At 40.3% G+C, this 576,716-nt stretch overlaps 14 protein-coding genes and 8 non-coding genes across 37 annotated transcripts; 6 read left to right on the forward strand and 16 right to left on the reverse strand.

The window, feature by feature from the left end:
• Positions 1–14,167: 14,167 nt before the first annotated feature.
• dpp8 (dipeptidyl-peptidase 8) lies at positions 14,168–35,343 on the reverse strand. 3 transcript variants are annotated; one of them, XM_012958425.3, is made up of 21 exons: positions 35,203–35,343; positions 33,125–33,394; positions 29,353–29,465; positions 28,903–29,076; positions 27,067–27,235; positions 26,101–26,211; positions 25,866–25,994; positions 25,690–25,751; positions 24,856–24,956; positions 24,189–24,366; positions 23,422–23,581; positions 22,534–22,613; positions 21,261–21,413; positions 20,673–20,808; positions 19,691–19,836; positions 18,441–18,587; positions 17,863–18,015; positions 17,342–17,484; positions 16,919–17,030; positions 16,208–16,326; positions 14,168–15,066 (listed from the first exon to the last, which is right to left on the reverse strand). In XM_012958425.3, exons 1-21 carry the CDS (start codon positions 35,207–35,209, stop codon positions 15,048–15,050), a joined length of 2,682 nt encoding a protein of 893 aa, XP_012813879.2. In that variant the 5' UTR covers positions 35,210–35,343; the 3' UTR covers positions 14,168–15,047.
• A 1,709-nt stretch (positions 35,344–37,052) lies between these two features.
• On the forward strand, positions 37,053–47,838 carry hacd3 (3-hydroxyacyl-CoA dehydratase 3). The gene is made up of 11 exons (XM_002938348.5): positions 37,053–37,256; positions 39,638–39,680; positions 40,735–40,808; positions 40,898–41,062; positions 42,223–42,274; positions 42,921–43,031; positions 43,527–43,654; positions 44,049–44,161; positions 44,795–44,901; positions 46,287–46,412; positions 46,855–47,838. Exons 1-11 carry the CDS (start codon positions 37,164–37,166, stop codon positions 46,929–46,931), a joined length of 1,089 nt encoding a protein of 362 aa, XP_002938394.2. The 5' UTR covers positions 37,053–37,163; the 3' UTR covers positions 46,932–47,838.
• A 1,310-nt stretch (positions 47,839–49,148) lies between these two features.
• On the reverse strand, positions 49,149–64,218 carry ints14 (integrator complex subunit 14). Of its 2 annotated transcripts, none has more exons than XM_012958881.3 (12): positions 64,116–64,218; positions 61,835–62,078; positions 60,801–60,908; positions 59,529–59,684; positions 56,393–56,511; positions 55,423–55,565; positions 54,820–54,912; positions 54,586–54,730; positions 54,346–54,479; positions 53,334–53,452; positions 51,365–51,430; positions 49,149–49,730 (listed from the first exon to the last, which is right to left on the reverse strand). In XM_012958881.3, the coding sequence occupies exons 2-12, from the start codon at positions 62,054–62,056 to the stop codon at positions 49,479–49,481; spliced, it is 1,557 nt and encodes a 518-aa protein (XP_012814335.1). In that variant the 5' UTR covers positions 62,057–62,078; positions 64,116–64,218; the 3' UTR covers positions 49,149–49,478.
• A 2,870-nt stretch (positions 64,219–67,088) lies between these two features.
• On the forward strand, positions 67,089–97,165 carry slc24a1 (solute carrier family 24 member 1). Of its 2 annotated transcripts, XM_018092502.2 has the most exons (11): positions 67,089–67,329; positions 73,414–74,587; positions 78,689–78,751; positions 79,517–79,625; positions 81,446–81,490; positions 88,620–88,706; positions 92,598–92,713; positions 92,854–93,123; positions 93,282–93,371; positions 94,402–94,568; positions 96,149–97,165. In XM_018092502.2, exons 2-11 carry the CDS (start codon positions 73,595–73,597, stop codon positions 96,396–96,398), a joined length of 2,190 nt encoding a protein of 729 aa, XP_017947991.2. In that variant the 5' UTR covers positions 67,089–67,329; positions 73,414–73,594; the 3' UTR covers positions 96,399–97,165. The 2 variants fall into 2 exon arrangements, with proteins under 2 accessions (XP_017947991.2, XP_017947992.2); XM_018092503.2 differs by lacking the exon at positions 81,446–81,490 and having other exon boundaries at positions 67,091–67,329.
• A 5,642-nt stretch (positions 97,166–102,807) lies between these two features.
• dennd4a (DENN domain containing 4A) lies at positions 102,808–160,250 on the reverse strand. 7 transcript variants are annotated; one of them, XM_031899253.1, is made up of 35 exons: positions 156,174–156,289; positions 153,565–153,682; positions 138,584–138,916; positions 137,079–137,328; positions 136,059–136,128; positions 134,926–135,095; positions 134,538–134,779; positions 134,049–134,115; positions 132,486–132,544; positions 130,585–130,729; positions 127,413–127,588; positions 126,068–126,168; positions 124,784–125,002; positions 124,328–124,473; positions 123,687–123,725; positions 121,476–121,609; positions 120,809–120,938; positions 120,487–120,693; positions 119,681–119,809; positions 114,514–114,658; positions 113,266–113,394; positions 112,677–112,790; positions 112,436–112,567; positions 109,573–110,675; positions 108,730–108,934; positions 108,541–108,635; positions 107,826–108,001; positions 107,313–107,447; positions 106,765–106,969; positions 106,210–106,461; positions 105,520–105,637; positions 105,404–105,430; positions 104,585–104,747; positions 104,113–104,177; positions 102,808–103,139 (listed from the first exon to the last, which is right to left on the reverse strand). In XM_031899253.1, exons 3-35 carry the CDS (start codon positions 138,892–138,894, stop codon positions 103,003–103,005), a joined length of 5,796 nt encoding a protein of 1,931 aa, XP_031755113.1. In that variant the 5' UTR covers positions 138,895–138,916; positions 153,565–153,682; positions 156,174–156,289; the 3' UTR covers positions 102,808–103,002. The 7 variants fall into 7 exon arrangements, with proteins under 7 accessions (XP_031755113.1, XP_031755110.1, XP_031755114.1 ...); XM_031899250.1 differs by lacking the exons at positions 153,565–153,682; positions 156,174–156,289 and adding an exon at positions 160,172–160,250; XM_031899254.1 differs by lacking the exon at positions 153,565–153,682.
• Positions 160,251–169,896: 9,646 nt separating this feature from the next.
• On the reverse strand, positions 169,897–169,968 carry trnaq-cug. The gene has a single exon. It is a non-coding gene; the product is annotated as a tRNA-Gln (tRNA).
• Positions 169,969–170,474: 506 nt separating this feature from the next.
• Positions 170,475–181,903, forward strand: rab11a (RAB11A, member RAS oncogene family). The gene is made up of 5 exons (NM_001016481.2): positions 170,475–170,564; positions 177,572–177,767; positions 178,335–178,528; positions 180,128–180,208; positions 181,371–181,903. The coding sequence occupies exons 1-5, from the start codon at positions 170,525–170,527 to the stop codon at positions 181,508–181,510; spliced, it is 651 nt and encodes a 216-aa protein (NP_001016481.1). The 5' UTR covers positions 170,475–170,524; the 3' UTR covers positions 181,511–181,903.
• A 1,950-nt stretch (positions 181,904–183,853) lies between these two features.
• megf11 (multiple EGF-like-domains 11) lies at positions 183,854–391,445 on the reverse strand. 3 transcript variants are annotated; one of them, XR_004222063.1, is made up of 24 exons: positions 391,119–391,445; positions 346,260–346,383; positions 341,532–341,633; positions 339,844–339,944; positions 316,697–316,789; positions 263,169–263,415; positions 262,225–262,345; positions 261,325–261,461; positions 253,224–253,436; positions 251,925–252,099; positions 231,849–231,969; positions 228,759–228,922; positions 223,719–223,821; positions 216,167–216,313; positions 214,223–214,357; positions 211,213–211,341; positions 208,859–208,987; positions 205,463–205,591; positions 204,698–204,826; positions 201,043–201,276; positions 199,349–199,405; positions 192,386–192,592; positions 187,023–189,495; positions 183,854–186,946 (listed from the first exon to the last, which is right to left on the reverse strand). XR_004222063.1 is itself a non-coding variant. In XM_002938361.5 (23 exons), exons 2-23 carry the CDS (start codon positions 346,373–346,375, stop codon positions 189,323–189,325), a joined length of 3,162 nt encoding a protein of 1,053 aa, XP_002938407.3. In that variant the 5' UTR covers positions 346,376–346,383; positions 391,119–391,445; the 3' UTR covers positions 183,854–189,322. The 3 variants fall into 3 exon arrangements, 2 of the variants coding, with proteins under 2 accessions (XP_002938407.3, XP_017947985.2); XM_002938361.5 differs by having other exon boundaries at positions 183,854–189,495; XM_018092496.2 differs by lacking the exon at positions 192,386–192,592 and having other exon boundaries at positions 183,854–189,495.
• Positions 391,446–455,661: 64,216 nt separating this feature from the next.
• Positions 455,662–476,464, forward strand: dis3l (DIS3 like exosome 3'-5' exoribonuclease). The gene is given in 17 exon segments (NM_001079367.1): positions 455,662–455,930; positions 457,398–457,551; positions 460,379–460,507; positions 461,020–461,155; positions 461,698–461,874; positions 461,962–462,040; positions 465,609–465,785; positions 465,883–466,052; positions 466,569–466,730; positions 467,318–467,562; positions 468,888–468,980; positions 469,119–469,646; positions 469,822–469,976; positions 470,736–470,902; positions 472,008–472,153; positions 475,407–475,581; positions 475,695–476,464. Coding segments are annotated over 16 exon segments (2,886 nt in total). The 5' UTR covers positions 455,662–455,930; positions 457,398–457,507; the 3' UTR covers positions 475,998–476,464.
• A 4,653-nt stretch (positions 476,465–481,117) lies between these two features.
• tipin (timeless interacting protein) lies at positions 481,118–487,388 on the reverse strand. Of its 3 annotated transcripts, none has more exons than XM_002938350.5 (8): positions 487,282–487,388; positions 486,234–486,382; positions 486,006–486,105; positions 485,342–485,417; positions 484,548–484,670; positions 484,253–484,316; positions 481,704–481,901; positions 481,118–481,587 (listed from the first exon to the last, which is right to left on the reverse strand). In XM_002938350.5, the coding sequence occupies exons 2-8, from the start codon at positions 486,367–486,369 to the stop codon at positions 481,178–481,180; spliced, it is 1,107 nt and encodes a 368-aa protein (XP_002938396.1). In that variant the 5' UTR covers positions 486,370–486,382; positions 487,282–487,388; the 3' UTR covers positions 481,118–481,177. The 3 variants fall into 3 exon arrangements, with proteins under 3 accessions (XP_002938396.1, XP_004912730.1, XP_031755116.1); XM_004912673.4 differs by having other exon boundaries at positions 487,218–487,319; XM_031899256.1 differs by lacking the exon at positions 487,282–487,388 and adding an exon at positions 486,538–486,542.
• Positions 483,528–483,660, reverse strand: LOC116409918. Its single transcript, XR_004222166.1, has one exon.
• Positions 487,389–487,911: 523 nt separating the features above from the next.
• Positions 487,912–509,580, forward strand: map2k1 (mitogen-activated protein kinase kinase 1). Its single transcript, NM_001008057.1, is given in 11 exon segments — positions 487,912–488,077; positions 501,826–502,036; positions 502,151–502,297; positions 502,579–502,656; positions 502,852–502,903; positions 503,466–503,590; positions 505,783–505,990; positions 506,472–506,536; positions 506,703–506,764; positions 507,778–507,823; positions 508,151–509,580. Coding segments are annotated over 11 exon segments (1,188 nt in total). The 5' UTR covers positions 487,912–487,997; the 3' UTR covers positions 508,265–509,580.
• Positions 509,581–512,730: 3,150 nt separating this feature from the next.
• snapc5 (small nuclear RNA activating complex polypeptide 5) lies at positions 512,731–517,045 on the reverse strand. Its single transcript, NM_001171810.1, is given in 3 exon segments — positions 512,731–514,342; positions 515,506–515,586; positions 516,921–517,045. Coding segments are annotated over 3 exon segments (288 nt in total). The 5' UTR covers positions 517,011–517,045; the 3' UTR covers positions 512,731–514,225.
• A 7,417-nt stretch (positions 517,046–524,462) lies between these two features.
• Positions 524,463–529,542, reverse strand: rpl4 (ribosomal protein L4). The gene is given in 10 exon segments (NM_001171532.1): positions 524,463–524,664; positions 524,852–524,972; positions 525,437–525,520; positions 525,858–526,014; positions 526,616–526,745; positions 526,907–527,031; positions 527,243–527,381; positions 527,636–527,742; positions 527,934–528,105; positions 529,502–529,542. Coding segments are annotated over 10 exon segments (1,191 nt in total). The 5' UTR covers positions 529,517–529,542; the 3' UTR covers positions 524,463–524,523.
• Positions 525,051–525,122, reverse strand: LOC116409895. Its single transcript, XR_004222144.1, has one exon. It is a non-coding gene; the product is annotated as a small nucleolar RNA SNORD18 (small nucleolar RNA).
• On the reverse strand, positions 525,733–525,801 carry LOC116409893. Its single transcript, XR_004222142.1, has one exon. It is a non-coding gene; the product is annotated as a small nucleolar RNA SNORD18 (small nucleolar RNA).
• On the reverse strand, positions 527,127–527,196 carry LOC116409896. Its single transcript, XR_004222145.1, has one exon. It is a non-coding gene; the product is annotated as a small nucleolar RNA SNORD18 (small nucleolar RNA).
• On the reverse strand, positions 527,501–527,600 carry LOC116409903. Its single transcript, XR_004222151.1, has one exon. It is a non-coding gene; the product is annotated as a small nucleolar RNA SNORD16 (small nucleolar RNA).
• LOC116409894 lies at positions 527,808–527,877 on the reverse strand. The gene has a single exon (XR_004222143.1). It is a non-coding gene; the product is annotated as a small nucleolar RNA SNORD18 (small nucleolar RNA).
• LOC116409904 lies at positions 528,223–528,322 on the reverse strand. The gene has a single exon (XR_004222152.1). It is a non-coding gene; the product is annotated as a small nucleolar RNA SNORD16 (small nucleolar RNA).
• A 460-nt stretch (positions 529,543–530,002) lies between the features above and the next one.
• Positions 530,003–560,726, forward strand: zwilch (zwilch kinetochore protein). The gene is given in 19 exon segments (NM_001016216.2): positions 530,003–530,071; positions 531,448–531,499; positions 531,901–531,996; positions 532,088–532,203; positions 534,052–534,254; positions 534,368–534,447; positions 535,335–535,490; positions 537,506–537,577; positions 538,615–538,708; positions 539,797–539,852; positions 542,336–542,441; positions 543,522–543,601; positions 544,354–544,510; positions 545,374–545,402; positions 546,027–546,163; positions 547,244–547,339; positions 548,263–548,381; positions 557,622–557,729; positions 560,112–560,726. Coding segments are annotated over 18 exon segments (1,794 nt in total). The 5' UTR covers positions 530,003–530,018; the 3' UTR covers positions 557,714–557,729; positions 560,112–560,726.
• On the reverse strand, positions 559,897–573,870 carry lctl (lactase like). Of its 2 annotated transcripts, none has more exons than XM_031899257.1 (15): positions 573,699–573,870; positions 572,563–572,627; positions 571,363–571,516; positions 570,732–570,892; positions 569,394–569,481; positions 569,096–569,205; positions 567,657–567,785; positions 566,914–567,009; positions 566,376–566,430; positions 565,838–565,999; positions 565,031–565,305; positions 564,823–564,949; positions 564,074–564,273; positions 562,686–562,749; positions 559,897–560,327 (listed from the first exon to the last, which is right to left on the reverse strand). In XM_031899257.1, the coding sequence occupies exons 3-15, from the start codon at positions 571,481–571,483 to the stop codon at positions 560,212–560,214; spliced, it is 1,704 nt and encodes a 567-aa protein (XP_031755117.1). In that variant the 5' UTR covers positions 571,484–571,516; positions 572,563–572,627; positions 573,699–573,870; the 3' UTR covers positions 559,897–560,211. The 2 variants fall into 2 exon arrangements, with proteins under 2 accessions (XP_031755117.1, XP_004912729.1); XM_004912672.4 differs by having other exon boundaries at positions 572,536–572,627; positions 573,699–573,869.
• Between the last annotated feature and the right edge of the window lie 2,846 nt (positions 573,871–576,716).

Here is a 576,716-nt window from a genome sequence, read left to right on the forward strand (position 1 = left end):
TAAATCAAGAAATCACTTAAATAGGAGCTACCTGACACAGAGAAGTAGACCAGAAGCACCTCAAAAGCTAGACATCATGCCAAGATCCAAAGAAATTCAGGAACAAATGAGAACAAAAGTAATTGAGATCTATCAGTCTGGTAAAGGTTATAAAGCCATTTCTAAAGCTTTGGGACTCCAGCGAACCACAGTGAGAGCCATTATCCACAAATGGCAAAAACATGGAACAGTGGTGAACCTTCCCAGGAGTGGCCGGCCGACCAAAATTACCCCAAGAGCGCAGAGACAACTCATCCGAGAGGCCACAAAAGACCCCAGAACAACATCTAAAGAACTGCAGGCCTCACTTGCCTCAATTAAGGTCAGTGTTCACGGCTCCACCATAAGAAAGAGACTGGGCAAAAACGGCCTGCATGGCAGATTTCCAAGGCGCAAACCACTTTTAAGCAAAAAGAACATTATGGCTCGTCTCAATTTTGCTAAAAAACATCTCAATGATTGCCAAGACTTTTGGGAAAATACCTTGTGGACCGACGAGACAAAAGTTGAACTTTTTGGAAGGTGCGTGTCCCGTTACATCTGGCGTAAAAGTAACACAGCATTTCAGAAAAAGAACATCATACCAACAGTAAAATATGGTGGTGGTAGTGTGATGGTCTGGGGTTGTTTTGCTGCTTCAGGACCTGGAAGGCTTGCTGTGATAGATGGAACCATGAATTCTACTGTCTACCAAAAAATCCTGAAGGAGAATGTCCGGCCATCTGTTCGTCAACTCAAGCTGAAGCGATCTTGGGTGCTGCAGCAGGACAATGACCCAAAACACACCAGCAAATCCACCTCTGAATGGCTGAAGAAAAACAAAATGAAGACTTTGGAGTGGCCTAGTCAAAGTCCTGACCTGAATCCTATTGAGATGTTGTGGCATGAACTTAAAAAGGCGGTTCAAGCTAGAAAACCCTCAAATAAAGCTGAATTACAACAATTCTGCAAAGATGAGTGGGCCAAAATTCCTCCAGAGCGCTGTAAAAGACTCGTTGCAAGTTATCGCAAACGCTTGATTGCAGTTATTGCTGCTAAGGGTGGCCCAACCAGTTATTAGGTTCAGGGGGCAATTACTTTTTCACACAGGGCCATGTAGGTTTGGATTTTTTTCTCCCTAAATAATAAAAACCCTCATTTAAAAACTGCATTTTGTGTTTACTTGTGTTATCTTTGACTAATAGTTAAATGTGTTTGATGATCAGAAACATTTTGTGTGACAAACATGCAAAAGAATAAGAAATCAGGAAGGGGGCAAATAGTTTTTCACACCACTGTATATATGTTAAAATAAAGTGATCTGCACTCCATTCTTATCCCAAAGTGTAATCACGCATCCATACACCCCTCCCTAACTAGTCGCCTTGCATGGCCCCTGTATTTACTGCAACTGACCACCCTGGGAGGGGGTAACTCCACAGTAAAGCCCAGGGAAGATATACTAGAAAAGGGAAAGATTTTATTGCACAGAGCAAATCAACATGAGACCTTCGACTGTAGGCATCATATTAAAGGAACAGTACAGTTTAAAAATAAAACTGGGTAAATAGATAAGCTGTGCAAAAATTTTTAAAAAAAATGTTTTCAGGGTAGTTAGATATAATCTATAAAGGCTGGAGGTAAATTTGCATTCTGGCTATTATGTTACATATCTGGTCATTTCAGCCATTATATATTACATTTGGCTAACTAACTATATTCAAATATTTTTGTTCTGCACAGCCTATTTACCCAGTTGTATTTTTGTACTAAACTGTTCCTTTAAGTTTGGAATAAAGTACAGTCAGTAGTGTACATGGGGGGCTGATTTATGATTGCTCAAGCCTTTCAGCTAAAGAGCCTAAAAGCTGCTGAACTTTTTACTATTTTAGAAAGCCTGCATGGGGTAAAAAACCTCAGCTAATGAATATTTATTCCCCAAAACACCATGCAAGTTCCTTAACTCACAGGGGAATTCCTTCACGATTGCTCAAGCCAAAAAAGCCAAAAAAGCCAAAAGACCGGAGCAGTTTCAGTTTCCCTGTTTCACTCAAAACCATTGATTTTTTGTAATTGAAACAGGCAAAAAGTAAGTTCAGCACAAACGCTGTTTATTGAACCTATGTTGAAAATATTCCTAGCAACTTTGCAGTTGGTCTTTATTATTTACTTTCTATAGTTTTTTAAATATTTGCCTTTCTCGTCTGTATCTTTCCAGCTTTCAAATGGGGGGTCACTCACCCCAGCAGCCAAAAAACTATAGTTCTGTAAGGTTACGATTTTATTTTTATTGTTAACTATTATTCCTTATCTTTCTAATAAGTCCCTTACCTATTCATATTCCAGTCTCTCATTCAAACTACTGCTTGATTGCTATGGTCCACAACAAGGCCCTAGCAACTAGACAGGTGCTGAAATTCCATATGGGCGAGCTGCGGAACAAAAAAAGCTAAATAACCGAAAAAAAACCACAGAGAATAAAAAATGAAAACAAGTTGCAATTTGTCTCAGAATATCAATATATATTTTAAAGGATCAAAACACCTTTAGTGCTGTATGCAAGAGGCTCCTGAACAGTGCAAAATTTTGGAGTTGGAAAAGTACTTGTCAATACAAAACCAATAGAAGGACTGAGTTAACTACCAGTAGATTTGGCTCTGTGGACTTCCATTAACATGTATGGCCACAAGCTTGGCACAGGCAGACTCAAAGCTTCCAACTTGCCAGTGGTTTGGCTAGCCCTGTGTTTATCAGCCGCATGATTTTTCTACTGCCAATGAGAAAATTTCCTCTCTTTGTATTTAGCTTCTTTATGGCATATCTATCATATAAATGTATGTGTAAAGTTGTAATTATTCTAAAAATGTCATTGTGGGGATATAGACTTGGGTAAGTACAGTTTAGTAACTTGATGCATGCTTTTAAAGGAGAAAGAAAGGTAAAAACTAAGTAAGCTTTATCAGAAAGGTCTATGTAAGTACAGCCATAAGCACTCACAGAAACACTGCACTGAGTTCCCTGTCAAAAGATCTGTTGTGTCTGTTTTCCTCTGCCAAAGACACACAGCTCTCTGCTCTCTCCCCTTTCCTGCTCCCCCCCCTTAGGAATGTGGATCTGAGCCAATCAGCAGGAAGCTGACTCATAGTCTAACTAACTGAGCATGTACACTTGGTCTGGGTGTCTGTGCAGGAGTGAGGCATTATGGGAACTTTCTTTACACAGCTCAGCGTTTTTTCTTCCTGTTTGGCTTCTGATCATCTGAACAGGTGAAATATGGGGAGACTTAAGGGCACTATTGAGACAACTGAAGGTATGCCTGCAGCTTGAGATTAACTCTTTATTAGCCTTTCCTTCTCCTTTAACTCTTGCATCCATTTTTTTCCTCCTTTTTTTGTTGGAAGCAATGCAATCCTTGAGTTGATCTGGATATCCTTGAGTGCATTTTGCCAAGTTTTCAATAAACAAAATATCTCCAGTTATTGCTCCAGATATTCAGTTTAATAGCTCTCAATTTAGTGTCTCTTATGTTTATTTCACTGGAACAAAATGACACCCTTACAAACTGAGTGCCTCTAAGGAGTAGGGGAGTGGAAAGCTAACTGTGTTGCATTTATTTCTTGCTATAAGATATTTTGGTTAGTTGGTCCATCATGAATAAGTGGAAGTGGGTTACATCTCTACATTACAGGAGGATCAGATGCCCCCCCCCCCCCCCCCATTGGAATATTAAAGAAAGGGAAGAGTGTTTTACTAAGCCTGCAAGCGAAAAACATTGTGTGTTTTTCAAATACCTGTGGTAGCGAGTTCCCAGAAGACTGAAAACCAAGGAAGGGATGCCATTGCCATTGGGAGGCTAGCAGGCCAAAGCTGTAATGGAGAGGGTACTTGGGGTCGGTACACCAACAGTTATCACTAATAATCACCAATTAATGATATGTTTGTTTTCTTTGTTCTACCTGCAGCTGGCAGGAAAGCACTGAGTGGTTGCTATGCGTTACTGCCCAGGTAGAAATGGGCCCAAGGTTCATAAATGAGCCCCAATGAGTCCAGTGCAAAGCATTATTTACCTTGAAGTTGCTAATAAAAGGAATATTTGAATGCAAGCATAATAGCATGAGGAAAAGCTGTCTTATTTTTAGATGAGTTAAACTAAATTCACTGTACAAGAAAAACCCTGGAGGATTTATTTGAAAGAACACACTGAGATCATGCATCATTTCTTTTGTTTTCTTGGCTAGAGCTCTTTTATAGCAGTTTTGCCAACCAGCAGTAAATTTGCTGATGGTTTGTGGACGAGGTAACATATTTTATGCATTAGTTAAATAAAATGCAGAATTCATGAAGCTGTTACATGGGTTCTGGGGTGGTGTTGAGTTAAAAGGTTAGGCAGAGCTTACTGATAATCCCTCATTCCTATCTTCTTGATGTGACTTCTATAATTTAGAACTTTTGTCTTGTACTGTAATGTCTGTGTCACATATGGTTTGTCTGTTTAATGAGCTTTTTAGTCAAATATATTTCTGAGCCCAGTTAGTATTTTCTCTGCCTCGCATTTAGCCTTCCTCCTGCCGCTACAAATAACATTGCTTCATTGTTTAATGGTGTATAGTGGGTAAATATATCATTTTACAGGCAGGTAATTGGGCTGATCTACCTACACCTGCATGTCCTGCATGATGGGATGACCCAGTTAGACCCTATGTTGGTATATTGCACCTCCTTCTGGCTTTCCACTTATCCTTTTCCATTTTATTCTCTTCACTTTTTCTCCTATAGCCTTAGCCTACTTCTTTCTCTTATTGTGACCCCACGCATGCCTTTCTTCTTTTCCGCCCCATTTTATTTTAGATTATTTTAAAGAAGACATATTGTGTAAAAAAAAGAATGTGTGAGCACATCGGTCATATGTTCCATTTCCTGCTGCCTCCATTCCCATGCTGTGCAGGGGGGCCATTGGCACTCCTCACACTGCACTGTAGCATAGGAACCAATCAGCAGCTAGGTTGACCTGATTGGGAACTGAAGCCTGTCTTTGCTTGTGACTGCAGGGTTGTGATTGGCTATCCCCCTGCCTCTGTGCTTCTGGCTGAGACTGTACCCACCCCTCATTTGAAACACAGGACCTTTGAGGAGCTCCAATAAAGGGGCCATTTTTAAAGATAATGATAATTTTTAGCCCAGGGTAAAAACCAGCACCATATATTATTAATTATTGCCTTTAACCTTTATTGTGACTGTAAAACTAGGTACCCATTAAGAAACAAAAAACTGGAGTGAACAACAGAAAAAAGGAAACTAGCTGGTGCGGCTGAAAGTTTTATTTTTGACTGTATGACCCTCAACCAGCACCGAAAGGCTGTAGAGGTCCCCTTTAAATGCTTTGATATAACAGAAAAAGCTGGAGGCCCCCTATTTGATTTTCTAAATCTCACCCTCTGGGTACAAAGTAGGGATGAGAACATTCTAATTACATATTATGTACAGCAGCGAGAGAATCTAGATTTTAAAGTCCATCCTACGTGCCACTTTTTCTAGCAGCATGGATTACTGTAGTTTAGTAACCTTCAAAAACATTTTCTGATTTCTATAGCTGCTACATTAGCAGAGTCTAATAGTCTAGACCATCATAAAACTGGTGGCGGTTTAAAACAAATGTCACTGAAGGGAACAGGGCCCCCAAACCGCTAGAAGAGTGAAAGAACAGCTGAATAAATCTAGCTTTTCTGAATCAAGCCATGCATTTCTCATGCTTATTGTGTAGAATAAGATACCACGTCTCTTTTAAAACTGGTGGTGGAAGATTTCAAATAATCAAGTGCCAGCTGCTTTTCTCACTCACTTTTTGGGGCCTCCCTAGAACGTGTCTGCCATCTCATGTTGGACTCTACGTTGCCAAGGTTACCATTTCTGGAAAGCCCATACTTCTAATCTGGACAGCTGCTGGGCCCGTCCTTGCAGGAACAAAACACATGGGAGGCTTTAGGGACTGCTGAAACAAAATGCTAAAACCAACTGTGAGAACAATACTCTTTCAGGTTGCGCCACTCATTCTCAGAGCTGCATATGCAGGATTACATTTACAGATCTGATATTTTAGAACTGTAATAATTTAAAAAAATATATTTTTTTTCCCTAGAAGAAAGAAATACCCTAAGTGAGAAATACCCCTTAGGGAGAGAAGCCTTGCTGTCATCTAGGTTCATCTTAAGTTACTTGTCAGACAAAGGGTATGGGACTTGTTATATAGAATGCTTGGGACCTGGGGTTTTCTGGAGAGAGAATCATTCTGTAATTTGGATCTCCATACCTAAAACCATCATTTATACATTCATTAAATCCAATAGAATTGTAATTATTTCTTAATTGGGAACAAGTACAAGGTACTGTTTTATTATTACAGAGAAAACAAGAATTATTTCCTTAAAATGGTGTCTATGGGAGATGGCCTTCTGAGCTTTTTGGATCCTGTACCTGTATAACAATAATCCTCATAAAGAGGATCCAGCACAGCAAAGGTACAATAGACTTTCTCTAGTCTCATCAAATGTCAACTGTACTGCTTAGGCATGTTACACAGGTATGGGATCCGTTATATGGAAGCCCATTATACAGAAAGCTCCGAATTATGATTCCCATAGAGACTGTAGTCTGTAGTCATAAAACAAAACCTTGTACGTTATCCTAAAATATAATTAATCTTTATTGGAGGGAAACAATCCTATTGGGTTTATTAAATGTTTAAGCAGACTTAAAGCACGGAGATCCAAATTACATAAATACCACTTATGTGGAAAAACACAGAAATTTTTTTTTGGGGGTGGGGAACGCCTCTTTGCTCTAATACAAACACCTCAAAGCCCAGATAGAAGGTAAATTAGGGTGAGATTTGGGGTAAAATTCTATTTGCTGTCCAAAAAATGTTTTGGATCTAAGCTAAGGATACCCTGACAGCTGGAAGGCTGGATCTCCAAGGGGGGGGGGGGGGGGATCTTCAACTGAAATAGTCAGGTAACCACTGGGTTAGAATTACAGTATCAAGGTACAGTAGTCAATATAGATAATTAAACAACAAGCAAAGCCACTCAAATATTTGCACCCAAGCTACTAAAAGTGGCATTCAGTCAGTATGGTAGCTGCAACCTAACAACTGCTGGAAGCCAAAAGGCTACATGCCCCTGATGTATATGGTTAAATTACATAAGCACTAACCCTTATAACATATATATAAATGGTGCTTAGTGTTCTCACTTCTGTCACGACTCACTTGTCTATAATAAAAACTATTGTTCCCTTGGTAATTTGCCCATGCTATGTTAACTGGGCGCTAATCCCTTGTCTGCCTGTGAACAAGGTATGTTGATTGGTACTACTCAGTAAGAGTGATCTAAGCTCTGGTAATCACCATGGGTCCCTCCCCAATGGCAGGTATTAGAGAAACCATTAAAAAGGAAATATAGGTTTTTGGGCAAATGGCTACAACGTGTGTCAATCATCCTCCACCTTTATGGCCACTACTCAGTACAAACCATGTGCTATAGTTCTGATTCACAATGGGAAGCACCACACACTGAGCTGTGCTTGGAGCTACAGAAGTGAATAAAACAGATGCTTTAGGTAATTCCCCAGATAAGCTGCTGCTATACATCAATGCTATTATCTCAGCACTACTTTCCATAATTCCAAGAAATACTTGTGGGTTTTAGATTACACGTTATTGCAGTATTCATGTCATTATCATAGTACAGACCTGGGAATGGTCCTTGGGTAGCACTGGATATCCAACAGGAACAAACAAAAGAAAAAAGAGACACCGATGGGAACAGTGGAAGTGTGTGTATAGCCTGCCACTGACACCCACATGTATTCTACTTTTGCTAATACAGGGATGGGACCCATTATCCAGAATGCTCAGGATTTTCCTCATAAGGGGGTCTATCTGCACTTAGGACCTCTATACATTAAGTTAGTATTATCCAACTTCTATGGTACCAAGGGTTGGAATTTTTCTGACCTACGTGGTGGAGGGCCAATAATAGAAGCTGATAGTGGAAGCCAATTTTTACCACTCCCCTTTTAAACCACACCCACTTTAAAGCACACCCATATTAACACAAACATTTTTCAGACCCTATTCGTATGTGGTAATGGCGGTAGCACACCAAAAAGACAAATAGTTGGTATTCACTACAGGGATATTACCCATCACTCATATGTGAAAAAAGTTAATTAGGTCATATTAAGCCACACCCATAAATCCATATTGAAATCAATGATTACTCAGCAAGTCCAGTTGCTCTAGATTTATTTATACTAGATATACCATAAACTGGATGAATGAAAACCTTCATAGGGGGGCTTACAGGTGTGAACAATACAGCCTGAATATGAGGTAATGAAGGGGGCCAGTAAATCTTAGTGCTGATACCATTTAAACTTATACAAATGTAAGCAGTCACTGCAGCCAGACAGGAGGGGCAGCACAGAGGTGCCAGTTGGGCAGCCCTGCCTTAAGTCTACTAAAAAAAACATTTAAACATTAATTAAACCCAAAAGTATTTTTCCAATAAAAATTAAATATATCTTAGTTGGGACTAAGTACAAGGTACTGAGTTTTTTGGATAAGGGATATCCGGATAAAGGATCTTATACCTGTACATCAATACCATGTCACGTCACTAGAGTCCCACTAACAGAAGGCCACTTGCTGATCTCGGGAAATGTTGTTACCAGGCTAACTAATTACCCCTATTGCAACCTGAAAGCCATGCCAGGTTTAATCTGGCCTTATTGGCAATATATCACTGCCTGTTTATACAGTAGGTGCCTGGTCTCTGGATGCGCTTACTTGATATGACTTAATAGCAGCCATGGTGATGTCGAGGGAATGGAGATGGCTGCTAAGGCAAGAGACAACTTGTTGTTACACAAGAGGTCACTCACTCTAGCACAGGCAAAAGGGGCCATTCTAAACCCCAGGGGCACAAGTACACTTCAGTTAGTGCTCATTCTGCTCTGCACTGAGCGCCGGATAAAAAAATCCTACCACTCCATACCTTGTGCAGCTAACTAACGCAGTCAGCACTGTATCACTAATGGGAGGCCCAGGACTATGAGCTCCACCTGCGGGTATTTGCATTTACCCAAACGCAGCTTGCAAAGTTAAAAAAAAAACAAAGAAAAAGGGCCGATTACTGCCTTTTTTTTGCTCTTTGTATGCTGCAAAATGTTACAGGGTAACCCTTTTGAAATAAAAAAATAACAAAAGTGGTATAAAGGTGATACCTTTTTGGCTAAGTTAACCATAGCAAGCTTTCAGAACATTTGTCCCTTTTTCAAGCTGATTACCTTGAAAAGGGAACTAAAATGTTCTGAAAGCTTGCTATGATTATCTTAGTTAGCCAATAAAGGTATCACCTTTATACCACTTTTGTTATTTTTTTTATTTAAAAAGGGTTACCCTGTAAACATTTTGACTGGTTAGCACGGTACATCACCTTTTCCTATGCTGCAAAACAAATGAGGCCTAATATCAGCCTATGTTTGCACTTTGCAAGCTGTGTTTGGGACTGCACAATGAGCTGCAGGCCTCTGTGCTCTGTACATTTACCAGTGTACCCTGCATTAGGCGGGGAAAGTGAGGAGCAAAGGGTCCCTGTAGATATAAGGGGAAAAAAGAACATGCAGCAGCAGTCTAGAACGGGATGTAGTTATACATTTTTGGCAATAGTCACGTTAATAGGTACCATCCTATAATTTGGTCTCCAACAAAGTTATAACTAGCATGAATTCTGTTACTGAAAGCAGTGTTTGTACCACGGCCGGAAATAGGGGTAAGCAGAAGAGGCACCTGCCTAGGGAGCAACGGTGGGGGGCACCAGGCAAGTAGCTCTTTTTTTTTTTACCTACCTCTAGTTCCGGACCCTTTCCCCCCACTGCAGTGGCCCCGGCAACCCCGCCGCTCTGTGTGCGCGTACCTCGTGTTTGATCTTCAATCAAGAACAGGTAAAAACTTTTCTCCCTTCACCCTGAAAAATAAAACATTTTCACATGACAGTATACCTTTAATGATTTTTTCAAAGTAGAATTAAAAGAGAGAGTGATATAACAGTCGGCGAAGTTTCCTCTCAAAGCGACTTTGGCAAATCGTGGCGCCGCGTATGCCATCCCACCGGTGATTTACATTCTATCTTGTGGGATGGCATTGCGGGGAGATTAGTCGCCCTGACAAGGTTTGATACGGCGCGACTAATCTCCCTGTGTGTCACGGCCCTAAGGGAAAGGGACACTAAACCAAGCATCAGGTAACTGGAACGTTAACAAAGTCAATGCACTGGTAAAATTATGGTTTTTGAGTTTTGTTTTTATAGAACATTCCATCATCTCAGTACTGACTGTTGTATCACTCTCTTTTTTAATACTTTAAAAAAAATCATTAAAGGAATACTGTCGTAAAATGTTTTATTTTTCAAAACACATCACAGAATCCTGCTTTGAAATCAGATTTCCAAAAGCACAAAGTTTTTTTTTTTACATTTCATTTTGAAATTTCCAATGGGGCTAGCCATATTCTTCATTTCCCAGGGTGCCACTGCCATGTGACCTAAGCTCTGATAAACTTCAGTCACACTTTACTGCTGAGCTGCAAGTTGGAGCAGCCAACCAGCAGAACAATATTATACCAATATTACAACTAAAAAAAAGCAAACATTTGTTGGTTCAAGAATAATATTTTAAATGTCAGAGTGAATTATTTGCTATGTAAACTGTGCAATTTAGAAACAAAAAGTACACCATAAAAATCATGACAGCATCCCTTTAACTTGCCATAACCCTCTCATCTAAATCTGAAAGAGTGCAAATTGTATTCTACTGTTTTGCCAAGTTTCTACTCTATAGCTTGCACTAACCCTTTAACCTATCACAAGCATTGAAATGTTTTCTTAGCTGGTGATTGGGTGTTGTGGGTGTTTTCAGCATATTTTCTTTCTTTGAAAGTTACACAACCTGTAAGAGGATTGTTTCCCCAGTGTTAGAATTGTGTTTCAGCAGGAAGACTTCTATCTGTTTTGTTAGTAAAAGTGACCAGCCCTGCAGCTGCCCAGATTGTAAGTATAGGCAGGCTGGACTCCATGCCAAAAAAACAGTTACCTTGCCAACAGACTCCAAGGAAAAAATAGCAAACAAGTTCCAGGAAAGCCCCAGAAAGTGAGTGAAAAAAGCAGCTGCCACTTGATTATCTGAAATCTCCCGTGAAGTATTCTGAAAGAAGAGTTTGCTTATTTATATTGAACATTTATCAAAATGTTCATTCACACGAGGTTTCCCACATTGTTCTTGCCCTTTTCTTCTTGTCTAGGAGCTTGTTTACTTCCTTAACGCTTTGGGTCGTAAACCATAGTTTATTTATAATCATAACACAATGACTTCATCAGAAATACCCCGGGCTAGTGCAGTTTTTAGGACTGGCCTGGGGGTAAGCAATCACTGGGGATGCCTATCATGTTGCCCCCATACCCAGTGGTTAAATCTTTAAGTGTGATGACACACAAGGAGATCATTTGCCCCGCCATTAATTTCCTCTAGTGGTGTCAATAATCTCCTCGAAAGCTTTACTACCAGTGCGAATGGAAATCTCTGGTAGAAATACACGTGTCACTCCTGTAGTGGTGGCAGCTAATCGCTCTAATCTCTGAATGCTTTCCTACTGGCAACTTCAGGTGACTTGGGAAAGCTGAGGCAATGTATATGTTTTCCTACCTGCGATTTACATTGTTGCCGGTAGGAAAGCATTCAGAAAAGATAAACTGCCACCACTATAGGATATTAATTGTGGGGCAACTAATCTCCTCATTTGTCATCACCCTCATTCTTCTTTAAGAAGAGATGAACACTGAAGGGAACAGTCTCTGTCCAACCAAAACACAACTGGCTAAGTTACATGTCCCAACAAGACAAACAAGTGCAACTCTGTGCAAGCCAACAAATCTACTGTGGTAACACAAAAGGACCATGGTGTCTGCTTTGTAGATTCTAAATTCCCAGTTGCCATTTGATCTTAAATATGGTGCAGAGAGCAAAAGGAACCACCACAAAGGGTTTATGTGTGATGTGGTATATACAATACCCAAAGACCTCAGCGCTCTCTATTGGAATAGTTGAAGATCAGGTAATGAATCTTCTACAGTGACGATATATATATATACCGTTCTACAGCTCCTTCTTAAAAGAACCCCTTTGACTGGGTCTCGGAAACTCGTACAGATGTATTTAGTAGGAGCGCATGTAGACCATGTGAAAGGTTAGTGTTTATTTTATTTTCACATGGTTTACATGCGCTCCTACTAAATACATCTACACCACAAAGGGTTGATGTCCATTACACAATGTTGCTGGGAAATTCAAAAAACGTTTTCTGCAGAGGACACCTTTAACAATAATTACTTACTACAGAGGCAGTGTAGCAATTCAGCTTTCATTTAGCCAATGCTCCAATCCCCTCAAATCCTTCTCAAGTCTGTTAATGAGAAAACATGCAAGGCATTGTGAGAGCCTTGGCTGGAGGAGAGCCAACTACTGATGTTTCAATGGTACCAGGGCAAGTGGCGGAAGTTATAATAAGAGGCATACAAATGCTACTTTAAATAACAACCACATTTACAATGAATCATGTATATTGGGAAATTGTTTAGAATGAAGTTTCTAAATACTTTTTTCCTTTATTATTTGGATGGGCATTCCCTTCTGTCTCAATTAGCCCCATGAAAAAGCATTAAATTTAAAGCATTAGAGATAAGTATACCCTTATGTCTAAATCTATGCTATGACACCATGGCATACAGGTAAAACAGGTATATTAGAACACAACAGTAATGCTGATGTTACAAGCAAACTGGCTTGGGACAAATGCCTGTGGTGACTGCCCATAAACCTACTCCAAACATGGCAATGCCTGCTTAACATAGCTGTGGATTTCCAGCACAAGATATACTTTAAAGGACATGTAAAGCCTACATTTGCCAACAATGTATATCAGTTAGGCATGTCTCCCCCACCCAAATGGCATTATTTGTACTGCATGTATCCCCTCCACTTGCCAGCACCATCACATTTTCCTAAAGCAAATAGCAGCTTTCGCCTGGTGGCCATTTTTCCTTTGATAAATAATCACATACATTTAAATCTGCAAACGACATACACACACAAAAACTCTTATTCAGAATACATTTCATCTAGGCAGAACTGTTTCTGATAAAAGTTCTGCTTTGTTTAAGCTGAGCTCAGGAGAGGAGGTTAGGAGAAAAAAATGAAGCAGACAGCTAGAGCTGAGTTTCTATGGAACCAGCAATGCCATCTCTTGACTCGCTGCTTGTTTGAGGGGGGGGTGGGTTTAGTTATCTGAGCTTAGAACTACTGAGCATGCCCACAAGCCAGGAATACAGGAGGCGAAGGAAATCTAAGTGATTAAGGGGATGTTGAAGCATTACTATTAACCTCTGGACAACCAGTGTGGCAGGTATTGAAAGATTTCAAAGAGGCTGTTCACTGATTAACTTTTTGTGTGTGGGGTTTACATGTCCTTTAAAAGTCAGACACTCTGTCCCGGCTGTCCCTCAGAACCATAAAAAGATTAGGGCTCTGAATAATCCAAAAGTCTGTCATTAGCCAATTTTTGAAGGCTGAGAAATTATATCAGGCAATTGCAGTGCTCTCCTGATGAGTTTGCATAGGCTTCCCATACAGACTTATTGGCCAAGGGACAAAAGAACTGAAACTAAAATTACAAGATTTATCATAAAGAAAAAAGGAGCATTGAAGATATAAAATAAAGAGAAAACCAGAGACTATATCCACAATCCTTCCAGGACATTAGTTTGAAAAGGTATCCATTAGATTCATTATCTGTCCTGTATGCAATGCGGACAATCCCAGCTTTACAATCTGAGTGGCGACCAAGCCACCTGTTGTGCATGGAGCTGTACGTGGAAGTACAACCTGTCCTAAATTCCATCAATGATATCCTCTGTTACAGTGCCAGCATCTTTAGGAACTGTATAGTACTGCTGTGCTACCCATTTGTTATACCTGAGAATTCATATTAAACAATTAAAACGGTTAAAGAACGACAAATAAAGATCACAGAGGCATCAGAGACAGGATAAAATTGTTTTTTCTATTTTTTTTTAAAGACTAAAGCATCTCTATTTTCAAACAGCGCAGAATATGGCACCTTTAAATTGTCAGTGTGAAAAACAGTGGCAAGATGTATAGATTAACATTGGATGACTAAAATAAAAATCTGGAAAATGAGGACAGGTTCTTTTTAAAACAATTGATGGCTTTGACATATATCCCCAATCAACAAATGGTGAAATTGTAAAGAACATAAGTCCCAAACGGTGGGCAAAATGATCCATGAATATTGCCCTGCGTGTCAAACCACTGACTAAAGCAGGAATGGCATAAGGCAGAAACAAATTCACAAATATTCTTTTAACTACAGGTGTTTGCCGACAACGTATGAACAATGTCCGAAATAATTTAAGTGTACACCAGTCAGCAGCTCAATTCAGAAATTGCTTGTTTGAATTCATTGCGTGCTACCAAGGACTTGATTCTGTCATTAGAGGTCACGTGGAAAGACAGAGCCATCACTTTTGAGGTCCACAATATGGGGTGAGATGTTCTGCATTTCTCACCAAGACAGACAGATGCTTGAATACAGCAGCAGTAATAAGACCCTATGGAGGATGACTTCAGAGTTCAGGGTGGAAAGTACAGGATGATTTCACTGGATGCGAGTTGCTGCAATATCTGTATTTCATTTCTTCTGCACCAGGAAAGGCAGCAGCTTAGTTCCAGAATCATGATATGCATGTTTACAGATACCTGGAAGAGAGGCTGCAGAGCAGATTCAGTGGTCTAGATGTCCCTCCATTGCCAAAGAGGGTATTGCTGGTGGTGTTCCAATAGAAGATACCAGAAGGCCTACAATGAATCCTAACACTGCAGCCCCTCTGACAGATCTTAATTTAGAGTGAAAATTCATTCCTGCAAAGAAATTGATTTATATTAGATACAATGTTATATTACAGTGAAAATATAGTATGTGGTCTAACAAGTGCCTGAACACCTTTGTTCACCAAAAGTGTAAAAACAAAAACAAAAATACAGCACCCTGCAAAGTCCTTTTGCTTGTGACAACCTAGAAAGTTACTTGTACTTCCCCAGGCTATATTATGGATTGCCCCAAACCCAATAGACCTGTAGTGAGGTTTTATATTCACTGATAAATTAAACTGCAACCAAACTGATAAAATGTTCAAGTAATGAATGCAGCACCTTTTGCTTTTTAAAGTGCTTTGAGATACAGAGGGGCTTGCGCAGCCACCTCTAAGGTGGAACCCTGGTACTGTTCTCTGCACAGAGACAGAGAGTTTAGATTTTGCAGGGAGGTGTAGGGGACAGCAGACACTGTGATTGGTGCTTAAGGTTCAGTTTACTAGAAACCATGGCTAACCATGTGTCTCTCATTCCCCATGGTATCACATGATAGCCTCTGGTAAAGCTTGAGGATGACCAGTGGTAGAAAGGAGAACTATGCATCCACACAAGCAGAGGTTCATGCAGGGATTTCCTATATTTCAAAATATCTATAGCAAGAGCAGAGGAGGGGGCATCTGAAAGGCAGATATGCACATTTAAATGCTGCAGCTGGATTACCCACATAACATGTTCAGCTTAATAATCACTAGAGGGAGGAACAATAAGGTTGTGTGTGGGGCACTTTACTTGACGAGTGTTCAGTTTATGGTATTCTGAACCATGCCATAAATAGCTTGGGCACACTGTAATTTCTTTACAGACCTCTGGACAGCTCTATGAACAGAACTACACTCAGCCTTAAACATTTAGTTTTAAACCAAACAACATTTCCGAGTAGCACTAAAGAAGTTACACTTTTCAAACAAGTGAAATCATATCTTGGGTAGAAATGTCCCCAAAAATACCATTCAAAGTTAGAGAAAATGTGGAAAAGTCATTGTAAAAACCAGTAAGTGCACCCCATGGATCCATCTCCTCTTAAGACCTGCACCTTACAAAGCCTGTAATGGCCCTGTTCTGTCAGCAGCTATAATGCTGCCCTACCTTCCCCTCCCACTTCCCTTAACACCATTAACCCTTTGCTCACAAAGATTTGGTGACTGCTATATGAGAGCCCAGATTTTCCTGCAGATAATACAGGAGGTGGAGTTCATAATGCTCTCCTGATTCAGGTACACGGATACTGTGACGCTCTTGTGGGTATATCTACAAGAAAACATAATACTGAGTTACATTTATGAGAAAAAAAAATCTTTACATTTAAATCCATTTATTTCTAGTCCAGTGTTCCCACACACACTATTGTTTTTCTTCTGCTTCTAATTTGGTAAAGTATATAATTCCATACATAAACATTTACTCACTGGGGCCCATTTACTAACACTGTGCAAATTTGCAGTAATCCACAACAACCAATTAGGGGCCATATATCTATTTCAGAATAAATAATGAAAGAAATCTACAATTAGCTGCTTCAGAAAGTGCAGCCTAGGTAAGCTGCAAGTAGCCTTGGAAAGGTTACAGATACATCCAGCAACTGATGGTGCCCAGGATCCATATGATATATGAATGCCATAAAAAGAGCACTATTCACATGATTATTATTTTAAATGCTTATGCAGGGGAGATACAATTAGCAGAATTGAAAACATAATGTGTATAAATAGCACAGGTCTAATATACGGCTGTATGTGCTCTCCAAACTTTTATCTATATCAACAGATTACATTTCTTTATAAAGCATTATACATTTGAGCCAAATTCGTATATGTTACAGAAGGTTTCACAAAGAACTTACCTGAAGATCATATGGTTTTCCACTACGTACTAAGAAGCTGAGAAGGATACTTGTGTGTGCAAAGTGAACATTCTCATCTAGAAAGCCATGTAAAAGCAGCAGACGGTTGGGCCTGTAAAACAGATGAAAGGTGAAAATGTTTTGGTATTTACAGTACAGCTTCCTAGATCAACAACCCTTACACTATAAAGTAAAGTAAAGGACTGAATGGATTGCAAAGTGACTGGAATTGACAAAGTTATCCTTTATTAAGCTGGCTTAAATAATTAAGACCATTAAAATGTTGTAATTAAATTTGTAAGCTGCTTAGATTTTTACACAACCTGGTACTACTAGGATACTTTGTTGTTGCTTGTTTTTAACAGAACCATACAAACAGCCACACAGATAGGCAAGAGGGTGGCTCTGAGTTCTAACACTTACTCTGATGGAAACTTCTCAGCCTGCATCGCCACTGAGCCCAGATAGTAGCCATGCTCATTCTGGTCTGGATGACCCATGTACCTCTCTGTGTATCCTGTGTCATAGAAAATCCAGAGGGTAACAGGAGCTCCTGCAATAGCCACCTGTATTTAGGAACAGAGTGAAAACAATAAGAAGCCAGTCAAGGTGGAAAAAGAGAAAAACAGTTTTGGTCAGTAAAGAAAGGGTTCAGTAGCAATAGCACAAGTAAGGCTTCTGGCACACAAGGAACATTTCATTTCTTATGCCCAAAAAATTCAGTAGGCATAAAATAAATACATAGCATTGAAATGCGGAGTTCAATAAGAAACACATGAAAGGTCTAGAAATTTAACTATCAGCAGATTTTTGCCTGACGTTGTGCACAAGAACTACTGGCAAGAATTAGATAACTGTAATACTAGTAAATCAGGAGAGACTAACAATATGTCAGATAACGTATGGCAGGGGGGTGCACTGGAAAATTCACTTCATGTACTTACCCTAAATATATCAGGTCTTTGTATTAGGGCCATGAGAGATAAATACCCTCCATATGACCATCCATGCACACCAACTCGATCCAAATCTATAAAGCTGTGTTTGGCAGCAAGATACTGCAAACCCTCCACTTGATCATCGATCTCCACCTGACCCTAAAAGAAAAGAAGGAAAGTTAGTCAAGTAAAGTGACAAAGGAATACAAGACAGAGAAGGACATATAAATAGCCCAGATCACCTCAGCTTTCATAACAGGGTAAAGCTCAGTTGTGGTGGTGAGCCTTAATCAACAGACAGTTTTTTTTTATCCCTAATAAGATATTAAAGGACAACTACAGCTTAACAAAGAAGTAGGGTAGACATGCAACAGATTTTGTTTTAGGCTTCTGTACCAGCCCAAGGCAACCACAGCCCTTTAGCAGTGAAGATTTGTGCCTCTAAATATGCTTCCCACGCTAGATCCCCATGTTTTTTTCTGCCGATTCACTGTACATTAACTAAAATAACTAAACAAATGAAGCCACAGAACACAGAAACAGACTAAGGAACTTCCCTCTATCCTTTATTTTCTCATTCTCACCATCTTGTATTTGAAGGCTCCTTCGAACTTTAGCCCACGATGACAAGAACCCCGGTTATCGATGACCACCACCACATAACCCAATGATGCCAAAGTGTTAAGTCGGAAATATTTCACTCCCTTAAATCGATTGTTAACCAGTTGCACCTATAAGATGATAAAATATGACAATTTATGCACTGGCTTATAAAAGCCAAAAAAATGTTTAAACCAATTCTTAGGGTTGTGGCAGACGGGGAGACTAGTCGCGGGCGACTAGTCTCCCCGAAATACCATCCCACCAGCGAGTATGTAAATCGCCGGTGGGATGGCATACGCGGCGCCGTGATTTCCCCGAAACCGCAGAAGTTGTCTTGAGAGGAAACTTCTGCAATTTCGGGGAAACCGCTGCGCTGCGTATGCCATCCCACTGGCGATTTACAATTTCACTGGTGGGATGGCATTTCGGGGAGATTAGTCGCCCACAACAAGGGAGATTTGTCATGGGCGACTAATCTCCCCGTGTGCCACAGCCCTTAGGGAGAAATTAATTTCACAAACAGAGGTGCAGTTATGCAACTATTATCATATTTAGGATATAACAATGGTAACTGTGTGGAAAATCAGTTATTTAATTAGTTGGATTAACCATTGGTAATCAACCAAAGCTAAACACTCTGCATTCCCCTCTGTTAACTGCTCAGTGGAGAAATCACCCATGTTGCACATTAAAGCTAAAAAAAAAAAAAGTGTATAATTATAATGTTATTGGAGTAGACTGATAAGTGCTAGCAGCAGGTAGGGTAAGGGTAAGTCTTGTTTTCTCTTTGGGCTAAATGCTCTTTCATGAATTAACAGGTATTAAAAGTTGTTTAGAGGAAAATCTTTAACTAGGGAAAGATTCTTTGGCAGTAAGCCTTAGGTTCACCTTTAAATTTTTCCCCTCAGAATAAGCAGAAATATCGGCCTTCGTTTGAGTGATTTAAAACAGAGCTTATGGGCAAATCAAATAGTAGAAGATTGTGTTATGTACTAAGGTAGGATCACAGCTGGTGTTTTTAAAAGCCTTCTGACAACTGCAGATATTGAAAAAGACAATTTAAAAGTTTAACGGTTTCATTTTTCCATTGTGTTCTAACAGTTCCCTTCTAAGAATTTTTACAAGGTAAAGTATGGCAAAGATTATATTTTTTTTCTTAGAGTATCTTTATCCTGTCACTGTAAGGAACTTACTCATTCAAACTTATCTGCTTATTTTAAGCATGTCTCACCTGTGGGCCCCCATAAATGAATAGTACAGTTGGGTACTTCTTCCCTGGTTGTAGTTGATGAGGTCGGTACATCATCCCATACAAGGTAAACCCTGTCCGACTAGGAAAGGAGAATATTTCTGGGGCAATGTATCCAGGTAGTGTTCCTATGAAATAAAGCATTTGTAGTTAAATATGTAAATACATCCATTTTAAACAAAAGATGCTTAATGCTTTTGTTTTAACCTTTGATCTTGCCACAGCATTTTTCTGTCAGATAAAAGGTGGTCCAGTACAGACCAAAGATAAAACAGAAAAAAAATAATAATCAAAAGCACTAACAGACAGTACCATAATAGACAGGTAAAAGTTTACAACTGTCAAATAAATGTGTTCTATTACATTTTTAAGTGGTTATAAAGCCAACTGCAAAGCTGTCCCACTGTGCCCCTTAGTTATCTGTAGAAGTTGCCAAAATAAAGTTCACCAATGGGCATTCTACTGCCCAAAATCTTCATTATAAATGCAAAAGAATTCACCATTGACAATGCCGATTCCCAGCACTATGTCAGCCATCTTGCTATTATATCATCTTACATAGAGACAAATATGTCTTTTTTTTTTTATTAAACTGTAATCAATCATGAAAAAAGGACTTGTTAAGTGCTGGGAAACTGTGCTTATTGCTTTCAACTTCAATTGCAGTAACAAAGAACACCGAGCCATATTTACAAAGTTCAGCTGGGATTCTCACTGGAAGATTTTTCAATAAGTTTTCAATAAGTTTTATTGTGCAATATTGCTTTAAGCAAACGATCCTGATGTTGCTGGACTACAGCTCCAGCATGCCTAAAACTTCATTATATGTGTCATTATTCTGAGATTTGTAGTCCAGCAACAACTAAATAAAGTTTGGTTGAGCAGAGCAGTGCAGGGTTTACAACCACTTTAACATAATAATGGGTCCCTGCTTGAATGATCCGTTCCAGCTGTACTTACTAACCTGGTGATTCGAGAAGGGTTGCCCAGAATTCCTTGTCCTTCTGTGTGGGATCTGAACCAGACCCTGTCAAATGGAATAGATGCACAGAGTGTGGGAGAGTCTGGCTGCTGTATCTGCTGATGAACATGTCGCAGTGCTGTAAAAATAAATAACTGACTAAGTGGTTTAATTACAAGCCCTGTGTTTGGTGCGAGTGCTTAAGGAGCAGAGCTATTATTCTGTACAGTGAACAGTATCCTAGCCACAGGCCAATGATCCTCTATTTGACACGTATGGGCAAAATTATTATAATATTATGTCATGCAGAGGGGTCCAGAAAAATCCCAAGTATACCAATGGCCATAAAAATGTTACAGAGCACCATGTATGGCCCACAGGCCATATGGACAGCCCTGGACTTAAGAAAACCAACATTTCCATAGAAGAGACTTGTTTAACTTAAGGGCTGAAGGAATAATGCATTTTGCAATGTGTGTGACCATCCACCTGGTCTTCTGATTTGAAGGTGCCATACAAAACCATTTACTCTACCCATACTCAAAATAAATGGTAACAGCGCTGGAGGTCAGTTTTATAACGGAGGTTTACCTGACTAACACAGCAAGCATGAGAGAACCCTAGATCTGTCAGTCTTGTCACTTCTCCAGGTGTCTCATAATTTGCAACATATAAATGGTGCTCTAGTGGAGTGTCCTTTGTGCCTTCAAAATACACCAGCTTGTTGACCTCATCCACTCGTATCTGTAGTGAACAAAGGAAAGGCCTGTAAATAAGTGATATTATTCTTCTATTGAGTGCAGTAAACTGCAACCCTATTTAAGTTCACAGATGACACAATGAAAACTATAAACTACTGATTGAATTTTTTTTTACCAAGCTCTTTTTACTTGTATATAAAAATGTACTTATATATGGCTTTTCACTTATATTTTGCCCTTCCAAATGAAAATGATATATATATATATATATATATATATATATATATTTTGATAAAGGTTTTAGATGCAGATGGAAACGTTGGCCTGATCTGTAATGTATTAAATATTTAAATATTTAATAAAAGTTATATTTTAAATGATTCCCAGATGGGCGAACCTATACACTATACACGAGCCGCTAAGCCACACGCCTCTATACGCCAGGTATATCTAGGTCAGTCTTTGTCTTTTTCTGGTTCTTTTATTTTTGCGTATATCCTCCTGGTCTTTGCCTGACTTTACACCTTCCCTTCACTATGGATTTGTTCGGGTGATCTGGGTCTTGTTACAATGCCCCCCACGTCTACAACTTGACACTAGTGACAGCGCTAGTATCCCTTTGTTTCTTCTTTGCTATTTATTTGTTATCTTTCATTTTTTATTTTTACGCTTTTTTACATTTTTCATTTTGTTACATTTGTTTGTCTTTTGTTACATACTTTAGTTTGGTACTATGTGTTTCTAGTTTATTTCGTTACATAAAAATAACTAGTAGAGAGAATAAGCTATCCTGCATTTACGTGGGATTTGTATATATGGGGGGTGGTTACGTCACTTATCCTGCTTTCCCACCAAACACTGTATATATGGGCTTTCACATTCTGGTTTTGTAACTTTGAGAAAGGCTGGTGATACAGCATAAATGTCAGTCCCTCTTTTTAATAAATATTTTTTTATTTAAGTCCTGCGTGAGCAGTTCCCTTGTTTAAGGTTGTAATTCTCATTAATAATTGGGAATTATCAATGTGATGCAGTGTTTGTCTGCTCAAAACTTTTTAAACACATTCTGCCAGATACATATCTACTTTCATAAATGTGTTAATTCTTTTACACTTTAGTAATTGAAAAAACTAATGGAATATTTTGTAAAACTGCCAACTTACAGTTGATCCATGCCGTCCAAGAACCTCCCATTCTCCGCTTGTAACAGCTACCTCTTCCTTTATGTGGCACCGGAAATCAGCTAATAGTGAAATCACATTTATTAACATATCTGTAATTGGTACCTGCCCAAAAACACCAAAAAGGTGTTTACTCATAATAAAGGTGCCCAGCAAACACCAGAAAATTGACGCTGTAATAGAATGTGCAGGTTTTAGGCACACTCACAACAAACAAAGGACCCATTATCCAGAAACCCATTATCCAGAAAGTTACGAATTAAGGGAAGGCCATCTCCCATAGACTCCATTTTAAACAAATGATTCTTATATTTAGAAATTATTTCCTTTTTCTCTGTAATAATAAAAAAGTAGCTTACATTTGATACTAAGATATAATTAATACTTATTGGATGAAAAACAATCTTATTGGGTATATTTAATTTTTAAATGATTTTTGGTAGACTTAAGGCATGGAGATCCAAATTACGGAACAATCCCTTATCAGGAAGACCCCGGGTCCTGAGAATTCTGGATAACATATCCCATATCTGGCTCCAACAACTTTATGACAAGTGGATTCAAAGCAATACCAGTAATTTTTTTATTGCTTGCTAACTGTGGCACTGGTGCTCCACATAGTACTATACTACTAGCCAGACTACAGGAGAAACATACTGACCAGTACCAGTAAGAATTGGTCTAGCTGATCTATTTAGTACTAAAGCTGCATGATTAAAACATGATTAATCCAGGTTACTGGCACAATGGGTTTAGTTCATTTTGACAGATGAAATATTTTAGTATTACATCACTTTATCAAGACATGTTACAAACTCCTACTACACAGTGAATGTCATATATTCCATTGGACCAACTGAGAGGACTTACTGAGCCCAAGCAGATCAGCGCTCCCCTTACTGTTGCCACCTGTTCTCAACATGCTGGTTATTCGGTAAAGGTGGCGGAATCCTGTCTTGCACTCTGAGGCGAAGAGGAACTGGATTTCATCATCTCGGGTTTGGGGAAAAAAGTGTAGGATGTCATGTATCTGTTAAATAAGAAGGCAAAGAAAATAGTCAATGAATGGACAATGAGAGACATCTAAACTGCTTTATAAAATACATTTATTTAGTGCCTGCCTCCAAGACTAGGAGGCAAGCAACACCTTCCCTCAGAAGTGGAAAGAAAATGGTGACTGATGTTTGCAAGGAAAGCAAAGCTCTGATTTCTATGTTATAACATAGTGTTATCATACGTTTACACAGAGAATAAATCATGTGAATTGGAAAAGGCTCTTCCCATAAAACTTGGACCCCTTTAGAAAATTTCGAAAAAAGACTCAAATACTTAATTCTCTTTTAAACTAATGTTACATCCCTTAAGCAGAGATTTGATGTGACACAAACATAAGGGAAAGAGCACACAGTGTTTGGTCCGCGTCTCTCAGTTTGCGAGAAGCAAATCCACCTCCCTTACACAGCCCCATGTACCTGCACTGAAAAGTAGAGCTTCCACCTGAGAACAGGTACACAGAGCAAAGCAGAGGTCTGCCTGAAATATGTGAAAGCAGGCATTTTTGGGCTGATTTCCTAAAAAAAAATGCAGACAGCGAAGTGGACCAGATGTTTAGATCCTAAGCAGGGCTTTTGCCTTACATTTATCCAGATGTCTGTTGTCTCTTCGTATATCACAAGAGGTGTCACAGAGTCAGACGGTGAATTTGAAATCCAGTGGCACTCTGGAGGGTCTTTGTGGGGACAGACAAACAATGCAGGAGGGATAAGGACAATCTGTAGTCGGGTCTGCAGTCGATCAAGCAGAATAGCCCAGGCACTGCAAAAGGAAAACAAATTTTTGAATCTCTGAAACGTATGTTTTGTGGGTGTTTTTGAATTATGAGACTTCTGGCTTTTTACAGACTGCTTGTTATTGGCGGGTAACTTACCTAAGCAACCACAAAACATGTGGTGAGGTATCAGTTATATTGTTGCTTTTATTTTGTATTGCTTTTTTTACTTTTTAGGGCAACTACTAGTTACTTTCACTCAAGTTCACCCCGATTTATAGGTTAAATTAACCTGTAGTAAGCAAATAATTTAAATTTGAAGAGCTACAGAAAACAATTCAAAAATCAAAAGTATAAACATGAAGAAACTTGCAAATCATCTTGGGATTCTGTAGTCTACACTATACTAAAAGTTAATCAAAGGGCAAACTACCCCTTGTAAATGTAAATAAAGATTAGAGATTCCAAAAGCTAACTCATATTTTCTTTTCCGTCCAATATAGTATACAAGGTACATCAAAAATGAAATCACTCACTATTTCCCATCAGGGGTCCATCCAGCTCTGGCTATGTACTCAGTCCCTCCAAACATTATCTCAAATGGTTGTCGAAGTTCCTTATCTAGCACATCTAGGATCTATGTAGGAAGAAAAGTAACTTCTAGGTGAGTAACATACAGTTTCCTTAAATACTTCTCCAGAGCCTAAAGGAACAGTAACACCAAAAATGAAAGTGTTTTAAATGCATTTAAATGTTATCCTGCTGTTACCCTGCACTGGTAAAAAAAAAAATGTTGTTCACGTCCAGAACATTAATACTGTTTATATAAATAGGCGGCTGTATAGCCATGGGCTGCAGCCATTTAAGAAGAATAGGGCAAAAAGGCTCATATTTACACTGCAGATAAACTGAATACAGTGGGCTTAGTTGTACACAGAAAGATATGCAGGGGTCAAATGCCAGTCATGGCAATCTACAGGACCACAGACTGAAAACCTTTTGATACTAAGTTGGACATTTGTTGCCAAGATAAAGTTTTAGTTTATTTGTAGGTGCTTGATGAACAGATACAAACTTACGATTTACATTTTCGCCAGTGGGATGGCATTTCGGGGAGATTAGTCGCCCGCGAACAGGGAGATTTGTCGCGGGCGACTAATCTCCCAGTGTGCCAGAGCCCTTAAGAGTAATAAACAGCAACCAGATATCCAGTACCCAACAAAAAAATTAGAGCATTAGAGGGAGAAAAATAATACAAAAATAATTGCAATACATTGGGCCCTGAGGATAGGCTTTAAGCAACAATAATTGAAGTGGTCTATGTTGTCATTCCACACTCTGTTACCAGAAAGGCATGTTTTAACACTCACCCTGCCCTCAGCATCTACAATGATCTCAGACAGCTTGAATGTCACTTTTGGGTTTGCAGTGCCTAAAGGAAGGAATAGTTAACCATTCCATTAGTGCAATGTTAAGTTCCCTCAAACAGTAAAAAAACAGTGAAAAAGGCCACTCAAAAACTCCATGGATTTAAAAATGTACTCACCTGCCTTTGGATAACGGAAGGAGTCTGTTCTGCGAGTCTCCAGCATAGGTGATGTGACATGGATGATTTCTACTTCTGATTCATCATTCTCCTCATAGAGGATGCGCAAGATCTGACCGCCTGATGCAGCTGCAAAATAAGTATGCATGAGGATAGCAGATGGCTTTTCTAATAAAGCATTGTGCTAAACCCACACCAATGAACAATCAAGGCTTTTTTCCAGCATAATTCTTACTTTTTTCATTATGTGGACACCACCAGTAACCAGTGTAGCGATCAAATTCCTCCTGAAGCACAAAAGTTGCAACACCAGCAGAATGGGCATCCTCCTCAACACCAGCCAAATCTGCAAACATATATTTATTTCTGTTATCTTAAAGGAGAGAGAAAGGTAAAAACTAAGAAAGCTTTATCAAAAAGGTCTATGTAAATACAGCCATAAGCACTCACAGAAACGCTGCTCTATGAAAAGAAACAAAGGATTTCTGGTCTCCTTTTTTGAAAACATGTTCTTAGGGTATCTGATTTCCTCTCAGAAAAAAATCCTTCATTCCCGGGGCCAGAGTCTGTGCAGTTCTGTCCGCTCTTACTTCCCCTCCCATAACAATTCATAAATCTCACTCCCCCAACCTGGGGGGGTGATCTAAGCTTGAGCTGACACAGGAAGTTACTTAAAATGGCAGCTACTACCTTAAACAAACAAAGAAAGCTTCTAAGGTTCTTTACTCAGGTATGGTAATGCTTTCTGCAGAATAAATATAATGTTCTAGGTGGCACTAATGCGGCAAATCTATTGGCAATAAAATGCCAAAATGACTTTCCTTCTCCTTTAAACAATTAACTTGCATTAACAGAGAAAACACTGTATAGGTACAAAGATAGAACACTTAATTCATAATGTGCAAAACATATAAGCACAAGCCCAATTTACCTGCATACCTGTAATGAATCCAGATTTTTAGCAAGCAAAATATATGACCAACTCAAACTAAGTGTCCATCAGTATATCTAAATAATAGTCAACATAAGCCACTGGGATCATCAGATACAATGTCAAATTTATATAAAGGCACCTAGTACAATTAAAGTAGATTCTAATAACTCGAAAATATGTATGGCCCACACAAAGCAAGGGTCAACATAATCATCCAAAAACACAAACAGGCCATCTATCTTGTTACTTGTGACCAGTATACCTCACCTTTGTGGACAAATGTCAACCTGCGCTCTTCACCAGTCTCCACGTTGCCAATCCAAAGGTCATTGCTGTGAACAAAGGCCATCCAACTGGGGTCTCCAGGACAAATGGTGGGATCCATGCGGATGTTTGGGCAACTGGTTTCCAATAACTGAGGCTGCAGTGGCTGTTTCTAAATAAGGTGAGTGTGACAGCATGAAATTTGGCTCAGTTTTTCAGTGAAAAAATATGCAGCAGAGAAAAATAAAAACAAAAAGATTCATCAGATCACCACAGATCTGACAGTTTGCTGTTCTGTAGTGCGTCGAGGCACAAGACAAGTTGGCCTTACACTGAAAGATCCACTTGTTTGGCAAGGTCGCCAAACAGGAGGATCTTTTCCCAATATGCCAGCCTTGAGGTGTGCAATATCAAATTGCTCCAATAGTTTGGAATGAGGCCAAACAATCAGATCACACTGACGGGATACAGGTTGTCAAATCACTCCTTTCTGACTGCCCAATTGACCACACAAGGTGGTGGCCTAAATGCTCCTTTGCTTTCTTTCTTTTTACTTTTGGGAACATAAAATATAAATTCAGTTGATGCAGAATGTTGGTATATACTATATCTTCGGTATAGACAATTTTGCTGCATCTAAACTTTTTCTACAATGATTTTAAAACATACAATTTTATAATACTGCTCATAAAGATACAACTAACCTAAGATTACTAGTAATATTATCAGTGACCAGATAATCCCCCTGTGATTGGCGCCCCCCCCCCCCCCAAAACTGGGGGGGGGGGAAGTTGTTGCGTCTTATACGACGAACTGCGTCTTCCTCTATGTGCGGCGGCTCTCTGCTACATCCTCGCTTTTATAAGGTTGCGCCCGTGCGTTCTGACGTCACACGCACAGGGCGCAACCTTATAAAAGCACAGAAACTGGGAGCCGCGGCACAGAGAGGAAGACATCACGGGAGCCGGAGGCCGCTGGGGGGAGGTTAGGGGGGAAAAATGGAAGGTGCTCGGGGGCCCTGGGGGAAGCTGAAGAATGCTGGGGGTTCCGTGGGGGAGCTGGAGGATGCTTGGAGGTCCTGGGGGAAGCTGAAGAATGCTGGGGGTTCTGTGGGGGAGCTGGAGGATGCTTGGAGGTCCTGGGGGAAGCTGAAGGATACTTGGGGGGGGGGCTCTGGGGGAAGCTGAAGGATACTTTGGGGGGCCCTGGGGGAAGCTGAAGGATACTTGGGGGGGGGCCTGGGGGAAGCCTCATTATGTGCGAGCCCAGAGACAATTAACTTTATACAGGTGATATAAAATATTTTACTACAGTATTTGGTTCAGAATCTTTTTTTTCTAGATTTTCCTCCTTTAAAATTGGGTGCGTCTTATATTCCGGAGCGTCTTATAGGGCGAAAAATACGGTAACTCCAATAAAAGAAACATTTTTAAAGATAATAATCATTCGTAGCCCAAAGTAAAAACAACACTGCATAGTATTCTTTACTGCCGACACGACTGGAGCAGTTTTCAGTTATGTTATATTTCCCCTTTAAGCAGATCAGTTAATAAAAAATGCATATAAACAGGGCCTTCAAAAGAGTAGCTGCACTAATTCAATTTGTCTCATTTACAATCTCAAGGCCAATACTGTGCATTATCTTGGGTGTACCTTTTTGAGCTATTAACAAAACATACTTGTGTAAGGCATGGTGTGCCTACACATGCAACCGATTGCATTTCACAATTCACTCACTATGTGCATCATGGCATTCATGTACAAAACAAAACTAATATTTCCATGCACATCATTTGCAAACCAACCTTTATATGTTATACCAATTTAACGATTACTTACAGTAAAACCACGGGAACCACCATCTCGAACAGTATAAATGGCACTTCCAGCCTGAAACAAGAAGGTTCCACTCTCTGCATGGTAGTCAAAGGCAGATATTCCCACAGTACCAATGCGCTTTCTCTCTCGTAGCAGCTCTTCCTCACGGGAATACATGCCATAATCTGGGGTGGCCTGGAATGGAAGTCCACTTTAAATTTATATTTATGTATAGAACCAAATGATAGATTCAGACAAATACAGAATCCCCCAGTAGCAAAACAGACAGGCTTCATTCCAAATATATAAACACCCATATTTTATGTATCCATTCCTCTCCTATAGAACTATTATTATGGTTGCTCTTAATATCTTTTTGATCATTTTTAATCCCCTCGGATAAACAACTGGTATGAAATTCAACACTGAGTAAACACTGCAACTTATATATGAATTCCCTGAGTAACCCACCTGGAAAGTGTCAAGAAGAGGTTTCCAAGACAGCATAAGAACAGCTCCCCTGTTGATGTTCTTTGGAATTTCTGAGTAGAAAAGGGTATTCTCCCGGTTTTCTCCAGACATTGCTGTAAGAAAAAACAATGTGGTGGATACTGTAAAACCACAAAAAACTTCTATACAGACAGAAAGTAACTGATCAGTGATGGAATTGTTTACTATTAAAATTATTCACACTATTTCAATCCGTTATTGCCGGTCATGTTGGTCAAATACATCTTTATTACAAAAAAAAAAAAAAACTATAACAGGATATTCTTTGTTGACCATTTTCTGACCTATTTCCTGCTGAAGTGTTTATTATGCTATGCATAAATTGGTCAGAATGGTAGTATACCCTTTGTATGAGAACAACACATTAGGGTGCATATACATTTATTCCATTGCTCTATATATAAAATTAATAATACATTTAAAGAGTTTAAAAAAAGCTTGTAACTGAGCCACGGGTCTAAATCAATTATTCGGTGCTTGGAGATTCATGTGCAGTATGTTCCCTTTAAAAGATACAAAAGAGAACCTTAATGGAATACTGTCATGGGAAAACGCATCAGTTAATAGAGCTTCTCCAGCAGAATCCTGCATTGACATCCATTTTTTAAAGACACAGATTTTTTTTTATGTATTTAATTTTGAAATTTCACATGGGGCTAGCTATATTCTTCATTTTCCAGGGTGCCACAGCCATGTGACCTGTGCTATTGCCATGTAGCAAACAAGGAATAACCCAATTGCCAGTAATACTAACTTTGTTGTTAGTTTGAGAAGCAAAAAAAATATTCTTTGACAGTAGTTACCCTTACAAGTCTTAAAAAAAATAAAGAAAAATATAGAGAAAACGAAATCAGAAAAATAAAGTGCATATTGGGTCACTGGACCCTATGAATACAGATTACACCCACATGGAAGAAAAAAAATAGCAGCCTCTGCTACTATAATAGGATTCCCAAGATTACGGAACTGAGGCAGACACCTGAGTAGGAGTAAAGTAGGCAGCTGGACCCAGGCTAGTTCTGGTTGTTAGGCAAACTTCAACAGCACAAAGTGAAAATGCAAAGCAATTCCAACACAGAGTTTTCCAAGTGTTTAGTGAAAGGTTCCAAATAAATAATAAATGGAGCTATAGCAAGGAGACAGAGGACCACAGCAGAAAATGAGGTCCAAATTCCATTGAAGACTGTAAGGAAGTGGGCAAATAAGACAAACCTTGACTTAGGAATTGTGATCTTTTAGAAACATTGGAGTTATGATAGAATTCTCAAATGTTAAAGGAGAAGGAAAGGTAAAAACTAAGTAAGCTTTATCAGAAAGGTCTATGTAAATACAGCTATAAGCACTCACAGAAAAGCTGCACTCTTCTATCAAAAGAAACACAGGATTTCTTGTCTTCCTTTGTATAAACAAGTTCTATGGTATCAGACTTCCTCTCTCAGAAAAATCCTTTTTTCAAGGTGCCCGAGTCTGTGCAGCTCTCTCCTTGCTCCCCCTCCCATAAGAATTCATAAAACTTACTCCCCCCTCCCATCAGAATGTGTGATCTGAGCTACCAATGGATAGAGCTGCAGCAGGAAGTTACAAAGCCCAAGCTCAAATGGAAGTTGCTATCTTAAACAAAAAGAGGGAACTTCTAGGGCTCTTTATTCAGGTATGGTTTCTTCAGCTTTCTGCAGGATAAATATAGCGTTCTAGCATAAACTGATGTGGTTAATCTATTGGCATTAAAATGCTAAAATGCTTTTCCCTCTCCTTTAAGCAAAGACCTGAGCCTAAGGGAAAGATGGCAGCAATCTGGTACGAATTTAAGATATGCTGCCAAAGGATAATGTTTACCTCTGACAAGGAAAAACGGAGAAGTCTGCCTTATGCATAAGGGGGTTATATGAAAACACTAAGGAAATGAAAAGAAAGACCTTTAATAAAGCAATTAATAAGATACACAAGGTGTTAATATAAAATATTGTGTTTGTTTTTCTAGCTATGAGCCTGCAGTCTTTCACAATGAACCACTCATACTAGAAGTACACTAAAGCTTTTAATGTGGCAGACATTTAAATTTGTTACTCTTTAGGTAGACTGTAACCTTTATACTTTCCAAATAGTGACCATATTATTAGTTGTTTCTCTATTTATAATGATCAATAACAACAACATTTTAAAAAATAATTGTAAGAAAGCGTGCAAAGCCAAGAGATTTAATATTTTTGGACTTTTTAGCAATAATAATAATAATAATAATAATAATAATAATAATAATAATAATAAGCCTTCAAGTACATGCTGTACCAAAGGGAAGCCAAAGAGCAGTAGGACATTGCCAAATCAGCCTCATGAGGAGACCACATGCTGTACAGTAAAAAAAAAAAGTCAATGAGACAAATGCTTTTATTGTCCTTAGTACATATTTGAACTTTTTCACTGAGTCCTCCCTAGGATAAAGCAAAGTAACATAGGACTAAATGTACCAACCAAAATGTTTTTCAACAAAACAAGAAAACGTGGATCAAGAGGAATATGAGTAAGTGGGAGGGAAGAAAATTCAAATGAAGGATTGAAAGCACTAGTGGCAGACTTACCTTGTAATAGACATGTAACCTACAAACTATCAAAAGCCAAAAAAAACCTTGAACATATGTCATATTGCCCCTAAAATGAAATTTCAAACCCTGTATTTGCTGGAATGTTTTAGCCTTTAACATTGCTTATCTAAATACCACTTTTCCGGTATTCTTGCACACACAGTGTGAAAACAGTTTAGTGTTCATGCTGTTACACAAAAAGGCCTAAGAAACAACCAGCTGAGCTTATATGAGTTTAGTATAGAGGTGCTTTATTCTGCAGAACAGCAGCAGGCAACTTAAGAATGCAAGTCAATCAGTAATAGGATTCCTTTCATTTTAATAACAGCTTTATATGCTCTATATACCTATATCAGCCACCCCTGAAATACTAACCTTTGATACGCTGCAGGCGCAATTAAACCAGGAAACAAGGATGGCATTTTAATTATTAGCACTTTAATCATCTAGTAACTGCGGGTAGCAACCTGATAGCATTTACAGGAATAATATATTTTATACTTCATTTTCCAGGGTGCCACAACCATGTGACCTGTGCTCTGATAAACTTCAGTCACACTTTACTGCTGCAATCTGCCATTTTTTTGGGGGGGACTGATAGGCTGCAAGTGACAAGACGATCACTGCCCTCAATTTTTATATATTTGTTTCAATTTTTATATATTATTTCTTGAATTATTTGAGAATTTTCAATATTTGTTTCACAACAAAAATATAAGTTTATAAACTCGTACTGTGGTGTCGCTGAATACTATTTTAAATACTATTTCATTTTAAGACAGTTTTCAAAAGTCAGAACTGATCTATACACAGTTCATTTGAAATCACTGCAGCACGCGATAGGGCAGCTGGAAAGAATTGTTTAGAATAATTTTAACTGAACTGAATAGTTACAAACGTCTCTATATTATATAGGGGAGCATATTTTTAGAATGATAGTTGTATTTTGAAAATCAATGAAACATTCTTGCACAAACTCTTACCTGGCATAGTATGTAATCTGGCAAAACTACAACACAAAATATAAAACACTGACACATATCCAGCACTGTAGGAGTCCAATTAACCGTAATTCATAACAAAAGGATAATCTGAATTAAGGTAGAACATTGTGATGTTAGCTGTACATCCTGCAAGAGACTCCTACATACCCAGGTAGTACATGCGATCAGAATGAGGACTCTCAGGATCATTCCTCTTAACAAATGTGAAGCTATGAGGTGCCTTTGCCATCATGTACCCATGGTACTTCCTAGTGTCTGCCAGCAGTTTGCGCATCTGGCTCCAGGAATGGCGCTCCACAAAGAAAGGCTCTGGTTTTGGGTCCCCCCCAGAGGACTCTGAGCTTCCATGGCTTCTTGCAGACTCAAATATTTCTACCCCAACTTGTTCAGTCTCCATTGCTGCCGCCATGTTGCATCCTGAAAATAGCAATTGAGGTTGGTCAGTTATTGTAAACAACTACAATATATATAAAATAAAATATAATACATATAAAATACATAATAAAAGTTAGATTGTGTGCAGCCAAAATGAAATAACACAGATGAAACGCCAGTTCAAAGAAGCAGACCAACTTGAGCAACTCCAGATCTATAACAGAAAGACTACAGAGAACTGCAGGAAATATAAATGCATTCCAGCTCGCCAGCTAAATGAATACAATTCTATTTGAGGTTCTAAACTAAATCTTACTTTATTTTTTTTTGTCTTTAAAAAAAAAGGCATCTGCATATGGACACCTAAGTAATTTAAATGTGCCATGAATTAGCCTTCAGTCTAAATCAGCAATTCTGGGTATTGACAGCTAGTTATTTTTTGCATTAATGACTTTAAAGGGGATATAAACTAAAAATTGATTTTAAAATTATTTAACCAGGTCCTTTCAGTCAAGCACTGTGCCATCATGTTTTGAAGCCAACAAGCTCTGTGCTGTGTCCCCATTTAAAGGAGACATATTGGATAAATGGGAAAAAAAGGTAATTTTGTAGGCAATTATGAATAATATCCGGTGCTGGTTTCACTTTGTGATAAAAATTAATCCTATCTGTAACAATGGCCCCTTTATTGGAGCTCCCTATAGATCCTATCACTTCTCTGTCCGAGTTTGAAATGAAGAGTGGGCGTGTCCTAATGGTCCCTGCCAGAAGCACAGTAGGAGGGGGAGAGCCAATCACAGCCCTGCACTCACACAAGCAAAGACAGGCTTTAGTTCCCTATCAGGTCAGCCTAGCTGCTGATTGGTTCCTATCCCACAGTGCAGGGTATGGAGGGCCACCGGCTCCCCAGCTCATCCAGAGAATTCAGCCAGCAGGAAGTGGAACAGATGGGCGGGGCTAGTGGGGTTTTTGTGGAATTTCTCAATAAATCAGTCAGAAACACAACTTTTTTAAGCACAATCCTTCAATATCTAGGAGTATAATTCCCTGGTACATTCATAATTTTTATAGGATATGTCTCCTTTAAGTTGGCATAAGGATCCCTTGGCTGCCCCTTAATACACTGTTCCTTTCTCCCCACTGAAGGCATCATATTGTTGTGCACTTTGTAGCTACATGATGTGGTGACCTTGCTTGAATAACCCAATACAACTTGGCTAAAAACATTTGTTGCAAGAATGCTGCATTTAGAAACAAACTGCTACAGGAGGCAACTCTCTGCCCTTTTCTCTGCACTGCCCATTCTGACTGTCACAAAGCAGAAGCCAGCTGATCAGCAGACCTGTGTAGAAGCTACAATGTGCAGTCACAAACAATACTGATTTCAGTTGCAATTCCACTTACAAATAACTTTAAAATCAATGTAAAATGTTGAATTTGTGCATATTGGGAAGTTTGCTTAGAATCAGTTTTACTTTCATTGCGAAAAATATTACTTTTAGGTGTACATCCCCTTTAAACGAATCTATTGCATAACAGCGCCCAGTTAGAGCAGAGCATTCTGAGGAAATACTGCTACTTGGAAGGAACTACCCTAAATGGGGACAGAAAAGGCTGCAGCAATAAGAGAGCAAAACAACAGTAATTCCCCTGCCAACTGGGCTACTTGCACCAATGCACACTTCGGCTTCTAATAGCCAGATCCGTGGAAGCCTGTCACCACCCAAGAAGCAACACTATCTGAGGGTCCCCAATCCTGCCAAGTAAAGTAGGCCAGCCTTCTGAGGTACCCTCAGTCTAGTCATGGCTTCCGCTCTGCGGCCGTCTCTACCCTGGCATCACGTACTCACCTATCATGAGAAAGCGAGGAAATAAAGGCGGCTCAGCCCGGCTTCTGCTCTCTATCCCCGGTTATGACTTGGCTGCTCTCAGCCTCTGCGCTACTCCCGCTCACACATCCGCTTCCTGGTAGAACATGGCTATATGAGGCGCATAAAACAGGCGACCTCTACTGGAGGGAGGATAGAGCTGCAGCTCTACTTTTATCCGCTGGGGGTTTAGCTCTGCATGTAGTGTAATTACTTTAATGTATTGTAGACATTTAAAATTCTCACTTAAAATCTGAAGAATCGGACCTTCTTCTAACAAAAGCGATTATTCTATTGTATTAATTGCAAATGAATTGCAAAAATGTAATTGTAAGAACCTAAATGTATTTAAATTTTAAATACATTTAGGTTCTTACAATTACATTTTAGTATTCGTGGTTGTTTAGATGATCTACTAGAATTAAACTTGACCTGAGCGTGAAGATCTCCATTGCTTGCCATAATGCAGCTCTATAATGCAGGACTCATATGGTGGTGGTATGATCACATGACCAGAATGGGCAAACCTGGGCATAAAAAGCTTGGCAGGGGCCTGTCTGGGGTAATGTTACGTGTTGGCCCTCCATTGTAGCTAATATGGATAACAAGACATATCTCAGTATCTACTTGTCTATGTCTTTCGGGGCCTGAATAGGGCTAGGCACTTGCACTGGAGGAAACAGAGGAAGATGCTAAGCATGTATCTCATCTACCTGGCTAACCATAGTTTTGCTTTCTATTTTGATTTATTTCAGATCAGTGTCAGACTGGCCTATACCAGGAAAACTCCCTGTGGGCCCAGGTGTCAGTGGGCCCTCCTGCTTCTAAACATTTGGCCTAATTCATGGTCATTCCCTGTTTCTCTATGGGAACAAATTGACTAAATATAAAGAAGAATAGATTATAGTACCTAAAGAAAAAAAAACTAGGAAAACATAGAGGCTGAGTGAAAAGTGGATGAAAAATAGTTTGAAGAGGGGGCCCACGGTCTAAGGTTTTCTGGTGGGCCCTGGCATCCCAGTCCGACACTGTTTCAGATCCCTGGCCAGCTGAGGGAACAATGTTGCAATGCTCGATGTGGAGGAGCTGGGGTCCTTTGTCATTACATATTGCTGCTCCCACTTATCACCCCCCCCCCCCCCTCGTTAATGCGCTCCCTGCAGCTCTTCACCTTACTGTAACAGGGGACTTGCCTAGGGTGCAGGCACACCTTACAGTTGGAGCAGCACTGCTATCTATTTAGGGGCCTTGTTTTCTGGGCATGTATGTTTCTGGGTTTTCAACAGACCACCCTACAAGCCTATTGTCATGTTAGAAAATGCCATTTTCTGATAAAACACATCTGAGTGCCCTTTACACTAGCAGATAAGTTGCACCAACTCTTCCCCTCCAGCACATTTATGTGTGCTCATACAGGATTCTTGCTTTTGGAACTCATGCCAATCACTTGGATACCTATGGTGCCTGTCTCATTGCCCTGAGGGAAGTATGTGAGAGAGGGGCAGAGCACATGATGGAACTTGTAGGGAATTTTGTGTGCATTTTTTAACCTAATATTTTGCCATAAACTTTTGCTTTTGGAAGTGTATTTGAGGGTCTATGTATAATCACACTGACACTGTTTGCATCTTGTCTTCCCTGGAATATTTGCTACTGACTCCTCTCAAAATACAGGAAATCTCCGAGCACAATAATAATGCACTGGTGTAACCGCCCTTTGGACCGTGTCTTACACCGCCCCTGCAATGACTCCTCCCTTCACTCAGTAACGCTGTCCTTTTATAGAACACTTTACTTTCTTATCTGTAATGGGATCCTGCCCACAGTAAAAATGGCTGCCGCTGTTTTCCAAGCTCCTCCTCTAGGTGGTGTTACGAGAGGCCGGCTGCACCTTCAGATTGTTCTAGCAGCGGCAGCACCTGGAGAGAGAGAGAGAGGAACCCATGGGCACCAGCGAAATGAGCCTGACACCGCATGTGTTCTGGGCACAAAGGCACCATGAGCTGTACCTGCGGGTGGAGCTGAGCGATGTGCAGGTAGTACTGGGAATGGGGGGAGTCGCTTCTCTTCCACTGAACTACATTTCCCAGCATACCGACACAGCCTGGGGAAGCTGGGAGCTGTAGCTTGGCAGTAGGCTGAAGAAGATCTGTGACTTATCTGTGTCATAATGTAACCATAGCCCTGTTAGTGACACTGGATTTAAAAAACACTCCCCCTTAACCTGCTTATATATGTGTAGCTGTTGTCACCCCTATATGTGGCACTAATACCCAGCCAAATAGCCATGGCTGCCCTCTAGCATTAGTGTAACATGTTCTGCTGTATAACTGGAAAGCTATTAAAGAGATTGCTCACCTTTGAATTAACTTTCAGTATGCTGTAGAGAATAATTTCAAGACAATTTGCCATTGTCATTTTTTTTTATTATTCGTGTTTTTTTAATTATTTAATTTTTTGTTCAGCAGCTCTCTAGTTAGGAATTTGAGCGGTTTTCTGGTTGCTAGGGTTTGAATTGCCTTAGCAACCAGGGATTGGTTTGAATGCGAGACTGATATATTTATAGGTGAGCACCTGAACAGAAAAATAGTATTAAAAAAGTAACAATAAAAATTGTAGCCTCATAGAGTAAAAGTTTATCGGTTGCTGGGGTCTGTGACCCCCATGTGAAAGCTGGAAAGGTTAGAAAAAGAAGTTAAATTTAAGGTCCTTGTAATTGTAATGCAACTTACCTAACAATTGCCCCTGTATCCAGCACCACTGTAAAGTCAGTACTCCCAACACCCCTTATACTTGTGTTCATCTATTGTAACTGTAACCTAGTCTCCTTTATAGCTGTTACTGTATCCGGCACTATTTTACCTGCCACTACCCTAGGTGTCCTTTTGTGCTGGCACAAATGTACTATTGTCTTCCTTACAAGCCCCACTGTAAAGTAAGTATTCCCAGCACCCCTTATACTTGTGTACATTTGTTGTAACAGTAACATAGTCTTAAGGTGGCCATACACGTGGCGATCTGACGATGTTTCGTACGACCATCGGTCGCACGAAACATCGTAAGATCCGCCACACACCATTCAGGGCTGAATCGGCAGGTAAGGAGGTAGAAACAATAGGATTTCTACCTCCTTCTGCCGATTCAGCTCTGAAGGGAGAATTTTGGTCAGGCGCCTTCTATGGCGTCCGATCGGCGAGTCGTCCGATATCAGCAGCTTCCTGCGATATCGGTCAACGCGCCGACATGCCATACACGCACCGATTATCGTACGAAACGAGGTTTCGTATGATAATATCGGTGCGTGTATGGCCACCTTTAGTTGCAACCTGCCAGACATCCTTTATCCCATCATAACTGCTGCTACTGTATCCAGCTCCACTATACTTGCCTATATTCAAGCCCTCTTACACCTTAGTTATACATAGTGCTGTACATATGCTTATTGCACTGTACCTTAGAGCGTACAATCTAAACAGACATTTATGTCTCTTTCTTATTCGGTTAAAACTTTACACACATCTTTATCCTCATTTAGGCTGCCAGTTTGTCACATTAATTGCTTACTGTCTGTGTTTCCAAACATGTAGTTACCCATATTTATGTTTAGCTCCAGTATAAAGTCTTGTGCAGAACAAATTGCCTATCTGGCATTTCTGTACAAATACAGGAAGTTTAAAGTTGTTCCATCAGTTAGAAAAGGGGAAGTTACCAATGATCGTACATTGTGCAAAACAGTCACAAAGCTCCTGTGCTGGTACATCTACAGACACACAAGCACACACTGTTTGCACATAAACACACAATCAGATTCTGACAGATGGTGATCAGTTTTGCATGTTTTACTTTTGCTATAGTCTTAGTAACATGAGGACAATTGTCTCAAAAGCACAAAAGGACAGATGGAGGAGACTTCATAGATACAGTCTCCAGAGCAACCTCTTTTGCTTGACCTTTGGCCAAATTTGTGCATTTCTCATTCTCCAGCTGTTGTAAAACTACACTGTTCTTCAATGGCAAGTAATATACTCAATGCTGCCTATTCCTGATGTATGTACACTAAGGGACATATTTATTATAGTGTGTAAACCAGCATCACCGGTTGTGATCTTATTGGTTGCTATGGGCAACATCACCAGTGTTGATGGCTTACACACTATAATAAATAAGCCAGAGACAGAGCCCATATGCCTAATCACTTGTCAGTTGTGCCAAGAACCACATTTTGTCAGTTAATGAATTATCAGTTAATGTCTATTTCTACATGCCCAGTAGCTAAGGATATCATAAACTTATAGCTATAAAGCATGCCCAAAATGGATAGGTTATTTCTGTATGCAGTGGCTTTTTGCGGGTAATCTGCTTAATGAAACATGTTGATACCTTGTGTGTAAAGCCTGTGCATTTTTATTTCTTTTAGAACCCAGACATTACTATCTCTGACAATGTACTAAATTTTAAAGGTAGGTTCTATAATGTCCTTATATCTCCTGATGTTCTTCTATTCTGCAGTAATTCTGTAGATTCTTAGATGTTGATAGCAAGGAAGGAAAAAGCATTTATAAGTCAGAGGGGACAGACACATCATTTAAAACATATAAATATTATATGTTTTTTTAAAACAGCAGAAAGAGAAAATGAGTACTAAAGGCTTAGCCTAAACAAAACTCAGAAAAGTCCAGTTGTTTTAGACTTAATTCTACTAGATACTGTAAAATGAGCAATTGCTTCACTTGCAAAAAAATCCCAATTTTGTTTCATCAGAAGTAACAAAGCTACTAGTTGATAGTGTGGGTCCATTACAAAGTGGAAAGCAAATCTGAATAATTAGTTCTTTTCCTCAGTATATACAGTAGAGGAAACAAAGTTTAGGAACATGTTATCCAGAATGTTTGGGACACAGGGTTTTCTGGATAAGGGGTTTTTCTGTAACTTAGATATCCATATCTTAAATCTACTAAAAGATAATTTAAATATTATACAAACCCAATAAAATTGCCAATAAGGATTGTTATATCTTATTTGGGATTACGTTCAAGGTACTGTTTTATTATTGCAGAGATAAGCGAAATCGTTTCAATTTAAAAATCTGAATTACATGATTAAAATTATATATGGGAGATGGCCTTCTTGCAATTTGGAGCTTTCTGGATAACCATTTTCCAGATTATGTATCTCATACCTGTAGTACTAAAGGCTTAGCCTAAACAAAATGTCAATGACCAACTCAGGAATTGGTACTAAAACATTTAGCATTCAGTTTATGTAAACATGACTCCAGGGCCTGATGAAATACACCCATGAATATGTAGAAAGCTTAGTTCTTTTAAAGCTAGGCTGATATTTCTGATTTTCTCAGACTCTCTCTATCTTTCTGGTATGTTGTGATTTATGGGTTAGGTTTGAAATCTATAGAGGGGAAAATATTTGAAGATTAGTTAAGGGAACACATCCAGGTGAATATTATAATTAAGTCTTGTACAACTCTGATAATAACAACTCATTTTTTTCCCCAAGCCCAAGGACATGGAGCCAAAGGGGTTAATTTATACGAGTTTTCCTTGGAATTCTTCGCACCTGTAAAGCCAAAGGTAAGTACCTATCTCAGGCCAATAGAACTACAGGTATCAGAAGGAACATAGCTGGGAAACTGGTAATTTGTATGTTTTTCACTTGGCAGTTTATACAGAGATCAACACAGCGCCAGGTTGCAATCACTGTAAAAAAGAGTGAGAAGCTTTGGTGGCCACGGCTGATCAAACAGGAGCGCAAGCCTCGGTTCCTAGCTCCAGACTGTGACCGCTGGCTAGATGAATCAGATGCGGAAATGGAGCTTCGAGAAAAGGTATAATAACATTGCACAGAGCTTAAAACAATACTGCCATTACATGCAATAGGTAGGATAAGAGGCTGTTGGATAAGATCGGTAGTACTCATACCGAATGGCAATGAATGGTTAAAACCAGGCAAATTAGACTTATATGTGAGTGTAACATTAACCTCAACAATCAGTTTATCTCCTCACAGATGATTTCTGTGTGAGCCAGTGCTATCCTTCGTTATGTTGCCACAGAACAGGTCACTGGCAACTGGCTACTATGGCCTCATGTGACCCTGTTGTAGGAACAGGAGGGCATTTTGTAGTAGTTGGTCTTTCTCCATATAATTTTAAGAAATAATGAAAACAGCAGCATTACCATTATTATATATTGTATATATTATATAACCGGAGTGCTGCTAATTATTTCATATTACTTTACCCAGGCCGAGAGTACAGTGTGCACCTGAGGCTACAAGAAGCCGGGTTTTCCATTGTGTAGCACACCCAAACTGATTCTCCAAGTAACTTTACTATTAGGCAAAATTAGGTAGGGGCAGAGCTCAAGTTCACCCTTCTCTGTACCCCTCTGTACTCCCAGGTACCACCCCAGTTGTGACTTGATTGTGACTGTCTTTCACACACTCTTGAGCACTGCAGGCAACTGTTATGCCCTGTACATTCTGCCTGCCCACTTTTCCCTGGTGCCTGCTCTCTGTACAGGAGAAATGGAAATGCTAAATTCTCTTATATGCTCATTTTGGCACTCTATTTGTCTGTTGTACAAAATTATCATTTGGCTCTGCTTTGCACAATTATTGCAATTTTGTACAATTATTCAATTGCATTAGAATGTGTAGATACATAGCTCCTATGACATTCCATAGTGACCAAAGTCACTTATTGTAGCATATTTACTTTGTTTGCCATTCTGAAGCACCAAAGGGTGCTTTGCTTGCTATAGTGTGTGCCACTGACCCAGTCAAGTTGTCTATAGCAAGTGAACAAATGTTTGCATGATCTTTTCCACCCTAGATAGGTACATGGTAACTGGATAATGGTTCCTGTGGGTTACTTGACCAGGGCAAATTTTGCCCATAGTACTGCAAGCCTACCATAACCTGCTGCTCTTTTAGTGCAATAAATAACATTGTAACTGAATTCTGTTTTTTCTTCATCACTTTCAGGAAGAAGAAAGAATAACGAAAATAAGAACAGAATCTAGAAAACGAGAAGACCGTAAGACTTGGCCTATTTATGTTTATCTGTGTTTTAGTACAAAAATCCAGTTGAAGAGAAATACAGTCTACACCTGGTTTGAGTGTTGACAGCATTAGATTCTCAAGTGGCTATACAGTATTTGTGAAAAAGGGGGACTGTTGAGCCATTGGGCTGGGTTGAACCTAAAAAGCTGAAAACTGGTGTAAAGAAGGCCACAGGCAGATGAATGAGTTGGCAAACTATTGGTTAGTATATAGGTCCACAGTGATAGCCACTCAATCTCTGTTGATCGGGGCTTGATTCAGATATGGATTAGTAAGGCTAGAAGATGGCACTTTATGAAGGTAGTGACTAGTACATGAAGAGGTGTGCTGGTTACAGTAAATATGATACTTTACCCACACAAAGTGAGCTACCATAAGCAAGTGAGTGAAGGTCTGCTGACTCCTAAATTAAATATTTTTTTAAAAAAAGAAAAGCTGTGTCCAGTAGGAAGGGGACCACTTGTCTGACTCCTTGTATGTTTTCTGGTATGTAAAAGTGTCTGTTAGAGTGTCTGTAAGTTATGAAGTAAGTCTTTTACGAGAGAAGATGAATTATTGTCCATTTTCCAATTTACAAATGTGTTTTTGTGAAGTTGAATAATTTCTGTTTCCACCCCCAGCTTTCCTGTACCTGAAGCGTGGCTATTTATTTATGTATAACCTTGTGCAGTTCTTGGGATTTTCCTGGATTTTTGTTAATATGACGGTTCGGCTTTTCATTCTTGGGCAAGGTAAGAAGAATCAATCTTTTGTACTCAAGAGCCACATTCAGATGTAAGCCAAATAAGGACTGTGACTGGCTAGTTGGTAGCCCCATGTGAACTGCTGACCTGCAGAAGTCAGCAGCTTGGAGTAAAACTGTATCTTGGCGCTTCCAAAACTTGCTTCCAAAACTTGCTTCCACGCCAGAAATTAAAAAATGGCACTTGCTTTGAGGCCACTGGGAGCAACTTCAAAGGGGGAATGGAGCAACATGTTCAGAAGCCACTGAATGGGGATCACTGCACTATTGAATTTTGAGAGACATCTTTTTAAATAAATATAAGTTCTACTATGATGATAACAGTAGTACCTGTATACAATAACTCTTTAGTCCATGCTAAATGAAGGCATTGGCTCTCCCTGGCTATTTAGTTGATGGGGAACTAAACATCATTTAAAGGGCCACAGGTGCCCCCATCTTTATTGTGATTTCTCACAGTTTTCTCTCATTTGTCTTCTTTTAGACTCTTTTTATGATACATTTAATAGCATGGGTGATATGATGTATTTCTGTCAGACTCTGGCTCTTTTGGAGATTATAAATCCCTTAATTGGATTGGTGAAAACAGGAGTTGCACCGGCATTGATCCAGGTATTATGAGATTGTGCACTAACTTCAGCTGCTTCAGCTGCACTCTTTTCTGTAGACACTTAAATCTTTTTTTAGTATGTATTTGGTCTCTGAACACCATCTTGAAAAAATATTGATGAGTAAAAGATTGTGTCCTTTATTTTTACCCTTTACACCCTTGATGCCTGTTATGTTGCCAGACAACACGGGGTATGGTATAGAGCTAAGAAGAAACAAGCTACTTTGTGCTTTATTATATCTTTTAAACCTTGCAATTGGTCCAATTTACACAGACCTTTCTTTTACAATCCCTTATTATATATTTGTACAGTACAATAAATAGTGAAGTTGGATGACTGTAATGCATAGTACTGAACTTAATATCCCTGCAACCACATTCTGCTTCATTGTGCAGGTTCTGGGTAGGAATTTCATTCTCTTTTTCATCCTCGGGCAACTGGATGAAATGCAGACAAAAGCTATAGTCTTCTTCATATTCTACCTGTGGAGTTCCATAGAGATTTTCAGGTAGGTCATTTTTTACCCTGGATGGGTTTGTGTGTTGATAACACTACATGGGATTAGAGCCCCATGTCTTACTGGAACTTTAAAATATACAGATAACTGATATGTTTATCACTAGGGATTAGGGCAAATCCTTACTACTCAGCTAAACTCTTAAAGGGGGTTAGCTTTTAGTATGTTATAGGCTGGCCAATTCTAAGCAACTTTTCATTTTGTCTTCATTATTTATTATTTATAGTTTTTGAATTATTTGCTGCCTTCTTTTAACTCTTTTGCTTTCAAACAGGGGTCACTGACTCCAGCAGCTAAATATGATTGCTCTGTGATCCTAGCAACCAGATAGCTGCTGAAACTCTAAACTGCAGAGCTGCTGAACAGAACTGAAATAATTAAAAATTACAAATAATAAAAAAATGAAGACCAATTGCAAATTGTTTTAGAATATAACTGAGTATAAAACAGACAGTGTTGTCTATGAGACACTGACAGACCTAGTGCAATCAGGCTCAGCCCTATGGTTGTATTGAGCGGCATCCCATTCATCTCTCTTTTGCTCATTCCATGACATATTTGGCGATTCCTGCTCCTCTTAATGTGATTTTCCTGATGGCAAACTAAGAGCTTTTTTCCCTTCAGGTACCCATTCTACATGCTGGCCTGCCTAGACACTGAGTGGAAGCTGCTAACATGGATCAGATACACAATTTGGATCCCACTTTACCCCCTTGGAGCACTGGCAGAGGGTACCTGGTTTAACACCCTTACGTTATATTAGTGGCAGATATAAGGACTGAATTCTTTGATAATACCAAGAAGTTCAAATACACCATTTAATACCCTCTCCAATTGAATTCATTAAAGGCTAAGTAAAACTTAAACAAAACTGAATGTAAAATTGCTCAGGGCGCATTTCTAAGTGAATTGTGTAACAACAGTGCCGCCATTTAAGTTTCTGATGTTGCTCTGCTCAGGGAGGAGATGAGAAAGGGCATCTGAGGCTTTTGATTCTTTCCTAAGCAGAGCAACATAAACTCTGAAACTGAAACAAAAAAAAATAATTTAAACTGCAAAAATGCTTAGAAAAGCACCCTAAGCAATTTGACATTGTTTCTTAAGGTTTACTTATCCTTTAAATGCATGTGACAAATGTCTTGGTACTCAGGGTCAGACTGGGGGGTGAAGGGCCCACCCCAGGGGCCCTGCAGGTGCCCGTGCCGCCCCCCCTTCCCCTCCGCAGGGGCCCCCCTAACCCCCCTCAGAGGGCCCCCCACCCGACATCTTCCCCCAAGCGAGTAAATTTAACGCGTCAGGGGAGGAACAGTTGGGCAGGGGGAGCGCCAGCAAGGGTCGGGTCTGGGCCGCCGGGGACTACCAGGATCTTTCCCGGTGTCCCGGCGGCCCTGTCCGACCCTGTTAGTACTACATAGCAACTTTAGAAATTTTTAATCAAGCTCCTAGATATTTGTAGATATTCGAGGTGCATGTGCTTGCCTGCTCACCATACACTTGGGGGTTCATTTACTAACCATCTATTTTTAATTTTAAACCCGATTAAATTTTTATAGAAAAAGTTGCAGAGAGAATAACGCTGCAACTTTTCCTAGATTTACTATTTGTCTAAACGGCTAAAAACAAATTAAACTTGCCGAGTTTATGTAGAAGGTCCCTTCCCTTTTTTTGAAGTTTTTTTCTTTTGTTGCAAGTTTTAAAATCAGGATTTTCGCAGCAACAATTCGAAAAAGTTGAGTTTTTTTTATGACTTTTCTCACAGCGACTTTTCCGTGCAACTTTTTTTTTTTTTTAGTAAATATTAGTCGAATTTGAAAATTAAAAAGAATGAGAATTTATGGCGTTTTAGTAAACCTGCCCCTTATTGTGTGTACAGATTAGACAGCTCGTATTACAGACAGACAGACTGTATTATGATCACTGTCACTCAAAAGAATAGTTTGCTATCTACCAAATCGGTGTTACTAAATAGAGAACGATCTGTAAGATCTAATGAAGCTTTAAGCACACAAGGGAAAAGTGACTGACTTCTTAAGGAAAATTTATATTGAATGTTAGTATTGCAGAAAAATGTGTGAATATTATCTCCAGAGCCAATAACCGTGGTTTCTTTCTGCAGCTGCATCCATTATCCAGGCAATCCCCATCTTTAATGAGACAGGAAGATTTAGCCTTCGGCTGCCTCTTGAATTTACTGTCAGCTTCTCTGTGTTTCTTGTTGTCTACCTGGTTCTGTTATTCCTTGGTGAGTCTGATAAATGTTTATTGAATGTTATTAAATATCTTTGTCATTTGAATCTATCATTCAGCTTATCCAATACAGGTCTCTGCCAGATACAATGACATTATTGATTATTATATTTTATACCAAGGATGCACGTTCCCTGGAAAAATAGAATGATTTGGTTTGGACTTACAAATGTGTGGGTCCACTAGGCCAAATGGGTTTCTTGCTTCATATATTTCTTACACACTGACCGCAGGCACATGGGGTGTTTTGTCACAGAAATTCCATTCCAAGTGTCTGCACTTGGGCCGACGCAATAGCTCTGGGTGTAGGCACAGGGAAAGGCTGATGCCAGCTTAGGGGCTGATTCTCAGTCTGCAGGCCAAGAAACACTGTTGCAAAATATATAATATTCGGTAATGATTTTTTTTACAATTTTATATATTTTTCTTTCTGAAAGGACTTGGCATCAATTTACGGCATTTACTTAAACAGCGACGTCGGCGTTTGGGCAGCAGGAAAAGGAAAATGCAATAAACGGCCTACAGTATGTTCCCTGCACTGGATAATGCAAATATCACGAGGACATAACCAGTGGTGTCTCTAAGAACTTGCAGTTTAATTCTTCATTCCATCCTACTCTCACATTCCTCTCCTTTCCCCCTCACCTGCACTATATTCCTCCTTTCAATCCCACCTTTCATGTCTTCACAACACTTAAACCGGTGTCAGGATCTTCAGCAAAACCCTTGCTCCTTCAGGGCTGTCATTTAGGTGTTTTGCAGCCATAGCATTAGCTTACAGTAGAGGCCACTCTAACAGACACATAGCTGCAGTCAGTATTCTCATTGGCTGAGGCCATAGCTCAGGGCAGGGGTGGTCACAGAGGTCATTTTCTTTTAATCATTCTGACAGATGAAACTTGGTAGATATACGGTTCATTTTTTTATGGGTGCAGAAGAGCTGAAGCTTATATCACAAGTGGACATTTGTAGAGCCAGTAGCTTACTATGGTAGCAATATAGGGTCTCTTGTTTTGATGCTACACAGTTAACTGTACTTTTAGAGTCTTACTCACATCTTGTTAGCTTATACTTTGGATGAGCTGCATCCAATTGTCCAATCATGCATTTTTTTTGTCAACGACACAACTGACTTGCCACCAAACTGTTACATTTCCCTACTGAATATTAGGTAACTTCCTGCTGCTTTGCCATTACTAGCCCCAAGGAAAGGAAGGAGCAGAAATTCTACTGTTTCCATTGGACAAATCAGAAATACTGTCCACCTTACAGGGGGATAAAAGCCTCACGATGAGTCCTGGAATGTTTTTATTAGCAAAAAAAAAAAAAACCCAAAACATTTCTCATTCTTTTTAAAATAATGCATATGACTTTGTCTGCGTTTTAATTAATTTTTTCCACCAAGAATAATAAAAAGGTTTTATTCTGGAAATGGCACAGTCCTTACTTTGTCAGTCACCGATTCTCATGCCACACAATAAAACATGAATGAGGGACATGGTTATCTAAGGAGCACAGTTTAGAATTAGACACAAGATTTTGGGTATTTAGCTTGTCATACTATGGCAGGGGTCTTCAAACTTTTTAAACATGGGGCCAGTTCATGGTCCCTTAGACTGTTGGGGGGCCAGACTGTAGTCCTCAAACTATGTGTACCTTCCCCCCCACAAACTATAGCCCTCCAGCTCTCCGTTGTGTCCTCTGGCTCGTAGTTTACGAATCCCTGTATTATGGGGTGTTCACTGACCCCAGCAGCCAAAAACTGAGGCTATAATTTTATTATTGTTGTTACTTTTTATTACTTATATTTCCATCCAGGCCCTTCTGAATTCCTATACATCTCTCTTTCAAACCACTGCCTGTTTGTTAGGTTAAATTGGACCCTAGCAACCAGACTTTTTTTTCCTTTGTGCATGAGCAAGGGCACCTGGTGATTGGATTCAATGGGGGTGGCTAACATTTTGGCACCAGTGAATCCACCTTTCCAACATGTCCTTTAAGATTAAATGAGATATGATTCCATTTCAGTGGTTTTAAAGTTTTTTGTAAATGCAGTTGCTCTTAAAAGCAATATTTGCTTTTCAGACTGGGGGGGTGCAGCCCCCCCCCAAGGGGCCCCTGCTGTCCTCCCAACTCCCTTCCCTGAGTGCGCCTGCTTTAGTCTTACCTTAGGCGCGACGAGGGAGGGAAATCGGGTCTGGGCTGGCAGGGCCCACCGGGTTTTCTCCTGGTGCCCCGCCAGGCCAGAATAGACTCCCAAAACATAATGTGCAGCATTTTTGGGCAGGCAGAGTATGGCACACACAGGCAGGGTAGGGCAGGGAGAGTATGACACACACAGGTAGGGTAGGGCAGGGAGAGTATGACACACAAAAGCAGTACTCAGCCTGCCCAATGCTGCCTGTGTGTGCCATACTTTCCCTGCCCGGGTAGGTGCTTATGCGTGCCATACTTTCCCTGCCCTACCCTGCTCATGTGTGCCGTACTCTGCCTGCCCTATGCTGCCTGTGTCCTGCACCTGTCTGTCTGCTGTAACTGCTTACCTTTGTGTAAGGTTTAAATGGTATCAGATTAACTGACCCCCTGCATTGTTTACACCTAAGATTCAGGCTGTAAACCCCTGCATATGCACACAAAGGGGGGCTGCAGGCTGTCAGTCGGACAGCACTACAGTGGCATATATGTGTTTTGGACTTGCAACCATGCTCATATAACTATAGTCAGACTTCTATTTATATGTTTCATTTTTATGTTGTCTTTAGTAACCCAAAAGTTGGGGATCCACAGCAATAAATCACTCCAGCAAAAGAGGAGTTAAGAAAAAAACAGTTCTTGATTCTGCAAGGCAACTTGGAAAGACAGGGGCTATACAGGGGGTTTGCCAAAAAGAATGAAGATATCATTGTATCCTTAAAAAGTCCACAGTAATACCAGGTTGTATGTGGTTTTGTTCTTGATGGGTCAGGACTTTGACAATTACAAAAAAATGTCCCACAGCTTAGTCAAAGTGCTGTGCTGCTACTGTACCAACAGGGAGCAATTGTTCTATTATCCACAAGGTTCATATCCTGTCAGAGTTTCTGCCAGAGAAGTCTGTCTGTAAAGGAACAATATTATGATCATAAGCCCCATGTTCCGATCCGCCTGTGCTGGCGAGCTTAAGCTGTGCTGCAGCATGGGAAAGCTGGAATGCAGCATCAGGATGTGCAGTATCTGGCAGCAGTGTGCATTCCCTCTCCAGCATATCGGACACCCCCTTTAGGAGATCCAGGAAACCAAAAGCCAGCGCTGCCTTTCGCAGTCGGTTCAGCTCCTAAGAAAAGAATCAGAAAAAAAATACATGATCTCTGCTTGCTCAGATGATAAGGAACAAAAGAAAAAATTCCACATGAAGTGATGGATTCTGACAGCGACTTCCAAATCCCAAGCCCAAGTGCTTTTATACAGGTCTTGGCAGGGCCGCCATCAGGGGGGCACAGGGGGTACGATTGTCCCGGGCCCGGGCGTTTTTAGCTTTAAAGGGGGCCCGGCCGCGCTAGAGTTTCCGGGCCCCCTTTCATCAAGCCCGGCCCGGGCCCAATCTTTGCTCCCGTCTTCCTCTATGTGCCGCGGCTCTCTGCCGCATCCTCGCTTTTATAAGGTTGTGCCCGTGCGTACTGACGTCACACGCACGGAGCGCAACCTTATAAAAGCAGGGAAGCCGCTGAGAGCCGCGGCACAGAGAGGAGGACATCACAGGAGCTGGAGGCCGCTGGGAGGAAATGGAAGGTGCTTGGGGGCCCTGGGGGAAGCTGAAGGATGCCCTGGGGGAAGCTGAAGGATACTTGGGGGGGCCCTGGGGGAAGCTGAAGGATGCTTGGAGGGGGCCCTGGGGGAAGCTGAAGGATGCTGGCGGTGCCCTGGGGGAAGCTGGAGGATGCTTGGAGGCCCTGGGGGAAGCTGAAGGATGCTGGCGGTGCCCTGGGGGAAGCAGGAGGATGCTGTGGGGGAGCTGGAGGATGCTTGGAGGCCCTGGGGGAAGCTGAAGGATACTTGGGGGGCCCTGGGGGAAGCTGAAGGATACTTGGGGGGCCCTGGGGGAAGCTGAAGGATACTTGGGGGGGGCCTGGGGGAAGCTGAAGGATACTTGGGGGGGGCCTGGGGGAAGCTGAAGGATACTTGGGGGGGGCCTGGGGGAAGCTGAAGGATGCTTGGGGAGGCCCTGGGGGAAGCAGGAGGATGCTGGGGGTGCCCTGGGGTTTGAGTATGAGTAATTTGGGGGAGGACCACTGATGTTTTAGGGGGCCCTGGGCTGGCTAGCAATGATTTAGGGGGTACCTGCCCTGGCACCAATGCAAAACGTAACCCCTGGCTACCAATGTCTGTATGTCTTTTGTATTGATGGGGGGGTCACTGGGGGAGGGGCCATTGGGGGTGTGGGAGGAGGGGGGGGCCCATAAAATTTTTTTGTGAGGGGCCCCGTGATTTCTGATGGCGGCCCTGGGTCTTGGAACTCTGACTTTTAATATTCCCATATTTTACAACAGGGGGTGCATTACTGATTAAAATACACAAGTTTCAGTGAGTCTTCACTAAGCACTGTTTATAAGGATATAATTTACAATAGAGATTCACATAAACATTAAATAAACTCAATAAGTTAATAATAATAATAATTGCTTTGCCTCTTATAAGGATTAATTATATCTTAGTTAGGATCAAGTACGCGGTACTGTATTTGTAAAAAATTTGAATTATTTCTTTAAAATGGAGTCTGTGGGAGAACGGCCTTCCCATAATTCAAAACTTTCTGGACAAGAGGTTTCCAAATAACAGATCCCATTATAGGTTACATACACACACTTCTCCATATATTTTCTGCCAATATTTAACTATAAGAGTCAGTAGTTCCACCATTAAAACTCCATTTTATATCAGACAATAAGTTAGATATTATTTATTGCTTACTTTATAGAAGGTCTGTGTTTTCTCTGGGAGCTTTCGGGCATTCCTTAAAATCTTTTGCACATCCGTCTACAGAAAAGAAAAGGCCTGATCTCAATGTATTTGAATACTTCGTTTTCTGCTCAATAAAACCAATTGCCTAAAAACCATCCCAGAAAATGATTGTAATGTTCCATGTGGGCAAAGTGATAATATTTTAGTTATACTGTTACTGAGGATAAAAACCACAGGATTTTGTTTAAGAACAATTGCACATTTTGCTAAAAATGCCTTTGTCTTTATCAACGCTGTCCTGCTTTTCATTGTAGGCTCACAAAAAAAATAATAAGTGCAAGGGCCAAATTATACTAAAATAATAAAGCCACATACAGAAGTCTATGGAGCCCCTGAGCAAGCTGAGAACCTGAAATATCCGCTGGCCACTCAGACACTATTTAAACACAGTTCTGTGTGCCACTTAGACACAATTTAGCCAGTTCTGTGTGCCACTCAGACACCATTTTAACACAGTTCTGTGTGCCACTTAGACACAATTTAGCCAGTTCTGTGTGCCACTCAGACACCATTTAAACACAGTTCTGTGTGCCACTCAGATACCATTTAAAACCACTTAAACACAGTTCTGTGTGCCACTCAGACACCATTTAAACACAGTTCTGTTACCATAAACTAACTCATCAATTTTAATCTTGTACCTTGAAGGCACCACTGATACACTATTACCGTATATACTCGAGTATAAGCCGAGGTACCTAATTTTACCTAAGAAAACTGGAAAAACGTATTGACTCGAGTATAAGCCTAGGGTGGGAAATGCAGCCGCTACTGCTAAGTTTCAATAATCAAATTATTGAATAAAAGGACAGTCACAAGTTCTTACATGACTACCATATTAATAAACACAAGGTATGGGCTGGAAAATGAGGCACATCCAACATAAGATAACCATATGCAAGGTTGTACAGGTTAATATCTCATTTAATTTTACATACATATTATACCATAGTTCTGTATACTTTTTGGGGTGAGTGATGTAGAATCACAAGTTATATCTTTCCTTTATCATGAGTGGGAATCACAACACTTATGGCTTAGTGGCGGCAACCAAGTTTTAAGAGCAGAAGGCATTTATGTCTGGTAAGCACCCAGTAAATGAGGGATCATGTATAACTACAGTGTATAACTGGGTAAAAATAATCTATCGCACATATCAGGTGCTCTTTAAATGTGTCCTGTGGAACATACAGTACACTCCCATATTTTCTCAAATCACTTGTAACCATGAAATATTGCCGCTCTAGCACTGCCGCTCCTGCTTCCCAATGCTAGAGAAGTTTACATATCAGCCACACTCCCAGGTACAGAAACACATAGAAGGTGGTGCAGTTATTATACTATGCCCAGAATGCCCTTTTGAAAATTATCTCCCATGTCCCTGCATTGCAATTTTTGCTTGCCAATGTACTACCTTAAATAAATAAACCCCCTTATAATTCAATTGCATTCATCAGTTTCTTTGTTCCTGCCTTCAGCAGGCTTAGGCTGGGGGGGGGAAGCCTGGGAACTGGCTGCATAGAGAGATGGCGTCTCTCTGAAGAGCTGGTGCAAAGCTTAAATAGATGGTACAGCGCTTACCTTGTTTCGGGTGCATTTTTGTCCTACCGGCAATCCCTTTGGGACTTGGGACTTGGGACTTGGGACACTCCCCCCGCACGACGATGAAGGGACGGGCGCGAGTTACAGAGCTACGGGTATATACCCGAAAAGATGCGCGCGCGCAGTTACACACGGACACGTGTCCGTCCACGGGGGGTGCGAGCAAGAAGCAGCGACTTGGGACAAATGCACACTTATATATACTTGAGTATAAGTCGAGGGTTACTTTTGGGGCACATTTTTAGTGTTGAAAAACTCGGCTTATACTCGAGTATATACGGTAGGTAACTGCCCAGCATCACCCACAGCATGTTACCTGAAGGCCACTGGGTTTTATCCATACAGTCACATTCTGTGCATAACTCCGTTTATTCTTGGGCTGCAGAGGGAAGGGACTTTTGTTGTCTTCTTCTCCATAAGGATTTTCTTTTGCATCTTTTTCAAGTAAAATATGCCATAATAATTATTAAATCAAACAATAAATAATACTTTAAACAAAGGGCATTGTACTTACTTCCCACAGAATTTAGAAATAGCTAACTGCGGTTTCTATTTAATATTTTTATTTTCTGTAAATTAACAACTAATAGACAAGTACACTTCCAAAAATTGATGATTATTTTGCTGGAACTATAGCAGCTCAACACATGACCATTTTAGTGTAACTGTAACATTGCTGTAATGTACAGAAGAAGAGTTTGTCTCAAGGCAACTGTTCAGTTAAAATAGGCTTGGGGGACCCAAGTTTTAGGAAAGTTCCAGTCTGATGGACAGTTAGGCTAAGACTTAAAGGGGAACTCTGGCTTCCAAACCGAAATTTGTAAAAGAGCCCCACAGAACATAGAAACCCCTAATATACCTATCATTGTAATATGTGCATTCAAAAAGTATAAATAAATACCTTTTTTATATGCAAAAATCCAGCTGCAATACATTGCATCATTTGAAATGGCAGGGGAGGAGGGACTGAAAGATTAATGTTACAAATTGTAACAACTTCTTTACAGCTTTCAGAAAGTATGCAGGAACTACATAACCCACAATGCATTGCACTCCGATATTCCATTCTATTCCCTTACATGTGCAGGGATTTGTGGGATTTGGAGGATGCAGGCTGAGGACAGTCAACTACTGTATTAACATATTTGTAATATGACTTATGAAACTGTTGTAATGTACTTATAACATTGCTATGTTTAAAATGGCCCCGACTCCAAATTTTGTGATACAAAAGAAGGGGAGGGAGATTTGAACCCAAAAATCTGAAAGCCACAACTAAAATGTATTTTAATGGTCTCCCTGTGATTATCCTAAATTAGAATTTGTACCTGTTATGGGTCCCAGCTGCATCGTTTTTCCAAGCCAAGGTAAAGGCTCAAGTCCAGGTTCAAAAAGAGACATCATTAGGTTAGACTTCTTCTTGCTGTCCGCTTGGGAATAGAGCATTCCGTGCCAATCTGGGCTAGGGAGAAGGAGAAGCAGAGGTTTAAACACACAACAAAAGTTAGGGTTTTCTCTTCTCTAGGTTGATCTCATTTGGAATGGAGGTCATAATTTACTGTACTTACCCCAACTGCACTAAAGCTACCATCCCTTCCACCTTAAGACTGCCATGGAGGAGGACACAGAAATTTGGAATTTTCCCAGCAATTTGATTGGCTGAATTTTCATCCTCCATATCATCAGCGAGACCCGTTCCAACTTCATCTCCCTCTGTTCATCAAAAGGCCAAGACTGAATTTTATTGTTTTTTTTCATATTTACATGAAATACTGACACATCACAGGTTCCATTTTGCTCACCTTTGTTTAGGGCAATGGGTAGGACTAAGTGACGGGACAGGACAGGAGGACTGGAAATATCAGCAATATCAATGAATCCCACAACTTCTAGGTCTAAAAAAAGAGAGATGAACAAATTAAACCAAAACACAATCTGTAGTATAACTTAAGTATAGATTTATAAAAATTTCAAACACATCCTTTCCATCAAACTTTGGTGCCTGTGCCAATGTGACATTCTAATCACCCTCCGTTCATACATTTCATAAGAAAATAACCCCTAACAGGAAGTCTGCACAGAGTCAGTTAAACAGCAATGATATCTGACACAGTACAAACCTGAAATGCACCTAATGTGTGCCTTAAATAAATACTATTAGCAATGACCTAAGTATGCTGATTATGAATTCTGAAGTAACCTTTGGCATATTAGGGACAATTTATGGCAATAAAATAGTTTACTTTCTCTTTAAATAAGCCACGGTGAACAGGACACACAACATAATATAAGCAGCTCAATATGTTTAACTTGGAAGCAACATTGTCTGGGGAATTCTTACCTAGAGAACACATCCCTGAGATTAAATAGCCCCTTTGCCGATACATCCAGATGCAGCTGTTTACCTGTGTTAATGGTTTTGGGGAGAGGATCAATTTCTTCATCCGTAATCACGGGTTCTGGCCTGGGAAACACCTGCACATCCGACGAAAGGTTCCCGCATTTAAGGACAGCATGAAATGGAGTGTATGCCACATCTATCAACTTCCTGTAAGGCCAAAGAGCTGTGTGTCAATTGTAAACACTAACAATGCTGCTTTAGCATTATCTTTTATGGCAACTTAAAGCAGCATCGCAAGGGTGAAATACTTATGTATTAGAATGTGAGATTAGACAGAAAAGTTCAGCTACTTTCTATTCATTCTGATGGGATTTTAAGAAGCGTATATGTTAACCGGTGAAAATTAGAGCTCACTATTTGATAAATATGTTTCCAAAAATCCCATAGGAATGAATAGAAAGTGGGTGAATTTTTCTGTTATGAATTCTAATCTCACATTTTGATAAATGTTCCCCTAATATTATAATAAAGCAGGGTAATGTACTTTGTTAGCAATTATTCCCATATAAATCCATATGATATTAAAGGAACAGTAACACCAAAAAATGAAAGTGTATAAAAGTAATAACAATATAATGTACTGTTGCCCTGCATTGCTACAACTGGTGTGTTTGCCTCAGAAAGACTACTATAGTTTATATAAGTAAGCTGCTGTGTAACCATGGGGGCCATTCAAAGGAGAAAAGGCACAGGTTACTTAGCAGATAAACCCCCATTATATGGGGCTTATCTACTAGTTATCTGCTATGTAACCTGTGCCTTTTCTCCTTTTTTCCAGCTTGAATGGCTGCCCCATGGCTACACAGCAGCTTATTTATCTAGTAGCTTTTCTGTAGCAAAAACACAATTACTTTAAAACACTTAAATTTTTTGATGTTACTGTTCCTTTAAAGGAAATACACTTTACACTTTAAACTTTAATAAGCCTCCAACCATATGAAAGTTCAATAAAAGGCAGCCAAGCATATACTCACCCAAACATGGACTGGACATTCTTGAGGCAGAGAGGCCCATCTATAGTGAAGATCTGACCCTCTCCATTATTCAGGTCAATTAGCCGCTCAAGGTACTCTAAAGAATCTGAGCCCTGTAGCTGAGGAGGTAGGGCAAAGGAGAGGTTAATTTTACCATAAACTTTCGTTTATATTCTGAGACAATCTGCAGTCAGTCTTATATTTAAAGCTAAAGGTTGACTTAAAGGTGGACTATCAACAGCTGCCATTTTATTGTAAACTTTTGTACCTGAAGAAATATAATTTCTTCTAACTGAAATGTCTGTGTTTTGATCCTCTATAAAAATCTATTGGAGAATAAGCATCAGAGTTGAATGGACACCATAAAGGGTTCCAATAGTATAAAAAAGACCAGCAACTCCGGGATTTCTTGTGAAAAATCAAAACATATATTCAAAGTAGCATAAACAGGCTATTATATATATATATATATATATATATATATATATATAAACAGGAGGTGACGGCACTCTACAGGAATTTTCACTCAGGAGTCAAAGTTTTTTAGAAAAATAAACGGAAAGTTTATTATAAACTTTCCGTTTATTTTTCTAAAAAACTTTGACTCCTGAGTGAAAATTCCTGTAGAGTGCCGTCACCTCCTGTTTATATATATATATATATGTTTATATATATATATATATATACATATATATATATACAGTGGAGGAAATAATTATTTGACCCCTCACTGATTTTGTAAGTTTGTCCAATGACAAAGAAATGAAAAGTCTCAGAACAGTATCATTTCAATGGTAGGTTTATTTTAACAGTGGCAGATAGCACATCAAAAGGAAAATCGAAAAAATAACTTTAAATAAAAGATAGCAACTGATTTGCATTTCATTGAGTGAAATAAGTTTTTGAACCCTCTAACAAAAAAAGACTTAATACCCTTGTTTGCAAGCACAGAGGTCAAACGTTTCTTGTAATTGATGAGCAAGTTTGCGCACATTTTAGGAGGAATGTTGGTCCCACTCCTCTTTGCAGATCATCTCTAAATCCCTAAGGTTTCGAGGCTGTCTCTGTGCAACTCTGAGCTTGAGCTCCCTCCATAGGTTTTCTATTGGATTAAGGTCCGGAGACTGACTAGGCCACTCCATGACCTTAATGTGCTTCTTCTTGAGCCACTCCTTTGTTGCCTTTGCTGTATGTTTTGGGTCATTGTCGTGCTGGAACACCCATCCACGACCCATTTTCAGTTTCCTGGCAGAGGGAAGGAGGTTGTCGTTCAGGATTTCACGATACATGGCTCCGTCCATTTTCCCGTTAATGCGAATAAGTTGTCCTGTGCCCTTAGCAGAAAAACACTCCCAAAGCAAAATGTTTCCACCCCCATGCTTGACGGTGGGGACGGTGTTTTGGGGGTCATAGGCAGCATTTTTCTTCCTCCAAACACAGCGAGTTGAGTTAATGCCAAAGAGCTCTATTTTGGTCTCATCAGACAACAGCACCTTCTCCCAGTCACTCACAGAATCATTCAGGTGTTCATTGGCAAACTTCAGACGGGCCTGCACATGTGCCTTCTTGAGCAGGGGGACCTTGCGAGCCCTGCAGGATTTTAATCCATTGCGGTGTAATGTGTTTCCAATGGTTTTCTTGGTGACTGTGGTCCCTGCTAATTTGAGGTCATTAACTAACTCCTCCTGTGTAGTTCTAGGATGCTTTTTCACCTTTCTCAGAATCATTGACACCCCACGAGGTGAGATCTTGCGTGGAGCCCCAGAGCGAGGTCGATTGATGGTCATTTTGTGCTCCTTCCATTTTCGAACAATCGCACCAACAGTTGTCACCTTCTCTCCCAGCTTCTTGCTAATGGTTTTGTAGCCCATTCCAGCCTTGTGCAGGTCTACAATTTTGTCTCTGACATCCTTGGACAGCTCTTTGGTCTTTCCCATGTTGGAGAGTTTGGAGTCTGCTTGACTGATTGATTCTGTGGACAGGTGTCTTTTATACAGGTGACTAGTTAAGACAGGTGTCCTTAATGAGGTTGAATAATTGAGTAGAAGTGTCTAACCACTCTGTGGGAGCCAGAACTCTTAATGGTTGGTAGGGGTTCAAAAACTTATTTCACTCAATGAAATGCAAATCAGTTGCTATCTTTTATTTAAAGTTATTTTTTTGATTTTCCTTTTGATGTGCTATCTGCCACTGTTAAAATAAACCTACCATTGAAATGATACTGTTCTGAGACTTTTCATTTCTTTGTCATTGGACAAACTTACAAAATCAGTGAGGGGTCAAATAATTATTTCCTCCACTGTATATATATATATATATAAACAGGAGGTGACGGCACTCTACAGGAATTTTTACTCAGGATTATTATATTATTATATTATTATTATTATAAACTTTCCGTTTATTTTTCTAAAAAACTTTGACTCCTGAGTGAAAATTCCTGTAGAGTGCCGTCACCTCCTGTTTATATAATCTCAGATTTTTTTGCACAGGCACCCAGGTATTGTCTAAGATTTGTGGTGTGCAGCTTCCCAAACTATCTACATTTATATATTATATATATATATATATATATATATATATATATATATATATATATATATATATATATATATTTTATATATATTTTATATATATATATATATATTTTATATATATATATATATATATTTTATATATATATATATATTTTATATATATATATATATATATATATATCTGTATTTATATATGTGTGTATATACTGTGTAAATACAGCGCTACATTTTACTTTAACTTATATCCTCCATATTGTTAGTTTGGTTGCCTTTCTCTGGATTTCATTTCGGTGATGACCTTTTTGTGTGCTGCAAACTCCATTTGGGGGCTTAGCAATGCTTAATAAAGGGTAAGAATAAAACTATATCCACTTTAAACAGTGAACAATATCTTGTTTAATTTGGTTGTTTAAAACTGGAACTGCCTGCATACTACATTATGTGTAACCAAATTAACTAAATACATTAATACATATCTAGCTTCACAAACAATGCACTGCCTGGTTTCTAACATCACAGAACAATAGGTTGGAGAGAGGATGACACTAGTCCACATACAGCAGCAGGTACATTGCCAGCCTCTAGACTTGAAGACTTACCTCTTCCAGATTTGCCATGCACATTATATAGAGCTTGGAGGGAAAAGAGAAGGGTAATGGGAATCTGTTGCTATCATTCCTCTGGTTAAGAGTTGCTAGAGAGTGCTGCAGTGAGCCTTTCCCAATGCCGAGGCAGCCGTCAGTAACCAGCACAATCTGAGCAAGGAAACATTAAGGATCTCAGCTCAAGTGAAACACAATGGTAACATTCCTAACAGCAGATCAGTTTGGCAATAAGACTGTTAAAAAGATTAAAGCTGTGCTTAAAGATTTTCAGATCTAACCAATAAATACAGACATGGGACAGACATGCCAGGGTCGAAAGCATGATGAATGGCTACCCTATATAGTAGTGAACATTATCATGCAATGGCTTCTAATAAGCTGCACTCAGACTGATACGAAGGATTAGACAGTTTTATTCTGTTTATTAGTCTGGTGCCTTGACACAATCTTTAAACATCTTAGTGCCTTTAGTCAAAGTTCCCCCCTGGAGACTAACCATACATTAATTAGGAAAAATGCAGTAGGTAATGTAAAAATAACTTTTAATTCTGGTAGCTGATACTATAAGAAGGCTGTTTACCCTTTAATTTAGGTAATGGTTTTCTGCCTTCTTGAGTTCAGGAGCCCAGTAAAGCCTAGCAATATTTTGCCTCTTAATTCACAGGAATAAAGATACAGAACAACTTAGTTTCACCCTGCTATAGGAAGAATATTAAAAGCGGTATTTATTAGAAATATTATTCTAATTGCAATTTAGGTTGTGTGGTTTGAGCACCTGGAAGTGCCAGTCCCACGGTCTGAGAATTGCTGTTCTATGGATTCAAGTGACCACTGCCCTTTCCTTTTATTCTGTACACATGATCTTATGTGTCAGACTTCCTGCTCTCAGCATATTCCTTCAGGGCACGGCAGGAGTCTGCACAGCTTCCTCCTCTCCTCTCCCCTCCTTCCCCCTCCCATTCTTTCTGTAATCTGAGTTGAGAACTGTTTCAGGGAGAAGCATGCTGACAGGGAAGAAAAGTCAGACCAAGCTACAATGGCAACTGCTGTCTTAAACAAACAGAGGGAGCTTCTAAGGTTGTTTACTCAGGTATGGTAAAGCTTTCTGCAGAATAAATCTAGCATTCCATCTTGTGCTATCGTGGCTAATCTATTGGCAATAAAAAGCCTCAGTAGTTTTCCTTCTCCTTTAAGCATCACTAAACCCAGAAATTTTCTGCAACCCCTTCTTTTTGCTCCAGTAGCAATCACCGATAGAAAAATTACCTGTGAGGGAATAGATGCACCCCATTCCTGCTGCACAACACTGGAAACTCCTTGCAAGGCTGACTCCAGACAAGTTTTGTCATAGTCATCTATGTTACTTAACGCTTCCTGAGCAACAGAAAAAAAGTGATAAGATAGATAGAAAAAACAGGAACTACTTTTAATATGAATTATTATTTATTAAAATAAATTGATGGGGACACTTACTGATGACACCTAAGTCCAAGTCTAGACTGGGATTCAAAATAGACCTTGGTATTACAAATATACAGTGTCACAAATGGCCTACACCAGTCCAGTAAATAGTGACTGTCAATGGCATCTTACATTAGCCCCTCTGGCTTCTGACAGAACCATCAGATTGCCAGTCTGGACCAGCCTAAGACTCCCACAGGTGTCTCCTGAGAGACAACCCAAGGCAGGTGAGATTTCTCCTTGTAGATTGTAAGCTCTTTTGGGCAGGGCTCTCTTCACCTCTTGTATCGGTTACTGATTGCTTTATATGTTACTCTGTATGTCCAATGTATGAAACCCACTTATTGTACAGCGCTGCGGAATATGTTGGCGCTTTATAAATAAATGTTAATGTAATGTAACGTAAATTCTGGGATTTTTTTTTAACACACGGGCATATTAAATAATATAGAAATGTCACATAGAAGAATACAGAACTATCACACTGACTATTCTGCGTAAAGATACAAGGCATACAAAATAAGAGATTACCAAGCTTAATTACACTTTTATCTACCCTGCAGTTTAACAGTTAGAATGCCATGGTGTAAATGCTGTCCATGCAGGACATCTTTAAGTGGGCTAGCTTTGAGCAGTATGATTCTTTGGTGGGTTACTTTTAACCTATAGAATTCTTACTAGTAACCTTGTGCATCTCAAGCCATTTGCAAATGGTATCTAAATTGTAAAGAAGCAGACTAAAAAAAGCTGTGCCTTGCAAAGCCATAGAGATAAACATAACATGACAAAGAAATTACATCCCACTGTTACTCTGATGCTTAAATCCCATCATTCTGTACCTGAAGTGTGTTATAATCCCTAGTAAAAGGAACCATTAGTTCCCACAAGGAAGAAAAGACAACCATTGCTGTAAACTCCAGTTTGTAGTTGGTGGCCATGTGTTCAAAGAGCATTGTAAGGCCATGAACTGCCAGGTGTTTGCGCTGGAATTCTTCTGTCCCCTCCACTGGAACTGGCCTTGTCATTGAAAGGGACACATCCATTACCACTACAGTGGGCATGGTGGCTGATGCAATTGCAAAACTGCAAGAAACAATGATTTCTGTTTATACAAATTCACAACAACAATATACATAGGAATTTGCATTTATTAAACCCCAACGCTATAAAGCTTTAGCATCTTACAGCTGCCTCTCTGCCATTTACCAGTCCAGCACTGCTTTGAACCTTTGTGCAGCTCATTGGCCGCACCTTCTCCAAAGTCATGTTGAGTTTAGATCAGAAAAATGGCTTCCCACTATAAGTCAATGTAGGTTAGGGCTGGGCTGTAACTTTTTTTTCCAATGAGCTCCTCAATATCCTTAAAGGGGTCGTTCACCTTCAGGGTAGCTTTTAATATCTTATAGAATGGCCTATTCTTAGCAACTTTTTAATTGATCCTCTATTTTTTTTAATAGATTTTGAATTATTTACTGTCCTCTGACATTTTTCAGCTTTGAAATGGGGGGAGGCTACAGTTCTATTGTCGTTACCTCATCTATTCATAATCATGTCTTGCTTTCAAACCACCAATGGTTGCTAAGCTAAATTTGACCATAGCAACCAGAAAGCTGCTGAAATTCTAAACTGGAGAGCTATAAAAAAGCCAAATAATTCAAACCGCAAAAATTAAAAAATGAAGACCAATTGCAAACTGTTTTGAAATAGCATTCTCTGCATCATGCGAAAAGTTAATTTAAAGGTGAACAACATCCTTACATACACAAATCACAGCTCTACTTTTAGAAACAGACTTAGAAATTAGCCAGGGAATACAAAAGATCTGTTTAGGCCTAATTCATGGCCCAGTACCCGATGCATAATACTCTCCTTGTACTGTGAGCTCCCAGCAAGTACTACATAACCCACTGGAGCACAACAGAAAGGTAGACTTTGTTCTGTATTGCTATGGCATTTGCAATGCAATTGGTCCTAATTCTATATTAATTGTCTTTTGAATTATTTCACTTTTTGTTTAGTAACTTTTCAGTTTGGAATTTCAGGGCCTAGTTGCTAGGGTCCAAATGACCTTAGCAACCAGGGATTGGTTTAGATGAGAGACTGGAATATGAACAGGTGAGGGCTTGAATAGAAAGATAAGTAAAAAGTAACAATAACAATACAATTTCATCCTTTCCCAAGCATGAATTTCTGGCTGCCGGGGTCAGTGACTCACATTTGAAAGCTGGAAAGAGTCAGAAAAAGAAGATAAATAGTTCAAAAACTATAAACAATAAATTATAAAGACCAATTGAAAAGTTGCCTAGGATAAACCACTCTATAATATTCTAAAAGTTAACTTAAAGGCGAACAACCCCTTAAATGTTGCCAGTAATTCTAATAATATACCTGATACTCTACTGTGCATGAGAAGAACAACGAAGGAGCAGAAGAGCGCACTGAGGTGCTCCTACAGAAGTGCATAATAATCACTGGGGGAATGCCCAACATTTGGCCAGATTCAGGCAGGCCCATTGGCTAGCACCATAGACAGGCCAATAAGCTGCCGACTTAGCCCTTAACGAAGTCCATGCACCTCCACAAACTGCATGCCAATGTACCATAGAGAATAGCGGCTGTGCTAAATACCAAGGGTGCTCACAGCTCCTTTTTTTTTGTTTACTAAAATGTGTAGGAAGTATTCCTGCATTCCAGTAGTGAATATAGAAGAGACTGTAGCCGCTGCAGGTGGCTTAGCTTGAAACTTGTACATTTCCATCCCTCTCACCAGGTGTGAGCTTGGCTTATAGATATAACGTATATATACACTGACACTATGTACAATGTACACCAGATGTACAAATCATTGGCCTATTATATAAACCAACTGCAAAGTACCCCACAGTGACCGCACAAGTACCAAACCATGCATCTTCATTACTAATATACTAATATTAATATACAAGCAATCATGAGGGCTGCTCAGTACATGTGGCTGAAGGTTTTTGTTTCTATACGTTACTGCATACCGACCCAAAAGTTCCGATTTTCTTTACACAGCCCGCAGTCCCAGATCACTGTTTAAACATCCCGTAACACCGCTAAAGTAAAGCTCCTGCCGGACAGCTGATCCAGACGTACCACTGCGTCCGGTTCCCGCCGGACAGCTAATCCAGACGGACCAAGTCAAATCTCGCGATACTGTGACGCCACGCCCACAAGCCCGTATTGATTTGGCTAAGGGCCAAGCAAGTACATGCTTGTCGCCTGTTACACGAGCAGAAGCTGCTTGTAATGTGTGTGGGATTGTGCTGGGAACGGCAGGCCCAGGGCGCCTGTTATCAGTTTTATCTGCTCACAGCTGCTACTTTTATCAGGAAAAATAAAATAAAGTTTAGTGGTGGTTTGTGGACATGCCAGTGGCCAGCAGAGCCATGGCTGCTAATATCTGACCATGTTTGTAATACGTTGCTCGCCTGAACTCCTATTTGTGCCAGGGGGCTGCCCGGTGTCGTCCTGCCACTGGAACCTCTACTTCATTCTATTTTATCAGATTAGAAGTCGCAGGGAAGAAAGAGAAGAAACATTTTAATTATTTGTTGGTTATTACCTTGCCGCCACTGTTCCCAAAACAGTGCTCGAAGCACTGACTTCCACTGACTGCCAGGAACCAAAATTTTTAAATTTTTTCCTTATTGCCAACAACACCATCCACCATGAGAGGCTCTTCTCCCCGACTAGGGCCAGGTCATCTTTAGACTTTTGGAACCACAATGGTCAACTTGGTCTTTTCATAATATAGGGCCACAACATGGGTAAACTTGGGAGACTGGGTCAAATTGACCAAAAGTAATCTTTTTCTCATCCTTAACTTTGGTCCTCAGGGTCAGACTGGGTGGTGCAGGGCTCACCGGGGCTCCTGCCCCAGGGGCCCCCCACCGCACCCCCAAGATGCCCCCACCCCCTGCAGGGGCCCCCGCCCAACGTCCTCCCCTGAGCGCAAGACTTGTATATGTATGTATATTTTTATTTATAAAGCGCTACTTATGTACACAGCGCTGTACAGTAGAATACATTAATACAAACGGGGTTAATAAGATAATAGATAAATACAAAGTATAACAATAAATACAAATAAATACAAGATACAGTTGCAATAAGTTAAGAGTCAAAGGCACAAGAGGATGGAGGTCCCTGCCCTGTAGAGCTTACAATCTTATTTTCAACACGTCAGGGGAAGGACACCAGCGGCCGGGGGAGCAGCAAAAGGATAGGGTCTGGGCCGCTGGGGCCCACCGGGTTTTTTCCCAGTACCACGGCAGCCCAGTCTGAGCCTGCTGGTCCTAATTTTGAAGATCCCTGTCAGTTATGCAATAAAAAGTTCAAGACCCCGTATAACAGAGGTGTTGGATCATACCACCTGAAGTTACCCAAACACTGACTGTTTTCATTTCAGTTTAGTGCTTCATGTGATGACTAAATCAATATTTTTCAAAATTTAGAAAAAAAATGATTGGTTACTTTAGTGGGCTATAATTATTGCAATATATCAGCAGTAATCTTGAGTTTTTAGGTTATTCTTTTTTTATTTTGGAATTAGAGCGTCAAAGTGTTTCTTGTACAAACTAGGGACAATATTTTTCACAATTTAGGGACAAAGACAAGGTACATTTAAAAGAACACTGGGTGATGAGGACTTTACTGAGCATCAATGAACTGGTGAATTATGGAAATTTCTAGGGATGCATCGAATCCTGGATTCAGCCTTTTTTTAGCAGGATTTGCATTTTGCTGAATCTGAGGTCCTAGCCAAACTGAATCTGAATCCTTAAAACCACATGACTTTTTGTCACATAAACACAGAAGTTCAAAATTTTTAGCTGCATGCTACATATGCAGTTTCTTGTCCTAATTTCCATGTGCAAATTAGGATTCGGTTCAGTATTAGGACAAATCTTTCACAAAGAATTCAGGGTTCACCTGAATCCCAAAATAGTGCATTCGGTGCATCCCTAGAAACTTTATACCCATTAGGTACCTAAGAAATAACTTTCAGTATGTTATAGACAAGCCTGTTTTTCCAACCAAGATAGTAAAATACTTAATAGAAACCATAGCAGCTAAAAGCCCAACCTGAGGCAGATGAGGGACAATTTAATTTTTCCCATTAAATTGAATTTGAACCTGTTGTTAAACAGCAGTCCAAGCCCACGGTGGTAGAACACAGTGGCCAAGAACATAGCACCCATTGATCTGATTTGTTTCCTAATGGAAGAAATACATACACCATGCTACCCTGAATAATAAGCTCCAGCAGCAAGCTTCTTCAATGAAGGGATATACAACTTGAAAAACAGACCTAACTTTGCCATTCCCATTGCCATAGGTAATTGTGGGTTGATGTTAACCCTTTATTATTCCTACCTATTAATTGTTTTTTTGAAGATCTCTCTAACTCTTTCTAAGAAGTTCTTTGTGCAATGGTCCAAACGCAGACCTGCTGAAGGAAGGGTGCTCCAAGCTATAGATCACCTAGAACTGGCACCTGAGGTCTCAGGTAGTTGCTGCTATAATTAAGGGGGTTGTTAAAGATGTTATAAACTGTACTAAAATAAATTGGTGCTATTTTGCTTTGCGTACAGGTACCAAGTCATTTGTTCCTGCACCATACACTGTTCCAGTATTCATTTTAGCATGTGTCTCATGTAGCTATCATCCTTATTTCATCTGAAGGCAAACCCCTAGGCCAGGGTTCCTCTTTGCCAAGATGTAGCAAGCTCTGCTATTTAGTAGGGGGTACCACAAACAAACTAATGGATCCAACTCCCAGCCAGGTAGAATGCCTAGGGAATACTAGGGGATAATGCAATCTGCAGATTTAGGATGATGATTATTTTCAATCTGCCACCTTTCATTACAGAGTAAATAATGTAAAGCCTGTGCGTGTGTGGTACAAGGTGACTCTCAGCTGAAGATTAGAGATCACCATAAACCTAGAGATGGCAAGTTCTTTACAAATCTCTATAAGCTGTCTCCAGTCTAAATGTAGAAAATGTTTCAATAAAGAACAATTCCTCTCAATTCCTCCCACATGCAGCAGCTTCTCTCCTGGGAGCGAGGAAAGTACACTGTTCTATATAATCTTCTTAATGCTGCAGGTATTAGTGTGGATTGGACACTCCTCTTGCTGTGTGTCCTTCATACCTGACCCTCAGCAGATTTGAGCTGGTGGAGATTTGCTGGTGATGGGGGCATTCCCTACTCCCATGTCCTTAGTCTCCATGTCCGAGGCAGTTCACTGAAGACTACGGGGGCAAATGATTTCACCAAGTTACCTGCAGGTTGCTATGTTAAGGTATGTTAGAGAGTTTTGGCAATGGATCATGGGTTTTTATTTATGTATTGCACAAAAAAATTGTCTGGAAATATTGTAGAAATACTCATTTATTTTATAGATAGACAGACATATCAGATAGATAGACAGACGGATAGATAGATAGATTTTTGGCGGACGTTAGGATTCATGTGAGCAAAGTTCATTTGATGCATTTAGTTCCCAACCCTTTTACAATGCAAGACAATGAAAAACAGTTAAGAAAAAAAACAGTTTGTTACAGGGATACCCCAAGAGCCCCCTCTAGCTGGTACTGGCAGTTGTATATCGGCATGAGATGCAGAGACATACTGTAGCTCATTGTCCTTCATATAATGAAAATCTGGCAAGTATGCAAAATAACAGTAACAAAAAGATATTTTGAGAAACAGAGTGTGGGGCTAATTGATACAAGTGCTAAACTGCACCAGTCCAGGTTCTTATAGCAACCAATCAGAGCCTTGCTTTCATTTTTTAAACTTGGAGTAGCTAGATCAAAGCAAATTGCAATTTAGCACTATTTTAATAAATCAGCCCCTCTTTTCTTGTGTCTTTTTAAAATAATATTGCTGTTCAAAGTCCTGCTCCCTGGAGCATGCTGTAACCATGGCATGCTTAAAAACATACAGCAAAAAGGCAAACCCAGCCAGAAAAGAAAGTGTGCTAGTGTCATTAATCTTTTTATTCTGAGTGGTTCATTTTAGGGCCAGGCTAATGACAACAACAAGTTTCAAGGCCCGCTTAGTATTTTACTGACAGTGATCTGTTTAGAGAGTTATTGCGTCTTAGGATCAAGATGCACTAATGCCAGTGGTATGTCTAAGGGATCAGCGCCTCTTAATATGATAGCCTAACAGTTACAGTGATGTGTTGGCTATAGAGTTACTGTGCTCAAAACATAGTGAAGGTGCTTGTTATGTAAGACAATGAAATGTTGCAAAATAATATTGCTGAACAGAGGATTGTGGCGATGTGCATTATAGATAAATTGATTATTTAGCATTAGCAGGGTAGATAGTATTGCAAGTTTCCTTAATTAGGATCCTAAACTTCCTTGAAATCGTATGCAACAAACCATATATAATAACCAGTAATGTGCTACTTATTGAATGCTCCAGTTTTCTTCTACAACAATGGAATTTCATATATTTTTATGGGCACATAACACTACTTGTGGTTTGAGGTCACCATTTTCACTTTGGTAATTGACAGTGATTAGCCAGAGGGCCCTGGCCACCCCAATCTGGATGGTAAGGAAAGCCAAGTGGTTTCCGTGTCCAACAATATTATTCAGAAAAAAACAACAGCGTATTGGAGGCAGGCAAGGTTGGACAGGGCTACTAGAGAACATGACAACCAGGGCCCACTATTCCAACAATTAGATGTAGAAATAGATATTGGGTTTCATATAGGCCTATGGTGGAAATAAGAAAGGGCTAAAGGGAATTTTCCCTACTCTTTTCAGTGTTCCAAAGGAACATTTGTAAAATTGTACTTAACAGCCCAGGCGGTAGCAAGCAGAATCATAATTAAGATTACAGCAATGTAGAAAAGGGCCCATTTACTAGATGTGCCAGTAGCTGAGTGTTACCGTGTTTTCCCGAAAATAAGACACTGTCTTATATTTTTTTAAGCTCCAAAATATGCACTAGGTCTTATTTTCAGGGGATGTCTTATTTTTCCATGAAGAAGAATACAGTACACATTTATTCCATCGTTTGGGTGAGATTTATCGCCCAGCCGTAGGTGGGTGTCTTATTTTCGGGGGGTGCCTTATTTTCCGAGGGGGGTGAAAAATCGGGGGGTGCCTTACTTTCAGAGGATGTCTTATTTTCGGGAAAACAGGGTAGGTAACTCCTCATCTAGGAAAAATCTAAACATCAGTGACATTTGCTCTTAGTAAATCAATGTTTAACCAACTAGGCAAAATGCACTTAAACTTCCTTTTGTTGCGGTTAGTCTTTTAGCCACAGATTTTCCACTTTTACATCATCCTGTAGAGTAAACCGAAGGCTATTGGATGCAGATACATACCTACTTACCCATTTTACAGAGAGCAACAGGGATCTGAAACATGGAAGCATTCCATTTTGCTCTTAGTTCTGAGCAACCTGTCACCCTAAGTCAGTGATCCCCAACCAGTAGTTTGGGAGCAACATGTTGCTCACCAACCCATTTAATGTTGCTTCAAGTGGCCTCAAAGCAGGTGCTTATTTTTAAATTCCTGGCTTGAAGGCAAGTTTTGGTTGCATGAAAAAAAAAAAACATGTGTCCCTCCAAACAGAGCCTCCCGTAGGGTGGCAGTCCATATTGGGCTACCATATAATCAATCACAGGCTTTGGGTTGCTCCCCAAATTTTTTTTTAAATGTTGGGGAACCCTGCCCGACGGAACAGTTCCAAATCATATTTAAAGCCAAGCAAAATGAATGTTTTAAAAACATTTTGTGGAAACTGTTATCAACAAAAGTGTAGCATCATCCCAAAATCATGATGCACAACAATGAAGTCCAGAAATTAAAGTGAAACTTATTGCCTCAGGCATAGAGGCGGAGAAGGCAAAATATGATTGACAGCTGAGGGTTTTAAATGAGTTTATATCAGGTATGGATGTTTTATTGAAACAAAGAATTTGGATTTTATGTTTAAAAGAAAACTATACTCGCAGAATGAATACTTAACCAATAGAAGGTTTATATAATTTTAAGTGGTCTATTAAAGAATCTCGCCAAACTGGAATTTATATATCAGTAAATATTCCCTTTTACATCCTTTCCCTTGATCCACCATTTAGTGATGGGCTGTGTGCTCCCTCAGAGATCACATGACCAGAAATAATGCAGCTCTAACTGTAACAGGAAGTAGTGTGGGAGCAAAAGGCAGAACTCTGTCCATTCATTGGCTGATGGGGCCTAGCATGTATGTGTGCCTTGGCTTGTTTGTGTGCACTGTGAATCCTATGATCCCAGGAGGAGGCCCTTAATTCTTAAAATGACAGTATTCTATTTAGGATTACCCAATAGCACATACTACTAAAAAATTATATATTTATGAAAATGGTTTATTTAGATGAAGAAGGGCTTTACATATGAACTTGTTTATGCAATATATTTTTATAAAGACCTACATTGTTTGGGGGTATGGTTTCCTTTAATTTAAAATGGACTTTTTTTATCATAAAGCTTTTTATGTCTGGTTGACAGGTCTCCTTTAAGCGCTCAACATGATGGTTATTTGTAAAAATAATATGGGGAAATGAGTGAAAAGAAGATTAATTTATATTAAATTGCAATTGGTCTCAAAAACATAGAGTGTCAATTCTCTATATATTCTCTACTACATACATGGAGGCTTATGGCACTTGTAACATTAAAAAAAAATTGCCATTTTTTTCAATCTATGGATTTTAATCTTTAGAAAATCCCACAAGTTTTGCCATTCAAGGTAAAGGGATGTGATCTTAGGTGACACATGAGGATTTTTACACCCTGTTTTGGCCAGAAAATATGCAGTGGTCAAAACATCACTTGGCTATAAGTATGACTATACATATTGACTACTCACAGACAGATCCCGTATGGCTCAAAAACTGCAGGTATATTAAACAAACAGCATATCTTCCAGCTCAACCTGCAGTCCTTTTCTTGCTGAAAAGTCCCTCATTTCCCTTTGATCTCCTGCACTGAAGCTAAAAAATTATACAAATTTAATTAAAAAGTAGCTTTTGGCAGAGAGTCCAAAAATCTTAACAAGCATCATCTATACTTAGAAACATTGTTTCTCACATTTAATTAAATATGTAGCTTTTGGCAGAGAGCCCAGAAAGTTAACAAGCTTCACCTGTACTGAGATACAATTGTAACTAATAAGCTAAACAGGTCTTTTGGGGGAACTGAGACACACAGCTTAAAGGGCAATTTCAGATTTTTCAGCAAAACTGTAATAACACATAAAACAGGACCCGAAAACCCCCAGAAATGTGTTCAAAGTTTAAAGGAACAGTAACACCAAAAAATGAAAGTGTTTTAAAGTAATTGAAATATAACGTACTGTTGCCCTGCACTGGTAAAACTCATTTGACACTCGTGTGTTTGCTTCAGGAACACTACTATAATTTATATAAATAGGCTGCTGTGTAGCCATGGGGGCAGCCATTCAAGCTGGAAAAAAGGAGAAAAGGCACAGGTTACAAAGCAGATAACAGATAAGACACCATTGTATTCTACAGGGTTTATCTGTTAGCTGCTATATAACCTGTGCCTTTTCTTCTTTTTAATGGCTGCCCCATGGCTACACACCAGGGTTTATATCAACTCTAGTAATGTTACTGAAGCAAACACACAACTTTTATGAGTGCAGGGCAGCAGCACATTATAGTTTAATTTCTTTAAAATATATACATTTTTTGGTGTTACTGTTCCTTTAAATAACCTGCCGAATTTAGTCAAATGGGAGCGGTATTTAGGGGGTGTGGCCGCAAAAACGGCCGTGGTAAAAAAAAAAATTGTCGGTTGCGTGCGCCATTTATTTTTGTTCCACTTTCTATTTTCAAAATGTTGGGAGGTATGAAACAGTATATATATATATATATTATATAGTCTACTATCAAGTGCAAGTTGTTTAGAATCATAGAAGGGGCTTTTCCTTTTATAAAGCACCATGTTCTGTAGCTACAATGTCACATGAGAAATTGTAGGCACTTATAAAATAATTTCCTTCATGGCTTGGGTGTGTATAGATTAAATTGAATATGAATAAATGATATCCAACAGTATAGAAGAACATGGATTTATGCAGTACCCCCCCCCCCCAGAGAATTTTGTGTCCTAGTTCTGCATTTTATTGTGGGCAGGGGTTGGGGCAGATTTGGCTGAAACTTGTTTGTGAAAGGAAAATAGGCTTTATTTCTTTAAAGGAGAAGGAAAGGTAAAAAAGAAGTAATCTTTATCAGAAAGGTCTATGTAAGTTCAGCCATAAGCACTCACAGTAATGCTGTCCTCTATCAAAAAAAACACGGGATTTTTTTTGTCTATTTTTTTGTAAACATGATGTTCCAGTGTCTGACTTCCTCTCTCAGAAACAGCCTTAATTCCCGGGGCCAGAGTATGTGCAGTTCTCTCCCCTCTCCGGCTCCCCCCCCCCTCCTGCTCCCCCTCCCACCAGAATGCTCCCTCCCCTCTCCCTCAGCTATAATGGCTAGACTGCAGGAAGGAAGTTACCTAAAATAGCAGCTGCTATCTTGAGCATATGGAGAAAGCTTCTAAAGCTGTTTATTCAGGTATGGCAATGCTTTCTGCAGAATAAATATATTTTTCTAGGTGGCACTATTGTGGCGAATCTATTGGCAGTAAAATGCCAAAATGACTTTTTTTCTCCTTTAAAGGAAAAGTAACACTAAAAATTTTTAAGTAAAAAATCTATTCTACCCTGCCCCAATAATTGCCCTATCCTGCAAACCATTTATTAGTTTGAATGCTGTAGTACAAAATACCTGTTAAAACTTGGCTTTCGGTCATTTGAAGAAAGGCGATGCAGGTGAAGCATCAGGGGAAGCATCCATTATGCGACGATCGATTGATCAATCCTAGCCTTCCTACTGTATAGGAAGGAGTCAGGCTAGGCTCGATCAATCGATCGCCGCATAGTGGACGCTTCCCCTGATACTTCCCCTGCATCGCCGTATCGCCTTTCTTCAAATGACCGGAAGCCAACATTTAACAGGTATTTTGTACTACAGCATTTAAAATAATAAATGGTTTGTAGGATAGGGCAATTATTGGGACAGGGTAGAATAGATTTTTTACTTGAAAATTTTTTGTGTTACTTTTCCTTTAAAGAAGGAAAAAAACTGTAACACATCTTAATAAAGCACAGTTCCAGCACAGGTCCCATACTAATAATTATTAGGCCTTTGGTCAACTGGGCCCCATGGGAGGAGGAACCTGCCAACAAGTAAAAGGACAGTGCATGCTTGTGCTTGGGGCTAATTCTGCCACAGGCCCTGTAGTCTGTAAGATTAGATCTTTCTGACATTCTAAAGTACTAAATGTTATGTTTTGTTCTACAGGATTTACAATAATGCCCGGCTGATATCTACAAATCTATTAGGGTCCAAGCATGAAATGCAGCAAGACAAGGACAAGACAATATGAAAAATCATTTATAACAAAATAAGTCCCTGTACTGATAAATTTGGAGAATACTGCATTTTTCCTGACAAAAGCTGGTATTTGCCACAAACTATTAAAATGCATTTCCGCAGGAGAAAAAGGCTGCAGTGGAACAGAATATTGTTCCTAGTGTCTGCCATGTTTCTCTGCTCATTGTACCAGCTGTCTGTCAACCATAATGTGGGTGCAGGACCTTGGACTGAGACTGAACTGGAGGATCATATCTCTGTGAGGGAGATACAAGAAAAGGAGCTTATCAGTATGTCTGTTAGAGACCTAGGAAACCAGTCAATCACAACAACCACTTCTACTTCTACCTCTACCCCCACTACAGAAAAAATAAGAGAAAGGACCAAAATTAGACACTGTGTTGATGTGGAACCAGATCCAATAACACCACCCATCAAACCAAGACCTACTACCACTGTAACAACAACCACCACAGAAAAGACTAAAAGTCCCACAAAGCCACCTTTGCCTCATGCCAAAGGAGAGTACCCAGAGGACTTGTTCAGCATAGAGGAACGCAGGAGAGGTTGGGTGTCACTTCACATCTTTGGCATGATGTATGTATTTGTGGCCCTAGCTATTGTTTGTGATGAATTCTTTGTCCCAGCTTTGGGGGTGATCACTGAGAAGTTACAGATTTCTGAAGACGTCGCTGGTGCAACTTTTATGGCTGCTGGAGGTTCAGCACCTGAACTCTTTACATCCCTTATCGGTGTATTTATTTCTCACAGCAATGTTGGCATTGGCACCATTGTGGGCTCTGCTGTTTTTAACATATTGTTTGTTATCGGCACATGTGCCCTCTTCTCAAGGGAGATCCTTAACTTGACTTGGTGGCCTCTCTTTAGAGATGTCTCCTTCTATATCCTTGATTTGATCATGCTCATCATTTTCTTCCTGGATAACGTGATCCAGTGGTGGGAGAGCATGCTGCTGCTACTGGCCTATGGGCTATATGTGGGCTTCATGAAGCTTAATGTACAGGTGGAGAGACTGGTGAAAGGGCAGCTCTCCAAACAGAGGCGTCTTGTCAAAGTCATGGCCTTGGAGGACACATCAAAGGTTTGTCAGTTCTACTAAGTTTTATTATGTAAACTATTAAACATTAACCTATTATATTAATTACACTTAATGTGTTTTAATGTTGTTTAATGTTTTTTGCTGAATAGGGTAGGCTTAACCCCAGAATATGAACCTTTAAATGCTTCTTGTCTTGAAAGGAAATTCTTTCATTTATATGACTGTACAGTTAATTAAAATGCTTCCTATGACAATGGTTACACTTTGCTATGGCTGCTAAACATAATTTTAAGTAACTTTGCAATATACATCAATTAAAAAATATGCAGCCTTTTCATAATTTTTAATTTAACAGTATGGTTTGGAGCAGTTCCCTAAGCCCAGCCCCCTGTTCCCTTGCTGATCTGACTGACTACTTTGGGACTCAAATAAAATGTAACAGTAGTTGACTGCCCTCTGCTTGCCTTCAGCCTGCATCCTCCAAATCCCACAATTCCCTGCACACGTGATGTCAATAAGGAAAGGAACCTTGCCGTGCAATGCATTGTGGGTTATATAATATCAATGTTTTAGTCCCTCCTCCCCTGCCAGGATTTCAAATGATGCAGTAAGAGAACTGTTTTGCAGCTAGATTTCAGCCTATAAAATTGGTATTATCCATACTTTTTATAGAACAGAATACAGTCACAGGTATATTAGAAGTTTCTGTGTTGTGTGGGGATCTTTAACAAATTTTAGTTTGGAAGGCAGAGTTTCCCTTTAATTAGTACAGTATAAGGATATACTTTTTGTATGCACAAGTTATTACTCCTCTGTATATCTGCCATTATATGTAAACAAGTGTGGGTTACAGCTACCATGTTACTTGGTTCTGATGAAGCATCTTGCAGAGTGTTTAATATCATCTATAATGACAGGAAGGCTGTTTGTTTTAAGCTTAGCTTCTCTTTGCCTTACGTTCTGGTTTAATGCAGAATATTTATATCAGGCACCTATGACTCAAAATACACACACAGGGTAGATCATCATACAGATCAACAAACCCTCTCACACCTCATGCAAATCCATCTTTGGAGGACACATGGGCATCCCTTAAGATTAGAAGAAGTCCCATTTTAAGGCTAAAGGCACATGTGGTTTTTTCTCCTCTGGCATCAAAATGTTGGCAAAGAAAACTCTGTTGTGCTCCTAAGCCAGGAATGGCAGCCGTCTGTAGCCTGAATGTGCACTTCTGAGCATTTCTGGCCATTGCAACTGGTCCAATTGCCCTTCTTGAGTTACATAGGATCCCCCCCCAGGCAAATTGGAGACAGTATTAAATAGTTTTTTGCCTTTCACTGGATCACCTGTAAAAGAGACAGGTTTCACTTGGTCAGAAACATAAACCTGATGGACATGTTTTTATCTATTATGTAGCATATTTAATGGTAAAAACCACGGACAACTGGAAAAGTAAATATGTAAATAAACCCTTGTCCTACCTACTGTGCCAGCAGGAGAGGGTATTTTGGCAACCTAGGAAAAAAGCCACCACCCCTGCCACATATATACTCTCTATATCAGTCATCCCCTACCAGTGGCTCGGGAGCAACATGTTGCTCTCCAACCCCTTGGATGTTGCTCCCAGTGGCCTCAAAGCAGGTGCTTATTTTTGAATTCCTGGAGTGGGGCAAGTTTTGGTTGCATAAAAACCCAGTCTAATGCCAAACAGAGCCTTCTGTAGACTGCCAGTCCACATAGGGGCTACCAAATAGCCAATCATAACCTTTATCTGGCACCCCCTGAATGTTTTTCATGCTTGTGTTGCTCCCCAACACTTTTTCCATTTGAATGTGGCTCACGTGTATAAAAGGTTTGGGATCCCTGCTCTATATACTCTATATGATCCACAACACACCGTTCTGCCTGTATATTTGTTTCTTACTATTACCTGCTTTTACATTCTGGCAAACACTAACTTTATATGGAATAGTTTACCTTTCATAAGATCTAAGAGGCATATTTATTCAATTGTGAGTTCACCGCAGTTTGCTAGAGAAGAATCCCACAGCTCACAATGTGATAGTATAAGATTTTTTTTATTGTCAAATTCAATATCGAATGCAAATATAGAATTTGCCACAATTTACCAGAGAGGAGATCTGTAATTCTGCTGAATGTTTGTGTTACTGCCTTGTGTTATGTGAAAGTTGCCACAAGCTGTAAATCTTCCTGAATGTGATTCACATTCACTAATGTGAGCTGCTCGTTAGGCTTCAGTTTGTATGTACTGATTAGTCTAACTGTCACGAGTGTGAATATAACCAAAGAGGATTAGCATTCCCTTCCATGCAGGATATTTATAAAAATGCAAGGCGTTGAGTTGAGCTGAGAGTTAAACAGCAGCCAGAAGGTGGCAGGCAAAATGTCCCTGTCTAGTGTAACACATAACACAAGGCAGTAACACAAACATTTCAGCGGAATTACAGTTCTCCTCTCTACTAAATTGTGGCAAACTCTATATGTGCATTCAATATTGAATCTGACACAAAAAGCTGAGAAATGCTCAAGGCATGAATCTGAACATTTAGCTTTAAAAGATAACTAAAGCTAAACTAAAGAAGTAGGCTAGAAATATAGTACAGTATGTGTTGTGCTTTTTTACCAGCCCAAAGCAACCACAGTCCTTTAGCAGGGAAGATCTGTGCCCCCAAAGATGCCCCCAGTAGCTCTCTATCTTCTTTTCTGCTGATTCCCTGCACATGCTCTGTGCTGCTGTCACTTACCTGAGCTTAGGGCCCCACTCACAATATACTGTATATAGAATATAAATGTCACATTATAAGGCTGGTTAGTAAATAACACAGATTATTAGTACATGGCAGCTTCGAAACCAGTGTGATTTGCAACATAATTTAATAATCAGCCCTGTAGCATCAGCTTATATGACAGGCCAGGCTCATTTTCTGCTCAATAAACTGCAACAACCCCCAAGCTCAGCTTCCCAACAGCTGCCCAAGCGCACTGAGCATGTGAGTGTCCCAGATGGAGCTCCTGTGACAAGTTTGAAGTCCTGGATCATTGCTGCTATTGAGATGCTAAAAGATCAGTACAGGTATGGGACCCATTATCCAGAATGCTCAGGACTTGGGGTTATCTGGATATGGGATCTTTCCATAATTTGGATCTCCATAACTTAAGTCTGCTAAAAATAATTTAAATATTGATTAAACCCAATTGGATTGTTTTGCCTCCAATAAGCATTAATTATATCTTAGTTTGGATCAAGTAGAGGGTACTGTTTTATCATTACAGAGAAAAAAGAAATTATTTTTAAAAATTAGATTTATTCCCTTATAATGGAGTCTATGGGAGACGGCCTTTCTGTAATTCTGAACTTTCTGGATAACGGGTTTCCAGATAAGGAATCCCATATCTGTGTATAATATATGGCATTATTAGTCATATGCTCGGGCAAAGAAGCACATCATTTCGGGTGCGGATAACTTATTTGAAAACAAATATTGAAACTGTTTTTTTTGCTGGGCTGCTCAGTTCAAAATTGCTTTTCTGGGTTTCAGACTTATGAAATCAGAGCAAAACTCTGCCACTTTGACCCACAACCCGGCCAATCCCTGCCCTTTATATTATTCAACCACCATAAGGGGTGTCAATTCTCCCTGACATTATCACCCTGCCCCTTCAACATCATGACTCTACTCCCTTGATGTCACTGTCTGGTTTTATAAACCAGTGAGTGGAAGCAAACCTAGGTAAACATTTATAGCAGCACCATACAATGCACTGGCAACAAACAGCAACAAACTAATTACAAAAATTGGAATAAGCTTGAGCAAACCAAGACATGGCTAGATAATGTTTGCTGTAAGCTTAATGTTCTAGCCATACACAATTTCAGCAGTAAAAGCAACACAGACTTAAATCTAATCTTAGTGTGCCTACACAGTATGGTAGGTAGGGTTGAAAGTAATGTTTTGCAAATGGTGAATGTGACGCAAGTTTGCATTTGTACAATCTCTGTATATATCAGGCTTGCAAGGTATACAGAAGTCTATTCCTGGTGTTGGTATCTGAATAAATACTCAGGGCCATATTACTCCCTAATTGGAAGTGATCCACTGTTGCTCTTCATATCTTACACAGAAAGGCAATGGAGCAGTTGCACAGGATGAACCAAAGCCGGTTGAGGACAACAACAGGTTAAGAGTAAGTAGAGCAAGTAGAGCAATAGCCATTTTTCAATAGTGAAACACTCTTTGGCTATATAAAGTCAAATACAACTATAATACATACAACATACAATACAGTATATATACTATACTATACAACAGGGATCCCCAACCAGTGACTCGGGGGCAACATGTTGCTCCCCAACCCCTTGAATGTTGCTCTCAGTGCCCCCAAACCAGGTAGTTATTTTTGAATTCCTGATTTTGGTTGAATAAAAACAAGATTTCCTACCAAATAAAGCCTCCTGTAAGCTGATAGTGTGCATAGAGGCTGCCTAATAGCCAATCACAGCCCTTATTTTGCTCCTCCATGAACTTTTATGGTGCTTGTGTTGCTCCCCAAGTCTTTTTACATTTGACTGTGGCTCACGAGTAAGAAAGGTTGGGGATCCCTGCTATACAACAATAATTAGTCAGTTGAGCTGATATTTTTCTGATAATGTACAATATGGTCATATATCAACCATCACTTCAATACAAGATGCCTATGGAAAGAAATGCATATAGAGGGGATCAACAAGTTTCTCTCAAGCCTGATTATGCTGGGATTGCTTATCACCTACCTGGGCCTCCTGATAAGTCCCACTCCTGCCTTTTTATTTCTACTTAACACTTTACCCCCAGTTAGTACAGTAAATAATGGCTACAATTAATATAAAAAGCAATATTCCCAGTATATAGGTACACCAAATTACATAGGAAAAAACATTTCAGAAAATGTGCCTGTTTCATATTTTCCTAGCTGAAACCATTCCTAACTAGAGGGGGGAGCTCCGCCTCACTGCACAACAGCACCATGCGCAGCACCATCTTCCAGCTTATGATCCATACCTTGGACCCTCTTGGAGAAGGTGAGTGGGCTAAACCTTTCCCTAATTACCTTCATAAATCTAGCAAATCTTTCTTCTTCTTTATTCAAGCTATACCATAACGTTTTCCTTTTAGATCTGATTTAAATGAGAAAAGGTCTGGCATTTGGTTATCTTCCCTTCTCAGTTGCACTGAGACTAAGGGGCTGATTTACTAATCCACGAATCCGAATCCCGAATGGTAAAAAAACGGATTGGAAACAAACATTTTGCGACTTTTCGTATTTTTTGCGATTTTTTTTGTCGCCGTCACGACTTTTTCGTAAATTGTCGCAACTTTTTCATAGCCATTACGACTTGCTCGTAAATTGTTGCAACTTTTTCGTAGCCATTACGACTTGCATGTAAATTGTCGCAACTTTTTCGTAGCTATTACGACTTGCTCGTAAATTGTTGCGACTTTTTCGTATTGAGCGCTCGTAAATGGCAGGCAAACCTTTGCGACTTTGCATGATTTTGGAAGCCTCCCATAGGACTCAATGGCACTCTGCAGCTCCAACCCGGCCCAAGGAAAGTCTCCCATAGGGCTCAATGGCACTCTGCAGCTCCAACCCGGCCCAAGGAAAGTCTCCCGTAGGGCTCAATGGCACTCTGCAGCTCCAACCTGGCCCAAGGAAAGCCTCCCATAGGGCTCAATGGCTCTCTGCAGCTCCAACCTGGCCCAAGGAAAGCCTCCCATAGGGCTCAATGGCACTCTGCAGCTCCAACCTGGCCCAAGGAAAGTCTCCCATAGGGCTCAATGGCACTCTGCAGCTCCAACCTGGCCCAAGGAAAGTCTCCCATAGGGCTCAATGGCACTCTGCAGCTCCAACCCGGCCCAAGGAAAGTCTCCCATAGGGCTCAATGGCACTCTGCAGCTCCAACCTGGCCCAAGGAAAGTCATGATATTGAAGCTTGAATGAATCCGAAACTTTCGTACTCGGCGCGACGGCTACGAAAAAGTCGCGACAATTTACGAGCAAGTCGTAAAGGCCTACGAAAAAGTCGCGACAATTTACGAAAAAATCGCAAAATACCGATCATTACGAAAAAAACGCATTTGGACACTTTTCGGATGTTCGTGGATTAGTAAATGTGCCCCTAAGTTTCAGAAATATAAACAAGACCAATTTAAATCAACACTCACACAGTATATATATATAGCAGTACCCATCTTCATAGCTCCCCAATGCAATAAAAGTGAGATACTGATAATGATGGTTTACTACCCTAATTATTATTAAGGTATGTAACCTATTTATGAGTTTGATTCAGGCTAAAGACCTGCGCAGGCTCAAATGTGTCGGCCCACTCCTGATCTGGACCTGCAACCTACACTTGGAAACCCATGTTTTTACCCACTCTGACCCATTTCCCACTTTCCAACCCGCCATGGCTTTACCTGCATTAGGTACTCTCTGCAAGGAAACACTGATATGATGTCATCATAAACATGGAAGTGTTGTTATCGAAGGGTGGGTGGAAGACAGGAAGGGAAAGGAGAGCAGATGATTTTAGAAATGTAGAGCTAAATAATCTACCAGACCCAAACCTCAGCTTACTGGCCTGTGATCCATATTCTACCAGAACATGTGTGCTGCAGGTACCTGACCCACGGCAGATGACCGGCATAAACGGCTCACAGTTTAATGAAGGACTTTGTTTATTGGAGCATTTTTAGTTGGTATCACACACCTAATTTATATTTATATATAGTCTGAGCCATTTTCAACTAACTGGTTCATAATACAAATGCAGTTTTTGCGTGATTTTTGCAGTTATATATATCCGTCTGATATTTTTTCTTTTTGTTTATTTATTAGCTTCCAATTTAAACCAGTGCAGACCGTGTTACCCAGAAAATGGAGGTGAATGAAATGCAAATTAACTGTCCCCTTAAACAATTTGCATCAGGGAGCAAGGATGGGTAAAAGTGATCAGCACTGCTCAATATAGCAGAATGGCTTTTGACTGCTCAGGGTTATGCTGAACTGGCACAGGTTTCAGCTTTCATTAATGTGTCAATTTGACAAAAGCTGTCCTGCCTGGAAAATATTCCAGAAAACTGTTGAATCATAAAAAAGATTGAACTGCTGGGGAAGTTTGAGTTGTATTTATCAGCCCTGCAGACTTTGGGATGTGGGTAGAGAAGAAACTACATGATCTCTATATTACATTCCCTATACCCCCATGGTAGGCAATCACCTAGCATGCCTGTGCCTTAGTTGTATCTGTGTCCTGCAATGGCCTACTTGCTGTAAATGGATAATCTTCTTGGCTTTCAAGTGTAGTTTAAAAGAGATTGATGCTAAGTAGATAAATTCTTGTTATGTGAATATGCTGGCTTATGTCAGATGCCACCCTCAGAGGGACTGGCATGTCTTTGTAATGTACAGTGGCATAAAGGGATGGACATTTGCCACAAACATTAAGTAGCATGAAGTAAAGTCAGAAAGGATCACCGTAAAGCTTTTAAAGAAAAACTATACCCATGAACAGTGTAGTTCTCCATAAAATATATTCCATAAACCAGTTCATATGTAAAACTCTGCTTCATCAAAATAAAGCATTTTCATAAAAATATACTTTTTTATTAGGATGTGCCATTTGGTAATCCAAAATAGAAAATTGCCATTTTAAGTTCTAAGGGCCGCCCCTGGGATGAGACAGTTTATGGTGCACACAAACCAAACAAGGAATAAACATGTTAGGGCACATCAGCCAATTAATGGACAAAGTTCTGTCTTTTACTCCCACACTACTTCCTGTTACAGTTAGAGCTGCATTATTTCTGGTCATGTGATCTTTGAGGGAGCACACAGCCCATCACTAAATGGTGGGTCAAGGCAAAAGATGTAAAACGGCAATATTTACTGATAAATATACCAGTTTGGTAAGATCTTTAATAGGCCATGTAACATTTAATATGATATAAACTATCTCTTGGTAAAGTATTTATTCTGGAGGTATAGTTTTTCTTTTTCTTTAAAGGGGCAAATTTAATTCTATACCAGGAGGGCTGGTGTCTCTTCTGTCTGGAGCAGCAACCAATGAGAAGGCAGTGTGCATGCCTGCTTACAACAGAAAAGTCATTGAACGCATGCTTTATAGACATGTCTGCTCACTTCCTAATGGCTGCTGCTCCACACAGGAAAAGGAAGAACAGCCAACGGGTGAAAACTTTTATTCTGTTTCCCCTTTAGACTGTTATCTGGTTGGTAGTGTCACTGATCCTATCAACTGCAAAGTTGCTTAGATAACTTCCACTTGCAGCATACTAGAACTTCATCTAAAGGTGACTATTTGCTATGAAATGGATTGAATATAAAACAGCAGCAGATACCGGCAGGTGTGAAGAGCCCAGAACCCACTTGATCCTCACCAGAGTTAGTAGCGTTAGAGATACTGCCCCACAATTTGAGAAACATTGATATAAACTTAATAATGTTCCAAGTAAAAGTAAGTAAAACTTGATGGATCTACACAGAAAATTCCAAGAGCTGAGATCCATCACCAATTTCCTCCCTTATTTAAGTACTTGAACTCTTCTCTGTTCATATTTCTGGTACTATGCTATCCGCCCCCCTACATCCTAGGTAGCAGCTAAGTGTATGGGCATATGCACTGGTAGGGGAGGCTCTGAGGACATAGACTTGCCCCTCTTATATTTGCTTTATGAAGAAGCCTTTAGGCCAAAATTGTGACCCAAGTGTAGGTGGGAGTTCCAGGAGTCTGCATGAACCCACAGGGTACAGAATAACTGACACTGGCACAGAATGAGTGAAGATCCCTCTGCCTCCCTGACCTTAACATCCTACTTGCCGACCTTTCCTCTCAGTGCATGTTGTGGAGAATATTAGTGTGTAGATTAACAAGAATCTCATCAAACCTAGACAGCAGCCAGTAAAGTAGAGCCCGATCTGCTTAATGCTTGGGCATTGAGAGAACCACGTGCCACCTGTCTCTGTCTTGTTTTCACAGTGAGAAACTGCCATCTAAGTTACTATAGACAATGGTGGGACACAGCAGGAGAGGCAGAGCTGTAGTAATGTTAGAATAGAGCGAGCCTGCTCACTAAAGAATGGCGGAGCCCCCAACTTAAGTCACATAAATGGAGGAAATCAGAGATGTCTGGCCTGGGACCCTCCAGCTGTTAAACTAAAAGTCCTAGCATAAACTAAACAGCCTTTAAGGGGATATTTGGAGGCCCAAAGTTTGGACATCACAAGCAGTAGTAAAATATGAATTGATTATTACACAATATAATATGTCATTAGTTACATTTTCTGGTCACAGGGCAGGTCTAAATCAAAGGCCCTTTCTGCTCTACCCTAAAAGGGAACCCTGTACTGCCTCTTCTTCCTTCCCACCAGTTTCCTCCATTATTCTGCTCTATATCAGCCCCACAATTGAAAGTTTTTTTATTTAAATGCTTTTATTTGAATGCTTTGTCTGTTACCTTGTTGTACATCACTGCTTAGGAAGGCTTGGTTGCCACTGGAGGGTAACTTTTGGCCTCAGAGTTTCCCACTGAATAGATATTAGCCCTTGTTTGTGAGTATATGGAACAATGCTATTTTATTGTATTGGCATTAGAATATTGTTTCATTTTGCGTTCTAGATTATTGAATAGTTTAGTTTATGTTTTATTTTGATTACTGTCTCTGATTTGCATATATAGATTGAATGGTTATACATTATACACCATAGTGGGGTTGCATTGCTTATATTTTGACTATCTGCACAAAGGAATACTGACACTTTAGGGCTTATTTACATCCCACAGACACAGTGGGCAATTTGCACTTTTGCTTGCAGTGAGTTGCATCTAAAACCACACAGTGCAAAAGAGTCAATCACAGCGCAATTATGTCCGATTCAAAGCCTGCTTAGCACAGTCAATGACGCATGAATTCTGCAAAAATAAAACTGGTGCATTGTGGGAAAAAACATGGAGATTGCACCCAAAAGTGCACTTTGCTCACTGTCAGGGTATGTGAATGTGCCCTTTTATCTTCAAATCCTATGTTATATCCAGGGGATGACAATTGCATTTCTTAATTTTATTCCACCCCCTATTTACAGTGTTATCAATGTCTTAGTCACTCCTAGTGTCCCCAATTGAAGCATTTAGCAATCAGACACCCTAATGCCCTCTTTAATAAGTCATTCCCAGTGTCAGACTGTGGTTCCAAGGTCCCACCACAAAGCCATAGACCTTACACCTACTCTACAAACTATTTCTTCTCCTCTCACACCTCCTTGTCTCGGGTTTTCTTCTATCTCTTTCCTTTGCTCCCTTACAGAAATAGGGAATGATCATGGAATAGGCCAAATGATTAAGAGCAGGAGGGCCAACTGACAGCTGGGCCCACTGGGATTTTTCTTGCTATCCTGGTGGGCCAGTCCAACACTAGTCAGGCCAGCAAAGAAAGGCTGTTGTAGCAGCAGGAAATATATCCCTTAGCATGGCATTCCAGTTCAAAGAATGTCTGAATTCCCTCTCTGTAACATATAGTAAAGATACAGCAAGCATTACTATGACCTAACATACATATAAACTATTATAAGTAGTCAAGGAGGGCTTCACCATTAGCTTTACTATTCTTTCTCCATTAGGTCAGGATGCACAGGGGGCCTTTGGCAATTGCTTGTAGTGCTTCTGTGCTGTTCCCTTGCATTGCTTATTGCTTGCTATTTGCCATAGTTCCTAATTCTGTTTTTCAAGCTGTGCCAGATTTTTCTGTTGTGGATTTGCCTAGTCCATCTTGGAATTATCCCAGCAGCTAAGGATTAACTCTTACTTGCATAAAGGGATATAAGGGGCTTTAGTTGTAGGCGATGAGTAAATAATGTAAACCTTAGTAAGCAGGAGCATAACAATAGGCATGCAGAAGCAGGGGTGTAAAGGACGGTGTATATATATATATATAGGCATAGGAGTGACGGCACACACAGGATTTTCACACACAGTTGAGAAGTATTGCAAAATAATAATCGGAGGTTTATTCAGACCAATGTTTCAGCTCCACACAGGAACTTTCCTGACGAAAGTTCCTGTGTGGAGCTGAAACGTTGGTCTGAATAAACCTCTGATTATTATTTTGCAATACTTCTCAACTGTGTGAAAATCCTGCGTGTGGCGTCACTCCTATGCCTGTTTAATTATCTTTTGCACAGGCACCCAGGTAGTATCACCTTGTATGGTGTGCAGCTTCTAAGCATTTTTATATATATATATATATATATATATATATATACACACTCATTAACTTTGTGTTTATTAACTTTTAGTTCTAGTTTGCCACTGCTGCTCTTCAGCCAAATGGTATACATGCAGTGTGTGCTTTCTGACTGTTCCTGAAACACTACTACACTAGGAATTATGTAAGTTGCAGTCAACAACAGATAAAGAGGCAGTGGCTGCAGATCCCTGCACTCAGTTATTCTAGAAGGACACAAATACCATGAGAAAAGTCTGATTTCTAGTTCTTCCACAGGCTAGATATGTAGTTGGTTTAGTTTCCCTTTTGTTCACTTATTGGGGCATTGCTGGCTATGTCATCACATAACAGCAGATCGTTGGTTCATTTGGTTTTTGATGTTCACAGCTGTTCTAATGTTTTTGAGATTAACACGTGTTTTTTTCAAGTTCCAGTGGATTGGGCAATTATTATAAGAGAACTTTGTGCACAGACAGCATTATGTTGTATTTTGTCCTGCTTCTTTTGGCCACAAGAGTGCCTCACCCCCTCCTAATGCTAAACATCCAAAAGCTTAGGAAGAGAGGTACGCCAAAATGTCATCTCTCCCCAGGAATCGTGGCTTTTACCTATGATCATGTGCTAAGAACAGCACCAACCAAATGCTTAAAGTGGACCTGTCACCCAGACATTAAAAGCTGTATAATAAAAGTCCTTTTCAAATTAAACATTAAACCAAAATTCATTTTTATATTAACACATTCAAACCCATTATAAATGCATTTAAAAATCCCAGCTGTCAATCATATACTGCCTGCCCCGCCTCTATGCCTTAAGCAGACAAACGTTCCATTCAGCACTCACATTCCCCCTTCCTTCTCACCATCTAATTGTGTAGCCAGTGCATGGGCATCAGGCCCCTCATTCTGGCAAATACACAAGATTTTGGGGTGATACAAAGCTTGCCTTAATAACAGTACCCCAAAATGGCCTGCTAGCTGTGATTGTATGTTCCCAAGATTGAAGGAAACAAGATTTATATCATTTCTATAGTATGTGTTTTAGTTTATTTTGCTTAACAAACACAATAGAAAAGAAATTGGAATTATTTCTTAGGGTGACAGGTCCCTTTTAAACTGTATTGATTATACTGACTTGATTCCTTGGGAATGCTGGCCTTTCTATGATTTTGGATGATTCCCTTCCCCCCCCCCTCCCCTTCAAGCTTAAGGCTCAGGGTGTTTACCCATGTGTATTAGAATGCTATGGCACAGAATTAATGTACCAAAATATTATAAACCAGGCCCCTCCAAATATGCCTTTAAAAATGGGCATTGGTCTGGGTGGCCTCTCTCTTTTAAAAGCTGCAAGGGGGAAGGATTAAGCTGTTGAACCAATTCTTTGCTCATGGCAATCTCTCTCCTATAAAAGCTAATGATGGAGGAGGAGTAAGCCCAATGCTCAGGTCAGAAGACACTTATCCCAAGAAATGCTACCATGCAAGGAGGTGCCTGCCTTAAAAAAAATATGACCAGACATAAATAGTTAGGACCAGCATATGGGGCTTACTATGATGTAGTAGGGTGGCTTGTCAATTTTATTAACATCATTTTGAACCTAACCCTGCTTTTGAGACACATACTAAATTACAAGTGAAACAGGGGACCAGGAAATGTGCAATGATCAATCACCCCCAAATTTGTGGCATAGGGTGTAATACGCCCATCTGGACAGCACTGATTTAGAGCATAGTAGACTATGACAGAATAAAGGATTGTTAGACTAATTGCCATTCGATTTCAGCCCCCATTGAATTATACATTCCTGCTTATTTATTATGCCCGAGATAAGCATTACCCAAGGGCAGGGGGAAGCTCATTAATCTCTCCTTGTACTGACATTAACCGTCCAATCCCCTCCCCACAGTGACACTGCAGATTCTACTGGGAACAAAAGCATCACACAACTATTTTTAAATTGGCTTATAATTGTGGTCTTTTAATCTTCATATATATATATACACACAGGGCATAACTGTGTGTGTCTGATGACAGGTGTTTAGATATTGACCTGCGGTTGTATGTAGGGTGAAATCTCATGACTGGAGTACAACTGGGCTCAGTTACTGCCCCATATTGTTATCTTTATAACCCTTATCTTTATCAGATCTCAAACATCTCAGCTTCTGGCTTTTGTATAAGCAATGCTGCCTGGAGCACTTCACAGTACCTGACATCAAGGGGCCCCCACCCACAACCTTATAGGTGGCAAATAAGAAACAACTGATGGGAATAGTCCAAGGGGGCCACAATGCCATTTGTCTAACAAGAGTTTCTGGTGCAGGACTATCCAAATGCATTATGAGCTAAAGAAACAGCATGTTTAGGATATGTGTATGTAAGTGATTTGCATGTGTACTGGTTCCTTACAATTTGTTTGCTTACTGTGTGCTTTGTGTAGCTGCTTTGTGTGTCTATTATCAGATGTACTGCACATGTCCCTGAGCATACAGCATGAATGCATTGTGCACGGTATGTTGTGCCTATGGTATGTTCTGTATATATATATATATATGTATGTGAGTATACTATCTGAGGTACTGTGCCTATCCCAGAGAGTACAGTCTGTGCAAACACAAACATACAGTATAACAAAATGCCAGTAGCACAACGTGAGAGCGCAATGAGGAAGGTGGCGTCTGCGTGGATATTGTGCCAATGGGCAAACACAGTATGTGAGTAGGTTTGTGTGTTCTGTACATGAGTGCCCAGTAAGTTCCTTTTCTTGTTTGCAGCAAAATTTAAAGACAAGGCTGAAATCATGAACAACCTGGCCAAGGCCAAGGTAGAAACAGAGGCCAAAAAAGGACTGAAAGCCAAAGGTGAGAGACAAAAGGGAATCTGACTTTTTCTGATCTCCCTTCCACAATAACGACACTTCCCAGGCCAGGGCGGCCTACAGAATTTATCTTTGCTGGGTCCTTAAAAAAAGTCTTTGCTGCAAAAGACTTCATTTTACATAAATAAACAAAATGCAGTTAAATATGATGAAATGTATATTGTCCAGTGTAATATTAATTCACCTACGCTTAGGGGCTGATTTACTAATCCACGAATACGAACCTGAATCCCGAATGGGAAAAAATCGGATTGGAAACGAACATTTTGCGACTTTTTCATATTTTTTGCAATTTTTTTCGTCGCTCTCGCGACTTTTTCGTAAATTGTTGCAACTTTTTCATAGCCATTACGACTTGCGCGAATTGTCGCAACTTTTTTGTAGCCGGTACGACTTGCGTGAATTTCGCAACTTTTTCGTATTGAGTGCTAGTAAACAGCGGGCAAACCTTTACGATTTTTTCTAAAAAGGCTATGAAAAAGTCGCGACAATTTATGAAAAAGTCATTCGGACGCTTTCGATCCGTTCGTGGATTAGTGTAAGGTCCCTTATCCCCCCATACCCCTAATACACAGCATAAGTCAAGCACACAGAGCCTGAGATTTCCCTTGAATTAAACAGAATAAAATGCTTAAATAGTTCAGCACGAGTAAATGTGTTCTGCCTCTGTTAAAAATATCCAGATTTGATAATAATAATAATAATAATAGTTGATTATTAATAAATAAATAAATAACAAATATCAAATGTTTGTATTGTTTTTTACCTCCATAGTCAGGAGTCTTTGCTTAATTAGAAATAATGAGCTTTGTATTAAGAGGATCTCCCTTTTGCCCAGGTGTTGCCTATATGTTTGCCTTACAGATAGGAAGGAGTTTGTTGTACGGGAGGTTTAAAGGCACAGTAACACCAAAAAAAGAAAATGAACCAAACTTATCAGAAAATGAAGTACTGTTGCCCTGTGTGTTTGTTAAAAAAAACCACTAGTATAGTTTGCAGAAACAAGGCTGCTGTGTAGCCATGGGGGTAGCTATGAAATAGGGATAAATGGGCCCAGGCTACATAGTAGGTAACAAATAAGCTCTGTAAAAGAGCATTGTAATCTACAGAGCCTATCTGTTATTTGCTATGTAACCTGTGGCTTTCTACTTTTTTCCAGCTTGAATGGCTGCCCCCATGGCTACATTGCAGCTCATTTATATAAAGTAGTGTAGTGTTTCTGAAGCAAACACACAACTTTTACCAGTGCAGGGCAACAGTACAGAATATTTGAATTACTTTCATTTTTTTTAGTGTTACTGTTCCTTTAACTGAATAGAATAATTTGAATAACTCCTCCCACACTAACTCTGAAGAACCAGGGAAGCTGGAAATTGAAAGTCATTTTAACAGAATTGTTCTTCCCTTGTAATTTAAACATGAGGAATGTGTGTATGACACAAACCCTATATTCGGCACATGTTGGGCACAAGCAAATATTAACCCTTTAAATAGTGCCATTCCTGCCCTAAGGGCTCTGGCTCTGTCGCGGGCGACTAATCTCCCCGTGTGCCCTAAGGAACCTAAAGACATTTTCCATAGGGCCTTCCATGGGACATCAGGGATTGGCTATCCCCCACTAAACATTCCAGCAGGACTATTAGAAAGAAGCCTGAGTACTGAGTTTAGATTTAGACAACGGGTGTTTATGTCATTTCACATTGAAGGTTATATACAAGGTAGCTCGGGTGCACTAATTAACGGTTAATTTCCCACCATTCAGTTTGATAAATGTCAGCAGGCTGTAGGAGCTTAACGTGTGTTTAGCATTTTAGTTGGCATCACTCCTGCCCGACATTCTGTGGGCACCCTAGCCCTGTACATTGCTGTCGGTGCACATCATGCTTTCCCAGATCATTGCAGAGTACTAGATTTGTAATCAGCAGCCACAAGCAGCAGTGATACAAGCACCAATGTAATCACATTTTCTTCATTATCATAGGGTACAGGGATTTAAAAACCTACAAAATCCTTACAGCTAAATGTATTGCTGCATCTAATGCTAACATGACTCTGCTTCCTCGCCTGCTCCTCTTCCTCCTGCTTGCTCTGCGCAGGCTGTAGCCTGGCTCTACACATAGCTGGCACCACTCTATTGTCTCTTGTGGAAGGAAAGATGCCCAGCAGACACTGGCATTGGGTGACACTGGGCTATAGAAACAAATAAACAAATTCATTCAACCAGTGCAAATGAATGGTTATGAGTCCATTGCCTTTTTGTGCATTGATGGATGAGTTAATTCCTTACTAGCAAACAGCAGATGGAGCCTGCTAATGTCACTTTAATCCAGCAGCCGGGGGGGGGGGGGGTTCCTCTCCCTGCCAGGCGCTGTTCCTTGTGGGGAGCCAAGCAGCCAGTGCTTTGTGTCTGAAGGGCCCCACTGAGCACTTTGATGCTTTGGTTCAGAATATTCCTGCTCTTTCCTGTATTTTCCTTGCTGATTTTTGTGTACTGATCTCTACATTGGCTTTCCACATAAAAGCACATGTCTACCTCCACTCATTTATAGGAAATAATACAGAATAGTATTAGAAATCCAGTAGCTTGATGGTGTCCTCATAAGAAAGATCTCATGTGACCACTATGATTTTATATCTCTTTATCCCTGCGTGGAAGCCATTGCCTATATTATACATCATTTATCTGTGATAATCCACCAGCCCAATAAATAGTGATTCCCTATGGCCTATGTCCAAGCCCAGCCTGGCAATCTGTGAGTTCTGGCAAATACCAGAGGGGCTGCTGTAAGATGCCATAGACAGTCACTATTTATTGGGCTTGTGGGGGCTGTTAGAGCCCCTGTGTGTTTGAAATACCAGGGCCTATTTTGAATCTCAGTCCAGGCCTTTTCAGGATGGCAGATCAGGATGCCTCATTTCTCTCTGCAGTTATGGCACCATAAACCTTCATGTTGAGATGAGGGCTGAACAATTAGCAAGTTGACTTTCAGCAAAGAGCCAGAGCATGCTGTGTGCCAGAGAATGTTACTATAGAAGAAGCAGACCCTGTGACAGCCCGGGAGGTATAGGCACTGACTGTTAGGCAAAATCTTATTGCCAATGTTTACAGGACCTAAAACAATTGTGACTTGGAGCCCAGTAACTTCTAGTTGCACCACTGTTTGTGGCCATGAGTGCAATACTGGAACTAAAGCAGCCTATAGGTGCAGATAGAACCTGTAGCTGGTGGATCAGAGCCTGTTGCTGGCGAATCAGAGCCCATAACTGGCGGATCAGAGCCTGTGGCTGACAAATCAGAGCCTGTAGCTGGCGGATCAGAGTGACTCTAGCATGAACTCACTGTTGATTAGGGAAGACAATCAATCTCAAGAAAAAGGTTTACTAATATTGTTACCATTAGGCTAGGTTTGTTTGCAGTGAATAACAAGTACTTGACCCAGTACGATTTCACCCACTGCCTAAAGCCTGCTGGCACTACTTTACTTCCCTGGGCAGAGCAAGGATTTAAAGCAAAAGGAAACCTTAAATCACTTGGTAAATTAACTAGGGAACGTTATAGTACCAATTTCATTTCACAGTTAGTCCTTGCAGGGTTTGGGATGGGCCATTGAGAAGTACAGTAGAAGTCACAGAATTGCGATTATATTGTGAAGGTGCCCAGCCAAACCCTGCTCAGGACTACCCGGGAGATCAAGAAATTGCATTATGTGCACTAGATCAATAAGGCTTCCCCATCTGCATTTCCTTGCAATGGGCAGTCAACATTCAGTATCAAAACCAATTGGACGAATATAAAATAATGAGTCATAAGTCACACAACCCAGGCTAAAGGCCACCAATGGAGAGCTCAGACCTTTTGTCCATCCCTTTGCAGATGATAAAGATGAAACTGATGTCCCCAATACCGTAAATGTAGAAGTGACACCACCCACGGGCTCTGAGCCCTCTGGAGATGCTGAGGACGAAGTAATGGACAAGGATGACATTAAGGTAAAATATTGTAAATGGAACCCATTAAAAGGTTGTTATCATGTGCATGTGGGATGCAGTTAGGGCTGTGGAATCAGACACCACACACCACATAGAATTCTGTATTTACTCTAGTCATGTATTTTGTTCTTCTCCTATAGAGGGGCAGAGGAGAAGGAGGTGGTGGAGGAGACAGCTCTGGCAGCAGTGGTGATGAAAGTGATGACGATAGTGATGATGAGGACAGTGATGATGATGATGATGATGATGATGATGATGATGATGATGATGGAGAAGGGGAAGAAGAGGAAGAAGCGGATGAACCTTTGTCTCTGGAGTGGCCAGAAACTAAGAGAAAGCAGATCACTTACCTGTTCCTTCTGCCCATAGTATTCCCTCTTTGGCTGACACTGCCCGATGTTAGGACTCCGGTGAGTAAAGCCATTAGTCTCCATACTTCAGAGTGGGCTAAGAAGAAACCTCCTTCAGACCTGAAGGGTCTCAGCACCCCAGGCTCTGAAATAATTCCTGCTTGACTATTTGTGTTCAGTCATTCTGTGATCTCTCCTTATTTTGTCATTTTGTGTAGAAATCTCGCAACTATTTTGTGCTGACGTTCCTGGGATCTATTATGTGGATTGCTGTATTCTCTTACCTGATGGTATGGTGGGCACACCAGGTAAGTGGTAAGATTCCTTTCTGGGCCTGTAAATAGAATGGGAGCATGGCACATGTGTCTTGTAACAATTGCAATTTATCAATATGCTCTGTGATTGGCAGCTAGCAATAGCTCAATATTATACTCTAGATTACTATATCAATATATCAATACTGTGTAACAATAGGTTATTAACCCTTGTGACTCCTGTGGCTGCAGCAATGGATCACTATATATTGTTATTAAAGCTTGTGGATCTTATGGGTGCCAGATAGTAACTGATACCTGTGCCCTGTGAATCTTATGGGTGCCAGATAGTAACTGATACCTGTGCCCTGTGAATCTTATGGATGCCAGATAGTAACTGATCTTCCAAGCCTTCTTGCCAGCTAGCAATAAACACAATTATGTTTCCTGAGGGCTACTGCTTTTGATGTCAAATAACAACTGATCACTATTGCTTATTATGCCTGTGGTTGCCAGATATCAATAGATTACTGTATTGTTAGAATGAAAACACACAGAGGTACTTAGTAGCAGCTATTTTTCACAGCTACTAATTGCCAGAAAATACCCTGCCATAGACAATACTGAGAATTGCCTCTGCTAAAACACACATAGAGACAGTTATCAGTAAATGATCAGCTTTGTCTATATCTGTAGCCGTGACAAGTAGCTGCTACTAGTATCTCTGTGTGTCTTCACTCTTAGGGCTCTGGCACACGGGGAGATTAGTTGCCCGCGACAAATCTCCCTGTTTGCAGGCGACTAACTCCCCGAACTGCCATCCCACCGGCGAAAATGTAAATCGCCGGTGGGATGGCATACGCGGTGGCTCGATTTCAGTGAAATCGTGGAAGTTTCCTCTCAAGGCAAGGATTTACATTCTCGCTGGTGGGATGGCATTTCAGGGAGATTAGTCGCCCGCGAACAGGGAGATTTGTCCCTTACTCTACAACCACATGACAATAGATTGCTATATCCAGAGCCAGATAGAAAAGGATCCCTTGGCCAGGGGGTTGTTACATATAGACTTTGCTTTATCCATAAGGTGGGAGAAACAATAGGGATATCGGAGGAGATCATGGGACTGACCATCCTGGCAGCCGGCACATCTATTCCAGACCTCATCACTAGTGTCATTGTAGCCAGGAAGGGCCTGGGGGATATGGCTGTCTCCAGCTCTGTGGGGAGCAATATCTTTGACATAACCGTTGGGTGAGTATCTGGTGTAAATGAGGAATCCAGTAGCAGCCTCTAACTTGTTTCCTTATATTCATTATTTCATTATTTGCATGGACCAATATTCAGTGATACCACCCAAAAACTGTTTTTTGCCCAATTCATTAAACATTATCGGGATTTCAATCCCGATTTGTATATGTAACTAGTATTGAAAGCAGCATCTGTCTGGCTGTTTATATTCTTTGCACTGCTGGTCCTGACTGTTAAACTAATGCAGCAGAAGCCATCCTGGAGGAGAATTAACTACTGCTACTGTGTAATGAATGGATGAATATTGGAAAGTTGCTTAGGATGAGGGTGGGCTTCAACTATATTTCTCCACTGACAGATGTGTCAATTTGCCCAGAAAGTGTTTGAGAAGGGAAACACATTCATTTTCTGTGTGGTGTTAGTACTCAGCTCTTCTGTACCGATTACTAACACCTGCCTGAATCTTTAATTGACAGTGTAAAATTACATTCAAGGATTAAAGATTTGGTTAATAACTGAACATGTAAATAGTCCTCTCTCTATGTGTGGTACAATGAGTGATCAATTGGCCCCTTTAAATTAAAAACTTAGCTTTTATAGGATATTTTTTTTCACACATTTGAACTAAAATATCAGCTCAGGATTTATTATTGCATTAATCATTTATCTAAGATCCAAAAAGAGTCCAGGTATCCTGACCATCCAGCCAAAAGGCATGAAGTAGCAGAATCTTTGGGCGGTTCTTTTGTCCAAGGACTAGGGAGGACCAATTTATCCCTGGCCCCTCCCGGATAAAGGCCCACTAGGGTCTTCAGATCCCCTTTGTCTCAAGGCCTGGGGGATTCCTTTTCCTCACCCTCTAGATGAAGCTTAGAGGGTTTAGGCTTCCATCAACCCCCAAAAGGGCCTCCAGTCTTGTGCACCCACGGCGGGGACAGGTTTTCAAGGGGGAAGAAGCCAAATGGCCACACATGGACCATTTTGCAGACTTCTAGTGTCTATTGTAATAGATCCTTAGAATTTAAATTAAAAAAGTAAAAAAAGTGACAAAACAAGAGTGTTGATAAATAAATAGTAAAAATAATTTTAAAATTATGGTGTAATCTGCCCAGCCTTCTAGCCGGTTTAAAAAATTTCTATCACCTCTATCATCTCCCAATGCTGAAGGGTCTGGGGTGAAAGAGCATGAGAATATTCTTGTGTACAAGGCCTGGGGCACAAAGCTTCATTGGGCTTCATTAGTGTCCGGCCCCTTGGCCAGAGGACTACATTTGAACTTAGCCAAAAGGCCAAGAAGCTATGGCCTCCTTTCTGTTCCAACAATTTGGGCAAAAATCCAATTGATCAGAAAGTGAAAGGAGCTCGGCTCACGCGCCAATGCACCGGGCACCAACCAACACACTGCACTGGAAGATGATATTTTCAAAGATCCCTGACTGAACCCACAGATACGTAGATGATGTCTTTTCTCTTAGGGATTAAAGAAATATTTTTATAGATATTTGCATAATGCAATTGCTGCAGGCCTCACACTAATGTTTTAATTAGCTGAATAACTACAATTCTATCTTCTTTCTCCTCAGTTTGCCAGTTCCGTGGTTCCTGTTTTCGGTGTTCAATGGCTTCAGCCCTGTGCCAGTCAGCAGCAACGGCCTCTTCTGCGCCATCGTCCTCCTCTTCCTCATGCTCCTCTTTGTCATATTCTCAATTGCTGCCTGCAAGTGGAAAATGAACAAGTTTCTGGGATTCACCATGTTCATCCTGTACTTTGTGTTTGTCATTGTCAGTGTCATGCTAGAGGACAGGATCATTGTGTGCCCCATTTCCATATGAACCAACCCCGCTGGCATGCTCGGCAATCACACGTAGCCACTCCGTTCAGCTCTTTTCATTAGGAAGCCCGCCAGTTCATTATATTATATACATTCCTCAGTATTTTGTGCAAATTCTTCACGTTATAGGACTGACCTTACAATGAATATATTTTGTTATTCCTTTTTTTTATACATATATACATATATAAATACATGTAATATGGTTCATTTCTATAGAAACCAGAGTATTCCAAGAAAACACTGTATTACAGTCCTTCCTGGAGGCCTTAGAGTTATATATTCCTCATTAAGTAACTGTAGATAAACTTGGGGGTCCACAGGCTGCAGGTCTGCAGCTCTTGGTCTGCAAGAATTGGCTCTGTCTGCTCCATAGACAAAAAGGCACCACATCATCCACTTATATTTCTATATAGACTTGTAAAGTCCTTTACTAGAAACAACTGCTTGGACACTTGGCCCCAAATAAAGACACCAAAAGAGCAGGTCAAACACAGTCCTTCAGCTCGAGCGAGATGTGCACAGCAAAAAAACTGGCCAGCCAATGGTTCCAAGGCCAGATATCCTAGGCTAGAGTATGGTATGTACAACGACGATTGGGGTTTGCATAGCCAAGGGTGTAGTTGACTCCCTGCTGAGGAATGTAATGTATATGGCTATAGAGATGTGTCAGGGTATCTGTGCAGGCAGTGATTTGGGATTCCTAGTGGTACTTTGCCTGCAGTGTATATTTCCATAACAATTACCAATAAACTACAATTAAAACCAGTTTAAAGTCATTTTTTTGTCTTGACAATTGGCACACGTCCGATTGTGAGTTAGTTTTATCTGCTTTTATCAATATAGCGCTGGCACATTTACACACTGTGTTAGGGATTTTTAACCTGCCTGTATGTTTTTGAGGGTGTGGGTAGAAACCAGGGTGCCCAGCGGAAACCTTCAGACACAGCATGCAAACGCCTTGCAGATAGTGACCTGGCTGGAATCAAACTCAGGGCTGCCAGCAATGTAACATTATTCCCTGGCACCTTCGGAAGGTATTGAGAGAAGTATATGCATACAAGCCCTCAATTAGTAGGTTCCAGCTCCGAGCCAGCGGCCATCCGGACTCAAACTTATAAGCAGTATCAAACAAAGTGTTAATAGAAATCCGTAAGCAAAAATAAAAAGCCAAGGCATTGTGCATATGTGGTTTTATAGTGATTAATAAACCCCCTGCTGGTAAGCATAAGGATATTCCGAAACAGAACAAAGCTGTGTGTTTTACTAGAAGTCATGGCAATCCAAGATCTCTACAGTATGGGATCTGTTATCCAGAAAGCACTGAATTACAGAAAGCCCATCTCCCATAGACTCCATTTTAAGCAAATTATTCACATTTATAAAAAATGATTTCCCTTTTCTCTGTGATAATAAAATAGTTACAGTGCCCTCCATTATGTTTGGGGCAAAGACACTTTTTTTTTTTATTTACCCCTCTGCTCCTCCGTGTAAATGAGGGGACTGTGTATAAAAAGTGTTGTCATTTCTACATGGTGAAACTGAAATGTAAGTAAATAACTTTAAACTGAAGTGGGGAATGTGCACTTTAATCTCAACTCAAACATTATGTTGTACTTGTACTTGATCCCAACTAAGATATAATGAATCCTTATTTAGTAGCCTTCAAAGTATAATGATCTAAATTATATAAAGATCCCTTATCCAGAAAAACCCAGGTCCTGAACATTCTGGATAGCAGGTCCTATACCTAATCTAATGTTATCCTCATATTTTACAAAATGTAACTTTATTATAATGTATAAGTTTTAGTGAGTTGTGACATCACTTGCAACACTGACATCACTAAGAATCAATTATAACTGATGACATCACCATGAACTGTTTATAGGGATGTAATTTACAGGATATTCATAGCTCTTCTGTATTACATGCAATTACAAAGTGCTGAGCTCTTGCACCCATAGACTTTGGTTTGAGTCACAGCGTTCTATGCATCCAGTTGGACAGAGTGCAATTAGATATAAAAAGATCCCAGCTGAAATCCCATAGGAACCATGCAGTGCAGACCAAGGATGACCAGGTAGGCTGCATACAAACATTCCTTCATACCTGCTGAGATAGCTGTAGTGTAAAACTTGATCGGCCCAATCATTTCATTAGCAAGAAGAGCCATTCCCGGCCCTGATGGGAAGAAGCAATGAATGCAACGTGACACAGGAATTCTAATTCCAAAACAATTTTAATTATTGAACAAAAAACAATGGAACAAAGTTGGTCAAACTGTTTTGTCAGTGCTAGGGAAGCGCCGTTGGCTCCCTGTAGATCTTTGATGTCCTATTTATAAGCAAAGCCAGTGCTTTCTGGTTGTGATTAACTCTGCAAAAGTGACTGAATGGAGTCTGGCTAATGGGCAGGGAGCCGACACGTACTTAAATATAAACTGGGACCAAGCTGCCAGTATGGCACTTCCTGTAGTGTGGCAAGGTGGCTGGTAGCAGACTATGGGAGCAGACTATGGGAGCCCAAGTAACATCAGCAATGCTCCAGGAAAGCTCCCACACTAACACTTTTCTCTGAGCTCTCAACAAATCATCTTCTAGATCAGGGATCCCCAAACTTTCTTACTCGTAAGCCACAGTGAAATGTAAAAAGACTTGGAGAGCAACACAAGCACCATAAAAGTTCATGGAGGAGCCAAATAAGGGCTAAGACTGGCTATTAGGGAGCCTCTATGCACACTATCGGCTTACAGGGGGCTTTATTTGGTAGTAAATCTTGTTTTTATTCAACCAAAACTTGCCCCCAAGTCAGGAATTCAAAAATAACTACCTGGTTTGGGGACACTGAGAGCAACACCCAAGGGATTGGTGAGCAACATGTTGCCACTGTTTGGGGATCCCTGTTCTAGATGAAGCACTTTGCTAGTCTTCCTCTGCAGCAACTCTTATCCTATGCACGTAGACCTCCACCCCCTTTTTGTTTCTCTTTGTTCCCTAATAGGTTTCCTCTAGAATAGATAGTAAGCTTTTTGGGGCAGGGACCTTGTCCCAACTGTGTACTAGGCACTCAAGCATAGAGCATAGGCAAGTGTCTTGGCTCGAGTGCCAGTTTAGCCTCATATAATTTTGAGAATGTGACAGAGGGTTTTTTCCAAATAAAACTCAGGTCTGGCTTTGGAGCCCCAGCCAGACGCACACACACGCTTCCTGGAGAGTTAATGCACAAAGACACGTGGCACAGTGGAGACGTGACCATGCACCATGAGAGTCTCCGGAAATGCATATGCACAGAGCACTGTTTAGGTGAAGCACTCACATCATTAAAAGAAATGTCTGACCACATGGCACTTGCCACTGAAATTAAAAAATAAAAGAATTCTATCATAAACTCATCTTTTCTTTGTAGATTTCCTCTGAAAATGTTACAAAATCTACACAATATACAGAACTCCAAGGTACCATGAAAGTTGCAGACTGGTCTATAGTCAAAGAGGACGGACCTAGCTTTGCCAGTCTTACACTCCTCTAGCTGGGGCAACTGCCCAATCTTGCCTCTGCTGGGAGTTGCTGTTTGCATCAGCTGAAGGGGTGCAAGCTTGGCATGACTGGCCCGTCCTTTTGTAGAAGCCATATTCCAGTGCTGGGTAATGTACAAGTGCTTCTATCTTACAGTATCTGCAGTGACCGACATGAGCTGTACAAAGGCTGCGTATCTGTCCCTGATACAGTACAACAGGATTCAGAGCACACACGCACAATGCTTTATACTTACAGTTATTTTACATAGATTCCAGCACGAGGCAAAGCTCACTCCCTCTGCTGCCCTGTTTTAGGAATGTAACAGATTTTCTTTCATAAGTGCAAATAATAGTACAGGCTGATGGTGTGTGAAAAGGATGATAAATAAGACACTACTACACTCAGAGAAACATAAACTTGTAGCACGATGACTGGAATTTGCCTCGACAGGGGCTGCATGTATTAATTATTCCCATAACAGAGGATTTTTATGTTCCCATTTTATTTCTAACATGAGTGCAAGTGCATGGCTTGTGTAGAGATGAGGGAGAGGTACAAGTGCCACTGTACTAAGGCCCAGACTGGAATTCAAAATAAGCCCTGGCATGTCAAGTACACAGAGGCCCAAAGAGCCCCCCACCAGCCCACTAAATAGTGACTGTCTATGGCTTCTTACAGCAGCCCCTCTGGCATTTGCCTGAATCCACAGATTGCCTGTCCAAGCCTGACTGTACTTGATGATTTGGGGTTACTCTGTTGGCTGAATGCACAAACCTTTGAATTGGTAATACAGAATACAATATAGTAGCCACACAATTGCACATAGGGCCCTATCAGTGCCTGATCCATCTGATCACACAGGCTCAGCACTTACAGCATGTTTGGACTGGGATTCAAAATAGGCCCTGGCATATCAGGTTCAGAGAGGCCAAACAACCCCCACAAGCCCAATAAATAGTGACTGTCTGTGGCATCTTACAGCAGCCCCTCTGGCATTTGGCAGAATCCACAGATTGCCAGGCCTGACTTACAGGCCCAAATTACAGCCAACTTAACACATAAAACAAATATGCCTGTCTATAGGCAGATGCTAAGAACTAAAGTGGCATTTGTTAACTGAAGGCTGCCAGTGAATATGGTTAGCAAATTCAACGGCTTCTCTGATCAATATCTAATCCAGTTGATTCAAATTATAACCAAAACAGGCAAGGAGTTAGATTGGCAGAAGATTTAATGGGCTCATGTTTGTCATCTGTGCACTGGGCCTTCTGTGAATCTGTAAGCTCAGGCTTATATGCCAATATGTGGCAATTTGTTAGGTTATGGGGATAATGTTTATACCTCCCTGGGTAAGTTCTGTTTTGGGCCCCTGGTCAGCTCCCGAAAATGTTTCCAATCATAGCTGACTAAAGGGGGACTGATACTGTTAAAAAGGTTAGGGAGAATAATGGCCGTGTGTTGCTTCTGTACAGTACAAAGCATGAAGTTATAGGAATGTTAGTGTGGCTGTGACCTATTAATGGGCAACTATCATGATATAATTTTAAGTTTAAAATAGTAATTGTTTTACTATTAAAATATAGCAGCAGATATTGATCCACAATGACTGCTATTTTTTTTATAGTAAAGCTTTTACTATTTGTCATTGATTGACTGCTTCTTTCAATAGCTACCTGTCTGTTTGCCCTGTGCGCTTTGCATATTTGTATTTATTTTTGGTCATAGTGCAAACATAGACAGTTAGTTACATGACTACCCACAAAGGGATACTGTCATTATTTAAATGACACTGTTTACATTGCAAATAATTCGCTCGCCCATTTAAAATATTATTCTTGAACCAACTAATGTTATTTTTTTTAGCTGTAATATTGGTGTGTAGGCGCCTGAGTCTGAGCTTTCAGCAGGGGCGGGCCAAGCCGTCTGGGCGCCCTAGGCAACCCGGTCGGCCACCTCGCCCACCCCGCCCCCTCCGTTGGCGCGCATGCGCAGTTCGGGGGGGGGGTGCGATGCCGTGGGTCATTGCCCCCGCCGCTTGTCATTAGCGGCAGGGGCAATGGCAAAGTAGGGGAACTAGTGGTAGGCAGCAGAGGCTTCTGCCTGGTGCCCCCTTAATCATTGCGCCCTAGGCAGCTGCCTCTTCTGCCTACCCCTAGTTCCGGCCCTGGCTTTCAGAAGGAGCCAGCGCTACACATTAGAACTGCTTTCAGTATAACTGGAGGAGTCATGACTTGGCTTAGCTGGACTTTTTTTGGCAATGCAGGTGTCAGGGAGCTGTTCTCCTGTTACTTTCCCACTGTACTGCTGATCGCCTGATGGGGGTGATATCACTCCAAACTGCAGCAAAGCAGTAAAGTGTGACTGAAGTTTAGGGCACAAGTCACATGGCTGAGGCTTTTAAATATAAAAAATCTGTTTTCTCTTTTTAGAAATGGATTTTAGTGTTTTCCCTGACAGAATCCCCTTAACTTCCTTCAGCCAAATCAAACATTTATATATTTGATGATAGTGCCCTCCAATATTTCTGAGAATAATGCAAATTCCAGTATAAACAAAAAACAAATTGTTTCACAAATGCCAAAACCGCCTGCCCTGCTCCCAACAAACAGCGTGAGCTGAATAAATAATAAATTAAGAAATGATTGCTAAGAACGCTGTGCCTGCCCGAGGAAGCACAGTAACCCATGGCCAATAAAGTGGTTCATTGCTCGCTAATTATGTCAGTAACTAAAATAACACCAATGAATGATTGAATTGCTAGGACTCTGTCATGTAAACCTCTATTGTAACATTAAATAGAAATAGTCTGTGTAAACTACAACCCTCGGAATGATGTAGAAACCGTCTCCTTAGCTTTCTTTTTCTAATTAAGAGAGGGAGACGAGGATGTAGAGAAAGGCTGCTTCTTTACAGCAGCCCACTGTTTCCCATTTATTCCATTCTCAATGAAGCAAACATGGATGTTGCTCTTGGATCTCCTCCGAACCCATAGACTGGACGTTCCATCCATGCTCACACTCATAAAGGCTTCCTTGCCCTTACTTTCAGCAGAAATGGTGACGGACCACTGGACAACAATAACAGCTAGAGGAATGGCTGTCCGAAAGTCTTCCTGCACTCCATCACTCCAATGCTGGGAGGCCGATCACAAATCTGTGTGCAGTTCAGCTGCTCAGGGGTGAGGCGCTCGTATGCAGTTTTATATTCCCGATCAAATACATCTGAAAGGGAACAGAGCAGGAAGGTGTCAGAGAGATTTGGAGGTTGGGGTTTAATTTCCTTTCTTGTTACTTACTTTATATATATATATGTATATACATACATATATACATAACAATAAAGAGTATGCCGCACTCACAGGTCTTAAGAGTAAAAAAGAAAAATATTTATTGAAAAATTGACTGACGTTTCGGCTGTCCAAGCAGCCTTTCTCAAAGGGCACTTTGAGAAAGGCTGCTTGGACAGCCAAAACGTCAGTCAATTTTTCAATAAATATTTTCTTTTTTGCTCTTAAGACCTGTGAGTGCGGCATACTCTTTATTGTTACACATATCCTTTATACTGCACCTAGGTGTTCTATATTACCTTAAACGTGCGTGCCTGCTTTTCTATGTTCCTACATACAGTATATACATATATATATATATATCAGAGAACTGATAGGATCTACAGGGAGCTCCAATAAAGGGGCCATTTTCATAGATAGGATTAATGTTTAGCCCAAAGTGAAACCAGCACAAATGATATAATTGTCAACAAAATTAGGGTTTTTTTCATTTATCCAATATGTCTCCTTTAAATCAGTGCTGGAATAAGGCTATGAACATTAGGGTGATAAATGTGTACCTGGTGATGCTGTGATATTGGCTGATACTTGTGTGGCTGCTCCCACAGGGGCAGTTTTATCAAACAGTAAAAACAAAGTTCTTCGCAGTTCACCAGAGGGGAACCCTCCAGCTCTCCATTCACTTATTATTTATTGAAGAGATAGAGTTCTCACTTTTTGATTAACATGCCTTTAAAGATCCTGTACAGTAAGCGAACCATTAGTGGACAACTATCTGAATTTTAAAAGCAGCCATAGTGTTGCCTTATGGCTCAGTTGTAAATACTGAATGTTTCAGGCTATTCTGTATAGCAGCTGGCCCACATATAATACAAATACTGTTTATCCAAATATGACCAAATCCTTACCAATATCGATATTCTCTCTTCCCAAGGCAACAAGAGAAAGAAAAAGAATTTCCCTGTACAGACTCCTGAAAGAGAAAGACATGCATTTGTATTGGTCACCATTTCTGATGTCACATTAACTCTCTTGCTAACCACTTTTCCTTATTTTTATTAGGATAGTAATTAATGATACAGTACTTATTTATGGGAAAACTTTCCCCAATTATTAATATAAAGTGTGTAGGGACATTAGATTGTAAACTCTACTGGAAAAGGCAGTAAATTTGTCCAGGCACAGTAAATCCTAGCAACCAATAAGGTGTTTGCCTAGGTGGCTAGTACCTGTCAACTGGTTGCTATAAGCGACTAGACCACCTTTTATTACATGCTGGGAGTTGTAGTTTAAAAACAGTGGTTTCAAATATTTTAAGGTTACAAGTATTCCCTACTTTCTTTGGATTGCTAGTAATGCTTCTATTACACTGATATTTACCTCTGCCTCGTTCTTCCAGGGACCTGTTTAATACAGTCCAATATCTGGCTCACAGGACCATAAACATTGTTGTTCTTTATGCTTCTTACTATCCCTCTGAGAAACTGCTGATCAAACAATTCCTCCTCTTTGATCTGTGGCACAGCAAGCGCATGTTCCTGTGCTATAGTATAAAAAAAAGAGACAATGATCATACTTTTATACTATTACCTGCAATGTGAGTGCATAGTCTACTGTGATATTGGAACAGGTGTTGTACATAGGGGTTATCTGCCCTTTAATACAGGGGGTCATACAGCATTTATCGGTGTAGTTATAGATCTGTACTGTTCTGCCAGCTGGGCTGAGCTTAATATCGCAGCTTGCACACGAACGATGTGGTTTTGAACTATCTCACCACAATATCAGGGGTTATTTAGTGTCAGGAGATAATCACTGCTTGGCTTTTACCAAACATTACCACTGCAATACAGCACTGCTGCAGTTAGAGAATTGTGTGTGCATCTGTTGCTGACATAGTTCCTTGCTCACTGAAGGTGTCAGGAACGCAGACACAAAGGACATTTGCTCATATAGATAATATATATATATATATATATATATATGAGCACAGTGCCTAGGAGAGCTTTGTGCTATTTGTTTGCTAGAAGGTAGCAAGTGTATGTCCTTGGCTAACATTAAAATGCTCTTTGTCGGTTAGCAACAGCGTACACTGCACAACTCAACCACTGAGTACATTTATACACAGTTATAGATCGCCATGCAAAACCACAGACATCACACACAAAAACGTCCATTGGTATAAGAGGAGGAACTCACTATCAAACAATACAGTGCGGTTTTGACCTGTAAAGCACAAGATTATATCCCATCAACTTCAATTTTCAAACAGCAGCAGAGCTCTTATGAAAGATACATGTGAGAATCTGACTTACTAATAGTGTTCCAGAGGATGTAGAGAGGCTGCCGGGGATCCTGGTGCAATTTCAGATTGTCCCACAGCACTTGAATAAGGACATGTTTGCTGTCTGCAGACATACAGCTCCTGGAGACCTGTACAGCATAATGGCAGGGATGAAATACATTTATAGATAGAAAACATTTACAAAAACTTAACCCAATATGAATATTTTGCAGTAGATCATTGCACCCCCACACAGTGGGTCAGTTTCTCACGCTGGACACATTATAAAGCAAAAGGGACATATAAGAAGCTGTTACACAATGATATTTCCACAAAATCTACTTTCTTTGTAAATCATATAAAGAATTATATCATTCAGGGGGTTCTCCGCATATAGCCTCTGATTTACATGGAGCATTTCCCCAACCCACTTAAGCAGTCACCTTGTTCCATGTTGAAGTGATTCTGTGCCTTCCAGGGTGGGTAGTGCACAGACTCTCTGGAAAGCAGAGGGACTTCAAGACTCAAGACAACAGAATCCATTCCTTCACAACAGAACAAGGTGGGGGAGGTGAGGGATATGGTCTGTGCGAGTCAGGAGCAAACTATGATATTTTCCTCTCAATCTGAGGAATCTTAATTGTCTGTGCAACAATACATAAATATAAATGAAGGACAGGGGGCATTTTTTCTTAAATGAACACAGGGCCATGTTACTTACCTTTGAATTTTTATTGCATTGTTCCGAAGACAGAATTAATCCCGGGAGGTTACTTGGGAGATCCAGCCTCCTGAAATACCACACCAAATTCCAGAATACTATCGGATGATGGTCCACAAATCCAGAAACTGTAATCGATTGGTCACCCTCATTTTCTAGCAGGCTCTCCAGCTCCTTCCAGACAACCAGCGGGCTAAGGTAAGGGACTGTGATTGGCTCTGGATTTGACATCTTCCATTCCAATCCTGACTCCTGATTTTAGGAATATTAACAGCAGTTAATTGAACAACTGAAACTTTCCATATGAGCATAGTCTAACTATTATTTTACCTCCTCTACCCATTTTATGTTTGTGCACATGTACAATTTTATGTTTGTGTCATACACAATTAGGGTCACAGGAAAGTAACTGTAAGCTGCATCATAGCATGAAAAATGTAATCCACTAATGTAGGATAATTGACAATAACAAAAGAAAAACATTTTATAGTACTGTACGACTTTGTAAAAATATATAAAAATACTGCAACATGTGGTTTTCTTTTGTGTACGTACAGGAGGTGCCTGGAAGCAAGTTGGGAGGCTGCCAGTGGCAATAACATGGCTCTGGTCATGAGATGGCTGTTCATCTAAGGGACCAAATGTGCTGATACTTCGTGCAATGGGCTGATTCGGGCATAAGGACCCATTGAGATCTCTGGTTCTCTTCCCCACTGGGATCTCAACAGTTACAGACCGAGTTCTCTCTTGTTTGGTTTTACTGCAAAAAAAAAAAAAAGACTCTCTAAACAAGTTACCACAATAAGAAACAACATGGTACACGGAGCTAGTAAAGGTATAGTTTAGTATGCGGTGGTGTAGAGAAAAACTATACATATTTAAATTCATTGTTTAAGAATGGAATGCACTCACTAACACGTAGAATTAAAACACCTGAAAGGCAAAAGAGGCAAGTAAAATGACTTGTGCCACTGTCCTTAAAAAGATAGGGGTTGCTGTTCAATTACCAGTCATGCAGATTATGACAGGTGCCACGGGTGCTAAAATAAGAGGTACATATTTAGGGCCCTTTAACTACACAAACTAAAATCCTTGACTTTTACCTGCACAAACTAAAATCCTTGACTTTGGTGGAAGCACAGGGAGAAGCCGGAGTCAGAATATCTGAGTTAGGTCTTTGTGAGGATACTGAAGAATGCGGCATACTTTCTGCAGATGGGCTGGCCTTCAGAAAGTACCTGAATAGACAAATTCAGCCAATTGTCAGCCAACTGTCCAAATTAAAAGTATTAAAACATCTGCCTATCTTTTGCTAAATGTGGAGGTGGACTAAACCGTCAACTTCTAAACCCTGTGGCCCCCAACTGATAGGTGTTGTTTTATAAAACTGCCCCAGCCTGGGGTACTATTAACTGGACACCCCAGAGTGATCATCTTTTTTTTGCTTGTTCTTTCTTCAATACCCCTGGCCCAACACAAGTGTAGGTTTACATCTCATAACTCTTCAAGGCCTCAATCCTTTTGCACTCCATTTTTTTGCATTATATATAATGCATTTGTATTTTTTGACAATTCTAATAATCAGAAACCAACTTAGCACTGGGCTTATTTTTTACCTTCCAGGGCGTCGCAGGTCCCTAATTTCAACGTTTAAAGATGGAAGAAATGAGTTCCCGCAAAAAGGACATGTGGTGTTAAGGTTTGAGTCATCTGCCGTCCAGCCTGCCATAATCTCCTCATCATGAACAAGACCGTCACAGGTCAAGCAACGTGAACAGCTAGATATCAGAACCTACAGAGAAAAATACACTTGTTAATATAATGGTTGCTTACAATATAAAGAACTGGCTGGTAACATTTTGGAGGGAATAGAATCAAGCAACTTGTCACACATATAAGAATACACAGGACAACATTCTAAGGGCTCTGGCACATGGGGAGATTAGTCGCCCGCGACAAAACTCCCTGTTTGCGGGCGACTAATCTCCCTGAGTTGCCTTCCCCTGCCATCCCACCGGCGAGAATGTAAGTCTCCGGTGGGATGGCACACGCGGCGGCGCAATTTTGCGCAAATCCCCGAAAAAGCCTCGCGAGGCAACTCGGGGAGATTAGTCGCCCGCGAACAGGGAGTTTTGTCGCGACTTATCTCCCCGTGTGCCAGAGCCCTAAAGCTGGTAGTCTCCTGCACTTGAAACAAAAGTAGATAGGCGCTAAGTTACTCTAGACTATTATAGCCTGAAAGCCAAGTGACTACAAAGCTGGCTGCAAGGAATATTTATAGAGTTCTCTTATGTTTCATGTTATTTCCCATTTTCTGTGGGGGAAACACACCTCCATAGCATAGTTCTGGAAGACACTAGTGCTACTGGAATTGCAGGATGAAAGAATCTCACTCTTGTAGTTTGGAGATGCTGTTGATGGCAGACCTGTGTATAAAAAAAAGATACTGACTGTGTGATTCAAGGCCAAGGATTATCTGTAATATATTATCTCCCTCTTGGTTTGACAACTGATTCTCACCATTATTGTAAAGTTGTTTAGAGTTACTGTCTTGAGATGTGCTACTCTCCAAGCTGCATCTGCTTACACCAATGGTATTGGTTCCAGGAAAGACATCAGTCTCATGCAGAGAAGCACTGCCATCAAAATCATCATCATTTAAAGAGTAGGATTCAGTATCCCCTGCTCCTCCTGAAGACAGACTGGCTCGGTCAGAATTCTGATCCTGTAGCAAACAAAGCTTTGGTTTCAGCATAAAACTTTTATTGTTTTATATGGGTGCATTTCTAGTATTCAGCACACACCGCCAACATACATTTCATAGATGAAATGGACAACATAAGTTTAATGTATTACAGGTATGGGACCTATTATCCAGAATGCTTGAGACCTGGGGTTTTCCGGATAAAGGGTATTTCCATAATTTGGATCTTCATACTTTAAAAAAAAATCACTTAAACATAAAATAAACCCAATAGGATTGATTTTCCTCCAATAAGGATTAACTATATCTTAGTTGGGATCAAGTACAAGGCACTGTTTTATTATTACAGAGAAAATACAAATATGTTTTAAAGCCTTGAATTATTTGATCAAAATGTAGTCTATCGGACATGACCTTTCCGTAGTTCGGAACTTTAAGGATAATGGGTAATGGATCCTATACCCGTACTTTACTTGCCAACAATACAGTCCCACCCCTCCAAATGGACGCAGTATATGTGTGTGTGTATACTGTGTGCATGCGCATTTGAAATCGTATTGTAGAAGCTGAAGTTTACAAAAAAAATTAGCCACTATACCCACAACGGGATAACTAAATGCAGCTATTAGTATTTAATGAGAATAAACTAGCCAACGTACCTTTGCAGGCCCCGCATAATTTGCGATCTTTGAATACCATTTGCTGGCCTTCTTGGCTACTCCTTTGCCAGCTGAGAACATGTTGCTCCTAAGAACATCAAAGGTTGGCGTGAGAAGTGTATCTATGTTAAATGATGTTGGGGACATTAAAGCAAGGGCAGATTCTGGGCTTTGCTCATTCTGAGGATTGTTCTCGGAAACAGCAGGAGAAGACCAGAGCCTGCTTCTTTGTCTTTTGTCGCGTTTACTGTGGGCAGTAATTGATCTGGTTAGTCTTGGTTCTTGTGGGGATCTAGCAGGAACACTCAAGCGCCTGTTGAGTGCTACAGCTTTACATGTTTTATTTAGTTCAGAACTGGATCTGTCAAGGTCCATGCTAGGGGTTCGACTTGCAAGGGGGCTGCTTATATTGTTCATGTACATTTCTATTTCCTCTGCAAGGTCCCTTTTAGCAGATGGTGTTAGTAAGCTTTTGTCATCTTCCTCCTCCTGTTCTACTTCTGCCTGTTCTGTTTCAGCTGCCAGCAATGACAAAGGGTCTAATCCAGCCTTCACGTCTGTTTTTTCAGCTGGCTTAGCCAGAAACATGGAAGATGAAAAGGGCATGCTGATACTTCTTTGAGCAAGTTTGGCCTTCCGGACACATGGTTTTGCTGATTTAAGTTCATCAGAATCATTATCTAGATCTTCAAGGTCAAAAATAACAGGGGAGTCCACTTTGTCATCTGCTCCTCCTATGGGAGACTCATCATCACTAGATTCTTTTTCAACAACCTCCTTTGACTTTCTGGGATTCATTTTATTTAAGTCCAGGGTCTTGGGCCGTGCCATGTGTTGCTTATATACAGTGCTAAGTATTTTTGCATCTGCTCCAAGTTTGTCCACCATGTTTTCAGTGTTATTCTGTCCATCAGACTTACTGATAAATAATTCCTCAACATTGCCACTGCTTAGATGCCTGTTCCTCTTTTCCCATTCCATCTGTTTTTTCAGATCTGACTCCACAGGACTCTTGTGTCTTTTATGTAGACTCCAGCACTGATACACTTCACTTTCACAATTCTCACTAAAGGATGGTGTGAACAGTAGACCTGCTGAGTTGTCTAAAATGAGAAAAAAAAACATAGGAATAAAAGAAAACTGACTAATGTTAAATAAGAACAAATTAACTGTTGGCCCTTTTGTATTCCACTGACTTCAGACCTCACTACACTAAGGGGCTGATTTACTAACCCACGAATCCGAATCGGAAAAATTCCGATTGGAATACGAACATTTTGCGATTTTTTCGCCGCCGTTACGACTTTTCGTAAATTGTCGCGACTTTTTCGTAACCATTACGACTTGCGCGAAAAGTCGCGACTTTTCCGTAACCGTTACGATTTGCTCGTATCTTGTCGCGACTTTTTCGTATCGAGCGCTCGTAAGCGGCGGGCGAAACTTTCAGACTTAGCATGATTTTGGAAGCCTCCCATAGGACTCAATGGCACTCTGCAGCTCCAACCTGGCCCAAGAAAAGTCACCATACTGAAGCTTGAATGAATCCGAAACTTTCGTACTCGGCGCGAAAGCTGCGAAAAAGTCGCGACTTTTCGCGCAAGTCGTAGCGCTACGAAAAAGTTGCGACATTTTGGGAAACATTCGTAACGGCTACGAAAAAGTCGCTACAATTTCTGAAAAAATCGCAAAATAAAAAACGCCTTCGGACCATTCGTGGGTTAGTAAATCAGCCCCTAAAACTGACCATAGAATAGACATTTTAGCCATATATTATTTTTTGAGGAGCACAACTCTCTCCATCACTTAAAACATCTACCAGCTCATGTTTATCTAGCCTGGATTTAATCTTTTCTTTATTAGTTACTCAAAATCCTCTGAAAATCTAAGCATTTGTAAAACACAAGTTATTTAGACCATAGCTTTGATGTCCTGTTCAAAATCACTAATTCTGCAGAAGGAGGAGATTTTCTGGTATCTCAGAAAAACTAATAGGATTGGGTTTCTTGGGAGACTTAAAACACAGCTTTGTAAAGATTTTTGAAGAAGATAGCAAGTGATTCATAGAGGTGACAGAGTTAAGTCAGCTGTGAAAGCATTTAAACGCTGAATAAAGCAAGGAACAGAACCCATTCCAAAGAAATATTTTGTAGAACTTGGGTTGGTTTGAGGTAAATTAATATGTCAGGTGTCACAAATTAAGAAAGGAGCATACAAATGAAGCTGTACAGGTATGGGATTCATTATCCAGAAACCCCTTATCTAGAAAGTTCCAAATTACAGGAAGGTCTCTCATAGACTCTATGAACAAAAATTTCTACATGCGATTTCCTTTATTTCTATAATAATAAAACAGGACTTTGTACTTGATCCCAACTAAGGTATAATTAATCCTTATTGGAGACAGAACAATTGTTTTTGGTTTAATTACGGTTTAAATTATTTTTTAGTAGAACTTAAGGTAGAGAGATCCAAAATACGGAAAGGCCCCTTAATCTGGTAAACAGCAGGACTCGGGCATTCTGGGTAACCAGTTCCATATCTGTATATTGCAACTTATGTAGTACTGTAGAGCGAGTGTAGCAATGGACGGAATAACAGTGGAATAAACCTACTACATATGTTAAGCATTAGGGCAGAGTAAGGTGATGGTTTGACATGTTAATACTGTACTTTTCTGTAGAAGTAGAAATTATCTGTGGCAATCATGTGGAAAAACTACAGCAAAATATGGGATACCAAGTTTGTGTGTGTGTGTGTGTGTGTGTGTTTAATTATATATACATATATATATATATATATATATATATATATATATATATATATATTTATAGCATAGAAAGCTGAGAATCACTGTGCATCTTACCACTGCTTGCACTGTCTGATTTTGCTTCTTTCCGGACTATACTAGATGTGCTTGCCAATGTTTGTTGACCCTGACTGCCAGTTCCTTGTGGCACACAGTCTCTGCTGCTCTTGGAACTTTCTGAATCAGATGCTAAGAAAGTAAAAAGATTAGAGGCTGTTAAATAGTACTCAATGTAGAGGTGTGACTTTTAAAATTTAAAGATATATTCCTGTCTTAGCACTCAGAGCTTTATACATACACGAACTGGAGTCACTATCTCTGGAGTCTTCCTTCTCCTCCTGTATGTCATGCACGGCTCCTCTTCTTACTTCTTCTTTTGATAATGAACTGTAGCCAAGGTCTGACTGGCCTCCTGATACAAGAAGACACTATTAGGACATATTTTCACCAGGAACCAGCTTTGGTTCCTATGTAAAATAATAAAATTACATATATATAGTTAATGTGTGTTGGAAAATGATAACCCCACCAAATATTTAGTGAATAATGAAGTAACAGAGGAGTTCCATGATCTGTATAAAAGTATTTGGCCTTCCGTCTTGTGCTTTTATATGGTCATTGAACTCCTCAGGGACTTCTAATATCCTTATATTTTACAAAAGGGGGTACATTATTTATTGTGATACACAAGTCTCAGTAAGTCATGTGACAGAAATTACTTCACTAAGCGATGATATCACTAAGCACCGTTTATAAGTATATAATTTACGGAATGATATATATACGTATAGGTATTTTCACATTTAATAGCATTCCAAAACCCCAAAAGACTCTTTTTCTGTAAACAATCATCTATTGTAATCAACCATCCCTCTCAAATAACAGACCTGTACTAGATCGGTCGTCAGCTGGATCAGCACATGTTACATCTGTACTGAATGAAGGCTGTTCTGTAGGGTTCATGTCAACAGAACTATCCAAACTGCCATGGCTGACTGCGTCCAAATCACTGCAATCTGTGCGAGCAAGGAAGGAAAGGGGTTACTGTTTCATATCTACTAACAGACCTCACCATTATTCACATATAAAGTAGATTTCGTAGGTTTCATTGGCAGATTAATCCTACTGCAGATTCTGTGTTTTCACTTAAAAACCATAAAAGAAGAATAAAAAAATGCAAGATGAACTATACATTGGCTAAGGAATGAAATCACATAATATCATAAATGCTCTTTCGATTTAATCAACTGATTTATGCTTAAATTTAACACATGCCTTTAAACTATAAAAATGGGTTTTCTGCTAAAGAATGTATGGAATTATGGCTTTCCAGTGATCATCCAAAGAATACTGATTACTATATTTCTAAAACTCAAGACATGATAGCAGAGGTAATTTAACAAATCCAAAACAGAAATCCTAGAGAACTAAGGGGCACAAAATTACATCCCTATCAAGTCATTTGGAGTGTAGTTGTAGCGGGGGGATATCAGTGCAACCTGCTCCTTGCCCACTGCACTGAACCAGGGGCGGGCCAAGCTGACCGGGCGCCCTAGGCAACCCGGTCGGTCACCCCCCCCAACGCGCCAAAGCACAAGCAAGGGGGGGCACGATCCGAACGGTCATTGCCTCCACCGCTAATGACAAGCGGCGGGGGCAATGACAGAGGAAGATGACTAGGGGTAGGCAGGAGAGGCTCCTGCCTGGCACCCCCCAATCGTTGCGCCCTAGGCAGCTGCCTCTTCTGCCTACCCCTAGTTCCCGGTCCTGCACTGAACCTAGCTCAAAGTGCAAGGCACAGCATAGTGGGTATTACACAGCCCTAGGCAAGAGGTAAGTAAGGGTTCTGTAGCATATGTGCTTGCTAGATACTCCCTAATTTTGCTCATCACACATGCTGCCTGCCCCTCATGAACTATTCTGTCAAACTCTCCATTCTCATGTAGAAAGAGGGGGCCATTGGGTGCTCAGCGCAGGACAGGATGCAAACCGAAGGCATGCAAACTTCAAAACTGGTTCATGATTGTGAACATGTTGAAATTACAATGTAGAACAAGTATCCAGCATTCAGCCCATTTTGGTATAGCTACAAAAAAATAGCATGAAAGAAAGTTGGAAAATGTGCATGTAATTACCTGAAGCAGGAGTTTGATGAGCTGAAGCATGTTGCTTTATCAAAGCCTGTTTGAACTGGGCTACTGCTAGCACCACATTCCTCACCTTTATCCACAGAAAGTAACCCCCTCTATTCCCAGAGGGCCATACGCTTTCCAGGACAGCCTGTGCAGAAAATGGTTTGCATCATTTTTATTTTTATGGACACGAGATGTAAAAGCATCTCTATTGGATTTACAGTGTTCAGGTCAGTTCAATAGCATTTATGTTAAGATTTATTCAATGCAAACAAAAAGTAATTTGTAAACTCTCCAATAGCAAGTCTAAAATGCTTTCCCCCCCACATGTTTGGAAGTATTTCATAACTTCTCCATAGCAAAAAACAAAAGGTAACAACCTAGCTCATTTATCAAAGCATTTCCCCAACCAATAAAGTTTTCTCCATCTTTGACCAGTTAAAAACCAATGTATCTCATGGGCCAAAAAGTTGAAAGGTTGTGAAAAAAATGTTCACAATGTGATAAATTATGAAGGAAAATGATAATTACATAAAAAATTTCCTGACAATTTAAATATTTTCACTGATAGAAACTCTCAGTAAGGCAGCACTCCATTTATTAAAGGTGGGGGGGGGGGCACATAGGTGTCAAGAATGATCATTAATAGGTATAAAACTTTCCAATGATGATATTAGTTTTGTGGAAAGAGGTATAGGAGGTATACAGGTATGGGATCTATTAACTGCTTGCTTGGGACCTAGAGTACAGCATGCCTAAAAGATCCTTTGTCTCCAGTTGCTTGGGGGACACAGGGACAGTGGGATATAACTCCTACCACTAGGAGGCAGGACACAACAATGCAAAAAAAGAAAAACAAAGAAAACGTGAGAGTAAACACAACTTGAAACACTCTATAACTGAATAAAGATCAACACACGTGGGGAAAAATCAGTGATTACCAGATCATGTCTGAAGGACAGCCAGGGAGGGAAGCCCTGTGTCCCCCAAGCGACTGGAGAGAAAGAGATTTAAGGGTAAGTACACAAATCTCCTTTTCCCCACCATTTTGCTGGCGGACACAGGGATAGTGAGGACGTACCAAAGCTGTCACTGTGAGAGTGGGTCGGGAAGGAGAGGTCTATGTGGGAACTCTGCAGCTTGGAAGCTTGAAGTACCTCCCTGCTGAAGTGGGTGTCAGAGCCCTAATGGGGTCCAGGGCGTATAGAACCACCTCTTAGCAACAGGCAGATGGTCAGGATGGTTATCTACTGGTTCAGGTGAAAGGCAGACACCACCTTGGGAAGGAATGGCGGTGCAAGGAACCACCTTGTCGTGATGGAACATGAGGAATGAGGGCCTGCAAGATAAGGAGCTGAGTTCATAGACTTACCATGCAGGCTATTGCCAGAATAAAGACAGTCTTCCAAGTGAGCCACTGAAGGGAGACTGACACCATAGGTTCAAATGGCAGGCATTGGAGAATACGTAGGACTAAGATGAGGTTCCACATGGGAGTCAGGGCTCGGAATCAGGGACCCAAATGAGCTACCCCCTGAAGGAAATTTTTCATATCTGGAAAGAATGCCAAACACTTCTGGAAGAGGATCAATAGAGTCGAGACTCGTGATTTGAGTGAGCCTAGAGACAACCCAGTGTCCGTCCTAAAGGAATTCCAGGATATTGGGAACGAAGGGTTTCGAAGTCCACGTTGTTTTGACAGCACCAATGCTGGCAGGTGTCCCAAACCCTATGGTACAGCTTAGCAGAGACTAGCTTGCGAGCCGCCCACATAGTGTGCACCATGGCACCGAGAAGCCCTTACACTTTAGGATCTGGGTCTCAAAAGCCATGCTATTAACTTGATGCTGGCTGAGTTTGGGAGTCAAATTGGACCTTGAGATAGCAGATCCAGCATGGAAGGGAGCACTCAAAGTTCTGTCACTGTCAGGTTGAGATGGTCCAACAACCAAGTGCAGGGGGCCACATGAGTGCTATGAGAATAAGTGTTGTCTATTCCACTAGGAGCTACTTTATTGTTGTGGGGATTAGGGGTAGAGGAGGGAAGTAGTAGGCGTGTTGATAGTTCCAGGCGGATGTGCGGTCTTGCATAAAAAAGGGCATTAACTCAAGGGATGAAAACATAATTTTGCCCCTTTATAGGTCCCTGGTAAGGCCTCACCTTGAGTATGCAGTGCAGTTTTGGGCTCCAGTCCTTAACAAGGATATTAATGAGCTGGAGAGAGTGCAGAGACGAGCAACTAAACTGGTAAAGGGGATGGAAGATTTAAACTCTTTGAGATTAGACTGTCAAGTTTGGGTTTGTTTCTCTGGAAAAAAGGTGCTTGTCAGGGGGCATGATTACTCTGTACAAGTACATTAGAGGCCCCCCTTTTAGATTAGAGGAATGGACTGTCATTTGAAGCAGTGTAAGTGGTTTTTCATAGTGAGGGCAGTGAGGTTGGGGAATGCCCTTCCTAGTGATGTTGGGATGGCAGAATATGTTAATGCCTTTAAGAGAAGTTTGGATGATTTCTTGAAGAAGCATAGTATCCAAGGATCTGGAATACAATTACAATCTACAATTAATAGCGATGTTGGTATATATTGTTTATACACAGTATGTGAGCGAACAGGTAGGTCAGTATAGGTTTGTGTGTGTGCTGGGTTCACTAGGAGTGGTTGAACTTGATGGACTTTGATTTTTTTTCCACCCACCGTAACTATGTAACTAGGTTAGCGGGTGAGTGGCTAACACCAGGGGTCCGCAGTACTGGGTGAAGAAGTTTGGCATTTTGCAGTTCTGCCTTGTCTCCATAAGGTCCACCTTTGAAACTCCCCATTTCAATGTTATGTCACTGAAGATCTCCTCCTATAGTGACCACTCGCTTGGTTCTTGTGATTGTCTGCTTAGGAAGTCTGCCTCCCAGTTTAGAAGGCCTGGATCTCTATTAAGTTGATAGGCAATACTTGGTACAGGTATAGGACCCGTTATCCAGAATGAACAGGACCAAGGGTATTCCGGATAAGGGGTCTTTCCATAATTTGGATCTCCATTCCTTAAGTCTACTAAAAAATCAATAAAACACTAAATAAACCCAATAGGAATGTTTTGCCTTCAATAAGGATTATTTATATCTTAGTTGGGATCAAGTACAAGGTACTGTTTTATTATTACAGAGAAAAAGGTAATCCATTTTAAAATTCTGAATTATTTTATTAAAATGGAGTCTATGGGAGACGGGCTTTCCGTAATTCGGAGCTTTCTGGATAACGGGTTTCCGGATAAGGGATCCCATACCTGTACGGGATTTACAGATCTGTCACAAAAACCTGGGTTTGCCTCCAAAAGAGCCTCTACCACGGAGGACAACTGGCATGGGGAAGATGGTCTTGCATGTGAGTAACAAAAAAAAGAAGAACGTGATTTAGGATGCAGAAGTACGGTACTCTTGTCCCCTGTGGCTTGACTAATAATTTTGTCAATATCAAGGCCAAAGAGAAGCTTCCCTTTGAAGAGGAGGGAAGTCAAGGATTTTTTGGTGAAGAAGTCCGCTGACTATACCTTCAGCCAGAGAGATTGGCGAGCCACCACTTTGGCACACACTATACATTTTACAGGAACTGAAGGTGCGTTTCTGGAAAAAAGGCTGTCGCTGGATCCCTCAGACATGATGAGGAAATGGTGGCAGTGAGTGCAGGTAGAAGTAAAAAAAATCCTAAGAAGGTTTTTTTTTTTTTTGCGCTTGGTAACTGACCTGCAGATGGAGAAGCAGAAGAAAGAGAGGAGAGCCCGTGTGGAAGCAGAAAGTGCCTCTGCATTGTAGTAGCAGCAGCTAGCCCCTCTGATGTGGAATACTAGAGTGCAGAATGGAGTCCACCTGGTGCTGTGGAGCATGCAGAGTCAATACAGCTCGTGTAGAATGGGCGCAAAAATAAAAAAAAATTTTGACAGCAATGAACTGTACTTCCGGATGTGTGCAGATTGGAAAGGAGTGCAACGTATTCAGCATATGAAAGAGGCGTGCAAAAAGGAGAAGGATTGGCGCCAAATAGCGCCAATTTAACAAATGCGCTCAAGGTTGAGCAGTGTGCTCCAGTGAAGAGAGGAAGAGCTGCGCTATTAAGATGTTTGGTTCTGAAGGAGCCCTGTGTTGGTTCTGGTTAATACGAGGCAGGGGGAGGCAGAGGTGAACCCAGGCAGCCCCAAGGAAAGGAAGGGAGGAGAGGTGTCCAGGTGCCCCATGAAGAGCCTGAAAAGGGGTGAGAGAGGGGTCCAGTGGCTGCCTATACTCACCTGATGTAGGTCTCAGCTTTATTCTGTTTTTCAGCCAGCCTTCTGTGAGGGAAAGAAGAGATGAGATATAGCTGGATAATCTGTGCAAAGGCACATGAGAGACCCCGGAGATGACACCACGCTGGGAAATGTCAGTAAAGGACATCCTACTCAGTGTAGGAGTCTTGAGCATCTCCTGGTGTCAGGATAACTGACAGAAAACAGTAGAAGTGCAGCAGAAAGCGAATTCCATCCTTACTTCCTGAGCACACAACAAAAACTGAACTGGGCTCTGCCTGCTGGGGGTATAGCCAGCTGAGGAGCAGCTAGTTCCTTTTTTTTGTATTGTTGTGTCCTGCCTCTTAGTGGTACCAGCTATACCCCCCACAGTCCCTGTTTTCTCAAGCAGATGGTAAAGAAAATAAGGTTGTTTTGCCCTTGATTTGTACTCCTTGAAATGTAGTTAACATAATGCACAAGGTACTGTTTTATAGAAAAGGAAATAGAATTGCTGTATTTATGAGCTTTCTGGATAGTGAATTTCTGTATAATACATCCCATACCTGTAATAGCGTGAATAGGGTTTTAAAGCTCAAGCAGGGAAATTGATGAGATCCCATCTACAGTCTGGTTTTGCCCTCATTGGGGGCTCATTAGAGAACTGCATGGTTTTCTGATCAGCATATGTAGACCCAGGGAAATGGATATACAAGGAAAGCAATTTGAGTGAGGAGACTCATTTGTATACAAAGCAAAAAGCAAAAAGAATGCTTTATCATTCCTAAAGTTTTAAGGCACAGCTAGGGGAGTTAAAAAAGATGTTGGGCTTAGACAAGAATAGCGCCCTGTTTAATATACCACAGTAAAATCAATAGAGAAGAGCAAATTCTGAAAGCAAGTCTATTTACTGCTTACCTTATTATAATAGCCATATGTTATAGCATTTGGCTGCACGCCGACCTTTCTCATTTCAAAGAGAACTTTAACAGCAAGGACAGGCTGCCCATATTGGCCACACAACTGCATTAGAACCCTATAGCAAACCTAAAAGATAATACATTCAATCCATATTAAAGCATTAATCAGTTACATTCTCTGTCCTCAACTAGACCATGTGATAATTGAACCTGCAGTAAAACATACTTACTGTAGATCTAATCACAAGGAAATATATAAATGCCTCAAAATAAAGAGCCAAACTTAATCTACCTGTGAATTAGTGAGTATATGCTCTTGCTTGAACTGCCTTCATCTATATAAAGTGCAAAGTCATGTAGATATTTTGATTGCCACTAAAATTCTGCTGCTCATGACAGATAAATGACCATTAATATTAATAGGAAAACCCTGGGGTTTTCCTGCTCTAATTATTCCTGGAAATTACCCCTGTGTGAGTTTTCAGGAAATAATCTTTCATACAGGGCAATTGATTTCCTTTCATGCCAAGTAGAGCAGACCAGCAGCTAGAATTTTAACTTCCATTACAAGTAGCAGCAATCTAAATACCCACATGCATAGTGCCTGCATGATACACTACCCCATAGTTTATGGAACTGAAGCAGGAAGATAAGCAAGGGTACTCCGGTAGAGGGTTACTTATCCTAAGCCACTGGCTGTGAGAACTATCCCATGAGCCAAATGGCAAATGATTTTAGGCAAAAAAGCCAAGCTGGCTAGGGGTTTTCGCTATCCTTAAACAGAAACAATGATATAGACAGTACCTCATCAGGAGAGTCAATCTTTTTCATGTGCATTTTTCGCAACACATCGTAGGCTGTGCGCAGTGCTCTCACTTTGGAATGGCAGAATTTCACATATGCGGGCAGACAGATAAACCAAAGTCCATAGCAATGTCTCAGTAGACACCTGGACCACATCTGGGGGATGGAGGAGTACTGCTTTGCTATTTTATGTGCTGACCGGATTTCCTATAAAAGGAAGGAGAATTCAAATAAAAATGTTCTTATTGCTTAATTAAAGAACTACATAAGTATCCATAAACAAGAGTTGCATCTTTAGTACACAAGTCTGTTTTGGAAGCACCTGTTTTGTTCTTCTAAACATTGGAGAAGGACTGCAGGGTGTGGTGACTTTTGTACTAAGTTTGTGACTTTTCATGAGTCCATCTGGCGTGTCAAAGAGATCCAAGATAAGGACAGGGAACCCATTGTAGCTGAGGCACAAGCAAACAAAAATATTATATTAATGTAAGAAGATCACATTTCACTGCATCTCAGTTAATATCAACATTACCAGGGATAGACAAATATAATAACATAACATGAACTACCGGTATGTACAGTACTTTCAGAAAGCAATGAATGACTACAGTAAAATAAGCTTTATAATAAAATCAAGCTAGGTTTTTACCAATTGTCAGCAATTATATATCTGTTCCTACTAAATTTTCCACGTTTATTTAGGAACACATGAAAATATAGTCCATTAAGCTCTGTTAGGTGGGGGGACTGTCAACTCTACACAACAATGTCTTGTGCCTGCTAAACCTGAACACTGCCCATGGAGCAATGGAGTGGGGTAAGTTCTGGCCCCAAATATGGAAAAAACAAAGGAATATAAAAAGGACTTTAGGAAGGACTTCAGTGCAGCCATTATTTTGGGAATATAAATTAAATTAGCTGAGGAAAAACTGAGCCCATATCTATCAAAGAGACCTAAAATCCACAAATGACCCAATACATTTGTTTACCTATAGTTCTTAGGGGGCTCCTCGCCATTTGGTAAGTGGGGAATCTCTGGTGGTGTGATGAACACTGTATGCTCACTTCTGTGAGACTCATCCAGTTCAATAAGACGTGTCTCTCCTGGTCGATCCACATCCGCCTAATAATAAAAATTTTAATACTAAGATACATTTCAAAACAAGAAGACGCTGCGTGTTCAGCAAAAGTAAGAATCTGTTACATTTTTGCTATTACTTTATTGGTTACACAGCCTTTGTTGTAGGATCTCAGTAAAGGAAATCTGACAGACTGCCACACATGGCAACATAAATATTATATATATTATATATATATATATATATATATATATATATAGTACAGTCCAGAGTGGGAGGCACACCATAAAAATGAGAGTAAACCTAGGTGCCAGAGCTATAAAATCTGTAGATAAATAAAGGATGTCGGCACTCTTAGGATTTCCACAATAAGGCAAAAAGAGTAAAGTTTTTTTCAAATGCAAGTGGTGAGATTTATTGTTTCCAACGTTTCAGTCCTTTACTAGGACTTTACTAGGACTTTCGTCAGGGACGAAAGTCCTAGTAAAGGACTGAAACGTTGGAAACAATAAATCTCACCACTTGCATTTGAAAAAAACTTTACTCTTTTTGCCTTATTGTGGAAATCCTAAGAGTGCCGACATCCTTTATTTATATATATATATATATATATATCAAACTTAACAGTAGAAAGCACTCACAGCTACAGCATCCATCAGGTCAGTGATTTATTTCAGCATACCATCTACGCGTTTCGATCATCACAGGATCGTCATCATCCTGATGACGATCCTGTGGTGATCGAAACGCGTAGATGGTATGCTGAAATAAATCACTGACCTGATGGATGCTGTAGCTGTGAGTGCTTTCTACTGTTAAGTTTGATGCATTATTTTTGTCAGCACCCAGCCTTTGCCCCGATATTGGTGAGTGCCGATTCTTTACAAGACTATATATATATAAAGGACAGAGAGCCGCACACACAAGGACTTAATAATTAGTGACAAAAGTTTTAATGAAAAAAATCCATATATATATATATATATATATACACACACACCATACAATAATCAAAGTGATTTTTTTAATGACAACAGTGTTTTGTGAGACAAAAAGGCAGAAAATGCCCCTTGTGAAATTAGGCTTAAAAAGAATGTATGTTATGTATACAAGTATAAATAGAAATATACACTCATATGTGTCATGCGTGTTTAGCAGTTTGGCACAGATCGAGTAAAAAAAAAAAATGTAAAGAGGACCCCCCCACCAAAAAAACAGTTTTTTTTTGTGTAAAGATAATGCCATTCTAAGCAACTTTCCAGTAGGTTTTGATGTTATTTGTGAGTTTAAGCACAACAACGGCAACTCTGGCTATTTATATTCTCGACACTGCTGAACACCTGTAACAATGTAGCAGAAGTCAGTTGACTAATAGACCTGAAAGAGAACTGACTTCTACTCTTCTACTACACTGTTTCAAGATCTAGTTTCCTTTACAAGTGAAGGTTTATACAGTCATAAGCCCACATTAAATACTACAAAATAGAATTATGTATAATAGTACTGATCTCCAGCATGATCAAAGGGAAGGGCTTTCTTTGTCTGCTTAAGCTTAGATCAAGACACTTTCAAAGCACGAGATTTACTGGTCATCATTTACAATTGTTCCACAAGTGCAGAACTAAGGGGTGCAAAGCATACCCCTTGGTGCTGACTTACAACCTACTTGCAGAAGAGACAGTGCTGCACTCTGCATTTCATGCAGTGTTAGCAGGCACAGACAGGGGTGATTCTACCTCCATGCCATACTGAGGCAGCCTTTCCAATGCTACCCCTCTTACCCCTCGCGTTACCAAGCATCACATCGAGGCATCACTCTGCCTCATGGCAGAAGTGCCGCCTCCCACAGGGAATACAGTCCTGCCGAATGCAGGAAGAGCTGTATTTATGTGGGCGTCCAATAGAGAGCACAAAGTTCTGCAGCAATTCATTTAGGCAGGGAGGCAAGTGGCAAATTGTGCCAAAGGCATGTGTTCTGATGTATCAGAAACAATTGCACCAAGTGGGGGGAAAGCACTGCATTGTGGATAAAAAAAGACAATTGTCTCCATTTTACTTTGCAAGTAAACATGTCCTCTACTGTCTTTATTATTCCTAGAGAGACAGACCTTAAAAACTTACCTTGCCACCTTTATCTGCATTATTCCTCTCTGAGAAAAGCTTGTTAATGAGAGAGTAGAGCAACAAAGTATAAGAAAGAGGTTCTGTGTTTGCCAAGAAGGCAAAATATAAAAGACGCTGACCATCCACAGAAAACAGACATAATTTAAAGCTAAACATTAATAAAAATATTTAAGGAAGACCTGACTAAGTTGAAGGGGCACTATGAACCTTTTCTTAGCTAATTCTCCTTGTTCTTTGCTTGAATTACAGAGTATATTCCTTATTTACAGGTCACCAACCAGATGTATTTAAAGATACCCTGGGCATTCCTTCACTTCTTAATACAAAAGCTGTGCTCAAAAACAGGCAACTTTTTACTCTAAGCACTCAAGGAATAGTGGCCCTAAAGTGTAGGGCCACTATTTTGGCTATTTAACTGAAAAAAATAAATCTGGAGGTGTAATTTTATTTTATAAGTACTGGGAAATCAGCGCAGATAAGAGAAATGCCGGAACTGAACTTTTAGAGAGGATAAACGTGAAACAAACATAAAAACAAGAGCGAAAACAAGGCAAAATCTGACCAGCTTTGGAGCTGTCTATGCACATCTTGGCATGGACAGCATGGTATTAATATAGTATTAAAGTAGTATTACTAACCTTCTCAACACAGTCATCAAAGAAAGCCAGGCTAGCATCCTTATCGCTGACGAAGGAACACTCCTCAATAAAGCGGATGAACATCTGAGTCTTGGTCATCATGTTGTAAAACTTGTGGTGTGAGCGATCACGACTTTTTAAGAAACCTAAAAAAGATGTAAGGCAAACAGGTTAGCTCTCTTTATGTCTCCAAATAATCTCTACCTGATAAAATATTTGTAACCATTTCTCCCTATCATATTAACCAGCAGATTTTAATGTTAGTTATGTTCTGTTCACATTCTGCCTGGATTTATTGCACTGTAATATGTCATTTATGAGAAGATATTTTTGGAATGATATCATTTTAGGAGTAGAGAGAAGACAAGAATTCTACTATTTTTTTTTAACAAATACAAGGGCACTGGGACAGTCACACTGTCTATGCATTGTCATTAAGAGAAAATACACAGATACCTTGCAGTTCGAAGAGAGAGCTGGCATCTGTTGCAGTCTCTGATGGTGCTTGGGTAATTGGCCGAAGATACGATCTGTATCCTTTTAAAATAGAGGCCATAAAGCACAGGAATGCTTCCTGAATCTCCATGTCCAGCTGATGCATTCTTTTTCCATAGTTAAAGTCATAGTCATTCATTGCAAGTTCCATAAAAGCTTCTTCCCGTGGTCTGTGTTGCACTAATGGGGAAATTTCAAGAATATTGATGTTGCTTTTAATAACTCAAAAACAAAGTAAACATATAATTCTTGCCCCTGACCTGGGATTCACAGCTAAAGGTTGTGATTCTAATATACTTTATACATCTGTAAAAATAAACTGATGTTGTGTTTTTGAGACTACCAACAGGTTAAACAATATGGCGTATTGGTTTGGGAAGATTTATACGTGTTATACAAGAACAAGCAAATAAGCTTAAATTCTAAGTAGTTTACTTTAGTATGGCAAGATAATTAGGGGGGCCAAAGGCATAATTGCAATCAGACAGGTATCTCATCTACAACAGAGGCCCTGCCATTTGGTCCAACCCCTTCTAGTAAACTGATCTCCTCATACCCCAGCTAGGCCAAGAAGCATAAGATGCTATTACACAGGACCATGACAGATAAGAAGCAGTAACCCTCAAGCACTGGAACATACATCCCCAAGTGTTCCACTAAAAAAAATGAATAGTGAGTTTACTTTAAGTAAGTGGAGCACCCGTCAGTAACAAGGGGCAAAGATATCTATTTTAGACATGTGAACTAACACTAAGAGCTCCAGTTGCTGGAAGCTTGCAGCCTCACCCACTAAAAATAAAGGCATTGATCACCAACCAGTGGTTCAGAAGCAACATGTTGCTCACCATCCCCTTGGATGTTACTCCTTGTGGCCTCAAAGCAGGTGCCAATTTTTGAATTTCTGACTTGAAGGCAAGTTTTGGAGGCATAAAGACCTGGTATACTGCAAACAGAGCCTCCTGTAGACTGCCATTTTCCATTGGACTACCAAATAACCTATCACAGCCTTTATTAGTCACCTCCTAGGAATTTTTTTTCCATGCTTGTGTTGCTCCCCAATTTTTTTAAATGTTGCTCACGGGTATAAAAAAAAAAAAGAAAAAAGGTTGGGTACCCCTGCTCTAAGGGCTATCGCACACACAGATGTTGGATTACCACAAGCTTCCTCAGTAAAAAGCAGCTGGGTGAATATTCAGGGTTGCCTTATTAGTGAGTCATTAATTAACTATCCAGTTTCTCACTTACACTCTGCCAGTTGCTGGTACAAGTTACAAAGAGTGTTGAGCAGGTTCTTACAAGCTTTCTTCGGTAGGATTTTCCATGTTACATTTCTTTTGCCTTCAATTCTGTAACACAGGGAAGAGTCTATTGGTCCAGAAGCAAAGGTTAGCAAAAGGTAGACACTTTTTAGAATATTATTCGGGTTTCACTGATAATAAACACTATAAGTGCTACCAAGAAGCTCCTAGGTTGGGACTTCTAGTTGCACAACTGAGGGGTGGTTTAGGTATAGAGACTTACTGACATTATACATTTCTGAATACAATGCTCTAAAATAAATGCAAAATTGCTCACACAAGGTATTTGTTCCCATACACGCTCTTTGCACTTGTGAGTACTTGCTAATGGGCCAGCCCAGCCGCTTCTGAAGAATAGGGTGCAAGAAACCCTGGATGTCAACAGCTGCTATTGACTTCAAAAGGAACTTCTTTTAAGCATTAAAAATGTAAGCCTGCTGATCAGTATAGTATAAAAAACTGAATGTGTCTGCAGCAAAATTAATAAACATACAAGATTGTAGCTATAAAAAGGGTTTGAATGACACTGTAAAAACAAGAAGGAAACGGATCACTCACTTGCAGGTACCCCGGGCCGGTGACGGTTTCTGCTAACAGGAGCACCAACCCGGGATATCAGGTAAGTGATTACAATTACTGGGGGTGCCAAACATTTTGGCACCCCCAGTGATTATACACTTTCTTCTCCTTTAGGGCCCAAAAGAAACTTATTGGAATAACACTAGAGTTTATTTTCAGATTCAATGGCAGCTCTCTGGTGTCTCTTCTCCAATACATGGGTAATATCAGGCCTATATTTAGAAGGCTAATAACCCTACCTCATAGCATCATACCTACACACTACCAGAGCAAAGGAGACTGGGCAATGGGCGCAACACAGGATGCACTCCTAGCAAGCTGCTCAATTCTGGGGTCTGTTTTGATTACTAAACTAAACAGAGAGAATTCCCTCACTACAAGTAAAATCATGCTGCTCCTGATTGGGCACTGGAACTGGTGGCTGGCAGTACAGTCAGTGGATGCTGACCTAGATCTAGGCATTCTGCAGTTCTCTGCAAGTGTTATGCCCCTGCATATGGCTATTTGTACCCTATTTGTTGGCCCAAAGTTCCCTGATGTTTAGTACAGGTTGACAGTTTCTCAATAAATTTGCACAGCTATTCATAACTATTACTACCTTCTGTAATAGTGTAGTGCAATATGATCCTTAGGCAACAGCACTTATGTATTCAATCAAACATTACATTACTTTTATTTGAGAATAACGCAGAAACGATTGAAAGAATACTTACTGAGAGATGGTGTTGGTATCTAGGTCAACACAGCTTACATCCGGAGGGGGGTCGTACAGATCAAAGTAGCGAGAATCAATTCCCACGATGAAGGGGCATGGGGCGCTTAGTACGTCTGCCAGGGCCAAAGGGCAAAGTGGAATGTAAGGACACGGCCAATGGAAAGGGAAGATCATCTTAGGAAAATTGAAAAAATCAGTGAGATAGTGTACTTTATGGCTGTACAGTCATATTGTCAACAAGCTACAAACCCACAACAACAACAAAAACAAATAAACACCTGAAGCTTTCTCAAATCAATTCTCAAAGATTGCATAATCTTTGAGAATTGAATCTTATAGTAAATAAATAAACCCTTATTGCAAAATATAAGCATATGCTAAGTCTAAAACTAAGGTCTATTGGTCTTAGTGAAGTGGTTTGAACATAGATAGAAAAGTGGCTACAGGATCGGGTACAGAAAGTGGTTGTTAATGGCACATTCTCTACTTGGAGTAAGATTCTCAGTGGGGTCCCTCAGGGTTCTGTACTGGGTCCACTTTTGTTTAACTTGTTCATAAATGACTTAGGGGAGGGTATTATACGCAATGTATCAGTGTTTGCAGATGACACAAAACTCTGCAGACCAGTCAATTCTATCCAGGATGTGGCATCCTTGCAGCAGGATCTTGACCAACTGGCAATCTGGGCGGCTAAGTGGCAGATGAGATTTAATGTGGATAAATGTAAGGTCATGCACCTGGGATGTAAAAATTTGCAGCCACTTATACCCTTAATGGGACTGCACTAGGCAAATCCATAATGGAGAAGGACCTTGGAGCCCTTGTGGATAATAAACTTGGCTGCAGCATATTATATTAATGAAGCATTATTTTTAGCAAAGAAGCTCATTACAAGGAAATGGAAGCAGTCTGTACCCCCTAATCCTTCCCAATGGGTTTTAGAAATCAAATGTATAGCTACACTTGAAAACCTTATCTATCAAAAAAGGGGAAGTCCAAAAATATCACAAAATATGGGATAATTGGGGGATTGGGCTACTTAAGTTATAATGTATTAAGCACAACAAGTCAAGTCGGCTAACGGTCTAATTAAGGCTAAACTATGTTACCTGGTCTTGTATCTATAAGGTATGTTAAAAGTTTATGACAATGCTGTTAAGCACCTAATACTGCATTACTATTATATAATGTACTGAATGTATTGATGTTTTGAAATTCAAAACTACAATAAACGCCTGAAGTTTAAAAAAAAAAAAAAAAAAAAAAAAAAGGCAAACAAGGTTTTGAGCTGTATTAAAAGGGGTATAGATTCACGGGACGAGGGTGTTATACTAGAATCTATACTAGCCCCATCTAGAATATGCTGTTCAGTTTTGGTCTCCAGTGCTCAAATGAGACATTAATGAATAAGAAAGGGTCCAGAGAAAGGAAACTAAGCTGGTAAAGGGTATGGAAAGTCTCAGTTATGAAGAAAGACTGGCCAAGTTGGGTCTGTTTACACTGGAGAAGAGGCGCTTAAGGGGTGACATGATAACTATGTATAAATATATAAGGGGATCATATAATAACCTCTATAAAGCTTTATTTACCAGTAGGTCCTTCCAACTGACATGAGGGCACCAACTCTGTTTGGAGGTTCCATTTAAATATTCGCCACTGGGGAATAGTTTCGCGAAACTTCCATGAAAACTTGCCACAGAAAAAATTTGTTGTGCGGAAATGGTTTTGTTGTGCGTAAAATTAGGCGCGGTCGCATAAAAAAAGATGTGGCGACAAAAAAATGCAAATGCATTTCACAAATTTTTCGCTGTTTCGCAAATTTTCTTGCCATTTCACAAAAATTTTATGCCAAAGCGAAATGGGACAGATTCGCTCATCACTAGTTGTATATATAGTTTATGTATGTGATAGTATAGATTGGTAAGTATAGGTTGCGTGTGCTGGGTTTACTAGGAAGGGTTTAACTTGATGGACTCTGGTCTTTTATCAACCCTATGTAACTATGTATGTAATGGGGGGGGTGTCCACTTTCAGCAAAGTCTTAGCAATGTGGTAAGAATGTGCAAAATAAACATTTTTCCAAATCCAAGGTATTAATACAGATTCCTACTTTACTTGATATGTAAAATTGTGCACTTAGTCAATCCCAGGGTTGAGCAGAGATGCAGCAATAAGCAGCTTAAAGCAAGGACCAATCTGGCTTTAAGTACTACAGTGCATAGTGTGGATGTCCGCATTAATATGCATAGCATTAGTCTTACTGCTGTTAATACAATTAATGCTATGTAAGCCAGTGAGAAGAGACAAGATATGCACAGAAGTGCTGGAAGCTGCTCTGCCCTGTCCGATATTCACTTCCCTCTGCCAATCTTTGCACCAGAGGGCATAGGCCAAACCTGGGGATCAGAGATGGGCGAAATGATATTAAGAAAAGGAACTGTGTTAAAAATAATATTCTGCAAAGTTCTACCACTTTGATTAAAATGGACATCCACTTTAAAACCTCAGCCTTTAAGCTACAGAATTTAATGCAAACAACAAACTGGATGTTTATGCTACGCTGCATGAGTACTGTAGCAGAAAGGCAGAATTGCTGGCAGATTATAAGACTTTCCCCCATAAGGGATGTGCGTTTGTTCTTCAAAACTGGCTCCAAACCCTGCATTGGACTCAGTCCAGTAACGAGTCTGAGGGCAGCTTATTAATGGCATGCAAATGAGGCAATGAAGCATTGAATTTTGCTTTCAGACAGCAGGAATAGGGAATAAGGTAGTTCAGTCATTAACTGTGGTTAATTTGATGTGCCAGGGCAGAGCGGTGAAGCACTGATGTTGCAAGACAAACACTCTATTTTTAAAGGAAAACAAAGCAGACATTACATACACACAAAAAGGGGCATGTTTACATTTCTACTGATGCCAGACAACACAGCAAATAGCAATGGCACACAGGTAGTTGTTTGTTAGGCTTATGGCACACAGACACTTTTCATCACTGGATTCCTCTTAGGAAGAACCATCACTGTCCCCACTGAGACCTGCTTCTACTTAATGAACAAAATGATGACAGCCAATTATTTTTTTAGAAGAATGGTAACAGGTAGCACTTTCAAATGAAATGACAGCATTAATAGATCAGCCACTGTTATATTTTACTTAGAAGATACTTACAGACACTAAAGCTTCTGTGACGCTTGTGAGAACCGAGGGGCGCAACGAATGGATCAGAATCTTATGCTCCGTGACAGCAAATACAAGCAGAGTCACAGCATTTTCAGGTCCCAAATTCTGCAGCAACGTTGAAAACTTTCCACCACTGTAAGCAACATATTAAAATAACAAAAGTAAGATATTTCTACAGAATGAATGATGTCTGAAAATACGTTAACAGGGCACTTATGCTTGATGGAGCCACAACAGACATCAAAGATGTGTCTCCTTTAACCCTGACAAAAACAGAACACCATATTATTGAAATGCATCACAGAACAAGATGGATGTAACAAAAGAGGCAGTTTACCTTTGAAATACTATACCACAAATAATTTTAAAAAATTGCTTCTGTATTCCTTTTTTATTCCCATAACATATTCAAAATCAATGACTTTCTAAACTGTTAAAATGTGATACATTAGTTAACACATTTCTCGACAGCAGTAGAAAAAAATGCCAGCAATGTAATCCACTTTAATCAGTTTCTCTGTATTGGACTTTAGTAACACTAAAGGTCCCCATACACGGTAAGATCCGCTCGCTTGGCGAGATCGCCAAGCGAGCGGATCTTCCCCCAATATCCCCACCTACGGGTGGGCGATATCGGGGAGCTTGAAGTTAAAAAAAAAAATAATCCGATCGTTTGGCCCTGGGGCCAAACGACCGGATTATGTAGGCGGCAATGGGGCAGTCGGTTCCGGGACTGCATCCACGAGCCGATGCGGTCCCCGATCCAACTGGATTTTCTAACCTGGCCGATCGATATCTGGCCAATTTCAGGCCAGATATCGGTCGGCCAGCCCGCTCGTTTCTGCCCCTACACAGGCAGATAAGCTGCCGAGTCGGTCCAAGGGCCCGTGTATGGGGGCCTTTACTCCTCAAACTTCTTAATCAAGGGCCAGTTAATGGCCCCTCAGACTGTTTGGGGCCAGACCATCCCCCCCACCAATATGGTTTCATGCAGCCTAGTTACCATCAAGTACAAGGTACTGTTTTGTTATTACAGAAAAAAGGGAATTTTTTTTTTTTAAAAAAGAGAATTATTTGATTAAAATGAACTCTATGAAAGATGGCCTTCCTGTAATATGGAGCTTTCTGGATAACGGGTTTCCAGATAAGGGATCTATATCTGTATATTAAAAAAACCTGATTAAGATGAGTAAACTCCAAGATTTACATTTAGACAATTATAAGCTTTTGCAGGAAAACCCACAAAAGGTTAAGACAAGTAGAAATGTTACACTATTGTACGCTATACAGGATTATATAAGCAAGTATTACTGCAGAAAAATGTGGCCATTAGTTTAAGCAGCAAAGGTCAAAGCAGCTTACTGAATAATTAAACAGAAGCCGTGCAACTGGGCAGATTGAATCTGAAGGTCACGGGACCTTCTCTGGAAACAAACTACCAGAAAAATATAATTATTTAATTCAATTAATTTGCCCATTATCAACATTAAAAACATTTAAGTTATTATCCAGCATCAGGAGATAATGGCTCACAAGCCCCAGTTTAACTTGTGTGATTTTTATCTTTTTTTTTTTTAAACTATTCATTGTTAATTATCAGTTCCATGGGACACAAGCTCAACATTTGTGCGCACCAAAAGAAATTACCAGAGCTCCGTGGGGAAAGTGGTTGCTAAAGTAACCAAACTCACACTGTGCCTGGAGGCTTAGACATCACGAAGATCACGTGCCAGAACCTATCAAGTTATATTAGGTTTAACATTGCACTGTTATGCATCGCTAATCCAAGGCAGTACCTGTGCATCCCTGCTGGGTTGTTAGTAAGGCAACCACCAGAGGAAAGAAATAGGTTAGAGGTGAAAATGTAATGCAGAAATATTTGTACTTGCCTCAGTGGAAGTGGTGAGGACACAGGCTGGCTTAGGATCAGAGTATCATGCGGGGAAAGCTAATCAGAAAGACAGCAAATTGTGTTTACTCAGCAGAGCAAATAAAAAAGATCAAAGAAGAACAAAAATACAGTAGCAAATATCTGAGACTGCCTCATGCCTAGCTTCTGGGGGGAGATTTATTTTGTTTATGGCAAATACATAGCTGGAATAGTAGAGGGCAAATCTAATTATTTATAAACAACCACTGTTTTTAATGGTTATAAGGCTGATGCTACACGAGCACAGGCCAAGAATCCACCCTTACGCTTCAGAAATCTAACCTATTGGCCAGGGTGCAGGCACATGAAGTGGAATTCAGCACGAAACTGCATGCATAAGCAGTGCCTGCACCGGAATAACGCAGCCCAAGAATCCGCCCAATGTGGCAAGGACCTAAGGGCAACAACATCTGAGGAGATTTGTCACAGTAAAAATGCGCTACTGTGGTCAACAAATCTCCCCAAAATGCTATCCCTTTTGCTAACATTAGATTTGCCACAAGTAAATTAATAATGGGAAAATGTAAAAGAAGTCATTTTTTTGTGATTAAGCTGAATTGCCGTGAGCAATTATTCCAATGTTCACAAACAAATCTTCTGGTGTGTTACTGCCCTAACTGGAAATGCAAAGTTTTTTAAATGGAAAAATAAAAAAAATTGGTGTGATAACCAATTGGTTAGATCTAAAAATCAAATACTGCTGCCTTTGCCAGAACACAGAGCTTTCCCTTTGGTGTAAATTTCATACTGAAATGCTTACGGTAAGCTATTTATAAAGAAATTACTTAAAGAATTAACTGCGGGGGTACCTAATATCCTGGCACACCCCAGTGAATTAGAATTTCATTGGGGCTCATTTATCAACACTAGGCAAATTTGCCTGTGGGCAGTAACCCATAGCAACCAATCAGTGATTGGATTTATTTAGCAAGCTGCAAGCAGAATAATAAATGCAACTATGTGATTGGTTATCATGGGTTACTGACCATTGATAAATAATCCCCTATGACCCCCTATTGTCTTTTAATGTATTAACATATTTATCAAAGCAGATTAAAGTATCAATTCATTAGAATGTGTCTGACTGCTTAGAGCAATTAAACATCATTTTGTTCTATGGGGCTAAAGGCCACCAAATCAATAATTGCAAAAAATGAAAGAGTTGCATTAAAATAACCCAATGCAATTTAATAGGATGTTACAAATTTATAAAAAGCTCTTTATTTTACCAAAACAACATGTTCCAGTATCGCAAAGAGCATTGTAAATAAAACTCTACGTAATTCTAGACATTACAGATTTATTTAAGGGCTTCTTAACCGATTTAGGTCTCTTGTTAGATGCAGAATCCCAGTGGAACAAGCAGCTTGAAAAAAAGGCTTTGTAAACCTTAGTGGATTGTACCATGGCAACAAAACTTGATGGAAAGCTCAGGTTCAATACTGCCAAGCATACGGAGCTTATAATGCACAGCATTAGGGTGGCCAATACACTGGATACAAGGAAGCGGGGGAAATGTTACCTGAACTAGAATGCGTGGTCTCTGTGGAGATGGGAATGGGACTTTGTGCATGAAGTGGGAGATATGTCTAGGAGGGAAAAAAAAAAAAAAAAAAGAACCAACATGAATAATTTACATAACATTGCCTGAGCAGATCACAACAGCTAAATTATTAAACATCTTATTTAAATGACTACCTTTCCTTACACCAGATTAAAAAAAGGTTCCTATTTGGAAAGTAAATAGGAAATGCTTGTGGAAAATGTTGTTATTGCCATGCAGCTCACTCCAGCAGAATATTTTGGTTTCAGAATTCGGAAACAACCAGTTATTTTGATAGGTGCCTTTAAGTCAATTCACTATAAATCCAGAGGTGCAATCAGGCTAATGTAAAAGAGCTGCACGGGAATAGCTGTAACATGGGATGTGGAAATGCCGAACATTATGTACTCATCTAAACTGACAAGAACAAGACAAAAAACAGTGAATTATCTTGCAAAAATAACTTACTTTTCTATTGGCAGCACATGAGGACCCGATATTGAATAGCGGTAAAGGAAAGTGAGAAATTTCTTGAAAGCATCAAAAAAAGGCCAGTGGGACAGCAGGCAGATGCACTTGTTGACATGGATACTTTTAGAAGAGTCCATCTGACCCTCTGCACTGCTCAAGAGGCCTAAATGTACTTGTTGCTTTTCAGTCAGCTGATCTTGAGCATATGGCTCATAAAACTGAATAGCAGCTCCATACACCTGAAGGGGAAACAACAAAATAATTATTATTCATTATTAAAATATCAACAAGAAACATATTTTAACATTTATCCTCCAGGCAATCCCAGAAAAAAATACTCTAAAATAGACTTTTACAAGCATTGAGATATGCTGGAAAAAGATACCTTTTCAGCTGATGCTCCAGTTAAAACAAAAGTGGAAAAAACAGGGAGTGGATAATTACTGTCAGATGGCCAACATTCAATTGTTGCCCCCATGGGTAGACAAAATAGTGGGACTGATTCCGGCAGAGGAAATGATTCATAATCCTCCTCTGGATACCTGCATATCAACCCTAAAGAACATATACAATAAACACGTTTAACTACAACATGCATAAAATACAGCAAAGACCATATTTTGTAAATCCTATTATTAAAAAAGAAAATATTGCGTTTTAGTGGTATTTGTGTATTATATATTAAACCCCAAAGTACTGATGGGCCAAGACCCAATTGTGACTGAGTCAGTGAAAATTCCTATTATTATTATTATATATTAAACCTCAGAGTACTGGTGGGCCAAGAGCCAATTGTGACTGAATCAAGAAACATTTCTATTAATATTATTATTACATATTAAACCCCAGAGTACTGGTGGGCCAAGACACAAGTGTGACTGAGTCAGGGAAAATCCCTATTAATATTATTACTATTATGTATTAAACCCCAGAGTACTGGTAGGCCAAGACTCTAGTGTGACCCAGTCAGGTTTATTCCCATTAACTCTTTCTATTTCTATCATAAAGGCAATATCTCCATCTATTTGTCAGGAGAGTGGGCTGTTAAAAAGTCAGAACTATCTTTAAACATAGGAAAAATAATACTTATTTTTAACAAAGTACTTAAGATCCAATGCTGTATGATGCTATAAAAGTCATGCACGTTCAAATTCTGTATTATTTCCAATAAATGTCAATGTAAGCACTTGGGACACATCCCTTAGTTTATTTTCAGACTCCCCAGATGACAGAAAGGACATAGTGACGTTTTACTTGTGAAGCTGCTTATTATTTGACACAATAACTTGCAAGTTAAAGGCTGTAAATTGCAAGGGAGCTTGAATTGCCTTTGCTTATGACATTATTTTAACACTACTTTTGTCAAAGATAGCTTATTTGCCATGCAACCTGCTCTAGCTTGGAACCCTACGCTACAGCTTTTATGATGTTGAAGAAGTCTGTTGCAGCAAGTTCAGAAAAAAACACTACAGCTAAAGGTCAAAGTAAAAATAAAATATTAATAATCCATGTACTTACCAGCTTTATAGGATACTGCATTTGTTTTGGCAACTGATTTCTTGTAGCACAGGTACACAGCAGAGCCCCACTAAAAAGCAAATGGAATCCAGAAAACAAAATATTAATAGCGCAGATCTATGTTACAGTTAATGAAGGACAGCCACTGTGGCTCTATATGCAAAAATAAATTAGACAGGTATTGTGATTTTCTAAATTGCACCAAAGCTAGAATTCATTTAAGAAATGATTCACCTGAAGATGCTAAAAAATACTAACTATTTCAGACACCCCTGCAAACACACAAATACAAATCGATTTTTCTTCACCTTAGAGCATGTGATCCAACCCAGGTGGTATCACTGATAACCTGCATTTGTTCTCCAACCCCAGCTGTTAATAAAGGCCCATGGCAAGATGATTCCTGTCAGAAGCTGTGTAGATCAGGGTTGGGAAACTATGCTGACTGACGGTATCAAATATTGCACTAAACTATATTTACATTCAGAAAAGGAGCCATACGTCATTATTATTTTATAGTCTTTGAATTATTTGCTTTTCTCTTCTGCCACTTTTCAATTTTCAAATGGGGGTCACTGACCCTGGCAGCCCAAAACTATTGCTCTGTGAGGCTACAGTCTTACTTATCTTTCTATGCAGGTCTACTACTATTTATATTCCCATTTCTCGTTTAATCCACTGCCTGGTGGCTAGGGTAAATAAGACCCTAGCAAACAGATAGCTGCTAAAATACCAAATTGCGAGCTGCTGAACAAATAATAATAAATAAGCTAAATAACTGAAAAACCATACCAAATAAAAAATGAAGACCATTTGTAGACTGTCTCAGAATATTAATGTCTACACCATATTAAAAGTTAACCCCTTTAAATTTAGAGGCTCCGCAACTAGCATTTATGTCACCTAGATACTTAAGACCACAGGTCAGTGTGGAGCCAGCAGTGGCCAATATTGCACCCATTACTATATTAAAAGTTTCAATGAAATAGGTAAGAAGTGAAGAACGATTCTTGGTCTTACCACGCTGCTGTTCAGATTCTTTTCCACTTTGCAAAATGTGTGTGGTGGAGTCTCTCCTTTGCTTGGTATAATGATGCAGATATCAGTTACAGCCAAGGAATTCTGGGTCATGCTCTCAGCAGCTCTGCGGTATGTGATAAATACTCTCTGTGAGGATGCACTACCGCTTATATTAGCTGGACGGCCATATGGAGTAGCCTGAATAATCTTGCAGCCCTGTTTTAATCTTTCCTTCCATTCGTACAATACCCTAAATATAAACAGCAAAAAAGGATAGATAGATACAGAGTGTTATGTGTTTGATTAATGTATCAAATTAATTAGAACATTATCTACTGTACTAATGCACTGATAAAATTGCTGTGTCTGCTTCTGAAACTCTGCCATAGTTTATTATTATATATACCCTGCTGTGTAGTCACAGGGGCAGCCATTCAAGCTGGAAAAAAAAGGAGAAAAGGCACAGGTTACATAGCAAATAACAGATAAAATACCATTGTATTCTACAGAGCTTATCTATTATCTGCAATGTAACCTGTGCCTTTTCTCCTTTTTTCCAGCTTGAATGGCTGCCCCCATGGCTACACTCATGCAAACCACATCATGCAATACACATTGTGTATTGTTGCAGCTAGAAAAAAAAGTTTGGCTGAGGAATCACGAATTGTTACATTTATAAAATAAAAACTAGTTGTAAAATAGATGTATTAAATATCCTCTACACCCACAACATTTGTGATACCAGCGACAATGGAATGAAAGTCCCTAAATATCTGACTTTAGTTTCTTCAGCTTAAAAATCCCCTTTAAGAAACAGAAATGCCACCCAGTTTTGGGGAGGATAAAGTAAGACAAAGGCATCAGCACCGTTAGGTCATCCATAAAGGGGCCATCAGAATCCGCTGACTTGACAGCTTACTGACCCAAGAGGCCATTTTTAAAAATACAGCTGGATGAGGAGCACATTAGCATGTTGATGTGGCCTTCTCCTAACATGCTTGTAGGCCCACAGTATGATCTGATCATGGCTTCCTTATAAATTACTTTCTGTACTTAAGTTTTAGGTTTTAGTTGTTTTACAACAAATATTTGGATGCCGGTTGTATGTTTTAATGCAACAATCTTAAAACTAACTTTCAGATTTAAATTTTGGTCCTAAAAATAACAAATCTGACAATGTTTTGGCCATTAATAAATGCCAGACAACAATTGTACGAAAGTTATGCCCCAGAAATACATTATAGGTCACCCATGGATATTGTCAGATAGGCAATACATGCATAGATATTATTGTTATCCCACAGAAATTTTCTAACCTGTCTGACTGACTAAACGACCAATTGCCATGGTATGAAAACTGTTGGGACAAGAATTCGGAGGCCACACCTGGTCCAAAAATTGTATGAAACTTTGTTTTGTTTAATTCACTCATTGTGTGTATGGCCAGCTTATCATTGGCCAAAACCAGAGGAAAACAAAAGTTCATCTTCATTTAATTGACTCACCCAAGATCTGTTAGAGGTGGTTTGTCTCTTCCTCTCCTGTAACAAAGATATATCTGTGGCCCTCGAATACTTCCATTATTGAGATCGGCTGATAGTCCAGTTGGGGTAAGGTCTATGCATACATATCCCTGTGGCACTTCCTCCCCTAAGGATTTGATTATCACAGTCACATCTGTAATGGGTTCCTTTGGTTTAGCTGTTTTATGACAGGCATCATTAAAGTGGATCTCCTCCTCAAGTGGTTTTGATGAATCTGTCAGTCCTGTAACTACAAAGTAGTCAGCCACACGGGGCCCTTTGTCTTCCATCATCTTCCGTTTTGGAGTAGGACAACTGAAAACCCAAAGAAAATGCTTTCTGTAAGAGGATATTTTACAAGCTTTGCAAAAACATAAAACTTCATAAGATATGAAACTTTGGCCCACAGAGCAGAGGAATATATAGTTGGGAGGGAGCCAGAATGCCTTGTACTCATGTACATGCTAATTTGGCAGGGGGTGGTCTTTTCTTCCCCTTTAAAGAGCAATTTTAATAAGATTTACAGCAGGGCAGGAAATTGATTCAAATAGTATTCTGGGACAAAACAGTTTTGTTTTTTTGGTGGGTATAAAGGGAACATATAAATTAGATTTAAAAAAAAAAAAAAATCAATAAAATGTAGGAAATGTTGCTAAACAAACACTTGCAAGACTGAAGCTTCAAAGAACAAAGGGAAGGCTGAGCGCTATTAGAAATCACTGTACAAACAGGTCACTGATCAGCTCTCTACAAAGCAGGGAATGTGGTTCTTTTGATCTGTGCCTCAGTTTTCATATTTACTTCCAATTAATAGAGATGGATTGTGGGTTATATAAAAAAGAAAAAACAGAGCTAAAAAGTGAAGGTTCTGATGTTTGCTTCTGTCAGCACTCATTTCAAAAAGACCTTATTAAACTCTATATTTTTGATTTACTTTTCAGTCAGTCAGTTCCGAATTACGGAAAGGCCATCTCCCATAGACCCCATTTTAATCAAAGAATTTACATTTTTATAAATTATTTTTATTTTCTCTGTAATAATAAACCAGTACCTTGTACTTGATCCCAACTAAGATATAATTAATCCTTATTGGAGGCAAAACAAACCTATTGGGTTTAATTACTGTTTAAATATTTTTTTTCGTAGACTTAAGGTAGGAGATCTGAATTACGGAAAGCATTCTGAGCATTCTGGATAATGGGTCCCATACCTGAATTAGTTTGTGGAGGGAGTTGATAAAAAGATTTGTTGACTAAAGTTTTATATTTTTTAGCCAAACATTTATTTTTTTTTGGGTGGAGAATAAGGGTCTGAAAGTAACCCATGATCTCCCATAGCTGGCACAAGTAGATTTTAGGAGAACCCTATTAGCAAAGGCATTTTATATATATATATATATGTAGGTAGGATTATACTCACATTCCTTGAGTCTAATCCCTTTTTTATACACTATTGCACTTAATTTACCTTTGCAGCCAATGTCTGGCCCTGAATTCTGAAGCCAAACTTACCATCTACTTTCCTGTCTAAATTATTTTCATTGATTCATTTGACTAAACTAACCATTTATACAATTATATGGCGCAACAATTTTACAAATATGTCCCCATCTGCCATTCCATTGCCCCCTCACTGGGCAGTCAGAACAATGGTGCTAACTGCCCAGTGAGCCAATATCCAGAGGGACCAAGGTGGCAACTTTTATCTAAATTTTATATGAGACTTCCAGAGTTGTACAGAGATTTACTTTTGTTCAACAGCTGGATATACATGCTAGTCATTTAGGTGCCCACTTCCATCAGAATATTTTTTTCCTGCATCATAGACACAGCAATGCTCAATTTGAAATGTAAGTAAAGCTGGCCATACACATTAAGATTTTTAAAAGATCTTTTTGTTATCATAGGACCAAGCTTATCCTGAAACGATTGTTTAAAAGTACAATTTGTCAATCAACAAAAACTACCGTTTCAAGCAATATCGATTAAAGTTAGGAAACTACCTGCTTGGTCCTGCAAACAATTGGACAATGGGCAAGTTTCATTGCTAATCAGGAAAATTTTCGAACCTGCTTGATCCATTTTCTGACCAATGATGGATGAAAAATCGCTAGATGCGTGATCGTTCGGTGCCCACTAAGCTTATAATAATTTGAAGGATTTGTTGGATCGCACTGAAATTGGTCATTAGGGAGAGAAAAATCTGAAAGTGTATGGCAACCTTAACTATAGGGAACACAAAGAGCGCATTTTGATATTTAGTGGTTTTACATGCAACTAACTACAGGGACCGCAACTACACTGGCAGACATACATTTTCCCTTACTTATATATAATTATTACCTGCTTTCAGTCCATCCAACTTTCCCTGCAGAACACAGGTGGAACAAGCAGTGCCACAAAAAGATCAAACTATGAATGGCTAAAAAACTATACCCCCAAACAATGTAGGTAAAAATATATTGCATAAACAAGCTCATATGTAAAACACTGCTTCATCTAAATAAACCATTTCCACAAAAAATATACTTTTTTAGTAGTGTGTGTCCTAAATAGAAAATTGCCTTTTTAAGAATGAAAAGCTGCCTCTTGGAATCATAGGATTCCCAGTGCACACAAACAAACCAAGGCACACATACATGCTAGGCTACATCAACCAATTAATCGTCAAAAATCTGCCTTTTGCTTTGGATGGCCGTTACCAGAGATATACTGTCTTGCTATTAGGCAAATGGTACATACAGTTCTTTTCAGACAGTGAACTACAACCATTTCTTTAAATATTTGTTGATGGAACTTGCATCTATTCCTTAAGAGGCAACTTGTTTTTTGTACTTCTCCTTCAAAAAAGGTGGAAGATACTCATGTGACTTCCTCAACCAGCACCTCAAAAGTCTAAATACATACAATGATATCTCCACCATAAGTTTGAAATGGTGCATGTACACCATCACCATGATGAATAATATATGGCTTTAAAATTGGACTAAAAAAAGACTGTTACCTGCATTTTTTAAAGCTTCCTGCCTAAAACCCAGTGAAAACAAGAGAACAAATGTTTAATGCAGCAGCTTTATTAACGTATGGTGGCATTACACTATACATTTTGGCTTATATAACCTTAAAGGTTCATCCAAGGCTAGTGGCATACCAGGCAGATTTATCCGCAGGCCAAGAATCTGCCCCTATGCTCTTAACAGATATTTAATGTGCCTGCACCCAGAGCCACTGCTTTGGCAAAGGTGCAGAGACACTTTCGGATTTTGGCATAGAAATTAGCAAAAATGCATTTTGGTGGGGAAATCTGCTCTTTGTGCCTGCACCCGGGCCAATGCAGTGGCTCCAGGTGCAGGCATATCAGAAAGATATTAGGAAAGTAGAGCCAGACTCTCGGCCTGCGTTTATCTGAGAATCTGCTTGGTGTGGCACTAGCCTAAAAGCACACAAAGCAAACCATGGCAAAATTGTTTCTGATGATCTTTAAAGACGAAGCAAAAAAGAAAATAAATAAATGTTATGGCTTCAACTTAAATGTTTCCAAAATCAAAATTATTCCCTACAGGAATCTTGGTTACTTTAAGCTGGTTTTGACAACAAAAATGTCAGCTTTTCATCATTGCTGGCATTAATATTCTGATCATTGCTATTCCTGGCCCAGATTAATCAAGCTTTCTCTAAACCCCAGTAGCCAACTGATTTTTTCTGTATGTTTCTGCCTGAGAGTTTCTTAAATACATCAGTCAGGTAAAAGCTCACAGTAAATGGACACTTAGGGGAATCAAATCGGTAAAATGTTTGTTACAAATCAGTAAAATGTTTGCTCAGTTTCCCAGAACTGTACGTTTTGGCAATGATGTATTACTATTAGGAGACAGGGATGACATTTGTACAAGGCAGACAGACAGCCAGGCAAAGACAGAGCTCGGGGAGGGAGAATAAAGCTTTGTTTGACAGATTAGGTTTTTAGGCAAGATGTCTGGGTCGTGCTTTGTAGGCAATACTTATAAGGAGTCGATCTCTTATAAACTGAAGTAAATGAGTTAAAGGTAACCATGGTCAAAAGCTAAAAATAAGATAGATAACACAACGTTACATAATTACCGAAAATGGCAACACTCATGGGGTGAAACAAACACACTGAACTAATACAAAAATAAAACAAACCCATGGATACAAGGTTAATAATAAAGCAAACACTTTCATAAATTACAAAAAAAGGTACAAAACCTGTTAGGTAAGGTAAAAACTGTTATTAGGGCTTAAAAGCAACACAGGGGAGAAAACAAACCAGTATTCCGAATCTCGATTCACTATACTCAGTATTCCCAATCTATATGCTTTATACTCAGTATTCCCAATCTATATGCTTTATACTCAGTATTCCAAACGAACTCAGTATTGTGAATTTATATGTGTTATACTCAGTATTCTGTATTTATATGTGTTATACTCAGTATTCTTAATTGATATGTATTATGCTGATCTGATTACAGTGAATGTCTGTGAAACAGCTGCTTGTTACATGCAAGTTATATTTGATGTCTTTGCCTCTGACTTGGCATTTTCAGTAGAGTTTTTTTTTATCCAGTTCCTTATATTCTTAATTCTCCTTTATCTAACACCAGAAACAAAAAAAGAAAGAGGAAGACAGTCTGTCATTGTAGTGATAGGGAAAAACACAAAACCACATAATAAAAAGGAACAGAATGTTTTTAAGTTTCCAGAAAAAGAGATAATTAAATGGCTTTAAAACATGTGCAATGCCATGCACCCAAACCATGCAATTAGTGGTCATGCTACTAACAATATAAAGAGTTTTAGCTGGAGTCTTTATTGTACTTCAGACAACACAAAAACATAGGAAGGAAGGAACAGCTCGATGTACCAGGGATGTTGTTGCTTAATAAACTTGCATGTAACCAGACTTATGTAAATCATAAACAAACTCTGGAGTGCTGGGAAACATGTCAGTGCTCTATAAATAAATGGTCATCAAAATCATTTTACTTCAAATATACTTTACCCTACCTGGGAAGAAATATAGAACACACATTCAACAACGACCAAGGTAAATGCGCAAGCAAACAAATATTTTGTACACTGAAAAAAGTCCAAAGAGGGTGAAGTTCAGTAAGGTTGAGTTATACCAGCTCTGCAAACACATGAAAACAACCTTATATAAAGCTTTAGGGTTTCTGGCACTGCTGATGCGTAAACTTCAGGTATTATTGTAGTCAATAATACCCATACACTAGGAGCCAGCCTAGATTAACAAGTAGCAAATTGCTTTCTTAATCTATGTTGTCCTTAGTTTTCTAGAAAAATGTTTGCCCAAAAATGGAGAGATATAAAATGAACCACACTAATTGGTAGTGTATTTGGGGTATCCTTAATTGAGAAGAATCTGGGGATTTTTGTGGATAAACAGCTGTGTAACTCTAGGCAGTGTCATGCAGTAGCTATTAAAACAAAAAGTGCTCTCTTGCATACAAAAGGGTGTTAACTTGAGGGATTAAAACATAATTTTGCCTCTTTATAGGTCCCTGGTAAGGCCTCACCTTGAGTATGCAGTGCAGTTTTGGGCTCCAGTCCTTAAGAAGGATATTAATGAGCTGAAGAGAGTGCATTAGCGTGCAACTAAACTGGTAAAGGGGATGGAAGATTTAAACTATGAGGTTAGACTGTCAAGGTTGGGGTTGTTTTCTCTGGAAAAGAGGCGCTTGCGAAGGGACATAATTACTCTGTACAAGTACATTAAAGGACATTATAGACAGATAGGGGTATGATATTTCCCACAGAAAAGATCAACACACCAGAGGCCACCCATTTGGATTAGAGCAGGGGTGTCAAACTCAATCACATAATGGGGCCGAAATCTAAAACACAGGCTAAGTCATGGGCCAGATTTTTAATTAATATACTTAGTAAGATACTAAGGGGTATATTTCTTCACAATGTTTAAAAAGTGGAGAAGGACATTACCGGTGATGTTGCTCATAGCAGCCAATAGATGCTTTGCTGCTATTGAAATCTGATTACTGATTGGATGCCTTGGGCAACATTACTGGTAATGCTTCACTCCACTTTTTACACAGCATGATAAATATACCCCTTAGTCTTAGTTACTATGTGAGGAAAATGGAAATTGATCAGGCTGGATGGTCAGACACACTCACCAAGGGCCACATAAAACAGCCAGGTGGGCCGGATTTGGCCTCCAGGCCTTGTGTTTGACATATATGGATTAGAGGAACAGAACTTTAAAGGGCATGTCAACCTCATAATTTTTTGCCTAATAAAAGCAACTTTCCAATATGAATTTATTTATAAATGCAATTGCTTTTAAAGGGAAACTAAACCCCCAAACAATGTAGGTCTCTATAAAAATATAGTGCATAAAGCATCTGATATGTAAAACCCTACTTCATCTAAATAAACCATTTTCATAAAAATATATTTTTTTAGTAGTGTGTGCTACTGGGTAATCCTAAATAGAAAATTGTCATTTTAAGAATTAAGGGAATAATTCTAATATAGTTAGTTAAGCATAAAAGTAATCTATAAAGGCTGGAGTGAGCAGATGTCTAACATAATAGCCAGAACTCTACTTCCTGCTTTCAGCTCTCATAGTCAGTGACTTTACGGGGACCACATGGGACACTGCTTAGTTTGTTTGTGAGCATGCAGGTCAGATTCAAAAGCAAACTAACTGAACAGTTATGTCCCATATGGCCCCCCTCAAGTCAATGATTGGTTACTGACTGCTAACGGTTTAGAAAAGTTGCAAAGGAGGAAGTAGTGTTCTGGCCATTATGTTAGGCATCCGTTCAGTCCAGCCTTTATAGATGACATTTTTGGCTAACTAACTATATTGAAAACATTTTTTATTTTGTGCAGTCTATCTATTTTACCCAGTTTCATTTTTACACTGAACTGTTCCTTTAATACTAATAGTAGTGAAATAGCCCATTGTGAGTTGTTATAAAAAATAGGGGAAAGAAGATGTTTTAGTCCAGTTTGCTCTTTATTTAAACTGTTAATACACAGGTCAGTATTAGCTTTTGACTAGGCCCCTACAGACTGGGTTGGCTGTGTACTGGTTCTTACATCCCCACTGGGTAAGGGCTGCATTAGACAATGGATGCATTCCGCACCCAAATGGCTTCCACAGGCAACTATTATAATTTAGTTGTTGGCCTGGTGGTCAAATGGCCAGATCAACCCAATTTGGCCCACATAAGAGACTATTGTCATACTCACACAGCTCTGGAGTATGAACAATGAAATAGTGCAGACTGGTCTTTCTAAACTTGTAGCTGTGTCTTTCTAAACTTGTGTCTATGTCTAACAGTGCACAGCGAGCAAACATGCTGCCAAAAATATATTGGTCAATAATAACCTCACACAATAACTGAAATAATTGCTAACTCAGTAGAAAACATTCCTAAGTAATTAGTGCACAAAGGGAAGGAAATGTCTGTTCTACTTTTATAATTGCAAGAAAATATATATAGATTATATATTATTTTTTATTACAGAAAACATATGGTTATTAGAAGAAAATATCAATGATATGATATAGCCTGTGTAAAAAGTGAATATTGGGTAGCCAGTGCATGGGCATCAGTGCCACCATTCTGGCAGAATGCAAAGCTTTCCTTACCAACAAAATGGCGCTTGTCTTCTTTCTGTAGTTGTGTAATTCCAAGGTTGAAGGAAACAAGATTTATATAACTTATATAGTGTAATAAGTTTATTATCCTTGACTTTTAACCCGACAGAAAACAATTTAAAATTTTGTTTTAGGGTGACAGGTCCCCTTTAACCATTCTGTAACCTAATTTGCTTATACAAATTGGGGCTTGGATTCGGTTCAGTATTTGGCAAAATCTTCGGGTTTGCCCGAATCCCAAAAAAGTGTATTTAGTGCTTCCCTAATTTGAAACATATGACTCCTAATGATGTATGAACATTTTTAACTAAATTATACAATACAGTAATAGTAAAAACAGGGGAACAAACACTGCAATAGATACAATTAAGTATACACTGTAACAAAGATTACGTGGCGCAGGTTAAAAGAAACAGGATGAAGGAGGTCTCTATCCCATAAAGCTTACAATCTAAGTAGATCTTTACCCAAAGTAAGAATAGGCACTTCTGAAGTGTCACAGTCTCTAAAGGACAGTACAAGCTAACTTTAAGACAGGACTGTATCTCTATCCAATATTAAATCTAATGAATAATGCCAGTTAGCAAATATACAGAATATTGACACATTCTGACTGTGCTACATACACATACAGAATAGTGCTATATAATTAAATGTGTATATACATTGTGTAACGTGCTCTAGAGCATGATTTATCTAACTGAGGCTGCTGACCATACACCATGGGGCTGATTTATAAACATAAATGCTTAAATTCACAAGGGTAGTTGTCAATAGCAACCAATAAGCAATTAATTTAGAATAGCCTACTGCAAGTAAAGATGGACATGGTACATTTGGAATGCCCTCCCTGATTTCCTCCGGAGAGAATCCGCCCTCAGTCTTTTTAAAACTAAACTAAAAGACTACCACACTCGCCCAGCACCTGATCTGGGAACTAGCACTTATATTGTAGTGTCACCCACTGTGACCTACAGCACTTATACTGCATTTGCCTATTTGTGTCTGTAAGTTCCCCTCCCATATAGATTGTAAGCTCTACGGGGCAGGGACCTCCATCCTCTTGTGTCTTTGACTCTTAACTTGTTGCAACTGTACTTATCTTGTATTTATCTGTATTTATTGTTATACTTTGTATTTATCTATTATCTTAATAACCCCCTGTTTGTATTAATGTATTCTACTGTACAGCGCTGTGTACATAAGTAGCACTTTATAAATAAAGATTTACATACATACATTCATTTTGCAAGACCTTCATCTGATCTGGCCACCAACACAGCAGGCCAAACTGGAGTGATCTGATTGCTTGGCTCCCAGCTCAACAACAGCAATGGGAGCCTATGCACACCTATCAAGAGAGCACCACACAACATGGATTCTGAAAACTGCCCGGCTGGCTGATTTTTAGGACACATATTGATCAGGCTCCCGAGGGGCCCATAAACTACAGACTGCAGTTTTTTTTTTAATTAATATAATCTGTAGTTGCTGTAGTTTTTTCATTATGCAACACATGGGTTTTGGGAGGATCCCCCAATTAGAAAGTATATACTTACTATTGAGCTGATTGCACTGTATTTCATCTATTCTAATACCAGCCTATAAACTGCAGGCTTTTACGACTGCACCTTAGCTTCTATTTGCACCAACTTCTGTTTGGATAGTATCCGCATTTTCCATCTGTTGTACTGTACTATGGGAAATGCTAACTGGCTAAGGAAAAAAAAAAAAGATGTTGTTTACATCCTCCAATGGTTTTGGATAAAGGAAGTCTGTCTCATACAGAATGTAGAGTATACATTTCCATATGACAACTGCGGACAGACAACAAAGCAATCACAACTAACTTGTATGGCCTTAGCTGGAAAGTATATGATTTACTATGTTACTTTTAACCCTCATCCTGCTATAAAGTTACACAAAGTAAAATTTAATTCTTTTAAAAATACTTTTGTGAATAATATTAGTCCAGAGGCTCTCAACCATATTGTTGCTTCACAGCCTGTCCAGCAGTCTGTCCTGACTTTTTTCAGTCTCTAATGGCACCCAGGATCTCGAAGTCTAAGGAATACTGAACAGGCAGATTTATCAAGTTTACTTTAAACACTGAATTGCTCATTTACTATTATTTTTGGTATTTTTAAAATTCACTACTAATCAAATAATTAAATAAAAACACGAAGTTGTGTTAACTCTTTATGCTCTATAGATAAAATCAGCAACACTGGGCTGTAACACCCCTCTGAATTGTTAAGCTCATCTGCAAAGTTTTTATGCACACAAAATATTCCAGAGTGGAAAATATCATAACATGATAAATATGTCCCATAGAAAAAATTACAGAGAATCCCAGGCACTAACTTCTACGATGTACTTAATGTGTATATAATAACTATAGAAAAGAAGGACACAGTGTTACAAATGGGCACATAATTGCTGTTGTTGTGCAAAAGGAGTAAACAGGTATGGGATCGGAAACCAGTTATCCAGAAGGCTCCAAATTACGAGAAAGCTATCTCCCATTGTCTCAATTTTATCAAATAATTACATTTTTTAAAACTGATTTCCTTTTTCTCTGTAATAATAAAACAGTATCTATGTACTTGATCCCAAATAGGATATAATTTATCTTTATTAGAGGCAAAACAACCCCACTGGGTTTATTTAATGTGCAAATTATTTTTTTTAAGATATAGTAAGGGGATCCAAATTACACTAAGATCCCTTATCCGGAAAACCACAGGTTTCAATATAACAGGTCCCATACCTGTATATGATTTCAGTCCATAATGAATTCTTCTTTTTTAAGAGTAGGTTCTAATTAAATACAAAGAACACAATCATGTTCACTCTTTGTTCAGTGACCGCAGTTCCTATCAACTTCAGAAATCAATTTAAATGAAATTGTTAGGACCCTTTTCTGCACAACAGGGAAAAGTAACAAAGTGATACAGGAGGGACCCAAAAATATATTTGAATATTGTATTCAATGCCATATAAGAAACTCACACATTTAATTAGGTGGCAAACATTCTTACGCTACATTGCCCAGCTTCACTTATAGGTCATTCATTGCACCGGCAGGGAGTAAGTTGCCATTTAAACTATAGCCTCTTTGGCTTAAACCATTCACAGCACTCAGGTTAATGGTGTAATAAGCCATTACATTTAATATTCCTTTTTGAGTCCCAGGTTAGGCTCATCCAGAATGCACCTAATACCAAAAGCAAATACCTTGGCACATTGTGCAGTTATTCCTGCTGCTAGGAGCATTTAAAATGGTTTGGAATTCAACACAGAAGTCTGAGCTTTCCCTCCCACCAAGTATTTTACCTTGATGTGAGTTATACACTTCCCCGAATGCTTAGGTGGTTGGCACTGGATTAAAAGTTACTGACCGACATGCTGATGCACGCTTTGTAACACACTTCAAGCCAATAAAAAGTTATGTTAAAGTTTCTAACAAGTGCCCACATGAGACAGTGTGTCTTTCTCTTCCCTCTATAGACATGCCCCTTAGTGATGTTTCTTTATTAAAGTAGACCCTATAACCCCTGGTGTAAGAGTAGTACTTTTCATTTATTCTGCAGACAAATCTGAATTGAAAGCTACAAAAGCACCAGTAAGGAGCAGAGAATCATGATTTGCCTTTATTTAGTAATCCAGTTTCTTTCTAATTATATACTTAAAGGTGAGGTTCAACTTCAAAATGGTTTTCTTTTTATATCTCTTGTATATGACAATGGGGGTTGCACCAAATCCACAATTTCAACAAAAGATTCAGCATGTGCAAATAAGAATGGTCAGCAAACTGTCTTCCAACTTTTTGCTGTTGATGAGATTCTGGGTGTCTGAGTACAGCTGCAGGTTGGGCACACCTGATATATATATGAAATATTGGTTTGAGATGTTCTATACTATAATGTCAGTTGTACCATTTACCTATGGCTAATGCCACACCATGGGTATGGCGTATATTTTTGGCAAGCCGAAAAATGCTTGCAGAAAATACGCGCCATAAGCTCCTACCCATGCCTGCACCCGAATGAATGGAATACGCTTGGGTGCAGGCGCATGTAGCCAATATCCACCAAAAGACGCAAGACTTCATATTGGCTACATGTGCCTGCACCCAAGCGTATTTTATTCATTTGGGTTCAGGCACAGGTAGAGGCATTTTTTAGCGTGCGGCACATATTCCCAGCAAGCGTTTTTTGGCTTGCCGAAAATACGCTACGTGTGGCATTAGCCTATGTTTTATCTGATGCTGGGGTCCCAGAGTAGTCATCCTTTCCCTACCATAAAACTAGCCCTGTGTCTGCACTCAGCAGCTTCAGAAAGATCTAGTGTGGCTAAACATAGTAGTCAGTTCAAGTTCTGAACAACAAAGACTTTAATTTTCAACACTTTGTCTCTTTGCTACTTTAGCTTTCATCCTGGCTACATTATATCAACGGAAAATGTCTTAAACACTGTTTCTCACATATTCAGACTATTCCCACTGACAAGTGTCTGACACCATTGATGGTGCCCTTGTGACAATTTACTATTCATACTGACAGCTATCTCTAAGAATATGCCCCTGCCACCTTCTATTGACTATAATTAAGAAATATCTATGTTTGTTATTTCTTGCACAGGTCAGTACAGAGAAGTGAAGTTGAAAATACTTTCATAGAAATTCCTGTCCTTCAGAACTATTGTGGAAGCAGTAGAAGGCAATATGTCACAGTCACAGTTAAACCACCCCCTTAAGATAAGCTTCTTATCTAAAAGCCTTAGAAGTAGGCAATAACTGGGGGAAAAGCGGGGCTCATTTATACCACTATTTCAACAGGGAAAGAGAAGGTAATAAAGGCTAAAAACAAACCATGACTAGTAGCATTTTATCATGAAAAAATCATGCGTAAATAAAAAAAAATGGGCAGAATACACTAGTCCTATTTGTTTGGCTCATCTTGAGGGACCCTTCAAGCTGATAAGTATCTTGTTATCTGTAACCTCTCTCAAGCTGTGTCTGTGCCATGCACTATATGTTTCTCCTAAGGGCTGTGAGAGGAAACTTCGGAGACTTCGGCAAATCGCGGCGTCGCATATGCCATCTCACTGGCAATTTACATTCTAGCAGGTGGGATGGCATTTCGGGGAGATTAGTTGCCCGCAACAAGGGAGATTTTTTGCACAGCGACTAATCTCCCAGTGTGTCACAGCCGTAACAGTTCTCTTATGCCATCTTAGCATTCTCTTTATCATCATCATCCTCTTTTATTTATAAAGCACCAGCAAGGGGTCTTACAAAAATGTAATATAACATAGTTACATAGTAAAGCTACAGAGTAAGGATCAGAAGGTTCTACTCAAAACAGCTTACAATGTAAAGGGTTGGGGTACATTTGCAACTTGAAAAATATGGAAACAATCAGTGATTTATAAGCTGACATCTGATCAATCAAGATACATTGAATAAGCTTCCCTAAAATCTGTGTGCCAGGCAGTGCTCTCACAAAGCACCGTCTCTGTGTCACGGTCTCAGGCATTTCTTTTATACAGTGCCATTCTGTACCAGGCAGCTCTCTCATACTGTGTCATCTCTGCACCAGGCAGTTCTCTCATGCAGTTCTGTCTCTGTGCCAGGCAACTCTACCAAACAGTCTCCTTAGCATCTAAGGCATGCCACATTCATTAGCCTGACAAGTCTTTGGCTCTGTCAGTGCCAAGCTGCCTTCTCCTTGATGTCCTCCCTTAAAGGAGAATGCAAGTCAAAATTTAAAAATCATACTGCCCAATAGTCCTCCTATTGTTTAGTACAAACGCCACACTTTTGGCTCACCTAATCATATATTTACTCAGTCACACTTACTTCACATTTTCTAGAACAGGCAGCCATCTCTAAAAAGGTATTCTCCCTTCCTTCCTTGCTTCATACTGCACATGTGTTTCATTCCCTCCCCTCTGCCAGATCCGCTTCTGATTGGCTGGTGGGCATGTGTAGCTCAGAACAGGAGACAGGATCAAGTTACACACATGCTCAGAGAATAGGAAGGCTGCCGCTGGCACCCACAGGAAGGACAGAGACATTTCAGTGATGTCACTGTAGTCCTCACACTGCTGTAGGCTGCCAGCACCATATCTCAGAGAAGCAAGCAGGGATCTGGGAATTTAGATATGCAGTAAGTACTTAAAAAGAATGCCTTTAGACTTACTTTTAATTTATATTAACCTTTCATTGTCCTTTAAAGTTCTCTGGTGGTACAGTCTCTGGCACTGCCATCCCATACACTCTACCTCGCCATGGCATACAGTCTCACTGACAGTCTCTGTTAGTACCATACCATACAGTCTCACTGACAGTCTCTGTTACTGCCATATCATACAGTCACACTGACAGTCTCTGTTACTGCCATACCATACAGTCTCACTGACAGTCTCTGTTACTGCCATATCATACAGTCACACTGACAGTCTCTGTTACTGCCATATCATACAGTCACACTGACAGTCTCTGTTACTGCCATACCATACAGTCTCACTGACAGTCTCTGTTACTGCCAAACCATACAGTCCCACTGACAGTCTCTGTTACTGCCTTACCATACAGTCACACTGACAGTCTCTGTTACTGCCATACCATACAGTCACACTGACGGTCTCTGTTACTGCCAAACCATACAGTCCCACTGACAGTCTCTGTTACTGCCAAACCATACAGTCCCACTGACAGTCTCTGTTACTGCCATACCATACAGTCCCACTGACAGTCTCTGTTACTGCCATACCATACAGTCACACTGACGGTCTCTGTTACTGCCATACCATACAGTCCCACTGACAGTCTCTGTTACTGCCATACCATACAGTCCCACTGACAGTCTCTGTTACTGCCATACCATACAGTCACACTGACAGTCTCTGTTACTGCCATACCATACAGTCTCACTGACAGTCTCTGTTACTGCCAAACCATAGAGTCTCACTGACAGTCTCTGTTACTGCCATACCATACAGTCTCACTGACAGTCTCTGTTACTGCCATACCATACAGTCTCACTGACAGTCTCTGTTACTGCCAAACCATACAGTCTCACTGACAGACCACTGTGACACATCACAAATCCCTGCCAGAAACACCGTGCTGACAGCCCCTACACCTGCCCCACGGACACACATGCTACATTCTCACCCACACTGACTCGTCTCCGCACACAATATACAGGCTCAGCGCATCTCTAAACCCTCCAAGACATGCCTTTCACTAAGTTCCTTTCACCGTTACCCTGACTCCCCCTCACCTCTAAACCCGGTGCCTCCCGGTGCATCCGCTGCTCTCAGCTCCTCTCTCCTCCTGTCGCCATCTTGTGTTTGTAACTAATCTGATGGGAGGGGTGAGTGTGGCAGGCCATGTCCTCCCTTAAAGGAACAGTAACACCAAGAAATGAAAGTGCATAAGAGTATATAAGAATGCAATATAATGTACTGTTGCCCTGCATTGCTACAACTGGTGTGTTTGCCTCAGAAAGACTACTATAGTTTATATAAGTAAGCTGCTGTGTAGCCACGGGGGCAGCCATTCAAAGGAGAAAAGGCACAGGTTACTTAGCAGATAACAGACAAACCCCCATTATATGGGGCTTATCTACTAGTTATCTGCTATGTAACCTGTGCCTTTTCTCCTTTGAATGGCTGCCCCCATGGCTACACAGCAGCTTATTTATACAGTAGCTTTTCTGTAGCAAAAACACCAGTTTTTTTGCAGAGCAACAGCATATTATATTTTAATTACTTTAAAACACTTTAATTATTTGATGTTACTGTTCCTTTAAAGTTCTCTGGTGGTACAGTCTTTGTCACTGCCATCCCATACACTCTACCTCGCCATGGCATACAGTCTCACTGACAGTCTCTGTTAGTACCATACAGTCTCACTGACAGTCTCTGTTAGTACCATACCATACAGTCTCACTGACAGTCTCTGTTAGTACCATACAGTCTCACTGACAGTCTCTGTTAGTACCATACCATACAGTCTCACTGACAGTCTCTGTTAGTACCATACCATACAGTCTCACTGACAGTCTCTGTTAGTACCATACCATACAGTCTCACTGACAGTCTCTGTTACTGCCATACCATACAGTCTCACTGACAGTCTCTGTTACTGCCATACCATACAGTCTCACTGACAGTCTCTGTTACTGCCATACCATACAGTCTCACTGACAGTCTCTGTTACAGCTATACCATACAGTCTCACTGACAGTCTCTGTTAGTACCATACCATACAGTCTCACTGACAGTCTCTGTTAGTACCATACCATACAGTCACACTGACAGTCTCTGTTAGTACCATACCATACAGTCTCACTGACAGTCTCTGTTACTGCCATACCATACAGTCTCACTGACAGTCTCTGTTACTGCCAAACCATACAGTCTCACTGACAGTCTCTGTTACTGCCAAACCATACAGTCTCACTGACAGTCTCTGTTACTGCCAAACCATACAGTCTCACTGACAGTCTCTGTTACTGCTATACCATACAGTCACACTGACAGTCTCTGTTAGTACCATACCATACAGTCTCACTGACAGTCTCTGTTAGTACCATACCATACAGTCTCACTGACAGTCTCTGTTAGTACCATACCATACAGTCTCACTGACAGTCTCTGTTACTGCCATACCATACAGTCCCACTGACAGTCTCTGTTACTGCCATACCATACAGTCTCACTGACAGTCTCTGTTACTGCCATACCATACAGTCTCACTGACAGTCTCTGTTACTGCCATACCATACAGTCACACTGACAGTCTCTGTTAGTACCATACCATACAGTCTCACTGACAGTCTCTGTTAGTACCATACCATACAGTCTCACTGACAGTCTCTGTTACTGCCATACCATACAGTCTCACTGACAGTCTCTGTTACTGCCATACCATACAGTCTCACTGACAGTCTCTGTTACTGCCATACTATACAGTCTCACTGACAGTCTCTGTTACTGCCATACCATACAGTCACACTGACAGTCTCTGTTAGTACCATACCATACAGTCTCACTGACAGTCTCTGTTAGTACCATACCATACAGTCTCACTGACAGTCTCTGTTACTGCCATACCATACAGTCTCACTGACAGTCTCTGTTACTGCCATACCATACAGTCTCACTGACAGTCTCTGTTACTGCCATACCATACAGTCTCACTGACAGTCTCTGTTACTGCCATACCATACAGTCTCACTGACAGTCTCTGTTACTGCCATACCATACAGTCTCACTGACAGTCTCTGTTACTGCCATACCATACAGTCCCACTGACAGTCTCTGTTACTGCCATACCATACAGTCTCACTGACAGTCTCTGTTACTGCCATACCATACAGTCTCACTGACAGTCTCTGTTACTGCCATACCATACAGTCTCACTGACGGTCTCTGTTACTGCCATACCATACAGTCTCACTGACAGTCTCTGTTACTGCCATACCATACAGTCTCACTGACAGTCTCTGTTACTGCCATACCATACAGTCTCACTGACGGTCTCTGTTACTGCCATACCATACAGTCTCACTGACAGTCTCTGTTACTGCCATACCATACAGTCTCACTGACAGTCTCTGTTACTGCCATACCATACAGTCTCACTGACAGTCTCTGTTACTGCCAAACCATACAGTCTCACTGACAGACCACTGCGACACATCACAAATCCCTGCCAGAAACACCGTGCTGACAGCCCCTACACCTGCCCCACGGACACACATGCTACATTCTCACCCACACTGACTCGTCTCCGCACACAATATACAGGCTCAGCGCATCTCTAAACCCTCCAAGACATGCCTTTCACTAAGTTCCTTTCACCGTTACCCTGACTCCCCCTCACCTCTAAACCCGGTGCCTCCCGGTGCATCCGCTGCTCTCAGCTCCTCTCTCCTCCTGTCGCCATCTTGTGTTTGTAACTAATCTGATGGGAGGGGTGAGTGTGGCAGGCCATGTCCTCCCTTAAAGGAACAGTAACACCAAGAAATGAAAGTGCATAAGAGTATATAAGAATGCAATATAATGTACTGTTGCCCTGCATTGCTACAACTGGTGTGTTTGCCTCAGAAAGACTACTATAGTTTATATAAGTAAGCTGCTGTGTAGCCACGGGGGCAGCCATTCAAAGGAGAAAAGGCACAGGTTACTTAGCAGATAAACCCCCATTATATGGGGCTTATCTACTAGTTATCTGCTATGTAACCTGTGCCTTTTCTCCTTTGAATGGCTGCCCCCATGGCTACACAGCAGCTTATTTATACAGTAGCTTTTCTGTAGCAAAAACACCAGTTTTTTTGCAGAGCAACAGCATATTATATTTTAATTACTTTAAAACACTTTAATTATTTGATGTTACTGTTCCTTTAAAGTTCTCTGGTGGTACAGTCTTTGTCACTGCCATCCAATACACTCTACCTCGCCATGGCATACAGTCTCACTGACAGTCTCTGTTAGTACCATACAGTCTCACTGACAGTCTCTGTTAGTACCATACCATACAGTCTCACTGACAGTCTCTGTTAGTACCATACCATACAGTCTAACTGACAGTCTCTGTTAGTACCATACCATACAGTCTCACTGACAGTCTCTGTTAGTACCATACCATACAGTCACACTGACAGTCTCTGTTACTGCTATACCATACAGTCTCACTGACAGTCTCTGTTAGTACCATACCATACAGTCTCACTGACAGTCTCTGTTAGTACCATACCATACAGTCACACTGACAGTCTCTGTTACTACCATACCATACAGTCTCACTGACAGTCTCTGTTACTGCCATACCATACAGTCTCACTGACAGTCACTGTTACTGGAATACCATACAGTCCCACTGACAGTCTCAGTTACTGACATACCATACAATCTCACTGACAGTCTGTTACTGCCATACCATACAGTCTCACTGACAGTCTCTGTTACTGCCATACCATACAGTCTCACTGACAGTCTCTGTTACTGCCAAACCATACAGTCTCACTGACAGTCTCTGTTACTGCCATACCATACAGTCTCACTGACAGTCTCTGTTACTGCCATACCATACAATCTCACTGACAGTCTGTTACTGCCATACCATACAGTCTCACTGACAGTCTCTGTTACTGCCATACCATACAGTCTCACTGACAGTCTCTGTTACTGCCATACCATACAGTCACACTGACAGTCTCAACACTGAGGTGAGCGCCGGTAAGGAGAGGGGTGGGGAGTGCTTCTGGGTCCTGAATACACGTCATACATCGTGCCAGAGGGGCATTGGGGGGCGGCGGTTTATTAAAGGCAAAGGTAACTAATAAAATACTACTACTAAAAAAAAAAAATTCTTTCCACTTTAACGTGCGCCCCCCAGTGATTGCGCCCTAGGCAGGCGCCTACTCTGCCTCCCCCTAGTTCCGGCCCTGCTGCCATACCATACAGTCACACTGACAGTCTCTGTTACTGCCAAACCATACAGTCTCACTGACAGTCTGTAAAGATTATGGCAAATCTTAGCCAACAGGGCAAGTGGGAGTGGTCCACAGCAAGGGGGATGGTGGAGGGAGGTTGCTGTTGTCACTGCTGTGCTGCCCTGTGGCAGGAGGAAGCCAGGGGAAGAGTTAGTTGCCTTGGGCCCAAGGCAAATACCTCTTAGCTTGTCACTGATCTCAGTTATGAAGAAAGACTGGCCAAGCTGGGGTTGTTTACCATGGAGAAAAGGCACTTAAGGGGGCATATGATAACTATGTATAAATAAATAAATAAATAAATAAATAATGGGACCATATGATAATCTCTCAGATGCTTTATTTGTCAGTAGGTCCTTCCAGGAGACACAGGCATCTGTGTAAGAAGGTTCCATCTTAATATCTGCAGTGAGAGCTGTGAAGTTGTAGAATTCTCTCCCTGATCCATAATCCAAAAAGCTCCAAATTACAGGAAGGCCATCTCCCACAGACTCCATTTTAATCAAATAATTCACATTTTTTAAAAATAATTTCCTTCTTCCCCTTATTTTCTCTTATGGAAGCAACCAACTTTCTCCTTAAAGAGATAGGTGAAAATCTGGGCCACAGGAAGTCAAGCTTTTAAGATGCCATCCCAGTTGTTCTTAAAATGTGTCAGTACCACTGACTGGTAACGTCTATGTTGTAGCTATAGTTGGCCAGATAAGCAAAGGTACCCAAACTAAGTACGCCCCCAGAAGGCAGAAGTGATGCCACATGCATGATATCACTTCCAGTACAAGTGACATCATGTCAGGAGGAAAAATTGCACCACAACCCTGACCCCCCCAGCTCCGCTACCTGATTTCCACAGCTCTGGCAACTGGGGAGGGTTTTTATTTTTTTAAAGGGGATTTTTTTTTTATTTGTAATTTATACCAAATCTAAAAAATATGTATCTAGCATAGCATTAATAATGGCAACTAAAAAAAAAATACACATGCACTAGGTGGCTTTTCTTGCCACAACTGCTGAAATCCAGAAAAAGAAGCACCCTATGGTGGTGCACATTTCAGCAGACAGGAGCACCAGCCCAGGGTATCAGGACTGTGATTATAATCACTGGGAAATGCCTAACATTTTGGCACCCCTGCAGTCATTATCCCTTTCCTTCTGCTTTAAGCCCCTTCACCATATTATCATGAAGCTACTACATGAACTTGCTCATGTCCTTTTACATCTATCTGCTATTATCTACAGGAGACACATTGCATGATCTCAGTGGTGCAAATATAGAACCATTTCAATAATGGGTAAAGCACAGAATGTTTATACATCTCTGAATGTTATATTTATTTATATTTAATCCCCACCATTAAATCTTAAGAATAACTGCACCCAAATAATAAAATATAAATTGCTTAAAGGAAAAGGAAAGGTAAAAACAAAGTAAGCTTTATCAGAAAGTTCTATGTAAATACAGCCATAAGCACTTATAGAAAAGATGCACTGAGTCCTCTATCAAAAGAAACACAGGATTTTCTTGTTACATAGTAACATAGTAAGTTAGGTTGAAAAAAGACATACGTCCATCAAGTTCAACCATAATGCTTATATATAACCTGCCTAACTGCTAGTTGATCCAGAGGAAGGCAAAAACTCCATCTGAATCTTCTCCAATTTGCCGCAGAGGGGAAAAAATTCCTTCCTGACTCCAAGATGCACAATCATACATGTAAGAATATACTGACAATATACAAGTACAGTAAGTAGTAGTAGTAGTAGTAGTAAAGTAAGTAGTTTATACAGTAAAATCATAATTAAATCTACATGTTACAAATATAATAAGATCTCTAAAATATATTTGTCAATCACTTCTCATCTGTTCTCATACACCACTGTGCCTAGTCTTTGTGCTGTCATGGAGCAGCCACATAAAAATATAGTGTACATTGATAAAAATGACCCAGAATGTAAGATTTGTAGCTAGACAATATTGGACAAAGCATACCCAGTGCTTGTAGGGGGCCCAACAGTATAGAAAAGGTTATTATTTGCTATCAGCTGGATCATTAGCTGCTACTCAACTACAACTCACAGTAGGGGGAGCTTAGGTTTATTGGCAGCTGGAGGGGCACAAGTTTTAGATCCTCTTGATCTGGCAACATTTATAAAGCCCATTAGCCATGAAGCACCCCGACATGGCTTCTTACCTACATTTAAATACAGATTAAGAAAAATAACTTTACTCCTACACCTTCCATTGTTTAGTAAATAGCATGGCAGGCAGCAGATAGCACAACATTACATGGCACACTTTGAAAGCACACATAATAGTAATAGCAGTAATTTATAGAAATCACTGTATTGTACAATCTGGCCTACTCTTATGCTAGTTACTTTACATTACCTGCTTACTTGCTCTTCCTCAAAAGTTCCCATAGTATAAATTTTGTCACTGTAAATCCAACATGTGGCGATCAGACTCTCTCTGCCACCCAGCGCTCAATGAGACACTTGTGTTCCTGTTCTCTAGAGAAGAGCAATATTTTTGACGTCACAGGGACATGAAGTGATGGGGAAACCCTGTGGTTTGCAGAACACGCAGCAAGCCTTTGAAACATGCTGAGATTACATTAAGGACATAGGAGGAAGTCTCTCGGCACACAGGGATCTCATAGTTTATGCTTAAATACTTGCCAAGTGGTCTTGGGTCATTCTAGAATGAACCCTGTGCTGGGTGCAGGAATTTGCTTTGTACAAAACAAAAGAAAGCAGCTGGTAAAACTCTTAAGCAGGGACTGGGGGGGAATGAGGCTCAGTTAAAGAATTTCCAGAATCACAGCTACACAATAAAATAGGGACATAAAGTGCTCACCTTATTAAAGGGGTAGCTAAACTGATATAATGATGTAAACAGTTTGCAATTGGTGTCTATTTTCTGTCTTTTATTTTAGATTTTTAGTCGGCAGCTCTCCGATCTGGAAATTCAGCAGGTATTTGGTTTTTAGAGTCCAATTTCTCTAGCAACGGGGCATTTGTTTAAATAGACTGGAAAATGAACAAAAGAGAACATGAACAGAAAAATAATCAACACAAAGTAACAATCACAGTGAAATTGCAGCTTCACTGAGCAATAGTTTTTTAACTGTCAGGGTCAGCGACCCTAATGCTGGAAAGAAGCAGAAGAAGAAGGCAAAAACAGAATCTATTATCCAGAATGCTTAGGACCATAAGTGCCATGTGGTATGAGACACAGTAGGAAGGAGGTCCCTGCCCCGTAGAGCTTACAATCTAAATTCAGAGCTTTATGGATTATGGGTTTCTGGATAAGAATAAGCCATTCTATACTACACTAAAAGTGAATTAAAAGGTGAACTACCCATTTAGATTAATAAACAGAGAAACATAGCAGTTCTGTGGATGACATCCCAAACATGTATGAATGCTTATTCATTAGTAAGGGATAAAGAAAATATTTTATACAGTTTTGTACCTGCCTACAGCATGTTGATGGCATATGTCCCAGCATGGCCTCAGTAGCTAACAGCTGAACACAACAGATTTGGTGTTTTGACTAATAAAGTTACAGATGTTGAACAAGTAGTTCTATATTATTCATTATTATATGTTCTTTTTACGTGGCAGCTTATTATTAAGGGTGATGGCACATGGCATATTTCCAGCACCATAGTACAGGCTTTCCCATTCCAAAAATGGGGGCTGAAAAACACCAATGGAGAAAACGCCCAGTGCAGGGTCGGACTAGGGTGTGCAGGGTCGGACTAGGGTGTGCAGGCCCCACTGGGCATACTGCCCCAGGAGCCCCTATAGTTGTCACCACATTTCCACTCCCCTGTTACGACACTTTAAGCATTTATGTGCATGATGGGATTGCAACAACACATTGCAAAATGCCACAAAGCTTTGCCATTGATTAGTTACCATTTCTTGCTGGGGAAATAAAAAGCAGCTCCTTATGATGTCAGTTGAACAAAGTTTGTTTTCTGAAGGGCTGAAGTGACTCGGATGTTTTCCCACAGGTAATTTACATTATTGCTGCCTGTAAAGCATTTTTAGGAGATTTGTTGCCTGCAGTAGTGCAGATTTAATGGCTGGCAACAAATCTCCCCATCTGCCATTATGCTAAGGGCAAAAATGAGAGACTTTAACCATGATTTAAGGAATTATGGGTGGAGACATGCATATTACTCTGTAATGTCCAACGATGCATCCAGAACTGCTGATTTAATAGCTGAGATATGGCCTATAATTCAACGCCAAAAATCAGACAACAGAAAAGTCACTGTAACATGCTTATAGACACGCCTATTCATTACCCAGTGGCTGCTGCTCCAATCAGTAGATAATATGGCTGCTTGATATTGTTTTAGTCTTGTTCACAGAGCTGAAAAAACAGCTAATTTAATTATATTAGAGGATGCCTTGTTAGGAGGCATATTAGCAAAAACAGTGGTCATTGTTGCAAACTTTAGGTACATTACAGTTAAACTATATCATTGCCGCCTGAAAGTTTTTTTTTAGGAAACTTTCTACTCTCCACTGTATGTAGAGAAATGAGAATATGTATCATAAGTGGGACTTACCTTGCCATGTATTTACTACTTCACATACTCATACATTCTGCCAACAGCAATCAATGCTGCTATCAGTAATCATAAGCGCCCATACTACTAAGTTACTCCTCCTCCCACAGTGCCCCATTAATTAGCCCTGGGCGATGGGCCCTGCCAACAAGTAGGCAAGGATCCCAATTAAAAGTAAATACCATGTGCACACAAGGCCACGCCAATTATGCCAAAAGCCTACCATTGATCAGCACAAACCCTACCCACTCCCCCACAAGCCCTGCCCATTTTGTGAACATTGTGCATCTTGTGGGGCCCTCCTGTCAGAGGGACCTTGACTGGAGTACCCCCTGCATCGTCTGATGGCAACACTGACAGGAATGCTAAATGTTAGGTTGCAATGTCTATCTTTTTTATTGACTTGTTAGAAATGGGTTGATTTATAGCTTTGGGCAGATCTAGCATTTTTTTGGCTCTAACAGAAAATATATCTAGGAAACATAGTCCCACTGATTTATAAACACTCTGCAGCATTTACATTTACTTTGAACTGACTAAAATATTCAAACAAAACATCTCCTTGGTGTAACGTTTTGAAAAAAAAAAAAAGCAAAGAAAACAACGTAAGCATTAAGAATGGGGTCTGCAGTACAGGCCTGTGCTCTAAGGAGGGAGGGGGAATCCTTTATCCAGAGCAGACCACTATCCACGCATGAGCCTCAACAAAAGCTGTACAAATATACCAAAATGGACAACATAAAAATGTTTGAAATGAACAACAATGCAGTAGAACATCTAAAAATAAGGTATTTGTCCCCTCTATTTCTAGCCACAAATCTCCTGATAGGTTTCAGCTGAACTGTACTTTGCTCAGGGGAATATGGCTTCTGCTGTGTATGATTATTCTGTACTGGGTATAATGCTAGGGTGTCTTCCTTCTCTAGCCCAAATCAGCCAGCCAGGGCTGAGTAATAGCAGATCATGTCCCCTGGAATGCTTAACCATGCTCCTTTTTGGCTTCTTTTTCGGAAATTATACCACAATATGAGGGCTGTGTACTTTGCTGATGGTTTACTTTGCAAGAATATGACTCATTCAGTACTTACAGGGTTCCCTCTTTTTCATTTAAAGCATGATGCCGGAGATAGCATTATTACCACAATGGTGCCATGATAGATGCCCCCAACAGGAACAAACTCGTAAACGAACAGAAGACTTCCTTGCACACCCATGGCTCTCCAAAGCAATTTAGTGCTCAGTGCACAATGCTGCAGGGATCGGCACCCTCCCAAAATTCCAAGTGGCAACAAAAGCACTGGCACTCAGAGCTGCAAACGGGACTAGCCCTTTAAAAAATCTTTATTGCGGAGGTGCAACGTTTCGGGGCTTGATTTATGCTTGATAAAGGGGTCACAGGAACCCAACAGGAACAAAGACCACATTTTCCCTTTGACGTTTGCAGTGGGCCAAGTAGGGGGTTGTCACATTAAAATGGAAGAACATAATGTTTATTTATATCTTTTGGTGTTAATGAAAGTAAAATTTAGTCAGGGGTGCCAATTAGTTAGGCATCCCTAATGAGTACAATATTACTTTTACTATACTTTAATTGGTTACAATCCCTATTCTTTTTCACTACAGAAGTTACAACTAGTCTGGTAGGCGAGAAAAAAGATTGCCTCCAAAGGTTGGGGAAACATTGCAATAATAGATTCTGGAGCAAAAGCACCTTCCCTTTCAATTTTAAACAAGAGTTCATATTCTAGGACAGACTATCGGCATATTCTTTTTCTTTCATGTGTCCTATAATAGCACAAAGCAGAATTTGAAAAGACAATTATAGCTAAGGATGTAGAGCAAAGAGCAACAGAAAGGAGGGCAATGCAAAATTTTCTGACCTCCTTTATAACAAAGCACTTGGAAGGTTTGTAGGAGAGAAACTTACCAGAAATGGATATTCACACATTACTTTTGCTCGCTGTTCCAGCTGGGAGTGACAAAAAGCTTATTCATGTATATTATCTGTGTTAAAGGACACATAAAGTCTATTTCACTGGGGGGTGCCAAAATATTAGGCTAGGCAGTAAAGAGAAAACTGCACCAAATGGTCTATCCTAAGAATAGATGACCGAAGGTGCAGAGATGCTGCAGCGCTTAGGTAGCATTTTTTCTTAGAATTCCAGCATCATTGCGATTACAAGGGGGCGATGCACCTGACACGATGGCGTCCAATTTGGCAAAATGAATGCAACTGCATGCGCCTATTTTCACAAGTGGGGTTTGTGTCTAAATTCTTTAGGCACAAGTGTGCTGCACCTATTGACACAGGGTGCAATGGGAATCCTTAAGCTACCACCTGGTCAGGAGGTGACGGCAACTCAGTGTCTATGGCAGGTATTGGTAACCTGTAGTGATGAGTAAATCTGTCCCATTTCACTTTGCCCCAAAATAGGCAACAAATTTTATGCAGGTGATATTTTTTACGTACAACTATTATTTTTACTGCAAATGTATTAAAGTTAATTGGCATTTTTTGTGATTGTGATTTTCTATCAGTGACATTTTTGTCTTGGAGACTTTTTTGTTGCGGTGAATTTTTGCCACAAATGACAGAATTTTCTTGCGAATCCATGTCTGAATAAATTTGCTCATCACTAGCAACCTGTACTGTGAGACTGTAAATCCTAGCATCTGCCTACAGATGAACCTGTGAGAGTATACTGTAAAGTTAGGCTACAGCCTATGAACATGTCTGTCAGAGTTCATCAGCATAAATAGGAACCAACAATTCTTATAAAGTACCGTTTTGTTTCCTGCAAGGCCCCAGGAACTAGCTCATATGACTTCAACAGTCAGCACTGTCAATTCTAGGGAAGTGACTACACACAATATGCTTTTATTTCACAATGTCTCTTTCCTGAAATATGGATTTATATATCTACTGTAGATATTTGCTCATATATATTCCAAGTGTTTTTGACTTTCAGCTTGATTGGCCAGTGGCTGGATGCAATAGGGGGTCAAGTGACTGTAGAATCTCCCTGTCTGAAGTTGCCCTTCCTGTGTAATGAACTCCCCCATTTCTTTACCTGCCCAGTAGCAGATGAAGAGGTACACATACCAATATTATCATATGAACTAGGTTTCATACCATATTTGGTGCGTGTATGGTGGATTGACGAGACGACCGATATCGCAAAAGCTTTGGTTAACGGTTGTCTTGTTGATTGGACAGGACAAAGATTGGACGCCGTTGCATACGGAGTAAGATGTAATGGATAGGTTTACTTCTCTTACATCGAAAATATTTATCTTTGGATTAGCAAGGCAAAGCAAACAACTCAATTATATATCATTATATTTCATCTAAGAGTCACCCTTGCATGCTTCTTGACACATGTGTTAATCAGCTGGCTTCTGCTACACTGTTTTCAGACCAACCTGTCACTGTCAGTCAGACCAACCTGGACAGCTGTATGTGCTTTATTACCTTTACTACTTATTTGAAAAATTGTACTAATTTTTAAAGTAATCTCTCAGACATTTGTGTATATATGTAACATGTACCCATTCACCTTTTATGAGAAGTGTTATCGGATTTGTGGATAAATCGACTTCCGTTATTGGTTATTTAATGCAGTAATGTGATTGGTTGTTTTAGCTTTAAATACTGTTGTTTCAAAAGATTCTTTAGCCTATGATTAAGTGTCCGTTTTTGGCATGAAATGAGTCAGGCTGTTTAGGTTTGAGATGCTTTTTCTTTGAATAAAAAAACGAACATGCTTTAATTGCACCACTTTTTGACTAACTGGTCCAGTTTTTTCTAGTGCCAGACTTGTTTTCTTATTTTGAGGTATTTTCTTTTGGAGTTTTCCTGTTTTTTTTTTAGGTTTGGACACCTGGACCCCTTATACTAAAGGTTGAATATACCCCAAAACTAGTCCAATCAGAATTTTTTCATTATTAATTTGATAGTGAACAAAAAGGGTCAGACAGAAACGTCTTTCATTTGCAGATAAAGTCACTGATAATGTGTAATGAATGTGGACTGGAAGGCTGCTTACAATTATAATTTCTTTAATGCAAAATGTTATTTTTAGGTTTACATCTCTTTACCATACCCCTTTGTGACACAGATTTACATGCATTTGAGTGCAAATTACACTGTTTGATGAGACTGGGCTCTTTCTATGGGTGACAGGGTAAGGGAGGGGGTTACTCTCAAAACATCTGTGTAAGTTTACATGCTACTGCACACTGAAACTATTGCCAAGCCATCCACAACTGCTGTCATAGCGATATGGGCAAACACATCCAGGAAGGCAATAACATATCAGACAGCTCTCAGCGGACGTGGATCATTTCCTGCCCACTTTCCTAAACGTCACAAGTTCTGGGCTGTGCGTTGCCATGGATACCAATCTGCAAAAACTTGGTTACACATAAGATAGCAGCAAGTAGAAAGCATTGGATCACTTACCACAATAACATAGCAACGGATTTGTTTCAATCCCCCTCTAGAACCATTCTATGAACACTCGGTTAGGAAATCCAGAGAATTCAAATATTTTTATTTTTGTTTATCATTATGTACGCATTGTTATTGTTATATAGCACTGAGCTGCTTACCTTGTCGACAATGTTTAGAATACCATTTCTTTGCTTAGGGAAGGAAAGATTCATTATATTTAAGGCAGAACTAGACATTTGAAAATCTCTGTTGTTAGCTACATACATGATATGGCAAAAAAGAATCCAGACACCAGCCTATCCCACATGTCATTCCCCAAACTAAGGGGCGTATTTATTATAGTGTGTAAGCCAACATCACTAGTGATGTTGCCCATAGCAACCAATCAGCAAATAAATTTGAACATTCACCCACAAGTTAAAAAACAAAGATCTGATTGATTGCTACGGGCAACATCATTGGTGATGTTGGCTTACATACTATAATAAATATGCCCCTTGAGTATTAATATGAGGTTGGTCCTTTCTTCTCTACCCTTTTGGGAAGGCTTTTTCCCATTAGATGAAGGATAATTGTTGGTGGGCTTGAGCATTAGTGAGGTTGGGCACTGATGTGGATCAGGCATGGGTTGCAGTCAGTTTTTTTAGTTCATCCCACAGGTGTTTGGGTTAAAGGAGAAGGAAAGGCAAAGTCACTTGGGGGTGCCAAAATGTTAGGCACCCCCAAGTGACTTAAATTGCCTACATTTTACCCTGGGCTGGTGCTCCTGTTAGGAGAGAACAGCACCAGCCCGGGGTAGCTGCAGCTCTTCCTACTTCTGTCTTCGCTTGCGCAGTAGGGTGATAGCCGAACTTTAACAGAGAAGTCTGCTTTTCACTCTACTGCGCATGCACCTGTCATGTAGTCCTTGCAAAACGAAGCTAGAAGAAGGAAGCGCTCGCTTCTCCTCCTGGTTTCTCCTAACAGGGGCACCAGCCCGGGGTACAAGGTAAGCGATTAAAGTCACTTGGGGGTGCCTAACATTTTTGCCTTTCCTTGTCCTTTAAAGTCAGGGTAGGCAGATTAAGTTCTTTCACTCATACGGACCATGGACAGACCTCTCTGTAAGGACCTTGCTTTGGTTATGAGAGCAGTATTGTGCTGAAACAGAAAGGATATTCCCCAAGCCATTGAAAACAACCTCAGACCAAATGTTGCCATTTATCACTCTAAATTAAGCCCAGACTGGCAATCTGTTGGTTCTGTTGGCAAACGCCAGAGGAGCTGCTGTAAGATGTCATAGACAGTCACTGTTTAGAGGGCTGTTTGGGCCTCTGTGTAGTTGAAATGCCAGGGCCTATTTTCAATCTCAGTCCAGACCTGCTCCAGATGATGCTTTTCCACTGTTGCAATAGCAGTGACCTTTACATCACTCCAGCCAACGCTTGGCATTATACATGGTGGTGTTAGTGTCTGTGCCACTGATCACCCATAAAAGCCAAAGTTGGGTAAACACACCATAATAGCTAATTTATTATAGAGGAACTGTGTGGTTTTCTGCCCTTCTAGTGTGAGGGCAACTGTGACAGCATGACTTTTATTAGGGTTCCATTTGGCAGGACTGAATATCACAATGGCAAATTTGCACACGTGTGACTTTAACATAAAGCAGCTAAAGGAATCAGCTGCAAAGAAACTTGAAATGACTACAGTGACATTTATCTTGGATAAAGAAGGACACCTAGTGGTTATATGCTGGAAACAAAGATGATGGGGGAAGAAAACAAATGATAGGGGAAGTTGTAGAATGAACTATATTTGCATTAAGAAAAGGGAAGTCCCTACAGTGGCCATTTTAGGACATGCTTGCTAGAAGTATTCCATGCAATATAACATAGGTTTTACCTATCCTCGTCCCTTTTCACAAACCTCTTCACTCGTACCTCAGCCATCTTCCCTTAGTTATAGGACATCCTCCCTCAATTATCAGCTGTTAGTTTCATGTCCTTTTGAGTAAATGAATGTTTTTATCCACATTTGTTAAGAGATATTTACCTTTGCAGTTTGTAATGGTGTGTTTCAGACAATTATTCCCTATATGTTGCAAGTGAAAGTTGAAAGTGAGGCACAGCAGAGTTACTTGTTTTGTTTTCTGGAAGGAGTAAGGCAATCTGCTGCAACATCACAGGAATAAGTACCAGGAGATCGCTTGGCGTACTTGCATTTATAGCAAGGATGTCCTAAAATGGGCCACCAGAAGTCCTACCTTTGGTCTTTTGGCCAAGTTTAACACATGTGAGAGGGCAGCTACAGCACTGTATTCATGATGGGGGATTTGGGGAGAGGCACATAGGCTTCTGGGTAGATGGAGGGTATAACTGAGCAGCTTTAGATTCTCGGTTACCAGATAAGGAAGTGAAATCCCAGGCAGATGCAACAACATACCTGGCATAACCAGTTTCCCTGGCAGCTTTAGATGTGCCCATGCCAGGTGGGCAATTAGTTGGGTGGAGGGGGCTGTGTGCATGTGCAGTGAGTGACATGAGAAGGGCTTAGTGATGTAACTTGTGGACTCCCAGCAGTCACTCATGGACTCCCAGCAGGCCAACCCTGGGGAACGAGTTGACATCTCAGCAACCCTGTTTATATAATGTGCGGAGTTCATTGCCTACAGTACATAACTGGTATGCCTTGTGCTACTGCACTCCAGATAAACTTATTCTTACAGTACCTATGGCCTGCATAGGGAATCAGGGATCTTTAGCCTATGACTCACTTACTGTTCTTGAACTATAACTATCACAAATACCACACTACACTTAGCAGTGTAGGGCTACTAGCAGTGTAAGGTCACTGTTTAGCAACCGGAGAGCAAGAGGCTGGAGACCCATTTAATCTAGACTGTAAATTATCTCCATCTGTGTTAAAAGCAGTTCCAAAAAATAAAGCAGACACTTCTATCCAGAATGTTATAATGTAAAATGTTATACAGAACAGCATTAATGTATATAATCATTGTTGATATTTCATTAATAAAAAGTAATTGCTAATCAATTACATTTTTTCAAGCAATAAATGTGATATAAATCAAAATTTAGGTTCCACCGAGATTTGAACTCGGATCGCTGGATTCAGAGTCCAGAGTGCTAACCATTACACCATGGAACCGTCTATGAACACTTCACAACATACACCTTTAGAATTTTTCCATAGAGTTTTTCCTTCATATATCCTTATAATTATAGATATATTCATATTTGCATTGTCGGTTACTTTTCAAATAATCTCAGGTCCAAGTCTCCTCGTTTAAACACAATCTCTGTTTTTGTTCCACTTCTCACTGCGGCTGCCCAGCCCACCCAGCTTCAATCAAGGCCGCCATCTTACTACTCCCAACCCCTCGCCGACAGTGCAAGTAGGTGCGCACAAAGGCATTTCAGTTGATAAAACATGGGAAACGTGCAGCAACGTTGCTAGCAGCCCCTTTACTCATACATTAAGCACCTCCCGTTAGACATGAAAAGAAACATCTTGTTTGTCAGACTCGCACCATTGCGCTCAGTTGCCAGGTAACCCGGAAGTGACGGTTGGGCCGTTTCCGTGCAGGAGTGGGCGGAAGTGCTGCTCCTGTTTCTGGGAGGGGTTCGGACACTGCCGGGCTTCCTGGAGATCTGACGGTTGCTGCTGTTAGCCGCACATCGCGAACGTCAGAAGTACCGCGAGGATGGGTACCAGGGACGACGAATACGATTATCTGTTTAAAGGTAACCGGGGCTTGGGGGGCGACTGGCAGCCTCTGCTGCACACTCTGGAGGTTAAACCTCTCGGTAACAAGGATGTAGGCTGACGTTTATGGCGAGAATCACCGGCTGTGGTTGAACTTTAGGCTGTAGCCAAGCTATTCCCGCTCCAGCTGGAGCCTGTCAGGGCGGTGACACTGGGGCTGCTGGATTCCGTAAATGGAATAGTAGATACAGGGCTGGGAAGCCCAGAGTACATCGATCCAGGTTGTTACTGTGTGAATAGATCAGGTGATCAGGCTCCAAAGTGTGGGGAAGTGTTTTGGGGTCGTGAGTCAGTGAAGCATGGGAGGAAAGGAGGGTCAGTAGGGTGTTTGTGGCTACAAGGACAGGAAACCCTTTTCTTTTCTAGGGGAAGTCGTTGGGAAATAGAAATAGAAGGAAGTATCTGTGCTACATTTGCTACAGGGGCACAGAGACAACATTGTTTTTCTCCAGTGTTAATAAAATACGAAAGTCTGCCTGACAGCTGCCTTCCATCCATTGGATGGTGTTCAGTGAAACTCACACTTCCTTGGGTCATGTGACACATGTGACATCACTATGTGCCAGTTCTAACTCATGACCTCATAAAGCCTTGGCTATGAGGGTGTATTTAAGGCGGAATTCATGGCTTTTGGTGTTGTATTTTTATTAAAAGGGATTGATGATGTAGTGGGGTAATGAAGCAAAAGCATTTTAGGGTTCAGCTAAACTCTGGGAATATGGGGATACACTGTAACAGATTATCAGTCTGTGCCTAACTCCCCCCACCCCCCTGCAGTCCCAGACGTTGCTTTCCTCTGTAGTTGCACCCATGTCATTCTTGGGTGGTGGTAGGAATTGGGTGTGTAGTTCCTCTGTTTTACTCACTTAAGGTGTTTAACTTACTGAAGGTATATCCTTTAAGGGCAAGGAAATATCCCTGGGGAGGATGCTGAGTGATTCAGTTCAGTCACTTCAGACTCTGGGCCCTTCCCTCTCTTTAAAAAATGCAGCAGCCTGGGGTACTTTCCTTCTCAGTGTTGCACCGCCGCACTCTTCCAGTGCCCCAGAACCCTCTGCTCTGCCTGGGCAAGTTACAGGGTATGGCACAAAGCATTTTTGGACGAAGAAGAGACCTGGACTTGGGTTGCATTGTGTCCAGCTCTGCTTGCCCTTTATATCATCACATCTTCTCGCCACTTAGTTCTCGGGTTACCATTCTGTTTATTTGCTCAGTCACATACTTCTCTTACGTTGCAGCTGCCCAGTGTACAGACGAGCGCATTAGGTGCAGAATCTTCCCAGCAAATCCAGCCATTTCCACCACACTGTGCTTGGCCAATCTCTCTTAATTTGTTTGTGATGAAAGTTATAATTCAGCAACAACTGAACTGGGATCGGGATTGCACAAATTTTCCATTTAAGCTATTGGGATTTGCACTCTGTTGGCAGAAGCAGGATGAGAGTTGCTAATGGAGGTTACTAGTATAATTATTCACTGGGTTTGGGAGACATTATGGCATTAGCTGTACTTTCAGCTCTGCCAGGGTTAAACATTGGTGAGGCTGAGAAGATGGAGTCAGACTTTCACCCTGCAGGTTGTGTTTCGTTCAGGGTCAGTGGCTAAAGCACTGTTTGACCTCTCGCAAGTCTGGAATGCAGGGTGGGGTAGTGAGGAAAGCACAGGTCTGCACAGGATATTAATTCATCAGCCCCCACCTCCTCCTCTTTCTATCAGGATAGGACTCCCACTTGTCAGCTGGGCATTTTGCTTTGCCTTTATTATTTCTGTCTCTGAATCCTTCAGGCTTTTTGCCAAATCCTTGCTTATTTGATTTAAAGGGGAATTCCACCCACATGCTGGTATTTTTGCCCTTCATTGGGTAGAAGGGTTTGAGTGGAATTCCTTTTTATTTCCCAGAGGGCAAATTATTTAAGAAAAAATAGCTTTATGCAGAATTAGGTAAGTTGCTGTATATGAGGCAGTTTACACCCGTGGGCCAAACAGGCGTGGGGAATTAAAAAAGAAATGAAATTGCACTGTAATTGCCCTGGGATTACACATCCATTGGTTATGGTGTGTGTCTTGCTTAGATCTCAGCTTGTAGGAGCAGTTAGTGTAAGTGCTATGGCTATGCAGGAGGGTTTGGGGGTCTATGAATTCTGTATGTTCAGAGAAATGTTGCCTGGCAACCGCGTGTCATGGGGGCAGTTTGGGGCTCCTCAGTTTGTGATCTCGACCACCAGCATTAAATGCCGGTGTGCCAATGCCCTGTGCTGCCCGAGTTCTCTGGGCACTGTCACTGCGAACAGCACATACACTTGCACAAGGCTTGTGTGCAGATCATGGGAGACTTGACAAATAGTAGGTGTGGTAGGTGTTGGTGTTCCATTCACTTATCGAACTGGAAAACTCCCTTCTCCTTTACCCCCTCCCCAAAATGTAACCTGTTTTATTTGCAGGCCTCGTGCACATACATGTTTAATCCCAGGCAGGTTGGTAGGTTTCAGTTACTTGGCCTGTTTTACTCACAGCCCATTTGTACCCACTGAGCTTTATGGGGTGACCCAGTTTGCACCGCAGTGTAAGTCTTTTACTCTCTCCCTCTCTGGGTTTGACCTGAGTGGCACCTAAACCCATGTGCCTATAATAATCCTTCTCTTTATACTGGGTTATGTATGTACCATGCAGGCTTTCCTTGTGCCAGATGGGCACTGACCTGCATCCTCAGCTGGCTATATAGCTCTGCCAGTAACTTCCCTCGGGCACAGCTTTGTGGCATTCTCTCAGATTTCCTTGCCTGCTGTACTCGGCTCCCTTCCCACCCAGCTCTTGCCTCTCCTCCCTGTACCTTTGTGCTTGTGTGTCACCCAATTGTTTCTGTGCTGATTCACCCATCACACCCTGTGAGCTCACCTGGAGGCCTCAAGCCCACATACTCATTGCATTGCATCACCCTTTATGGCACCCAGCTGGAACACCTATTCAGCACTGATACAGAAGCAAAGGTTAAAATGGGCCTGCGCAACATGGTGTCTTTTGTGTGTAGAGGAAAGGCACGTGCAAGCTCCTTATATAGGGTCTCCTTTTTTATTTTCTTGTTCTGGGCAGTGCCCAGTGTACTGGGAAGTCCATGTGGGTAGAAGTTTTCAGCAGCTCTGATAATCTCTCCAAGGTCCCCCCCCACCCCTCCCCGCTTGTCCCAACTTGTCGGCACGTCTGAGTCTTTATCTTCCTGCTTCCTGCCTGTTTGCCTGACTGCAGTGCTGCGCTGACTTGCAGGTACAACCTTGCTTGTGTCTGGGGTAGGGTAACCTGACCTACACAGGATAAGCATGCAGCGGGATGCCATGTGCATAAATTGCTGCAAAAAGAGGGCAAATCATAGCCAAAGCACATACAGATATGGGATCCGTTATCCAGAAAGTTCAGAATTATGGAAAGCTGTGTCCCTTAGACTCCATTTTAATCAAATAATTCAGATTTTTAAAATTGATTTCCTTTTTCTCTGTAAAAATAAAACAGTACCTTGTATATAAATAATCCTTATTGGATGCAGAATAATCCTATTGGATTTGATTAATGTTTTATTGATTTTTTAGTAGACTTAAGATATGGAGATCCAAATTATGGAAAGACCACTTATCTGGAATACTCTTGGTCCAAAGCATTCTGCATAATGGGTCCTATACCTGTATTTAGTATTTTTTAGAGATTATTCAGTACAGATTTATGCCCTTATGGGTTAAGCAGGGGAATCGGGAAGGAAGGGGCGGCAGAGGCAGATTATACTGTGTCTTTAGCTGGCCATACACGTGGCGATCTGACGATGTTTCGTGCGACCATCGGTCACACGAAACATCGTCAGATCCGCCACACACCATTCAGGGCTGAATCGGCAGGTAAGGAGGTAGAAACAATAGGATTTCTACCTCCTTCTGCCGATTCAGCGCTGAAGGGAGATTTTGGTCAGGTGCCCGATCAAAATTTTCAAACTGGTCCGATCGGCAAGTCGGCCGATATCAGCAGCTTCCTGCGATATCAGTCGACTCGCCGACATACAATACACGCACCGAATATCGCACGAAACGAGGTTTCATACGATATTATCGGTGCGTGTATCGCCACCTTTAGGGTGGCCAAACACGTTAAGATTTTCTTCTCTCCATTGACCGATTTTAGTGCGATCTGACAAATCCATCAAATTATCATAAGGGTAGGGGGCACCAAACATTCAAATGATCTATGAAATTTGCCCATTGTCCAGTTGTTTGCAGGACCAAGCAGGTAGTTTTCCTAGCTACAACTAGACTATATTTTAAAATGGTACTTTTAAACGATCGTTTCAGGATAAGCTTGGTCCTACGATCACTTAAAGATCTTTATTGTGTATGGCCAGCTTTAGGGCTGACCTACTGTAAAATAATGAGAATGCAGGACACCCTGGCTAATCTGCCTGCCTTAGTGCTATGTCATGGAGGGATGGGTGGCATTTCAGATGAATGGCCCATATGATTTAGGACTGGAGGAAGGTCGATAGGGACTTGGCCAGCATTTTAGCTTCTCGGCTCGTTTCCCAGCAGGTTCATTGAGATTAGCTGCTAGAGATTAGCACCCTATTCTGCTCTCTCCTTAGTGACTCAATATGGGGAAGGTCACATTCTGGGGCAAATAATTACCTACTTCATTAAAGAAACAACCAATGTAATTGCACATCTGAAATGCTACTTCCAGAAAACCCGGTCCTCCCTTTTACAGGCCACTTTACTCTGTAGAATTGCACTTACCCCAGGGGAATTGCTCTGCTTGTATAGACTTTTTGTACTGGCTATAAGGAAAATCTAGTCATAAGAGGGACATTTAGGGTCCGGTTCAGCTGACCACATCCCTCACTGACGTAATGCTGGACTGCCACATGCCCATCTGCTTTTCTGTAATGGGGTTATAAAAAGGAGGCCCGGGGACAACCTGACAGAGTGTATGACAATGGCTGTCTGGGCAAGTCTGAAACCGCAATAGAGTAAAAGGAAAATAGCTATATATCCAGCTGTTTAATATTTACACAAGACAATTCCATTGGGATTTGAAATTATTTCAGACTTTTAAGGAAATGAAGGGCAGGTAACTGTAGTTACACAGACTCGTGGTGTCCAGCCCTCCCACATAGTGGCTGGTTTAGCTCATATATATCATTCACCTATAGGCAGGCTTGGAGCCAGCACCCCACATTGGAGGCCATTGTCTGGGACCCAAGCACATAGGTATTATCAGCAAAGGTGTGGGAAATACAGAGGCACATTAGCACATTTACATTGGCCCCTTGACAGTACTTACTAGGGACTATAAGCTAGAAATGTCCTGTAACTGCTATGGGCCAGTCTTGGGCCCTTTGGTGGCTCAGTGGCAAACCTTTCACTTGCTTAGTACTAGGCATAAGCACTCTGCCCTTATAATTAAGGCCATTATGTGCATGCTGCTTCCCTGTAGATATCATATAACTATAATACCCAGCATCCCACTACAGCTAAAGGTAAGGAGACTCTATACTCAGCCTGTTATTCAGGGGCTGCTGGGGTCAGTGTTCCTGCTGAATGTAGTCTGCACTCCTTGCTCTTAGAAAAAGATGTGAGCACTGGAGAGAATTCTATAGAAGTATAAGGCTCTTGTAGGGAAAAATAGTTCTTCTCTTTCCAAGTAGATCCCCAGTGTACTGAGCTGGAACAGATCCCACAGAACAGATTGCTGATCCAGGGGAAATCCAGTACATAGAGAAGCTTGAAGCAGGAAGTGCAGAATTGGCCTGAGAAACATATGAGCTGGACCATGTCCAGTTATGGGTTCATCTCAGGTGCTAACAGCGTCTCAGAACAGGGCGGACACATCTGAGTAATGGAGCCAGGCCATTATTGGAGAATCACATTTGGCATCAGAGTACAAGAGCTTGTATAGAAACATCTTGTAAAGGGGAACTTCACCCAAAACTGTTTTTTTGTTTTCAAGCAGTGAAAGAAAATTCAATGCTAAGCAACTTCTCTGTATAAGTTCATGAAACACCTTCAGTGATACTTTTAAGTGTAATTAGATTTTGTCCAGCTGTTTATCTTCTGTGCACTACTGGTTCTTACTCCTAAACAATGTAGCAAAAACAGCTGACTTATCTGGTGGAGAACTGATATCTCTTACATTGGTTCAAGGGTCAGAACTAGGGAACATAGAGATAAACAAATACAAGTATTGTTTTCAAGTGCAAATAAAAAGTACTATAATGAGTGAAAATCATTAGTGCATATTGGAAAGTTGCTCAGAATTATATTTTCTATTATTACGCATAAACTATCCCATTATCCTAGGGACTTAAACATCTCATTGCAGATTTGCTGCCCCCGGCTGGTATTGTACGTAGGGCAATTGCCACACAGGTCCTACAGCTATACAGCCTGCTGCTATATTTGTTACCAAAATAAAGGCATTTCTGCAGGGCAGTCTGCTGAATGTGTGTGGGTCTTTGATTTGGTTTGAGTACAGGGTACAGAGAATAGGGCCACACTGCACCTATCTGTCACTAATCTTTTTTTACCCAGCATCTTACAGTACAGGCATGGGATCCCTTATCTGGAAACCCATTATCCAGAAAGTTCCGAATTACGGAAAGGCCGTCTCCCATAGACTCCATTAAAAGCAAATAATTCTAATTTTAAAAAATGATTTCCTTTTCCTCTGTAATAATAAAACAGTGCCTTGTACTTGATCCCAAATAAGAAGGCAGAACAGTCCTTTTGGGTTTATTCAATATTTAAATGATTTTTAGCAGACTTAAGTTATGGAGATACAAACTACGGAAAACCCCAGGTCCCAAGCATTCTGGATAACAGGTCCCATACCTGTACCAGCCTTTAAACATGGCCCATGACAGACAAATGGAATGTGCTGCCGGAGGGGGGTTTCCTTGTTTCTGCTCTAGCAGGAAATCATTCCCAAGCGCTGACATCTTGTTTGTTTCCTACAGTGGTTCTGATCGGAGACTCCGGTGTGGGGAAGAGTAATCTCTTGTCCAGATTCACACGCAATGAGTTTAACCTGGAGAGTAAGAGCACCATCGGGGTGGAATTTGCTACAAGAAGCATCCAGGTGGATGGCAAAACCATTAAAGCTCAGATCTGGGACACAGCTGGACAGGAGCGATACCGGGCCATCACTTCAGCGTGAGTCAGACTGTCAGGGAGGGGTCCCTGATATAGGGAAACTCCAAAATGTGGTCACGGCCTGCTTTGTGTCACATGATTGATAGCACTTACATGATACATATTCTTGTACCTATGCTATATAATTCAGTTGCCCATGTGAACAGTCAGGGCTAATTCATTTACTGCTAATCAGTCGTACAACACATTATTTCAGTGCTCAGCTCAATACTGAGTCATCTACAAACAATTAAAATGAGCCAAAATCTTTATTTACGTATTTAAATGTTATCTCACTTAGTCTTAATGACCATGCTTGATTATCATAATCGACATTCCCAGTTTTATGACCTGCCCTTGGGTGTCCTGTGCAGTCATGCAAGTATGGCGGCATTGAGTGCCTCTTTAATCGTTAAGTCTGTTAGCCTGAGGTCTCACATATATGTTATATGGCTTCCTGTTATTGAGACATAATAGTTCCTTCCACCTGCTTTTCCTGCACGTTTGTTTCCCCTCCCAGGGAATGCTGGGAATCATACAAAGCACTACCTATCCCTAGCACCCTAAGTCGTTGTACTTTTCCAACAGGTATTACCGAGGAGCTGTGGGGGCACTGCTGGTGTATGACATTGCCAAGCACTTGACCTATGAGAATGTGGAACGATGGCTAAAGGAATTAAGGGACCACGCAGACAATAAAATAGTTATCATGTTGGTGGGCAACAAGAGTGACCTGCGACACTTGAGGGCTGTACCAACTGATGAAGCCCGTGCATTTGCAGGTGATTATCTCTAGGGTATGGTATGGAGACAGAATATTGAGTTTGCCACCTTGTCCCCCAGAAACACGTCATTCTCAATGCTAACGAGGATTGAGCTAAAACTCAGTCAGTGAATGTGTCACTAGGCTTGTAATTAGCGCTCTTGCCAGGTTGGGTATAAACATTGGCCGTGCCACAACTGTCCCTGCCTAAGAAAGAATGAAAATGGGTAAATAGCTGTTATTACTGCAGGTTGGTCATGCCACATGCTGTATCCAGTAAAACCAGAAAGACTTGCGCATCCACAGAGAATTCAGTATGGCAAAACTTTATTTACGCCTGTCCTCTTGCAAAGCAATTTTCAAGGGAGCCTGTCATCAAAATAAAAAGTGTGCTTGCCCCGCAGGCTTTAGTAAATCAGGATTGTGTTGTAAAAATAAACCTCTTTGTTTACACAACAGTAGTCTAGGGGGTCAGATATTTACACACCACTGTTTAACCTCATATGTTGCATTCATTAGATTCATAACAAAAGGGAAAATTACTGCTAATTGTTATATTATCCCTTTGCCTTTTTCCCCCAGTCTGCAGTATTGTCCAGTAATAGCCAGTCATTTGTGTAATGGCCACTCATCTTGCCCCTTGGGTAATTCCGAGATAATCATTCAGGGCCTTTCGCATATGGACTGGTGGCTAAAAACTTTTATTTAAGGAATTCTGTCATAATTTTTTATGATATACTTTCTATTTCTAAATTACACTGTTTACATAGCAAATAATTCAGTCTACCATTTAAAACTGTATTCTTGAACCAACAAATGTATTTTTTTTAGCTCTAATATTAGTGTGTAGGCGCCATCTCAGTGCATTGTGCCTGAGTCTGAGCTTTCAGAAGGAGCCAGCGCTACACATTAGAACTGCTTTCAGGTAACCTATTGTTTCTCCTACTCCCATGTAACTGGAGGAGTCCCAAGCCAGACTTGGATTTCTTACTATTGAGTGTTGTTCAGATATTTACTGGGAGCTGCTCTCTTGCTCCCTTCCCATTGTTCTGCTGATCGGCTGCTGGGAGGGGGGGGGGGGATATCACTCCAACTTGCAGCTCAGCAGTAAAGTGTGACTGAAGTTTATCGGAGCACAGGTCACATGGCTGTGGCACCCTGGGAAATAAATAATATGGCTAGCCCCATGTGAAATTTCAAAATTAAATATCAAGAAATCTGTTTGCACTTTTAAATGGATTTCAGTGCTGGATTCTGCTGGAGAAGCTCTATTAACTGATGTGTTTTGGAAAAAAAAACATATTTTCCCATGACAATATTCCTTTAATGTATAAACCCGAGGATTGTTTTTTCTAGCAGAAACCTTACATTTAGTGACTTAACAAAAAAGTTTTCTATAATTGAAGTTTGGATGTGTCGGTGGTCTACTTTGATTCAAGCCCCAGGATTGGCCAAGTCCTTCAGCCCCATGGATTGTTCTCCCTACTGATATAAACACTGCAGCTCATACATTTCTCGGCTGGGCGCTATTTAACGATTTACACTTATATTATCATTCTCTTTTGCTGGACATGCAAAGCGTGAGCTTCATTTCAATCTTTCCCTTTTGATTTTACAGAAAAGAATGGGTTGTCCTTTATAGAAACCTCTGCACTGGATTCAACAAATGTGGAAGCTGCTTTCCAGACTATACTCACAGGTACGTTAAGGAACAAAATGTAAGAATAACAATAAGATTGTAGCCTTGGCCTTACAGGGCTATAGTTTTTTGGCTGCTGGGGTCAGTGACCCCTATTTGAAAGCTGGAAAGAATTTGTTTTTGAATTATTTCTCTTCTTCTATCAATAAATAATGAAGAACAGTTGCTAGAAATAGAACATTCCATAACATATTAAAAGTTAACTTAAAGGTGATCCACTCTTTTAACTGACAGGATTATCATGGTAACAGAGGCTGATTGTTCTCTTAGGTATCGGCAGCCCGGCCAGTGTAATTATCATAGCAGAGCAATCACTGTGGCTCTATTACAGCAGTCTGACTTATCCTGCAGGGTTTGCCGTCATTTGCTTCGGGTGTTATTATGATCCTGTTATGTGCATTCTGACTGCATTCCGTGTAGGCTGCCTACATACACCAATTCCTGACATAGCCCCGTGTTCTTGTTCTCTAAATGGCTTGCTACTAAGTGACTACAGGGAGTAGCTGTACAAATGGATTCTGAGGGGGGGACATAGCAGGAGTCATGCACCCAATACAGGTTCCCTCCATACAGATGAGAGGCAGGTGATATGGTGCAGAGCTGCTCTCCCAGAGTCCCATACCTGTCTATAGATAGAAGGGTGCCTGTGTGTCATTATATAATCCCCCCTCCAGTTTGTGCCGTGCAGAAGCAGACTTGCTTTCTCTCTTTAGTTCCTTTGAATTGTAAATGGCTTAAATGGAAACGACTGCATAATCAGCATGGCCGCTCTATGTGCCCCTCCACAATCATAACAAATGTCTTTGCATGCTGCTAATAATTTTGCCTTAAAAGTATTTGCCCAATGCTTTTACATTACCTGTCTGATCCCCCATGTTCCTCTATGAGGGGGCGGCCATATTTGTGCAGCAGAAGTCCGTTAGAATTAGAAACTATAACTGACAGGCTGGGAAGGGACAGTCAGGTTGGCAAAACAGTCAGGTTTAGGAACTTCAAGTAACAATTACTTACACAAGCAGCCCTATCAGAAAAGAACTATCAACATGACCTATAGGGAACTTTAATGTGTGTTTATATTTTGAAGAGCAGTTTTTTAGTGTCAGTATCACTTAAAGTTACATGGATGCCGCATTTCTAAACTGCCTTTCCCTCTTGTTTGCAGAGATCTACCGCATTGTGTCCCAGACGCAGATGTCAGACAGACGTGAGAATGACATGTCCCCAAGTAACAATGTGGTCCCCATCCACGTGCCCCCCACCACTGAAAATAAACCAAAGATGCAATGCTGTCAGAACATCTAATGGCTGCTGCCTGCGCTCTGCCGGCCTCTGTATATTCCCACGTCCTGCCCTGGACTCTTTTGGAATTCTTTTTTTTTGTTTTTTTTTTGTTAATATATATATATTTTTGTTTTGTGTGTACGTGTTTAAGAACTTTAATTTTACTATTCCATCTGGATTTTTACTTGTCTTAAATTCTTATGATTTTCTGTATTAAAGAAATGATCTCTTTCTCACCCTCTTTCACTGAGCCTGATTGTGCCCGGCCGCCTTTTCTATCTCTTACTCCCCCGCCCATCTTTCTGCCTCTGAAGCCAATGATTCCGTGATTCCAAGCCTAGCCCTCCCATTCACTCACACGTGTATAAAATATGAAATAAAAGCATGTTGCCTTCTGGAGGCCTTCTCTCCTCATACCTTGTGGCTTTACTTTAATGCAGCAGTCCTTGCTTTAAGGGTCTTCTCAAGGGTCGGTTCCTTAGAAAGGCTTCAATCAGCCCCTAATATTAGGGGATTTAAAGGGAGACACACACTGCCATCGGTTCCTTAACCATAACTGGGGGAGATCATTTCTGTACGTAGTGCCCCGAACTTCTGCCCTCATGTACCTTTGCCTCCATTTATGCTAGTGCAAACATCATTGAAAGGGTGGCGCTCTAGCTCATTGGGCAGTAAGGCAGCTTTAGCTTCTGCTAAAATATACTTTTCCAGCATGAATGGCCAATGTGCCCGCTGGTTATATTGACTTTGTATTATTGTACTAGAAACATGTAGAGGTAAATGTGTAATTATCTGTTACTCTCTGAAAGCCTGACAGCAACCCGCACAGCACACCCCCCCTTATACTCTGCACAGAGGGTCGCACCTGTCAGTGTAGCTACAGGTATCTGATCCATTATCTGGAAACCCATTATCCAGAAAGTTCCAAATTACAGGAAGGCAATCTCCCAAAAACTACATTTTAATCAAATAATTAACATTTATATTTGATATCCTTTTTCTCTGTAATAATAAAACAGTACCTAAGATATAATCTATCCTTATTGGTGGCAAAACAATCCTATTGAATTTCGTTAATGCGTATTTAGTCTGGTTCTGTAGAACTGGATTTACTAGACTACAGTGTAGGGAAAATGTTTGTTTTCCCTCCTAGATAACCCCTAAAGGCAAGTAGGAGGGAAGTAAGGCTGTTATGTGGGGATGAACTTTACTTACTGACCTATATATTTTTGGAACTGTTTGAATGGCTGATACGCTGTTTTCCTATATTCTGTAGCCATGATACAGGAGTCCTGACCAGAGTGGCCCTCCAAGGGTGGATTAAAAAGCTACTATACTACTTTAGCACATTCAGGGACAGCCGGTTGTGGCCCGAGCTCCCTTACCAAACTGCCTGCAGATGTGATGGATACAGGAAATGTAAACTTAGCAACAGCAGGAGGCCTTCCGATTGGATATCCCTGTAACACTGCTTGTTGGTAAAACAATAAAGTGCCATAGAAACTCATTCATCTGATTGGGGTGCAGGAGGATTCTTACAGTTAAACATAATATCCATTAGCCCAAGAACCCAGGTATGGTGATCAGCCATCTTCAGCTTATATTTTTCAGTAGCTCACTTTTAGGGCAAGGGGTGCCAGGTTCACAGTTGGGAAATTATTGGAATAGATAATGCTATCTTGTGCCTTAGGGCTCATACAGATGGGCATTTCGCCCTGCGGGGGAGTTCTCCTGAGTTCCATTGCAGGGAAGTGCAGGACAAAACGCAATCCATTCTTTGTTATGGGGCTGTGCTGACACAGGCGCATGTAAGCACTGTACATGGGGGGATTTCATCTTGTTCAGTTTGGCACTTACACACACCTATGTCACTAAAGGCCAGTAAGAAAAATGGATTGCCTTATGCATGTGTTTTTTCTTTTTTTGCCTTAGCCAGTTTTGGAGTCAGTTTAGTAGGAAGAGGTGCATAGTTGTAACAGAGAAGAAGAATTGCTTTGTGATGAGTTATGCACTGCCCAGAGGCGCCACTGAAGAATGTACAGAAGAGAGCTCAGCATGATGAAGTGCTGGAATATTAGAAAATATTCCACTGCTGTTAAACCTCCCCCTGGTGGCTAGTGCTGGCATAGCTGGCAGAGAAGGGCACACAGCGGCATGGTGTAAGGCACTGTTCTGACTGCCCATACCTGACAAGGCTCAGTGCTTTTGCTCCCCTAGGAGCCCCTACATGCTTCCCTCTCTCTTACCATTTATTGGAATAATACTCAGAGGCCTAAATGTGGGTAATGGAAGATTTCTATAAAAAATATGCAAATTGCAATGGAATCATTTTCAGTATCATTTAAAGGAAATGACACAGAACACTTCAGGAAATGTATCTTTTTATTTATATTGAATGAAATATTACACATTCTAAAGCTCCTTTCTTGGCTCTGGATTAGATGAGAAAATGGATTTTTGTGGGACTTTTTTTTTTGTAAAGAAAAATATTAGATAATACATGGGGTGAGGGGGAAATTCATCCTGGGGTCATTTATAGTTATATATTATTCCCTGTACAAGATCAAGACAAGAGAGGTACTTCGGTCAAATGCAGCAAGTGTATCTATTATTGCTGCAAAGGGATCTACGTTATTATAACAAATATAAGAAACACCCTTTGGTCATCAATCTGTTGCAGAACTACAATTCCCAGCAGCCCCTGTCCAACCAAGCTGCACATTATTGATCTGCAACAGTTGTACCACTTCCTGCTATAAGATTAAGTATCAATTACACAACAAATAGGAGCTGCGTGTTGTCCATTTCTTGCAGCCCAACTGACGGTCCTTTTCCCAGGTGCCCACTGGCTCATGTAAAGTGAAAAACCTTTATTTTCCTCTACTAGAAAAAAAAAGCACAAAACAAAAAGGAACATGTTTGTATCCCACTCACAAATTGCTACATCCAAAATAAAATAGGAAACCGGTGCTCAATTTATTTTCTACATTATAGTTGTACAGGGCACAATCAGCAGGGACATCTCAACTCCATGTTAAAATAAGCAAGCATCCCGGCGCCAGGGTGCGTGACCGACCTGCTTTGTTTCTCCTCTGAACTATTTCATTCCATAAAATTATAGCACTGATGCATGCCATAGCGTCTTGTAATGCCAAAAACGGTGGTGCGTTATGTGCAGGGGTTTTTGACCTTGGATGTCAGTAAAAAACATGGCAGAATTTTGTGGGGGTGCCAGATGACTGAAGGCTCAGGCACCCTTGATGTTCCACCATAAGTATGCCATCAGTTTCAGGCAAGGGCCTGCTGGCTATGTATCATTTCCGTGGGATGGGCTCACTGGCTTCTGGCTCACTGTTAGAGCTCTAGGGGACTTATTAGGGACTGATGCAGTAACCACTGCAGAACTTCAGCATCCAGTGCCACTCTGTCGGCTGGGTAAGCTGGCTTGCCAGAGGGATGGAGTGCTTTGCCAATGCCTATTTGAAATGATAACCTTCTTACACAATGTCTTCATCTGTCATGGATTTTTTTGGTTCCAGAATATCTTTGCAAAGCAGTGAAAACCTAGGAAGTTGGAGGTTCATCCTTTTGCTTTCCTATCATATGCACGAGGTGTGGGCATTGCTTCTGGGGGTGCATCTACCACTCCTTTCATGTCTTTGCCAGCAAAGCTGATGGAGGGTGCATAGAGTTGCTGGGGTGGCACCTTTCCTATACCTGCAGGCTTCAAGCTTCTTAAATTACAGTATTTTGGGATAAAAGTTCTGAATTCCTATAGGAACATGGCCACTCCCACACTTTGTAAGGTTTATATGGAATTCATTGCCCTATTGATTGTGCTGTGCAACATTCATTTATATACGCCCCATACATACATACATGTAGTACTGCTCACAGTGTTGGCCTGGGTTGTTTGGGTAATCTATTAATTCTCGTTCTTCCATTTACACTGAAAATTCTCTCTGAACCCCTCCCCCAGCTCCATATAACTTCCTGCCTCCCTGGATTGTCCTGCTTACCTGTGGCAATACATTTGGTCTCTGTTATTCCCTGTCACAGTCTCCTAAACTAACTCCTTCCTATGTTCCTCACTGGTGGGAATAAATAAAACACAAGTAGGACCTGGAAAAGGAAGAAAAGAGTTAATGCTCCATGCTCCACAAAGGGCAAAGGGCCCACTAAGCTCAGGGCCCACTTGGAAAAGTTCTGGTTTCCTGCCAGGCCAGTTCCATACTGACTGTGCAGCTGCCAGCAAATCACAACTGCAGAGAATAAATGTCCCATGTATGGGAGAAAGTTTTAACAATAAATTGATAGAAATAACATATTTCATCCAGAGCTGCAAGGACACAGGTTGTAGCTCTCTGCCCTTAAATAACAATTCCAAGCCCAAACCTAACTGTCAGAGAAATGCATCTGCCCACCCCAGAACCAGAGCATCACTTTGCCCCTTGTTTTCAGCCATTTACACCAATTTAATGCAAACATTATTCAGTCCTGCACGCCTAGTGATGCACAGTACAATGCCTGTTCCATTGCCGCTGATGATACCTGGAATGACTAAAGGTGCTTTCTCATACACATGGCTCCCTTGTAGGATTGGGGCTCACAGCACCCCAGAAGTTTACTCTGTCAGTGTATCTCGGCTGGTAGAGAAATGTCACTGCTTGTTCTGCCTGCCAGGGATGTAAGTGGCAACAACCTAGAAACACACATTCAGTTGCCATTTGTGAGTGTGAGCAATGCGAGGTGTCTCTCTGCCAGTGGAAATCCCAGCAAATGCCTTGTGTCCCATGGCCATTAATGTGCAGTAGGAACGTTGCCAGCTTCCTGCATTCCTCCAGGGTTCCATTTGTTTACAGGTATATGAATGGGTTACGCCTTTACTGCTGAATAAATGGAGTGCACTGATATATCTGTCCTTCTGTACAGTGATGTCTCCCCGATCTCTGAATGTAAGCGCATGGTCTGAAAACCGCTAATTCTAAGGAAATTTAATCCCATTCCTTGTACATGGAAACAGCAAAACTGTAGAATCATCTTTGTCCGAACCTTGAAACTGGAAATATTTTTCTATTTTTATGAATAATTATTGACCATAATTGTCTAAAGAGAGCCCTGGCCAAAAGGCCACATCCTTTATGTATTATTTTGTAAAAAAGAGCCAGGCCCCCCCTCACTGTCGGAATAAAAAAATATTCTATATTGCGTAAACTTCACAGGAATAGAATACACTTTTCTAAAATGCCAATGTGGGCATACATAATCCAATATGGCTTGTAGGTTACCAGAGCATTTGTTAAATCAGATGATTCTCATTCTGATAATTTCCCTCAGCATTTTTTCAGAACCAAACCAACCACCATGAGGCCAAAGGATCAAAGCTCAAAGGATCTGATCACTACCAAATGGCCTTTCTAGATTCTAAGTAAATGGTACAGTTTGACCAGTAGAAGTCTTTTCACTGTTCTGATTGTGTGGGATTAACATGGAACAGATGTTTGCTTTTAAACAGGTGAGCAGTAAGAGCTACCTGTTGATTGGTTGCTATGGGTTACTGCTCCTGGGCAAACTTTTATTATGTAGCCATGTATATCTCCCAGGACTCTACAGATAGAGGCGGACTAATCTGATATCATCTACACCAGGGTCCCCAACCATTTTGAACAGTGAGCCACATTTAAATGTAGAAAGAGTTGGGGAGCAACACAAGCATTCAAATAAGGTCAATAAGCCACAATAAGGGCTGTGATTGGCTATTTGGTAGCCCCAATGTTGACTGGCTGCCTACAGAAGGATCTGTTTAACAATACACCTGGTATTTATGCAACCAAAATTTGCCTCCAAGCCAGGAATTCAAAAATAAGCACCTACTTTGAGGCCACTGGGAGCAACATCCAAGGGTTGGTGAACAACATGTTGCTCCTGAGCCACTGGTTGGGGATCACTGATATAAACAAAGAGGCCACCACTGAAGAGCATATGTCTATAATAAATTAACCATATTCTCATAGTGGGTGTTTACTGAGAGGGGGATTCTAGGAATTACTAATCAGTATAACAGTCCATGCTTATACCTGGTAGCCATATTTATCACCACTATAACTGGCTTCCTTCCCCATGATCACTTTAACACAACTTAACCGACTCTTTACTTACACCCTGTGACACTTCTTTACGCTACAGGATCTGGCTTATTGCAGACATTGTTCATATTTAACATCCCCAGTGACAACACAACTTACAAAAGCCATGAAGTGTAGAGAATGATTGTGCACGTCAATGGCCCAATTCATTTGCACGCCCGCCGGGGAGCTTCCCACTGTGGTGCTGTCAGTGATTCTCATTCTAGCAGGCCCTTTCTGCCACTCCTGGTTTTACTGGTTTTCTGTAATGCTTTTCTGCCTATTGTGGTGTGCAGTATGAATGGCATGCACATTAAGTGCCTTTTGTATAATTATAGGTAGGGGGATAGCAAACATAGCTTTCCACTATAAAACTAGAGTAGGTGTGCAGCTCCAGGGTGAAGGGGCATTTTGTAATACAACTTACTTACATAAATCCTACTGCCAAAAAGAACCAACAGACCAATCTAACTGGCCTTTGCCCCATTGTGGTTTAAATAATTTCCATGCCACTGGTGCCACCATCCTTCCTGAGCGTCCCAATGCTGCTCTTCTGGGGGGCAACACTATCATCCCTTTCTCACTTATGTAAATTACAGCAGCTTTACAACCAATCACTAGCAAGAGCTTGCAGAGAATCACATGGGTAGTAAAAAGTACAGGTAATGGCAAGGAATTCATTTATCCGTGTTTCTTCTCAGTCTCACTTGTCTCGGGAAATTTCTTGAGAATCGTCTTTAATTACTTTTCAATATAGTCAGTATGGATTGCTAGTGAGTATGGCACAGCATAGGAACTCAATGGCCAAAAAATGGTGGATGGAGAGGGTGATAGTGTGCCACACATTCATTATTATTAGAATGGATCCATAATAATATGTTGCACTGTTGTAAACTTTCTTTAGTTAACAAATAATAAAAATATCTGTGTGACTTTATCCTAAAGAAGGTGATTTTTCCTTGAGAAACAGTCACTTCAATGAGATACTTTCGGTTTGCAGCGGAACCTGGACTGAATGGGAGAATCACAGTCTGCAAAGTCTGCACTTGAGTTTATGACAGATCTTCCCACTCTCATATCATTCTCACCTGAGTATGTCTGTTATTTTCATATATTTGGTTTTGATTATCTTTCGGACATGTCCCTCCCTCCACAATAGTCTTCTATGAACGATGGCTGCACTGCATTAACACAGGATTGCACCACATCTCTCTCTCCGCTGGCAACAGAGATTTTCCATAGGGAGTGTCAGAAGAAATTGCAACGGATGGATATTCCATAGTTCCACCAAGATCCAAACTAGCAGATATTTCCTTGGCAGCTGCCTCATGGCCAAGCTACTTATATCTTTCCACCCAAGTCCCAAGATAATAAACTCTCTTTGTTCACAGTGTCACAGGGACATCTGAATTCTATATATACATCTATATACAGTTGGGATCTGTGATTGCGTGTGTATATACTGCAGTTTGGCTTTAAATCACTTTCCATCACTCATTACCCCTGCCCAATACTTGGCTTGTCAGAACTGATGACAACTTGCATGGCCTTCCTACCCGCTGTATATGCAGTATATACACACAATGACTTGTCCTATAGTTACATCTTATTAGTATAAAAAGTCTCCTAATAACATGCATGATTCCAGAGATGCCAGACCCAACAAGAAGGTGTATTGCAGTTTTCCCATCACTGTCCTTGGTCTCCTCTATGTCTGCTTCTCCATCTGCTTGTCCCAGTATGTCCCATGAGAGGGGCTGAGCCGGACAGGGAGTAAGTCATAGTGGCTGGGTATGTGACTGTTCCTTGGTAAGTCGTACGGGTTCTGCATATAGTTGGGGATCTGATGCTGGGCTTCCTGCAGCAGGCTGAGGGTGGGCTCTGTGGATAAAACAAACTGTTAACATGCCAGGTAGAAATAACCCAACCAACCAAAGGCTGTAATCCAAGCAAAAAACACCTAATATTTGCAGATATCTTGCCACTACTATACTTTTATAAGGGAAACAATTGTTACATGTTGTTTGGCCACAGGCAGAGCATAAAGGTTTAAATTCATTGTTGTTATTCAGAAAAAGCACAAGGCAACCCTAATTCCCTGAGGCCTGAGGTCTCCTATTGATCTGCGCTTTCACATCATAAGGCCCTTAGGGCAAGTACATTGTTTCAGGTAAATGATAGTGGAATGGTTAGGACAGGACACCATTTAAATGATTCCTCGTTGATAGTTTTGTTGTGATATATCTGTATATATATATATATTCCTGGCAAACATATGCAGTCAGTGGTAGGTGCCTTAAAATGGAGACCAATATGTAAATGCTATTATACCCCTAATTTCCTGTCAAATTATGCCTAAAATACTTCTGAATATGGTTTCATGGAATTTCTGTGTAGAGCCTATGAGAAAACTTGATTGAAGCAACATATTTCTATGTTTCTCTATGGCTTTGCCGACTGGATATTTTAACAGTTGGATATACATTTATTTTCCATTTGTTTTATTCCCCAAAAGATTTATTGTAGATATAAGTGGCTCAAACTGCAGATTGCTCCTTGCCTAAGCAGGGGGGTATATACTGGGGGTACAAGCCAGGTGCTCCTGAGTTTATATAATATTTAAAAATGTATTTAAATATTCGGCAAAGGCAAAGAGGCTCTTTATATAGGGCACACTGGAATTCTCTCAGTGTATTCTCCCCAGTATGCTGAATTTCTATGACAAGTAGTGGTGAGGAGCACAATGCAAAATCACACGTGGGGTGGGGGGTATAGCGATTTGAACAGGGCCATTAATGCCGCTCCTAATACCAGGGACATCTCTCTGGGTTTTCTTATAACCTACGCCTGCTGGTGGAACCTCCCACAAGATTTCTAATGATGGAAACCTGTGGCCCTCCAGCTCCTTGCTGATCAGCTTCCAACTTCCCCGTCCTGGGTGTGGCCTTGGGGTGACTCAGGGTGATTGACACAACTGTAACTAATTCAAGTTGTTTGTAGGAAACAAAGGAATGAATGCAGTAAGAGGTATGTGGTAGCACAGTGCATCTATTTGGAGAAACAAAGCAGGCTTATAAGACCCCATAGTGCTTACAAACATGCCAGTTTTGATACCTATGTTCATTAAATTTCCCTCATGTATTATCCCTCATGTGCACAATGGAGGTGACCACATGGAGCTCCACCATACAAGAAGTATAACAACTCCCACTTATAAATACATATCTGGAGAACTGTGTGCAAACAATTAGCACTGCCTTTATATATCTATCTATAAGCATATGGGGTTACAATTAAACTGTCCTTACAGAATTACCCTCTTTTTATAATTCCAGATGGCACTGTGTTATTTGCTATTACATGAGTGGCTCATATTTCAGAATAGTTTGTACTGGTATTATTAGAGCTTCGACTTGACTTCACCTATGACTGATTTCTGCCACACTTGGGGCCACACCTGCCTCCGGCCCCTCCAGGAAGCAGTGCATAACTTGATCCTCTCATGAAAATAAAAGTTCTCCTTAATTCCTGATATCAGAGTGCACTGTTATAGAAAGTAGTATTTGCTGAATAATGGCAGACTTAACTTTTCAAAACAGAGACAGCAGTCCAGCTGTGCTTTATGGTAGGCATTTTAATTACACATTCAGTCAAGGGTCTCACAAGACAACATGACAATTTGCTACACTGCTGCCAGTAAATGTCTTACTATTTCTGATTTACCTCATGAATTTATTAAATGTATAGCTTTAGACTGCAAGCTTTTGAAAGTATGGGCCTTCACTGCTTTTTTTACTGTGTAACCCTTGTTTGTTTGGTTATTGAAAGACCCCTGTTTACCTCTTTAATGAAATTACTCTTTATTTAGGGTATAACTGGGCCCCGTACATCCACAGGGTCTACTTGCTCTGTATTTACGTCCCTGGATAGGACTGAAGTCATACAAACAACAAGTGTTTCATGTAAGTACGAATGACTAAAACTTTGTTTCAGAATTCATTTCCCCCCCCAAGCGTTACACATTGTTACCAGCTCCAATGAAGTGGCTTTAATTCTGAGGATAGGATAAACCACAGCAAGGAACATGCTTATTAATAGATTATTGACTAAAGGGGCTCCTTTTTGGTTCCACTCCTACCTGAGTTATAATTGTACCATTACAGATTCAAATTCATGTTTAAGGATTTGCCCAGAATCAATGACCCGGAAAACAAAATTTAATACTCAGTGTAGTGTTCACTGCAGAATATGAATGGTGAGTTTTACAGTGTAGTATGAAATCATTAATGTTGGGAACGTTTGTAAAGAAGAATCAGTTTTGCAGGAATATATGTAAAGCTTGTTCTCCATCTGCACCTGGGGGTATCTGATATGCTGTGGTGTCACCATTATTGGATTTACTTGGCTGAAACAACAAGGTACATATTTACAGGGTGGAAGAATTGGAAATGGGGAATTCAGCAGAGCTGGTGGTTGATTGCCTGGATGATGATGATGATGGTAATGGCTACAACACAATGAGTAGGGAGATCTCTTATTTATCTTCACTCTTACAGAGGGGAAAAAATGAATAAAGGTGACGGAGAATGGGAAAATGAATGTAACCAATGGGGAGCTCATGTAGGGCTTTCCTGGCTGAGAAGGTGATAGAAAGCTAGTGTGCCAGTCTGTCATAGAAAGCTATAAAAACCCCTTTGTGTTGCTATGTTCCAGCTAATGACTGCTAAGGGGGGCATGCATGTGTGTAGCTGGAATGGAGACTGGAACTTACCCACATCATACACATTTGTGTTAGCTTTGGATGAGGGTGGCATATCTGAGAATGGGGCGTCTGTATGAACAGGTGATGTCATTTCCACGTAGCTGCTCTCTGAGTGTTTGTAGGGCTGCACGGGGGGGTCTTTAATGGTGGCATAAGGGTTCTCACTGCTGCTCAGAGAGCAGGTGCTGGAACTGCACCCTGACTCTTTCATACAATCTGTAAAAAGCAACAAACACAAGTCACTGGGGAGTCGGAGGGGGCTAATAAGGCAGCAAGCAAAAGAAGGTAGGAGAGATCTCTGTATAAATGATGGCTTGGATTCATGTTAGCAAATAGGGGGTTAATACAAGGGGAGACTGGGAAGGACCACAATCCTTCTAGATAACTATGTATGTTAGACTTATTACACGCCATAGAAGAAAGAGTGTAAGGAGAAGGTTTTATTAATCAGATGCAGCAAGTTTGTGTTAACTGGGAAAAAGGATTATGTTAAGAATAATTATATAGATTAAGTGCTGCGTAGGGAATGTGAAGTTTATAAACCCATTCTTATCTCCATTTTTTTCCCCTAACATCATTCTTTTTTTATAAAAATAACAATGGAGAAAATGAATGTTTAATTTCAAGTACCCTAAGGTCATATCGCCTCCTCACATTGTAAATTGCTCCCCAACCCCTTGGATGTTGCTCCCAGTGGCCTCAAAGTAGGTGCTTATTTTTGAATTTCTGGTTAGGAGGAAAGTTTTGGTTGCATAAAAACCCAGTTTAATTGCCAAACAGAGCCTTCTGTAGGCTGCCGGTCCACACATAGGGGCTACCAAATAGCCAATTATAGCTCTTATTGGCACCCCCAGGAACTTTTTTCATTCCTGTGTTGCTCTTTAAATCGTTTTCCATTTGAATGTGGCTCATGGGTATAAAAGATTGGGGATCCCCATTCAAATACATGCTAATGTAAGCAATAAGGCTTTTAGCCCTTGCACATGTAGAGAAGAAATGCTCTAAGGACACAATATAATAATCTATTTACTGCCTATTCAGGGGGCAATATTTGTGAAATATTTTATATTTGTTATTTGTGGCGTGCTTTCTATTGGAGGGCATTCTTAACTAAAATACTATAATGTACAGTAGCTAAGAAAGGAATCTCCTATGTGCAGCACAGTAACTGGTAGAGAATGGTGGGAACTACAGTAAATGGCGAGAGAGACAGTAATGGAGAGAGAGACACTAAAGCACCAGGATCAAGATGATTGACTTGATCGTAGGGCTGAGCTCTAGCACTATTCCTCTTTATATCTCTGCTCCAGGGTTGTAAGAGGTCAAATAATCTAATGGTAGGTGAGTGAATGAGGAATGGAACGTGGGTGAATGAATGAAGCTAAATACGGACTGCATAGCAGGTAAAATAAGCAGATTAGAAAGGAGGAAACGAGCAATGAACAAACATCCTAAAGAAGATATGTGTGTCCTATAGGTGAATGTATCTGTGTGTGCAGTAGGCTTGGAAGAATAGGATAGGGTACAGTACATCAGATACCATGTTAGAGTTACAGAAACTGTAATAGGACAGATACAAGAGTCAAAGCTGATCAGTAAGATGCTGTTTTGTGCATCCCATAATAATGTAATGAAAATTATCTACAGGAAATACAAATTTTGTCTCAGTTTGCATTTCTACTTTCAGTCAATTTCAAATGAGGACAATTTGGTTACAGGGTTATTGGATTTATTCAATGTAATTACAGATAATAGGAGATTACCCCCCCACCCCCACCCCCCAAACTCCATTGTTAGATTTCCTGTAAGGGTATAAGCCGCACACTATGCCGGTACAATGCCCAGTGGCACAGTGACCAGTGATATCACAATTATGAAGCACATTGTAAATCATGTCAGTGGGTTAAAGGGACCAGGAATATAAAGATGTCAGTAGCTGGTGTATAAAACATTATGATAAATATTTAATCAGTTTCATGTTGAGATTATATTTTTTACAATGTGCGGATAGGATAAAAACATCAGAGAGGCTTTATTTCAAGGGAATGCCCTTTGCAGAACAGATATATTTAACTATACCCCCCTTTCACCATTGCACACTGAATAAAATATAACATGCAGGGATAAAGTGTCTGTAGCCTGGCCCAGAGTTGCTCTGCAGAACCAAGGAGGCGGGACCAAGTGTAGACTAAAAATGGCCATCAACTTCACTGTTCTGCACTGTTTGGTACAGAATTGCAGCAATATGCAAAATTCATTTCCAACACAACACCCTTGATATGGAACTCATGTTGAATACAGGATGCATATTGCCTCTATAAGTGAGAAAGATCTATTTGTGGGGGGCAGAGCTTTCATGCCAGAGTGGATTAGTATTAGTGTAGCACTCCTGGTAGTAGCACTTTTTATCTATCCACTGCAGGAAATGAATGTATATTTATTAAAGAAAAACTGAAGATTTATTTTTTGCATTAAAAGGGTTACTATAGTGAAAATGTAAAATATAATCTTAATCTCATACAAATAAGAAACTTTCTAAATAAAATTATTTAAAAATGTTGCATTATTTCTGAAATATCCAACTTAATTTTCAGTATCCCCCTCTTATCAATCGATCCCTCCAAGACTTTATTTGACAGTCAGCCCTTATACATCAATGGTTTGTGCTCCCTTTGCCTTCACAATGTATTGAATATAACTGTTGTTCAAAATCACTGACTCCAACACAAGCTCCATGTGGAGAGAAGGAGACAGGAAAGATGGCAACTCATAGGGTACAGATTGGCATTCAATGGAAAATTGTTGAAAAGTTTACTCCCCTACCCCCTTGAAAGTACAGATATGGATTCAACCCACTGCGCACCTGAATGCAGCTGCAGATAAATAAGTAAATCCCCTCAAACACTTTCCCTTAGCTCCACAAAAGAGTAGCACTTTGGGGTACTAGTACCCTTTGCACATAAGCAAGAACCATTTTGTGCATGCAGATGACATTGCCAGCAATGGGCCACCAGTGCAGGTAGTAGACACATTAACTGTGGTGAGAGTTGGAGAGTCCATAGCATTATATCTAAATTCAAGCCACTGTCTGGTTTCTGTAACTCCAAACTAGAAAGTCCTTTAGTACCTTAGCCTGCAGATGATTTGTTTAATCCAAGTTTTCTCTGCTATTTATGTAGATAACAAGTTGTCTTGTTTCAGGGAGTGTCATTCGGTGGCTATTAAAGCAAATAAAGTGCTGTCTTGTATAAAAAAGGGCATTGACTCAAGGGATGAAAATATAATTTTGCCCCTTTATAGGTCCCTGGTAAGGCCTCACCTTGAGTATGCAGTGCAGTTTGGGCTCCAGTCCTTAAGAAGGATATTAATGAGCTGGAGAGAGTGCAGAGACTGCAACTAAACCGGTAAAGGGGATGGAAGGGTTAAACTATGAGGTTAGACTGTCAGGGTTGGGGTTGTTTTCTCTGGAAAAGAGGCGCTTGGGAGGGGACATGATTACTACTACAAGTACATTAGAGAAAATTACAGACAGATGGGGGATGTTCTTTTTTTCCCCATAAAAATGATCAGCGCACCAGAGGTCACCCCTTTAGATTGGGGGGAGCAGAACTTTCATTTGAAGCAGTGTAAGTGGTTTTTCACGGTGAGGGCAGTGAGGTTGGGGAATGCCCTTCCTAGTGATGTGGTAATGGCAGATTCTGTTAATGCCTATAAGAGGGGCCTGGATGAGTTCTTGAACAAGCATAATATCCAAGGCTATTGTGATACTAATATCTACAGTTAGTATTGATGTTGGTATATATAGTTTATGTATGTGAGTGTATAGGTAGGTCAGTAGGGGTCTATGTGTGTGTGCTGGAGTTTGCTTGGAAGGGTTGGACTTGGCTAGCCCAATAAGAATTTTCACATCATACCAACTTATATTTATTCATTCAGGTACTCAGGATGCAGAATTTTGGGCAGAAATCTAATCTTACATATATTAAGCAGCTAGCCACATTTTTCAAGTACAGCAAGTTTGGAACTGAATGAATCAGCATACATGCCTAATTATAATAGCTGTGCCACTAAAGATATAATAAAATAAGGTCAGTAGTAGAAAAAAAACCCCAAAAAGTCAAAGAAAAGAAAGAGAAAAAACACTTAGTTCACCTTCAAATATTTATAACAGCAAAATACAATAGTGGCACTTTTTTGCACTTTATTTTACCAGGCTGTAACTTTTCTTGCACTGTTTGATGCCAGCCAGTGCTGAATCATTCTCTTCACAGTACCCAGTTGCTTAATGTGCCATCCACTGATTTCACCCACAAGCCACAGGAGCAGATCTTGCCCAGGCAGAAAGGTGCAGCCCCATTTATTATTGTGCCGCTTAAAGACCTTACACTTGCATGGCCAATGTGAACACCCCTTCTAGTCATTAGAATTGGGTATTGAAATTACACCCTTTGCCAACACTGGTGCCACTACATCATACATACAATTCTTGACAATCCTGTGCTTTGGTACAATAATACCCCCATGCACAAAGTAATCTCAATACAGAATGGCTTTCCCGAGATAGGAGTGGAAGAAGCTGACTGTCCTGCCCAGAGGCCTAACCTTAAGCTGTTGGATGATTTGGAACATTGACTGTGAGCCAGGCCTGATCCCCCAACATTACCTGCAATATTCCCACATCTTAAGGAACGCTTTCCAGAAGAGTAGAGTGTAAAGGGAGAGGACCAACAACTTTGAAATGAAATATTGGATAGGCAAGTATCCATATAGTTTTGACCAGACAGAGTCTATCAGACATAGTGGATTATGTAAGGGCAGTAGGTAGAGTTCATGCTACCTTGGCCGACACGCACACCACACACAGCATACAAACAAGAAGAAAAAATATTCTCTGTTTTAATCAGTGCATTGTTCTCTGCATCCCTTGGGTACATGTGGCCTTGCATACTCAGAGGGGATGGATCTTTGCTCACAGATTTTGCTTACCATAGAATAAATGAGTGCTGCATAGAAGCACCCAGTGGGGTGTATATTTGCTGATCAGAAACCCTGCACTACAGTAATGAGCTACAACAAGACTAAAACACGTCTATAACTGCAAACTGATCATCTTATACCTAGATGTGCTTTTAAACCCCAGTGGGTGATCATCAGCCATCAGTTTATCTACGAACATGAAAACGTTTAAGGCAAATTTTCCTATTATATCTCAGTGATCATGTAGGGTTTTTCTTGTTATTCCCTCACTTAACTAGGAGTTATTTCAGTGTTTTCTTCATATGATGTACTTGTTATTGACTGTGCTCTAAATCCCTGCACCCTCCATACATCAATAAAAGAGTTTCAGAATGGCTCAGCTAAGTTGCTGGTACCTCGTGTCATGGGTTTGTTTGCTATTCCCAGTTATCTGGTATGTACAGTGAAACTTTATTTCATGTGGGGGATCTAGTGCAATTTGTTACAGGATATTTACAGGATATACAGGGTTAAATAATTCTGTAGTTTGGATAATAATCTTGTTATAATGCTTAGAGGCACTGGTGCCATTCTGTGAATCTAACACCGTTCAATATGGGAGCTCCCCCCCGCTCCTTCCATACCTTGTCTACTTCTTCAAACCTACAGCCCAGAAAGGTTATCAGACAGAAGGGTAAAATAGCATTCTCTTTCTGAGGAAAGGAGTGAGGGAAGTCAATAGATAAGCTAGGAAGTATGTTCCAAGGGGGTTGTGAGTGACTGTGCAGCTTTTTGGGAGACTTAGAATAGAGGAAGCAACTGGCAGAACGATTTGTGAAGCCCATGAATATTTCAAATACCATTGAGAAGAGGACCTACCTTTCCCAAATGAATGAAGGCCCAGAGATGCACACCCCTCCCTTTAAGACCCTTTGGACTTTTAAAGAATACCAACATCCCTTGGAACTGGGTGTCCAAGTGTGAATTACTACCTTAAGGGTATATTCCTCTCTTTTGCAGTTACTGGGTGATATTCACTCCACATAAGGCTTGGCCTAGTTCATGTATATTTACTATATATAATAATATGCATTATTTGCATTTTATATGTAAGTTGGAATTATAGACTGCATTGTTTGTGTGTCGTTTTACTTTGTGTGGTTGTCTGCCTCTTAGGAAATATTGTATGTAGGGTCATTGTAGCAGGAAATTAAATAATAAGGTATATTTTCTAAAAAAAAATGTGATTATATACTTTCCTTTATGTTATAGGTGCTTTAAGGAGTGCAGAGTGGCTATATTTATACATTATATAGGAAAATAGCACAAGAGGAATGTGTAGTCATAAAGAGCATGGAAGGAGATTGTGACAGATAATAAAGAGCCATAATTGAGCGCAACATTAGAAAATGTATAATTAATAGTTATTAGGGGTAATATGAAGAAGAGAAGGCAAAACCAAAATTAATTAGAAATACAAGTAATAGGAGAAGATAAAACATTGTAAGTATTAGGGGGTAATATATGTTATAGAATTACATTTTGGGGGTAATTGGAAAAGTTAGAGCCAGCAGTTATTGGGGATTATAAGAAATAGGTGAACATCATTAGAGGTAATAGGTGAAGAGGGATCATAATAACTGGTATAGGCTTAAGGCAATAAAATAAAGTGAAATCAAGCAAAAATGCTAAAAAAAGAATATACATGAACCATGTTATTTTATAATATATGATAAAATAGGAGGTTACAGTTACCCAAAGAATTGTGGGACATTATTTGTCTGTAGCTATAACTACAGAGTAAATCAGACATAAGAGAGGAAGAATGAACTATATGCAGCTTGTTAGTAGGAGCATATATACCGAGTAATAGCCTATACAATACCAATGGTATTAGATAGCATAGAAACCCACAACTACGGGCTACTTTACCTACTGCTTATCACTGTAATCAGTTAACTTGTAACTGAAAGAATCATTATTTTTTCCTAAACTGATGCAACGCTGCATCCCTACCTTTGAAGCCATTTTCCATAATGTAAGTGTTCTGGCGCCTTTCCATCCCACAGGCACCTGTAGTGGAACGATAAGCAAAAGACATCGGCAGGTTCAGAAGTATGCAGGATAAAAAGCAGCAAATGAAAATGTTACTTTTGGGTTGTCCTTGGATAAGCAGAGGGCATGAGGTTTGTTAGTAAAAGAGCAACCAGTGCAATCTGTGTGCACTATCAATCATTACTAGTAAAAGCACCCGTCTGTGCCTTCCTCTTTAAGCAGTACAGTTTACATCCCACTTTGCTTAGGGTACTGTCTTTGTCTCTGTTACAGAGCTGTATAATTCATCCTATCAAGGAAATTACAACTCAAGTATCCCCTGACAGCCATATTGGCAAGGTATGCTTGAAGTTATAGTCCAAGAACAGCGGGAGGGTTACAATTTGGATAGAGCTAGAAGCAAACGAACAGTGGCAGACAAGTATAGTGCAGATGTTATTCTCCCAGAGAAGCATAATTAGCAGTGATTTTCTGCTTTATGTCCTTGCAGCAGCTTCTTTTTCTGTCTTACCCAATTTCACTTGTCCAAATCTCCTTTGTGAAAAGAAAGCCGCCCCCAAAACAGCCTCAGTTTAAGGAGAAGGGAGAGGATAAAAAATGAAGCCTGACACATTTGCAGCCTGTTATTATTCTTGAATAGCTGAGGTGCATCCATGCTTGAGTCTTTTATTTGACCCAAAACCAGAGAAGGTGGAACCTACTACATATTAGTGTTTAGTGCACTCTTACTGTCCATATTGCTTAACATGGAAAAAGTGCATTGCTTTACATGGAAGTGGAAAAAGGCTGATATGAAACAATAAGTAATGAGCCATTTAATCTAGATATTCTAATCAGCCATATTTCAGGTGATCAGAACTAAAATTACACATAACCAATCTAACTATAATACATACATGGTTACAACATGTAGCTATAAACTTGGAGAGTTAACAAAGCCAACTTCAGTAAGAGCAACACCAAAACACGTATGAAGCATGTCTCTTTATATTAGGGTGACCAGATTACTTAATTAGACTTGTCCCTGAATTTTCAATTGATCCTGTCACCCTACTTTACATTAAATGTACTTGAATTTCCAATGTTTTTAGTTCCTATGGGGCTAAACTGTGTAACATAAAGCACCAAGAATATTGTGTTGCACTGCAAAGCAAGGGATGATTACAAACCGGTGCCACCGGTATGGGATAACTGCAGGGTTTAACAATAAATCATGAAGCATTAATCTATCCTGCCTGCGAGAATGCAGTTAGGTGATTAAATATAATAGCTCAAATAGCAATAAAACATCATACATAAATGTGCATTATTGTGTGATAAGCTAAAGCACTGGGGGAATGAATAACACACAGAAGGACAAGGTTTCATGCAGAGTAATAGTTGCGCCAATAAAATAATACTGTTACCCAGACACCATCAGGAACGGGATAGAGACACAGAAAGAGGCGCCACATGCAATGACAGGACGTGCAGAGAGATAAGGTAGAACAGTAAGAAGATGCATTAAGATAAATGAGTGTGATTAGTGAGGGCACTCAGTGCGTGTTAATGTTTATCCTAACTAGCATTCTCTGTCATTTGCAATTTGATGGCTCCTAGGGATGCTCCAAGCTGTAGCTGATTATATGACACAATGGTTCCATTCTCACATGTACCTGAGAGTGCGTAGTCCGTACTTGTCATGCGCATAGCTGGGGTGTAGGCCACATTAGGCATGTCGTGATCCTTGTCCTTCTGTCTCTGCCGATACACTAAGAAGAGGCCAAGCAGAGTCATGATGATCAGGAGCAGGACAATGACACCAATAATAGCGCCGGCGGAATGTCTTTCAGAACCGTGTGCCGGACTGATCTTGGTGTAAGGATTCAGCTCCTCCATCATTAGGGCAGCTACAGGGAGAGAGACAGCACAGAAAATTGTTCATATGGTGATGCCCGACAAGCAACCTCGATCTGTTGTTGCCACTAAATGATTGAAGATTTTAAAAAAGTGTGTATTTCTCGCCATTTATTATACGTCAAAAACACGAAAAAAAGCAAATGTAGAAATACACCATCTAAAAGCTGTCAACGTCATGTAGAAGTCAATAGGAGCTGTCCTAGGCAAATTGTAACAAACGTAGCAAATTTAACTAATTAATCAATTAGAGGTTTTCTGGGGTTTTTTTGTTTGTATGTTCATGAAGATTTGAAGGAAAACAGAAAAACCATGACAAATTTTTGTGTTCTTCTCTTTTTTGTTCCACATTTTAATTCATTTGTACTTTTTCAGTTTCGATTGTTTAACAAATTACTAGTCATTGTGGTTTTTGTGGAAAAGAGTTTATCTTTGGTTTTGAAAAAACTCTTAAACCACTAAAATCTGCCTCATAATTTATGCAATGTAACAAGTATGAATGTGCATGACTGATGGGCAGCAAGTACAGCCTGAACTGTAACTGAAATATACCCAATCTTTCATTTCATGCGCAGAGATGAGAAATAAAGCAGGCAGGATTTTAACCCCACAGCAAATGAGAAAAAACATAGAGCTCAGTGTAGGCAAACTGTATTCAAGTGCAAGATAATAAATTTGAAAGTGTTATTACAGTTTTGTTAAAAAAGCTGAAATTGCGACTAATCTCCCCATGTGCCAGAGCCCTTAGGGCTCCCCGAGCTGCCATCAGTTGCCATCCCACCGACGAACATGTAAGTCGCCGGGGGGATGGCACATGCGGCGGCGCGATTTCGGCAAATCACCGAAAATGCCTCGCGAGGCAACTTCGGCAATTTGCCGAAATCGCCTGCGCAGAGTGTACCATCCCACTGGCGACTTACATGTTCGCCGGTGGGATGGTAGTTCGGGGGGATTAGTCGCCCGTGACAAGGGCAGGAAGCTGCTGATATCGGTCGACTCGCCGATCGGACCGGTTAAAAGATTTTGATTGGGTGCCATAGAAGGCGCCTGACCAAAATCTGCCGTCAGGGCTGAATCGGCAGAAGGAGGTAGAAATCCTATTGTTTCTACCTCCTTATCTGCTGTTTCAGCCCTGACAGTGTGTGGCAGATCTGACGATGTTTCGTGCGACCGATGGTCGCACGAAACATCATCAGATCGCCACGTGTGTGGCCACCTTTTGGGTGAAGACACATGGAGCTACTTGTTACAGCTACTAAACACCAGAAAATACCCTGCCTTAGACAATACTGAGAATTAACTCTGCTAAAACACATTTAGAGACAGTTATCAGTAAATCAGCATTGTCTTTTTTTTTGTATCCATGACAAATACCTGCTACTAGTAGCTCCGTGAGTCTTCACCCTAAGATCTCATTTACTAAAGAAATGCAAAGACAAAATAATTGGTACAGATAACCATGTTTTTATCCACAGTGCATCTCTCCATCCCAGAATTGTGCCTACCACAATCTGGATAGTAAATTGCTTGTAGATGGGCACAATTTCAACTTGTAGGTGTAGGGTGTCAAAGGAGCTTTATTCCCATGTCTTAAGACGCTCCTGTTGGACCAACCAAATCCTGTTCCTACTGTGCTTTAAAGGACTCCTTGCAGCCACTGTCCAGGAGGGTAGGGTGGGCACAGAGAAGAGTCCTGGATTTATAAATGTACAAAGAGAGACCAGCCTGTTTGCCAAGCTGCAAAATGCCCAGGAGGTGATAAACACTTCTGAGAGTGAGCAGAGCTGCCTGTGGACAGTGTGATAACCCTTGTGTTTGTGCCAGCTAAACTGACCTTTTGCCAAGGAAAGGTACTTTGGGGTTGGTAGTACTACCTGGGGAATTAAGAGGACTTTGTGCAAGGAAGTGAGCTGTGGGAAACTCTGGGAGACTGTATTAGCCATACAGTATTTTTTATTGCTACTGAGACTCCCTACATGACCCTATTGCATTTGTTATCTACTGTATTACAGGCCTATTGCTTTTTCCTCTCTTCTTTATAAAGTTTACTTTTGTCACCACTGTATTTTATTTCCTAGTACGTAGTAGGATTCCTTGAGATGCATTCCATAGTGCCCACTAGGAGGAGGCATAGAGCTGTAAAAGGGTACCTACTATAGAAAATGTGCTATTCTGCCGGCACCAGGAGCTCCCCTTGGCTCACATGCATGTGTATAATGTGCAAGCCCCCCAGCTGCTTATTATGCGTGCGTGTGTGACGTATGATCAGGGAAGGAGTCTACCTCACACAGAATTAGCTGGGGAAGTTGATAAGGATGCACATTTGTTTTCCCAACATGGGAGGGAGCGCCCGCTGTGAGGCACATTGCACTGTTAGTCTGCACCTCCAGTGGGGAAAGAATTTTTGATGTTGCCATTTAAGTTTAAGGTTTTCCAGTCCCATAAATTCTGCAGAGGGTTCCCAGGTTTGCCTGATCTCCAGGTGTCCTGTGCTTACTGAAGCGTCACTCTGTTCTAACTGCGTGCAGGAAAGGTGTTAAAAAAAATAGGCATGGGTATTGGTTTGTCCCTTTCGGTTCACTGCCCTGATGGTGTTGACTTTTACATTTTTTTTAAGGGACAGAACCAGCAGTGCAATAAGGGACAGACACTGCTATCAACAGCAATTACATTACAAATACACAAAGATTCTGAAAATTGTTAATAATGAATATTGAAAATTTGCTTAGAATTACTTTCTAAATTTTGGGGTTAACATCCCCTTTATGTGCTGCACATTTTCTTAAACAATTAAGTGTCTACTAATATTGTTTGTAGAGGCTGTAAGAAGCCTTTTCTCGAGCTGACAAGTAATTGTTCCTTAGGGGCCAATATACTTACCATTGAATTTTTTTCTCAATTTAGATTTTTATCGCTAAAAGTCACCGCAAGATTTACTATAATTAATGGCTAAAAATCGGAATCCAACAATTTGGCATCTAAAACTTGCCAGGTTCATGTTAAAGTCATTAGCTGATGTCCCTTCCCTGGAAGATTCTTCTTTTGTCTCGAAGCTTTGGAGTTTTCAGATTTTTGAGGCGGGTTTTTGTGCAACAAATAGAAAAAGTTGAGGTTTCGGAGCGACAACTCCAAAAATTCTATCTTTTTCTCGCACAGACTTTTCCTATTGGATTTTTTAGTAAATGTTAGACATTTGAGGAAATGAGTTTTAGTAAACGCGCCCCTTATTGAATGGATGTGGGTTTCCTTCATTAAACCAACAAATGATTGAGTCTGACCATAGAGCGTAATGAGGAAATGAACCCAGTTGTCATAAAATTGCTGCTACTTTTATCTCTGTTTAAAAGGAAAAAAATACAAGACAGAAATTGTGTCCAAATGGGCAATTTGTCCCCTCACACATTTAGCTCTCACCCTGGTCACAGCGAATGCCTTTGAAGCCGGGATTACAGTAACACGTTCCAGTCACATGATCGCAGGTGGCGTTGTTTAAACACTCGCACAGCTGGCGACAGCCATACCCAAATGTTCCCGGGGGGCATTCTGTAGGGCCAAGGTTAAAATAAAGAGGTCTTATTTATCAGTGAGACAAGAATGCATGTAATATTGTTATATCTATATTATCTCATATTAACTAATGTGTTTCCATTATTGTGTCAGTCACCCCTCTCCCATACTTATAACTGGGGTATGTATGGCTCCATTTAACTTAAGAATTCATATGCTAATCTAACTGACCTGAGTCTGTGTGTGCAACTCCCAGAGCGACAAGAAATTACATTTCATCTTTATCTTTGCTCACACGGTACCGGGGAATGGGAACTGAATTTGCTGTTCCAGAAATAGACAGACTTAAAGATCTCTATTTGCTAGAAACGTATAAGCATTTTTATTGCGAGTGGCAGCCTCCCAGTGCCCTTTGGCATGTCTCTGCTTTGTATGTCAAGTCAGGTCTTAAAATAAATGGCAAGCAATGATGGAATAAAGGCTTCAGCTTTGGGTAGGAAAAGGGCAGACATGGTGGTGGCACAGGATACTTTTCCCCAGTGGGTGCTATTAACAACATGTTTTGGGATTAAACACAATAGTGTGAGTGAAGGGGGCAACAGAAAGAAGGACTAGAGATCATTCTCCCCAATCTGCACACTGTAATCTGTACAGCAGGGACAGGACTCTTACTCTGCTCGCAGTGGTTCCCTGTGAATCCGGTTCTGCATGTACACTGCCCGGTAATGTGGTCACAGTCAGCTCCATTGTGGCACTGGCAGACGTTGGCACAGTCTTTTCCATAAAACGCTGATGGGCACCCTATAAAGACAGAACACGTTTGTATTGATTACTGCCTTTAAATGATAAAAAACATTTTTTCATTTTTGATAATAGCAGGGCATTCTGTCATGGGGTGCTGGGAGCCATATCATAGAGACATGGGGGCCTTATTTACCTATCATATATAGTTGTGAGTAAAACAAAGGAAGGCTTATTTTATCCATTTCTCCAAGTTTCTTCATTCAACAGAGAAGCTAGTAGATAAAATGGGTTTGGCAGCTGCTCTCTGCTGACTGGCAGATCTCTGAACATGCACAGCAATGGAAGCTTTTAGATTATCATGGGGGGGGGGGGCAATGTTTCTGTCCCAGCAGCGTGCTTGATTGTGTAAAAATTGCGGTTTGCACAAAGACGTTTTGTGAGAACACATAATTAGCACTTATTTATTTTAAGGGGCACATAAAATTACATTATATAACTGAATTAATGGTAACTTTGCAAGGGGCAACCAAAGAATCATTTGGCATAACCCTCCTACCACTACCGGTTCCAAATGTGACATCTCTGGGTACTCCAACAATCAAAGATTCATCTGGTAGGTAGGCACCAGTGAACTTGACATAATACCCCATGGTACCATTTCTGGGTACCATAACAATAAGGATACCACCAGGTTTGCCAGCTGAATCTGTCATGATTCCACAATTATATTTAATCCATTCCACGTTCCATATATATCTAATCCATCATTGATATGAGGACTAGCTGCCAAACCACTGTTCTTGTTTCTGATGTTGTCCTTTTGCACATATAAGTAATTAGCCAAATTGTACTGATCCAGTCATACCATGGTCAAGCAAAATAACTGGGTCTTCCTGGCCAACATAGAGTTTGCTTGCCTTGAAAATTGCACATACTGTATGCCTTCACTGAGAGGGATTTCAACCAGCCCACTATCAATCCTGAATCCATTTTAAATGGCTAAATCAATGAAAACAATCGTCCATATCAGTCACTAGTGTAAATCACTACACTGGCGAGTTCTTTTTCCTTTTCTTAGGTTGCTTCTAACTGCCACAAAAATGTCACCCATCTCCCCTGAATGCCTCGGAGCTGAGAAGAGTCGGTGGTGCTCTCAAGCCAAGTAAATGATACTGGTCAGTTTTATTTAAAGCACAAGTGCACTGCTCCAGGGAATACTTTGCTACTTTACTCAAGGCAGGAAATGAAGGTGGTGTTGGAACCCCTCAGTGATTTAATGTTTTCTTTACCTTTAAATGCATGCCAATATTTAGTATACATATAGGCTAATGTAAGCCGTATGAGGGGCCATTGTAGTGTCAGATTGGGGCACCAGGGACCCACAAGAAAATCTGACCACAAGGACCTTTCATATATTCAGCTACTAGTCTGGGCTGATTTTGCCAGCACTCCCCCATGCGCCTATGTGGGAATAAACAGTCCAAGTTGGCAGGGTAAAAGGAGACTGGCATGCACTCACGTGCAGTGGTATATTGGGGGGTAGCTACGTGTTGGCAGAAATGTGGAAAACTACCCACAATGGACTGATAGGCCTGGAGACCAACAGTACCAGAGCCTACTGTTTTATTTTCCTAGCACCCTGGTGGCCCAATCCAACCCTGGGCCTTTGTGTGGCTCTATTAGCTGAAATGGTTTCATCAAAATGTGGTACCAACACTTATTTTTTAAAATACTAATTACACTTAAACAGGCAGCATCTTTTTTTGTGTACAAACAATAGATGGCTGTATATGACTTTAATCATCAAGCCAACTTTAATATATATTATATACATATATATTTCTTTATGCACATTCCAGCCCCCATCTTAGACTGTAAGCTCTATGGGACAGTGATCTTCTTGCCCATAACTCTTTATCACTTAAGCTTGAATGTCACTGTATTTTGCATGTATTTATATTTAATTACTGTAGTGTCCCCTGTTTGTTCTGTTAATGTTTTATTGTGCTGTACATTGCTGCGTGCCCAAGTCGAGCTACAGAAGTAATTATATACATACAGACTGTGAGAACTAGCACTAGATGCAAACTGTAACACCTACAGCTGTGGGAACCATGGTGTAAGAATAAAATCTGCACAATGCAGAACTAGCATGTCTGAGAATTAGACGATAAGCATATTGCAGTATCTGTGTCTGCTCGTGGGGTGAAGTGTTGGCTCGTAGACCAGAAGAGGGCAGTAAATCATATGCCAAGCTGCTGGGCCAGCAGAGACAAGCACAATGTATGGCCCATATGCTGTGTCCTTGATGATTAAGAGTCCAGCTATCAGACGGCTGCATGCAAACACCTAAAAATAAAAGGTCATTTTGTTTACATTCTTTCTTACCTCCATAGGAATCACTCTCTAAAAGAGATTTCCTCTGCTACAACACATTGCTGAATGCACTGTCCCTCTTTTCTGTTTGTCTCCTCTTTCCTATAGATTGTAAGCTCTTCAGGGAAGGATCTATACAATGTACTGAAATCCCTAGCAAGTTATGTATTTAAACAACCCCAAGCTCAGGAACTTTACCACCAGCCTCTCCCACCCCCTCACCCAGTTCAGCAACTCAGCCCCCACCTTCCCCCCTTGCCACCTCTGCCCTCACCTTCCCAGATCCCTGATTGCCACCTCTCCAGACCCTCTCTCTTCTGCTGATGCTTTTCCCACTGCTTCTGATTGGCACCTGAGAGCAGAAGGGGCATGCACCTAGGGTCTTAGTGCCCACGTCACAGTGTCTCTGCTGCCTACCCCTAGTTCCACCCCTGATTCCCATGTACACGTTTTGGAAAGCACTTCGTACACTTGTGGCACTATACACATAAATATATACAAGAGAGCACAATGTGACCAGTGACGTAACTAGAATTTATTGAGCCCCACCAAAAATCATAGATTATGACCAACCCAACATTTAATGTGGCCAGTGCCGGATTGGCCCACCAGGATACCAGGAAAACTCCCGGTGGGCCCAGGTGTAAGGGCCCTCCTGCTCCTGCCCATTTGGCCTGTTTCATGGTCATTCCCTATTACTGAATGGGAAAAAGAAGAGAAATCGATGGAAGAATAGATGCTAGCATGTAAATAAAAGAGACTAGGAGAATAAAGAGGTTGGGTGAGGAAAGGAGGAAAATTAGTTTGGAAAGCGGGCCTATGGTCTAAGGTTTTCTTGTGGGCCCCTGGGTTCCCAGTCGTCTCACATGCATAAAATGTTTTTGTGGTGGATAAGCCTATTAGAATGGGGAGAAGGGGGTGCAGGGGGTGGATGATGCCCCATCTTACTCTGTGTGCAGTACAGTCCAGTCCAACCAGGGGTGCACTTGCACTCTCCATCATAAGCGCTGCACTCGGCTTCATTGTGGCAATTACAGGTGTGGCTACAGTCTGGACCCCAAAGGCCAAAGGGGCATTCTGAAAAAAAAAAGGGGGAGATCCACTGATAATAACAATGCCACTCATGATAAGCTAAATTAAACTGCAATGAGCACTCATCTTAGGTATATAAATGTAACCCTAGTAACATACACACACATTTATCCATAAGTGCATATACAGATTTTATACAGGTTTATCTTTATACTTTGTGTATACACTTATTGTAATGTTAATAATAATAATAATAATACACTCAAGGGGATGCACCCAAAATGTTTCTGCATAATAAAAGAACATGTAATTCTAAGCAACTTGCCAATGAACGTTAAATTCTTTCAATTATTTGAAAAGTTATTTGTAAATGTAATTACTACAGAAGGCAGTTTCTGCCTGTACTTTCCCCTTCGCTGCTTCTCTAACTACAGTAATGTAGCAGCAGTCAGCTCCCATTCAGACAAGACCTAATTCCTACCTAATAACACTTTTGTTAGTTTCCTCCCTTTCACGCATTGCGGAATGGAGGAGAGCTGACTTCTGATATAATAGATCTGATATATCAATGATTGGTCAGTTTTCTTGGCAAACCTTTAAAGGGTAAGTAAACCCTTAAAAAAATGAATGTACAATTAATGAGAGTTCTACTCTCAGCACATTTGCAATTTACATTAATTATTTTCAAGATTCAAAGATATTAAGGGGAATATGTACTGTTAATAGGAATGCAGTTTATGACAATGGCGCCACCTGCTGGTCAGTTTCCGACAAGTAATCAAGGAAATTGTCAGAAGAAAGAAAGAGGGCTGGGCTGATGTTCTTCTGGTTAGGAAAAACATTCGAAACCTCAGATAACTTCCCCACATTTTTACTAACCAGAAGAACGTCAGCCCAGCCTTCTTTCTTTCTCCTGACAACTTCCTCGACCACGATCACAGTCAGAAACCGACCAACAGGGGGCACTATTGTAACACAATTCCTTCATATTTACAGTACATGTTTCCCTTAATATCTACAAATCTTGAAAAAAAAAAAAATTGAATGTTATTAAAATCGAAGTCACATGCATTTTACATTCATTTATTGTAAAGGTCCTTTTTTGTTGATATTCATTTCAGAATTTATCTCCATGCAGAAAAAGTGTCTGAAACATTAATCCCTGCATGTGATTGGTTTAGCAGCACTGAGCTCTAACACCCATTGTAAATTTAAATGTTTGCCTGGTCAATAAAGTTGAACACCTTTGGAGGAAGAGAAACAGCTATAAAGTGATGTGAAGGCAGGCCTGGAATCCAGGGGACCTGTGTGCTGGGTGGGCATAAGTATATAAGGAATAACAGCTCAGTGGGTCAGATTTTATTCAGGTTAGCTATGAGTGAATTAGGGCAGGTGTGGGATGACTTTCTCTTGGAGACACAGAAGGATGCAGCGGGCGGCTGCTGGGGGGAGCGGGGGGAGTTGCTGGGGGGAGCGGGGGGTTGCTGGGGGGAGCGGGGGGTTGCTGGGGGGAGCAGGGCCCCAGAGAGGATGCTGGAGGATGTTGGGGAGGCATGCGCAGTAGAGACATTGAGGGAAAGGAAGTGGGCATCCCTTACTAAAGATGGCGGCACCGTTCACTAAAACAAGTATACAGTAAACAGGACTGTAGTAAGCACTTGCGCACACGCAGGAGCGCTCCCCACAAGCACAAGCAGGAGCGTCTGGTTGCTATGGTGATGCAGCGGCGAGCTGGGGCCATAATAAGAGGCGGACGCAGCTGGCAGGTGCTGGGGGAGTGGGGAGCGGAGGGTGTTGGAGACACGGAAGGACGCAGCGGGCGGGTGCTGGGGGGAGCGGGGGGTTGGAGGCACAGAAGGACGCAGCGGGCGGGTGCTGGGGGGAGCAGGGGGGGTTGGAGGCACAGAAGGACGCAGCGGGCGGGTGCTGGGGGGAGCGGGGGGGTTGCTGGGGGGAGCGGGGCTGCAGAGAGGATGCTGGAGGATGTTGGGGAGGCATGCGCAGTTGAGACAGTGAGGGAAAGGAAGTGGGCATCCCTTACTAAAGATGGCGGCACCGTTCACTAAAACAAGTATGTAGTATGTAGTAAGTGTATCTCTGTAAATCTTTAATTAGGCTAGCCAGAAATATAGTGTTTCTACATAGCAATAGCAGTACTATTGAATAGAGTGCTTAATAGATTTTGACTTTCCTTGTCCTTTAAAAACAGGGGTAACAATATATTTTATATTTACATTATAAATATCCGAACCTTGTGCAATGTTACTTACCATCTGAGCAATCAATGCCAATCCAGCCCGGGTAGCACTGGCACGACCCATCAACAGGGTTACAGGTTGCATTGTTGCTGCAGGAGCAGATTTCTGCGCAGCCCTTTCCGAACCTTCCACTGGGGCAAACTGCAAAGAGGCACAAGGCGCAACTCTCATTCTGCAATTCTGCACTTTCTTTACATCAGTAATGACAGAAGCAAAGGGCTGAAGTTGATAAATTACATAGTAACTGTTCCAGTAATATGTCCCGTTAGAAAATAGAGGCCACCTTCTGTGTCATTTTTACTGAATGAAATTTAGAATTTTATCCCTAAAAGGAATTATAAGCCCTGAAAACAAATAAATGTTAAACTTCTCAGAGGGCTCTTGCAAGCACTTGTGTTCCCCAACTAGCAGTTTTGAAACTAATATAATAAATGCAAAACAACATCGCCACCTTCTGGTTAAAATTAAAATTACAACAATGCGTGAGGAATGACTTGTTGCTCTGCTTAGAAAACAAAGTGAGCAGAGATGTTTCTCTGGTCCGTTATAAACAGATCAACATTAAGAGGTATATTTATCATGCTGTGTAAAAAGTGGAGTGAAACATTACCGGTGATGTTGCTCATAGCAACCAATCAGATGCTTTGCTTTGGTTTTCTAACTGTTGAAATCTAATTGCTGATTGGTTGCCCTGGGCAACATCACTAGTAATGCTTTACTCCACTTTTTACACAGCATAATAAATATACCCATAAGAGAAGTTCCCTTTCTCAAGAAATTAATTTTCAGCCGACTGTATCCAGTCAGAACAAATGAATGGCAGGAGGGGTTGTTGTTTTATATTAGCAGTATAAAAACAGCTAAATAGTATTTTATATGACTTTGTTTTGAAGGTTTACATTGCCTTTATGTATTTTACAAGGTTGCCAGGCATGTGTTGCATTATAAAATGTATAATGTATGGGTCAACGCATGGGTAAATCACATTAATTTAGGGATACAATGTCACATTTGGAGCAGGTGTCACGTGCTACCAGTTGAATCAAATGGTTACAGTGAGTTCTCGGATTGTGAATTGCTACTTCACATAAAGCCACCAAATTCATTGTGAAAATAATGGTGTCAGATAGCCCCATAGTGTCATGTAGATCTTTCTACACAGCTTGTGAGATACAAGCATACAGCAACAAGCTGGGTGTATTATATATGTTTATATATGTGCAAGACATATTTGTCTGGTTGATGTCTCTTAGCATAATTACACAGAAGGGGGCACAATAAAATTCTGTATCAGAAAACACAATCCGCAAAAGAAAACATCACAAAAATGCCATTGTGATAGCAGCTTATCTGTGCACGAACCGTCAAATCATACAGACACCATAATCCGCAAGCAGGGTGACAGGGACATAAGCGCCCCCCCCCCACAAGCAGCTTTCTGTATCCCAGACATCTGCACCCCCCCCGGCCAATCAATCTGATAAGCACTTCTCTCCCCCCTGTAAAAGCTTTCTCTAGTTTGATTTTGTCTTCTAAGGAAACAGGGATCTCAGTAATGAGGCAATGCCTGGGAGCAGTGATAAAGCTCCTTTCTGTATCGTCTGAATCACTCGGATTGTCCTATCTGCATTCTTATGCAAGCTGAGCAGGCAGCAACGCACAGGACAAGCCTGGGAGACAGATGCATATACATTAGCTCACTTAATATTACATTATATTTATTATAGTTTCAGCTCCAAAGAAAGGACTCAGGTATTTAGAGATTATATGCTGGCAACTCTAGTCATTCCACCCACTTCTCGCCTATTGTTAAATAACACGTATTATATGATTAGAGGTCCAATTTTATTCAGAGAAACCTTCTCACTTCTCTAAGTAGAATGTGATTCCTTTACAGAGCAAAAACAAACAAGCTACATTTGTAGGGAGGGCAACCAGCAGTTCACACGCTCCAATGGCACATAAACTGTGGGTAAGCATGCAACATAATAACTTTATTGGCACATCCAGTATCACTTCAACCAGGCAACAACCAGATGTTCTTATGCAGACACACATTCACAGTTGTACAATATGCTACACAGACTTCACAGGTAACCACTTCCCAGAGGAACTAACTAAATAATGGCTAGGCTGGGTTCTCACACTTGTGTCCAATCCCTGGGAGTCCCTGCTCCCCAGCAATCCGGCACTCCCTGCGGTGCCCCTTTGCTATTCTGACCAGGCCTTTTTCTCACTGGCAGACCTCTAGCCCAAAGCCCATCAAACCCTCTCACTAGCCCATTCATATCTGCTTGGTTCCCTATATTGTGGAAGATCCAATGGGAAACTAATTCTTCTACCCTCCTTGTTGGGGCAATAGGCAGCCAATGCTATCCAACCTAAATCAGATACCTAGAGCCTGCTCCACATTTCTCTTACCTATTTCTGGCCTGCTTCTACTTCCTTCAGTCTGGTCTTCTTCTCTTCTTGTGATATGGCCAGTGGCTGCTCCCTCCCATAAAGAGCTTGACCTTTTTATAGTCTTTTGCTCATACCGCCCCTGGTCGGGTTCAGTATTACACTTAACTATCTTCCCAAATATAATGCCATCTGTTGGTTAAATAATCTATCTAAAATAGTTTGCATCCCCTTACACATTAATAAAATGTGTTAATTTAAATTAATTGTGTTACAACATTACAATGTTCTAAAACATTAGAGACCTCAGAAAACCCTTCTCACATTCTTCGTAACCAGAAGAACATCAGCCCAGCCCCCTTTCTTTCTCCTGACAATTTTCTTGACAGGATCACGGTCAGAAACAGCCCAGCAGATGGCGCTGTATTACCAAAATTTATTTATATTAACAGTACACATTCCTCTTGATATCTTCAAATCTTTAAAAAAAATGAATGTAAATTGAAAAAGTGCTTAGAATAACACTCTCATCAGTTTTAAATTCACTTATTTCAAAGGTTTACTTATATTATTAAAGTCATAAAATAATTGACAAGAACAAAATACCATGAAATGTATTTACCTTGATTGCAGAGAGGTCCAAAAAATCCTGGCAAGCAGTCACAGTGGCCAGTGACATGATGACATGGCCCACTAAAGTGAACACATTGGGGACAGGTCTGGCTACACTGATGTCCATAGAATCCAGCAGCACAAACTGCAATGAGACAACGTGGTGCTTAGAGAAGGAACTTAGCCATAAGCAAGGGCTGTGTTATATGGAACAGCCACTCAGGAACTGGGCCATAAAGAACCGATGGTCTTAGGCGACCCCTGTGAAAGGATCGTTCGACCCCCAAAGGGGCCCCGACCCACAGGCTGACTGGCATTAAAAATCTGCAACTGTGCTAATAAAAAACATAAAAAAAACAATATTTTGGGACTGTGCTAACAGTAAGAAAGACACAGGGAGCCATTCATTAAGGAGTGACAATTAGAACAGTGCTAAAAGGAAGAGGGGACAAAGGGTGTTGGACACTGAATCTGTGCTTAAAAGAAGGGACACTGGGTAACATCTTGGCACCATCACCATGTATTTATCCCATAGCTATATGTTATTTTTTCAGCATGCTGTTGTGAGCATTGTAAGCAATATCTGCTGGTTATATTGTCTGTGCCCAAGCCCAAATAAAAGCCCACAAAAAAACAGTAAAATGAGTGTTCTACTGGAGCTACGAAATGAAAAGAGTTCTTCAGATCCACCTTCACCGGAAGGCTAGGGTAATTCCCTTTATCCCCAACCCCTAAGCCGGCTAGAAGGCCTGCAGAGGGCGAGGGTCTTCCGACCCCCTTCTCTGCAAGATAAGTCTAGATCCCTCCAGCCACAAGGTTTCCAAGGAAAGAAGATAACAAGTAACCTCTGAGGAGGTCTCCATACAAGGAAATCTGATGGCCATACATCCCCTCCCCTTAGATCTGTGCAGACCCATAAAAGTCTATTGCACTGACCCAAGAAAAAAGACATGAAAAAACAGTGAAGAATAATTAAATAAATAAAAACTGATAACAAGAGGGGTTGTATGCAGCCCCAGCCTATTAGGCAAATTTAAAAAATTCAATTACACTCAGTGCCCAAAAAGCAGGGGTAAGAGAGCAGTGCTGCTAAAGTGCCAAAGTAAAGGTGTTGTATCCCATTATATCTGTGCCTACAGCATCTGTGATTTTAAGGCTCCCAGGGGTGCAAAATCTAGGGCATAAAAATGCTTGGGCCCCATAGAGGCAGAGGGAACTCTATAGGAAAGCATGTCTGTAAGAAGGGCAGTCAGTGAGACACACAATGCAAATTGCAGTGAATTAACAAACAAGCAGCAGCAGCACGGAAAGGAGGGAGGTACATGGGTAGATTTTACGTTAGTTTGTAATGGTTGTGGCAAAGGGAGAACAAAGCAGCAATCTGGACATGAAATCAGCAATTCAAAGGAGGCTGTGTATCTGGCACAGGGCAAAGTAATGTAAAACTAATTTGCTTCACTGCCACTGGGGCAGGAATAGGTGACGGAGTCTAAAGAGAGTAAGGTAGGGAAGATATTTCTTTAGGAATAGGCAAAAAAAGGCAACATTACCATTCCACACAAGCTGCAGTCTTGTAACTCTCCTAAACTTTATTGTAACTACAGTATATTACAAAATAGATTTCTCATAAATATTACAATAAAACCCTGACTGGCATTATGTTGCGCTGCGTGGAATTGTATCAATCTGCATGAAATTATAGCATTCTGCATGTTGTTAGTGCACTTTGCATATCATTACACTGATTTTTGAAGGCATTGTACAATCTCTGACAGTGACTGGTTCAGCAACAAGGTTTGTATTTTATTTTACTAAAACAGTCAGGGGGTGTGACTGTTCTCCCTCTCAAGCAGGAAAAGAATAGTAGCCCCATGATACCCAGTTTTGCCTTTGTGCATGAATTACTAAATGCAAGTGGATTTTTGCCTTTTACTGCACTCATACTCATACTTACTTCTCTGGCACAGCGCTCCGCGATATCCCGGCGCACACTCACAGCTTCCATCTTCAGGTGAGCAAGAGCCTCCGTTTTCACAGTGGCAGGTCATAGAGCAGTTTGGTCCCCAGTAACCTTGGTTGCACAGGTTATCACAGTGAATACCTAAGAAAATATTTAGAACATAAAATCACCAAAAAGTTACAGAGTTGGGTTGCATCTAAAAACATTTCCAGTAAAGCTACTTGCATCTAAACATGCTCTGTGCTTATAGTTGGGCTCAGTGACGATCAGTCCTTCTGCCTTTCACTCCAAATAGAGTGCTACTGCGCCTTTTGACGCACACACTGCGCAAATCTTGGAGAGACTATCACTCCCTAACCAGACGGAATCTCCAGAATTCCCTTAGTGCCCTGTATCAATAGATGCCGCACACTTATGCCTAAAGAATCGGATGCAGACATGATTTGTATGGCAAACAGCGGAACTGACCTGAGCAAACAGCAGAACTTATGCCAGGCAGGCTGTGAAAATATTTGGTGCAACTGCATCCGATTTAAAGTGAAGCACATAGGCAGTTGTATCCATTTTGCCAAACTGGACACAGTTGCGCAGTGCACAAGTCGGACGCAGTGCAATTGCATCTGATACACTGTCCATATTCCATGTGCAATGACGCATGAATTCTAGGGAAAAAGTTGTGCGGCAACACCAGAAAAAAACATGGCTATTGCGTCCGGAATTGCTGTACTGTAAAAAGAGCACTTTGCATCTTAAATGCTTAAAAGGTTTCTTTGGAGTTTAAGGGGAAATTATGCTGAATTCACTGTACTGAGTGGCTCATCCTGCCATAGCCAAAGAATTTTCATCATGTACAACTAATAATTCCTAATGCTTTGGAACACCACCAGTGAGTTGAACACAGCAGCAAAAAATGCTAAAATGTTAAAGAGTGCCTATCAGTAAACTTTAGTTTACCTTACGCAGAGTATATGGTACTAAAGCCTGCACTATGGGGTAACTGTAGTATAATTGCATGCATGTGTCCCAGCTTGGCTGCCTTATACAGTTGTGTGCTGCTGATGCTGGCGGCCATGCTGTGGTGCACACATGCATATGCTAAGTCTCAACTAAGGAGGCAGCCCATATGCGGATGGTGGGGGGGGAGGGATGGTCCCCTTTGCGCCATAGGCACATGCCTCTACCCCTAGTTCTGGCCCTGGGGAATCTAAATTGATGCCCTGCACTGCTTAAACACACTTTACTTTGTTGTTGCTGGACTACAATTCCCAGCATACTCTAACAAATGATCAAGGGTAAGGCATACTGGGAGCTGAGGTCCATGTCCGCTGATTTGAAACACCTCAGGCTAACACAGAAGTAACACGGGCTTGTTTTGGAGGAGTTAAAAAAAAAACATACTGTAAATTACAGCCTGCTGTGGCTTGGAAGTGATACTGACATGATTTATATCACTGATAGGAACTTGTCAGTATCACTTGAAATTGAACAGTCACAGCTCTATACATGCACCCGGTGCACCATGTTGTGGCTGTTAAATATTTTTTTTAATATTTGTATCCTTATAGTGTTCCTCAAGCCAACATGTGTATTCTTGCTGTAAATAACTTAACCATGCTGTTAGTAGTGCACTGTGAGTATCTGACAGGCAGACCAGGTGCTATCTGTCAGTGGTTCCGGCATTTATGAGTGGTTTGCAGCCAGAAAAAATTCAGTTGAGCAACACAAATAATTCAATAAGTATTGTATCGAAAAAATTGTAAGGAAAAAATATTTGTCAATATGTGACTATTTTAATTAACCATTAAATGCATTATTACTACATGTATTTTGTGTACTTGGGTTAAAAAGTTTGATAATGGTGTAATACATATACCTGTACATATATATATATAATATACACAATACTGTACTTCATTTCCTTAGAGCTAAATCAATTCAAATGGAATAAAATCCAGTTTATTGTGGCTTAGTGGGGCTAAATGCAAAGTTATGTACCTGACTTGCTCACTGATATTCGATGCAGAGAGAGCTTCATGCCCTGGTACAGTGATTCCCCATTAACCTATGAGGTTATCCACCTTGCATATACGTCTCCAAAGGAATAACTACCCTTTACCCACATGTTGATTACTGCAAATTCAGCACACATATATCTGTTGGCACAGCTGGCATACCTGTGCAACTGCTGCAGTTTATATCAAATCATTATATATGGCCAATTTGTATAAGCCAATTTTATCTTGGAACTTTTCTTGAAATCCTCTTTAATTTGTTGCCTTAAAAATATTATATTGCCCAGACACTTATGTACAGTCACATTTCATGCCAGACACGTTTGGTTTAGCTAGACACTAGTGGGGTGGAGCAGTGTGGATATTAATAAGATGTTAATAGGACACTGAATGGTGAATGTTCCCCCTTAGTTCACCTGCCTCCCCCTCCTTCAGTAGCTCCCCCATTCACTCTCTCTCGCTCCCCCCCAATGTGTTGCAGCATTTCCCAGCTTTATCTCACAGGCCCACGCTCCTCTGCATAATGGGATAAACACAGGGGGAGAGACCTCAGGCAGAGAGTGGATTAACGTGTTACTCTGGAGATACATCCCCCCCCCCCCATCAGAACAGAACAGGTACCGCATTGTAATTATAGAAGCTTCAATCTGCTCGGCAGCTGAAAGTTTAAGGATTATGGGAAGTGAGTGAAAATCATTACACAGAGTCAGGGAGTTCTTTTTCTGCATCAACTTCTGCTGATTTTGTGCAAAACGTAACAGTTAACAGAGAAATAACGGAAAGACAGGCAATATACATAGGAAGACTAACACTTTCTAAGATTGGTTTAATATGAGTTTTTAAAAACTTAACCTAAAAAACAGCTATACAGAGAAAATAACTGATCATTATTATTCATCGTTATTTGGATTCCTACCTATCTACCTTCTACATTGTTGAATTTGACTGGGCTCCCTTAGTCATCCTATATACTTGGCACAGTGAATGGAACTTAACATTTCTGTAAAACTGTGAAAGGATGGAGAATAACAGTAGCTTTCTGGGTCTTGTGGGGGCTGTGGAATCAACATGCTCTAAAAGACGCGCCTTATAGGCTATTAATGAATGAGAGCAAATTAATCCCATATTAATTGTAAATAATAGATGATCCTAATCCAGAATGGGGATATCAGTAGAGTCTCATAAAATATAAAAAGGGTACTTATATTATTACACATAGTCAAGGCTTCAGGCTATATGGAATATTAATTTGCTTATATGAAATAGAACCTATAAGGAAAGGTATTTTGCCTATGGTTATCTATTCCCCTGATCCATTTGCTTCATCCCAATATCAAACTATTATTTATTGGCAGATTAAAATACAAATTGATGGGGTTTTGGGTGATATTTGCATTTTCCAATTTTCTTTTGGAAGTACCAAAATAAAATGGAATTAAGAAAGAAAATTGTGATGCCAGGTCTTCAGATGTTTGGAAGTTATAGTATACTGATACCTACAAATGGTTCATATTGGGGTTCTTTACACACTCTGTCTAGAGAACCTCTGTTATGTTATTAACTGAGCACAGACAAGTTTCCCTCAGGCGCATGTTAGCTAAAGGAGATCAAATGTAATTGGAGATTCAAAAGGAGAATATAATTGGTGCTGAGATTTAACTTGGTAAATTTTAGGTTTATGTGAAGGGATGTAATTTACACTGTGCCCTCATTTCTGAAAGAAATCCCAGTAACGATAGTGTAATATTACACAGCAAATTGCCCTTTAAATAGGGCCCCCAACCCTACTAGGACCCCCTGCTCTGCAGGGTCTGCCAGTATACTCCCCCCACACACACCCAATGCCCTCATAGACCACCACCACCACCCCCATTTAATGTATCTATGCTCCCATATGCAAAGTTCTACATAAACTTGCTGGCTAGTGGTCCACCTCCATCGCACAACATCTTTACCATTTTATCACCTCCCAACCATAATGCAACCTCTGTTACCAACAGGTGATATTATGCCAGTGAACTGCTTTATGTAAAGTATGGGGATCATTCACAGACCTTTGCAGTTGCTTATTAGTAAACTTTTCCTTCTGAACTTATGTTTGAAATTTCAAAATTCCCACACCCGAGTGCATATTTCTAAGCAAGAATAGAATTATAACTCCTTATCTGCTCAAGACAAATTAAGTCTTAAGAAAAAAAAAAATTGAAAGTAAATGTCTTGGAGACTTATCTTCCATTCCAGAGAGCGGAAACCAAAACTAACATTCTATCACAAAGGGGGGGTAATCTGAGGGTAGCCTTAATCCTGTGGTGCCTTGCTGCTTTATCTGGGCAAAAACGCAGCTGCACATTGTTATAGGGCTTCCTGTCAGTGACCTCGCATAAACTCTATTATCTTACCGGTTGGAGGCAGCAATACATACATACAGAAATACATAGATTGCAAGCTCGGTAACATTTAGAAGACTCTGTGCTCCAATACAGTTTGCCTGAGCTGAGCAAAAAAGCTTATTAAGTGACATTATGAAAGACTATTTCTGGTCATGTATTAGGCATGAGAAGATGTTCTTTAGACCAGGCATAGGTTACCTACAAAGTTCAGCCCTAACTGATGCACATTCTTAGGCTAGGCATTCATCTTGCTTCACAATTTTCATTGCAAAGCCAATATGGAGTCATCATAAGAGAGATGGGAAGAGAGACAACTAAGACACTTAGAATAAGAAAGGCAAACAGACAGGCCGATAAAATGCAAAGTATGAATCACAGGCGCAAATACCTAGTATAATTAGCTGCTATCTCCCATCTCCAGAGACTCATACTGACAGATTCATTGTATAAAAAAGGTTTCCAGACTTTGTTCTGAAGTGCCACCAGTTCATCGGCACAGTAAAGGTAGCGTCTGTCTCTTTAAACTCACTGACCGGGTCCGGCGGGATTTGAGATTATCTGTGTCCATGCATTAATGGAGCTGCAGGGCAAGCAAGGGACAGCTTTCTGTGTGAGTGACAGCCGTGATGTGGCCAAATGCTTGCATCCGCTCGGCTCAGAGGAACCTTATCAGCACCTGGTGCAAAGTCACCTTATCCCTTTGTCACTAAGCTCATGTCTGAGGGAGCTGGGAAAGAGTGACAACGTCCTCAGGAAGAGCACCCATATCATCAGCAGTTTGTATCAGAACATTTCTACTATCATATTCTTATACCCCAGCTACATTTTTCAGCGGTTCCTCTACTCTGTGACAGGCAGCATTGGATCATATAAGTACATTTAAATAATGAAAAATTCTATACAATAATTATGAACTAGTCTATCAGTATTTATAAATATTTTACATGTTCTTATCTTAAAAGAAGCTCTAACGCAGCTGGAAGATGAAGCAGAGGGGTGTAATCTTTTGCTAATTGGCTGTAATACATGGGGATTAGTGCATTACAGGTTACTATATCTGACCATTTATTGCATGTAGAAATTTTGGTGCAGTGTTCTTACAGCTTTAGATGAGCACAGCGTGCTCTGGAATTCTCTAGAGTCATGAGGTTGAGCTGCTTAGGCCCAGGCTGCAGCAGTAATGCGTGCTATATTGCAGATTTTTAGTGCCTTCATTTTGTCTTTGCATGTGTGTGCGCTCCAAGAATTATTTTCAAACATAGAGCTGAAGCACCCTGCATGTTGTAGCCCAGCCTAAACACTTTGGGGGTGATTTATTCATTTTTGAGATCTTGGTGTAAACATAATTTTTTTTCCCATCAATCAAGTTTTTTTTTGTTGTCAATCACTTTTTTTAAAGGATAAGTAAACCTTGAAAAAAAGTCAATATAAAATTAATGAGTGTGCTATTCTAAGCACTTTTGCAAATGACATTTATTTTTTTTAATTCCAAGATATTAAGGGAAATATGTACTGTTACTACGAATGAATTTTGTTACAGTGCCAGTAATTTGCCTCAGTTTTAGCATGCTGCACTGGTTGCAGTCTTAAATTAGGACTTCTGTGTATTTAGATATTACATAATGTGCTTGCAGTGCATGGGAATTTTTCTTACACATAACAGCCAGCTAAACCTCTAGTATAGAGACATATCAGGGTCTCTTTTCAGTTTAATGTTCTAGTACCTAAGAAGTGATATATTGCTAGTGTAGGAACCTATAAGGTTAACAATCCCTATAGCTTTAAACCTTACCTTTCCTTATTTTACTGTTTCTGGGCAAAGACCCATGTAACAGATTTTCCTGTTTACATGTTGTATATTATTGGCTCATAGGTAGAACACTCTCTGTCAAGCTCTAACATAGCAAAGTGGTGAATCTTCCTGTTTGGCCTGCATCTATTTAACCAGGTGGATACTTCACTGAGCCTGGGATCAACAGGGCCCCAGTAAAGCCATCCTACCCCAGAGGGACAATATCCTTTGGAGAAGTGGGTGAGCAGGGTCCCTGTGAATGAGGAATGAATATGAGTGAATAAGCAGGTTAGTTCTCGTCATAGCACGTTCTAGAAAAATAAGATAGTCAGCTTTAGTTAGAGCAGCTTTCTGGCTCCAACCGGGAGATATAGCTGGGAGTATTCTCCTTTAAAGGCTGTGCTGCTTTATTGTAGGGACCACAGTACTGACAAGGGTATCAGGCTTATTCTTCTCCCTGATCCACATCTGCTGTAGTGGGATCCGGTCCATTAAGGTGGAAACCCTAAGGATATAAATCTACTTAACCCAGCTGGTTCTCCATAGTGGTGCACCATTTGTGTGTGGACAATAAACAAGTTCTTTTTGAGTCTGCTTCAAAAGAACTCCTAGCGTCCTTCTTTTACATCATTATTACATCTGGCAGTGGGCGGTGTAGTATAACAACACCCTCCGTAATAATCCTTCCACATAGTGAAAGCCTATCCTGTTTGTTAGAGTCCAGTGTACCCCATACTTTAAACTCCCACTAGCTAGAGAAAAAACAGTTTTTGGATAAAAACCAATACTCAGCACTCCTTGGTGGTAACTACTAGCTAACCCCAAAAAGGGGTTACACTAGGCATACACACACCCTAGGACAGGTTTGGAGAATGAGACGACTGGCGCAGTTTGGGGGTTGCCTGTCTGTGTTTTATATAAAGGCAGGGGCTGAACAGGTACTTGATCCTGCACGCGCACCCCACCAAGCACCTCATCTCCATCATGCTTGAGGTCAGTAATCTCGGCACACACACGTCTTTTTGCCTGGGGCTCTCACACCAATCAGCGCTGAGCAGCCGGTGAGCTGTGTGTTTGTTAAGCTGATAATATCTATTTAATTTACTGCAGAAGACTGCTCAGCCGCTGGCTGTGTTTGCCTCTGCTTGTATAAAGGCAAATGCACAGCCGTGTGTGGGACAAGCACGTAATGTTGTTTTCTTGGCCTAAAGTGAGTCTCCTGAGACTGCCAGCAGACAGGCTATTAGTTCACCTTAAAAACTTCTCACACTTGCAAACAAACAAGTTATGCTACTTACAGTCATTGCTACTTTATGTGCCTGTAACTTCTCCCACTGACCCCTTGAATTTACCTGTCCACCCCGCCAGACAATGACAGTGGCCCGAGACTGGGTTGCACCCATCTGCATGGCTACAGTCACAGTGTTCCAGACAATCCATGCCATAGGCTCCATCCTAAAAAAGACATGAAAATGAGTCGTCAGTTATTGAAGAGTATCCAAGGTTCATCTTTTTAACTTTTTTATAACTTCAGGGAGCTCTTAAAACCCTCAGCCTGTCACAATTATTTCCTCTTTGCATTCTTACAAACCCAGCGTGGCAATAATGTACTTTTATTGAGCATTTACAAAACCTGGCCCCATTATAATTTCACTGGGTTCCACCATGATTGCTCCTTTTCATTCGTACAACCCTCCTCACCCTAACTGACCATCAACCTGGGTTTTCAGGTGTAGCAAGGATTTTTCAGACACTCAATTCGAAAAAAAAATGTTTTTTTTTGCATTTTTTATTGTCTTTTTTTCATTCTTGCTTTTTTTAAAAGGCTGTTTTAATAAATGACTTGGCATTCATGGTTTTAGAGAAATTCATTTTTTTATGGTTTCAAATTCCTCTAAAACGATGAAAATGAGAATGCTGATAAATGGGCCTCCCCATGTAAAAAGAGCATAAGTCTAAAAAAAAATAAGTGCTGCAGCACCCGAAACAGTTTTTCATTAACCTGTTATGGGGGTTTACATTCATTTAACAAAATCATAATGATACCATTATAACTGCAATATAACAACACAATTTAGTTTATAATACACAAGAACCATGAATATCCTGTATATTATATCCTTATAAATGGAGCTTAGTGATGTCATTTCTGCCACAAGACTCACTGAAATGTGTATTATAACAAATAATGTACCACCTGTTGTAAACTATGAGGATATTAGAAGTCACCTTGGAGTTCCATGACCTGTATAACACTTGGCATTCAGCCTTGCACTTTAAAATGGTCATGAAACTCCTCTATGAATTTTAATATCCCTATATTTTACAAAAAGAGTACATCAATCACTATATTATTATTATTACTATTATTAACATGTATTTATAAAACGCCAACATATTCCCCAGCACGGTACAATAAGAGAGTGTATATATTGAACCTACATACAAACATACAATGGATAACTGATACAAAAGAAGGCCCTGGCCAGAATAACTTAGTTCTAAAACCCCAGCCTGTAAGCAATTTTGTTTTAGTGCTTTCTTATAAACCCAAGGGCCATAGGCATTATTAGGAAACCAGTAAATACTAGGTTAGGAATCCATAGTCTGAACACATTTGTTTTGCAGCCTATTGGAGACAGCATCAGATTTTTTTCTGGCTTAACTAGAAGAAATAGAATATAATTAGAATTCTAAAAGGAAAGGGGTGAACCTGATGAAAGTCTTTTTTTACTCTCAGTAATTATGTCTCTATTCATTGTCACTCCAGTCAATTCCTATAAACCAGCCCCGGCACAATTACAGTCTCATTATGTTCTTAGTGGTGGGTCCAAGCTAAACTATCTCTACAGCTCACATAACTAACATGTACCTGGCGTAGAAAAGGGCGCTCATTACACCTCTATTCCTCTAATTCTTCCTTAGTATGAAAGATCACAATTACTCTTAAAACTGATTGTTTTTTCTTTATTTTTAAAGTTTTTGAATTTACATTCTTTTTGTGTCCTGTAGCCACTATGCTTGGAATTTGAATAGCTTTTATGGATGCCTTCCCGATGCCGCCCCCTTACACCCCTGCACTCAGAAATTTAGCATTGGGGCTGCATCGCACGTGTAGAAAGTTATTTCTGGTTTAATAACTGAAATGTTGGCTGTTGTTGTCAGGAGCAGCTTTTTGTCACCCCTTGTAACATGCAGGGTGTTACTGCTTGTGGCAAGATTCTCGCCTCGCCTCAAGGTAGCAGTGCCCCTGGCTAACTGGTTGCCAGGTGATAACCTAGCAACCAGAGAGCAAGTTTGAAATCAAAATGGAAGATGAATAGTAGGGCCTGAAAAGAACGGCAAGAAAAAAATATAGAAAACAAGATAAGACTAAACCATCAAAATCAGTTCTGTGCTTTTGGCTGCTGGCATTAATAATGCTAATAACTGGATAGTACTGTGTGGGATCCGTTATCCAGAAATCCATTATCCAAAAAGTACTGAATTACAGTCCATGTCCCATAGATTCCATTTTAATCTGATAATTAACACTTTTGAAAATGATTCAATTTTTCTCTGTAATAATAAAACAGTACCTTGTACTTGATCCTGTAATTAATCCTTATCGGTGGCAAAACAATCCTATTGGGTTTATTTAATGTTTAAAGGAGAATAAAAGGTAAAAACTAATTAAGCTTTATCAAGCTTTATCAGGCTTTACAAGGTCTATGTAAATACAGCCACAAGCACTCACAGAAACAGAGTCCTCTATCAAAAGAAACACAGGATTTCTTGTCTTCTTATTTGTAAACATGTTGTTTAGTATCAGACTTTTTTCTTTCAGAAAAATCCTTCATTCCTGGGGCCGGAGTCTCCCCAGCTCTCTCCTCTCACCCCTCTCCTGCTACCCCTCCCATAAGAATTCAGACAAATTCACTCCCCTTCCCATCAGAATGTGTGATCTGAGCTACCGATGGCTAGAGCTGCAGCAGGAAGCTACAGGAGAGCAAGCTAAAATAGCTGCTGCAATCTTAAACAAACAGAGAAATCTAGGGCTCTTTACTCATGTATGTTAATGGTTTATGCGGAATTAATATAGCGTTCTAGGTGGCACTAATGTGGCGAATCTATTGGCAGTAAAATGCCAAAATGACTTTCCTTCTCCTTTAAATCTTTTTTATTAGACTAAAAGTTTGCAGATCCAAATTTAGGAAAGACCCATTATCCGGAAAACCCCAGTTCCTGACCAGGTCCCATACCTGTATATGGAGCTGCAGGCTAGAAAAACCAAAACAGTAGTTACATTTATAAGTGAAGGCCAATTGAAAAACTGGATAAAATAGGCCCATCTATAACATACTTTAATGTCAACTTGAACTAACTTTTTAATAAAACCAGTCTAGTTCACTTATTAATTGGATATGGCTTTACAACCCAGTTATGAAAACATTATCTCATTATTAGCCCGGCATCACCATGGCATCCTGGCACCATCACTTCTTCCTGCAAACTTGTCGTCAGCTAACATTGCAAGTATTCCTTCACACAGTCAGGCACCATTATCACGTAAATGTTAATGTACAAAGCCATTACTTACAATAAAGTCCTAAATAATGTATACAAAGAATTTTATGGGCACAGAGTAGCCTGCGGGTTTCTCAGGACTCATGCCTTATATTTGGGAAGGCTTCTTTCCTTTGAAGGTAACATTCCAGGCACTATAATATATGGCAGTGCATAACTCAGGCAGGATAACTGTGCAGATACCTGGCTCTAAATATCTGGTCAACACATGATTAAAAGTAAGCACAAAGGGTATGTCCTTGGTAGGAGTCAGGTGGGGGCTGTTCTCCTTTTGATATGAGCATGGGGACCACCTATTATACTTCCAAGTGTCAGACTCCAGCAATCTATCTTATGCAGGTTCAGGCAGAAGTTTAAATCTAAATGACCTCAGGAGACTACCAATGCTAACCAGCATCCATGTTGGGAATCTGCAGAATTTTAGTTTGCATTTTGCTGGCAGCGATGGAGGCAAAGCTCGTAGCTCCCGAAACAGCAATAGCACACACTTCTTTAGGGTCAAGGCAACTAATAAGTTAGATAGTTTCCTTGACTCCTGCCTTCCTGTACTTTGCACCTTGCAGGAATAAATTGCATTTTTGGTGAAGATTGCATGTACAGAGGAGCATTTCTATACCTTTGTAAATAGAATTCAAAAGCACACAGTACAGCCTTTTTGCAGCTGGGCATATACAATACAAAGCTGTTTACTGTAAATGCTGTTTCATTTGTTCCTATATATACAGGTATGGGATCTGTTTCTTGAAAACCTATTATCTGGAAAGCTCCTAATTACAGAAAGGCAATCTCCTATAGCCTCCATTTTAATCAAATAAGTCAACATTTGAAAACATTTCATTTTTCTCTGTAATAATAAAGTACCTTGTACTTAATCCCAAATAAGATATACTTAAACCTTATTAGAGGCAAAACAATCCTATTGGGTTTATTTAATGTTTACATGTTTTTTTTTTTATGCTATGGAAATCCAAATTGCAGAAAGGCTCTTTATGCAGAAAACACCAGGACATGAGCATTCTGGGTAATAGGAGCCATACCTATACTTGGCTGTAAAGCTGACCATACATGCACCAATGATATCGTACAAAACCTCGTTTCATACGGTATTCATTCGGTACATGTATGGCGGATTGATGAGACGACCGATAACGCAAAGGCTGCGTATATCGGTTATCTTGTTGATTGGCTGGGTTAAAAGATTTTGATCTGGCGCCATTGAAGGCACCAAAACAAAATCTGCGTTCAGGGCTGAATCTGCAGGTGGAGCTGGAATTCCTATTGTTTCTACCTCCACATCTGAGGATTCAGCCCTGAACGTCAGTGGAAGCGAACAATCTTTCCTGCGACCATCGGAATTGCTAGGTGTATGTCCCCCTTAAGGCAGCTACATGTTACCTGTGAGTTGGACAAAAGCAACACTAGAGGTCTCCATACTGAAAATATTTCATGTACATTAGTTTCTTACTAAACATGACTGGGTGTGATCTTTGTTTTGAATTTTAATAGTGACAGTAAAGATGTCATTTTAATAGCTCACTGCTTGTAAAATTTGTGAAACTATGATTATACTTTCTATAATATACCAACTTGTTTTCATCCATTAACCACATAAACATTAAAAATGCAGAAACTTGGCAGTAATCATTTTCTTCTTAAGTACAGATTTAGTCTCCTGGCACAGGCTTGGCTGTGTGTTTAAAAAATGGTATGGTGGGGGGAACTAACATTAACCATCTGCCACCATGTCACCGCAGGTCTCTTTATTCCTCTAAAATCTATTTGGAACAGATCCGATGCTTGAAACCAGGCACCATCTTGCTCCTTACCAGACAGGGTTGATCACACAGTTCCCCTATCCATCCTGGGGCACAGGTGCAGCTCCCATCCATTGGGCTACAGGAGGCATCATTCAGGCACAGACAGCTCTGGTTGCAGTTTAAACCCCAGGTGCCACTAGAACAAGGAATGGAACAGTCTAACCCCTGCCAACCTGTGGAGAAAAGCAAAGCATAAACTTTTAAGCTGAAACTCTTCCTATAATTCAATTCTAGTTGTAAGATACACAAACTATTGGTCTGATTGCCAAATTACTCTACAAGGAAATTCAATGTCTAGCGAGTTGCACAAAATGACAAATATTGCTGTAAAATTGTTCAGTTGTCATTACTAGATTTCAAGGCACCTGCTTTATATTACTAAGTTTACAACCTATCTTTGTTTTACTCATTTATATTTTCTCACCCACCCTGTATTTATAAAAACAATTTTATTCCAGTATTGAAATTATTTACCAAATAAGGCTTTTTTTATTATTTTTTTTGGTAAGCTAAATGTATGCAATCTCTCACAGAAACACAAAAAGGCGCAGAAGCTGACCCAGGGGTCCTCAGACACCTGGACCCTCAGACTTTTCACTCTGTACCGGATATATCCAATTGGACCTATCTGGGAGTTAAAACATTAGGTGATACAGTCTGTGGCGGGGAATGTAAAAGTTATAACATGATTATAACAAGTGGTGCACCCCTCATCAGTTATGATATTTAGGTATCTGCAACTGCAACATGCCTTTATGTGCAATTTCCCACCAGGCCAATCACCTTAACTGAAACAACCCTAGAGGAGTACTTACAAAGACAAGACCTGACTAAGCCATTATCCTGGTTATATACTATACTATCTACATCAGGCCCATCACCCCTAGAGAAGAACAGAAATAAATGGCAGATATCCCAGAGCTAGATGAAGAGACGTTCCAGAATTAGTTCCAGAACTGTCCATATCTATGAGGGAGAGATATGTACAAATAACATTTTTAAATAGGGCATATCTAACTCCTTATCGCCTAGCAAACATATATGATGGGGTTTCAGACCAGTGTCTGAAAGATATAGGGACCTTGTTTCAGGTTTTCTGATTCAAAATTTTTGAGTGAGGTTCTTCAATTTATCGAGAAACATGCCCTCCCAATTATTTACGCTCCTCTGGACTATGCTTATTAGGAATAACAAGAGCTCTACAGCTCTGGTCCTACTCTAGAATATACTACTTACAGTTGCTATACTATGCCAAAAAGGCTATCTTAATGCACTGGAACATCAGAAATGTACATATTTAGTGAGAGGGCTTATAGTCAGCATACATATATATTGCCCCTTTAATCTTACAGGCTGATGGTTTGCTATTAGTGTGTAAAACATGATAAAATCACCTTGTATTTGCAGTTCTAGCTTATCCATCTTATCAGCTGCTTTTTGTACATAGCACTTGTCTGACAGGTACTCATGGCCCTTGACACTACCACAAAATAGATGTTATGTACATCACTTTTTCACTTATTGACTTTATTTATAGTTAGTCTGGATAACTGTTATGATTGCTGCCCATATAGACTGGCTTTTATTTCATGGTAAAACAATGTATATGCTATTAGCATTTTTAACTCCAAAAATTATTAGAATCCAAATTAAATCTACAAACATACCCAAAGCTCAAAGGAGAGAATGACAGGTTAATTAAAAAGAGATTTATGTCACTTGCTTAGATTATAATAGATTGCATTCTGTAGCTAGAAGAAATGACATAGACAATATTCCAGACACCCATATGCTGCTTTGGATTGTAATGGAAGCACTGTATTTAGAAATTCAAGTATCCGTTCATTTGGTTTTAAATACCATCTGTATTCTGATGATACCCAAATTTACTTTTCGACCCCTTCATTAACAGTTGAAACTGAGACTCAAATCTCTAACTGCCTCCTGGCTATCTCCAATTGGATGAACCAACGCCACCTCAAACTGAACCTAACAAAAACTGAACTAATGATCTTTCCGCCTAAGCCTAGTCCTACTCCCCCCTATTCTATCTCTATTGAAGGCACCCTCATCAACCCTGTCAATTCCATGTGTTGTTTGGGGGTGATCTTTGACTCCAGTCTCTCCTTCTCTGACCATACTAACACAACTGTCAAAACCTGTCACTTTTTCTTACGCAATATTGCCAAAATCCGTCCCTTTCTTTCTACTGTAACAGCTAGGCTGCTCATGCATGCTCTCATCCTATCCCGACTTGACTACTGTAACCTGCTACTAACCGGCCTCCCTAACTCCCATCTTTCCCCCCTACAGTCTATATTAAATACTGCTGCCAGAATTCTCCTCCTCTCATCCAGGAGAGTTCAGGCCCTTCCCCTGCTAAAGACCTTATCGTGGCTTCCTATTAAACAAAGAATAGTTTACAAACTCCTTCTCTTAACCTTCAAAGCCCTCCATTCCTCTGCTCCTCACTACATCTCTTCCCTTGTGTCTCCGTACGTTCCTGGCCGACTCTTTCGTTCTTTGCAGAGCAACCGTTTGGTTGCGCCCACCACTACTACTGCTGTTTCCCGCCTTAAACCTTTCTGCCTGGCTGCCCCTTACATTTGGAATTCCCTCCCTGATTTCCTCCGGAGAGAATCCTCCCTCAGTCTTTTTAAAACTAAACTTAAAGACTACCTTTTGGAGCACTCACCCAGCACCTGATCTGGAAACTGGCACTTATACTGTAATGTCACCCACTGTGACCTACAGCACTTACATTTGCCCATTTGTGTCTGTTAGTTACCCCTCCCATATAGATTGTAAGCTCTACGGGGCAGGGACCTCCTTCATCTTGTGTTTCTGACTCTTATTGCAACTGTACCTTGTATTTATTTGTATTTATTGTTGTATTATTTATCCATTATCTTTAATCCCGTTTGTATTAATGTATTCTACTGTACAGCGCTGCGTACATAAGTAGCGCTTTATAAATAAAGATATACATACATACATACTAATGTTGGGGCACTAAAATTTCTCTTTTTGTGACTGGGATGTGGCCTAAATGAAATTTTTAAGTCCGGTGACATTAGAGAATTTTAATATCGGCTTTACCCTCTCGGCAGACACACAGTCCATCAACTGGGGAGCAGGCAGCATCGTTCTGGCAGTTGCACACTGACAAACAGTCGGCCCCAAATGTTCCCGTAGCACACGGTGCAGAACAGTCCTGGCCCTGAGAAGAAAGCACAGTAATGTTTCATTTGACACCTGATTACTAAAAGTAGCAAGAATTCTCACAGAACTGTTCTATGGGGCAGATCCCATATGCCGAATGCATAGAATAATCGTATCAATTAAACCACAGGACCTTGTGCAGCTGCCTATTCAGTCACCTACTTATTGTAGCTCTGATGTATTTTGATTCAAGGACACAGATCAGTGGCACTAGGCATCAGGAAGGCGCCCGCTGTGCCTACGAAGTGGCAGGTTTTGTGTTTTTTTACTGAAAGTGGGAGACTAAACCATAGGCTTGTAGTAAGGTGTTCCATTGTTTGGTTCCACAACTGTATTTATTGTTGACCAATGTTTCCTCTAATGTTTTGTGCACAGAAAAATGACATTTTGTGTGCACTATTTAATCCTACTCTAGGCGCAGAAACACTAATGCCCATGCCCCTGCCAGAAGCCCAAAGTGAATGAACACTAAGGGGTGCACTTTTGTGCCTCTGATTGCTCTGTTCTGCTGGCAGGTAGCAGCAGTAATATGCTATGTGTTTTATTTGAGTTTACATGTTTTTACAAGAAATGCTGTGTGATCTGCAATTTGCTGTGTTCAATGGACTCAAAATTTGCATTCATATAAACACAGGTTAGAGGGACCATTGGTTGATACTCTTTCATTAGTTCACACGTACGATCTATTATCAGGAATCCTTGGGACTTGGAGTTTTCTGAATAAGCAATCCTTCTGTAATTAGAATCATAATACCTTAAACCTACTAAAAAAACATAAAATAATGTAAGAAACAGAGACACCATCATTGTTCATGGTGCAAGCCGTGACCTGGAAAACCTGGGGGTTGACAGCTCTGGAGAAAGCCAATAGAATTATTTGCTATTAACAGCAGTATATGTAGTTTAGTTAGCATCAAGCAGGTCCGGACTAGGACTGAAAATAGGTCCTGGCATTTCAAGAACAGCCCCCATCAGCCCAACAAATAGTGACTGTCTATGGCATCTTACAGCAGCCCCTCTGGCATTTGCCAGAATCTACAGATTGCCAGTCCAGGCCTGCCATGAAGTACAAGGTACTGTTTTCTGGATAATGGGTTTATGGATAAGAGATCACATACCTCCACAGCCTAATGTTTGTATTGCCTAATGTCTGCTACTATCATTCCTCTTAACAGTTACTATACAGGTAGTCTACTAAAAGAATTTTTAAACATTAAATAAACCCAATAGGCTTGTTTTGCTTCCAATAAGGATTAATTGTATCTTAGTTGGGATCAAGTACAAGGTTCTGTTTTATTATTACAGAGAAAAAGGAAATAATTTTTAAAAATTAGAATTATTTGCTTATAATGGAGTCTATGGGAGACGGGTTTTCCATAATTCTAGATAATGGGATTCCAAATAATGATTCCCATACCTGTATTTGCATCTGCCAACTCTACTAAAAGGCTATTCAATGTGCCCGCAATGTCTTAATTTCTTTACAAATGTCATAACTACATGTTCACTTATTTTTGGAAAATTAAGGTGCAGTATTCCAGTATTATGTTGACTGATATCAAAGAATATATTTAGGAAGATTTTTACTTAGCAGAATCCAGAGCATCATTTTCCTGTGGTTAAACTGCACCGCACACATATCGTATTGCTGAGTAAAGTTCACAGAAGTTGAAATATCAATATCCTAAAGACATTTTATGCCACATTCACTTTATTTTAATATAAAAAACAGGAATGGAATCAATATTAAGAATATAAAGAATAAAGAAGAACTCACTGATGCATCCCAATGCAATCTGAATCCCTTAGCACATTTAAATATGTCCCTACTATTGTTAAGGTTCATCACCGTTTATAGGATAGGATGTATATAGAATGCAATCTACTGCTTACCACATTTAATTCTATATATTAGAAATAAAACTTCATCTTATTGAAGATACACACGAATGAACACAAACATTCCAAGCCAGTTCAATATCATGCCGTAATTTCTAGCGTAACAGGACACACAACATTATACAGCTGGCTACATTAGTCCCATAATTAAATGTAATTTTTACATTAGAAGAGGATAAATTGCTCGCTGTCTGCACTGGCACCCAGCTCTCTCATTAAAGGCCACAGACATACATCTAAGGGGACGCTGAGAAGTACACACGGAGACCTTGGATGTGTTCTCTAAGGGTTTAGAGGTTGGAGTGCTAATCATAAGGTTGGAGAATTAGTTCATCTAGACCCTTTTTGATGATGTAGATTGGAGAATGAGATTGTGAGCCTGTGGCTTTCTGGCTGACTGCAGCGTTGGCCATCTCAGCATCCTTAAAAATGTAGCTCAGCAATAGATGCTGGGAAAGCACAGAGGTACATGAAGAATATGCAACGGGATGGATTGCTCTCACCTTTCTGACTATACCATTCATTTCATTAATTCCACGGAAAGATTAGTCGCTGCGATTTTTAAAAAGTGAGTTGCAGCGATTTTTCTAGAATCAGTTTTTTGAAAATACAGCGCAATTTGTTATTTATTCTTGTTCTGCCCTGCTTTTCTTTGCATTGGGTCCGCTGGCAAAGAGATGGTTAAGCATTAATTGGCAGCAGAGTAAGAAGGTGGAATTTGTCCAGGTGTGAATGGCCCAAGATATTTTGGGTTCCTCGATTAGACACAAGCAGCGGGGGCATTAGCTCAGACCTTTCCCCAATTATTCATGCAGGCACACTAATTAACATTTTGAACCCGATTAAGAAGGGTGACCTGGAAGACAGAATGTTGCTGCAGAGAAAGAACCATTCCCATTAGTGCAAGGGAAGGAATGAGATGCAAGGAATCTCTGAGGAGAAGAATGGATTGTAACATTTCAAACACTGCAGGCCTTTATGCTGGAAATGCCTACCTTAGAAATGGAAAATATATTTTAGAAGATACATTTTTATAGAATTCTGAAAGAATGTAAATCTATACATTAAATCATGTACGTTATAAATGATAAAATTGTATCTGTAAGAGTGCAGATATGAGCCATGTTTATCACAAGTACTACAACTATTGTACCCATAACAGCTTATTAGTTAAGCACTGGGACCATACAAGAGCTGGCATGACATCCTCCACTGCTACAAAGGAGCTTATTAAAATCATATTAGAACTAAAAAATTCTCACAAGTGTCAGATACAACTTAATATATGTAAATGTACATACAGCCCTTTTATTTCTTCTGTGTTACTGTTCCTTTGAATTGACTGGCATAAAATATACATGAAGTTGTTCTGCTAAATAGTGCATGAGAATACCTATGCTGGCATAGTTTATAGAAGATCTCTGTACAGAAGCAAATTTAGGGAGTTATTTGTGATAATATTTAGACCTAGCCCTATTTAATTCAAAGCTGGTTATACATGGACTAAGGGCAAAAAACAGCTACATATATTGGCAGTGAAATCAGAATTTAGTCTGGGATTAAGCCGAATACCATCTGCAAAATTTAGATTAAACAAATGTATGACCCCTTGCTGTCATAAGACTTTAAAGCATAGACCAATTTAAGATTATAAATGTTTGCTTGGAGATGCCGCAGCCTTCTGGACTGTACTCTGACTTTAATATATAAATATTCAGCTAAATGTTTTTAGGAGGAATGTAAAAATAGTGGGTTTTGTGCATCTCTATGGGCTGAGAAGCTGCTATAGAAGATGCTCACTCAGCATCTCCAGGCTTAGTCAGCAGCCTACTGCTACATACAGTATATGGGAGCCTCAGGGGAAACTGACGATCACTATCTGGGCAAAAAATGCCAGATTTCTATTTGGAAGGTCCGAAAATTTCATTAGGCAAGGAGCACATTGTTGATGTACTACAGCTCTGTGGGCAGGCAGTAAGAGTTGATGTTTGGCCCCAGGGCTTAATTTGGCACAGAGTATGAGTGGGCAAATTGGGCAGAGATCTGCCAGCTTATAAATATGTGCTTGCACCCTGGTAAAATGCACCTAAGAATGTTACAAAAGAGTATTCTTTCCAATGTTTCCATTTAATGAGGAAGACTTAAGATGGCAACACATGAGGTGATTTTTAAATTGTATTTGCTGGTCACATAAATGAATGGCCTAACTGGATTCTTTCAGAAGAATATGGAGTGGCGGATCATCAAGCCTTTGTGGCACGCTTATGTGCCCACCATGCCTGATAACAGAAGAACAGAAGAACAGATTTTCTCTCTGGACAAACTGATTTTAGCCTGTTAAAAATGCTTTCTGGGGCCCAAATATGGAACCATGGTTCTAAATGACAAAAGCAGATTGACCGTATATATCTCACTTTATGAACACTTTAATAAATTAAATTCACAGTTGTATATTTATCATAGGTAAAGCATTCCACCAATATTTCCTAGGGCTGGTATATGTTTTAAAGTGAGTTTGTAGAGAATTTTAATTTATCTCTTTAAAAAATATTTAATTACCGTATATACTCGAGTATAAGCCGATCTGAGTATAAGCCGAGGTACCTAATTTTACCTAAGAAAACTGGAAAAACGTATTGACTCGAGTATAAGCCTAGGGTGGGAAATGCAGCCGCTACTGCTAAGTTTCAATAATCAAATTACTGAATAAAAGGACAGTCACAAGTGCTTACATGACTACCATATTAATAAACACAAGGTATGGGCTGGAAAATGAGGCACATCCAACATAAGATAACCATATGCAAGGTTGTACAGGTTAATATCTCATTTAATTTTACATACATATTATACCATAGTTCTGTATACTTTTTGGGGTGAGTGATGTAGAATCACAAGTTATATCTTTCCTTTATCATGAGTGGGAATCACAACACGTACGGCTTAGTGGCGGCAACCAAGTTTTAAGAGCAGAAGGCATTTACCATATATACTCGAATATAAGCCGAGTTTTTGAGCACTAAAAATGTGCTCAAAAACTAACCCCTCGGCTTATACTCGAGCATATGGTATGGATGTGCCCGAAGTGCCCATGTGCCGATGTGCCCCCCAGACGGACTTGCGTACCTGTGCCTGCGCTCTCCCTATTCCAGCTTCCCAGAACTGCCATCCTAACTGTGCGCTCTCTTCTCCTTTGCGCTCTTCTCCTGTGCGCGTTTCTGATCTGCTTGGCACCGCAGTCGCGCCAGTGACGTCACACGCCCCCTTCGGTTACTCGTGGCCTCATCTTACAAGTTCTAAGATGAGGCCACGAGTAACCGAAGGGGGCGTGTGACGTCACTGGCGCGACTGCGGCGCCAAGCAAATCAGAAACGCGCACAGGAGAAGAGCGCAAAGGAGAAGAGAGCGCACAGTTAGGATGGCAGTTCTGGGAAGCTGGAATAGGGAGAGCGCGGGACTGAGGGAACTTTAAGTCGCTTGGCAGTAGCTGAAGGGCAACCAATTGGGGAAACAGATATAAAAGCTTTATGTGCAAAATTGGTAAGTTGCCATTTTTATCCCACAATGCAACCTTTTTTACTCACAACTGCTCCTTTTCTGCACCTGCCTGCTGATCTGAAATAGTGAAATCTTATCTTTGTAGCACTGACATTGGTTTAATAAAATAGGTACATGTTTATTACTCTTATTTGTGTCTTATGGATATAGCTGTGCTTGCTGAACTCATCTTACTCTCTTACTGGATTGTGTCTACAAACAAATCTTTATGACTTTGATTCTGACTACCCAAACTTGCTGTCCCTTAGTTTTGTGATTCACAAGGTAAAAAGATCTTCCTTGTTGTAAACTGAATATCTTTTGAACTTTTTATAACTCTACTCATCATTTGAGGTTGTGACCACTTACCTAAGGTACCTGTGGCACCAACCTGCAACCAACAGAAACATATATACAAAACATTCCATCACCTGTTCACCTGTTATTACAATGTTGAGAAAGTCATTATGGTTGTTAGAAGCTGAGGCATGGGCATTTATATAAAGTTATATAAATAAAGTAGGGATAAGAATTCAATATATTCCTTGTATTAGCAATGTAAATGCTATAATGCTGAGTAGGGGATTATCTAAATGTTCCATCCTGCTTTTGTCTGTCCTGTTTTATGCCTGTTCCAACTTGCTCCTACCTGTCCCGCACTTGTCAGGCCAGTTGTTCCTGCCTTTTGTTCTTTGCCTTTTCCAGTCTCTCCTGATCTTTGCCAACTCCACCATGTCTAGTCCCTTTCTAGTACCTTTCTTAGGCCACCACTGTCTAAAACACTCTATACCCTATATATATTTCTTAAGCTAGACAGGGGGCAATTTTTGGGATACTCAATTAAACCAAAGTATGAGCACACTTTGTGTGCTGGCTCGCTCGCACCAGCCCTACTGGTGACACCCTAGGCTTATATTCGAGTCAATAGGTTTTTCCACTTTTCTTAGGTAAAATTAGGTACCTCGGCTTATATTCGGATCGGCTTATACTCGAGTATATACGGTATGTCTGGTAAGCACCCAGTAAATGAGGGATCATGTATAACTACAGTGTATAACTGGGTAAAAATAATCTATCGCACATATCAGGTGCTCTTTAAATGTGTCCTGTGGAACATACAGTACACTCCCATATTTTCTCAAATCACTTGTAACCATGAAATATTGCCGCTCTAGCACTGCCGCTCCTGCTTCCCAATGCTAGAGAAGTTTACATATCAGCCACACTCCCAGGTACAGAAACACATAGAAGGTGGGGCAGTTATTATACTATGCCCAGACTGCCCTTTTGAAAATTATCTCCCATGTCCCTGCATTGCAATTTTTGCTTGCCAATGTACTACCTTAAATAAATAAACCCCCTTATAATTCAATTGCATTCATCAGTTTCTTTGTTCCTGCCTTCAGCAGGCTTAGGCTGGGGGGGGGGAAGCCTGGGAACTGGCTGCATAGAGAGATGGCGTCTCTCTGAAGAGCTGGTGCAAAGCTTAAATAGATGGTACAGCGCTTACCTTGTTTCGGGTGCATTTCTGTCCTACCGGCAATCCCTTAGGGACTTGGGACTTGGGACACTTCCCCCCCCCCCCGAGCCGGCCCAACACGCACACACACATCGAATGGCGCGCCTCGCACGACGATGAAGGGACGGGTGCGAGTTACAGAGCTACCGTATATACCCTAAAAGATGCACGCGCGCAGTTACACACGGACACGCGTCCGTCCACGGGGGGTGCGAGCAAGAAGCAGCGACTTGGGACAAATGCACACTTATATATACTCGAGTATAAGTCGAGGGTTACTTTTGGGGCACATTTTTAGTGTTGAAAAACTCGGCTTATACTCGAGTATATACGGTATACCATAAATATAAAACTAAATAGAATATGCCAATCATTATTTATATCACCCCCACAGATCTCAACATCCACACATCATAGAAGGAAGGCATAACCCCTGCTCCTTGCATATCTGCACTGCCCCTTGCCCCAATGTTACTTCATTTGTGGGGTAGTGTTAAGAACATGGTTGGTAGCGTCTAGTCACCAACAATCAAAAGTATTTAAAATAAAGTAAAAATTCAGCCCGCCCATTTCAGCATTTACACAATGTTCACATTTACTGTATTTAATGAATAAGCTGCTTTATTTTGTAGACAAATATAGTTTAAAAAGTCAGACAGAGCTAATATTCAGACTCCTCCTGCAATATCAGGATAGAAATGACATGAAAGCCCAAATGAACTACATGTACCCAAACACAACACAAACCCTCTCAACAACATATGGAGCATATCATAGTAGGTATACTTCTACAACTCTACAGCCTCCATACTACAGCTACACCATCACTGTATCTGAACCTTTTCCCCAGCAATCCCACCCCTACTAATCTATGGTGTACTCTGCCTATATTTTTACCTTTATGTTTTACTAATTAACTCCCTATGTCAGCAAATGTGCTTCCCATCAACCTTGCCACACCACAGACTCTGCTCTTTGCTGTCACTGGGAGACTACCTGCTGCGTGACACAAGAGTTAACGCTGACAGACTGCCTTGCCAATGAAAAGACAATCTTTGGTTATTATGATATCTAAGAAGTCCTCGCTGTCTGGAGTACGCCTAGCAGGGTGTATATTATCTTCCATCATCTCCCTGTCACAGCTGATCTAGATTTATTGAGCGGGGACGCAGGGTAAAGGCTAAAGACATTAATGTTCCTCATCCTTAGCTGGTTTTACAAGTCCTCTCAGGGCGCATTATGTCTCCCAAAGGCTTTATCACAAGGGAATCACTTGAAGAGCCTGCTATTTGTCATTAACTGGTGAGAACAGTCCCAGATTCAGTAAGGTTCACACAGCCTAATAAACAGTGGGTGTTTAAATGATCTATGAAGGATAACTAATCAATTCACTGAACTGCAGTGTCACCTGCCCCATAAAGTTCCGCTGGGCTGACTATGGCTTATTTAACTGTCAGTTTGTGTACTCTGTCCTGTACATGTCTGGTTTGGGGAAACGAAATATAATTCATTCTGCAGCACTGGATGTAGTGAATAATCTATCTTACAGTAACACAGAAAGACAATGGGCTCTGAATTTAAGAACTTACAATCTGAAATGAACTGCACTAGCGTATGGTACAAAGAAAATAAAAATATTTCATATTCTAGAGCACAACAACTACAGTCCTGCCCAGAGCATAATTAATAGCTGAGTGTGTTTTAACACTAGCTACTCTGTTCTTATCACGTCCTATTTATATGCTCCCACTCTCCCAAGAGCCCAGCTAATTACTCCTTGCGGAGATGATTACCTGATAAAAGGGTCTAGGCTTCTTACGAGCTACAATTAATATACCCTGGCTGCCCATGTAACAGGGAAGCTTGGCATTCTCCGGGCACCTACAGATATAGCAAATAATACTGAACTAAAACTACCAGATACAAAAGACTCAGTTTCCATAGCATAAACTGGAAATAAAAACGTCTGAATGTATTAGTGTCATAGAACAGCAGGAAAAAAATACAAGCCCCACTTGTACCCTTCGGTCACAGCCCCCTATGAAGGCTCTGCCTTTGGCAGGGCCCACTTAGCTCATTAAATGGGTACAGATATAGGAAAATGATGGTTACTACCATTGTTTAAAACATACAGTATCTACAACAGCAAAAACATAGTCACTAAAAGTCTCACCCTTAAATGATCTTTAACCTGAGCTCTAGGAGAGAAAATGCCCATTCTCACCATTTCTCACCCTAACTGGCATCCAGGCTCAGCTCACTGCCACTGCCTCAAGCCTACCCAGGGCTTCCAGCCCTACAGTTTGAGAAACACTGTTGTAAGGTTACTTGACTGAAATATTTGTGGTCTGTCAGTGCCTCCAAGTACAATTTATTGAAGCCAGCACTGAGAGTTCAATCAAACCGCTGCCTATTCTATGCTTATGCAAACTCACAAGACACTGGAAAAAGACTCAAGGCCTCAAACATAAATGCAGAACATTATATTAAAGTCAGTTTCTCAGTATTTGGCATTTTATTTTGTTTTTTATCCTTGCACTCTGGAGTATTTATTAGATATTCACATTATAAATGATTAAGTAAGAATCAGAGTGAAATTCAGCAATGTACTCTTTCATGCAAAATGGACTCCAAAATGTGCACTCCATTGATTTTCTTTGGAAAAAAAAAATTTTTTTGGCTGCTTGAAATACAGAGATGATGTCCCAGGTGAGGTATTTTTTTACTGCATATTTTACATTTCTTCTTTTCACAGCATTAATGGAGTGTATGCATGCTACTGCACCTACAGATATCTGGCAAAGCTCAGCGTAGGTAGCAACCTCGGCCCAACACAGAGGCACAGAAAACTGGAAAAAAAGAATATGGGTCTGAAATAACATTTCTATTAAAATAGAGCAACAGAGGCTGTCAGTTACAAAAGAAGAAATATATTAGTGATTATACGAGGAATAATAGTGTAATGAAATGAAAAGAATCATGTGTAATATAAAAGTGATGATACTGGGTGTTGGTATTGCTTTCTTTATTTTATATAACATTTTATAATTGCACTGCTAAACCAAAGCCCCCATGAATACAAATATTAGTTTACTCAATACACACAACCTCTTGAGCTCAGGCAAAGAAACCCTAGGAAGGAACTAGGTACAGGACTAGGGGGCACCTTGCATCCCCTGGCACTACTTTCTTGCATGCACATAGAATATCTGTAGATACTTATGCACATTTATGGCCAAATATTATGTAATCCAACCCTATAGTTTGTGGGCTACAGGGTTGTTCACCCCAAATGCTTTAGCGCATATAAACCAAATCAGCATTGGTACAGCATGCAGTACCTGACAAATGTATTCAGCGGAAGTACCTCAGTCACAAACAAAGCCTTAGGAAACATAATAATATTATTAATAGTGTGGATTACAGCATTTATTTATCTATTTGTACTCCCATACATAAATTATTACAGGTTTGCAATAACCGGTGCTGGCAGGGTACGGTAATGAACAAGAACAGCAATTTGAGATTTAAACTCCATCTTCCAATTGTTTATTGATCTATCAAGACACTAGGGGTTACAGACACAGGGCTTATCTGCACGTTCTACATAAGATGATTTGTGTCACTCGCTAGCACAGTAGCAAAGCGCACAAATGCTCCTTATGGAACTGGTAAATGGGTCTGATCAAGAGGGTTGGAATGTCACAGGAATATGAAAATGCTAAGACCCTGTTATTTACAACAATGACTTAATCTATATTTACAGTAATATCCCATAGCAGTTAAGATAAACCAATTACTGACACAACTGAATGGTTGTTCTATTAATTTTATAGAAAAGGTTAAATGTGATATAGGTGGTTAATTTTATTTAAAAGGGGTGGTTCATCTTTACATTAACTTTAAATGTGAAGTAGATATTGCTCTTCTGAGACAATTTGCAATTGGTCTTTTTTATTTTTTTTGTGCTTTTTTAGTTATTTAGCTTTTTGTTCAGCAGCACTCCAATTTGGTATTTCAGCAGCTATCAGGTTGCTAGGGTAGCAACCAGGCAATGATTTAAATTATGAACAGGTGAAAGAGTGAATAGAATGATAAGTATTAAAAAGTAACAACAACAATAAAACTGTAGCCTCACAGATCAATAGTTTTTTGTCTGCTGGGGTCAGTGACTCCCATCCGTAAGCTAGAAAGAGGCAAATAATTAAAAAATATAAAAAAAATATACAATAACGACCAATTGCAAAGTTGCTAGGAATAGGACATTCTATAACATACAACAACGATAAAGGTGAACACCCTAAACATACTTTTTTGCCTGTTGTTTTTATTAAGAAATGCATGTTTTTTGTTAACTTCTGGCACTGAACAAAAAAACAATACCAGTCTCACTTTAGCACTTCCTATCACTTTCTGGTTCTGCTGAGCAGAGAAGATAAAACTACCTATAAACTGAGAAGATCTGAGGTGAAGTTCAGTAAAAAAAAACTATTTTTAATTAGTTCTTTACAATGGAAAAAAAAGAAAATATACATTTTTTTTAAAATAAAAAAATTACACGCAGGTTCTATTTTCAGCATACCCTATTTATTTTGAAATTGTGTTTTTAGGTGTATACTGTTCTATTAGTACAGCATTAAAGAGATTCTGTTGTGATTTTTATGGTGTAGTATGTATTACTAAATGACACTGTGTACACTGAAAATAATTCATTCTACCATTTAAAATGTTATTCTTGAGCCAATATGTGTATATTTTTAGCTGTAATATTGGTGTGTAGGCACCACCTCAGTGTATTGTGCCTGAGTCTGAGCTTTCAGAAGGAGCCAGCACTTCACAATGGAATTGCTTTCAGATAAGCTATTTTGTCTTCCATGTAACTGGAGGGGTCATGGTTGGACTTGGGTTTTTTACTACTGAGTTCTATTCTCAAATCTACCACTAGGTGGGTCATGAGAGCATTTTTAGCAATGCAGGTGTCAGGGAGCTGCTATTTTGTTACCTTCCCATTGTTCTGCTGATTGGCTGCTGGGGCAAAGGGAGGGGGTGATATCACTCCAACTAACAATGCAGCAGTAAAGTGTGACTGAAGTTTTCAGAGCACATGGTCAAAGTCATGTGGATGGGGGCTCCTGGGAAATGTTAAATCTAAATATATAAAAAAAATCTGCTTTCTCTTTTGAAACAGATTTCAGTGCAGGATTCTGCAGGAGGAGCACTATTAATGGATGTATTTTGTAAAAAACAAAACATGTTTTCCTGTGACAGAATCCCTTTATTGTCATGATTTGTGTTGTTTTATGTAGGGGCTGATTTATTATCTGCTGTGTATGTGAGTGTTCATGTTACGAAACTTGAATTGTAAAGATGATGGGGCTGATTCACTAAAGGTTGATAACGCTTATCGCATTTTTTTTGCGTTAAAAAGCATGCGATAAGTACCGATTCATCAAAGTCATTTCGCATGTGTTAACGCGCATATTGCATGCGCTAAATAATGCATTGAGGTAATTATCGCATAGAAATAATACTAACGCATGGTTCACAAACACATACAAAGCATAAAATGTGGCAATAATTACTGTGAAACTTAACGCCTCCCAGGAGTAGGCGTTACTATACAAAATTGCAGCTGGTAATTGTCTGAGGTGACAAGTCAAATTTTTTCAAGTATGTGATCTTCCTAGAGGGATGCATCCTCCACTTTTCAGGGAAATGGTAATTTTCAGAAAAGTAGTTTTCAGAAAGTAATGGTTACGTGCGTAATATCAAGCACTAATATCGCTTGAAAATCGGTCATTGCAAGATAAATATCGCGAGACAATCATTTCTTAATTATCGCAAGTGTCCTTTTAGTGAATCGAGCGTTAAGTCGCAAAAAATAAGAAGCGATAACATTTTTAAGGCATGCTATACATAGCGCTCGTTTTATTGACCTTTAGTGAATCGGCTCCGATCAGCCTATATAAATAAAGGGGGGAAATGTTTCACAACTGGAAATAGGTGTTAAATAAAAATTCACCTTTCCTTAGTTCTTAGTTTAGCTGTGTTTGCTGCCTATGATAAACAAAACTCCATACTTGACTAAAATGTACAAAGCAAGTCTGAAAGGAAAGCTGTGCAGCCCTGAATGTTGCATGTTGTGTAAGCCTCTCTGTACTAAAGGAATTTGGTATCCTTAGACTATAATATGCTTAGAATCTTATTCTGATTGCCATGAAAAAACTGTGTGGCCAAACAACACCTGCTTAAACCAGAGGATTTCTTCAACATGACACAGACAAGTACTACTTGCTAAAAGCAGCTGGACCGATTGAGAGCGGGCATTTAGTGGCCTCGGCGCAGTCCTAATTAGAAAGGGTTGCAATGCAATGAGGATGTGAGGAAGCTGCCAAGCCCCTACCGGTTGGGGGGGGGGGGCAATGAATGGCAGGTCACTGGGATTAGTGGGCAGCTGTACACGAGACCTATTGGAAATAAATCAAGAAGATAAAAGCCTCATTAACAAGGCACAGGGACATTGATTAAGGCCGGTTAAAGGGCACAGACATACTGACGGGAATCAGATGAAGCAGTTCATTTATTGGGAGGCAAGAGTACAGTATCAGCATAGAGAAGAAAACAGAATGCCAAGTTAAGCTGTTAAAACAGAAAAGTACTGCAGAAGAGACAAAGAACAGCAAAAGTGTAACAAAAAAAAAAACAGAATAAAGAACAGCACAAGAAAATATGGAGAAGCACACTGGAAAGGGATTAGGTGAGAGCAAAAGGTATAGGGACCACAGCGAGACTCAGGGAGCAGTTAGAGACGGGCAAGGAGAAATAGGGAACAGCAGTAAAGACATGGGTAAGGGGAATAATATAAAGGATAAGTAAACCTTTAAGAGTGAATGTAAAATGTATGAGAGTGCTATTCTAATCACTTTTGCAAATTACATTTATGTGTATTTATGTGTATTGTTAATTGGCACCACTTGCTGGTCAATTTCTGACCGTGAAGTAGTCGAGGAATTTCTCAGGAAAAAGAAAGAGGGCTGGGCTTATTCTTCTGGTTAGGAAAGACATAAGCAAAGTTAGCTGAGTTTTCTTTTCCCAACCCTTCCCATTTTAGATTCACTTATTTTAAAGGTTTACTTATCCTTTAATAAATGGTAGATAACCAGTAATGCAGAAATAAATAATTTCAATGCATTTATAAGCTAGCCATATTTATTAAGTTGGCATATTTATAGAAGTTCATTGCAGTAATTAATACCATTATTTTTGAGTGTTGAAATCTTAAGGTATAATAATCACTAGATCTCATTGGCGTATTTATAAGGATATGTGATTTATTTCATGTCGGATTTTATTTGACCCATCAAATTCATCAAGGACATAGTAAGGTGGTATTTCTTGTGTGAAGCAGAACAAAATGCTGTGTAAAAATTATGGCACTTAACACTGGTTTTTCATGGCCTTTTTAGCTAAGACATCCGCCATTTTTTTTGCTTGTAAAAACACACAAAAAAAGTGTATATTCTTTATTAGTGGCATTTGGAAGCAGCTGAAGAATACATATACCGTATATACTCGAGTATAAGCCGAGGTACCTAATTTTACCTAAGAAAACTGGAAAAACTTTTTCCAGACTCAAGTATAAGCCTAGGGTGGGAAATGCAGCAGCTACTGCTAAGTTTCAACAATAAAAATAAATACCAATAAAATAACATTAAATCAGTGGGTAATATGTTTTTAAATATTTATTTAAAAAAACCCAGAAAAATAGCTCTGTAAGTGGAGAAGAGGGTCAACAAAAACAATATGGTATCAACAATGATATCTTAAGAGTACTACCCCCGTAGCTCAATCAGCAACCCAGCTAAAACACAGAGAGTTAAAGTCTTTCAAAACTATATATACAAACCAGATTCCAAAATAGTTGGGACACTAAACAAATTGTGAATAAAAACTGAATGCAATGATGTGGAGGTGCCAACTTCTAATATTTTATTCAGAATAGAACATAAATCACGGAACAAAAGTTTAAACTGAGAAAATGTACCATTTTAAGGGAAAAATATGTTGATTCAGAATTTCATGGTGTCAACAAATTCCAAAAAGTTGGGACAAGTAGCAATAAGAGGCTGGAAAAAGTAAATTTGATCATAACGAAGAGCTGGAAGACCAAATAACACTAATTAGGTCAATTGGCAACATGATTGAGTATAAAAATAGCTTCTCAGAGTGGCAGTGTCTCTCAGAAGCCAAGATGGGTAGAGGATCACCAATTCCCACAATGTTGTGCAGAAAGATAGTGGAGCAATATCAGAAAGGTGTTACCCAACGAAAAATTGCAAAGATTTTGCATCTATCATCATCAACTGTGCATAACATCATCCGAAGATTCAGAGAATCTGGAACAATCTCTGTGCGTAAGGGTCAAGGCCGTAAAACCATACTGGATGCCCGTGATCTCCGGGAACTTAAACGACACTGCACCACAAACAGGAATGCTACTGTAAAGGAAATCACAGAATGGGCTCAGGAATACTTCCAGAAACCATTGTCAGCGAACACAATCCACCGTGCCATCCGCCGTTGCCAGCTGAAACTCTACAGTGCAAAGAAGAAGCCATTTCTAAGCAAGATCCACAAGCTCAGGCGTTTTCACTGGGCCAGGGATCATTTAAAATGGAGTGTGGCAAAATGGAAGACTGTTCTGTGGTCAGACGAGTCACGATTCGAAGTTCTTTTTGGAAATCTGGGACACCATGTCATCCGGACCAAAGAGGACAAGGACAACCCAAGTTGTTATCAACGCTCAGTTCAGAAGCCTGCATCTCTGATGGTATGGGGTTGCATGAGTGCGTGTGGCATGGGCAGCTTGCATGTCTGGAAAGGCAGCATCAATGCAGAAAAATAAATTCAGGTTCTAGAACAACATATGCTCCCATCCAGACGTCATCTCTTTCAGGGAAGACCCTGCATTTTTCAACAAGATAATGCCAGACCACATTCTGCTTCAATCACAACATCATGGCTGCGTAGGAGAAGGATCCGGGTACTGAAATGGCCAGTCTGCAGTCCAGATCTTTCACCTATAGAGAACATTTGGCCAGGAAACTGGTCTCCTCGGTCCCCAGACGTCTGTTGAGTGTTGTAAGAAGAAGGGGAGATGCCACACAGTGGTGAAAATGGCCTTGTCCCAACTTTTTTGGGATTTGTTGACACCATGAAATTCTGAATCAACATATTTTTCCCTTAAAATGGTACATTTTCTCAGTTTAAACTTTTGTTCCGTGATTTATGTTCTATTCTGAATAAAATATTAGAAGTTGGCACCTCCACATCATTGCATTCAGTTTTTATTCACAATTTGTTTAGTGTCCCAACTTTTTTGGAATCCAGTTTGTATATTTTATATAGAATATAAAGTGCAATGTCTAGTGCAGAATGGAGCAGGTGAGGATGGTAGATGAAGATGAATTTGGGAGCGGGCCAGGGCAATGGAGCATCTTGCGGGTGGCCTAATTTGCACACAAAGGACAGAGGGTGCTAGTCTGGAGGGACCCATGGCATCCGACTCAAGTATAAGCCGAGGGTGACTTTTTCAGCACATTTTGGGTGCTGAAAAACTAGGCTTATTCTCGAGTATATGCAGTAATCTAAATTGGAATTTTAGCCCCTTCCTCCATACAGAACAGCTTCAGCTTTTGAATGTTGGTAGGTTTCCTTGCATGAACTGCTAGATTTAGGTCTTTCCACAACATTTCTATTGGATTAAGATCAGGATTTTGACTTGGCCATTCCAGAACATTAACTTTATTCTTCTTGAACCATTCTTTGGTAGAACAACGTGTGTGTTTAGGACTGCGTGACCCACTGTCTCTTGAGATTCAGTTCACGGACAGATGACATTTTCCTTTAGAATTCTCTGGTATAGTTCAAAATTCATTGTTCCATCAATGATGGCAAGCCGTCCAGGCCCAGATGCAGCGAAACAGGAAAACCAGAACACTCCCAACACCATGTTTCACAGATGGGATACGATTCTAATGCTGGAATGCAGTGTTTTTCTTTCTCCAAATGTAACTCTCCTCATTTAGGCCAAAAAGTTCTATTTTGCCTTCATAAGTCCACAAAACATTCTTCTGGTATCATTCTGGTCTGTCCATATGATTGTTGGAAAACTGTAGATGCTCAGCAATATTTTTGGGGAAGAGCAGTGGCTTTCTCCTTGCTTCCCTGCCATACACCCCATTGCTGTTCAGTGTTCTCCTGAACAGGGGACTCATGAACTTCAGCATTCACCAATGTGAGACAGGTCTTCAGTTGCTTAGAAGTTACCCTGGGTTCCTTTGTAGCTTCTTGGACTATTAGACACCTTGCAGTTGGAGTTATCTTTGATGGCCGCCTGCTTCTTGAGTTTCCTCCATTTGTACATAATCTGTCTAACGTTTGATTGATGTAGTCAAAACCCTTTATGGATAGTTTTGTAACCTTTTCTAGCTTTATGGGTAGCAACAACTCTTTTTTTAAAGGGCCTCAGACAACTCCTTCGTTCAAGCCATGATGCACATCCACAAATGTGTTGTATGTGTGATCAGGCTTTGCTGGATCCCTGTTCTTTAAATAAAACAGGGTCTCTCACTCGCACCTGATTGTCACTTATCATTTTTTTTAATACATCTCAGTACAAAATTTCATAGTGACCCTTATAACTTCTGCCCTGAAGCAGACCATAATCGCAGGACTTTCACTTACTGTGGCCAAAGCCTTGTACATATCTTACACCTTTCCTGAAGGACAGCTGTTCTACCCAATAAGAGCCTCCCACCTACCAGTATAGTGTCCTATTCGCAAGAGGGCTGCACTCTCATGATATGCTGACACTTAGACCTTTAATTAAGGATTAGCAATGCACTTCTTTATCAAAGTAAATTCCAAACTCTCCCAATACTGATGGAAGTCATTTTGGTTGTGAGAGGGAACTTGCTCTTTATTTCTAATCTAAGAAAAAGATTCAATAGCAAACAGCAGATTTTTGTCATTTGTGAGGATAGCAGGGTAGTTGGCCTGGCAGATGGGATGAAGAACTGGAGAGAAGAGGCTAGAACAGTCCATCTCAGCTCCAAAGAACGGAGGTGGCATTTGAACTCCGTGGGCTGTACTGAAGAATTTTCTGCAGCTGCAGCGTTTTCTGAGCCAGTAGCTGAGCTTAGCAAATAAACATGAGTGTCCTGCGCTCCGGACTTGTTATGATTTAAGCGGAGGGGGTAGACGCTTTACAAGAACTAATGAGGCTGCAGTCAAGGAATGGTAGAAGAATCACTGAGCCTAATATTTTTTAAAAGACACTGTACACAATGCACACGGCATGAATACAAAGGCTTACAATCTATGTGGAAAACTTAAGGCAAAGGGTAGGAAAAGGAGGCATCATACAGGACTGCCCCAGAAAAAAGTCCCCTTAAAGGAACAGTAACACCAAAAAATTAAAAACCATTTTAAAGTAATTAAAATATAATGAACTGTAGCCCTGCGCTGGTAAAAGTTCTGTGTTTGTTTCAGAAAGGCTACTATAGTTTATATAAATACCCTGCTGTATAACCATTGCGGCAGCCATTCAAGCTGGAAAAAGGGAAAAAAGGTGCAGGTTACTTAGCATATAACAGATAATACTATTGTATTCTACAGAACTTATTGTATGTGCCTTTTCTCATTTTTTCAGCATGAATGGCTGCCCCCATGGCTACACAGCGGGTATTTATATAAACTATAGTAGGGTTTCTGTAGCAAACACCCCAGCTGTACCAGTGCAGGAATGGCTGCCCCCGGGGCTACACAGCGGGGTATTTATATAAACTATAGTAGGGTTTCTGTAGCAAACACCCCAGCTGTACAAGTGCAGGAATGGCTGCCCCCGGGGCTACACAGCGGGGTATTTATATAAACTATAGTAGGGTTTCTGTAGCAAATACACCAGCTGTACCAGTGCAGGGCAACAGTAAATTATATTTTAATTACTTTAAAACACTTTTTGGTGTTACTGTTCCTTTAAAACAAAGAACCTGGGATAACCCAGATTTCTGAAGGCAAACTGTGCTAGAGGGCATCACCTCATGAAAGGACTTTTAAACTTTGTTTAGGGTCAGCTGAGATAAAATGTCATTCAAGGCCATGCAATTAAAGAATCTGGATCCCACACATCTAATTTCCATCCTTTCCATTAGATCAGTACAGTTATAAAACCAGAGCAGGTTAATTATATAAATGTGTTACCTCCTGCCTACAGTGTGCAAGTGAAATGCTGGATTTCACAGCTCCAGTAAAACCCAAGCTTCTCAGAAAGCACATCCCAACATGGCTTTGTCGTCAACAATATAGAAAATTAATTAAAGGGCACAGACAAAAAAAACCTCACAGTGCTAAAAAGGTGTGAGAAGCTATTTATTCCATAGACATTGCAGAAGGTGAACCCCATGCCCTAATATAAAAGGCCAATATAACACTGAAGGGGATTTAGCAAAGACATAGCAGTTTAGATGAATGTACTGACTAAAAGGGGCATCTTTGGCACTTGGGGAAGGTGTTAAGCTGGCCATACATACAGATATTATCGTATGAAACTTAGTTTCGTACAATATTTGTTACGTCTATGGAGAACAATGGTTGCAGGAAAGATTGTAATTGTAAAGTGTATGGCCACTTTTAGTCCTGCAGCAGGGGCTTTGGGGGATTATTAATCCTGCAGCAGAGGACTATTTCAATGGGGCAAATTAGCTACAGAGATACCCACTGACAAGCTAAGATAATATTAATATTCTAGTGGCACAAATAAACCACTTTTAGTCACTGTAAATGATTTAATTCCATGTTTATTAACTTAATTTTACACTGGTCACGGGCTGCCTCACTTTCCCTAGGCACGTCATAGCGACAACAGTAGACAAATATATGAGGGGATGCGCCAGACAGAAAAGCCACAGAGATGAATACAAATAAAGTCTTCTTACCGTGTACCCTGGAGCACAGATACACCTCCCTGTCATACTGTCACAGTCGGCGCCATTATGGCAAGAGCACAGCTGCTGGCAACCCTCTCCATAGAAGCCTGGCCGGCAGGGCTCCTCACAGTAGAGTCCGCTCCAGCCTGCCCTGCAGGTACACTCCCCAGACAGAGGGTGGCAGCTGAGAGTGAGAGAGAGAGAGACTTGTCACATCAGAGCTGTGGGGTGTGCAGGAGAACTAATTAAAACAATACATCCTTGTGTCAACGGCTGGCCACGAAGGGACCCCACTCCCTGCAATTCATGCGCCCGCAGTATCCCTGCAATTCATTCATCTGCTCTAACCCTGGCTCCTGAGGGAGAAAATCTATTATTTAAATGTTCTGAGCAAAAGAGAGATGATTTCAACCATATGGCATGTGAACGGCCTTAAATAAAACAAAGACATAAATATGAACTACTTGAAGGGAAACTACACCACGCTTGCTGGCACACATCTTAAGGATGGTTTATTCAACACACCGTAATAATTACAATGGCTGATTGTCACATCATTTAGAGTTCTGCAAATACACATAACCCTTATTTTAGCAATAGATAACACCCCAGAAATATAATTTCACAAAAATATTGTTTTGTTATCTGGTGTTTGTTCAGCTGGCGACAGGAGCAGCCAGCAAGGATTTCATATGCTGTTCAGCAAGATCAGAATGAAATGAGCTGGGGGTGAAACTTTGGGTCAGAAAAGGCTTTAACCCTTTTGTATTGTTGGAAGAAGAGCAGTAGGCTGAATGTCCCTGCTCCACTAACTGTTCTCTATACAGGGGAAGGGACACAAGAATGAATGAAGATTTGTGGGCCATGAATCTTACTGCAGGTTTGGGATAATGCCATATTTATCTAAAATTATGATTACATCAGCACATTCCAGATAAACACATTTATTGTTTAATGCAGGGGAATGAAACCGAACCTGGGGGCTGGTAAAATATCGTGTGTAGCACTTCTTCTAAACTGCCACCCTTAGTCAGCACTAGAAGTAACACATTTATGCTGGGTATGTTGTAATTTATCTTCTCTATGTGATGCTCCAAAATGATGGCTTTTATGGGTTAGTATACTGTTTGCAGCATGGCCACCCATTCCCTACCCTTGTTCCCTACCCCACCTCACATCTCACACAGAGCTGTTACCTCACGCCTTTAAAAGCGAATATAAAATCATTAAGTTGTTCATTTGCACATATTAAAATCCCTTAATTGTGCAAAAGTGATACATGTTAAACAACTTTAAATAACAACATACCCACGTGTGTTGGTTAGATTACACGGGCAGTTCTTGTTGCACTTGAGGCCGTATAACCCCTCCGGACACACACGTTCCTCACAGAGGATCCCTTTAAAGCCAGGCTCACAAAGGCAGGCGCCATTGATATGGTAACACTTAGCTCCATTCTGGCAATCACATCTCTCTGCACACTGGAATCCGTAGGTTCCAACCGGGCATTCCTCCTGGCATCTGCAGGGGACATAAGACAAAGAAAATCAGAATGGCTCTAGAATTTGAGTTTGTATTTCTGGTATATGAAAAATACCAAGGGAATGTCTAATCTTTTGTGCCATCTTACCAACCACACAAATATCTTTCCATTGCTTAGCATGCCAACCCTTTCACTTTCTCAAAATGAGTAAATAATGTGAATTCAGCCACAGTGCAAGTTTCCAGCCCAAATTGGGTCTGTTACCCTCAGAACCCTGTGGTGCCTGGAATCCAGTCAATCCAAGCAAATATTCAGTCATTAGGAAACTTGCAATACACTCCAGTATCATAAAATACAGTGGAATAGAAGCATCTTATAAAAATAAAGGTTTATTGCCCCAGCAGGTGTTTGTAAAGGCATGGGACCTGTTATCCAGATTGCTCAGAACCTGAGGTTTTCCAGATAAGGGGTCTTTCTATAACTGGATCTCCATACCTTAAGTCTGCTCAAAAATCATTTAAAATTGTTTAAACCCAATAGGATTGTTTTACCTCCAATAAGGATAAATTATATCTTAGCTGTGATCAAGTACAAGGTACTGTTTTATTACTATGGAATAAAAAGAAATCATTTTAAAAAATTTGAATTATTTGATTAAAACGGGCTCTATGGGAGATGGCATTCCTGTAATTTGGAGCTTTCTGGATAATGGATCCCTTAGAAAATCCTGTCTGCTTTTCTATTGTCATACCTTTGCTACTTTAGGAAAGGCACCTCTCAGCCTGGCACAGTGCAAATTCTATGTGCCCAACATTGAGTATAAATGACTATAAAGCTGGCCATACGCTATAAGCACTGCTTGTTTGGTGAGGTCATTAAATGAACAGATCTTTCCCCCGATATGCCCACCTAAAGTGGGTGATATTTTACTAATCTGATCACAATATAATCTGAACACAGTCTGAGCAAATTGTCATCAAAATGATTGCATAGAGCACCTTAAACTGGTTGGGTGTATTAGGGTATAGTTAGTTTTGCTCTAAGTACACTGACACGGAAAGGCCAACTACTAAATGGATTAGCACCAGTATTAGGAGGGGTTTTACACACCTAAATTTCAAGTCATATTTGATAAAAATAAAGGCCCAAATGAATTTCACTTGATGTGGCATCAGTAACAGTAGAAGTTAAGCAGGCCATGAAGCAACTCGGTATCACCAAATTCAGTTTCATAAGAGTTTGATGCAATAACTGCCTTCTCTACAGTCACTATGGGTCAAGGCTTTCTGACAGCGCTGCACATACAGATTCCAAATACTAACACGGCTATTAAAGAATACTCTAATGGGAAAACATGTTTTTTTTTTTCAAAACTCACCAGTTAATAGAGCTTCTCCAGCAAAATCCTGCATTGAAATCCATTTTTCAAAAACACATATTTAATTATATTTAATTTTGAAATTTCACATGGGGTAAGCCATATTAGTAATTCCCCAATGTGCCACAGCCATGTGACCTGTGCTGAACTTCAGTCACACTTTACTGCTGAGCTGCAAGTTGGAGCGATATCACCCCCCCTCCCAGCAGCCGATCAGCAGAACAATGGGAAGAGAGCAAGATAGCAGCTCCCAGTAGGTATCAGAATAGCACAATAGTAAGAAATCCAAGTCCGGCTTGGGACTCCTCCAGTTACACGGGAGTGGGAGAAACAATAGGTTACCTGAAAGCAGTTCTAATGTGTAGCGTTGACTCCTTCTGAAAGCTCAGACTCAGGCACAATGCACTGAGGTGGCACCTACACACCAATATTACAGCTAAAAATACATTTGTTGGTTCAAGAACAACATTTTAAATGGTAGAGTGATTTATTTGCTATGTAAACAGTGTCATTTAAAAATATAAAGTGTACCATAAAAATTAAGTAGTATAACATATTATGGGCAATGTAATAATGGGGACATTTTAATATGGATATTGTAGGCTTAAAGATAGGAAGAGCATAGCAATGTTGGTATGTACACCTTATATTGGCTGACAAAGTCCTTTTCAGGCAGACTTGAATTTGTTATTTTATTCTTACCATACTTTCTGCACCCAGAAAGTACCAGAATCAGTTATGTTATATTCTGATATACAGCAGGTATTTTCAAAGCATTGGTAATGCATCACATAAACAGGATAATATTTTATTATGAGCATCTGGGGTTTTCAGGAAAATATATTACAATGTACTGCCATTTTACTATAAATGACTGTTATTTAAAAACATAGTATTTTTTTATCTATATGAACATCCCTGTCTATGATACTGAGCTATTGATGAGATTTCTGTGTGTAGAGGATCAGAAGCTGCGGCTCTTCTCCTCCTGTGAGCAGCGTGCCTCTCCTGACAGCCTGGCTCATTCTGTCTGCATGGGGAGTATAACCGGTGAAACTGGCCCCTGCTGGGATCTGGCACAGATATACACAGTTAGTTGGATCTGAAACTGCTGGAAAGAATTGGGGAGGGGGTGAACAGGTAATGGGTTAAAGTTATATTTGGCTGGTAACTATTAGTGTAGCTTGACTGATTTCTTGGTTCTTGATTTCTTTATCCCAAATACCTGCTTGCTCTAGTTGCCAGTGAACTATGTTGGTAAGATATATACAAAGTTTAGTCAGTATTGCCATGAAAATACTGAGAACAGGTATAAATAACCCAGAATCAGGGAATACTACAGAAGTCAGATATACATCCAATAATCTCAACCAAATCATACGGAGGAACAAAGCTAGCCTAATACAAGCTGGCAAGCTGGCCACAAGCTCCAGGTGGGTAGCTGGCCACTGCAAAAAACAGCAAAACTATGTTCCAACTCTGAATATTAATTTCTTGTTATAATAAACAATGTCAGGGTTTTACACTTTCTGCTCTGCTGAACGATTTTGTTGTGACACTAATAGAAGATTAGACCAACCTGGGGCAATAGCAAAAATCAATGCAAAGTAAAATATACTCTAAAATAGCAATTTTCTGTTGTTTTCAGAGATGTTATCCTTTCTGCTTATTTCCAAACTCACCTAACCTATAATCACAATATACCAAATGATTTGGGGCAGTAAGCCAGTCAGAGTAGAGTCCTGCAGAGGGTCAGGTTCTAAAGGATACTCATGAAATAAACGCAAATCAGTCAGGACTCAGACTGAATCTACTTGATGTCCCCACCGCGTGGTAACTCGTGGGTACCCTTTAACTGTAGTGGGGGGGCCATTTAAGGGAATATTAAATGGAGATTTACATTTCACAATGTAAAATAGATAAACATGCGATGTCACATTTGAACTATGTGACATCACTTTGGGTTGGTGTGGCACTGCGCGGGAAGGTCAGGTGGAATTGCATAGGGATGAAAAAACAGGTAAGGGGGAGCAGTTCAGGCTTAGGGTAAGAGGGTACGGGTTGGGCGGTCTCTAATTCAGAGCACTAAAAAGTCATACATATATACATGAATATGAAGGGGATGGGACATCTTGGCATGGTCTTGCACAACTATTGCTCTCATCAAGATTCTGGGATACAGATGACCTTACTGATTTACATATGCCTATGGCAGGAAGAAAAAGGAAAAGTATACCTAGTCCTAAAATAGAGGCCCATGTGTTGGAAGGCGGTGGTGCTACTTCTTCTTATTCTAGGTACAGGGGCAGTCTAAGGGATTGTTAGTAACCCAAAAGTGCCTACATTTGACCACAGTTTTGCATATTTTGGCACTGCCTCCTATGCTCTCTTTCAACACTGAATCCCATCTGCCACTTAGCTGCCCAGATTGCCAGTTTGTCAAGATCCTGCCACATCCCGAATAGAATTAATTGGGCTGCACAGTTTTGAGTCATCTGAAAACACTGATACATTACTCATAATACCCTCCCCTAAGTCATTTATGAACAAATTAAATAAAAGTGGACCCAGTACAGAACCCTGAGGGACCCCACTGAGAACCTTACTCCAAGTAGAGAATGTACCATTATGAACCACCCTCTGTACCCGATCCTGTAGCCAGTTTTCTATCCATGTACAAACAACCTTACTAAGACAGACAGATAGTATTAGACCTTAATATGTAGATATAGTATAGTATACATGTAGCATCAGATAAATTCTAGTTGGATGTGTGCTATGGTATGTCTAAATATATAACAATATAATGGATTTTAAATGCAGGATCTAAACTCTAACTATAAGTACAGCAAGCAGCAATGCAGAGACTGGCATGTGCATTAGATGGACAACAAGATGGACAATAAGATGTGTTATCTGCATGTAATGGACATACCTGGGTTCTGCATGTGATCAGTTGCACTTACACTTGACTGTACCAGCAGTACATAAAGAGAGTTGGTAGTGCAAATGCTCCTTTTGTTCTAGTTATTGTGAAAGAGTATTCTCAATGGTGAAATGAGCAGGCAATTGTCTTTCAATATCCACCTTGAACAGCTCACAAGTAGTTAATCTATGAGGATCCAGCAAGTGGAAATTAAATATCGACGACTCATGTCTTTACATAATTAGCTACCCTCTTCCTCTAACAAACAAGTGATTCTGCAAACTTGTTTAGTTAGAGATCAAACAGCTTAGCTTGCTAATGAATTTTATACAAACACCCTATTAATGAACACAACAGATAATCACAGGAGGATGGGGCCATTTTCTTCCCACATCTCCGAGCATCCTCATAATTCACTCAGCATATTCTGTCTCGGAATCCTTTGCTTACTGCGCTGCAACACTTATAACAAGCACTAACCCCCTTTCTTCACTTACTTGCTGCTTTATCTTAATCCTATTTAAGAGGCATAGGCTGTATATAGGAGTATTTTTGGGTTACATAATGTTAAGCCAGATAGTCAACATCCTTGCTGTTAAAGATTTGCCAAAAAGGCTTTCAAGGGTTCCTCATGAGAGGGTATCAGTGTGGGCACTCACTTTTCAACAGTACGGGCAGCTTGACCTAGGCAACAAACAGAATGCCATTGGTAAGACAGTGTTATTTTTGACTTAATGCCACAAGTGGCATGCTGACCTCTTTAAAAATCTTAAAACTTCCCATTGCTCTCCTCCTCGCATCTGTGCGCTCCTGTGAAAGCATGCATTATGCTCCATTAATTACATCTGACGCACAGAATAGCACACAGATATTTTTATCAGATGCAAGGAGGAGCGCAGTGAGAAGTTTTAGATTTTTAAAGAGGTTGACGTGCCATTGGTGGCATTCAGTTATAAATAACCCTGTCTTACAGGTGAGGAGACACGCGAGTGTCACAACAAGGCTACCCGCACTATTGTTTCCCCCAACCAGAATGCAGCCTCTATTTCTGACATAGGGCGGAAAAATTCCACCCCTTGGTACCACAGAAGATGGACAGCACTGACATAAGAGAATGTCAGTGGGGAAACTCACTCTTTAACTGTAAAGGCAGCTTTATCTTGGCAACAGACTATGCCATTGGTATTTAGACTGGTACTGTATTACTCGCAGGGGCAGGAGATGGAGTATTTTACCATAGGCTGTATTATAGTTGTGGGGAATAATACAGCCTCAGGCATTGATTGACAGATGAACAACAGATGAAGCCACATTACAGAGTGTCAGAGGAGACATTTACTTTTAACGGCATCTTTACCTTGGCAAGCCACTTTATGGTGCATGGTGTATTTTCATTTAGGTGTGTATTTATTAACAACGGAGATAAACATCACCAGTGATGCTGACCATATCAGATCTTTGCAAGTCTAATTGCTGATTGGTTGCTATGGGCAACAATGCTGGTGATGTTTGTCTCCAATGTTAATAAATACAGTGCTAAAAAAGTGTTAAAAAATAGACTGCCAGATGAGAGATAAACTATTAAACTGAGCATACATGCCAACACTGGCTAGCCAGGTCAGCAGCTTTTTAGTTGGTGTGTTAAGCATACTATTGTCCCAAAACATGTGCTCCTACTCTGTGTGTTCTTTCTTAAAATTTGGAACACCCCAGAGGGTGTCTTCTTTTGATACTAAAGGTGGCCATACACATTCAGAATTTAGTCTTCTTCCGACGAACATTCAAATACTGATCGAACGTATAAATACAACAATCTAAAACTAACATTCAGATTGAAATTGCTAAAATGCTAAAAATAACAAATCAGAGGATGTTCTGAACATGAAATAGTTGGCAGACACCAATCGTATAAAAGTCATTTATCGTTTTCCAACCAAAATTTTCTAACCTGTCCAATCAACTAAACGACTTTTGCCATAGTGTGAAAATTATTGGGATGATAAACATGGTCGGAAAATCGTATGAAACTATGTTACGGTGCATGTATGGCCAGCTTTAGATATAAATACTGGTGGCAGTTAAATATCTGTTATCCCCTGAGCAATTATTTCATACATTGTGCCGAAATGACAATCTACTGTTGATATCTTATTGGAGCTTAGTCACAAAGTGATCAGGAAGATAAAATCCTGTAGGACAATAGTCTGCACAGGCCCCTTATGTTGATCCAATTATTAGCCTGAGGGCCAGACACTGAATCAGTTTTTTGTGGGTTCAGTAATGTGTAAGTTGAATTCTGTGTTTGCCTTTTAACTTGGTACTAGGGAGCCACAGTCTGAACAAGAAAATGTTCACATACCATGCAATAAATATCTGTGAATTTGGGTTTTACCATACTTTTTAAAAGCATCATAACTCCAAAATGTTGGGCTTATTGTAAAAAATGAAAAAAAAAATATTAACTATTCTTTTATTTTAATCAACAGGCCCAGAAAGGAAGTATAACATGAGTCCCATTGCAGTTCCATTCCTTGGCTGTGATCATATCCAATCAAAACTGTGTGTTTGTACTACAGGTATGAAAACACTCAGCTTTTGCAAATGAAAGATAAAAACAATTACTGTGTTTCTCTGGGAATTTTACCTCTATTTATAAATATCATCTATACAGCTATCTATATTGCATAGCTATATTCTGTTCTTAACAACTAACTATTGATTATTTAAACAAGAAAGAACTAGCAAAAACACACAAAATTTTGGCTTAAAACCAGGACCAAAATGTTTGTTCTGCGTTGCCGATCTACAGATCCCCATGTGTAATTTCTCCCTGGGCACTGTAAGCAGAGTTATGAGTATAATAAGCAGAGTGGTGTTGTATTACTCTCAGTGGCAGGAGATGGAGTATTCTTACATAGGCTGCATTATTTTCTATATAGTTTTACAATACCAGGGAATAATACAGCCTCTGGCACAGATTCAGACAAACTCAGCTCTGTAATGCATGGTATACACGACAACCTTTGAGTGTGGCAAGTGATTCACTGGTAATGTATAAGCGGAGAAACCATTTTTGTGTAATAGCAATATCAAACACAGTGCAATTGTGCAGTTTACAGATTCTCACTATGACAGCTTCCTAACTTATAACAGTGGAATCTTTATTTCACAGTTGCAAGCATTTGAATGTACTGTAAGTCACAGTGACGCTCATTCTTTGGGCCATGGTGCCACATGTGAATTGTGCACAAAGGGGGCATGATGGGCCCCATACACCAAATACATCACATTTAATTTTTGTAATTACAATGTAGTTGTGATTTAAACATCCTCTTTCAATAACTGTAGAGTACATAATAAAAGCAAAATGTGCTCAAAACTATACACAGAAAGCTCCAACTCATCCCAGAAAAAACATTTTAAGCCACTAAGAAGTAATGGCAATAAAGGTCATAAGTTACTGATACATGTAGCAAAAATTGTAATAACAAAGCATGGAAGGTGAAAACATTTATCATCTAAAGGTCATATCCTGGGGCACTAGTAGGATTTGAACCCTTGAAGAGCCAATGAAGAATATATTATAACCACTAGATGGCTGCAGAGAAATTCAGAGCTTTACCTCTCTCCAGTGTATCCTGCTGCACACTGGCACCTTCCACTCAGAGGATCACATTGGCCTCCATTGTGACACTGACACTCCTGGCTGCAGTTCACTCCAAATCTCCCAGAGGGACATGGCTGGGCACACACTGTACCCTGCAAAAAAGGAACAATGAAAACGTCCCACCAAATTTGCCCAGGTTAAGCGTTTTTATCAGAATTCCAGAATCATTTTGGAAATTTCGCAGTTGATAATTTGGGTACTAAATGTTGTCAATTGCACAAAAGTTACACCAATGACAAAATGGAAATGACGTGGACATGTACATGCATTTTTTTGGGTGCAGTTCACTGGATTACTGAAGACTTTCTCATTCACAGTTTTTTAATAGTGCCGGGGGACACATTGGAGCATAAAAACTGGGGCATGACTGGTGTATTAGTGTGTGCTTTTACCTGACTTTGGGCTGCTACTATCTTTAAGATACAAGGCACTGAATGATTCGCTCGTTTTGCAAGGTCACCAAATAAGTATATCTTTCCCAAATATGCCCACTCTGAGGTCGACAATATTGGATTGATCTGATCATTTGGCCCTCAGGTCAAACAACTGGATCATATTGACAGGCTGCAGCACGGCAGGGTGGGGACTGCATCAACAAGCCAATGCGCTCCTCACCCCGACAAGATTTAAAAACCTGCCCAATCAACATCTGTCCAGTTATCGGGCTTATCCGAAGGCCCCATACATGGTACACCAGCAGCTTTGATCAGCCCGTGTATATCTGATGCCCTTATTGTTCATGATGTGGTCAGTATAATGGATTACAGTCTGGGATGTGAATGAGATGATGAGTTGAGGTTTATCATCAGTATCTGGAGTACACAGACAAACATGAACATGCACCATATTACTTACTGTCCATCCTGCAGGACATGAACAGTCTCCTGTTACATGGTGACACACGCCTCCATTCTGGCAAGGGCATCGAAGCTCACAGAGTGCCCCATGACTCCCAGGTGGGCATAACTCCTCACAACTAGAAGAAAAGAAAAGTCAGCTGCTATTTTCCAGACATGGATGCCCACTCCTAGTGAATTTACATTTAATTCAGCATCCACCATCCATTCATACACGTTACAATTACAATTGCTTACAAACGCTTGTGTCCACTAACGTTCAGAGCTGAATCGTCAGATATACAGGTAGAAACAACAGGAAATCTACCCCTATCTGACAATTCAGCCCTAAACAGTTGCTTTGGTTGAAAATTTTCTGTCCCGCCCGATCAATTTGATGTGTGTATGGTGGATTGACGAGGCATCCGATATCGCTTGCCTAGTCAGTCCACCATACAGGCACAGAAAATCGTACAAATCCTTGTTTCATACCATAAGATCAGTGTGTGTATGGCCACCTTGAGTGCTTTATTTCCTAATCAGTACCTGTGTGTTTTTAAATTACAAATTAGGCTAATTACCCACCAGAGACATGTAGCTGTTATCTCTTAGATGCTACAGATAAATTATTAGCTGCATTGCTAAATATGCAATTGTTGCAGTCCATCTGGCTTGCCCAAAAAGCAACAATGAAAGCTATAGATCAACTAGCCAGCTGTGACTTGTGACATTATAGTTGGGTTTCTACCTGTTCACCTGTTTCTAAACTCTGTTTTGTGAGTACGCCATTTCTACTGTACATGATTTTGCTCGAGTAATAATGAAGCAATTGCAGAGTAGCACAGTACCTTCAGTAAAAGTCACCAGATGCCACTTCCAGTAACTGCTCTGCTGCATTTAAGATGAAGGTTGGCAACAGTAGAACACTAAATACAGCTCCAATGTTGCAATGCTGGTACTCACAATGCTCCTGTATATCCGGGGGCGCAGTGGCACTCGCCTGTCCTGTGGTCGCAGGTTGCCCCATTCTGACATTGGCATCTCAGTTGGCAGGCTTTTCCATAGGTGCCAGGGTCACACCAGTCCTCACAACGCCATCCTCTGTAGCCATCTGAGCAGACACAGGCACCAGTGATAGGGTTACACAGTGCCTCATTTTGACACTGACAGCGGTTACTGCAGTGCGGCCCCCAGTGTTCACTGTCGCATCCTGTCAAGAATAATGCGCATAATGTAATAGACAGAATCTCTGCAATTTTCTGTTCAGACAATCTGAAGCAAAACTGTCCAAACCCAGTGGGACCGATGTGACTCTGTTACAGGCTATTGCATGCTATTCTGTGTCCTATACATCCCTTAATTCTATAGGGACCCAAAAGGTCTTTGGCTGTCACCATCACAAAATAGGGTAGTGAAACATATAGACCATGTGGCTTAAACCATAAAAAATAAAGATTTTTTTAATGGTTTTCTATGTTGCACATTTAATTAGTCTAAATTTATCAGCCCTGTAACTGAAAACCCTCTTAACACATCTGAATACATTCAACATGCTGTTCCATCCTTAGCAAAGGGCACCCATAGGGTGCTGCTGAGATCTCTGCATTCCCCTTTTGCTGCCTTATCTCATTTTTTTAGTGGAAATGTTGCAAGGCAAACATTCTTACCTGCATTTCAGAGGGCAGTGGGTTCTCACCATATAGGTCTGTACACACAGTGACAGATAATAATACTGAACACAGAAAAATATTGTCTTGTTTTAAGTTTTTTGATGTCCACTCCCAAAAGTACAGAGCCATACTGCAGAGCAAAATCAGTGAGGTACTAATTGTCATGTGGTCAAAAGTATGAAAATCCATACAAGCAAAAGTATAAGCAAAAAGTAGCAATGCATCCAGCAGATCTGGACTGGGCCCAAACAGCCCAAATCCCAAAAAAGTGAATTTGGTGCATGCCTAAACTGCCAGTGGGCACTGATGTGCCATATTTTTATAAACTGCTAAATGCAGACTGCAGAGTGTATTTTACTGGCTTATGTGCATATGTTAGGTGGCATTATTAGCATTAAAAGACCATAAAAAAGATAATATGTGCATAAATGAGATGCATAGAAGCCGGTATTGTCAGTACAAACATATTAGTTATCAGCCCCTTGTTGTATGGGCTGTAAAATCTAATGATGCAATTGCATATATTACAGAATAGACTGCACCTTGCATAGACTGTAAAGTTCTGCCCACTTATCTATAGAAAAGACAGAGGCGGAAACTCACAAAGCTGGCATCAGTCCAAAATTGGATTAACAGCAGATTAACGTTTAGGCCACAAAATTATCTGCAACAATTACCCAAATATACTGTTATGTAATTTATTTGCAACAAACCACTTTAATGTTATTGTAGTACACTAATTTAAAGGCCTTCCATTAAAATGTAATTTTCATTTACACAGAACATTTTACTGTTACGACAGTTGTAGTTATAGTATGATAAGTGTGCAGTGCTGCCTGTGTTGCACTGGAATTCACCAACACCCCCTCACTTGTTCACAAACAGTACAGAAACTCTCTGTTTATAGTGGGATTCTGCTTTAGGGTGACATAGAGATCAAGTGTTTAAGGCAAGGTCTATAAACATAGTATGAAACATAGTAGGGTTGATTCACTAAATTGCGATAAGCGTTATTGCATGCTTTTTTACCGCCTGTTAATTATTGACGAGTTAAAATTGACGCGAAAAAAACACGTGATTATTATCACGTGCGTTAAGTCGCATATCGCATGTGCTAAATAACGCATGATCGCAAGGTGTTAATTTTAAACCATTGCGTTAATTCTCGCGCAAAAATAACACTAACGTATGAATCACAAACACATAGACACGCTAAATATCGCATTAGTCTGTGCAAAAATTAACACCTACTTGGGGCAGGCGGTAATTATAGAAAAGTACAGTTCATGAGCTTAAGGCAACACAATAAGGACAGTGGGATTTATTCAAGTCTGTGTTGGCCCTAGAGTGATGCAGCCTCCAGTTTGCAGGGAAATGGTCATTTTCAGAACAGTAGTTTTCCGAAAGTAATGGCATGTATGGCTAATATGGCGTGCGTTTTTTTGCACACGGCGACAATTTGTGCGCGCTGCATTAATTAGCGCACGTTGCGTCAAATACCACGCAAAAATAGTCTTTGTGACTTAAATAACGCAAACAGCATCGCGTCTAAATTAACGCAAGTATCCTTTTAGTGAAGTTGCGAAAAATAAGACGCGATAAAATTTTTAACACATGCTATAACTAGCGCTTGTTTTAATGCACCTTAGTAAATCAACCCTATAGTACATTTAAAAAAGACACAAATCCATCAGGTTCAACCTTTTATGTCTATGAAACCTGCCTAACTGCTAGTTGATCCAGAAGGAAGGAAAAAACTCAACTGAAGCCTCTCTAATTTGCTTCAGAGGGGGAAAAAATTCCTTTCTGTCTCAAAGATGACAATCAGACCAGTCCCTGGATCAACTGGTACTAGGCGCTATCTCCCATAACCCTGTATTCCCTCACTTGCTAAAAAGCTTAAACCCCTACTTGAAGCTATCTAATGTATTAGCCAGTACGACTGATTCAGGGAGGGAATTCCAGGACTTTACAGCTCTCATTATAAAAAAACCCTTTCTGAATATTTAGATGCAACTGCCCTACTTCTAATCGGAATGGGTGGCCTTGTGTCTGCTGGAATGTTCTACTAGTAAATCAAGCATTAGAGAGATTATTATATGATCCTCTTATATATTTATACATATTGCCTCTTCTCCAGCATAAACAAACTTGGCCGGTCTGTCTTCATAACTGAGGCTCCGTATACCTTTACCAACTTAGTTCTTCGGACCCTCTCTAATTCAGTAACACCCTATTTGAGCACTGGAGACTAAAACTGCATGGCATATCCTAGACATCTTTACATGCACTTACATGAACTTAATGAAATGACAAAATATTTTTTTAGGGAGCAAACCAATAGTGCCTTGTAAGCCAGTTAGGGCTACTTAAACTTTGTGAAAGTTTAAAACTTTAAGATAAAGCCTTCTTTGAAAGCACTGGAGGCTGAATAAAGCTGCCCATATCTGAGGCACGTGCCGCCTGTACCCCCTGGCACATCTTAAAGCTGCAAACTGAGGAGTGGGTTTCCTTTGATGCCAGCAGGAGGCTGCTCTATGTTGTGATGCCTGCTAAGGTCACAGAAACTCAATGTCAGGACAAGGTATTGCTTGTCCCTCTGTCTGTGATGACTTTTTTTTGGCATGTATGTGACAATTGATTTCCTATTTTTAATTAATAATTCTAATTATGATGCGCTAAATATACCCGACAGCTGGGAGCAGATTAATCAGGGGTTATTGATCAGCTGCAGAGTTTGTGAAGTTATTGATTTTCTGTTCAGTGCAAGAGACAGGAGGTAAGAGAGTCAGTGAAACCAAGCATATCATCCTGCGCCAGCGCTGACACGCACAGGCTCCTCTCTGTGCCACATGCACGCACGCCAGATCCCTTTCTGTAGGAAAACCCGCAGTGTATTACACACACAGCACTGCTTGCAATGCAATACAGCAGCCTGCCTGGGGACAGCTTGTCTGAGCCCTGGCAGCAGAAAGGTTAACAGTGCAAGAATAAGCAAACAGCAGATTGGGGGTATTTGCTATTGTCAGATGGGATGCAGCCAACACAACACCACAAAGCAAAAACGATGGCTTTATCAATGGGCATCCATTTGTGTTTTTTGTTTCTATGAAAGTTTTCTTCTCAAATATTCCAGCTGCAACCAAACAATATACTTAATTTTTTATAAAACATAGTAATAGTTTTCCAGGATACAAGATTGGAACTAAAATGTAAATGTCACAGTACTTCAAGTAAAAAAAAGTTTAGCATTGGTGGGAAAAGTGCTGATGCATGCAGGAAATTGCTGAAATCAGCAGATTTGAAAATTAAGTATATAAATAAAGCATCATTTTTTTGTCCTACTTAAAAAGACAAGTTAGAAAACTCACTTGGTGCAGGTATCCTATGTTTAAATCATTATCTGCACCTTCTCTTTTTAAAGGAAATGTTAGGTAAGCCTATCAGTGAAATAAACATTTTAAAGGAACGGTAACACAAAAAAAAAATGTTTTTACAAACATTGACATCAAGACTCATTTTATTGGCTGGGGCTGTAAAATATCAGCTTTTTGATAACCCCAAAACATGCAGGGGCTCAGAAGCTGCTGAATTTATTGTTGGGCAGCTATTGTGTAACCATGGGGGTAGCTATTTAAATTGAAATAGGGCTAAATGGCACAGGTTACCTAGCGGATAATTGATAGGCTCTGTAAAACACCATTGTATTCTACAGAGCTTACCTGTTATCTGCTATGTACTGCTGCCCTGGGCACCTACACATCATGTGTTTGCTTCAGAAACACAACTATTGTTCATATAAATAAGCTTCTGTGTAGCCATGGGGGCAGCCATTTAAGGTGGAAAAAAAGAGAAAAGGCACAGGTTACAAAGCAGATAACAAGTAAGCTCTGTAGAATACAATGGTGTTTTACAGAGCCTATCTATTATCTGCTAGGAAACCTGTGCCATTTAGCCCTATTTCAATTTAAATAGCAATCCCCCATGGTTACACAATAGCTGCCCCAACAATAAATTCAGCAGCTTCTGAGCCCCTGCATGTTTTGAGGTTATTAAAAAAGCTGATAATTTACAGCCCCAGCCAATAAAATGACTCTTGATGCCAATGTTAGTAATTGAGTAGAACAGTAGCACAGCCAACATTTTGGTTCCTTAAATAAATCCACTTGTTGCTTGTACTGACTCTGTTAGAAGTACTTGCATCCAAACACTGTCCTTGCACTTTTGCATATTTGTGCCAAGTGCCAATTCGCCCTCCCATTCAGCTGTGATGAATCGCACTCAAGTGCACCTATTGACACAGGGGAACCCTAGAGCTATCTGATGGCAATACCAGGGTTTCCTCTGCAGACTCAATAATAAATCACATGTAAATGTCTACAACAATCCCACTGAAATTTTTGAAATTGTACCTGTTTTGTAAAAATTTGTATGCGCTATTTCCTGCATTTTGATGCATTGGGCACAATTGCTTCGGAAATTCAGTGTGCACACTGCACTTGTGGTTGTAAATCACCCTTTATATGTATTCTTTATATACCGTATATACTCGAGTATAAGCCGATCCGAATATAAGCCGAGGTACCTAATTTTACCAAAGAAAACTGGAAAAACTTATTGACTCGAGTATAAGCCTATGGTGGGAAATGCAGCAGCTACTGCTAAGTTTCAATAATCAAAATAAATACCAATAAAATTACATTAATTGAGGCATAAGTGAGGCATATGTTTTTAAATATTTATTTCAAAGAAAAACAGTAAACTAGCTCTGTAAGCGGAGAACAAAACAATGAGTACTACCCCACGCTCATTGCGCATTGGCAAACTGGCAGCTAGGGTAGGGTCTGGTTGCGGGTGGCCTAATTTGCACACAAAGGACAGAAGGTGCTAGTCTGGAGGGACCCATGGCACCCGACTCGAGTATAAGCCGAGGGTCACTTTTTCAGCACATTTTGGGTGCTGAAAAACTAGGCTTATACTCGAGTATATACAGTATACTATAAAAGAATGGAATCCAGGCTTTACCAGTTACATATTCATAAGTGTACCCCATTCATAAGTAAGAGCTTGGAAAAGGAATCCCTTTCATATGCATATAACAGAGTGGTTTCCAAACTTTGGGCTTGTCCTCCTTGTTAGGGAATAAATGGTGGTGAAAGTCTATTTTCTCTCCTAGATACACCTAAAACTGGGGGCTGAAGGTAATTTAGGATGGAATATGGAGTGAAATGCATCAGCTATTCTTGGAACTATGACTGAATGACTGATAAATCAATATTTCCCTATATCTTTAACCTTGCTATGAACTAAAGAGGTCCTTATCAAACGCTGAACCTTCAAGTAGGGCTTGAACTAAAATATACAACCACTGCACTACAGGATATGCAATATTTAGGATTTTAAACCAGAAGCTTCAGGAGAACAGGCAGGCACCCTGAAACACATGGATAGCAGAATGCAGAAAATATATTTAAAAATGACATCTTATGGGCTATGATTAAGTGTCTACATTTAGGAACAAAATGCGTAAGGCTAATTTTTGGACGTCAGATGTAATTTCTAAATAAACATTTCTGCATTCATTTAACCACATTCCAGTGGGCCTGTTTTTCTGAAATTTCAGCATTCACTTATGCTGTTTGGTCTAGGACAAGTGCACCTGGACCTCCACATTTACTTTGGTGATTTTTACAGTTATTTCTGGCTTGCTGATTGGATTAATTCAAACCAGAGTCCAATAAATACCTGGTTATTAGAGGCACAATATAAGTCCTTCTGAGGTGGTACATGGATGCTGCTAGGCTCCACCAAATAAATAATGCAGTTTGCTGCTGGGGAGGGAAATGTCTTCCACATATGGTGGCAGTGTTCTAAGGTAGTTTAGTTCTGGGCTATAGTTTAAAAACTGTTTCACTTTCTGCTCATGTTTCACTTCCTTATCTGTGCCTGACTTGCTCTTATCAGCAACTGACCAATGACAAGCCAGTAAACAAACTCCTGTGCTTTTTTTTCAAGTCCGGGATAGGACAGTCCATGCTTTTTTTCAGATACCACTGGCCCTGTAGGTTTCCAGGAGCTGTGATCAGGGCTCATTTCAGGGGAGAGGCATAATATGCAAAATACAAATGCTTCTAAATAAACAATAGATAATTTTTAATGAGTTTATACTGCAAACTTGTTTCATTTGGTTTTTGAATTTTGACTTTACATTCCCTTTAATTTTATTTAACTATTACTCAATATAGACTGTAGGGGGGAAAAATGGGAGCTACGGAGGCCGGTTAGTAGCAGGTTACAGTAGTCAAGTCGGGATAGGATGAGAGCATGCATGAGCAGCCTAGCTGTTGCTTTAGAAGGAAAGGGACGGATTTTGGCAATATTGCGTAAGAAAAAGTGCCAGGTTTTGACAATGTCTATTGTTTTAATTAAGAAAAATATTTGTTTTTTGTTATTTCTTAAGCAATCTCCCCTCTTTTCACCCTCTGTTTGATCAGCCTGAGTTTACTATGCAGCAGAATAATCTGTATGTGGTAATTTAATTTATCAAGGACTAAACATGGAGTAACTTCAGTTTTGTTTTTGCCCTGTTAAGCACAAGAAATAACAAAAACCACATATTTTATTTTTAAAACAACAGGCAAAGAGTATGTTCAGCAAGCCCTAATGATTGCCCTTTTAAAGGAAATGTAAACATTTAAAGTGCATGAATGTACAATTGATCACCATGCTATTCTATGCACTTATGCCATTTTTTAAAATTCCAAAATATTATGAGAAATCTGTACTGCTAATATAAGTTTTGTAACAACAGCCCCACCTGCTGGTCAGTTGTCCGACTGTAGTCTGGTCGGCAGAATGTGTCAGAGGAAAGGCGTTTTGATGTTGCTAACGAAAGACATGAGGAAAGCAGCGGTGTAACGAGAACGTGCCGGGCCCCCTGCAAAAAAATCTTCAGAGGGGCCAGGCAGATCGGCTATAGAGGAAACTGACCCTGCGGTTGCGGGGGCCCAGAGTGTGGGGTCAGCTTTCTCTAGCTTCTTTAAACTCTGTGTCAAAGAAGATGATCAAATGTATGGCTATTATGTTGGGCTTCTTATGGATTAACTCATTAACTGTAAGCACTAACTGTTGATAACCAGTAGCACCTCATTTTATCTTTCGTGTTAAATTTATTTTTACAAATTAGATGAAGTAAACTGCAAAAAGTGCCTTTTTGTTTTATTTTTACTAGCACTTTTGGCCTTTTTCCTCTGGTCAGGTCCAATTCTCACTCGGCCCTGGTGGTGGATGGGTTACATTTCCTGCAGAATTTTTGTTCTTGGCACATGATTCTCTTGTTCCTACAGCTTCTGGTTCCAAGGTTTGTGCCCAGAGAGTCTGCTAATTAATTATGTATAACTTGTTGGCCAGATCTAATGAGTAAGCAGCGAGAAAGCAGTGTCCGTGTATCAGTAGAAATGAGAGAGGGACATTGTGCGTTATGAGTGAGCCTCTCGTGGGGCTCTCTGTGCACTGCTGCACCCCCTCTCTCCAAAGCAAGTCTGCAAAGCAATATAATAACATGTAAATTGGTGTAGTGCAAGATAGGATTTAACTGCTTCTCTCCTGTTCAGTGGGAGCCATGTATGAGTTAAATATTGTGCTGTTGTGCTAGTGGAATATTGGTAATGACAGCAAAGGTTAAAACAAAACCAAGCAATTACCATAATAGATTCTGGCCACCCAAAACAACAAGATTAATTATTCGAGAAAATTCATGATGAAGAGAGAATCCATTCAAGGCACAGATCACAGTCAAAAGACTTGGAAGAAGGGTCCTTCATTAAATATACACAGTAATACAAGAGCCATATTACTATAACTGGCTAGAGCTAATTTACAACCGCAAGGTAGAACACTGTGTGCATTACAATGCTATTGGCAAAGATGCCTGCATCTATACATGCTGCTATGTACTAAAATAATGGCCGGAGCTTCTTAGCTGCAAAAAGGACCAAGGTGCTGAGTACAAGGTACATGGCTACAAAATAGGCTAGAATTAATTCCTCATCTCCATGCTGACAGCAGCAAAATGCAAATGTAACTTTCATGCATTGTACTAACGTCCCCACAAATGTTTGTCTCTATTGGCAAATCTTCCCCAAGTTGCAGTACATGGTACTTTGCAGGTGACTGATATACACTCAAAATAAGCCTTTCTGTAAAATATCATCATGGAAGACAGATCACTTTTACTCAAACAGGGCAACATCCCAGCTATTTCTTGCATACACTGGCCAGCCTCACATACAACCATATATCCTTCATCAGTGTGCCAATGCCAGTGCTACCCTTCCGTAAGTAAAGATCTCATCTCTATAACAGTCTTTAGAGTTTATTTCTGAATTCAGTTTAAGATTCCGTCCTGAACCTCTGAAACAAAAAAAAACAAAGAATTCTGAATTATACAGTGTGAACAGCAAAAAGTAACTGGCAATTTCAGTTGGGTAATCACCTCAAAGAGCACAATAGGAACATCAGTCTTATGCAAATATCAGCGCTTGTAAAATGGAATTCCAAAGTAACACAATATCCAAGGTTAAAAAAAGAGAATTTACAGTACATATTTATGTTATAGATATGTTATGTACAGCAGTGAATGCCATAGTAGCAGCAGTGATGTATTCATATAAATAAAGGAAAACACCAGGATATGAGAGTATTTGTTGGCAACCCATAACAGTTAACTAGATGGCAGAGATTGTTCCACAGCAGCAGATTTCTAAATCATGTGCCCCTAGGCCTGCCGCCTACTGCACCCCCTCACCCCCCCCCCCCCCCCCGCAATGCACGCACATCATGCACTCATTCTTCTTCAAATCCAGCCCTGAATGTGAGGATGCATCCATACACTTCAATTGAAGCCAGTGGCTATGAGTATCACTTTACTTATCTGTCCAGCCATATGAGACTGACACTAAGGGCAATCAGTCCAATGACCGGTGACCTGTAGCAGGGCGTAGGGAGGCAGGGGCATGACAGCGCCGTAGGGGTTGTAAGCCACTCCCAGCTAGTTTGGGATTGGTGGGTTAAAATGGCTGAAAGAGAGGTGGCTCTGTGCTTTCCCGCTTCTAGTTCCATTTTAGGCAGTACAGGAAAACGCCCACCCTCCCTCCTCAAAGAGGTGAGTTGGTATTATAGTTTGGCTGGCGGGGTGGTTGAGTCCTGGAACCAATGGTTGCATGGTTATTGGTGGTTGGCACGCCTGGCACCTCAGGGGTAAGGAGGTGTATCAGGAAGTGAGTTTATTGAGGAGTAGGTGGTCCCGGGCTAGGATGGCAGCTGGCAGCGTTAGTGGCGTTGCGCAGTTATTGGATTGTTACGGTTGTTTGTTATACAAACGTTCAAATTATCATATGTTCATGATATGTTTATCATACTTTCATGTTATGTTTGATATGTTTATCATATGTTCATGTTATGCTATTTGTTTATGGTATGTTTTAAATTAAACTTCAGTTGTTAATAAATGTTCTGCGGCCCTTTTCATCCAAATCTGGTGTCTGTATAATTTTTCTGGGATAGGAGGGGTGGTGTGGTAGGTTGCCAAGAGGCGGAGCAAGTCCCAACGATGTGCCTGTCAAGTGCATTTAGCCCATAGGAAATGTTCTTACATTAACATTTTAACATTTTTGCTTTTGCAAAGGAAAACACAAGTGGCAGTCTGCCAGCTGTTGATAAATTACACCCCACATTTTACTAGGTAAGGCATTACTGCTAGCCAGAATCCATTATTAGCTACACTAGCTGTGCAAAAATAGCATAACCTGCTTTTTATTTTGTTTTGTTTTTAATAAGAGGTCAGTGTTTACCTTCCAAACCAAATGACATACTAATCTCCTGCGCTGGAAAATAACTTCAATAATAACAGATTATAATCACATTCATGTTACAGAAAGTGATATTCATACCACCCACTTCTGGAATAAATTCTGCTGGTGCCATGGAAGCCACCAGAGAGATTGTTAGGCTAAAAAGAAGATGAAAAGCAGCAGTTTGGTTCTGAAGACTGTGCTTTTAACATTTAAAAGGCTCCTCTGCAAAGAGATGGAAAAGAATTTAAATTTGAGTCACTGAGGTACAGCCATTTTTAGAGCTCAAAAGGATGGCAGGTGACAGTCAACGTGATGGCGACAAAGAGTCCGGTCAACCCATAAGTCCTACTAATAAGGCTGCAATCACTGGAAAGAGCTTTGCAGCCCAATAACCTTGTCATAGCTTTGGGTTATATGTGAGCGTCGCTGAACTTGTTAAACAGCACACAGCTCCGTACTAATACAGACAGCAATAGATTGATTTACCATAGAATCTCTCCAGTGTGACACTTGGAACGTTTCCAGGCTGGGTTATTGTTACGCTCCCAGGGGAACATGGGACACAGACCCACATCCAGTAACTATACAACTGCATGGTATTTACAGTTATGGGGAGATACACCAAGCACCAATCTCTTGGCTATTAGTGGTTTGCAAACATCTAGTAAGTCTAATTAATTGCAACTAGGACTGTAGTAGAATGAAAATAAGGGGAACCCACAAACCTATGTAACCCTTTAATTAATTAATTAATTAATTAATTAACTAAAACTGTTCCATGGTGCCCCTAGTTCAACAAACAGACATTGATTAAAACCTACTGTAATTATAGGTGAAAGAAAATTCCACAGTAAGAATTCTGCTGACTGGGTATAAGTGATTTTTTTACCTGGTATGAATTTTCCCTAATTTGCATTAGAATTTCGCCATGTGTTTTGTTTTGCCAAGGGGGAAAAAATGCTTTTAGCACAAGAAAAAATGCTCATTGACTCCAATGCTTTTAGCGCAAGAAAAAATGCTCATTGACTCCAATGCTTTTAGCGCAAGAAAAAATGCTCATTGACTCCAATGCTTTTAGCGCAAGAAAAAATGCCCATTGACTCCAATGCTTTTAGCGCAAGAAAAAATGCCCATTGACTCCAATGCTTTTAGCAACTTTTAGCTAATGTTTTGCCTAATTTTTCAACAGATTTGCTAATTTTTAAATAAAATGGGCCAGTTCGCTCATCACTTCTGCTGACCAAAAACTTATTTACAAAAGTAAGGGAACTCACCAATAAAAATGCTGCTTATCATTCCAGTCCATTTTAGGCAAATGGGGAGAAGGCGGGGCCATGACATCACGGGGAGGACAGAGGCGGGGCAGTGACATCACAGGGTGGACGGAGGTGGGGCAGTGACATCACAGGGGCAGGGCTATGACGCAGAATTCGGCTATTGGCCGATGGCCATGTCATTGTTACTGAGTCCTGCCCGGAGTTCCTAGTATGGGAAACTGGGCAGGAGGTTTTGTCCAAAAACCAGGTTGTTCAGTCCCACCATGCCTTAACCCTTGATAATATGTAATTAATATGCTGGCATTTGTACATCAGTGACATAAAACAGCAAAAGGTGTAGGAATCCCCATTACCCACCCCAGAACTTGCACATTATTCAGACGCACAAGGTAGAGAAGAGGCAGGGAGTGTAGGTCAAATCAGGGCCCTGTCCTTACTGTCACCTCTAAGATTGATATAATGCTAATGTAAACCAATTAAATATCATATTTTTGCACCTAAAGTAGTATTGAATGCATACACATCTAAATTATATTTAATTCCTAAGAACTGGCAGACTTTTTCTGACAGTCAGGCAGGGGGCAACATTAGTCTTGCATGACACCCCCATTTTTGCCCAAACACATATTTTTCTTCCTATAATCAAACATGTACTGTACAGCATAACATGAGCACACAGAGGCGGTATTACAACCTTCTAAGGTCATGCTAAAGAAGAGACCAATATGTTTCTGAAACTCTTAACATTAGAGGACAGCCATTTAGACTTGAATTCATTTGTATATCATTTGCTGAAAAAGCACAACTACCAGCTGAGGCACAGAACAGACTGAATTAGTTTAGCAAATTCAGGGACATGAGATTTACATGACAGATAGATTGACATTAATAGCACCTCCAACTTTAGAAAACATATATCAAGCTAATATTCACCTTAACAGTAAGATTATTTGTGAGATATTATTCTGCAGCTTTTCATTTTGGCATTTTTACAAAATGGCATTTTGGCATAGCAATAGGTTGCTATGGTTATTGACTAGCAACCAGAGGGTTATTTGAATGGTAGACTAAAAGAGAACAGAGGAACTTGGATGACAAGTATCTAAGAATCAATCTGACTGCAGGGTTCATGGACCCTAGCATCCACATGGAATTTTAAATTCTAGCATGGAAAGAGGCCGAATACAAAGGTACACAAAATTGATTTCCCGTATAAGATACTGCAAATTAATCATCATGCAAACCTGACAATTCACAGTTCACACACCTTTTAAGCTCAATTTTATGAAATATAGAGCTGTGATATACTGTAATTGCAGCAGCAGAGCATTGACACAATCTAGATGCAGCGGATCTGTTTACTGATCACATACAGTGCAGACTGCTCGGCTCTCCATGCAATCATGCATCTTGTATCTCAACTAATCAGCATCAAAATATGTGGATTTTGTAGGTTTTGTGCTAATAGTCTAATAGGTGTTACACTATTTTTACTGCCCCTCAGCAGCCGCAGAGGTTAAACATTTTATATAAGACAATCCTCAGGAATGTCTACTCTCTTCAACTTGATAAAAGTCATAGTTAAAAACAATTAATGTCTCTTTTTGCTTAGCGTAAAGACACATGGAGCTACTAGTAGCTGCTACTTTTTAACGGTTACTAGACTCCAGAAAACCCCCTGCCATAGACAATACTAAGAATTGCCTCTGCTAAAACACACATACAGACAATTATCAGTAGCTGATCAGCATTGTCTATTTTAGTAGCCTTGACAAGAAGCTGCAACTAGTAGCTCTGTGTGTCTTTACCTTTAGAAGCCATTTAGCAATAAGTGATCACCCAAGCCTTAAGGCTGATGCCACACGAGGCTGATTCTCAGCATGCGGAAAATGCAGGCCGAGAATCAGCCCCTCCATTGGCATCAGCCTCTTATCTTGCAGGCACACAGGTCGGATATTGGCTTCAAATGCAAACTCTTGCGTTTTTTTCCCAATATCCACTATGTGTTGCTGCCTTTTATCATTCTATGCAAAATGTTTTTGAACTTTTTTGGTTTAAGCCACTTTTGAGGTAGAAAATTTGATTTGCAACCCCAAAATAAGTGTTCACTCAGCCTTTGACTAAGCATTCAAGAGTAAAAGAATTAGAAAACAAATGTTTATTTTCTTACCCCAACTGTACTTTTTTGCTTACTTAGAACTCTGGGCTCCAGGCGGTCAAGCCCCACAGTTTGGAAACTGCTGCTCTATGCATTAACATTTAGATAGGCAGTACAGTAAAACTGCAAACTTATTTTGTTTCTGTAAATAAGCCACATATTAAAAAGGAGAACAACATGCCAGTATTTATCTTACCAATCAACTAGACAAACCTAACGCACACGTTTAGAATAAATCTGCATACTCCATGCTGGTCTTGCTACATAAATACATACTGAAATCCTAAACCTAATATAATAGTAACCTAATATAGTGGTATTAATCTTAATGACTTATAATCATTATTAATAAGCTAGTGTTACCTAATATTTATTTTAAAAAATCTCAGTCGTTGCAAGGGTTGGAAAAATATAATGCAAGATAACAAATGGAAGGGAACACTTTGCAGGTCATCCTGGGAAAGACTACTCATTGTTTTATTTGCAGACGGGGAACCGTTTTATTCAGAGCTGCAAAGTGCTTGGAACTTGATGGAGAACAGCAGATAATTTCCAGCCTTTTTGGTACTGTCATCTAAAATGCTAATTTCAGCTAGCGGCTCATATATTATAGTCAGATTTCTATTAAAGCCATAAAGAGGAATGTTATAAAGAAAGCACTCTTTTGGGACAGAAACATCAGCTTTTTATGAGCTGTTTGATGACAGCACTTAGTGAAGCTATATATATATATATATATATATATATATATATATATATATATAATAGGAAACCAGACAGTGTGAGAGGAGAGAGGGAGCTAAAGAAGCCAAAAGAAATACTAATAAATTTGGTGTGAAAAACATGAGAGATGCATGAATGGAATAAAGAATGTTACTGTATTTACCAAAACATTGCAACCTGAAACTTTTTGGGAGAAAGTGTGAGATCAGTAATTTCCACCGGGATTTTTCCTGGTGCCCCAGCGGCCCATTCTGACCCTGAGTGCACCTATTGATGCTGGGGAATGCTGGAGCTTGAATGCCTGAAGGCCAGGGTCATACTGGGGGGTGGCCCGCACCCCCCCCCCAAGGTGTTCCCTGCACCCGCCACAGGGGCCCCTGCCACCCAACTGACATCCTCCCATAAAACCCATCAGGGGAGGACACCAGCGGGCGGGGGGGGGAGGGGGCGGTAACAGGGTTTGGGTCTGGCCGGGGCCCACCGGGTTTTTTTTCCCGGTATCCCAGCGGCCCAGTCCGACACTGCTGAAGGCAGTGGTACCTCCAAGGTTCCCACAGTGGCCGTGTGACAGGTAATGCAGTGTTCTGTGCCTAAGGAATCATGCACAGATGTCATTTTGACACCCAATCCTAACACTGAAAATTGCTGCATTACACTTTGCACACTGCACCCTCATAATTAAGTAAATTATATCAAGAAACTTTAAAAAAGGATGGGTAGAACTGTAATTCAAATAAAGGTTATAGGCGCTTACTGCAAGTTAAAAACAATGCACAGAGCTAACTGGCTGCTAAGGCTAATGGCTTTGGGACAATTTAGTAATAATTTTTAAATTAGATATAAACGGATCTTAAATCCTAATTTGTGTAGTGAAATTTCAGAAAATTAAAGTGACCTCCCAGAGTTCAGGACTAAACATTAGGTTTAAAAACATGACTGTAAATTTTTTTTATACACAAACCCAAAACAACCCCATTGGCTTGAGTAGCTGGCTGGAACCATATCTTTAGAACGCAGTATTCCCTAAATATATATATAAGACAAAAGAGAGCACACCTATTATTTTTAATATATCGTAAAAGAAACTTAGAATTGAAGTGTGCATTTACATTCCAAGGCAATGAGCAGCGTGCAATTTGAGTGCAATTGCCATGTTTCTTTCCCACAATGCATAATTTTCCCAGAATTCAGGCGTCATTGTGGACTGAATAGGTAGTTCTCTTGCAATTGCACTGCACCTACTGTAGTTGCGTCTCATTTGCCAAACTAGACACAACTATGTGTGCGCTTTATCACAAATTGCCCACAACTGCAACAAATTCCTATTGATGCAGGGTGCTGGGGGAACATTGGAGCTACTGCCAGGTCTGGGGCTGGGGATAGCTCCAGGATTCCCCTGTGTCAATAGACACAGCAGCACCCAATTCCTAGGAATGATTAGAAGAACTAATTCTTAAACTTTCATTTTTTCACTGCATCGTGCTGCCCCAACCGAAAATCTTCATTTATTTGACAGAATCTAGTTTGTGTCCTTAGCCCTCAGTTATGTTCAGTATCAGTTTACAAATTGACTCACAATGTCAAGGGAAAAAAAACTCCCAAAATGTCCAGATGTGAAAATAGTTTGAACTTTTGCTGCATTGCTACATGGGAAAATTTACAGCAGCATTATGCTCCAAAAGGATTGCATAGACAAAATTTAGTTCATGACTTTATGTGCCCTTTAAGAAGGGTTTTACAGTGGATGGTTGCGGAATCCTAATTGCAAAATAAAACTATAGCTATATACAGTGGCTTTATTTAGGACCGTTATGGAGCTGTATTAACTCAGTGAACGGCAGTATTAAAAAGTTCAGAACCAGAATTCCCACCACGTATTTATCAAGCATTAAGCAATCTGAAGTTCATGCATTTACTACATAAAATGATTTTGCAGTACCCTCATAGGGTTGCTACATAGGGTGTGCAGGTTAATGTGGTTTTTATTTAAATGCATCTGAAGACAGTGCAAGTACATTTAATTAAAATGGAAAGTCCGATGCCGCTTGTTAGGAAATGAAGTATGTTAGTATGAAGGAATTAATTATTCTATATATACACTAGGTCACATTTATTTTTAGGAGTGATTGGTCTCTTGTCACTGGTTAACTCCCCTTACGATGTAAGTACTTGAATGCAAAATCCCCATTTCCTGCAAGCTCATGTTGATCTATCCTGCTGACCTGGCCACTAAATAAAGGGGGGAAATGATTTATTATTTTTATTCTTTAAAATTAATGTTTAATAAAAGGCATTTGAATAGGTTATTCTGTCCATAGATGAACATTTATCAATATATTTGCCCATAAATGAAAACTATACCCCGTACAATGTCTCTACAAAAACACCTCATATGTAAAACCCTGCTTCAGCTAAACAAACCATTTTCATAAAAATATACTTTTATAGTAGTATGTGCCATTAGGTACTCCTAAATAGAAAACTACCATTTTAAGTACTAAAAGCTGCCCCCTAGGATCATGGGATTCACATTGCACACAAACAACCAAGGCACACATACATGCTGGGCCCCATCAGTCAAAGACAAAAGATCACAAAATGGTTGCTCTATGTAAAAGATGTAAAACGGCAATATACTGATATATATATTCAAGTTTTGTAAGATTCTTTAATAGGTTACTTATATGATATAGACTATCTGTTGGCTGAGTATTTATTCCAGGGGTATAGTCTTCCTTTAATATGGTAGTCACAAAACATAAAATATAAAGTTTTATAAATGTACATTACCCCATATAAATATATATATATATATGTTTGAGCCACCATTCCTAGACTTCAGAGAAAATGGGCATTCGGTGGATAAATAAGTATAAAATAATGTAAAATGCTTGTTTGGGTTCACAAAGCAAATGCAAATGTGAAGAAAAATGTACTGAACATGGGAAATAATAATGTACTAAACATGGGAAATAATAATGTACTAAACATGGGAAATAATTTATTTTATTCAATAGGAAAAGCTACACAGAACTTATAATGCTGTCTAAATCAATAACTGGTCAGAGTTATATCCCTCTACTGGGAATATGTTCTTGAAATTGTACATCAATACACAAGTATAGACTAGCATATTGCATATGCCGAGTCATGCATGAATGTCAATGCAACATTCCCATCTAGTGATCGTGCGCAGGCACATCATATGTAATATTCTGTTTAAGTCTCCGCAAAATGTTTCAGCAGAGACAAGCAAGACAACTTACAGCTCTTCCATGTATATGTACAGGAAGCAATATGCAATGGCTAGTAGCTAGTGTGAACCCAGAGCAGCAGAACTGACCTGTACTTTGTACTATGCTCTGAAGCTGGAATGGAGCTGAGATCAAAACAGAGCACAGTTCTAGAGCTTGAACCTGTTGTTCTGGAGCTGCTCCATTTTCTGGTAGTTTAAAACGTTGATATGTAAAATCCCATTTCCACCTAGGAGCCATACTACTTAATAAAATAAATTAGGTAGCCAGAGGGCTGTGGTCAAAGCAGTACGTGTTATATACATTTCCGGTGGTGCTAGGGAATAAACCAGTATATTATTTTATATGTAAAACCCAGGAATGAAAAGGGAAAATGGAACTGCCCCTTTCCTTATACCACTAGGCAGGCTTCAGCTCAGCGGCTCTCTGAAGGGTAAGAGTGTCAGCGACCCAAACTGTCTATGCAGTGTCTATGCAGTGTCTATGCACTGTCTATGCTCTGTCTATGCACTGTCTATGCACTGTCTATGCACTGTCTATGCACTTTGTGCTCAGCTGAGCCAATATCTGGTATTTTCAAAAATCTGTAAAGCCTTTAGTGTTCTTTTACCTATAACAAATAGCATTGTTTGATGGTGGGAATTTATTCAGTGCTTATTAATAATCACTTGCCCCACATTAGGTGCATGTCTTACTAAATGGTGCTAAACAACTTTTCCCACATCATGGGCCATTTATTAAATACACAGCATATTTATGAGCTGGATTAAGGGCAGTAAAAGTACCAAAATACTGACTGAATCTATCTAGCTCTGTATAAAGTGTGTGTAATAGAGTTCTACAGTGACATTACCTAATAGTATTTAATTAAACAATGGCTTATTTAATTTAAGTTTAAAGGATTTTTTTTCATATTATTGGACAGTACAGTTGTATGACGGATTCAATGTTAATAAAATGCAGACATATTTCTAGTATAGAAAGATTTGTAAGTTATTTTTTACCATTACCTGCCACAAATCATTCACTCATATGTACTAAAAGTCACTAAGTTTGCCCAGTAGCAGTAACCCATAGCAGCCAATAAGATGTTTGCTTTTAAATAGGTGACCATTATATTCCACCTGCTGATTGGATGCTATGGGTTAATGCTCCTGGATAAACTTTGTGCCTTTTATAAGATCTACAAATTTTAAGGACTTGACTGCCCCATACTGAAGATTCTATATGTCCGGGTACAATTCTACACTATGGGGAGAAAGTGTTGCCTGCCAATACATGGTGTTGTCTGCAGCTACCACAACTGACACTAGAAGCGTTGATAATAAAAAATGCATATGTAAAATAAATGTCGGACTGAGTTGTGATGCAAGGTATGAGTGCTTTCCGGATGGATCTTTAATCAGCTTTATAAATAAGGTTAGCAAATAACTCTCATCCTTCATGCTAGAGCTGCAGCTCAGAGCTGGTGAATTATTAAGAGAGAGAGTCATGTTATGCATGCTTGTAGAAACCTTGTAACTTAATGTGCTAGCTCTTTTTCTTACATCTAAACTTTCCTGCTTGACGGTTAATATATCTCCCCTGTTTATTGATATTTTCCTGTATTCCTGATATAGTTTCCTGTTAAACTATATAGACAGTTAATTGGTGGGTTAACGTGTATGTGTATTATATCACAGAACTACACCGATCATACACCCTTGTTTTTCTATTTAAATCTTAGGACATATTTACAAGTATCGGATGCCTTATCCAGAAATCTATAATCCAGAAAGCTCTAAATTAAGGGAAGGCCATCTCCTATAGACTCCTCTTTGATCAAATAATTCAAATTTAAAATTTGAAATATTCAAAATATTAAAAATGGCTTCCTTTTTCTCTGTAATAATAGAACAGTACCTTGTATCTGATCCTCCTGTATCTTGTATCTGATCCTCTCTCCTATGTTAGACAATAAAAACAAAAGGTATATAATTAACTGATGCCTAATTTCAGAAGGTGGTAATGTGGCATGTACCAAATGATATCTGTCTTGTCTACATCCAGGCTTCTGGGATTTGCTCTGTGATCTGCTTATACAGAATGAAGGCATTTAAGGGCTCAATTCCAACCCAAGTGCTGTTTGCAAAGTGAGATTTTGGACTCCATAACCCAAAATGCAGAGAAGGGAAAGTGGAGTCTTATGCATTACATTTCAAATATCAAAATGCCTGGTTGTTCTTGGATACTGATATGAATTGGACACAGTTGTGCTCAAAATTGTTGGAAAGGTGTAATTTCCAGCATTCAACATCAAAATGACCAGCATCCAGCATCAGGTCAGGTACCCACAGAATACCCACAAAGTGGTCAGGGTTTCAAGCAGAAAGCCCCCCGATTCCCTGAACATGTGGGGGTCTGAGAGTACTCTGCCTGGGTACCCGAGTCACATTCCTCCCACCTCCAGGAGTTGAAAGTGACCTCACTTCTGGTTTGTCGTAGGTCCCTATTTTAAAGGTTCGGGTAGTGCAGGTAGGGTCAAATAGTGGGGTTCAGGTTGGGTTGTGAGTTAGCAGGTCTGGGTCAGGCATGGGTCTGCCAAACTGGACCCACACAGGACTCTAGTCTGTCCATTATTTTTTAGGTACAAGTGTGCTGTACATAATGAAAAAGCCCACAGGGGAAAGATTAGGCAGGCACATTAGAATCAAAATGTGCAACATCTTTGTGCATTCTTGCAGATCTAAAGTAGCCCTTTAGTTGACAACAGAGGTCTAATATTTGAATGGGCCCTCCAATATGATATAACACATATATTCCAATATGATTGTACCATTCACTCTCATACAGGAATACTAAAGACTTGACACCTCCCCCTTACACTGCCTTGGGCCAGCCACAGTCCCACAGACCATGGACACAATTTTAAAATTGCCCAAACCTCAAAAAACACCATATCTAGAGTGCAATATGGTGCTGGTAGAATCAGCTACGTTTCATCAGAAGGGACTTGTTACAATAAAAGAAAGGATGGAAAAAAAATATATAGGTAAATACTGCAAAAGAACCCATTTTGCTAAAAAGCTAACCTTAGCACCCACTCAATATATCATCTCCAGGGAACCTTCTCCATGGTACACTTTGTAAGTCTATGTGACCTTGACAGCTCTATGTATCCCGCAATGGGTGTCGAATGGAAATGCAGCCATTATGGAAAGCACAATGCCAGGTACCTGGCATTGAGTAAATAGAGTATATAAAACTGTTCACCAACTTAATATAACAACTTCTCACCCGCCTTTCCCATGATCCCTATACAAACTGTACAACAACTTCCATCTCCATCACAAAGCCTATCGGATCTCTTTGTACTTTATTCAAACATCAGAAATCTTTGGCTTTGTACTTCGTTTTGTCACTAACACAGCATCAAGCTCAAACGCATCTATTATGCAAGAGGCTTGCCTTAACTCTTCAGTCGCCGTGGAGTCATGCTACTCTTTACAGAGTGCTTTAAACAATTTAAACAAAAAAAGGGGCTCTGTAGGGAGTATGGGGGCGTACTGAATAACTATTCATTCTTTATATTAAAAGTCTAAACGTCTATTCTACCAAGACATATTACAGAAATGGCAGCTAATGCTGCCGATGATATAGTACAGGGATCATAATTTGCATACAACAGACAATGCATTCCTATTATTTAGTGTTTTAAAGATTTTATGAGGGTAAATTCATCACTATCCCAAAAGCCCCATCCCAGGTTGTGCGTCATTCAAACGGACAAAACAAGGTTAGGGACTTTCTAAAAATACCAAGGGATTTGCTTCTTTTGTATGCTTAGAGTGTGCAGCCGCATCCAGGGTCTGCACCCCCCTTACAAACCCACTGCCAGAAGATGGATTAACTGTCGCTACAAATTGACTTGCAGCAGCCTCATGACTCCTTCTGAGTCCTGTCACTGTCACACAGAGTTGGGAGGAGAATAGGAAAGTGCTGTGGGACGGTGCATGGAATATTAGAGGGTGCCCAGGTCACAGTGTATAAAAGGGGAGAGGGGGCATAGTATGAACAAGAGACCTAAGATACTGCCAGACACAAAGACAGACAAAGGCAACATGGGAGGCAGAGCATGGGTTAATAAGGAAAGCTGGCCAAAAGAGCAAAGCTGGTAGGGGAAAAACAGAAGAGGTGATATTGTAGGGAACACAACAGGTATATAGGTATTAAATAGCTGCAAATACACATTGCAATGTTCATATTTAGCCTTATTTTCAACACAGACATCTCACTTTTTAATCAATAGAAATCAGAGGCCATCTACACATCCAGGGATGCAGACACTACCTGTTAATACCCAAGTATCAAAAGATATACAGACACTAGCTGTTAATACCCGGCTATACACGGATATATAGATGCTACCTGTTAAAACTGAAGTGCCAAAGCACGTACTCCACTTCCTGAACAATACAGAAATCGTATAAATCATTTAATTAAATACAAACACAAAGCAGACCTTTCATCTCCTAATATACATTATCCTTGTAATGCACAAATGGAAGGGGCACATACAAATATTTGTCCTTCTATTACAGGTATGGGGTCCGTTATCTTGAAACCCATTATCCAGAAAGTCCCAAATGTATGCGAAGGCCATTTCCCATAGACTCCATTATAAGCAAATCATTTTAATTTGTAAAAATTATTTCCTTTATCTCTGTAATAATAAAACAGTTCCTTGTATTTAATCCCAGCTAAAATATAACTATTTTTTATTGGAAGCACAACAATCCTATTAGGTGTAATTATTGATTGATAAATGATTTTTAAGTAGATTTAAGGCGTGGAGATCCAAATTATGGAAAGATCCTTAATCCAGCAAGCCAAAGGGTCCCGAGCATTCTGGATAACAGGTCCTATACCTGTATATATAAATAAGGAGTACTGCCTTTCACTGACCCCTTTTACAATACCTACCACCTACCCACCCTACCTACATTTGCTAATTAAAATATATAAATACAATAGACAATAAATCATTTACTTTTTATAATCAAAACTGTCTCTTATATACACCAGGCAAATATCAACATTAGTCAATGAATATATGAACCTACAGATGGAGCAGATTTTTTATGAGCCTTTGGCACAACATGGAGCAGTAATCATGCCTTAGCAGTATTCACTTTAAAAAAGGCTTGTTCTGTCTTGCTATTAATATGGCCTGTTCTTTTTGTACATTGTCAGCTATACAACAAAGACATTTACAAAGCACCCCTTTCATTTCCATAGAAGTCTGTGTCACTTACCTTGCGTGACACTAATAAGCAGGTATTTTCTTTTACATACAGACATAATGCACTGATAGCAAGCACATATAAAGCTCATATATTAACCAATGAAACACTGAGCATTTCAAGAAGCATTTTATAGCACAACTAATCAAGCATGAAAAGGGTTAATATATGGAAGGAGCTGTCTGATAATACAACTAACAAAAGCTGATAGCAAACATGCATGTATACTGCTGGATCACTTTTTTTTCTCTGCAGGATACAAACTGCTAAATGACTTTTCAATCAAGACAAACGGCGCTCCTACTACTTACATTTTCTCTGCCAAGCTCCACCCTTGCTTATACACTTTATGCCACATGGGTAAAGCTACAGTATTGTAGGGATCCATAGGGTTAACTAGTCCCTATGGCTTTAAACCCTGCAGCTTCCTGGTTTTGTGCTGTTACTGGGCAAAGACCCATGTATCAGCTTTGAGTTCATATGTGTGATTATTGGTTAACAGGGAGACCACTCCCTTGGCACTCTGATATAGTGTTTAGCAGGGGGGTGGGTCTGCCTCTTTGGCTGCCTGTGTTCTCAAGGGAAGGAGTCTCTGAGCCTGGAGGGAGAAGACTAGGCCTCCAGTAAAGCCATGTGCCCCAGAGTGTGGTCAGCCACTCTGGTGAAGTCGGGGACAGGGACCCCGTGAATGAGGACCAGTTAGATAGCAAGTTTTGTGGAGCACTTTCTAGGAAAGTGAGATAGTGAGGGAAGAGAGCACGAGCAGTTTGGCTCAGAGGAAAGTAGCTGTGGGAGTACCCTTCCAGACAGGCACTGTTGCCTTAGTGTAGGGCCACGGTTTAGACCTAGGAGGCAGGTAGATTGAACCCTGATCCAAAGTTGCCGTGGGGCCTGAGGAGTGTGGTATCCAGCTAGCTGTTCCACAGAGTGAGCAACTGAACCGGTGGCACTGATCCTGCCTGGCTCAAGGGGAGTTGGGAGGAGCGGGTGTGCCCCCTCTCTGTGCTGTCCTCAGAGAAAGCTATGCTAACTGATGTGTGTGAGTATATTGCATAACCCTGCAAGTTGCTTGTTGCTGAAAATAAACCAGTTCTACTGTTAAACTGCAAGAACCTTCTGGCGCCCATTTGTTATTCTGCACTGCACACAGCTACAGTGGGTTGTTTTGCACTACACCATAGCTCCGTTTGGTTACTTCCACATAGCGAAGGCCCATCCTGAAGGATTGAGTCACGTGTACCCCATGCTCAAGGCCTATCTAGCCGTGCTGTTGGCTTGTAACAGCCAAGAAAGGGTTACAGTATATTATTACATGCTGTATTTTAAAGGGAGGAAAAAAAAGAGAATTAAAAAAGTGCCTTTCTTTCCTACATTACCTGAACTTTGACCCATTCCAATATTTCCAAAATGAGTGCACAAAATCTAAGCTGTTTTTCCGCGAACAGGCTGGTTAGAAAATAACACATATTATTAGTGCATGGCAGCTCTGAAACCAGTGCACCAGAGCACCATTGGTAGCTAGGATATTCTGTTATATATATATATATACAAGAGAACTCAACTGGTTTTAAAAGCCCTGGAGCAGCCAGTATTAAATGTGTATAGTTTTATAAAATTAATTATGCCTTGCATAGATCAAAAACTTACAGTCGATGTACAGAAATAGTGCCGCACAGAAATAAGAGACTAAGGAAGAATGCAAGGTCAAAACATATTGTATATTATAAAACAGGGGTCCCCAAGCTTTCTTACTTGTGAGCCACAGTCAAATGTAAAAAGACTTGGAGAGCAACACAAGCACCATAAAAGTTCATGGAGGAGCCAAATTAGGGCTAAGATTGGCTATTAGGCAGTCTCTATGCACACTATCAGCTTACAGGGGGCTTTATTTGGTAGGAAATCTTGTTTTTATTCAACCAAAACTTGCCCCCAAGTCAGAAGTTCAAAAATAACTACCTGGTTTGGGGGCACTGAGAGCAACATCCAAGGGGTTGGTGAGCAACATGTTGCCCCCGAGCCACGGGTTGGGGATCACTGTTTTAAAATATGCCTCCCGTAGTCAATATTTTCCAAGTGTAAAAATGCTACTACAAAACACAGTAACACAACTTATTACAAATAATTATCATTTACCAGATTATGGCCAAATATTCAAATATCAGTGCAAAAGTCATATTTACAGCTCTATATCTGCCACAAGCTCTTGGTTACAAAAACTAAATTCCAGAATGAAATACAAATATTCCTTCCCCATGTAACCAGCAGGTGGGGAGCAACCAGGATGTGATTTGCAGTTGTAATATATTAAAGCACTTTTACCGATACACTTATGTATAGCTGCTTTTCACATTTATTTTAAGACTATGAAACATAATCTTCTAAAATAATGTCCAGTGCATACTTTGAATGAAAAATGTTGTTTTATAAGAGTTTTTATTTTAGGAAGCCTGCGGCCTCTAGCTGATCGTTGCTTAATCTCTGGCTGTGGGGACATTCCCATTAAATGTTATGAATTGGCATAACTGGGTGCATAAATGGAACCACATGTGCATTTGGTATCTTATACTGGCTGTTTATCTGGATCACCTTAATGATTGAATAATATTGATATTTAACTGATAGGGGAGGATGCACAAACCGTGCCCTCTGGTTGGGCCTAAGAGCTACTATTTAGCTTTTGAAAGGCCAGTTAGCAAAATGTTGAATGTACAGTGCGGCAGTTAAAACTTTGGCAAACTTGTGCCGGGGTTAAAAAACAACCAAATTACAAAAAAATTAACAAGATCTGCCTTCAAATGACAATGGTCTTGAAAATGACAATTTAATATACAAGTTTCATATCATCCAACTAAGAAGCGTTCTAACAACAATTAAAGGAGAACTAAAGTTTAACTAAAGAAACAAGCTAGAAATGTTGCACATTAGGTTTTGGGTTTCTGTACCAGCCTCAGGCAACCACAGCCCTTAACAAGGGGACTCCTCAATTGACCCTTCGCCTTGAGGCACCCCACTGAACCCCCTTGTTACATACCTTAATGAAACACCAGGAGACAGAGGTGGAGAAAATGGCCACAGCATTTATTCACATTTTATCAAATAAATAGGACCTTGCCAGCCTAACCCAAGGCAATATTCTAAAGCCATAATTCCATAAGAGGTCGCTACTATGCTCTGCCGTTCCTCACTGAAGACTTGAATGAGTATTAGACTGCCTCTACCTCTGCTACCAGCAGGAGCTGCATTACCAACCATGAGAGAAGTTCAGCAGCCCTGCTGCCGGTCCTGGATCAGCAGTGTCTTGATGATAGGAAATCCAAGCAGGCTGTCACCTAGCACAAACGGTAGTAGCGTCTGTATCTATTAATCAATCCACCGTGCAGTCACAGGAGAGAACCTCCTTTCTCCCTCTGCTAAAATTACCTGTGCAGTACTCTGGCAAGGTCCTACTACTGCTGTTACATATAAAACTTAAAATATATTATCATATATCCACTGTTTTGATCCAGAGGAAGGCAAAAACCCAACCTGAAGCTAGTGCCAATTATGCCTCAAGAAGGAAAAAATTCCTTCCTGACCCCCTTGGCGATCGGAAACATTCCCTGGATCAAGCAATCGTAGTTAACATGAATTAAATACAATGCTGACTCTCAAGTTTATACTGTATAAAGATACAGAAAGCACAATATAACAATGCATTCAGGAAAACATCCACATTCAGTTATTAATAGATAATATGAAAACAAAAAGAAGAGAAACTTCTAACATTTTGCAAAATATGCAAAAAGGGGGAGGGTGGGTGGGATGTTTCTACCTGCTCAGGAGATAAGGAAGTGAGTGCTTATTTTTCTGACATCACATCCCTCTCTTTCTCCGCCCTCAGGCCAGCTTTCTCCTTCCTTAACTCTTTCCACATTTGCACCTGGTTCTGACAATCTCTAAACATAAACCAGTGCAATCTGGCTGCTGGTTATTCGGATCCGTTGTCATGCAGCCCCTGCGCTTATAGCTCCAGGGCTTTCCTTTAGCAGGGAAGATCTGTCTCTGCCACTGTCACTTACTGAGCTGAGGGAACCACTCACAATATACTGTATATATAGAATATTAATGTAACAGTATAGGGCTGATAAGTAATTAATTCAGATTCACATGACATGGCAGCTTTGAAACCAGTGCAATTTAATAATCAGACCTCTAGCATCAGTTTATATATCAAGCCAGCCATATTTTCTGTTTTATAATTTGTGACGACCCCTAAGCTTAGCTTATCAGTAACTGCTCAGAGCTCACTGAGCATGTGCAGTGTGCCGGACAGTTCTAACAGAATCCAAGATAGGAAGCTCCTGTAAAGACCTATATCATTACTACTCTAGAGATGCTAAAACTTTAAGCTAGTGCAGGCAGTTAGTATATAAAATATGGCATTTCTAGCCATATTCATCTTTAGGGTTTAGTTCTCCTTTAGTTAAAAATTCTGTACCATTTCTAAAACTATCAAAGTAATATTCAGTCTCTCTTTATGCAGGAGTCGGAGTCAGATTATGCTAGACAGTTAGTTGAAATATACCATTGGTGTGTGCTCCCTTTGCCTAGCAATGTATTAGAGCTAACTCTGTTTCAAAAATCCAATTTGGATTCAGAGCTACATGTAAAGAGTCAGACTGCTATGAGGCAGGGTGTATAGTGAAGAGTAACTGGATTATTATACAAAGGTTATATCTAAGTACAAATTCTGGGAGACAGTAGCTGTTTGTTATGCCAAGAGGACAATTTACTAAGTATCTAAATGGCGCGAGTGCAGTTACCGACAGCAACCAATCAGCACAACTTATAATCATCAGTGCAGAAACAAATAATAGTTAAAGATGGTGAAAAGAAAAGAAAAAAGGGTATTTCAACATTTTAGAAATACAAAAAAATATTTACAATGTTTTTGATTACCTATTTTGAACTTTGGTTACAGACCATACATATTAAAAAAAATGGTTCAGATTTAAATATGTGAAAGGTAAATGAGGACCCAGAGAATAGTAATTATAGGCTGGCAGCTAAAAGCAGTCCATATGACACTTTCAGTTCTGGTAAAAAGTTATTACAAATTGTTTACACAGTGCCAAATAATGACACACATTTCTATGCTTTACTCTTTTCAGTTGTAGATTATTGATCTAAAAGCTTGACAGCCAAATGAATTTTAATGTGAACCTCAACAGCCAAAGGGAAAAAAGCGAATGGCTGCAACCTAAACTAGACAAATAAACTCTATACAATATGAAACAAAATTCTTGTGGAGTACATACTGTACATGCTGCATATAAGGTTATAATAGATTATTCCCTAATTGAGCTCAGATATTAAAACAGAGTTTCTGTATAAGGTTTAGACTGACTGCTTTGCTGCATGTTGGCTTAGCTGTCAGATCAGCCAGTGACAGATAGAGATATCACATTAAAATGCTTAGAGAAAGGGAAACAACAGTGTCTACATGTGACTGATAGAGCTGCTTATAATAATAATAATAATAATTACAACTCATTAGTCTTTGATCTCTTGGTGACAGTGATGAGACAGAACCCTGACAAGAAGTCACAAAGCTGATTATATCTTGATTGTAAAGCTGCAACAATTGAAACCCTTCACACGCTCAGACAGCACTTGGGTTCCTTCCAATTGTAATTATCTCACAATCATCAGAATTGAATGGAATTTTCATTAATTACCAGAGTCATCTCCTGTGGAGAGGCAGCACGATTCATTGACCCACCTGGTATCCATATGATACTGGGGCAGGACATTTGATTACAGATCAGTAGAATATTCTTACACACTAGTTGATTTTTTTATATGTTGTATAACATTCCTGTGTATAGATCATTAGGAATGGGTGACTGGTTAAAATTGAAAACCATCAAAATAAACTACAGATTTTATCTGAAAAGTTGTTAAAATAATATTATCAGGTCTATTTGACCTTGGGCAAATCCCTTTATCTCATGGTGCACCAATACGTCAGCCTTCAAATATTATCTCCTTGGGGACAACCTGCTCTACTGTAACATATCAAACATGATTATCTATTGAAGAGGACTATGCCGACCTTCCTTTGTAAGGACCTACTAAAGGTGACTGCGGAAGGGAAGATAATGGCAGACAATTTGGGCAACCTGAAAACAAAAATTGCCTGACAACTTCCCATGGGTGTGTTGAAAGCAAGTCAACACTCAGTAACATAAGCAAGTCAAATGGATGTAGATAACAATGGCAAAAAAAGAAGCAGTCATTACAGTAACTACCGCAATAATGTGTCTAATATGGTATTTATATATAAAATGTTAACAATTCAGGAATAAACAAGTAACTGTGACATTGCTACAGGAAAAAAATGTTCTCAATATATCAGGATATTGGGGTCGGGGGACTGTACAGTCACAACAGCCCCAGAGTGTTGGCAACAAGTTATTCTGCATGCTGTGTACAAGAGTTTTTCTTAATGATTCAGAACCTCAGATATGCGTTAAATATCAGTAAATTCACCAAAAGTGGCCATACACGCACCGATAATATCGTACGAAACCTCGGTGCGTGTATGGTATGTCTGTGAGTCGACCGATATCGCAGGAGGCTGCTGATATCGGCCGACTCGCCGATCGGACCAGTTTGAAAATTTTGATCGGGCGCCATAGAAGGCGCCTGACCAAAATCTCCCTTCAGCGCTGAATCGGCAGAAGGAGGTAGAAATCCTATTGTTTCTACCTCCTTACCTGCCGATTCAGCCCTGAATGGTGTGTGGCGGATCTGACGATGTTTCGTACGACCGATGGTCGCACGAAACATCGTCAGATCGCCACGTGTATGGCCAGCTTTAGACTTAGCATCAGCATGCATTGCCGCTTATTGTTAACCTCTCCCCCCTTCCTTTATCAGCGCATGTGAGTGCTTGTTTGCGGCTTCAGGCATGTGGAGCGGGCGCCCTAAGCAACCTGACTGCCCTGGCCCATCATTGGGTAATTGTTTTACCAATGCACAGATAATCACCCTGCATAATGGACCCCTGCTAACAAAACTATCATAACAAAGGGTGAAGGGGGGTTGTGAAATAATATTTAATGTGGATTTGCCAATTTGGTATAATTTTTCGTGTGCTTTGTGTATCTGTATTAATGTGGGAAATAATTTCTTAATCTAAATTGCTCATTTTTTTTTATCTGCCTCATAATTTAACTTTATATTTAATGCAGAAAAATCTTTATAAACTTAACACAAGTTTTCTAGTCTTTTTGGTTTATAAACTATTAAAGACCCATTAGTCGTTCCATTAGTCTAATGTCACACCAGGAGATTTGTCTGGGTTTTGCTGCTAAGCCTTTTCTATGGAAAAGAGAAAGCATAGAAACAAATTGTTTCTCAATGTGAGCAACTGGAATAGCAGCAAGATGGCAAATATACATTACTGCCTGCTGGCTGCGTTTCTCAGGTGTCAGACGAGCAGGTGTCCCACATTTGCAAAGAGTGAAGCCTCAAGCTTACACAATAGCAAAAAACTAAAGTGGGAAAATATCCTAAACTCCCTAAAAATGGTTTAAATGTAAAATAATCAAATAAACTGCTTGTTTATAAAGTTACAATGGTGTCCATCATGATTTCATGTCATTCTTCTTAAAGAAACAATACAAAAAGCTCAAGGTGTGTAATTAAGTATAATGCCAGATTAACCTAAACCTAAAATCCTGACTATTGTAAATCATTCTCTGCCATAACTCATTAAAGCCAAAGTGACAAAGTTAGGCAGGAAAGCAAAATTCCCTTTCATTTCTCTTTGGTGTTGTGTGCAAACTAGATATTTTGTGACCACTTTTAGGAAACTGTATTTATAGAGAGCTGGGTTTGGTTCAAATAATCGCTCGATGATGTGTTTTTACAAATGTGCAACACATTTTGATGTATGCTAGCCTCAACATTGCAGGAAAAATGGTTCATTGTTGTGTAAAAAGTGCAAGTCAAGGCCTTTTACCATATTAACACTTTAAAAAAAATCATTATCCACTATACACAGATTATACTCCACTATACAATTATAAAAATTACATACCTTTATAAAGATATGTGATTCTACATGGCATATCATGACACTAAAGTGACAGTGTTTACACTATTACACATAACAACTGATGTTACCAACTTTACATTTTAACACAAGGCATTAAAATGGGTGGCTAATGCGTGAATAATACCCACACCATTCTCTCCAGTGTTATATAAGTAGAATGACAGTCACGCAGTTTGACCTGCCCTCGTGCTTTCATATTGGGAGAGTGGAAAATCATGCAGTTTTTTGACAGCTGACTAATTGTTGTAGCATTTACATGGAAACAACAAATCCCACTGGGGCTTATTTACACTGGATCCATTTGCATCTGGACAATGACCCATAGAAATGATTACCTTTTCGGCCAGTTGCAGGTTGAAAGAAAAACATTTGATTGGTTGCCATGGATTATTGCCCACGTGCTATTTTGCCCTGTGATGATAAATGACCCTCTGTTTCTACAACCTATTTGTCATCTCCCACTAAATCGGCACAGCAGAGAAAAATCCATTGCTCAGGTAAGGTAGGGGGAAACAGGATATATCATACATGTGTCAATGTTTATCAGGTGATCATGCACTTACAAAAATTAATGGGTAAAAATATCGGAAGTCGCCAATTCAGAAAAGACAGACTTTTGTTGCCCAGAATTGTTTTTTTAAAAAACACAGCATACAAATTATAAGGTGTTCTATTATTTTTTTTAGAGGTCCCATTACATATCAGATGACAAGCACTGTTAGGATTATATATATATATATATTCTTTAGCTACCTTGCCTTTACACCCCACACACTTATTTGCAGGATTTATTTATTCCTTCTGAACACACACATTATTAAGCTGCCTTGTTTTATATAAATATAAGGCTTCACTAGTGATAGTTCTGCTAGGCTAATTCCAAGCAATTAACATACCAAATGACTTTCAATCCTATACTTTTAAGCATGGTCGGCAAAAATACAGATCCATTGCTAACAATGTCAGATTTTGTCCTTGAGTAACCAGCCTGTGTTAGTTATCAATATACAAAGCCGTCTTACAAAAAAGCAATTCAAATATAGATACCATTAAAGATATGGGATAACATATCTAAAAACCTGTTTTCCAGAAAGTTCCAAATTATGGGAAGGCCACCTCCTATAGAGTCCATTTTAAGCAAATAATTGAAATATGTTAAAAATGATTCCTTTTTCTCTTTAATAATAATAAAACAGTACCTTGTACTTGATCCCAAAAAACATATCATGAAATCATACTGGTGGAAATGCAATCTTGTTGGGTATATTTAATGTTTGTGAGGGTTCTCATTCATTCAGGTCAACTGGACTTGCTGTGTTTTTCCTATAGACTTTTTGCCAGTCATCCGACTGCCTTTCTCAATTCAGAATGACATTTTTCGTCTCCAAGAAAAACACAGCAAGTCCAGTTGATTTCACTACAGATAGGATTTACTTGTTTTAATTATTTTTAGCAATCTGAAGATGGTGATCCAAATGACAGAAAGATCCCTTATCCAGAAAACCTGTATGTCCCAAGCATTCCAGATAATAGATCTCACATAAGATGTACTACTTTGGACTTCGTTGACAAGTGATCCTAAATTGTGTGACATTTCTTTGATAATGTGACTTATACATATACCCATCTTGTGTGGGTTGAACAGTTACAGTATTAGAGTAGTCTATCAGCATTAAATCCAATGCAGCAGGCACATTTACTGTAAACTGTCAACAACTGCATATGGCATACGGCATACAAGAAATAAAATGGGGGGTGCAATGTAACATCAACACAGTGTGTCCTGTGCAAGAAATTGAGGTTCTGTCTGGCCTGCCAGAGTGCTAGAGAATCTACTGGTGGGCCCTGTAACAGGACTTCATGACCTATAAACCAATACATGGTATATCTATCAGGCAATTAGCACAAGCTGTTGGTGCCACCAACTGGCAGGATTTACCTAGAGTGTCCCACAGATAGTGTAGCCAAGCCACAGAAACTGCAGTCCTTGATGTTATTGTTTCTAAAGGTAGCACAGACCCGTTGGGACTGAAGGTTCCATTAGAGCCCAGGAGCAATAATGGGGGGAGTGGTTGTAGTTGTGCTAGTTGCTCCTTGTCCTATGTCTCCCAAAACTACCCACACCTTTTTTTGCACACACTCCACAGTCTTGGTACACCTAGGAGGACCAGTCAACACTGTAGAAACCTGTAACAAGAAGTAATTAGCCTTAAAAGCTCACTAGTGTTTGCTAAGGGTTTTGGATGTAGCTTCACTCAGTAGGGAAAAGAAACATGGAATAAACTTTAGCACCAAAGTCTGTATTTTTATTATTTTGGCGCACCTAAATTATTGGTACGGTACATGACAGACCAGTGTAGTGCAAACTTATGTCAGGTTGCAGCAATTTTATGAGCCGAGCAAGTGAATTCCTTGCAAAGTGTCAACGTCTGAGCCTGATGCCAAAGTCACAATTAGGATTTATCATATCAGCAGGAAAATTTCAGTTAGCTGCATGGATCGGCGCCAAAGATCAGATATAATGGCACACATCACGCAGGTGTGAAGTTGATAACTCAATAAGCTGCTGGAAGCTGTAAATCTGTGCTGCAGACACAGGTCACTCTTCATTTAAATGACATATCATGTCCTTCTGCTTCCAGACTGGAATTTCTTTGTAAACATAATATTTCCAGTCCTTTTTCTCCGGAAAGACCTGCCAGTGCCAAGAGAAAGCCATATGATTGTCACAGGCTACACCTAAGGCAGAAGGATTGTTGCACTGGGTGACTACCCCTTTACACCAGTGTCAACCTAAGGCACTGATCATAAGAATTTTTTTTTCCTTTTGGCAACCACAGTAATTTATCAAATGATCAGCCACAGAGGGTCAAACTGTGAATGAAACATTCAGGGCAGACTTTTAGAACCATAGAAAAAAGATTATCTAGTAATTTCCTGCAGGAAGGTCAAAGTTCCCTAAATTAGGAAGCAACAGGGTTGCAGTCCTACCCTGAATACAGCTTTGTCCTGATGCTACAATACCAGTATTCTGCTGTTTCATGAATAAAATATGTGTATCTTCTCTAGAGCTGGAGAAAATTTAACCCTTAGCCATAATTGCACCTGACTTGCAAGAGTAAAATCAAGACACAGACTTCTACATTTACATATAACCAAAATAAAATCAGGCAGGATAAATAAAATGGAATAAAACATGACACACAGTCCCACCAGAAAGGCAAAAGAAGGTCAGTCATCAATGTAGAGGTAGCTAGCAGAATACATTTCTATACGCTGGAGCTGATAAAGTGGAAGATGGGGGTTACAAAGATCACCATACACTGCAAAAATGTTCTGATAATAACCAATAAACATGTATTAACAATGAACAGAAAAGCACTATATACTGCAGCTGCCAGGCTGCTTTTCTCTCAGTATAATCAGCACTTTAACTATCTCACCATACTTTCTCCTATCTAATAAAGCAGCAGTTCTTAACCACTGGATTGAGACCCAAAATTGGATCCTCCTGCTGGTTCTGACGACTTCCCATAAACTCTGTCAGTACCGTAAAAGCTCCATCTACAGCAGGTGATCTCCATTTAAACATAATGAATATGTATTTCTAAAACATAAGCAGATATAATAAAATTCCAACTTGCATTTTGATTTTTTTTCATAGTTATTTTTTAATACAGGTATCCAGAAAGCTCTGAATTACACATAGACACAATTTGAATCAAATAATGCTAATTTTCAGAAATGATTTTCTTTATTCTCTGTAATAATAAAACAGTACCTTGTCCTTGATCCCAACTAAAATATGATTAAACCTTATTAGAGGCAAAACATTCCTATTGGTTTTATTTAATGTTTAAATCATTCAAAAACAGAAAACCCCAGGTCCTGAGCATTCTGAATTACAGGTTCCATACCGGTACTTTATTAACACTATATTAACATTTTAACAGATCAATGTGTTACGCGCCTTGAGCAATTGATTTTCATTTTATTCTGTGGAGTGGAACCGCTCAGCAGAAGCTTTAACATCCAAACACTAAGACTTGAAAATTAACATGTATTCCACTGAAATTAGAACAAAGTAACAAATGGGGGGGTCTTAGTGGAAGTGGGAAATCTTGAAGGGATGATTTTGTTTTTACTAAGAACTGCAAATCTTTCTTACTCTAGGTCCCACCCAGATAAGGTTTCATGACCCTGTACTAAACAGAGACAACCTTCTCCAACTGTTTTATTGGGTTTCAGGCATGTTTATCAAATACTGAAAATAAACCTCACCATTATACATATGCCAATAATTATTCTATATAAGTGAAAATACCGCTGGGAAGTTCCCTGCTGGGAAATATTCCCTAAAGTGTCAACTGATTTATCTTCTAAGGATGGGAAAGGAATGTATATTAAGATCAAATAGTTTTATTCAAAAAAAATATTTTCTTGCCATGGGATTGCACAGTAAATGTGTTCACTTTTATAAAGCCAAATTATTTAGCAAATTTTAAATCTGCATTACTATCGAGCCTCCACTCCAATACACTTCACATTACACCCACTTTATATATAAATCTGCTTTGCAGCTCTAAAGCTGGCCATACACACACCGATAATATCGTATGAAACCTCTTTTCGTACGATATTCGGTGTGTGTATGGCAAGTCGGTGAGTCGACCGATATCACAGGAAGCTGCTGATATCGGTCGACTTGCCGATCGGGCCGGTTAAAAGATTTTGATCAGGCGCCATAGAAGGCACCTGATCATAATCTGCCTTCAGGGCTGAATCGGCAGAAGGAGGTAGAAATCTCTTTATCTGCTGTTTCAGCCCTGAACGTTAGTGGCCGATTGTACGATCTTTTGTGTGACCGATGGTCGGACGAAAGATCGGAAATCGCCACGTGTGTAGCCACCTTAAATCGCACCCTGACTACTTCTTGTTTAAAGTAAAATCCACCTTTTAAATTAAGAAATTATCTCCAAAGTCTTTCTTCTTCAACAAATTTACTAGGTACCCTTCTGTTACACACACAATTTTACTTCAGTTTGTCAACTCTGAACTTTTAATTAATGGTCTCCAGTCCCTTAAATAGACATAAAATGGGCATAAATACTAGTCTTCACTTAAGCACTCGTGCTCTGGGGAATGCTGCACTCTGTACAGAACGCCCAATCAAATACACTCAATACAGAGAGTAGCATTAAGAGTTGCAGCAGAGCCATGTCATTGCCACCTGCCATAGTGTAGGCCTTCTTGACCCATAAGCCATAATAAGGAATATTATTTAGGCAAAAGAACTGACACACATTATTGGTCCTCCAGGTTACACAAATTGATTGGGGCTGGTGGAAAGAGTCCAAAGGCAGTGTCGGACTGGCCCACAGGGATACCAGGAAAACTCCCAGGTGTCAGTGGACCCTCCTGCTTCTAAACATTTGGCCTAATTCATGGTCATTCACTATTTCTCTATGAGAACAAATCAACTGAATATAAAGAAGAACAGATTATAGTACGTAAAGAAACAAAAACTAGGAAAATATAGAGGTTGAGTGAGAAGTGGATGAAAAATAGTTTGAAGAGTGGGCCCATAATGTAAGGTTTTCTGGTGGGCCCTGGCATCTTAGTCCGACACTGTGCAAAGGACTGTAAAGGGGTAGTTCACCTTTAAGTTAACTTTTAGAATCTAAGCAACTTTTTATTTGGTCTTCTTTTTTTAATTTTTTTTATAGTTTTTTAATCATTAGCCTTCTTTTAACTCTTTCCAGCTTTCAAATGGGGTTCACTGACACAGTCTCCCAAGAACACACTGACACATACCCACCTCTTGGAACATACTCCCGAACTTATCCATGAGAGGGCTAATTTACTACTGAAAATTCATGAAGGAAACCAAGGAAAGATCTAAGTGAAAAACACATGCAAGTTTCCATACTTTTTACCCACAATGCAGCGTTTTTCCTAAAATTCCATCTGACCATTAATAATGCATATATATAATGTATGGTAGTGCTGAAGCAAAAGCATTTTCATATTTATACAAGAAAAGTAATATTAAATTATATTTAACCGCATACAAAACCTTTGATTTTTTTATTACTGGTCCTTCAATTTCTCGAGAATGACCCAAAGAGGAGACTGTGTTGGAGTGCAGAGGGTTAAAATCTATATCATTAGGTACAACCAAGAGGCGACTGTCTGTGTGCCTGAGTAATGGCACAGTGAAGTCCTTTGCAATGAAGACTCTGTATAAATATAGATATAATCTCTGTCAGGCCCTCTCTCCCCTCACAGTTTAACAGATTTATACCTAATGTGCAGACATGTTTGTCTTCCTTTTTTATTCTACCATAAGTGATGCCGTTCTGCTGCTATAACTCTTATTTACTGGACTGGTCGGCCACTGGCCATCACGGAGAAATAGATTTTCAAAATTTATATCACCCCAAGATTCAGGAAGAGAGGGTTTGAACAGGCAATGATTTATTAGCTCTTTGTTCACATTCCTCATCCCAGAGCCCTGTGCTTTCTGTCGTGAAGCTGTCACCAGCCTAGAGGCGAAAATCTCTCCCACACCCCAATAGGTGCTCTGTCACGCTATGCTTATTCAGCACACAGAGCAAATTTTATTTCATCTATAGCTGTATATTAGGCGCTGTTATTACAGTAAAAAAGGTTAATGTTGTAGACTTCTCTGCCTAAAGAGGTTGTCTTGGCAGTAGGTAAGTAGCAATAAGCACTGGCATTGGAATAACCGAAAAAATCCTCCATGTGTAGACAGTCTGGGAACTGGTTACGTAATTAGCCATGAATATGATTTTGTGCCATTGCATTGGCACTGGTGCAAGGCACAGGGAGAAGATTTTGGCACCAAAACACACAAGTACTGTATGCATTTTGGTGCCAACATTTGCTCCATGAACCTGCACCAGGGCTGACGCAATGGCTCTGGATGCAGGCACAGGGAAAGACTGATTCTTGATCTGTGTTTATCCGCAGGCTGATAATCAGCCCCGTGTGACATAAACCATAGAAGCAAAGGCCCTTATTGATGCAACACATTAATGGAAATACTGCCAGTTCCTGGCTGGTGGTAAGTCAAGGGTCCTTCAATGCTGCACTTGCATCAGAGCAGTCGGAAGGGGCGCATTGGTGCTCACTGCAGGTTTCTGTGCCCACATATACCTTTCTGAATCGTGTCAATATTCACTCAATCTTTCACACATTTTTATCATTTTCTATATGTAAGCATTTTACGTGAGACATTTTAAATCTCAATATCTCAATACAAAATTGATCAAAGGACTGGTATGATTTCAGGAGGGAAATTTCCCCCTCAGAGACAAACTGGAGGTGGTGTCAGATGTTGATTTATGTGTTTATACAAACTATAGCAGAATTAACCTTTTTTCTCTAAAAGGACAAATGTTGCATTCATGCCAACTATCATTCTCTGGCAGCCATACAGGAAGGAGGTAGCAGTAGAAGGATCGCTCTCACCTCAGGGAACAGATTACCATCTAATGAGAGGGTTACACATACTCAGCCTGTGAACATCCCCTCTGAACCATCTATACAGTCAGGCCTTTAACTGCTTAGGGGATTCACTTTTTATCCCTTATATTTGTAATGCTCTGACACTCTTAGAAGCACAAAAATATGGCTACACGTATAAAATAATCAACATACTGTACTGCCTAAACCAGCCCACAGAGTGATAAATATTTGCACCAGTCTGTTAAACTGTATTTAAGAGTACATTATTTTTATATTGAAGTGATAAAATGTGTCTTGTTTCTATTTGATGTTAAATCAAGTTGGATAGCATAACCAGGTATATTAGTGGATACTACATTCTACAAAAACTTTTTGAGACACTGAAAGAAAATCAGATATCAAATATCTATAATAAAAGGAGAGACCCTCAACAATTTTCAACCCCCCTTGTACAAAGTACAGTGCAGAAACCATGACCTTTGTTGACATGATAACTGGAGTGTATTGCAGAGTGTAGATGGTTTTACCAAGGTTCGTGGCACTTCACTGCCTGCTGGCCAAAGGGCTGTGAGCTACATCTAAATGGCCATATAAATCCTCATTGTGCTTCACACCTGAGTGGTCGGCTTCTCTTGATCTGTGCCCTATTTGTACTTATACTTTGGAGGACAGTGCGAGTTCCTTATGTCATTAAAAGGTTAACTTTTTAGCAATAAACCTTTTTACAAACATGGTTTTACCATAGAGAGAGCCTTTTATTCTATATAAACATCTAAATAACTCATTTGTTTGCAATATACTGAAGAAGGTCGTACTTATGCTTAAACTAAGTAGCCACACAAGTTTTACCAGCGAGCCTTGGAGGAACATACAGATTCTAAACTATACCTTTAAGGTTAATCACGTGCAAAATTGATTCCTCTGGCTCCCTTTGAATAAATGGGAAATCCCTGAGCTTGAAGGGCCAGAAGTTTTCAGAATGAAAATGCTCTACTTCTTTTTATTGCTTATCTTTCTATTCAGTCTGTTCATGTAGTCTCTCACTCAAACAAGTGTCTGTTTGCTAGGGTAAATAGGACCCTAGTAACCAGATAGCTGCTGATATTCCAAACTGAAGAGCTGCTGAATAAGTCAAAAACCACAACAAATAAAAAATGAAGGCCAATTGCAAAATATCTCAGAATATCACTGTCTGTATCATACTAAAAGTAATTCAATGTAAACTAAAAACCTAGTCTCTATGAACGGAGCAGAATGCTTGTTATGAAGTCATTGCTCTACTCCCTACTACAGATACTCTGGGGACTTGCATTATGGCTACTTCCTTCAAATCTATGCATTAGGTATTCTTTTCCATTACATTTTAAAGGGGATGTAAAGCCAATTTTTAAAAATAATACATAGATTCCTATCACTAAATAAAACAATTTTGTAGTGTATGTTTGTTAAACATTCTGTAGCTGCTTTGAGACATGTGCGATTGTTTCTGCAGCTTTCTCTTCTCCCTCTTGTTCAGTGGCTGCTGTCCTTCATACTCCCTGGTTCTCTGAGGGGCATCAATTTCTGAACAGACATTTATATATGTAAGGGTTAAACCACCCATGAGACTTATCTAACAATTAAACATCGGAGGGGCAGCTCATAAATCACCACCAAGGAAGACGGCAGCAGCCACCAAATTGTGTGTACCTCAAAGTAGCTACAACATTTGTAACAGACATACATTACAAAATTGTTTTATAAAGTGATAGGAACCTATATATATGACTTTAGATCCCCTTTAATTTGGAAATCAATGAATTCTGGGAACTAATCCCAAAGAGCTCCAGGAAAATTCCATTTGAATGAGTTTATCCTATAGGCTAAAGCTCACCCACTGGGTTTTTGAAGCCAGGCTAATAGCTGATCAGATTCCCAACTACAGACCAGTGTCACCCTTCTTAGGGCTCAACAGTGTAGTACAGGGTTTTCTGACGAGCTTAGTTAGAGATAAAATATCAAAATCTGTATGTTCCCCAGAACAATGAGTATGCATGAAGAATAAATATTATTTTTTTCCCAGTCATGTTTTTTTTAATAAAAGTATAGGATACTAAGATACCAATAACATATAGATATGTACAAGAACACCATAAGAAATACACTGGGATAAGTAGAACAATGTCAACCTCATTGTTTCTTATGTTAAGGACAAGCAACTTTGTGGGAAAGTACTGATATATTTACTTTAGTTATTTAAATGAATACAGTACTTTATATACTAGAGAAAGTTTATGAAAAGAACTCTGATTATCGGTGCTAACAGTTTCAGAGTATATTATATGGAGAGATATTGGGAAAGCATATATGGAACAAAAAGTTAAAAGTACAAATGGAAATAATAAAAGGGATTTTTCGCAATGTGGGATGAAAATGAGGAATGAAAACTTAAAGAAAGCAAAATGAGAACCATGGCTCATAACTCGACAACAAAAGTCTCACAGGCATTATAATTGCCATTGTTTAGTACATAAGTGGTTTGTGTTTTTGCATATTTTATAGGTAAAACATTAGACCACTGGCTATGGCTAAACTAAGATTATATCAAGGGATCTGGACCTTTATGAAGGACAAGCTTACCCCCACAAAAACCACAGTCAACAATGCAAAATAAATAAGTAACCTGTGTACCCTAGTCCTTAACTTCTACATAGCCAGGATAAATGGACCAAGATATGAAATGATAAAGGGAACCAAAATACCAGCACTGGAAGAAACACAAAACAACCTCTGCACATCCAGTGCAACATCTGCCAAATTCCATTATAAATGATCTAATGTAGTTATCCCCCCAGTAGCCATTCCCCCCAGTAGCCCTGGGTTGACAGCAAGTGCTTGAAAAAGAGAAGAGTTTGCTATCTCAAAGCGTGTAAGCAACAGGAAAAAAACACTCTATTCGGGGACAATAAAGCAAAAATGGAAACATATGTTGGTCCTATTGATGGGGCAGAGAGAAGGGGCTATTCTGGGAAGTACTAACATGTCCACGGAAAGTATACATAAATGTACCAAAGTGGGGAGTATTTTAGTACAGCACCAAAATGTGTGGAAATAATTCTGACAAATGCTGGCACACCATGGGGTACACAATTGTATTTACCTAGTAAATACACCTAGCAATTGCATACTCTGCACACACACGTTCTGCCATAATATCACACTTAAAGGAAGGCTCAAAGCGCCGCAATGGATTGCAGAGACCTGTGGCAATTTATACAGAGCAGACGGCAACCCAACCCATGGTGACAACTGTAGACTTGGGACCTGACAAATGTTACCAGGGGGGTGTGGCGTTAGGAAACAATTTGTTTAACAAAGCAGCCACAAGATTTTTTTTAAGGATCCTGACACAACTCCAATATTACACAGGAATACATCAATTTCACTACATAGCCAAAGCCAATGCAGACAGTGCAGCCTAATTAATGCAACAAGCAGCCCTACCACATCTCCCACAGAAATGAATAGTGTGCTGGGTGCTCCAGACACATCAATAAAGTCTGATACCTCTATACAATCATGCTGATCGCAGAACATTTATTTTCTGTTCTGATGAGTTTTAGTGGATGATATTTACAGTGCTTTCTACTCCAACCCTGTTCAACTGGCAGCCTCTAGGTTAAGGTACATTAGGCAAGCGGATTCTGCCCTATTGAACATGGAACAGATACAATTTTGCATGCACATTAGGGTATTTTGGGGCTGAAATCTTTTCCAGTGGTGACAGGTATTTATCATTAAACCTTAAAGAAGGCAGCACACGCAGTTTCACACATTTCTCTGTGGGTGGCAAGATACCTGCACAAAAAATGCCTTATTTAATATTGGCCTAAATCAGGGGTCCCCAACCTTTCTTACTTGTGACCCACAATCAAATGTAAAAAGACTTAGAGAGCAACACAAGCATCATAAAAGTTCATGGAGGTGCCAAATAAGGGCTAAGATTGGCTATTAGGCAGCCTCTATGCACACTATCAGCTTACAGGGGCTTTATTTGGTAGGAAATCTTGTTTTTATTCAACCAAAACTTGCCCCCAAGTCAGGAATTCACAAATAACTACCTGGTTTGGGGGCACTGAGAGCAACATCCAAGGGGTTGGTGAGCAACATGTTGCCCCCGAGCCACTGGTTGAGGATCACTGGTCTAAAGGATCAAGCTAGAACTACTGAAGTGATGCCCCAATAGCCTACATTACTTTTGGAATAATATGCATTCATTATTATGGGAAAAGGTAAAGCACAAAGAAATAGCAATCCTGCATTGAGTGATGTTCATTATAAGTTGCATTGAAATTAGAAGCACAGAGAGAAAGCAGGGCCCTTTTTTTCACGTGAGGCAGAACATATTCTGATTAATGCTGCTAATTAAGGAAAAATAAACAAGCCAATATCTTGGGCAGAACCTTTTTGCTCACAGGATGAGAGATGAAATTGTTCAGCATTACATAGGGATAGATAATAACATGGGAGGGTCCCCAGAGGGTAGGACTTGGCGTCAAGGAGGCACAAAGTTCCATCTGCCAAAATTTCCTCTTAAAGGAGACATTAGGAACTGGCCTGCTATGCACCGCACCTTGCCATCTTATTATTAAAGGGGCAGTAAAGCCTTTTTTTACATGAATACAATGAATAGAATTTGTACTGAACATACTTTTTGCCTATTGTTTAAATCATAAAAACTACAGACTTTGTTATTGCTAAACAGGGAAACTGAAGTTACTCCATCTTTGGTTCTTCTTAAATAGATAATAAGATTATGAATGCACAGATAATCCCCCTGCATAATGACCGTCTGCTTTCCTGTAAACCAAATTAGTCAACTATGGGTGAATGTAGGGAGTTATTTATACACAGCACATTATCTATCATTATCTATTGTATATAAACTTACTCAGCTAATTAATGGCAAGAGAAATCAGCATGAAAGCGAAATAATGATCAGTTATTGATTTATAATAAAAACAACTAAAATATGCATATCCAAAATATGCTTTACTTTCAGCATAGGTTCTATTTATTTTGCTTAAAGGACAATGAAAGGGTAATATAAATAAGTAATAAGTATAAAGGCATTCTTTTTAAGTACTTACTGCATATCTAAATTCCCAGATCCCTGCTTGCTTCTCTGAGATATGGTGCTGGCAGCCTACAGCAGTGTGAAGCCTACAGTGACATCACTGAAATCTCTTTCCCCTTCCTGTAGGTGCCAGCGGCAGCCTTCCTATTCTCTGAGCCTGTGTGTAACTTGATCCTGTCTCCTGTTCTGAGCTACACATGCCCACCAGCCAATCAGAAGCGGATCTGGCAGAGGGGGGGTGGGGAGGGAATGAAACACATGTGCAGTATGAAGCAAGGAGGGAAAGGAAGGGAGAATACCTTTTTAGAGATGGCTGCCTGTTCTAGAAAATATGAAGTAAGTGTGAGTAAATATTTGATTAGGTGAGCCAAAAGTGTGGCGTTTTTACTAAACAATAGGAGGACTATTGGGCAGTATGCTTTTTACATTTTGACTTGCATTCTCCTTTAAAATGTGTTTTAAAAACTAAGTAAGCTTTATCAGAAAGGTCTATGCAAATACAGTCATAAGCACTCACAGAAACAGAGTCCTCTATCAAAAGAAACACAGGATTTCTGGTCTCCTTTTTTCAAAACATGTTCTTAGGGTATCTGACTTCCTCTTTCAGAAAAATCCTTCATTCCTGGGGCCAGAGTCTGCAGTTCTCTCCTCTCTTCTGCTCCCCCTCCCGTAAGACTTCATAAAACTCCCCCCCTCCCATAGGAACGTGCGATCTGTGCTATTAGCCTCTAGAGCTACAGCAGGAAGCTACAAAGACCAAGCTAAAATGGCAGTTGCAATCTTAAGCAAACCAAGGGAGCTTCTAGGGTTCTGTACTCAGGTATGGTAATGCTTTCTGCAGAATAACTAGAGCGTTCTAGGTGGCACTAATGTGGCAAATCTATTGGCAGTAAAATGCAAAAATGACTTTCCCTCTCCTTTAAGAGTGTGTACTGTCCTAAAAAGGAGCACTCAGCAACAGTATAAAAGACTCTTAGTACAAAGTAGCACCAGCACATTACATTATAGCAACCAATTGCATATTTGCTTTTATTATTTTCACATCCCTGCAATGATCAACACTAATTGCTGATAAGTTACTGCACAGGTCAAAATTTGCACATATGTTAATAAATGAGGGCAGTCCAACATTAAAATCAATGATCAACACTGCTATGGAATAATCTATTTGAATGATAACATATGTCAAGTTTCACAAGAGTTTCGATAAAATTCAGAAAGTTATCCCAAGGTTTTTCTATGTACACTGTGCCAAAAAAAGCCTTAGCACCATTAAAAATCCAGTTGTTCCTCGTATAAAGACAAACTGCAGGGCAGGGGTTTAAAGCACAATATGATTAATTACAGTGATGGGTTTGGTATCTAGTGGGATTCATGAGTAATGAAAGTAATGTTATGAAAATAAAAGTTAAATGGAAAAGCAGCACATGTATGTGTATAGAAAGAGACATAGATTAAGAAATGGTATGAAGTGCTGTAAATTAAACAAAGCCTAACCCAGAGTACTAATATGGTTCCCAAGTGTAGTTGGGCAAGAACTAATAAGAAGAAATTAAATAGAGCAATAATAGTTATTCTGAGTTATACGATACAGCAGCTATTTGGCCCCAGCACAGCAATAATGGATCAATTAGCAGATAAATAATCCTGACAGGCGCACCAATGTACTTCTAAATTGACTAACTATACATTTTTGGGGTGGGCTTCTCTATTAGGCTAATGCCACACGAGGCGTAGGGTGGATATTTTCAAGTGTAAAAGCGCTTGCTGAAAATTCAGCCCTACGCCTCCTACATGTACCTGCACCCGAATGAATGAGATAAGCTCGGGTGCAGGCACATGTAGCCGATATATGCATGCAAATGTGAGATAATGCAAAGTCTCCCGTTTTCATGTGTATATCGGTTACATGTGCCTGCACCCGAGCGTATCTCATTCATTTGGGTGCAGGCACATGTAGGAGGCATATGGCGGAATTTTCAGCAAGCGCTTTTACGCTTGCCGAAAATATTCCCTCTATGCCTCGTGTGGCATTAGCCTTACACATTTGGAGAGCAATACGACAGAACATTGTTTGCCAAACTGAGAGCTTGCACTTAAAACAGTAAGTAGAGGATCCCAGCCTAAAGGCCAAACAGGGTGACATTTGGAGGAAATGATTATTTGTTCTCCTGGACAATCCTGGAACATTTGCAGAGTTACTGACAAGAAAATGTATGTATTGATCTACAAACTTGTAATTAGCCCGACCAAATGCAAGCTGGAACATGAAATAGCAAGATGAAAATATAAAGTTGTTCTTCAGTGGGTTCCTACTGTGGGCTTTGTTAATACATGGTGCAGATACAGGGGATAAATGTTGTGCTTGCGTACAAGATCTTTATGATGCTCTAAAGGAGCAGCAAGTCATTTTTTCTCCTTTAACAACACCTGACATGGAGAGCCACAGTACATTTACTATTAACAGTAACAAATGAATAAAAAATGTGCGAGTAGCACTTCTGCCTTGCAGCACTCGGGTCCTGAGTTCCATCCCAGCCAGGGCTCTATGTCAGACTATTTGAGCTTCTCGTGCTAAGCCACTCGCCTTGCGCATGCGATATTATTCACGCTCTCCATTGCGTATCTACTTGCGTAGTTCACTGCGGTCATGTCATGGCGCGCGCACTTTGACGCATTCTCATGCACAGATGGACGCATGTGCATTGTGTTTAAATAGACTACATGACCCTAAGCGGTTTCTGTTTTGTGATTCCAGATTTGACCTGTTACATTGTTCGTGACCGTGGCTTCTTCTTGACCCTTTGATTGATGTTCTGGTATTGACTTTGGCTTTGTTATTGATTCCTCCTGATCGCTGCCTGTCGTAAACATCAGCCTCTTCTACAGATTCGATTATTGTCTGACCCCTGTCTGCCTGTTTTCTGGTCCAGTGGAATTTGTATTTAAACTGCTAGCATCTCTGCTACTCCTTATCTGAGCTCACCCTGTCTGCACATCCAGGATCTGAGTATTCATTGGGAGGCGTAGGGGAGAGAGCCTAAGATCTGGTCCTCGAGTACCAAGCATTTGGCTCCTCTATAAGAAGTTTGTTCTCCCTGTGTCTGCGTGGGTTTACTTCTGGTTTCCTCCCACACTCCAAATACATACAGGCAGGTTAATTGGTTTCTGACTAAATTGACCATAGTGTGTGTGAATGCAATAGGGACCTTAGAATGTAAGCTCCACTGGGGCAGGGACTGATGTGAATGATAAATATTCTCTGAACATCGCTGCAGAAATGTGTAGCGCTATATAAATAACATGACAGGTTCAATGTGCCAGGCCTCTCCCAACAACACCAAACTCCTTCCCACCTTCCTTAAAGCGATACTGACACCTATTAAACCCATTTTTTTTTTTTACGCCTTCTATTCTGTTTATGTTATGAGCTTCTAAAATGTTATTTAAAAAATTTCCAGTTTGCTCACATTACTATTAGGAGCAGATGAACTACTGCTCCACAAGGCAGCCATGTTTGCTTTCTTCTGCACTGCCATGTAAACGCCTCCATCAAAAAAAAAAAAAATAAAAATAAAGGGAAAAAAAATCAACCAATCACATTGCCTGCTTTAGGGGGCTCTCCTTCTCCCTTCTGTTACACACACATAGAAATAAACTTCCCTCTTGCTGTCCGTTGTCTGCTTCAAAAGGTCTCCCCCTCCGCATTACACGCACAGAGAATTAGCAGACACCATCAATCAGAGCGAGTCTGAAGTAACCATTCTCCAAGCTTGTATTGTGTTTTAATCGGACCGCAACTCTAAAAGATTGACGGCGTCTGCTAATTCTCTGTGCGTGTAATGCTGCGGAGGGGGAGAGCATTTTGAAGCAGGCTAGGGACTGCAAGAATGTGCGTGAAAGTGGAAAGAGAACCATAAAAAGTATTAGCTGCAAAACAAACTCACAAACAGTGAGGGAACACATCCACGGGTAAATGCTGCAGGCTCACAGGCATTGGGAAGGGAGGTCACATGGTCATGTTTAGTTACTCTGCTTAAAGTAACGTTAGGATCCTCCCAGTTTTTTGACGTCAGCTACTCCACTTCTGACAGCTTCAGAAGCTACAGTCGGCTTGCCAAACAGTCGGGTCCAGCTATCTTTAATAGGATTTACTTAGAAAAACAGAACTTTCATAAAAAAATGGTCAGCATGACCTATAGGTATGTTTGGATGTAGAATCATATTTTGAAAAGTACTTTTTTGCTGTCAGTGTCACTTTAATATAACAAACCAACCACAAACCAAGCCCCGGGCCCAACTCCTGTTACATCCTACACTTGAAACCACCGGCTCCTCGCCCAGGGGAGCCCCTCTTGCTCTAATACCTCCCCCCTACTACACTGCTTCCAACATTATTCTGGGGAGGGCAGTTGGGAGCTGTTCAAGGTCAAAAAACACTCCCTTCATTTCTGTCCCCTTTTAAAACCTTGTGTCTCCTCATATCCCCACAGAAACCTGAAATTAGATTTTCCTTTCAATGCTGTTCATTGCCCTCATTCTCAGTCCAATTTTGGACCTCTAATCTTGTCAGAAGGATGAGCAGAAGAGTTCTTCCAAAATCTTGCAAGACAAGTGACTCATTATGAATAAACTGTTATGCCCTTAATGTCAGACTGGAATGTCAAAGGTCCACTAGAAAACCTGGGAACACTGTCCAATTCTACACATTAATTTCTCAATATCATCACTTGCCTATACTTGTCTGTTTATTTTCTTTTTACATACTTTTTACATCTACTTTTATATACTTACATACTCTTTACATCTACCATTATCTGTACTTTTCATCTAGGATCTCATATAGAGAATGGGAAATGACCATGGCATAGACATAAAAGACCAGGAGTAGCCACTAAGACAGTCCAACAGTCCAGTATTTAGAGTTTACTTATAAGATATCCTGTTATCTTCTTAAGAGAACTAAAACAGTCATGTCAAAATTCCATGTGCTCCAAGATATTGGTAATAGCTGCTGCCCATTACCATTATGGGGTATATTTTTTTCAACTAAAAGGCTGAGCCCTCTTCACACTCATTGAGCTCTCTTCTTCCAAATTCAACTTTGTAACTGGCTAAAAGAATATAAAATCTGATGCCCTGCCCATCTGGTTCCATGGCGAATGATGCCTTCCCTTTCACACCCTATCAATCACAAAATGTAAAACTAACCCAGTAATCTTGTCTTTTCAGACTTACTCTCTTTAGTTTGCTGGCGTGGCAATCCTAGTTCAGAAAAAAAACCTCTAACCTGCTTCAGTGGGTTTTTTTGTGACTTTTCTTTTCTTCACATGCCTCAGACTTTGTTTCTATCCTCACAGCCTGTGCTCAGCAGACAATTCCTTGTACCTTACCCTATGTTTTACTTCAGCTTCTACCTGTTCCTGATAGGCCATTGGCTGACATCTCCACAGCCTTCATTGTTAATATTCCATGTACTGTGACATTGCTACCATTCTTATAGTAGTTGACAGATTTTGACACAATGGCACACTTTGTGCCTTTTAAAACACATACTCCTGCACCTAAAGTAGCCATGGTTGCTGTAGAAAACATGTTGTTTCTATGGCATTAGTGCTTCTATTATCGCCAATCGAGGACTACAACTTATCTTTTAGAAAACTGCTGGGGATCAAGGTGAATTTTTTCTTTACCTTTCACCTGAAAAGCAATGGACTCGCTGAAAGAACCAGTCACTCCTTAGCTAAATATATCCATGAGGATAGTAAATCACACTTGTATGTGTGATCACTACATGCTGATGTTCTACAGAAAAGAAAGCCTCAGTCAAACAAAGTAAAATTAGTTGAAACTCTATAGGGTTAGCTTACGAATGAAGTGCAAAATTAAAATTCAGATACAAAAATTTTTTTAACCTCCAGCAGAGTTCCGATGCTATTGCAGACACCTGCTAAGTTTCATGGTGTCAATAATGGCCTATTCTTTTGATGCAAATCAGTTGCACCTATTGTTGCAGCCTGAATCCTGGAATTGCCACCAGGTCTAAATGAGAGTTAATTCCAGGGGGGCTTGTGTTCATGCATACACTCGCATATAAATCATAAGACCAGGCTGAAATGACACATTGGCACATGTTCCAGCATCATTGTGCTCTTAGTTCTTCAACAATTTTTGCACTTGGCAATTGTGTTCTTAAATGAGCCTATAGATAACCCATAATATGTACCGAAGTAATGTTCAGTACCTATACCAAGTAATGTCCTCATACTTAATTGCCTGTCTATGAGAAAATAAAGGAAAGGAGCTGGCATAAAAAGGTATGGATATAAAATAAAGACCACGGGTATGATGCTTTACAGTTTACACAATGCTAGTCTGGGTGGGAGAAGTTGGTCCTTTCTGTTGCTGAATTCTATTCATACACATCTCAGAAACAGCAGGGTTAAGACAAAATAATTTTGTTGAGCTGTCACTCAGGGGACACTCCAAAATGAGAACATTTAGGGTGTCATTTATTAGAGTTAAACAGGAGAGTATTTCATTTAGTAATTGGCTCCTCGCCCTCCGCCATCCTTCCTTCCTTTCTTTTTTTTTTTCCTTTGCAGATGAAAACTCATAAATGAAATATGTTGGCTGCATGCCCAGCGAGGAAATATAAAGGAATGAATAATGTTTCTATCTCAATCACAGTCATTGCTTTTAATATTCCTAATTACTTGAAAAAGCTTCTCATTCTGTACAGGAGAAAAGTCCTTTCTTCTGCTGTCTGTTGTTCGTTGTTAACTCACGGGATCGGAAGAATTCTCTATTAGTGTCCCTCCTGTCTACACTTTTTGGTTGGATTACTGGATATGGGCATAGGCACATGCAATCTGCTCACTGATAATTGGACATTAACAGCAGTACTTACTAATATCATTTCAACTACTTTATGAAGCCAAGTCAATGCTAAAAACTTACAGATCTCTAAAATCCCAGGGTTCTGTATCTGTATGTCTCTAGAATACCCCCAAAAGCCTTTGACAAGCCATGTGTATCATCAGGAATTCAATGTGCTCAAAAATACTCAAATATAAAACCTCAGGAGCAGCAATCTTATAGATTTTTCATAAAAAGGTAATCTGTTATATTAAAGGCCACATACATATTAGAGATTGATCACATCTGATTCAGAATTTTATACTTGACCATTATTTATATAACAATTAATATAGCACCATATTAAATAGCACCATACAGGGACAGTTCCTCTACATCAGTCCCTGGGTCTATTTTTCATCCAGCTAGCAAAAAATAAAATCAGAGTTTCTGTATGCTGTACAAGCGAGCAGTGTACAAGTGACCAGTTTACCAATTCACTAGGGGACCCAATAAATCCAAGTAAATCCAATTGCTATGTCTTTATTCCAGGCAGTACTCTTTTAGTGAAAGAATGCACCAACCAGTGGGAAAATTAATGGAGGGTAGCAACACCTTGTTACTTACCCCTCCTAGACATTGCTTTTACAGGTTTTGTGAGTCCAAAATGACATAAGAATTGGAACTGGTTCTCCAGAGTTAAATTTAGACTTTATAAGACCAATAGTGAGGAATGCTGAGCCAGGCCTCTATCCACCTACTGTATGATGAGACTTTACTCTGGAATATCAGGGTGTTGACGGAACAAAAGTATGTTCTGATACCATACACAGAGAATTGTGCTGATGATCTATTACTAGAGGCTGCTGGGAAAGAGAGGGTCCAACACATGGGACTGTGGTGGGGGAGAATTTATAGCAGAATGGTGGAAATCATTTTAGAAGGTGATCATCTACAACAGAAAAGTAATTCTCTCAGTATATAGAAATGATTAGACTGGTGCACTTAAATAAATTTAAAAGTAATCACAAACTGTGCATGCTTCATGTCCTTCCAGCTGGTATTTACGATAGAAGTCTAGGGGTGAATGGAGAACAACACAAGCAATATTCATTGTTTAGATTTGCCTGGGTTTGGTCAGTGTATGTCAAAATCATCAGAACTGTAAGTGTATTAAACTTAGGATATTTTTTCACTTTTTACTAATGGGACAAATAAATGAAGGTGCTATGGCAATGTTGCCCCAGTGTGGTGCAGACTGGCATACCCAGTGCCCTGAGTCAACCCACCACAACTGCTGCTGACACACATTACCAATAAAGGCAATCTGCCTCACCTCCTGCCACACCACACTGCACCGCGCGCAGGACCGTTTCCAACTCTATTCTACTTATGGAAATGGACTACAAACCGCAGGTAAGGGAAATGCTTTGTAATCCTCATTTTCATATTTCCAGGTAAACCCCGCCAGTATATTTCCTTCTTATATGGACTGGAAGTGGTTGCAATCAGTCTATGGCATTTTGATGGCCAAAGTCCTCTCTGAGAGAGACCTATATCAATGAAATATCCCTGTATGCCAGTGTAAGGGTTGAACATCGTATAGTTATGTAATCAATGGGTTTCAGTCAGTTTCTCTGACCACTGTGGTCTGAACGCTTCATTTAAGAAAGCTTAAATCTCAGCAATATATCATAACAGCTATTTTGTGAGAGAAAGGAAAAGAAATGAGAGTTAATCATTCATCACTTTCCTGCTCAACGCAAAGTGACTATAACTTTTTCTAAATGGAAGTACAATAAATCATTTCTCTCCCCAAAGCAACTCTGCTAAATATTACACATTGTTTTCAGGCACATAATGCCAGTTTCATATTTTTGGTGATGGTGTCCCTCTTTATATAACTAAGTGATTATATGGAACATTAAAATACACTGTGAGAGCTGGAGATGAAGATTGCATCGCCTACGAATCTTGCAGTGCTTTGTCCTTTTTTACCTTAATAAGAAAAAATGTGCTACATATGTGTGTATGTTCCATTAATATCATAATTTACCAGAAGACACTAAAGGGGTTATGTAATAAAAGGCATTAAGTTTGCCCAGGAGCAGTAACCCATAGAAACCAATCAGCAGGCAGCATTTACTGTCATCTGTTAAAAAGCAAACATTTTATTGGTTACAGTGGGTTAGTACACCTGGGCAAACATACCGTCTTATATCACATATGGGGGTAAGGCCTTTGCATTTGGCACAAATAGGTAAACACAATGGATTACAGCAATGACAAAGAGTTGCCACATATAAATAAACACAATTTCTCTTGTACAGGTATAGGATCCCTTTTCGGAAACATGTTTTCTCAGTAATAATAACACAGTACTTTGTACTTGATGGTAATTAAGCTGCATAAATACATGCTGGCAAAACAATCCTATTGGGTTTATTTCATGTTTATATGATTTTTAGCTGACTTAACGTATGGTGATTCAAATCCCTTACCCAGAAAACCTCAGGTCCCAAGTATTCTGGATAACAGATCCCATACATGTGCTGAGCAGCAGGGCCTTCTGGTTTGTTTCAGCTCTAATGCAGTAAAAGTAGTTCAATTTGCAGATGCACATATGTAGAAATACATTAGGATATGGATATATCAAGCTTATATTGCATTTTTTTCACTCAATTGTCAGCACAGATATACTTACCACTAGAGCAGTCGGCACCACCCCAGCCAGGCTCACAGTGACAGGTATCAGGGGAAACACATCGGCCATGAACACATTCCTCTGTGCACAGTGCTGTAGAGAGAGAACATAATATTTCATGTATGTTTTCTAGCCACTGTGCTGCAAGAATAGCACATTAATTACCTAGCCATTGGAATAGAGTATAACCAATTACAAAAACGCATAGTAGACTTTTTTAAGTAAGACTAATTTTTAAGTTGGGGTACAAAATTAGTGATGTGCGGCATCCATACAGGTTGCAAGCTCTTCCTTCCGCTCTTCCTGTCCATGACCTTATTCCTTGCTTCTGGCTTTGTAAGCCTCTATTACAGATGCGCACCTGCTCCATCCCACCCCCTTCATGACGCCCAGTGATGGGGTGGGGGGGGGGAATCTATAAAGAGAGGTGATTGCCGGGTTGGGTTGGTAGGGGACGGGTTAAGGTTGGGGGCTGGTGAACTTTTTGTCGACCCACACATCACTATTCCAGATTATGTAACAAACTGAGGACACCTGCACAAAGTTAATGAAATTTAATAGCCATTTATGACCATAAAGTCCCCATGAATTAGACTGAAATACACTTTCAATTCATTAAATCAGTTTTACACCAAAAAGAATGTCTCCATTGACAACAATGGTGGGGCCAGGTGTGTGGCTGCAGGTTCTCAAGTTGCTTTACCATTACCCTTACCCTAGCAATGGGAAAAAAATGATCTCAAGCATGTTCACGCTCAAGAAAATTCAAATGGCAAATTATAAATGCCCAAGAACAGAAAAAGGCAATACTCCACAATAGCACATGATAAAAAATCAACTTTGTTAAATCTCCACTTTCAGTCAGACTGGGACCCCAGGGGCCCACAAGAAAACCTTACCTTAGGCCCATTCTCCAAACTACTTTTACTCCTTTCCTCACCCAACTTCTTTATTCTCCAAGTCTCTTATATTTACATGCTAGCATCTATTCTTCCATCTATTTCTCTTCGTTGTTTGCATTCAGAAATAGGGAATGACCATGAAGCAGGCCAAACGGTTAGGGGTGGGGATGGGCGAAATGATTCACACTCGTTAAAAAGCCAATGCTCATCATAGAATGCGACGTCTGCGTCAAAGGAAGCAACGCACGGCAAATTTTACTGTCTCGTGAATCATTTTGCCCATCCCTACGCCTGACCATTTGGCCTGCTTCATGGTCATTCTCTATTTTTGAATTTTACTGTCTGCCTCCAAATCCTTTCACCAATCCCTAGTCAGGAGCAGGAGGGCCCACTTACACCTGAGGCCCACCGGGAGTTTTCCTGGTATGCTGGTGGGCCAGTCCGATAGTGTCCATTTTATTGTGAGGATGAAGAAACTGCCACACACTGCATAGCACCTGTACCTGGGAATGATAAAGGCTATTTTAGAATATACCTGCATTTAAAGGGTTAAGCCCTCATAACTCCACAAGATGGGTGTGCGCAGTATACATTTATTAGCCAATGATGATACTAATCTCTGATCATTTGTTTCTTTCTGGTTTTGTTTAACAGTCCCTTTTGTTTTAATTGGGTTTAAGGATGGTCCTGATTAAAGACGTCTGATTTCCTTTTACTGTTTTCCTATCGATCCCCACCTTTCCCTAGTTGAAGAAACTCTGATTTATCTAATTGCATTTATTTCTGGTAGTTGCAAAAAACCTAAAAGAGATATATCAAAGTCAGAATTTGGAAATGACTCTGTGTACTGGTGTTCTAGTGCCTTACAACTGAATCCCAAGAAAGAATACAAATACCGTAGATCACATAAAGCACCGAGAAAATAATACAATGATTAACTGTACCTTTTACAATTGTAAACAAACCTTAAAAATGTATAGCGATCACATTGATAAATTTGGACTGATGTGTATTTAAAGCCTACCCAACTGATATCTGCCTGTAAATTAACCAGATATCTATCGGCCAATTTAGAAAATCTCTCCTGAAGGATCTGCAGGGGCCCTCATTATGATCCAGCTATTGATCCGGGTGCCAGATGACTGAATTAGGCCAATACAGAACAGCCCAGTTCATTTGGCAAGGTTGCGATGGACCACTATTTCATTGTAACTTTAATTAGAAAGTTGCTTATGAAATCCTGCTAGCCAGGGATAGATATTTATATGGCAGTACATACAGATTCAGGGCTGGGGCACATGAGGCTTTAGTACTGAGCAGTACCATTTGTCACCAGTATCAAAGGAAAGTGGCGGCAGTTGATTAAAGGCGTCAACATGCCATGTGTGCTATGGAACATAGTGATACAGAATTCTTGCACCCAGGCTATGAAGGAAGGCTGGGGCCAAAAAAATGATGACAGAATTTTTAGGGGCAAACAATGCAGCTATTGCATTCATGCAGTCATGTATGGGACACTTGCAGTTCTGATTTAGTGGGCAAGGACTCTTATCTGCTAACCCGACATGTCTATTTGCCCATTTGCACCCACAACCCTCATCTGACCCAGTATCAATGTTCCTAATTTCTAATTTATTCTTGGTTGTGTGCGCAAAAAATGTATTTTGTTAAAACTGTTTGTTCACTTAACTGGTGTGTGTGCATTCCACACAAAACTGTATGTGCACTCACTTGCGCGCACAAGTGCATGTCCTAGATGCAGGCCCAGATTTCTGAATAGGGCCCCCAGTGGCTGCCCCCTTTTGCCACCCACCCTCCTCGACCGACCCCCACCCCCCCTTCCCCCACTTATCTCATATGGAGCAGTGAGGAGAGGACGCACTAATGTTTTTGTGTGTCCTCTCCCCATTGCTCCGTATGCGGGCAAGATTCCAGTGCGGCTGGACAGCATGCTGTCCCTAAATTTCTGCCGCCCTAGGCCTGGGCCTTTGTGGCCTCACCACAAATCCACAGTCAACTGCAATACTTCCCAAAGGACTCTGGAATCAATTAAAGGAAAAGGAGCTAGCATTAAATAATAGCAAATTTCTGAATCTGATAATTCTGTACCTGCCCCAATGCAGAACTGGTTTGAATGAATAATTAACATAACTGGATGCAATATGGCGTGGGTCATGTGGTTATATTTTGGCCTAGGGATGGGAGCTCTGTGGAGGAAACTATATGAAAAAATTCCTGAAGCACTGTGCTTAGGGTTGCCACCTGGCTGGTAAAAAGGACGCTTAATGCTAATGTTATTAATAGGTAAAAAAGGCAAAAATATAAGAAGGCCTGTATTTTTTTCCAGAAAAAGTGACAACCCTAACTGTGCTTAGTACAGAAGTATACTTATTAACTCTCTGATCTGGCTACATGTAAAATTTCCCATCTATGGCATTTGTATAACCACTCTGCCTCACCGAAATAAAAAAATAAAGATGAAAGTAACAGTAGGCAAATCAGACTTGAATGATGCAAGGCATGGGACTATTCTTTTAGTAAGGCAGTTTACTAAAGTAAACTAATGTCTGCCACAGACAGTGCATTTCCCATTCAAGTGAATAAGAAGCAACTGCCAGTAAGAGACAGTGATCTGATTGCTACAGTTCTCCTTCAGAGCTCAGCATCAATCATGAAAACACATGTAAGATGGTCCTAAAACTGCAAGCTAAGAGCCAATAACACCTTTATAGAATTCAAGCAGGAGAAGCAGAAGAGAAATAATGATACATTCAACTTTTATTTTTTTTTTCCGTTGGACACCTACAAAGAGCAAGAGCAATGAGGGTCTCCCTATTACAGGAGAAGCTTCTTTCTAAACTTTCATTGATTTATCTGCAGCAGTTAATACCTGAAAGAATACTTTTTGAGTTTTTGCGAGAGGCACTAGTGCAGGAGGAATTCCAGGCCATCCGGCCCCGGACCTTTTTTTACCTTAACATGTTGTAGCCTCTTTTGAATTTCCTAATGCATTCATCAATATTTATAATGTTAGAATTGCATCTATTAAAACGGGAGCCTTCATAAGATGGTTGCTCAGTTACTCAGTAAAAAGACAAAAAATAGCAGTTCAGGCTTGCTGCCTTTTCCCTGATCTCATCCGCTGCTACTGTTACGAGTTAATTTGGGTTGAAAAAAAGACAAAAGTCCACAAAGTCCAACCTGTCCACATGAACCCCAGTGTTTATATATTCAAAAATATATAGGACAAAAACTGTGATCCCACTCACAAACATAGTTACATAATTGCATAGTTATTATGGGTTGAAAAAACGGAAGACGTTCACCAAGTTCAACCATTCCAAATAAACCCCAGTACATATACATATGCAGCTCTATCTATACAGTCCAGTGATGTGCAGGTTGACATTTTGTCAACCCGCACCCAACCCTAACCCACTGCCTCCCAGCCTGAACCCAACCTGACCCAGCAATGTATCTCTGTTTATAGGACTGCGCCCAAACTGCCCCATCTCTGATGTCACTAAAGGGGTGGGGCAGGGCAGTGGAATGGATGTGGAAGATAGGCAGTGGAAAGTCACAGGTAGGGAGGGAGGAAGCAAAACCTCAGCCTGAACCCAATATTGTGCAAGCATAGAAATGAGTGAGCATGCCCAGGGCTTAGAAGAATTTATCTGCGTGTGCTCTCGCCCTGTGCATTTGTACTTTTGGACTGACAGCGGACCTGGAAATATCATACAATTCGGCAATAGTCAGGAGAAAGATTTATGGATTGCTGTGCCTACTGACTACAGAAAGCTGCATACTTTATGTAAGGTTACCTATTTAATAAGCCAATTACATTGAACTAATAATCATTTACTGCTTTCCTTGTCCTTTAATGAAATCTACCATCATACTATCACCTGGCAGGGCATTCCACTTCAACGCCATCACTGTGAAGAACCACTTACACTGCTTCCAATGATAGTTCTGTTCTTCTAATTTAAAAGGGTGGCTGGTGGCTGCGCTGGTAAAACTGGTGTGTTTGCTACAGTAACACTACTATAATTTATATAATAAGCTGCTGTGTAGCCACGGGGGCAGCCATTCAAGCTGGAAAAAAGGAGAAAAGGCACAGGTTATATAGCAGATAACAGATAAGTTCTGTAGAATACAATAGTGTTTTATCTGTTATCTTCTATGTGCCTGTGCCTTTTCTCCTTTGAATGGCTGCCTCCATGGCTACATAGCAGCTTATTTATATAAATTATAGTAGACTTTCTGAAGTAAACACACAACTTTTACCAGTGCAGGGCAGCACATTATATTTTAGTTACTTTTATACACTTTCATTTTTTGGTGTTACTGTTCCTTTAATATCCTTCTTAAGGACTGGAGCCCAAAACTGCACTGCATACTCAAGGTGAGGCCTTACCAGGGACCTATAAGGAGTCAAAATTAAGTTTTCCTCCCTTTGTAATCTATCCTTCTCTATCACAAATATTGTGCTTTTTGCTTAATTTAACCAGTAACCTTATGTATGAAACTCCTTAATAGGAAGCAATTAAATTTGGCTGGCAAGCTCTATTACACATAAAACCATGCTGGCACAAAGATATTGTATTGTGATTTGCAATGAATTTGAGTATTTTATCCCTTATTACCCCTTCCAAAAGCTTTTCTACCACTGATGTCAAACTAACAGGCTGAGAACGGAATCCCATTTTGAATTACAGCACCACATTAGCAATTCTCCAGTCTCTCGGCACCATGCCAGACCTTAAGGAATCCTGGAAAATTTAGTAAAGTCATTTGGCAATAACAGAGCTGAGCGTTTCCCTGGAACAAATACCATCCGGTCCTGGATCTTTGTTTACCTTCACATGTACTAGTCTGCTTTGAATTTCTTCCTGAATCAAGCATCCATCAATAGTTAGATCATTAAAATTGGGTCTAATATAAAGGAAGCCTGCATTAGCTGTTGTTCAATTGTGTAGACAGACAAAAAAAATAACCGTTCAGAATTTCTGCTTTTTACTTCCTCTCGTCAACTGCCCTCTGATACTAATAGTCCCACCCCTCTGCTTTTTTGTTTTTTTACTATATACATATGTATAAAATAATTTCGGATTTATTTATACTGAAAGAATAGGCTTCACACATCACTCCCATTCTAGAATCCAGAAATTACTTTAACCAGACTGAAACTGCAGCAATTTTGATGCACTGACCACCACTTTGTCAGGCACCTCCCGGTGACCACAATTGTGCTAGAATTAAGTGGGAAACAATGTATTGTGGGTAAAAACATGGTGATCATTCTTGAAATTGCACTTAGCCCCCTGCACTTGGAATTGTAAATGCCCCTCTCACCTTTTTTAAGTTGCATAGAAAATTACACTATATAACTAATAATAGTACTGTTGACAGACAGATATAAAAAGCCTGAAAGATATGCATTTTCTAATTATTTTATACAGGTATGCTATCTATTATTCAGAATGCTCTGGATTTAGAGTATTCTGCATAAGGGAACTTTCCATCAGGGCCGGAACTAGGGGTAGGCAGAAGAGGCAGCTGCCTAGGGCGCAACGACTGGGGGGCGCCAGACAGGAGCCTCTCCTGCCTACCCCTAGCTCCTTTTTCATTGCCCCCACCGCTTGTCATTAAGCGGTGGGGGCAATGAAGTATCGCGTAGCGCCTAGGGCGCCCGGTCGGCTTGGCCCGCCCCTGCTTTCCATAATATACTTTAAGTCTACTAATCATTTCATGTAAACATTAAACAAACCCAGTAGGATCAAGTACAAGGTACTGCTTTATTATTACAGAGAAAAAGGAATTATGTTTTAAAATTTTGAATTATTTGATTAAACTTTAGCCCCAGGTAACAAATTCCATACCTGTAATACATATCTGTTGTCTCTTTATGCTTTGGTCTGTTTCATGATATATTAATTATATTGTGTCATTCTTAATACACTGTCATATTAGTAGTTTTTCCAATAAATAACTTACTATATCAGGAACCACTGATGCCCATAACATATATAATGCTCTGTAAATAATGCACAATAAATTGGAACTATCTAAATGAATGGAAAAAATAATCAGCATCTGGATCATGGGAATATAACCAAACCTGCCCTATTCCGATATTTTAGGAGCACTGCTCAGCACATTCTTCATTTTCTGTAATTTTGGCTATGGGGTGTATATATATAAATAGCAAATTGTCCCATCACCTCCCCGAGGTTCAGTGCTCTGCTGACATTGGCTGCCATTTTTCATGGCTAGAAGAGAGGCACATGGCTATACCAGACTTTTAAGTCATTGCAAAAATCAATTAAAAAGCTAGTGATAGACGCACTGTCACTTTGATAGTTCCAAAGCTAATTATATAACCATTAAAGAGAAGGCTGACTTGAAAAGTGGCCAGGTAGGCCAAATGGCAAATAAAATATTTCTTTTGGTTCTGTAATATGTCAAGTACATATAGTACACACACACTCATACAGGGTCGGACTGGGGGTTGTAGGGTCCACTGGGGCTCCTGCCCCAGTGGCCCTGCAGGTGCCCCTGCCAGCCGCGTCCCCTAGCCCACCCCCCACAGGGCCCCCACCCAACGTTCTTCCCGAGCGCGAATAAATTTAAAGCGTCAGGAGCAGGGAGAGTGGAAGGGTCGGGTCTGGGCTGCCGGGGCCCACTAGGACCGGGGCCCACCGGGATTTTTCCAGGTGTCCCAGCGGCCCAGTCCGACCCTGCTCATATACATATATACTATATATAGTGACAGAGTGCCCTGTCTGTTAGTACCCTAAAGCAAAAAACTATTCTGCTGTACTGTAAAATAGAAGAAAGTATACACTGAACATACTGACTACACATAAAAATACATACCTACATAAATACATTACTAATAACCAATACAAAATATAAAGAGGGCACTGCTCCGTAGAGCTTGCAATCTTCTGCCTGTGTGGCAACCACAGAAACCCCTTTTTCCTTATGAGGCTTTCAAAACAGAAGGAGGAATTGATCAACACCACCAGAAAACTCATGTCCATCTGTTGTTTTCAGGAGAGACTCATAAAAGACATTGGGAATGCATAAGTGAAGGTAGATTTATCTTACAATGACATATTTTAATGAAAAAAACTATGCGATAAGCGTTATAGGGGCCAATTCACTAAAGGTCAATAACGCTTATCGCATAGTTCTTTTCATTAAAAAGCATGCGATAATTAAGTACCGATTCATCAAAGTCATTTCGCATGTGTTAATCCGCATATCGCATGCACAAAAAAAACGCATTGCGTTAATTAGCGAATAGAAATAGTACTAACGCATGATTCACAAACACATATGAAGCGTTAAACGTGCAAAATATCGTGTTAATCTGTGTGAATATTAACCCTACTTGGGGCAGGCTGTACTTAAAGAAAATTGCGGTTCGTGAGCTATTGGCAACACAACATGGAATTTGCAGTCGTATTTTTTCAAGTATATGTTGGCCCTAGAGTGATGCATCCTCCAGTTTTCAGGGAAATGGGGGTTTTCAGAAAGTAATGGTTACGTGCGTAAAATATTGCGCTCTGCATAAAATATCGCACGCTGCGTAATATCTTGTGCGCTGCGTAATATATTGCTTGAAAATATGTCATCGTAAGATAAATAACGCCAAGAACATCGCTTCTTAATTATGACAAGTGTCCTTTTAGTGAATCGAGTGAAAAATAAGAAGTGATAAGATTTTTAACGCATGCTATAAATAGCACTCCTTATTTCGGACTTTAGTGAATCGGGCCCAACATATTACGCAGCACGTTGCTTGAAAATATGTCGTTGCAAGATAAATAACGCCAAGAACATCGCTTCTTAATTATGACAAGTGTCCTTTTAGTGAATCGAGCGAAAAATAAGAAGTGATAAGATTTTTAACGCATGCTATAAATAGCACTCCTTATTTCGGACTTTAGTGAATCGGGCCCTATGTCTTTGTTAAGCTTTAGTTCTCCTTTAAATAGGCCCCGTCCATTTGTTTTAATTTACATTTAGAGCATTTATTCTCCATAAGGCTATAAGGCTCATTTAAAAATACAAGTAAAATGTAGAAAGTGCACAGATGCATGCAGATCACAGCATGCAATATAACAATGTGAGTGCAAAGTAGAGTTAGAAACTACTATCACACGTTTATTAAAATGGGATATAAGGTCAGTGCTGACCAGCAAAGGGATCTTTCTCTGGGTCCACTATTGCTTTAATCTCTAAAAACTATAATTTGCTTTGATAAAATCTTTTTAGTATCCTTCATTATTTGTTTTTCGGAAATAACACCTGACCCTCTAATAGAGAAAAGACAGAATACTATGTGGCTCCATCTGCAGCTACTGAATAAAGAGTCACACTGAGTACAACTATTGATTTGTTGAGTTTCTTTCACTGCACTGAAGCCCCTCATGACTTCAATTTGAGTGATAAAAAATAAAGGAATAAAGGACATTTTGTTCTGCTCTTAAAATGCCCAACCAAGAGGACAAAACGCAAAGCGACAGACTGGTGTTATAGATAAGATCTCAGTGGGAAGGAATGGCAATGAGACACAAATATATATTTATACAGATAACCTGCAGTACACAGCCAGCCCCTTGCATGCTGCTCCATATTAAAGATAGGCACAACACATATAAATACAAAGTAATAAATACACAGTGCATCATTTCTCAAAAAATGTACCAGTTTTGGGTGTGCATTACACACTGCTGCCAGCTCAGCATGTAATGCACAACTATAGCCAGATTAACTCTTCCATTAAACAGAAAAACCATATGTGCTTCAGTGTTAGGTAGATTCAATTAAAGTCACTAGAAAATGGCACAGGCAGATTTGAGCTTTCTGGCAGGTGTATTTCAGCCTAAAACTGGCCAGTATGGTATTGGTCTAATTTTGTCTTAATCATGTCCATAAAATACAATGCAAAACTAAAAATGAACACTTTGGTTGAAGGATGGCCCTCATTGCCTTATGTTGGTTATCATTAGCCAATCAACAGAATCTGATCTGTGTAAGCAATCTATGTATGGGGCCAAACACATATATGATTTTGTTGTTTGGTTCACTGACCAGACAATCAAATCATGTGAAATGTGTGTGTGTGTGCCCTTTTGCTACTCTGAGCTGATGTACTATAATTATTCCCTTACTCTGGTATTGACTATTCATTCATGCATGCCAAATGAAGAACAACATCTTCCCTACTAACAATTACTAACCACAACTATGTTTACAATTCACAACACAAGAATCATGCACTGACACCGACCAGTACAATATACATAGTAAAGTTGAGGCTACCCTGTGCCGCACTTCCATTACAATTCGAAGAGAAAACCATCTGAGAACTCCATGGCATTGTCCATTGTCAATAATTGTGGATTAATTGTGTATTCATGATTTAGTGAATCTGGTTCTTCTCCCTGAGAGTGGCTGTAGGGTACTGCTTTGAAAACATGCCTCTGTCAACTGCAGAACATAAATCTGTCTATGTAAGGATGTATAGTATAGATACTCTTCATGCAAGGTCTTCGCACACTTGCAGAAACAGGAGGCCAGTATTTATACCAGACAAAAAACACATAATGTCACAACAATTGTACATACTTAAGAAAACCACAGGAAAAGGTTCAAATAATAATATAGTGCTACTTGAGCACTTGGCACTTAGCAATACATACAATAATATATTAATATAACAAACAGGAGTAAACACATTAATAAAACTAGAGATAAAGACAAAATACAGTTCCATTCAATCTTATGTGCTGAGTATTAAAGAGACAAGAGCAAGGAGGTCCCTGCCCCGCAGAGCCTACAATGAAATATTTACATATTAGCTGTTCTTTCTCTGCTACTGGTTTGTGAAATTAGGCCTTCTATGAATTAGTGTGATACATATCAATCAATACAAGCTCAATATCACAGCCAAACAAAGCCAAACCTAATACTCTTACTAATTAACGCTGCCATATTCATTGAATGGCAATATTAGCAGAATAGCTGGTCAATAACAAAAAGCAATAAGATCCAATACACCTAGACAGGAAGGCTGTCATATACCTATTAGCTGTGTGAGGCTGGAGGGAACATTTCTTGGCCTGTCAGCACAGGAAAGAAAATGTAGCTGCTTTAACCCTTCTACAAAGAAAATTAACCAATTGGTGAAGAGTAAAGACTTGCAATGGAAGTGATGGGGAACTGCAGGCTCGGATTTGTGGCAAGGGTAGCACAAATTTAGGGGTGATATGCCGCCCAAGCCGCACCAGAATAATTTTCCCACATGCGGAGTAATGGGGCAGAGGACGTGCAGAAACTTTAGCGCATCCTCTCCCCACGGTTCTAAACTCTGAATGAATTAAGTGGTGCGCATGCGCGGCCGGGGGGGGGGGTGCAGTGCACATGCATGAGGCTTGGGTGCCGGTGCCAGATGGGTGGCAAACCCTATTGAGAAATCCGGCCCTGAGGTGAATTGCAGGTCCGAATATGTGGCGAGGCTACAAAGGGCCAGGCCTAGAGTAGGGGCAATATGCCGCCCAAGCCGCACTAAAATTTTGCTCACATACGGAGCAATGGGGACCTCTCCTCACTGCTCCGTATGTGAGTTTAAATGGACGTGCGAATGAGCATGCACGCATGAAGTTGTGAATGTGCATTTGCGGGCGGCCTCGGGGTGCCCCGATAACAAATGCACCGCTGGAGAACTGTCTAAAAATTATCTAAAATATGACTAAAACACAGTTTTAACTAACAGAACTTTATATAGGCATTTCAATGTGTGTGTAAAAATTACGTATTTGTTTTTAAAAAACATATAAGATAATACCCCAAGAGAAGAACCAGACCTCATGCAGACACTATGGGGCTCATTTATTAACCATTTTTTGTCTAAATGGCTAAAAATCCAAATTAAAACATTCACCAGAATAAACTTGCAGAGTTCATGTAGAAGTCAATGGCAGAGGTCCCTTTCCTTTCCTTGAAGTTCTTTCTGTTGTATTGAATCTTTGGAGATTTTGCTGGGTTTTGTCCAAAAACGCAACTTTTTCGAATTGTTGCAGCAACAATTCCAAAAAGTTGTGGTTTTCGTGGCGACAATTCGAAAACGCAAAGGGCATTTTAGGTGCAATTATGAAAACCACATCACAGTACCCTGTTCTGCAAAGTTCTCAACTCACTGCTATTGCTGAAAATGCCTAATCACATAATCCATTTGTAGTCAGTAAATTCAAAATGCTATGCTTGGCCTGTCCAACCAAAGATCAAGTTTAAGGAGTATATTTTGTCCATACTTACGGCTTTTCCCTCAGAATTCTATTACCAAATTACACAAAACAAGGTTCTTTTTAAGCAAAAACCAGCTGAGCAACCCAATATTTCATATAAGATCTTAAGCATTTTGATGGGTATCATACATTTTACAACTTTAGGCAAGATTTTGCTGGAATATTCACCCACTAAGTATTGTATTAAATAAAATAGGGTAAACCAATCCTATTTAAACTGAAAACCAACTGAATCACCTTGGGGGCATATATATCAAAGGGGAACATAAACAATTTTGCCAGAGAACTCCATTTCACCTTTTATATAAAGCATTTACATTGTAATGCTCTAGTGGGCTGTGGAAATCTATTAAAACTGCCAAATATAAATAAGCTTAAAAGAGATGATGGAAGAAACTGCCTACAAGCAGATTAGGTACCACTAAATATCTATAGGAAGTGCCTCCTCCCCAGACTGTTACATATGTCCCCGCCATACTGTAGAGCAGTGGTCCCCAACCAGTGGCTCAGGGGCAACATGTTGCTCCCCAACCCCTTGGGTGTTGCTCTCAGTGCCCCCAAACCAGGTAGTTATTTTTGAATTCCTGACTTGGGGGCAAGTTTTGGTTGAATAAAAACAAGATTTCCTACCAAATAAAGCCTCCTGTAAGCTGATAGTGTGCATAGAGGTTGCCTAATAGCCAATCTTAGCCCTTATTTGGCTCCTCCATGAACTTTTATGGTGCTTGTGTTGCTTCCCAAGCCTTTTTACATTTGATGGTGGCTCACGAGTAAGAAAGGTTGGGGGCCCCTGCTGTAGAGATATGTTTTTATCAAGACAGCTGACAAACAGATATCATGCCTGCCTTGTACAAAAGGTGATAACATCAGCTGGATAGGACTTTTGCTAAACATACTTTTTGCTTATTGTTTTAATAAAGAAAAGTCTATGGGTTTTTTTCTGGCACTAAACAAGAAAATTAAATCAATTTCACTTTATCACTTCCTGTCACTTCCTGGTTCTTTCACGCAGAGAAACAGCTGATAAAATGACTTACTTGTCCACAGAGAATAAGCTGCTCATAGGCTTCAGTTTAGAGAAAGTAGGGGTTTGTTAAGGAACTCCGAACAAACTACCCAGTTTTAAAAGGGTAAGGGAGGAAGTTAAAAAAATGTTTTTTAATGAGTTCTTTATAACGCAAAAAAATGTGAATTATTTAAGTAAAAAAACAGAATATTACAAGTGCTCTTTATATGCTTGTTTTTAGCAAAGGTGTTTTAGGTGTACACTGTCCTTAAATGTACAGGTTCGGGATCCATTATCTGGAAATCAATTATCCAGAAAGCTCCAGAGCTTTTGCAGACTCAAGAGTATTCTGGGTAACAGGTCCCATACCTGTACTATGTTTTTGTCTTAATGCATCACAGAGACACATACAGTGCTTATTCATGAAAGGCAGCAAGTTTTGCCCTGGTTTTGCACACATGCTGCTGTACACAAACATTTACTATCTGCATATAAACATAGTTGTGCATCTCGTTCAAGACGTTCTACATGCATTTCTATGTGCATTATTCAGAGGTATTTTCTTTGCATATAAAGCACATTGTGGGGCCAACAATTTAGATCTGAAAAAAAATCCTTATGTCCCTTTGTCATTTTGAAAAGGAAGTACACATGGGCGTCTATTCCCGTCTGGCTACTGAGCTGATATGTGAGTGTTGGGATAGATGGACCCATTAATCTTCATTTGAAAGGCCATAATTACATAAACTGAATGACATGGAGACTGGCAATCTAGCTGCAGCGATCGTGCACTGCCTAGAAGGAGGAAAAGAATGATGTACAAGGAAGTAAAACAGCCTGACACAACATATACCTACAGCGTCGGGACTGCATGAAGCATTCTCCTCCAGAGTATATCAATGTGGGCTTTAATTCAGTGCTTTATTAGTAGGTTTGGTGCCTGATTGGAAACTAAATGAATGAATGTTTCCTCTACAGATGGTGCAATGAAATTCCTCGTAGAGATTCCTGGCTTGTTCTAAAGTAGAATTATGTATCAAGCTGAACAAACAAAGGCTCAACTCCAAACCCAAGGTGCTTGCATCTGGCTGGAAACTGTATTGGGATTAAATCCAGCCTCCCATTGCATCCCTAATGTTTAACACTTGTAACGTGCAAGCAGGCAAAGCCAATAGCAAGTCAAGGATTTGTCTGATGTTGATATACCAAAGCCTTCTGGCTTAGTGCAGTTTATACATGTTCTGCATTCTCTAGTTCTCTCACTGGGATGAATTAGTAATTCCCACATGGAAGCCTATTTCAACATAAGCACTAACAGTAATTAAATGTAATAATATTTAATTTACAAATTCAGACATTGAATCTATAGTATGCAATGCCTGGGTACAATGTTTATATATATATAATGTTTCCATAATTTTGAGCACTGAGCCTTAAAGGAGACATATTGGATAAATGGGAAAATCCTAATTTTGTAGGCAATTATGAATAATATATGGTGATGGTTTCCCTTTGGGCTAAAAATTAACCCTATCTGTAACAATGGCCCCTTTATTGGAGCTCCCTATAGATCCTCTCACTTCTCTGTCCGAGTCTGAAATGAAGAGTGGGCGTGTCCTAACGGTCCCTGCCAGAAGCACAGTAGGAGGGGGAGAGCCAATCACAGTCCTGCACTCCCACAAGCAAAGACAGGCTTCAGTTCCCTATCAGGTCAGCCTAGCTGCTGATTGGTTCCTATCCTACATTGCAGTGTACTGAGGGCCACAGGCTCCCCAGCTCATCCAGAGAATTCAGCCAGCAGGAAGTGGAACAGATGGGCGGGGCTAGTGGGGTTTTTGTGGAATTTCGCAATAAATCAGTCAGAAACACAACTTTTTTAAGCACATTCCTTCTATATCTAGAGGAGTATAATTCCCTGGTACAGTCTTAATTTTTATAGGATATGTCCTTTAAGACTACTAAAAAAGAATTAAATAGTAAAAAATCCAATAGGACCATTTGGCCATCAATTTGGCATCGGTATGTATGGATATATATGAATAAGCAAATCCTTAAATAATAATGAATTGATTGTTAAAATATAGAGGAAATGGCAAAACTCTACCTAGGAGCCCTCTGAATAACTGAATTCTAAGTAATAGATCCTATACCTATATAGAGTATCTGGACAGAGTGGCCATGGTACCCTACAGTTCATGTCAGAGTGCCCTGTTATGACATTAGATCTTCATAAAGCTAATGTTTAAAGAATTACTCTACAGGCATCAAAAGATGCCCTTTGTATTCAAGTGCAATGCTACCAAGTCAAGTCCCAAGGGGTGGGGGAAACAATGCTGCATGCTGAAGCAGTCTTTAACTACTTCAAAGAGCAGCATGTTTACCATTAACCCCCCCTAGCCTTTCCTATTTTTATCACAGTTGCCACGTTTTGCTCAGTAAGATGGAGTGAGAATAGTGTAGTTGTGTGGGAACTGTGAGCGCTCTCTTCTCCACATGAACACACTCTCTGAAAGGAAGGAAAAAGCCTTACTCTGTCCCCCCCATCCAACTCTGGATGTCTGCCACTTCACAGACCGCAGGGAGACTCAGCCTGTGGATGCATTATGTGGGTCTATTGTAGAGAAACAAAATTTAGAGGCAGGATCTGCACAAAAGCGTACACTCCCCTCTAACAAAACAGCCTTACATGCTGTAAATGAGCCACTTTCTGCCTCTGACACGCGCTTGCAGGGAATACTTCACTTAATGGAGCTCAAGGGGGAGACTAACAAAGAACCTGCTGAGCCTCTTGATTGTGTTTTCAGAGCAGAGAGAATCTACCAGAGCTGATTCATACACGACATTCACAAAGCAGGGCCTCTAATGCAAGCCTCGGAGCATGGCCCCTTTTGTTGGGGAAAGAAAAGAAGGGCTGACATCTTCAGGGAGTGGAATAATAAGTAAGAGGGCTCAAGCATTATCCCATCCTAAAACACATTTCATTACTGATACCTGGGTGTGGTAAGAAAGTAAAGCAAATTCCTTGTTGCACTGCAAGAAAATGGAAATAAATGATGGCAGCAATTCCACTGGAAGGATAGCAATGCAGTGATCCTAAGTGCCTAACAGACTTGTCAGACCATGAGTTTGACGCTTACAGTTTTTGGCCCAAGCACTGCTGTTTGATAAAAAAAAATGTTGATCAATGTGTCAGGTAAAGGAGGAAAGACTAATTAGCTACAATATTATTCCCATCCCCTTCCAAGTTGGAAAAGAAAGCTCTCCCCCACTCACTATCGGCTGCCACACAGCCATGATTTATTGCAAGCAATCCTCAACTGTCAAACACTTGCCATCTAAAAGATCGAATATTGACAAGTAGACCTTAATCTAACAAAGCAAAGGTACAAAATAGCTGACAAAGTCAAGGTTACAGCTCAGGAACTTTTACGTTATATATCTGACCCTAATGACTAATACAGGTATGGGACCTGTTATACAGTGTTCTCAGGACCTGGGGTTTTCTGGATGAAAGGTCTTGGTAATATGGATCAACATACTTTAAACCTTTGTAAACATTAAGTAGGATTGTTTTGCCACCAAAAGAACCGAAGAATTAACGATATCTTAGCTGTGATCAAGTACTAGGTACTATGGGAGATGGCCTTCCTGTAATTTGGAGCTTTCTGGAAAAAGAGTTTCCGGACAACAGATCCCATACCTGTATAGTAGGCAAATCAATTGCAAACTGAGACTAGATAAAAAAAATAAAGGTCGCTGGGAAATACTGATCTTGTGAATTTGACAGAAATCTTACAAGTCCTAATCATGAGCAAGATTCATTGTTATATTATCATGTTAAACGTTATCATAAATCTTAAAGGGGATATAAGCCCAAAAAAAAATGTGGCCTGAATAAAAGACAATGTGATTCAGTGACTTCAGTAGCAGTTATATTTACAAATTACTTTAAACCATTCAAAATGTTAAATATATTTTTGTTGGAAAGAGAAAAACCATTTAAGAATTCATTAATAAACTTGTTGAAAGGGAGAATGGATTTTGAAGTAAATAGGGGAATTGTTTGGCCCAGTCCAGCAATCAACAGCAATCAATTAGATGTTTCCCTTCTTTATTCTAACTGCGGTAGACCAATAAAAGCTAACTGCTGACTAGTGACTTTGAGATACAATGGCCATGACTGCTCAGAGAGGCATCCCATCATAGCACTTACACTTTCACCCTTATGGAGCAAAACAAGGCAGCCAGAGAAATGACTGTGATAACATTTTAGATCTCAAACTGTAAGAGAAAAATGACAGACCGACCCTATTTGTGAAAAAGAATGATGAAGATGTGCTACAGTCTGGGCAGATGTAAGGGACCAACGAACCGATACGGTCCCTGATCCAACTAAAAATCAAGCCTGCCGAATGGAGATCTGGACGATTTCAGGCCAGATATCAGTCGGACAGGCCTGTTAGTAGTGCCCATACACGGGCCGATTAGCTGCCAAACCTGTCTGACCCATATCAGCAGCTAGAATCGGCCCATGTATGGCCACCTTTAGTGTCACTTGCGGTTCTCCTGTATGAAAACCAGCAGGCTACATGATCTGTCCCCTCATGAAATGGAGCAGATATTTCTGGAGCTAAGTCTCTGGACCTTATACACCCACTTTGGAATTTATGTCACAAATTTAGCAACATTCTGATGTTCATGGTTTCAGAGGTTTTTGAAACCATGAATGTCTAATCATTTATTAAAAGATCCTAATTGAAAAAGAACAAACAAATTGAAATGCAGAATAAAAACGAATAGAACAAGAAAAGCACAAATATTTTTAAAACCACAAATTAAATAGAGATTGTTACAAATTTGCCTAGGACAGCTCCCATTGACTTTTTCATGACTTCTGCGGCTTATTTTTACATTTTCATTTTTCATGGTTTTGCCGCATAATAAATGGCGGCAAATCGCCGCTTGTGCCATCCCACCGGCCATTTACATTCTAGCCGGTCAGATGGCATTTCGGGGAGATTAGTTGCCCGCGACAAGGGAGATTTGTTAAGGGGCGACTAATCTCCCTTGGCCCTAAGGCTTAAATGATTTGCATTTATAAACAATTTGCATGTTGTGCGTCATAACAAAAATATGTCCAGCCTAACTGGTAAAATGGGAAAGCCTGAGCTAAAGGTATTGAATAAAAAATATGTGGCCAACAGAGTAAGTAGGGAAGAACAGGTTGTACATCTGTATGTTAAACATAATTTGGAGTCAGAAAAAGGTATATCAGGAAAAAAGTTGTATAAGCAAGTAACTGGTAGGTGTAAGTTTGGGGCATTTGGTCTCCATGGGGAGCAAAGCATTGAGAATCCTCACTCCGTTAACTCCGTAAGGTAATGGCCTGGACCATGCAGGTACAGTAGCAGGGCAGCTGATTATTGCTCGGAAATGTGGTAGTGAGCATTTCAGAAGAACACTTGTTCCCTAGTCTATAAAAGGCAGAAGAGCAGCCTCTGTTGAGTTCACTGTAGGAAGATGGATGTCTGAGGTAGGGGCCTCATTAGTAGAAAGATGAGATGTAAGGTAGGACTAGAGGGCTAGATCCTGTAATAGCCTACTCCAAGTCTGAAATTCGTGATAATCCCCAGGGAAATTATGTGTTATTAACTTCTGATTTCCTACCTACCAACATATTTCTCTCTACTCCTCTCCTCATCTCCACCTCATATTCCCCTAATCATCTGCTTTGTGAATATTTTTATTTTGCTCATTTCCTGCCCACTTCAGGTCTCTCTTCTGACCCTTTTCTATTGAACTAGTGATGCCCCTCCATGCTCTCTCCATGCTGGGGTCCATGAGGGCTGGGGCCCTGACAGCCCAGTCTGACCTGGGGATGAAATTAGTGAAATATCTTGGAGCTTTTCTTGGTTTTAATGCAACTATCGCCTGGCAAGAGCTGACGTGAGCACAAGCACTGGTTCAGGTGCTTTAATGCTGAGTTTTTGAGCTACTTAAAAATGTGGTGTTTAAATCCTCCCAAAATAGCCCTGTGTGAAATTGTCCTTATTCTAATCTTATCCACAACATACATCTAAAAGCAGGAGACATGAGTACAGTATTTAAGCTAGCAATGTTTATTTTAAAAAGTATATATTAAAATGTATGCTTTATCACATAAAACATTATCTACTAACAATTCTATACCTATAATATAAAGCCTATATTAACTTTACATTTTCTAAATAGTTCCCTTTCACAACACTGTTACTCAAGAAACTGAGCAAGATGCCTTCAGATCTAGATCAGACAAATATGTTTCCTGGAGGGAGAAAGTATTACTTTCTAAAATGACTCCTGAGTTTTCCATATTGCATCTCGAAAGCATATTGTTTTGTCCTAACAATTACCGTGCTCTGAAAAAAAAATCTCCCCCCGCAGGACTTTGCTGTAATATAAATACGTAAAATAATGTACGCTTCAAAGCAAAGCCCACTTTCCCTGTTTCTCTTTTGTTTCATTACCTTGCCCTTCAGGGCAGACTTACTAAAGGCAGAATTGGGAACATGGAAGTGAAATTGTAAGGGATTTTGATACACCACTAAGGCTATTTCTTGCATATGCTGAGAGGCAGATTAGAAATGGGGATTAGATACATTTTAAAACTGCTTATTACTTTGTTTCCTAGTGTGACTAGGAAACTAGTGTGCAGAGTCATTAATTAATTGAATTATATCCTCACTTTAAAGAGATTTAAAAAGAAAAAAAGTGTTAACGTAATGTTAAAAGCCCTCACTCTTTAGACATGTAGCATTGATATCTATGTTACAGTGTTGATTGGACTCATCTGGTGTACTTTACTAGCACTGGTACAAATCTGTCCCAGGATAATCTCCTACAGCAAACAGTCTAACATTTGCCTTTATGTACTCAAAAACAGCCCTATAAATACCACAAACAATGTCTGTATTACTGATATAATCTGATATCATATCGTACTATATCAGATCCTCCAACTTTCAGCGCTTTTGTTGCAAGTGATGGTTAAGGTGTAAGTTTCCTGGTACATAGTTACATAGTTACATAGGGTTGAACCCTTCCAAGTAAACCCAGCACACACAACCTATACTTACCAATCTATACCAACACATACCTAAATGCTTGTTCAAAAACTCATCCAGGCCCCTTTTAAAGGCATTAACAGAATCTGCCATTACCACATCACTAGGAAGGGCATTCCACAACCTCACTGCCCTCACCGTGAAAAACCACCTACGCTGCTTCAAATGGAAGCTCTGTTCCTCTAATCTAAAGGGGTGGCCTCATTGCCTGGCAGGATATCAACTCTTCCATGGCCGATGAAGTGCTGAACAACATTGCCACAAATAATGTGTTGTTTTTTTTATGACAGCAAAGTGAAGGGACAGGTATTGTTGCGTAATGAAGGATCCTGTGTGTCATGGCCTTAAAACACACACAAAGCATCTTCCACAGATACTGCTCAGGGACAGAAGACAAGGAGGCATAATGAAAGATGGTTTGACCCTAGACACTCTAAACAGCTATCAGTATCACTCTTAAATTATAAGTTATGTAAGAATGTGATGAGCTGTCAGTTTACTTTTTCCCAAAATCATGGAAGGGGTGCAAATGTTAAGCAAGAAGAATGTGAGGGGTGATAGGTCTGGTGGCATGGAGGAAGTGCCCATAGGCCAGGCAGATTGCACTCAGTTTTACTATACATGGGTTGTGTTACATCATCCCAAGCAGAATACCAACAAAAAAACATACATTTTCATGTTGCCAATAGACTAATGAGAATTCAGCATTCATACAGCACAATGTTTAGGGGGTGCTCACATTATGACAGCCATCCATCCTTATATACACTTTACAAACACATATTAAACCAGATCCCCCACTACACTTCCCAGTTGTGATTCAGTTGACCCAAATCAGGAAATACAGCCAGGGGAAATTTTGGGGAGCCCAGGCCCCCTCTGCACAAAGTTGTGACTTATGGGAGACAAAATGACTACCAAGAAACAGACCCCACCAAGCCCCCTGTACCCCCCTCAGGATCTGCTTCCTTGGTAGTTACATAAAGTCACAATTGCACCCCTTAGTATCTAGGGCAACCGGATGTGCTGTTTAGTTAGATCATCTAGCAAGATGTTACATGTTCTTGTAATAATTGCATATTAGAGACATTTTCTTTTAAATTAGATCCATCAACGTTGCTTCAGTGTTAAAAGTAATTGCATTATTTAGATCTGATGTTTAGAAAGCACGGTAAAATCAACATTATGAGCATACCCTCAGTCTGCAGTACTTTATTCTCTACGTGTAACATGAAATGTTAAAGGTGTCAAGTCACTGGATTTTTAGGCTATGTTGCATTATGTACATGTGCAAATAGCAGGACATCTGCCCGCAAAAATGGCTTTCCTATCCTGACCCATAAGACTTTATACACCTGGCTGAAGTTATGAGTGATGGTTGCACTACATTTACAAAACAATCTATGAAAGTATGTATCTCTTTTCCTGAACCTTACAAATCACCTTGCACCATTCAGTACCACTGTATCAGAACCTACATTTTATAAATATTTCTGTCATGCAGCATGATATTCAGTCAAAGGAGAGACAAATAGCGATAGTGATAAAGCAAGTATTAGCATAATGCAGGGTAATAATAATGGGTTTGCCAGGTATGATACACAGTTCCTGGAAAAGGGCAATATTCAAACAAAAGGTTTAACACCTCGACACAGCAATGAAATACGATGACAGTAAAATAACACTGGGCTCTTGTACAACGTGTATTGATCTGAGAAAGCCACAGACTTCTGTGATACACTGTTCTGGAAAAAAAGACCCGAGGTTCAACTGCCAGAGGCATATTCTTTGCAGTTAGGAGGGAAAACGTAACTAGCTATGTCATTCTTAAAGAGGCGTAAAATCTTACATTATTTTTTTTAAGTCATTTTTCATAGTCATATAGCAATATACAGTATGGCAAAATTCACCAGCTGCCAATATGATTCGACACAAAACATTGTCAGAGAAAATCAGCAGAACTGTTGCATAAAGTACAGTCAAGTAGCCATCTCCTTCGCTTTTCCCATGGGATGCTATTGGATTGTGTAGAAAAGATCCCATGACAGGAAGGAAGTTGTTAGTCCGGCGCGCATTAGAATACTACCCCGGGCTGGTGTGTTTTTTAGTGAAGAAAAGTGCCAACACAGGGAATAAGCAATTATAATCACCAGGGGGTACCTATCAATTTGGCAACCCCCCCAGTGTTTAACCTTGTTCTTTACTGCGTAAATGAAAATGGAAGTATCATAGCTCTACTGGCTTCCTTCTTCAGGGTAACCTGAAACCAATGGTGAGGCATTCACCTTAATGTTAACTCTATGAATATATATATATATTCATCTTATTTCCTTTTTGACATTTGCACCAGAAGCTAGTGATTTAGTCTTAAAGTTAATCCCCTTCATTGCTACAATCACCAGCTCCAGCCAGTGACGGACTGGCCCACCAGGATACCAGGAAAACTCCCGGTGGGCCCAGGTGTCAGTGGGCCCTCCTGCTCCTTACCATTTGGCCTGTTTCATTGTCATTCCCTATTTCTAAATGGGAAGGAAGAGTAGAAATAGATGGAAGAATAGATGCTAGCATGTAAATAAAAGAGACTAGGAGAATAAAGATGCTGGTGAGGAAAAAATAGTTTGGAGAGTGGGCCTATGGGCTAAGGATTTCTGCTGGGCCCCTGGGTTTCCAGTCCGACACTGGCTCCAGCAACCAGGCCACATTTTATAATTCCAGGTCATAGAATGCAATAACCAATTAATACTTCACTATTTGGTTAACGTTGCACTTCTAGATATTTGGGTTGACCAATAGAAGAATAAAGACTGATACATACGGATACAGAAATCCCCACTCTCATAATATCCAGGACAGCACTGCGACCTTCTCCTGTACATAGTTCTGAGGCCGCGACGATACGCTGTCTTGTAACTTATCCTAGAAAAAGGAATAACATGTTTCTGTAATAACAGTGGGCAACAGGTGGGTCACATATTCACAAGTCCTTCTTTATGTCATTATTACAATAATTACAATTATACAAGAAAACATAAGGAAATATTTAGTTTTACTTAGAATCTCTGCTCTTTGGGTCTGTGCTCACATAAGTAGACACAAGCAGTAAACACATTTGGTGTTCTGTCTCCCACAGAGCATACTAAAATTGATTAACACTTGTGTTTCAATAGTTCACAATTATTAGTGCACAGCATGATGTTAAAGGAGAAGGAAAGGTAAAAACTAAGAAAGCTTTATCAGAAAGGTCTATGTAAATACAGCCATAAGCACTCACAGAAACGCTGCACTGAGTCATCTGAGGATTTGTTGTCTCTTTGTTTTCCTGTGCCAGAGACACACAGCTCTCTCTTCTCTCCCCTCTCCTGCTCTCCCCTCCCTCAAGACTGCTAAGAACTCACTCCCCCCACCTTAGGAATGTGGATCTGAGCCAATCAGCAGGAAGCTGACTTAGTCTTACAAACTGAGCATGTACACTGGTCTTGGTCTCGGTGCAGGAGTGAGGCATTATGGGAACTTTCTTTACACAGCTCAGCTTTTTTTTTCCTATGAGGCTTCTGATCATCTGAACAGGAAAAATATAGGGAGACTTAAGGGCACTATTGAGACAACTGAAGGTATGCCTGCAGCTTGAGATTAACTCTTTATTAGCCTTTCCTTCTCCTTTTATGACTGTACACCTCACTCACATATACTAATATAAACTACATCAGGGTAGAAAATACCAGTCTGCTTCTATCTGTCCCAACATCACTGCGTACTGTTTAGTGTACATACAGGCTGATTTAAATGTGAAAATGCATAATTCTGTGTTTCTGTGCCAAAATCTGTCCCATCTGTGCACTAACAGGCCAATACCCTGCTTGACAATCCACAGTGATAGGAAAGAAAGCAGATCCACATTTGGCCCTTTTAGTCATGTGACTTTAAAGCTTCAACTTCATATGACATTTTTTTTTTTTTTTTGGACGATGCAATACATTTTTGGATTTAATTCACTTTTGAATATACAAATTAGGGTTTGGATTTAACTGTGTGTCGAATCCAAAAATTGTGGATTTGGTGCACCCTTCTTATTAGTAAAAAAAAAAGCATAGCGGAGCCCATTAAATTCATAAACTGAACATTAAAAGCAGTTAAAGTGTATTGAAAAAACTGCGCTGTTTACACCAAGTATGATGTACAGTACAGTATTAACACACAAAATGTCCAGACTATGTTGTACAGAAAGGACATGCACAAAGGTGTAGTGCTCAGATATAATAGTATAGAGTGTGGCACACTGCAAAGACTGGGATACTGCATGACTGAAGAGCCAACACTGCAGAGCCAAAAACAAAATGTACATCAGGGATTACACAGTCTACTGCTTACAGGGACAGCATATCTACCATCTAATATAACATTGCAGACACAGAATTGACTACATCGCCTGCTCAGGATAGCAATGGCAGCACAGCCTAATGTTTGCTCATTTGTAGGATATTAGACCAGAGATGCAGGTTATACCTGTGCCTTGTACATTTGAACCAGTTTAGGATGTCTGTGCAGCGGGTATAATAAATCTGATCGAAGGGGTGAGCATAGGATTCCTGAACAGTCACTGCATAGCTATAAGAGAAGAAGAACAGGACATGTTAAACATGCTGTATATTATAAATATGGATCAGCTTTTTGTTGTTTAGGCGGAAAGTAACACTTAGGCACATTTTTAAGTAGTTAATATGAAGCAGACATATCACTAAAGCCACACAGTACACACAGCTACAGAATGAGAAAAATCAGTTGTTATCTGTATTTTCATGTGAAAAGTTACAACTAATGTGTCATTTATAAAGAAAGAGGCCACATCATACAAACAAAAAGTAAAAAGTGCTGGGACACAATGCTGCGAAACAAGCACCCAGGAAGATGCTACGTCAGCACATTTTGCAATACGATACTAAGCCACAGCATCATACGTGCTGACTAAGCCAAGTATAGATCGGTACAGTTGTGACAGTGTTGCTTTTTAAAGAGACAGACAAAATAGTTATTAAAACACTAAATTGTAGTTGTTTTGTGTTAAACTTTTTATGAGGCAACACTCCCTAGTGGTCCCATGATCTATTCATTTTAATCAAAGAGAAAATATTTAAAATCCCAAAATAGATAACCACTGGGTGTAAAAAGGTTACTGCCACCCAAAATGAGGGTACAGCGATTTGAGGTTACGTTCCCATCAGGACATGTTCTGAGCAGAAGGAAAAAATAGAATTGCATTAAACAATGTTACTATGTGCATTATTGCTCCACTTCATTAATACAGACACAAAATTAGTGGAACAATGTTATTATGTGCATTCTTTATTAATAAATCCACGAGATGTGGATCAATAAATCAAGAAATTGGAACATGCCATATCAGAGGACAACCTCTGAGGGCAAAACTATATATAAACAAGAATCTTCACCTTCTCTAAACCTTCCTAATCAACACCCTTCAGCAATGAATTGTGATACAAGTAGAAAAGCTTGAACATGGTGATTCCTGTACACCTGAAGAACCATGCACATTTACCATAAAGCAGGCAATATCAGATCAAAAAATGCATTCACTTGAGGCATATTGCAACATTTGATTAGGCCATGTAGGAAACGGATAGTGGATCAACCTCTGAATCCCCATAAACCAGTGGTAACACTGGTCCTCTTTATGACTGGGAAGCCAGTAGGCAAGAGCGCTATACAGTTCAGCAAGATAGTCCCTGCTACTATTGCCTTTTTCCATTTTATGGCCACAACCCTATTCTCCTCTCTATTTACTATGAGCAAGATTACAAGAAGAGTGTCAAGCAGAACACTGCTCTAAAAGGGACAGAAGAGGCCATTTAGTAACATATTGTAATGTTTGACGGGAAGTGGCATAGAAAGCATAGGTCAGTGTGAATTTTAGCTTACCAAAGTCTGATCTGTGTAGGCCCATGGCAAACATAATATATACCACTGTCACTGACCTAGCCCAGGGCTTAATATTATGATTTATCTTCCAGTCACAGTGATTTACAATGATGCAGATGCTGTCAATAGCATTGCCATTTGTGCCGTATGCTTAGGATAACAGTCAATGCCATTTTATGTCTTTTTTACTTTCCCCTTATGTTGTGGGTGTTCCTTACTCACAAGCTTACTGCGGTACAATTTCCGCATTGTCTCCCAAAGCTCACATGTGATTGTGATGTGATTTTGAATTTCTTTCTTGGTTCAGTAAAATGTTTGATATTCTTTTGGCATCAAGGAGAACCAGATGACATTCAAAAAAACGGAGTTATTTTATATCTCATGATAACTAAAAGCTGACTCTCTCCTCTAGATAAACCCTGACCTCTCTCTCAACGTGACATATTACAAGCTAAGTAAGAAAGTCGTCCTGGTCAGTGGAACCAATCAATGCTGGTATTTCATTTTTGTTTCTCCTCGATTGGGTGCCTGCCACTCTGTCTCAGCTCTCTCAAAATCAATACCTTCCATTTGTGATTGGAATAAAAGTTAAAAAACACAACAAGCTCTCCGCTTCCCCCTCCCTCTCCACACTTGCCATTCCACCACCTCAGCACGGATTCAAATACAGCTCGAGAATCTACAGTACAACGACACAGAAGGTTATCTGATCCTTCTCTGATAAACAGCTGATTCGATTTGAAGGTTAAAGAAAAACAATAAGCATTAGGGCAATGTCACAACAGGCATTTTGGTCTCTGCAGTCTTTCAAAGGAAACCTCAGTGAACAAACACAAGCAACTGCTTCCCACACTGCCTAAGGCACATTGGAGTAAGTAGACCAAGTCACTATATGATTATTTAAAGCAAAATTGTGGTATGTAATATTATAAGCTACAGCAATTTATCAATGAGGTTACCCAGCTGCTACTTTTTTGACGTTTGGAGGCATGAACGTTAGCACTGCTGCCTTTCAGTGCTGGGGCCCTAGATTTAAATCCAACCAGGACACTATCTGCAAGGAGTTACTGATCCTCTTCCTCTCCAAAAACAGGCAGGTAAACAAGTTGCTGATGAATACAATGTAGTCAGTTTTAGTCAGCTTCACTGAGACAGGGGCTGATGTGTATGATGTATAATCTCTGTTCTGTGAAATACATAGGCTCTATCAAAAAAGTATAATAATAATAATCATCATGTTAGGCAATGAATGTGCTCCGTGCAGCATCTGGCAGAGAGACTTCCCTCCCTATAAGTTTGCTATTAATATTGCTGTTGCCAAACTGGCATCTAACTTGCATTATACTCTACATGCTTTGAAAGCATTTGCTCATGCATGAGAGTAAGATATAAATCTACAATAGTGAAATTACACTTTGACAAGGCCACCGAAGGGGCAGTTAAAGAAGTGGCACCCAGACTGCCTAGTCTATTGAATGTTTAACTGTCTAGTCTATTGAATGTTAGACTGCCTAGTCTATTGAATGTTAGACTGCCGAGTCTATTGAATGTTAGACTGCCTAGTCTATTGAATGTTAGACTGCCTAGTCTATTGAATGTTAGACTGCCTAGTCTATTGAATGTTAGACTGCCTAGTCTATTGAACAATTAGAAATGTTGATGTATTCTGCAACACTACAACTGAGAGGTCATTTGCTAAAGTTGCTTTTTAACTCTATCTATGCATGCTTCTCCTGAAAGTGTCAGTCACCCAACCAGCCTACTGTAATGAATCATGTGCAATGGGGCATAAAGACACATGGGAACCATAGAACTACCTGCAGCCAGGACCTGGTGGTAATTCCAGTGCTTGCTTACTGGCTTGCTAAACGTCAATTGGACACTATTGATATTGTTAATAGAAAACTATACCTTCAAACAATGTAGGTCTCTATAAAAATATATTGCATAAAGCATCTCATACGTAAAACCCTGCTTCATCTAAATAAACCATTTTCATAAAAATATACTTTTTTAGTATTAAGCGGTAAAGATTGTAATCTCTACGGGGCAGGGACCTACTTCCTACTGTGTCTCATACCACATGGCACATATTCCCTGTGCATTTATATATATTTATTGTATTTATTTATTATAACACTTGTCTTCCCTGTGAGTAATTCTGTAAGATTGTACAGCACTGCGTACCCTTGTGGCGCTTTATAAATAAAGTTATACATACATACATATACATACATACATACCAATAATGACACCATTTGCACACATATACAGTAAACAAAAATGTGTGTGGTTTACCAAACAGGTGCTAAGTAGCATCCATATTGGTGCATGTATCTGCCTTTCCCTAAAGCATGCATGCAGAGAATGTTCTGCTATTTTCCCATAATTCCTGCTATTCCTCTATGCTCACCTCACCATTTCTTTTAATGTCTCCTTCTCTCATTTTTGACCACAGACTGCATTGTACAAGCTTGTGGTTTTTTCAAGATGGCACTTTGAAAGTAGAGAATAAAACTATAATTGCTAGTAAGAATTGTCCTTTAAATCCAATTTTAGATAAGAAATCTATCATTTAATTCCAATTTAGACATTAAAAAGCCTTTTTTGAAATCAAGGTTTAAATGGACAACTGGCCTATTTTCAAAGTTAATAGCATCTGCTTAATTAATTATTGTACTGGTATTATTCCCCTGTTTGCCTAGCATAAATAAATCCTTCTGAATTCTTGATATATATATATATAGAAAGCTATCCATTCTACTAAATAAGTATGTGTGTGTGTATATATATATATATATATATATATATATATATATAAATAGCATTGCACTCTGCAGGTCTGTATCAAAAAACTCAGTGGTCCAATGTTTCGGACGCAAGTGTGTGACCTTCTTCAGGGTCAGCATGCCAAACAGTGAATTGCACCCAGGCAAATTGATATATACAATCAAGTGAGTGTACCTCTTGGGACTTAACTATTTATATATAATTTTGTATATATGTAATTTTGTAAATAAAGAAATTGTGATTTTAATTAGGGTGTGCTGGTCTGAAAATACATTATATATAGATATATAGATGGCGGCCCTGCTATCCTGCAAAATTCAGTGTGTTTACTTGTTGGCAAAACTCAAGAAGATGACATCTACTACATCTTCACTGTCTACATTCCTATTTGTACATTGAAAAAGCAAGTAAATGTAACATTATTTCTCCAGAACATAATCTTGAATGCAGTCCCTTAAAAACCTTCATATTAAATATAAAACAGTGATTCCTCTCCAAACCTGTTACCTTTCCCAGTGGCTGCAGACATTCGGATCTTCTGGATTTAACAGGACAGCAGTTCCCAACACAAGGTACAGAACCAATATCTTGACAGTCCATCGCAAAGCTACAAACAGCTTCATTCTGACACCTAAGAAAGAATAAATCAATATAATAAGACAAAGGGAATTGAAAGATAAGTGAAAACCAAAATAGAGAAAAATAGAAACATGAGAAAAAACATGGGACCACACAACAGAGCTGCTTAAAAAATATAGCAAGTAAATGTACTTCATATTCATATAAAACATTTAAAATAGTTCAGTACACATTGAATTGTAGTTTGGGGCTGGGGCAGGCCACAGAGTCTGCAGAGTATTATTAAATAAGTAACACCTTTTGGAAAAATAAAATGTTGCTTAAAAATATATGTTCCCCTTGAAAGCAAGGAAAAACATCACAAAGCAGAAACTTTATGGTTTGATAAAAGTGTTGGTAAAAAAAATGTGCTTTTAAGGCATTCAAGTTAGCTGGAAAAGTGGAAACTTTTATCAGAAAAACAGCAAGGTGTAAAAGGAATCCAAAATATTTTTTAAATAGGTAAATTGTACAAAAAGCAGAAATTCTGAACTGTGATTTTTTTGTCTGTCTACACAACTGAGGAGCCAGCTAATCAAGGCTTCCCTTTTAATAGACCCAATTCTAGTAATATAACTACTGGTGCATGGGTCACTCAGGAGGTAGTTTAAAGAGACTTGAACATGTAAATGTAAACAAATGTCTGGTATACATTCTATGAGGAGTTGGAAGAGTCTAGAGAAGTGTGATTATGTTTGGAGTGATTTCCCAGGGTAAAATATTATAATTCTGAGAATAGAGTCCAGAGGATACACTCATGGTTGTTCATCAAGCTTGTTATTCAACTGCCATTCGGGTCAAGGAGTTAAAAAGGATACAATGTGATTACTCTTAGAAAAGAGCGAGTAGAAACAAAGAGATGATCTACAAAGAGATGATAGTACAAGAGGATGTCACCATTACTCATCTAATTATAAATGCTGTGCATTTTTTAGATGCTTTTCAGTTATGTGCGATCATTGTACAACATCACTTCCAAAGGTGAGTGAGATATGAAAGCACTAGTGCATTTACCAATGCAGTGGCGTAACTACCTATACAGCAAACCATACAGTCGTGGGGGGCCCAGGAGACATGGGAGCCCAGATCGCAGGGTCTGTTGCATTGCAGTCCCTTGTCCCCGGCCCCTAGCCTTCCCTTTTTTAAAAAAATACTGGCACGGTGCAATGCAGGCCTGGAGGTGCAGTGCAAGGGGGGGGGGAGGAGGGACTGATTTTTGCAGGGGACCCAGTGCGACCAGGTTACATCACTGCATCAATGGGAGTAAAAAATGGGACATTAGGATGCTTCACTCACAATAATTCCCTAATTCCAGTGTAATAGTGGGTGCCTACAAAACAGTGTAAACCACAACTGAACTGATTTAACAAGTACAAACTGGAAAATTGAGTTGATTTAGAGTGAGTTTTTCCTTGGCCAATGTGTACAACAATGTCATCAATTTTATTCCTCCTATACGTGTGGTGTCAATAACTACATTAGTGTGCGATTCACTGGGTGAAAGACAGTTTAATATTTAGGTGAAACGTTCCACGGAAGCCTTGTATGTGCTTTGTGCCTAGCACACATTTTATCAAAGTAAACTAAACTGGCACTAGGCAAAGTAAGGAGCAGGTGCAGACGCAAGCGTATGAGTACATGCAATATTGTGCAGGATTTTGTACTTTGCACTTGAGCTTGCATCCATTCATGAGCCCTAAGAGTCTGAGGAGCATAGTGAACTGGGGAAGTCCATGTTCTACAATAAGATATTTTAGGGCAAATACAAGGGTGTCTAACAAGTCAATGTCATAATTCAGGACAAAAAGTCCATGTGACAATTTTTGGAGGAGGGTCCCAATGACGCAATGAGATTATTTGGAGCAAGTAATTCAGGGGACCCTGAGTGCATGCTTGTGGAGTCTTACACTGAGTATTAAATGATCTTGAAACACTGCTGGCTGAATGACAAACAGATCTATACAACAAGCATTTTACCTGCTGGAGATGTAAAGAGATTGTGGCAGCAAGAGCTGCATGTACATGAATTTACCATAGCACAAAAATCAATTGCTCTTACTCTAAAAGGTTGCAGTTACTGGTAAATGCTAGCAAGTCATTTTATCAAAAGCTAGGTGCTCCTCCTCTTCAGTTACTTTAACCCCATGCAAATAGATTACAATGTGTATGAAATAATATATCATGGGTTATAGGTTGTTCCAGAATTGAACATTTACTAGCCATTTTTGACTTTGGGAAATCCCAAGAATGAACTCCCCAAATGTACAGTGCTAAACCATTCCAAGACATACCGTCTTCAGATTGTACTTCAGAAACCAAAATAAAAAGAAGCTCATAAACAATTAGGAATTTTAACTGATATTATAAACTGTCTCTAGTCATTCAACTTTACTGCTTTTCTTTGCAGATGTCACATCAGCAGAAACTGGCACCTTGAATTATTCCTTTAATATAAGTTGCAGAGAAAACTATGCAGGAGTATAAAAAGAGAGCAACTAAAGTATAACTCACTAGAACACACAGAAAAGTATTACAAAAGGTAGTACAGAGGCTAAACACCTTACTAACACCATCATCCTTTCCTTGCTGTGATTTTCATTATTAGAACCTGCCTTAGCCACATTGGAGTACGAGTATTTCTATTTTAAAACAAATATTTGCTCTATAAAAAAAAATAGAAACTCTTCACAAACACCAATCAAGATTTTGTAGAATAAAAGAAAAATTTTACTAGTTCATTTGCCAATACCACAGGCTGTAGCTAAGAGGTGCAAAAGCCATGCCCCTTAGTGTCCATAAACAGAGTATTAGTGCCTGTAGCACTGGCAGGCTCAACATGGCACACGGTGCAGAGCACAGTTCACATCAATGTCTAGGATTGCCACCCTCATACTTCCAAATTAAACTTACTAAATTAAACTAGACAGAAATTATACTTTTCCTCTCCCTTCCCCCCGTTCACTCTCTCATCATGTCACATATTGACTACTGCAACTACTGCAATAAATGATTCTACCACAAGAGATTGTCCAGTCAATAATAAATGCACCTGCCAAGCTGCCTAAGCGCTCCCTAAGCACTTTTCCTCTTCCATGTCACTCTGCTTATCCCTACCCTGGCTACAAAGTACCATTCTGGATAAATCTACTGACCCTACTGACTACCATTCAAAGGGGTTCACAAATCTGTCCCTGAGCTGATCTCCAAGTACTCTCCAAGCCACTCAATACACCCTTCACATAACTCAAATTCAAGACTTCACCAGTTCTCTAGGAGTTCCCTTCCATGTTCCATCAAACTTGTTCCCAATATTTCTCCCATTAACAGCATTTCTTCATGACACACTATATACCATTGCCACACCCTAATGCCCAATCTGGCTGACTCTTGATCTTGCCCATCGCCACATACCCACTTCTATTTTTAGACTGTAAGATGTAATGAGCTGGGCTTTTAACCTAGTTTTTGTATGTAAAGAACTCACTACACATGATTCGATTGCTAACCAGAGTAATTGGATAGCAGGGGGACTGAGCAGTGACATAAGCCTGTTCACTTATTTTAATTAATAATACATATTTCTTTTTGCAGCTTGAAATCTGTAATGTTCTTACAGGGGGTTGAGGGGTTTATATAATAAATTTACCTCTCCTTTGTTGCCTGCTAGCGGTAATCCTGGCCCCTGTGCCTCCTGAGATGGCCTTTCCAATACCATGCTCCTTCATGCTTAAATTTTCAGTGTCCGTGCGTGAGAAGGGGACTCATCACTAGTGCAGAGAGCACAAATGCTCTAGAAGAACCAACATTTGTCACTTACATTTATCAGTAGTAGCTTTGGTCATTCATGGCAACCCATTGGGTACTGCTGCCTGAAGCAAAACCTCAACTTGCCTCATGGAAGCAGCATCCCTGACACCCACTAGCACTCCCTTGCAGCATGTTTTAGGGTGAAGACACACTGAGCTACTAGTAGAACAGCTACTTGTCATGGCTACTAAACTCCAAAAAATACCCTGCCATTGACAATACTGAGAATTGCCTCTGCTAAAACACACATCGAAACAATTATCAGTAAATGATCAGTATTGTCTAATTTAGTAGCGGTGAAAAGTAGTTGCTACTAGTAGCTCCGTGTGTCTTCCCCTCTTAACTGAGCATTCCAATTTTGCTGCCAACCTTCTGCCCTTTTTGTAGGCAGCGCTACAAAATGCAGTCAACACTGCAGACAATATTGTAGGAATACAAAGAGTCACTCCTCAGAATACAAGGTGCTAACTGCAGTATGTGTATTTACAGCCACTACTGAATAATAAGGTAAAATTCATTGTATAAACAACCTAAAATTTCCTTAATCAACTCTCTTTATGACGATTAGTTATCATTTATGTGCTCACCATTGTGCTCACCAGATGCAAGTACGTACAGATATCCCATATATTCTAAAAACAAACCCATTATAAGTATTTGTCAAGAGTGAAGCTAGAGGCTACTTTTTAGTTAATACATCTTATCATTGTCACTTTCACAATAAGCTGTGCCTTCAGGGAGAACTTCAGAAGCAACATAGATGCAATGCTCTGTAGGGCTGTTACCATGGTTGACCTACAATGAATGCCTCAGCCTTTCAGTGTATTCAGGGCAGCAGTAACAGCAGATGCAGGTCTTTGGTCATGTTTTATCTTACAAACCTAATGGATTGTATCCTGGGGGTCCTGAGAGCATTATTTCTATTCTGAATATCACGATTTTAAAGAAACAGTTACCATTTCTTTCTAGTCAAGGTTACAGACTAATAATTGTAATTTTTAAAAAATATTAAATCATGCAACTAAACTGCAAGCATGTTCTAATTCATAGATGTAAAGCAATGGTGAAGGGAGGATTAACCGATAAATTATTAATGCTTTACAGGTGTACATCTGGATTCCATTGTCAAGACTGGAAATTACATTTTGCAGACACTTTGGGGGTGCATTGAAATTTGCTCTAGAAACTCCCATGGTGCACCACATTCACCATATATGCCATCCCAAGTGGGAAAAAAATATTACAATCCTGTTCTGTTATAAAGCAGACCTGCCACCCAGAAACAAAATTAAAAAACCCATTTTTTTTTAATTAAACCATCCATACCTGTTATAAAGCAATTTCGAAATCTCAGCTATCAATCATATATTGCCTTCCCTGCCACTATGCTGCAGACATATCAATTACATTCACTTCCCATTCTGCACTACCTAGATATCTCTGCAACCCTCACATTCCCCCTCTTTACTCACTGTCTATAATTGAGCTTCCTGCGCATGGGCATCAGCCCCCCATTCTGGCACATACACAAGATTATGAGTTGATACAAAGCTTCTCTTAATAACAGTGTCTACAAAATGGTGCCAGCCTGCTTGCTGGGATTATGAATACCAAGACTAAAGGAAACAAGATTTTAATCATTACTATAGTGTAAGTAATCTTTATTGGCATAGAGACAAAAGAACTTGGAATAATTTCTTAGGGTGACAGGTCCCCTTTAAGCATTACCTTTCAGTTTTTAGATTACTGAGTGACTTCAATAAGGAATGCATTCTAATCACAGGAACACTGAAAACATCCTAGATCATTTTCAATCACAAAACAGGTACAACAATATTGATTGTCCATGGCTATTAACAGCTAGTACCTGTGTAATGCATTTGTACCTTACTATTTTTTTCTTTCCAATCATATCTTTTTCTTGAGTTAGAATATACCAACATCAGTACTTTGAGAAGTCTAATAAAAAATACATGATACATTTAAACAATGCATATCTGTCTAAAAATCGGTGGTATCGCTATTGTATTTCTGTTTCTCTTTAACTCTTTATGGAACCAATGAATAAAAGAAAGTTATTTTAAAAAACAAAACAAAAAACATTTATGCAAGGATGACTTCTGAGGAGCTCTGCTTGATTTGTGGCATCTTACCTACACATTACATGTAAATATGTCAGCAATCATTTAGTATTATACAGCTCCAGTTGAGGCAAGTACAGTCTAGGGACTTGTACAGTTAGACAGTAGAAGAATATACATGGATAAAAAAAGCTCACAATCTGTGTTTGGTGCCCAAGACCTGAATAAGGCCACAAGAAGCTAACAGCTATAGAAGAAGTCAACTCATGCCAGAGACTAGTGCTCTACTGCTGAAACAACACTTATCCCTGTAATTTGTTTAGTACAAGTAGAAATATATGCATTGTGGATACTAGGTTTGAATATGACAAAAATGCTAAAACCTATGGAAAGGGTTGCCTGATGCTTCAGATATTGCATGCTGTGTTTGCTATTGGATGGTTGTAAGGTTGTTTATCAAGCATTGCACACAAAGTAGAGCTGGGTGTGAGACTGCTTTACTGGCTGTGTGCATGCAAAGCCTGCTTGGAGCTATAACACTTATATACTGGCTCAACTTCAGAGATGCAGATGGAAGCCTTCTAGATTATACCACTTAGCCTTTGGACTAGTAAACAATACCAGTGAACACATGGTTTGTTGTATAGGTTGATGGGTGCAGAGATGCATGCTGTATGGCATGAGCGCTAATATTTACTCATCTGTGTCAGCAACACTGTCACAATAAATCACAATATGGACTTTAAAGGGGTCACCCAGGGATACAAAGCCGTATCATAAAAATGTCCTTTCTAAAATACAAGTGCCACATGTTACAAGACACAGGAGAACAGAGGTCCTTTGCTTTGTAGTTCTGCCATTCACAGTGGTTGGGATATTGGCCCAAGACTAAATCAGATACTGCACTAAAACTATATAAAATCAAATACTATACTACAACTAGACTTTGAGTTTCGTTTTCAAGAGGCTGAGGAAGAGTTCCTTCTATAGGAATTTAGGGATGGAATTCAACAAGATCAACAACAGAAGGATATGGCAGTTGATATGAACTAAACTGAAAAAGTCTGCGTGGGAAAAGTTGCAAAAATCCAGAATTTTTTTACAAAAACCAGCGTTAATAATCCGAAATCTCTAAAGTTTTGAAGCAAAAGGATCCTCCAGGGAAGGGAAAGGATATCTGCCATTGACGTCTATATGATCTAGGCAAGTATTAGCTAGGGAATTATCAGATTCGGATTTTTAGCTGTTTGGATGCATAGTAAATCTTGGAGAAATTTTTTTCTGCGCTAAACATCTGAATTGGAAACAAAAAAAATCCAATGGTTATTTAATGGTCCCCCATAGTAATGTGTGGATGACTGAAGTGCTTTAAACTTTAGGAAGAGGAATTAGCAGGAGTTATTTTTTGCTTAACGTGGATCCATAATAAAGATTTTAACAGAAAAGGAGAAGTTTCTCTCTTAGGCTAATGGCACATGGGTCGTTTTCTCCCCTGGCGCAGCCAATCAGTTGCCTCTATCTGTGTGCACTGACAGGCACAGAACCTGCCTGTCAGCGCACAGAAGCATATAGCACAGAAACAATGAAGTCAAAATGAAACAACCCATTTCCCATTAGCCTTAGGTGACAGAAGGAAAATTCTAGCAGCACCGTTTGTGACATACTAAAGAAGCGGAAGCCTAGTTATTAGTAGGTTGCAGTAATCTATGTGGGATAGGGCATAATTGAGTACTTTAGTGGTTGCTTGAAAGAGAAAGGAATGGATCTTGGCAACATTGAAAAGGAAAAAAATGCAGTTTTAAATCGAAGGAAAGGAAAGAGTAAAAGTCACCCTTAGGCAGTGTGCTGAATCAGCCAGGATTAGTGAATCAATTAGGGTTAATGACCATGTCTACAGTAGTAATAAAAAAAATAAAAGGGGGAGAAGCTCCAAGTTTGGGTGGAAAGATGATCATTTCCATTTTTTTTAAAACAGAATTCGTTTATCCAGAAGTAGATAGCTAGCATGCAGTTAGAATTTCCATGGTTAGTTAAGATGTGCCTAAATATTTAGGTATCTGGATAACATCTGGATAAATGTGTGTGTATAGGTAAAACAGCAGCCAAGTACACAACCCTGAAGCACCACCACACTTAACTGAACTGCAGAAGTGGATTTGTTAGAATATAAAAACAAAGAAGGATCAGTTAGAAAGGTAAGAAGGGAACAAGGTTTGGGTATTCACTAAATCCATAATATTTCCATTTGGCTGAATACTGAATCCTTAAAAACATTTGCCTGAATACTGGGCCAAATACTTAATGGCATATTAAAATTTGAGAAAAAAAAATGTAAAAATGCAATCACCTGTGAAGGAAAAATGTGCATTCAGTTGTGCAGAGTTTTAAAATCATATGGATTTAAAGCCTCAGATTTGGTTTGGCTAAAAACAAAAGATTCGGCCAAATCCTGCAAAAATTGCTGGAATCTGTCTAAATCCCAAATCAAACCCTGGATTAGGTGTATCCCTAACTAGGATGCAGTCTGACTTCATATATGAGCGGAATGGCACTTTTCATTACAAAAGCATGGTCAACAGTATCAAATAAAAAGAATAAATCTAGGAGGTTGAACAGAGAAGAGTTATTTGGCCTTAATAATCTGAAGAAGATTTACAGCTTTACATAAGACTGTTCCAGTAGAGTATGCAGTCTAAAAACCTGATTGCATAGGGTCCAGCAGATTATAGATCTGAAGAACATTAATAATACAAGAGAAGATGCTGGAATTTAGGAGTTAGCAGTAGAAAGGATCCATGACAGCTGTTAAAGAAATAGGATGGTTCAAGAGTGGCCTCTTAAAGAATAGGCTTGACATTAGCCTGTTTGAATGAAGAATGGAAAATTCCAGAAGCCAGAAGAACTGAATATATGTTTAATAAATGGGGAATTATTCAGGAGTTCTATTTTGTCCTCATTTTAAATTCTGCTTTATGGATGAATAATGACTTTTTTAACCCTTTCATGGTGCCGAGGTCTTTGGTTGACGTAAGTGTACTTTGCAGATTCTGGTCATGAGGCATCGACCTTTAAGATAAATTTTAGCAGCTACATAGTTTTACACTAATGGGGCAAATGAATGATAATTGCATTAATTACCATCTTTTACCACAATTTTCGACACTTTACATGAACCACTTACACATTAATCTGGCATTAACATCCCCAGCGTGAGAACAATTATCAGCATATCACATGACCCAGAATTAGAAATAATGCATTATGTTCATTCAACATGTCAACCACTCAAAAACAAATTTCATAGCGGTTTCATAAATAACACCAATGTGGTTTTGAAATCAGCAGCAGTGACAGAAATACTGCTAGCACAGTGCTGAGTGTGCACCACTGACCAATCCTGCCAACGCAGTACATCCCCATATATTTCCAAAATGGCACAACAGGTAAGAGTCTTGAAGACATTTTCCGAGCCATCAAATCGATAACACAATTAACATATTATATGTTCTGCTTCCAATTCTCCCCAGACTTTTGCTATGTCCTTGATTAGATTAAGCCGGCTGCTTGCTAATGACATATAATGTTAATTAAGAGAATTACATGATAAGTTTCCCTACGGACAGCAAGTAATGAGGTTGGTGTAGAGCCTAGATGTGGGAACAGCTAGTGCAACAGGAACAGGCCAACAGACACATGGCTTGTGTGTTGAAACAGAAGTTTTGTGTTCGTGAAATTAGAGTTGGATTTAATGAAGGTCCAATTAGGGAAAGTATACAGGGAAAAGGCTTTATTTGTAAGAGTAATTAAGGATTATATTGCAAATGTAATGGGATAATGGTATATTAGGTTACAAGCTATTACAAACTATACAGGCATAGTCTTTTGATTATAAACTCTTTTTGGCAGGGGACTCTTTAACTCTTGTATTTGTTATTTGTTAAGTTTCTTGTATGTAATTTGTATGTTCGATGTATACATACCTTGTATTGTACAGCACTAGGGAATTTGTTGGAGCTTTATAAATATGTTATTACTTCTAATAATAATATTAGTACAAGTATTATTACACTGAAGATTAAGACACATGCTATTTAAAAAAACAAGGCTATATTTACCCCAAAAGGTTAGGGTAACTGAACACCATAATATTTAGAGGACTAAACATCATGTAGCAGACTAGTATAACAGATATATGTCACCCAGTATAACCTTCAATTAATAGCTGCTTCTTTGAGTAAGGAACATGCAACTGCTCTGCTTTCAAACTGCAGGTATTCTGGCAAGGAGGCCTCAAAGGAGCTTAAATTCAGACCTTTACAGATGTCTACAATATCCAGTATGTCAAACTGATAGCCCTAAAGCTGTTGTAAACAACTTCCACTGTCTGCTAGAGACTCAACGCATGTAGGTTACGTCAGTCTTACATACATATAAAATGCAGGTTATAATTGTGACTGAATTACCAATTTAATGTTCAGAAGTACCCTAATTGAATTCTTCCCATCCCTAATTATTGACCAAACATGTTCAAATTAATAACCCCAACATCAGCAAAGATTAGATCACTATAGTCACTATAATCCTTTATACTTATATGTTATTCCAACAGCTTTATAATGTTTTCTAAAAGTGAAGGATTTTACAACAGATACTGTCAAGCACCCCTGATACTAGATACTTGGGTGGTTTATGAGACTGTTAATCTTCTGATCTTGCTCTTCAGTTTATAGAATCCTTTGGGAGATGTTTGTTACACATTTATCAGCTCCCATTTCACTCATATAAAACGGCCACCCGCTTACGTGTGCAGGGATGGTCTAAGTCTATAAAGCACATGATAAACTGTTGCTAATTATCACTCTATTGAACAGAATGATGAATGGTTTTGCACTGACACATATAATAAAAACAGTCAAGAAAAGAGTTATCTTCTATCAAGGTGAAACGGATGCTACAACACTAATAAAAGTGTTGCTCTTGAATACTTGTACACTCACTAACAGGAGAGGATCAATAGATTCATAGCTTATAGTACTCTTGTTACCAAGAATCAGCTTGAAACTTAGTACTGATGGTGAGCGCTACCTTATGTCACAGAAAAGCACTTAAAAACCAGTGTAAACTAAGGGAGAGGGTGTCCAACTTGTAGGTCATTGCTTGACAAGGAGCATGTACTGCATAGCTGAAAGCAATTTAAACAGCTCTAACACCTGAAGTACCTGTTACTTGCTTGATATACACGGTAGCCTATTAGTCTAATGTCACATAGCATATTTTCCTGCCAGGAGAGAAAATGTCAGCACCATTCTGAACTGCAAATGCAGACAGCCTTTAACTTTAAAGGACAAGGAAAATATAATTCAGTGGTTAAATAGTTATGTTTTTCCCCAGGTCACTGCTCCCAGTGCGTTCATACCCAAGTGCCATGCCGCCATTTCAGTTTGAATTCCCAGGGATCCCTCTAGATATGCACATGCGTGATACAGGGAAATTGCCCTATATTACAATACAGTGCATGCACAGCTCTTCCTAGGCACAAGGTATCACTGGAAAATCATGCTAAGTTGGAGGTGGACTCAGTTTGGCTGCATTATAGCAGGCTGCCTTACATTTTTTAAAGGTTTTTTTGCTTTTCCAAAATTAACAAACAAAAAGCAACCACTGTAATACTTACTTAATGGGATACTGTCATGATTTTTATTGTATACTTTTTATTTCTAAATTATACTGTTTACATGGCAAATAATTCACTCTATCATTTACAATTGTATTCCTAAACATTCCTAAACATCCTACAACAATTTTTTTTAGTTGTAATATTGGTGTGTAGGCGCCATCTCAGAGCATTGTGCCTGAGTCTGAGCTTTCAGAAGGAGCCAGCGCTACACATTAGAACTGCTTTCAGGTAACCTATTGCTTCTCTTACTCCCATGTAACTGGAAGAGTCCCAAGCCGGACTTGGATTTCTTACTATTGAGTGCTATTCTGATACCTACTGGGAGCTGCTATCTTGTTCCCTTCCCATTGTTCTGCTGATCGGCTGCTGGGAGGGGGGGGATATCACTCCAACTTGCAGCTCAGCAGTAAAGTGTGACTGAAGTTTATCAAAGCACAGGCTGTGGCACTCTGGGAAATGAAGAATATGGCTAGCCCCATGTGAAATTTTAAAATTAAATATAAAAAAATCTGTTTGCCCTTTTGAAAAATAGATTTCAATGCAGGATTCTGCTGGAGAACCTCTATTAACTCTATTAACTTACTGTATGCTTTAAGTGACAGTGTACATCTGTTTACAGTTAATGTTAATGGATAGCAGTTCCATCACACAGTACATTTACAGTCCACTATAACCAGATGCTCATAATATTGTACAGGGGTTTTAATCATCTGGTATTGGCATGTCGGGGTTGGCATCTAGCCAAGGTGACCAAATTTCTCAGATTTCCCAGGTATCTACCAAGCGTTGTATGCTAGTTTAATCAGCGGCAGTGTGGAGTAGCAACTCTACCCAATTTTGGAATATGGGGGCGAAGGGGCTCATCCATTTAACAATTATTAGCTTTTTGCGTAAACTATAATGGGTCTTAGTAGTGTACTGGATTTATGTAATGGTACTGATTAATCCACTACTCCTAGAAGGTAAGTAAACGGAGATCTTATCCCAGGTAAGGACAAGTTTTCATTGATGTGGATAACTTGCACCCAGAACATGACTACCTTGGGACAGTACCATATTAAGTAAAGAAATCCTACCTCCACCATGCCATATTTCACACATTTGAGGCTGCTTTAAATGCTCAATGCCATTTTTACACAGCTTTCTCCAAACTCTTTTTATGCCACATAAACATTAAATTCATTCAACAACATTAGAAATATAGTAAATTATATATGGCGATGGCAGGTGGTGATGGGAGGTCTATTGTTTTACCATTTTTTATAGATCTTCATAAATAAGCCCCTAAAACCACTAAACCATCAAATGCATTTTCAGGCTATTTTGTTTAATGAAAATTCAATTTCTCTTCTACATGCTTTGCAGAATCCACACAATATAAGCATACTTTTGATTGGTTTATTTATTTTTTTAATTTGAAGTGTATGTGGTGGTTAATTTGGTTTGCAAGACAAGGACTTGTAGCAGTAATATGAGTTGCCAGCAAATTCCATCTCCCAAATCTGGTTTAGGCGCCATTTTATTTGGATAAATCTAGGACCAAAATACTGGGCTAAATGTTTCCCCTAGGTCCATCTAGAACAGAGGAGGTTATGAGAAGTATATGCATTTTTGTCCTGTATTACCAAAGAAAAGGATGGTAACTGGTTCACCTGTGTCTGTTGCCAATGAATCTGCTAGAATCCAGCAGAGGTTTTAAAGGACTGTTTCTGATAATTACAATGATAGAGTTGACTTGACAGTGTCTTAAGCTGGCCATACACGCACCAATAATATCATACGAAACCACATTTTGTACGATATTCGGTGCATGTATGGCAACTCGGCGAGGCGACCAATATCGCAGAAGGCTGCTGATATCGCCGATCGAGCGGGTTAAAAGATTTTGATCGGGCGCCATAGAAGGCGCCTGAGCAAATTTTGCCTTCAGGGCTGAATCGACAGAAGGAGGTAGAAATACTATTGTTTCTACCTCCATATCTGACGATTCAGCCCTGAATGTCAGTGGACCGATGGTCATACGAAAGATCGAAAATCGACAGCTTTATTCATCTACTTCCTCAAAACATCAGTATCTTCCTACAAAAATAAACGCTAAAAAGTTTTTATACGTTCTAGCACCGTACTGTTTTTCTCAAACTATGAGAGAAGTTCACTAGCAAAGCTAGTAAAACCCCAGTAGAGGACATTCCAGAGTAGTTGCTGATGATTTTTCCCAGAACCTGTCCAATATGTCAGACCATTAAATTCCTGCTGCTTTTTACCACTTTTTTGTGGGTGGAGGCAATTTAAATATTTATAGTATACAGTAATGTCTGCAAATACCCATAACCCTAACTGTAACTTTTGGATATGGTTATTCAAATGATTGAAGCTCAGAAGTAGCATATGATCAGCATGTGTGGCCTTGGCAAATAATGACTGAGATCCTAGAACATCCCAACTATCTTCTAAATGTGACTAAAAATTGACATAAGGCAAGAAAATGAATTCCCTATTCAGATGTGTGCTGAGTTGTCAAGTTGTCAGTTTAAAGAATTGCACAGGGCTCATTCCCCAAAAAGGAATGTAGATAAATGATGCTTTAAGCTAAGGTAGCTGCCACACAGTAGACTACTTTCAAATTAAAACTCTGCAAGTTCTTAAATGGGCTCCAAAGTCTAAGGCATTCATGCACTGCGGGCAGCTACCTGCTAGGAGCAATTGTCCTGATTGATGAGATGGAATAGCAAGTCTTTTCTACTCAAAGTCTTACATTTCTTCTTCCTCAAGCTGTGCCATAGGGAAGTGGAAGGCACCCCCTCCCCATATGAAGATGGTATGGCACAGAGTAAGGGATAAGTATAGAAATCTTTTGGTGTATGAAGGAAATGTATAGAAACACAGTAGGTAGGTTTGAATGATAAGCTGAACGTACATCAATTTAACCATTCACTCAAAAACTTCCTGCCTTGCTTTTGGAATCAGAGATGGGGGGAAATAAAGTCATTTCTGACTCCATTCCCTGCATCAGCATTGCATTATAAATACAATTTATGCAGCCATTTTTCACAGTTTTCATGCACCAAACAATGAAGGCTTTTTTGTCATCTCAATGCAATGTGATTCTCTCATATATACCAGAAAGATCAATAAGAGAAGCAGCATCCTAAATGTTTATTCTCTGGTTCACATAGCCATTGTTTAGCTACTTCAGCTGCAATGTTTATGAAGATTTTAGGAATCATTTACAAATCCCCCAGGCAGAAGAGCAAGAGGACTTTTAAGGTCCCCATACACTATAAGATCCACCTACGGGTGGGCGATATCGGGTAGGAAGTTGCTTTAAAAAAAATAATCCGATCGTTTGGCCCTGAGGCCAAACGATCGGATTACATTTGCGGCCATGGGCAGTCGGTTCCGATGACCGCATCAACGAGCTGATGCGGTCCCCGATCCGACCGGATTTTCTAACCTGGCCGATTGATATCTGGCCAATTTCAGGCCAGATATCGGTCGGCCAGGCCGCTCGTTTCTGCCCATACACGGGCCGATTAGCTGCCGAATCGGTCCAAGGGACCGATATCGGCAGCTTCTATCGGCCCGTGTATGGGGTGCAAGGGATGAAAGTCCCTGAAATGGCTACCTGTCATACACACTCATACATATACAATTATTTTACTGCCTTGCAAAGCAGTCAAGAATGTCTCATCACCCTGCATATTGTCATTAGTTTAAAAGTTAGACCCCCTTGCAAACATAAACATGCACATGATGTTCTTTTCTCCTCCTCCATCATTAAATCTTCACACTTCCATATCCAGGACTTTTAATGTGCCGAGCCATCCCCTGGAATTGCATTCCCTGTCCAATTAAACATTCCCAAAGTTTCTACACCTTCAAATTCTCACTTACAATCCACCTCCTCTTCCATGCCTACGATCCAAGCCTTCAATAATAACATGGCCACCATTAGCAACACCCTTATTGTTCTTCCCCGAACTACTAGATGGCTGATTTTTCAATAAACACTTACAATATACACTGATAGGACCACACAGGTTATCCCACCTTAACGGGGAAATAAAGCTTAACAAAGAAGTAGGGAAAGCAAATATTAAGTTTTGGACTTTTATAGCAGCCCATGGCAACCACAGCAGTAAAGAAAATACCTCAGTAGCTCCCCATGTTTTTTCTGCTGATTCAGCATGCTGCTTCCAGTTATCTCAGCTTAGAGACTCACAATATACTGTATATATAGAATATAAATGTCACTATATAAGGTTGATTAGTAAATAATACAGATTATTAGTAAATAGTAGCCCCAAAACTAGTGAAAACAACATGAGAGTTTAATAATCAGCCTGTATCATCAGCTTATATGGCAGGCTTATTGATTTGTGAAAACCCAAAAGCTTAGATTCTTCCCAAAACCCACTGAGCACGTTCAGTATCAGTGAATCCAAGATGGAAAGTTACAGTTCACAACTTTAAAGTCCTGTATCATTGCTGTTATAGAGATGCTGAACCTTTAGGATGGTGCATTAAACTCAGTAAATAAAAGATGGCATTTATAGCCATATTGGTTTTTAGGGTTTAGTTGTCCTTTAAAGTCCACTTCTCTTCCTTTTTTGGACTGGAACCTCTTTTGAGCAGATCCCTCCCCCCTATTGTCTTTAACATTATGTAAATTCCACAATATGTACATGCGTCAGTAAGATGTCAATGTCACTGGTTTAAATTGATGTCTGTATTGTTTGTATGACCTTACTCTGTAGGTGCTCCAGAAGACAACGGTGGTACATGATAATAATAAATGAAAAAATCAATGTTCAAGCTAATTTCTTCTTTATAAGAAAGTGAAAAGGCAGTTTTTTACATGATTATTATTATTAAGATATTTGAAGTCCATAAGAAAAAGTCAGCGCTGCAATCTAAAGGCTATTTACTTGCAATATGCATGCCTGGTCATCTTTATAAAACCACATTAGCTCAAATACTATCGTGTTATTGGAAAAGCATTCATCTTTTTTCTTTAAAAGAGAGATGAAAATATAACTAACACATTAAAAAGAGCACTTAATTTCTAAGAAAATATTAATATATTAAATCCATCCGTGGAAGATGCTTCTATCTTTGCCTATGCATGCAAAGGTTGTTGTCTTCAGTATTTGGAGAGGTTAATCCTCACTCAGCAGTTTGTGTCTATTTATCAATGTACCTGTGGTTTGCACCTCTGGGATCACACTACACCTCTGTGTTAGCTAGCAGCTTGCTAACAATAGAACAATATAGGATGTGTTAGTGTGCTAATAGACATTTGCAAAGATATATCTGATGTAGATACAGGCAAATTAAGTGGCCAGGTGCCATACACCACTAAAGGGAGAAACATTCACTTTTAAAAATCCCAAGTCAGGTGCAGAGTGCAGTGCAGCCCTATCCTTAGTGCCTTAAAGGGGACCTGTCACCCAGACATAAAAAGCTGTATAATTAAGAAATCCAAATAATTAAGAAATCCAAATTCATTTTTATATTAAAACATCCAAACCCATTATAAAGGCATTTAAAAATCCCAGCTGTCAATCATATATTGCCTGCCCTGCCTCTATGCCTTAGGCATAGAGGCGGGGCAGACAAGTACTTTAACTTTCAATTCAGCTCTCACTTCCCCCTCCCTCCGAACCATCTAATTGTGTAGCCAGTACATGGGCCTGGGAATCAGGTCCCCCATTCTGGCACCTACTCAAGATTTTGAGGTGATACAAAACTTGCCTTAATAATAGTGCCCACAAAATGGCACCTGCCTATTTGAAGTGACTGTGTAATTCCAGGACTGAAGAAAAGAAGTTTTATATTACTTATATAGTGTAAGTGAAGTTTATTTTGCTTAACAAACACAATAGAAAAGAATTTTGAATTGTTTCTTAGGGTGACATGTCCCCTTTAAGGTGCTGCCGATATCGGTCCCTTGGAACAATTCGGCAGCTTATCGCCCCCTGTAGGGACAGGACCGAGGGGCATGCCCGACCGATATCTGGCCTGAAATTGGCCAGATATCGATCTGGCAGGTTAAAAGATTTAGTTGGATCGGGGACCACATCGGCTCGTTGATGTGGTTCCCAAACCGACTGCCCCATTAGCGCCATTATAATTAGATTGTTTGGTCCCAGGGCCAAACGAACGAATTAGCCTACATGTTCCCTGATATTGCCCACCCGTAGGTGGGGATATCGGGAGAAGATCCACTCGCTTGGCAACCTCGCCAATCGAGCGGATCTTCACGTGTATGGGGACCTTTAGGCTCCTTTGCAACCTGTTCCTACCATTGCTCCTTAACCTGGGAGACACAGGGTGGGCAGGGGGCTAAGGGAGGAAGCCTATGTGCCTCCTCCTGCCTGCTCCTCAACAAGAAAAACTGTAAGCAGAACTATTTTAATGTAGGGATGCACCAAATTCACTATTTTGGGATATGGTCAAACCCCGAATGCTTTGAGATTTGGCTGAATACCGAGCCAAATCTGAATCCTAATTTGAATATGCAAACTAGGCCATGTAGGGGTTAAAGAAAACTGTGCACGGTGAAAATTGTTTAACTTCCATGTTTATAAGACAAAAAGTCATGTATTATTAAGGATTTGGATTTGGTTCAACCAGGCACATGGATTTGGCTGAATCTGAATACTGCTGAAAAAGGCCTAATCTTGGCCTAATCCTGGATTCAGTGCATCCCTATTTGAATGCACGGTTCTCCCTTAAGCTGGCCATACATGCACTGATGATATCGTATGAAACCTCGTTTCGTACGATATTTGGTGCGTGTATGGCAACTCGGCGAGGCGACCAATATAGCAGAAGGCTGCAGATAACAGTTAACTCACCGATCGGGCGGGTTAAAAGATTTTGATCGGGCGCCACTGAAGGCACCTGAGCAAAATCTAGCTTCAGGGCTGAATCGGCAGAAGTGGCAGAAATCCTATTGTTTCTACCTCCTTATCTGACGATTCAGCCCTGAACGTCTGTGGAGGGTTGGAACGATCTTTCGTGCGACACGAAAATCGCCATGTGTGTGGCCACCTTGAATGGCTCCATGTTAGTCCAAAGTGGCAAAGAACCCATATTTTAAAACAGGCTCCATGATGAAGGAGCAATTCTGTTTGATCCCCAGTAATGCTTCCTATGCATTTTCCATGTATACTGTAAATACAGCGCTAGAACCCTTCAATAATTCAATAACATGAGATGGCTTTGAATTCTGTGATAATAAAATTTAAGTGAAGCCTAATTCACTGGGGTTCCTGAAAAACAAAAACCTACAAGCTCCCATCCGATCAAACAAGATGCTGCTACAGTCTCGGTATGCCTGACCTTCAGAGGTAACAGAGATGTCAAATTATTTCTAAATCCTCGTTTCCTGTTAAAATTTAAGGAGGAGTTAGGTTTAAAATAAAAAGTAGGACTGGATCATTATCACCATCATGATATTGGTTTAGTTGACATTTCTGCCCTAAATTACTCCAAAATATATATAAAGCATATCCTGGCTGAGCTGCAGAATTGCACCAGTTTGCACTGGAGAGGATTTGTCTCAGTCAGATCGGTGCTACCCCGCAGATTCTATGCTGCAGAATTGCACCAGTTTGCACTGGAGAGGATTTGTCTCAGTCAGATCGGTGCTACCCCGCAGATTCTATGCTGCAGAATTACACCAATTTGCACTGGAGAGGATTTGTCTCAGTCAGATCGGTGCTACCCCGCAGATTCTATGCTGCAGAATTACACCAATTTGCACTGGAGAGGATTTGTCTCAGTCAGATCGGTGCTACCCCGCAGATTCTATGCTGCAGAATTACACCAATTTGCACTGGAGAGGATTTGTCTCAGTCAGATCGGTGCTACCCCGCAGATTCTATGCAAAGTCACAGTATTCACTTCAGTCCATGCCAAGCAGATGCACAGAGATCAGAATGTTAATGAGGAACAAAGTAGCTAAATGCAATCCTGCCCAAATCAGGAAAATGTCTCAGTACGGTCAGTAGAGTAAAGCCTTGCTCAATATGCAACCTAACAGAGAAGGTGCCAGATAAAAGAGCCATAGCAGCACTTTCAAGTTTTGATATCCAGCCATCCTAATTATGGAAGCGCTGTGTGGTTAAAAAACAAGAGGACTTCTAAGGTACCATACCATCAGCAAAGTATACATTAAGAGGGATCTCCACCCAAAAAGATGTTTTTGCATAATGAAAAATATGTCATCCTAAGCAATCTTGCAATATTCATTAATATTTAAAAGATAAGAGGTTATTTGTAAAAGTACTTGCAATTGATAGCAATATTTATTCATCTCTTTCTGATCTGTGTCTCCTGAAATAATGTGGAAAAAGCCAGCTCTTCCCCTGGTCTGTAAATTATTTGGCCCTGTTTTTCATAGCAATTACATACACAGGTATGGGACCCATTATCCAGAATGCTCGGGACCTGGGGATTTCCAGATAAGGGGTCTTTCTGTAATTCAGATCTCCTACCTAAAGTCTGCTAAAAACATTATTTAAACATTAATTAAACCCAATAAGATTGTTTTGCCTCCAATAAGAATTAATTATATCTTAGTTGGGATCAAGTACAAGGTACTGTTTTATTATTACAGAGAAAAGGGAATCATTTTTAAAAATGTGAATTATTTGATTAAAATGGTGTCTATGGGAGATGGCCCCCATATTTGCATCAAACCTCACAGTTTTCTGAATTATTATGGACCCCGTAAAAACTAGTGTGAGTATTAATCAAACTGTGCAATTGCTTTTCATTTTAGTGATTTTATTGGGTTTTTTTTAGTGATTTTGTGATATTTTCAGGACCTTGCTTGTTTTTGCCCATGAAATGTTAATAGCACAGTGACATCTAAGGAACTGAGATTTTCACCACTATGGCATCATTAAAAAAATGTTTATTAATTGATATTACTTGTTTTCATTTACATATATATGTAATCCTATGTCTATAGGATTAAAATTTAGATTTTTATATTTGTGCCTACGGACCTAAGTGGGAAAAGCACAAAGCTTTTACTTTCCAAAAATATATGGCATTTCTGAGATCAACTTACTGTTAGGGGCCTTTATGGCCTGAAATCGTAAATGGATAGTAACACCAAAAAATGAAAGTACAGGTATAGGATCCCTTATCCGGAAACCCGTTATCCACAAAGCTCCGAATTACGGAACACCTGTCTCCCATAGACTCCATTTTAATCAAATAATTTAGAATTTTAAAACTGATTTCCTTTTTCTCTGTAATAATAAAACAGTACCTTGTACTTGATCCCAACGAAGATGTAATTAATCCTTATTGGATGCAAAACAATCCTACTTGGTATAATTAATGTTTTATTTATTTTTTAGTAGACTTAAGGTATGAAGATCCAAATTACATAAAGACCCCTTATCCGGAATACCCTTGGTCCCAAGCATTCTGGATAATGGGTCCTATACCTGTATATAAAAGTAATTACAATATAATGCAATGTTGTCCCACACTGGTACAACTGGTGTGTTTGCCTCAGAAACATTACTATAGTTTCTATAAATACCCTGCTGTGTAGAAGTAGAACTACACACACATTTGAGCACATTTAGAAAGATGAGGTTGTCCTAAATATGTTAAAACTGTTGTGTAGTGTATGTGTAAATGTGTATATGTGCTGGTATGTTATATATTATACAGTATATGTTTATAGTGTGTGATCGCACTTGTTTGGTAAAGCTTATGTTTATGTTAAGTGTGCTGAGTGTGTGCTTGCTAGCATTATACAACCTATATATAATTAGAGCAGGGATCCCCTTTACTCCTGAGCCACACAAGAATGAAAAAAAATGATTTGGGGATACCAAACAAGGGATGTGATTGGTTATTTTGTAGCCCCACTTTGTAGCTGGCCTGCAGGTAAACAGGAGTAAACTTGTGTCTCTGTGTTTACAAAGTGTGTCTCCAAGCCAGAGATTTAAAAATGGCACCTGCTTTGAGGCCACTGGGAGCAACATCAAAGGGGGTGGTGAGCAACATGTTGCCCCCAAGCCACTGGTTGGGGATCACTGAATTGTAGCCTGTGAGTGTAGTATCGGATAACACATCAGTTTTTGCCTAAAAAAATTACATAATTCACCTAAAAAATTAGGTAATTTCTCATCTCTCAATTCATTAATGAAGTAATAATAATGAGATATTATGTCCAATGAAATAATGATTTGAGAGATTTTCACCTAAAACATTATTACCTTATTACCACCTGATTCATTAAACAAAAATGAGCAAACTGACAGAAATGAAGCAAATTAATAATACATGCTTATACTGGCAATCATATCTTCTTTAGACAAAAATTATATAAAATACACTTTAAAATAAAAAACAAAATTAAGAGTTTTATACTTGTTATTCTAGAGTTAAGCTAATCCCTAGAATTAAGCTAATCATACACAGTCCACAGAGAGGGTGGGCTATTGACCTTTCTATGGGCCTTCAACAGCCTGTCAGGCCAATCGGTCTGATTAGAAATTATAGTTGGGCAAAGGGTCTGCAAAGGCCTGCATTATAATCTGATAATATGCCTATGGGCCAAAAGAAGCGAATCAGCCCAATTTGACCCAGGTTGTGAGTGGCCAAATTGCCACTGACTTTTAACAACAAATATAAAAACAATAGGTAGAGACAAGGTAATCACTCTTTAAAGACCAGGAAAGCATCGCTGGACAATACACCCCTGTCAATCAGCCAACGCTCATGATACAACTGAAAGAAATGATGAATGCAATATAACCCATCCACAGGGCCAGAACTAGGAGTAGGCAGAAGAGGCACCTGCCTAGGGCGCAACAGTGAAGGGGTGCTAGGTAGGTACCTCTGTTGCCACCCCTAGTCAGGGATCTCTTCATTGAAGATTTTCAACCTTTAAAGAGCTACATTAAAGCACAGTCCATGGGGCCAAATGCTTGAAAGACAGGGTGAAGGAATGGAGCCCATAAATCTGATATTTCCCCACCAGTGCCACCAGCATCCATTACTTTTATTTGTATAGTAGAGCTATTACGTAGAAAAGCATACTTGGGATCTGAATTTAAATGAAATGCAGGAAGAAGAGAGATATTTATAGGCTTGAGAAAAAAATGTTGATTATGGGCCAGTAGTGTAGTTACAGTATTAAGGCAATGGCAAGCTCTGATTCTGAGAGTTGTGTGAAGCAGACAAAACTCATTTGTTTAAACCTTTAACACTGTATATTTAGAATCATTGCTTGTTTATAATGCAGACATTTGTTCCTAAACACTGTATAAAGTAAGTGAATTACAAATAAGAATGCTATCACAAAGGTTGACATGTACATGAACAGGGCACTAAGTATGTTAAGAAAAACTTAAGAATAACGTCAAAAACATAAGTGCACCAGGGCTTCTTAAAGCATCGACATAAGCATCCAGACACTTATTAACCCATACTGGATATGATTAGAGATGGATCTCATAATCATTTCTCAGCCAGAGTCCTTGGCTGAGTTGTAAAGCTGTTCTTCGTTTGGAACAGAACCCATTATTACCAATTAACCTCCCGTGAACCGCACGTCACAAGCTGAATCGAGAAAATAATTATTCATTCCCGCTAATGGGGAGGGTAAATTCAGCCGCTGTGTGAAGAGCTGACAGGATGATGAGGGGAGGGGGAAGTTTGCCTTTTCAAAGGTGACCTCTCCTTAAAGGGGAACTATCGTGAAAATCAAATTGTCCAGATGGAAAGATATGATGAAAATAATAATTTTCTCAAATATATTTGTTGACCAAATATGCTTACTTTTTAAATAATATTACAGACTGTTAGGATCCTTTCTCTGAGAGCCAGTTCAAGTCATTGCTGAATGGGAGTGGCAACACCTTGCTGTGATGTCACAAAACCAGTAGAAAAGTCCCGCCCTCCCCTATGCTGAATGCAAAGCATTCTCCCACCAACTGTATACCCTTCTGGTACTTATAATAACAGACAATCTTTGAACATTTGTACTCTTTTACTTCAGGGATATTTCCCAAGGAGAAATTTTAGTTTACCCAGGAAAACAATATATAATTTTTTTCAGGACAACCTAAGTTTTCAAAATATGCTAGAATTTTTGTGTAATTCCACTTCTGTAAAAAGATATAGGTTTCTAAATGTCTAAAAAAGGAAGAAAAATAATATTTTCCATAATATAAACGCACCCATATCAAAAACATGAATTATTTTATGCACAAAAATACAACTTATTTGGAAAGTTCAATGTCTCTTGAAAATGCCAATACCAAATATATATAGTTTTATGGCGATTTCTCAAAAACTCCATGCAGTACACTACTAACTTCCCAAAGCCCTGCCAGAAAGCTGCATACTTCAGATTTCAAGGCCATATATATCACTTACAGTACAGTTCTTACTTACAGTGACTTAGGGGGGCTGGAGGAGGAAGCTCTAACAGCAGACACGAGTGTGATACGAACTGTTCTTCTGTCGCAGGACCGACTTGCCAGCCCCCATGGCTTATTGCCTATTGCAGGGATACCCAACCTTTTATAACTGTGAGCCACATTCAAATGGAAAATGTTTTGGAGAGCAACACAAGTATGAAAAAAAGTTCCTGGAGGTGCCAATGAGAGCTATTATTGGCTATTTGATAGCCCCTATGTTGACTGGAAGCTTACAGGGGGTTCTGTTTGGAAATTACACTGGGTTTTTATGCAACTAAAACTTGCCTCCTAACCAGAAATTCATACATAAGCACCTGCTTTGAGGCCACCGAGAGCAACATCCAAAGGGCTGGCAAGCAACATGTTGCTCCTGAGCCACTGGTTGGGGGAACACTGGTCTAGGGGGTTGGGGGCACACCAGACTTTCTATGCTGGCAGCAAAAGCTGCCAGTGCAGAGAGAGGACAATGAAATGCGAAGCACGTATGTGATATGTGCTTGGCAGGCAGAGCTTTTTCTTCAAGCACGTATCACATAAGTGCTAGGCAGTAAAAGCGTTAAAAGCTGCATTTCCACCCGGAAGTGTTGCAGAATGTAGAATCTGCTATCTGTGGCACTTCAGTCCTTTTATTCACAGAACATAGGTTCTACATTCGGTGGCACTTCAAGGGTTAAAGTTTTGTAGTGTATTATTTTTTCTTGCAAAGTCAGCAAAAGGTAGTACAATGGCTTCCTTCTTTTTAAATAATTGCTATAGTGTGCAAAGAGAGAATCATGTGCACATGGTGCTTGCCACCTCAACATTACCAATAGCCACAGAATATAGTTTGGTGCTCTTAAAACTTTAATACAATATATACAATTTAAAATTAAAATATAATGGGGACAACCAAAATAAAAATAAATATAAAAATGTATTACCCTTCTCAGACCCACTCACAAAACTCCTCCTCTTCCCTGACTCCGCCCCCCAACACAAAACTTCTGCGCTCCCTGCCCTGACCCAGCCACCTCCACCCTAAAAGGAGTGTGTAAAGGGAGCACTGGGAAGCACATAGCACAGTGGGTTCGTTCCTTGTTCCCTGCCTGACTGCACTCCCTGAGAAACAGACCCAGCCCCCACTTTTAAATTATGTGTTCAGCCTGCATCGGTGGTTCAGTGGCTTCAAAAGTTCCATTCTCGGTCAAATTTACACACAGCTCCTCTCCTTCCTCAACATCCCCCCCCCCCAGAAAGCATGTGAAAAGTCATAACTCAGTCGTAACCCTGTCGCACATCTCGCAAGTGTTAGATGCGCTGCTTGCGAGTCTCAAAACTCTCATAGAAACAAATGTGCGACAGGGTTACGACTGAGTTACGATCAGGGTTACGATCCTGACTTTTCACAAGTTTTCTGGGGGAGGGGGATGTCGAAGAAGGAGAGGAGCTGTGTGTAAATCTTACTAAAAACGGAACTTTTGAAGCCACTGAATTACTGATGTAGGCTTACCACAGCTGAGGATTGACAGCACTGGCAGCCAATGAACGAGAGGCAGATCTGTCAGTTAATATGAACCCGACTCCGACTTCAGAGCTGGCCAGAGGCTGGGTAGGAGAGGGGCAGCTGCAGTGGGACCACTATGAAAACTAGAATATTTTAAAAACTATCTAAAAATGTTAATACATTATATTTAGAAAGTTTAATAACTTAATGGGATGAGTCTTTTCAGTCATTATTAATTTCATGATAGTTCCCCTTTAAAGTTAAAGCTTCACACTGTTTAAGAGAAAAAAATTCCAAATAAAAAAAGCATCATTTGTGCAATATTTCTGAGGGCTACAGGTTCTTAGCTCTCTGTCTGTTAAACTGCAATATCTTAAAGGGGCAGAACATAGGTCTTAAACTGAAAACTGAACATAGGTCTCTAAACTGAAATAATGACATGGATAGATAAATGGACAGATGGATAAATGGATAGATGGTTTGAGGGAAAGAAGGACACAGGAGCAAGACTATTCTCAAAAATAGTCTTCAGTATAATTTATCACACGTTTTGAATGGAGATTTTGATTGCAACATTTTTTCTTTAATAGTACAGGTATGGGACCTGTTATCCAGAATGCTCGGGACTTGGGGTTTTTCGGATAAGGGGTCTTTCCGTAATATGGATCTCCATAACTTAAGTCTGCAAAAAATCATTTGAATATTGAATAAACCCAATCGGCTTGTTTTGCCTCCAATAAGGATTAATTATATCTTAGTTGGGATCAAGTACAAGGTTCTGTTTTATTATTACAGGGAAAAAGGAAATAATTTGTATTATTTGCTTATAATGGAGTCTAGGGGGAGATTTACTAATCCACGAACGGTCCGAAGGTGTTCGAATGCGTCTTTTCATAATGATCGGTATTTTTGCGACTTGTTCATCACCGTTGCGACTTTTTCGTATATTTTCCACAACTTTTTCGTCGCCGTTGCAAAAAAATCGGATTGGTTTTTCCGCTGTTTACAACCTATCAATATGAAAAAAATCGCGATGGCGACGAAATAGTTGCGCAAAATACGATAAAGTTGTGACGGTGACGAAAAAGTCACGACAAATACGAAAAATCGCGATGGCGACGAAAAAGTCGCAAAATTTTCGTTTCCAATATGATTTTTTCCCTTTCGGGATTCGGATTCGTGGATTACTAAATCTGCCCCTGTGGGAGATGGCCTTTTCATAATTAGAAACTTTCTGGATAATGGGCTTCCGGATAAGAGATCCCATACCTGTACTGAGAGTAAGTATCTATTGGATATATTTCCTTGTTCTTTAGTTATTTTTAGTTTAGAAACTATTTCACTTATAGGTGCCAGGCAAGAGTAAATCTAGCCATACACGTTCAGATTACACATTCGGATATTGGTCGTACATTTAAATGCAGCAATCTAAAACTAACATTCAGCCTGAAATTGTAGGATAAAGCCCTGAAAATAATAAATTGGAGGATGTTCTGAACATAAAATAATTGTCGGTCAACAATCATACAAAAGTAACCTCCCGGAAATGCATTGTAGGTCTCTTAAGTATCATCAGATACACAATACATGCACATTCATTATTATCCCACCAAAATGTTCTAACCTGTCCAATTGACTAACTGACTGATCTCCATGGTGCAAAAATTATCAGGACAATAATTCAGAGCCCACACATGGTCTGAAAATCATACGAAACATAGTTTTGCATGATTATATCTGTGCATGCAAGGCCAGCTTAAGTCAGAAGCTTATTCACTCATCTCTCAATGGGCCTCAGTGATTGATCCAGTCTTTGGACTGCGTAAACACGCAAAATAATGGCAACCTTTTCTCCTGCCTGATCCTCAAACTCCCTATTCAAAATGCATACAAGATCCTGTATGTACTGCAAACCACAAAGCTCCATTGTTCCTCAACTCAACACTGCAGGCTTTAGACAACTTACTGCAGTAGAGGAGGAAAAATATTTTTTTTTGTAAAGTCAAACAAATAGAATCACATTATGGTTTCTATCCATTCAAGCGGATTCCTACAAATTTTGGCCACAGTATGGCTGTGGAATTAACAGAAAGATACTGTACAAGGGAGCATGCACAGTCTGGCTCACTCACTATTGTTCTGTTATTAACATGCAGAATCACAGCAACAGGGAGTTATGGTGCGTTGCCAGATATTTTTTTCAAACAGGGCTGATCCAAAAATGGACCAATATAATTACATGGTTATTGGTCAGGATTGTCAGCCTGCTGTGCACTGATACTTATACAAAGCGATGTTATTGGTACATGTATGGTTAGCATAAATCACACAACAATATCAGTACCAGTTTAAATTCCAAATGTGAGATGTTGCACTTAACAGCATTGACTCTCATATTTTACTTAACCACTCAAACCCCTTTATATCGCATATTCTGCATTGTTCCTATTATTTTACATACTGTAGTTTTGGGCAAACTCAATATTGATCTGCATCATCTATCACAGGGGTGGGCAAACTTCGTCCCACAGGCCACATCCGGCCCGCCGAGGATTGGTGTGTCTCGCTTTTCCTAACAGAGACCGCAGTCCACAATCTTCTGTCTTTCGGAAAATCCCGACTCGTGCGTCAAGACTGCATGTAAGCACAGCGAAGCAAAACCTAGGGGACTGACGAGCAGAGATGGCGCTGGCCCGGCCTGGTCCTTCGGTCAAATTTTAAAAGTCAATGTGCCCCTGAGCCTAAATGTTTGCCCACCCCTGATCTATCAGGTTATTCTAAATGATTAAATATCTAAAGTCCTTTGGTTCACTATTTAAAATTTTAGTAGAATAAGTTTAAAAAAAATAATAACTATAAAATGTTAGCTTTCTTGTTAATATGGTCATTCCTTAACCAGCTAGATAGTAGTTTAAATTGCAACTTGAAGATAGGATAAAATAGATGGTCATGTACTTCAGTCTCCACAAATAAGCTATTCACAAATGTATTTACGTCTCTGTGTTAAGATGGTTACACTAACAGTTTGTGACTATGAACAAGCTTTAGCAGAAAAATATCAGAAATTGTCTTAAAAAAATTCTAAGGCAATTGTATCAAGATGGATGTAAAAACACAATATTTACTGATATTTATATTCCAGTTTTACTAGGTCACTTATACACTATGGGGCACATTTACTAACCCACGAATCCGAATTGGAAAAATTCCGATTGGAAAACGAACATTTTGCGACTTTTTCGTATTTTTTGCGATTTTTTCGGTGCCTTTACGACTTTTCGGAAATTGTCGCGACTTTTTCGTTACCAATACGATTTGCGCGAAAAAACGCAAGTTTTTCGTAGCCATTACGGCTTGCGCGAAAAAACGCGACTTTTTCGTAGCCATTCCGAAAGTTGCGCAAAATCTGGCGATTTTTTTCGTAGCGTTAAAACTTAAAAGGCGCGACTTTTCGCGCAAGTTTTAACGCTACGAAAAAATCGCCAGATTTTGCGCAACTTTCGGAATGGCTACGAAAAAGGCGTGACTTTTCGCACAAGTTTTAACGCTACGAAAAAATCGCCAGATTTTGCGCAACTTTCGGAATGGCTACGAAAAAGTCGCGACAATTTTCCGAAAAATTGCAAAATACCGATCATTACGAAAAAAACGCAATCGGACGCTTTCGGCCCGTTCGTGGGTTAGTAAATGTGCCCCTATCTGTTGATTAAGTATTCATTCTGAGGGTATAGTTTTCCTTTAAGTATGTGCAAAGTGATAACATGGACTTTTTTTACCCACAAGGCAGCATTTTCCATATAATTTCATTGCAGTTCCAAACACCTAGCATGAACAGAAACTTGTGTTCCAGTGTAGGTGCAAATTATTGTCTTTGGAAACTTGTGCAAAAGTTTTGGCATAGGTTTTCCAACTGAATATATATGTCAATACCACCATGTCTTGTGTATTAAACCAATAAATAATATAATTACATCCTTGGCTTCCCATATACTGTGCACCCTGAATGTTAAACTTGTGGATAATTAAACAAAGCAGAACTGGCCCAAGTAATAGTGTCTTTGAAAATAGCATCCATTCATGCACACTTTTGCCACCATTGAAATAACTGCCTTTAACTCCCCCCTTCAGCAACAGCCTGCTCCCCTGATCCCACACATATATTCCTTTAATCTTTCCATCTCTTCTGAAATGTTTCCATCCAGATTTGAACATGTACTAACCATCCTCAAAATACTTGCATTGATCCTAGGTCACCTATCAACTACTGTACAGTTTTTCTGCTTCCTTTTGCATCCAAAATGTTGGAAATGCTTGTTACAAATCTGCTTTAAAGTTAACCTATTTGACTACCTAGTCGTCAACTTATCAACAACCCCATATTTGAACTTGGACAATTAACTTCTGCCCAAAACAACTTTATCAGCATCCACTACTACTACTACTACTGGATTACTGTTATACATCTTATCTTTCTCTTCTGCACACGTCCTTATGGCTCTGCATTACATCCTGTGCTCTGCTCATTCTACAATACACTTACAGAAAAAGTGCTTCAGTTGTTTGGATTCCAATACCTGATGCTGATGCCCAGCTGTCTAGTCAAGACCTTTGCATTTCTGTTATTTCCTCTTGTATGTCACTGTGCTACTGAATTAATTGTATTTACATATTCACCTTTCCCTTTACTTTAGGTTTCCCTCAGGATTAACAACACCACATTTCATTCAAGCACACAGGCTTCTGGCTACCAGCAATTTCCTTTTTACTCCAGTCTCTATTTTACACCACACATACAAGCATTTACCAAATTCTGCAGCTTTTATCTGTGCAACATTGCTAAATTCAACCTTTAGAAACAGCCAACACTTATTGGCTTTTTTATTACTTCCTGCCTAGTCTCCTGCAATTTATTCCTTACAGGTGCAATCTACCATTCACAACTACAGTCTTTTCTAAATGCTGCCACTAGACTCATCCACTTTTCTAATCATTCCATGTACGCTGCTTTCCTGTGCAAATCCTTTCACTGACTCCCAATTTCATCTGGAATTAAATTGAAACTACGAAAACTTAACAATAGTAATAATAAAATCACTCCCCACATCTCAGCTTTAATATCAAATTACACAATACCTAAATAGCGCCTCTCACCTTCATGCACCTTTTCCTCTAATTTATTTTATTCATCTTATTTTTGACTGCAAGACTGAAAACTATTAAGCTACTGCCACACAGGGGTAATTGTCTGCCTTCTTGGCAGATACACATAGGCTAAAAATTTTCCCCTATGCTCCTAAACATCTTTATGTGCCTGCGTCGGCTGAATGCAGACACACAGAGCGTATTTCAGCACGAAACTGCAAATTTAATCAGTTTCTCACTCAAATCCACTCCGCATGGCTGCACTCGGGTGCAGGTACATCCAGAAAGTTTGAGGATCTTTGGGGCAGATTCTCGGCCTGAGTTTATCCACAGGCTTAGAATCGCCTACTAGTGATGCTTGGGTTGATCCGCAGCTGTCGGATTTACACTTAGGTCAGACGGGGGAAGGGTTGAAATTTGCCCACCATTGTGGGTTCTAGTTGGGTGCAGGTCAGAATGGGGAAATACACTGTTCCTCTGCTCCTGGAGTTTCCTTCTCTTGGAACCTAAGGTACACAAAGAAGTAGAATACAGCACGGAAAGATGCAGATACGGTTGGATGTGGGTCCTACAATGGCAACATTTTGCGGGTTGGGGTTGGGTGCAGGTTAAGGTTTTGCCTGTTATAAAGATAATTAAAAATCTGAGTTGTCATTCATATGTTGGCTGCCTCACCTCTATGCCTCAAGCATTGAAGCGGGGCATTTTCCATTCTGCACTTCCTATATGTCACTGCACTCCTCTCATTACCCCTCTCTACTCACTGTATATAATTGTATAGCCTGTGCATGGGCATCAGGTCCCCCATTCTGGCACATACACAAGATTTTGGAATGATGCAAATTTGCCTTAATAACAGCATCCACAAAATCATGCCGGCCTGGTGTGAATTTACACAATTTATAAAGTTTAGTTTGCCTGAAATAGAAATTTAGAATTATTTCTTTGGGTAACAGGTCCCCATTAAATAAGCCTATTGGATGTACCCTGAATGTTTTTGGCAACCTCATATGGCAGTTGCCCTCCATTTCGATTGTAAGATCTAGCTAATTGTAAGGTTGATTCTGTAATTCTTGTTTCTCAAAATAATTTCCAGTATTTTCCTTGAAAGCTTTTTTAGCAGATATTTATGAAATGTGCTTTATGCACTTGAAAATACACATTATGGCCAAAAATATCAGGACACTGTCTAAATTACCTGTCCTCACTCAGTGCTGAGATCAAGACTGTTTCCTAAGCAGTCAGTACAAGAGCTATTTGTAGGAAGTATAAGATTGGAACACAAACCATATGCAATGCCAAGCATTGGCCTGAGTGGTGTAATGGTCATTCACACTGGATACTGGAACTGTGTCTGTTTGAGTGATATATCTCACAATTTGATGAGAGCAACTGGGTTTGGCAGATGTAGGTGTATACTACCTGCCTGAATGCATAATGCTGACACTAAAGTTTGGCAGAGGAGGAATAATGGTTTTGGGCAGTTCCATGGTTTGGGCTAGGGCCTCTGGCTCCACCAAGACAAAGCCTATTTATGGTATAGTGATGTTTTGGACAATTCTGAACTTCCCACTTTCTGAAAACCTTTTGGGGAGTGCAAACTTTGGGGGCTCTTTGCTATTGCTGAATGGAAGCAAATCTTTCCAACCATATTCCAAAATCTAGCAGAAAGCCTTCTCAGAAGAGCAAAGGCTGTTAAAGCAGCAAAGAGAGGTGCAATATCATATTAATATCATTGTTTGGAAATGAGGTGTTAGATAGGTGTATGGATACATTTTGCCATACTGGGGCATATTGGTTACCATAATGCAAAAAGTCCAGCACATCTATCTCCACCAAAGTTTGAGTAATTTTTGTGATGACATTATGAATTTACTACATATCAGAATTGCGCCAATGTGAGTGTAATCCAACAGTGGCAAAAATATGTCACATAATTACTTCTGCGTATTATTCAAATGGATAAAATACGACAAATCTCCCTTGTTGTGGGCAACTAATCTCCCTGATATGCCATCCCGCTGGCTTGAATGTAAATCGCCTGTGTGAAGGCATATGCGGCGCCGCGATTTCCACAAATCGCAGAAGTTGCCTTGAGAGGAAACTTCTGCGATTTCGCTGCCGAGTATGTGATCCCCCCGGCGATTTACATTCTCGCTGGTGGGATGGCATTTCGGGGAGATTACCGTATATACTCGAGTATAAGCCGAGTTTTCCAGCACTCAACATGTGCTTAAAAAGGAATCCTCGGCTTATACTCGAGTCAAGCCGGCTCACTTGTCCTCCCTGCACATCGGTTGGCAGATCATGAACCAAGGAACGAGGCGCAACCCCCCACGATCGTCGCGTGTGTACGGGGAGAGCATGCAGCGCCATGGGTGTGTCCCGGCGCGCCGCAGTGGGTGGGGCCAGCGCAGTCTCTTCGTTTATGATGAGGAAGGATGTGCAGGTCGGGGGTGCAGGTGCAAGCGCGCCGCATGGGGGTGGGGCCGCAGTCCCTTCGTTATGCTGAGGAAGGATGTGCAGGTGCAAGCGCGCCGCACGGGGGGTATGCTGCCCTTTCGATTAAGCTGCGGATGGATGTGCAGGTCGGGGGTACAGGTGTATGGTCGCCGCAAGGGGGGGGGGCGCAGTCCCTTCGTTATGCTGAGGACGAATGTGCAGGTCGGGGTGCAGGTAGGGGCCGCCGCGCGGCCTTCCTTCATGCTCTAAGGACGGATCTGCAGGTTGGGGGTGCACCATTTCATGTTCCACATAAAGCTCACAGTGTACATTTCCCTGCTGTTGTGTTTTTAGCTAACAGAATTTGTTTAATAATAGCCCACCTGGGGTGAGGTGGAGCTGAATATTGACAAAGCCAAGCAACACTCTGTAAAAGTCAAGGGCTGAGTTCCCTGTTAGTAATATGCTGGCAGTGCAGCCCTTATTTTATAGCAGTGTGGCAGGAGAAGCAGTAATCATACAGTGATAGATACTTAACTACTATACTTGTGGTGGCCCAAGTGTAGCATACTGCTGTTATGCATTCTGCAGCATTATTACTCCAGCGGGTATGGCATAACATACAGTTATGGCAACATATCCTAACAGGGCAAATCTGTGCAGGACTATCATTACCTAGACACTACAAAAATGAAATGAGATATTAACCTGTACAGCCTTGCATGTGGTTATCTTATGTTGGATGCGCCTCATTTTCCAGCCCACACCTTGTGTTTATTTATATGGTAGTCATGTAAGCACTTGTGAGTGTCCTTTTATTAAATAATTTGATTATTGAAACTTAGCAGTAGCGGCTGCATTTCCCACCCTAGGCTTATACTCGAGTCAATACGTTTTTCCTGTTTTCTTAGGGAAAATTAGGTACCTCGGCTTATACTCGGATCGGCTTATACTCGAGTATATACGGTAGTCGCCGGCGACAAGGGAGATTTGTCACAGGCGACTAATCTCCCCGTCTGCCACGGCCCTTAATTAATATGCCGCTTAGTGTATATAGGAGCAAGTAGCATATTGTAGCATATTGTGCACTAGGCACATACCTTTCTGTTGCCAACCCCTAGTTCAGGCCCTTGATCCACCACTGACCCGACTCCCATGTTGCTAGGGTGCTCATTCGCCCAGCACTAATAACAGCTGACCATGGCTAGAAGGCAATAAGTTGTAGACCTGTTAAACTACCATTTAGTAAAACACACTATTTGAGAAAAAACATATTTTAGAGATAAACGTTCCCTTTTATTCATCATTGGTTTGTCCTAATGCAGCTATGCCATATTTAAAACCATGGATGCAGATGTGTTAATAAAAGCTACACAAATGGTGACCTTGTTTACAGACGAAGAAGCCTCAGTAACTAGGATTTCAAAAATCTACATGATAAATTAAAAGGCCTATTGGGACCTTCTACAAGAGAGCTGTCTAATGAGCAGTGACTGGATCAGACAGGAACTGCAGCAAGAATAATACCTAGAATACTACTTTATATGACCAAGTGCCTAACAATTTCATTCTAAACTCTATGCTCAAGCAATAAAATATGTTGGGTGACGTTTTATAAAATATTTATACCTATAAATACCCTTAGGATATGTGTACAAAGCAATGTAAGCTGTGCTCTGTGTGTTCAGCACCACAACACATTGTAGGATTGTAGCTCAGGGCAGGTATTTACACATCTGCCCCTTATTTTTGTAATTGAGATATGACAGCAACACAAACACAGAAAAAAACACAACAAAATTAATCTACCTTCAATGCAAGTGACCACATTTTAAATAAAGGGCACAAAGGGAAATTTTGAGAGCTTTGTAGCACCATGGAAGTGCCTGAAACAATCCAAGTGGCTCTTCTTATTTTAAGGGTGAAAACACATGGAGCTACTAGTGGCCCAGTGTGTCTTCACCCTTAAGGTCCCCATACACGGGTCAATAGTAGCTGCCGATATCGGTCCCTTGGACCGATTCGGCAGCTAATCTGCCCATGTATGGGCACTCCCGACAGGCCTGCCCGACCGATATCTGGCCTGAAATCGGCCAGATCTCGATCGGGCAGGTTAGAAAATCTTGTCGGATCGGGGGCCGCATTGGCTCATTGATGCGGTCCCTGGACCGACTTTTTCTATACCTGCCGTGGGGCCAAACGATCAAATTACCCTAAATTCCCCCAATATCGCCCACCCATAGGTGGGGATATTGGGAGAAGATCCGCTCGCTTGGCGACATCGCCAAATGAGCAGATCTTATGGTGTATGGGCGAAAATGTAAATCGCCGTTGGGATGGCATATGGGTCGTTGCGATGTCCCGCAGTTGCAGGTAGATTTGACGCTGGGCGACTAATCTCCCTGTGTACCCCTGCCCTTAGGGTCAAGACACATGGAGCTACTAGTAGCAGCTACTTATCTTGGCTACTAAAATAGACAATCCTGATCATTTACTGATAATTGTCTCTACGTTTGTTTTAGCAGAGGCAATTCTTGGTATTATCTATGGCAGAGTATTTTCTGGCATTTAGTAGCTGTTAAAGTAGCTGCTACTAGTAGCTCCATGTGTCTTTGCCCTAAAACTATCGGTGCAATACTTTCAAGCAATACATGTCATTTGCTTTACCAAATTTGTATTGCAAGCATAACACCAGCCCAGAAGGCGATTTCAAGTGGAGTAACACCCTGTGTAGCTTATTTAAGGACTGCCACATTTTGGGGACACACCGCTTTATCAAGCAGGCATATCAGTGTGCAATAGAGTATATAAAGACAAACACTTGCATAATTAACAAGATGCAAATTTTACAAAGTCCAAGAAAGCCAGTCAATACAATTCCAAAAGTGAAAGGTCCCAAAAGTCCAAAAAGTCATGTTTAAATACAAGGATAAAGTTTAATTCCATTCAAATGACACAGTGGGTGTTTGCTAACAATTCACATTACAAATACGCGGGGGAGATAATATTTAGTCCAATGCACATGTAGATACAAAAAGCTTTGATGACAAAATGCTCAAAACCATGTTTGTGTGTGTGCGTGCAATAATAAGTCTTGATAGCCAAAACTGTTGTTCCAAGATAACAGTAAATCAGTTCAGTATATCAGTATAGGGGTAATGTGGTGCAGGAGTACTGAACAGCATATTAAAATGGATGTGATTTTCTTATGTGGCCTGTGAAGAAACCTGTGACACCAGACTGACAATGATACCAGAACTTTGTCCTGTGTTTGCATGTAATATAAGGGATCTGATCATCTGTTTCACAAGCCAATTCCACTTTATATGTTTATGGGGTCGTAAGCTTCACCTGCAGCATCTTGTAATCAATTCAATATATGAAGCCTCTGTCAACCAAACCTGCCATGCTTAAACACAGTCCTTGTGGCCTCACTAGTTTTAATACTTATATTGACTGTTAAATACAACTACTGTACAAATGAACCCTCTTGCCATAGGCTGGGTGCTACTGTACTGTAGGGTCTTGAAAAGTGCTTTTGTCAGTCCAGAGAGCCAGATATCTTTAGGATATCCTTTATTTTTCCAGGTATGATAGTGTCTTGGCCATGCCAAAATTAGCCAAGTGCCCCAGTCTAGCTTTCCCACTGATTACATTGGGCACTTGGCTTATCCATGAATGCTTTAGGATTTAGATCATAGAGGTTATAGCTATTGTTATACAGTTCTCTGAGATGGCAAAATGCCATTTTCAAAAATCAGACTTCAGGTAGCCTGCAGCCTGGCTGATGAAGCTTTTACAGAATAGCTGGTGTGCTATTGGTAACAGAAAATGTAATATCTTATGTTAAATATAAGCATATCCTAGGAATGTTTTTGTCTCCAAGTATACTAGACTGTAAGCTCTGCATAGCAGGTCTTACACTTTTCCTTTTGTATTGCATTTTCTGTATTAAAGATTCTATCTGGCACTGGGATGCGGAATATAGTAAAATAAAATGTGGGAATATGTGAATGACTGGCTCAGACAACACTGTTTTATAGCAATGATATATACAAACACGTCCTTTAAAGGGAGGATCTAAAAATAATTTGGAAAGCCAAAAGTGTCCTTAAACTAAAAGAAGCCTTATATTACATATAGCACAAATCATTGCACATACAAAAACACATTTGAGTGAATTGGCCCTTGATACCTATAATATTTGCTGATTTTAGTTAGGATATACAGTGACCCCGAACTGTATTCCTGCATGATAAATGAACCGTACATTTGTAATCTGAAGCTCTGTAACAACCAGCCTTTCGTTAAGCCACACTGGAATCACTAATGAGATCACGTTCCTCTGCACTCCACACCTGGCTCTCACCAGTAGCCGATGAACACAGTGTGCTAGCCCAGACTGCCAGCTGCTTGCAGGCAACACAATTATTGGGCAGTATCGATAAAAAAGGATTAAGCAACATCAAGTAACTGACTCTTCAGCAGAGACAGAGTTAAGATTACGCCTGCGCACAAGATACACAAAATAAGTTCACATTCCCACCCCTATTCTTTGAACTTGCCTTTCTCCTTCTGCTTCAGATGTTCACTATTCTCCACTTGTCAAAGAAGGTATTTTAAAGTCAAAAACATTTCTCTGCTCCTTTCATGCTGTATTGCTCTCTGGGGCCAAAGGAAAGACATGTCTGTGACAGGACATTCTTCTTGGAAGAGAACAAATTGGTTCAGCAATGCTAAGTGACACCACTTTGCCTAGCGCTGTAAGTGCCGACCCAGCTGGGAGAGGCTGCCCCCTTGGGACAGCAGGCTCCATAGTGATGGATTGTTACCTTGCTCATTGCCTAAGGAAACTTAAGACCCAGCACTGCAATGTTGGGTCAGCCCTTGGGCTTATATTTCCACTTTCCTGTAAACAGATGCCTGGCTGTGAAGAGGTTAATTATTCTAACTACACAATGAATTGGGCTTAATTTAACATATCCACTTATTTGTAGGTACTATGGTTGAAAACTGGACCCCCAGTGTTTTTATATCTCTCTCTCTGTAGATATTAGTATGTTACTGTGCCTTCTGTGAATATTGTGCCCCATTATACAGAAGGGACAGATGGCAAGCAAGTTCATATAGTACTGAAGAAATAAACTGATTTTGTTTTATTTTACATTTTCCAAACAACAGTATGTATTTTATACATGCCTCCCACAGGTACAGTATTCTGTGTTACACAGTATTTATAGATCATTCATGGAGAACCTGCAGTGCCCTTTCCACTGAATTTGGTAATACTAAGAATAAGTAAAACAGTTTCATTTCTTAAAATCCTACAACACATGGCCATATTTAATTCTTTTTAAGAAAGGCCTTTCATTTAGTAACCAATATCCAGTCTTAGTGACGTTTAGTAGCAGCAAGGATGCAAAGGGACTGGATACAGTGGCTCTGAATAAAAAAGTAGCAAGAGGAAATCGGTAATAAAGTATATCATTTGGCTAATGGGCTAATTCTTCAGCACATTCACAAATTTTGTTTTCTATACAACTTAGAATTAGTGTTTTCAGTTAGTAAAATAAAAATTCCAAGTACTGAGAAGCATGTTATTCTACAAAGATCTCATGCAGCCTATAGTAGGAGGTGCGTTAGTTTTGTAAGGACAGTATGGATTACAAAGGTTTTTCAGCACAGTAAATATAATTGTCCAATATAACTAGGGATGCACCGAACCCAGTTTTTCGGGTTCCGACGAACCCCCGAATCCTTATTAGCTAATGCTAATTAGAAATAGAAGGGTTAAATGGTTAAATTTTCCACTTCCGTGTTCACGCGGTGACATTTAACCCTTCAAACCAGATTTGGTTCGGCCAGGACCATGGATTCGGCTGAATCCGAACCCTGAGAAAAAGGCCAAATCCTGGCCGAATACCGATCCGAATCCTGGATTCAGTGCATCCCATATAACATAGAATATACAGTACACCTTTATTAATACATGCAGTGCTATAGGAATCATCAGGAGTCTGAGAACAATTTTTGTTGTTACTGCTGAGATGCAACTATTAATGGTACATGCAGCTGTTTTTAATTATCGAAAAGGCCTACTCTTACTCTTACTCTCTACTAATGTTACAGCCAATCAATAGTCACTGAAGGGCCTCCTGAGCACTACTAGCTGACTCTAGTTTATAAACTGACGTGGGTTAAAATTGGCAGGAACAAGTTGTTTTCTCGGCCTATTAAGATGGACATATATGTTCAGATTTTTGTCTTCTTCCGCCGAAAGTTCGGATATCGAGTGTATGTTTAAATGCAACAATCTAAAACTAACATTCAGATTGAAATTGTAGGATAAAGCCCTAAAAATAAAGGATATCCTGAACATAAAATAATTGGCCGACATCAATCGTACGAAAGTGATGTCCCAGAAATGCATTGTAGGTCACCCAAGAATATTGCCAGATACACAATACATGCATAGATTTTATCGTTATCCAACTGAAATTTTCTAACCTGTCCGATCGACTATACAACCGCCATGATGCAACAATTATCGGGACAATAATTCAGAACCCACATATGGTCTGAAAATAATATAAAGTTTCGTATGAGGTGCATTTATGGGCAGCTTTAAGGTGGCCATACACCTTACAATTATGATCTTTCCTGTGACCATTGGTCCCAGAAAACATTGCTCGCACCCTCCACTAATGTTCAGAGCTGAATAATCAGATATGAAGGTAGAAACAATAGGAATTCTACCCCTATCTGACAATTCAGCCCTATACGCTTGCCTTTGCTCATCAAAATTTTCTGTCTCATCCGATCGATGAGACGACCGATATCGAAGGCTTTTTTGATTTGGCAATTCACCATATAGGCACCGCATATCGGATGAAACTTAATGTTGGTGCTTTTATGACAAGCTTTAGGGCAGTGGCACACGGGGAGATTAGTCGCCCTGTGGCAAATCTGCGTTATTGCGGGCAACTAATCTCCCCCTGGCAAGAATGTAAATTGCTGGTGGGATGCCCTACTAGTTGCTATGATTCCCCGAAGTCGCTCAAGTTTCCTTGAGAGGCAACTTCGGGATATTGTAGCGAGGCGTATGCCATCCCACTGGCAATTTACATTCTTGCTGGTGGGATGGCATTGCGGGGTGATTTGTCACCCACAGTAATGAAAATTTTTTCACGGGGCAACTAATCTCCCTATGTGCCACGGTCCTTATACAAGGTGAAATCACGGGGTCGTAGGATAAGGTTAGGAGAATGGAAATGAAACCAATTCAATGATGGTTTGGTAAAATACGTAAAACTGAAGTAAAATGAAAGGGAATTACATCTTGCAGTCTATTTACAGTGCCATCTAGACAGAAGAAGAAGCTTGGTAACCACACAGCACTCTGACCGAGGCCTGCTGCGGCTGGAGTTTTAGCCAAACTGGATGTGCTTATAATAATGTGTTCTGACTGTGAGAGAAAAGTCTGCGTCACTTTGTCAGTGGCCAGCAGTTAGAGGCAGACTTCGAGCGAAGCAGCGCCTGGAGACAGTGCTATGCACAAGGTCGGACTGGACACTGGGAAAAATCCAGGTCGGCCCCGGCTCTAGTGGGCCCCGGCGGCCAAGACCCGACCCTCGCTCCCCCTGCCCGACTGTTCCTCCCCTGACGCGTTAAATGTACGCACTCAGGGGAGGACGACGGGTGGGGGGCCCTGCAAGGGGGGTTAGGGGGGCCCCTGCGAGGGGGGGCACGGCACCTGCAGGGCCCCTGGGGCGGGAGCCCCGGTGGGCCCTTCACCATCGGTCCGACCCTGGCTATGCATACACTGCAAGGAACACAAGCCGCCAGTCCCAGGCAACGGTGAATACGTGAGGAGGCGAAGGGGAAAGAAAAGGCGGCAGAACTTTAAAAGTCCGCAGCCATGAATGAAGTCCTGCGATCCTGCAGAAGAGGCACCTGCTTAGGGCACAATGATTGGGGGGCCCCAGGCAAGAGCTTCTCCTGCCTACCCCTAGTCCGCGCTTGTCATTGCCCTTGTCTGTTCCCTAGGGTGCCCTGTCGGCTTGGCCTGCCCTTTACTCCTAGGCAGAAAAGGCAATATCTGAGTGTTGCATACAAAGGGCTGCCTACAATGATCATATGTAGCTTATTATATGTTAAGGGTGAATTAAAATGTAAATTTTGCATAATAAAAAAAGAATATTAAATTCTATTGCTATTTATTCATTTAAAATGTTCAATTGTTTTCTAGTTATTTGTAAATGACATTGATATTGAATGCGGCATCTGTCTTTTCCTATTCTCTGCACTACTGGTCCTCACTACATGTACTGTGTAATAACGTTGCCGTTGTCGGCTCCCATCCCTGCCACACTCCAGATGAAGTTCCCAGAAGACCTTACATGTTCTGTGATTAACTGACCTGCAAAGAACAGTTATCAAAGAAATGTGAAAGGAATGGTAGGAAATAGTTTTAATGGTGCATATAGTCGAAAAGCCATCAAACCCCTTCTTGAAGCTATCTAATGTATCTGTCAGTACATCCACTTCAGGGAGAGAATTCCACAACTTCACCTTTGCTGACTATAAAGATAGAACCTTCTTTCTTCCCAGTGGATGCCCTTGTGTCTGCTGGAAGGACCCATTGCTGAATAAAGTATTAGAGAGTTTGCTGTATGGTCCCCTTGTATACATTTATACATCGTTTTCATATCCCCCCTTAGGGCCCTGACAGATGGAATGTTTTATTATGGCCCAAAAATACTTGGCCATCCAGATTCGCTGAAATCGCTGCATGTGGCAATCCCAGGTTATCACAAGAAAACGCCATATTCACCATTTTGATGCTATTACCTGGGATCACCACATATTAAGTGTTTGTAATGCTGTTATTCAAATGAACGCAGATGGGCAGGTATTTTGGTTGCTTTATCACCTATTATCTCAGTTTTTCCTATAGGTGCTGCTGTGTTGTTATCCCTAATGCTTCTATAGGTTCTACTGTGTGCATATTTATAAAGAACCATCATATTCCACTGTACGGTAGGTGAGTGTATAAAGCCTGTTCAGTAGAGCTTACAATCTATAGGTGCTGCTGTGCTACTATTTCCACTGCTACTATAGATGCTGCTGTACTGTAATCCCTACAGTGACTGTAGGTGCTACTGTACTATTATCCCCACTGCTACTATAGGTGCTACTGTGCTATTATCCCAACTGCTACTATAGGTGTTACTGTGCTATTATCCCAACTGCTACTATAGGTGTTACTGTGCTATTATCCCAACTGCTACTATAGGTGTTACTGTGCTATTATCCCAACTGCTACTATAGGTGTTACTGTGCTATTATCCCAACTGCTACTATAGGTGCTACTGTGCTATTATCCCAACTGCTACTATAGGTGCTACTGTGCTATTATCCCAACTGCTACTATTGGTGCTACTGTGCTATTATCCCAACTGCTACTATAGGTGCTACTGTGCTATTATCCCCACTTGTGCTATAGGTGCTACTGTGCTATTATCCCCACTGCTACTATAGATGCTACTGTACAATTATCCCCAACTGCTACTATAGGTGCTACTGTGCTATTATCCCCACTTGTGCTATAGGTTCTACTGTGCTATTATCCCCACTGCTACTATAGGTGCTACTGTACAATTATCCCCAACTGCTACTATAGGTGCTACTATACTATTATTCCCACTGCCGCTATAGGTGCTACTGTACTATTATCCCCACTGCTACCATAGGTGCTACAGTACAATTATCCTCAACTGCTACTATAGGTGCTACTGTACTATTATTCCCACTGCAGCTATAGGTGCTACTGTACTATAATCCCCAACTGCTACTTTAGGTGCTACTGTACTATTATCCCCACTGCTACTATAGGCGCTACTGTGCTATTATCCCCACCACTACTACAGGTTCTACTGTATTAGTATCCACAACTGCTACTATAGGTGCTACTGTACAATTATCCCCACTGCTACCATAGGTGCTACTGTGCTATTACCCCTAACTGCTGCTATTGGTGCTACTGTACTATTATCCCCACTGCTACTATAGGCGCTACTGTGCTATTATCCCCACCACTACTACAGGTTCTACTGTATTAGTATCCACAACTGCTACTATAGGTGCTACTGTACAATTATCCCCACTGCAGCTATAGGTGCTACTGTACTATAATCCCCAACTGCTACTTTAGGTGCTACTGTACTATTATTCCCACTGCAGCAATAGGTGCTACTGTGCTATTAACCCCAACTGCTACTAAAGGTGCTGCTGTGCTTTTACCCCTACTTCTCCTATAGGTGCTGCTTTACATATTTATAAAGCACCAATATATTTCACAGCACTGCACACCAGAATGGCCAATACAACAAACATACAGCTTTCTTAAATATATTGACCTATACAGAAGGTGAAGGGGGCCCTGTTTAATCTTCAATCAGTAGGTGCTAAAACTGCTGTACAATTAATATCATTTTTAGAAAGTAACCAGCAAGAAAAGTAACCAGGCAAACAGTGTAAATGTGCAATACTTTAGCAAGCACATACTCCAGCTGTTGCTCAACTACAATTATCAGCGTCCCCCAGTGGGCACTGTAGTTTTGCAGCAGCCGGAGTGCCAAAGGATGCCCATCCCTGCACAAACTCTGGGTATAGGGGGCTGCTGGGGGTAGAACAGGTACCAGGATGATAACCAATGGATAAGCACAAAGTGCAGTGACAAGCCCACCTGCCTTGCAGACTGCTCCTCATACACTGTACATTCCTTTCTACTTGTAATCAGTACACAAGGCAAGATATATTTATACACGAATTAAATGCCAATAACATCACCCCGTACACTGGCTCTGCTATCAGACTGTAAGCAGCCGCTCCACGGCCCAAAATACTGCATTAAATCAATGTGTATGGGGCAGCTGTCAGTATGAGCCCAGCAGCGGCTGCCAGTGCCCGGCTTGGCCATGGGCGAACGAGTGCGCTTGGGACTGTGCCGGGTTACACGGAGCGGGGAGGGTATCGGGCAGGGTATGGGGCAGGGTATCGGGGAGGGTATCGGGCAAGGTATCGGCGCTGGGCACAGTGGGCAGGGTATCGGCGCTGGGCACAGAGGGCAAGGTATCGGGCAGGGTATCTGACAGGGTATCGGCGCTGGGCACAGTGGGCAGGGTATCAGGCAGAGTATCGGGCAAGGTATCGGCGCTGGGCACAGTGGGCAAGGTATCAGGCAGAGTATCGGGCAGGGTATCGGCGCTGGGCACAGTGGGCAGACCGGACAGCAATGACTGCAGACAATGACTGCAATGCTCCGCAAAGCACGACTGAATTAGTCAGTAAACACAAAGAAGTTTGCATTGGCTCTGCTGCCCGCACACCGGCACGAAACGACTCGTCCGAAAATAAAAGTATCTCCATGGATATTCCCAAGGCAGATGTGCGCAGCCCGGTGCGATGAGAAGGTGCAATGGGCTTCAAGCAAAGTGCCAAGAAGGGGCAACTCGCTCATTGGGAATCACAAGGGTATCGCTCAAGTTTCAGGGCTGAGACCCTACAGTATTTCATTGCTGCCCGACCCGACCCCCCAGCACTCACACAATCCCAGCTACCTGGCCGGTACATTCGCCCCACAGCTCTTACCTCCTGCTCAGAACTCCCAGCCAGAGGGGTGATACTCAGAGAGGTCTCCTGTCTGCTGCTCTCCTGTCAGTCATTATGGGGAGGATGAGCACCGACACCAGCCCCCCTCCCTTTCCCAGCCCCGGGCTTCTCCCCCACGTGTCCCCGGCTCAGTTGCTGACGGTCCAGGCGGGACACGTTCCCTCCCCCCGGTGATGACTCAATCCCAGTCCCTTCGGCTGCTCGGAGGGTGCTCGGTACTCGGCTGTCGCTCAGCTTCCCTTGCAATGCGCAGCCCGGATCATTGATCACAGGTCAGGCTGCTGAATAAGCTGTTAACTCCTCTGAGTGCAGGGCAGCGCTGCTCCTCTCTCTCCTCTCTCTCTGGATGCGGACTGAACGCTGCCAGGCAGGCAACCTCCTCCCCACAGAGGCATGGGGGTTCCACTACTCCCAAAGTACCTTTACAATGTCATGTAAGCTTAGATTGTTATGTAGAAATGTATACATGTGCCATTGCTCATGTTGACTTGAAACTCTATGACATTTTTTAGCAATTGGGTGGGTACCGGTTTCGGACTGTACGCCCTAGTGCCCACCACTATACCCAACAGGTTGTACCGACTGTGGCAAGTAAATGTAAAACTATGCTAAATGGCATAAATGTTACATGACTGGTGAAAATAGGAAAACAGTTGATGACAATTATTCCCAGTGTCAGCCCACCAGAAAACCTTAGACCATGGGCCCACGCTCCAAACTATTTCTCCTCCTTTACTCACTCAACCACTTTATTCTCCTAATCTCTTTTATTTACATGCTAGCATCTATTCTTCCATCTATTTCTCCTATTTGTTTCCATTGAGAAATAGGGTATGATCATGAAACAGGCCAAATGGGCAGGAGCAGGAGGGCCCACTGACCCCTGGGCCCACCGGGAGTTTTCCTGGTATCCTGGTGGGCCAGTCCGACACTGATTATTCCTCAGTTGAGCCTGGGGGTAACACAGGTTGGTAATGGCTGCTCTATATACATGGTATGGTAACAGGTATGTGGGCATTCTGTCTAAACCCAACATCACAATAGTTAATGTCTTGTGTTGGCTGGAATGGTGTTAACATCACCTCCATTGGATTCTGGAGTAGAGGAAACATGTCCTTTGAAGTTTGGATCTTAATGTTTGGCAGTATGACTGAAAGGTCTGGGTTTAGCAGAAGCCTGGAGAGTAATGATGAGCGAATCTGTTCCGTTTCTGTTCTTTCAAAAGATCCACAAAAATGTTGTGCAGCAAAAAAAATTGTCGCCCGCAGCTATTATTTTGTCGCACAACTATTCTTTTGTCGCCCAAGGCTATTATTTAGTTGCGCGGCTATTCTTTTGCCGTCCGCGACTATTCTTTTTTGACGCCAGCGACAATTTTTGGATGTGCGGTGAATTTTTCCCGCGGCAAATTTTTTCATCCGTTTCGCAAAACAATCCGCCAATGGCGAAACGCGGAAATTCGCTGCGAATCCATGCCTGGCGAAACATTTTGCCCATCACTACTGGAGAGCCCTACCTGTCTCAATACATAATGCCAATGGTCAGCTTTGGTGGGAGCATAATGGTCTGAGCCTGTTTTCCACGGTAAAAGGGGTGGTTCAGTATGTCATAGAACTGCCTATTCTAAGCAACTTTGCAATTGGTCTTCATTATTTATTTCTTTTATCTATTTGCCTTTTCCTTCTAACTCTTTGCAGCTTTCAAATGTGGGTCACTGACCCCTGCAGCCAAAAACTATTGCTTGGTGAGGCTACAATTTTATTGTTATTGTTACTTTTTATTACTTGTTTTTTTTATTGAAGTCTTCTCCTATTTATTTACCAACCTCTCAATCAAACAGCTCCCTGGTCACTAAGGTAATTTGGATCCTAGCAACCAGAAAGCTTCTGAAACTCCAAACTGCAGAGCTGCTGACCAAAAAGTCAAATAACTTAAATACTACAAATAATAAAAAAATAATACCAATTGCAAATTGTCTCAGAATATTACTCTCTATGTCACATTAGAAGTTAACTCAAAGGTGAGCAAACCCCTTAAGGCTACAGTGTTGAGAGGTAAGTCTGTGTACTTCCTAGCCTGAAACTTCAGAGGGTATGTTTAAACTTAAATCTTGGAAAATCTGTAAAAAAAAAAAAAAAAAAATACAAACAAACAGAAATCAACTGAATTAAAGTCATTTCTTCTGGTTTTATTCTGAAAACAACTGAAATAAAAAGGCACTTCATGCTTGCCACAGATGCCAAGTATATGTATTTTCCAGGGTTAGCCCAGTTTAGAATCTCACTCCCTTAAAATATAAATTCTAAAATGCCCAAGGTTTTTAAAATCTTGCTTTTTATAGGAAAACATTCCGAAAATTTAATTTGCAAAGTGCAAACGGTGTTTGTTTATTGGGTTTTTTTTTAACTTCAATTTGCACGGGGTTACTGGTCCACTGGAGGGGGGTGATGCAGTGGGGGGAAAGGGCACGGAACTAGGGGAAAGTGAAAGGAGAGGCATATGTCTGGCATACCCCCCCCCCCCACACACAATTGCACCCTAGACAGGTGCCTCTTCTGCCTACCCCTAGTTCTGGCCCTGGCTACCCAATGGCAGACAGTAAGGACAGACTGTGTGTGCTGCGCTCTGTGCTAGATTTTGCTCAATGGAGGGAGGTTGCAGAGAGCAGTGAGACCATGTACAAGTGCTTCTTAATCTAGCGCCAAGAGGAGCAATTTTGCATCACTTTTCTCAGTAATCAACAGGCAATGAAAAAGGCAAGTTTAACAAATTTTTAAAAGTAGTTTCAGATGTGATTAAATCTGTGTTATCTACATAGATCTGAACCTGTTAATAGTAAATGTAAAACTAATATAATAAATGTGTATGTTTTATTGCTACTGCATGAACTGAACACATGCACACATTGTATTAAGTGCTTACACAATACTATGTACAAGCAACACAGGACAAAACACAAACAGCTCACCTGATTATTATTATTATAGCAGGTTTTATGTGACGGCCAAAACCAAAGAAGGAAAATGATTGGGGGGGGGGCTTGTGTGTGTAATATGCAGCTTTTTCCAAAAGACAATATAATCAGGTGTTACATTTTGTATCTTTTTTTAGAGAGAACAATAACCCTTTTCTCATAGCATCAAGGAAAAATCTTATATATCTCACATTTATGACACAGCCTCTATTTATTTCACCACATAAATGACACAGCCTCCATATACCTCACAACATTAATGACACAGCCTCCATATTATTATTATTATTATCAACATTTATTTATAAAGCACCAACATATTCCGCAGCGCTGTACAATAAGTGGGTTTCATACATTGGACATACAGAGTAACATATAAAGCAATCAATAACTGATACAAGAGGTGAAGAGAGCCCTGCCCAAAAGAGCTTACAATTTACAAATACCTCACACAGCCTCCATATATCTAACAACATAAATGACACAGCCTCCATATATCTAACAACATTAATGACACAGCCTCACAATCACAAGTTTATTACAAGCTTAATATTTGCTCCTATAATTTTCTTTACCTTTTAGCTGGCCCATTGAAGGTTAATAAAACCCACCCACAAGCCCCACTCACAAAATATAATTACTGTATATACTCGAGTATAAGCCTAGTTTTTCAGCACCCAAAATGTGCTGAAAAAGTTGCCCTCGGCTTATACTCGAGTCGGGTGCCATGGGTCCCTCCAGACTAGCACCCTCTGTCCTTTGTGTGCAAATCACACCCCAACCAGACCCTCCAGTGCCCTGGCCCGCTCCCAAATTCATCTTCATCTATCATCCTCACCTGTCCCATTCTGCACTAGGCATGGCACTTTATATTCTATATACACCATCATTTTGAAGGATTTTAACTCTTTGTGTTTTAGCTTGGTTGCTGATTGAGCTAAGGGGGGTAGTACTCTTAAGGAATCATTGTTGATACCATATAGTTTCCCACCCTAGGCTTATACTTGAGTCAATAAGTTTTTCCAGTTTTCTTAGGTAAAATTAGGTACCTTGGCTTATATTCGGATCGGCTTATACTCGAGTATATACGGTATTGCACAGACGCACGTCATTGCCAGTAACCATGCATTTACTTACTTGCTAAGAAGATATCTAACACTATCTTGTGTGTATCTGCCACTACATTTAGTTAAAAAGGAATATTTAAAAACTTCACCATTCTCACTCGGTCTCAATATGAAAAACACTTTCCTTACTTTGCTTCTTTTACAGGATGCGCTTGTGTCTCCGAGTTTATCAAAGGGCCCCAGTAATGTTAAAGGGGTAGTCTAACTTCACAAATTCTATTGCTTTCTTTTAAAATGTTTTTCAAAAAGGAATTCATTTTCTTTTCACCCTCTCTTGTTTGCCAGCAGCAGCTCAGTAAGCCAGGACTAAAAAAATAGAAAGCAATTGAAAAATTCATTATTTCTGGTGTACTCTTAGAAAAGAATGAGTTTTGCGAAGGTTCCCCTTTTAAATGTAAACAATCTCAATTTTAGTCTATATTCATAAAAGAGATCATCTATTCCCTTTACAAACTTAGCTGCCCTTGTTGGCACATACTTTAGATTCATAATGCCCTTTTTATGTAATGGAGATAAAAAAAAGCAAAATTGAAATGAAAATTAAATATACTACACCACTATGAGCTAAATATGTGCCATTAATTAGTGGCCAGAGATTACTTACATCCATCTGTCAGTTGTATGGAAGCCTGGCTGTTACTGTAGTCTAGGCTAGGCAGTGTTATTACAGCCCCTCTGCTGCTGCCCCTCTCAGCAGTGGCTAGTTTTTTTAGTTATTGGCTAGCTCAGTGCTGTCCAACTGGCGGCCCACGACCCCCCTCTGTGTGGCCCCCCACCTGTCTGGCTGCTTTGATGGCTTACCTTTGAGTAAGCATTAAATGGTATCAATACTGAGATTAACTGGCCCCCTGCATGGTTCTCACCTCAGATTAAGGCTGTAATCCCTCTGTATTGTTTAAAAATGTAATCCCCTGTGTTGTTCACACCTTTTAATACCTGCATTGTTCACCCCCTGCAGTGTTCACACCTCAGGCTCAGGCTGTAATCACTCCCATTGTTCACTTCTTCACACCTCAGACATGGCACACAGAGGCAGCATAGGGAAGGCAGAGTATGGCACACACAGGCAGGGTAGGGCAGGCAGAGTATGGCACATAGAGGCAGCATAGGGAAGGCAGAGTATGGCACACACAGGCAGGGTAGGGCAGGCAGAGTATGGCACACACAGGCAGGGTAGGGCAGGCAGAGTATGGCACACAGAGGCAGCATAGGGAAGGCAGAGTATGGCACACACAGTCATGGTAGGGCAGGCAGAGTATGGCACACACAGGCAGGGTAGGGCAGGCAGAGTATGGCACACAGAGGCAGCATAGGGAAGGCAGAGTATGGCACACACAGGCAGGGTAGGACAGGCAGAGTATGGCACACAGACAGCATAGGACAGGCAGAATGCTGCCTGTGTGTGCCATACTCTGCTTGCCCTATGCTGCTTGTGGGAGGTGAACCTGGCAGGGGTTTGTTGTGGGAGTTTGTTAGCAGTTGGAAATAGCCATTAAATGGTCCCTAAGGTGTATAATTATGTACTGGGGGTTGCTCTGCTATCCACAGGGGAGGAGGAGGCATATGGAATTTAAGGGTATATCTTAATATGACATAATTCTTTCACATATGAATGATGGTTGATATCCCCACAGTAAGGACCAATCATTTGGGATTTTGCTGTGCTACCACCATTGTGATAAAATAGGTGTGGTTTGAAGTGGGTGTGTTTTCAAAAAGGGGAGTGGTCAAAACTGGCTTTTATTAGCGGCCCTCCACCATGTATGCTAGAGAAATTCCGGCCCTCGGCACCGTAGAAGTTGGACAGCACTGGGCTAGCTTGTTCCAGTGCTGATCTTTGCTTATCCCTTAGTATTCATGTATCATGTGGGTCTTTTGGTCACTCCTGGTCTTGTCCTGACCAATGTTTTTATCTCTGCATACTTTGTTCAGTCTACAATGTCTTTGTTCAGTAACAAGTACAACTAAAGTGCAAAATTAAAGTTTCAGCTTTTAGGCACCATTTCAGTGAATACAGTCACCATGGCCAGTGTCGGACTGAGATGTCAGGGGCCCACTAGAAAACCTTGGACAATGGGCCCACTCTCAAAACTTTAATTCCTTTTCTCCTCCCTCAAACTCTTTATTATCCTAGGCTCTTTTCTCTACATTCTATACTCTATTCTTTCATCTATCAAGCTTCCATGTTCCCATACAGAAATAGGGAATGACTATGATACAGGTTAAACAGAAAAAAGCAAGAGGGCCCCCTGACACCTGGGCCCACCGGGAGTTTTCCTGGTATCCTGGTGGGCCAGTCCAACACTGGCCATGGACCTAGGTCAGCTCTCCTCTTCACTGAAAGACACACAGACCCAGTGAGTGCTTTGTCACCAGTTACTTTATTGTGTATGCAATAGGCTGTGGACAGCTGCAGGGAATGCTAAAGATGTCAGAGCGGCGATTACTGACAATATACCCAGGGCCACTGTGTGAGGAGGAGGGCCAGAACCAGACTCAGGGTTGGCAAGTATATTAACCAGGGAGTACCTAATTTGCACAGTGAATCTGTTTAAAATTCCAGTCTGGTTCAGCTGGACATTCTCACAATGATTTCAGATTATGCCCTCTAGGTGCCCAGGGGTAGTTCACCTTTATTTTACTTTTAGTGTGTAATATAATGGAAAATTCTTAGCAACTTTTCAGTTTGAACAACCAAAATCTTTTTTCTCTCTTTCAAAAATCTGCCTGGTTACTAGGGTAATTTAGACTATAGAAACCAGACAGGTGCTAAAATTCCAAACTGAAGAGTTGCACAAAATGCTAGGTAATTAAAGAAACACAAATAATAAAAAATGAAGACCAACTGCAAGTTGACTCAGGATATCACTCTGTAAAAATATTGTGAGCATGTCTGTTAGCTTGTATAACATCTGTATAAAAGCAAAAAAAGTGTTACTATTAGCATGGCTGCCTATTACAAAGATATGTAATGATTTTACTGGTAGGGGACCTGTTATCCGGAAACCCATTATCCAGGAAGTTCTGAATTAAGGAAAGGCCATCTCCCATTGACTCCATTTTAAGGAAATAATTCATAATTTTAAAAAGTATTTCCTTTATCTTTGTAATAATTAAACAATACCTTGTACTTGATCCAAACTAAGATATAATTAATCCTTTTTGGTGGCAAAACAATCCTATTGGGTTTATTTAATGTTTAAATTATTTTTTAGCAGGCTTAACATATGGAGATCCTAATTATGGAAAGATCCCTTATCCAGAAAACCCTGGATCCCAAGCATTCTGGATAAGACCCATACCTGTATTATAATAAAAATGTACCAGTTCACATACAGCTAATGATTTAGACATCACCTCAGTCTTGACCCATATTAATTCTATATTTACATCATATAGGGCCTATCATACAGAGGGTGTGGGAGCACCAAGTAGAATTGCCTTGGGAACAAATACTACTCTGCACAAAATGTAGAGAATTAGCCAATATATATATAAAAGTCACAAATATATCCTTATAATATACAAAATCCATGAATATCCTGAAAATTATATCCTTATAAACAGTGCTTAGTGATATAATTAGTATTACATAACTCACTAAACTTCTATATTGTAAAAAATAATGTAACCCTATTGTAAAATATGACATAATTAGAAGTCACCTCAGAGAACTCGTTTGGTCATGGAACTCCTCTGTGACTTATGATTCTTATACAGGTATGGGATCCCTTATCCGGAAACCCGGATCCAGAAAGTTCTGAATTACGGAAAGGCCACCTTCTATAAACCTTCTATAACTATAAGCAAATAATTCTAGTTTTTAAAAATTATTTCCTTTTTCTCTGTAATAATAAAACATCACCTTGTACTTGATCCCAACTAAGACATAATGAATCCTTATTGGGGGCAAAACAAGCCTATTGGGTTTTTTCAGTATTTAAATGATTTTTAGCAGACTTAAATTGTGGAGATCCAAATTACGGAAAGATCCCTTATCCGGAAAACCCCAGGTCCCAAGCATTCAGGATAATAGGTCCCATACCTGTATTTGAAAATATCTATATACATACACATATACTGTATACATATATCTTATATAATTGCAATATATATTAGATGAAAGAGGTTACACCAATTTATTAAAGATAGATACTTTATTCACACAAATCATTGACGCTCGTATATTGTAAAAAATAATGTGCCTCTTTGAGTTTTATGATCTAAACAGAAGTAAGCTGCCTATGGCTTTATGCCTGTATATGATCATGGAACACTTCAGTGACTTCAATTATCCTTATATTTTACAATAGGGGGTATAATATTCTCTATAAATAGTGTAATAACCACAAATTCTGTATTATGGTTCTTAGAAATGTGATTTACACAAAGCAAAATGCCTCCCTGAGGATGGCAGTTTTAGGAAGTTTAGGTTGGATTATATTCTTTTACTGAAATTGTAACAGGTGTTTACTAAAGAGCTGTATTGTGAATAACATACCAAAAAGATACTAGCTTATGCTCAGTTCAACAGCATACCATGTCTCTGGCTTAGATCAGCATTGCACATATTCATGAGACCATTAATCGTTATATCATAATGGAATTGTCCTGCGTTTATGCACAAGATACTGTAAAGTATTATGATTCAAGTATGAATAGTGAAGGTCCTTTCTTGCATAGCACAAAAAAGATTTGCAATGGCCAACAAAAATAGTCTTTAATTCAAAAACCATAACAAATGAAGACAAATGAAGAGAAAATGTCCTTGGATACTACTGTCTGTAAACTAGCCCTTTAATTCACATAGTCAGTACTGCCAAGAGAATGGTAATCAGATTTTCTTTGGTAAATAAATGTTTTTAAAACAATTTCAGCCAATTACATCTGCTCTACTAGGGAATATGCTATAGAAAGAACAGTTCTCCCAAGGGGAAGCAATGTGAGACAATGCCAAGTATTTTGGGGGTAATATTATTGTTACAAAACACTGTGTTTACCTTATGGAAAGCAATGTCATATTGAATAAACTTGTAGATAAAGTAAAGTCTTGGGTGCGACAAACCATAAGCAGCAACAACATGGGCATTCAGGAACTTAAAGGATTTCACAAAGGCCAGAAAAGTAAAAAATAGAAAAAAATTGTCTTTATTTGAAGCTACATTAAAATAGTTAACATCTCCATTTGCCCAGTGTGTTTGTGCCCTATGCCCATATACAAAGAAACTTCCAATAAAGGCCTTTTTTATTTTTTACTTTTCTGGCCCTTGTTGAATCCTACCAGAAACAGCATCTGTTTGCTATTTGTTCCTATTGTAACAATGTACCATTTCCCTCAAACTCTTGCTCGCTGCAATGATTCTCGTTCTTTACAGGTCTGTTAATCAAAGAACACACGCACTGTGGCAACTGGAGTCTTGGCTAGAGGTAAGCTGACTTTGGCAATATTGTTTCAATGTAGCATGTAGTCAGAACCAGCAGTGCAGAAAATAGCAAAAGACAGATACTGCATTCAAAAGCAATTTTCCAATAAACATTCAAGAAACTGTGGGAACTGGAATTTTAACTAGAACGACAACTACAGCTAGAGCTACATTATTTTAGTGGTACAGGTAGCAGAACAACTAGTGAAGGCAAAAGGCAAACTCTTTTAACCAAACAACAGAGGTTATTACTAACTGTAGTAACAGTAGTACACATCTAAACATTCATTAACATACACAGCAGTCATTAAACACTGAAGGTCCTACACTCCTCAGCCAATAAAAATGTTCCCTTTTTTCCAAATGAACTGCGCAGTATCGGCTCCCAGTCTTCAATAACTGTAGCACCCTCCTAATTAGCTGCAGAGCCTCATCAGAAATCATCTGTGAGTTCTTTCTTGGCTGAGGAACAGAGCATGCTGTGTAGGAAAGCAGGCCAGAGTCTGGAAATCCCCGGAAGAGAGGGTGAGCGAGAGAAATATAGAGAGAAAGAAATCCTGGATATGTGGAGAGTTGGATGTAGAAAATATATATATTTATAGCTTTTATTTCCCAAAGCGAGTAAAGAGTTGGACACACATAGGCGGATTTGTTTCTAACAGTTAGTAATTGCTCACTGGTGGATATGATCATGATTTCATGGGGTGGCCATAAATAATAATTTTAGCAGATCCAACTGTGATGGAATGAAATCACAGCTGACTGTCCAAAATGGGAAAATCTAAACGATAGGCCTTAATGAGACCTAACAGCCTTTTATTGTATTGGTGCAATCAGCCTATCAAGGTACGTGGCCAGCTTCCAGAGAAATCCAGCATTTGTTTATGGAGGATTTGGAAATTTTTCAAATCCAAACATTTTAAATTCAGTAAATTCAGTAAATTCAATCATTCCACTCCATTCATTATTCTGAACTGTATATCAACAACTTGCACTGTTTCATTCATTTCTTTGATATTTGTTCTTGCACAATAATTGCAGCCCTATTTCAATAATGTATTGCTGCACAACTGAAAACAGGTGGGGCTCACAAGTGACTAGAAAGATGCTTTAAAACTCTCTTTATACTATAGTACACAACCAGTTATTTGGTTTTCCTTGCATCATTGTATTCCTTTATTGCTTTGCTTCACTGAAGTCATATACATAATGCTAGATCCCTGTCTTTTTCAAGTCTAACTGACCTTCAAGCTTAGCCCCCCAGACACAGCTCCAAGCCACCCAGGGGAGTCACACCCAAGCTTTTAGACAACTGCCTTAAGGAATTATATTAGAGCAGTGTGTAAGAAGCATCATATATAACAAATTCATGGCCATGAAGTAGTTGTAAATGTGAACTCCCTGCATTTACAGAAAACCACTGGCTAAGAATATAGTACAAATTTATAGTACAAAATCTATAGCAGCGGTTCTCAACCTTCCTAATGCTGCAACCCTTTAATATAGTTCCTCATACTGTGGTGACCCCCAACCATAAAATTATTCCTAAGACCATCAGAAATATGTTTTTCCGATGGCCTTAGGCGACCTCTGTGAAAGGGTTGTTCAACCCCCAAAGGGGTCCCGACCTAAAGGTTGAGAATGGCTGATCTATAGGGACCCTGATATACCGTACATTATAAAATAGTTTGTTTAGGAATATGGGTAGTATTTTAGATCTTTTACATGTGGGATCAATGTCTTATAATTCTGCATGTATTTAAGACTCTAGAAGGGCACTGTATACAAGTCAGCTAAATTACATTAAAGGACATGTCAACCCAAAAAAATAATATCTTGCCTAATAAAAGAAAATATAATTCCAAGCAACTTTTCATATTTTTAGTGCTTTAAAAGTTATTTGTAAATGTAATTGCTACTGAAAGCAGCATTTGTGTAACTCATGGTTATAATATTTTCAACAATGTTGCAAAGGTCAGTCTCCTCCAGTAAGGCAGGTCTGTCAGTCTGCTGCCTTGTGTTACCACCAGGGCAGAGATTATTCAAAGAAAGACAAACACTGCTTTTAATATATATATATATAAATTGTAACTTAAAAACCATTACACATTTCTAATGAATGTATATTGCAAAGTTGCTTAGATTTATGTTTTCTTTTATTAGGCAAAAAAATTATTTTGCAGCAGAATTCGGATTGGGACGAATCCACACTCCTGGCCAAACCGAACATCACATGACTTTTTGTCACATAAACATGGAAGTTAAATATTTTTTGCTCTTTAACCCTTCAGTATCCTAATTTACACGTGCAAATTAGGATTCGTATTCAGTTTGGCATTTGTCTGAATCCTTTGTTATTTTCCCGAAAAGCGAAAGGTGGCTGTTATAGGCAGAAGAGTGAGCTCATATCAGGGACCTTGGCTTGTGTTCTGGGTTTTGGGATACTGTGCATGACAAGTACGAAACCCAAATCAGGATGGAAAATGCAGTCTCCTCTCTTGGCTCCTCTACTTATTTTGTATTACAAATGCCATTATTGTCTGTGGTACCAACTACATCATCATCCTGCAAACAAATGAACATTGCAGGGAGAAGGTAAAGTTAAAGCTTTTCATAACTTCTAAAAGGACTCTTTCCGGTTAGATTGTAAGACACTGCACCTGTAATATATGTGTCATTTAGCCCTCTTGAGAAGTGCATTTCTCAGTTTAAAGGGCTATCAGGGGAATTATAAAGAGTTCTGTGCCCAGCTGTTAAATATGGTCTGTACCGTTCATCAGCAGTAATTGTTCTGCAATGCGCTGCGGATTGCTTTGACATTGAAGGGATTAGGGTTACAGGTGCTGAGGCCACAGAAACTCACCAGGATTTGGATGAAGGGTCAGCACTATCTGCACAATGTCTGATTCAGCATCTCAGGATGTGGCCTGTCCGCTCTCCCATTGCATCCAGGGACTGGGAAAAAGAGCAGAAAATCCATTGCTTGGGGAGGGAAGATTAAATCATCACTCACTTGCTGATTCTTAACCATTATATCGCTAGGGGGTAAGTGCAAAAAACATTACAGGCAAGTCAGTCAGTGGTTATCAGCGCCGGCAAGTCACAGTTTAATAATTTCTCCAGCTCGGAGAGAAATAGATATATTGACACCGCAATCAATGCTTTATTGTACATACAGTCAGAGCTGCAAAATATGCTTGTGCTTTATAAATAAATGATACAAGTAATGAAAGCTTGCTTATATAGAAAGGAAGAAAACACAAGGGAAAGGTAAAATCTGCAGTAAGAAGTAGTGATCTAGTTATGGAGATTAAAGAGGTACACATGAATAGTCAATACACCGAATGGTAGGGTCGACATAAAATATTACATATATACTGGGCACCTATAGATATGCATGTTATATGGCTCATTAGTATTTAGTTGCCAGATGCAAAGAAGAACAATTGGGCACTGTTTTGAAAATTTGTCAGACAGCTTATTATTAAATGAATTTTGTGGAACAGTTGTGGTGTTGGAGTGACCTGTTGATGGTATAAGGATAGTGAGCAGTATTTCTCCCACTGAAAGGAGCTAGCCTTATATACAGTTAATATCACTAACTAGTCCAGTCCAGTCCAGTTACATAATAATGCTGCTGCCTACAATATATCATCTGCATCTAAATCTCTCTCATGGCTCCCAGTCATGTGACGCATACAGGATAAATGTAAGGTTTTACATTACATTATCGGTACATTTTTAAAAAATATACATACATACAGGATAAACTACTCATTGTACCTCCCAAAGCTACACACTCCATTGCTCCTCTTAATACAGGTATATCTGCCTTCATGTTCCCATACTCTCCCTCCAGGTCTCACAACAAGAGTTGCACATTTTCTCTGATTATCCAGTGGCTCTAGAATGCTCTACCATGCTCTACCATCTTGCAGACATGCTTCCTCCCTAAAACTGGCCATACACGGGCAGATTGACTTGGCGAGTTTGACAAACAAGTGGATCTGAGCCCCATTTGGCCACCTACATGCTGGGCCTAATTGGGCTGATTGGATCATACAGAGGGGCCTACAGAGATGAGAGCTAAGTCAATGCACTCCTTGTCCAAAGGGATTTTTAAAACTACCTCAATGATAGCTGGCCTATTTTAAGACAGAAATTGGTCTGGCACTCCCATCAGTAGGCCCTATATACCAGCCAATAAATACCAACTAGGTGGAGGGAATGCGTCAGTAACTTTTATCACCTGTGTTCGCCTGCTTTTGTTTCAGTCATCTCGTCTTCAGAGATTGTAAGCTCTTTGGGACAGGGAACTCATTCAACTTAGTACTGAAACTCCTTGCACTTAAGTATTATTCTCACTGTTTAATCTATATTAACTGTTTGCATTTACACAATGTAAATCATTGTGTATACTGGTGCTGCATGAATAAATCAGTATAAATACAACAAAATAGATGGCCAAACAGAAAACAGTGGAGGCACTTGTGCATGGCAGCACAAAAACCGGTATTTCTCTGTGGGATGTATTATTCATGGGTGAGATGTGGCCATGCTACAGGCAGGCATACAGTCAGATAAAGGAAGTATCCTGATCTGTTCCTTGACCAGTTAATGAAAAAGAAAGAAAGAAAGAAAATAAGAATGGAATTGACTTCCAGGTAGATATGTAGGTTATAACAAATGTGCTCAGTGACTTTTGGACACCATTGGAGAGCTTAAATTTTCGAGTCTGTGGCTTAACCCCATTAGCAATTAAGAAATCGTGCTAGCCAGTGGTGTGCAAAAGTGACTGAATACATTACAGAATGAACATTAAAGATCTTTTCTCCAAATTAGAGGGAGGGAGATACAGAGCCTGAGAAATATGCAGTAATGGATCTATCATGAGTAAGTAAGGGTGCAAGTCGTTTTGTTTTACTATAGAAGCTATATAAATAGACATATAAATGTGTAGAACCTCTTTTACAGAACACCAAATGAAGTTGCAAGCGGTGTATCTTCATATCTGTTTATTTAACCACTTTTAAATGAAAAGGAAAACATAGAGATACTGATATATTTGCGCACAGATTGATGCTAAAGCTGATAGATTGGTGGGAGGAGATATACGAAGGTGGATATATTGTTAGGGAACGAGGTGTACAGGCTGAGAGATTGGTGGAGAGGGAGCTAAAGGTGCAGATGTATTTGATGAGCTGAAATATGCTGGGGGTATGGTAAGGTGATGTAAGGTGCTGTTTTGAGGGTTTGTAGACACTGGTGATGTAAGAATTAAAGAAAGACCAAAAGACAGATATAGAGACTACCCTAAATGGAAGTAGACAGTTGTTGATAAATTTGATGAAGGAGATGCAGAAATCCTTGGTGGGGGAAAGAAAGGGCATAGAACTGATTGTGGCAAATGAATGAAATGAATGTACTAGAGCAGTGCTATCCAGTGCAACCCCCCTCTGTGTGGCCCCCCACCTGTCTGGCTGCTTTGATGGCTTACCTTTGTGTAAACTTTAAAGGAGAAGGAAAGGCTAATTCACTTGGGGGTGCCACAATGTTAGGCACCCCCAAGTGACTTTAATCGCTTACCTTTTACCCTGGGCTGGTGCCCCTGTTAGGAGAAAACCGCACCAGCCCGGGGTAGCTGCGAGCGTGGTCTCCTCTTCCTTCTTTGCGCACTTGTGCATGTGCAGTAAATTGCGAAGCCGAACTTTAACAAAAAATTCTACTGCGCATGCGCCGGCCCAGGGATTTTGACAACAGAAGGAAGAAGGAAGCGCTTGCTGCAGCTACCCCGGGCTGGTGCTTTTTTCTCCTAACAGGGGCACCAGCCCAGGGTAAAAGGTAAGCCATTAAAGTCATTTGGGGTGCCTAATATTTTGGCACCCCAAGTGATTAAGCCTTTCCTTCTCCTGTAAATGGTATCAGTACTGAGATTAACTGGCCCTTTGAATGGCTCACATGCCCCCCTGTATTGTTTAAACATATAATCCCCTGTACTGCTCACACCTTTTAATCTCTGAATTGTTCAACCACTGCATTGTTCACACCTCAGGCTCAGGCTATAATCACCCACATTGTTCACTTCTTCACACCTCAGACTGTAGGAGCAGGACCTCCTGTATGTACTGCCTAACTTATGCTGCCTGTGTGTTTGGCACACACAGGCAGCATAGGGCAGACAGAGTATGGCACATACAGGCAGCTAAGGGTAGGCAGAGTATGGCACACACAGGCAGTATAGGGCAGGCAGAGTATGGCACACACAGGCAGGGTAGGGCAGGCAGAGTATGGCACACACAGGCAGCATAGGGCAGGCAGAGTATGGCACACACAGGCAGGGTAGGGCAGGCAGAGTATGGCACACACAGGCAGGGTAGGGCAGGCAGAGTATGGCACACACAGGCAGCATAGGGCAGGCAGAGTATGGCACACACAGGCAGCATAGGTCAGGCAGAGTATGAGACACACAGGCAGCATAGGGTACAAGTCACCATGATTTTTGTACTTTTGCACCTTGCCCTGCACTTTTCACAGATCTTTGCACACCAGAATGGAGCCCAAAGATCTGCCTTTCCCCCATGAATACATAGGGATCATATTTTTGCTCCTGCTAAAGCGGGCCATACACATTTTGTTTTTCCAATTTTGGTGTGATCTGACAAATCCATCAAATTATAGTAAGGTTAGTGGGCACTGAACAATTGTACATCTAGTGATTTTTCAGCCGATATCGGTCAGTAAATCATTGGGCATGTTTGAAACTTTTTGTAGTTAACAATAGAATTTGCCCTTTGTCCAGTTGTTTGCAGGACTAAGCAGGTAGCTTTCCTAACTTCAACTACTGTAGAGGATAACGCTTGAATTGGCCATTTTTGTTTTCAATAATTTCAGGATAAGATCTTTTAAAAATCTTAACATATATTGCCAGCTTAACTTGCATATCATTCAGGCAAGTTAGGGGACGCTGAACATGTGCTTTTCATCTCATGGCAGATTTTGAATCAGCTATGCAGATATGCCGAAGATGCAACTGCTTACTAATGGCTGTAATTTTGCACCACTGTAGTGTCTGAAAAATTGTCAAATAAAGACCCAAGGTGCTATACCATGTACAGTAGATATGGTATATGCTGCCACTACTCTTTTATTACCGGCATTAACAGTAAGTAGTATTGCCAACATCCAACACAAGACAGGTGTTAAAAGTGTCCATACACTTGAGGATCAGCCAGATATCTATCAGGGAGGGCAGATAAGCTGCTGAGTCGGTCTGAAGGGGCCAAATTAGGAGCTAAACTCTGGCTGTAAATGGGAAATTTAAGGTGGCCATACACGCAACAATTATGCTCTTTCCTGCGACCATTGGTCGTTTGTACCCTCCACTAACGTTCAGGGCTGAATTGTCAAATATAGAGGTAGAAACAGTAGGAATTCTACCCCTATCTGACAATTCAGCCCTAAATGCAGCCTTTGCTGAGACGCCTTCAACGGTGCCCGATCAGAATCTTTTGTTCCATTCGATCGCCGAGACGACCGATATCAAAGGCTTTTGTGATATTGGTCGCCTCGTCAATCCACCATACATTCACCGAATATCGTAGAAAACCTTGTTTTGCACGACAATATCGGTGCGTGTATGGTCAGCTTTAGTCTTTAGGTGGTAACCATAGTGCTGTGTGCACATTAGTGATGATAATTACAAGACAATGTAAGATATATATATAAACACACACATACTCTTTCCAATGAAGATAAACATGATCTTCTCATGTAGAGGGGAAATGGGCATCTAGAAGTGTTCTCCTACTTAACTGACAGCAATATAAAATTCTAGAGAAGCCATAATGGATCTGCTTGTCTTTGCATCTCACATAGAATTCAAATGGGACCCTGCTGTAATTTTATGCAGAGGTATGGTAAATGACCTGAGCCATGCTTTCCCTAGCAAGTTACAATGCTCATCAGCACAGAGGGCTTTAACTCCATTCCAAATGCTCATCCTCTCTTTTAATTCGAGGAGTCAACAATTAATGCTGCTCCATTAATCACTACTAATTAACTTTATTGATTGTCAGTGCTTGGGGAACACACTGAGGGGTCTTGTTGCTGTGGATGGGGGACAGATTACACTGCAAAGGGAAAAATAAATCAGAGATTCTACATCAGCACTTCAGGGTTTGGGATTAGTTGAGATTTAGTAGCAAAAAGGAAACTGTTCAGAGAAATTGCATATATTCAGAAATAAGCATGTAGGGAATACAATGACCTGGCGTAAACTTCACATCTTTATGCTTAGTGTCATTGTTCAAGGAAAGTGTATTATAATACAAATTAAATATTTAGGTCCCCTTTTACTAAAATTTCTACATACATATGTATATGATTTTTGAATGGTTGCTTTGGGAAAGGTTGCTCATCTGATTTGGTACACAAATGCAGAGTAAGCCAAATTTGTCATTTCCTGTAGCTCTGCCTGTGTAAGGTTGTGTTCCTCCTGCGTTCAGTACTGCGCCTGTGTCGGTCACAGACGATACAGAGGAATGGGCTGCACAAGTGGATTTACATAAACTAAGGTTAAACATACACGTGTTTGAAACAATGAAGCAATGCAGGCCGCTTAACTTGACAATTTATGATAAAGAACACAAGCTTACTCATTGTTAGCATGGATATCGGTATGATGGGTATAATCAGAAAAGTCAACTATGGATGAAAGTTCTGTCGTCTCCATACAGTGTTTGGAGGTTCAGGACAAAATAAAAATCAACTCTAAATTACTCAATTACAACTTAAATTTTAGGGCATCATCAAGCACCGTGTCCCACACTATTTCAGGAAGCAGACTGTATATGTCATTCTTTTGCAATGGCTGCACTGGGCTAACCATAATAAAGCACTTCGGACAGCACTCTATATACATATTTGAGTAAAAGGACAGAAGCCAACTTTTCAAGTCACTGCTAGGGCAGTAGTCAGTCCTGGTGAGTTAGAAAGCACCCATGTCTGACCCCCGGTATCTCCCAGTGAATTCACTGCATGTGTTTGTCTTGTCCACCCCCATGTTTTAGATATTATTGAGTTTTTGGAAGGTGGGGGGATACAATTAACCCAAATTGAAGGGAAGCCAGTGAAAGTTGACAAATGAGATGCCGTTTTCAAGTCTTGCGGTTCAATTAAGCTAAAAGCCTTTCTCTCTCAGATGCTGTGCTGTTCTTGAGAATAAAGTCTGTTTGCAGAAGGGCTAATGTAGAATTCCCTCCCAATGTTAAACAGCCTTTTCATAATGGCTGTGATTTAGCAGGTCTCACTGGCAGTGTTACTGAGCTTTAATTAGAACAGATAATGTCAGGACCTGGGCCCTCCTCACACTCGTGTATGAGACTCCAACACATTTTAGGAATGTTCTCTGCACATCCGGCATTATTCAGGGTGTCTGCCAAAACCCTGCTCTGGCCAGCGGAGACAGATTAATATATAGGTTTTTATTCCTCAGAGCACTTGCTGTAATCTCCAGGGGACTATTATGTGTCAGTCACTGCTCATGTACACAGGCTGTTAATATATACTACATCCATATACCAGCTGCTAATGTTTAATACCCTACATCAATATGCCCTCTAACGGTAAAAGGCTGCTCCTGGTAAATTTAAAAACCCAAATTCTGATTTTAAATCAGAATTTTTGTTCTTCAAGCTGCACTGAATGGTAGGAGAGGGGGGATGGCATTGGAAAGTCTGCCTCAGGATGGCCAGGGGTGCAGAATAACACCTTTATAAATATTCTTAAAGATGGCTGTGTGTTCCACCAGGGGTGGGCCAAGCCGGCCAGGCAACCTAGGCACATGTCTCTCCTGGAATGGGTCATTGCTGTTATATGAATTTCATAAAGTGTGGTACAGGTATGGGATCCATTATCCAGAAACCCGTTATCCAGAAAGCTCCGAATTACGGAAAGCCCGTCTCCCATAGACTCCATTTTAATCAAATAATTCAGAATTTTAAAACTGATTTCCTTTTTCTCTGTAGTAATACAACAGTACCTTATAATTGATCCCTACTTATAAATAATCCTTATTGGATGCAAAACAATCCTATTGAGTTTAATTCATGTTTTATTGATTTCTTAGTAGACTTAAGGTATGGAGATCCAAATTACGGAAAGACCCCTTATCCGGAATACCCTTGGTCCCGAGCTTTCTGGATAATGGGTCCTATACCTGCATATTTCAAAATAATAAAGAAGCTTTAAATATATGGTAACAAATACCGAAGGTCTCACTGAAACCTGCTGTTGAAATGTTGTAGATGATAAACATGTAACATGTAACCTGCCTGTGTTCATAGTGGGGGGGTGGTGTGGTCATAGCAACAACTTATGTGTTTGGTGGTCCCCTGGGGTGAAATTTTCTGATGGTCCCAAGGTACCTAGGTACACCAGTCCGACACTGCATACTGTATATAATTAACTGTTAAAGGGGACTTGTCACCCACATGTAAAAAGCTGTATAATTAAAGTCCTTTGCAAATTAAACATGAAACCCAAATTCTTTTTTTATTAAAACATTCATCTGTAATAAACAGGTTTAGAAGTCTGAGCTGTCAGTCATATATTGCCTGCCATGTCTCTATGGCTCAAGCATTACTTTCACTTTCCATTCAGCACCTCCAAGATGTCACTGCACTCCTCACCTTCCCCCTGACTCCTCACAATCTATAATTGTGTAGCATATGCTTGGGCATCAAGTCCCACATTCTGGTGCTAGATTTTAGGGTGGTACAAAGCTTGTCTTAATAATAGTGCCTCCAAAATGGCACCTGCCTGCTTGCAGGGATTGTAAATTTCAATAACATAATCTCAATGACATTTAGGGGCACATTTACAAAAGCACGAACGCTCGAGCGTTCATGCAAACACTCCGAGCGTATTTTTGCCGTTTTTTTCGGGCGTCCTCACGACTTTTTCGTACAGCGCACGACTTTTTCGTATGCCGCACGACTTTTTCGGACGTTTGCACAAAAAATTCGGAAAGGTTTTACCACTGTTTACAATTGTTCGGTACGAAAATGTAGTGTAGGTTAAGTTTATTTTGAGCAACTACCATGATAGAAAAGGATCTTTAATTATCTATTAGGGTGACAGGTCCCCTTTAAATAACAAAAAAAACTCGGCGCTTTTGGATACTTCCCATACATGGTATTATTCAGGTATAAACATCTAAATAGGAGTAATGCAATGAGGTTACATTTTCCATGGGAGTGTAACGCTTGAGGTGACCTTGATTAACCTACTAAAAGTAGAGCTTCACGTTGGTCAAATGTTAGCACCCCTGACCTAAAGCATTACCTCTAGAGACTAATACATTACCCCTGGTGGCCATTAATGGGTTGTTTGTGTCTACTGAGAATTCAACAGCAAAATGAAACATTATGGCAGTATTTGAAATTATACATGCAGATTCAGAAAGAAATATTGAGAGCACTGACCTACTTTACTCTCTACTTATAAAATATCAAATAGATTACCTACATATAAATACTGCATATTTCCTCTTTAATATATACATCAATAAAATAGCTAATATACATCACATTTTCTCTGTTATATATATTACATTCACATATAATCACACTTACATAAAGCATGTGCATAAATTGCTAAAATACTATATATAATTACAGGAAGTACTATTAAGGCATTTATAACCCCCTGATATCAATCTAGGCCCTAGCCTACTGTCCCTCATGTCTTGTTTATATCCGCCACTAAGCATATTCCATTGCTTTGTATGGATCAGGATTGTATTATACAGTACATGCCCACTTCTGCACCTCTACTGATATAACACCCTACATACGCACGCCAAATGTTAATACACATCAAATACACCCACTGCTAACTCCATGAGGGTCGATCAATACTGTTGTAGAATGACATAGAAAGAAAGCAGCAATGCTAATGAATTTTTCAACAAAGTCCCCCCTGAAGGTCAATGCATTTTCCCCGGCGTTGCTCCAGCGCAATGTAGAAAGAAAGCTTGGTTATTCTATGTCATAGCTGCTATCCGCTGTTGTTATAGTGTGATCACAATAAAATACCGAATTCCCTGCAGGCAGAAGTCACTGGAATTTGAGAGAATTTGAAGAAGAGGAAACTTCCCTTTCTTGATAATAGCCACTGCCGAGGCAATATTTGAAAATAAGGTTCAGATCACTAAAAAAAATCAGGGACCAGTCTAATTAATCCAGATTTCTGACCTGGACTGGACTGTCTCTGAATTTTCACATTTTTAAAGGGATTATAATGTATATACAGTGCCATCCTTATAACTTATTGTCTATTAATAAGGGTGGGGCTACCTTCTGAACTGGGAGACATAAACTGCCTCCCGCCTTATACTAAATGTCTTCTCTATCATTGGGCAATATGACAGCTGTCAAAGCACATTGTTTAAGAGCAGTTGTCACTCACTACCTGGATTAGTTCCCCCTCTTTGTTTAATAGATGACAAAAATTCTAAATGAAACTCTTTAGTTGATTTAAAGGAGAAGGAAAGGTAAAAACTAAGTAAGCTTTATCAGAAACAGGGTCAGACTGGGCCGCCGGGACCGCGGGAAAATCTCGGTGGGCCCTGGTCCTAGTGAGCCCCGGCAGCCCAGACCCGACCCTTGCCAGCGCTCCCCCGGTCGACTGTTCCTCCTCTGACGCGTTAAATTTGTGCGCTTGGGTAGGACGTCAGGTGGGGGACCCTGTGGAGGGGGGTTAGGGGACGCAGCTGGCGGGGGCACCTGCAGGGCCCCTGGGGTGGGAGCCCCGGTGGGCCCTGCAACCCCCAGTCCGACCCTGATCAGAAAGGTGACCCATGGTCAGAGTCTGCGCAGTTCTCTTCTCTCATCCCTCTTCTGCTCCCCCCTCCCACCAGAATGCTAAATACTCCCACTCCCCTCCCTTATAAATGTGTAATCTGAGCAATAAGGCTAGACTACAGGCAGGAAGCTACTTAAAATGGCAGCTGCTGCCTTAAGCAAACAGACAAAGCTTGGTTACAATGGTAATGGTTTCTGCAGAATAAATATATAGTTCTAGGTGGCACTAATGTGGCAAATCTATTGGCAGTAACATGTCAAAATAACTTTCCTTCGCCTTTAAGGGGAAAGCAGTGAGCTGGCCTACCAGCAAGGCCTCTCTGAAAAAAAGTTTTGAAGCAAAGAATGATCATCTAGGGAAGGGAAGAGACATCTGCCATTGACTTCTACATGATCTCGACAGGTTTAAGCTGGTGAATTGTCAGTTTTAGATTTTTAGCTGTTTTGTCACATAGTAAATCTCGAAAAAGTTGTGACTTTTTTTTCTGCAACTTTTAGCGCTAAAAAAAATACAAATCAGAAAGAGAAAATCTTTGGTAAATGGCCCCCTGTAGCATTGCCTTAGGACATAAAACAACAGATGCAATTTACCAGAATCTCCAAAACTTCCCCAAGTGACATTGCCAGAAGAGCAGCAATTTGCTTACAAGGCACAACAGTATCCCAGCATTACACAGCAGACAGACATACCCTACATTAGGCTGGTGGAGGCAAAAGGAAAAAGGTTTCTGCCCCACAGAACTTCTACCATTCTTCCATTATGCTAAATGTTGTTAAAGGACATGTCCTTTAATAATTATAAGCAACTCTGCAATATGAATTTATTAAAAAATTTCAGAGCTTTAAAAGTTATTAGTAAATGTAATTGCTATAGAAAGCAGCATTTGCTGAACTCCTGGTTGTTACTTTTTAAACAATGTTGCAAGTGCCAGGCTCCTCCAGCAAGGGAGGTCTTGTGTTCCATTGTTTCAAACGCCAGAGCCCCCAGGGCAGAGAATAGAAAGGACAAAATGATATTCTGGGTTTACTTGTGCTTTAACATTCAGTATTTACTATATTGGAACAATTGCATTTAATCAAGTCTAGAACACTTTCAGAGGCGGAGCATAGAGTGCAAATATATTACTACATTTATTGCTCCTGTGTGTGCAGTGTACACCTCCGCCATAAAGCGCACAGTGAACTAAACAGTAAAGGCACCTTTTGCTCAGTGAATAACTATCACAACAACCATATTGCACAGACGGTTTATTAGCTCCAGATGTTCCCGCACAATTGATTGATGCCATTTGCAGTGCTAAATCAGCTGCCAACCTTTCAGCTTTGGCCACAGTACATAAGGGAGTCTCCCATGGGTAAATTCAGCACACTATGTTGGAACTGTACAAACAGAGCTCCATATCCATTCAGTCTTGTTTGTCTATGAACATGAAACTCCTGTGTGCCCTACAGGCACTGCTACGTGACGGGTGCACTCTGCACGCACCTCTCCATTATTCAGCCGACACGCTTGACAGTAGCAAAGGGATAAAAACCTATGGTTTACTCATTTACCATAGAGCCGTCCATGAGTTATTGCTTGTGCTAAACATCTAAAACTAATCTCATTTCTCTGTATGTCATTTTACAAACTTATTGATCATCTCTTACATCCACAAAACATCTTCTATACAGTAATTACATGCTGTGCTAATAAACCAAGACTGTATACCATGTAACCAACATCTATATATATTAGTGTATTAATACTGTTAACACGCAGCATCTTTATATAAGTACTTAAAGAAGACATATAGCATAACGAATCCAAACTTGTGGGCAATAAAGAATAATATATAGTGCTATTATTATTATTATTAACATTTATTTAAAAAGTGCCAACATATTCCGCAGTGCTGTACAATAAGTGGGTTACATACAGAGTAACATATAAAGCAATCAATAACCGATACAAAAGGTGCAGAGAGCCCTGCCCAAAAGAGCTTACAATCTACAAGGAGAAAGGGTTGAGACACAAGGGGGCTGATTTACTAACCCACGAATCCGACCCGAATTGGAAAAGTTCCGACTTGAAAACAAATATTTTGCGACTTTTTCGTATGTTTTGCGATTTTTTCGGATTCTGTACGAATTTTTCGGATCCAATACGATTTTTGCGTAAAAACGCGAGTTTTTCGTATCCATTACGAAAGTTGCGTAAAAAGTTGCGCATTTTGCGTAGCGTTAAAACTTACGCGAAAAGTTGCGCATTTTTCGTAGCGTTAAAACTTAACGCTACGAAAAATGCGCAACTTTTCGCGTAAGTTTTAACGCTACGCAAAATGCGCAACTTTTTACGCAACTTTCGTAATGGATAGGAAAACTCGCGTTTTTACGCAAAAATCGTATTGGATCCGAAAAATTTGTACAGAATCCGAAAAAATCGCAAAACATACGATAAAATCGCAAAGTACCGATCATTACGAAAAAAACGCAATCGGACTCCATTCGACCCGTTCGTGGGTAAGTAAATCAGCCCCAAGGTGTGGGAATGGGCAAGACCATTGTGAGAGGTTTGTGAGAGGTTTGGCACAGGGTATTGCTTTTAGCAGCACACTGAGGTTAAACTAAATTGGGCTAAGCTTCTCTAAATAAATGTGTTTTTAGAGATGTTTTGAAGGCAGAGAGACTGGGAGAAAGTCTGACAGATTGTGGGAGCGAATTAATTTGGGCTAAAAATGATAATCTTTTAAAATGGGCCCTTTATTGGAGCTCCCTATAGATCTGCTACAGCCTCTATTCCTGTTTCAAATGAAGGGTGGGCGTGTTCCAATGGTCCCTGCTAGAAGAATGTGGGAGGGGGATAGCCAATCACAGCTCTGCAGTCACACAAGCAAAGACAAGCTTCAGTTCCCTATCAGGTCCACTTAACCGCTGATTAGGGATGTAGCGAACATCACCAAAAATGTTCGCGGACCCGTTCGCGGACTTTCGGCAAAACTCGCGAATATTCGCGAACTTTGCGAACCCCATAGACTTCAATGGGAAGGCGAACTTTAAAACCTAGAAAAGCCATTTCTGGCCAGAAAACTGATTTTAAAGTTGTTTAAAGGGTGCCACGACCTGGACAGTGGCATGCAGGAGGGGGATCAAGCAAAAATTTCTCTGAAAAATACTTTGTAAAAAAACCGCCAAAAAAAAACCGCCAAAAAATAACGCCAAAAAAAGCCAAAAAAACGCCAAAAAATAACGCCAAAAAAAACGCAGCGAACCCAAAATGGCGAACATCGCCAAAAGTTCGCGAATTTGCGGACTTGCGAACACCCGATGTTCGTGCGAATTAGTTCGCCAGCGAACAGTTCGCTACATCTCTACCGCTGATTGGTTACTATACTCCAGTGCAGTGAGCTGAGCACACTGGCCCCCTGCACAGCCTGGGAAGAGAAACAGCTGAAAGTGGAAAAACATGTGTGACTAGTAGTGGCACATTCTTGTTTTTCACATATGTCCCCTTTAAATACTCATTCAGTGGCATAACTACCAGAAGAGCTTGCAACCATGGGGAGGGTCTGGGGGAGAAAGGAACTTGGATGGTTGCAGGGTTTGCTGTATGGTTCCTGGTCCTATGCCACATACCTCGAACAAGCCTGCATGTCAGGGGAGGAGTGGTGGGGGTTGCCTGGGAAAAACATTTTTTTCTCTCATAGGTATACCAGTCCCTAATATACGTAAGGTGGAACTACCAAGACTGTATTATGTATGTATGTATATATATATATATATATATATATATATATATATATATATATATATATATATATATATATATAAATACAGGAACAGCCGGCACTCACGGAACAGAAAATAAAGAATGCCTGGGTGCAGAATTCAACAAAATGCGCACAGGGCAAAATAAAAAAAACGCACTGTCAGGTCTTATGAAGACACAAAAAGGTTTTAATGTAAAATAGTGAACTAGTTCACTATTTTACATTAAAACTTTTTTGTTGGATATCAGTGAAAAATATACCTATAGCTCGGGACCTCATATCATCAAGAGCTACAGTAATCCAACCTTCTGGCCTGAGACATTATGGAGTTTCATATTAGCAATAGATTTGGGATTCCTGTAGCTGTGAAAATAGGGAAATTTGAAAAAAAACAAACATTTCCAAGATATTGTGTCATGGGCATGATACAGGAGCAATTATAAGAAAAGGGTACATTTCCCTGTAAGGGTGGCCATACTTAGGTCAGGAAAAGCCCCTTCAGATCAAGCTTTTTAGTATTTGAAAGGGGCCCTCCTGATGGGCTGTCAATTTATATTGAGAATAAAATATGCTTGATGTCTATCAGGCAGGTGGGTGGGGCTCTACAATACTGTGTGTTGATGCTCCTCCATGATGGTTATCCAAAAAAAAGAACTAGACCACTCCCTATGTACACCTTGGGGGCTGAAATAATTCTTATCTTGTCAGTCTCATGGGACTAACCAAATGCTTACTTGGGCACCTCTAAGCTCTCCCACTATCTTCTCCCCTAGGCAAGCAAACCTTATGTACATTGAGTAATATTGAGTAACAACAAAAAACATAATAATGCAGATTATTTTATAAATATCTATGAGGGACCGGTGTAGGAAGGATACAGCATGAAGGTAGGACCACTACTGACTATTAGAGAATGCTGTAAGTTGTAGAAGAGTAAGAAATTTTACAATACATATTAGATGGCACTAGGGCCAGAGATTACATGGGCCAAGTTAAGCAGAATGCTGGGGAAGGAGAACTGCACAGTGTTTACCAAAGGGAATGCTAATTGAGATTGGATTGACTCGTAGAGGTTTAGGACTGACACTGTCAAAAGTTGAATAGAGATCCAGGAGAACGACAAGGAAAGAGTGACCTTTAATCTCTGAATCACCCAGTGCTGTCAGTTCTTTGTCCAGTGAGTCTTTTCCAGGTAAAAGCGACGTTGTGCAGGATCAATGAGAAGGAGGACAGAAAAGGAGTTAAGCAGATGCTCAAAATATCATGTTAGGTCTGGAATACTGATAAAATGCAATCAGAGAAATACAGACAGTGGCAACAATGAATGTTAACTGTTGGTTTGGATTCAGGCATTGAACAGATTAAGCTTGGATGTATTGTTGAACAGAGAAGCAGCAGGGTTTTGCCAGGAAACTTTATATGAAGTTGGGAAACCTGGGGGACTCCAGATGTTGCGTGACACCGCTCCCAGTACTCTGTAGCTGAGAGACACACTGATAATTGTGGTACAAAAATAGGGATCATGTACTTATACCAGACATTGGGCCAGATTCATTTCCATTAGAGAAAAGTATTTTTTGGTTTATTATGTAAAAACTTATGGATGAGATTAAGGAGAAGAAAAATGAGGTGAAAAAAATTCTCATAATTTACTTACAGGTTTTTCCCATAGACTTCATTAGAGTTCTCATGTAGTAAACAGGGACATATGTTTTACTTACTGAATTGCGTATGAGAAAATCTGGAATTTAATAAGCTTTTCTCATCAAATTGAATCTTGACCATAGTGTGCAGAGTGAACTCCTGAATGCAGTTGCCATGTTTTGTTTACCCACAATGCTGTGTTTTCTTCCCCAGAATTCCAGCATTGTTGAGGTCACCTGGGCGAGTTGCGCCTGACACAACTAAAGCAGTTTCACTTGCACTTCGACACAAATTAAAAGCAATTCTTTTGACAAATCTGTGCTGCACTTATTGACGCAGGCCACTGTAAGAACCCTGGAGCTACCGACAACTCCTTACCAAGGTCACATTGCAGCCTATTCAAGTGCAAATAAACAGAAGTGTAAGGAGCACATACTGACATATGTACCTTAAATTAATGGGATTTTAAATGGAACCAACTGCAGGGAAATGTGCAGGCCCGCAACTGCAGTGCTGTAAGTAAATATTTGGAGGGCTAGAGGTTCAGAATGTGTACAGGTATAGGACCCATTATCCAGAATGCTCGGGACCAAGGGTATTCCGGATAAGGGGTCTTTCCGTAATTTGGATCTCCATACCTGAAGTCTACTAAAGAATCAATAAAACATTAATTTAACCCTATGGGTTTGTTTTGCATCCAATAAGGATTATTTATATCATAGTTGGGATCAATAACAAGGTACTGTTTTATTCTTACAGAGAAAAAGGAAATCAGTTTTAAAATTCTGAATTATTTGATTAAAATGGAGTCTATGGGAGACAGGCATCCAGTAATTCGGAGCTTTAATGCTGAGATGTATGTAATGAATGTAAGTACCAAGTTTGGGGATTTAACTGTCTTAACTTAACTTAACCTGTTGACAAAAGGAATAGAATTTGATGGATTTCTAAATACATTTACTGTACCTTGTTTTCTTTGCATTTGCTTATATTTGTTAACTCTCCTACATAGATACTTCATTGTTTTTAAGCAAGTCAGTGTGAGTACTAATGTTTCATTCAAGTTTTAGCAACACGTATTTATGTATTAACAATAATAATTGTAATAATAATAAGACAAGGGGAAGGAGAGGGGGTAGGGAAAAACCAATACAGTTATGACTTCTTAGTTTGTTATTCTTTCCTCATATTACTAGTTAGTATACATTTTTTTAAGCATTGTATCTTACATTACAAAAATATATGTATGGTATGTTTTATTACTATTCTCCTATAAATGAAGTTCCATTTTGCCTCTTAGATCACCTCATATATCTGATACAACTTTAATGTAATTAAATGAATATATTAGGTCTTTAAATTGTGTTTATCAGAAGCTATTGCAAGTATTTATCTTTTGGCTGAGACACTTCATGATAAAAAATATTTCAGTCATTCTTGCAGCTCTGAATGCCTAAAAATGTACATGTCCTTTAAACCAGTGCTTCCGAAAATGCTGGGCTGAGCCACCTGAGGGATGGGGGAAGATGGGGCATTAAAGGAACAGTAACACCAAAAAATGAAAGTGTATAAAAGTAACTAAAATGTAATGTGCTGCTGCCCTGCACTGGTAAAAGTTGTGTGTTTACTTCAGAAAGTCTACTATAATTTATATAAATAAGCTGCTATGTAGGCATGGAGGCAGCCATTCAAAGGAGAAAAGGCACAGGCACATAGCAGATAACAGATAAAACACTATTGTATTCTACAGAGCTTATCAGTTATCTGCTATGTAACCTGTGCCTTTTCTCCTTTTTTCCAGCATGAATGGCTGCCCCCGGGGCTACACAGCAGCTTATTATATAAATTATAGTAGTATTACTGTAGCAAACACACCAGTTTTACCAGTGCAGGGTAACAGTGCATTATATTTTTATTACTTTAAAGCTATTTCATTTTTTGGAGTTACTGTTCCTTTAAAAAGTGGCAGGGGGGGTTTAGCCTAAGATCTCATACACACAGGCAATTTGCCCTGGGTTCGCCTATGGTGGAAGTTCTCCTGTTTTCCACTGCAGGACAAAACACAGCCCATTCTTTCTTACTGGCCTGTAATGGCACAAGCGCATGTAAGTGCCGAATGCAGGTGGAACACAACATAATGCAGTGGAGAACTCTACTACAGGGGAACGCAGGGTGAAACGCCATGTGTATGTTCCCTAAGTGCCAATTAGTGAAGATTTAAGTTAAATGTTTATTTTCTCTTCTAGATGGAAGCTCAGAGTGAAAGTCAGTTTGGTTAAGCTTTGAGGGAAAAACAAATGTTTCTTCTTCAAAATTCTTAAAACCGTGGCTGAATGACTGATACACCAATATGTCCTATATCTGTAACCTTGACATGGGCTACAGGGGTCCTGACCAAAGGTTGGCCCCTAAGGGAGTGCTTGGACTGACTTGTACTCTGCTCATACAGACAAAGACCCAGTTTTGAAAAGAGATATCACATTATTCAATCTTTTTTTATAAGATATTGGGTGCTTTTTTCTCAAGTTCAAGCTCAATGGTAAAAGTTTGAAAATAAGCAATTACTGTTTATGTTTATTTTGTATACAAAGGCATACAGGTAAAAATTGACTCTGAATATCTCCTTTGTACCATCAGGTTGGTCATAACAAACTTTTTAATTGCTGAAACTGGTACCAAACTGAACACATTTGATTTTCACTGTACAGTTGGTCCAACCAGTACATTAGAGGGGATTATAGGCAGATGGGGATGTTCTTTTTTCCCATAAAAACAATCAACGCACCAGAGGCCACCCCGTTTAGATTAGAGGAACGGAGCTTCCATTTGAAGCAGCGTAGGTGATTTTTCACGGTGAGGGCAGTGAGGTTGGGGAATGCCCTTCCTAGTGATGTGGTAATGGCAGATTCTGTTAATGCCTTTAAGAGGGGCCTGGATGAGTTCTTGATCAATCAGAATATCCAAGGCTATTGTGATACTAATATCTACAGTTAGTACTAGTGGTTGTATATATAGTTTATGTATGTATGTATGTATAGATTGGTAGGTGTGGGTTGTGTGTGCTGGGTTTACTTGGATGGGTTGAACTTGATGGACTCTGGTCTTTTTTCAACCCTATGTAACTATGTAATCAGCGTACTGAAATCTGAAGTGTGAATGAGGCTTTTTGGATTAGAAAATAACATGCCTGAACCCTAGTCCCAAAACAAGATGTACAGTATCCAGTACTTCCATCAAACTCTGTTGGAGATAATAGGTGCTCTTCTTCAAGAACTAAATCAGCAGCATTTTGCTATGGAAATGACATTCCAGCAGTAGAACTTGCAAAATAACAAAGACTTTACTTGACTCTAAATTAGCTGATTGCTATAATCAAAGGGATTTTATACTTAACTAGGCTGATCATTTAGGTCATTAAGAAGAATCTGCTTAGGAACAGGGGCTTGATTCAACTCATGTGTCAGAAGAAGATTACATTTAGAATTTGACTCAAGGCAATGAAAATATACTCAGATTATTATTAGACAAAGCAACTGAGCTTCCTGGAGCTGCCTGGGATTGATCTTTCCAATGAATAAGGGCAAAGACACACAGAGATACTTAGCAGCAGCTACTTGTCACGGCTACTAAACACCAGAAAATACCCTGACAATACTGAGAATTGCCTCTGCTAAAACACATGTAGAGACAATTATCAGTAAATGATCAGCATTGTCTATTTTTGTAGCCGTGACAAGTAGCTGCTACTAGTAGCTCTGTGTGTCTTCACCCAAAGGGTGATTACAGACAATGCCCTGATCATGCACTGAATAGGATCATCAGTTGAGTTGGATCTACATTGTTGAACCATATAAAGAATATGCATTCTATCACATTATATGCAGACAAGACACATGCTGACATTTATTGTAGTTATAGTATGAGGCAGATAGTGTTAATCTTTGCATTTGTGTGTCTTTTGTATCCTTTTTATATTCACATTATATACCCAAGAATTCTCTATGATGTTGATGCAAACTACTGACATCAAATGAAGAGGGTCTACTTTGATATTTATTTTTAAAAGATATTTGCAAAGTAGGTCATCTTCTTTCTAGCATTATTTTGTTGTGGGGTCCAGTAACTTCTATTTATGCTGCTGCCTTTACACAACCCCTGCTCTATTTGCTATAAAATGCATATTTTTTTCTACAGTGTCCTGCTTGATTGGATCTTTGCTTTGTGCTTGGTCCCTATTTGCATAATGAAACAAACACAGTGGTATAAACCAGGGAAAAATATAACAGCAGCCCCCTGTTGTTAGAAAATAAGACCCATTTTGGGCTGTAGGGGCTGACCTATTGGTAGATTAGATATTAGGGTTCAGTCAGTACCACAGCTTTTTTAATGACTTCTTCTCGCTTAGAATTCATTCAATTAACAGGAGTGTAGTTTGAGTTCTATTTCCTGCCTCGTTTGGGAGCTAAGAACTTCAGAGCCGTGGTATCATGAAAGTTTTATCAATAAGAATAGGCTAATCCAGGCGAACGTGGACAAATGAGCCCTTAAATAGTGAATGGTTTCCTCTTGTGGTCTCATTTAGTGCTCACTGCCCGAATACAGTGTTTTCAAACTGCATGAAATAAACCAGCATGAAAGAGGGAGCATGTGTAGAGAGACTGGGAGGGGGGACTCTGAAAGCATCATCTGTATGAAGGCTTCCTAATTGCATTTATTAAAAGTGCTTTTTTTCATCTTAATTAAGTTGCTTTCAATTATTTTCCATCCTTCCCCTGGCTGTGGGAGCTGCTGGAACCAGCGTGAATTCACACACGGATATTCAGGAAGGCAAATTAGACTTTTTATTTGTTGGGGGTGGTATAGGGAGCCCAAAAAGGATCTGTTATTCCTCCTCCGGCTTTTTCTTCCCTGTGCTAGAGACCCTCATAGAACAGGGCAAAATATAACTGGAAAGTGATCAAAAACTCCTGACTTAAAGGTTTATAGAAGTATAAAGGGGGATAAACAGCGGGACAGAAGAACATTAGTCTCCCACGCTAAAACTGCCAGGTTAATGTTATGTACTGCATTAAGGCTTTTGTCATTTCTCTTCTAGTGAAAACTTTCTGTAGTCATGCAGAGGCTGTACTTCTACATGTCTCATGCTGCAGCCATTGAGATTTCAGCACAGCCCTGTACTCTGCATTTTTCATAAGCATCTCTCTTTTACCCATGGCAAAAAATATACATTTAGGGAAAAAAGGAACATGCAATAAAGAAAGGGATGGCATAAAGAAAGTATAAGATAAGAAAAAAAACGAAATATAAGAAGATAAGTATAAAGCAGGGGTCAGGAACCTTTTTGGCTGAGAGAGCCATAAACGCCACATATTTTAACATGTAATTCCGTGAGAGCCATACAATATGTTTGGCCGCGGATGCTACGGGGCAAGGTCGGGTGGGTCCCAAGGATGCCGGATGCGGATGCGATGCAGAGGAGGTCGTGGCCTGCACTCGGCGGATAGAAGACGTGTTCTAAGGCTTAGAACACGTCTTCTATCCGCCGAGTGCAGGGGCAAGGTAGGGTGGGTGCCAAGGATGCCGGATGCAATGTGGAGGAGGGTGTGGCCTGCGCTCGGTGGATGACAGACGAGTTAGGGCTTAGAACGTGTCTTCTATGCACTGAGCGCAGGCCACGCCCCCAGTTTTTTTTTTAATTAAAGATTTGGCAGCGAGCCAGATGCTGCCATCAAAAGAGCCACATCTGGCTCCCGAGCCGTAGGTTCCCTACCCCTGGTCTAAAGGAAACTTTTGGTGAAATGGGTAAAAAATGACAGATACAATTAGGAGGGGAATAGAGGGGAGAAGGATCAAGGGAGAGAGGGATGGAAAAATTAGATAGAATTAAAGGAAGCAAAGAGAATGCAAGTGCCTGGGAAGCCCTCTGCACTCCAGTGTGACCCTTGTTGCCTCCATATTACAGTGTGACTGGTACATCTGTCATGTATATTTTCCAGAGCATCACTGGCATATGTAGTGCATCTGCTGCTAGTTTAATGGATGATCTGTTTAGCTCCTGTGATGCATTGCCCATTATACAGAGTATGTAGCCTTAGATTTTCAAATTATCTAACAATGACATTTTCAAAAAAGTTCAAGAAAGCAGCTGCAGTCTTGTCAGATCTCTGGCCTGCCCTGATTTAAAGAAACAGTGCCTTCACAAATATCAGTCACCTCCTTCTGCCTTACCAAGACAGAAACAGATAATAAGTGCCATACCTAATTTAAGAGTTTAATTTAAGAGATTTAGAGTTGTGTAAAACAGAAAATATATAGAGCACTTCAAATTCATAGGAAATACATACTTAAGAGACTTGTGCCCCACCTTTTGGTCCTATGTGGATATTATTTAAGAAATGATGGGTTTCCCAGTAACATGTATGGTTCAGACAGAACAGTTATAACATTTCCGTCCAAACTGGTAGCAGTAGCAGTTTGATAAGGGTGGCTTGCGCCGTTTTAGGGCATTGGCTGGGGTCCTGCAGCTCCTGCTCCTGGGTGCAACTCCAGCTGGCCACCTGGGAAAACATATTTTACATAGTTGTATGAGACACCACAGTACTGAGAAAAAACTATGTAGAGCAGATTTAAGAGGGGTGCTAAGGATAATGTTTGTACGGAGATTTAGATTTTGGGAACTATAGAGCAGTCAAGATGCAAAAGAATGCAATTCCAGATAAACAGCAAGCTTGTCTCTTTTAGAAATGTTACTAAATAGGGTGCATATCTCAGAGAAAGGTGTTAATAATTGAAAATCATTTTCGTGTAAATTTCGTGTAAGTTACAAGCTACACAGCCAGTGCTACATTCATAAGGCACTAAACTCAGAAAGTAGTGCAGCTTTATACACTTGTATTCAACATACGCAAAAACCTAAGCATAGCAATACTTTTCATTTTGCCCAAGAACATGTATTGTAATATGTAGTATTCAAGTTATCCCTGGTCTGGCCAGTCCTACACTCAATTTCATCTGGTTTATTAAGAATTCTACTGTTTCATTATACATTTTTCACAGGGGTTTTACCAGCAACTCGCTTGCTTTCAAGGTTAAAACTCCCAAATGCTTGCCCTTTTTATTGGCCCCCATTGGGATCACTGACTGCAGCTAGGAGAGATTCAGCTTTAGGCACTGGCATCCAACACATGAATTAGTATTATATAATCATATTGCACCAATTAAATTCGTCATCTCCAGTGTGAAAAGTGAAAGGAAAACTCAAGTCTTTTCTAAGATGTGACTTGACTTTAATCAAACATAACCATAATCACCCTAAAATCTCAGCAGAACACAGCAATCCTTATTGCTCATAATTTTCAAAATCTATGGACATACCCCCATCCAGTTTCCCAACAAGTCAACAGTGGGCCCCTATTTTACCAAACCACTAAATTATCACTAATTACTGTGTTTAGAGATCAATTTCCCGCTAAATGGGGCTGGAGAGTATGCAACAACAACTCCTGCACCAGTAGTAGTTCTGCCCCAGTTTCCCACCCTGTTTGGAGACCTGAATAAGAGGGGAGAGGCCAAATGAATAGTATATAAAAGTATATTACTAAATGTGCCATCTGTCATGGTGACACTGAATATTCAAATGCTCACACGTGAGATGCAGAATGCTGTCCTTTTGCAGTGCCTTCCCAGGTGTGCATGAGTGCTGTTATATAATATATATTTACCTATTTGTAGCTGTAAGTTACCCTCCCATATAGATTGTAAGCTGTACGGGGCAGGGACCTCCATCCTCTTGTGTCTTTGACTCCTAACTTATTGCAACTGTATCTATCTGTATTTATTGTTATACTTTGTATTTATCCATTATTATCTTAATAACCCCCTGTTTGTATTAATGTATTCTACTGTACAGCGCTGCGTACATAAGTAGCGCTTTATAAATAAAAATATACATACATACATACATACATACAAAGAGTAAGGGGAAGACATGAATATGAGCAGATAAAAGCATTATTGAAAATAAGAGCAGAGAATTCTCCTGTGATCAATTAAGCATCCTAAGCATCCTAAGTTTAGGAGCTTCCAATAAAGGCTTTTTCAAAAAGTAATTATCTGTCCCCCTGCAAGCCATTGGTGCCAACCTACACAAAGTTTGATACTAAACTACTTTTTACTTGTCAGATACCATGAAAGCCAGATTTTTAGTCTCAACAGGGTGGTGTATGTACAATGTCCCCTGAAGCTTGTGAGCCTAATCAATCTCTAATTACTATGCAAATGGAACAAGGGAACCTCTGACATTCTCTCTTTTCAGGATATTTAATTAAGGACATTAGAAATGACACAGAAGGGCGAACAGAAAAGCCTCTTGAAGTCATTATCTGCATTTTGGATTTCATGGGAATTGATGTACACCATGTGGTTTTCCTATGATACACCTGTGGGTTGCCAGATCCTGCTGTTATAAGGCCAGTACTGAAAACTATGCTTTAGTGCCAGCTAACTACCTACTTTTGAGTCAAATGCATAAAAGACTAAAATAGTTTGTGTTATGTAAGATTGTTATTATTGAAAATATTAATATGAAATATTAATATTAGCCTATAATGTAACCATAGGTTGTCTAAGGGTGGTTTGGCAAAGAAGGGCAATCAAATCACTGTATTCACTAAAGATTATTAAGTCTTACATGTGCAGCCAGTGTTCCATGCTACACAAGAAGCAGAGCATTTAACATACATTTACTATTTCGAAAGCTGTTTTTTAAGCTGCAGCAAAAAATTAATACTCATACCAAAGAGGATTATATATAGTACACAATAATTAGTTCAATTTTTTCAGGGGTAAAAAAATCTACCTCCTTTTCTTTCGGCACCCACTTGCAAGGATAAAAGGACCAATGATCATATGGTGCAGTGGATGTAAGGACATGCTCCGAGTGCCTGTGTGAGTTCCTGGGTGCTCTTTATTCCTAATTTGACTCCCAGGTATAGTGACTCTTACTTATGCTTGTCTGCTGAATGTCCTGCCCTGTACCCAACCTTCAGATGTGACTGCTCTGCTAGCTCATAATTTGATTGGAAGCTCAGCATGCCATTGTTCCTTAGGCCACGCTTTCTGGCCCTGAAGCCCTGATTGTAGAATGAACAGCAGTTGCAAATCAAACCCTTTGTCTATACATATTCTGGACATTTTTTAACTTTACAGTATACAGAAAGTATATACATTTTTTAGGGCATCTCTGTACCTGGCAGAGATAACACATAGTAATGCCAGCCCACATATTAATATGCAGGACGGTCAACCGATCAGAAGTCTTTCCACTTAGGGCACACTGCCCCCTCCAGTTTCTGTTAATTTACCTGGGGCAGGAGGGTTAAAAAGCTTGACACCAGACTTCTACATATTTAATGGGGCTGCCCTGCTTCTATGTTGCATCACAAATTGCTAAGGCAGGTTTAATCAGTTTGTGCTTCTGAGTTTTAAAACCAATATGGGTAGATATAAATTAGTAGAAGGGATGTGTAAGAATTATTGTCACATTGGCACTGCAGGAGTTAACTGCTGGGGTGTGCTGTAGGCGTGTTGCGGCTCAGCCTATGGGAATGCAGAGGGAGTTCTTTTAAACTTTCACAAGGCCAATCAGGCTTCAGCATAAGTGTTTTAAACTCAAACTCTTCTCTTCAGTGCCAGATCAATTTGATTTCCGGAGAGTGTAGTGATGTGCGAGTGTGTAAAGGTTATCAGCCTCTAGTGTATTGTCCCTAATTAGGCTTCTGATTATCCCTTGTTTGGCACCATGTCTTGGTATCAGCCCGGCTGTCTCTCCCTGCTCCTCTGCTCTCGCCTGTGCTGCTTTTTCCAGACAAGACGCGTTGCCTCTAGTGCATGAACTGAATATTACTGAGTGTTCCCATGGGGTGTTTGCTACAGGCTTATCACTGTCGCAGCTATCCATGTACCTCACACCAGAGCTTAACCTGAGAGCAGTTTGTCCCGCTGCTTGTTCCTGAACACCCCCCTCTTCACCCAACTGTGGGCTGTTAGTTACCCTCTGCAGGGTATTCATTCAAAACAGTTCAGACGCCTTTGCGCCTCTCACCATTGGGATCCAGTCGGTCAAAACCCATCCTTAACACAATGATTCTGTATATGTTGTTAAGGATCTCTTTGCATGAAGTCTCTTTCCTTGAAGTCGGAGTTGTGTTCACAAGCAGAAAAAATATGAGTAGCGAATATTTTATTGAAAACGCCCTGTATTTGTGTGCATGCATTAACATGCATTGAAATATTTCTAAGCAATAACCAAAGGTCCATTTACTAACGATGGCTATTTGCAAGAGTGCAGTAACCGTTAGCAACAACATATTCTTTTATTACTCAAGCTCCAGCATCCCAATCAAAGCAGATTGATGATTGGCTTCTGTAGTTATTACCCTGGTGAAAACTGACCCAGTGCTGATGTGCTCCACTAAACTCTGTACCAACTGGAAAAGGCTGCCTTCTTTGCGCCACACTTTCAGCCAGTCATGCAGAACCCACTAATAAAAATCAATGCAATCATTCCACAAACAGGATTTCTGGTAAAGACAAATGCCAAAGCACAAAACAAGGGCTTAATACATTATTTTGCTGAAAGGCCAAGCTCTAAGACCAGGTGTGTGAAGCCCTTTGCAGACTGTATGCTTGCTGGTAGCCAGACTGATTTATTTTGGAGACTGGCTGCCACTGTGATTAAAGCATAATACTGGGGATCTCCTGGAAATGAGCGCCTTTCTGTATAAACTGAACTTGAACATATTAGGATTCCAGTGGTGAGTTATAGAACCACACAAGCTGGAGTGCTGTGAATTTGACATTTCTACGCCATGAGAATCCAGGTATCCTCTGGTATAAGCAACCCTCCCCTGCAAAACAAAAATAAACTTTAAAGGCCATAAGTTTTCTTGGGTAGAGTACAATCAGTAAACCCTAAGTTTGGAGCATGTAATGGCATTCTCCGAGGACATGTTAAAAGGACCATTTATCTTCTGGGTCCTGCACGCACAAATAAGTCCCTCTTCAGGTACAGAAGTGAAAAATCTGTGAAAGAAATTAAAGCTCAGGCATCCACCAATTTAAATAACTCTGCAGGCTATAGATTTATCAGATTGTATATATTCCCACCCTCTGTTCCAGGCACGGTGGCTTAAAATGAGCCAAGTTAAATATGCACTGGCATTAGGCAGGCAGAGGAGAAAAAAATCCTTTCATGTGCACCCTTCATTAGTGTGGAGCCTTTAATATGATCTTCAGTTCTTTTTCTGACTCAGAAGTTGCTGTATTTTAAATTAATCTTTCCTGTTATGGAAGGCAAAATTGGCTAATTTATAAATGAAGCACCATGTGATCTTATATTTGTGACCCTAAATGCTGGGTGGTGCCAGGGGGTGGATCTTCTTGTACAATCCTTATGCAAAAGATGCAATAACAGATCTAAAGTGCCCTCCAACACAGGGCAGAGCAGAGAGGCAATTATCCTAGCCCATGAGTATTACAGTGGCCCAGGAGGGAAAATCTACAAATACACACAAATTACATATTATGTTGTAATGATATCCAACCTGTGGTTTTCCAGCTGATGTAGAATTGCAGCTTCTGGAAATTGTTATTTAACAACAGCAGGAGGGTAACAGGTTGAGCATATCTGAATTACATACATTACATTGTAGTTCCATGCCCTTCCAGACCTGCAGTAATGCATACAGTAAACCCTGGAATAACCACTTGCCACAGATTAGATCAGGTCAGGGTTGCACAGGGTGGTTGGTTGCTGCATTTGGGGAGGGGGTTCTGTGCTAGACCCCACCCATAGTCTATATTTGCCTTTACTTCTAATAAAGTGAAGCATAGCACAGCAATACAATTATTCTATATATGTAAACACTTCTCTTTCTGTCTGAAATGTAGCTGGAGCCATAACAGAGTCCTGGAGAGCAGTTTATGGGACTTTAATATGGTGCTTAAGCGCTATGTGAACGTCTCTGGACTGACCCTGGCCTTAGCCTGTATTATGAGTCTTGAGCATGAACAAGCAAAGCATTACATCTTCTTGAGCATCTTTCTGAGCATCACTAATCATTAATAAATATTTATAAATAACCTCGCTGAACTTACTAGTAGATCAAAGACACTATAAAAAGCATAACTGAATATATTTCAGCCTACCTTTTCAAAAAAGGGAAACTCATGCTTACCGCTAAATTTTAAACCATTAGCCAGGGGTGCAATGAGGCTGTGACCACAACATTCATATGGAAAAAAACAAGAGGTCCTCTGCACTCACCCATTATCGATATATATAGCACAGTAAGCCATTCTGTACATTAAGCTACCAAAACTTAAGCTTAAACAAAACAGGGACTGTTCATCCCTATATTGCAATATTCTCTAAGCTGGCCAACTACATCAAAGTCATCCCCAGTCTGGCCAGTCCTACACTCACTTTCATCTGGCTCATTAGGAATTCTACTGCTTCAATATACATTTAACAAAGGGAATGAGTTTTTCCTGCCCTTGCTTGCATTCAAGTTTGGGGCCAGGGATGAAGCTTGAAGTATATTGCAATATATGGACAAATAATCCCTTTTTTTGTTTTAAGGGGAGGACATTTCTTGGTAGCTCAATTGATAATAGGTGAGTACAGAGAACCTCTTGTTTTTGTCAGCCTACCGTTTCTGTCAGGAATGTTGCTGTCTGTATAGCACAAAATTAGGCATGGCCTGTGGTAGCTGTGCCTATTTACTATGTCAGGGCAGCCATACAGAAAGCACTTGCTTCTCCTCTATGTAGCACCTAGAGTAAATGCTGTTGACCCTCTTATTTGACAATGAGGTACATGCAATAAGATGAAAGAGAACCCTGTACTGACCAGGAGTGAACTTTTTTGCCTACACACTGCATACAAATAGAGGAAATATAAGGCAATGCCTTTACCTGGAATTGTGACTTGCACTTTAATGGTGAAAATAGGTTTTAAGCAAATGACATTTATAGATAAAGTGTGTTGCTCTCCATGGTCCTGAACCATCCTGACTAATTAAATTGGCCAGCTTACATATTCTGCTATATGTAGACAAACAATCCGATTTGTTTAAAGGAAAGGACAACAAAGAGCTTAATGCAATTTAATATATTTATATGGGTGTTTAATGGTGAGTACAGCTTTCCCTTTTGCAATTTGTTTTGTAGGAATATTTACTTTTCAGAAAACTTTTCTGTGGATTTATTACTTATACTTATATCGTGCTACTTGGATACAAATTCACAACACAGAAAAGTACACACATTGTATTAAATAAGTATAAATATAGAAAGATTAAGGGGCAGATTTATCAAAGCGTGAATCTGAACTCACCACAGAAAAATTCACCCTTTATCTATTCATTACTATGGGATTTTTACAAGCATATTTATCAGTGGATAAAAGTTAAAGTTCACTATTTAAAAAATATGCTTCTAAAAATCCTGTAGGAATGAGAAGAAAGTGGTTGAATTTTTCTGTGAACTTTGAAACAGGGGTGTAACTACAGAGGAAGCAGACCCTGCAGATGCAGGGGGCCCAGGAGAGTAGGGGGCCCCAGTAAGGCCCTGATTAATGAGCAATTCCAATGTATCTTGGTAGCATAGAAGAACTTACTAATGTTTTACGCCCCTAAATTGAATTTGCTGTGGGGCCCGGTAACATTAGGGGGCACATTTACAAAGGCATGAACGCTCGGAGCATTCATTCGAACGCTCCGAGTGTATTTTTGCTGAATTTTTCGTGCATCCGTACGAAAAAATCGGAAAGGTTTTACCGCTGTTTACAATTGTATGGTACGAAAATTTTGTGACTAATACGATTTTTTCGTAAGCATTTTTGTGATATTTGCGATCTTTAGAAATTTTCATTTCCAATCCGAATTTTTCCCATTCGAGATTCAAACTCGTGATTTGATAAATCTGCCTCTTAGTTATGCCACTGCTTTGAAAAATCTGCCCCTTAGAGGCATATTTATCAAATACGGATTTGTGTAATTTTAAAGGTTTTTTCACCCACGGCTAAACTCACATATTTAAAAAGCACAAATGTTTCCTTATTTATTAAAAAATCCAAATTTCAAAAGCACAAATAAAATACCTTGAAATCCTCGTTTTCATAAGAATTTTTGTGTGATTACAAGAAAAAAACCTCTGAAACCTCTAAAACATTGAAATAAATAAATATTTTACAATTTGTAAGGACAGCTCCCATTGACTTCTACATTACCTCGTTAGCTTTTAGATGGAAAAGCCTTTTTTTCAAATAATGAAAAATTTGTGTTTTAGATCAATAGTCTAAATACACATATTTTTTTTTTTTTTTTTAACTTAATAATAAATCAGTCCCTTAGTTTTTTAGGCACACAGCAAGTCCCTGCACTGTAGAGCTTACAATCTAAGTGGAATGCAGAGTCTAGTATCTATTTTGCCTTTATAGAGCGGCAGTAAGCTCTATAAATGATGTTTCAAATCATTTCCCACCAACAAGGTCCTCCATAAGATGGAAAAGGCTACATCAAGTGTCTCTTTATACTTCAGCTGCCAGTGTGTCAGCGTGATGGCAGCCATATTTACTAAGCAGGAATATGTTTGGGACAGGTAGCATGGGGATCTCAGCTGACAAACATGACAGGTGACCAGGGTGCATAAGCAAGAATGAGTTAGTAAGCAGTGTGTGGGCCATTCACAGAGATTCAGTTGGAAGCAGCATACACCTTGCTCCCTGTCTGAGGGAGACACTTGTCTGATGGAAGAATCAATACCAACTGCCACCATCCTGTATAGACAGAAGCTGGAGCAGCAGCTGGAAGGTCACAAGTTGGACAGCCCATCCCTAAGAACTTATCTCATACTCAAGCATTTCATTTAATATATCCAGTACATGCATCATGCTGCCCCCTTCTTTCACCTGAATAAATATGCACCTTGAAGTATAAAATTAGTCTTCTTGAAGCATACCTCTATATATTGTATGTGATTTCCTTGCAGTTTTGTCCGTTAGTTAAAGGACTTTGCAGTAATCATTTTTCTATGGTAATTTCCCCCATGGCAGGTAACCCTTTGACATCCAGTGCTTAAGCACCGCCGTCATGGATGAGTCCTTGGGGCCCAATGACGGCCGTTAACTGTTCTGAATGTTTTCCCCTATAACAACAAATCATGTTATATCTCTATTGGGGATACAATCCAATCCTCTATGCAGCATGCAAACACAACCGGCAGAAACATAAACTACATTCAGACATAACCTGCCATGAGATCAATAACCAAATGAGAAGAGTTTGAATTAGATGGAAACGCTGGAGTGTGCATATAAATAGATCTGCAACCTTCTCCTCTCCTGCTGTGCTCTGTGTATCTGCACAGGGTCCTAACAGACAGCACACAGGGACTCAGAGGGGAGCCCATGTTACATCAGATCTAATGTTCTGTTCATTAGGGGCCTGCTTTTCCTTGTCGCATACATGGCTGCATTAGTGAACCAGGGGTCACTAGCTATTTAACATATCTGACGCTGAAGACAATATGCAGTTGCATGCTGTGCAGGGCTAGAAGGAACATACCAAAACCCATTCAGAGAAAACACACAAGAAAGAAATAGGTAACATGTAACCATCAAATAAAGGAACCTAAACTTATATATATTATTTAAACAAGTAGGAGATATAGATTGCTCATTCCTCACTTGTGGCAACTCACACCCCCTAAAGCCATAAATATGTGTGGAGTTGCTGATTTTCTTGATTTTCTTTTTGACATTAATCTTCACTGAACAAAGGTGTGTGGCAACTCCTACAGGTATAGGACCCGTTATCCAGAATGCTCGGGACCAAGGGTATTCCAGATAAGGGGTCTTTCTGTAATTTGGATCTCCATACCATATTGATACTAAAAAATCAATAAAACAGTAACTAAACCCAATAGGATTGTTTTGCCTCCAATAGGAATTAATTACTGTATATCTTAGTTGGGACCAAATAAAAGGTACTGTTTTATTGCTACAGAGAAAAAGGAAATCAATTTAAAAAATCTTAATTATTTTATTTAAATGGAGTCTATGGGAGAAAGGCTTTACGTAATTCTGAGCTTTCTGGATAATGGGTTTCTGGATAACAGATCCCATTCCTGTACTTATTTATATGATTATATGAAATTCAAACACTGTTTAGAATTATTAGATGGTTATAATGCCAAAGATTTAAGAGCAGTGATGGGCAACATGTGATAGCCCCTGGCTACCTCCCTGGCTACCTCTTTATTTTTTTGTGTTGGTGAAAGAGTCTCCAATTAATCAAAAACACATTTTTTGTTCAGCAGTGTGCTATGTGTATGCAGCATGGTGGCTTTCCAAGCAAGTACTAATACTGAATAAAATTATATGTACTGTACATACAATACAATCATACACCATTTTACATAGATACTTATTAAATTTATATTAACAAACTGCAACTGTCCATCAAGTTCGATCCCTGAAAATGATTTCCTGTACATATACATATATATATAGAGAGAGAGAGAGACAAGAAGAGATCCCTGCGCTGAACCATTATCAATATATATAGGACCTTAAGACATTCTCTGCATTAAGCTACCAAGAAATGCCCTCCTACTTCTTTAGTATACATTTAACAAGGGTTTTAACCTTGAAAGCAAGTAAGTTACTCAGCCCCTGTGTTTGTATATTGAATCAGTAGAATTCTTAATGAGTCAGAATAAATAAGTGTATGACTGGCCAGAGGGGATGACTGTAACGTTGGCAAGCTTGGAGTATATTGCAATATATGGACAAATAACCCCTGTTTTGTTTAAAGGGGAGGGCATTGCTTGGTAGCTTAATGCACAGAATGTCTTAAGGTCTGATACAGTGGAGGAAATAATTATTTGACCCCTCACTGATTTTGTAAGTTTGTCCAATGACAAAGAAATGAAAAGTCTCAGAACAGTATCATTTCAATGGTAGGTTTATTTTAACAGTGGCAGATAGCACATCAAAAGGAAAATCGAAAAAATAACTTTAAATAAAAGATAGCAACTGATTTGCATTTCATTGAGTGAAATAAGTTTTTGAACCCTCTAACAAAAAAAGACTTAATACTTAGTGGAAAAACCCTTGTTTGCAAGCACAGAGGTCAAACGTTTCTTGTAATTGATGACCAAGTTTGCTCCCTCCATAGGTTTTCTATTGGATTAAGGTCCGGAGACTGACTAGGCCACTCCATGACCTTAATGTGCTTCTTCTTGAGCCACTCCTTTGTTGCCTTTGCTGTTTTGGGTCATTGTCGTGCTGGAACACCCATCCACGACCCATTTTCAGTTTCCTGGCAGAGGGAAGGAGGTTGTCGTTCAGGATTTCACGATACATGGCTCCGTCCATTGATAATGGGTTAGTGCAGAGGATCTCTTTATTCTTGTGTGGCAATGTATTGGGAGACCACAATCTCATGACATAGGTCAGATTTTACATGCAATTATGTCTTATCACCCGTACCAAAATATTTTGTGGACCTTGGTCTTGGTCCAGAAAACATAAGAATTTTATGTTATTGAGCAGGTACTTCCTCTTAAACAAAAATGAGTGGACTGTTCCTTATATTTCAAATGTAGGTAGATATATTGAATTAATAGATTATAGATTCTACATCCATAGGGTTTATAATGTATAAGTGTATATATTACATATCTAATGACTGTCTATTTTTCTCTATTTTTTTACTCTACATTGTATGTTTTGCTGGGCACTCCTGCATTGTGTATTGGCCCACAGATGTTAATGATGTAGAAAAAGACTGGGCCTGTTTTAGCATGTGATTTTACATGAGACTGATTAACAGATTTGGGATCTTTTAAATATCTCAGATGGTTTTAAATTATATGATACTGGCTAAGGGTGATTGGTGTTTAGTAGCCTTCAAAAAGTAGCTGCTACTAGTAGCCCAGTGTCTTCACCCTAAAGGGGTGGACTGGTCCTTGTTTGTCTATATGTACTACTAATTTGTCTGTATGTACTACTGACTTTTAAGTGAATGTGAAAATGTAAAGGACTTTATGTGCATGCAAATAAACATTTCTTATCATTCATGAACTATTTCCAGGCACCAGATAAAGGTTTCATGGTGGGTCCCCTAGCAAGTTATGTGAGCTGCCAACTGGCTACCAGTGCTTTAGAGCTAAGGAACACACTGCTGTTATTGTAACTCTAAAGGGATAGTATGTTATAGAATAGCCAATTTTTAGCAACTAAATTGATTTTCTTTTTTTATTTTGTATAGTTTTTTATTATTTGCCTTCTTCCTCTTCCTCTGACTCTTTCCAGCTTTCACTGACCCCACAGACAAAAAAATGTTATTGTTACTTTTTATTACTTATTTTTCTATTCAGGCCTCTCCTATTCATATTCCAGTCTTTCATTCAAAACACTGCCTGGTTGCTAGAGTAATTTAAACTAAAATTCCAAACAAGCTAAATAATTTAACAATCACAAATAAAGACCAATTGCAAATTGTCTAGGAATATTACTCTGTACATCACATTAAAATGTCATTTTAAGGTAAGCACCATCTTTGAACACCTAGCCAAGCAAAAACATTGACTAAATTAGCTGCATTTATTACCACCTATATTAGAAGGCCACCTAGATTTCTATGGCGCCCATATAATCTGTATAAATCTGAATACATTAATAAATACCTGCTGATACAGAAAATCTCCAGCTGGCAGGCAAAGAAATCCAGGCAACGTTTCAAACAATCTCTTGTAAGGAATGTCCATGACTAAAATCTCTAAAGACTTATATGGGAAAATCAATTTTCCTAATTAACTTTGTCCCCAAATCCCATGAACTTTTGCAAACTACTTCTGCCACTGTGCGGGAATGCTGCAGCGCATCCAAAGTGACAGCAGTTTTGTAGAGAATGACAAGGGCCGAGGAAGATAATCAGCAACCCTACAAAATATCCTCTCTCCCTGTCGGTGCCTAGATCAATACAGATGTTAAACGTGATATGTGTGTAATTATATATGGAAATGCGTCTTTCCACATACATTCTTCATGGATGCGGCCATCACCTGTTTTGCAACGCATTTCCCACCAGAGACATTCCATTTAATTATCTTAATCACAACTGAAGCAGAAAATAGCTTTTCTATAACTAAAATCAAATGATTTGTTGTGGTCCATATGGCCTTGTGCAAGTGGAATTCAGATGCAGATATTTTTACATTTAAATATAGCATGGAAAGTGAGATTGGATTATATAGTGAGTACTTACATCCCTTCAATTGGATTTAGATGTTGGAGCACACCTAAGCTTTTGTCCCAACTCTGAAACCTCATTATAACATCTGCAAGGTGCATAGTGCACTAAAGGATGCAAAACTGAGTGCATACTGACACTATTCATAAAGGTACTAGCACCTTTTGTGTCCAAACATTTCCACTTTGTGCACAGCATTTGTAAGTGGGGCTTCTCAGTGGCATAACAATAGAGTAAGCAGACCCTGCTGTCATGGGGGGGCCGGGGGGACCTGGACCGCAGGGTCTGCTTCCTCTATCGTTGTTTGTAAATCTTCGCTCCCTGTCAGCTCTTAGAAGAGCCAGTGGGAATTTATAAGCAACATGGAGATGCAACAGAAAGGGTGGGGGAAGGGGGCTGCTACAGTTTGCTATACTGAATTTTTTTTTGCGGGGGGACCGTTACAGAGTAGTTACGCCGCTGGGGCTTCTGATCCAAAAATCTGAACCCACATTAACCTGTGGTAAACTGGTAAAAACCCAAATCAGGCCACATTGCCAGTGTGAATGGGGCTTTCATTTTACTCCTTTTCCCTTACTCCCTCCCTCCCTTTTATTATAAATGTGTTTGCGGTTTTCTGATTTGTATTATTTTTTTAATAAATTATGACAAACAATACTCACCGGTGAACAGTGATCTGCTTATGACATCATACCCAGCGCTTCCTACAAGTACCTTGGCCCAAAGGAAATCAATAGTGAAAAAAAAACATTTTCCCACACTAATTTGCCTGTACTTGACAATTCCTTCCTCGTTAGTGATCATTTTATTTCTAATGAGAAACTCAATGAATAGGTCACAGATTCATTATTCTGCTGCATATGAAGTGACTCTTAGCAATGTATGGTCCTCTCTCCAAGCTGTTCTCAACCCCTGGAATTTGCATGAAAATTAATTCCTCGCCGCTGTATCCCAGGATTTGGATGTTCATATTACGGTAAAGTGCTTGGCTCTGTATGTTCTTACTCTTAAAGTGGGTGCACCGGGGAGGAGAGTCTCAAGCGAGTGGCATGTAGATTTTTTTATGCTGCTGTGCAGTGGCTAGTTCTACCAAGACTAGTTATATAAATATGCAAACCAGATTATAAGGGCTCAAAATCACATTTAAGTAGTATTGTTTACTAGATAATGATGTTTTTCTTCTTCTCTAACACCCCTTTGAATAAAAACAAATTATAAATTGTATGTGTAAACCTGCCACACATTTTTAGCTCAGTAGTTTCACATTTAGGGGCACATTTGGATTTCCGAGTTTTTTAAAAACCTAAACTAATTTCCACTAAAACCACGAATGTCTAGTCATTTATTAAAAGATCCAAACTGAAAAAGCACAAACAAAAAAAAAGATATGGAAAAACCACAAAAAAACACAACTTTTTATAAAACTATGAAGCAAAGAAACATCCGCCAGTTAATAATTGGATACCTGTCATTGATTTCTACAACAGATTTAAGACAGCATTTTTTTTTTGTTGTGGTTTTGACGCATAATAAAGGCCAAAAAAAAGCATGTTTTTTTCCCTGACAAAATAGTATTTTACCACAAAAAAAAAACCGAATTGTGAAACAAAAAACTGAATGTTAGTAAATGCCCCCCTTGGAGTCACCATGTTGGTTGTTTGAGGGTTAACTGAACATGTATTTTAGTGATGGAATGCGAGTGAGTGCATGGGGTCCATATATGATCACAGACAGGACCACTGTGGAAAACTGTGCTGAGCTGGAGGAAAGCACTATAAAATCTAAAAATGAGGGATGCACATTGGTGGTGTCACCTGTGTATACATTTACCCCTTGGCAGGGATGGAGACTGAGCAGGCAGCAGCAGATGCATCCTGGGCCCTATACCTTTGCAAAAATACAGACCTGACCTTTGGGCAATCAGCTCGGAATGAAAGCTGCAGAACCGAAAGTACAACATTAGCAGTATAAACTGTATTTCAGAAGTTTTTAGACACTAACTGAGCAAGTTTACTTTCATTTTATATTCAATTATATATATATTATAAATGTTGGTACTCCGGTTTCCTCCCACACTTGAAAAACATACAGGCTTCCTGTATGCTCCCTTTACTCCTGACTAAACTGACCATAGTGTGTGTTAATGCAATAGGGACCTTAGATTGTAAACTCCTCTGGGGCAGGGACTTATGTGAATGATGTATAATCTCTGTAAAGTGCTCTGAAAATGTGTTGGCATTATATAAATAACAGGAAATATAATATATATTTACTTTTATAACCATCTAATATTACTCAAGTGTTATATATCTGATAGTATATAGGATAGTAATTGGTTAATTTCCATCTTAGTTTAAGCCCAAGCAGAAGTGCTGTAGTCCCTGTCACCAAAAACTATTTTGCAGCAGAAGAAAATAATCACATTCTTATTGTTTATGCCATTCCTGAGATGTATGTTTCATTCAGGAAATTAATGCCACTCAAAGACTAATTTTAGCTTATACCATTTGCCTGGGAAGTCAGGTTTGCTGGCAGCTCATATACAAAACTGTTCAGTAACCCCCCAGAGATGCCCAGAAGAGGATGCGCTGCATGCAAATAGATACACTCACTCATAATTGTTGTTATTTATAATAGAGCTAGGAAATCAGGAATTTCTGCTTGTGGTTTTATGTTTGATGTTTTTAATGTTTAAGAGACAAATAATATGGAGTTATACAATTAGAAAAGTTTTAAGGGTGGTAAACATTATCCATACATATGCTCAGGGGTTGCAACAATTGTTATACCTCCAGCTGACTAAAAAAAGCCAGTTAGTGATTGGTTGCTATAGGTTACTAACCAGTGTTGATAAATGAGCCCCAGCCCCAGGGTTATGTCTTAGAACTATGAGGGCCTTGGAGGAAAAATAATCAGATCTTTAACAATACGGCAAAAAGATTTAGAATTACTGGATGATCAAAAATGTAATTAAAATGGACTCTATAGGAGATAGCCTTCCTGTAATTCAGAGCTTTCTGGATAACAAGTTTCTGAATAACCGATCCCATAACTGTGTAGATTTTGACTTTTTGATATTATGGAACCATTGACAACTTTACCATTTATAAAATGCCAAGACACAGGTCACCCAATCCATTTGTGCCAACTTTTCCATCAAATTTGCACCACAGTATCATACATGGAACCTGTAACAGGTATTCGATCAATTACCTAAAATGCTCGGGGCCTGTGATTTTCTGTAATTTGGATCACTGTGTCTTAAGCCTGGCATTAACAGAATGGTAGTATCTAATCATTAGAGAGGGAAAGCAAATATGTAAAACATGAAGAATTGTTTTTTTGAAATATGACTTCAAGAAAGGCCATATTTTACAGCGTTCTGGATAACAGGTTTCCAGATAATTGATCCTGTTAAAAACTTTTGCCTCCTGCTGGCAACTTTGCATGACTTCGGAAAGTCGAAGCGGTTTATAGGCCTATCCACCATCAATTCCCTTTGTTACCATTGGAAAGGCATTTTGGAGAGATAAGTCGCCCACAGTGGCAGACATTAATTTGGGCAACTAATCTCTCCATGGGACATTAGCCTAAGGAGTCCCTGCATCCAAAAACTAGCCCTTTCTGTCTTCTCACTCACTCCTGGTTCTGACTCTTGAAACTGTTCTCAGGTCTTTTAATCAGCTTCTTCTGCTACAGTGGAGTAACTACCATGGATGTGGTGGGTGTGACTGCACCAGGGCCCACACCTCCTTGGGGCCTGTTGGAGCAGCAAAAAGGTATATTATAGGCAGAAGGGAAAAGGGAACTTTTGAGCAAGCTTGTGCCAAGTACTAAGGGTGCAGGTTCAGGGGGGCCCAGGTACACATCCTGCATCCAGCTGACAGCAGTTATGCCACTGCCCAGCAGTGCAGAGAATGGAAATAGTCAGACAGGATCTGCTACCAATTATATTTATAAATATAACATTTTTAATTTGTATATTGGAAAGTTGCCTAATTTTTTGAGTAGAACTAGCTTTTTTGGGTAGAAGGCCTCTAAAATATTAATAATAAAACCCCACCTTTATTTAGAACACAATTAAAAATAAAGAATAATTGATTTAATAAACAACAATATTGAATTACTGGATGATAAATACACAAATTGTAATGAGCTGGATCAGTGATCGAGCAGGAAATCCACAGGTGCCACTTTCTTTAGTAAGAAACAAGCTAGATATTTTAGCTCTGCTCTGGGCAGAACATTGTACATCAGGAGCGGCACCCTCATGTGCTCACAGACTGGTGACATTTGGGCCCTTTGTGGAGGCCGCTCCAACAGAGCACCATAAATATAGAATTGATCCATTCCTTCATATTCCCTATTGTACAATTGGAACAAAGGATCTGCTGTATCTGTACGGAAGAACTCAAAGTAGCCCAAAGCTCTGTATGGCTCCAAAGAATGGCACATAAGATGCATCACACCATGGCTAAGTGCTTCTGCTCCACAATGACTCCCGCTATTAGAGTCTTTCCATTAAGATTTCAGCTGGATATAATCTATTGCAGAAGTTCAATAATAATCTGCTGCTGCGGCAAGCAACATATATGAATAATACCACACAATCTCCTTTATATTCTTATTCGTGATCTAATAGCTTTAAAGGGGTTGTTAACCTTTAAATTAACATTTAGTATGACATGGAAAGTGCTGTATTGAGACAATTTGCAATTGGTCTCCATTTTATATTATTTGCGTTTTTTTAAATATTTATGCTTTTGGTAAGCTACTCTCCCGTTTGGAATTTTGGCAGCTATCTGGTTGCTAGGGTCCATTTTAACCTAGCAACTAGGCAGTGGTTAGAAAGAGAGACATGAATATGAATAAAGGAGAGGCCTAAAGAGAAAGATAAGTAATACAAAGTAACAATAACAATAGAATTGAAGCCTCACAGAGCAATAGTTTTTTGGCTGCTGGGGTCAGCGACCCCCATTTGAAAGCTGGAAAGAAATAGAATTAGAAGGCAGATAATTAAAAAATTATAAAAAATGAAGACCAACTGAAAAGTTAATTAGAATAGGTTATTCTGTATCATACTGAAAGTTAACCTGAAGGTAAATTACCCTTTTAAACAAACTCATTCACATCAGCGCTTTCACCTGTCTGTGCCTGGACCTACTGTGTTGGCCCAGGTGCAGGTATATAGAGCAGATCTCAGCACTGACTTGTTGGAGTATGCATTTTGCCACTGAAATCTGCTCTATGTGTCTGCACACAGTGGCTCTGGGTACAGACCTATAACAGGGTTATTTTGAGCATAGGAGCTGATTCTCACTCTGTGTTTATCTGCAGGCTGAGAATCAGCCCAAAAAATAATTCTCTCCATAATTATTTATATCCTTCCACCCCTTTGTCTCCTACCAGTATTTCACCCCCTCAAGAAGAACATATGTATACAGTATAAGTATTCTCAATAGCATAGCTTTTCCTCCAGTACTGTATCCCTCTATCAATATATCACAGTAGCCCTCTAGTGCAGTGATCCCCAACCAGTGGCTTGTTAACAACATGTTGCTCACTTATCCCTTGGATGTTGCTCCCAGTGGCCTCAAAGCTGGTGCTTATTTTTTAACTTCTGGCTTGGAGGCAAGTTTAAGTTGCATAAAAACCAGGTGTAAAGCCAAATAGAGCCTCCTGCCAGTCCACATAGGGGCTACTAAATAGCCAATCACTGTATGTATGTATGTATAAGGGTACGCAGCGCTGTACAGTCTTACAGAATACAAAATTACACACAGGGAGGACAAGTGATATAATAAATAAATACAATAAATACATATATGTATATATATATATAAGTGCCATGTGGTATGAGACACAGTAGGAAGGAGGTCCCTGCCCCGTAGAGCTTACAATCTAAGTATCACTGCCCTTATTTTGCACCCCTGGTAAATTTTTCATGCCTGTATTGCTTCCAACTGTTTTTACATTTAAATGTGCCTTATGGGTAAAAAATCTTGGGGATCCCCACTCTAGTGGTATACCTAACGTTGCTCAAAATATTTGTATTTTGGAATCAATAAGGCTGGGTTAACTGCATTTCTGACATCTCTGTAAACTGATTTTCTGGACTTCACTCAAAAAAAACACAGATGAATGTGCTAAATGTCATTGGTTTATACCTTCCTCTCAGTAGGGAGGCAGGGGCATTTTAGCCATGACACAGCTTTAACCTTTTGCCTTGTATGCACAGAAGCATTTTAGCCATGAGGGAAGATGAGTGCCAGGCCTCAGGTGGCACAGTTAGAAGAGTGGAAATTAGCCATCCACATTAGAAGTCACACATGCTCTCATGAAACATTAAGACGATACTTTCCTCAGAATGACAAGTGGTTTAGTCATACCAAAAATCAATGTCTAAGTTTATGTGATGTATTGTAGTTTAGGGAAATTGATTTGCTTTTGACAGTTGCTTTTGTGCTGGCATGGGAAACTGTATTTCATGGTAACCGTGTGACTATATCTAATTCCTTTCTGGCAAAAAAAAAAAGAATCGTCCTTTTTTTCATTATGGCATTGATTCTAGAAGTACAATCAGGATCACAAGATGAAGAACTAGAGTAACAACCCATACAGGGTAATGTAATAAAAGTCACAAACAGAAAAAAATGTGCACAAATAAGAATAAAAATTTGCATTTCTCAATATAATATTCTACATTAGACTGTTATTGCAGTGCGGATTTTAATTGTGCATTGCAAACTTTTTAAAGCATGCTTGAAGGTGGTGTAATCTCTTGGAGCAAACATAACTTTTTCATTAAGAAGTTTTATTACATACACTGCTCCTTGTTGCATACTGTAACATTTCCAAACTTACTTCCACTGTTGGAAGTAGTCGCTTAAAAAGTTTTCATATTCTCAAAAGATAAAGGCCAATTTGCTGGAACAGAGACATACACCTTATACTTACTTTTGCCGCAATCAGGGAAGGAGGGCAGCAGGTCTGGATTGGCGGGGCTGACAAGGACCGGGGCCACCAAGTTTTTTTATGGTGTCCTGCCGGCCCAGACTGACCCTGGTAAATATTTATCATAATAAGGATGGACGGGGGCCCCTTGGGGGTGTGTGGGCCCTGTACCCCCCAGTCCGACTCTGCTTAGCACAGAAACATTCCAACATTTAAAGTGATATAAAATGCATGCCAAAAAATATTCTATCCATACAAGCACAATACAAGATTGGCTGCACAAGGATGCAGGATCCATAACCCGTGCCCATGTACAGTTGCAGTATATATGCGATGGTCACTTTATCAGAGTGCAAAAGAAGAGTTATTTGGCTGAGACAAAAAAAGAACACTGTCATTTTAATACAAATAACTACAGGTATGGGACCTGTTGTCCAGAATGTTTGGGACCTGGGGTTTTCCTGGATCTTAGTTAGGATCAAGTACAAGGTACTGTTTTATTATTACAGAGAAAAAGGAAATAATTTGAAAAATTTGAATTATTTAATTAAAATGGTGTTTACAGGAGATTGCTTTTTTAATTCAGAGCTCTCTGGATAATGGGTTTCTGGATAACAGATCTCATGCCTGTATACAAAATGTGACAACATACTGATAAAAAAGGGTTATTTCAAAGAGTAAAGGTTCTGCAAGGTGCTTACCCCTTTCCCTGTTGGGTGCCAGAGAGGAGAGATTTTGTGGAGCAGCATGGCAGCATCCTCCGACTGCAAATCGTCTAAATTTTCTTTTTGTGAGCCACCAAACCTGTGCCTAGCAATTCCTTTTGTTTGCTTTTGTCTGTATGAGGCACTATCCTCAACCCTATTTATTTGTTTGTAGAACCACATGGTGACTCTACCTTAAGGTCCCCATACACGGGCCGACTATAGCTGCCAATATCGGTCCCTTGGACCGATTCGGCAGCTAATCGGCCCGTGTATGGGGAGAGCAGAGCGGCCCGGCCGACCAATATCTGGCCTGAAATTGGCCAGATCTCGATCGGCCAGGTTAGAAAATCCGGTCGGATTGGGGACCGCATCGGCTCGTTGATGCGGTCCCCGATCCGACTGCCCCATTGCCGCCCACTGGGGCCAAATGATCGGATTATTTTTTTTTTTACCTAAATGCTCCCCGATATCGCCCACCCGTAGGTGGGGATATCGGGGGAAGATCCGCTTGCTTGGCGACATCGCCAAGCGAGCGGATCTGCTCGTGTATGGCAACCTTAAGCTGATCAGAAAACCCTGCACTACACTGATAAGCCCCAAGAAGGGCGAAACCGGTCTGTAGTTGGGAATCTGATCAGCTATTGTCCTAGCTTCAGCTTCAAACCCAGTGGGTGAGCTGTAGCCTATAGGATAAACCCATGTAAATGGGATTTTTTTTAAGAGTCTGGAATTCATTCCCAGAATTCCTTTTGTTTGAACATAGCACTGTAACTGATGGGGGAGGTGGGGTTCACAGATCTATAGGCTTATCTGCTCAGGTAATAACTTCATGCTAGTAAAAGGATTGTGCACAATTTTTAGCAGCTGGAGAACTAAACCAGGCATATACTTAAAGTGACAGAAGAAACATCAAAGATTAACTGGTATAAATGTTCCCACATTAGAATAACTATCTAGGAACATTCGGCTATCCATATTAGAAGGCTTGTTGGATAGGAAGCTGTTATAAATGAAGTTTTTTTCTTATTATTAAAGTGGACCAAAGTTGTTAGGGGGAAACACCTTGTGGCTTGGAGCAGAGCCTATTTCCTTTTTCATAGTTATCAAAGAAGGGCATTCTGGGTTATGCCAATTACCTTAAGCACAGGAAGAATGATGATCCTCCAAGAAATCCAATTACCATTTTGGGATCAGGAAGGTTTTTTCTCAGCGTAATACAGAGTACAGGCTGCAGTATTAATCACAGAAAAAAAAGCAAGCTGGTTGTATTCAGTTATACCTTTCACGGCCCGGTGTAATAATTCTTTATAGATGAATTACAGAGCTTTCTAGAGTGCACGGGTCTCTCTATTCACGTTTCCTGGAGAGGAGAGCTATGGGGATTTGAAAACCCAGTGCTTTTATCAATTAAGAAGCAATAGATGTAATGGGCTGACCCACTAAAAGACAAACATACTGTAACTAATGTTCCCCTCATTTTGGCCATCAAACTTAACAGCACATTTAGACTAAATATATACAGGCGCATTCAGTAGCTTATCTGCCCATGTATGGGGCCCTCCAATGGGCCTCCCCAACTGATATCTGGCCAAAAATTGGTCCACATTTTGATCAGGCAGACTTTATTTTCTTTATTGGATTGAGGACTGCATGGGCTCATTGAAGCAGTCCTTGCTCCAACGGCTCCTATTACTCTCGATGTTCTCCAAAACAAATTAAAACAAAACTGTACAAGCAATAACGTGGGGAAGGGGTGTAGAGTGGAAAGGTAGGGGGAAGCAATTCAGTACTGAGGTTTGACTTGAATTAGTTTTCTGGTTAAAAAGGGTCCTGGTCAGTGGTGGTTTCTTGACAGCTAGTCCATGCATCCCAGATTTTCTGGAACTTAGTAGGGCAGCCCCTGCTCTGGCAGGTCAGTTTATACATGGGATGAGCATTGTTCACAAGTTTTTAAAAAACCATCAATAAATGTAGAGTTCATTGCATTCAACTAATTGTTTAATTTCCTGCACCTATTCTCATCCAAGCTCAGTCCCCTCCAGGAAGTTCCCTACGGTGTTCATCCAATCATCCATGCCATAGCAAGTTATGGCACCACAATCCCTCCCCCCTGCAACCCAAACTCACATTTTGTACTCCCACTGTTGCCCCTAAGGATTTTGGCAAGGCTGCTATAGTCCCAGATGTTGAGGAACCTCCCTGGATTAAATGTTGCACCTGAACCAAGTCATTAAGCTTACTGTTTAGTACACTTAACCCTGCCACAAGCATAGCCTGTGGAAAGATGCAGTAAAGTAACTAACCCGTGCCAGGCCCCAGAGTGCAGGATGTGTGGAGCACACATGAGGAAAGACACTTCATTTCTGCTTCTCTGGTGGACCCAGAGGGCCCCATGGTAGTTATGCCACTTGACAGATGGAACCACACATTCTTAAATCTGCGAGTGTCACATGCCAAGACTGGCCTTTTCAGCTGTGAAACAAACATTTCAAAGGTATGGGGATGGCTGTCCCATAATTTAGAGCTTTCTGGATAATTGGTTTCTGGATAACATATCCCAGACCTGTATATTCTAAGTCTGCCATAGCTCAGTGCCATCCAAGTGGAGGCTAGTGAGCAAAATAGTCTTCAAAATACTGTAAGGGCCCCAGCCTGCACATGTTTGTCATGACATCATCATAATAGACATGTAAGAAGATTATAACTTTGCCAACTCACAAGACACTGCTATGTTTAATAGGGCTTGGTAATGGGTCCTGCAGAAGCAGAGGGTATCCACAAGACTTGTGTCTACAGTGTTTTATATTAAGTAAGAAGCTGTTAAAAGAACCTCCTGAAACAGAAAACTGACCCATTTGTCGGGTTGAAAATAAGCCCCATCTTTGTCTTTAACAAAATAAAAACTAATAACTAGCACAATCTCATTCATTATTGGGTAAACTGCAGCACATCCCCCAAAGCCTGGTAGATACTGATCGCTGAATTAATCAATACCTGGCAAGGTGATTGCTTCCATCAGGCCTGCCTCTGCACCATGCCAGCCGAGTCTTTAGATAGTGTGCCAGCGACTAATCAGTTATACTAGGGTCACACAGGCAATTTTTGAGAAGCAAACAGTCAGTAAACAAGGGACAACCTCTCACTATCAGGCTCATTACTAGTATTGCTGGGAAATAGCTGACTTTTGTGTTACTGGTCATATGGGGCTGCTTATCTAATTTTAGTGATTTTTTTCATGAAAAAATGTAATTTAGCTAAGTTTCCATCTGATCCCAGCACAAATGACATAAAGCAGAGTGGATAGAAGACAGTCTAGGCAGCATGATCAGCTAAGTTCAGTTTACAAAACAAAACAAGCTTATTAGCTCACACATGGACTATACTACAGAGATGAGAAAATAATTTGCCTTCCCACACAAATCTCACTTCTTTGTCCATTCCTGAACATACAGTTTATTGAAGACTACAATTATTTACAATCTCTTACAGTTTTCTGAAAAATGGGTAATCAGTTGTTCCATAACTCTCCCGTGCCATCTAGTGACACTATTTATATCACTGCACGTGCCCTGGCTTCTCTGCCTCTTAAATGTACGACTCCATCCAGCTAGATCAGATGGTATTAGCCTAGAACTGACAAAAAATTGAATCAGCCAGCACAACAAGCAAAGTGCAAGCGGGGCAAAGCCCCTGCGTGTTTATTCAGAAAGCAACATTTCGGGGGCGTACCCCTTCATCAGGCATGTTGAAGGGGTACGCCCCCGAAACGTTGCTTTCTGAATAAACACGCAGGGGCTTTGCCCCGCTTGCACTTTGCTTGTTGTGCCGGCTGATTCAGTTTTTTGTCAGACTGTATTGAGAGTGCCGACTCTCTTGGCCGTGCACCAAGTGAAAATTGTCTGGAGGAGGTAAGGGTGTGCTGGTGTTTAGAACTTTTCTATTAGCCTAGAACTAACAGCATCCTCAGTACCCCTACTCTCCAATTTTTAGCATTTAATACTGGCAAAATACTTACCAGTGTTTTAAAGAGTTTACCCGATTTCCAACCAAACTGCAGATCCATCAGATTAATGTGCTTTGACCATTCTCGTGTGTGATTTATTGTACTAATAACCAGCTTGATCATTGATATATAACCAGCTGATAATAACCAGCTTGATCATTGACTATTTTACCCCATGGGCAGGCCTGGATTGGGATTCAAAATAGGCCCTGGCATTTTAAGTACACAGAGGCCCAAACAGCCCCCACCAACCCACTAAATAGTGACTGTCTATGGCAATTTACAGCAGCTTGTGTAGAGCAATCCCGAATGCAAAAAAAACCCACAATAGGACCTATTGTATCCACGTTTATTGTTGGTCTCTGTACCCTTGGGAACAGACCCCCATGAATAACTGAATAAACTCCTGTAGTGTCATGCTTTGGAATTTGCTGAAGCTCATCCCACAGCTATATGGTTGTAAAGTATATGCCATAAAGAATGTACCTTGCAGAGCTGTGCTGAAATGCATGCAGCTGGATATCAGGAGCACTTCATTAGTCTCTCTTGGAAGGGAATACTGGAAGCAATACACCTGTGAGAGTGCAGAAAGTTCAGCACATACTGGCAAAATGTGTTGTTGTTATTGATTTAAGATGCAATGTTGAAAGGTATGCATTTTAGGAAATGTAGTTAATAAAAATCTCTATAATGCTTGCTGCTTAAATTGGAGGGCCCTTTGCACACTATTGTGCTGTTATATTGAGAATATACATAAACACATCTGTTATCCCCTTCTGCTGTTCATTTCTGTGGTCTGTTACTAACTGATCATTTTTATTTTCAGAATTCAGCAATGGCCAAGCATTCCACATATTCCTTTAAAAGAGTAAAAAATTATTAATACAGGGTTAGACAAAACAACCAAACCAAACTCAGCTGTAAAAGGAGTATATACACTTATTGCATGGTTATGGCCAATGGTAAAAAATTCTCATATATAGATTTAGCAAAATGGCGCCCATATATGTAGAAAGATTAACTAAGTAAATAAAATGGCTCAGGTTCTCCAACCCCAAAACCCTCCGCTCCAGGGAATGGACAAACTGTTAAACATCAAACAATGAAAACCAGGGGAAGGGCACTCTGGTAATCCAAATAAAGGCCATTCCAATAGTTAAAAGGAAAAAAACTTTATTATATACTTATCTCAAAAAAGCCTCAAGGCCAATGGTACACAGGGCTTTAAAACAGGCAGAAAACAACAGAGGTTAAGATGTCCCAAGCACAAGAGTCCTGCACCGGGCTGGGTACCCGCAGAATACCCGAATACCCTCCAGAATTCCTGGATTCTGCGAAGTGCTCTATCCAAGAGGGGCAGGCAGGTAGAGGCAAGTAGGCATATCCATACCCGCCTCCTAACTTGCATTATTATTCAAAAGCCAGGGCCAGATTTGTGGGCAGGAAACAAAGGCCTGGGCCTAGGGCAGCAAAGATCTGGGGGTGGCACGCCCACTGGCCGCATCTGCACTGTGGACTGGACAGGAGATTTTGATGGCTGTTTAAATCTCCTACCCATTAAATCCCCAGCGCGGAGGTGGTGCGAGCGACAGGTGGGGTATGAGTGTCACGGAAATGTTCTTACCTCCTTATGGCAGTTGATAAGGACAGGACTCCTGAACCTCCTGATGCTGAGCTCTGCTCCTCAGAGAGCAGCTTACCCTTGGACACAAGTGCTTGCTATGTAAGTAGTAAGGGGCATGCTCGGCACCTCTTAGTACTCTAGCATTTGCTCCCAGCATTTTCATGCCTACGAACAGCCACCTTAACTAACCTACCTGTTCCTCTATTGCGGCACTCTGTCCAGGCCCATACTTGTGGCTGCTGTAAGGTGCCATAGACAGTCACTATTGTGCTGGTGGGGGGCTGTTTGGGCCTCTGTGTACTCGAAGTGCCAGGGCTTATTTTTATTTCTAGTCGAGGCTTGCCTCTGTCTACAATTTTCTGCATGTGTAGCACATGCTTAGCTGTTTTTTAATATATCATTGGTACCATTGGTACCGAAGGAGGAGCATCCATCACTGAAAGAAATGATTATTCATTTTTAGTTTGGGACTAAGTGCATTGGTAACATCACTGAAAGGATCACAGCCATTGGCTGCACCACAAAGTATTGTGGCCCAGTCAACAAGTGGTGCCAACGATCAACACTTGCCACAGGCCAACAAAGGCTTGGTGTTTCCTCATTGGAAAGTGGAAGTTGTTTCCCAATGAAAGTGACTGTTGTGTAAAGGACTTTAGTATTCCCATTATTTTGTATACGCTGTAAATTAGGGCTGTCCAACTGGAGGCCCGTGGGCCGTATATGCCCTTTCAAAAGACTTTTATGGCCCCCAGTCTGCTCAAGGACTAATCTGGCCCTTGAATATAGGATGTAATTGGCCTATGACATGTAAAAAGTTGGACAGCACTGCTCTAAAGAACTGATACAGAGTAGAGGCCTGGCTCACAACCATTTACAGTCTACCAATAAACTCCCATGTATGTGTATATGCTGTAACATTTGTAGTTTTTACTACCAACCACTCCCAGCCAACCCAAAAGAGCACCAGCATGGATTCCTTGTGATAATGTCTTCTCTTTGGTATGTCCATTAATCACTTGCTGCTTCTTGGTCGGTGGAAATTAAAGAAACAGTACAGATTTTGGCCACATTTGATTCATATTCTGATATACAATACTGAACAATTACTGCCTTAGGACACAGTCTATGGGTTACTATGGGGTAAACAACAAAAAACTTGCTGTTGGGTACTCTGCTTTCATAAAGAAAACAATTGTATTCGTTCACAAGCAAGTTTAGCCCTAAGACATTAAACCTGGATTCATTGGCTCGGTAAGCATTGTAGGCAGTAAACACAATCAGAATTCTTCTCTTCTAGCTAATGGAATAAAAAAATCCATACTCATCTATTACTGTATATAGTATAACATGTTCAGTGGCAGCACTTGCTCACTGGGAAGGCTATGATTACATTTTGCTGTGGTGCATTCTACAGGATCAGCACCTTTCTGTGGAAAACATAGTCACTCTTGTACAATTACAAATTGGTGCCCCCACCCCCCCAAGGACACGCTTATGGAGGACTGTACACAATGCTCTATTAGTTAAAACATCTTATTCCTTTGCCTTTTGTAATTGCCGGCTTTAATCCTACTCTTAGCATATTGTTACTAGTGATGAGCAGGCTGACCCAAAGCCCACGGGACCTACAAGTTTAACTGCAGGTCGGTGGGTTCGGGCCGACATCCACACAGCTTTCGCGGGTCACGGTCAGGTTCAGGCTGAACTATACCATGCGCCCATACTATGTCCCAATTTCGCCTTGCCACTTCACTATTTATAGATCTTCACCTGCATGTCCCATCCCTTTTCTGACATCAGAGAGGGGCGCATGAGGGGCTATAAATACTGTGACTTACTGGGTTAGGGCTGGGTGCAATAAATAAGGCATGGGGCTGGCCTGCCTGGAGGGGTACTTGGAACAATTAGAGTGAGAATTGGGGACATTGGCCATTTGCTCGCCTAGATACACCCAAATGACCAGCATGAAGCTCAGTTAGGGTGAGATTTGGGTATTTGCTATCCTAGATATTTTTGGAACTCTGGTATTTGGAATATCTGGTGATGTACCAATATTTTCCTATACCTGTAAACTTGTTTTTAGCCTAGATGGTCCTTAGATAAAGATTTTATATTCAAGGGGGTCACTGGCCAAAGGTTTGGTTCTTCAAGTGGGGCTTGAACTGGAAATAAAGTTTACCAGCCACTGAAGAAAGGCCTTTTATTTATAAAAACAAGCCCAAAACAAGGATTTTTTTTTTAACTTTTCTGAAGAAAAAATGCAATTTTATAATATACAGATCCCAACACAGTGTATACCTTATCTCATAGCCAAATATATTCCCCCTAACCCTCATTTGCACTTGTCATCTGCAGGTATTCATTCCTTAAAAGCCCATCACATATTTTTTCAATTCAGCATTGGTTACTGTTCCAGTAAATACTGGCCCAGATTAATACAATAGATCAGTTACATAAGTGTAGCTGTGTGGTCAAACTCATAACAAAGTGTTTTCTCATGAAAACTCCATTGTAGATCAGGGGTGAACCTGAATCTGAGTTATTGCATCAAACTAAACATGGTTCAATAAAGTAAATCAAACAGAAAATTGGCAGAACTGTAACAATCTCTGGCCTTGCAGAATTACAGATATCTTAACCCCCCACTAACTTTCTTTTGTATTCTGTGCATTATATTCTCCTTTTGACACTCACGCACCTAGCAGACATTTTGCATTGATTATAATCAGGTACAAAATCTGCAATATTTTGTACCTGTATCTGCAAACAGGCTTTATAACCCCACTATATTAAGGCAGAAAACAAGAGTGGTGAAGATGACCCATCCACCTGTCCCCAGTATTTCACTTCAGTGATTCTGAATCTTCCAGCACATTTCATTTTTAACTACAGGAAGAGGTGACGTGTTTTCCATCTGAGCCAGCAGCAATCTTAACACCTCATGTAGGTTCGGACTGGGGTGTGAGACATCCACCAGGGCAGCTACCCCAGGAGCCCCCACAATTCCTCAGGGTCCCCTGAGCACCCTCTCACTATCACCCTGCTCATCTATCGCCAGCCCCTTCCCCTGGCGAAGGCACCGGTGAGCAGCAGGTGGGGATTGGGTCTGGGTCGGCGGGGCCCACAGTGTCCCGCCGGCCCAGTCTGACCCTGATCCCATGTGCTATAACAAAACAAAAAATAAGGTACAAGTGTGCCGGAATTGGTGATTCTGGTGAAAAGAGAGCATCTTCAGTTGCAAAGAAGAATACTAATAAACTGTAAAGACAAATTAAAAAAATAAAAGAAATAGAATCGATTCATTTACAATATTTGAAATGTTAATTTAAAGATAACATCCCCTTATGTCTCTGAACAATAAGGTCCACTTCACACACCCTACAAGGAGCTTCCCTCAGGCTGTACCAAAATCTGGTTCCAGTACATACAGTCTGTGCATCAGAGGAGCAATTTAAATACACATAAATGATGGCAAGGTAAATACTGCCCCCTAGTGGCACCTTTTATTTTGATTAACAGGCACAGTTGATAAAGGAAGGCACAAGGGCTCATTACACCTGCAACTGCATTGGGCAAAGTGCAATCACCACTGTTTTCCCATTCTGCAGCATATTTCAGCGTTATTACGCACGCCATGGGACACTGCACCTAATGCAATTGTAGTGGAAGAGTCAAAATGAATGCAGTTGTGCTGGCACTATGTGGCAAATGAGATGTGCGCCTTTCTCCAGGGTAGGGTGGGGGCGGCCTGTTCTTTAGGAGCAAGTTCCATGTGCCCATTGCAGGGTGCCTGGGGAACCACATGGCCTAAAGGTGGTGATAGTTTTAGGGCTGCTCTGTGCCAATTCATAATAGGAGACAGGAAGGACAGTTGAGCCAAGCATACTATACTGAGTGCAAGGGGGCATTTTCATGCAAGTACCTTCAATAAATGGGGTTTTACAAACAATTCACTGTGGGCCCAAAACTGCGCTTGTGGTCGTCAATGACCCTCTAAAATATATTATGGTCATTTGTGGGATAACTCAGCAACAGGTCAAATCCCCCACAGTAAACACAGCCATACGAAATACACGAGCATGCGCAGAGCTTCTTAGTTAGAAGGCGTGGCTCGGGAGCGCAGCTAGAGGGCGTGGCTCGGGAAGCGCGGCTAGAGGGCGTGGCTAGGGATTGTTTGGGGGCGTATTTTCCCGCCTCCCGGCACCAAGCCATCAGCAGGCTGCATTAGCTGTCTCACCGCTGTTTTCCTTTGCGGATGGGTTGGTGTGTAGGCCGCAGTCATGCTGAAGACGGAGAAGATTTTGCACCTGAAAACGAGGGGCCGGTCTGTGAGAGCCGTGCGGGAGCATTACCTGCGGGAGGATGTGCGCTGCGGGAGTGCGCTGTGCCAGACGTGCCCCAGGGGTGAGATAGTCTATACACGCAAAGCTTGCTGGGACTTTCAGCTCTGCCCTTACTGCTCTCACTACTGCTGCTGTGTCTCTGGCAAAGCCTAGTTTAACCCACTTATTACATTATCCCAAACTTTATAAAACAGGAACATGTGCTTGGGATGTATTATTGTTATGGTAAAGAGAGTGGTGACATGTTCTGTGGCAAGGAATGGACTCTTGAATTAATGTGAGCCACCTACCTTGGAAAGGATATATAGTCAGCCAGGATAAGGGGCTTTTGCACCCATAGTAAAGGCGGCAGTCTGCACCCCCAACCCCTACAAATAGAGACAGGGATCTGCTCTGCTGGTGAGCTGATCAAATAGTGTCCTACTGTACAGCAAAGTTACAATTGCAAAACAAAAGAACATTTGCAAAATAAAAGGGAAAGTAAACCCTCAGAATTGGATCCTTTGCTGATCTTTTTCAGAGTTTCTACACTGGATCACCAAATCAAGAGAAAATATAGCTTAGTGCCACAGGCTACAAAAAGGAAATTACAACCAACAGAACCTAGCACAATATCGTTAGCCCTCAATACAAACACCAGGATGTTGTAACACAATTCAGTGTGTGTGGCCAGAACTATAGGAAGTCTATGCACAGATTTTTCTGTTTCTCCAAAAATAAAATGAAATAAAACAAGGTGCCGTAGTGCTTTATTCAGATATAAAACTCTGCATGCGGATTTCCCGCTCTATGGTTGGATTAGCAATTTACAAGTTTCCTGGTATCAAAACAGCATGTTGGTACCAAATTTTTAAATTAGGACAGCACCAATAGTGTAAGTTGCATACATCTCACTTCCGTGCGCACTGTCTGTAGCGTATAATGCAGATTGTGGAGGGCAACCTTTGCAGTACAAGGAGAAGGATTCTGGCCACGTCTTCCTCTCTTGTGCTTTCCACCTGCGCATCCATTCACCGCTGTTACCGGAAGTGACATCACACCTGATGCATTTTGCTAAGGACTCCTTTTTTAGAGGCAGATTTGATTATGTTTCCTGTGTTGCCATGGTTACTATTCAAATAGCAGGTTCACTGAATGTTCTTATAGCCCATCCCCTATAAAGTTCATTTGGGCACCAGGTTAGGCTACAGCCACATAGAGCTGATTTGCGGCCTGTAGATAAACGCAAGCAAAGGATCAGCCCCCTACAGCCTTTCCATGTGCCTGCATCTGTGCATAGACTTTCTATGGAGTGATAACTATATTGCACTAGGTTCTGTTATTTTCTTGTATTTTTCCCTTAGTCTGTTGTGCTGATCTATATTTTTTCTTGATTTAGTGTGCTGTTGTGCCTACTGCCAGGCCCGACTGTCAGTCTTTAGATTCTGGCAAATGCTGAAGGAGCAGCTGTAAGATGACAGAAGAGACAGGTCCTTGCCACAAACTATACGTGTATTTACATCACTGACATCACTGGTCCTTTTAACAGATGGAAAGCTTTTGTCTGAAGATCTGACTCACTATGTGGTCCCCGACTGTCAGATACTTCAAGATTACCTGGAAGTGTTGGAATTCCCAGAGTTGCGGGGCATTATCATCATGCAGACTGCATGCCAATCTGTCCAACATCAACGAGGACGAAGGTAAAATATTAATGTTTTAAAGAAGGTTTACAGGAAAATCAGTATGCTCTACACTAATTCCTAGCATTTGACTAGTACGTGTGAGCTGAAATTGATGAGAAGCCATCTTTAGAGTTTATACTTGTGCACTGACCATACTTTTTCATAAAATGCTTCACTGCTAGTTTACTCCCTTTCTGCAGAAAGCGTATAACATTTTCTGATAAAATGTATTTATTGTCAGTATAAATTAGATCAGAATCCAATAGACTACAAGAGACAGTGCCAGGCTGCACATGCTGAGAAATGGTGGCAGTACCCTGCCAGGCTTCACAACCCAAGAACTGATGGATGGGGGTATCCTGCCAATATACAGAGACTGAGGGATGATGGAGGGGCCGTTCTAATCTGCACTGCCAAGGGATGGTGGTGATGCACTGCAAGCCTCTATAGAGATTGTGGTGGTGCCCTGCCAGGCTGCACTGACTAACAGTTGGTTACCATGCTATGTCTTCATGCACAGGCCGAGAACACTGAGGGGGTAGCTGAAGTACTCTCCAGGCTGCAATGGCTGCGAAGAAGCAGCAGTGTCTTATAAAGTTGCAGTGACCAATGAGTTGGTGATAGAGCCCTGTCAGTCTGCACAGGTCAAGAGGTGGCAGTTGTGCAATGTCATGTTGCAGAGGCTTGTTAGTTAAGTTGCTCTGAAAAAGTATTAATTGAATCTGTGATGGATTCGAAAAAAGAGTAAATGTGTAAAAAAGTAAAAAAAAAAGGGTAATAATAAAAATAAGTAAGCAGAAATGTGATCTTTCCAAGCTGGGCCATTGTGCTCATCCTTCATTTGGTTGGCGCTGGAGCTCAGGGCAGTGATAGAACTGCAGATGAAGCAGGACAGTCCAGCTGCTTAACTGATAGCCTCTTCAAATCAATTAGAAGAAATCAATACTGAAATCAATTGGGAGCCTGAAATAAAGTAGATCTCTCAAATTTAATGTCAGCCCAGGAAAGCAGCCACCTCTGATTTTAATAATAAATGGTCTAGGGGGGTTAAAGTTTCAGTACTTCAGTAAAGATAGTCATGGACTGTAGGCACAGACATGTTCCTTGTAAATGCTGGAAAGTGCAACTAATCATCATTGCCTGGCAGATATCTCTGGCATCTCTAGACATGTGGCACATCTAGACCTGGACACTAGGAAACTCATGTGGATTGTCCCTGTCTAAGAACTGGCTTTCTATCATTACTAAAAACCTCACATGTAAAGCCATCTGTAGCCAGCGATTGTCTTTGCCAATTAATGTGGTCTGGCTAGTTGGCCACAAGGCATGCAATATCTAGCTGGCATTAGAAACATCGTCATGTGCTGCTCAGGCTCTATAAACCTAAAAGGGACATGTTACAGATAAGCTGTGATTGCTGTATATTGTACCATTGCGTGTGAAACATTGCTTATGTGCAATGGCACAATAAATAACGGCATGTTTGTAGAAGGCTGGGCCCCCTTATTTATAGAAACTGGTTGCATTTTGATGTGGCCTTACATCTGGGGGTTGCAGCACTGGACTAAGATAATTGGCACAAAAATGCTGGGAATGCTCCTGCCAAACTGTTTTCATTATGTGCTGCAAGGGAGCTAAGCAGAAGCGACTGAATAGGCTATACACATGGACAGTTTTGGGCCACAAACACAATACACACTTCTGGCTGTAAAATTTGCTGCATCTGCAAATTCTAATGTCAGGACAACTAGTGTCTCTGTGGCAATTGTGTCTTTCAGAAAAATGACCCTGCTGTTTTCCTAATAATTTTTATTCTTAAAGGGGAACTCCACCCAAACACAACTTAAGCTTTTTGAAAAGAAAAAATAATTTTAAGCAACTTAAGCAATATACATCAATGAATGCAGCCTTTTCATAACTTTTAAAATAATAATATGGATTGGAAAAGTTACCTAAGCCTCGCCCTGCTGTTCCCCTGATGATCTGGCTAACTACTTGGGGACTCAAATAAAATTGCAACAATAGTCAACTGTCCTCAGCCTGCATCCTCAAAACCCCACACATCCTGCAATGCATTGTGGGTTATACAATTCCTGCATGCTGCCTGTAAGGCAGGGGGCTCAAACTCAATTTACCTGGGGGCCGCAGGAGGCAAAGTCAGGATGAGGCTGGGCCGCATAAGGGATTTCACAAAAAATTGGCTTTCAAGGGATAATGCAAGGCACGGCGGGAGCTGCCGATTGTGGAAATGACGTTATGCCATCATAACAGTTATTATGGGAAGACGTTCTGTGTGCACAATTAGCTCCTTAGCAGCTAATTGTGCACACAGAATGTCTTCCCATAATAACTGTTATGATGGAATAACGTCATTTCCGCAATCAGCAGCTCCCACCCACCGTGCCTTGCATTATCCCTTGAATCGCAATCCATTCATTGCTTTTGAGAAGGCGTTGGTGCGGGCCACAAAATACTGTACCGAGGGCCGCAAATGGCCCGCGGGCCGCGAGTTTGAGACCCCTGCTGTAAGGTGTGGAGAAGTTGTTATACTTCAGACTGGATTTTATCTAAAGGCATGATAAATGTCCACTTTATCTATCCAACAAATGTGATTTGTGTAATGATTTTGTTAGGATGTGACTATCATGTAATGAGCATCCTGCTTAAGAAATAATGTTCTAGGAAACATTAACCATTAAGTGATTATTAAGCTGCAGAATGAATGGCCATGTAAGTAGTGGTTGGTTATTTTCCTTCCAGTTTTGTTTGTTTTTTCTTTCTAAGATCTTAATTTTATCTGGCCTATTGTTTTTGGCTAAGCTAGGTTTATTGTGCTGTGTTTCAGGCAATACAAGAGGTTGTGTTCTCTGCTCAGAGATACTCGTCATGACTGCATTTTGTTTTCCAATGAGTTCCAGAACCATGCCTATCTTCCTAGAGAAATGGGGGAATCTGCTTTGGCCTGGCAAACAAGGTACTTCAGTTTGTCTGTAACGCTGCCACCTTATAGAATCAAAGCCTGACCTAACTGCACCATTCTTAATGGGATGGTTGATGTTTGAATGTCCTTGCAATTGGTCTTCATGATTTATTCTTTGTAGTTTTTTAATTATTTGCCTTCCTCTTCCCCTCCAGCCCAAATGGGGGTCACTAACTCTAGCAGCCAAAAACGATTGCTCTGTGAGGCTACAATTGTATTGTTATTATAACCTTTTATAACTTATTATTCTATTTCAGATTATCTTCTATGCTTATTTCAATCTCTTATTCAAACCACTGTCTAGTTGCTAGGGAAAATAAGACCCTAGTAACCAGATAGCCACTGAAGTACTTAACTGGAGAGCTGCTGATCAAAAGACTAAATAACTGAAAAATCATAAAAAATAAAAGATGAAGACCAGTTACAAACTGTCTCAGAATATCACTATCTACATCATACTAAAAGTTAATTTAAAGGTGAACAACCTCTTTAATGCTATTACTTAGGTGCATCTACAATTCTTGTGTATGGTACTATCAACACTGTCAGAAGAAAATCCCTGTTGTGATGGTCACAGAAGATAAGTCTGTCATAAGGCAGTACAACACCGAGACCCAAGAGGTGTACGTGGTCTCATTCCAGGTCAGTGTGAGGGATTTTGTATTAATCCAAAAGGCAGGAAGAAGTGCTAAGGGACAAACTGAGAACATGTTTGCTATCAAAATAAAAATTCTAACAGCTTTCCCCGCAAATTTGTCTCTCTTTAAATAATATATAAAAACATTTTATATAAAATAATAATAGTCGGGTATATGTCACAAGGAATAGAAAAATCATCCCAAGCTAAAGAATTGCGCTTGGATAAATAATGCATTTTATAGTACAATATTATATACAACAGTGCTGTCTAACTGAAGGCCTGGAAGCCAAGTACAGTCCTCCAAAAGGTTTTGTTTTGTTTTTTTTAAAAAAAAAGCTCTATAGATTTCTTTGTATGACATTTATTATTTAAATATTTGATATCAAATATGCGGGCCACTTATATGGACAGCAATATTTAACAATATGATTTTGATTCATCAATTTATGGATATGAAAAAAAAAAAAAGGAACATTTGTAGGAATACGGGAGAGTTAGCATGATAAAGTGCTGCAGGGTAAGTGCTTTAATGCATTTTATACAGATTTACCTGGAGACTTTCTGGCCCAATTTAAAAGGAGCCCTGGAGCTGTATAAATCTCTAAAAGAAACCCATCGAGAGCGCGAGCTAGAGAGCCGGGAGGGTAACGGCAAAGAATACCCGGAGCACCTGCCACTGGAAATTCTCGAGGCTGGAATTAAATCTGGCAGATACCAACAGGTGGGTGTTCTCCAATAATACTACAGGCCATGTGGGAACATATAGGCTGCAATGGAACTCATATCTACCACTTTCTGCCTTCTCCAGGGTGTTCTCAGTGTAAACAAGCACAGAGCTCAGTTGGAAGGTTTTGTACGACTTCAGGGCTTAGGAGGAAAAGAAACAGGTATTACAGGCACCTTTTAAGGCTTATAGCTCTGTTAACTCAGTAATGTTCTGTTACAGTTTGCTTTGTGAAAGGCATTTCTCCTATGAGACTCAAAAAATTTTGAGACAGCCAGGGAAACCATTTGTATATGAGATCATTCAGACTATGTAAAACTGACATATATATATATTTTTTTTTTTATACACAAACATCAACGATTTTCACATTCATAAGAAACCAAGATAGTCTCCCTCTGGCTCACAGGGACCTTTTCTCTTCCCTGCACAAGGCTTGCACAGCCATTCAACTCATCCCTTACCTTGCACCATGTTAAAGAAATGGTTCTGGAACTTGAACTCTGCTGCCTATCATGGAAAGCAGGGAAACTTTAAGTCCCAGAATGAGCTGTCAAAGACTGAACATTAGTTGGTATGCATGCAGTGAAGTGGCACATTTCTTAACCTTTCATATAAATGAGATCTACTGGGTTAAAATCTCTTCTGTTATAGGTACCAACCTTTTGTGACTTATACTTTGACTGTAATCTTTACATTATTTTGTTTTTCCTGTAAATGGGGATGCCAGCTATTCCCTATTTATTTTGGCAGCAATGCAGATTTGCACATCCCATGATATGAATGTTTTTCGTGGATAGATCTAATAAAGTTTCTCGCTGTGTCGGTTGCTCATTCTGTCCTTTATTGCTCTGTGCCAACTGAGTCGAGATATTTTAAGTCTGTAAGTACATTATTGCTGCCAAATGATGATCACTCGGTGATATATAGGTAGCAAACCCTGAGTAATATATTTCATTAGTCTGGGCTGATTATCCACCATTATATCGCTCTGGGCACCGCTCAATCCTAAGCCTTTTACTGCTGCAGCTATGTGCTAACAATAATGGTTATCTACAGTCTTGTAATCATTTGGGAAATGGGACATTACTTTTCTCACTGTAAGTTTAATGGCTGCATTAGCAGTTATCTGCATTTATAGATCTGCAGCCATATTCTAAATTGCCTGTGTAGTTCTCTGTAAATAACAAGTGCCAATGATCATATTTAAGGAATTGTATATTAACACACACTTTATTTTTTTTTTTTTTACTACCAAAGTGATCTGTCAAAAGAAGTATTTGCTATGCTGGCTTTAAATTGTCTCCAGTGGCAGAATTCATGACTATGCATATCTATCTATCCATCCATAAAGGTATAGGATCCTTTATCCATCAACCCATTATCCAGAAAGCTCTGAATTACGGGAACACAATATCCCATAGACTTCTTTTTAATCAATTCAAACTTTTTAAACCTGTTTCCTTTTTCTCTGTAATAATAAAATAGTATCTTTCACTTAATCTTAACTAAGATATAATAAATCCTTATTAGAGGCAAAACAATCATATTGGGTTTAATTAACATTTTAATGATTTTTTAGTAGACTTAAAGTGTGGTGATCCAAAATTCGGAAAGACCCCTTATCCTGAAAATCCAAAGTCCTGAGCATTTTGAATAATAGATCCCTTACCTGTATACATATATAGTGGGCTGCAAGTATGTTTTGTGTTATGCTGATTTGCTTTTATTAGTGTTTAAATATTTAGCTAATCACTATTTAAAATTGGTCACCATACAATAAAATGTTCCTGTTGGATTATGCTCAGGACTTAAAACAACAGTAACACCAAGAAAGGAAAGTGTTTTAAAGTAATTAAAATATAATGTTCAGTTGCCCTGTGCTGGTAAAACTGGTAAGTTTGCAACAGAAACGCTAATATAGTTTATATAAATGAGCTGCTGTGTCAACACGGGGGCAGCCATTGAAGTTGGGAAAAAGGAGAAAAGGCACAGGCACAGGCACATAGCAGATACAGGGTTATGTGAGGGAATACAGGGTTATGGGAGATAGCTCTTAGAACTAGTTGATCCAGGGACTGGTCCGATTGCCATCTTGGAGTCAGGAAGGAATTTTTTCCCCTCTGCGGCAAATTAGAGAGGCTTCAGATGGGGTTTTTTGCCTTCCTCTGGATCAACTAGTAGTTAGGCAGGTTATATATAGGCATTATGGTTGAACTTGATGGACGTATGTCTTTTTTCAACCCAACTTACTATGTTACTATGTTACTAAGAGATAAGCTGTGTAGAATATAATGGGGTTTTATCTGTTATCTGCTAAGTAACCTGTGCCTTTTCTCCTGTAAATGGCTGCCCCCGTGGCTACACAGAAGATTTATTTATATAAACTATAGTAATCTTTCTAAGGAAAACACACCAGTTGTACCAGTACAGAGCAGCATTACATTATATAGTAATTACTTTTATACACTTTCATTTTTTGGTGTTACTGTCCCTTTAAAGCAGGACTTATTGACCAAAGTTGGGTTTCCATGTTGTCTAGGATTGGTCTCCAAGATCACCTTTTAACAAAGTGTCACTCTACAATAGATAATTTTAATTGAAAGGTTATAATACCTTATAAAAATGTCTAAGAGGCTTGATTAAGGAGCTGGAGTAAAGCTCGAAGTGTTCCCTTGGCGCTTAAGGAAAATAACCGGAGTGCTGCTGTTTTCACTGATTTCTATTACTAAACCCTGGCGGTGCAGTAGGGTGCTACAGGCACCTGGGCCTACAAAGAGCTGCTTTCCATTGTGTAGCACACTTTAACCAATTTTGTCTAATTACTTCTAAACCAATTCTTGGGTTCTAGAATTAACCTGGCCAAACACTGAATGATCTGCAAGATTGCCTTATCAGTGAATTTTTCCTCAGTATGCCCACCTTGAGGTAGGCGACATCAGATCACACCATCGGGGATACAGGCCATCGGAGCAAGAACCATATCAATGAGTTGATGTGGTCATTTCTCCAACAAGACTTTTAAACCTGTTTGATCAATATCTGCCTGCTTTTTGGCCAGATATCAGTTAGGTAGGTCTGTTGGAATGCTCCTATACATAGCCAGATAAGCTGCCAACTCCAACTGAAGGAGGGAAATTGTCAGCTAAAATCTGCTGTGTATGGGCACTTTAAATCATAGTTCCATAAGAAAAAGTTAAGAAACAGTGCCGCACTGCAAATTGTAGTATTAGATTTTTTTGTTTTTTGCTTTAGTCAATGTTAAGGAGAGAAATTGTGTTGACAATCACAGTGCTGCCCATGAGAAAACATAATGGGGTTGTTGTTGGGGTACTTTAAATTCCTTAGTAGTTTGCAAAATTGAATCTGAGCTTCAAAAGTCATGTAAATCTTAAACACTGAACAACTTAACATGATCTTTTTTTCAGTATCTGCCATGCAAAAAGTTGTTCATTTGTATTAATGAAACTGGTTAAGACTTTGGGAATTGGCATTGCAATCTTTTGGAGGATTCTGGATAACTGGCTTGTAGAAAATTGATCCCAAAGTTCTTATTTGATGGTTTTTATAAACATAATTGATTTGTGCATCTGATTTCTGTACTCTACAGTGGTAAGTTGTTGGTAGGGGATTTTCTGAGTTTGAGCTCTGTTCTGTTAGGTGGCTTTTGTAGGAGACTTATTTAAAAATTAGATGCTTTTAACTGTTGATTAATTTCTCCATTGTTTTAGATATTCAAAGTGACATTTTAATCTATGGAACCAAACCACGGAACAGAGCAATCCATGGAGACTTGGTGGCAGTGGAACTGCTTTCAAGGTCTGAATGGAAGGGGAGAAATGGAGCTCTTTGTGAGAATGAAACCGATGAGAAAGCAGTGGATGCGCAGGCTGAAGTTATGCCAACAGGTGAGAAGACTCACCAAGGAAATCCCAAATAGGATACCTAAAAAACATTTTGGAAGTTTGACTTTGTCAAAGCCAAATTCGTTGTAATTCTTCTTAGGTCGTGTGGTGGGAATCCTGCAGCGGAACTGGAGAGATTATGTGGCAACCTTCCCTGCCAAAGAGGACATTGAAACCCAGGGCAAAAATGCCCAGAGGGTCCTTGTTATGCCCTGGGACTACAGAATTCCCAAAATAAGAATAAGCACTCAGCAAGCAGAGGCTTTACAGGTACTCTACATGTTCATGTCCTCTACTGTAATTAACTATGTCTTATGTAGATATGCTGTTAGTCGTATTTGCTGTCACTCCATAGATATTCATCAATGTACCTCAAACCACTTCTTAGTTCCTAAATATAAATTCATCTTTGCACATCATGCACCATTCCATGGCAGAACCTACAACATCCATATTTGCCTCAGACTGTGGTAGACAATAAGGAGTCCCTTATGTTTCATTCGGAGCACAAAGTAAATGTGTTCTGGGCATGTTGGGTCAGTCAGAAGCACCTTTATTTTTATCAACACTACTGAAAGAAAAACAACTGTAACCTTCTGCCTTGCAGCCATTATTTAGCAGTAATTTACCTGCTTTAAATTGATTCAGCCAAAGGCTTACACCAATCCACACAGGATACTGTATTTTGGAAAAAATGTATTTGGATTGTACCTTTTTTTGTCATTCTCCTTCATACAGATCAAACATTTTACACTTTACCTTTATATTCTCTGTATTGTTGCTTAGGATTACAGGGTTGTGGTGAGGATAGATTCTTGGGAATCCACCTCACTCTATCCTAATGGACACTTTGTGCGAGTCCTAGGGCGCACTGGAAATCTAGAGGCCGAAATTGCGACTATTCTGGTGGAGAACAGTATTAGTGTGAATCCCTTCTCTGAAGCTCAGGTTGGTGTGACCTTTTACAGTCTGACAAGTAGCCCAATAAAACAAGGAAGTGTCCCTTTTTCACAGTAAAGTAACCATGACACAAGCTGATGAAATGTAGGGTACATGCCTCTGCTGCTAGTCATTATCATCATGTTCTTTGAAGAGTAGAGAATGAGAAGAAAAAGTTTAATATTTGTAATAGAGACTGCTATGCTGGCTAACTGCTCCAAAATGCTTTTCCACTGACAACAATAGGGGTCGTCTGTGAAAAGGCCTACACATCGATTGCGCAAAGTTTCCTCCTGCAGGAACCTTTGCCCAACTTCAGAAAGCTGAAGCAATGCATAGGCCTTTCCACCGACAACTCCTATTGTTGCCAGTAGAAAGGCATTTCAGAGTGGTTAGTCACCGGCAGTAGCAGAGATCTTTCACGGGCAACTAATTCACTCCGTGGGCCATCAGCCTAATGGGAAACAGAGCCTGCCCTTAATAGACAAAGTGTAAATACAATGAGGATTTAGCTTTTTTTTTTTAACTTTAATTAAAGCAAAGCAACAGCGATGCCAAGAGAGGTGTTAACAGCCTTATATCATCTCACCCCGTAGCTAGCAGAGATGCCTTCAAACACCCCTGAGAGTCCATGGCAGGTGAAGCCAGAAGAGGGTGACCGTTTGGATTTGCGAAAAACTCACTTGGTGTTCAGTATTGATCCAAAGGGCTGCGAGGATGTGGATGATGCCCTGTCCATTCGCAAGCTACCCAGCGGGCACTTGGAGCTAGGAGTGCACATTGCAGATGTCACACACTTTGTGCCGCCTAATACTTACACAGACATCGAAGCTCGATCAAGGTATTTAGCATGAGTCTGGCACAAAGCTTCAGACCAGTTTTGTGAAATGGTAATGGTCAAAACATGTTGTGGCTAAACCTACAGCACCAAACAACATAAATGTCATCCAGTGGCCGCTGACCAATAAAAAGTTCAGCAGTAACAATTTATTGAATATAATCTATTACACTGCTGCTACTTGTCCTTCAGATTATTGGGAAGCCTTTGTTTATTAAGCCCATTAAGACCATTTATTTAGGCTATGGGTCAATTCACAGTTTATCATAGCCCCGTAGGGGGCCCATAAGAGATCATCATCAAGTATTAGGTATACTATATTGTATATGTATGAGTATCTATAATATGTGTGTGAAGTAAATAGGCATAATATTCTTTATAACATGTCTACAAGTAAATATTGTTCAAAAAGAGGTCTACTGTATGTAGGCAACATATAACCTGGTGTTGCTGTGCTACTTGCAAATAGATCTGAGCCATTTAGTTCTACTCCTTATATTAATATTATAATTCCAGTTTCATATTCTGTTACTGGAGCATGACCACAACAGGGCAGATAAGACATGTATACCAACTTGAGCTTGTTGCAGTTTTCTTTCTCGCATTGTGTGGTTTAATTCCAGTCTGTGTTCCATTCTCTAGCACGTAGTAGTGTTCCAATTCTGACAATCTATGATTCGTTTGCAGAATTGTTTTTTTACTGCATGATCCTCTTCTATTTTGTTAGTGCCATCCTCACATGGCTCCTGTTTGGCTCCTATCTCTGCCTATCTCCATATGCCTTCTCATTCTCATTTGCCCCCACCCCTTTGTAACTTAAACATTTGCAAAGCTACTAACCTTCTTTTCCCTATGTGCCAGGAAGTAACTCCCCCTGTCTTTGTGCAAAATGAAACACCAGCTCCCAGTTTGTTGGTTTTTTTCCATGTTGGTACCAGCAAGCACATATTGCAACTTTGTTGTCTATGGCATCCCCAGTACATGCTTAGTGTATGTATTTCCTATAATTAAGAATAGCGTTACATAGTTACATAGTTACATAGGGTTGAAAAAAGACCAGTGTCCATCAAGTTCAACCCATCCAAGTAAACCCAGCACACTTAACCCACACCTACCAATCTATACACTCACATACATACACTATATATACAACCACTAGTACTAACTGTAGATATTAGTATCACAATAGCCTTGGATATTCTGATTGATCAAGAACTCATCCAGGCCCCTCTTAAAGGCATTAACAGAATCTGCCATTACCACATCACTAGGAAGGGCATTGAATGTGATTCTGATTACTAAACAGCTTTTTTTCTCTCTCCACTCAGGGCTACAACGTATTACCTTGCAGACAGACGCTATGATATGCTTCCACTCATCTTGAGTGCTGATCTCTGCTCTCTACTTGGAGGGGTGGACAGGTAATATTCTCTGATCCTTTAAGCTATGTTTCAGATTTTTTCCTTCAATCTTTTCTGAGTTCTGTGTTTCTGACTTCTATATAAAAAGGCTGCATCTGTGTTTCTGTAATTTTAATTCATCTTTTATTTTATGGACAGGTATGCAGTAAGTGTAATCTGGGAAATGGACAGCAGTACGTATGAGATCCGCAGAGTATGGTATGGCAGGACAATTATTCGCTCCTCGTACAAGCTCAGTTATGAGGTGGCACAACAGCTGATGGATGGAGACCTTGAGCCTCTAAATACTGAAATGGAATTGCATCCCCTAAAGCAGGATCCAGTTCGACTGGAGCAGCTCCTGTGGGCAGTGGGCAAGTTGACTGAGGTAGCTCATGCCACCAGGATGCGGAGAGACATGAGTGGAGCTTTAGAACTGGAAGGGGTAGAGGTACGTGTCCAGCTAGGAGAAAAACACAGCATTGATGACCTTGTCCCTAAGCAGCCACTTCAGATGCATGAGACCATTGCAGAGTGTATGATCCTTGCCAATCATTGGGTGGCCAAGAAGATTTGGGAGTGTTACCCTCAGCATGCACTGCTACGCCTTCACCCCCCAGCTCGCCAGGAATTCTTCCAAGAGCTGAAGGAATGTGCAAAGGCCAGAGGATTTTCCATTGATACAAGGTAATATCTATTCTCCAGGTAACCCTTTTGTGATATAGGTTCATTGGATCAAGTCTAGCCAATATCAAATGTGGCTGGATAAGCCAACATCCATTAATTATCAGGGCTTATCAGGAGATTTGAGCAACTGGTCTCACAATTTAATGACGTTCACATCTGTTTGTTTCTCTGACAGATCTAATAAAGCTCTTGCAGATTCACTTGACCAGGCAAATGACCCTTCTGATCCTCTGGTTAACCAGCTGTTGCGAATGATGGCTACACAGGCTATGTCTAATGCCCGGTACTTCTCTACAGGCTCATACACTGAGGATGAGTTCTATCACTATGGTGAATATAACAAACTCTGCATTTGTATAAAGTCTTACTCAAACAGCCAATAACACATTTAGAAATGGAAATGTTTTAAACAGAGTCCCGCATGTTTTTTAACTCACTAGCATTGCTTGAATTAGATTGGATTGGTTTTAATGATGAAGCCTTCAAATGATGTGCCCATTGGTTTGAAAGGATTTTAGCAGATTGATAACTGGTCATATCTATGAAGCATGTATCCTCTTAACTTGTCTATATAGGGTCCCTCTTGTAATCTGATCATCACCTTGAGGGACAAATAGCATCAGCGCAGTTTGGTTTACCAAATTCATCCGATAAGCAGATCTGTTTATTGCTACTTGAATTTTCATTGAACAAAATAGGGTTGGCAGGACCTCCTAAGATAAGTAAAACAAAATAGCTGAACACTGCAATACTGAAATCAAACACAGCATAATAAAAGCAAGAGCTTATATTCCAAGAAAATATTTTGACAAGCACTTGGTATAAATATGTGCTACATTATTCAGATAAATCATTCCAATTTTTTGGTGTTACTGGTCCTTTAAAAATGTTATGAAAGGAACTGGCTTTTTACAAGCCAGGAAGGGTTTGTATAATTTTCTTTATTTTCTAGAATTATTTAGCTGCTATACAGACTTTCCATTTTGGACAGCTTCTGTCATGACATTTATACATTGAGACCGTTGTTGTAAGATGATTGTTCTAAGCAGCAGTGTGCATGTGTATAACTTGCATATCAATGTCTTTTAGGTTTGGCTCTTGAAAAATACACTCACTTTACTTCTCCAATTCGCCGTTATGCTGACATAGTGGTGCATAGGCTGCTCTTGGCCGCTGTTAACAAAGGCCCCAAGGATAATTTGCTTGGAAACAAGGATTTGGAAGAGCTGTGTCGGCACATAAATGTCCGTAACCGGGTAAGTGTACAGTCAAGTGCAAAGGGCAGGACTGGCAATTGGAACATTTCTATTCTGTATTGAAATTCTGTTGCCCAAATTCCATCTAAGCAACAAGGGGCTAGAGCCTTCCCAGAGACAGATATCACAGTGAATCCTAATTTAACTTTCTAGAATTTCAATGAAATATTTTTCAGCCTTATTTAGCATGCAGTTATCCATAGCAACTCTGCAGCAATACAGTTTTGCAAATTAGGTTGTAAAGCACTTTCTATGATGGTACATTCAGGGAGCACACTCGCCAAACCAATTTTGTATGGACCTCATTTTTTGTAGGGAGGAATAATTATGCTGAAACAGAAATGGCCTTTCACAAAATATAGCTAAAAAGTAGAAAGCACAGAATGATCTAGAATGTCATTATAAGGTTTGCTTTCCCTGTAAGAGGGTGCTTTAGCGTAAACCAGGAGAAAAAGACTATTATTTCTCTTCCACTAAGCTTTACAGTCAGCATTATGCATTTAAGCAGGTAGCATCCTCCTGGCACCCATCAAACCCAGACTTATTTGTCATACTGCCAGATGGTGAAGCTCAATTTGTCACTCTAGTGAATGTTTCCATGGGCCGGGGCACTGAGGCTTGGCATTGTGCTTGGTGATGTTAGGCTTGTGTGCAGCTGTTCACCAATGAAAACTAAACGTATTAAGCTCCTGAATACAGTGAGTGTCTGGAAGCCTTTGGCCATTTAGTGGGCAATGACTATCATTTAGCACTAATGTAACAAGAAAGGTGCCAAGTGTCCGTAAAGGGCTAAAAAAGATTTACTATATAATGGGAATATCTGTGACTAATGGATTATGGTTATGAAATCTGCTCTTTACTGCACATAGCTACTTTACCTGACATTACAATGTGTTCCTAAAGTGGCTTTCCTAAAGGTATAGTAAGTTCTTCCTGCAAACACCCTTAGTTTCTCTGCTTGTTAGTTTAGTTTTGTCTGAGAAACTCTCTTGTCCTAAAATACCTGGCTTTTACATTTGCTATCGATTTTCCATGTAAATGTTCAATGGTTGGAGTCAGCGGTATATAAGTGGTTTCCATTAATGCACCCTCTTATACTCCGCAGGCAGCCCAGCATTGCCAGAAACAATCCACTGAGTTGTTCCAGTGCATGTTCTTTAAGGACAAAGATCCTGACTCTGACCAGCGGTGTATTAGTGATGCTGTTATATACGGCATTCGCACAAATGGTGTGCTGCTCTTCCTACCCAGGTAATATATATGGCAACAAACCGATCACTCCAATATGCATGGTTCCTTGTTAGATGTTATTTCAAAACTTAGAATGACTTACCATCAAATTCTTACATTTCATTGAGATGGCCCTCTACTGAGTCACTCTTGTTAGCACTAGAAGTACAATATTTTTACCCATGAGTACATACCCCTCCTTCCTTGGAAGAGTGACAAAAATGAACTAGTCTGAACACTTGAAACAAGTTAGTCCTGGTCTGGATGGGGTGTGTGGTTGTTTCTTAATACTGAGGTTGACAGTATTGTTGCATAAAGGGATATTCCTAGGTTCCTCTGTCTGAACTTTGTATTTAACAAATAGCATATCAAGAGTTAAATTCTCTCATTAGCATTTTGCCTGTCTTTAATTTAAGAACTTGGTAAGATGGAAAGGGCCAGAATCTTCCTAGATTTAATTCTTGGCAAATAATACAAACACTGGCAATATTCTAGGCTAACCATATGAAGCCAGGCCTGTACAAAATTGTGGCACAATGGTGACAGTGTAAACATCTTTCCTCTGCCAGTGTGTGAAACATTGTGAGCAACAGATGGCTAGATATGGGAACAAGTTATAAAGTTATTATTCATGTAAAATCCAGAGAGACGTGTGGTGCAAACAGTGTTGGACAACTGCAGTAGATAGTTCCGTAGTTAATTTGGAAGTAAAGATATTCACTGTACTTACCAGAACTGTTCAGATAAATCTTAGTCAATAGTAGCCCTATATTGTGTATGTCTCTTTATGTATTATTGATCCCTGTAAAGTGCTATGTATATGCATACTTATCAGATTTCTCTTTTATTGTTAACTGCAAACATTATAATGTTTTGTAATGCAAGGCGTCTGCATGTCAGAGTTCTTCTGCATCTAAGAATAACACTTGCCCTAAATTCCTTTCTCTTGAGCATCAGAACTAAAGCATTTTCCCCCAAGGCAATAACTGCTGGTGCATAAAGCTCACGAACATTACGGAGGATGTGGCCCCCAAATGGCTGGCATCCAAGTTTATTATTGCATCTGTATGTTTAACCCTATATTTCATTGAGCACATTTGTACTACATCTGCTTACATACCTATATGTCAGGGCAAATTTCTGCATACATACCTATATTGTTATTATTAACATTTATTTATAAAGCGCCTACATATTCCGCATCGCTGTACAATAAGTGGGTTTCATACACTGGACATACAGAGTAACATATAAAGCAATCAATAACTGATACAAGAGGTGAAGAGGGCCCTGCCCAAAAGAGCTTACAATATATGTGAGGGCAATTTGAAAGTCCCCAGTACATAGGACCACCCTGGGTGTTTGGTATTTGGGATTGACTAATGATTTTAATGGTCATTGGGTGGTGTTTTCTCTCTCATAGCTAAATTAGACTTTTGCTTCCCCATCAATGTCCCAGCCCCTCCAGTGACTTCAGTCCTGCCTGCCCTGTCTGCCAGTGGCATAATCTTAAGTTTCATGTTAGGGCCCCCTTGGCTTTAAGCATATGATATTTTCCATAAACATAGTGAGACTGTATGCAGCGCCTGCTTCCTCTGTATATTTGCCCATTGTCTAAAATTCCTTCCCATCTTTGTCACTGGAGGGGGTGGGTGTATGTTTGTTTAAAAATGTGGGGCACAGTGATCCAGAAAATTAGGTTCTAGCATGGGTTGTAAATTTCCTAGCCTGTGCATCACTATCCTGTTTCTCTGTATGTTACATAGGGTTGAAAAAAGACTAGAGTCCATCAAGTTCAACCCTTCCAAGTAAACCCAGCACACACAACCTATACTGACCTATCTATACACTCACATACATAAACCATATATACCAACATCAATACTAACTGTAGATATTAGTATTACAATAGCCTTGGATACTATGCTTGTTCAAGAACTCATCCAGGCCCCTCTTAAAGGCATTAACAGAATCTGCCATTACCACATTACTAGGAAGGGCATTCCCCAACCTCACTGCCCTCACCGTGAAAAAACCCTACGTTGCTTCAAATGAAAGCTCCGTTCCTCGAATCTAAAGGGGGCCTCTGGTAATGTACATGGTCTTACTGAAGTGCTAGGCACAAAACCTGCAGCAAATTTGCTTCCATTAAAAGTGTTTGGTATCAGTATTGTAGCACCATCCTTTAAAGGAGAACTAAACCTTAAATAAGTATGGTAGAAACCCAATCCAAGGCAACCACAACCCTTTAGCAGGGAAGATCTGTGCCCCCAAAGATGCCCCCAGTAGCCCCCCATCTTTTTTTCTGCTGATTCCCTGCTCTGTGCTGCTGTCACTTACTGAGCTTAGGGACCAATGCACAATCTACTGTATATATAGAATATAAATGTCACAATATAAGAATAATTGATAATTCTTATTACATGGCAACTTAGGAACCAGTGCAGTTTGCATCAAAATTTAATAATCAGCCCTGTAGCATCCATTTCAATTATAGAAGAACCTTGTTTTCTGCTTGATAATTTGCAAAAACCCCTAAGCTTAGCTTCTTAACAGCTGCCCAGAGCCGACTGAGCATGTGCAGTGTCATTGACACTCCTAACAGAATCCAAGATGGTGACCCCCTGATCACAACTTCAATTGCTACTAGAGATTCTGAATATGTATACACTGACCTTGCTGTACCAGCCTAAAGTACAGCATTTCTGCCCATATTTGTTATTAGAGTTTAGTGTGCCCACAAGCAATTTCTTACGCCTGCCTACTAAACATTACAGTGGGTTAATATAATAAAGGAAATTAGCTTTTCTTGGATGTAATTTTGCTACCTCGGTAATAATCAGAACCAATAGGTCTTACAAGGTGGCTTTATACCATAATGGCTGTTTTTAAAAGGCAACAAAAAGTTTACTCACTGGGAGGTGTCGATTTGTTAGGCACCCAGTAATGAGTTGTAACACCAGCTTTATGCCCAGGACAAGGTGTATGGCTGGGGAGCAAGACACTGTTTTTTCCATCTGCCAGTCAATGAATAGTTGTGTTGTGCAGCTCTTACCCTGGAGACAGGAAAACTGAGATTGTTGGCTTCCTCTCAGTTGTGTGACTCCATCTGCTCTTCTTCCTCCCCTGCTTTAGAGGTGGATATATAGATTCACTTGTGCGTGAATGCTGGGCTTGACCTTAGTTATTTTTGGTAGATGCCCTTTACTGAGCAATGTAATATTTGCACGTCACCCTATGGTTCAGTGATTCTCAACTCTATTGACCTTTATAGATATGGCATTAAAGGAGCAGCGTACCTGAAAAACATAGATGGGCTTGTACTTGCATGCAAGGACAATGGGCGGTGCCACTGGATGCCTGGGTCCCTGCAGCGTTTACCAGATCGAATTGTGGTCACTACCCAGGAAGCAAAGTCATTCTCCTATTGTCTGTTTGATCATGTGACTGTGAGTATCCTATTAAATGCCTCAGGTCTATTATATATATTCTGCATGGTTTATTCGTCATTCATATCAGTCAGTCCCTGCTTGTGACTTTAGCTTTGTTTATTATTGCACAGGTGCGGATACATGTCCAGTCATCTCGATTCCACCCAGATAGCATTCGGCTGGAAATAATCAGGAACAGACCACATTCGTCCCAGGAAGCGCTGCCCTCTGCATCAAACCCTCAGCTGGCCAGGAGCGAGCTGGTAAAGGAAGTTACCAGAACAGCAGTAGAGGCTCAGTTGGCGGTGGAGGGAGCAGAAGAGTTGAAGCCTGTGGAGCATTACCAGGAATACAGGCAAACTCAGGGACAGAGTCTGTACTCTATGCTGGAAGAGCTCTGGGACCTGGCTCTACTGGATGTATCTGGTGCATAATACTCTTTATACCGTGCTTTAGGGCTCTGAACCTCTTCTTACCCCAGTCGGCGTACATAGGGCGTAGTTATAGCAGTTTTAATCAGCTGAATGACCTTAGGCACAAATGAGTATGTTGCAGCAACCTGAATCGGTGTCAGACTTGTTGTACAGAAGATCTATATTGCTAAGCAGAAGCTTTTACCCTGTCCCTGTAAGGAATGCAGACATGGAAAGAGCCCTTTTTATCTCTGCCTTCTTTTCTCTACTCCTACATGCATAATCATGTACTTTATCCTCTCAGGGTCACACAAAGAAATGATAGGTTCTTATTTAAACCCATTTTAGATTGTTCAGCCTGTAGATATGGAATTTCAGCGCACTTTTAGCAGGCAGCATACATTGGATATCCCAAGGAAATTATTCTTTTATGTTAATTAGACTTTATATGATTTTGTTTTATGTTGCATAAATGTTTATTTTTGAAAGCTTTGCTGTCTGTCTTGGTTTGCAAAAATTTGATACGGAGCAAACAAACACTGCTGATAAAAAATCTCTTATACTTTATTCAAATTCTTTAAAATCATGGTGTGCACTTCCAGGCAAAAAAGACCACACGCCTGACGCGTTTCGTGGTATCCCACCACTTTCTCAAATACAGCTTTTGAGAAAGTGGTGGGATACCACGAAACGCGTCAGGCGTGTGGTCTTTTTTGCCTGGAAGTGCACACCATGATTTTAAAGAAATTTGAATAAAGTATAAGAGATTTTTTATCAGCAGTGTTTGTTTGCTCCGTATCAAATACAATACTTCGTTTAGTCTGCTGCCGTCTGGGTTCTGGCGTGACGTGAGCACACACTGTTGCCCGGTAAGTGCTCCTGTGATTTTGAATGTAAAGTTTGCAAAAATTTGCCTGAGTGGGTTTGCTTTCCCTTTGGAGAAAAAATTGGTGGTCGGCTTCAGATAGAGGAACTGTTAGCATTGGGCTTCCTGGTGCAAATAGGCAGCCAAAGACCTAGATTGACTGCCTGTATCATCACAAAATCATCACATTCGGCCTGGAGAAGCCTCGGCAACAAAGGAATTTAGTGAAGCCCTGTGTAATGCCCTTGGCCTGAGAAAGAGCAGCATGAATAGGCAGTGGGGTGTGGTGGTAGGCAGGCAGGCCTGGACTGGGACTCTGTATAAGCCCTGGCATTTCAAGTACACAGAGGCCCAAACAGCCCCCCACGAGCCTAATAAATAGTGACTGCCTGTGGCATCTTACAGCAGCCCCTCTGGCTTGTGCCTGAATCCACAGATTGCCTGCAAATGCACTGGTGCTGTCACAAGAAAAGAATATATCCATATAGTCATGCAGAGACACACTCAGGGATTTCATTATAAGAGTGAAAGATCAGAGACTTGTGTATTATACTAAATAATGTAGCCCCTGTTGTAAAATCTGAGGATATCAGAAAAGACTGTAGCATTCCATGACTTGTATAAAAGCACTCAGCCTTTGGCTTTGTACCTCTTTATAGTCATGGAACTCCTTGGTGGCTTATAATATCCTTATATATACAATATAGGGTACATTATTCACTATACATTATATGCATACACACACAGATAAGAAGGACAGCTTGGGCACCCCAATAATCACAGTGCACACATTTCCTGTTTTTATACAGTAACTGCAGGGAAAATTCATTTTTGAACAGAATTTAAAAGCTCTATTTGCTTTCTTGCGTAAATAAGAGTATATCAATAAATTAGTCTTAAGATATGTAACTTTACAATGAAAATACTACATTGGATTTGCATACCAATGCTCTTTATTTCTATAGAGGGATGCCACAAATACTTCTAATTTATATGGAGGGGTGTTGGTGCCTTTAAGATCAAAAGAAATACTATGAAAATAGTCTCTTTAATACAGTGGGGCTCATTTATTAACACTGGGCAAATTTGCAACCAATCAGTGATTGCCTTTTTTTCAGCCAACTGCAGGTAGAACAATGACTGCTACATTTTGATTGGTTTCCATGGGCAAATTTGCCGCCCAGTGTTGATAATGACAGTAAGTGATCTTACAAGCTGCCTGGTCCACACTGTGATTCAAAATAGGCCCGACATTTCAGGTACACAAACAGCCCCAATAAATAGTGACTGTCTATGGAATCTTTACAGCAGCCCCTCTGGCACTTGCCAGAATCAACAAATTGCCAGTCCGTATCATATAAAACTATCCAACCAATTAATCTGTAACAGGCGCCTCATTCAAACTCCGTTTTCCTAAGACAGAAGTGCCCCCAACAGAATAAGGAAGAGGTCTTTTTTTGGTGGTGTTATCCCATATGCATATTATAGCACTGCTGCACTGCAGATTACTCTTCTATCAGCAAGGAAAACTAAGTTTAATTATTATTGTGCAGAGGCAATTTAAATTAATTAGGATCAAAGTAATGTAACCCATTTTCAGTATTCCAACTAATCTAAGTAGACTTCATATTCTGGCTTTATTATTAAAGTGTTAGAGATGTTTGAGTATAAGCTCCATTTTTAATTGCAATATGTGCTTTGGATGGATTCTTAGCAAGTGAGGGAATACATGGTTATGGGAGATAGCTCTCAGTACAAGTGAGGGAATACAGGGGTAGGGGGATAGCTCTCAGTACAAGTGAGGGAATACAGGGGTAGGGGGATAGCTCTCAGTACAAGTGAGGAATACAGGGTTATGGGAGATAGCTCTCAGTACAAGTGAGGGAATACAGGGGTATGGGAGATAGCTCTTAGTACAAGTGAGGGAATACGGGGTAGGGGAGATAGCTCTCAGTACAAGTGAGGGAATACAGGGGTATGGGAGATAGCTCTCAGTACAAGTGAGGGAATACAGGGGTAGGGGGATAGCTCTCAGTACAAGTGAGGAATACAGGGTTATGGGAGATAGCTCTCAGTACAAGTGAGGGAATACAGGGGTATGGGAGATAGCTCTCAGTACAAGTGAGGGAATACAGGGTTATGGGAGATAACTCTCAGTACAAGTGAGGGAATACAGGGTTATGGGAGATAACTCTCAGTACAAGTGAGGGAATACAGGGGTATGGGAGATAGCTCTCAGTACAAGTGAGGGAATACATGGGAGATAGCTCTCAGTACAAGTGAGGGAATACAGGGGTAGGGGGATAGCTCTCAGTACAAGTGAGGGAATACAGGGGTAGGGGGATAGCTCTCAGTACAAGTGAGGAATACAGGGGTATGGGAGATAGCTCTTAGTACAAGTGAGGGAATACAGGGGTATGGGAGATAGCTCTCAGTACAAGTGAGGGAATACAGGGTTATGGGAGATAACTCTCAGTACAAGTGAGGGAATACAGGGGTATGGGAGATAGCTCTCAGTACAAGTGAGGGAATACATGGGAGATAGCTCTTAGTACAAGTGAGGGAATACAGGGGTATGGGAGATAGCTCTCAGTACAAGTGAGGGAATACAGGGTTATGGGAGATAGCTCTTAGTACAAGTGAGGGAATACAGGGGTATGGGAGATAGCTCTCAGTACAAGTGAGGGAATACATGGGAGATAGCTCTTAGTACAAGTGAGGAATACAGGGGTATGGGAGATAGCTCTTAGTACAAGTGAGGGAATACAGGGGTATGGGAGATAGCTCTCAGTACAAGTGAGGGAATACAGGGTTATGGGAGATAACTCTCAGTACAAGTGAGGGAATACAGGGGTATGGGAGATAGCTCTCAGTACAAGTGAGGGAATACATGGGAGATAGCTCTTAGTACAAGTGAGGGAATACAGGGGTATGGGAGATAGCTCTCAGTACAAGTGAGGGAATACAGGGTTATGGGAGATAGCTCTTAGTACAAGTGAGGGAATACAGGGGTATGGGAGATAGCTCTCAGTACAAGTGAGGGAATACATGGGAGATAGCTCTTAGTACAAGTGAGGGAATACAGGGGTATGGGAGATAGCTCTCAGTACAAGTGAGGGAATACAGGGGTATGGGAGATAGCTCTCAGTACAAGTGAGGGAATACAGGGTTATGGAAGATAGCTCTTAGTACAAGTTGATCCAGGGACTGGTCCGATTGCCATCTTGGAGTCAGGAAGGAATATTTTTCCCCTCTGCTGCAAATTAGAGAGGCTTCAGATGGGGTTTTTTTGCCTCTCCTGGATCAACTAGAAGTTAGGCAGGTTATATATAGGCATTATGGTTGAACGTGATGGACGTATGTCTTTTCAACCCAACTTACTATGTTGATACAAAAATAGTGTGTCTTTCGCAGGAACCCCACAATAATGCAAAAGCTGCTGACTGAATGAAGGCTGTAGGCACACAGACTTACTTTGCAGGGAGAAGGAAACCAGTACTAGCACCATGAGCTGTTACTGACTGAGATATTGATGTGCAGTTCACATTTCTACAGCACCCCCCTTTGCAAACTTTTAAATATTTTAGACATACTTCTTTGTTGGTCTGAACCAGCCCAGCCCATGCAAATTGCCCCAATTTATCAAGTATGATTTATCTTGAACCATTACAGAAGAATTGGAAATTATACTGAACATTTACATTATTTGCAAGATGTGCATTATACCCTTAATGGCTGGAATGTAGGCAGTGTGTGTTTTACCTCACATGTAGGCCTTTATTACAATAAAAAAGACCATACCCACAGATATGGTTATAATGCATGTCTATATACTGAAAAATTTACACCACCAAACACTTTAAGCTAACTTTTAGTTTATTTACCGCCTTCTTGCAACACTTTGCAGTTTTTAAACGGGGGTCACTGACCCCGGCAGACAAAAAAACTATTGCTCTGTGAGGCTAGTTTTGTTGTTACTTTTTATAACTTTTCTATTCAGTCCCTCTCCTATTCATACAACAGTCTCTCATCCAAACCACTTCCTGGTTGCTAAGTTAACTTGGACCCTAGCAACCAAATAACTACTGAAACTCCAAACTGGAGAGCTCCTGAATTGAACTTAAAAAAAAAAAAAAAACTACAAATAAAAAATGAAGACCAATTCAAGTTGTCTCAGAATATTACGATCTACATTATATAAAAAGTTAACTCAAAGGTGAACCAACCCTTTAAGCAATTTCCCCCATGCGAGAAAATACAATATTGATATATCCAGTCTGTTGAAATAAAATAGTTTATTGGATAACAAAAACTGCATAATTATGATATACAACGGTCAGTGCTCTTCATCATTAGTGTTTGCATAAGCAGAGGCTTCACTCTGAGGTGTGGCACTTGGTGAAGAATTTGGATCAGGACCTGAAGAACTAGGCAATTGTTCTGTAAGAGGCATTCTTGGTGAGCTAGGGTCTGAGGTTGATGGGAGATCAGAATCACCAAGACTGAGTGCCTGCTCTGAGAGGCCATCACCCAGTGGTTCAGGACATGGTGCAGGGGACTGCTTGACCTCTTGCACAGGCAGGTCCTGACTGTTTAGTCCAAGGGACAAGTCTGTATCAACAGGATGTGGAGACTGCTGTTCTGTGGGGGCAAGCACCATGCTCTCAGTAGCATCTAGCATTTCTGCATCAAAATCATCTGGAATTTCATCAGGATCAGACTTGCCCAGAGTTGTCTGAGACAAAGCTAAAGAAAGAAATCACAGAACCGAGGCATAAGGCACAATTGGCAAGCCAGCTGATCACGGTCAGCTCAACACACAGAAGTACATACAATCAAGGAATGAGGATTTAAATTCATACCCTGACTCTCTGCTTGGGCTTGCATCTTTTCCATCCTCCTCTCCAAAGCCAAGCGCCGATTCCTCTCAATCCTCTGCAGAGTCTCCTCACTCAGATCCACCTTTACAGGCTGGGACTGTGAAGGAACATGGAGCTCCTCAGGAAAAGAGAAGTCTTCAGAGGGCATGTCTGTGTCATGATCCTCCGTCTGAACTACAACTAACATACAGCACAGGATTCAGCATCTCTCAAGTGAATAATTGTTGCTTCATGAGCAATGTCTACTCGACCTGTTTGTAAACACTTGTTACTCTACAGCAGTGATCCCCACTCAATGGCTCATAAGCAACATGTTGCTCACTAACCCCTTGATGTTGCTCCCAAGTGGCCTCAAAGTAGGTGCCCATTTTTGGCTTGGGGGAAAGCTTTGGAAGCACAGAGACAGTTTTACTCCAAGCAGGGCCTCATGCAGGCTAGCAGTCCACATGAAGCTGCCAAATAGCCAATCAAAGCCCCTATTTGGCACCCTCAATGAAATTTTTTCATGGCTTACCAATGCTTTTTACATCTGCATGTGGTATGAGTAAGGTTGGTGATCTGTATTAATCCTAAGGTAAACCCCTGAGCTATACAGACAAAAGCAATGCAATGCTTGATTAGCGTATGGCTGGGTGGCATCATGTTAACAGACATACTGTAGGCGATTCCAGTGCCTGGCATATTCTATGGCTTCTCAGTACTTAACTAGGTGCCATCTGGTGAACTGTCCATAATAGTCACTCAGTATAACAAAGACATCTGACACACAGATCCCTGTAATGGTTTAACCCAAAATCATTTACTGATGTGAGGGTGATATGCCTGTGGAAAACTAAAGTATTGCAAGACCTCATTTTGCCATTAATGAATGTAAAGAATTGCCTCTGCTAGCAGGATGAGGATGCTGGAAATTGCTCTCAGCACTTGAGAAGCATAAAATTGCATGCAAAAAAAAAAAATTTTAAAGCTTTTCAAGGCGTCCCACACTTACAGATGCAAGAGGATTCTCCAATAAAAAGCAGCTGTTCCATCAATAGCCTTTATTTCAGATAACATTAAGGGATTGTTGAAATTTGTGCTTGCCAGTATTACAGTGTGAGCACACATCCAAAGGGCAGACGCAGTGCTGTTTAAGGATAAGAACCACGGAGCAGTTGAGTCGCCTGCAACAGATCTCTGCTATTGCGGGTCACAAACCACTCCGAAAAGGCTTTCCAACGGCAACAATAGGAGTCACCAGTCGAAAGCCCTTTGCATCGCTTTGGTAATCTGGTCACGTGACGTTTCCTCCTGCAAGCAATTCGGATTACCAAAGCAAGGCGAAGGACTTTCCACTGGTGCCGGTGGAAAGCGTTTTCAGAGCAGTTTGTCACCCGCGATAGCAGAGATCTATTGCGAGCGACTCAACTGTTCAGTGGGTTGTTACCGTAAAAGGTACAGCAAACACCACTGAATGCTTTTGGTGATAATCGTATGATACAAAGAAAAATGGGTTAGATGTAAACAGAGCAGGCAAAATTCAAATCGAAATATCCTTTTTTTATATCTATTAGGCCAATAGTCCTGGAGGACACCCCAGAAAGATTTACTGTGCAGTGTTGCTTTAAGTCGTCATCTCTGGTTTCTGGACTAGCGCTCCCACCATGTTTTAACCCTTAACAATATGCTACTGAATACTAGAAACTGTTGGGTGGTGCAACACTGTTATATGTCACCTCCAATTCAAGAAAACCAAATCTATTGAAATGTACAATTTTCATTTAAAACATGACAACTTTACAAACTAAAATATAAGGAATATTGTAACTTGTATGGAGCCATCGCACAGGGAGCCGATGTCTGGACAGACCCTGTCGGCAGGAACCACTGCTTTTGATTTATGTGGCAGCATGAAGTCACATTAAATCACTGGTTAATGCAACAGGCACAAGTCTGCCACAAGACTTACTTGGAATTGAACTCATAACCCAGTAGACTAGAAGTTAAGCAACTAGCCTACTGAGCCACTGAACCTACTAGACTACGCAAGTAGTAACAAAAGAACTGTGGATTCTATTCCCACCTAAAGAGACAATACACAGAGAGGTTTACTTAAATTATATTAACAAAAGAAAAGGGGTTATTGTGTACACAGGGCCTACTGTGCACCATATATATATATTTATATTGGTGTCCCTGATGAAAGTTCCAGGAAGGAACTGAAAGGTTGGAGAAATAAAAACCTTGTTAGGTAACTTTCTTTTTTTGTCTATCAGTGACTTTGTGTGATGTAATTGTGAAAATCCCTGTGAGTGCCGTCATTTGTTTGTTTCTAAATTTTACCATTAGCACAGGCACCCCTTTTGTTTGGTGTGCTACCTTTATTCGGACTAAAATATAATATAATATAGCTCTATTTATCTGTGAAATTAGTGTGGATTACCTTAAATTCTGCACAATAACCCTGCATTGGCTCTGTAGTATATACCTTGATAATGTGATAAAAATGTCATTGAGAAGGAGGGTAAAAAATTAATAATATTCTAAGTTACCTTCTTCACTAAGAAAATCCTCATGTACAATGGGAAGGTCCATCCGGATCTTCTTTAAACAAGTCTGAAGTAGGAAAGGAAAAAGCTTGTGCAATGTTATTTTAAGATATTGTGTACCATTCATTATAGAATAGGCACATATTCATGGTAATAGTTAGCATGACAGTGTGATCGGAGAACTGTAAATGTGCTTTCTGCACAAAAACTTTGCCACTTCTGAGCCACCAAACCCTACCAAAATATGGAATTTGAGGAAGATACACAACCAGTAAGTAGTGATTAAAAAAAACTGAACCTGCACTTCTTTTTTGTTTCCCATCGATTCAAGCCGGTTTAGAAAGTCTTCGAACTGTAGCTTGGGGAACAGTCGGTGCGCCCAGTTCTCCATCTGTCTGAGCAGGAGCTTTACGTCTTCTGCCTGTCAGGAGGAAAGAACATTTAAATTTCAGTTGTAACTAGTTTAATGGCACAAGATTAACTAATGACAAAAGAAACAAGTTTAGCTTAAAGAGACAGTATACATCTCTTTTCAACGAGCTGAATGAATAGGGCTTGTGCTGAACATAATAAAAAGATTAGGCAGAATGTAATATCTATGGTTGCCGTTATTTTGGGTACTAAACAAGAATATGAACCAGTTTCACTTCAGTAGTCCCTTTCTGTCCCATAGAACATCAGAGGAGCTCATAAAAATAATTCCCTTGTTTATTAAGGCCGGGGGATAGGTTATTCAAAAGAGCCCAACCCTGAAATTAGGGCTTTAAAATGTAAACTTTTTTTTTTTTTTTTAAATTAATATAATTTTATCACAAATCATATTTATTGTGTTCATCATTACCAAAGGTGTTTTAGGTGTATACCGTCTCTTTAATGCATGCTGTGCTTTAATGCATGGGGGCTGTTTCCACTGCATTCAATGCATGGCCATCTTTGAATGTGGATTGCAGTGCAGTTCAAGCTGGAGTATCCATAGCAATGTCTGAGCACATTACTGGGCTCTGTTTAGAAATGTGTGTGTGTATTGCCTGCAATAAGTAAAGTCCTTTTCAACTGGTAACTGCTTAGTTGAATTATGGAAATGCAACTTACCTCATGGCCTTTCCCTTTAAATTTAACACCTTCAAACAAATGCCGCAGCGCTGGCAATCCACGCTTTGAGGCAAGCCTAAATTAAAGATTTATTATATTACATTTCAATAACATCCAGGCTGAAAACACATATTATCCTTGAACTATTTGGGTTTAGGCCCTTTTGCAGACCAACATTTAAAAATATGATAAATTCAAGGCCTAATACTAATGGGTCTTTGACCACAATTAAACCTCCCACTCCCCATAAAAAGTATTGGGCCCCAGCTGGATGCCCTGCAGCCCTACTGACAATAAACATATTCCTTTTCATGTTGACCTAAGGCCAAAGGCACACCTGGCATTTTCAAGTTATAGAGATTCTGACTTTCAAACCCCCATAAGGCTAAAGACACACAGAGCTACTAGTAGCAGCTACTTTTTCATGGCTACTAAACTCCAGAAAATACCCTGCCATAGACAATACTGAGAATTGCCTCTGCTAGAACACACTTAGAGACAGTTATCAGTAAATGATCAGCACATATATTTCCCTGAGGTAAATATGATTAATCTAAAAAGAATGTTAGGCTATTGTGGCCCTGAATATGGCCATCAAGCAAATGGGGTTCTAATTCTTGCACTACAGAGAGTAAACCCAAATAATGTGCAAAGAATTACCAACCTCTGTCCATCCAGCTTAGGTTGCGGTCTTTTTACTACCCGTCTGGCAGGTTTGGGGGCTTCCTCTCTCTGTGTCTGTCCAGCATTCTCTGTCCAGTCATCTGGATGAAGATTACTATCAGTAAGTTTGCCAGTGACAGACCCAAAGGCAACACAGAAACCTAAGTATATCTGCATAAATATATCCAAGCATGACAATGTTCCATTATCTAAGCACCACGCCAACTACCTCCATTTGCTACATCTTCTGCTTCATCATCACCAGCTCCTGGCGAGTGTGGGGGAGGCAATGGTGGAAAATTTTCATCTTCTGTGTCCTCGTAATCTGGCAGGTCAAAGAGTCCATTTTCTATAGGATCCATCATTTTCAGTCTGGCCCTTAGGAGACAAATTACATTTAGAAAGACTGCTAAATGGCACAGGTTAAACAGCCCAAAAGTTCTGCAAACAGAGTTTGACTGGACCACTGGGGAAAAATCCTAGTGGGCCCCAGCAGCCCAGACTCGACCCTTTCCCGTGCTCCCCCTGCTGACCGTTCCTCCCCTGACGTGTTAGACTTACGCTCGCTCAGGGGAGGACATCGGGTGGGAGACCCTGCGGGGGGGGGGGGGGGTTAGTGAGGCTTAGTGGGGGCCCCTGCGGAGGAGGGGGGGGTTCGGGGGATGTGGCGAGGGCATCTGCAGGGCCCCTGATGTGGCAGCTCCGATGGGCCCTGCACCCCCCAGTCCAACCCGGTCTGCAAAACAACATTTTATTCTACAAAACTGACCTACTATCTGCTATGTAACCTGTGCATTTTCTCCTTTTTTAAGGATTAGTCCCATTATTTGGCAATTTAAGCACAAAGTATTGAATTGAGAAATTCATCCCATCAGCTGTTCCAAGGTAAGATGCCACAGACAGTCACTATTTAGTGGGCCCTCTGTGTTACTTGTTAATGACAGGGGCAATTTCGAATCCCAGTCCAGACCTGGCCTTACAGGAAACTGATTTGATGTGAAGAGGTTCCAATGTATGGGAGTCTAGTTGAGGAAAGCTGGCTCATTTCCTTATCACCCCGGGTAAGTGTGCTGGCCAGTAGCACAGGTTGTTCTATAGATCCTACTGGGCAGGCAGCACCCACACTCGGGGCAACACGGCATTAACACAAACACAGCCAACTGGCTTCTACAGGCACATGGCTTCCCAGTTCCTTATTAATATTACCACTTGCCTCACTATGAGCTGACTGCGTACAACAGACAGGGGCCAGCGGCTGGTCAGTAATAGGTACCTACCGATCCTCCCCTAAACAGCGCCCGCAGCACCAGCGATTAGGACATAAAGCGCGCCTTCCGGAATATGTGACGTACGCCAATAAAGGGGCGGGACTAAGACGGCCCGCCCTCTGTTGCTAGGTAACTTATTTTGTGATTGCGCTAATGCGTTGGCCCAAACAGACAAAGAGAAGAGCCAATAGGACTCCATCTATAACAATTCCCCGCCCTCTTTTTCTTAGCATGCGTGTTGTATAGTGGAAGTTACCTTTACTTCTCGATATTATATGTTATTAGACTTTATTTCATAGCCATTATGAAGAATGTGCCCCTTCACACATATAGGCGTAAGCTCCAGTCCTAATTCCATGTGGTGGCCCTAAAGTACTAAAACGCCTTGCTACAGATCTAGCGTTTTACATTCTCAAAGTGAAATTGAGCGCAGCTGAGCGAGCTACTAATAGAATTTACAGACTACGTTCTTCCGAATGTCCGCCAGGGGGCAGTCACCAGCCTCCAGTTTGCTTTCATTACGTATTTCCGTAAATCCCTGTGCCAATCAGGCGGCCCCTCCTATTGGCTTAGAGATAGCAAGGGAAACAATGTAACTGGGAGCCGCGCCCCCCGGATACAGAGAGCTACAGAGTGACAGGCTGCCGTATTACTGCCAGGGTCCGGGATAGCGCTACTCACTGCCAGCCACAGGGGCCCCGCTCTGCTCTTAACTCACTCCCAAAATGCCTAAGAAGAAGCCTACGCCCATACAGCTGAACCCCAACCCTGAGGGGACTGCTGTGAACGGAACCCCTACAGCCGAGTAAGTGACCCGGGAGGGGTGCGATGGATTGTACTACTGGGGCGGGGGTGGCCTAGTGCTCGCACCGTTACTCTGTAAGGGAGTACTTGCCTGTATTGTAGCTAACAAGCTCGTCCTGCCGCTACACCTGCGGGCTCTGTTATACTACAACCTGGGGGTCGGGCCCCAAAAATGGAACCCCACATTTATTAGGGTGAATCTCCATAGTCTCCTTTATTGCAACGGAGTGGCAATGGGGATTCAATCATAAATCAGGCGCTTAATTCTTGGGTCGCGACGATAACCGCCAGCCTTAATTTGTAATAAAGATTAGGGAACCCTGCACTAGCCCTGGGCTTTGCCTCACACACCTAGGGTTGAGATTTGTAGTTGTACAGCAGGCATAGACCTGAAGGCTAGGCATGCAGTGGGTGTGCTGCATAGTGCTATCTGCCCCAGTATCCCAGAAGCCTGGCAGGGGTGCTGGGTTCTGTAGTTCTCTGAGATCCTCAGGTTGGGAGTCCCCAGTGTATCATTATGTGGCTGCCTGGTGACATGAGTGACCTTTGTTGCTGTAGGACAGCAAGTGATTCTCATCCAATCTACTCTATCTCACAGAGAGACTCCCACAAGCCTGACCAGCTGCTGCCAGGGATTGGGGTGCAATAGGAATGATGTAGAGTGGGAAGGGAAGAATTTTGGGGGGATATAACTACATCCTATTCTGTATTGTAATTGTGTGCTGGCTAGAAATAAACTAGCAATCCTCCTCCTGTCCAAGTGTTGGAGAAGTAGGCCTGGGGTGGGGCAACATGTGTCTGCTGCATGGGAGGGGCAAAAGGCCCAGAAGCACCCCTACATCATTTTCCCTTCCAGATTAAACCCAAATTTAGAAAAGGAGCTGTGAGATAGGTGAATACTTATTGTGGCCAAAGGTCACATCTGTGCAAGCCATTGCCACCTTGGCCTGTATTCACTTGTGTGCTTATCTCAGTGCCGGTTAATCCAGATCTTACACCTGCAGTTGCTAAAGAGACAACATTTCTGAAATTCCTCCAAAATAAATACCCACACACCCACCCACACCAAAATCATTCTTGCTAGCAATGCTGCTTCCATCCCTTTCTTCATCTGCGTCTGTTTTATTTCCTTGTGCCGTACAGTGCCTGCAAAATTTACTGCTGGTTTATATATGGTTATGGGTATGGCTGTGTTTTATTGCTAATCTGACAGTGAGATTAATAACGGACATTCCTCCTTCCTGTCCAGGCATGTTAGTCCTGGGAGGTGTGCAGTGAGCAAGCACTGTGACATGGTAGGAATTTCCAAGCACAATCTCTTCCATTCCTTCCTTCCCTCCCCTCCTTTTCTTTTTATGGTGAAATTACATGAGTAGATATGATTTTCATGCATCTAGTTGCAAAAAAAGAGTACTTTTTAGTAATGGAGCAATAATTGCTAATTTAGGTTGCTCTATAGGGAGAAGAGGAAAAACCCCAACGTTTCTGTATCTGTTTTGCTTGTGTGGGTTAAACCAGTGTTTTTCAACCTTTTTTGGGCAAAGGCACACTTGTTTCATGAAAAAAATCACGAGGCACACCACCATTAGAAAATGTTAAAAAATTTAACTCTGTGCCCAGCAGCAGTGCCCCCCTAGTACATTGGTGCCCAGCAGCAGTGCCCCCCTAGTACATTGGTGCCAAGAGCAGTGCCCCCCTAGTACATTGGTGCCCAGCAGCAGTGCCCCCCTAGTACATTGGTGCCAAGAGCAGTGCCCCCCTAGTACATTGGTGCCCTGCCTACGGCACACCAGGCAACATCTCGCGGCACACTAGTGTGCCGCGGAACAGTGGTTGAAAAACGCTGGGTTAAACCATAGATTATTCTGTGACTGCTGAAGTCGATCATTGTGATAGAATGTTGGCTGAAGCTGTGGCCTGCCTTATTGCACCAGTTGACTGCCTGAAAATATTACATTTCACTTCCCTGGCATGACCCTGCCCATAAGTGTTCCTTGTTCATAGGGCATCTGAATAGGTTTGCAGGTGCAGCAGCCCTGTGTGTTTAGGAAGGTAGTTCTCTATCATCAGAGTTGGCCTAGAACTTAAGTTTGATGTTGCATCTCACATTAGAGACCTTGGTTTGATTCCCTGTTGTAACTCCTCGTGACCCGGGACAAGTCACTTAATTCCCTGGTTTCCCACTGCTACTTAGTGTGCCTATAATGGCTGCCATGCTTGCTGTAAAAGGCATTTTGAGCCCCAAGGGAAAGCAAGTGTTATATAAAAATAATTTCCCTTCCCTACAGGCCAACATCCTACCTGCTAGGTTGCTGTAGAATGCAAACACCACATACACAATGTCTAAGTAACATAGATGGGAGAATCTACAGAGAGGCTCTCTGGATGTTTTAAAATTACAATGGTAAGGTTTAGCAGCCCAGTTACAAGCATGTTTTAAACAAACTGTTGGTTTACAAAGGGCTTTAGTTACTCATTAAGCCAACCACTCACATTGTAGCTTGGCCATCCAGTCAGGCTTTATTTCACTTAGGACCTGTGTGTTATATAGTGCTACAGGTATGAGAATCTGCAGCTTTTTATTGCTTTGGTTTTACTATAACTTTCTTTATCTAAATGGGTGCGGCCTGACACCAGAAATATCAGTTATTGGGATGGGGGTGAACATAAATGCAGTGGTAGATGTGTAACAAAAGCCAAACCCAGTTGCCAGCGGCAGCCCAGAAATTCAGATCCTGCATATTCACAACTTTAGTATACATGGGCAGCACTGATCCAATGCCCTGGCGTTTGTCAGGGCCCTAAAAGGATTTTATTTTGGGGTTTGAAAGCTTCTGACTACACCCATAGCCTGTGTGCACCTTCTCTTGCACTGAATTACACCTGGGCCATACCCCCTCCTCCAGTGCCCTTCTCCCAAAGCTGCCAGGTGTGCAGGCGTTTAAATATTCCTCTAAGAAGTAATTAATCAGAGTGTAAATCTGTAATTACTGTTATTGGCAGTAGCTGTAATCTTTGTTTTTCTTGTGAGCACCTGCCTCATCTGCCCTTGTTTTATTTTGTAACAGTAGCCTTTCTTTAGGTATACATTTTCCTAATATCTAAGGGTGAAATTGTAATTGTTTAAATAACTAAAAAGCTTTACAAAACAAAGGGCAAGTTGAATTTGCCTTAGCATTCTGCTGGTTCCACTCTGTGCATGCTAACAGGCCTAGGTCCAGGCTGAGTTTTAAAATAAGCCCTAAATTTTTTAAGTATACAGAAGCCCAAACAGCCCCAATAAATAGTTAATGTCTGTGGCATCTTACTGCAGCCTCTCTGTAAATTGCCATTTTGGGCCTTGCTGAGCCTGTGCCTGTCTGTGCACACAGATACAAGGTGCAGAAGGCAATGAATAAGATCTTCGCTAGAATACATATGAAGAGTGAAGAAGAATAAGCCATGTGGGGAACTTAAACATGTAGAAAGAGTGAAAAAAATAGGAGGGATTACAAAAGTAGGAAATGCTCTTATAAGGGCCAGAGTGAGGGATTGTAAGGAAACCAGTCCCTATAGAACTGGTGCGTTTTAATTGAGTAGAAACTCATAGCTATCAATCAGCATTTTGACCTGATAAGCTATACGCTGTAGAAAATGCTTTTACAATGGTAAATCAAATCGCTTGTGGGAAAACCCATCTCTCAATTGCCCGAAGTTTCCTCGCTGGTGAGTTACATGAAAGCATTTCAGGGAGATTATTTGCCTGTGGTAAAGCAGATTTATTGTAGGTAACCCATCTCCCCAAGGGCCACGGCCCTTAAAGGAACAGTAACACCAAAAAATGAAAGTATTTTTAAGCAATTAAAATATAATGTACTGTTGCCCTGCACTGGTAAAAGTTGTGTTTGCTACAGAAAAACTATAGTTTATATAAATACCCTGCTGTGTTGCAGTGGGGGCAGCCATTTAGGCTGGAAAAAGTAGAAAAGGCACAGGTCACATATCAGATAACAGATAAAACACCATTGTAGTCTATAGCAGTTATCTGTTATTTTCTATGTAACCTATGCCTTTTCTCCATGGCTGCCCCATGGCTACACAGCAGCTTTGTTTATATAAACTTTTTGAGGCAAACACGCACCAGTTGGACCAGTAAAGAGGAACAATACATTATATTGTAAATACTTTTATGCACTTTAATTTTTTGATGTTACTGTTCCTTTAGTAAGACACACGGAGCTACTTAGTAGCAGCTACTTGTCACTGCTACTAAACGCCAGAAAATACTCTGCCATAGACAAAACTGAGAATTGCCTCTGCTAAAACACGCGTAGAAACAATTATCAGAAGAATTTCTTATCAGATTCTCTGTTTTTGCTGTCGGTCTACTTCCGTCAACCACTCAGACTGTATAGAGTGATATCTCTCTGGGAAGATCTCCTTTTGTGGTTCCTTTGTTTAGAGAATCACTTCAGTGCTGATTTATTTTTCTCGCTAGAGATGGCACACAAGGCTGTAAGAGTGTTTCTAGGCTCATATTATATAATCTATTATTGTAATGTGGACTGTGGAGCTAAATCCCTGTTTTTATGGAGTGCAGGCTTTACGTTTTCATTATTTTTGAATAATATATAACAAATTCCGTTCATAAAGGAACCAATATGTATTGTATAAACCTACTTCCTCATGACTAGGCCTCGGTTTCTTTATTTACCCCCTTAGGTCAATGTGTTCAACAAATTACAACAGTTAAACCACAACGAGATCTATGTGTCTATTCACGCTATCATCTTCAAGGCTTAGTTTTGGTCAGATGGAGTGGCTGCATGCTACATTGCATTTTTCTTGTGTTTCATTCTTGGCGTTTTCATCAAGACTTTCTGATTGTTAACACAGCCCTCACCAATACACACAATTATTCACCAACCTGCTAATTCCTCTTCACATACACCCATTCAAGACTTCCCCAGAACTGCACCGGTTCTTTGAAATTACCAGGTTATTCATTGTAATTGTATTTAGTGTTTTGTGAATATTTTCCATATAAAGAGCATTATATGTTAAACATACCATTTGCTGCCTTTTTGTGGTTAGTAGGTGTGCATTGAGTAATTGATTTGTATTAATATTCTGTTTGCCCCTATGTGGGCTTGGGGAACAGATTCAAATTTGCACCCTTTTTCTTCTTTTTGCTGTCTTTCTTTTAAAGCCAACTATTTCTGCTTAAGGAATTGTGGTGTGCCCTCCAAAACTATTTGTTTGAATTATGTTTATATTTAAAAACCATGGTTAAATGTAAATTATGCACAAGCCAATTTATAGATAAATGAATCCAAGTAGGGAGAGGAAGTAAAGTAAAATGCAAGTTCTTCCCCAAAAACTTCCTGCTTTTAAAAGGTTTTTATCACGTCATATTGAAATCATTTGTGTAGAGTATAAATAGGATGTAGAACTAATAGTGTGTAGCTATAGAAAACGTTATAGAAAACAGTAGTGTAGAAAACCGTTTGTTGAAGGTACCAAAGTGTGACTTTTGAATGAAGCACCTGCCATAAATGGACCAGCAGTGCCCAATCAATGGGGCTTGCTCACCAAGGGCACACAAGCAATTCATTTCTTTCCTTTATGCTGGTATAGGTATATTTTATTTATGAAACTGTGTCTAAGCAGAAACTGTACTATGAATGTAAGCTGCTAGTGCTAAAGTCCCTGCAGCCCCACATTAGGTATAGTTTTTCCAGGGACATTGTCCACAAAGTGTCTTCCGCCAATACATTTAGCTTTGTTGAGTAACTGTATGTGGACTATATGGCAGCACCTATTTTGCAGCCAGATGAGCAGCTGTCACATGAGGCACTCACCTGGGAACGCTCATACAGATTGTTTTCAACCATACCCCATGAGCTCAAGGGAAGCTCTAAGCTCTTTAGGTATATTGCCAGCTATAGCCAGTAATGACTTTGTGGAGTATTCACCTTCCTGTCAGTTCCAAACATAGGAGAATGAATGCTGATGATATGGCTACTGTCGGCTAGCTTAGCTGTCTTACCTTTTTGACTCTAGCCTTTCCATGCCAATACTATCCTGTGTGCCCAGTGACAGGCCAGTGCTGTGCACAGGGAGGTTACTTGCTCTTATGTTTAGAAATAGAAAACACAACATACCTGTATTTAGCTAGGTAGCAACTAGGGTTGCTATCTTTTCTGGAAAACAAATATAGTTTTAGCTTTCTGCCCTATCAAACATTGGCAGCAAGCATAATTTCTTTACCAGCCAAGTCCATAAAACACTGGCCAGGTGGCAACCTTATCCCTTTTAAGGGACTATTTTTTACAAATACTTGGGGTGGAGCTGCAATTCTATCTTGGTCCCCCCCATTAGAGTGTATTTGTTCATATATTTTCATGCATTTTGTCAGCCCTCATACCCACCACATGGAGCCAAGGGCCAATCATTCTATTTCCTGTGCAAGGTATTGGTGGGAAAGAGAGGGATTGTGGGGGTGTTATTGTCCGCTGATGTTTGTTTATCCAGCAGGTTAATAAAGTGAGCCAAACCTGATTTAGTATGTGTATGTACATGTGTAGCAGGTGGTAAGGGGGTGGTGCTGTGACTGGGGGGATGTTGTATAATATGCCTTCCTTGTTATTTCTTGTTGCTTAGGAACAGAACTGTGTTCTCCAGATCAGAATCCATATAAATACCACCCTGTAACTATCTATTCACCTCAGCCATACCCGGCTCCACAATCCACACCAAGGCAATAAACATTACACACTTTCTGTGCCCTGTGTTTGCATATATACCTGGTAAAAAGACTGCTGAATAGAACAAGCCAGTTGCAGTCACTGTTGATGAGCATCTGTACAAGCAAGGCTGTTGCAGAGCAGCAGTGGAAGAGTTAAAAGAGTAAGGTGGGCCTGTGGGGGAGTGCAGCCCACGCTTTACCTGTTCAGAGCAAGAATGGCCTTTAGAAAACATTACGTTGTGTGGGAGATTGGCTTGCTGGGTACCCGCTCTGCATGTAAATGTGAAATGAGTGGGTAATGGGAGGGAGGTTTGCCCACGCTACACCCTGTCTCTCTCGCCTGCTGCTTACAAGGCACGACCCATCATGCGTTCCATACTCCCATTCCTCTCTGACTTGCAAAATAGTCGTGCCACTAGAAGTTGTACCTCACAAAAGCAAGTGAGCAGATTATATATCAGACACTCCTAATATATGCTGAGCTGCACCAGTTGCATTTGAATTCTAAGCAATTCAGCCTTTTCTGCTATGTTTTCTAGAACTGTCCCCAATTATTCACATTGTTACCATGTATTAGGGGCCAGTACACTAAACTTTTTAGGTTCCATAACCTGTGTAATGGTGCTTGGCCTGAAATCCTTGGTGATATCCTTAGTCAGATTACATAAGGGATAATGTAACCCTGCTATAAATTCTCATACCGTTTTACCAATGTATCTGAACTCAGTCCAAAAATATGTTTAATGCCTGGTGCCATCTGGTTAGCAGATACTGCTATCTGCCATCCAGCACTATAAATATACAAGGGCACACTGGTCTTGTGCAAACAAAATGTTTAAATTGTGGTTTTGATTAAAAAAGGGCTAACACACTTAATAACTTTGCTGTCAAGTATAATTTATAGTCTTAATAGGGAATAAATGTAACAGAGATGGGAAGGTCATTATGTGTATATTGGGATGCATGGAATCCATGATTTGATTCGGTATTCGGCCAAATCGCAGAGGATTAGGGGTTCGGCTGGATTCTAAAATAGAGGATTTCGTTGATCCGTAGTGAGAGTTTTTTGATTATTAATAAAAACATCAGTCTGAAGTTTTGTAGTCATGATAATTTGTAAGTTGATCGTACAAAAGTTTCTACTTTTGTTTTATTTTTATGCTAAATGTTCCACATAGTTTTCTCAAAAAATTAGAATTTTGGGGAAGGTTTTATGAAATCTTCAAGAATATATTTCCTTTTCTCTCTAATTTTTCCCAAACAGAAAGTGCTCCAGCAGGCATTATAGGAGCATTGGCACTCATTTTTCTCACTTTCACCTTGGAAAACAATGCGTTTAAGTTCCCCTTAAAAATAGTATACAGATATATATAATAAAGAAACATGTAACTATAAGTCATGCTAAAACCTTTGGGATGTATGCAGTGTAGACAATAACTGTTATTATCACTGCTACCATGCCATCTTGCATGCACTACAGAGGATACATAATCTACCTAACCTAATGCCTTGTGTAGTCAATTTTTGTCAGCCATAGTCTCTCAAAATCCTGCAGTGATATGCTGCCTAATGCCAGAGAGAGTTTATTACCAAAGTCTGCCAGCTATAATATCTTCCTTTTCTTTTCCCTGATCTCTGCTGCCACTTACTGACATTGTGCTGTTTTTGCTGGGTTGCAGACCCTGGCTTTGTGTGTTTAGTGAGGCATATTTTAACCTGTCTCTGTTTGTCTTGTATAATAAGCCTCGGGGGTATTTCATGCAATAAATTGCAGCTTTACTCTAAACATTTCATTAAGGGTTTGCATATCTGTTAAAGTGCCAGTAACGCCATAAAATGAAAACCTTTTGATTATACCTTTCCTAAAGGTTATCTCTGTTATCTGCTGTGAACAGGTGATCTTGGTATCCCTGAACCCGAACAGCTACGTCATAGCTCATGGTCCCATTTTTACTTTTATTTTTTTTTAATGTGACCCAAATTTAGTCTGACTGTGCCACATTTCCAAAGATCAGGTGTAGTGTTCTCTGTCATTGTATATTGTAGGCAGAAACTTCACAGACACCAGGTGTTTCCTTCACACCTGTATTTACGCATGCAGTTTAGGTATGCCGCCTGCCGTTCTGGTCAGAATGGGTATTTGAGCATTTCCAGGTTGAAATTTGCCTTTGAGTGGTCCCAGGTAGTTGCCATTCATGTTAATGCTAGGTGGCATGAGGGGTACCAGAGTTTTCTCATATGATTGAAAAATGTTTGGTATAGAAATTCCAGTTTTTCCAGATGAAGGGTAATCAAAATACACTGTACTTTTGTGATGTTAATGACCTTTAAACATATGAGCCACTACTTCACCTTGAATAATCTCAAAAATGTGTGGTAGCTATATGATCCTGTAAATATACTAGATACAATTAATGCTTTTGACCCACTGGGTCTTTATGTTACTGGTTAAAATATAAACCAAAAACTAAATAGTTTCCTGTACGTTATCAAATTCTTCATTTGTGCTTATAGTAAAAATTGCCTGTCAAAACACCTGCCACAGCTGCGTGGCAAACTAGATATGGGGGTCTTCTAGATTTGTGTTTTCCATTTAGCAGAATGGAAAGCAGATACTGGTGTCATTGTTCTTTTAACAAGGTCCCTGGAGATCCAAAATTATCCCTTTTGTTATAGCCTTTTTTTTTTTTTTTTTTTTTGCTTTGGAAGCAAACATGTTTTTTAAAGCCAACCTGAGAACTCTAATGTGGCCCTATGTATAACAACCTGCTTGCCAAAAATGTAGAACTTTGTCTGATTTGACCAACCAAGCACTGGGCCAGATAAGGCTTATTCAATCATTTGGCCTCAGGGTGAATGATTGATTATTTTATGGGCCTATTGGGACTTGCTGAGTGTGGACCACATCAGTGTACCATTACTCACCCAGTAGGTCCCTATAAGCTACCAGAATTTTTATTAGGGATGCATCGAATCCCGGATACAGTTTGTGATTCGGGCCGCATCCGGCCTTTTTTAGATAGATTCGGTTTCGGCCCAATTCACGGTCCCGGCCGAATTGAATCCTAAGTAGCATAAATAAGCATATGCAAATTAACCTTTGGAAAGGGTTACATTTTTGGGGGGGGGGGGGAATTTTCAGTGAGCGGCAACGTTTAACCCTTCCTGGTCCTAATTAGCATGTGCTAATTAGGATTTAGATTCGGTTTGGGATTCGGCAGAATCAGTCAGGGTGGGTTTGGCCAAACCAAAAGAAAATGGGTTTGGTGCATCCCTAATTTTTATACCTGCCCAATAACATATCAAGCCAATTTTAAGCCACAAACATGCTGGGCAGCCTGTCAGGAGGCCGACGTACATGAGCCAATAAACTGCTGACTTGGCCTGGACAGGCTGAGTGGGCAGCTTTTATTGGCCTGTATATAACCTTCTTAGAGTGTATTATATCTTAAATTTCTAATGACATTAAAGGAAAAGGAAAGCCCAGTTAACATGCAGTTGCATATGAAAAGCCTTTCTTTAATACATACTCCAACACCCTGGAATCTGTTTACATCACATCAGTTTTCAAGCAGCACCACCATCCATTCAAAAAAGTAGATTGAATTTTCCCATAATGCTGCTCACTGAGACCAAGACTGGAGCAGGCGCAGACCCCCCCCCCCCCCCTTCAGAATGAGATTGGCCATTAGGGCATGCACACTGGATGACACTTTGAAAAAAAAACCTGCATGGAGAGGTCAGGAGCGGGGGGAGTGGTGGAGGTGGCAATGCGCACATTCGGAAAACCCCTTCATCTATGCATCTATGATGGCAGGAAAAATGACCGCTGTGAAGAATTCGTCATTTTCTCAGTGCAAATGTGATGTTAGCGATGGGAGCAGTTCTGGGCAGCGATAGTGATGCGGTTCGGGTGGGGGAGATGTTCTCTTCACATAGGGGCTGTAAGTGATTTTGGGGATTACATTTCCTTTAAGCCAGTCATTCTCAAACTTCCTAATGCCGCAACCCTTTAATACAGTTCTTCATGTTGTGGTGACCCCCAACCATAAAATTATTCCCAAGACCAGTGTTTGTCAACCTTTTTTGGGCAAAGGCACACTTGTTTCATGAAAAAAATCACGAGGCACACCACCATTAGAAAATGTTAAAAAATTTAACTCTGTGCCCAGCAGCAGTGCCCCCCTAGTACATTGGTGCCAAGAGCAGTGCCCCCCTAGTACACTGGTGCCCAGCAGCAGTGCCCCCCTAGTACATTGGTGCCAAGAGCAGTGCCCCCCTAGTACATTGGTGCCCAGCAGCAGTGCCCCCCAGTACATTGGTGCCAAGAGCCAGCCCCCCTAGTACATTGGTGCCCAGCAGCAGTGCCCCCATAAGTCAGTGTGCCCCGTGGCCCCCCCTAATACATTGGTGCCCAGCAGCATTTTACTTCTGCTCTTAGGCAGCTTCAGCAGCATCTTCCCCTCACGCGCGCCGCCTCTGCACTTCTGCCTACACGCGACCGCACACAGGCCCTTTTATAACGTTGCGCCCCGTGCGTACTGACGTCACCCGTACACACGGGGCGCAACCAATGACAGGGCCCGGATTTTATTAAAGGGGGCCCGAGCTACTAAGAAAAACTGTAGCATCGCCGGGCCCCCTTTGAAAGTAAAAATTGCGGCCCTGCCTATTCGGAACAGAAAATTGATGCCAAGAAATGTATTTTTGCAGATACATTTTGTTAGTATGTGTGTATATATAGTGTGTTACCTGTTCATGTGACCGGCCCTGGGAGATGTTCCTGTAGTCCTTGTATGGTTAAAGTGTGGCAGCTGCTTAGGGAACACTCTATTCTCTTCCATGTATAGCTTGGCTGTGCCAACTCCCAGGGTCATAAAATTGAACAGACTGCTCTCAGCCCTAGCCCAAATCTGTTTCAAATGGAACATATATATCTGCTGTTATAGCTGGAGAGTCTCAGAACCCTGCACAAAGCAGCAGTGGGTACAGTCCTCTGTCCTGTCTGATTCCATTGCAGGACTTTAAATAAGCCAGCAACAGTTTGCAGTGTCTTTAGCCAAGCAATGAGAAGGTGCCATTCAACTTTAATTTGCCAGAATATCGCCTCCAATAAGAAATTTGGCAATTGGAATTTTAGTCTGAATGTATGGATGAGTGGTTTTGCACTCACAGGGCTTATTGTACAGTAATTGCTTGCAGGTATCCTCCATGCTACTTCGTGTGCACTTGCACAGAATGTTCAGGTTCTTTCTCAAGTGGAATTTGTACAATGGTCAGACTTAATAGAATATTTACTGCAATGTAGGCAAGCAAAGAAAGTCTGCACTGTTCTAAAGGCATGGTTGAAATCTAACATGTCCGACTACAGTTCCATACTTTGATTCCCTTATGCCCTGCCCCAGGTTTCACACAGGCTCTACAGGCCTCTTTCTAAGGCATAATTTATATAATATAACCCCCCTGCCCAGCACACAAAGTATCACACTCTTGGCCTCCTATATCAAAAACTTGGACAGAATTGCAGCTTGTATTTGTATCTTATTAGAATGACACTGACAACCTGTGGCCCTCTACATGTTGTTGAACCAAAACTCTCTGAACCCCTACAATAGTCAAAAGCAAACAACTCAACAACATCACACAAAGGACCACAGATTGCACATTTATGGTTTTAGATGGTCTGAGAGGTTATTCTTGCGTGGTGGGTTTTTTTTTGTTTTGTTTTTTTTTTTTTTGTACCAAGGTATGTCAAGGAATAAAAAGGGTTAGGCAAAATGAACTGGGTTCCATGTCTTTTAAAGGTTAATTAGAATCCTGTAACCCATATAAAGTAATTAGCAGTTACATTGTTGTACTTGTCTAGTACAATACAGCCTTTATAACTCACAAAGACCTTCTTACTATATGTGGTCTACTTATGTCACTATTCATTGGTCAGCTATATCATAATGTCATGTTCCATCGGGTCCATGGGAATTATAAAGTAAAATGAGGTTAAGTAGACCCAGGTAGAGAGGTTGGGGTATTTATGCCATGGCTTGCTCAGTGCCGCATAAAAGAGCTTGACAGTTCCCATCAGTAAGTACTGATCCTTATTAACCGTGGTCAGGTGTGTGATAATCCGCCTGGGATAACACAATGCATAGATAATTAACTCTTTTGTGTAGAACACCATTGTAATGGATTTGAGCATACATTGCCATGGGAATAAGGACTCTAATAATTGTAAGTGGAGTTGTCATGGTTACACGAGAGTAACTGCAGAAAAAGGCTTTTCCTTCCTTTATTTAAAATGTGTATATTTTTCTATGATATAATATGTCTGCATTACTAGCTAGATAAAAAGGCTATGTAGGGTAAATGCAGTTGGTGCAAAATGACTAAAGTGCATAGCTTTGCTATCATGGTGGTTCTGCTGTAGGTTGCATTCTTACTGTGGGCTGCTAATTGTTTATACCTAGGCAAATGAGCTGGTGACACCGGTGTTTAATACGCAGTATTATGAATTCCGTGAATAAATCCTATCTATCTCTCCATCAATGCCACTTGTGCCCAACACAACTGTGTATTAAAAGAACGTCTGAGCTGATATTACAGGTCAGCTCAGACCCCATAAAGTGAAACCACATGTCCTGCAACCCTGATCCTTTTTATCAGGGGTCCCCAACTTTTCTTACTCGTTAGCCACAGTCAAATGTAAAAAGGCTTGGGAAGCAACACAAGCACCATAAAAGTTCATGGAGGTGCCAAATAAGGGCAGAGATTGGCCATTAGGTAGCCTCAATGCACACTATCGGCTTACAGGGGGCTTTATTTGGTGCTAAATCTTGTTTTTATTCAGCCAAAACTTGCCCCCAAGTCAGGAATTCAAACATAACTACCTGGTTTGGGGACACTGAGAGCAACATCCAAGGGGTTGGTGAGCAACATGTTGTCCCCGAGCAGCTGGTTGGGGATCACTGCTTTTATAGAATCATAAAACTCCTTTGAGATTTCTTATTTTCCTTTTCTCTTTGTAGGACAAACCTTGAAGCTCTGCAGAAAAAGTTGGAAGAGCTGGAGCTGGATGAGCAGCAGAGGAAGCGTCTAGAGGCCTTTCTCACCCAGAAGCAGAAAGTTGGGGAGCTGAAGGATGATGACTTTGAGAAAGTGTCGGAGCTTGGAGCAGGCAATGGAGGAGTGGTGTTTAAGGTGTCCCACAAGCCGACTAGCTTGATTATGGCCAGGAAGGTGAGATTTTTGAATGGAGTTTAAGTAGAAATAAAGACAGAAGGAAAACGTGAATTTGTTATTAATTTGTGCATAAGAATACAATGATTGACATATTCTATTATTTTCTGGCAGTTAATTCATCTGGAGATAAAGCCTGCAATCAGAAATCAGATTATCCGAGAGTTGCAGGTTCTGCATGAATGTAACTCCCCATACATTGTGGGGTTCTATGGGGCCTTCTACAGTGACGGAGAGATCAGCATTTGTATGGAACACATGGTGAGAATTAGGGAGGGACTTGAAAGGCCAGAGCTCAGAGCCTTTGGGATAATGAGCTAATGATAAGGAGATTTAAACTGTGCTCTAGTCATTAGCTGAGGCATCAGATACACTCAGGACTGTATCTATACAAGGTGTACACCTTTAGGGCGAAGACACACAGGGCGATTAGTCGCTGCTTTGAAAAGTCTTACTGGCTTAATTAAAAGTTGCGGCAACTAATCGGCCTGTGTGTAAACTTGTATTTTCTTTGCTTGATCTTCTATTTTTTGCCCCTGCAGGATGGAGGCTCCCTTGATCAGGTTTTGAAGAAAGCTGGCAAAATCCCTGAGAAAATTTTGGGAAAAGTCAGCATTGCAGTGAGTATTTAGCAAATGCAAATTTGTGATTTATATATATAAGAAAACTATCCAACAAAATCAAATCCTTCCAATTATATGCTCATTCATATAGAGGGCATCCTGGAAAGTAAAAGCTGTAATTTATACTACAAGTTTTAATGTCATGTGTTACACTTGCTCCTGTCAAATTCTGATATCCATTTCTAACTGCAGGTGATAAAAGGTCTAACCTACCTGAGAGAGAAGCATAAGATAATGCACAGAGGTAAGTTTCTATATGGAAGGGCCCTCATTGACTCATTGATGTATAACGCCTTTTAAAATGTTCAGCTTAGGACCGGAAAGATCATTCTGTATTGAAAACCGCTGTTATAGCGTAACAATAAAAAAAACTCACTGTAGCACTAATGGTGCCATGCCAACCACAATGGCTTTATATAGAGAGATGTCTCCTATTAACTAGGATTAGGTGTTTGAGGAGAAATAATGTGCTTCCAGTAGCATAAAGGCATATACCCTACGTAAATCTTAATGTTTAATAGCTCAAAGTGCTTTTATGAGCCCCTTTGCAATGTTATTATTTTCTTTAGTAACAACCTTGCTAAACAACATTAGCTTTATTTTCTGAATCAGGATGTGTTCTATTGATCCTGTCACTAAGCAATAGAACTGAACAGGAAAGCATCAAGAGAGGCTTCCTGCTTCAATAAAATAAGCTTTGCCATTCTACCCAGCCCCCACACACTTTTACCAATTTTACATTCCGTTATTGGGTTAGGTATATGTCCCTTTTAAAAGTCATTTTTTTTTTTTTGTTTGTTTTGCAGATGTGAAACCTTCTAACATCCTAGTCAACTCTAGGGGAGAGATAAAACTCTGCGACTTTGGAGTCAGCGGGCAGCTAATAGACTCCATGGCAAATTCCTTTGTTGGGACAAGATCCTATATGTCAGTAAGTGTCCTCCAGTTCCTCTTCACCCCAGAGCATATGTTCAGTGACAGCTATTCTTAAGTGCTTGTGAAAATACAATGTTGCACAGGGGTTCCCAAATACGAAATGTACATTAATTTAATTGTAGTCATGTAAGGGTTTTGTAAAGCTGTTTCTATTATTTGAGGCAGATTCACTTTGATATACATCTTACTGCTCTTAGGATCTGAACACCCCAAGGGTCCCAAACCATAACACACCACATTTTTCTCAATGTATATTAATAAACATGGTCCTACCCCTTCCATGGTGAATTTGCAATAATGTGTGAATTTTTCAGGTAAATATACATTTGAAACATGTTACAGTCATTGGAGCTGATCTCCTATTGCCATGTTATGTGTTTATGCATCGACTGCACTCTGCACAGAGTCACGTGTGTTCACACTGTGTGTCAGGCAGCAGATGGAGAATGCCCTCCCACACTGTGCAATGCTCCGTGTGTGTGTGTGTGTGTGTGTGTGTGTGTTTGTAATTACAGCTCGTCACATTCTGGCTGTTGGGGGTGGTGATGCTTGTTCTTTGTATTCTGGAAGGAGTCTGCCCTAATTACTACATTACAGATGGTGTATATATTATGTAATGCTACAAAGCAAAGTGCATATACACTTGGTCAGTTACAAAGGTTTGTATGTGTGTAGGGGTGGATATAGATGTATAAGTTAGGGAGGAACTCCTATAACCAGGTAAGTCATCTTGGTACCCATGAAGTAATGCAGACTCAAAAGCAAGGAATTTGTTAATAGCCCTGTTCTGTGCACCTTGCAGCAGTTAGTGCAGAACAAATAAAGTACTTCCGTTTGCTAACTTTCTTAGGTCTTCAGAACAATTGTGGAAGTAGTAAAAGGAAGTTGATATGGGTAATTCAATCTCAAGTTAATTTTCAGAAGAATAGAATGTCCTATTAGCAGCCTTTTTGCATTCTTTTCCTTTGTTTCCTTTATAGTTTTTAAATTGTTTACCTTTCTCTTTCACCTTTCAAATGGGGGAAAAAACTGTTGTTCCGAGTTACTTTTTATGACTTCTTTTTCTATCAAGGCCCTTTCCTATTTGTTCTTTGGTCTCTAATTCAAACCACTGCCTGGTTACCAAGGTACATTGGACTTTCAACAGCTATCTGGCTTCTAGGATCCAAACTGGAGAGTAAGGTTGCCACATGGCCACTATTTTACCAGCCTGGGCAGTAAAAATGATGCTTTATGCCAATGTTATTAAAAGGGGAAAAAAGTTAAAAATATAGGAAGCCTGGTGTTTCCAAAAAAAGGTGGCGACCCTACTGAAAAGTTGCTTAACAAAAAGCTAAGCAGTTGTAAAAAAAACAAAATTTTCTTAGAAAATTACATTCTACAACACACACACAGAACCAGAAAAATGGACACCAACCTGGGGTAGCAAGAGGTACTTACTACAGGTATGGGATCCATTATCCGCAAACCTATCACCCAGAAAGCTCCAAATTATGGGAAGGCCATCTCCCATAGACTCCATTTTAATAAACTCACTCAAAATTTTAAATTTGGTTTCCCCTTTTCTCTGTAATAATAAAACAGTACCTTGTACTTGATCCCAGCTAAGACAGAATTAATCCTTATTGGAGTTGAAACTATCCTTTTGGGTTTAATTAATGTTTTAATTATTTTTAGTAGACTTAAGGTATGGAGATCTAAATTACGGAAAGACCCCTTATCTGGAAAACCCCAAGTCCTGAGCATTTTGGATAATGGGTCCTATATCTGTATATCAATTTAAATAAAATCCTGATTACAGGAGTTGGGCAAGGGAATAGGGTAACAATTTGTGCTTTAGAGATTTTTAATGAAAAGAATAAGCAGAATTTTCATTTTCAGGTCAAGTTTGCTTTGCTCATGCTGAGTACTGTGCATTGCATCCATACTTGCATTTTGTTCTTTCCTTTTGTACATTCTGTACATCTATCTTCAGTAGGGGTGGATTAATACTGAAATAAGCCCCAAGCTGTACCCCACTCCCTCTTCACTGCCTGTGAATTATGGGAAAGGGTCGCCATTATGGGAATTTGGCGCGATGCAATTTTTCTTGAGTTAAAGTGCAGGGTCTGTTAGAAAAGGGTCCAATCGTGCATACATGCATATCTAAAGTATTGACAATTCTCTTCCTTTCCCATTATGCTATAGCCGGAGCGGCTACAGGGCACTCATTATTCTGTGCAATCTGACATCTGGAGCATGGGGCTGTCACTTGTGGAAATGGCCATAGGAAGGTATCCCATTCCACCACCTGATGCCAAAGAACTGGAACTTATCTTTGGGTGTTCTGTAGAAGGGGACCCGGCATCTTCTGAACTGGCGCCTCGCCCCCGGCCACCTGGACGTCCAATCAGTTGTAAGTTATATGCAGAATACGATTTTTTTGGTTGGCTCCATATGTTTCTAAATATTATTGCATTGGATTTTCATGTCTTTGTCTTTCTTTTTGAATGGTTTCTTCAGCCAACCAGGTGATTCCACAAAGTGCAACTTTCCAGTGCACATACATTACTCTTTTTACCCTTTTTATTTATTAGCTTGTTTGGGAACCACAACTCCCACAATGTCTAAATATTAACAATATTTTAAAGAATGCTGGGACCTGTAGGTCGGTAACATCTGGGACTCCATCTCCATCTGTGTCCGGTTTGTGCCACCTATAAAGATATCTTTGCCAATGCAAAAACTTTTTTCTGTCATTTTAATAGGTTACAGTTAAGTCTAACAATATAGTATAACATTCAGTAAACCCACTGCGACAGGGGATTTATATATTAAACAATATCCACCTCTTTTTATGTAATGCCTTTTTTCCTGTTATTTGTTTTTCTCTCCAGCTTATGGTCCTGATAGTCGACCACCAATGGCCATTTTTGAGCTTCTGGATTATATAGTGAACGAGGTGAGTGTAGATGCAACTTTTCCATGCTTTTTTGTGAAACCACTAACTATAATCTGCAGTCCCCTGTGCTTATACACTCACCTGAGCCTGAACTTCTCCTTGCTGTGCTACACTCTCTCTCAAGTGCTCTCTCACCCAGGGTACTTTCTATTTCTTCTATTTACAGCCACCTCCAAAATTGCCCAGTGGAGTATTTGGAGCTGAGTTCCAGGACTTTGTGAATAAATGGTGAGTTTTTGCAGGGCAGCCTCATTAGGAGCTCTGTGGGACAGATCTTTAGAATTCTTGGGTTCAATGTCTCTGTTGATGCAATATCTGGCCCCTCCATTGTTCATGTCATCACTGCATATTTTTATGTAAAAATCTGTCACAATAGTCAAGCTGCTGTAGTATAGGGCAGCAAATTTGCATGAATCCTATCAAGCGGATCTTTTCCAGATATGCCCACCTAAAGAGGGAATATTGCCTTGTTGATTCAGTCCTCACCCCAATGAGAAAATCAAATCTGCCTGATTGACATCTTCCCAATTTTATTCCAGATATCAGTCAAAAAGCCCCATACACGAGTGATTACGATGCCAAATTGGTCTGAAGATCCCAAATTGGCAGCTTAAATCTGCCCATGTATGGCCACATTTATACTAGGCCTGCTCTATGGTCTGATCAATTTATTGTAGTAACAGCAGCCAAGATCTAAGCAGTTTTCTAAGAGTTGTAAGGGATGTTTGGTCCGTTTAGGATTAGGCTTGGGCTTCCTCTATAATATCACTATCTGCTTAAGACTCCTGCACAACTATTTATTTTTATTTATTTATATAAATAATATATATAATATATAATATACTATGTATTATTGTGCTCAGACTTGTACTGCTTTAGCTCATTTGAAATTCATTTTAGAACACCTGGCTTAGAAGGAGTGAGGTTGCCAGAGTAGTGGATCTATCTCCCTATGGCCAATCAAATTACAATGATGGGTATAAGCGAGGACTGCATTAATGAGCTGATGAAGTCCCCAATCTGAGGGAAAAACCAAACCTGCCTGATCAACACCTGGCCAATTTTTGGCCAGGTGTCGGTCAGGGAGGCCCATTGGGAGGGCCCCATACACAGGCAGATAAGCTGCCAAATCACTCTGAAGGACACAAATGAGGAGCTAAAATCTGCCCTTTAGGCCTTATTGCATATTATGCCTGTATGTCTAAAATAATTTGCTGAATTCTCTTTTTATTGCTTTCCAGTCTTGTGAAGAATCCAGCAGAGAGAGCAGATCTTAAACAGCTAATGGTAATGTATTGTACATAGAAGATATATAATGCACATAACATATGTGCCCGGCTCTATGGGGCAATAACAAATCATACTGCTCTAGGCATTTAGGCATAACAGGGAACAGTATATGTTTAAAATTACTAAATCTTCCAAAATGTGGCCCTTGTGTCTGCTGCTGCCTTTGCATCTTTAGCTAGGAGTAGGGACAGAGGGCAGGATGAATATACTTGCAATGGCCTGCTACTCCTCTGGCTTTAATTGGTTGGAGAGGATGCTAATTTAGTAACAGTAGCTGCTTGTACAGGTGATCTCTGACTGTCTTTTCCTTTTATCCTATTTCAGGTTCACAGCTTCATTAAGCAGTCAGAGTTGGAGGAGGTGGATTTTGCTGGATGGCTTTGTTCCACTATGGGTCTTAAACAGCCCAGTACCCCAACCCATGCCGCTGGAGTGTGAGTGAACATGGCGTGGATGGTGGGCCTGGCAGAGAGTTACCACATCATGCTCATGCCAACCTCTGAGGTTGGGGTCTCTGCAGAAAGTGCCAAAAACATTCTTTTAATTCTCTTCAATCCCTTCATTGAGTTGGGTCCTTTTTGGGAATGGGATGAACATGATTTATTCCAGTGTCCTGTGGGCTCCACTTGCAGTATGGTTCCTGCTTTTATCCCCATGATGCTTTGTGGTACCTGTGATGCTTTCAGTACATGATACAGGAGATGAGCCCAGTCTGTGTTTGGGAGGTGACAGGACTGTGCATTCTGATTTACCAGCAAAATGCATACTAGGCCAGTCGCAGGGTAGACCAAACTGAACTGATGGCTGTTATTTACATAACTGGATGGATGATGACAAAATGTCAGGAAGAAGGCAAAACCAGTTAAAAGTAACGGTTAATAAAAGCTTTAGAAGCAAATCTCAAGAAAGACCTAATGACACTTCTATCATATCAATTATGCAGTGCTAAATGAATTACAAAAAGGTCAGTTTTAACACTTCCCTTGTTAGAAAGAAATAACCTACTGTGCTTAGTTCATGTTGGTCGCACATGAGACTGCACCCCCACCCCCCAAAAAAAAAATTTGGATACTCGTACGCTGTCTGGAGATCTGAGCCATGCATGTTCCTTGCAGGCAGATGTCTGTATCTGAACCTGCGTCCAAAGCCATAAGCCCAGGGCCTGTCAGCTTTAAGAAATGGCCAGTTATGGGAAATGAATTGTGGGAACGTTAACCCATCTCTGCCGGAGCATTTCTATTAAATTGAGCACGTATCACTTGGTGTCTAATTCCTCTAATTGTGGAGGTATGAGGGTGGGTGGGGGAAATGTTGAGTGTAGTGCAATGTGTAAGATTGATGAGGGTAATGGGAAAGGATTTAGGGAATTACTGCAGTTCAAAATCATTGCAAACCATGAATCCATACAGGTTGCTCCGGCAGAGAGCGGGATAGCTAGCCAGCAGTCCTTCCGCTGCCTCCTGCCTGTGCCTCTTTGCTTGCTCTGATTCTTTCATATTTATTTTTTATTTGAATGTGATGTGCTGTGTGAGCTGTGGATCTGCTCGCTGTATAGGGCTTCTTTCCCTCCATGGAATTATTTTTCCTGCGTTCCCTTTCCCTTATTGCAACATCTGCAACATGCCAAGGGGAAAAGCTTACCCTAGAGCAGAATTCCTGACCGTGAGAAGCATTTGCCTTTAGTCTCTGAACATTGTATCTTTTGAGTCTTCAGATGTGTTATCTTTGATTCTAATAAATATGTTCTAGAGAAACGTGCATGGTCTCTTATTAAAGCACAACATACATCACCATCATATTTTAAAGGGAAGAGAAAGTACCATAATCTCAGGATACCTGGACCCAGGCTTCTTATTACCTCCCATTATAACCACCTTACATACAGCCAAGAGGAGGGTTGGTCTCAAGAGACAGGTTGTAAGCTTATATACAGGTAGCTAGAATAAAGGTGGCCATACACGGGGCGATTCTAGCTGCCGATATCTGTCCCTTAGACCGATCCGGCAGCTTATCGGCCCGTATAGGGGTACAAAAGACGGGCCTGCCCGACCGATATCTGGCCTGAAATCGGGTACAGGAGATACAGGTATCAGAATACATACATGCAGTGTATCGGACAATATCCTTGGGGGACCTACAATGCATTTCCAGGAAGTCACTTTGGTACAACCAGTGTCTGCAAACTATTTTATGTACAGAACCTCCTCTGATTTATTTGTACGGCTTTATACTACAATTTCAGTCTGAATGTTAGTTTCAGAACGTAGTATTTAAACATTCGATCTATATCCGAGAAGTGTTCAGAAGGAGACTAATATCTGAGCGTGTATGGCCACCTTTTTCCAGCTTCCCTGGGATATAAATATGGGAAAGAAATAATACTGATGGACCACACCTGAGGAGATGCTCTAAACAGGCCCAGACTGTCATTCAAAATAGGACCTGGCATATCGGGTACACGGAGCCCCCCCAGGTCAATAAATAGTGACTGTTTATGGCATCTTACAGCAGCCTTCCTTTCTGGCATTTGCCAGAATCCACAGATTGCCAGTCCAGGCCTGCCGAGTATTCACTAGGGCCATCCAACTCGAAGGCCCAAGAAAACAAAAGCACTAAACTTTGATTAATCAACGTCTTTGACCATTGCGTTCAAAAAAGTGTAATTGAGGAGTCTGGGCACACCACAGGGCTGCCATCTAAGAGGTCCTCTACAAGGAATAACCAACCCTGCAACCTGCTTCCTCCCCCTCATGTACTTTGCACATCTCCCTGGTGGCCATGATTGAGGGAAGGGTGGAGAAGAGCCCATAGCTTCAGGCAGGGGAGCTGATCTGGGTCAGCAGGACCCTCAATATGTTTCCCTGGTGTCCTGCTGGCCGAGTCTGACTATGGTTGAGACCCAGAATGGGTCCACCTGCTGCTAAGCGTAGGTTCTCTTGATCCCCTTTAATACAATGCTATGCTTACTACTTTAAATAATTATGAAATAAGGTATAGTTTTTTAACAACCAATTTTTGGGTTACAAAGTTGATTACCAGATGAGTTGGGGCCTCCCAAGAAAATAAATAAGGAACCCTGTTCTAAAGTTTTGGAAGTGGCAACTACCCAGTTAAGACTTTCATAAAATGAAGTCCTGGTAGCACTGCCTGCAGGTCAGTTATGCTGAGGGTTGGTGTGACCAGTTTATTTTCTTGATATTCTTGGAAGTATGACCTGTTTCTCTATATCTATAACATTGGTTAGAGCCCCCCCCCCCCCAGCCCCAGATTTGCAGGCCATCTAACATCACCTCCCCCCCCTCCCCAGTCGTACACATGTGCAGTTCCTGTGCATAGCTCCCAAAGCACTAAGGAACTGGAGCACAGAATCCTGCTCCTGCTCGCCTATTTCCTCAGTGGTATGAAAAAATCAAATGTGTCAGGATGGCATGCCACCCTAGGCCTGGGCCTTTGTGGCCTTCCAACAATTCGGGGCCTGCTCCCCTTACCCTGTGACAATTATTGGACAGAAAATGGGGTAGACTTGAACAGAAAGAAAATACACGTCGGTACTATGTGATTTAAAGCCATGTTCTGTATGTGTTCAAAACTAAGTGATTAATGAAAAAAAGCGGTCATAGAAATAGCAAAACTAATGCAGTTTTTGTTGCCAATTTCTGGATTCTTACCTGCCTTCTCTGGCTATGCCATGAGGCCCAACATGGGCACATAAGAATGGTGCAAGCACAATGTATTATGCCCAGAGTAAATGTGGTATGTCAGTACAGGAACATCACCCTTCAGAATTGCTTTCATCCTACAATGGAGCCTGCTGGGATGGTATCAGATTCAGGGAATAATTTCCAATAAAGGCCCTATTCAGTGCCAAAAAGCTAATTGCTATCAAATGGATGAGCCCGCAGACACAACAATCCAAAAATGGGAAGATCTAATAAATAAAGTGCTTCCACTAATCAAATGTACATACCTGGCAAGTACAGGGTCTAACGTTACCCCCCCTCATTAATTCCTACAAATGACATCAGTCATATTTAAGCGAAATGCACTGTTAGCTCACCTGACTGCATGTCAACGCCACTCTATAGTAACTATTGTAATGCTAATGACCTGTATCGTAGCCTAAATACCCAATGTTAATAGGCAAGTTTAATAGCCCCAGAAGTGTTGCCTTGTTTATCTGTATAAAAAGCAAAATAAAACCTTTAAAAATAATAATTGCCAAAAAAAATAATTCCCTTGAAGTAATTAGCTTAGTATGTAGATTTTGGGGCAAATTTATAAAAAAAAAAAAAAAAAAAAAGTTCACCAGAGGGGGCTCTCTTTCTCTCATTTAGAATTTTAGGGGCATATTAATTGAAGGGTGAAAGGAAAGTATGCTCTATTTTCACTCTTTGATAAACATGCCCCTCAGTGCTAAAGACAGTGATATCCTCCCCCAGAATGTACCAGGTACAACAATCTGGTTCTATGTACTGCTTCTGGGCTGCTTTTTTGGGGGGGCTTGGATCAAAAATGTACCATTTAATTAATTTTTACTATTGAATAGAGCAAATGCTCCCTCTTGTGGGCAAAGTGCTTTTAACATGTAGGACACCTCCCCTGTCCCATAGAAATCAATTAGTTCCTGCTTAGCTTCAGGTTCCCCAGCGTGCAGAGAATCAAAGCTCTGGGTGTGACTTGGATTCACTTCTTGTTAGTTGGCTAAATGGCTAGGCTAGGTTGGGCTAAAGCACATTGGCCTAGGGATCACCTTGCCTTTTATAAGAGATAAGCTTCTGTTTAGCAGTATTCAGGTGTACAAAGAAAGCAGCTAAAGCCCAAGCCTCTGCAGTGCTCTATATCCGTCAGATTCTAACTTCTGGCTAATTTGCTATTGGTTGTCTCCAGAGCAAACACTGCACAGATTACAAGTTAAAGTACAGGAATTTTATTTACATTTCACAGACTTTTTGAAAACTTAAGAATCAGTGCCTTAATATATGAGGGCTCTCTTCAACAGACATAGGCTGCACTTAAGGCAAAACTACACTTCCCAATCCTCCTGCCAAGGTGCTGGTAGTTGTAGTCTTGCAGGATCAAATGTTGCATCTTCCTGATGTCTCCATGGAAACCTTTTTCTGCTGTAAATCAGTGATCTGATTCAAATTTCTAATACGCTGAATCTTTAGCTTCTTTTCTGCACTCTGAAAATAAAGCCATAAGGGCCAGTGTCCTTCCAAATCCTATGACCCTCTTACTTAATATTATGTAGAACAGCTTCAAGTTTAGAAGGGGTGATATGTACCAGTAGGATAATGATCCCTACACAAGGCAAAGCAGGACAATGATCCCTACACAAGGCAAAGCAGGACAATGATCCCTACACAAGGCAAAGTAACACTGAAGTGACTCAATGGTCCAGTCTAAGTCCTGATCTCAACCCAGGTGAAAATCTTTGCCATTATTTAAACACTTTGGTGCACCAGCATCACCTAAACAACCCGCTAAAGATTTAAATCTCTTATTGTGAAGGTGGCACCACAGCACATCGAACTGGGCCTCACAGAAAACCCGGGCCCACACTCGCAGCAATTAGATGCAGAGAGTGCTATCTGTAACATATAGTTGTCGAATAGAAAAAATGGCTAAGGAATATTGTGCGACCTGGCTCTACACTATATTGTGGGGACTGCAGACTATGAATACTCACGCAAACCAAAAGCAGCTTTATTTTTATATTCTAGCAAAATTAAATCAATGTCACATTAACATTACCAGGTTTCCAGTCAGCATAGGGTTTGTTATTCAGTAAGGCCAGTGCCACACAGGGCTGATTCTCAGCCTGCAAAAAAACCTTGTGCTAACACCAGCCGGTTACCTTGCCTGCACCCATAAGCACCGTCTCCGCCCAGATGCAGGCATATGCAGTGGATATCAGCCGATATCTGCAGGCTTCTGGGTAGAGGCTGGTACCAGTGTAGGGGCAGATTCTCGGCCTGCCGAGAATCAGCCTTTTGCAAGGCACGGTGTATCCTGAGAGAGGGTATACACTGATAAATAGCAGGGCACAAGTGCAAACGTTTACTGCTGCTGATCTACTTGCCCACTTCCTGGGAACACTCCATCTCTCTTTTCAGAGCTGTGATGAACCTGTCTATACTGAATAATGCAAATTTCCCTTTCAAAGGGCTACAGACATTCTATACCTGTCCAATGAGCCCCTCCCACTACGACAATGCAGAACTCTCTGCACACTGAGGAGCATGGGACTAAGTAAAGATGAGCTGCCAGCAGAAGGCCATCTTTTAAAGGAATATTAAAAGATCTATAGGATCTATAGAGTTCTGATATATTGATCCTTAAGCTTAGGATCTGATCACCGATAAAAATGTCTCTTTCCTAAATCATCTCCTCATCCGCCTAGTTGTCAGAATCTTCCTCCTCATCCTCCTCCTCCATCTCTTCTTTCTCTTGGGAGTAGCCAAGTTGCAGTTCTGTCTGGTTAATGGCTGTCTCATCGTCTACTTTTAGCTCACTCTGCGTAAGAAAGGTGAAAAATAAATCACTGTAACATGTATTTATGGCAATTAATTCGGATACATTCTTGTATCTCTACTTAGGGCTGATTTACTAACATTGGAGCACCAGTGCAGTTACCAAAAGAAAGCAATTAGTTTTGCTCTAACTACTAGCTTTTTAAGCATATGGAAGCAAAGATCTGGCTGGCTGTTTTAGGCTATGACACTGGTGCTATGGTGGTAAATTAGCCCCAGAAACTGCATAAAAAAACAACATAAAAACAAATCTGCAAATGCCACAGCAGATTTAGACTTGTTGCACATGTGCAGCACAGTAACATTTTCAGATTCTACACTTCTGTTCATGTGCACAGTCTAAATTAGGGAGGCCATGGTGTGGAGTTACTTTCTACCCCTGGCCAGTGCATTTTTTTTCTTTAAAAGCACTAGCCTATTGAAAAGACAAAGTGATTAAATTCACTGGGGGGGGGGGATGCCTTACATATTGATACCCACCATGGAATCATATGTTCTTTGTTCTTTAAGAAAAAAAAATGTGGCACCCATCTGGGGGAGATTTTTTCTCCTTTAACACTATAGGGACATACATCCTAAACTTAGGGAGTCATGATTCCACCTCTAACCAATGGAAATGGCTTCAAATGCCTGTTCCTAAAATGTAAAGAGTCATAGGTGCAGAATCTCTATATATTACCCACCCCACACACAAAATATCAGGGCACAGGTTGCCACACAAAATGTAATTTTATACGGGGTATAGGAATAGCTGGTCGCAAAAATTTATTTGAATTCCCTGGCCCAGCTGCCAGTCAGTCCATGAACCCCAGGTTAAAGAACCCTGCACTGCTGCTATAGGAGTGGGGGGCCATTACTACTGTGTTATACCTCAACATGAAAGGGTTAAGAAGTCTCCCAGGATGCTCCCATGCTCCTCCATACCAAAAATTCTTTATTGACCTCAAGTCAGGGGGCGCAAGGGATAAGGATACAATCCCACCACTTCCAGGAATAAAAGTGTGTGCAGAAGATCCCTTCAGCACTGAGTAAGCCCCCTTGCCACAGGGCATCATAGGCATTAAGAGATCACAATACAGCATACAGTCAAACTGAAAGCTCCATGCACCTGTTCAATTTGGCCAGAGCCCTGCAAGGGTTACTCACCTCTTCAGGAGCCTCAGGAGGATGCGACAGATCTTGCTCGTCTCTGGTACTTATCATGGATTGAAGAGCCAGCTCCTCAACCTAGGAAAAGATAAACAGGATCTCATTTGCCCCCAGTTTAGTAATTCCTGTAAATCTTCCAATCACAATGCCCCCTATCAGTCAGGCCATTCCTGTATCAAATCTAAGGGCTCTGGCACACGAGGAGATTTGTCGCATGCGTTTTTTCCCCCTGGCACTTTGGCGACAAGTCGCCACGACAATACCCACGAAGAGATTTCATGCGAGTTGAGCTCCAGGCGATCTGCTACCAATGGTACACTCAACAATAAACCCCCCCTCATGTTTACTCAAGTCGCTCAGAAAAGGGTCTGTGTGCGATTTGAAACAGCAGGCGATTTGAAGTAGCCTCGTATGTTTTGACGCTGGCGATTTCCATTGATTTAGCATTGGCGTCTTGTCGCCAAATCGCTCTTTTAAAAATCGCCGGCGACAAATCTCCTTGTGTGCCAGAGCCCTAAAAGCTCCACTTGTTGCTCTGAGTGCTGCGCTGTGTCTCTCGGTGCATCTTATGTGGGGCTGCATTTTGCATGTCTGTTTGGCTGCTAAAACACAATAAAGAGGACAGGCATCATGTGAGAGTGGCCAATCCAAACATTTATTAGGTGTTCAACAGACGGGAATCAAGGAATGATCTTATGTGTGTGGTCATTGGACATCTGTGGTGCAATGCCACCCTGTGCTACCATCTACTTGCACCCTGTGGTAAAGCTAACAGAGATATTAAGCATGGCCACAATGAGATTCACAATGGTCCATTAAATTTAATGTACACAATGGTCACACGTACACACACAGACTGACATTATGGGCCTGGTATCAGGACCCTGCTTCCATTGGGACACACTGTGTATGCAGCAGACTGCTTGAAGGAATAATATAATAATAAAATAATAATAATAACATAAGGCCATATCTTGTCTGGGCTGTACTTGACCTTTAATAAGTAGGAGGCCATGCAACTAAATATAACATATCAACCAATACCATTGCATTATACACAGTGGTGTGTGAATTCAGGTAAACCCTGGGATCTTTAACATCTTTATTTAGAAAATGTATTAGCTGATTGTTTAAAGGGCTGTCATTGGATAGACAAAAAGCAGGCAATTGCACTGGATCCAGAATGAAAGTGATATGTTTATGTAACAAACAAGTCGCATTCAACTTAAACTGTAAATGTTTGCAAACCAATGTGTGACTGGGCAGTTTCCTGTGGCTCCAGGCTGATGTAAGCCTATAACTCCCAGGAGCCTCTATATGGGGAGCAGGAATGTGAATATCCAAGCGATCTCTGGCAACCATTCCAGAGCTAATGTGCGCACATAAAGGGGGGGCTTAGATTGACCTCTGACCTTTAACCTATTGAGCTGGTCATGGAGAGCTGCTTTGATTTTCAGAAGAGTCTCTTCCTCCTTCTTCAGCTCTTGCAGGCGACTCAGCATTCTCCCCCCCTTATAAAGGTCACCGAGTCGGGCGGCGCATCACCCAGGAAATGAGCGGACAACTTCAAAGCTGCCTGACTTGGGCTCCCGGTTTGTCATCACGCTGCGCGAGATTCCATGACGTAAAAATATTTCGCCGGGTGATGACGGCTGGCGGCCATTTTTAAAAAGGGCACAGAAAGATTACGCATGTAAACAGTTGTAAAGATAAGAATATGTGACCGAAAGGATTTTTTCTGTCCTTATATATCCAATTGAATATTTAAGAGCTGCCGCTATAATGGTAGTTTTGCGGCCCCCGTGTCATTCCGTCAGGAATCTGCTACTCCAAGCTCTAGCCTGGGGCGTTCTATGGCTGGCTGACGTGTTCCTCAAACTGGCTCTGTGCCTCACACCGCTGCACCCTCACTGCTGCACCCCACACTACTGCACCCTCCCTGCTGCACCTCACACTGCTGCACCCCACACTACTGCACCTCACACTGCTGCACCCTCACACCCTCACATACGGACGCGTGTAATTGGCTAATAAAAAACATAAATCAGTGCAGACTGCAGCATACTTCCAGATAGTGTGTGTGAATAAAGACCTTTTAGAAATGTAGTGAGTTGTTAAGGGTGAAATGTATCCTAGGGTAGCCACACACTGAAGATATAGCCATGGGCGTCCGCAGAAAATTTTCCAAGGGGGGGCAAGTAAGCTAGCATCATCCTGCAACAGATAAATATATATATATATATTTATATATATATATATATATATATATAAATATATATATAATTTTTTTTTTTTTGCAGGATGATACTAGGGGAGGCTAAATATGGCCCATACACAGACTGACCTACAGCTAATGTGACACTTAGTGGATTCGCTGCTGACGTAAAAAGTTAACCTCCCAACTACCTCTTGCCGTTCCCACTGACTCCCAGGGATACTGTACAAAAGTGCGGGTGGGGGTGCTTTTTTTTTTTACCCTAAAATGTTTAGTATTAGTAGTAAAAGTATTCATACGCGCACTTCTGTTAGGGGATCTGCAAACATTTGTGTTTGTGATCAGTTAGCTTCAAGGGCTAGTTCGCATTCGAATTCACTTTTATTTTTAATGGTTTTTCAGTTATTTAGCTTTTTGTTCAGCAGCTCTCCATTTGGTATTTCAGCAGCTATCTGGTTGCTAGGGTCTTATTTACCCTAGCAACCAGGTAGTGATTTAAACAAGAGATGGGAATATGAATAGTTAAGGGGCCTACTTGGAAAAATAAGTAATACAAAATTATAATAATAATAAAATTGTAGCCTCACAGAGCAATATTTTTTGGCCCCCATTTGAAATCTGTATAGAGGCAGAAGAGAAAGGCAAATTATTCAAAAAAATTAATTAGGAAGACCAATTGCAAAGTTGCTAGGAATAGGCCATTTTATAACATACTAAAGGTTAACTTAAAAGTGAACCACCCCTTTAGATGTGTTTATGTTAGTTTTATAGCAAGAAAGGCAGTGGGTACTGACTCCCCATTATATACAGTGAGGAGCAGTCCGTATTTACAAACCCAGCACATTATATACAGTGAGACGCAGTCCGTATTTACAAACCCAGCACATTATATACAGTGAGGAGCAGTGGGTACAGATGGCAGATATTCAGGTCCTGGCACTATAACACTGGCACTGATACACAACATTGGCCCCACTGTAACTTACTATAAATGAACAAAACAATGACAAAAAAAAAAAAAAATAGTAAGTGCAAAAAACAACAACACATATACAAACACACAATGAGCTTTTTCAGAGGGAAAGAGTTAACTTACCCTCCATGTGTTAGGGTAGGGGATAGATTATAAATTATTATAGATGTCAGGTCAGGCAAAAAACAATTTAATGTCAGCTAGTGATTCTTTAGAACTGTATAGTACCTGGGTATAGTGCCTGGGTATAGTACCTGGGTATAGTGCCTGGGTATAGTACCTGGGTATAGTGCCTGGGTATAGTGCCTGGGTATAGTACCTGGGTATAGTGCCTGGGTATAGTGCCTGGGTATAGTGCCTGGGTATAGTACCTGGGTATAGTACCTGGGTATAGTGCCTGGGTATAGTGCCTGGGTATAGTGCCTGGGTATAGTACCTGGGTATAGTGCCTGGGTATAATGCCTGGGTATAGTGCCTGTGTATAGTACCTGTGTATAGTGCCTGGGTATAGTGCCTGGGTATAGTACCTGTGTATAGTACCTGGGTATAGTGCCTGGGTATAGTGCCTGGGTATAGTGCCTGGGTATAGTGCCTGGGTATAGTGCCTGGGTATATTGCCTGGGTATAGTGCCTGGGTATAGTGCCTGGGTATAGTGCCTGGGTATAGTGCCTGTGTATAGTACCTGGGTATAGTGCCTGGGTATAGTGCCTGGGTATAGTACCTGTGGGATGAAAACTGCATCAAAAGTTGAGAGTTGGTTCTCAGGTAAAGTTACAGGGGCAGATTCTTCTTTTCAGTCTTTATTTCTGTTTCCAGTTTGCAAAATCTCCCGATCCCTGTGTGCATGTGTGCTCTGATTGGTCAATTTTACTGTCTGTCAAGGAAGCTGTGCTCTGATTGGAGAATCCACAAGAAGAAAGATCCAATCGGAGCACAGCAAAAACGGGCTTGAGGGGACTGCAGAAACGGAGTAAGGATTTTGGTTTTTTTGCTACTTTTCCAGGGGGGGGCAAGTGCCCCCTCTTGCCCCCTTCTGGGGACGCCCATGGATATAGCCCTGCTACAAAAAATTGGGACTGGCTGATATGCATTTGCTTCAACGGTAGATCTAGGAAACTTGGCTTTCTGACAACAGGCACCACTTTACTGAGCTAAGCTAAGCTTGCCACCTTTTATTGAAAAAAAATACCACTTTTTCAACATTTTTATCATTCTTCTCTATTAATAATATTGGCATCAAGCATCATTTACTGCAAGGTGGCAACACTAAACAGAGTGATCTCTAGGGTTGCCACCTGTCCAGTTTTTCAGGGAATGTCTGGGTCAGATCTTTCTGCCTGGTATTCAGCATTCAAAAAAAACAGCAAACCCTCTAAATTGCATCCAGTGGAAGTAATAACCCCACCCGACATCATCATGCCAGCAGAAACAAGCCACCACCTGATGACATCATCACATGACAAAGTGGCAACACTATTGATCTTTCATAAAAGAGTGCTCGTGGATCGACCTGGCTGCATGTGTAGCAGTGGCTAGTACATCCATCAAGGAACAGTAGCATCAAAAAAATAAAGTGTTTTAAAGTAATTAAAATATAAAGTGCTGTTGCTCTGCAAAAAACTGGTATTTTTGCTACAGAAAAGCTACTATATAAATAAGCTGCTGTGTAGCCATGGGGGCAGCCATTCAAGCTGGAAAAAAAGGAGAAAAGGCACAGGTTACATAGCAGATAACTAGTAGATAAACCCCCATTATATGGGGCTTATCTGTTATCTGCGAAGTAACCTGTGCCTTTTCTCCTTTGAATGTCTGCCTCCATGGCTACACAGCAGCTTACTTATATAAACTATAGTAGTCATTCTGTGGCAAACACACCAGTTGTAGCAATGCAGGGTAATAGTACATTATATTGTAATTACTTTTATACACTTTCATTTTTTGGTGTTACTGTTCCTTTAATGCCTATATACTGTATAACATGCCTAACTGCAAGTTGATCCAGAGGAAGAAAAAACCCATTTATGCCTAATTTGCTGCAGAGGGGGAAAAATTCCTTCCTGACTCCAAGATGGCAACCCTAACTTGGCCAGTCTATCTTCATAACTGGGACTCTCAATACCGTTTAACAGCTTAGTTGCCCTTGTCTGTACCCTCTCTAATTCAATAATGTGCCATTTGCACCCCCACAGTCCAGCTTCTTACTCACCTCATCAGAAAAAGCAATCACATTTGTCTGACATGACCTAGTCTTCATTAAGCCATGCTGATTACTGCTCATAATGCCATTCTCCAGTACATCATTTTGTATATGATCCCTTAACAAGCTGTTAAATAACTTGCCTTGGAGTTTAGGAAAGGGGTGCAGATATTTAATGAAACTGTGCCCCTGGCAATAATGCATCTGAGGCTGCTGTGGTTTCTGCCAATCCTAGTCCCAGTCCTGATACGCCTTATTGAAAGGACAAATTGTGGTCAGTTCACTTTGCCACCCTAAAGGCAGAGGGTTACCCAACTGGTTACAACTGCAAGCTCTGAATGCTTCCATCATATTCACTTTGCTTGATCTTTGAATATCTTGTTTTAACTCCATTGGCTTAAATTGCCGGTGGGACGGCATGTGCAGAGACAAAATTGCCACTCAACTGCCTCTCAAGGCAATTTTGGCAAATTGCTGCGCATGCCATCCCACCAGCAATTTACATTCTCACCGGTGGGATGGCATTTTGGGGAGATTTGTCGCGGGCGACTAATCTCCCCGTCTGTCACGGCCCTTAAGGTGGCCCATACATGTTAAGATCCGCTTGCTTGCCAAGGTCGCCAAGCCAGCGGATCTTCTCCCGATATCCCCACCTACGGGTGGGCAATATCGGGTGAATTTAGGCTAATTCGGTCATTTGCCCTGGGGCCAAACGATCGAATTAGAACGCCGGTAATAGGCGCAGTCTGTTCGGGGACTGCATCGGCTCCCCGATCTGACTAAATTTTTTAACCTGCACGATTGATATCTGCCCAATTTCAGGCCAGATGTCTGTCAGGCAGGCCCGTCGTTTGTGCCCCTACATGGGCCAATAAGCTGCCAAATCGGTCTAAGGGACCGTTATCAGCAGCTACAATAGGCCCGTGTATGGCCACCTTTAGGGAGCAACACAAGCATCATAAAAGTTCATGGGGGTTTGGCTACTTGGTAGCCTCTACGAAGAATCTCCGCTTCCAGGAAGCTTTGTTTGGTAGTACATCATGCTTTTTGTTTTTTTTTCAACCAAAACTTGCCACCAACCCCGGAATTAATAAAAACCTGCTTTGGAGAACACTGGGAGCAACATCCAAGGGGTTGGTGAGCAACATGTTGCTTGTGAGCCACTGGATGGGGATCACTGCTTTAACTGCTCAAAACCTTGTTCATTTCTTTAAGGACAAAACTGACCACACACACACACACTAGAATCAGCATACAATTTGATAACAATCACAAAATTGACAGTACAGTCGCACCTACTGTACACTTTTTTACCCCTGCAACAAAAGAGAAAGTTAGCAAACGTCTAGCCTGCTCACACCCCACAACCTGCTCCCGTCACCCAATTTCTGACACACTCACCTCAACTATTTAACCTTTCAATTTCTACTGGTACATATTCATACAAGAAAGAACTAATCTCCAAACAGAAACCTTCCCTTTATCCCATTATTGAAATACATGGTCTCCTACTTCAGTACGCATTCAAAATGATGAAAAGGCTCGTTTAGTCACCTCGCCCAGCATCTAACTCACAATTCCATTCTCAACGTCCCACAATCTGGCTTTCACTCAACAGAAACTACAATCACCAAAATAACCAAGGACCTTCTCCTGGCAAAGCCTTTGCCATACCCACCTGTCTACCCCTAATCTCTCTCCTTCAATCCTTTTCCAAGTAAACTGGCAGTCTGCCATCACCTTCTGGATGTCACAGCACCACCTGAAACTGAATCTCTCTAAACCAGAATTCACTTTATCTTCCCCTGTACCTTAGGTTTCTCACATTCAATAGCGTAACCTTTCAAACATCTGCACAACATTGCCCGAGTACAAACTTACCTTAGCTTGGATAAAACTAAAAACCATTATTCAGTCTCATATCATTCCCGGCTCCGACCACTGAAACGTACTCATTGCAGCCATTTTAACAAATTGCCTTTCACAACTAATATTTGTTCTAAACATTGCTACTGGACTCATTCAACTATGTCATCACTCCACACCAGCTGCTGCTCCTGCATGCATATCCCTTGCCTGGTTCCCAATCTTCTCTCAAATTAAACTCATGCAAGACCCTTACCAATGAAGCCCCAAACCCAAAATACACTCAACCCATGCTCTACTTCTGAGTTTCCTCATCACCTTTCCAACTGCAAGACTTCTCTCTGGCTTCAGCCTTTTTCTGGCACACTCTGCCTCTCCCCCCGCCCCTCCTTCCAAATGCTTCCTATAGACCAGGGTCCCCAACCTTTCTACCTCGTGAGCCACAGTCAAATGTAAAAAGACTTGGAGGGGGCAACACAAGCACCATAAAAGTTCATGGAGGTGCCAAATAAGGGCTAAGATTGGCTATTAGGTAGCCTCTATGCACACTATCGGCTTACAGGGGGCTTTATTTGCTAGTAAATCTTGTTTTTCCAAGGGGTTGGTGAGCAACATGTTGCCCCCGAGTCACTGGTTGGTGATCACTGCTATAGACCCACCTGTTTAGAGAAGCATATTCAAAGCATCTTAAATGATGAGACATTAACTTATAAAATATAGGGAATATGAAAAAACAGTGATTTATGATATGTACCCTAACCCTATAGACTCTAAACTCTGAACCTATTTTAACTCTAACTCATTTATTAAATTTAAGATCTGTATGTTATAATTTAATGTAAAGAGTTCCATAACTTGCTGGTGCTATATAAATAAAGAGGCTACCCACAAACAGCTGCTTTAGACCTCCTACCCATGTTCCTCACAACCCTCTGGGGGGTTGCAAAACAATTCCTCTGCATTTTGCATGTCTGGAAAGTAATTTGTTACATTCGATATTTATGAACTGTATGTGTCAGTTGTATGTGTTTGTTGCAAAGTTGCCTTTCAAGCATTTTTCAGCACTGCTCTTATAAGCATCAGTTAGTTTCTCACCGAGCTGTATAGTGCGGACCCTATAAAGGTAAATGATAAATGCAGTCAAATACGGGTTTTTTCCCCCAACTTGAAACTCTGTGCGTCAGACATCTTTGCGATTATGACTGTTCATCTTACCTCAAGCTCATTCTAAAGACACATTTTTTTCTAATTTGTATGTACCGTATATGTCGGACAGGTGGAGAACAATCTACAGATGCTGCAGTTTAGAAGGTATGATTTAAGATCACAAAGCAATTAAACAGGGCCTGTCACTGCATTACAGTAAACACAGCCACAGCTATCTACATAAAATGTTAAGCCCACAGTTTTACTACAACTCTCTTCAAAAAAAAACTACAGGCAGTCGCGGGACTCTTGTAACCAAAAAATAAAGGCATAAAGTAAAACTGAGTGAACCTGTGTGTAAAAGTATACTTGGCTGCTGTATGGGAAAGCTGAAGAGCAGACCATACAAGTTTAAAAAAATGCAACTATGCCGAGACAGAAGGGCAGACCTTGTTTTTACACAGCAAATGCCACCATGGTAGCTAACTATATCCCACAAAAGGATATCTACAAGAAAGACTTATTAACAGCACTTAAAATATACTAAACACACTAAAAAGTTTGAAACAATTTATTGAGTAAATCCAAAGTGCTGAACAGGAGGAAACACTCCAGGATTACTTTGACTCTGCTGCTTTAGCTTCCGCCCTGGCTTGCCTCTTCTTTGCTTTGGCCAACTTGATCATTTTAGTTTTTGCATCAAGTGGCTTCTTTGCTTTAGGCTTGCCATCATCTGGCTTCTTTTCTTTAGCTTTAATCTGTAGAAAAAATTTAGACATTAACAGATGTCAACATTTTAACACTACTGGCAGTCTTACAGACATGCATTCTAAAATTGGATAAGCACTAGTACTACCAAACACCTCAGCACACACCAATGGGCAATACACAAAACCCCTTTTCTTAGAAAGATCAGGAAGGGATCGATTTCTTTTAGGCACTTACATTCTCAAGCTGCTGCAGGATAGCATGACGTCTTGCTGTCTTTGCATATGGGTTCAGCCTCATCATGATTCTCAGGTTCTTCAGTGGGTTCTTCTTGAGCTCCCTTCGCTTCACCTTTTTGCTGCAAGATAACATTAGCGCTAAATAATTAAGGTCTCACACACTTGCCCATTACACTGGCTGTAGGGCTTGAGAAATATATATCAGAACTTCCACTGAAATCATAAGGTATCAGAAACACGGACCAATGAAGTGGAACTCATCATTAACACACTGGGATAAAACCTTTGTAACTAAATAATGCAGGTGCTAACAGGAAGTGGGTGTAGGAATAAGACAACTCTATTCATTGACTGATGTAACTTGCATATTTCATACTATGTCTAAGCACAGTGCATTAGATAAGCCAAAAGGCAGACACTGCTTAATAGAATTACCCAATGACACATACTAGCAGAAGTGTGTCTTTTCATAAGAAAGCTTTATATGCTTTATAAGCTTTGTGATTTTTTTTGTTTGTTTTTTTAGAGACCTGCTGTGTTTATGGGTTCATTAAATCTAATACTCTTCTAGTGAATTACTTACTTTGGAGCCCGCAAAGCCCTCTGGATCTCCTGGCTTTTCAGGATTCTGGTCAAATCTGTGTTTGTCATCTTGTGCATTGGAAGGCTGAAAAATAGAAGGTATAAGACCAGAGATAGTTAAAACACCACAAAAGCAGTTAGAACTGCAGCCTCTTGTTGCACAACCAAATACACCAAGTAACACTGATTTAGAGGCTGTGCCAATTCTCAAATCTTTGCTCAGTGGAAAGCCATTTATAAGACTCTGTTATGGAAGAAACACAGCAGCACAATGTAGGAATGTTAGCTCTGCAAGGCTAAGTCAGAACTTCCACAAAGATCATGAGTTTCAGAAACACGGACCAGAAGTGGAGATCATCATGTATAAAAACAGGACACACACAAGTTTCCACTAAAAACTAAAGGATCCAACAAATACTTACTTGTAATCTGCCTTCAGCTTGGCTGATTTGCGCCATGTACCATAGAGGTCATCCAATTTGCGGAAGGCGCTTTCTGTCCAAATGCAGAACCGTCCAACATGACCACCAGGAGCAAGCCTTAAAAGGTTCAACTTGCTTACATTCAGGAGGGTGATTCCTAGCAATTAAAATTGGGATGGTCAATACATCAAGAAGATGCAAAAAAAAAAAAAAAACAAACCCCACAAGTCTGCCAATAAGCTGCAGACTTCTAAAAAGGACAGCCATGTCAAGCCATCTTAAAAGGGAAGCCCATACAGCACTGATATCGTAAGAAACAAGGTTTTGTATGATATTTGGGACATGTATGGCGAGTCGAGGAGGCAACAGATATCTACAAAAGCTTTGGATATCGGTCATCTCGACAATCGGGAAGGCCTGAATGCCTGAATGCACCTTTGAATGCGCCCAAACAGCTGTACATTAGTGCTGAACAGTCAAATATGGGTAACAAGAAAGTTATTGTAATGCATATGGCTACCTTACGGTTTAATACAGAGCTTTGCTTCTCCTGCAACCAATAATACTATCACTTATACTAACAATTAAGGCTGAAATGCAAATTGTTAAACTTTGCTGTCATTTGGGACATAGGTAAAAACTTAACACTTAGGGAATTCTAAGAATCAATGTCATACAAAAGAATTCAGATTCCACTGTAGCTCAGTTCTGGAAACATGGACCAATAGCAGTCACCCCCTCTAACATAATTTACTTACCTGGGATGTTTCTGAAGGCTTTTACAATGCCGTTATTTTCATTGTAAACAACACAGGGTCCTCTGCGCTGAATGCGACGTCTGTTCCTCATCTTACCCTTTCCAGCACGCATACGCTGAGACGCATAAACCTGCACAAGAGAATTTAAACATTAAATAATCACGATAAAAACTTGCTGTGCTTTACAGCTTTTTAATCACCGACAGCTTTAATCACACAGTGGAATATTAATAAGAACACTAATTTACTAATGAGTTCATTCAAAATATAGTATGGGAAACCTTTTATCACCTTCTTTATGTCATTCCAGGCTTTGAGCTTTTTCAGCAGAAGGACAGCTTCCTTTGTTTTCTTATAGCTCTCAACTTTATCTTCAACAACAAGGGGAACCTCAGGTATCTCCTCAATACGGTGACCTGAAAACAATGTTAAATACCTTTATTTTAAAATACAGACTAACTGAACCTACATGATGATTATAGGTACTGGCAGAAAACACCATCAGATTTTGCTGATCAGAACTTCCACAAAGATCATGATGCTTCAGAAACACGGACCAGAAGTGGAACTCATCATAAAGCAACAATGTGCCACTACCAGCTTTACAATGTCTTAGAAAATGATTACCTTTAGACATAACAAGAGCAGGAAGGGCTGAGGCGGCCAGTGCAGAGCAGACTGCATAGCGCTTTTGGGTTGTGTTGACTCTACGGTGCCAGCGTCTCCAGGTCTTAGTTGGGGCAAACATACGCCCTCCACGACACATCTACATATCCAATTAAGGAAATTAAATTTTCTAAAAAATAAAAAACTGATCTAAAGAGAAGTTTTTCTTGGCAAGCCATTTCTATTAACATATTTGAAACTTGATTTGAGAAGTATTTTTGCTCAGAACGCGATATTCGTCAGTCACCCACACCAGCTTAATGACAGCAGGCAACTGTCGCATGATGTGGAGTAAGACGCAAATTACGACATCATAGCATGTAAAAACGCACTCATTTTAATCCAAAAGGATACGTTTCCGAAGGCACCCTGACCGGAACGGTGAGTTCCTCCTCCACGCACACGGGGAATACGGGCAACAGCTCGACCAGTTCCCCATGATTCAGCACTTGTTTGGTGACCTGGGAAATAAAACTTGTTACACTAGACTGCAACATAGGTAGCCTCTCAACCGATATAAAAGTTTATAATCAGAACTTCCATTATTATCACTGGGTTCAGAAACACGGACCATGAAGTGGAACTCATCATATTCATCTGACATAAAATTTTGTTCACCCAAGTAAACTATGATGATCAAAGTACTACATACCAGCAAGCTCGCTCACTGCGTATGGCTGGCGGTTATTCTTGCGTAGGTTTGTGTGGACAAAGTTGACTATATCAGGCCGAATAGGTGCCTTGAACACTGCAGGCATGGTGACATTTTTGCCAGATGTTTCCCCCTTCTCAGAGTATACTGATATTAGCGGACGGGCGCAGGCCTGGGGTGGGGGGGATAAAACCAAAATTGCAACAGATTACATTTAAACCAGAAAACAAGAAACATGTTAAAAAATAGGATCCAAAGACAGGCCAAATATTTATAAGGTGTATCAAAATGCTCAGACTTGTATTATCGTCACCCCTTGGCACCAGCTTTATGACAGCAGGCAACTGTCGCTGAATACCAGGTAAGACGCAAATTACACCATCATTGCATATGTTCATTACTGAACAGTTTTTGCCCCACTTTATGCTTAACTACTTCTCTTTCGCACTTGCACAGCTCACACAATAAAGATTCATTTGGTGATAAAATAAAGGCAAACACAATAAGGCGGTTTATACATCATCTACTAAGTTGAACACAGTATAAAAGCCTGAAAGCATTAGGGGGAATGGTTCCAAGCACTGGTTCAGTCACATTAAGTTTGCACAGGGGAGGGAATGTATTGTTTTTTTACAGTAATGGAAGAATTAGACCTTAAAGAAAAAAATGTTTTTTCTCCCTGGTCTAAAGAAATGTTCCCATGTCACAATGGCCTAGTGGCTTCTCCCTGGACACTAGAAAATACTTTAGAACTGTAACTGGTACAAGCCACATCAGCCCTAGGAACAAAAAAGGCATGTTGGTGACAAGTCTGACAAAACCATAAAGTAGGATGTCAGGCCTACAGCTCACAGGCTACTGGGGTAGATTTCCTAGGAACTGGCACCCAGAGGGTGCTGTGAGCTGTAGAACAGATGAAGGCCACAATCCCCATTCTACTACACTGTCCCAAGTCAGAACCAGAGAAGAAAAATTCTGAAAAAAAGTTCCTTACAAATAACTTAATTTAGTGTTAATATAACAAAGTTAAAGTTTATTTGTAAAAAAAAAAATAAGCCGAGCAAATTTTTTAAAATACATTAACTATTAAGTGTTAATATAACAGTTAATGTATTTTGAAAATTTGCTTGGACTTTTTTTAAGTAAAAAATAATCAGTTTTTGGTCGAAGTTCCCCTTTAACAGCAGTCTCCTGTATATATATATACACACATGTCTGTACAGGGAGAAGCGAGTAACTCTGCACATGGTTAAACAGGCGGCTCATCTGATGACTATCCACCCAGGCAGCACATGTATTAGTGGGGCAGGGATAGAGGACATAGTACGACAGCTCCGATAGTATCTACATTATAACCGGCAAGGTAAGGCCTTTGCATGCTGTCCCTATGGGCTAGGCGAGCCGGGCCCGGCAGATCTACACGCGGTTCTAAAGGGACTGTCCCGCACACTACAGCCGCCACACTCGATGTCGATTCCACCCTCCCCGGCAGGGACTGTTGGAGATCATTTTGGTTTTCATATATGCGCAACAGTAATCCTAGCAATAAATATCTCATTTGGCCTCACCATGCTGACCGCCATCTCCTCGCTGCTTCTCCACAGCGGCCACGAAGAGAAAAGGAAGGAGGAGCCGCGTTCCTCAGCTATATGCCTACGCCTACTGTATTGGTAAAGAGCTAAAAAGTGTGAATAAGTCCATCAAAATTCTCCAATCCCTGCTAGTATATCTCTAAACCAACCCAAAATGCGCTCGGAAGCTGTATAATCACTCAGTGCTTATATTTTGGGGCGAAATTTTCAAGTTTCTACAGGGACTATTTGTGCCGCGGAGCGATACCTCACATGGCGTTGCCGGAAATAAAAAATGACGTATGAGGGACAGGAATAAAAATGTTCAAATAAAATAAAAACTGCATACGTTTTAGCTCATGTAAAACATTTAACTCATATCAGCTTTCGAAGGTTGATTTGTTTTAGTTTGCTTTATTTTTTTAAAATTGTCAGCAGAATAGTACTTCCGGGGCCATGTCGTGAGTGACAGCTGTAGCGCGGGCGATTTGGAAGTTGCAAGTACAAGTTCGTGATGTGGGCTGAAAGGCATCGGGCGGCTGTAGAGCTGCAACAATTTCTTAGCAGGTCGGTAGCGTAGGGAGAATGTCCCACCATTTTTCTACATGGGCAGTTTTGTCTGGACTTCAGCACCCAGGGTTCCGAGTCAGTCATCAGCTAAGAGACTGAAGGGATCATGGGAGTTGTAGTCTAGAAACAGTTTTTATTAGAGTTCAAATGGGAGTTCCAGTCAAAAATAGTATCCCTTAAATCAGTTTTAAACCTATGAATACAATTTTGCCTCATGAAAGTAAATGTAATTCTAAGCAGCTTTTTGATACATACATTTAATGCAAATTTTGATATTTGAGTTATTTGTAAATGTAATCACAACTGAAAGTAGGAGTTGTCCCTTTATTTGCTACTGGTTCTGACTCTTGAAGCAGTGTAGCAGAATACTGTTGTATATGCTTCAGAAGTCTGTTAACATGTTGATTTCTGCTACATTGTTTCAAAAGTCAGCACCGCCAGGGCAGTGAATAGAAAGGGGGCAGAGGGACAGTGCTTTCAATAGCAGGTATTTTACAAGTAACCGCTAAAAATATGTAATAAATTCATACTGAAAAGTTGCCTAGGATTAGAGTTTATTTCATAAGGCAAATTTGTATATTAAGGTTTATATATAAGCTCTGGTTGCTTTCTGATTGCAATGGCTAGAAAGCCAGCTAGTAATTCTGAGGAAGGTGATAAGGGTTGATTCAAAGCAGCCAGGGCTGTAGAATGGACTTTCCTACACCTAATGCAAAAACATTTGAAGTTAAGTATTCCTATAGTACTGTTGCATAGCCTACTTCTGACATCTACTTCACTTGTACAGGTACTGTATGGGATCCCTTATTCGGAAACCCGTTATCCAGAAAGCTCCGACTTACGGAAAGCCTGTCTCCCATAGACTCCATTTTAATCAAATAATTCAGAATTTTAAAACTGATTTCCTTTTTCTCTGTAGTAATAAAATAGTACCTTGTAATTAATCCCAATTTAGATATAAATAATCCTTATTGAATGCAAACAATCCTATTGGGTTTAATTAATGTTTTATTTATTTTTTAGTAGACTTAAGGTATGGACATCCAAATTACAGAAAGACCCCTTATCCGGAATATCCTTGGTCTTGAGCATTCTGGATAACGGGTCCTATACCTGTACATGCTTTGGAGTCCTTTTTTCTGTGAATTTTGTTGAGTATTGTTAAATACGGCTTTGATAAGAAAAACTCTGTCTATAGCACTTACAAACCCTGCTAAATGTAAAGCCATATAATGTGATTTTATAATAAAATATTGAACTTGATAAAGTCGGGATTCTTTTACCTCAACTGTATGTATTGTATATTAAAGATTGTCATACATCTATATTTTATTGGGACTTCAGTGTGATCAATGACACCTTTTTGATTTTAGTATCTATGAACAAGTGAAGAAAGGGGAATCACTGGGTCCTTTTCAGTACAAGGTAAATGTTTCTTGCTAATATTCTAGGCATTTGCACTGTAAATTATAATGTTAGTGATAGAGAAATTAAGTTCTGCTTTCCACTAGGTCCCCCTCAGTGCATTAGATACGATAGGTTACATTCAAGAGTATTAGAAGCAGAGCTGAGCAGACAGGGACATTCTTAGTAATTCCTTGCTCTTATAGCCTATAAATCTTTACTAAAACACAATTAAAACTGATAAATAAAACTATAATTTTGTAGAACAATATTCTGATCGTATCTTAAATGCAAAAACACTTTCCACAGGTTATCTGAAACCTCTTAACATAGACTCTATGGTTGTATTAACAGAATACCGCTGCTTTGCGGTTTCTATAAGTCAAAAATCACTTATGCATACTAAAATCTGTTGTTTTTAGGATGACGTTCAGGTTCATGTAGTCTGCGATGGCCACTGCAAGCCACTAGAGAATTTCTGTAGTGGAACTGAGGTGCTATACATTATGGAAAAAAAGGTATACTAATATATGATTCAAAATTTTTGTGATACATATGTATTCATAAAAGGCCATGAGTAATATGCTGACACACACTTTTATTTTGTAGCCTTTGACTTTGGAAGATAATGCCTTAGATGAAACTGAAAATAATGAGGGCATTTCGTTTTATATGTCCTTACAAGAAAGCCCTCAACCCCAGGCTATACCCACCATGAGTGCCAGGTATGTCCCCTTGTCTGATACAGTAATCAGATGCACATGTGCATTCTTGGTTTCTAATACTTACATATTATGCTATACTTTTTAAAGCTTACATACTCTGCATGCAGCCATGTATTTGAGAAAAGAAATCTAAGATGATGATGCTAATCATGAGCATAATACAGGTCCTTCTCCAAAAATTAGCATATTGTGATAAAGTTCATTATTTTCTGTAATGTACTGATAAAAATTAGACTTTCATATATTTTAGATTCATTACACACAACTGAAGTAGTTCAAGCCTTTTATTGTTTTAATATTGATGATTGTGGCATACAGCTCATGAAAACCCAAAATTCCTATCTCAAAAAATTAGCATATCATGAAAAGGTTCTCTAAACGAGCTATTAATCTAATCATCTGAATCAACTAATTAACTCTAAACACCTGCAAAAGATTCCTGAGGCTTTTAAAAACTCCCAGCCTGGTTCATTACTCAAAACCGCAATCATGGGTAAGACTGCCGACCTTACTGCTGTCCAGAAGGCCATCATTGACACCCTCAAGCAAGAGGGTAAGACACAGAAAGACATTTCTGAATGAATAGGCTGTTCCCAGAGTGCTGTATCAAGGCACCTCAGTGGGAAGTCTGTGGGAAGGAAAAAGTGTGGCAGAAAACGCTGCACAACGAGAAGAGGTGACCGGGCCCTGAGGAAGATTGTGGAGAAGGACCGATTCCAGACCTTGGGGGACCTGCGGAAGCAGTGGACTGAGTCTGGAGTAGAAACATCCAGAGCCACCGTGTACAGGCGTGTGCAGGAAATGGGCTACAGGTGCCGCATTCCCCAGGTCAAGCCACTTTTGAACCAGAAACAGCGGCAGAAGCGCCTGACCTGGGCTACAAAGAAGCAGCACTGGACTGTTGCTCAGTGGTCCAAATTACTTTTTTCGGATGAAAGCAAATTTTGCATGTCATTCGGAAATCAAGGTGCCAGAGTCTGGAGGAAGACTGGGGAGAGGGAAATGCCAAAATGCCTGAAGTCCAGTGTCAAGTACCCACAGTCAGTGATGGTCTGGGGTGCCATGTCAGCTGCTGGTGTTGGTCCACTGTGTTTTATCAAGGGCAGGGTCAATGCAGCTAGCTATCAGGAGATTTTGGAGCACTTCATGCTTCCATCTGCTGAAAAGCTTTATGGAGATGAAGATTTCATTTTTCAGCACGACCTGGCACCTGCTCACAGTGCCAAAACCACTGGTAAATAGTTTACTGACCATGGTATTACTGTGCTCAATTGGCCTGCCAACTCTCCTGACCTGAACCCCATAGAGAATCTGTGGGATATTGTGAAGAGAAAGTTGAGAGACACAAGACCCAATACTCTGGATGAGCTTAAGGCCTTTATTGAAGCATCCTGGGCCTCCATAACACCTCAGCAGTGCCACAGGTTGATTGCCTCCATGCCACTCCGCATTGAAGCAGTCATTTCTGCAAAAGGATTCCTGACCAAGTATTGAGTGCATAACTGAACATAATTATTTGAAGGTTGATTTTTTTTTTTTTGTATGAAAAACACTTTTCTTTTATTGGTCGGATGAAATATGCTAATTTTTTGAGATAGGAATTTGGGGTTTTCATGAGCTGTATGCCACAATCATCAATATTAAAACAATAAAAGGCTTGAACTACTTCAGTTGTGTGTAATGAATCTAAAATATATGAAAGTCTAATGTTTATCAGTACATTACAGAAAATAATGAACTTTATCACAATATGCTAATTTTTGGAGAAGGACCTGTATATTAAATCTTTTCTTTATTTGCAGCCACATATTCTATAATAGACACTGTTCATCCTGTGTGATTTCCTAGGCAATTCCTCACCAGTTATACTTTGACACATAATCCCAACATGATACAGCTTAATAGTGGAGTACCGGTTAAAGTCCTTCCTCCATTGTGGGTGAGATGTGACAGCTCAGATGCAGAGGGAACCTGCTGGCTTGGAGCCGAGCCCATTAAATCCAATAGGAACGAAATTACCGGCATGAGCTTCCGAACTGTAACTTGTGCAGGTAATGGTTATTGACCCCGTTGTAAGAAAGCTTTACTCTGATATGCCACCTTGTTCTTAAAGTGTCCATGTGTGTCATAGGCATACTGCGTTTTATTTCTTATTGGTTTCCAGGTCCCACAGCAGATAAGAGCACCTTTCCCAGTCTGGACTCCCTACGACAAGCACATAAAGAGAGGCACTATTCATCAGCTGTAAGTTTGTGCCTTTGCTTTAAGGAGCATGATATGTAAAAGGAAAATGCACTGCTTCTGTGTGGAACTCCATGTTTTGCCATTTATAGATATTTATGTACGATATGAATACTTACTATAAAAACTATTGAAAGTACTTTTTTTTCTGTGGCTAAAATGTTGCTGCTTTAAATAAAATTGTCATTTAACAATTTAAGGAGAGTTGTCTCAAATTATGGTTCTCATATAACATTTTGCAAAGATCTAAGAATGAATTCTTGCCATTTTGGGGGGGTGCTTTGTTCAAAAGTGTTGCATTTAAAACTTTGCATTTATTATTTTGTCTGTTACAAGAACTACAAAATATCTGTACCACACCCTATCCAATTCCTAGGGCTTTGATAAGCACTATCTAGTACTATTTTGCATGTCCCAATATCCCCTGATTGTACAGAGCCCAAGTAGGTTTCTTTTTGTGACCCAGATCTGTGAGACAAATGCTTGCCATAGAATATACAATATAGTAGTGCCGCAGTCACTGCTGTTGACAGTGATGCTTGATATTGAAGAACATTTAAATAAAGCTTCTCCCATTAACAAGAACATATTTTTTTATAATACTCTTGCATATTAGACATGAATTCCTTTGTCTATACCTTTTATTGCATTTCTACAGGCTCAAAAACAAGCCTTGTCTATTTTGTAAGGGTCTTGTACCTACATAATTGTGTGCTGTGATGCTTTTTAAAATAACAGTGTTTATAGTTAATATGAAGTACACTGGGAAACCCAATACATTTCTTTTTCTTCTGCAAAAGCATTTACAAGGCAAGGCAAATGGGACATAAAATAAATAAGGTCTTTTAACATGTTGGACTTATGCTTAATATGTATAATTTGGTTTTCAGATGCAGACCAGGGGCTTTGCTCAGTATGACTTATTTGGCTCCAACACAGTAGAAAATTCTGTCATTGAGTCTCAGAGCAGCGTCACAGTAGACTTCGTCTGGAATGGTGTGGAGAGGATCTTGCAACTTCCACCCCTGACATCAGCAGCAACATTGGTACAGAATCTGCTTTATACCTTTATATCTTGGGTGACAAAATCTCTGAATCACCCTGTGTGCCATTTCCCTTAGACTACAGAAAAAAGATTGTGAACACAGATGGTTAACACATGCTACAATTATAAGGTCCTTATTTTATTTATTAAGACATGTATGGTTTTTGCTGTTTTGTGCACCAACTAGAACAAAATCTCAAATTAAAAGTTGTCTGCTTCCTGTCCCTTTTAAGCACATCAAATCAATTCACTTATCCATCAAGATGGCTTCTGTATAAACAAACCCCTCCATTCTTTCAGCTGCAGCCTTTTTTTAGGCTTTTAGATAAACAGCATCTTGCTATACAAAAGTTTACTGAGTGGACTGGTGATGTGTTTTTCTAGCCCTATTTCACTATTTAGTGAAAAACACACATTTAAAGAGCGTGTTCAGCACAAGCTTTTCTTATTGAACTTATGTTTAAAAAAGGAAATACTGCTTCTTTAGGACCAGGACTTCTACTTTAAATAAAATATTTGTACATAATAGAAATAAATTGAATGCCAGGTGAAATTATTAATTTGTAAGTTTAGCATTTCCCTATATGTTTTACTGAATTATGAGACTAATATTTCTGGCTTACCCCTCTAGGTGCAGAAGTTTATCTTAATTTGTAATGCTTGTACAGGATTAGATATAGACTTATGTCACACAGGTCGTGTCTAAAGCCACCGTCGCAATGACAGATCAGTGGTTCATCTGTCGTCATTACATGTGCTGTGAATTTGTAATTGACCACAGCAGCTCTCCATCATTAATGGTACGCCATCTACTAAAAGTCAGTGGCATTGGCTCTGGGCTGCTGTTAAGTAGTTAAGGCCCTAGTCACACAGAGTATTTTCTTTGCCTCTCTCCGCCTGCGTGTAGCTGCACACACACAGCACCACTGTGATTGATAATGCTGGTACAGGGCGATGTGTATTCGAGCGGATCCGCTTCTCTATGTGTGACCGAGGCCTAAGATTAAGGATCATCTAAAAAGATCAAATCATTAGGAAAATGTAAAGTTGTGTTTGTCAGAGAGGCTGATGCTCTAGGGTTGGGCCACATCGGTAGCTTGTTTTGTGCACCCTTCTGCGTCAGCTCGGCTTTGGCATGTGTTAATGGAATAAAATATGATTTTATGTCATTTCTATGTTGATAGGGATATTCACAAAATATTATCTTTAGGTTTTAAACTCTTTACCAAGTCACACATTTTTGCACTTTTTATTTAGTGTTTTACTTGATCATCGTTTTGTGTGTGCCCTTTTGAATAGGGGATTATAGCAATGTACAAAAAAGCAGAAAAAACTTTGCCAACACACATCTCTATACAATTCTACTTATGGTCAGTAGGGAAAAGTAGGAAACAGCAGACAGAACAATAACAATATGTTATACCATCTGAAAAAATAATTAAACAGATTTACCCTGCTGGTATGTGGAGGAAAATACCTGCAGAAGGAGAGACTCCATCATGGGAATCGTGATAGCAGTTAATAATTGCATTGCATAGGAGTCCCATACATTGGCTTCTTTTTTCTCAAATTACTGCATTGCAGTGTTCTGCACACTGTTTATCTCATTAGAATTCGTTCATACGTTATGCTAGTTCTTTTGCTGTCAAATTCAGTGCTAGAAACTGTGAGCAAGTTACCTGCTATGCCTTGGTTACATAACCCACAAATCTGTTTGACAGCTAAAGGTTTAGCATAATGTATGGGCTTGTTCCACTGTGATGAATAGAGTGCATAATGCAGTCCCAGTTGCCATTGCTTACCACTGAAATTACGTTTACAAATATTTGGGTGGCAAAGCAATTTAGTTTGACCAATTGCAAATGTCATTTTGAAATAGTTTAGGCTGAAGAAGGGACCTGTAGGATTTCACATTACTTATTTGACTTGAAGTGGGTGTAAGCCGACTACTGTAATATTTCATTTTTTTAACCTCTCCGTCTCTTCAGATTTCTCTAATGTTTTGTTCTGTTCCAGAACATTAAGGTGGAGTCTGGAGACCTCCGAAGCCCTGTGTATTCAGTTTATAAAGAGCTAGATTTTTTGCTTGTAAGTATTTTCTTATTATCGTTTATTTATAAAGTGCCAACATACTCTGTACTGTAAATATTTCATTACATTACTTCTTGTTTATTTACATATTAAACAGAGGTGCGGAGGTGTCAGAAACCCAGTAGATGAGTCTAAAGCACAAAGGAGGCTGAGGAGAGATGAGTTTCCTTACTAAAACTCAGCTCTGCAGCCTAATGCTGGCCATACGCATATGGAAATCTTGCTTAGTCAAGGGATCTTTATAATGTAGATTTTCACCTGATGCTGTACCCAGTATCCCAAGTTATAAAATCACACTGTGAGCTTACAGTTTAGGACTTATCATTAGTGAAAATTATGGCTGATTTACCACTGCAAGTGCAGTCTGCAAACTGCAGCTTCAGACATAAGTCGTCATGGTTTTTTTTTTGCGTAAGTGCAGTTGTGCTTTGTAATTGAGCTCTTTGGTCTTTTTGCTTATAACCTAAATACTTCCCAAATGAAGGCAGCCATGCTATGGCAAGTTCTGTACTGTATAGCTAATCAGCCCACAGGTCAAATGGTCAAAAACTGTACATGTGATCCATACATAGTATGGCAACCTTTATATTTTTTTTGTTTGGGCTGAAACAGCATAACATGAAGAGCAGAAGTTTTCAATCTTCATCAGCAGACATAAAGTTTCAAACTTGCCTGATACAACCAATAACTGTGGTACATAGATATATATATTGAATGAGGTATACAGTATTTATTCATGCATACGGCCATCTTAACTGTGAAAAACATAGGTTAGTGCTGTCCAAGATTTACATGCGGTGGGCTTATTATTTGATATACTACATGGTCTGGATTTTATTGCAATTCTGTTCTCATGCAAATAAGTATTGTAGAGCCTCGAGCAGCCCCAGTTTAAATGGCCTTGATATACAGACTAAAACCTTTATTATTTTAGTGTACTTTAAATTAATCTGAACAGTGCCAAGGACAATACATGGTGCAGCAGATTGTAAATAGAATATTGCACAGGGAATAAAGATGCTTTTCTTTGGCAGGTTTTGGCTGAAGGTTTAAAGACAGGGGTAACCGAATGGCCAGAAACGAGTGAGACAAAATCAGCTGTGGATCTAGTGCAGCATCTTCTTAATGGTAACTTACATGTCCCCTAATTAAAGGGGAACTATTGTGAAAATAAAATATATATTTTATGTAAGAAGCAGCAGTATGTGTATATTATACAGCATGAGGCAATGACCACTCCACCCGAGATCACAATAGATCTACAGATGATATGATTTTCATGTTTATTGACAGTAACTCCATCCTATGTGTCAGAAACATTGGTGGTCAGTGCCAGTAATTCTATTGGTGGTCAGGGCAGTTAGCCTGCCCTGTTTCCTAGATATATAAATATTGGTGATTCAGTGGTGATGATCCTGCTATATCTCTACCATTGGTGTCAGTGGCATTGATCCTATGGGGTACAGCACTTAGCTTTTGATTCAGAAGTATGCACTGCACTATATGTTTCACTGTGCAGTGGTACATGCAGAGTGTGCGGCATTTGTGCTATTTGGTAGTCTGTCTCAGACCTCCTGCGGCCTTTCAAATCCTGCTGCACGGTGAAATCTATAGCGAAAAGCTCTTTATATGCCCAGAAGACGGGGCAGGCTCACTGCCCTAACCACCAATGTTTCTTCAGATGAAGACAGGGTAGATTTAATGGCAATGACCACCAATGTTTCTGCAGCTATAATGCACGGGGGACAGGTCGGGATAATATACACTGACCGCCAATATTTATACCTTTTTAAAAAGCAGCACTGTAAGTCTTGCCAGTAAAATGATTATAAGGTAAGCAGTTAGTGGCATATAGTTTAAGTGACAGCAGCCACAGCCATTGAGGCAGAGGCAGACCTGTCAATCTTCTAAAACCGACTCTGACGCAGAGCTTGGCAAGAGGCAAAGTGAGTAACTCTATAGAAGGGGGAGACAAGGAAAGAACTGAGATATTTGAAAAATGGTACAAAATTTTAAACAAACTGTATTTAGAAACTTTCCTAATTTTAGCCAATTCTTTTGGAGGATTATTACTTTCATGATAGTTCCCCTTTAAAAGCCCTGTGTGGCTGTAGTGTATGTAATTGCCTTCCAACTGCTATCATAGGCTACTGTGATTGTATTTTGCCATACTGTGCCAAAGAGCTGCCTCTCAGTAGTACTTTTCCTTTTGGCAGATCTAAAGAATAAAGTGGATGGTCTCAGTACTTCTGTATCCAAGAAAGACAATGAGGTAAGCCTGCTGGTATTTGTCTAAATGATAGTTTTGTTTTTATTGGAGATTCTCACAGCAAAATCTACTGAAGCATTTAATATTTTTGAAGGCGTTAAAAACCTGTCTACAAGGTCAACATGTAGCAGTGCGCCTCTGTGCATATTGTAGGGAATACTCGTGGGTAATATTGCAATTATTAAACACGGCAATTACAGTGAGTGATGCATGTGCCGCTTGTACGATTCCGCTGCTTTGCCTTGGGGCACATGAAATAAAAAAAAGGAAACCTAAATAAAAATTGATAGAAAGCTGGAAAATAACAGGTGGGCCTACAGGGAAATAGATTCATGTCGAGGTCTATTGCTTATAGACTGCTGAGGATTTTCTCTCGGGGCTTGAAGGGTATCCAAACAGCCTCAATAAAATGATTTTACAGTAATTCTGCTCTGCTCATGTATTATGTATGTGTGAGTCTCACTGCACACATGATTGATGGGAACACTTAATTTCTCTCAAGCATTGATACATATATATATGTATTGCTATTAACCAGGTGACTGAATCATTTAAGTGCAGTTCTATGGCTGTGAGCTGCAGGGCTTGTTAACTTGTTCACTGCTGTGCCATTGTAATTCTCAGGCAGCTATGTTAACTCTTGGTAAATGGTAGCTGTGCATGATCCATAATAATTGTATTTACCTAAGTCAATATATGTAAGCCTTACAGTCGTAAGGGGACTACTGTCAGGTATAAGCTTCTTTGTGCTTGGCCCTAAAGGTGGCCATACACGCACCGATATTATCGTACGAAACCTCGTTTCGTACGATAATCGGTGCGTGTATGGCATGTCAGCGAGCCGACCGATATCGCAGGAAGCTGCTGAAATCGGTCGGCTCGCCGATCGGCCAAGTTAGAAAATTTTGATCGGGCGCCATAGAAGGCGCCTGACCAAAATTCTCCCTTCAGAGCTGAATCGGCAGAAGGAGGTAGAAATCCTATTGTTTCTACCTCCTTACCTGCCGATTCAGCCCTGAATGGTGTGTGGCGGATCTGACGATGTTTTGTGCGACCGACGGTCGTACGAAACATCGTGAGATCGCCACGTGTATGGCCAGCTTTACTCACCTAGGCTATTGTACTCCACTGTTCTTAGGGCAAATTATGTGTTGTATGTATGTTATTGCGTGTCTGTTTGATTTTGCTTAAATAATACCTATTATGTGCAAAAGTATTATGGAAGACCTGTTAAGGCAGATGGTTTAGTTAAAAGTATTATGGAAAAGTATTATGGAAGACCTGTTAAGGCAGATGGTTTAGTTAAAAAAAACAAACAAACTGTAAAAAGCTTATAATTACGGGAAAGCCATCTCCCATATACTCCATTTTAATCAAAGAATTCAAATGATCAAATATGATTTTCTTTTTCTCTGTAATAATAAAACAGAACCTTGTGCTTGAAACCAACTAAGATATAATTAATACTTATTGGGGCAACACAATCCTATTGGGTTTATTTAATGTTTAAATGATTTTTTTAGTGGACTTATAGTATGGGTATACAAATTACGGAAAGATCCCTTATCCGGAAAACCCCAGGTCAGGATCATGCCGAATAACAGACCCATACCTGTATTACTGCAGGGTAACCACAATAAAAGTGTATTGTAATTTTGTTGTGATATGAGGAGCCTAATCTGTGTTGCAAAAGGGGAAGAACATCAGTAGAGACAATTTCATGGTCGGAAACTGACCAGCAAGTGGCACTGTTATAACAGAATTTATTTAAATTAACATGTAGCCCTTAATATCTTGAAATAAAAATAAAATAATGTAAAGTGCTTATAACTCTTATGAATTTCACTTATTTTAAAGGGTTACTTATCCTTTAAGGCTCGGATTCGGCTTGGTAATCAACTCAATCTTTTATGGGGGATTCACTACTCTTGCTAAATCCAAAAATTATGGATTTTGGTGCTTTCCTAAAAATAAGAGTATAATAAGTAAACTAACAAAATTTGTTTATGTATGTACCGTGTACTTTAATAATGTATAGCTATACACATACACACAGTAACATTATATGCAGCATTGGACTGGGTCGCCGGGGTACCGGGAAAAATCCTGGTGGGTCCCAGCGGCCCACATCCAATCCCCCACCCCCCCAGGGCGCTCCCGTGAACTGCCGTCTCCCTTCCCTGACGCGCCGCTGGTAACTTTCTTTTAGGAGCACTCGGGGGAGTGGGTCTGAGGGTGTTGGGGACCTCTGTGGGAGGGGGGCCTTGGGGGGTGCAGGGGTCCCCCCAACCTGACCCTGATTATATGCATACGTTTCCTGTAGGAGAGTGAGTCTGAATTCTTCCATAATGGCAGTGGGTAACATTTCCAGGGAAAGGAACATTTGCCATGGCATGTGCTATATATGGCTGTGCATGTATTTCTGTTCTGCATTTTGTTAAATGCCATAGAGAAAGTGAGCTTGTCATTATGGTTTTCTTCCCCAGAAAATAAAAAGTGACACTGCAGCAGTGGATTGTTCCATCCAGTCCTTCATTACTGAGCGAGGGGATCTGGATTTTGCTGAGATGTTATGGTGCAAGATGAGAAAAAGTAAGAATCTGTCCATTTGTACAAGATGTTAGTTTAGATACGTTTCTGTTATTTGCTACATTTTGCACTCATTCTCCATCTCTGGAGTCTTGCGAAATTCCTAATAAAAAGCCTAGAATGACCCAGACTAGTTGCAACAGAAATAAGAGAAAACTGAATTAGGAAAATTTGACCAAAATGTGGCAGGTATTCAGTTTTTGATGTAAATGTTCTTTTAAATGCCATGTTATAATGACCCCGCCTTATTCTGCCTGATACAAATAAACAGAGAGAGTTTATATGTGAAAGCAATAATGAAGAGGTATTATAGGATCTCTTTAATGCAGAAGTGCCATTCCCAAGACCTAATGTCATGGGCACGGTGCTACGGTGGCCCGGGTTTTGGAAATAAATCTGCAGTGCTGTGGGCTAGTACAGTATTGCATCAGCAATTTTTTAAGAGCAAATTTTTTTTAAGAGGTGGTAAAATTGATTCCACCTGTCGTCTTCCCCCAAGTTGAACCAATACAAATGATAAAATCATAACAGGGAATATAAGAACTGAAAATTGTTTTAGAAGTAGCCCATGCTATTCATCTAAACAGGGAATTGACCTTTTTGTGGAAAAAAGGTAACTGTGTAATATCATAGGGCGGTGCTGTCCAACTTACTACATTTAGTGAGACAAGTATGTTAGAGGGCCAGATTCAATTTATATGATGGTTATACAGTGTAGTCTAGGAAGCGTTTGAGCTTATGGGGGTGGGGGGAATAAAAAGCCTTTAGGGCCCACATGTGGAACACAGGCCTCCAATTAGACAGCCCTGTCATAGGGTAATTTAGGGTAAGCAAGGAGAAGGTGTATTCTACCCATGAAGCCTTTTAAGTAGAGCAACCATACCAGCAAGTGACTGGGAATTCATGGTTACTTTTTCTGCAGACAAAAATTTTTGGGTTATAGTTCAGCACAAATAGTCATAAGTATACAGCTGCGGATTAGTGTGCTGACACTGCCATTAAATTCACTGCAGTTTTCAAATGCTGCCTGGAGCTGTTTGATTCCTTTTTGCCTTTTGATCTTATGATATACTTTTTCTGCAGGTGTCTCATCTTACCAAGATGTAGTGAACTGCTTCTCTCTCGTAATCCAGTCCCTAAAACATGGGGAGGTGCACCCTTGGGTAAGTGCAAGCTATTGACTGTCTCCTTTGTCTATGTCTGAGTTTAAAACCAGATGCTAATTACAAACATGTTCACTACCATTTTTTACACCAAAGTCACCCCAACCTCTTAGCAGAGAAGATCGTTCCCTTTAAGGTAACCCTTAGTATCCCATGTCTTAGTTTCTGCTGATTTACAGCACATCCTCTGGGCTGCTGTCACTTACGTAACCTTTGGGATTGACTCAGTATTAAAGTTTATGTCCAATTTAATAAGTTACAATAAAAGACTGATTAGTAACTCATTCACATTTCTTGTTACATGCACAATCTTGTTACATAGCAGCATAAAAATCAGGGCAGTCTGTATCAGAAATGATTAATAATTGGCCTTTGGAATCATCTTCTTTGACATATGTAACCTTTCTGTCTGCTACTGCTTCTGTGAATTCCAAAACCCCTTAGCCTAGCTTTTCAACAACAGCCTAAATCACACTGAGCATGTACACACACTCAAAAGATGGCCAGCAAATCAGAATATGGGGGGCAGCAGTGTAGCAGTTTTTACCATATTCTTTTTGGGCTTCAGTTGGGAAGGTTGGGAAGGTAAGAAGTAGGCACTGGGATTTTGATACAGGACTATGACCCAGTATATAAAGTGGCAGTTCTGGCTGGAATTGGTAATTTCTGATGCTATTTCACAGAGTGATCAATGAACCTCATACAGCAATAGTACACATGGCATTGTCTTCATTGACGCTTTCTCATTTTAGATCCACCGTGGAAGCAGCAGTACCCTAAGCAAGCTCATTCAGGAGTCCTACCATGGGGACATGCAGAGTGTCTCTCTTACAGGACTTACTCCTATGCGGATGCTGTTGGAAATCGGACTGGACAAGATGAAGAAAGATTATATCAACTGCTTTATAGGTCCAAATTGCATGTGGTCCTTTGACTTTGTCTAATGCATGGCAACTCCAAACCTCAATGTTGCTTATTGTACATGTAACCAGAATGCTCGGGACCTGGGGTTTTTCAGATAGGGAATCTTTCTGTAATTTGGATCTTCATATTTAAAGGACAAGGAAAGGCTAAGTCAAAATGTTAGGCAACCCCAAGTGACTTGCCTTGTACCCCACGCTGGTGCCCCTGTTAGGAGAAAACAGCACCAGCCCGGGGTACCTGTAGTGAGCGCTTCCTCCTTCCGGCTTCGTTTTGCCGGCTAATTCCCGGGACTGGCGCATGCGCAGTAGAGTGAAAAGCCGACTTCTTTGTTAAAGTTCAGCTTTTTCACTCTACTGCGAATTATTGCGTGAGCGAAGCAGGAAGGAGGAAGCGCTGCAGCTACCCTGGGCTGGTGCTCTTCTCTCCAAACAGGGGCACCAGCCCAGAGTAAAAGGGGAAGTCACTTGGGGGTGCCTAACATTTTGGCACCCCCAAGTGACTTTGCCTTTCCTTTTCCTTTAAGTCTGCTAAAAATCATTTAAACATTAAATAAAGCTAATAGGATTATTTTGCCTCCAATAAGGATTAATTGTATCTTAGTTGGGATCAAGATACTGTTTTATGACAGGAAAAAAAGGAAATCATTTTTAAAAATGGAGCTTTCTGGATAACGGGTTTCCAGATAATGGATACCATACCTGTACTTGCCAGTTTAAATAGCTACTGTATGGTGTTTTGTTTTTATGTAGCCATTGTTTTAAAAATTCCTTAACTTTCAACCTAAGCTAATGCTATCACTTGAGTTATATGTATACTCCTAGCAGTAATCAAGAGCTCTCTTCCCACAGGCCAAGATCTTGCAACTTTTAATTACCTGGTAAGAATATAGCGTGTGCTTTACATTTATTCAATTTGTATTGGTTCTAGGGCAGTGGTTCTCAAAGTGCGGGGCTGCCCCTGCTCAGAGAGTTTGGAGATATTACCTATATACTCCTGGAGGCCCAGCCTGCAGATCAGGTGGAGAAAAATGTTCTTAGAATTGAGTTAATGGCTGATACAACAATGTTTAGTGGTGTTGAGGTCCAACCCTTAGGACAGTAATTTAGGGATATCTCTTTCTGTGCCAAGAAGAACTCTGGCCACTTGTTGGACCTCAACATCACTGCCTTAGGGTGAGCCTAATAAGTAATTCCAATAATTCCAATATTAGGTAAACCGATGAAGATTACATAAAAGTCCTCCTACAATGGCATTGTCAGTGGTTTTATGTGTTAGGGTGTTTTAACTGTGCTGGCAGAACTGGGAATAAATTACGCCTTTTATTTTGACAATAATTTTCTTTTCTCTTTTTTTCATTGTGAGAAATTGACCTGCTGTCACCTAGGGGTTAAATTACTCTTTAATGTTGTCTTTATCAATTCCAATAAGCTTTAGAATAAAACATCACTACAGTTGTTTGGTATTGATGAAAAGGTGCTTCATATGCCCTCTTGTCTTTCAGGATTACTTCATTTGCACATCAGTTGACTTACAGGAGCAGGTGCAACGTGTGAAGAAACTGCATCACATGCTGGAGGTGGTTGTGGTGTGCAATGCCTTCCTGAGCCTTGGCCATGAAAACCTGTTTCCTCTCACACAGTGAGTTGTTCCCAACAATCAACAAGAGTGAGAGCTGCAGTCCTCCAGGCAGGCCTGCTACATTTTCAGAATGTATCTACTTAACACCTAATCATGGAAAAGTTAGCTCTGTATAGGATGTTATTAGATTGCACAATTATTTTCTACTTGATCACCCTTAAACTAAAATGTAGTTTACAGGCAGCATTTCACCAGACATCAGCATAACAGGCCTTTTCTATGACATTATCCCTTAAAGGACATGTAAACTCCCACAGAAAAAAATAATCAGTGAACAGCCTCTTTAAAATATTTAAATACCTGCCGGGGTGTTAATAGGTTAATAGTAAAGCTGGCCATACACGCACCGATGATTTTGTACGAAACCTTGTTTCATACGATATTTGGTGCGTGTATGGCGGCTTGACAAGGTGACCAATATCGTAAAAGGCTGCGGATATCGGTCGACTCATCGATCGGCCAGGTTCAAAGATTTGGCAATGGCGCCCGAGCAAAATGTACGTTCAGGGCTGAATCGGCAGAAGGAGGTAGAAATCCTATTGTCTCTACCTCCATAACTGACAATTCGGCACTGAATGTCAGTGCAGACTGCACAAAAGATCAAAATTGCTATGTGTATGGCCACCTTTAGGCTGCAGCATACCTTTAATTACTTAATTAGCTTAATCCTTTTCCTCCTCTAACCCACTCGGCCCCCTTCTTAGGAATTTACTTTGGCTGTTGGTTACTAAGCATGCTCAGTTCTTCAGTTACTAAACAAGACCTCCAGTCTAGCAGCCAATGTAGAGATGGCATCACTGGTTTCCATAGAAACTCTGCTCTAGCAGTGCACTATGCTGAAGAAACATGTTTGTGTCAGAGAGAATATGGCTGCCAGGTGAAAGCTGCTATTTGTTTTAGAAAAATGTGATGCAGTTTGGGTGGGGGAGATATGCCCAACTTATATACATGGTAGAAAAACATAGGGTTTACATGTCCTTTAAAATAAAGAGTGAGTGTACTTATCAGTCATTGTTTATGAGAGGATCTTTTTGCATGATGGTACATTAAATATTTTTCCATTGGTTATTTCATGGCCAGGTCTTGTTTAAAATACTACAAGGAAAACCCTTGGAATGAGCAGCATGTGTTTCAGCTTCCAATCCGACCAAGTGTCATCAGCACTTTCTACCAGAAGTGAGTCCCTTGTCCAGATCTCTGGTCTCTACAATTGTTAACACAATATACACCCACTAAGGACTAGTGTATTCATTATGTGCTCTCATTATCTTACAATACTTATTCCATTCTTTTCTGCCTCTCCCAATTTTGGTTGCAAGGGTTTAGGTTCGGAAACTGTGAGGCTTTTCGGGAAGCCAAGGCCAAAAGCCATTCAGGATAAATATTTATTTGTTGTAATTATAATGTTCAAGGAACTGTAACAGGATGGCTTAAAGGAGAAGGAAAGGTTAAATCACTGGGGATGCCAAAATGTTAGGTACCCCCCCCAGTGATTGCAATTGCTTACCTGAAACCCCCGGACGGTGCTCCTGTTAGGAGAAAACTGCGCTGGCCAGGGTGAATGCAAGCAAGCTTTACTTCTTCTTCCTGCTTCTTCACTCATGCTCATTAGAATGGAAAAACGACTTAACTGTGCCAGTCCCAGGGGGTCCCTAACATTTGACACCCCCACGGATTTAGCCTTTCCTTCTTCTTTAATCCAAAAAGCTCAAACCACAAATGAAGCTTGAGGTCTGAAAATCGCTATGCTAGGGATACTGACTCTAGTACAATGATTTTGAGGTTAACTTATATTGTATCTGTTTTTTATGATTTATCCTTTTCTTTTATCCCTCACATTCCCTCCAGTCTGCATTCAGACCACAGATTTGTTCAAGGCCAGCTAACAACTAGACAGGAGTTTGGGTGATAGAACATTTAAGTAAAATTAAATAACTCAAGAAGATAAGTTGTTTTTGCATTTCCCTTAGTACTGACTCTGTCATTTGAAATAACTTGGTTTGTCCAACACTGCAAAGATATCTTACCAGTGTCATTCACAATAATTAAATACAGTGGTTTGGCACTGTATCATGATTGGCTATCTGCCTTTTTTACAGTTCACACCCACAGACCTGGCGAGTAGAGATCATCAGTGGGCATGGGCAGAAGGAAGTCAAAACCACCTGGCAGCTGACCTCCAGAAGGCCTGTGGATCACGTTTCTTTTGCTGTCCCAGGTATGTTTCTATTTTTGCTGATGACACTAAATTGTGCAAAACTATAAGTTCCATGCAGGATGCTGCCGCTTTGCAGAGCGATTTGACAAAATTGGAAAACTGGGCAGCAAACTGGAAAATGAGGTTCAATGTTGACAAGTGCAAAGTTATGCACTTTGGTAGGAATAATATAAACGCAAACTATCTACTGAATGGTAGTGTGTTGGGGGCATCCTTAATGGAGAAGGATCTAGGGGTTTTTGTAGATCACAAGTTGTCTAATTCCAGGCAGTGTCATTCTGTGGCTACTACAGCAAATAAAGTGCTGTCTTGTATAAAAAAGGGCATTGACTCAAGGGATGAGAACATATTTTTGCCGCTTTATAGGTCCCTGGTAAGGCCTCACCTTGAGTATGCAGTGCAGTTTTGGGCTCCAGTCCTTAAGAAGGATATTAATGAGCTGGAGAGAGTGCAGAGACGTGCAACTAAACTGGTAAAGGGGATGGAAGATTTAAGCTATGAGGTTAGACTGTCGAGGTTGGGGTTGTTTTCTCTGGAAAAGAGGCGCTTGCGAGGGGACATGATTACTCTGTACAAGTACATTAGAGGGGATTATAGGCAGTTGGGGGATGTTCTTTTTTCCCATAAAAACAATCAGCGCACCAGAGGTCACCCCTATAGATTAGAGGAACAGAGCTTCCATTTGAAGCAGCGTAGGTGGTTTTTCACAGTGAGGGCAGTGAGGCTGTGGAATGCCCTTCCTAGTGATGTGGTAATGGCAGACTCTGTTAATGCCTTTAAGAGGGGCCTGGATGAGTTTTTGAACAAGCAGAATATCCAAGGCTATTGTGATACTAATATCTACAGTTAGTATTACTGGTTGTATATATATAGTTTATGTATGTGAGTGTATAGATTGGTTAGTATAGGTTGTGTGCTGGGTTTACTCGGATGGGTTGAACTTGATGGACAATGGTCTTTTTTCAACCCTATGTAACTATGTAACTATGTAACTATGTATGGACATTTGGAGCTAAAGTTTGATTCCAGAATGCGCATCTTTGGCATTCACAGACTGCTTTAAAGGGGAAGGAAATATTGAATCACGGGGGGTTGCCAAAATGTTAGGCACCAGCCTGATGTACATGCAGGCGAGATATTATCTTCTGTCTTCTTCATCTCCCAGTAATCTGAGTGCCATGGTCCCAGGCCTTGTGTGGAGTTAAGAGTGTTGTTGGTAATGATGATATGTCTTTTTTTTTTTTTTTTTTCCAATATAAATTTTTATTGATTTTAGTAACAAGTAGGGAGACAGAGAAAAGAAGGGGGGTACATGTCTACTTCTTACAAATTGGGTTCGTTTGAGTTATACAATATTTGTAACCATGAGGAGGGGGAATAGAGAGGGAGGCAAGGAGGGGGGGGAGGAGGCGAGGAGGGAGAAGGGGTATCCTTCTGGCGGGCTAGATTGTAGATTGTTTGTAGAAGTCCGATTCTTTAAATGTTAGCCAGTGGAACCAGGTTGTGCTATAGGCATTGTAATGCTCCGGAGATGGGAGAGACATTTCTTCGAATGTATGTATTTCTTCCACTTTCTTGTACCAATCCTGTAGTGTTGGAATATCGGTTCGTTTCCATCTTTGTGGTATCAGTAATTTAGCTGCGTTTAGTAGATGCGGTTCAAGTGAATTTTTAAAGGTAGACAATGGTTTATCAATGTGGAATAGTAGGATATATTCAGGGGTGTTGGGTATGTCAATATTTTTGATATGGTGTATTGCTTTTCTGATGTTTTCCCAATAGGTTTGGATAAGTGGACACGTCCAGAATATGTGTAGCAGTGAGCCTTTTTCTTTGTTGCATCTCCAGCAGACATCGCTGGTATGCTTATAGATTATTTTTAGTTTAGATGGGGTATAGTACCATCTTGTGGCAATTTTGTAATTTGTTTCTTGAATTTTACTGCATCTGGAGCTTTTAAGTAATTTGTTCATTAAATTGCTGAATTGTTTTTCCTGGAACTGTATGCCAGTATCTTTAGACCAGGATTCAAGAAACCCAGGTTTTGCGTATATATAGGCTTGTCTGAGAGTTTTATATAGTTGGGAGATGGTATGTGTGGGTGGTAATGTCGTGGCAGTTAATGTTTCAAAGGAGGATAGAGGTCTACCCAGTGTAGGTGTACCTTCCAGGCTTTGATAGTAATGTTTTATCTGTGCGTATTTCAGATGGTCTATAGTTGAAAATGGTTTGGTTGCTTGTAATTTCTGTTTATCTATGAATTCTCCCTTGTCCATAAAGTGGATCAGTTGCAAGTTTTCTTCTATCAGCCAGTGGGCAAAGTAATTTGGTTGTTGACCTGCGGGAAAGGCTGGGTTATTGATAAGTGGCAGGAGGGGAGATGGATATTGCGTAAGTTTATATTTTAGGCGGCATTTATCCCAGATTGCAAGAGTATTCATTAGTAAAGGATGGTCTGTATATCTGATTCTTCTGTATCTTTTATCTAGCCAAGGAAGATGTATTAAGTAGCTATGTGTTGATTGTTGCTCTATAGCAATCCACAGCTTGGTGTGACCAGTCAATGATACGTCCCAGTACAGAGGCTAAGTAGTATTTTTTACAGTAGGGTAGCGATACTCCTCCTTGTATTTTGTCTTTTGTTAGTGTTTTGTAGCGAAGTCTGGGTTTTTTGCCCTGCCATATAAATTTAGTGAGAGTAGCTTGGATTGATTCTAATATAGATTCTGGGATGTGTAGGGGGAGGGTTTGGAATATGTATAGTATCTTAGGTATTATGTTCATTTTGATGACATTCATCCGTCCAAACCATGAAAGGGGTTTATTTAGCCAGTTGTCTAGGTCTTTTTTAATGGATGTTAGGAGGCTTTTTAGGTTGTTCAGTGCCCAATTTTCGTAGTCTTTAGAAATTTTTATGCCTAAATATGTTAAGGTGTGGGAGGCCCATTTGTATGGGAAGTTTTGAGATAGGGCCTGTATAGTCTGTGGTGTGAGTGATATATTTAAGGCCATGGATTTTGTGAAGTTTATTTTGAAGTTGCTACGGTATCCGAAATTTATTAGTAGTTGGTTAAGCACCGGGATGGATATGATGGGTTGGGTGATGAAGAATAGCAGGTCGTCTGCGTATGCTGCTATTTTGTGGTGACGGTTGGCTATTGTTACGCCTCGTATATCAGGGTTTAAGCGGGTATGACATAGAAGTCGTTCTAATGCTATAATAAATAATGTTGGGGATAACGGGCATCCTTGTCGCGTGCCGTTTTGGATCTTTATATAATTAGACAGAGTTCTATTTACTCGTATTCGGGCGGATGGGTTATTGTATAATGCTTGTATCCATTTTATTATTTTAGGGCCAAGTTCAATGTGTTGTAGGCATGCGAACATGTATGTCCAATTTACCCTATCAAAAGCTTTTTCTGCGTCTGTTGATAGCAGCATTAGTTTGGTGTTTTGTTTTTTAGCCATATGTAGGATGTTTATTAATCTATTGGTATTGTCTCTCCCTTCTCTTCCTGGTGTGAAACCCACTTGTTCCGGATCTATTATTCCATGTAGTATATTTTTTAGTCTATTGGAGAGGATTTTTGCGAGTAGTTTGACGTCTCCATTTATTAAGGAAATGGGTCTGTAGCTTCCGGGGTCTTGGGGATTTTTCCCAGGTTTTAGTATTAGGCTAATATGGGCTTCTAGTGAGTGACTGTTAAACTGGGATCCTTTTTGTATGTCTTGAAAGGCTTTGAGCATGTGTGGGAGTAATTTATCTTTGAATGTTTTGTAGTAGAGGGTGGTGTATCCATCCGGTCCTGGTGATTTGCCTGTAGGGGTTGTTTTTAAAGCTGTTTCAAGTTCTTCCAGGGTTATATTGGATTCTAGTGCTTCTATGTCTATTGTTTGTATATGTTTAAGGTGGGATGATTGGAGAAATTCTGTGAGACGTTTCTTATAATCGGAGCGGGTATTGGTGGATTCATCTGGTAGCTGATATAAGTTGCTATAGAATGTTTCAAAAGTTTTGGTAATTTGTTCTGTGATATGGGCAGTTGTTCCATTTTTTATTTTTATGGAAGGTATATAGTTTTGATTTTGTTTTTGTTTTAGGACTTGGGCGAGTAGTCTGCCACATTTGTCTCCGTGCTCGTATAGTTTATGACGGAAGACTGTAATGGCTTTTTGTGTGAAATAGTTCAGGCTATTGGCTAATAGTTTCCTTGCTTCTGTTAGTTGTTGGAGTGTGTGGTCGGAATGGGTGTTTTTGTGTATGTTTTCTAGTTGTTGGATCTGTTTTATAAGGTCCAATCTCACTTTTTCTTTTTTACGTCTAGCTCCATGTTTAATGAGGTGTCCTCTTATTACACATTTATGGGCCTCCCAGCATGTTAGGGGGGTTGTATCTAGGTTAGAATTTTCTTTGAAATAGTTTTCAATCTGGTTTGTTAAGTCTTTCCTAATATCTTCCTCTTTTAGGAGGGTCTCATTAAGACGCCAGGTATTGTGTTTTGTTTTTGGGTAAGGGGTTTGTAGTTCCAGGACGATCATTGAGTGGTCTGACCATGTTCTAGTTAGTATTTTGCTATTTGTCACTTCGTGTAAGTAGTTATGCGATATGAGGATGTAGTCGATCCTTGAGTATAGATTGTGTCTATTTGAGTAAAATGAATAGTCTTTCTCTCTGGGGTAAAGTATACGCCAGGGATTTATTAGTTGTATAGAGTGGAGGAGTTGTTTACATTGTATCAATTGTTTAGGAGGGATGCTGGAGTGGCCGGTAGAGCAATCTAGTTTTGGGTCTAGGGGTAGGTTAAAATCCCCTCCTGCCTCTAACGTGCCTTCTGTGAATGTTTGTAAAGAATCAATAATTTTGGTAAGCTCTAGTGCTTGTTCAGAGTTAGGTAGATAAATATTAGCGAAAGTGTATGTGCGCCCCATGTATGTGCCTTTTATAAAAATGTATCTCCCAAGGGTATCACTTTTTTTATCTGTTAGTGTGAATCCAAAGTTTCGGGATAGGACAATTGCTACCCCGTGGACTTTGGAAGGTTGCGGTTTACTGTAATATATATCTGGGAAGTATGTATGTATGTATGTATATCTTTATTTATAAAGCGCTACTTATGTACGCAGCGCTGTACAGTAGAATTCATTAATACAGACAGGGGGGTTAAAGATAATGGATAAATACAAAGTACAACAATAAATACAATAAATACAAAGTGCAGTTGCAATAAGAGTCAGAAACACAAGATGAAGGAGGTCCCTGCCCCGTAGAGCTTACAATCTATTGTTCCATCTGGGGGTTGAACCATCTTTAAAGTGTGTTTCTTGAATAAATGCCACATTGGCTTTTTGTTTCTGTAGGTCAGATGAGAGGAGAATGCGTTTTTGCGGGGAATTAAGACCATTTACGTTAATGCTTACAATTCTGAACATGTCCACTTTGTTCCTAGATTTTGTTGTAGACGACATTTCAATTGTTTTGATAGGTTGTATGGATAGCCGACCAGAGGGGGTGAGGGTTGGGCTGGTTGAGGGGGTGTTTTTGGGGGGGTGGGGGGGTGAGGTAGAGGTAGGTTGGGGGGTAGGTAAGGGTTACAAATACGTCACTACTTAGTGTAGGCCGCAAGCACTACACTGGTAGAACCTGCTCCGGCGTTCCAATATGGGGGGGGGTCTGGTGCTAGGTCCAAGGTTTCAAGTGCTCCAGGGGGGCTCCTGCTCCCGGGGGCGGTGGGTATTTTACTTGATTCATTCTTGGGGTGGTGTATCTAGGCATATGCATTGCCGACTATCGTAAGGTAAGTGAGGGCGGTCCTATTATGAGGATTTAGACTATGGTATATTACTGGGATTGAGTGAAACCTTGTACCGCTGACCATAGCCATACGCATAACAATCAGTAACATTTTTCGGTAATTGTACATATTCTTATTACATTGCACATTTATTTAAACAGTTATATACTTTTGTTTCTCTTAGAGCTTTTGTACATATATATATTTATATAATAATAAGGAAATAATAAAGAAAAAAAAAAGGGGGGGGGCAAGGGGAGGGTGTTCAGTTGGGTAAGCATCATACTTCGGTGGTTTATGCTAAGGGTATCTATACTCTTATCTTTACAGGGTTTAGCTTTTTCAGTACTTTTCTCTTTTCCCATTGCCTCTGTCCTCTCTTTCTATAGGGCAGTAGTATGCATGGAGGCATTATAGGTAGTGTTCAGTGGGCCTATTTAGGGACAGTTATATCTTGTTAGGTACTATTTGCGTTTGTATCTTTATATAGGTGAGGGGGGGGGATAAGTATAGAACTATTTCTAGTACTATCATCATTTAGTTTGATGTTTCTGTATATATAGGGGGGGAGCATAGAGATACTTCTAGTGCTTTTCCCTTTCCTATTTCTTCTTTTCTCTTCTTTTGTTGGTTAATAGTAAACATGCAGTATTGTAATAACATTCAGTAAACCATTTAAAACGTTAGTAACTTGTTTAACATTAGTCACATATAAATCTTTACATATACGGGGGGGGGCTTATAAACATTTCTGGTATATTTCCGTTGTTCTATTTCCTCTTGCCTCTCCTTTGATTGACCTGTTAGTGTACCTGGAGAGTTGTAAGTAACATTCAATAGGCCTGAGGTTAATAGTAAACATGCAGTGTTGGAAATAGCATTCATTAAACCATTGAGAGCATCGGTAACTTATCTAACGCTAGTCACATATAGGTCTTTACATATATGGGGGGGAGTATTTAAACATTTCTGGCATATGTCTATTATTCTATTCCTCCCGCCTCCCTTCAATGAACCTTTTAGTGTACCTGGAGCGTTGCAAGTAACGTTCGGTAGGCCTGAGGAGGCTGGCAGGCATTTTGGTAGAGAGAAGAGAAAGTAGGTGAGAGAGATGAAAGGAAAAAAAAAGGGGGGGGGGATAGTTTATGCTGTGGGTAAGTTTTCTTTCTGCTTGGTATTATTTTGTAACTTTTGTAACTTTAAAACATAAGTGGAACTCTGTAAAAGTAAAAACTTTGTAATGCGACAACATGTCGGTGAACCTTTGTGTCCGCGGTCAGGTGTCTTTTCTGAAGTAGTTTCTCTGGTAGTAGGTGAGTCACTTTGGTCGTATTTGTTGTCGGTCTTCTGGCCTATTTCGGGCCCATGTCAATCTTTCACTAGCGAAGCTATTGCTTGGTAGTATTTCAGACCGGGTCTGTAGTTTCGGGTACTGGAGAGGTTGGTTCCGTTCTCGGGATCTGTAGTCTAGGTGTGAAGTCCATGCTGGGATCGTCTGAGTACACAAATTTGCTCCAGTCTTGGATGTCCAAGGGTGGGAGGTCAAGGCCGCGGGAGAAGAGTATGGCATCCGATGGTTCTTTAAGGGCGTATGTTTTCCCTGCTTTGTGTGCCAGCAAAGGGAAGGGGAAGCCCCATTTATAGGGGATGTTTCTTTCTCGTAGAAGCTGTAGTACATTGCGAAGCATTCGCCGCTGTAGTACTGTGGTATATGATAGGTCTTGATAGATTTCAATTCTTTCTCCATTTATGTGTAGTTCTTTAGTTTCCCGTGCTTTTTGTAGTACCGTTTCTTTAGTTGTAAAGCTGTGAAATGCGCATAGAACATCTTTGGGTTTGTTCGGGCGCCCAGCAGCTACTCTGTGTACTCTATCTATCGGAATATCAGTCCCAGTATCTCGCCCCATTAGTTGGTTAAACGTTTCTGTTAAAGTTTGTCGCAAGTCAGTATTTGCGACATCTATTGGAACACCTCTGATGCGGAGATTGCAGCGGCGACTCCTGTTTTCTGCGTCTTCCAAGAGACGGCGTAGGTTAAATATATGTCACCCTTGTGTGGTAAGTCTATGTGAGTTTTCAGTTACCGTCTGGGTAAGGTTGATGTGGCGTTCCTCGAGGTCAGCCACTTTTGTATTTAGTGTTTGTATTTCGGCTTGAATTACCTGGGTTTCGTGCTGTTGGCTTTGTTGAATGTCGGACAGCAATTTCGCCAGATCTGCTTTCTGTGGCAGTGCGGTGATCAAGCTCAGTAGGTCTGCGCTGTTTATGGAGGTGGTGGCGGGAACATCCACTGAGTCTAAGAGTGTTCTGACTCCGGGATCTCGTCCGCCATTTTGGATCCTTCGTCTGTTTCAGGTGACGGAGGGTTTTTATTGAAAAAGTGACCTATTTCTTTGTCCTTTTTCGTGTTGTTTGTTTTTGAGGGTGCAGAAGAGCCAGAGGATTTATGCGTTTTCCCCATTGTGTGAAAAGGAAGTCAATGTATCGGCGATACAAACCCCGAGAGCAGGAGCCCGTTCAGAACACGTCTGTCTCAGGCAGCCATCAAACCACGCCCCCCTGATGATATGTCTTTTGACCCTCAAGAGATGCCAAAGTTGACGCCTGTAGAGAAGTATTAGAGTTGTAGGGGTGAGGAGCAAATCACCAGTGTAGGTAGTGTATTTGTGATGCTAAATAATTAAGTCTGAAAGTGTGGAAGTGCTAGGCCTTCATAAGCAAGTGGGGCAGCAAGTTTAGTACAAGCAACTCTGAGCGGTTTGTTGTTCCATATAAAGGGTATTGGTATTTGATTAATCATTGTCTAATACATATGGTGGTTCAATGGCCAAAGCAAATAAAATAGGGGATAGAGGGCATCCCTGTCTTGTGCCTGTTGTTGAGGGAAGAATGGGGTAGAGGAGGAAGTCCATTTGGCCCTAATTCGGGCTGTGGGGTTTTGGTAAAGTAGTTTGAGCCAAATTAGTATTATTAGGCCAAGGCCAAAGAGAAATTTGCTTACTACCGACTCATACATTGTTAATAAATCTAATCTTCGCTTATTAAAACAACAAATCTGTGATCACCTGTATTCAAGCATAGTGTAATGTGATTCCTTATGGGAATAATCTTCAGGCTTCAGTGCATCTTTCCTACATATGCAATAACATGGTAGCTAGTAGGTTTACATACACCAGAAGATTTGTGTTTATTTCTGGGCAAGCAAAAGTGTAAATATCGGACCCATTATCCAGAAAGTTCCAAATTATGGAAAGGCCATCTCCCATCTCCCATTCAGCATTCTGGATAATGGGTCCCATACCATTTAAATAAACCAATCAGCTAAGTAAATTAGTAAGTTTATGCTCTCCAGAAAGGCAAAATGTTGAGCACAAGTTTTGGTAAATGACTGGGATATACAGCTGCAATCAGCATGCAAGTTTTATCATTGCTATTCTTCCTGCAGATGTGCCAATAGACATGACAATAAGTGGAGATAATGAAGAGCTGGTATATTACCCCACACAAGTGAGCTGCAGCCAGGTGCACTTCTGCTGAGAGAGTTCCTTTCCAGGTACAGTGTATACAGAAGGGATTTTGAAAGTTAACTCAGATCTTACTTTTATTGTACTTCTTAACATCACTGCAATGGAGTGTGACAACCGTCACATAAGTTGGCCTCATAATCTATTGTACACTATAGTCATAGTGTACATTTTTCATGTGAACGCGCACAAAGGTTTTTGGATCAGCACACAGGAGCAAATATAGAGTGTACACAATTGTAGCACACAAACTCTTACTGAGAGATAGCAAAAAAAAAAACCCTTACAAGGTTGCTGTAAAACCTAGAGTCCTGGCTGCCTGATAGATGATCAGATTCCCCTCCCAGCGTATGTTATACATGCATACATACATACATACATGTTATCTGCCAGTTAGCCAGGGGCAGTGCAGCACATCCATTTGATAACATTGTGTGCAGTGCAGCAGGAAGACTGGTGGCTGGGGAGGCAGGCAGCACATTTACTTCCAGACACAGAGGCAGTGCTGTGTGTGAACCAACTTTACTTGCCCACAGTATCCTGCACTTCCCGTTTGCCACCAACCAGTGCTACATTTGATTGTAAGCTGTATCAGGTCAGTTTTATGAAACATTAGTAAGCACACATCTGAGATTTCCCCTGGTCTCTAAAGTGGCATAAAAGCCTAAATTACTTGGTGTGGTGCTGTCAAGATCCAAACCTAAACTGTAATTCCTATAAAGACAAATAATCACCTAGGACAAGTAACTCTAATTGGCACACCTTGCCTATAATACACATCCACATTATGTTCAAAATTGCATTTAGTTAGTTTAATTTAAAAATGCATCAGTACAGCTGTGAATCAATACAATTCATTCACAAACTATTGGATTAAAATCTTTGCATTTTGTGAATAACCATCCCAATTAAATTGAAAGCCATACTAATTTAAATTCCTATATCGCTCTAAGTGATGTTCTAATACAGAATTCATATGTGGCTCATCCCAAAATCATTTCATGAATTCTTAAAATTATTCCTATTCCAAACTCTGACTTTTGATATTACATATACTGATTCATAGCTGGGTCTATGCAATTGTCAAATGTGTTGTGAATTTGTAACAAAGGTTACAAGTAGTGTGTGTTGTCAAGGTTCTTTGTTAATATTTGATCGCACAAGTATCCACCATGTTGCCTACATGGTTAAATGCTGAGCTTAAATGTTGGACAAACATTGCACTCGGGCTAAGATCATTTCTGTCATGATTTTTATGTTGAAGTTTTTACTACAAAATTACACTGTTTACATAGCAAATAATTAATTCTACCATTTAAAAATGTATTCTTGAACCAAAAATTGTATCCAATTTAAGTTGAAATATTAGTGTGTAGGCGCCATCTCAGTGCATTGTGCCTGGGTCTGAGCTTTCAGAAGGAGCCAGCGCTACACATTAGAACTGCTTTCAGATAACTTATTGTTTCTCCTATGCAATGTAACTGGAGGGGTCATGGCCAGACCTGAGTCTTTTACTATTAAGTGCTCTTCTCATATCTACCACTAGGTGGGGCATAGGTGCATTTTTTGTAATACAGGTGTTTTGCCTTTCCATTGTTCTGCCGATCAGCTGCTGGGAGGGGGATGATATCTGATATCTGAGACTGAAGTGTAACAGAGCACAGGTCACATGGCACCTAGGAAACTAAGAATATGGCTAGCCCCACATCAATTTTCAAAAATACATTTTAAAAAAATCTGTTTGCTCTTTTGAAAAACAGATTTCAATGCAAGATTCTGCTGGATGATTGATATTAAGTGATACATTGTGTATATATATATATATATATATATCACACACACATGTTTTCCTGTGACAGAATCCTTTTAAGTGTGAGCTTTTATGAAAGTTCTGTCATCACATGAACCCAGAATCCTTTATAAAGAAGGCATTACCACAACAAACGATCAGCTATATAATAATAAAGATCAAATCTATGCCTATGGCCTATTTACAGTTTGCTTTGGAATTCTACACCTGGGCTCTGTTCTTTAGGTTTCCAATAGATTAACAGTAAAGGTTTGCTGCAGTACCTTTTCCCATTATCCCTGCTCTGCATACAGAGGGTAGAAGAAGAGGGAGAAGTACAGTGACTGAGAGGGGGTTAGCAGTGGATGGCAGAAACTGTTACAGTAAAAGAGAGAAAGATGCATGTGTGAGTCAATACACCTGTTTTATTACATTTATCACTGCAACTTTACCTATAGCAAGGTTTTAATATATCCCTAGAATTTCCTGTTTCCTGGTGTAGGACACACATTGTGTAATCCATTCTTCACACAGCTAATACAAGTCTCCATTTGCAATGGCACATGAATTCAGTCAGATTCCTCATTTACAGTTGTCATATATCCTCTCCTGTCTTGTACAGATACAGAAGATGATGGGTTGGAAATGATCAGCAAAGCTCTCGACTGTTGGAGGAAACAGGCAGCGTTTGTCTATAGTGAAACCTGCTGTGCCCGGCTGCTTTAGCTCTGCCTTCGTAGCAGGATCATTAAAAGCACGGCACTTATCAGAATGCAGAGTGTGAACACGGTGGGCACCACTATCTCTGTCACCATTTCCATGTGAGTGGTCAGCGGGTCTAGGATTTGAAAGAGAGCCATCATTATACCAAATATAAACCTTGTCTGAACTTGTTGAAACCACATCACTATTGGTGCACAAATGTTCTACAATCTATTTGACAACAAACATTAGTTATAGTTGCTAGGTTTTAACATTCTAGAGATCTTACCATGAATAAGCCGCAGAATATTTGCAGCCGTATTCCTCTGCTCCTCTGATTTTTCAAGGAAAGAATAGACAAAAGGGGATTGTAAAAAACCTGGGAAAATGTCAAAGTTCTGTATATTGCTGCTTGTTTAGAGAAAGCTGGGAAAGGCTCCACACACAAAGGGGAAACTTAAAGGGGAAATTAACATTCATGTGTGTATTTATGTATGTATATAATTATAATCAATAAATACAAACATTAACCTTATAACAAACTGTTACTATAGAGTTTGGTTTCTATTCATTTTGTACATTTACTGTGTGCATCTCGTGTGACAGTGCCTGAGGTTTATTTCAACCTTTTGTCACATTGTACATGTTGCAGTATATTAAATATTTGGTTTGGCAGCCCAACCGTGAAGCACAGCTCTCCGTTATTACAACCCTTAAGGTTAAGTGACCTGAATTTTCAGTTATTTTGGCAAACTCCTGCATACAAACTATAGCCATGAAAAAGTTCTCAGAAGAACAAATATGCAGAGGCTAATTAATGGCATCTTGGTTGTTTATAATAGCTATTGTCCCAGCCAACGGAGCAAGATTGCCATTAAGTGAGCCTCTTGTCATTGCAAGGCAGATTGGGGCAGGGGCTAGCTTTTGTAATTTTCCTTGCTAAACTGGAAGTGTGTGTATAAAGAAAGGAAGAATGCGTTTGTAAACATCTGAGGGGTACTTCACTGTGTAGGTGTTGAACTGCACCTGTCATCACCTCCAGAGAATGCTTCTGGGAGATGCACTTTAGCAGCAGGTTAGGGTGCAAAAGGTCAAAGATCAGGGGTGCACTGTGCTGGCTATGACTAAATCACAGCAGTTGTACAGCAGAGAGGGGCAGAATACTGGTGTCTTTAACTACAACTCTCAGCATCCTAATGGCAGCCTTCAACAACTAACATGTTAAAATACATTGGCATATTAGTATGGCTTTGGCAGATCTGGAAATGGATGCACATTCCTGACACCTCCGATCCCCTTGAAGTGCCCTTGATTTTTCGAATGATACAGTAGCTGTATTAGCCCATGGCTATTCAGTGGGATTCCGTGGCTCTCTCCCTGTGCATAGTCTTCACAATGTGTAACTTACTGTTTAGCATCATCTAAGAATATTATCATTTCCAACTAATTTATAGAACCCACAAAAATCAAATCTTTCCATGGCATTCAGTACCTTTTAGGCTAGTGATGTAGATTCTATAGGGTTATACCAAAGCCAAAAAATATCAGAAGACAACATAATGGTACATTATAACAGCATTGTCTCAGTGTGATTAAAGGTCCCAAGTGCTTCTGTTATTTCACCCGTCCCATCTATAAACAGTTATTCACTGCCAAAGAGTTATATAACACTACATTGCCTGGAATGGAAGAACTGTGAGCAGTGAATGAAAGGAACAATAAAAACAGGACTAAAACCAGACGAGCCCTTATGTGGATTTTATAGTTGGCCATTTAGTTAAACACTATATTATGGTGCTGCAAACTTCTTGCAGTTTTTCAGTACTGTAATTAGTATTTCTGGGAATATAAACCCACTGAAGGAATCAAGCGATATCAGTTAGGTCAAGCCCATCATAAACGTCATTTATATCACTGAGCCTCAACTGGACAAATGCTATAAAGTGACATTGCCCCTGCGGTTGTTTCTCCTTTGAGTCACAAAGGGACCAAAGTGTTGCAGCACCCCCGTGGTCTCTCTGTTAGTCCTGTGGCTTCAAAGGGCAAACAAAGGAAAATGAAGGTCCGTTAGAATGCAGTTTACTGAACAAATGGGGCTGTTTGTATGCCAATTATATAGTGAATAATGTACCCCTTGTTGTAAAATATACAGATATTAAGTCACTAACCAGAGTTCCATGTATTAGTGTATTAGTAATTTAATATTTTTAACAGGGCCTACATTATTATTATTTTTTTTTGTTAATAATACACCAGTTCCAGTGACACAAGTGACATCACTGAGAGCTTCTAATTGATGACATCACTAAGCACAATTTATAAGGATATAATTTGCATGTTATTCTTCTTTCTTGTGTGCTATAATGAGATCAATGGAGTATAATTATGTACAATTTGCTTCCCAGGTCTTAGATTCACACAACTGCCCCCACTGAACACACACACACACACACAGAGCAAAGCACCAGTGGTCGAGGCGCCATTGTTTATTTACCTGCAGCCAACAGCTGATTCATGGTGGAGCAGGTCTCAAGAGAATTACGTTGCCAGTTTTCCACCTGATAAAATACACATCAGTAACGTACTATATATTCTAATGCATATAATATGTACAGTATACATCCTTGTAGCAGATAACAGAATGGAGTGTAATTCAATTCTAACATAGAGTTCTAGAATATGATTTTGTTCTTGTACTATGTTCAGACTAGCACTGCTGATGCACCCATCTGTTGTAACGTGGCCATACAGAGTGCAATAAAGGCAACGTCAATGTGCTTCTTGCCCAATGGGATACCTAAACGTGGTTGTCCTTAGGCCCCTATTACAATCTGATGATTGGCCTGTGGGCCAAACAATAGGATCATCCCTATTTGGCACAGCACATACAGTAAGTGAGCAAATTGGGTAAAGGTCAGTGCTGGTGACCTCTCCATATGAGTGTATGATTTTGATCATCATGGTCAAAACCCTTTAAACTATACCTTCATTTGCTAATCTACTGGCAGTCTATCGTCTTGAATATCTCTCTCGGTAATACCAGGACCTATACCTTCAGGGCTACATTTTTACATTTTCAAGATTTTAAGTATTGAAGCTACAGACCAGGATCAGCACTGCTAAAACTCTCACCCATCTGCTCTCTGCTCTCTCTGTAGGGGATTTCCTAGACTAGGACTTGGCAGGCAGACAAATAAAAAAAGTTCACACTGAACTGGCTCTGCCCATACCTTCCCTCTTCTGCTTCATTAGCATATCTGTGATACAATTGGCTGGCAAGATTAAGCCAATCAGATCAATGAAGTGCAAATGAAGCAGGAGACTGAAGGCAAGTGCAGTGTAACCAGATTAGTGCCAACTTCCTATTTGGGGAGAATGTAAGTTGGTGTTAGTGATCCCTTCCAAAGAGAGAGCAGAGGAGAGAGAGTTTTAGCCCTGCTTTTCTGTAGCTTCATATAAAGAAATAATATAGATATTATAAATAGCAAAAATGTTTTTCTGACAGGGGCTTTTCATATTCAGACTATTATCTAAAGGTAAACATCCCCTACAAATAGCCTACATTTTGAAGTACTAAAATATGTATTGATCACATGTCTCTGTTATTGTGACGGTATTCCTAGTGTCATTTCTAATTGCTGCTCATTTGTCTGTGTATTCTTTTCCAATTCACTTCAGCTGAGGCAAGTAATAAAGCAACCCTTATTTTATTATCTACACTCTGTGGCCAAAAGCATTTGTGCATCTTCCATTCCCACATCTCATTGCAAAGCCAAGGCTATTATTCTAAAGTTGGGCCATTTTTTGCAGATACTCTTATCTTGTGTGCTGACCTTTGTTACCCTTCATTGGCTGATATATTTTATACCCCAGTGCACTTACCTCTCTGGGGTTAGGGAATCCATTTGCAGCAATAATCCTCTTGTAGAATGGAACGGATGCCTTTGGATAACGTGATTTGTTTTTATTTTGAAATTCCACATAGAAGAGTCCAGATCTTTCAGAGAAGCCATCTTCCCACTCAAACATGTCCATCAGGGACCAGGCAGTGTAGCCTTGAATATTGGCACCATCCTTCATAGCTGAAACAAGAACAAGGCATCTACAGTATGTGCAGAAAAATTTAAAAAAAATCTATTCTACATTTACTAAAACATGGGCGTGGTGGATCCATCAGTTTTGGATTCAGGAAAATACGAAATCCTCTACAGCAGATCAAGTAATAAATCCAAACAATACCTGAATTTGGTTCTTTAAAAATCAGCATCACACTGTATTTGTTTTATATGTTTGAATCCATCATATGAAAATATGTGGAAAATAGTACTGCAGTGACCTACAGATCTAATGAAACCTGGTGTTATAGTTACGAAAACAATAATCTTTGATGGTTTGAGTAGATCCTACTCGCCAAATGATCCTTAATAATAAGAACAGAGGGCAAAATAGTGGCATCAGTCACAAGGCACCCAATATAGATGGTTTAAAGCAAACCCCATCTTGAGCAGAGGGGCACCATGAAACGGGCTAACTTACTTTGCACTACTTGTGCTTCAAGTGGCCTTTTTGCTCCTTGTGTTTTTGTTTTACTCATTTAACCAGCATCTGTGTGTCTGTATCTGTAGTTTTACCTTTTAACATCTCATTGATATAGCCTTTTAGATACTGTATTCTCCATTCATCACACAGCTCTGTGCACTGCATCTTCTCAGAAGCACCATTTTCTGTCACAAATAGCACAGGGTTTCCATAATTCGTCTAAACAGAGGCAGACATACAATAACTTTGATGCTACAATAGTCCTTATGTGACTTGACCGTATCTTCCCAGGCCACATACCTTCACATAATTGAGCAGCCTACGAAAGCCCCAAGGAACAGAGCAAAGCCAATTAGATTCTGGCTCAGGCCATCTTGGGTCCACCAATTCTCTCAGGTCTCGGTCAGTGTAGTAACTTGGAATGTGGGTAGAAGCATAGTTCCTGCTTGTGACGTATCGAGTGGTAAAGTGGCCAATGCCAAGGAAATCAACCGTTCCTTTGATATAACTCTTCTCCTGAGAGGTAAAAGTGGGGAGACGGGACATACCCAGGCCCTGGTTTGTGCTTTTTTGGCCTGAAAGTACACATGACCATTTTTAGAATGTTTTAATGACTTTCTTAGTAAGGGGCACAGGAAAGAGAAACTATACAGTGCATGATGCCATTAGGGTTCAGCAGCTGAGATACAAGCTTCCCTTCATACAGAGTTCCATATGTGCCTGCAAGAGATACTAAGGTTTTTTCACAAATGTGGCACAGATGCCATATCATAGTACTAGGCAGAAATGTACTTCAGTGAATCAGGCAGTTTAAAACCTAAAAAAAACTTATTTCTGACCTTGCCTAATCTGCGTAGAACTAGATCTGCCTAGAACACTGCATATTATTAAGCTCTGTCCCTTTTTGTTCCCAATCTCTGCTACTGAGCCCATAAGTATCTGTACTGATTCAGGAAAAACAAGTTGCTTGTATGAAAAACCACTTAATTGTATGGACATTTGTGTGACTGTCCTGTCTCAGTGGGGACTGTTGGACTCTATCGCCTTTGGTCAACAAATCATACTCAGTGCACATAATAAACATGTGGACACAACATTGTCACTTGCCTATTAGTTCTTTCATGACCTGTGGGTAGTCTCCATTATAAAGAGTGTTGGCAAACCATCCTAAATGAAACTGAATAAATCTATCTGCAGCCTCGATGTCCTTCTGGTTGGAGATATCCACTGGCTCTCCCCAGTCAGTGGTAAGTGAGATTCCCACCATACCTAAAAAGAGAGAACAGCTGTTTTTATGATGGGTGGCACAGTCACAGAATGTACACCTTTCATTCCCAGCACCCCTTCCTTGCTGGTGCCTCTGGAGCGCTATATGTTGGCTTTCCCTGGTTTTAAAATGCACAGATTCAGTGGGTTCTTCATCACAGACATCATATAAACTTATTGACATGTGGATAAAGCCAGCTCAAATGTACACTGATGGCCACCTGAATGTCTTGACTTCCATGTTGGGTTGTTACTTTTTCTGTGTCTGCCTTGAAATGGACTGGTACCACAAGTTTAGTGGGTGCCCAGCAACTTTGTAATAGAACCTAGGTATTAGGGAGAGGAGTTACTCATTGGAGTATGGATTTGCATTTCCTACCTTGTTGTTTGTTTCGCCAGTTCTTGTTGTAACTGTGCCACACCTGGGCATGGGCCTGCAACACAAACCCACAGTAAAACCCCCACAGTAAAAAAAAAAAGTTGTAGGGCATAGGAATTATAGGGCATCTAGTGGTGCAAAGTGAGATTAGGCATTTTTAAATACAGAAATATATGATAGAAGATATAAAGTCATACATTGGGGCTCCTATCTATTCCTAGTGAAGTGGCATTTAGTTCCTGTGCCCCAGGTCTGGACTGGGATTCAAAATAGGCCCTGGCATTTCAAATAACACAGAGGTCCAAACAGCCCCTTACCTGCCCATGAAATAGTGACTATGGCATCTTACAGCAGCCCCTGCAAAACCGTATCCATAGGGAAGGTGGTTGTGTAAACAACTCTACTCATGTCAGTTTATTGATTTACATAGGGTTTGCATTAAGAGATACTGAATTACATTCCTGAATGTCACAGATTGGCTGCGTTTAATGTCCCCCACTAAGCGCACCGACATCTGATATACAGATTTCAGCATTACCTTAATGAGGTGATGGGCAGCCTTATATGCCCCTGTTCCCATCAGCTTCATTCCAGGAGCATGTTTTCCTGTCTCGTACCCATGAACGGCCACTGACTGGAAAAATAAGAATCACGAGCAGAGGAATGTACATGGCACCAGGGACAGGAGCGGTGGTGAAGTGCAAAACGACCATGAAGTTAATCCAGAATAGAACTCTATATACATGTGTGTATGATTTATGGTGTTGATATCTACTTTTCTGTTTTTTAAAAACCCATTCAAGTTGTTTTCATCATCCCATTTTCTAGCATATTAACAAATAAACCTGAAGGGAAAACCTTAGTCTACACTGGTCTCTTCATTTGTACAAATTCGACTTTTTAAAAAAATGAAAATTTGAGTTATAAAAAAAAAACTTGAACGCTGAAAATACACTTTCTATTAACTTCCATAGAAGCTCAGCAGGTTATGGTTGCTGGAGTATTTCAGTTTGGGTTTCTTTCTCTTGATTTTCTGGAAATGCAGCAAAAATTCTAAATTTGCATTCTCGTAAATTTGCCCCTTAATGTAATAGTGTGACTTGTTAAGCCCTAACTTGGCTTCAGGCCTACATACATTTAGTATATCCTCATTTTGTTTAAATTGAGGTAATGGTCTTCTATAAAAGCATAAGGTGATACAAATTACTAACTTTTTTAAGATAATAAAAACCATCAAACCATCTGTTACAAGCCAAATAATGGCTCAGCTTGCCTACTCACCCAGGGGCAATTAAATGTGATCCAGTGCTTCACTCTGTCCCCAAATCTCTCGAAACACAAGTTGGCATAATCATTAAAGTACGTGACCATACTGACATTCTGCCAGCCCCCATACCTTCCCTGGAGGTTCTGTAAAAGGCAAATATTATTTAGAGGGAGAACATATAGATGAGAGGTTAGGCCAATGGCAATTACACATACTGGTGTAAGCTGAGCATAAGTGCACAGCTTAAAGGAAGCATTTAGTTTAACCAGTGACTATAGCCTTTTTTATCCTCAATCTCATGACTAGACCAATCAAAACTGCTAGGTTGGGTTGATAAGTTACTGCAAGGATGCAATGTGAATAAGGTTCATTGTCATCTGGCACAACAGGGGAGAAGGGAGACATTTTGGTTGGCTACCAACAGAAGGCTTTCCATTGGAGAATATTATTATATAGCAAAATATAGCAGCTGATCTCTTTTTAGGGCTGTTAGATCTTCATTAATCTGCAGCTATGGAGCTAAGCAAGGGCGGGTAAGTACACAGAGGGGTTTAAGAATGTAGCTTGCTTGCATTGCACTCTGGCAGCAGATACCGGGATAGGTACTTGACAAAAGCAGGAGGCCAGCAGGTGTATCAATTCCGACAGGGTACACTTCAAAGCAGGCTCATATACAATCAGTTGGGGGTAATTTATAAACACTGTACAAATTTCCACCTGGGAAGTATTGCAGTGTAACCAATCAGATGTTTGCTCTTATTGTTCTACCTGAATATGATTAATCTCTAATCATTGCTATGGGTTACTGCTTAGGGCTCTGGCACACGGGGAGATTAGTCGCCCGCAGCAAAACTCCCTGTTCGCGGGCGACTAATCTCCCCGAGTTGCCTTCCCCCTGCCATCCCACCGGCGAACATGTAAGTTGCCGGCAGGATGGCAGACGCGGCGGCGCGATTTCGCGCAAATCGCAGAAAAAGACTTGCGAGTCTCGCCAGAGCCCTTAGGGGCAAACTTGCCCAGTGTTTACAAATGATCCCCAATATCTTTTTAATATATCTATCAATATATTTCTATCAACTAAATTCTCAGCCCTACATTCAATTCCAGAAGGCAGATGTGAATATTTCACACCCTCTGTGTAAATTGCGGTTCTGAACTAATTTGCCTGCTAATTAGCTAAACCTCCTCCACCAGCTATATGTCATTGTGACCAACTGCTATAATTCACTTCACAACAGCGTATTATTATAGTGTCTCGGTGGTTAGGGAGAACTCATCTCTTGGGTGACAGATTGCTCTGAGCTGCAATGTGCTGAAATTGAATGTCAACACATGATGTTTATTGCTGGTGCCGGATGATCGCTCTGACAGCACCGAATATTTGGACAATAGGAAGCATCCTCCTCGCGCCTGATAGTCAGAGCTATGGGAACCGTGGGAGGTGCAGACAGACCTGTGGCAGGTCCCAGTAATACAAGGTGACCAGTGGGGTGATCTTGTTTTGCAGAAGGATGTTAATCAAATCATTGTAGTATTTTATCCCCTTCTCATTTATCCCTTCAGCTGTGGAAACAAAGGAGAAGGTGACAGCACTGCAAGTGCACAAGAGGAATAATACTGAAATAATACTGAAATTATACCTCTATTTTCTGTATCATAAGATATATAAATATAAGATTTCCATTTGGCAGGCCTATCAATTATGTATCTCTCAGTTTATATATAAAGAAAACAATCTATTTCAGCCTCACCTTGTATTCCTGTAGGGATGATACGTGGCCAAGAAAGAGAGAAACGGTAATGGGAAACCTTTAGTTCCTTCAGCAGCTCAAAGTCCTCCTGTAACACACAAACCCATGCAAATCTGGGTCACAACATGCCATGACGCTGCAGTGTGGAACAAGGCATTGGAAAACCGTAATGTAGATGTACAACATTTTTTACACCCCTTTGCGACTTGAGAGATATGCAGCGGCAGATTTGCATTCCAGGCGCCCCAAGTCCGCCCCCCCTCCTCCCGGAGCGCGCTTGCGCTAGGGTGGGGGGCCCCTGAGGTGACAGCCCCAGTGGGCCCCGGATACCCCAGTCATGAAACTCACTTCCAGCCTACACTTTTACTTTCCCCTCACCCCAAGGCAGATCATTGCCACCCTAGATCCGGGCCTTTGTGACTGCCCACAAACCCAGGCCTATAGACAAGGCTGCCCAGTGGTGTCCTATTGTGAGTGATAGCAGCTTTACATGGTACTATAAGTCCTACAATGACAACTGATGCAAACCTCAACACAACAAATTCCTGAGGGAGGGGGGCGAGTGGGTTACAGGAGGAGAAGGAAATCTAAGTGATTAAGGAGATGTTGCAGCCTTACTATTAACTTCTGGACAACCAGTGTGGCAGGTATTGAAAGATTTCAAAGAGGCTGTTCACTGATTAACTTTTTGTGTGTGGGGTTTACATATCCTGTAAAAGCTGATTTCCTTTTTCTCTGTAATAATAATAAAACAGTACCTTGTAATTGATCCCAACTAAGATATAAATAATCCTTATTGGATGCAAAACAATCCTATTGGGTTAAATTAATGTTTTATTGATTTTTTAGTAGACTTAAGGTATGGAGATCCAAATTAAGGAAAGACCCCTTATCCGGGAACACCCTTGGTCCCAAGCATTCTGGATAACAGGTCCTATACCTGTAATAGCACTTTTATTGCAGATATTCTACACAACCATGAAATAAATATAGGTTTCCATCTAGATATTTCTTCTTTAAAGAAGTGAATAGAAATGACTTTTGAGTAATTTTGTGGAATCTTTTGTTAACTTTATACCCAAATAAGAACTATGATCTCTACATTTAAATTTACATTTTAGAATATGTTTAGCATTTAAGCCTGAGTTTTGTTCTTGTTAATTTTATCGAAAAAAATATTTCTAAATTCCTGTAATATTTTCATATTTTCAAGATTTAGGAGTGTGTTGGTAGGGTTAGATAATATCATCCACATATAGGTTTTATTCACCTTCTACACCTATCTGTATTATAATAGAAATGCATTAGGATCTGTTAGTTCATATACAACTTTCTCACCTTGACCTTATTGTATCCATCACATGTAGAATCTCCTGTCTGGTTCATAAACACTTTCCCTTTCCTGTGAGTGAACACATCCCAGATACTCTCTCCTTTCCCATCTGCATCCCATGCTCCTTCCACTTGGTATGCAGAACTGCCCACTCCCCATGAGAAACCTACAAGTAATGCAACAAAAAAAGGGACATGTAAGTCATGTATATATGCTGTTTCCATGCAGATCTGATTTTAAAGGAGAAGGAAAGACAATAGATTTGCCACGTAGAACACTATATTAATTCAGCAGAGAGCTTTACCATACCTGAGTAAACAGCCCTAGAAGTTTTCTCTGTTTATTTAAGATAGCAGCTGGCATTATAGCTTGGTCTTTATAGCTGCTTGATTACACATTCCTAAGGGCGGGGGGGGAGTGAGTTTTATGAATTCTTATGGGATACACAGTCCATTAGTGAAATTACCCAGTGCCAGAGACATAACCCTTACTATAGGGGATGTGGGGAGATAAGGCAGAGCAATGAGCCCCTAGATGTATATGCACAGGATGGCAGCAGCTGGGTCATGGATCATGGAGGTGGCTAGAAAATTATAATTACTATTACCACAGGGAGCTATTGTACTGCAAACTCACTGGATGGAAAAGATCCATAATAGAACGTTCCACGGTCATTGCGGTTCTGTTGGATGTCATCACCACATGCAAAGAATGCCAGAGTGACTACTTGTACCACCCACAGGCCACAGATCTTCATTATTTACTGGAAGCAAGGGCTCCTTCACAATATCTGAAAGCAAAGGAGCCACCCTTATTTATGTTTGTAACACCAGTACACATATGATTCACAGAGACGCAGGATAACTTACTCAACAATTCCTTATTATAGCACAGGTTGAACATGCAAATCCCATTCAGGTTGCAGAGCAGTTATTTCTGGACACATCTCAGGCACACATACAATTCAGTAACTCAACCCCATTCCCCAATTTGTCACAGACCATAACTTGGGGCACCCTCACGGGCCAACCCCTAGTAGATTTAAACTTAATTGCCAGGTTCTTAGGGTCCTTCTACTACTACTACTACTCTAGTACAGAGTAGTAAGTGCAAGACCCCTTGAAGATCCAACCATTGGCCAGGGCTCCCTTGAGTTTCCAGCTTTTGGTCAGGGTCCCCATTGAAAATTCAGAATTTGGCCAGGGTCCGCATTGAAAGTCTTTTTTTGGTCAGGGACCCATGTAATTCATAAAATAACTACAGATATAGGGAAACATCAATGTGTCAGTGTGTCAGTCATTCAGCCATAATTTCAAGGATATTTAGAACAACAAATACATATTCCCACAAGCTGGGCTGTCAGGTGTATCTAGAAGAACATAAGGTCATTCTCCCCATTTCTCACCCTGACTGGCCAGCTGCATGCCCAGTAGCCCCACAGTTTGGGAACCACTAATCTAGTGATTGCACAGTGGGCTGAATGTCACCCTGACATGAGTAAGAGAGAGTCCAATTAGAAAAACAAAAGTAATCACTGCTGGTTGGAAAGCCCATTTAACCAACCATGGCCCTTCCTAAAAATACTGTGGCTGTCGAAAAGAAAAAATCTGCTGCCCCAACCTCCTGTGTTGCCTGTGCTTTCATCCCCTTTATTTGAAACTGTTTTGTATGCTACTGATTTATTTTTACAATACTCCTATGTATTTCATATCCCTGTTAATAGGTGATATACTTGTTTATATGTTGAAATTGTGTATTTAAAATGCACCCATTCTCTAAGTTGTCCTTTTAAAACATGTACATACGTACCCAGTGTCTCCCGTAAGTTGGTCTCACCTTGCTGAAGTCCATTCAGTTCTGCTGATGGCATTGAATTCTTCTTTCTCAGATCTGAGCACAATCTGGAATAAAAGAAGATGCCATAAAATTCCAAACGCAATGTGTCTCTAAGGGGCTGATTTACTGAGACACGATTTCGAATCCGAATTGGAAAAATTCCGATTGGAAACGAACATTTTGCGACTTTTTCGTATTTTTTTGCGATTTTTTTCGGCGTCTTTACGATTTTTGCGTAAAAACGCGAGTTTTTCGGCGTCTTTACGATTTTTGCGTAAAAACGCGAGTTTTTCGTAGCCATTACGAAAGTTGCGCAAAGTCGAAATTTTTTCGTAGCGTTAAAACTTGCGCGAAACGTCGCGCCTTTTAAGTTTTAACGCTACGAAAAAGGCGCGACTTTGCGCGCAAGTGTTAACGCTACGAAAAAATTGCGACTTTGCGCAACTTTCGTAATGGCTACGAAAAACTCGCGTTTTTACGCAAAAATCGTAAAGACGCCGAAAAACTCGCGTTTTTACGCAAAAATCGTAAAGACGCCGAAAAAATCGCAAAATTACCGATCATTACGAAAAAACCGCAATCGGACGCATTTGGCCCGTTCGTGGGTTAGTAAATGTGCCCCTAAGTATAGATTATCCTGAATATTGTAATTTCCAAAGCATAATTATCAGAAGTGCTGGGAGCGCCTATATATATTGTATATATGAACCGCACAGGAGAGCAATGCTCTGCTCTGATTGTATTTGCTCCTGCGTTTATAACGTAAATCCCCCTTTAAAGGCAGTCTTACCAATTCCTGGATACTCTTTCAGCCAGGCTGCCCAAACTGTAGTGTGCTGCATAATAATTGCAGAGGCAGAGTAATTAATATTTTTAGGTTACAGAGATAAGTACAACAGCCTTACCATCAGTTTTTATAGCTGTCAGTACTGCCAGGGGGGTGTTAGGAGGAACTGTAATGGTGCCCACGTAACATCATGTCAAGAGATGACCAGTACCACTTTGAAATTTGTTCTCCAGTATAAAAACAGGACATCTAATTCTGAATTTCTTTTAGGAAACAACCCTGTAGTAACAATGAAACACTAAACACTCTTTCCATATCACATTTGTATGACTGAATAAGCTGTGCTTACCTCTCAAAATCTGTTTTTGCAGGGTCTCAGGCTCCCCAGACCAACTCAGAGCTAACAGTCCCACACATACAAATGACAGCCACGGGGAACCATCTCGCACCACAGGCCTGAGAATGCAACAAATCCCCACAGAATGTAGAAGTATCCAGGCATGAGAGAATTAGCTGAGGCCTGCAGAACATACTGCACAGCCTGCTGGGAGCAGCAATTTGCATGGTGTAAGCAAACAGGTATGGTATACACATTAAATGCCATTAACTCATATGTGCCAAGTGTGGAGAGGATACCAAGGTTACATGGTTATCACAGCACCTGGTGCTTACCATAAGGGAAATTGGAACAAGTAATTGGACTGTTCTAGGGAATAAAAACTAGAGGTGAATAGAGAGAGGGTGTGATTGATCACAGGGCATATAGGTGTTAAGGCAGCATTGTAAGGAAGGGGTCCTGCACCACATTTTGCACCAAAGCCATTGGAACCCATACCTATGCCCATGATGCCAACACGTAGGTATTATTCAACATATACTGATATACATTAATAAATTTATAAGCGCTAGTACCCTTGAGTGCTAGTGCTGCAGCATCATGGGGACACAGGGGGGACAGTTGTCCTGGGCCAGGAGGATTTCCACATTTAAGGGGGGCCCGGCCGTGCTAAACTTTTCTGATTAGCTGGGGCTCCATTTAATCAAATACAGGCCCAGCCCCATGCTCTGGCAACCTCTCTCTGGGTTGAAGTTATTTATATAATTCTATTGTGAAGCCACTAGATGGCATATGTGGACTAATTTTCTTCAACTAAATTGGCATGCAGTTTTAAAATGCCCATAATGCAGGATGGGTTAGAAGAGCCACCATGTTAGTCCCACAGAGAACACAGTAAAGAAATGTAATTTCAGGGGCCAGGAATGATAGCACCTATTAGCAAACCCCTGTTACCTATTAAAAACCCACCTTTTCCATTTGAGGCTTCTGACATACTTTGCAATACAAAATATTGTTTAAAAAAAAAAGTTGGGGAGCATGCAATCATGAAAGTTCCTAGGGGTGGCCAATAAGGGCTGTGATTCATATTTGGTAGCCCAGTGTGGTGGACTGGCAGCCTACAGGAGGCTCTGTTTGTCAGTACACCTGGATCTTATGCAACCAAAATGTCTACCAAGCCAGGCATTCAAGAATAAGCACCTTCTTTGGAGCCACTGGTTGGGGACCACGGTCCTAAGGCCTCATACTGATGAGTGTTTTTATCTGTATTTCGCTGCACTCACATTTCTCTGTGTTCCACTGCAGAGGAGCGCAGATAAAAACGCATTCCATTCTTCCATATGGGGCTGTACACACAGGCGCATATAAGCGCCTAAAGCAGGTGGAATGCAACATGCTGTGTTCCACCTGTGTTGCACTTACATGCACCTGTCTGAGTACAGCCCCCTTAATGGAATGTGTTTTTATCTGCGCTCCCCTGTGCCGTAACACAATGCAAAAACGCCAGGCTCAGAAGTGCAAATAACTGGGATATAATGAATGAATTCTGCTTGATCCAGGTGTTCACTTGCTTTCCATAAAGTTATAATGATTCTGCCTGCCTTTGCTCAGATTTATCCATAAGTATTCATTCTTTTTCTCATCACTTTTTTTCTTTTTGGACCTCTCTTTATTCCAGAATACTAATTTTGCAACACATATTTAGCCAATGGCCAATTCCTGCTGTAGCTATGTGATCAAATCCTTAGATGTAAGCTATAACAAGCAGGGACCCCTTTATGTCTTGTACTGGCCAGTATTTGCATGTAATACTGTAACAACTTTGATTGCAAGCTCTACAGCAAAGAGACCTCCATCATCCTGTGTCTTTGAGCACATGGTTCTAATCTTTGTAGGTGTGTATATTTATTTATTGCAATATTTGTTACACACGCAGTTAAACAGCCACATGTGATATTAGCCTTAGGACTGGCTGCCCCTTAATGTTTCAGATGTATTCCTGCAAAACAAAGGGCATGCTGTTAATGCTGTAAATCAGATTTCACGGGTATCCAGGTTGTATGGGCAAAGGTTTTCCCATTCATGTCTATGAGCAGAGGTGGCAGATGGAATGGGGCACGAGTGCCATTTTTTTGACTGCATCCTGATGGTTACCCTACTGATAATTAATTCTGAAGTTCTGAAGGATCTCTGTTAAGAGGATTAGCACTCACCGCTTCCGCCCACAGCGGATCACCGCCACTAAACCCATTTGCTCAGAGACAGTAAGGGTGTATTTGGGTGATACTGTGACTGAAGCTGAGTGCTTAGTGTTGCAAGGTCTGAGAAGAATGGACAGGCTGTCTGAGAGTGTGGGGGCCCAGCCCCCTCATATCATAATTAAAACTTTCCTGTTGTGGCACTCATGTTGTTGGTGGATAGAGACCCAATTAGAGGCCCCAGAAAGCTGGAGCAAGAAAGAACCAACGTTCTCCTGCTTTTTTTTCCAGATAAGTTAAAAAAAAATATTGTTAACAGTATCTTGTCCAAGAAGCTGAAACATGTTTTGTGTCCTTGTACAGGTATCAGAAATGCTGGGAAATGCTTGGGAACTGGGGTTTTTCAGATAAGGGATCTTCCAAAAATAAAGTTCTCCCAGCCTAAAGTTAAAAAAACAGAAACAGAAAGTAAAATATATAGAGCCATTAAAACAATGCAAGGCGGGGGGGGGGTTATTATTGCAGACAAGAGTGAAGACACAAGAATGAAGAATTATTTTATTAAAAGAGAACTTTGGCTTCCAAACCAAAATTTCTTAAAGGGCCCCACACAACACAGAAACACCTAATACACCTATTACTGTAATCTGTTCCTTCAAAAAGTATGAATAAATACCATTTTTATATGCTGAAATCCAGCTGCAAAACAGAGGAGAGACTGAAACATTGATGTAACAACTTCTCCACAGCTTACAGGCAGCATGCAGTACCTACAAAACCAACAATGCATTGCACTATGATATTCCTTTCCTTATTGAGATCATAGGGCTGA

This window comes from Xenopus tropicalis, chromosome 3, assembly GCF_000004195.4.
Source record: "Xenopus tropicalis strain Nigerian chromosome 3, UCB_Xtro_10.0, whole genome shotgun sequence".
In the NCBI taxonomy this organism is placed as follows: domain Eukaryota; kingdom Metazoa; phylum Chordata; class Amphibia; order Anura; family Pipidae; genus Xenopus; species Xenopus tropicalis.

What these genes read in the sequence shown, in the direction of transcription:
- dpp8 (XM_012958425.3), bottom strand. An exon ending in CAACAGACATCTGGATAAAT is followed by an intron (nt 23,582 to 24,188) that starts GTAAGGCAAAAG and finishes CTTATTTAACAG; the next exon opens with ATACATGACATCCTACACTT. An exon ending in TTGGACGGCATGGATCAACT is followed by an intron (nt 21,414 to 22,533) that starts GTAAGTTGGCAG and finishes TGTTCACTACAG; the next exon opens with ATACGAGTGGATGAGGTCAA.
- hacd3 (XM_002938348.5), top strand. Translation starts at nt 37,164, where the DNA reads ATGGGCACCAGCGAAATGAGCCTGACACCGCATGTGTTCTGGGCACAA. An exon ending in AAATGGAGCTTCGAGAAAAG is followed by an intron (nt 41,063 to 42,222) that starts GTATAATAACAT and finishes CATCACTTTCAG; the next exon opens with GAAGAAGAAAGAATAACGAA. An exon ending in CCTGGTTCTGTTATTCCTTG is followed by an intron (nt 46,413 to 46,854) that starts GTGAGTCTGATA and finishes TCTTTCTGAAAG; the next exon opens with GACTTGGCATCAATTTACGG.
- ints14 (XM_012958881.3), bottom strand. Translation starts at nt 62,056, where the DNA reads ATGCCCACTGTAGTGGTAATGGATGTGTCCCTTTCAATGACAAGGCCA. An exon ending in GCAGCTGGGACCCATAACAG is followed by an intron (nt 53,453 to 54,345) that starts GTACAAATTCTA and finishes TACTTGAAAAAG; the next exon opens with ATGCAAAAGAAAATCCTTAT. An exon ending in TAAAACCCAGTGGCCTTCAG is followed by an intron (nt 51,431 to 53,333) that starts GTAACATGCTGT and finishes TCTTTTCTGTAG; the next exon opens with ACGGATGTGCAAAAGATTTT.
- slc24a1 (XM_018092502.2), top strand. Translation starts at nt 73,595, where the DNA reads ATGCATTTCCGCAGGAGAAAAAGGCTGCAGTGGAACAGAATATTGTTC. An exon ending in AAAAGGACTGAAAGCCAAAG is followed by an intron (nt 88,707 to 92,597) that starts GTGAGAGACAAA and finishes ATCCCTTTGCAG; the next exon opens with ATGATAAAGATGAAACTGAT. An exon ending in TGGACAAGGATGACATTAAG is followed by an intron (nt 92,714 to 92,853) that starts GTAAAATATTGT and finishes CTTCTCCTATAG; the next exon opens with AGGGGCAGAGGAGAAGGAGG.
- dennd4a (XM_031899250.1), bottom strand. Translation starts at nt 160,203, where the DNA reads ATGGGAACTTTTGAGGAAGAGCAAGTAAGCAG. An exon ending in TGTTTAGAAGAACAAAACAG is followed by an intron (nt 120,694 to 120,808) that starts GTGCTTCCAAAA and finishes TTCCTTTTATAG; the next exon opens with GAAATCCGGTCAGCACATAA. An exon ending in AATGCAATAAAAATTCAAAG is followed by an intron (nt 105,638 to 106,209) that starts GTAAGTAACATG and finishes TATGCTGTACAG; the next exon opens with GTCTCCAGGAGCTGTATGTC.
- rab11a (NM_001016481.2), top strand. Translation starts at nt 170,525, where the DNA reads ATGGGTACCAGGGACGACGAATACGATTATCTGTTTAAAG. An exon ending in ATACGATTATCTGTTTAAAG is followed by an intron (nt 170,565 to 177,571) that starts GTAACCGGGGCT and finishes TGTTTCCTACAG; the next exon opens with TGGTTCTGATCGGAGACTCC. An exon ending in TACCGGGCCATCACTTCAGC is followed by an intron (nt 177,768 to 178,334) that starts GTGAGTCAGACT and finishes CTTTTCCAACAG; the next exon opens with GTATTACCGAGGAGCTGTGG.
- megf11 (XM_002938361.5), bottom strand. Translation starts at nt 346,375, where the DNA reads ATGAAGCTGTTTGTAGCTTTGCGATGGACTGTCAAGATATTGGTTCTG. An exon ending in TGGCATTGATTGCTCAGATG is followed by an intron (nt 208,988 to 211,212) that starts GTAAGTAACATT and finishes TTTTTTTTTCAG; the next exon opens with AATGCCCCTTTGGCCTTTGG. An exon ending in AGGCATTCGCTGTGACCAGG is followed by an intron (nt 201,277 to 204,697) that starts GTGAGAGCTAAA and finishes CTCTCCCTGTAG; the next exon opens with CTGCCCTAATGATGGAGGAG.
- tipin (XM_002938350.5), bottom strand. Translation starts at nt 486,369, where the DNA reads ATGATGGATCCTATAGAAAATGGACTCTTTGACCTGCCAGATTACGAG. An exon ending in TTAAAGGGAAAGGCCATGAG is followed by an intron (nt 484,671 to 485,341) that starts GTAAGTTGCATT and finishes TCCTCCTGACAG; the next exon opens with GCAGAAGACGTAAAGCTCCT. An exon ending in GGATTTTCTTAGTGAAGAAG is followed by an intron (nt 481,902 to 484,252) that starts GTAACTTAGAAT and finishes GCTGTATGTTAG; the next exon opens with TTGTAGTTCAGACGGAGGAT.
- lctl (XM_031899257.1), bottom strand. Translation starts at nt 571,483, where the DNA reads ATGAAGATCTGTGGCCTGTGGGTGGTACAAGTAGTCACTCTGGCATTC. An exon ending in CATCCCTACAGGAATACAAG is followed by an intron (nt 569,206 to 569,393) that starts GTGAGGCTGAAA and finishes TTGTTTCCACAG; the next exon opens with CTGAAGGGATAAATGAGAAG. An exon ending in GATTCCCTAACCCCAGAGAG is followed by an intron (nt 562,750 to 564,073) that starts GTAAGTGCACTG and finishes GTATTTTATCAG; the next exon opens with GTGGAAAACTGGCAACGTAA.